At 40.5% G+C, this 576,716-nt stretch overlaps 3 protein-coding genes, 1 non-coding gene and 1 pseudogene across 6 annotated transcripts; 2 read left to right on the forward strand and 3 right to left on the reverse strand.

Annotated features, from left to right (window-relative positions):
- Nucleotides 1-3,875: 3,875 nt before the first annotated feature.
- ARHGEF5 (Rho guanine nucleotide exchange factor 5) lies at nt 3,876-27,787 on the forward strand. Of its 2 annotated transcripts, none has more exons than XM_070424088.1 (15): nt 3,876-3,979; nt 11,378-14,504; nt 15,051-15,108; nt 15,520-15,584; nt 15,825-16,078; nt 18,205-18,365; nt 18,894-19,046; nt 19,340-19,469; nt 19,731-19,805; nt 20,174-20,263; nt 21,894-22,099; nt 22,911-23,072; nt 24,634-24,704; nt 26,244-26,348; nt 27,050-27,787. In XM_070424088.1, exons 2-15 carry the CDS (start codon nt 11,390-11,392, stop codon nt 27,205-27,207), a joined length of 4,803 nt encoding a protein of 1,600 aa, XP_070280189.1. In that variant the 5' UTR covers nt 3,876-3,979; nt 11,378-11,389; the 3' UTR covers nt 27,208-27,787. The 2 variants fall into 2 exon arrangements, with proteins under 2 accessions (XP_070280189.1, XP_070280190.1); XM_070424089.1 differs by having other exon boundaries at nt 21,894-22,051.
- A 10,499-nt stretch (nt 27,788-38,286) lies between these two features.
- NOBOX (NOBOX oogenesis homeobox) lies at nt 38,287-43,604 on the reverse strand. Its single transcript, XM_070423530.1, has 8 exons — nt 43,427-43,604; nt 41,502-42,026; nt 40,897-41,141; nt 40,627-40,733; nt 40,295-40,380; nt 39,867-40,098; nt 39,247-39,551; nt 38,287-38,588 (listed from the first exon to the last, which is right to left on the reverse strand). The coding sequence occupies exons 1-8, from the start codon at nt 43,602-43,604 to the stop codon at nt 38,287-38,289; spliced, it is 1,980 nt and encodes a 659-aa protein (XP_070279631.1).
- Nucleotides 43,605-75,572: 31,968 nt separating this feature from the next.
- Nucleotides 75,573-366,718, reverse strand: TPK1 (thiamin pyrophosphokinase 1). Of its 2 annotated transcripts, none has more exons than XM_070424090.1 (9): nt 366,638-366,718; nt 366,204-366,262; nt 306,278-306,349; nt 270,048-270,117; nt 239,601-239,673; nt 209,501-209,596; nt 180,864-181,010; nt 145,156-145,267; nt 75,573-77,723 (listed from the first exon to the last, which is right to left on the reverse strand). In XM_070424090.1, the coding sequence occupies exons 2-9, from the start codon at nt 366,244-366,246 to the stop codon at nt 77,605-77,607; spliced, it is 732 nt and encodes a 243-aa protein (XP_070280191.1). In that variant the 5' UTR covers nt 366,247-366,262; nt 366,638-366,718; the 3' UTR covers nt 75,573-77,604. The 2 variants fall into 2 exon arrangements, with proteins under 2 accessions (XP_070280191.1, XP_070280192.1); XM_070424091.1 differs by lacking the exon at nt 75,573-77,723 and adding an exon at nt 142,579-142,616.
- LOC139017105 (small nucleolar RNA SNORA2/SNORA34 family) lies at nt 299,042-299,178 on the forward strand. The gene has a single exon (XR_011472783.1). It is a non-coding gene; the product is annotated as a small nucleolar RNA SNORA2/SNORA34 family (small nucleolar RNA).
- Nucleotides 366,719-478,384: 111,666 nt separating the features above from the next.
- On the reverse strand, nt 478,385-479,119 carry LOC139016926 (ubiquitin-conjugating enzyme E2 R2 pseudogene; annotated as a pseudogene).
- Between the last annotated feature and the right edge of the window lie 97,597 nt (nt 479,120-576,716).

The following is a 576,716-nucleotide window of genomic DNA, read 5'->3' on the forward strand; positions in this document are numbered from 1 at the left end:
TCTTTCTTCTGTTCCTTGGGGGCAGAGACTTGGTCTTTGTATATCTGGTTTCTAAAAATGCATATTGAGTAAATAAATAAGGCAGTGAATAAGGCAAATAGTATTTATATCTTGAATAGCACTAAAGTTAGGCTATTGCAAGGGATGAGAAAAGAAAAAAATATGTTCATCAGAATGAAACTGGGTAGCTAAGAACCATAGCAAGGTAGATTTAAAAGAGAGAAAGATGGAGAGACCATGGTCAGCCAGTTAAGAACTGAATTCAGAATCAATTTAAAAGGTTCATGGGATCAGGCAAAAGGCAGTCAGAAAGGTCAGAGCAGTTTTCAAGAAGTAGCACTGGGTCTGCTGAGAGTCAGAGTTAACCAAGTGGGAGACCACACCGCCAATAACAAGGGTGGTGTCCCCAGTAGGACATCTGGTCAGGCAGTGACAGCCCCAGGGATCACTCAGATGAATTCCTGCTTGTAAAAGGTCACTGTAAATCCTTTATCAAAATAGGAGGATAGGGAACCCTAGCCGGTTTTGCTCAGTGGATAGAGCATTGACTTGTGGACTGAAGGGTCCCAGGTTAGATTCTGGTCTAGGACACATGCCCAGGTTGCAGGCTAGATCCCCAGTAGGGGGCATGCAGGAGGCAGCCAATCAATGATTCTCTCTCATCATTAATGTTTCTATCTCTCTCGCCCTCTCCTTTCCTCTCTGAAATCAATAAAAATATATTTTAAAAAAATAGTAAGATCAGGAGACAGCCCTGATTAAGAAGCCCAGGCACTAAGAGCAAGTATCAAGAAAGGGAAAAGAAGGAAAAAGAGGGAATCATAGTTTGCAAAGGGAAGAGCTCAATTGGTCCCCAGTACGCACACACCCTGCAGACAGCGATGCTCCCCGGGAAGAGCTAACTCCCTAACTGATGAGTTTTAACTTTCCCATATCTCACTGCTACTTGAAAAGTCAGGTCTAGCCTGTATACTTAGCTCTCTGGATAAGAGCCCAGTGGTCATTGAATCGGGTTGGTAACTTAAAAAAAACCCAAAGTGCTGATAAGTCAGAGCTGTCAGAACAAGAAGAGGTCAAGTCTATGAGACCTGAGAGAGGAAACAAAGGACAGAGCTGTAATCCAGGAGAGCACAGAAGCCAGAGTGGAGCAGGAAGAATAGCCAGGCTGGTGGGAGGCAGTCCAGTGCCTCCGACCACATGGCCACTCCCAGGAGGCAGCATGGAACAGCAGCGATCAGCACCTTCCACCCAAGGATCAGGAGCTTACTAACTTTGCTCACCCATACCCTGGTCTAAGTGCACTCTCCCAGCCTAGAAATAAAGACAGCTTTAGCTTAACGTTTTTAAAAAATTTTTATTTAACTATAGTTTGTATACAGTATTATATTAGTTTCAGGTATACAATATAGTGATTCAACGTTTTTCTACCTTACAATGTGATCACTCCTCTAATTCTAATAATCATCAGTCATTGTGCAAATGTATCACAATATTATTGACTATATTCACCTTTACCTTTTTCACTCACTCCCTAACTGCCGGAAGCCGGTCCATCCTTGCTGCTTGACACAGTCGCTGCAGGAAAGAAACATCTGCACAGCATATGTTTCAAGGGACCTGGCATATATAGCATATTGTTCTTAATATGTTTGCTCTCCTTAGTGCCATGTGTTTTAACCAAGGTCACCTCTCCGAGAAAGGTTGTTTCCCCAGGTGGGGATTTTTCCCTGAGGTTAGGGAAGGGATACAACTCCTTAACTAGGTGCCAGGCGGATAGTTAATCACTTTAACTACAAACAATCACGCTTAAGCTACATAATCTTTACTCCCTGGAATGGAGATAAGAAATGCCCTAACCTTTGGAATAGAAATTGATAGGATTAAAATCGACTGGTATAAGTACAGATGTAACAAGACAACAGAAGACAGAACCTAGAGAGAGAACCTAGAGACAGAACCTAGAGAGAGAACATGGCAAAAGATCTTGGACAGAACCTGGCTACAGAACTTGGTTGAAGATCCTAGGCAGAACTTCTCTAGAGATTCTGACCAGAACTTCGCTGGAGATCCTGGCTAGGCTGCTGATCAACTGAAGGCTGTCTCCCTGTCATTCCTTCTTCTCTGACTCCATCCACACCTTTGGGGACCCCTGGACCTGCTGGGGTTGGACCCCAGCACCTAACCCCCACCAGCCCCTCCTCTCTGGCAACCATTCCTTTGGTGTCTGTTGCTATGAGTCTGGATTTTTATGTTTTGTTTTTGTTCATTTGCTTTGTTTTTTTTAGATTCCACATATAAGTGAAACCATATAGTATTCGTCTTTCTCTGTTTGACCTATTTCATTAAGCATAATACTGGCCAGGTCCATCCGTGCTATCTCAAGTGGCAAGATTTCATTCATTTTAAGGCTGTAGTAATATTCCAATGTGTGTGTGTGTGTGTGTGTGTGTGTAATCTTTATCAATTCATCTACCAATGGACACCTATGTTGCTCCCATACCTCGGCTATTGTAAATAATGCTTCAATGAAGTTTTTGATCTACCGCACTTGCCACTTTTATCCTCTTGCTGAGCTTATGACATGTGCTAGGCCTGTCCTTACATACCTGAACTGTCCCGGTTTCCTCCCATTGCTTCCCACACCTACATGGCGGCGTGAGGTGGGCTGAAGGCTGCTGAACTGTTTAGGGCTTACCCGTCAGAGTAGTGTGGCTGAAGCAGCACATTCTTTGAACATAGAGATGTTTCAGGACTTTATTGGAGAAGATGTTGTTCTACCTTAATTACATTCTATCCTACAGTCCCCTTCAAAAATGTAGTAGTCATGGTCAGCGGTTCAATGCAGCAGCCAGTGGTCTAACCCACTAGCTGTTCGGGCTCATAGATGGTGGTATTCCCAGAAACAAAATAACCAGAGAGTCCATGAAGATTCCACTCAACTTATATCAGGATGGAACCTCTGGGTGGGGTTGGGGGTAGTCTGACTAAAATACCAAGAGTCTTGGTCCCTTGGGGGCGTGTGCGCGCGCACCACAGAAAATTCTGACATTCTTTGAAGTCTATGGAGATGCATTAAAAATAGACCCGCTCAGGCTTGGACTCAGACCAACAGATAGAATTAGGAAAAAATACAGCCGTGAAAAAAACACAGGCAGGCCTGAGAAATGGCTTAGATACTTTAGTACAAACACAGAGGTCCTGGGAAGAGGACAGAAGGAAAACACATCCTGAGATGTATCATCATCCTAAGTGAACTCAGATAACACCTAGGAAAGGTTTGGGCATGCGGTTGTAGAGATGCTCATTCCTAGGCCCTGAGCGATGGCCTCTTGGGAGAGGGAGAGGGAGAGAGAGAGGAAGAGAGAGAGGGAGAAGATGTGGGAGAGGGAGAGAACCCAGGATACACCCTTCGTCTTATAGGGAGTCACAGGTAGACGGTAAGAAGAGAATTAACATTGGGCCTGAATGTTAACTCAGAAATGTTAACACAAAAACTCAGACGTTCAGAGACAGATAGGCTAACAAAAGGCATGGTCCAGAGTCAGGCTCAAGTGAAGAAATACCGGGGGAAGCGCTATCCAAGCAGATTTCAGGGACATACAAGGGCACAAGAGAGCCCCCCCCTCCCCCCCCGCCTCCGGTCACTCGTGCCGGCCGCTGTCCCGGGCCCAGCAGCCATCCCTCTGCGCCGGGCTCCCCTCCAGGTCGCCACTTCCCAGCTGTGACGCGGGAGATTCTTTCACACCAATGGGGCCGCGGTGCAGCCGGGCCCTGCCCCTCCCCCAGGAAGGTGTGTCCCTGGTTTCCTCACCTGAAACTTCCTAGGAGAACCAGGTCCCTCCCTCCGGCCGAGCGGGGAGGGGCGGGCGCGGGCGCGGGTGGGGCGGCGGTGGCGTCCAGGGCCTGTGCTGGGGACGGCCGGCCGGCGCCTGGGACCCGGAGGGACTCTGGTGCCGGGACAGCATGTGACACTGCCCAGGTGGGTGCCCTCCTCTCTCGCCGCTCCTGGCTCTGGGCTGGCGGCTGTAGAGTCCTGGCGGAGGTAAGGGAGGGTCGGCCAGGACGGGAAACTAGGCCTTTACCCTGGGGCCAGCCCCAGCCCGGTCCCAGGGCGCAGGCTCCGGAAATGGGGGGCTGGGCAGATGGGCAGACTTTGGGGCGTGTGACTATCTTGGTCAGGAAGGGGAGGGAAGCTGAAGGAAATGCTCTTGCCTGAAAAATTCGCTTCCGGCCTGGCCCCTTCCTTGGAACTGGGCACCCTGCCCCCAGATGTTTCCAGGCCAATAATAGGACTCTTCCAAGTTTCGGCCCTGGGGAGAGCTGACCCTATAATAAGGGATTACTGTGACTCGCTTGTGGAACGTTTTCCCCACCTGTGGATGTCTTATTATCTCCTTTTTCTTAACTAGGCCTGGGCCTTCCTTACTTACCTTCCTATGGATTCGCACACTGTGTATGTCTCCATATTTACCTTTCTCTTACAGGTACTTTCACCTGTAAAAATGACTCCTGCCCTGGCCCCCTTCCCTGGTTCCCCATATCTGGGGAGTCCTTCCAAAGTTTCCTGTCAAGCACAATTTTCATTCTCAACTTGGGGAGGTGGGAAGGGAGCTGTTTATAGTTGGGCTTGGGGCTCTCCTTCTGAGCATCATTTAAAATTGCCTTCAGCAAGACTGTCCTCAGAGAGCTAGTCCTGATGCCAGTTCAGCTAGTCCTGAGCTAGTTCAGATGTCAGTCCCTTCTCCCCTTCCTGGATCTTGGATTCCCAAGACAGGTTTGCCCTCTGTCTACCAAAGTGAACTCTGGCCAGGAGTCTTGTCAGATCGAGGGAGAGGGGTGTGTCAGACAGACAAGGGAGAGAGGGTTGCTTTCTTTTCTAGCTCTTCCCTCTTTTGCTTCCCCCATGTCATTCTAAGGCCCTGCATCCTTGGCCTACTCCAGAAATCCCAGCTCCTAGCTCAACAGCTCCCGATGTGGCCTTTCTCTCAGACTTCCTGTTTTAGCTACACCAGAGAGTGAAAGAAGAGACTGGCCTAGATCCTAGCAAAATGGGAATCATTTGTTAACCAGTCTGTGGGCCTGAAACTGAAGCCATGTCTACTGAGGGGATTCTTGGGGGGTGGGGCTGGGAGGAGGAAGGACGTAGGTGTCAATTTTAAGTGAGACTGTCTGGCAGGAGGAATGTATGTCATTATCATGGTAGGGAAGAGAGAGAGGTCAGGAGGTGTGCAAAGGTATCCCTCTTACCAAAAGAAAACAGTGATTCAAAACATAGTCAAGAGTCTTCATGTCCTAGGGGTCCCAAGAGTATATGGCTGACCACAGTGTGGTCTGTCTGAGGTTGTCTGTGGCCACATCAAGCATGGTGTCTTTGGGATAGACAAGAAGATGTCATTTGTGGTGTCTGGAGTGGTCAGTCACTGTGGTGTGGACAAGAATGGGCCACTCACAGGGCCATGGATTGAACAAGGGCAGTGTTACTCAAGTGTCAGGTAGCTTACAGCATCTGGTGTAGACAGGGTAAACCACTCACTGTGTCTGTGAAGTGAACAGGAGCTGGTCATTTATAGTGTCTGCAAGGTGGGAAGAACAAGGTCACCTCTCAGGGGCTCTGCTAAGGACACAAAGAAGTCACTCACACATAATCTGTCTGGATGGCAGGGGGCGGCCACAGTGGGCTTGTGGGGCCTGCCAGCATTGCCAGTGGTGATGTTCTGTGCGGGCCCATGTGGTCTGCAGGGCAGTGGAGGTTGTGATATTCTCAGACATTAGGAATAGATAAGAGCCGGTTATTATAGTTTTCACTGGGATGGTGGGGCTTTTCTAAAGTGGATAGAGCACAGGTCTTTGCAGTTAGTGGTCCAGATTGCTACTCTAATTTTTATATATGTGTAGCATTGGGGGGCAATAATGTCAAACACTGATAAAGGCATCCATCTATGTGGGAGTCTTAGTTTCTATATTTAAAAAAAACGTGATTTGGGGGTATTTTCCTAAGATAAGCAGTAGTATAGACGATGTAGTATGAATGCAGAAGTGTTGTAATCTCAAGTGTTTTAGTGATTTTTGGTGTGGATCAGAATATTTGAAACTGCCATTGCTAGAAAATCCAGGAAGCAGATACTTAGACCTACACATAGCAGGCAGCATGGGTTCTAAGGAGAAGCAGCAGTGTGATGGAGGTGGGTGGCGGTGAGGGGGCTGTCTTTGAAATAGTGTTATGTCTGCAGACTAGAAATGGACAAGAGCTAAGGTGTTTGGGGGATCCAAGGGAGATACTGAGCTCTGTCATACACTGTGTTAATGGGGTGACTTGCAGATTTGTCTTGAAAGAAGTCATAGGTGGGACGGGGTCAGCAGATGCAACATGTGTCTGGTCTGGAAGGTGCCATGCTCAATCTGTCTGTGCTCAGTTACTGAGCTTTGCCCCCATAGAGAAGGGGGTGAGGAGGCAACTGTAACAATGGGCAGTGCAAAAACTCTCTCCTGATGTCTTTATGTGCTTTGCAGATTTCCTAGAGCTTTGTCATGTTGTAGGTTTGTGGTGCCTGATTATAATAGGGTTATAATAGGACAGGATCAAGTATAGGGAATGGTGTCTGAGTTGGTAACCACCAATATTTCCAAATGGATAGACTGTGTTAGAAATACTGTCAATGGGGTTGCAGGAGGCACACGTGCGTTGTGTCACTAGTATGGAACTGAAGATGTCCAGGTAGCCCATGGGGCATACAAATGTAGCCTAAATATAGCAGAAACACACATATTTTTAGAGACTGTTTTGAGGACATGGCAGTGTGTATGGGTATAGGGCCAGGACAATACAGCTGTGGGTGAGGGGAGACTACAGATTTAGTTACACTGTCTCCTTAGGCAGGTAGGAGCCAAGATTCATAAAGTGCTTACGTTGAGCAAGTATATTATTTAACATGAGGTTGAGAGAATAGGGTCACATCACAGTATCCATAGTGATTATAGTATTTTGTCCTTAGGGCTAGACTTAGGGAGCAAATCTTACACTGTGTCAATTAACTGGAAAAGGATATAAAAACCCTTCTACGCAAGTGTGCTTATGTTAGACATGGTGGCTCTTTGCCCTGTATAGATGGTATTTGTGTCTATGGGGTGGCCAGGAACTTGTCACATACTTATCACATCTGTAGGGTGTTTAGGGACCTGCTTGTTTGGTTATGTCAGTCTCTATTGTGTAGAAACTGCAAGGGTGGCTCATTTTGTGTGTGTGTGTGTGTGTGTGTGTGTGCACATGCAGGTATGTGCATGTGGATGGGTGCTTGTGCAAGCATGTGCACAAGTGCAATACCTTAGCAGGACAGTGGGCATTTGGGTGGTGGGCTTCCACTTTAAGCCCAGACCAGACAAGGAGGGTGCAGATCCAGGTGCACCTGTGTATTCCATAGGCCCCTGAGGTCTCTCCAGGCTGGTGACCTTCCAGCTTTCTTACACCTGAACTTCTAGTTGCTTATAGTTGAGTTGTCAGAAGACCTTGATTTGAGTTCACTTGTACCAGTTGCTTATGTGAGCAAGTGTTTAGATTATCTGACCTTCAGGTTCCTCATTTAACTTAAGCCGTTTTCTGTCTGTCTCTGAAGGTCCTCCCAGCTCATAAGTCCTGTATTTCTCTCTTACACTTATTCTCTCTCATCAACCATAATTACAATCCCTAACATTTTTATGATCCTTACATTTAACAATGCACTTTTTATACTGTCGTACTTAATTTTCATTAGAATTCCTTGCAAAGAAAATATCTTTCCCTTTTATAAAGATGTGGAGGCCAGTGACCAGGCTCTGCCCCAAGTGCAGTGGCCTGAGTGAGAGAGGACAGCAGCCTGTGTAAGGTCTAGCAGTGGATTTGGAGAGAAGAGGACAGACTTGAAGGATATTGAGGAAATGGGGTTAATAGGACTTGGTAGCTAGATTAGATATGGGAAATGTAGGCCAAGAGAGAAACAAGAATTTATTCTGTAATTAAAAGGTATTTATTGAACACTTAGTACAGGCCAGGTAGAGAGCTATGTATAGATATTTGAGCAGGACAGATGTAGTTCTTTATCTCAGGACATTTACCACCTATTGTTTGAGATAGATGGTAAATCAGAATACACACATCCTATATAATAAAAGCCTAATATGCTAAGTGTCCGGTCGTCTAGTCGGCCATTCAACCAATCAACGTGTAATCTACACTAATAAAAGAGAAACATGGTAATTAGCGTACAACCGCTACCCTTCCCATTGGCTAATCAGCATATCCTTATGCAAATTAACTGTCAGCCAAGATGGCGGCCGGCAGCCAGGCAGCTGGAAGCGAACATGAGGCTTGCTTGCTCCAGTGACTGCAGACTCCAACATTCCCCCCCCTGACTTGCCGGCCTCTGAGTTGCAACTCTAAGCAACTATGTACTATGTTGCAAATGTAGAAGCTAAAAAAAAACCCAAAAACCAGCTTTCAGCCTGCCGGGATCTCAGAGCTGAAGTTATACATTGTTTCGATTACAGAACGGCAAACAAACCAGATATGAAGCCTCAGAGCTAGAGCCAGAGCTAAAGCTGGCCCAGAACAAAATAAAAAAAAGAGAAAAAAAAGGAGCTATTGGGAGCTTCAGTCAACAACCGCCAGCCTGAAAGCAGCCCTCAGCCCCTCACCCAGACTGGCCAGGCACCCCAGTGGGGACCCCCACCCTGAAGGGTGTGTGACTAGCTGCAAACAGCCATCATCCCCTAATCCAGGCTGGCCAGGCACCCCAGTGGGGACCCCCACCCTGATCCAGAACACCCTTCAGGGCAAACCAGCCGGCCCCCAGGCCTCTATCCTATATAGTAAAAGGGTAATATGCCTCCCAGCACCGGGATCAGCAGAGCCTCGAGGCCTCCTGGCACCGGATCAGCTTGACAGGGGGCAGTGCCCAAACCCCCTGATCACCCTGCAGTTCTGTGTGTGACAGGGGGCGGGGCCACAACCTCTGCCCCCCCCCCCCCCACGGGCCCTCCTCTGTGTGTGACGGGGTAGAGCCGTAACCTCCCCATCGGCCCTGCCCTGAGTGTGACAGTGGTGGTGCCCCAACCCCCTGATCTGCCCTGCTCTGTGTGTGACAGGGGGTGGCACCGCAACCTCCCCATCGACCCTGCCTTGAGTGTGACAGGGGGTGGTGCCCTAACTCCCCTATCAGCCCTACTCTGTGCGTGACAGGGGGGAGCTCCCCAACCCCCTGATTGGCCCTGCTCTGTGCGTGACAGGGGGTGGCGCCGCAACCTCCCCATCGACCCTGCCTTGAGTGTGACAGGGGGCGGTGCCCCAACCCCCCAATCGGCCCCACCCTGAGCATGACTGAGGGTGGCATCGCAACCTCCCAATCCGCCCTGCTCTGTGCATGACAGGGGGTGGCGCCCCAACTCCCCAATCAGCCCTGCTCTGAGCCGACCAGGGGCTGCACCTAGGGATTGGGCCTGCCCTCTACCACCCAGGAGCAGGCCTAAGCCAGCAGGTCGTTATCTCCTGAGGGGTCCCAGACTGCAAGAGGGCACAGGGCGGGCTGAGGGACACCCCCTCCACCCAGTGCACAAAGTTTTGTGCACCGGGCCTCTAGTATGTTAATAATATGCTAAAGCTGCTCAACATCTCACTATGACATGCACTGACCACCAGGGGGCAAACACTCCGACCAGTAGGTTAGCTTGCTGCTGGGGTCTGGCAGATCAGGACTGAGCGAGATGGGCCAGACATGCCCTGGAGCCCTCCCGCAGTCCCTACCTGGCTGGCTAACCTCCCATGTCCCTCCCCAGCCCCTTGTGCACCGGTGGGGTCCCTCTGCCTGGCCTACACCCTCTTGCAATCTGGGACCCCTTGGGAGATGTCAGAGAGCTGGTTTCAGCCCGATCCCACAGGCCAGGCTGAGGGACCCCACTGGTACACGAATACCAGGTCTCTAGAAATTATGTGATAATCATAATTGTGTAAATGCTACAGAGGAGAAGAAAAGTGCACTATAATTGATAAGTGCTACAAAGAGGAGCACAGTAACGTAGTTAGAGGATTGGGGAAAATATAAGAGTTAAATCGGTAAGTTGTAGTCTCACAGATAACAAGAAAGAGAGTATTTCTAATGTCGGTAGTGTCAAATACTGACAAGAACCTCCAAAATAAGCATTCATAGAGTCTCCTTTGGAGTTAACAACTGAAGATTGTAGGAGACGCAGGCGAGATGTGAGGCTGTGAAGACAGCAGGTATGAGCAACTCCCTTTACAGGTTAGAAAAATTAGAAAGGTATGGACATGCTTAAAGGCTGGTGGGATGATTCTAGCAGAGGTGATGGTGAGAGGAAGGTCACCCATAGCATAGGGTCCCTGAGAAGGAAATCTGAAGAAGGCGGTGCTTTGAGAGGAGGGACGCCTGCCCTGTTGGAGGAGGAAAGATGGAGAGAGCAAAACACAGGTCTCTCTGAGTTGCAAGAAACTGGAGCAACTTTGGTTTCTCCATATTCTCCTTTCCTTTGGTTTCTCAATATTTTGCAAAGAATTTGCTGAAGTGAGAGCAGGGGTAGGAAGGTCAAGATTTTGATGAGTAATGAGAAGAGTTCACAAGGTTATTGGAGAGAAAGAGTAAGATAATGAGAGTAACACAGCTTTATGGACCTACTTGAAGCAGGTAACCTCGGTATCCCTTCAGTTCTATCTAACAAGTCATTCTGCTTTATGACAGCTGCCTTTCTAATTGAAAACAAAATTGTTAATTAGTTACAGGGCTGTGCTAGACACTATGAAAAATGAGATGAGCACAGTCCAGACCCAGTATAAAGGCGGTTACACTACACTTTGCCTTGGACATGGGTTATAATGACCAGACCTATTTTAACCCCCATCAGCAGATGAGGAGGAAGGTCCCCCTGAAACACTGCTTCTCGTGCTGTTAGACCTTGGGTGTGTCACTCAGTGTCTGGGAGTTACATAGGCCTGAGTCACTCTTGATGTCCAGAGAGTAGACAGGGAGAGACAATATGACATAATACCATCTAGGAGGAATGACCATTGGGGAACTTGGCACTCTGACAATGAGGCTCTAGTTCAATCACTTCCTATCTGTCTCTCCCACAAGACTGCAGGCTCCATGAGGGCATTATCTCCTTTACTACCGAATGCCCCCCACTTGAAAGGGTCACTTGCTAAGTACTTATTAAATGGGCAAAGAAATGACAAGTTTTATAGAGGCTATTGCTTATTTTGTTGTGTACCTTTTGTCTCAAAGAATGAATCTATGGAGAACCAAAGAAATGTCCCACTCTTGTTCTTCATGGTCTGCCCCTCTGATAGTTAAAAGCAGAAGAGGTGATAGAAACTTTGTCTTTTATGCCTCTTTAGGATTCAGCCCCGATGGAGGCTGCGGAGCCCCGGAGTGGAGCACCGGCTCCCATTCCTGCTGTAGCAGAATTCAGTGTTATCCCTGAAGCTCTCGTGAGAAGCAGCCAGCCCCCTGCCGTGGGGCCCAAAGCTCAAGAAGGCCAGGACCCATCCTATACATGGGCAGAGGAAAGCAGAATCTGGGAGACCCAGCAGAGAGATTTAAGAGATGTGAATGATTGTGCAACTGAGAGTATGACCTCTTTCCCCAAGGAGGCCCCTTTGGATGTGGAGACCAAGCAGGAAAACCTTATGGCCAAGGCCTGGGACACCCCAGAGTGCCAGGAAGCAGTGCCCGCGAGCCTGGCAGACAGACAGGCAAGGACACCCGCTCCTCCAGAGCACTGGGCCTGCCCTGTCCAGGGTAAACATCTGGACATGACCCCACTATGCAGTGAACTGCGCAGCACATTGGAGGTGGAACTCAGACCAGAATTCACTTCTTTGACGTTGGGGACTGGACAAGCAGCAGAGAAAGAGGAAGCTTCTCCAGATGCCTCTGCTCGGGCCAGATGTTCATCTTCCTGTGAAGAGCACTTTGTAGAGACTGACTCCCTGCAGGACTCTGAAAATGGGACTGCCAGGCAGGGCGAGGAGCTGCAGGAAAGTCGAGGCAAAGAAAGGCTTGTGTGTCCCCAAGAAGCCAAGGGGCTGGAGGTGCAGGGACAAGAAGAGGGGAAAGTCCTGGGGGAGGCTGTGTGTTCTGAGGGGCTTCTAGGGGAGCAGGAACAGATGGGGGAACAGGTTAATGGTACACAGGGAGGACAGAGGCAAAAACAGGGACAGATGCAAGATGATACGGTGCTTGCAAAACAAGGAGAAAGGGAGGAGCCTAATGAGGAATCAGGAGGTGTGAATTGTGATGAGTGGGAGGGGAGGACTCAGGGCCAGGAAGATCTGGAAGTGGGTGAACAGAGGAAGAGGGAGTTGAAGGGGCCTGAGGAGAGTAGGATGGGTGCTCAGTACCAGGAATATCATAGCTTAGCCAGGTGGTCAGTGAAGGTACCTGGAAGGCAAGAACATCAAGGTCTGCCAGGGACACTGATGCCAGAGGAGGAGGAAGAGGAGGCAGAAGATTGGGATCGGGCCACACTGGGGGGAGGGGGAAGAGAGAGGATTGCAGAGGAGGGGGAAGAGCATGATGGTCTTCCCACACTGGCCCCCAAGGCTTATTCCCCCTGTGACTTGTTCCCAGATGCTTGTAATGCCAGGATTCCTGATTCTCAGACAGAGTTTAGGGCTGAGGAGCTTTGTCCCATAGCTCAGACTCCTACCCTGGAGCCAATAGGATGTTCCTGTCAGTCCAATCCTTCACCTCGCTTCTTTCCTGCTGGGGGGCCACCTGCTCAAGAAATAGCTCAGGACCCCCAGCCAGAGGGTTCCCAGTTGGGGACAGGGACAGCATCCAGTGGAAGGCCCCAGGTGGCCTCTGCTGGTGCACCTCGGACTTCTCCAAACTCACCAGACTCAGCTCCCTCCACATTTGCTGAAGTCTCCCCCAGCAGAGCCGCCTTGCTGGCTGCCAGCCCCCCAATTGCCATCCCCAGGACAAAGGCCTCTCTGGCTGCATATTCTCCAGAAACCACCAGAGCCTCTTTCCCCACCGACATCCCATCTGCCTGTGGGGCTTCTGAGACTCTCCTGGCGGCCCTCCCCGGCTCCCCCTCTGCAGATGCTACCGTGGACCCACATGGAAGCTCCAATGGGGCCATTCCTCAGAGCCCCCTAGCTGACTTCACAGGGGCCATCCAGCACCTATTGAGCAACTCTTTCCCAGGCTCTCACAGGACACAGCTGGCTCCGGACCTGGTGGGACGATCACTTTCCTTCTCTCATTCAGAGTTGCCTCAGAGACCTCCCAAACCTGCCATCCATGGCTCTGTGAACCCAAGAAGGGACAGGAAAAGCAGTAGGGACTGCAGCGTTATTCCAGAATTCCCTAGTTCATTGTCCACTCTGGGGCATGACTCTGGAGACTTTACCTCTGATCCACACAGGCCCAGCAGTCCCCACAGCAGCCAGCCATGGGGCTCCCCACATAATTCAGCCTTTGCCCCAGGGTCTCCTATATATGGCTCTTCACCTGTCTTCGTAGATATCAGGCTGCATGAACCTCCACCTCCTGCTCCTCCAAAGAAGAGGCACGTCCACACCTCTGAGGTGGAGAGAGACGGCCATCTCAGTGCAGCGGTCCCCACACTGAGGCACTGTAGCTACCCTCCATTGGCCCTAAGTTCAGGGCTATGTGGCCCCCCCAAAGTTCCACTTCCTGAAATTCCTGACCCCCATGTGGCAAGGCAGTACCGACCTCTGCCCTCTACCCCAGATGATTCCCACCATAGTCGGACTTCTTCCTCCCCAAGGCTGAGATACAACAAGCCATTACCCCCAACTCCTGATTTGTTTCAGCCCCACCATTCTCCCATTTCTCATAATAGTCCAAGGATCTACAGGCCTCTACCCCCTGTCCCTGTCATAAATCCCCTCACCGAACCACCACCATTACCCCCGAAGGTCAGAGGGAGGAACAAGAGCATTCAGGGAGCACTCATGAATTCAGGGGGTCAAGCCAAGCCCAGGCCTGTTGGTCAAGAGTGGGCAGTCTCCAGTCCCCACTCTGGAGGACGTACTTCCTGGCCCCCAGCCATGGGCAGATCAGACTCTTTGGCTTCCACCAGTAGGAGAAAGAGTGAAGTATCCCCTGACATAGCTTTCAGCAACATGACGAGCCTTCCAAGTCCCTCTTCCCCAAACACCCCCTGGACTATGGGTCTCCAGGAACCCACCTCTGAACCAGGGCTCTCAGAAGAGTCAGAGGCCCCTGCCAAAGGATCTTTAAGAAGAACAGACCCTCAGGAAGGAGCCAGTGGCCTGAGGAGGTCGGCTATAGGTCGAGCAAGGCAGCCTGAAAAACCCAGCCATCCCCACCTGGAGAAGGCATCCAGCTGGCCCCACAGGCGGGACACAGGGAGACCACCGCAGGGCAGTGGTGAACAGGCTGCCATCTCTGGTGAGGACTCCAGTAAGCCCAAGGGCTGGCATCGTCAAGGCCTGCGCAGACCTTCCATCTTACCTGAGGGCTCTTCAGGTGAGCAAAGAGCACTCATCAGACCAAGCTTTCTGTAGCTCTTACCACCTCATCCATCTTCTGTCCCAGGGCTCCTTCTGTTCCCCCTGCTGGCTTCACTCACCCACATATCCAACCCCAACACAGAGGGAAGTCCTTGGAAGCCTCTGAGCTCACTGTGATTCTCTTCCTTCTCCTTCCCTGCATCTCCGTCTGTCACCCAACCATGGTGTTTTCATTGTGTGTCACATGTCCTAAGGTTTTTGTGGACACTCTTTCTTACCCCCAAACACACCCCACTTTCCAGTTACCAGCACCACTTGATGTCCTCCTCGTAGTAGAGAAGACATCATCTCCTTGTTCAATATACATTCTGACATGAGGGATCTGTTCATACCTCCCAGTCATGTCATCAGATGCTTTCTACTTTGGCACTTCCCTCACAGATTTCCAGATCAGCCTTTTTTCCCCTCCCCAGGTGCCTACATCTCTCTATGTCTTAGTTTCTTCAGCTATCTCTGAATGTTCCTCTGAAACTTCAGTTACTTCATCCATTTCCCTTTTCAGATACAAGAGGCCCAGCCACGGAAAAGCCCCCTGGCCCTTCAGACTCCATTGTTTTTCGGTGAGTCATCCCTCCCAACCAGCGTACTTGTACTCTCTTTTTTTAGGACACTGAGATTTCTGTTAGTTCACACAGGTTCTGGGACCCTGTCTCTTCCAGAGGGAAGGAGAGGAAGAGACAGACACCAGGATACCAGGGTAGGGAGCCTGGTATCCTTTGATCTATCTGGTTTTGTTACCTAAGTCTTAATTTTCCATCCTCCTAGGCCCTTTAGCCATGAACTAAACCCCCTGTAAAAATTCAACATGACATCCAAGAAAGCTCCAAACTACCCCAAAATGGGTCAGGGGACTTGGCCCTCACATTCCAGCATACATCCCAGAGGTTAGAGACTATCCCGTCTACAGTTACCTGGGGCTCCTCGGTATCTAAGGGCCAGCAAGCACCCCAGAGCCCTTCTTTGCTCCACAGGGAGAAAAAGCCAAAGGAGGTGATGGGAGGCTTTTCAAGACGCTGCTCAAAGCTCATCAACTCCTGTGAGTATATTGAAACAGAACTATGGATGCACATAGGTGTTGTGCCCAAGACTGGGGAGGGGCTTATGGCTGCCAGCAGGGGTTGGGGACACCTACTGGAAGAGAAAACTGCCAGGAGAGCCAGAAGAAGTCTGGTGGCTTCTGGATGAGTGTGCTTCTTAATCTGTGTGCTTCTGTCTCTGTGCCTAATTCCCTGTCTCCCTAATTCTCTCCCTCTCCCATACTGCTTCACCCCCACAGCCCAGCTGCTTTACCAGGAGTACAGCGATGTGGTTCTGAACAAGGAGATTCAGAGCCAGCAGCGGCTGGACAGCTTGGCAGAGGCCTCTGGGCCCGCCTCCCCCCGGCAGCCCCGAAAGGTCCTGGTGTCCTCGGAGTCTTACCTGCAGCGCCTCTCCATGGCCTCCAGGAGCTCCCTCTGGCAGGAGATCCCTGTGGTGCGCAATAGCACTGTGCTGCTCTCCATGACCCATGAAGACCAAAAACTGCAAGAGGTACCCAACAGAGCAGGGTGGGGGCAAGAGAGAGGGATGCAGGAGGGGAGGCTCACATCCTATCTCCTCATCAGTACCACCTCCACCACCACCACCACCACCACCTCCATCATCACCATCACCACACACTCGTGCATCTCAAGCTGTCAGCCATCTCCACTCCAACGGACTTCAATTGCTCTCTGAAGATCATCACCCACCTGCCTCTCCACCTCCTTCTGCCATGGCCATTTACTGCTACCTGGTGTTGGTTCAGACTCATACAAAGTGGCCAGGCGTAGAATTAATCCCATCACTAGTGCTTCAGGCTAGACAGAAATTTCCATCTTGAACCATGGTTTCAGTCTCCGCTAAAGATTGCTACTTCAACCAAGGCATACCAGGGGCTTTCTGTTGTATCCCTTGAAGGCTGAATGCCCCTTGTGCCTGACCTGTGGTCCATTGGACTCATAGAGGCTTTTGAATGACCATCAGTCTCTGCTTGGTCCTTAGCCCCAAAGCAAAACTGTAGTAGAGGCTGTGTGTCTGATGTTACCATGAATGGGTTTTATCTGGAGAGCTTTGCTGATAACCAGCCTGGGATAAACTTTTCTTCCCAGGAAGATAAAATAGTACAATGTAAAGGTTTCCTGGAATAATGTCTAAGTATTAAGGTTTCAGAGTAAATGACCTGGAAGCCCACTTTAATGTTTGCCAGTTAGTAATTATTCAAAGCATGTTCATGACTTTAATTTCGAGTTAGGCCAACCCAGGTTTAAAGCCTTGCCATGCCATTTACTAGCTGTGTCACCTCAGGCAAATTATATAACTGCTCAGTCCCAGTTTCCTCATCTAAAAATTGAAGATAATGAATACCTACCTTTCAGGGTTGCTACATGGTTTAAGTGAAATGACACGTAGCTAGCTTTAAACAGAGTGTGTGGCACATTGTTTGATATGCATTAGTGGCATACTCACCCTTTCAGAAGTGAGAAGGAGAAACATTTGGGCCAGAAGGACTTATGGATAAACAATGCTTTTACCAAGTCAAACAGACAAATAAAAATTTTAGGATTTTTGAAGCTCAGACTTGGGGGACCCTGTTCTGACCTCAACTTCCAAAATACCTGGAGGATATTTAGAAAATCACTTCTTCTCTGCCCCGTGTTTGTGAACCAGACCCTGGGAGCTGGTTCGAACCCAGCTCCCTTTCAGCATCTCTAGCATCCTCACACATCCACGTGGCTCCAGGGCCAGCTGGTCTCACATTTCTGAGAAGACAGGCCTCTGCTTATAAGCGCATATTTCTTTCATAAAATAGCACTTCTAGGGTCTGTAAGATGCTTTCACTGACTCCATTTCTCTTGACTGCCACATGTTTGTGAGGTTGGGTCACTGTCCCTGCCCCAAAAGGCAAGAAAACAGCTTCAGAGAGATCAAATGAGCCACCCAAAGCCACATAGTCAGAATGTCAGGGCCAAGACACAGACACAGATGAATCTCTGAGTTCTCTGGCTCATTCTCCCAGTTACCCAACTCAAAAACTGAGGCATTAGCTGGCACTCTTCCTGCTCTTTTAGAGTCCATTTCTAGCAAATAACTAGGTCCTTCCCTGTGTCCCTCTGAATAGTCATGAAACTGGCCCCTTCCCATTCTCACGGCTATTTAGACCTTCATCTCACCTGGACTTAATACGGCAGTTTCCTAACATGGCTCTCTTGCCCCTTCTCATCTTTTCTCCACACTGTGCTTAGAAACACATTGATGGTCAAGTTATTCCCCTACATAGAGCCTCTTTTTGTTTTTCTGTGGTATGAAGCCCAACAAACTCCTTTGCCTTATTCACTTAACCCTCCAGACTGCCATGTTTGCCTCTCTGGCTTCCTCTCCTGTCCCTACTTTAGTACATGGTTCTGCAAATGTTCAGTGTAAGTTTCTGGAAAGCATCTTTCTCTATTACACCTCTGGGGTCTGCACATGTTCTCCCCTTGGCTTCGATGCACCTTCCCTCTCCCTGATACCAGGTTAGGTTTCACTGTGACGGTGAGCTACAGACGGATCTGTCTTGTTCACCACTCCACCCCTAAAACATACACCAGGGACTCAAAATGTGTTGTACATTAATCTTCCTCCTCCCCAACTCCTAGGCCAAATTTGAGCTGATTGTGTCAGAGGCTTCCTACCTGCGCAGCCTGAACATAGCTGTGGATCACTTCCAGCATTCACCCCAGCTCCGGGCCATCCTTTCCAACCAAGACCAGCAGTGGCTCTTCTCTCGTCTACAGGACGTGCGTGATGTCAGTGCCACGTAAGACACCTCTTCTCCCAAATGCTACTCACTCCGCCTCACTGTCTTTAGCCTATAAACCTTCAGTAGGTATCTTTTTCCTTCTCAGAAATCCTCTCACTGCTCCCTCTGAGATTCCCGATGGCTGTAGGGAGAGGAGGAAATAGTAGAGGAGAGGGTCCTGGATGGATAGAGCCATTGGTGGATGAACAAATTAATGAGAGATGCCTCCTGGGTTGAGTTTTGGATGTACTGTGGGTACATTGGAGCAGTGCATTGGAGACGAGATTTGGGAAGCATCTAAAGGTTAGAAAACCAGAACATATTCCAGAAAAGAACAAGAAATGGAATATTGGGACCAGAGCGTTAGATCATGGGAAAACTAGGAGCAGCCTTGGAGAGAACGTGAGTGCAGAGCAAGGGGCACAGAGCAAAGGACAGAAGTTATTCACTAACTGAGAGATGTCACAGATCAAGGTAGAGCAGGGCTCAGCCAGCCGCTCACTTGAGACCCACAGGTCTCATGAGACTTGTTTGAACATTGCGCAGGTTCCTTTCAGACTTGGAGGAGAACTTTGAGAACAACATCTTCACCTTCCACGTGTGTGATGTAGTCCTGAACCATGCCTCCCACTTCCGCCGGGTCTACCTGCCTTATGTCACCAACCAGACCTACCAGGAACGCACCTTCCAAACTCTGCTGTGAGACCCGAACCCCGTTCAGTCCCTGTGTGGGCCTGGTAGTGACCTTGCACCCAAACTTCCAACCCCTGATCCAGAGTGCTGTCACCTGAGCACATATTCTGTGCCCATTCTGTGATCTCAAGCCCCAGTGCCTTCCAGATCACAGGCCCTGGACCATTAGGTCTCAGCCCCATGTCATTGGATCTCACCATCCTTCCCTGACCCACAAACATTCCACCGTGTCTCCACTCCGCATGCCTTCCCTGTGGCCCACTATTCCCCACCCTCCTTACCCACTTGCTGTCTGACAGGAGCACCAACAGCAGCTTCCGCGAGGTCCTAGAGAGGCTGGAGAGCGACCCTGTCTGCCAGCGCCTGTCCCTCAAGTCCTTTCTGATCCTGCCATTCCAGCGCATCACCCGTCTCAAACTGCTGCTCCAGGTACAGACCCCACCTGGGATTCTCCCCTCGACTCAAAAGGGTGATTTCAGGAAGCCCCACAACACAGGACTGGCCCTTCTGCACTATCCTACACCCTGTGGACAAAGTGCTCAGTCTCCCCACAACCCACACCCTTCTTTCTCAGGGTTAATTTGCTACTAAAATTTTTTTCCTGGACCTCTCCCAGTGGCCCACCCCCATCATCTCTTCCTGTTTTCCACCCTTCTTCCATCTGGCTGCTGTCTATTGTTTGTTCTATAGAACATTCTGAAGAGAACACAGCCTGGCTCCTCAGAGGAAGCAGAGGCCACGAAGGCGCACCATGCTCTGGAGGAGGTAGGTGGCCCACAGTTCCCCTCATGGAGAAGTCTTCCCCTGCCCACGTCCATGGCCACTGCTGATGGGATTACCCAGGTACCTCCTGCACCCACCAAACCTCCCTCCGCACCCACAGCCTCCTCCCACCATGAGGACACTGCAGGCACTCTCCAAATTCCATCTTGCTTTCACTCAGCCCAGGAATATTGACCCTGTCATAGCAAGTACACCAAGAGTCCTGAAACGTTACCTAGATACCACCTGCATGCAGGTCAAGCCTGGTGGAAAAGCTGTCACAATTACGGATTCCCAGATTTTTTTCAGGGCCTCAAAGGTCAAACCTCTAACACTGCCCTTCCTCTTTCCTCACCCTGCTCTCCTGGCAGCTGATCCGAGACTGCAATAACAACGTTCAGAGAATGCGCCGGACAGAGGAGCTCATCTACCTAAGCCAGAAGATTGAGTTTGAATGCAAGGTGAGTGAGTCTTCGGCATGTCAGCAGGTCACCTGCTAACACAGAGCCCTCTGGCTCTCACCATGCCAGTCTCTAACCTCAGTCTGCATGCCTCTGTTCTGTCCTATTTCTGGGGTGCCCAAATGCCTACTTTATTCTCCATGATACCCCACTAAGTGGAAAAGGGGAGATACAGAAGAACTGTGTGTATTACCTTTGATGGAAAAGTAGGAGGGTACAAATCTGTACATGCATTTGCTTGTAAAGAAACTCTGGGAGGAGACATAAGAAATAAAGAAGTTACCTGAGGGGCATAGTATGCACCTGGGAACTGGGCAGATGAAAGAGAACTTATCAATTCAAGTCTTTATAAAGATATGAGAGGCCCAGTGCACGGATTTGTGCATCGGTGGGGGTCCTTCAGCCTGGCCTGCACCCTCTTGCAATCTGGGACCCTTCGGGGGATGTCGGACTGCTGGTTTTGGCCCAATCCCTGCAGGCCAGGCTGAGAAACCCCACTGGTGCATGAATCTGTGCACCAGGCCTCTAGTATGCATATAAGATCTTTGGTTAATCTCTTCCCATCCTCCCCCCTTCCCTCTTCCCTCTGAGATTCATCAGTTTGTTCCATGTTTTCATGCCTATGCGTTGAGTGTCTGGCCCCTGGTGGTCAGTGCGTGTCATAGCTACCGGTCGAACGGTCAAACAGTTCCTTAGGCTTTAATATATACTAGAGGCTCGATGCACGAAATTCGTGCAAGTGTAGGCCTTCTTTCCCCTGGCTGCTGGCACCAGCTTCCCTCTGGCACCCAGGACCCGGGCTTCCCTCTGGCTGCCAGTAGGCACCCAGGACTCAAGTTTCCCTTGCAACCCTGGCTTTGTTCGAAGGACATCCGGTCTAATTAGAATATTACACTTTTATTATTAGATATAGATATTTTTGGTTCTTCAACCAACCAATATTTTATCATCTCAATCTAGTGTAGCCCAACCAATAAAAAATTGAATCCAAATCTATGGCCAAGTCTCCCATCCAAATGCAAATCTATAATAGACATTCCACATTTAAATTCCAACTCAGAGCAGATGCCATTCTTATTTCCCTAAGAGAGGGCATACCTCTGATCCCCATATCTATCTTAGTTTCTATCCTTATCTTTGCCCAAATTCCAGCTCCAAGCAGATTCTACCTTGTTCTCCTTAATCCCATTCCCACTTCGGATCCCAGCTACTCCTCTCATGTCTCTGGTTATAATAAAAGAAAGAACAGATATCAGAACTGTCCAAATCTTTTAACTTCTAAGACACACACATAGTGTTCCCTGCCTTCTTCCACTACATGCCCTAATTGGGCTTTTCCAGGCATTCTTCAGTTCACGTTTCTAGGGCTGAGCTTTCTCACATGGTCACTATTTGGTGTTGGACCACAGGTACCTTCCATTGCCTAAGTTATGGACATGGGAGCTGTACCATTACATGATGGTTGTAGGGTTCACAGGGCAGCAAAGTCTAAGGGGTGGGTATGAGCAAGAGGGAAGATGTGGAAGAGATGATTGTCAGTGGACCTCATGAGAAAGGGGCAGGGCTAAAAGGGAGCCTTGTGCCTGTCCGATCTGAGACACTGCCTTCTCTGCCCTCCTCTACCCTACAGATATTCCCGCTCATTTCACAGTCACGTTGGCTGGTGAAGAGTGGCGAGCTGGCTGCCCTGGAGTCCAGTGTCTCCCCAGGGCTGCGAAGGAAACTGAACACACGTCCAGTCCACCTGCATCTCTTCAATGACTGTCTCTTGCTGTCTCGGCCCCGAGAGTCAGTGATTGGAATGGGAGGACAGAGCACAAGAGGAAAATGGGAGAGGCAAGAGGGGAGGACAGACAGGGACAGAGAGGAACCCTAGAGGAATCCTAGAGGAACCCTTCTCAATGGCCTAACCCAGTGATGGTGAACCTTTTAAGCTCGGTGTGTCAGCATTTTGAAAAACCCTAACTTAACTCTGGTGCCATGTCACATATAGAAATTTTTTGATATTTGCAACCATAGTAAAACAAAGATTTATATTTTTGACATTTATTTTATATATTTAAATGCCATTTAACAAAGAAAAATCAACCAAAAAAATGAGTTCGTGTGTCACCTCTGACACGCATGTCATAGGTTCACCATCACTGGCCTAACCCATGGAGTCCAGGTCATGGTATAGAGAAGAAAGAGAAAGATCTAAAGCAAAAAAGGGGATCCCACCAAATATGCCACAAGATCATATTGCAAGACCTGTACTATATTATAGGCACAGAGCAAAATGCAACAAATTAGTTATCACTTTCCCAATCGGTTAGTTTGTGGCTTCTTTGGACTAGGCTGAGCCTACTAGTCTAAAGATACTTAGCCAATTCCAGATCCGCAGGGTCTTAGAAAATTTATATTGGTCTGTCTCTGCAACTCTTGAAAGTGGTGAAGTATCCATGATATTAGATAAGTGGTTTGCCAAGCTAGTGACACATGCCTGGGGATGCTGGAGCTACCATCTTGAGAGTAAGCAGCATCGTATGGTTTTTATGAGAATTTGCAGGCTACATATGCTAAGGACAAGGACTTGGGATCCTAAGATCTGAGGGTGGATGAAGTATGACAACTCTAGAATCTGGTTGAAAAGCCTTGTATTTTGCAGGGGTGGCCGATTCCTGGTGTTTGACCATGCTCCCTTCTCCTCTATTCGGGGGGAAAAGTGTGAAATGAAGCTACATGGACCTCACAAAAACCTCTTCCGACTCTTCCTGCTGCACAACACGCAGGGCACCCAGGCCGAGTTCCTCTTCAGCACGGAGACTCAGTGAGATGGGGCTGTGCAGAGGAGCTGCGGGGGAGGGAGACCTGGAAGCCCAGGAAAGAAGTGGGACTAAGGCAGGAAGTGTGTCCAGAAAATAGCCACGGCACTGTATAGTCCATGCTGGGCTGGGGAGCATCCACAGAGAAACCCAAGTTCTGGAGCTAATAGACGCCTACAGGACATTGGGGTGGGTGAGGGTATATCTTCGCCACCAAGGCTTAGTATCTATTGTATTCCCTTTAACCTGGAATGACAAAGTCTGTGAGATGCCAAAAAGAGATGGACAGTATGGAGTTACTAAAGAGTTGGATTACTGACATCCACCAGTGAATGCCCATGTGTGCAAGTCAGAAATTCCTCAGTGCCCAAGGCTGGTGCATATGTGAGGTGCCATTGGCTTTCCTTGCTCCCACCTTCCAACCCAGTCCTATGTTGAGCAGAAATCCATAGTGTTGAGAACTTCGATTTGCTCAATTTTTAAATAATAATAAAAATACATTTATACATACATAACATTTTGGAGAATACAGTGGGGCCTTGACTTACGAGTGTCCCGACTAACCAGTTTTTTGACATACCAGCTGTCTCTCGGCCAATTTTTTGCTTTGAGTTGACAGAGTAATTTGAGTTAACGAGCTCCTTAATGAGCTCTTTAACGAGCTCGGTCTCAGAACGAATTAAACTCGTAAGTCAAGGCCCCACTGTATTAAAAATAATACCTATAAAATCTGGTACACTGTGCCAATAATAATGAACAGCTACAAAACTGTACCTATTATTGATGATATAAAAAACATATGAAATCTTTCCTTTAAAAAGTTTGACATGTTACCTAATAGTCGGATCTTCATGTTTCAGACACTTTTCAGTTTTGTCCCTTGGAGGACATTTCAGGGTGGGATCACTAGTGCTGTGTTCACTGTGTTCACAGCTGTGCACTCCGGTCTGTGTGCACAGTGTCACCTGCACTGAGTAGTCAGACATGGCCCTGTGTCCTTTACTTGGCACCTTGGGCAGCGTCTTTCTGGAACAGTAAGAGTGCCAGCTCTCAGTTACTCTGGCGTGTTTGGAAGCCAAGGCTAAGATAATGCAAAAACCTTTAGATAATCACAAAATTAGGCTAGGATGAAAATTACATAAGAAAAATTAGGAGATACATCTCCCTGATCTAATTATGATCACAGGATGATTTTCATCTCTGAGACATTTAATAGAAGGGAGGTGGGCAGAGGAGTGTCAATAATTATGCAAAGTGATCAAGGGGATCTACACTGAGATGAACATTTTGCTTAGTACAATTTCCATAATGGAAAATCCACCTGTTTATAACTGACATTTGACTTTATGCCCCCACTTGAAAGATACGAGATGCCATTGACAGGATAAACTTGGAAAGAGAAGGGGAAACATAAAGGATGGCAAGACATTTACATACAGATCAAGATCCTGTCATATTTCCTGCCAAGAAGAATCCCATTGACTTTCCCTAAATACCACTGAATTAGAAAGTCTTCCCACAGTTATGAGCTGCAGCTGGAACAATGACCCTCCTTTGTTTTCTCAGAAGTGAAAAGCTTCGATGGATCTCTGCCTTGGCCATGCCAAGAGAGGAGTTGGACCTTCTGGAGTGTTATGGTAAGTGAGGGAGAGAAAAATGGCAGGGTCAGAAGTCTCCTCTAGAGGCAGGAGTTTAGAGGGCTAGATGGTAACTTGGGGAGGCTTCCATTTATTGCTTTTGTCCAGAATTTCATGGTAGAAGCTGCCCATTGGAGGTTAAACACCTGAGATGTATCTGCTTAAAACTTTCCACCACCATGGCAATGCTGCAAACCCCATGCAATCCCTATTTGGGGCAGTAGTTTGCTCTGTTGAAATATTTGGCCCCTTAAGTCTATCCTGCCTTTTTTTAGGTGGGAGGGGGACTGGATGTTATCTGCTTGAAGGTCTCAGGGAAATGAAGAAAGTAGGGCTAGAGTGGGAGTTACGGGAAAATATCCAAACAGTAGTTTTGTCTTAAGCACACCCTGCTCCTATAGAGGATGAAGAAACCACTGCTCTTACCCCAGGCTTCCAGGTACTCACTGGTAGCCACAGACACAAACAAATTATGAATGTGTCTGCATTCATGCCAAGACTGAAGTTATGGGTCTTCTATAAGCTCCATAGTAGTCCTCCAGCAAGGATTCCCTAATCCGTATCCAAAAGGAGCTGAAATTCTAGGAAGACAGGACCTTTGGTGACTCAAACAAAAGAACAAACAAACACAAGGGAATCTGGAAAAGGAAGTAGGAGAGTTCTGTTTACTTGTTCACTGTGTGATCATCTGCTGGGCTTCAGTTCTATTGGGTTGGTAAGAGAGGCAAGATAACTCTTCCTCCTTCACTGTGACCCTGTGAATGGCAAAGAGGATGACTTTAGAAGAAGTGCAGGTTCTGATTGTTTTCTGAGGGCACTAGTACAGCCAGAAAAGTAGAAAGAGCAATAAACCCATACATGATGGAATGCTTGTGGGTCAAGAATACTCTGAGGCTTGTTAACCTTGAGCTTCAAAACTGTAGGAATTTCCTGATCCAGAATTTTCTCAAGAATCTTCTTAATCAATCTAGTCATGTACCTGGGAGGAAACTGAAGCTGAAGGGGATTCGGTGCCTTCTTAGATCTGGAACCCCACTGGTTAAGTCTCTTCTAGACCCATGTTGAGTAGCATGAAGAAAATAAAGAATGAGTCCCAGACTCGGGTTTTACAATCTAGTTGCAAACCCCGAACACATACATAAAATAATTAGGTAGAGGATAAATGGTCTGGCCTTCATGAGCAGTTTTGAAGTTCAGTATCCACTGAGGACTAAAGAGTCAGGAAAGCTTTCAGAGTGAAGATGGATCTGGAGTATTTGTAATAATGAGTCACTAAAGTTGTTCCCAATGTATTTCTCAATTCAACTTCCCCACAGAAATAGAATTTTTGATTTATTTGAATTCTGGTATTTGTATTTCCTTGTCAACCATTTCATTCCTGGTAGAAGATGAAGACTTTTCCAATTGTCTCTTTTGTCTGTAACTTTCAAAAATGCAGACTTTCTCGATCTCAAGTCCTCCCAGCCTCCCCCTGCAATTCCTTCTCCATGTTCCAGTCACTTGCCTTTCCTAACTTCCCTTCACACTCTTCTCTTCCAGATTCCCCACAAGTGCAGTGCCTTCGAGCCTACAAACCCCGAGAGAATGATGAGTTGGCTTTGGAGAAAGCAGACGTGGTGATGGTGACTCAACAAAGCAGTGATGGTAAGAAGGGGAGTCCACGAGCAGTAGGCTGGCATTGGAGTTGGATGGAAGTATTCTCTTCTTAGAGCTTCTATAACAAAGTACCACAAATTGGGTGGCGTAAAACAATGGACATGTATTCTCTTGTGGTTTTGGAGGCCATAAGTCCAAAATCAAAGTGTTGGCAGAGCCATACTCCTATACAGCCTCTGGGGGGGTGGCGGGGGTCCTTTCTTGCCTCTCCCAGCTTATGTAGCTCTAGGTATTGCTTGGCTTGTGGCAGTGTGTCCAATCTCTACCTCTGTCTTCCTTCTATGTGTGTGCGTGTGTGTCCAAATTTCTCTATCGAAGGATACCAGGTACATTGGATTAATGGCCCACATTACTCAAGTATTACATCATCTTAACTTTACTAATCACATCTGCATCAACCCTATTCCAAATGAAGTCTCATTCTGAAGTACTTGGGATTAGGACTTCAGCATATACTTTGGGGGAACACAATTCAACTCATGAGAGTAGAGAAAGAACACTAAGGAGTAGGCAGCTATAGACTAGGTCAGACCTAGAGCAGCCAGGGTGAGTGCAGTGGGTGTCTCATGCTCTGGGGGCTTGCCCGTCCATTCAGCCTTACGATTCAGGAATGTGTTTGGAAAGGTGGTTCAGGGGAAATGATTGTGTTCTCCAGATAATTTTTCTTCCCACCCATCTTGTACCCATAGGCTGGCTGGAGGGCATGAGACTCTCAGATGGGGAGCGAGGCTGGTTTCCTGTGCATCAGGTGGAGTTCATTTCCAACCCAGAGGTTCGTGCACGGAACCTGAAGGAAGCCCAGCGAGTCAAGACGGCCAAACTACAGCTGGTAGAACAACAGACCTAGCTATTCTCTGGAAGGACTCCCCTGAGCTTAAGGACAAGTTGTTCTTGGAGAGGGCTGGCCCTACAACCCTGCAACAGAGGCCTTCTGTGGACCAAGAACTAGACCTCTGAGAGCCCAAGAACAAAATCCAACTACCAATCGCTAGACCCCCCTCCCACCCCCCCACTCCCCGCCTCCTTTTTTGTGCTTTGTGTTTGGTTGGGGATTTTGAGGGACTTTGCGCCGGACTCTGGAAACTTGTTCTCATAGGAAAAGGATCCAGTGGGGCCTACACCAAGGAACTATCCTTCTTCTACCATATAGTACTTAAACATTCTCTTCCAGAGTGCAGATTCAGAGCTGGCCAGAGTGTCCATCGTGGCTGTGGTAAACAGAATCTGACCACAGTCCACTGAAGGGAGATGTTTAAGAGGGATTAACATGTCAGCTGGGAGGGTCAACCTGGTGACCTCTAAGGTATCTTCCAACTATAACGATTCTCCATGATTGTCGGTATGAGGTAGTGCATGCAACTCTGGGATCTACTGGTGGCAATGTGAGGGGGATTCTCTCTCACTCTAATAAACTTGGCACTACTCGAGCATTTTCTCTTCAGACTCTGGAGCACTGAGCGAGGTTCCAAACATGGACCCCCATGAGGCTTCCAGGCTACTTGACTTAGGTGTCATGAAAGACCAAGATGATGCCCCGGCCATGATGTCTGTCCCTCTTGCTTTGTGACTCCAGAGAATTTAAGCATTTTCTCTGCTTATTATGGCCTGAGAAGGAATTGATGGGTGATGAAAACCTATTCATACTTACCTTTTCCTGAACCTTAAGGTACAGGCCAGTTGGGTGAATTTGAAAATCTACTTAGGCCATTAATGAGTTTATATTTTGACTTGAATTATTGTGAAGTTATCTTCCAAGTTGTTTCATCCTGTTTGTGAAAAGCAATACAATGTAATGGAAAGAGTCATAGGACCCAAAGCAAGAGACCCTTGCTCCAGTTTCCACACTGCCATGATCCAGCCTGTCCATGTCTCAGTCTCCTTAAATGTAAAATACAAGTTTGGACCAAGTAACTCTAAAGTCCCATTCAACTCTACAGTCTGTGATTGTCCATCTCCGATCAGGTCGCCTTTCTCAGCTGAACAGCATCATTCTTTACATTTTTCCTCATATAGAGCCCTCACACAGCAACTGAATAGCCATATTTTTTTTAAAATATATATTTTTGTTGATTTCAGAGAGGAAGGGAGAGGGACAGAGAGATAGAAACATTGGTGATGTGGGAGAATCGTTGATTGGCTGCCTCCTGCACATCCTCCAGGGGGGATCAAGCTGTAACCTGGGCATGTGTTCTGACCAGGAATCAAACCATGACCTCCTGGCTCATAGGTCGACACTCAACCACTGATCCAGGCTGGCCAGACAGCATAGTCATCTTTTAAGCTGTGTCATTATACTCTTTTCCTTGACAGTGTACTCCTCTGCCTTATCTTTGGGAGGGCTCAAAAGTAAAATTGCATTGCAGCTTTGTACAAAGGTAAGAATACTACTACAGACTGTCCTATACCCAGATAACAATGATATGACATGATGCTATCACTTTTGATAATACATTTTGTTTTGAGTCCATCCAAAAATGTAAGTTAGCTTGTTTAATTGTTAGAAAAGTAATCCCTATCCTAATTAAGATTGGGTTAATAGTAATTTATCCTAACAGGTTGACACTACCAAACAATCTAAAATGGGAGGGCTTTAGATAAGTTCTGTTGAAGTTTCTCACTATTTTCATAAAGCCAGCTTTTTATTAATATACTAGAGGCCCGGTGCACAAAAATTTGTGCACTGCCGGGGGGGGGGGGGGGGGGTCCCTTAGCCAGCCTGTGCCCTCTTGCAGTCTGGGACCCCTCGGGGCATGACTACCTGCTGGCTTAGGCCCACTCCCCAGGGGATTGGGCCTACGCTGGCAATCAGACATACCTCTGGCAGCCCGGGAGCCCTCGGGGGATGTCCACTTGCCCGTGGGGAGCAGGCCTAAGCTGCAGTCGGACATCCTTAGCGCTGCTGAGGAGGCGGGAGAGGCTCCCACCACCACCGCTGTACTGGCAGCCGTCAGCCTGGCTTGTGGCTGAGCAGAGCTCCCCGTGTGGGAGCGCACTGACCAGCAGGGGGCAGCTCCTGCATTGAGCGTCTGGCCCCTGGTGGTCAGTGTGTGTCATAGTGACCAGTCATTCCCAGTTGTTCTGCTGTTAGGGTCAGTTTGCATATTACCCTTCTATTATATAGGATAGAGGCCTGGTGCATGGGTGGGGACAGCTGGTTTACCCTGAAGGGTGTCCCGGATCAAGGTGGGGGTCCCGCTTGGGTGCCTGGCCAGCCTGGGTGAGGAGCTGATGGCTGTTTGCAGGCTGGTCAAGCCCCCCCCCAGTGGGGACCCTCACTCCATGTAGGTTTGGCCAGCCTGGGTGAGGGGCTGATGGCTGTTTGCAGGCTGGTCAAGCCCCCCCCACCCCCCCGAGTGGGGACCCTCACCCCATGTAGGTTTGGCCAGCCTGGGTGAGGGGCTGAGGGCCATTTTCAGGCTGGCCAAGCCCACCAGCGATGGAAGATCCCAGCCTCTCCTTTTTCTCTCTCTTTTTTTTTTATTCTGGGGTTTATTTACCTTCTATAATTGAAACTTTGTTGCTTTGAGTGGAGCTCAGAGCTGGCCAGGGCAGGCGGGAGGGCAGTCTCCTGCTCACTACAGCTCCTTGGCCATAGCTGGCTGAAAGCAGGTATCTGGGGTTTATTTACCTTCTATAATTGAAACTTTGTTACTTTGAGTGGAGCTCAGAGCTGGCAGCAGCAGGCGCGAAGCTTGGCTTCCTCCATCATTGGGGCAACCAAGCCTCCTGCTTGCTCCAGCTCCGTGGCTGCCGGCTGCCATCTTGGTTGGGTTAATTTTCATATAGTTGCTCTGATTGGCTGGTGGGCATGGCTTAAGGCATAGCAAAGGTATGGTCAATTTGCATGTTTGTATTTTATTAGTGTAGATGGCATAATAATATGTATATAAGTAAACTAACAACTTTTTTTTCTTAACAGCAATAACAATAATTATAATCCAAATTATTTTTTCAAACCAGTATTTGAATACTGGCCATATGACTCAAACAGAACCATATCCAACCTTATATTTTCCAGGAAAATTTTCCCAGAGAGGTAAAATATTAACTTCTGAATGATGCACAGGCAAATACTTTTTTTTAGTTGAATGACTGCTTCTTCACTTAAAGTTGCTAAGGCTTTCTGAGCACCTTTGAAGCTGACTTCTGAAAGACCAAGACCATCTTTAGGTATTTAACATGTATTTGTTTAATTGGGGTATTATCACCTCATCTGTGAAGTTGAAAGACAATAGGATTCTACCTACCTTTAGGTCCTTGGTGTTAAAGACAAACACAACACACACACAATCAAATAACAAAACATATATGAGTCATCTCTCTTCAGTTGAATTACTAAACTTTCTATACTTTGGGTTTCACAAAATCAGGTCCAGGTCCACTCATTATCCATTTCTTCTGCAAATTTTCAGAATTGACTCAACTTATTTTTTAATTCTAATTGGCATCATTGTCTTAGAAACACAGCAATTTCTTATGAGAGATTGTGAAAACAACCATAAACCAACATTTTTTGGACAGAACTGCATTTGAGACATATACAAATATGCAGGGTTTCGTTGGTTTTTTTAAACAAAGCCATGCACAGGGCAGTGTCTTCAGCAGATATTAACATCAGTCCTCTCTATAGCCCCTTTGCTGAACTGTGGTATGCTTGGAGTATAAGCCGTATAGCTATCTGTGAGCCGTTTCCTTCCTGCACTGGGCCACACTGCACCTCCATCATCTCTTTTGCCTCCTCACAAGCCAGATTTTTACTGAGCACGACTTGCTTGCTCTGTTGTGGTTATTTATAATAATTTTAATAAGATCAGCCTACATATTAATATTGGGAAGGCTCACAGATTAAGATGTACTTATTTCCCTTAATTTAATTTTCTGTCTCCTTAAACAACTTCTATATCCATGATACAAAAAAAAAAAAAGAATGGATTTTGGTTGTATGACCAATTTTGTTTTTAATTGGCCTTTGGGATAGAAGTTGTTTAAAAGTCTTTGAAAATCTAAAGGAATTCCATTCACTGAGCCCCTTCTTTCACACACATATTTATCCCCCTCACATAAACCTGGTTTCCTTCTGTGGCTCTATCCAGAAATAGTGTGTGTGCTTTTAAGTGTTTAGTGGTTGGTGCTGCCCTTATCATAACCTCTTCTCAGAAATGAGACCAAATTAGGAATCCAGGATTTGGTAGAGTGGCCCTTTATAGACACTGCTCCTCACCCACCGCCTAAGACAGGTCCTGGAGCCTTGTGTGTGTTCGTGGTTTTCAGTCCTGCGCATAAATATCTTGGTGAGGGTTTGGCTCCATCACTAATGCAATTCAGTGACTGGGGAGCCACAAGTGCTGTAAACATGACTCAAGAGCTGCCTGTTTAATGTAATCGTCTGACTCTGAAATCAGGTGTGCAGAAGGGCCAAAGGTTACAAGTAAATGAGCTAAAGAGAAATGGATGCCAAACTCAGATCTGGTTCAAACGCACTGAGAACAGTCTTTGTACTTAAGTAGTTTTCGACCCACTCCTTCCCACCCACCCGCTTTAAGTTACAGTTATGGAGTAGGACTTTCTCTAGCCTCCTCCTTGGAAGAGATTCAGGCAAAGCATCCATTCAGTCTGCAGAGTTCCCAGGAACAGCAGAAAACGAGGCCTCGGTCACCAGGAAGACAGACGCAGGGCGTGCGGGTGAGTGGGCGTGTTGTTTACTCTTTCTGGGTGGCTGGTGAACGGGCATGTGTGGAGGAAAGGAGCTGGGTTGGTGTGTGCTGTGAACGTTTTCTGAGCTGGTGAGGGAGTGACTACTGATCCCTGCTGCTTAGTGAGTGAGTCACGGGCCTGAGGGCAGAGCCTGCTACAGGGCGGGGCCCAGTCTGGCCCACAAAGTCCTCCAGGAGCACCAATGAAGATAAATATTTTCCTGGCAGTTATCTGAGCATTTCAGAGAAGCAATTACCTCTGAACAATGCAAATGGAAATTCAGGGGGGTGGGAGTCAGATCAGATTACGGCACTGCATGAGATGGACCACAGACCGAGGGGTTCCTGGACACCAGGAAGTTCAGACTCTTCGGGAAAGGGTGGCTGAGGGTGAGGGACCATGGGTACCATGGTAGAGTCCACAAGTCCAGCAAGAAAGACTTCCGCCCGAGAAGCAGTCTCAGGGAGAAAAGGGAAATGCAGGAGGCAAAGAAAGGTTAGAGCCTTCAATGGGACTCACGCAGCCAGTTCTAGTGTTTTCTATTGAGATCAGCTTATGGTGGGGATGAGAAATTCATCCCCTGTTGGAGGCGACAGTGGAATCTGGAGAAAGGAGATGGTTTGCCTAAAGTCACACAGCCAGTTAGTTATAAACTACAGGTTACAGCAGCCTGGTGTTCACATCTAGGGCTTAAGGGGATAATCTGCTGAGTTTGTTGAAGGTGATTTGCCATAAATTGTAAAGATTGAGTCAACGCAATGTGGATAGGCAGATTATTTCTGAGAGCATGGGAGGAGCAGGTGGCAAGACTTGTGGAATTGTTAATAAGCAGGTCTTGGTGATAGAATTGAGCTGGGCCAGGCAACCAACTGGAAATAAAGATAGGGTGTGGTTTGGCCTCAAAGAACTCGGGAGCGTAAGTGCATGCGCCTGTGTGTGCACATGTGTGAGTGTGTGTGCAGAGGTGGCTGTTTAGCTTTTAGGGTGGGGAGGATTAGAGCATCTCTACTAGAAGACTGGGCTTCCTCCTTGAAATACAGCAATACAGGCATTAACAAATAAAAGTGGAGAAAAGAGGAAAGAGGAATTTTCTAGTTGAAAACCAAGGAAAATGAGTGTGTATAATATTTTTTTAAAACTTTGACCATAGTCCTTTAAATTGGTTTGGGGACAATTTTTAGTGCACTGCGTATGAAAATGTACTCGATTTCACCAATTCAAATAATTATTATAGGAAGTAACAGAAAAGCCTAACCAAGATGAATAAGTAAGAAGGTATAATGAAGAAGTGGACAAAATGGAATGCTTAGAAAGAGTAAAGGCTTATTGTTGCTGATAGCTCAGAAGGGACCCCATATTCCCAGCAGGCTGCTGGGATATGATGGGGTGAAGGTGCCAGTCTAGGGAGGACACATGGCATAAAATTCGGTGGAAGGGGCCACATGAGCAGCAACAGGGTGAAAGTGAACTGGGAATGACCCAGGAATCTCCAGGGGTGGAAACTCCATTCCCAGATAATGAAAACCTATGGCAGGAGGAATGTACCTGAGGCAAGTAGACCAGAGTGATGAGACGAAGAAGCAGATAAAGTGGGAAAGTTACAAACGCAGGCGCCAAAATGCTGAAGCAGAAACCAACACTTCTAGACTTCCATTGCTTTTAAGTCATACTCCCAGATGCCTGGGCTCTGAAACAAGGAATCAGTTTGACATTCTTTCTTCTCCACCCACACAATCAGGTTCTGCTGATTTTTTCGTAGTTCACCGAGATTGCTTCCCTCTGTTTCCCTTCCACTATTTTAGTCTCAATAGCTCACACCTGGGCACTGGAGACTTCCCCAAGGGCATGCCTTCTCCCATCCTTTCACCTGCCCTCTTTCTGTAGGAGTGTTATCGGGATCTCAGCTTTGACTGTTTCCTCTTTACCCCTATCACAGTGGTTCTCAACCTTGGCTGCACATTACAATCACCTGGGAATCTTTTTAAAATCCTGATTTCTGGGCCGCATCCTCCGGAAATTCTGTTTCTTTGTTACTAATATTGTGGCGCCACCCCATAACAAAGAAACAGAATTTCCGGAGGGTGAGGCCCAGAAATCAGGATTTTAAAAAGATTCCCAGGTGATTCTAATGTGTAGCCAAGGTTGAGAACCACTGCCTTATATCTACCAGGTAAGACTGGTCACAGCTGTACCCCATCTAGCCATCCAGCCCCCTCCATCTGCCTCTTTCTTGTTGTTCCTACGTCCACTTCACTTCCCCCTTGGCCTGTTCTTTCTATACATTCCAATTCCTTTCCAGCTCTGCAACATGGACCCTCCTGTTCACTGCTCTCTTCGCCCTCTCCTGTCTCACACAATGTTCCTGTTTCTTTTAAATCAAACTAAACAGTACCGTGTTATTTATTTATTTTTAAATACATTTTTATTGATTTCAGAGAGGAAGGGAGAGGGAGATAGAAACATCAATGATGAGAGGGGATCATTGATGGGTTGCCTCCTGCACACCCCCTACTGGGGGTCACGCCCCCAACCCTGGCATATGATTTCCTGGTTAATAGGTCAGGGTTCAACCACTGAGCCATGCCGGCTGAGTGTATTATTTAAACACAGACCTAGGGTCTATGGAGGATTCTAAATCTAATCTAGATTGCATCCATTGTTTTACTACACTCAGCCCCACCTTTTGACCTTCTCTGTCATCTCGCTCTAAAACTATCAAAATATACTGCTTGAAGTTGGCACCTTCTGACCAATACTTGTTTCTTTTGCAACTTTGGGCAAATACTTAAACCTCTCTGAGTCACATGAACACTACCTTATAAGAAAAAATTTAAAAAAAAATGCCATATAGATTTGTCATGAAATGAAATGACCTATTAGGGAGCTACCTACACAATAAATTATAAATAAATTATTACCATCATAATTAATATTTTGTCCGAGGACCAATTTCTGGGGAAAGTATTTCAGTTCCTCATGGTCTTGTAAACATACAAACACACAGAATTGGCTGTCATAAGTACACATGCCCCTATTAAGGCTTGTCCAGTTTCTTAAGTGATATATTCAGGAAGCAAGACTCCTCTGTCTGCATTTGGTGATGTGGAAAATAAACTCAAAAGACTTTTATCTTGACTTGATTAAGGCATTTTTAGGAAATCATATAAACCTCCGTACCTCCTCTGTAAATTAGGATAATTATATCTAATTTGCACAATTACTTGTCCACCTTCCTCTCCAGAACTTGACCCCATGGGGCTTGATCCCTCCCCATCTGACAGCCCTTCCAGCTCTTCATCCGCACCCCAGTCTTTCTTCATCAGTCTCAGCAGCCCCTTTCTCCCACCCCATTCTCCTCGTCTTATTTGGTGTTTCCATGAGTCTCTTCCAAGACAACTTTTCTTTATGCCAGGTGCTCTGCCTGAGCAATCTGGTGTGGTCTCTTGACCTCAATTAGCATTTTCTATGCTGAAGAGGCCCCACAGACCTACTTCCATGTTGTTCTCACTAGATGTCTCCACACAGATAACTACAAGAACTTCCGCTCAACATACAGAGTGGTCTACCTTCCCCAAATCAGCTCCATCCCATTATTTCCTTTCTCAATTAACAGCATTTCTTAGTTACCAAAGTGTCCATCTTCTTTCCTTTCTCTTCAATTCCTTTCAATGAACTTTCATTCTATTAACTGAGCCTGACTCTTTAAGTATTTCTCCAATCTGCCCTATTCTCTCTCCATCATCTCTCACTTAGACTCAAATCGTAGCCCTATCTTGTTTCCCAGCTTCCTCTAAGCCTCTGGTCGTATTTTCCATCTGTCTGTCTAAAACAAATTTGAACAAGATATGCCCACACCTTAAACCTGCCACTGCTTCTCAGATCTCCTACTACAGCCTTCCCACTGGCCTTATCTATACAAATCCAGCCACTCCGAACCCCTCCTTAATCATCTTTCCAGTCTCAGTGGCCTCACACTCACTGTGCCTTCTGCCTGAAGTATCCTTTCTTTCCTGCTCTGCTTATCTTAATTCGGTTCTTCCTGGAGGAGTGATGCCTCAGATTCCAGCATTCTGTTCCAGCAGACATGGCTGCCCACCTTTGGGACCTTGGTCACACTTGGTTCTTGGGGCTGACCCTGCACAGCTCTGCCCTCCTGCAGTCTAACTGGGCACTGTGCCCAGACTCCTGGACAATACTGTCGGTTCCCTGCAAGCTGGAAAGACCTTTCATTTATCTGTGTTCACCGGGGACTGTAGATCCTGTAGATCCCACTGAATGCCGAAACATGCAGCTGCCTTTATTTCTGAGGACTTGGCGATGAAACTCAAATGAGAGGGTATTTTTGAAAGAATAGTGTGAACCAAACCACAAATATAAAAACCATAAGTCTCTCTCTGAACTAAAATAACACCACTTCGGGTGAATGAAAATGATGTACTTCCCGGAAATCAGACTTATTCTTAATTCATAAAAACCGTTTAGGACTTGGAGTGGAATCAATAGAAGCCAAATTGTATTTTGCTTCCTGTTTTCCTATGCTCCGTTTATGCAAATGATGTTAAAATAGGTGTTTAAAAATAACTTCTAATGGACTATCTCAGTAATATGTAGCTAACAGGAACAGAAAATATAATAGGAATCCAATAGATTTTAGAGCATTTTTTTAGACACATGTGGAGCCTGGATGGAGGGTTATAATGGCAGGAGGGAGGGGAGTTCACACCATGATCCAGCTGCTCAGGAGCCTGAACTGCAAAAAGCTGAGCCAGATACAGAGGCCGGCTCCTAGACAACCTCTGTTTGGATCAAGATGTTAGCATGGATGTAGAGTCCTTAGCAAATTGCTACAACCAGCATTGCCAGATTTAGCATACATAAAAATACAGGACACTCCACTATTGTAGGAAGCATGCTTATACTAAAAAAGGATTTGTTTATCTGCAGCTCAAATGTAACTGGACATCATACATTTTACCTGGTAAGCTACAATCCAAATGACTTTAATATCTTTGAATCTGATGTTAGTGGCTCTAGGGCTTTTGGAAGAATTAGCATGGGCTTTCTTACTGCAAACTAGTGATTTTCGACCTGTGTGCTGCAAGAATTTTTAAAGCATGCAATACCTGACTAGTCTTGGGCACTGACCTTTTTTCCCTTAGATTGTCAAATAAAGAAATGACAACAGCCAACACAATAGCTGTCCAGTATGAAAGAATCAAGATTAAACGAATTTTTTGTCAGATTGGCAAATATGTTTTTTTAGTGTGCCGCAGAATCTTAGTCATTAGTTTACATGCACCATGAGATGAAAAAGGTTGAAAATTGCTGCTGTAAACCACCAGTTTAAGGCCACAGAGAAACTGGTGGTGGATTGCCATCTGGTGGAAACATTGTGACAGTGAAAACTTAAACTAGATGGGGGAGACATTTTTTCCTAGAGTCTGCAAGGAAGGATTCTGCTCTGGTCAATGGCAAAGCCTTGAGCTTGCACTGTTGAGAGGATGATGACATCAAGAGGATGTGTATTTTCCAATAATCAGCATTTAGAGGTCCAGAATGCCCCCCAATGCAGTGGGCACTGTGGGACTATCCGATGTGGGGTGCTAACTATATATGAGCATCCTCTTCTTAGCGCCCCCCCCACCTGCCCCCCAAAAATGCTTTGGAGAGACTGACCCTGAAATATGCTTGGGCTTTTTTTGTAACCCTGTCCCTCCAGAGTCCAAATCCCAGAGAGCATGGTTTAATAGCAGGAGTGAAGGCAAGGCCCCAAATGCCCAGTTTCTCCTCCAGCAGGAGAGACAGGCCAGGGAGAATGCCAGCTGCACTTGATCACGCTCAGTGGCGACCTCACCTGGGACTGGAGCTCAGTGTGTGAGTGGGGAGACGGTAATTACAGAGAGAAACCAACAGCACACTCGTTTACTGCTTACAATGAACACTCTGGCTCATGTGTCTGGCCAGGAAAGGAAACAACACAAGCTGATAGAGTTCCGAAGTGGTACCGGCCATCACCTTCAGGGCCGACACCGTACAGAGGTGTGGAGATTCGGGTAGAGCCAGCCCCTCCCTCCTCACACCAGCGCCCAGCAAGATGAGCTCACACAGGAGCATGTCCGACTTGCACCCCAGTCGACACAGCCCCCAGTCTTTCCTAATGCTTCTGCCGCCATCTCCCTGATGGCGCCCCAACCCCCCCACCCAGCGGCCTGTCTGACATGTGGCCCCAGGACTAGGGGCCGTGGCTGTTTCTGTCCTCCTCTCGGGCCTCCTCGGGTGCCAAATGCTGCTCCACAGTGGCCGTGGGCTGCTCACTGGGGGCCTTGCTGGGTAAGGGCCCAGCTCCTGGCCTGGCCCCGTCAGGCAGCCGGCTGGGCCCTGGAGAAGGCTGTCTGCTCACAGGGTGAGCATAGGGAGCCGGAAACAGATCGGAAAAGTAGCCGTCCCCTCCTGAGGGGTGCCCCAGAGCTTGGGGACAGAAGGGACCAGGGAAGGGCAGTTCTGGCAAGCAAGGGTCATTCCAGGGCACTGTGCCTGTGGGGTCAAAGAACATAGGAGTAATTAGACAGGACTGAGGCACCAGCCACAGTTCAGCATGTGCTATGAACGTCCGCCTCCTCCAACACACAGGCTAGGACCCCACGCAAGTCTAGGGGGCAAACTGGCACCAGGAGCTCCCCTGAGGACCAGCCATGTTCCAGACCCGGGCCTGGACACAGTGCACTGTGGCAGCAAGGAGACCCAAACCCACTGGCCACTCTTCCCCTTCTGGAATTTAGTCATCAGATGGCTGCTTCCAGTTCTCAGAGGCCCAGCGGCCCGTCAGAACACTCGTATTAAGCCGCCAGCTACTCTGCGCCAGGCATGGCCCTCATGTTATTCCTCCTCTTCATCAGGTGCCTCCATGATATGGGAATCATATTCCCATTTCAGAGCCCAGGAACCTGAGGCCCAGGAGAGTTGGAAACTACTGAGCTGGACTTCAAATTTTGGTTTTCCTAACTCCAAAGCTCTCTGGCTGACTCTCTCTCTGCTCGGCAGCCTCTGAGAAACTTGAGGAAAAAGACCCCCGTGGCAAGAAAAAAGCTTTCCTCGCACCACGCCCTGCCCCAGCCTCCCCGGTAATGAGGCCTCTGTCCCTTCTCACCTTCCTCAGTCACCAAGGGAACCTTCCCTTCCAGCCCAAACTCACCCATGCTCCCAGCAGGCGGCTGCAGCAGGCCCTGCCCTGCCGGGGGCGCTGAGAAGTAGCCCTGCGAGGTCCCCCCATTGGGGCCGTAAGGCGGCAGGAAGAAAGAGTCTTCTGGCAGCGGGGGCATCAGCGAGCTGGGCGTGGAGAAGGGGAAGGGATGCAGATAGGAAAACTGGGGCTGAGGCTGTTGGAAAAGCTGGGTCTGCGGAGCCTGGGAGACCTGGAACAGCCCCAGCTGGTTGCTCAGCTGGTAATCCTGGGGTTCCAGCTCTTCCAGGTATGAGCAGGTAGGGGGTGGGGTGACACTGTGGGGACAGGGAAGCATTTGTGAGGGTCGGGGGCCTCCTCATTCTGACCACACAGTAGGCCAGTGCCTTCTCCTCAACCCTCTCACCACCTCCAGGCCCCACCTGCTGCCACCTCCTCTTCCTCTGCCTGCTCCCAGCTTCTCGCCTCATTCCTGCTCTAATGCTGAGATATCCTACCCTCTCCACCCCTTTCACCCGCTTCACATTTACTGCTCCTTGCTCCTCTCGGCTAACCCTTTGCCATCCCAAGCCCCTCTCTGCTCTGAAACCCTTCCCAAGATAACTCAGTGGCCACCCCCACTGGTTCCATACCTTGTCCCCCAGGACCCACAGGAGCCATCTCTGTGGCTGCTGTCACTGCCAAGTGTGTCCATCAGCAGAGGCATCAGTTGGGGGGTGTGGGCAGAGCCGAGGGGGAAGGGAAGGTTGGCCCTTTGGACAGGTGGGGGGCTGAAGAGTGGTGGGGTCACTGCCACCCTCTGAGCACCCTCGCTCTGTTGGGTTGGGGCCAGAGTCTGGTCAGATGTCAGAAGCATGGGGGGCTCTAGGAGCAGAAGACACGAGGGTTGTGAAGGTAAGAGAATGGGGAGGCAGACTTGGGGTTGCTGGAAGGTAGACGCGCAGGACAGCAGAGGGCTTTGGGCCACTCCCATGCCTACCAAGAAAGCCCCTCTGTCTTCACTGTCTTCCTGTCATCCCTTCCCACCCCCCAGATAATCCTCAGAAGGGGGCCAGCTCACCTGGCAGTGTGTCTAGTGGGGGCTCCTGAGGGAAGGCACCAGGCTCCAGGTCCATGGGCACAGCAGGTGGCAGCTCAGCAGCAGAGCTGGAGGCAGACAGAGTGAAGGTTGTACTTTGAATGGTCCCTGGACATAGATCGGGGCCTCGGTGCCAGGAAAGGAACAGACCCTGCCTCCCTCCAAGGCACTGGCCACTGCCCCATCCCACGCAGCCAAAGCCCCTAAATGTTAGCCAGCAGCTCCAGCCTCAACGCCCAGACTTTGAGACCCAGGTCCCAGCTTGGACCCCACTTCCTACCTCTGGGGATGACCCAGCAGGAGGAGAAACTCACCTGTCCTGGCTGCTGGCAGGGACTGGACCTGCAGGACTGTCCTTGTCCTTCTTCCCATTCAGTTTCTCCACTTTTCGCCACTTTGCCCGGCGATTCTGGAACCACACCTGTAGGGAGAGACACTAGAAGAGCCTGAGGAAGGGGCAGAGGCTCAGCCGGTCCTGACTATCCCGTGAGGAGCTGCCTCACCGCTGCGCTGCAGATGCCGCCTCTGAGGCTGGTGTCATAGAAGGTCCCTCTAGCAGACTTTCCCCTTCTCGCTTTCTAGGCCGCAGCGATGTGGACACGGCAAGAACACAGCCCTAAGAGCTGGAACCTCGGCCCGAGCCAGAGGTGCTGCGCACCTGCCTGCTGTCCAGAGGCCCAGCGTGGATTCTCCTCCACCCGTCCCTGCCCAGCCCCCTTTACCATGATGCGCTGGGGGGTGACCCCCACTGTCTGGGCAATCTCCCGGCGCTTGTCACCGTCAGGGTAGTGGTCTGCTTGGAATATCCTTTCCAGCTCCTCCAGCTGGTCTGCAAGAAGGAGAAACTCCCATGAATATAAACCCCAGGGATGTGGCAGGAGAGGAGAAGGACGCCTGCCAGATGGGACCACCGGCCCAGCCCAGGGCTCCCGAGTCTCTCAACTATTTCCCACTGGGCTGGGCCTCCTCTTCTCGGGCTTTGTGGGTGGGGACTAACTTTTCCAACCTGTTTTCAATTTCACTTTCTGATGCACCCCCAGCCCTGATAGGCCGTGGCCCCGCCACAGGCCAAGGGGGTCCAGGACAGGCAATGTGCAAGCAAACCACTCTCCAGTCTCCCAGGCCACGTTCCCACCTTTCCCAGAGATGACACCAGACCCCAGGCTGACTCTCACCTTCAGGGACTCACCTGAGCGGTACAGGGTTCGAGTCTTTTTCCGCACTTGGCAGGTCACTTCTAAGGGCTTCTTTTGGTCTGTGTTTTGGCTGTTCTGGGCCAACGTGCTGAGGAGGTTGGCCAGGTGGCAGGGCCCCCGGCCTGACCCACAGGGCACTGGGTTGTTGGTGTCACGGGCTGAGTTAGTGACGCAGGGAGGTGACATGGAGACTGGACCCATGGCGACAGACTTTTTCTGCTTCCCGGAGCCCGGAGCGAAGGACCTCTTCCCTGCCTTGGCCTCTCTCCTGGGGACGGAACACCCGTCTCCCTGAGGCTGGGGGCGGGGCGGGACCAGAGTTCTGTCTTTGTGGACAGAGCCCGGTGGCTGGCATGCTCCCCTGGCGCCGGGGGCCTTGGGTGGCGTCTTCTCTCCCAGGACAGCGCAGGAGAGGGGCGGCTCCCCGCGTGGGACATCCTGAGGGGTGGGCGCTGGACTCTGTGGTGGTCCTTCCTTCTCTGACCCTGCAGCCAGGGGCTTGCCTCCACCTTCCTGGCCTGTGGGGAACGAGCACTGTAACTGGTTTCTGGTTTGAGCTTAAGCTTGAATTTGTCCATGTACAGAATTAGCTCCAGGCATAGCTTCCTAACCTAACTATTGTGAGGATTGAAGTAGATGAGCCACTGCTTTGAAGAGTCTAGGCAACTCTAAGGGGCCTTGGCTCATCTACACAGATGGTAGAGGGTATCCTAATGGGGGGACTAACTTCCTGTGAGCGCCCTGCTAGTTTCCTGCCACCTGGAAGGTGAGTTTGAAGGACAGGCATCTGTTCAGTGTTTCTAAGGGACAGATGTTGGGGTTGGGGTAGACAGGGCCGAGAGATTCTGTGTCTAAAACGAGCTTTTGTTCCTGCCGTAGATGCAGACATTGTGGCTTAGAGCAGGGCCAGGGCGGCATTGGATGGCCGCCTGAAGCCCAGGCAAGGACAGCAAAGGAGACAACAGGAACGACCCCCTCACCTTTCACAGAAGTCACTCTGCCCTGCCAGCCCTCCTCACGGCTATCTGCACCCCTGCCCTTCCCCAGAAGCGGAACCTCACACGGGACCAGGCCTGGGCCGCTGTCCTTACACAAGGGAGGGAGGGTGACTCTGCAGACACTCTCCAAGCCCGTCTGCCTGTCCTGAGCTCTGACTTCTCCGGGTGCACCAGGCCCTGTGCTAGCACCTTCCATAGATTAGTGGCATCTGATCCCTTCGAGGGAGGCACTGTACACATCTCCTTCTAACATGGAAACACGGACAAGAAAGGTGAGTCATTTGCCCAGATCACAGGGCAAGTGCTCCTAATCCCCAAGCACAGTCCTCCCGCCCACCAAACCCTCCCCCCACCACATCCCCATTACTCAAAACCCCCAGAATCCTCCACTCAAGATGCTGCTTCATCGTTTCCAAATAAATTGGAATATTTACAAATGCATACTAACTAGTGACTTAGTGCTATTGTTATTCTAACGAAATTGCATGAGATAGAATGTCTTAAGGAATGACTTTCCCGGAGTGTGTGTAGTAAGATGGGCCAAGGTGCTTTGTCACAGTTTCCTGAGTGCACATGGGCCTGCCCCACAGGAGGGACCTGCAGCTGGTGGAGCATGGACAGGCCTCTACGGGGGTGAAGGGGCAAGGCTGGGTGGGGGAGGCAGAGCTGGTAGCCTAGCTCACCTGGTATATAGTAGGTGCTCAATAAATGCCACGCATCAGATAAGAAAAGTGGCGGAAGTTGGGACCTAGACTAGAAGTCCTAGGACTCCGGCCCTGACTTTTCTCCGCGTGTAGAGAGATGGGGACCTGGGACCGGGTGGAGTGGGGCCCAGCCCGCGGCCTACCGGAGCTCTAGAAGAGCCTCCTAAAGTGGGTGGTGGACCAGCACCCCCAGCCCGCCCCCGCGCCCCGGCTCACCCCGCGGTTCCTGGCGGGGCTCCTTGGTGGGTTCCATGGCCTGGACTCCGCGGTGGGGCCGGCGGGCTGCACAGGCGCGGCCTAATGAAGCCTCGCGGGGCAGACAGGTGTGCGGAGCGCGCACGGGCGCCGGGGAGCCCGAGCCTGCGCCCCTCAGCCGGCCGCTGGGGGAGGCCATGCTGGATCCCGGTGCGTGGGCAGCTGCAGGGCTGGGAGGCCCGCAGGGCTGGGCCGCGCCGCCCACTCGGCACCTAAGCCAGGTGCGGCCTCGTGCGGCGCCCCTCCCTCGTGGATTTAGAGCTCCACGCGGGGGCGCGGGCGGCCCGGAGCGGGCTGCGGGGTCGGTGAGACTCGCCCTCGGATGCTAGGGACTGGCCCGGGCCGCCGACACCCTGCGCGGGCCTCGGTAATGGACTTGGTCGTGGCTTGAGTGCTGGACACAAAGCGCCCTTCCCTGTGAACTGTGTAGGCGGCCGCTGGAGCCACTCAGCAGAGGACCCCCGAACGTTGGGCTCCCCTCCAGGTCCTCCAGGGCTCAGGCTTCATGAGCCCCCAAGATCCTGCGAGTGCCGCGCTACAAGGTAGGCCGGCGGCGGCGGCGCGTGGGGCGCACTGCGGGGCACAGGTGCGCGCGGTGAACCCGACAGAGGCGCGCGGTGCTCAGGTTTCGCTTTCGTGCGGCTACCCCGGTGTCAGTTTTATTCTTCGAGAATGAAGGGGAGTTTCATAATGGAGACCTCACAGGGGAGGCCTTTATGAATGCCCCTTCATGGAACGTCCCTCGCCTTCTTTGTAAAATGGTTTCAGATTTAAAATTCGGATTGCCTTTCTTACGTCTGCTCTTGAGTGGGAGGTATTGGCCAGACTGACGGGTGCTTGCAGCTGGGGAGTGGGGCGGCCAGCGGGCAAGTCAGGTGTTTTGCTTTGGACACGGCGGGATCGATGCTAGAATCACCTGGTGGTACATTTTCCTGCGCCTTAAACTCCTCGGAGGGGCTCCGCCTGTGTGGGGACTTTGGGCAGAGTTGTGGGAGAGCTTTAGTTCTTTCTGAAACAAAACACTTAAACGGATTAATTTGTGACAATATAATCAAAAGCTTAGGCTTCTGATGTTTCATTCTGACCCCGGTAATACTCCGCTGGTAAAGAAGCGGTTTAGAAACTGGGCCCAGTTCCTCGGCTAGAAACCAAGCGTTCTAGGCCATGCGCAAGGAGCGGCCTAGCACTTTCTGTGTGAAGAATCAGGACCAGGTGATGGTGACGTGGTTGTAAACGGAACACAATAGTCTGCTTGCTGAACATTTATAGGACACCTACTGCCCGCCACGCACCGAGCATAAATCACTTCACCGCCTGCAGCAGCTCACTGCGGGGAGATTAGAAATGTAACACAAGTGGGCCATGTCAGTGCAGTGCGGTCGGTGCTGAGCTAGGAGGATGCATAGCTCAGAGGGGCACTGAGGAGCAGGAACCTCTGGTGCGCCAGCCTGAGGGCCAGGGGGACAGGAGAGTCCTTGGAGAGGACGACATAGGAGGATGAGTTGCAGGTTAAAAGCACAGCCGGGTTAAATGCCAGACCAAGCTCCCCGCCTGGGATAGAAGCCTCCCAAGGTCTGGTTCCTTCTTTGAAACCTCAGCTCACCTCCCCCTACACCCAAATATTCCAGTTTCCTTGTCTCTTTTACTCAAGTGTTTCTCAATGGGTGTTCCCCAAAACCCCTGGAATAGCATTTCTTAAGGAATTTGTTAAAAATGTGGCTTCCAGGCCCCATCCCCAGAAATGTTAATTGGTGGGTCCAGAGAGGAACCCAGAAATGGGCATTGTAACAAGTCCCTCAGGTGATTTTTATTGACTGCAGAAACAAAGCTGATTAAAACCAGCCGGGAATGGGAGGTTGGGAGTGGATGGTGGGGGCCTGTGTAGGGGAAGGAATGACCTTTTGTCCTTCATTGAGGTGTCTGCTGCCACGAACAGGGCACAATTAACTTCTTAGATTATCCTACCGCATTCAATAAGAATAAATCATTCTTGCCCTGGCCAGTGTTGCTGAGTGATTCGAGCGTCAGCTTCACCACTGAAGGGTCACAGGTTTAATTCTCAGGCAGGGGTGAGTACCTGGGTTGCAGGTTCAATCCCTGGCCCCATTTGAGAGGCGACCTGTCCATGTGTCTCTCTCACATTGATGTTTCTCCCTCACCGCCCTCCTTCCCTTCTACTCTCTAAAAATCAATGGAAAAAGTGTCCTCCCGTGAGAATTAATAAACAAACACAGAATATATCTTTCTTTTCTATCATCATTAATGTTGTATTTCCTCTCGCTGTCTGGTTGCCCTCTGCCTGGGGGAAGTCAGAAAAGCAGACTTGGGTCACCCATGGACTGGGCACCACCCTGCCACCAAACACTGAAAGACACAGTGTCTAATTGTACAAAAGACTTCACTCCAGGGCTTAGGGAATTTGTTGGGCTTGGGCTATAATAATAAATCAACATATTTTTATAGATTTCAGAGAAAGAAGGGAGAGGGTGAGAGAGATAGAAACATCAATGAGAGGGAAACATTGATAGGCTGCCTCCTGCACATCTTCTACTGGGGATGGAGCCTGCAACCTGAGCCCCAAACCGGAATCGAACTGGCGACTTCTTGATATATGGGTCGATGCCCAACCACTGAGCCACACTAGCTGGGCTAAGTTGTCTTTTTCTTGATATTCTTGGCTGGCTGTTGTGTGATTTAAAAAAAAATACATGCTATAGTCTTTTTTTGTTTAAATGAAAATTTGATTTAATGGCTAGAAGTGAAATTGGCCGAAGAAAGCATGGGAGAGAAGTGTCTGGATGTGTTTTGTAGGGGAGGTGTTGTATTTGTGATGATGCTGGTAATATCATCCTTGACGGGTCACCTTCAAGGGAAGGTCGGGAAGGGAGACTGCTGTTTATGGGAGAACAAGAGGTGTTGTTTTTAGGGTCCATGGGAGTATTTATTTCTGTCTTATTTGGTTACATTTCATCTTCATGATCTTCAGGGAAGTCCATATGCTCAAGCTGGTTTAGAGGGGAGGGTTTTTTCCATTTTCACTTTTTTGGTGTCTTAGTTTTCAGAACCAAACTGTACACCACACTAAATGGCTTTTAGCAAGAGCCATTTATTCCAATATCTTTTCTTCTCACGGATATGAGAATAACAGGACTAAAAAAACACGTCTGATGCTACTGCAGGATAAACTTGATCATTGTTTTCGGTCTGTGTAGAGTAGACCACGTAATTAGGTTAAGGAAGTGGAATAAGCATTCTTTGCCCTTCCTCCCTCTCTACAATGAGAAAAATAACTAGAGGAAGGCGGCTGATTGAGAAAAAATTCAAAGCAGAAACACAGGATAACTTGTTATTGTCCTACGTGCCACACCGAAGTGTAGGTGGTGACAGGTCACTGGACCAGAGAGGCAAGAATCTGGTTGTGAAAGTCGGGCAGACTTCTGAGCAGGCCCTGGGTCGCCTCACAGCTAACAGGGGAGGGAAGGGCCCCAGGGAATCAGCAGGAGGCGAAGTGCCTCTCAGATAGGGAGGCCAACACCTTCAGGGACCAGGACATCCTGAGCCTAAAGAAGCAAAAGGCCAGATGATCAGATAAGCCTTTTCAAACACAAATAATTGAATTTGTTGGGCTTGGGCTAGGCTATTAACAAATTCAAGTTGCCTTTCCCTTTAAAAAAAATTTTTATTGATTTCAGAGAGAGGAAAAGAGAGAGTGAGAGAGATAGAAATATCAATGAGTACCAGCGCCCAGGAGGGACTGCCCAGTGGCTTCCTTTGGAAATCCTGGAAGAGGGTGGTTTGAGGTCGGGGAAGGGCATTGGAAACACCTGGCTCCATGGGCACTGGCCTGGCCGAGAGAACACAGGTTGTGGATGAATTAGCCTAATAACTGCTAATTCCCAAACACTCAGTTTTATGCTTCTAAAACAAGCATGTCAAACTCACGGCCTGCGGGCCACATGCCTCATTTATTTGGGCCATGTAGCCTTTGAGTTTGACACGCATGTTCGAAAAAGAACAGCTACCACGTTGAAGACATGGTTGCTGCTGCTTTTGGTTTTAATCAGATGAATAATAATCACCTTTGCTCAAGTTTCCTGATTAGAAAGTTCCTTGCCATCCGCCCTCCCCCTCCTGATGCACCTGTGTTAGGAGGCAGCCTTCCTTCTTCCTGCTCTGTCCAGTCTTCTCCAGGTTTGACAACCACAGTGCTAATCACAGTGTGGACTCAGGACCCCTCAAAACCTGGGCTTCCTCTGTGCCTACGTCCCCTCCCCACCCCTGCAGTCTCCTCACAGCCTCGGTTTTAGCCTCTCAGTCAGATCCCAGGCTCATGCCTCAGGGCCACAGATCTCCCCGTTTTATCTGCATGAAGCATGTTCCCCTTCCCTTTTATTTCTGTTAAAGTCTCACTCATGCTTCAAAGCCCAGCCCCAACATTCCCTTTCCGGTGAAGCGTGTCTTCCACAGCACATCAGTGGCTCCGCCCATGTCTTCCCGGCTTGTGTTTACGTTGACAGCACCTCGCCCAACATGGGCTGACCTGGCCAGAGTTCTCAGGTGTTCCCAGGTGTAGCGACCAGGCACTGTCTCCTCGCCTGACCGACACCAGCTGATGGAAGCCTCAGAATAACCCTAGGAGGGTCTGTTGGCCCCACTTGGTTGAAGAAACTGGCCCAGAGAGAACCCTGACAAAGGTCACACAGCTGGTCCGCGGCACACCCTAGATCTGAACCCAGTTAGTCTGGTTCCCACCCTTCCTCATAACCACGAGGCCTGTATATCTGATTATGTTTGTGTCACCATCCTCCAGAGCTTGGCAATGTGATCTGCATGTTGGGGGGTCAATGATTGTTCATTGCTCCAAAGTGATCACCATCGCGAGGAGTTAGGGAGCAGGGCAGGGGGCTGAGGGCTGTGGCTGCACCAGGAAGAAGTGATGGGACTTTTCTGAAGCAGGACGGGTGGTCACATGAGCCTGCACAGGAGATAAAGTTGCACAGGACTGAATATATACACATACACACAATGTAAGAATAGTTTCAACTGCATGTGAATCTTCTATTACCTCAAAATAAAATTAAAAAAAAAAAAATGGTGATCCCAGGGTTCTGACCACAAGTTCAGTTCTCCTAGACTTGGATAAATTTAATTCACATAAATGATATTTTTGTACAGTAGCATTACTAACCTTTTGTTGACAGTAATATTAAAACATTTAGATTTAAATTATATCTTATTTTTTTCACAAGGCTGTAGATAGGCAGAGAAATTTATATCTAATTTGTTTTCAAAATAAAACAAAAGCTATATCTCCTTTATGATGAGAATGCAAATTTATTAGGAAATCATTGGAAAATACACAATGATTAGAAAAGAAGAAAAGTATAATTTGCCATCAAATGACAATATCAGTTATTAACAGTTTGATGTGTTTCCTCCAATATGTTTGCCATTACTGTGTTTTGTATGTTCTACATGATTGTTACTATACTCCTGTAATTTTGAACATTTCTCCCTTCAAATATGCTGTAAAAATACATCCCCCCAAATGTATACACATTGTACAAAATGTACACTGTAACAGCTGATAGCTCAATTTTGAAAATGAAATGTATTTTAATAAACACTGCCTTTATAATTATTCAGAGTATGTGTATACATTTTGGGAGATACCCTATATTTCAGTCTTCAGAATGTATTGAGTGGCAGTGCTATAATTTATTTCTCACCCGTTGGAAAAAATTAACTGAAAACTCTACATTTTTTCAAAATTAAAAAGCAAATTTGAAATAGAGTTCTCTCTCTTGTTCTTCTCTTGCAGACTCTTTTTTTTTTTTTTAAATCATTTGCCATTGGCGATTGGTCTATGTGATTTTACAGTCTCAGTCATGGCACAGAAATAGGCAGGCAGCCAAGCGGGTAAGGGTCTGGGACACTGTGGTCACAAAGGCCAGCAGGGCAGCTTTGGCGAGAGTAAGAGAACAGGTGTCTTTTGACCGTACCTGTGGCGGTGGCTGGCCGATTTTCTGGTGTTCAGGTCAGGGTCAATGGCTCCCAGGAAGGTGTTCTGCCAGGAGACCTCCGTGTGTGGGAAGAGAGCTCTGTGCTCTCAGGACATGGATGTGTGTCCTCCTGTCCCCCGTGACCCAGGTGCCCTCCAGGTCTGGTGAACAGCGTGGAAGGACGTGTCATGTCATGGTCAGCAGGCTCCTTGGTCCTTCTGAGGCTCCGAACTTTGAGGTCCACAGACATCAGGGTGACAATTCTAGGTCTTTGAAACTGAAGATGACCTGTCTTTAAATGACTCCTCCTTCCCGCCCCAAATACAGGCTCATACATGGCCTATAACATAAAACCAGAGAAAGACCTTTGACACAGCTCAGGATGCCTCAGAGTGTTTGGAACTCACTGAGCAAGGCTGGGTGGTCTGACTGTCATTCTTTCTGGTCACAGGAGAAAACAGTCTGGGTGAGGGGATTCTAGGGGACGGAGGAATTAGTGGGATGTAAACCAACAAATGCCCAAGTCCCATAGAACAAGGTAGAGGACTGGGCACCTTGCTATAGCAAAGGAAGTTATGTGGCTTTGAAAATGTGTGGGACTCCTGGATCACTGGCCCTAAAGCCTGAGGGGAACTATCCACTTTCCCCACCAAAAACTTCCTACCACATGTAGTTTGAAGCTGTCCATCGTGCGATTAGAAGAATTTTTCTAGACAAAAGCACGTAGTGACTTATGATGACTGCAATGTGGTTTTGCAACTTCTTTAGGTCCTAAATATTGACTGCTTGCACGTAAAGGGCCATCCATGGAGGATGTGTACAGTGTGGCCCCAATCAAGGGGGTGGGAAGATTGCAAAGTGGATAGGACAGGGCAGAATAGAATGAGTGATGCTCAAAAAATCCTCATATCTCAGTGCTTTGAAGTCATGGGGCGTATGGGTCACTCATACTATGTGCCCAGCACCGGCCAGTGAGGCACCCTGCTCCATGTACTCAGCGATCCCTGGTGACCATCTGGGTGACCCATCGTCTATAAAGCCCACCCTGTTCCCTAGACCTTCCAGCAGAGCTGAGGGTCTGACAGTGGCCTTAACTTAGAAGTGACCGCCTCCCTTCTGCTCATATTCCCTGGGCCTGAACTAGTCATGTGGCCCCGATGAACTGCCAGTTGCTGGGAAATGGGTGAGGAAGTGGAATATTGGGGAGCATCACTGTCTCTGCCTTAGCCTTCTCTCCTGGTCACCAAATATCTATTTGCTTCCTTCTTCGCAGCGCCTAGAGACAGTTGAAAAGTTCTGCTTGGTCAAGGCATCTGGCACCGATGACAGCATCACTGCGTGCTGTGCGATAGTCAGGATATCGGGTTAGGATCTGGCTCCTCTTGGTCTGGAAATCTAAGAGATAAGACGGCTTTTCTGCTGCGCAGGCAACTAGCACACAAGGGTAGAACGAGAGCAGGTTAACTGCAGTAAGCACTCACATGTGTGCGGTCAGGAACTAGGTTTCTATACTTGTTTATAGCCTCTCCTCACCAGAAACGGGGCTTTCCTTCCACCTTCTGGCTTTTCCCTGCTGCCTGAGAGGTCTCACATCTCTAAACATAACCCCTCCCACTGCACAATAAATCTGATTCTTCTAGTTTCTCTAGGAACTTCTACCCATCTGTGTGCATTGCTAGCCACTCTGCCTGCCTGCCTCTCTCCATTGATCCTTCTATGAATGCATTTTATTGTGATGTGCATTAGCACAGCCTCCACAGCACAGCGCAGAGGCTGCAGAGAAACACAGATGATGGTCCCTGGTTCTCAGTGGCACTCACCATCTCCTGGAACTGGGTAGGAAAGAGACCCTGCAAGAGAACTTGTTGAAATTAATTCGTACTTTGTTCGTTATGTTTTTCCCTGTTCTTAGGCAGATGATTAAGCCTTCACACATTCCCTCGACTCCGGAATTTTTGCAGAGCGGAAAGCGGCTTGAAATCAAAGACTCTTCCTGCCTTTCTTAAAACACAAAGGACATTAAAGGGCCTGGTGGGAGGAAGGAGGCAAGGAGAGGGTGCCTTTGAAAGGAGCAGGCAGGGAAATTGGCCAGCTGGGAAGAGGTTGGGGCAGGAACCCGGGCGCTGCTTTGGCAACACCCTAAGGAAGAAGGGCCATGCAGTGTCTGGCTTAGTTTGCATGGCCCAGGGGAGCTACCATTCTGCAAGTTTTACCCTTTTTTAGAAGGCTGGGTTTTTTTTTTCTTCCTCATGTTTCCAGACCTCCTGCTGTGGGAATGCCTTGAGATGCAATGAGGAATAAGTGATACTCTTACTTGGCTGGCCAGGGGGACATTCTGCTCCATATACTCAGGGATCCCTGGTGACCATCTGGTTGACCCATCATCTATAAAGCACACCCCGTTCCCCAGACCTCCCGGCAGGAGAAGTGAGGGCCTTTCAAAGGCTTTAGCTTAGAATTGACCTCATTCCTTCAGCTCATATTTTATGAACCTGAAGTAGTGATATGCCAAGTCTACTGAGGGGACATAGTTTTAATATAGTGCGAAATTCTTTTTTTTTTTTTTAATATATTTTATTGATTTTTTACAGAGAGGAAGGGAGAGAGATAGAGAGTTAGAAACATCGATGAGAGAGAAACACCGATCAGCTGCCTCCTGCACACTCCCCACTGGGGATGTGCCCGCAACCCAGGTACATGCCCTTGACCGGAATCGAACCCGGGACCCCTCAGTCCGCAGGCCGACGCTCTATCCACTGAGCCAAACCGGTTTCGGCATAGTGCGAAATTCTTGAGAGAGACATGTGATCAAAGCAGTCTGGGAGGACAGGAAAGGAAATGGCCGACCTCACACTTCAGTTTTCTTTCCTCAGGCAACCCTTTCTTCATGTCTGTGGTACTGTGCTCTTCCCAATCCTCAGCTCAAGCTCTATTTGACCCTTCACTCTCTGAGCATGCTGTCTCCATTTCATAACTTTATATTGCTTTCTCTCCAGTACCTGGAGAAATTCATCATGGGTCTATTTTTGTCTCTAGTGTCCTCTAAATCTTATAAACATAGGCAGCAGGGGAATTTATTGGAAAATATATGAGCTCAACGATTCAGGGGAGTGGTGGTGGTGGTGGAGGAAGCTGAAAAGACATATTTGGAAAATGGCTCAGGATCTGGACACTAAGGAGGCCGTTGCTGTGACTCATTTCTTAACTCTTTCTGCATCTCTGAGCTTCTCCTTTAAGACACAAAGTCCTTGAGCAGAAGCATCTGACTGACCTGGTCTTGGAACAGCCTCACAATCCCACCTCTAACAGTAGAGACAGGGTGTTGCTGGCTTTTGGTTCCCACTGAGAGAACCCTGCTCCCACCAAGATCCACAGAGTAAGGGATTGAACCTATCAACCAGCACGCCCTCACGTGTCATTACCTACCAGTGTTTTATCTGGAGATTCAGATTGCGCCTGAGTCTCTGCCTCTTGTTCTGACCTCTCTCTCCTTTTCCAGTTACACTCAGAGCCTTCCTCTGGGAGGCTCCAAGGTGCTCTGAACGTACATAGGATGAAAACTGGTCACACCATCCTCCCCTTCTCATACTCCCCTTTTCTTCAAAAATCCCCTGAGATACTGGTTACAAATGCAGAGTCCCTGGATTTGCTCTCCTCCCCCACAGTCCCAATTTTGTGCTTCCGGAGTAGGGCCCAGAAAGCTTAAGTCTTTAGCGGGTAGCTCAGGTGATTTTGACAATGGCAATGGCTGTTCTCTTTTGAGAAACAGGGTTCTCACCTGTTATGAACTCGGGCCAACTCTTTCTCTATAATCTCTCTCAAATCTTTCCTTCTCTTTCTCCCCCAAAACAAATGTCTTCGCTGCTGCCATCTTGCTCCATTACTGGCTTCATTATCTATCCGTCTCACCATTGCGAGGACAGAACGTCTCACGGCATCTCTGCGGTGGTGGGTGACATCAGGGAGGAGGAGGGAAATTGCTTCCGACTTTCTGCTTCCCTTGAGATTTAGCTGCATTTCCAGAAACTGGGTTCAGTGTGGCCGGTCTGGGGGATACTGTGTTAAATGCTTAGAAAGGCACGGGCACGAACCAGCCGGAATGGACGCTGGCTGTACCACTGGCTGGAATCCTCTTTGGGCTTCTGTTCCTGCCCCCCAGCAGCCCTTCTCCAAGGCACCTGCCCTTGGTTGTCAGAGTGACCTTCAGGCCCTGCTCCAGGGATGTTCTGCAAAGGGCATCCGTGAACATGAGCTACTGTGAACATCCATCCCCTCGTTTGGGTACAGTATGGCCACGCCCTTGCCATTTCCTTTAGACATCTTCCTTTTCAAATGTAAGGGTGAGTTCAAAGGTTTGTTTAGTACATGGAGCTATTCACGTAAAATTATTTGGAGAATTCTCTCATCATTCACTTCCTGGCACAAATGCTTGTCACTTCCTCTCTTTCCAGTAACCAAAGGGTTAGAACAAGAAGGCTGCCCGCACCACACTGACAGTTTCTTTTAATATCAAGGGGATTAGACAATTTCTTTTTTGCCTTATACTTTACTAGTATATATTGATATGGTTTTGTGTCTTTTCTCACCGTGAAATTTTTTGAGGTTTTAATTTAGAAGTTGAAAAGGGAGGTTCAATTTCTTTGATTCTTTGACCGGTTGTAGAAAATCACTAGCGGCAGAGACGAGAAAGCACCATTTGTTCTGGGGGCCTCTGCGTCATAGATGGGAGTGCAGCCTACGAGAATGCTAACCACTGAAGAAGTGGGTGCTCTCTGTCCCTGACCCGGAGGAAGGAGAGCCTTGTCCCGACACGCACAGCATCACCCCTCCTTGCTTCTGTGCAGGGAAGCCCTCTGCTCCCTCATCAAACCAGGAGACTAGCCATCCAGCCGGCGGCTCAGTGCAGAAGCTGATAAATTCAGAAACGCACCCCGAGTGCTTCCAGTCTATCTAGTAATTGTGGCACCCATGGGTCGAGGTTCCTACACCCAGATAGGTGAGAAATAGCACCTTTCTCTATGTTCTCTAAGTTATTCTAATTTTGATGCTAAACAACTGTCTCTCTAGGCTACGCACAAGTTCAATGTGTCAGCTTCTCCAAGGTCCTGGGCTGAGAGAGTGGAGACCCCCTGGTTTCCTGTCATCTGTCTGTGTATCGTCACTGAGACGGTGTCCCTATCTGCACCCCCCTCAGCCGGGAGCTCTCCATGTGGAGAAAGGAACCTTCAGCTTCTCGGAGGTCCCCTTACCCACCGCCCCCCGCCCGGCCCCCCCCGCCCCCCCCCCCCCCTGCCCCAGCCCAGGGGCAACCTTTTCTGCTCAGATAAGGCTCCTTCCTGTTGTCGCCTCTTCAGTTCACTGGACCCCTCAAACCTTGTTTTTAGACTGAATTATTCTCAACCAAAATGTTAGTTTACTTTTCCCTGAGAATAGGGAGGACGAGGCCCAAAGAGTGGTGGGGTGGTGTTTGCATCCCATCCTTCTTATGTGGCAAAGAGAAAATAGGGAGGCCCGGCACTAGAAGTCTCAAATGCTACCGTCTGGGCATTTGTTCCGTTCCTATGTCTAAAATTTAATATTCACTCCTCCTTATGAATCAGTGTGTCTATATCTTAGACATGCTGCTGTGCACTGAAGGGATATTGTCCTTGTCGGCACCAGGCAGGGTTCTAGGTTGCATTCAACAACAACAACAAAATAATTCTTGCAAATTTAAGCAAATAGGGAGGGTCTGGGGCATCAGGGAAGTCCTCTCTCTCAAAAAAAAAAAAAAAAAAAAAAAAGGAGAAAGAAAAAAACGACACGGAGTTAGACAGATAAAGGAGTTGTAATAAAAGGGAGAGGAGACACTGAAGAAACACATAGGGAACAAACACGAGAACAGAAAGGGAAACAAAGACAAACAATGTAGTTTCTGCCTTAAAAGACGACAGTGTGGGAGGAAATGGACCTCGATGCCTATAATGTGAGGAAGTGAGTGGCAGGCAGAGCCGCCACAGTGGTGCTGGGGTGGCCAGCTCAGTGCTCCAGGGAGGAAGGTTGGTCTTGAGCACCGTGGAGCCTGCAAGTGCTGACCCCTTGGTAGAGTGATAATGGGCGCTCCGGCCCGAGCGGGAGAACAGGCTGTATTGCACACACCGTAGAGCATCCTCAGTGGAGAAGACACGGTGAGATTGTCTTCTTGCAGCTTTGCTTTGTCAGTAGCAGCACGTCATACCTGAGTTTGGAAGGAGCCATCACATACTATATCGTTTGCACTGTCGATATCGAACTTCTTCCAGGGAATGCCATTTCCATGGGTCAACCCCAAGTCACTAGAGACAGGCATGTCCCCATGCAATTTGATCTTAAAGCTATTTACTGCGCATGGATCTGAGCAGTGACAGCCACACACTGTATTTTAGTAAGTCTTGGCTGCCACCTAGTGGAGCAAATTTTCCAATAGATAGAATTCAATGTTAAATAAGAGATGCACGCGCCGAGTCAACTAACTATACCTTTGGATGCCTGGTAAAATATTCTGAAACAGTTTGGTTACTTAGGGGACGTACAGATGCACATGAATATAGCTGTGTATGTGGTGTGTGTGGAGTTCAGGGTAGGTATTGGCGTCCTGTCTATCTGCGCATAGGATTGCTCACTAAGCAAATAGCTTCGAGCGAAGTCCGCATCTTCTAGGTTTCTTTCCAGGTTTGAGGTTGTGCAAGGCATACAGAGCTCTAGAGAACAATTTTTTCTTACTTTATTTTATTAAAAAAAAATCTAAGGTGAGAAAAATTTCTCCACTTATTTTTATTTTTCAGTTGCAGTTGACATTCAGTACTGTTTTAGAATAGTTTCAGGTGTATGCATAGTGGTTAGAGTCCCAGTGGTTCTCAACCTTCCTAATGCCACGACCCTTTAATACAGTTCCTCATGTTGTGGTGATCCCCAATTTCATTGTTACAAATTGAACATAATTAAAGTATAGTTATTAATCACAAAACAATATGTAATTATATATGTGTTTTCCGATGTTCTTAGGCAACCCCTGTGAAAGGGTCATTCAACTCCAAGGGGTCGCGACCCACAGGTTGAGAACCACTGGGTTAGACAGTCATATAATTTATAAAGTGATCCCCCAATAATTCTGGTACCCACCTGGCACGATACGTAGTTATTACTGTAGTATTGACTCTATTCCCTAGGCTGTATTTACATCCCTGTGACAATTTTGTGACTACCAATTTGTACGTCTTAAAACTTTCACCTTTTTTATCCAACCCCCCTCCCATCTGGCTGCTGTCAAAATGTTCTCTGTATCTATGAGTCTGTTTTTTGGTTTGTTCTTTAGATTCCACATATAAGTGAAATCATATGGTATTTGTCTTTCTCTGTCTGGTTTATTTCACTTAGCATAATACTCTCTAGGTCTACCCATGCTGTTAAAAATGGTAAAATTTCTTTCTTTTTTATGGCTGAGTAGTATTCTGTTGTATATATGTAACACTGCTTTTTCATCTACTTGTCTATTGATGGGCCCTTGGGTTGCTTCCATATCTTCGCTACCATAAATAACACTGCAGTGAACATAGGGGTGCATTTATCTTTTTGAGTTAGGGTTTTGGGTTTTGGGTTTCTTTAGATAAATGCCCAGAAGTGGAATTGCTGGGCTATGGGTAGTTCTATTTTTAATTTTTTTAAGAACCTATACTGTTTTCCATAGTAGCTTCACTGATTTGCAATCCTACCAACAGTGCATGAGAGTTCCCTTTTCTGCACATCCTAATCAACACTTGTTGGTTTTTTTTTTAATTTTTTAAAAATTCTGACAGGTATGCAGTGATATCTCATCATGGTTTTAATTTTCATTTTTCTGGTGATTAATGCTGAGCATCTTTTCATATGTCTATTGGAGAAGTGTCTGTTCAGGTACTCTGCCTATTATTCAGTTGCATTGTATTTTTGGTGTTGGGTTGTGTGATTCCTTTATAAATTTTGGATTATAACCTCATATCAGATGTATCATTGGCAATCCCCCTCACCCCCCACTTAGTAGGTTGTCTTTTCATTTGGTTGATAGTTTCCTTTGATGTGCAAAACTTTTTAGTTTGATGCAGTTCTTTTTTTTAAAATATATTTTTATTAATTTCAGAGAGGAGGGAGAGGGAGAGAGAGATAGAAACATCAACGATGAGAGAGAATCATTGATTGGCTGCCTTCTGCATGCTCCCCATTGGGGATTGAGCCCACAAGCCAGGAATGTGCCCTTGATCGGAATCAAACCTGGGACCCTTTAGTCCACAGGTCGATGCTCTATCAACTGAGCCAAACTGGCTAGGGCCCTTTTGTTTATTTTTTCTTTTGTTTCCCTTGCCCAAGGAGCTATATCAGAAAAAAATATTCCTAAGAAAAATGTCAGAGAAATTACTGCCTAAGTTTTCTTCTAGAACTTTATGGTTTCAAGTTTTACATTTAAGTCCTTAATCCATTTCAAGTGTATTCTTGTACTAGAGGCCTGATGCATGAAATTCGTGCAAGGGGCTGGGCCCTTGCAGCCACAGCAGCTTGCCCCAGCCCTAGCAGCCGTGACCCAGAATGTCATCTGGAAGGTCATTCGGCCGTCTGGTCTAATTAGCATATTATGCTATTATTATTATAGATATGATATAAGTTGGTGGTCTAGTTTCATTATTTTGCTTGTATCTGTTCAATTTTCCCAACAACATTTATTGCATACATGGTCCTGGAGGTGAGGAGCATGTAAAGGGAGAGTGGAAATGCAGCAAGGCAAAGCGTGATAATGCCAGATCTGATAGATTTTCCTTAACCCTTTGAGTGCCAACCAATATGCTAGGAACTATGCTAAAATTGCCAAGGCATTTTTGCTGATTTTATGGCAGTTTAGGAAAAAAAATTATGAAAATTAAGCAGATAAATGCCAGTGGTCAATTTTAGAACTACAAACATTCGGCATTATAAGTAATCTGCACTTAGGTGCCATCTGTCAATAAAGAGTGAACTACTAGCATCTAATAGTGACACTGCAGGAGGAGCATGATAGCGCTCCTGGCATATTTGGGGAAAGACAGGTGGAGCGCGATCACGTTCCCCAGCAACTCTAGAGGTTAAGTTGACTTCTTCCTGACCAGTGTCTAAAACAGGGGTGGGCAAACTTTTTGACTCGAGGGCCACAATGGGTTCTTAAACTGGACCGGAGGGCTGGAACAAAAGCATGGATGGAGTGTTTGTGTGAACTAATATAAATTCAAAGTAAACATCATTACATAAAAGGGTACGGTCTTTTTTTTTTTTTTTAGTTTTATTCATTTCAAACGGGCCGGATCTGGCCCGCGGGCCGTAGTTTGCCCACGGCTGGTCTGAAAGGACCACCCAAGACAAATGGAGTGATCTATTTGCCTTTGGGTTCTGGGACCATCTACACTAATAAAAGAGAAAAATGGTAATTAGCGTACAACCGCTACCCTTCCCATTGGCTAATCAGCATATCCTTATGCAAATTAACTGTCAGCCAAGATGGTGGCCGGCAGCCAGGCAGCTGGAAGCGAACATGAGGCTTGCTTGCTCCAGGGACTGCAGACTCCAACGTTCCCTGCCTGCCTTGCAGGCCTCTGAGCTGGCAGTTTGAAACATTCTAACAAATATAGCCGGCTGGGATCTCAGAGCTGAAGTTATACATTGTTTCGATTACAGAACGGCAAACAAACCAGCAGCGGAAGCCTCAGAGCTAGAGCCAGAGCTAAAGCTGGCCCAGAAGAAAAAAAAAAAAAAGAAAAAAAGGAGCGGTTGGGAGCTTCAGTCAAAACCGCCAGCCTGAAAGCAGCCCTCAGCCCCTCACCCAGACTGGCCAGGTACCCCAGTGGGGACCCCCACCCTGAAGGGTGTGTGACCAGCTGCAACCAGCCATCATCCCCTCATCCAGGCTGGCCAGGCACCCCAGTGGGGACCCCCACCCTGATGCAGGACACCCTTCAGGGCAAACCAGCCGGCCCCCAGGCCTCTATCCTATATAGTAAAAGGGTAATATGCCTCCCAGCACCGGGATCAGCGGAACCGTGAGGCCTCCTGGCACTGGATCAGCGTGACAGGGGGCAGCACCCAAACCCCCTGATCACCCTGCGGCTCTGTGTGTGACAGGGTGTGGCATCCCAACCCCCTGATCGGCCCTGCTCTGTGTGTGACAGGGTGTGGTGCCCCCACCCCCCCCATCCCCCCACAGGCCCTGCTCTGTGTGTGACAGGGGGTGGCACCCCAACCCCCCCCCCCCCCCCCCCCGGGCCCTGCTCTGTCTGTGACGGGGTAGAGCCATAACCTCCCCATTGGCCCTGCCCTGAGTGTGACAGTGGTGGCACCCCAACCCCCTGATCGGCCCTGCTCTGTGTGTGACAGGGGGCGGTGCCCTAACTCCCCTATCAGCCCTACTCTGTGCGTGACAGGGGAGCTCCCCAACCCCCTGATGGGACCTGCTCTGTGCGTGATGGGGGGGGGGGGCAGTGCCCCAACCCCCTGATTGGCCCTGCTCTGTGCATCACAGGGGGTGGTGCCGCAACCTCCCCATTGACCCTGCCTTGAGTGTGATAGGGGGCGGTGCCCCAACTCCCCAATCAGCCCTACCCTGAGCGTGACTGAGGGTGGCATCACAACCTCCCAATCCGCCCTGCTCTGTGCATGACAGGGGGCGGCGCCCCAACTCCCCAATCAGCCCTGCTCTGAGCCCGACCAGGGGCTGCACCTAGGGATTGGGCCTGCCCTCTGCCACCCAGGAGCAGGCCTAAGCCAGCAGGTCATTATCTCCCGAGGGGTCCCAGACTGTGAGAGTGCACAGGCCGGGCTGAGGGACCCTCCCTTCCCCCCCGAGTGCACAAATTTTTGTGCATTGGGCCTCTAGTCTATATATATAAAAGGCTAATATGCTAAGTGTCCGACTGTTCGACCGGTTGCTATGACATGCACCGACCACCAGGGGGCAGACACTCAACAAAGGAGCTTCCATGATGCGCACTGGCCACTTACAGAGAAATGGCACCACGGACCTGGTGCCCACAAAGCAACACTTGGCTTACCCCAAGTGGGACACAGGCTCTGCCGCTACCCTGGAGGAACAGCCCATCAAATTGCAGCCAACGCTGCCGAGACCCCATGGTGCAAAATGCAGCCCACAGCCCAGCCCAGCCCTGAAACAGTGGCTGTGGGCACCTGGTAATGATGTCACATAGCAACGCCCAGCTTCCTCTCCCTAGCAACTAGCCTCCTTGGAGTTTCTTCAGCCCAGGAACACAACTTGCTTTATAACCAGGTGGAAACATTTTACACTGTAACCAAATGTCTGTGAAGCATTTTCCCGTGCCTCATCTCATTTAATCCTCACAGAAGTCCTGGAGTAGGTAGATAGGAGACTCAGTGGAATCCTATTTTCTTTTCATTAGCCAGAAAACAGAGATTTAGAAAGCTTAGAAACTTGACCCAACTGAAAAGAAGTAAGAAATGACTGAAAATGACTTCAGGTTTTCTCACTGCACAGAATATAGTCAAACACTGCTGCAGTTAAATATTTTACCCTTGGTTCTCCCTGTGTGATCTACAGTAATAATCTGCTTTGTGTTGATATTTACTGCTGTGTTGCTGACAATTACCTGAAAGAGAAGTTGGGGTGCTTCCCTGGGCTGGAAAAAGTTTAGCTAAATCAGAAAGTAGGTCTAATTAAGCAAGTTTATTCTATATCTATGAAAGGCTAAGTTGACTCACACATGCTCGATACATATAAAGCTCTCGCTGGTGCCAATCACACACGTGTGTTTCGATCTTTCATTGTCAATCGTGAATTTGGTTGATAGTTCTATTATAGAGAAAGAGTGAGTAGCAATATGAAAATATTTCTTCTAATTAATTTCCTTTCAATGTGCATGAATCCGTGCACCAGGCCATTAGTCAGTGGTCGGCAAACTGCGGCTCGGCAAACCGTGGCTCGCGAGCCACATGCGGCTCTTTGGCCCATTGACTGTGGCTCTTCCACAAAATACCAACTTCTGCACATGGGCCATGAAGTTTCAATCACACTGTACGTGTGCGCCCGCACGTGGTATTTTGTGGAAGAGCCACACTCAAGGGGCCAAAGAGCTGCATGTAGCTTGCGAGTCGCGGTTTGCCGATCACGGGTCTAGGATATAAGAAAGGTACCTTGATATTGTAGAATGATTAATATTACAACATATTGCATCAAATTGATACTCCTTCCCAGATTTCCTTGTCCCCCTTTAATCAGGCCACTGGCTACTTGGTCCAGAAGAGTCCACTCACCTAAAACCATGTCCACCTGTCTCACCCAGGGTGAAGGCCGGGTTCTTTGAGTCTAATCAAGTCCGGCATGGGCACCAGTGCTTCCCTCTCCTGGGAGAGGCCAAGGAAGACCTCAGTGAAGTGCTTGGGATCTGGCTTCCCTAGTGGCTGCCTGTAAGCCTAGTGGAAGGGGCAGGGGCAGGGTCGCAGGCAGAGGAGGTAGCTTATGGGAAGGCCTTGAGAGAGCACATTGAGTTGAGAACTGGAAGATGTCATGTGGCCAGGGATGGTGAGCAGATGGGAGAGGGAGGCAGAGGACAGATGGTCTTGCAGGATGGTGTGGGACCTCAGCCTGGGTGCCGTGTAAGCCACGCACAGAAGTTGAGCAAGCAGGTTTGCATTTTAAGATCACTCTCACTGCAATGATAGAGGAGTGATGGGAGGGAGGCAAAGCTTGAGAAAGGGAGAAGATGGGGGGATGGAGGTGGAAGCTGGCAGTGGCCCAGCTGGTGGCAGGTGACTGGCAGGCAGGCAACCGGAGAACCTGTGCTGGCCCTGGCCCTGGCCCTACCTCTGGCCGTGGCCTTGGCTCTGGCTCTGGGTGAGTGCTCTAAGCCTCCTGATGCTCCATTTTCTCATCCATGTGTTGGAGTTAAAATTACCCCATTCTCAGTCTTATTTTTAAATTTAAATTAAATAAATGAACACACTTGTTAAATAATAGATGCTTCAGAAATGCTATTTTGGAGTGAAGGGTGTGAGAAAGGGAGTCTTCTGTGATCAGCACATGTGTCAGGCCAATCATGCACGGCCACCAGCTAGTTCTTCCCAAAGCAGGCCCTGGCTTGCCTCACGTTGAGCACACAGGTGACTCACCTGGGCATCAGGAGGCTTTCCATTGGATACCCTCTCCACTGGGTGAAGAACGGGGCCAGAGCTATTTGGGGATATGTGTCCACACCCAGTGGCTGGCAGGCCACCTGGAGTGGTGGCGTGGAGAGGAGCCAGTTGGCGTATTTGCTGCGCCCTGTGCTGTGCGTGTGTTAAAACACAGGCCCGTAACTGTTGTAACTGACAATCCTGGAGTGATGGTCTGTTCACACAGTAAAAACGGGTGATGGATTTGAGATGCAATTTGGACTTAATCATTTGGGTGAGGCTATTTCCTAGTTGACTAAGTTAGCCAACTATTTCTAAAGGGTGCTAATTACTAGTAAAATTTGCCCGGGGTTATCAATTTACTGCCAGAACTGCAGAAAAAATGGGCATGGAAGGGTTTCAGTTGGCGAATGATTCGCTAAGATTTGATTACCATGTGAGGGGGTTTTTAAATAGGCATATTTCACTTTGATTGTCTTTTTTTTTTTTTTTTTTGGAGAGGGGTGTGGAAAGATTAGAATTCCATAGTGTCTTCCATGATTTATTTTGCTCGTTAATTATATTTAGTATCATTAGGGGGGGTCTTTTTTACATCCTGGACTGAGGAACCTTGGAGCTGTGCTTGTAGCCTCCTTATTGTGGGGGACAGCAAGGAAGCCTGCAGCCCCAGTCACATGGTCACAGGGTCAATTTCATTCATCAGTGTCTGAAGGTTTGGCTGGACCTGTGCTCTGAAGAGAGGCTGATGGAATTTCCCTGGATGCCTTCCCACTTTCTTTTAAATATTCCAAAAATCGGTTGTCTCCGGGAAATCTCAATAAGAATTAGACTGTAAGCTCCAAGGGGACAGCTGCTAGATGTGTTTTATCCCACGCTCCGTTCCCAGTGCCTGGCACAGATAAATCTCAATAAGCCAGTGTCGGATGCCGGAGTTCACGATGCGACAGAAGATGTGCGAGGGGCTTGGGATACATCAGTGAATAAAGCAAAAATCCCTGCCCTTGTGGAGATTGCCTAATAAAAAGTACATCATACGGTATGGTAGGTGATACATTTTTTGAAAAAAGAAATTAAAGCAAAGTACAGGGTTGTGAGTACCAGGGACGGGTGAGGTGGATCGGGGTAGTTGGGCCCATTTTCTCATTAAGTAGCATGTTTCAGGAAGGCCTTGTTGGGAAGGTGATATCTGGGAAATGATTTGAAAATGGCGAGGACACCAGCTGGCTGGGTATCTGGGGAGGAGTTTCCAGGCAGAAAACAGCCAAGCAAAGGCCCTGAGGCAGCAGGTGTGTCTGAGGCACAGCACAGAGGCCTGTGGGGCTTGAGCAGCGTGAGCAGCCGGAGAGATAAAGCGAGAGGTTGTGGGTGGAGTGGCCAGGCCATCTGGGCACTCTGGTCCATGTAAGGACGTTGGCTATTTTCCCAAGCACTGCAGGGTTTAAAGTAAAGGGATGGTGTAGTGGGACGTGGCGGCCATGCTGGGGAAGAAGGACAAGCAGAAGGATGGGCCATGTGGGTGATTGCAGTGATTCAGATGGGAGACAGCAGTGGCTGGGAGCAGGGCCTCAATGGCAGAGATGGTGAGAAGTGGTCGGGTGCTAAATACATCTAGAATCTAGAATTAGGGAGAGAAAGAGGAGACAGGGCCTGGATAGCTGGAGCAGTGCCTTGCTGTCATCGAGATGGAAGGTCACAGATGGAGCAGGCTTTGGGGAGAACAGCGCGGGGCTGGGGGTGGCCACACTAAGTGAGACAAGTCCATTAGACACCAGGGCGCACAGGTCACGGGGGAATCCGACAGTGAGTTTCCATGCAGACGTCTGAGGCCACAGAGGAGATCGCTGAGTGTGGGCAGACACAGTGAGAAGAGTGAGGACTGAGGCAGGAGCAGTCCATGTGACAGGCTGGAGGAACAGTAGGGGAACCAGTGAAGGACAGAGACAAGGGGTGACCAGTGGGGTCAGAGTAAAACCAGGACAGTGTGACGACCTGACATGAGGGGAAGAACGTGCTCGGAGTGTGAGATGTTCCTGATGGGTCTAGTCCACCGAGGCATTACCACTGGCTCTAGCCACAGGGTGCCACTGGTGCCTGAGAGACAGTAGCCTGGTAAGTGGTGGGACCAAGGCATCACAGTGGGTTCCAGAGAGAAACTGGAGGAGGGGAACTGGGAAAATGTGCACTTACTTGGAAAACTTTTGAAAGGAGTTTACTGCAACGGAGAATAGAGAAATGAGGTGGTAGCTATTCGGTGAAGTGGGGTCAATGGAAGAAGGTTTGTTTAAGGTAGCGTCTTTTTCTATTACCAAGGAGGAGGATGCAGGGGGAGACACATAATGATGTAGGGGTGAATGGATTATGGACATGTAGTATGATCGCCAGGCATCGGTAAGGGCCCACTTAAAGGATAGTATGCGTGTGCATACGTCCACATTTAATTCCCGTGAGGCCAGTCATCACGGTTGGTGCTCACCAGCTATTTTCAGGTGAGAAGAGGTGGAGGGTTTTGGCTTTGCTAGTGGAGCACAGCAAGAGGGTATCAGCAAGAGTGTGATTGTAATGACTTAAATGTAACTTAAGGAGGAGATGCTCAATAATGTTTTCTTAAATTTTTTATTTCTAAATTACAGTACATACAATATTATATTGGTTTCAGATGCACAGCCTAGCAGTTAGTCATTTATATAACTTACAAAGTGACCCCCTCGATAGTTTAACACCCATCTGATAGTTATCACAGTTTTATTGACTACATTTCCTATGCTCTGCTTTTCATGTCTGTGACTGCTGTTATTACTGGCAATTTGTATACCTTCCTCTTCCCCCCCATCCCCCAACCTTCCTCCCATTTAGCAACCATCAATTTGTCCTCTGTATCTATTAGTTTGTTTCTGTTTTGTTTATTTTGTTCCTTAGATTCCATATAAGTGAAATCATATGGTATTTGTCTTTGTCTGACTATTTCAGTTAGGTCCACCCATGCTGTTGCAAAAGGTAAGATTTTTCCCTTTTTATGGCCAAGTAATATTCCATTGTGTAATTGTACCACAGCTTTTTTTTTTTTTAATATCCTGTTTTTATTTCTTTAGATATATACACAGAAGTGGGATTGCTGGATCGTATGGTAGTTCTATTTTTATTTTTTTCTTTGTTGATTAAGGTATTACACATGTGTCCTTATCCCCTCATTGCCCCCTGCACCCCCACACTCATGCCCTCACTGCCCTGGTGTCTGTGTCCATTGGTTAGGCTTATATGCCTATATGCAAGTCCTTTGGTTGATCTCTCCCCCTTACCCCCACCCTCCCCTACCTTCCCTCTGAGGTTTGATGGTCTGATCAATGCTTCTCTGTCTCTGGATCTGTTTTTGTTCATCAGTTTATGTTGTTCATTATATTCCACAAATGAGTAAGATCATGTAGTATTTATCTTTCTCTAAATGGCTTATTTCACTTAGCATAATGCTCTCCAGCTCCTTCCATGCTGTTGCAAATGGTAAGAATTCCTTCTTTTTTTTTTTTACAGCAGCATAGTATTCCATTGTGTAGATGTACCACAGTTTTTAGTCCACTCATCTGCTGATGGGCACTTAGGCTGTTTCCAAAGCTTAGCTATGGTGAATTGTGCTGCTATGAACATAGGGGTGCATATATCCTTTCTGATTGGTGTTTCTAGTTTCTTGGGGTATATTCCTAGAAGTGGGATCACTGGGTCAAATGGAAGTTCATTTTTAGTTTTTTGAGGAAACTCCATATTGTTCTCCACAGTGGCTGCACCAGTCTGTATTCCCACCAGCAGTGCATGAGGGTTCCTTTTTCTCCGCATCCTCGCCAGCGCTTGTCATTTGTTGATTTGTTGATGATAGCCATTCTGACAGGTGTGAGATGGTACCACATGGTCGTTTTGATTTGCATCTCTCAGATGATTAGTGATTTTGAGCATGTTTTCATATGTCTCTTGGCCTTCCTTATGTCCTCTTTCAAAAAGTATCTGTTTAGATCCATTGCCCATTTTTTTTGATTGGGTTGTTTATCTTCCTTTTGTTAAATTGTATGAGTTCCCTGTAAATGTTGGAGATTAAACCCCTATAGTGATAACATTGGCAAATATGTTCTCCCATACAGTGGGCTTTCTTGTTGTTTTGTTGATGGTTTCTTTTGCTGTGCAGAAGCTTTTTATTTTGATGTAGTCCCATTTGTTTATTTTCTCTTTAGTTTCCAATGCCCTAGGAACTGTGTTGGTGAAAATATTGCTTTGGCATATGTCTAAGATTTTGCTGCCTGTGGATTCCTCTAAGATTTTTATGGTTTCCTGTTTTACATTTAGGTCCTTTTTTTCCATTTTGAGTTTATTTTTGTGTATGGTGTAAGTTGGTGATCTAGTTTCATTTTTTTTTGCATGTATCTGTCTGATTTTCCCAACACCATTTATTGAGAGACTATCTTGACTCCATTGTATGTTCTTGTCTCCTTTGTCAAATATTAATTGAGCATAGTGATTTGGGTTAATTTCTGGTTCTATTCTATTCTATTGGTCTATATTGTACCACAGCTTTTTTATTTACTTGTCTATTGATGGGCACTTGGATTGCTTCCATAGTTTGGCTATTATAAATAATAAATTAGAAATTATAAAACATAAGGGTATATATTTGAATTAATGCTTTGGATTTCTTCAGATAAATCCCAGAGGTGGAATTGCTGGATCATAAGGTAGTTCTACTTTTAGTTTTTTTGAGGAACCTCCTTACTGTTTTCCATGGTGGCTGCACTGATTTGCAATCCTACCAAATGTGCATAAGGGTTCTCTTTTCTCCACGTTCTCTCCAGCACTTGTCATTTGTTGATTTATTGATGATAGCCATTCCCACAAATGTGAGGTGATACCTCCTTGTGGTTTTAATTTGTATCTCTGATGATTAGTGACCTTGAGCATCCTTTCATGTGTCTCTTGGCCTTCTGTATGTCTTCTTTAGAGAAATGTCTATTCAGGTCTTCTGCCCATTTTAAAATCGGATGCTTGTTTACTTGGTGTTAAGTTATATGTGTGAGATCTTTATATATTTTGGATATTAGCCCTTATTGGGTGTCTTATTGACAAGTATCTTCTTCCATTCAGTAGGTTGTCTTTTTGTTTTGTCAGTGGTTTCCTTTTTTGTACAAACACTTTCTGTTTGATGTAGTCCCATTTGTTTATTTTTCTCTTTGTTTCCCTTGCCCAATGAGACATATCCTTTTGGTGTGTCTTTTGTGAACCTAATTGGGTGATGCTCTGGTGTGGTCTGAAACCAACCACTAGGTATGTTGCTTGTGGGGCCTCTGGGGACGGGTTCTCGTGCAGGCCAAGGCCAGCCATTGCCTGTGCCCAGCCTGGAGCTGCCTGGTAGGAGCTACAGAGTGACCTGTGGTTGGTTGCTGCCTGGGCTAGGCTTGGAGGCACTGGGAGGGACTAGGCTTAGAGCATAGGCTGGCTGCCACTAGTGCTAGGCTTGGGGCCACTCAACAAGAGGCACAGGGCACACCAAGGCTCCCACTGATTTTGGGGGACCTTTGAGAGATTTAGGCAAGCTTGCCTGTGTGGGAAAGCCATTGGGAGAGGTTCGGACCTCCCAGCACTGCTGTCCCTGGGAGAGAACTGCCCTGACTCCCGTCCCTCCAGCCCTCGCTCTGCAGTTAGTCAATTTAGTTCCTCCCCATATGTCCCTGTTTTCAAGCTGCTACCCCTCCCTGGAGCTCAGAGGGAGGGAGTTTGTGGGCGAGCCTGTGTACAGATTAAGATCTGTAGTCCCTAGGTCTCCAGCAGCCTCTGTCTTAATCAGCCACAACCCCCCTGGTTTCCACAGCAGATATTATGGGGACTCCTCTTTCTGGCACTGGTGCCCTGGGCTGGGACCCCTTGTTCCTCAGTGGGGACCTTTCAAGCTGAAATATCCCCCCTGTTTCCTAACCCCTACACTGATGCCTGTCCCATCTCTCAGGCCCTCCTACCAGTCTCCATGTGGCTGCTGCTTTACAACCTTAGTTATAGGACTTCTGCTTAGCTAATCTTCAGGTGGTTGTTCTGTAATATAGTTGTGATTTTGATGTGGTTGTGGGAGGAGGTGAGCATGGTATTGTGTACTCTATCACCTTGACTGGAAGTCCAGAGTCAGGACAGATTTGTCAGTAATGTTTGTTGAATGAATACATGATTGAATAAGCTTAGATTTTGTTTATGAAAAAAATGAGTTTTGGAATAGGAAAATAAATGCTATCTTAATGCCTGAAAAAACGCAGAGGGAATCAGAAAGTGGGGATCTCCATGCTGGGATGTCCTGTTGCACGTGTGTCCATCTTCGCCACTCTGTCCATCAGTCTTCCTGGCCCGTCTGCCTGTGCACTCCTATTTACTAGTGCCCTTGAGACTCTGCCTGCCTCTGCGAGTCTCTGTAATGTTAGGTGATCTTATTAAAATGTGATTTATTTTTCTTACATATAGGGATTTTAAATATTTTAAATCACGTAATATAATTATATTACAAAAAATAAAATTTTATTTTACATGCTTATTTTCTTAAAAATATAAAAAATAGACAGTAGATAAAAGAAAAAAATTACTTCAAAAAATTCACTATTCAAAGCTAACCATGGTAAAAAATTAAATATATTCTCTTCCAGTACTCACAGTTACAGGGTTATGCTCAAACTCTTTATATAATTTTTTCACAAACATCTTGTTTACTGGATGGATACACAGAAGTACACCTACTGCAAGGTTAGCTGCTCTGTTAATATTTGAAGGTGATGCTCACTATCTTCCCAAATGGGGTAGAAAAGGGAAGAATCGTTCTTTCTCTTCCCATCCCCTTCACCCAAGCGAAGGTCCTGTTTTACTCTTCATTGTTTCCATTGCCACACATCTTTTCTTTTTTCCTTCCCTCTGTTTCCACCTCTCTCTCTCTCTCTCTCTCTCTCTCTCTCTCTCTCTCTCTCTCTCATTCATGTAGTTAATATGGGAGCCCACGAGGGCATCACACCTGTGTCTGCCTGTGGCAGGCACTCCTATCTGTGTTTAAGGACAGAAATATGTCAGTTTGGAAAATCCCAATTAACTGGACTTTCTGCTTTATTGAAAGTTAACTCATTTGTTTTGTTTTTATTTTTTATTGAGGTAACATTGGATATTAACACATTGCGGACCAGTAGTTTTATTGCTAGCTTTACCCAGTGGCCAGATAAGTTTCTATTGAATGAGTACAAAAAATGTTTTACATAAATGTTAAAGGCATGCTTTAAAATTAAATACCAATTGCATTTTGAAGTTATTTATTACATGTTCTTACAAGCTAATATCTTTTTAAAGTATGATACTTTGTCAAACACTGTGTAATATGAAGCAAGAGTTCTTGTGATCGTCCGCAATGTGTTAACATTTTGTAAGCTCCAGGTGTATGTCTAGTTACCATACGTCACATATAATTGACCCATTTTACCCTCCCGGCACCCACCTTACCCTCTGGTAATCACCAATCTGTTGCCTATATCTATGAGTTTGGTGAGTGAAATTATACTTTTTTTGTTCTTTTCTGTCTGACTTACTTCACTTAGCATTAACACCCTCTTGTTACAAATGGCAGTATTTTGTCTTTTTTATTGTTGAGTGGTATTCCATTGTGCATATATGCAGATGTACATAAACATCGTCTGTCCATTCATTCATCAGTGGACACTTAGGCTGCTTCCATGTTCTGGCCATTGTGGTCAATACGGCCAGGAACAGGGGCAGGTTAGCCCGTGGTGGTAGTGGGACAGCACAGGGTCGGCCTTCTGTCCGGGACTTTGGACTCTCCTCCAGCCAGGGAAGCTATTGTCCCCTCTGTTCTTTCATCTGTGTCCTTGCACACGTCACCAGCCATACAGCCTCACACTAGAAACCCGACAACAGATGCAATAGCAGCACATTTTCAATGGGGCCATAAGAATACATTTGCAAAAAAATACAAAGCTAACTAAGCTTCTGATGATTTTAGCTCAGCCGCACATGTCTCAAAAGCAGCATATATCTCCTCCCTCAGACTTCAGGTAGGTATAAAATGTTGGCTTTCCTGGGGAGTTATTCAACACAGAATTTTGGGGATTAACTTAGGGGCTAGATCCCATAAGCGTCTGTTCAACGTAGGTGAACCCCAGCGAGCTCGCAGTTTGAGAGTGAGGGAGTCTGTTTTGTGGCTCTGGGTGGCAAACATGTCAGGTGATTCTTTTTTACACATGGATGAAATGTGCCTCCCATAGAGTCTGCAACAGGACCTGGTATAGGGAATGTTTTGAGGAGGCTAGAATATGAATAAGTAGGAAATTCTGGAACTCAGGGCTTTTTCTAATTCCTAATTCTTTGTAGTCAATCCATTCATTCTATCCCTTGGCCCCCATTTTTTAAATGTTTTCATTGATATTTAGAGAGAGAGGAAGGGTGAGGGGTAGAGTCATAGAAACATCAATGAGAGAGGAACATCATCCATTGGCTGTCTCCTGCACAGCCCTACTGGGGATCTAGCCAGCAGCCCAGGCATGTGCCCTGACTGGAATCAAACCATGACCTCTTGGTTCCTGCATTGATGCTCAATCACTGAACCATGCCGCTGAGCCATCCTATCCCCTTTGATGTAATATTTACTTGATTTTTATGCTTTGGAGATTCTGATAAATTGCACATCTACCCAAGAGAAAGGTTAAGCCTACGGCAATTTGGAAAATGATTTCTTCCTGAAAACAGGAATGAAAAGCAATAGTGTCAATGTGACTAACACTAGATTTGCATTTGCATTTCTATAGATACACAATTACTAGCAATATCTCATCTAGAGGAGAAATTACAAAAATGATGTGAATATCCACTTCTTAAAACTTAAGACAATTTTTTTCTTTTTGTGGACAACTTACTTTCTACCTAAAAATTAATCTCTCATCGACCTCCACTTAGCCTTAAAAAGAATATATTGGCTTCTTTATTATCTATTTTTTTTCCTCATGAAACTCATTCCTCAATGCCATTGGCATACAAATGTTTGACTGACCATGTTGCTGGATTCCTTGCTATGGTATTGAATAAAAACTTGGATTAAAAGGTCAACTTTAAAATATGCATAATTCACTGACTAAAAGCGATCCCAACAACTCTGCACCACTTCTCCTCACCCCATTATTCACGGAGGCTCCCCTGAATTTTAAGAAGTGCCAATAAAAGGGCAGAATGTGTAAACCTTTCGGACCTAGGAAATTTTTTTCCTGAATAGGGAATGAAAGGTGGAGTGAAAAGTATTTCTTAAATTAACAAAGTTGGCATAGTAGAGAGAGAATTGACGGACACTTAATATTTCCTAGAGCACAAAACAGTGAAACCTCTGTTATTCTAAGGAAGCCCTTGCTCTGTGTCCTTCACATATTTGGTTCCATAGCCAGTGTATTGAAAGCCACCCTATTTTTGAGATTATTTTTCAAATTTTATAGCCAATAATATTGGGGTTATCCAGCAGTTTGCAGTGGGGCTCAAGTGTAGGAATTTCTTTAAGGGACAGGTGAGCAGAATATCTTAATATTACATAGAAAGCTGCTTTATGCATTGTACAAATATGTGCTGAGCATGTGTGTTAATAAAAGTAATATGAAGACAAGTTTTTTGGAAAAGAGAGGTTTGTTTTCCAATAAAAACTAATTATTTTGTGGCATTCATTTTTTTAAAAGTTAGATTATAGTTTTACTTATTATGAAGGGTACTTAAAGTAACAGGTAAAGAGGTTTCCGTGGGTAATTCAGTTGGAGATAGCATATCTATTTATGGTTTTAGATTCCTCAGGCTAATTTCATGTGCGTGTTAAAGGTTTCATTTGTGGAACAAGCAGATGTAAAACAAAGAAAATATCAGAATGGAATGCCATGGTTTCCAAGTGTTTAAAAATAGCATGTATTTTTGTCTGTAGTCTACGTCAACTCATGATGGCGAAGGTCATTCCCTGAACTCCCAAAGCTGGAAATAGCTCCAGCTACAAGCTTTCCAACTCCGAAAAACGTCTGTGTAACCTATTTTCTATTCCCCTGCAAGTGGGGCCAGTCAAACGTGCTCTTCCCATTGCTTCCAACCTTGACTCTTTTAGTCCATACTGACCTTCCAACCCTGCCAGTGCCTGCCACGCTGCCTCCACTCTTCCTTATCTGTCCCCTTCGAGCAGCTCCCAGTTCCTCAGCCTTTGCTCTTCTCTTCTTTGTGACTAGGGTGTGGCTAGCCGTGTTGAGACGTCTAAGACTATTAGAAGTCTGTAAGCCCAGCCTTGGGACCGTGCAGTGACTTCCTTCGTCAGATGTGGGTGAGCGAGCGGTAGAACCAGGACTCTCCAGTCGAGAATTACAGCCTTGTCTTTAGGACTGAGGGGCCTGTTCAGGGGGAACTTTAGCATCTCTTCTCAAATCTTGCCTGGTTAGGAATCAAGCAAGGAAACGAGTAAGTTTTCAGGGACTAGGGAGCGATGCAGTGTATTCCGGGGCCTGGGCACACGTGGGAGGTTAGTGACTACACCAGGTACAGGGGCACCACAGGAACCGCCGGCAGAGCCGCTGCAGACCGAGGATGCAGCAGAGAGTGAGGGACACAACCTTCAAGCCCCCCAGGGGTTTACATTCTTAGCAGAGAACTGATAATGTTAAGCAACTAAAACAAAATTAATTCTGCCATCCAGATGGGACTTGGCTCAGTTCCTACCGAATTTTATACCCATAATTTCCCATATTTATTGTCTGAGAATATAACTACCTACTAAACATTCACCAGTCTTTAAAAGAAATACATACTTACGATATGATTTTTAATCTTTTATCAATTCCTTTTATTGTCAGTTAAAAATGCTTTTCAACACTTGGGCGAACACAGTATTATACGTCTTTGATTTCCTGGATCTCAGGGACGGCTGTGAGTCTATTAGAAATGTCTTATTTCTCAGCTGCGGGCGACCTTGGGGCCCTGCTCAGGTTTTGCAGGGAAGGCATTTGTTTCTCTCTGGCCGTAGGGCACAAGTCCTTGGACCTGTTCGCCCCTCCATTACCTGTGAGGAAGGATGATGTGTTCACCTCTGCATTACCTGTGAGGAATGATGTTGCCATGACCTCCTCCCCAGGGAGCTGCTGTATGGTCAGTGATGACATCATGCACCAGCTCCGAGCCTCCAGGGGTGCCACGCCAATGGAGAATCATTGATCCTGGCTGCCTGGAGGAGTGTTGTGAGAAGGGGCTCATCAGAAAAGAAAACTATGATTAATAAGTGAAATCTGCTGTGGGCAAGGAAGGGCTAACTTGTATGTTCAAGGAATTTTCCATTTCCTATATATTGACTCCCTGGGAATGGGGTCGCCTTGTGCTTTCAGTTTTGATCTCGCCTGGGCATAAGGATCATTTATTTTATTCTGAATAGGATGCCATAGATACAACATAATAAACTAGTGGCCCCCTTCCCCAGTGAGGTTAAACCAGGGGTGGGCAAACTTTTTGACTCGAGGGCCACAATGGGTTCTTAAACTGGACCGGAGGGCCGGAACAAAAGCATGGATGGAGTGTTTGTGTGAACTAATATAAATTCAAAGTAAACATCATTACATAAAAGGGTACGGTCTTTTTTTTTTTTTTTTTTTTTTTTTTAGTTTTATTCATTTCACACGGGCCGGATCCGGCCCGTGGGCTGTAGTTTGCCCACGGCTGCTAGCTTGTGACGGCCCAAGGCTGTCTCAGCCGCCGCCTCCTTGCCGAGTGATCCTCTGTATGTCCTGAAATGGCCCTAGTTCTCATCCAAGAGAAAACTGCTGTCTGCTTAGTAGAAGTTAAGGAATGCAGACATACAGAGCTGGTGGGCAAGAGTAGGGTTACGGTTGTTTGTATGGAAACTGATATAATAATTAATAACTAACAATATGAGAATAAACTGTTTTGTGAACTCACATCTGTAAACCTATGTTTGCCCACCCCTGTATTACTCTGCACGACCTACAGTGGGGCTGGGGTCCACTCCCAGTTCCCGACCACACAGATGCCTTATTCCACCTCAGACCACCTGCGGATTCCCAGCTGCTGGAAGAGAAGAGCTGTCACTAATTGGAGATTTAGGTAACTCAGGGAGGGCCATTCTGGGGAGACCATCTCTAGGTTTATAAAAGCTATAAATCTGACTTGTGTGAAGAAGACTGAAGCCAAAGGGGCCAAGGAACCCAGTGGTTTTCCAAGCAGGGCCTAGCGTCCAGTTTCTCTTATGGCCGTAATCGGGAGGTCGGGACCCGAACTGAACAGGCGTCGGGGCAGAGGGGCAGCCGGAGAGGCCTGGCAGGTTCCCCAGTGACCTGAGATCTCATCTGCAGGCTCAGTGTTAGTGTAAAAGTAAGCAGTGGAGCTCTGGCCAGTGTGGCTCAGTTGGTTGGCATGTCATCCGTACACCAAGAGGTGGCGGGTTTGATTCCTGGTCAGGGCACATTCCTAGGGTGCAGGTTCGATCCCTGGTTGGGGTGCATATGGGAGACAACTGATTGATGTTTCTTTTTCTCTCTTTCCCATCCTCTCTAAAAATCAATGAACACATTCTCAGGTGAGGATTGAAAATCAACAACATCTTAAAATGATGTAGTCAGGTAGCAGAAAATGGCACTTAAGTAGATTTAGGAATGGAAGGGGACAAATGCCTCATTTTTCAGGAATCTGGCAGGAATGGGGAGGGTGCCCTCTGCCTTCCATGAGGGGTCGGGGCGGGAGGGAGTGGGCGCTGGTGCGACTGTGTCACAGCGGGTGGTGGTGTGGGGAAGTCTCAGTGCTGCCTCCATTAGTGCTAATACAGTAAACTGTATTCCTTTAGCTAAATGTCCACTTGACACTGGTAAGATTTTCAGATTAAATAGCACATGCATTCTTTTGTGGTAAAATCTTAAAACAATGGACATATTTATTTTACATGCTGTGAACACATTCCTAGTAATGAATACAAAGCGGCTGAGCCCCGACTTGTGAGGTAAAGTGACAACAGGTGCTGAGAATGCCCCCACTTGACCCGGCACTCACTGCTTTCTAGTTTCCGTTGGTGCAGGTGTGGTGTGGAGTCTTGGGTAAGCTTTTCTGCTGGAGGTTCCGAGTTAAATGAGCTGAAGGAGCCGGTGCTGGCCCGCCTTCCCCGGCTGCTGTGCATTTGTCTGTGTGGTGATGGGGAGCTGGGTGGTGTGTGGACAGGAGCTCTGGGCTCTGCATTTGTGCTGAGAAGAATGGAGGGACCTAGCCGTGGCTCCCCTGCAGCACTGGGTGTGAGCTCCGTGGGCCCTCCCTCGCTGGCCACGCTCTTCCTCCTCCAGCTTCCTCCCCTTCCTCTACTCTGGCAGGGCCTTCTCTGTTCCTTTCCCTCCAGCTTAGAAAGCTCTTGAAAAGCAATCTACCTGTCCTTCCTTTCTCAGTGCTAGAGGGTACACAGGTCTCTGCCTAATCCTATTTTATAGGGGGGTCACAGGTAAACACCCTGCACAGGGGATCTGGAGAGGAACTCCCAGGGAGAGAGGTTAGAGAATGTATTAATAATAATTCTGGTTGTTCTCCGAAATCAGATGAGTGAAGTATTGCCCTTACTAATCATCCTTTGAGCAAATCTTTTTTAAAATGTAGAAACACTGAGGTGAGAGGTTGGTGATAATGAAGTAGTTGAGGAAGATTGTTTTCTTTAATACTGACCACACACGTGCACATTGAACATTTTTATTTGACATCTGGATTCCAGTCTCACACACGTTTGCACAGTTGGTTAGGAGGGTCTCACGGTTACCTGTGCGCTGGTTCAGAGAGGCCCTCTCGTAGCACCAGGAGGAAAGAGCTGCTGGTCCCTTTCCCACGGCGGCAGCCCATTGGCAGGTTCTTCTACTTCCTGGTTTATATGGCCACACACGGTTTGGGAAATGGGACAGAAAGGGTAAGGGGCTAGAAGAGGGTCTAATCCTAAAAGCAACATGAATATGTTTCAGTGCCGGGATTAACGCTCTCACCCTGTGCAGGATCTGCCCAGTAACCGCCAGTCAGTGTTTGGGCCCTGAGTGTGGGAAGGGGCTCAGGACCCTCCGTCCAGTCCCTCCATTTCCAGGTGAGGAGAGGGCTCCGGGGAGTCAGGTGAATAGGGCACAGGAACGCAGGCTTTCAGACCCAGGTGCCTCAGTGCACGGAGCTCACTCATCCCACAGGCTGCCAGGCTCGTTTTCTGGTCATCGGGTAAGCGTGTTGCCTGCGAGCCAGTGTTTCTCAGTCGGAGGTGTGTCAGGAGTGATTCCACTTCTGGGCTTGCTGTGCACAGTGGTCTCAGTCCTGACTGCAAGGCAATGAGGCAGCTTTGGGGAGTCTCCCAGGGCTTTAGGAATTCATGCCATTTCTCCTTTCACCTAGAGCTTCCATAACTGCCTGCTTTCAAATTTAATAATTAGGTCAATGGTTCTTATTTTTAAGAGACGGTAATAAGGCTGAAGTAAAAGGGTGCAGTCCTAACATCTCAATCTGGTAAGAAACTTTTGTCTCTACACAGGAATCTAACGCTAAAAGGCTTGGAAGCAGCCCTGGGTGTCAAGCCCTGGAGGGTGTGCAGTAGGAGGCCTGTGTGCTGATACCAAGGAGCCCACTGAGCCTTCTCAGCTTTGAATTAAAGTCATTTTCTAGGATAAATGGAATGATTAATAACAGAAGGACAATCAGTACTGAACTGTATGGTGGAATGATCCACATTAGTTTTTCAACCGAATGTAATAGAGCTTATTTATTTTCTTAAACATAATGATTTCTCCCCTCACTGTAAAACTGAGACCTGTCATTATGTTACCTGAATTTAACTAAACATTGACAGCTTTAAAACAAGTGGGCTTAGACTCCTGCAGACCAAGGGGAACTGTGCTTGTTGAGCAATGAGTTGTTGGCAGATGAGGTAAGTTGGAGGCAGAGCTACGAAGGCCAGTCCCTGGGTCAGTTTTTGATGGCCATGGTCCAGAGGAGTGGGTGGTCCGTTTCCACGGTCACAACACCAGATCCATCGTAGGTATTGGAGGTGCTGACCAGGGTTCCAAAGCCGAGCACGTGATTTGCTATAAGAAAACGAGAAGAAAATGTTTGGTGAAAGCCAACCTTTCTCCAGTGTGGAATGAATCTGTCAACAGTTACCGAAAAACAAGCGAGCACGTGCTTTGATAGAAGATACGTAAAATGTGGGTGAACGAAATACTAGTATACGACATGGGATTTTAAAACTGGAAGTTTTTCTAACTTGCTGTAACCTCTCTTGCTGAGGCTGGTGGCTGGTTATTGACCTTTCGGATACATACCATTCTCATAGCAAAGTTCATTAACTTTTCTTTTTTTTTTCCCTTATCAACGGTAAAACCAAAACCCATTTCTGTAACGTGCTACTCCATTCCTTGCCTGGTGCAATTAGAATTTTTCTTGATGATTCAGAACATGTACACCAGTCATTAAACTCTATAGCAATCCTGTTTTAGCTTCAAGTAAGCATAGGATTTTGATCTTTTTTTCCCTCATAAATTAAGAAAAGGCCTTTTTTTCTGTGAATGTAATAGGAGGAGCAAAGGTTAGAGGCGACTCCCAATGTGCAACCTTGAGTGAGCCACTGCTGCAAAGCAAGCACAGGAGGAACTGTCCTGTACACCACTTAGTTATCCAGCTGAAGGCTTGAGAGGGGTTATAATAAGAACTTACGTATTCATAAATTACATAAATCTATATTTACACTTTCTAACACTGTGCTTGGAGTGAATGCTAGGCACAGAGTGGTGACCACACTTCTCTTTGCTTATATAAGAGCAGTTCACGTTACCAAAAATGACTGTCTTATAAATATTATTATTTTTGGGTAAAATTCAGGGAAAAAATAAACAAGTGCTATGGGCCCATACTGTCAGAGTCAGGAAACCAGGAAGTTACACTGTAGTAATTCGATTGTAATGCCCACTTCCCACTAGAGGGAGCCTGTTATCTTTCTGAGGAAATATTTGGAAAGGCAATTTTAAAATTCAGCAATAGTCTTATATTACAGGATAATGTATAACTAGTATTCCTACATTCTTTGAGGAATATAATGAATAGACTCCTGTCTGGACACATAGCAGATACTCTTCTAATCATACTCATTCCAAACCATCACTTTTCCTTCCCACTGCTCTAGATGCCTTATCTGATCGACCCAATTGCCTATAACCTGCCTGTTCCCCATCCCAAACATCCTGGCATTTGAGGCCCTTCCTTACCTGACTGCTTCCTCCTACTCACCCTTTCTTTAATAGAACAGGAACGTCTTACTCCCATGAAAAGTTTCCATGTGCTCTCTCTCCTGGCACATATCTGATTTTTTCTATGCTTGCTGTATCCTTCAAGGCTAAAGTCAACTGTCACCTTCTAGCCTGTAGAGTTCTCTTTGGTTCACTACCTACCACAGGTGGATAATAATTCCTTTTCTATTTATAAATTACTTGATCGCTTCCCTAGAAGAGACTTTGAGTATTTAGATTCTTAGTCTAGGATCAGCAAAGTATAGGTGAGTCTGAAACATCTGTTTCCAGAAAAGCAAGAGAGAGCTAAAAAAAAAAATCAGTAGAGATTGAGAAGATAGAGATAGAGAAGAATACTGAGAGTGATGCAAAATAATATATCAAACAATAAAAAGAATCCCCGAGGCAGGGAGAGAGGAACATCTCTTCTATAGAAGAATGCTACTACTAAGGAATGAGTGATGGAATTAGAGAATTAGAAAGGCACCATTTGCAGCTGCCAGTGTAATAACTGGTTCAGGCAGGATCATCTATCAATGATGCTAAAGCCACTGAGTGAAACGTTGTTGGGGAGTAAGATATTTACAGTCTCAAAGTATTCCATGTATTACTTCCAATTTAAAAAATGTAGCAGACAGAGCTCATATCATCAGTAAAAGAACAAACTGACATTATGTGCCTCCTGATGTGACATGAACACAAATACAACATCACTTGTGTAATAATTTTTGTCAAAATTGCTTACTCTGAATCTAATCAGGGGAAGCCATCAGACCAGCGCTGAATGGGGGGCACCTGGCAGGTTAGCTGGCCTGGGCTGTTCAAAGCTGTCAGTGTTAAGGTATGTGTGTGTGTGGGCTTTTCTGAGTTAAAAGACCCTAAACAGATAAGACAATTAAATATGATGTATGACTTTTAAAGATATTGTAGTGGATTTAAAAATGTTATAAACAGCATCACTGGAAAAAACCAAGGGACATGAATATAGGCAATACAATACTAATCTATCAGTGTTCTAGTTTTTGGAGTAGATAATGGCACTGTAGTTATATGGGAGAACATACTTGTTCTTGAGAAATACTTAACCCCCGAAATGCTTCAGGTTGTATCATCATGCCTTCAACAGAGTCCCCAGCTTATGACGGTTTGACTTACAGTTTTTTTACTTTAAAATGGTGTGAGAGTAATATGCATTCACTGGAAACTCTATTTTGAACTCTAATCTTTTCCTGGGCTAGCAATATGCACTGTGATACTGCAGCAGCAATGAAGTGATGCTGCCCAACTGTAGGCTAGCGTGTGTTCTGAGCACCTGTAAAGTGGGTGTGATGCTCAGTAGGTTAGGCATATCAAATGCATTTCTACTTATGATATTTTCAACCTAGGAGGGGTTTAAGCAGGATTGAAATGGTTTGGAAAGCAAAAAAACACACACAAAAGAAGAATTGCATAAGTAGAAAAATGTCAACAATTGATAAATTTGGGCAAAATATATATAGATTTTGCTGTTGGTTTGAACCTTTTCAACTTTAAAATTTGGGGGAAAATGTGGGGGAAAAGGCTAAGAACTTACGAAGGGAAGTACTTTACTCTTGTTCACCTTTATCTCCTTAAGAGCTGAAATAATGCCATTACAAGAATCAAATCAAGAAATGCCCATTGATTTGCAGTGCATTAAAATAAATCAAAATGAAAGAGAATGTGAGCCAAAGTTAGGAAGCAGCCGTCTAGGCTGTGATGTCTGCACTAGAGCTTCTAGGAAGAACCTAAGGGGGGCTGAGCCCACAGCGGGCCCACGGGAAGGAGCTGACTGACACTCACCAAGGACAACCTTCGCTGCACTTACTGATGCAGGAGGACCTGAAATTAACTGGAATTATGTACAGAACTTAGTGCCGGCTCATGATAAGAGCAGCCTTATTCACTGCTATGCTTGCCTCCGATAACAAGCCCTCAGCTGTGCTTGCTTTTGGACATTATCTCTCAAAACCCTGACTTGCTGAAGACTCCTCCAAGGTAAGTGCAGGCCACTTCTCTATCCTGACAGCCAATCTTTCTTGAATCCAAGTGGCTAAGGAAGGGCTATTATAATTCTAGTGAAAGTGGCTGCATTTATCTTTATCTCTCTCAGAAGTCACACTTCCTGTGCCCTTAGATCAAGGCTGGAAGTCATTAAAAGGCCTCAGATGCTCAATTCTTCCTTCTGTTTCCCATATAAATGGCTCATCCTCTGTCCAAAAACAATTAGACCGAGAACATGCTGCTGCTTGAAGGCATCAACACTATGTATGCCAGTTAGAAAATGTCTACTAAGATGAACACTTTCAAGTGTGTAGGCATTTCAAAATAAACCAAAAACACAGTGGTATTGTTTTCTTTGCTGGAATGTGTTATGCCAGTGGTTGTCAAACTCATTAGTCAACAGAGCCAAATATCAACAGTACAACGATTGAAATTTCTTTTGAGAGCCAAATGTTTTAAACTTAAACTATATAGGTAGGTACATTGTTATTAACTTAATTAGGGTACTCCTAAGCTGGCCTTTGCTAAAAACGTCCTCAATCTGATTGAGGTACATTCACTGAGATAGACCCCTTCCAACTCTCCCATCCACACTCGTCTTGTTTACTTGTTTCGTCTATCTCCTTTCCGAAAACTGACTTCTGCGCATGGGCCACGAAGTTTCAATCGCACTGTACGTGCGTGTCCGCACGTGGTATTTTGTAGAAGAGCCACACTCAAGGGGCCAAAGAGCCACATGTGGCTCGTGAGCCGTGGTTTGCTGACCACTGTGTTATGCCATTAGCATGTCTATCCCCAGGCCCTAGGTTGCAGTTAAAGAGCCAATCAGAGCTACTATAGGGAAAATGTAAAAGCTTACTGGGTTTACGAAATAGAAAGGACAGTTCAAATCCACGCGTTTACTTACAGTAATTACTAGTGGTAAGAGGAATGATCTGTGTAGAACTGGCCAAAAATTTTCAGTGTAAAAAGTTAGATTTAAATGTGTGCAGAGCGGAATGCTAGTCTGTCCAAAGGCTGCTTCACTTCAGTCTAGTTACTGCCTTCACCTCCTGCGGCCCTGCCCCCAAACCATTCACAAGAGGGCGAGAATCAGAACTGCACATGGCCTAGAGCAGTGGTCAGCAAACTGCAGCTCGCAAGCCACATGTGGCTCTTTGGCCCCTTGAGTGTGGCTCTTCCACAAAATACTGACTTCTGTGCATGGGCCACAAAATTTCAATCACACTGTATGTGCATGCCCGCATGTGGTATTTTGTGGAAGAGCCACACTCAAGGGGCCAAAGAGCCGCATGTGGCTCACAAGCCGCAGTTTGCCGACCACGGGCCTAGAGGACTGGCTCCCAGACCCAGGTTCTCCTCCCACTCTGTGGCCGACTGGCCATAGACCACTGGGCAAGTCACTATGTGCTGCCGGCTTCTGCCAACTCTCTACTGTAATATCCTTACCACTTTTGCCAAATGTTTCTCGGGTGACCTCAGCATCTATTTGAAAAATACCAATAATACCTGTCCCGTTATCTCCAATACACTGTTGTGGATATGAGTAACTATGTCTGTGAAGGGCTTTGACTTACCAATGAAAGTACTGAAAATTTGTTATTATCAAATGCTTTAAAGTGGCATTTGCTTGTATCCTTCAAATGTCGAGATTCTTCTAAGCACATCACCAAATGGCAATGGCATAGAAGAGTGAAGGAAGAAAAGAATACATGAGGTAGCACAGTATGATTACTTAACATCAAACTCAAACCTGCGGGTGCCATCTATACAAAATACGCTGAGGAGACAAGCCATGATCCTTTAAACTGTACCAGTCAAATCTGGTAACTCCAGACAGACAGACAAATAGAAAACACAGTTCTGTGGAAGAAAAGGCATCAACATGTGATAGGGGCTGTTCTGGAAGGCTGCACGTCGCATGCCTGAGAAAGAGGGAAGAGGTTGGAAGAATCAGACATGTGGGGTTGGAAAAAGTTGGTGACGCCCCCCCCCCCCCCCCCCCCCGACACACACACAAAAAAACAACCTGCTTTAAAGGACATTACTAATTTGGGTAAGATTGGACTGAACCAGCATATTGAGGCCTCATGCATAAGCTGACTTGTTGTAAAACAAGGACTTACTTACTAGATGTACCGGTTAATAATGGCGGATTTTGTAATCAAAGAAAACATGATAATTTCAAGAGAAACATCAAAAGTGCTTTATTCAAAGTAAATGTCCATTGCTAGCTACACATTTTCCCCATCTTTCAGGTAATTTGTGGAACTGTCCCAATAGAACTTTTCTTGTTTTGAGGCAAACCATTCAGAGACCCAATTTTCCACTTCTTCCTATGTTTTGAAGTGCTGCTCAGAAAGTGCATGGGCCATCGATCGGAACAAGTGGTAATCTGAAGGAGCAAGGTCTGGTGAATATGGCGGGTAGGTTAATATTTCCCAGGCAAGATCTTTTAACATGTCTTTAACTGGTTTTGAAGTGTGTGATGGTGCGTCATCATGAAGCAAAATTACTTTTCTGTGTCTTCTGGCACATTCTGGTCGTTTCACGATCAAAGCGTGGTTCAAATTGATTATTTGTTGTTGGTAGCGATCAATATTAACAGTTTCATCTGGTTTTAGAAGCTCATAATTCACCACACCTTCCTGATCCCACCAAACGCAGAGCATTGTCTTCTTTCCGAAGCGATTTGGCCTTGCAGTCGATGTTGATGGTTGACCTGGATCAACCCATGATTTTGTATGTTTGGGATTCTCAAAATAAATCCACTTTTCATCGCCAGTCACAATTTGATGCAAAAAAGACTTTCTTTCGTGCCGTTGAGGCAACATTTTACTGATAACTTTTCAGTTTTCCATTTGTCTTTCGTTCAGTTGATGTGGCACCCATTTTCCTTCCTTTAAAATCTGTCTCATTGCTTGTAAACAATCAGAAATTGTTTGCTGAGCAATGTTTAATCTTTCTGCAAGTTGTTTTTGAGTTTGACACGCATCTTCATCCAATAATGCTTGCACTTCCAAACTTTTTTGGTTGACCTGGACGTTCTTTGTCTTTCATATTGAAATCATCACTTTTAAAGCATTTAAACCAGCATTCACAAGTATCTTGAGATGAAGCATGTTTACCATAAGCTTCCTGAAGTATACGATAACTTTCAGCAGCACTTTTCTTCAAAATAATGAATTGAAACTTCCCAAAAGTGCTCTTTTTTGGAACGAAATTTGACATTTTAAGTGTAAAAATATGTATGATGTTAACACCTTCAGTAAATTTGACATATGAAGTTTTGAAGCTTGCTGTCAATACAAAATAGTATACATATCAAATTGCATATATATCAACATATGTGTAACTCCATCTATTGAATAAAATCCGCATTACTAACTGGTACATCTAGAATGCATGTCAACCTTCTCTTTGGCGGTACAGGTAGGGTTAACTGGCTATAGCATGTGATGGTAGGATCTGGATTACAGCTGTCACCTGGAGTAGAGAGGGAGGTGGTGGAGACATCAGAGAGGACAAGGCCAGGGGGAGCCATGCAAATGAAGCCAGATGACTGTACAAGGGGATGAAGGCCTGGGGAATCCCCTTCACAATCCACAGACAAGTTTCTTGCAGTTTACAGTCCGGAGCTAGTATTATGTAATATGTGCTACGAAAGTTTGAAGGCAATAATTAAAGATGACCACAGCATGGAGACAAACTGCCTAATCCAGACATGAAGAGAAAACCCACTGTTCAGTCTGTATGCATGGACCACAACTGGGAAAACATGCTTATGCACAGATACTGAAATTTTCTTACAACCTATTTAAACAATAAATTATAAACAAAAAGTAGAAGGGCATGGATCTTCACAGAACCCGTGTGAAGAAGGATGGAAGAGCTCGGCCGCTTTGGAGTAATGTTCCAAGACTGAGCACAAGGTGTCATATGGCTACAATGAGGGGTTTTTCAAAAATACATATATTATCATATACATTGATGCACACCCCACAAAGTCTTCCTATTTCTGTCACCCAGGAAGAATGAGAAGGACTGCTGCCTATACTGACAAACCTCAAGAGTGAGTTTAGGTACCATGAGAAGTTGAATGTCCAAGTCAGGGCTGGGAAGATCCTGTCAGATCACTCAGAGGGTCTAAGTCTTTTGAGTTTAAAAAGCTCTGGAAGTTCTGAAATATTTGCCTGTAAGTCCCTCAGATTCTGGCTCAATCTCGATAAATTCAGCCAGAGCCCTGCTCCTCGGGGGGGATCCCTTGCTGATGAAATGCCCTCTTCTCCATGAGGCACCCTCCCATGCTTGACCCTCCCAGGGACACGGGCAGGACTTGATTTCAGCTCCTTTACAATAGATGATCTTTCTGACACCTCAGCCTGGAACATAGTGAGACCCTGACAGTGAAATCCCAGTGGTCACAGTGGCTTCTCACTGTCCTGTTGAAAGTATTTATAGAACAGAAGTAAGAGATGACCTTCACCATTAGACAGAATTTCATTAGTGAGAGTCTGAACACTGTCTCTTAGGAAAAACAGCATTTAAGTCAGATGTTTTACTATTAACAGGTATGATTTGTTGTATTGAAGGTAATAAAACAGTACCTTAGGCTTTGTCCATAAACCTATAAATTTTTATGTTTGCTCTAAATGTATTTCATCATGACTTATTTTCATTTTTTTAGTTCTTCCTACTGATATACAGTGATAATATTTCATATTAGAAATAGCTGGCATCTTATATTAATAGTCTAATGAGTCTGAAAATATTTGCCATTCTTAAAAGCAAGCTACTTTAGTTCACAATTGACGTATTTCCCCTACTCTAGTTATAATAACCAATCCATTTTCAATAGTCATGCCATGGTTTCCTCTCTTTTCTTGATGAACTTTCTTTGTATAACTATTTGCTTGCAAAGTAGATATTATTCTATCCCGGCCTTACATTTATAACTTTCTATTTAGCAATTACTCTATTACTGTGGAGTGGAGGCACACATGTCCTATCCTGTATTTTAACTGTTCAAATGTCTTTTTCTCCCAATCAGGTATGTGACGTGGTCTGACTCATTTTTTGCATAGGATTGCTAATCTGAAAGGAACTTTATTATGTAGTTGGGTGGTCTGACACAGATAAAAGTGAACTGTGCCTACTTGAAGCATCTAGGGTACCAGGCTCAGGGCTCTGTCCACTCCGAAACTAAGCTGACCTTAGGGACTCAGTAGGCCTTCAGGGCTTCAGAAAATGTAGTCCAAGAGCCACTGGTCTAACACCCAACCCCTTTACTTCAAGGCTGGGAAAACATTTCAAGGTATCATTGAGCTAAGGATGCACAGCACCAGGGCAGAGTCTCTGACTCACAGAATTAAACTGCCACTTCACCTTCTGGTGGGCTCCCCAGAATCACGTTCAGATTGGAGCAAAGTTAAATGACTCGAGCTACATAGTACTATTTGAGCTGGTTCAAATGTGGCTATGTTACCCAGGTTTTTCTAAAGCTTAGTCACATAACAGAAGAGAGCATCTGGCCAATGCTGTGGGCTCAGACAGCAGAAAAGCTGATACAGAGGATTGTGCCCCTGGTCCTTGAGTATGTAAGCAACAGAGTGTGGACACAGATACGAAGCACTCTGTACTACATTCCACTCAGAAAATGCACAACATAATTCCATTAACCGGACACTATCTGTAGGAGAATTGCTGTCACTGCTTTCACTATTTAATTATGGAGTATTAACACTCTAGACAGGCAAGGGAAAATGATTCAACAGGACTGGCTGCTAGACACGGTTCAATACTTGGCTTTTAGTAGAAATGGTTTGCTATATTTGTAGAAAATATAAAAAGGTGAAATTCAGCTAATCTGTGTTCACTTTTACTATGGGAAGATTATTTCTTGGTATAGAAGATTTAAATTACAGAGCTTTTATTTGTAATTCTAGGGAAACTGATCTACATTGTTACAGAAGATGAAAAATAAATTGGATGGCTGCATTTACAATGATCTGAATGAAAATTAACGTTTTTTAAAATATCTACATCAATTATACGCAAATTAGGTGATTACAAAATTTTTATGTAGAAAAAATATTTACTTTGAAGTATTTGGAGGGAGGAATGGAGAATGGCAATTTTGTTATGTTGAAAAAAAAAATTCCTTCAAAACTGAATTATATGATTTGTACAAGTGAAAGTTATATCAAAGCTGCAGGTTAAGAAGTCATATTTACCTGGCATGATACAAATTTACAACTATAATCTGTTTGGTAAAACTAGTTTTTAAAAATCTGCTAAATCATAAATATGTACATATATAAATAGCTTATGAGTATGTTTTCTATAATAGTAATTAAGAAATAATTCCATATATTTCCTGCAAGTATCCAGGCTGTCAGAGTGAAAGATCTGTGGCCTCCGGTTCCTCTGATGTCATGTGGCATCTGGCAGGTGGTGGACTGAGCTCTGATTGGGCCCTCATGGTGCCTTGTTGACAAGCAGGGTCTAAGTTACTTGTTTTGATCCAATCAGTAGTAGACAGAGCCCCCTAATCCTCCCTCCTGATGGTTACAACTGCCACTTCTCACTTTTCTACTCTTTAAGGCATTTTTTCAAGAAGTAATCTGGGAGCGGCAAATCCCTCTCCCCTATTCTTCCTAGAACATCTCTATCACCTGGAAAGGTGAGCACTGGCTCTGGGCTCCTTTGGGCCTCACTGAACATTCACCGCTGCTGTCCTCTGAGTGCTGGCAGATCCCTGGCTGCAGAGATGGTGAACACAGTTGTGTGGTCTCTTTTACCTACACTCAAGAGTAGGGCTTTCTAAGGGGTGATTACAGACTGGCCTCTATGGGCACCTAGACCATCTGATGGATCTGGATGAACAGCTGTCTCTGATCTCAGCCTTGGGGCAGCAGCCACGAGCCTGTGTGCCTCATTCTGTCAGTGCTAGTGTCCTGCTCTGCTCTCACTGATGGACATGCAGTGATAACTGTCTCCTCTCGTCAGAATCAAAGGGGCAGTTCCCACAGCATATGCCGCAGGGCTGGTGCCTGGTGCCAGGCTGTTGCAGGCATTCATCTGACTGCTGGCATCTCTGTCCTGGCCCTCATTGCACAGAAGCCTTATCCTTTCAATGGAATCCAGAGATGCAGACACCTTTTCCAGGCCCTGCATCCTGTCAAGGGAGGGGGAGGGGCAGAACCCATCTCAGCATCTTCCTTTCCTTCTCCATTGAGAGACGTGTAGAATTCTACCTGGGAACAGGCTTGCACTTCCCACAGATCTAGGCATGATTTGGGCATCTGGTCACACCCCTGCCTGTGACTTGTGCCCTGGGGTACCTTTTCCCTGGCACATTCTGGGCATTTTGCCTGAGAGAGTGAGTGACCTCCTCTTACTCAGGATTTAAATGTGGGTCACATTCTAAATAAATGCCATTCTGATGACTAAATCTGCCATTTTAGTAGGTCTGTTTCTCCCCATGTGGCCTTAATATTCTAAAATTTTAAATAAGGAATATATCACCTTCCTTTCTTCTGCCCATTTTTTGATCAGACTTTTTTGTTATTGAGTTGTATACGTTCCTTATCTTTTGGATACCAACCCCTTATCATAAGGTATATAAACACTGCAACATTGTATACCTGAAACTACCATAATATTGTATGCCAGCTATACTTTAAACAGAAAAATTTTAATTAAAAAATAAATGGAATAGATTTTAAAAATTTGCCATAAATGCAAAGCAGTTTCTAAAACGATAGGTAGTCCTATATGGCTTTCTTTATTTTTTTGGGTAATAGATGCATTTCATTCAGTAAATGTTTCTAAAAAAAATAAAGCAGGATCAGGGGGCTAGGGAATGCCAGGCAGTCAGAGAAGGACTCAGCACTAAAACTGCCTTAGAGCAGGGATCTGCAGAAGTTGTGGAGCAAGCACGCAGACATCTAGGCACGGGTGTAGGCAACCAGGGTTTAGAATATACCAGGCACAGAAAAGCAACCAAATGAAGTAGACTGAGTAAGGGAAACAATTGTAGGAGATGATATCAAAGTCAGATCATAGGGGACCTTATGGGCCAAGATTAAGGACTTAGGTGTTTACTTAAGAAGGGAAAGAGTGACTTTATATGACTTACGTTTAGGAGATTCACTCGAGCTCTGTGAGGAGACTAGAATGGGTGGGGAGCTATGGCAGAAGCAGGAAATGACTCAGTAAGAAATGATAAGGGCATGGACCAGAGTGAGCAGTGGATAGAATGAGACATCCGGTGAGGTAACTACATGGCTCTCAGAATGTGCAATGAAGAATGGTGTTGTGTTTAAGGATTAGTGTCGCTTATGTAAATGATTTTATGACATGAAAAAAACTGTAAGATCAAAGTGAGAAACTATCTTTACTTTTCTTGGAAAAAATGGATAATATATTAATCATATTGAACCTTATTTGATACCTAACAGGCTCAGAGATGTAAGCTCGTGACCCTCTCGTCAGACATCAAAGTCAGATCATAGGGACCAGTACACTCTGCAGGCAAACATGTTTTTAACAGGGCAGCTGACTGCATGGAGTTCAACGTTCAGATGCAATGCTTGTGAAAAATTGCAAAAGACACACTCTGATCTGTTACTGGTTTCTAAAATGCTAAGATAAAATGATCTACTTTCTGTTTTGATTAAGCCCAAACCTGACTTACTGGGGATTTCAGAACAGTTGCAAGGCCATGAAAAGGAAATGCGAAGGTAGCAGATAGTCTAGGTTCCTCCCATATAGCTAATTATGCCGTTTAGGATGTAAGAGACAGTGTAATCACAACAGGAAAGAAAAAAATACGCCTGAAAGACCTCTTTTTTAAAGACTACAGTAAATTTCTCCTGGATCCATTTAATTGCCATGTTAGGATTTCAGAAATCTCTGTCCCTTTGAATACACTTGAATGTTTAAAAACATTCTGTAGAAATTATGAAAAGTGCCAAAGTACTGCAATCTACAAAGACATTCATGTGCTTTATTTTGTACAAGACTAATTATTAGGGGTAGAGTGGGAAGTGTGTAGTTTGAAAAAACTATTCTTAAAATTTTAATTATGTAAATCTCTTTTTCTGTGAGAATTCAGACATTCAGGGTATTCTTTTTACGTTTATTAAAAATAGTTATAAGTTAACACGTTAAGTGCCATGTCAGTCACCAGTGACTGACACTATACTTTCAGTTTGGACCTCGTCAGTCTCCGGCTGCTAGCATATCGGTGAAATCGGATATCGCAGGCTAAACGGAAAGGAAGACAAAACAGGCTTGGCGCTCAACGTGTTAAAAAAGGTAGGGAACCCTGGAATAAGCAGGCAAGAATGTTGGAAGGTGCAATCCCAATTTGTTTTTCATAGACTTGCTATGTTCTCTAGCTCGAGTCTGACAATATAGTACAGCTTGGCAGGGCTGGGTGTGTGTGCACATTTAGGGCCTTGGTGTTATGGACAAAGAACTTTATGAAAATGAAGGGAGGAAGGCTATTTTATGATTATGCTTAGAGCTTGTCTCAACTAGTAGAATATAGTCTGCCAATCCAAGAAACTCCAATGAAAAAAAGTCCCTAAAAGTGCCTCCCTAATTATTTACATTATACAAAAATAAGAATATTAAAATTATTATTTTTCTACAGTTTGCTTCCTACTCTGGATCACATAAGCCCACGAGAGACCAGGTTTGTTTTGCTTTCCGTTATACCTGTATACTTAGCATAGTGCCAAGTACACAGTGGACTCGCTATAAATATTTATTGAGTGAATAAATGAATATCTAAATAAAGCAACCAGCATACAGACTGAGAATGATTTTGGTGCTCATGAAAAAAATACAGACCTGAAAGTGGTGTCTTCTCTACAAACACCCACCCAGGCTGTATCTAGGTGACCGATAACCCACCCAGAAAGCCAAGACACAACCAAACCCACTCCTCCTTTGTGTTGATTCTCCCTGAGCCCTCAAATCAAGGGTCTTTCACTGACTTCAAAAGAGAACGCTTTCATAGAATTCAGCATTTCCTTAACTAGTTGTTCCTGATTGAACCACACCAACCCCTTCTCCAGAACCTACTGCCTCTAGGCCACCTGACACAGGTGTGTCCACAAGCACCAGGGGGAAGGAAGCACTGTCCCCAGTGGCTAGATCCTTGCTTCCCATTTGGTCCCTCTCATCTGTTTCCTTACCACTGAGATCATTAGCAACTTCCATTACTTCCTTTGATCTGCAGAGTACTCGTCCAGGATGGAACTTTGTGGAACATTCTTGTGTTTCTGATAAACTAAGTGTTTTGTTAAGCTTTTCTTTTTCTTTTTAATTTTATTTTATTGTTTAAAGTATTACAAATAGTTAAGCTTTTCATGTTAGCATAGCACCAATGGAGAATTCCTGGCCCTTCCCAGCTGGTTTCAAGGTGTTTCTCTCCCTGGATGTAAACAGCACTTTCTCTGTGGCTCAGTGGTTTTACTACTGGAGGAAACATCCCAGTAAAGTTTCCCATTAGGCAGTTAGGAGAAGAGACATTGCTTATGTGAAGGGAGGCAAGGTTTACTATATAATCAATCAACAGTAATATACCCTTATTTCTCTTATCAGGGAAAATGTCTCTCAAATACCTTACAGGAACCAGGGAATATCTTCTGGAATAGTAACAATAATTCTAAAAGTTTGCCTACTACAATAGACCATTAATCATAACATTTACCATGCCTATGGTTATACACTTATATGTTTAAATTCTCCTTAAACTCTCTTAAGCCTAAACAGCCAGTATAAATAATACATAGTCATAAGAACTTTGTGCAGTAATTAGTGGAAAGTTTGGGTCACTGCTCTGCTTCATTTGATTCCATATTTGAAAAGGAAATTGGCAACATGCCTGATATATGGCAAGAACAGTGGGGCGGAAGTCCAATCTCTGGTTGTGAAAGGTGTCAGTTTGTGCTCAGTGACCTGTTAAGTCTCTCTGTCCTTTAGGCCACTGGTCTCAGAGATCTGGCCTGACACTCCACTTCCACACCTTGGGTTTACCAAAAACACTGTCCCTATGGTACAGCTTAAACTTCAATTTTAATTTCTGAAATATATTCCTACAACTTTCCTTACCTCCATTCCATTACTACATTTCCTGGGTCTCTCATCTCTCAGGTTCTATATTCTTTTAACTAAAGTAATAATACTGCCTCAGCATCTTGCCAACATTCATTCCAATGTCTGTAATTCCATCCACCCACCACCTCCCTTCCTCTGGTCACCATACAAAGTAAACATCTCTGTCTGGACACTCTGGATCTTGTTGGCCCTGACCTCTCACAGTTTCGCCACCATTCTCTCCTGTTTCTTCCCATCTCATTATTTCAGTGAACACTCAGATCTGTCCAAGGCTCTGTCATCTTGAACTCATCCATTCCCTGCCCAACTCGAGCTCCTTTCAGCTATCAATCCGTCTCTCTTCCCCACTTAGAGCCCAAACGTTGGAGTTATCTACTCTTGCATTTCCATTCACTCCACAACCAGCTGCCATGGAGGTTCCACCCATTACTCCACTGAGACTGTCCCAGGATCACCAATGACTTTGTTTGTACTCTCAGTGCCTACTTTGTGATGGGTATGTGGTAGAAACTGCCTTTTCTTGTTTTCTTAACTTGAGAAATAGTTCTGCATTGTTGAGCTACACATGGGCTATAGCTTTACTTGAATGAACTCTTACAATCCTTCCAGCAACTGGATGAAGTAGGTATTGCTATGATTCCTAGTTTGGAAATTAGATGTAACAGAGGTTACATCTCCCCATGCAAAACACACACCTGTCCTTCTTCCCCAAGACTCAGCCTGCCTTCTCTGGCTGAAATAATCACGGCAGCAGGCAGGAAAACACCCCAGAAAACCCCTGGCAGACTTCTTAACTCAGTACATGTTGAGTGTTACTTTCCTGCCTCCTAAAACCATGCCTTGCACATGGAACGTACTCAAAGTCCTCACTAATTCAATACGCCTAGCGAGGTCAGAACAATGGCAAGCACATGATCATTGCTGGAAGCTGCGGGTGCTGTGGCTTCAAAGGCAAATAGGGACATTCTTCCGGGACCTGGAGGCCTCCAGAGGCCATTGCCCAGCCACACTGCTTTTAGAAAAGAATAAGAAAAACCTTCTACTTCTCCTTTCTACACAATATGCACTCACTATTTCTAAAAAGGCAAAATTATAGCTGGTGCTATTTGGTAATCACAGCCATCTTTTTGAGAAAAGGATTTACCTTGATCTCATTTTGGCAGATATTCGTTACCATTTTCCCTCTTATGTGCATGTCTAAATATTGGAGTTCATGAGATTTAACTGAAAATATGCGACTCTAAAGTGTAATTACGGGGCTGAACAAAACAAAAGGGAAGTCAGAGCTTAGAGTGACCGATGTCTTCTCTGCCTTCCCCCCACTGGAGTCAGTTGATGGGGATGGAGAGGATGCAGGCAGCTGGTGGAGCTCCCTTCCGTTCCAGGAACCGTGCAGGGGAGAAGCGAGTGGACTGTTCACACTGCAGGGGCACAGAGCTCCCAATATCCCGCCCAATAAACGCATTAGCCTCCACTGGTCACTCTGCCTAAAGATTGCTAACTGCTCAGGAAAACCCCCAGAAGACAGTTGCCAGTTTGCTGAGAAGTCCATGAAGAAGTGAGAGATCTTTTATGTATTTTTCCTTAGAGCAAGGAGATCTGATGGGACTTATGATATCAGAGACACTGTGTTACTTTGATGATGCTGCCCTTAAGGAAAGAAAACGATGCCAAGGATAAAAGATGATGAGAAGCTAACAATTCACCAGGTGCCGGCTTTACACAAAGGATGGGTTTCTGCCTCAAAATGCACTACCGGCAAATATTTGGCAAGAAACCTGTAAGTGAGATAAAAGGAGCTTAAACTCAAATGTGAAGGGAAAAGGGAAAAAAAAGACACCCAGCTGAACTGCCAAAAGGAGGCAACACAGATGGCTGTTGATATCTTCTGGATGCCACACTCAGGTCAGGAGCAGATTCTGAGATTCTCATGAAAGCTCGCTGGGTTCATGTGATTAGGTCCCTATGTACTAACAGACAGATGTAGAAAGAAAGAAATCCTCCTTACAATAGAATTCTACATTTGATCCTACCAGAATGAATATTACTGTTTTATAATCATAACTCTGAGGATGGCCTCACTATTGGGAAAGACAAATAGAACACTTGAACGATGGGAAAATAGAAAAGCTAAAGATTTGGAAGATCATAAAACCAGAAAGTGCTAAATTCAGTCAATGAATTACAAGGGTCACTAGAGTAGTAAACACAGAAGAAAAACAAAGGTCACCTGCTCAGGTGGGGCACATGCCATGGGCAGTGGGAACAAATAGCCTTCTAAGGTCTGTCTGTCTGGACACAGAGGGGAGTTGGCTGTTTACCGTCCATAGTTCTGTGAGTTTCTGGGCCAAAGGCTGGCTAGGCAAAGCATCTTCCCTGGGGCCTCAGGAATTGGTAGTATTGAGAGAAACTGCCTTTCTACTGCTGGTCATGAAAGAAACCCAAAAGTTAGCAGTTACCATCTCTAAACTTTAATACCCAGTTTAAGTTGTAGGTTTACCTAACAGGGCATTTAAAATATCGCAAAATAATGCAAACCCACAACAAAGCACCCAACCATACATCATTTTCCAAACCACCTTGCATCTCTCTAGTGGCCCATTTTTTTTAAAGACTTGCAGCCAGAAGAGCTTCAGTGGGAGAAGGAAAAGTGAACATCCAATGCAAGGCGAGCCACACCTCTATCCCTGAGTATCACAGCCAGAAACTTTTCAGTTCAACAGATTTGAGAGTGGTGCTGCGTGAAAAGTCAGTTAGTTCAACCAAATCAGCTCAGAAAACAGTCTAAAGGGACAAAATAGAAAATTATAATCAGGTTGCGTGCACAGGCCACAGTTCATCTTAGCCCTGAGAGTGGTGCAAAATATTCTTAATTATGAAGTCCTGAAGTTATGAAATGTTTAGTCAGAGTCCAGTTTGAGATTTAGAAACAGCAAAATTTGTGGGAGGTGGAGTTGCAGAAAGGCATAACTGACAAATCTGAATAACTATAAATGAATTCGTTTAAGAAAGTAAATGTACCCTAAAATTCTTTAAAATAATTTATCTAAATAGTGTAAATGACCCACTGTTAACCTGCCATGCAAATCCTTCTCTTTAGATAAGAAAAGGTTTGATTAATAATAACATATTCTGAATTAGTGACATTTAATTGATATTATTTTAAAGAATCATTATTCATACTACCTTCAAATGCAACAATCATGAATATTAGAAGTTACAAAGTCCTTTACCCTGCCAAGCCATCATGATTTATTCTAAATGAGAATACAGCCCATTGCAATTATGGGTAACACATTCTTTCTGAATTTACTTTTGAGTTTGAGAATTGGCACCAAAGTTTAGGACAAGACACTCTTTCTCTATATCTGACTAAGCCATAGTTACTATCCACAATATTTTTCCTGTCTCTGGCTGTTCTAGTCTTTCCCTAAAACCTAATACTCATCTTAAAGCAAATATTATTTACAGTGAACCACTCTGCCTTCTGTGAAAAATTTGTAGTTTTGGATGTTCGAGTATAGGGAAAAGAGATGGTCCATCTACAGCCCATTTAGGCAATATTCCACAACTACTCTCATATGTCACCAGTAATATTTATGATTCTGCAAAGTGACATTGTCTTTCAAGAGATAGGATTAATGAGCCTAGAAAGAACCAGATCAAGAAAGATTCTCGTTCTAGACTATTAGTCAATAGAGAACCATTGCATAATTTCTTATGAGAAATGACTGGATGGAAGCAATATTTTAGGGATATTTGACAAATATGATAGAGCATTTTAGGAATATTTGACTAATATGATAGAGCATTCTGAAGTGGGACTTGAAATAAAATACTTTTGCATTCAACTTACATTATGCTGTTGCCCCACTAAGATGGTAACTACTAATCCTTTGTTAGCAAAACCAAGATTTTAAATTATTTTTCTGAACTACTTATGTGGATTGATGTTCTCAACTGCACATGTGCGGAAGTATGTCTTGAAAATGGTTGGAGAGATAATGGCTTAATCTGGGAGCTCAATTAGCAAAGCATCGATCTCAGTTCTTCTGGCTAAGATAGCTCCATACATTCATTTTTGCCAACAAACATTTTCAAGTATTTACAGCTATAGGTGAAAGTTGACAAAATTTTAAAAAAGGAATACAAATATGAATGTTTCTATAACTTGATCGTTTTTAGTAGAAAAATTAGGGAATGGAGATGTTAAGGCTAAAAGGTATTTCTGTTCCTTAAGATTTCTGATGCATCAGTTATTTAAAAAGTTTTTTTCCCAAAAATTTTCACTTAAAAACATTATAAATGTACCTATATTACATTACTAGCTACAGCCGAGACTTTTTTTTTTTAATAGACTCATCGAGAGCAGAGTGTACTTCTAAGCCCCTTGCATGGGCTTGGCCCTGTGACTGTTTTGGCCAGTGCTCAGTGGATGGAGAGGGCACGATGACAGGCCAGTCCTCAGGCCTTTAGAGGCCCTGGAGGCTCTGCTTCCTGTCTGCATGGTCTGCTGCCACCTTGAGAATATGCCAGCTCCAAGTCCAAGGGGAGACATGAGGAGTGAGGTCATCCACATGTCCCACCGTCGACGTTAGGACAGCGGTCGCCAACCGTGGTCCGTGGACCACTGGTGGCCTGTGAGGTCCGAAAGGTTGGCGAGCGCTACTTTAGGAGGCCAAGCAGGGACCCACAGGTGCTGTGAAACAGTCCAGTTTTAGTTTAGCCAAATCTTACCTGAGCTGCAGCTGTGTGAGCAATATAAACAATTGTGGTTTTACACCAGGTGTTTGGAGGGAGCATGAAACACAGCATCTTTGTGCCAACAGCTAAGGGATACCATGGCACAATGGATTATTAGAACCCAAGTTTGCGGGCTCTGGTTTGAATGGAGATTTTATCTATCACTTTTTCACTAGGCATGACACTGTGACATACAGAACTTACTCTGTGATTTTTGTGCACTTTTCCTTGCCATTTCCAGCAATTTTTAATTCTTGGTTTAACTACTACCTTGACTTCCCACTGCCTCTCCTACTTTTTGTTACTATGTATGTATTTCCCTATGTTTTAGAATCAATTTCTCCACTTTTATGACATTTTGTTTTCTTTCTTGGAAATCCAAATTTAAAATAATGGTCTCTTTCTCTAAGAAATCTTTCCATCTTAAGATCCTTATAGATTTTGTGGGGGAAAGGAAACTTTAATAATAGTCTATTATCACTCTCACTTTTGCTTAATCTTAGACCAGGTTGTGACAATTCAGGGAATACCCCCAGAAGCTTGCTGTGCTTTTTTAAACAGCAGTTTATACATCAGAATGCATGAATGAGAACTGCAGACCTGGGAACGTATCCCATGAAGTGCTTTGGACACTCTGACAACTGCAATTCATCAACATAAATTACTGTGTGTAGCTGCAAAGCTTCTGTCCTGGAGACACAGGGCACTTCCTAAATTGCTTCCTGCCCTCTTTAATGACCATCTTAGTTTTTACAACCCAGATATTCCAAGATAAAGATGCCTTGATGCCTAGAGAGAGAGAAATGTTCAGATTCTATGAACGTTACTGGAGCACCCATAGGCTGCTCTATTCTTCTTTATATTTGAGTCTTTTTCCTGTTTGTCTAGACATGGCAATAGATTCTTGGGCAGGAGAGCCAGATGAGGGAGCTTAGCAGTGAACAAGTACTCTGTCTCACTTTCCTTTCAAACAAAGGAAGGCCCTGATGGAATTCATGCTGGCCTCTTAGTGGGGTCTTAAATGGCCTCAGCGTAGGGAGAGCCTTTTCACCTGGAGCATCACACAGCACACTGATTTTAAAATGCATATGTCAGACACGTGTTTCTAAAGACATCAGCATTTGGCAGACAGTATGACTAATTGTAAACTACTTTAGGAACTTTAAGCACCGATTTTTCTCGTTTTTTTTTAAAAAGCATCAATCTATCTTTCAGAGATATTTGAAATACGCTACCAAACAAATGCAGAGTTTCTTTGTTTTCACAAAAATCTAATTTTCTGGATAGAATTGAATTCCAGTGGACTTTTCTAATCAAGCAGGTGAGTTGACACCTGGTCCCAGGTCCACCTTAATACAAAGCTCATGCTCTCTCTACTGTCCCATGCGGCCCCTAAGGAAGTACCTGTCCACGTAAGCCATTTCTAGAAAGCCAGTTTTAAGATCACTATGCATGATGCCAAATTTCTGAGCTGCTTTCCTCCAGGATTACAAGAACAGAAACTTCTGGTTCAGAGGTTATAAAACAGGCTCACTAAGAGAAAAAAAAGCGTATTTACTAAGCTTTCTACCTTTATAACCAGTTCCACAACCCAGATAGGGCTGTAGAGACAAGACCAAATATAGTTATAGTCAATTTCTTTCTGAGTCCTTGCACTTCCATAGCTGCCAGCAGCTGTATGCAGTCTCTAGCATTAGTAGTAAGGCCATCTGTGGTACACGGAATACTAGCTGATGCCCACCTCCTAATGCCCAGAATCCATGAATCAATTACCCATTTACATGGCAAATGGGGTAAGGCTGCAGATGGAATTAAGTTTTCTAATCAACTGGTCTTAAAATAGAGAGATTATCTCAGATTATCAAGGTGAGCCTAGTGTAATCAAAAGGGCCCTTCAAAAGTGAAAAAGGGAGGCAGAAGAGGAGGTTAGAGTGATCCAAAGTGAGCAGGATTCAGTCCAACTCCACTGGCTTCACAGATGGAGGAAGAGCCAAAAGCCAAGAACTGTGGGTGACTTCCGGAAGCTGAGAAGGTCAGAGACAGATTCTTCCTTAGAGCCCCCAGAAAGAAGCACGGGTCAGATGACACCTTGATATTAGCCCCATAAGACCCACTTCCAACTTCTAAACTAAAGAACTGCAGGATAACAAACTTGTGTTGTTTTAAGCCACAAGTTTCTGGCACTTTGTTACAGAAACTATAGGGAACTAATACACCATCTTATGACTGAGACAGGTTATTTTCTACATTATAGCTCTCAGCTCTCTAAAAGCTAAATTATGGGTAACTGGGAGACAACAAGAATTGAAAATAAAAACAGCATCTTATTTAAATAAAATGAGCTTTATAATAGAATAGCAAAACACAAGCCACCAAAGGAAAAAAAAACAGATAAATTGGGCATCATCAACATTTAAAATGCTTATGTTTCAAAGGATAGTACCAAGAACATGAAAAGACAACCCACAGAATAAGAAAGTATTTCCAAATCATGTCTGATAAGGGCCTAGTATCCAGAATACATAAAGAAAACATAACAAGAAATAGACAACACAACTTTCAAAAGAGCAAAAGATTAAAAAGGTATATCTCCAGAGAAGACATACAATTGACCAACAAACACATGAAAAGATGCTCAGCATCATTACTTACTAGGAAAATGCAAATAAAAACCACAATGAGATACCAATTCACACCCACGATGATGACTATTTTTAAAGCAAAAGTAAAATAAATGTTGGTGAGGATGTGGAAATAGATGGAACCTTCACACATGGTCAGTGGGGGTGTAAATGGTGTGGCCAATGAGGAAGACAGTTAAGCTCTTCCTCAAAAAGACAAAGAGAATTATCCCAGGACCTGGATCTGGCACTCCTAGGTGCACACTCACGAGGGCTGAAAACATATGTTCACAGGAACATTATTCAGAGCTAGAGGCCCGGTGCACGAAATTCATGCATGGGTAGGGTCCCTAGGCCTGGCCGGTGATCAGGGCCTTCCTTTGTTCTGAGCCATTGCCTGGTGGTCAGTACATGTCATAGTGAGCAATCAAACTCCTGGTCTCCTGGTTGAACTCCCAAGGGGACACTTTGCATATTATAGATAGGCAAAAAGTGAAAACAACCCAAATTTCCATGAACCGATTAATGATTTTAAAAAGTCTATCCACACAATAGAACTTTATTTAGCCATACAAAGGAGTCGAGTGCTCTTACATGATTAAATCTGAAAAACTTTATACTAAGTGAAAGAAGCCAGACACAAAAGGCCACATATTATATGATTCCATTGGTATGAAATGTCCAGAGTAGGCCAATCCACAGAGACAGAAAGTAGATTAGTGGTTGCCAGGGAAGGGGAGAATGAGGAAGTAGAGCACAAATATATAGTGTTTCATTTTGGGGTGACAAAAATGTTCTGAAATTAGGTGGTGGAAATGGATGCACAACACAGTATATATACTACAAAAATAATGAATTAATACTTTAAAGTGGAGCACTTATGTTATATAAATTATGTCTCAATTTAAAAAACTAAAGGAACAGGATCCATCCCCCTAACATGTATTTAAAGCTTAGAACTAAATGTCTAGGTTAGTACGCATTACCTGTCACCTTGCTGAGTTGAAATGATCTGGCTATCTGACCAAGTCTTGGTTTTCCCTTGCACTTTAAGCACTCCAGAATGCTGCCCTTGGTTGGATTATGAACCCAATTCCATTTCGAATAAAAACACCTCAGCATTTAAAAAATGCCTTTATTAATTTCAGAGAGCGAAAGGGAGAGGGCTAGAGAGATAGAAACATCAATGATGAGAGAGATTCATTGATTGGCTGCCTCCTGCACGCCACCTGCTGGGGATCTAGTCCGAAACCCTGCCATTTGCCCTGATTGGGAATCAACTGTGACTGTTTGGTTCATAGGTCAACACTCAACCACTGAGCCACACTGGGCAGGCCACCTCAGCATTTTTAATTCCTTCCACAGAAATCTGACTTTCTGGAGTCCTTTCTCAATTTTAGCTTCACGGCACAGCTTATGGACTTGCATTTCTGCTTGCTCCTGTGTCTGTGATCTCATGGACAGGAGACTCCCTTGATCCTATGCTACTCTCATTCTTTATCAAGGTCAGATTCCCAAGCAATTTCGTCTGAAACATCTGCCTGAGAACCTACTAGTCCGGAAGTTAGATGATCTTCTAGTCTTTTAGTGCGTGCTTTAGGAATCCCCACATGCTGACCCTAACAAAGCCTGATTGTGTTCAGTACCTTCCCCCACTCTGGAGAACACAGGAACCTCAGGGCATTAACTCCTTGAATCATCCCAACTTACAGGTGCACATGTTACAATCATTGTGTATTTTAATTCCGTTATTTTCCCTTCATTTTAAAAAACCTTTTATTTTAAAATAATTATGGATTTATAGGAGGTTGCAAAAATGTACAGAGAATAGCAATGCACAGGTAATTCTATAAGTCATATATAATCCCCCAATCTATAATGATAAGGGATGTTATAAAATAATTTATATTAATTTTATCTGCATTAAAAGTAATGTAAAGATTAAGGCCCTCCACTTCACTGTCAAAAACTGCAGAATATCAAACAATATAGGTTGTGATAAGCATATAACATTTTATTACACTGTGCCATGCCAGTAGGTCCAAGGATGTATGGAGAAAAACCTGATAATATATTTATCATCTTTTTATGCTTTTTTTAATCAAAGAGGATTACTGTTTCTATTTCCTTAGGGAGACATTTAACATCCTCATCAGGTCATTCTCAAGTTATCTTTAAAACATAAGAGCTACTCTCTACCTTTCAACCAAAGAAATGTGCAGGAGAATAAAAGGGGTGTAGAGCCAGGTGAGTGCAAGGCCACACGCCTTTAAACTTCTTAAAACTCCTTTCCCCCAGAAACACAAAGACAAAAATGCTAAGCTAGAATGCACATCAGATTTTTTAAAGGGATGGAGGAAGGTGAGATAATAAGCAAGAGCCCATTTTTCTCTGCTGGGATCTGTCAGTGTAGCTGTGAGCATGGGTACCTAAAAACAGGAGCATTTTAAAATTGAAACTGTAATAGCCCTTGATGGTTTTGACTCATTTTCTCTGCTGTTCATTTATATTTTCTTAACTACTTGAGAACTAATAGTCTTTTAAAAAGCGTTGTAAGTGTGTTACTCACCTGAACTAACTGATCAACACCGTTTATCCTGCCTAATGAAGAGTCGTCTCAGCACTCAGCATGCATGGCAGCCTTGAAGTCTGCGTTTAAATTGCGCTTATTGGAAAGAATCTTGCTAGCACTTATCTGTGTTTATGGTGCTATCTTCTATTCAGTAGATGCTGAAACAACCATGACTAGTGGTGGATGTGTCCACTTGGTCTCCCAGACTGATTCTAGGTGCCCTGAAGGTTACATTAGCATCACTTGGATTCTTGTTAGAAAAGCAGAATCCCAGGCCTCTCCCTGGATCTACAGAATCAGAATCTGCATTTTAACAAGACACATTAAAGTGTGAGAAGTACTGATCGAGCCATTCTTTAAAAAACCCCTTTGTTTCATGCACCATTAGTCTCCTTTCCTTTATCACGTCCTTTCTTTCCTTCTTGAAACAACCCAGGGTTCATCATTTAAAAAATACTAATAAATAAAACCAAATTTCTCCCCATATCCTACCACCTTCAGTGACTGACATCTCTTAGCGATCAGATGATTTCAATTTGGCTTCTTTGGATACCACGTGCCTGGAATGAATTCTATGCCCCATTCCTTTTATTTTTAATTCAGTTATCTCCTTCTTAAAACCCTAAAACTTAACTTTCACTCCAATGTAGTTTGTACACAAATGACTAAAAAAATGATGCAGACAGTTAACCTTGGGGCGCTTGGGTCAACCTTAAAAACATCCACAGTCCTGACACAGACAGATTGGAAAGTCTTGGCAGGATTTGGTGCCTGATGCCTCTTCTGGGCTCACCTTTCTCATGCCTCTACTCAAGATCCCTGCAGGTGTGTGCTCCTGCCTTGCTGGCCAGACTGGCTTCACCAGCCCCAGGTTACTGATGCCTCCCGCAGCTCTGTCCCCACCTGAAAAGCAGATATTTAATCTCTCCAAAGTACACACAGTCAGAAATCACAGCAATGAAACAAAATCGGACCTAGCGTATACTATCAAGCTTTACACAAAAAGCCTACATCATTGAGGAACCCAAAAACCAAAACAGAGACAACTACTCTTCTCAGTTCCAGTGACCTCCTTCTTTCTTCCTTCTTATTGTGGTAAAACACTTAACATGAGATCTACTCTCTTAAAAAATTTAAGTGCACAATACAGTATCGTTAATTAGAGGCACGGCGCTGTATAGCAATTCTCTAGAATCTATTTAGAATGTACTCATTTTGCAGAACTGAAACTTTATACCCGCGGAATGGCATTCCATACCACAAAGGTTTGAAGGTTGAGCTGCTCTGAAATTTACTGGGAACCTCACCTTCGATGGATTCCGAGCCATCTGCTTACTAGTGATTAGATGTGGTGTTATTCATCAGGTTGGCCTTTTATGAAGAAAAATGAAGAGCATAAAAGAAAAGAGCCACAGTGAAAATGGGGGTGTGCTGAGAGGTTAATGTGCTCTTCAGCCACCTCACATAGATCACTGCGCGACACACAGTCTGTGTATCGGCCGCATGCGGGAGAACTGTCAGCTTCACCTCTGGAGGTGGGCCATCACTCCTGCCGACAGATTATGAATTGTGGGCTATGTCCGGCACCTGGCTGGACAAGGAAGAGTTCATAAATCAGACTCAAAGACACGAACCTGAACCTGACTAAAATCCTTGAGTTCTTTAGGAGGTTGAAAGGACATCTGAGGAGAGAATCAGTTAAGCCCACATGTGTGGGTGGTTATACTAAGGGGTGGCAAGAGTATGATTTTCTAAAGGCCTTTTGTTAAAGTTCTACAACGAAGTACTTTTGTTTCCGAAGTACTTTTGTTTCTTTTTGATGGACTCGAATTTTGCTTCACCATGCAATGGGATGTAGGGTGGTTGGGATAAATATTTTGAATTTAAAGGGAAACTGGCTTGGCCTTCCATAGGAAGAGCAAAGTGATCAATTCTTTCAACAAAAAGTATAAATAGTCAATTCTTAGGGTCAGGGTTTATTTATTTTACAAATAATCTGGAAAACAATCCCCTAATCTGGAAAACAGCCACAACTTTATAGATAATCCTAGGCAAAACATTAAATAGATGAGAATAAATTAAAAGAAGGTTTGTTAGTATTTGAAAAGAGCCAGAAAATGTCAATTAAAACAAAATGTTGATACATAAATGTCCTTGAAAAATAATCTAAACCATTTGTAAGGAGATGGGCTTGGCATATTTTTTATGATGTAGGAATGAAACTCAGAAGTAATTTTTAAAACTATAACTTGAAAATATGTGCCACTGAGTCCCCAGTTTCATCACACCTGGTACAAGTTTAAAGCCTTAGAAAATAAATTCCAGGTGCCTTTATACTTTGTTGAAAAAGAACGTAAACAGTCTCGTTCTGATTTTTCCTTTTGATGTTATCTCATGATTCCCTTCTAACCATTCCCCCAAAGGAAATGACTGTCAGACATGTATCTCAGAGAAATAGTGATTCAATAATTAATCATCAGTGAATTGCCAGACCATCTTTAAATTGGCCAAGAGCATTATAAACAATATTCATCCTAAAATATAAATTTCTCTGCCTTAGAGAAATATATTGTAAGGTATGGAAATTGTTGTTTTTTTTTAAAAAATATATTTTATTTATTTTTTACAGAGAAGAAGGAAGAGGGATAGAGAGTTAGAAACATCGATGAGAGAGAAACATTGATTCAGCTGCCTCCTACACATCCCCCTACTGGGGATGTGCCTGCAACCAAGGTACATGACCTTGACTGGAATCGAACCTGGGACCCTTCGGTGCACAGGCCGATGCTCTATCCATTGAGCCAAACCGGTTAGGGCTGGAAACCTGTTTTTGAACACTCAAGCATGTGACTGAGTTCATTGACCCACGTATAAGGTATATAAAGTGTCCTGTCTTGTGCTATACAGAAAACCCTCAAAATATATGAAAGGTAGAAAGTGAAACAAACTTAAAGTCATAGGAATTTTAAGTTCAATATAAACATGACTTTGATATAAATATATAAAGAGTGTTAGAAGTTAGCGTGGTTATCAAATGAATAATAGGAAAAAATAATTATTATACAATTCACTTTACTGGCATTGTATAGAGAAACTGCATGTAGAAAGAAAGGAAGGGCCCAGAACCTGCCAGCCCCAAAGCGGCCACTGTGGCACAGTGATTACTGAGTGGAAGGCACTGGAGAAACAGCGTCAGGAAGGGGTCTCTGACCTCCCTCTCTCTAGCCAAAAGCGGGATAACATTGCCCATAACAAAGGTGCCCTCCCGGCACCAGGAAGAAGAGAACATTCTTATCACTGGAGACACGGAGTCAATCAAACAAACCTACTATAATAACCTGTATCTTCCATTAGTTTCCTCCATAAGTTTCCAGGTCACTTTCCCACATTTTACCAACCCTAGTCCAAACTCCTTTTTCCTTTGTCTTGACATGTCTCCATAATTTATCTTTCTTTACTAAAATACTATATGAGCTCTCAGGCCCATCTACTTCTTTGGGCCTTCATTTCTTATATATGAAGGCTTCCATGTATACATAAAAATATTAACATTAAATAAAATTGGTATGCTCTTCTCCTCTTAACCTGTCCTTGGTCAATTTAATTCTCAGGCCCAGCCACAAAACCTAAGAGGATAGAGGAAAAGTCTTTCCTCCCCTATAATCTTAAATGGATGCATAGCATTTGAATAAGACATTTTGAATATGAAGGATCCATTTGTTAATTCTCCTAAATATTCAAAAAGCAGAAAAGGACAACAAGAAAAATACTTATTTTTTTTAATCTGAGCTAATATAGCACTAATACCAAATCCAGAAAAATCTATTTATTTAAGATAACTTCAAGAATTATGAAATAATTTGTAATAAATTTGACAAGATTTTATAGGAGTTATAAACTAAAAACATTGCTGAGAGAAATAAGTCCTGAACAAACAGAAAGAGGAGACTGTGTTCTTGGGCCATAGATTCAATATTGTTTAAAAGATTAAAGTATTAAGACTTACACTACCTGATTCCAAGACCTATTATAAAACTACAGTAACCAAGCCCTGTGGTACACGTAGTCATACAGATCAGCGGAACAGAAAGCTAACTCCAGAAATAGACATACACATAATTGAACAATTAATTTCAATAAAAATTTCAAAGCAATTCAGTGGGGAAAGGAAAAATTTTCAACAAATGGTTGTTGGAACCATAGGATAGCCATGTGCAAAAATATAAACCTCAAGCCTTAACTCATCATTTACAAAAATTAACTTGAAATGAATCATGGATCTAAAACTAACAGCAAAACTATGAAACTTCTAGAAGATACTATATGACAATATTGTAGTGAGCTTGGGTTAAAAACGAATAAAAAGCATGGCTTATAAAGTGTTAAAAATCAATAAATTGGATTTCATTAAAATTAAAAACTTTTGTTCTTCACAAAAGACTGTTAAGGAAATGAAAAGGTAGCCACATACTGGGAAATATATTTGCAAAACATATATAGCCAAAGGACTTGTATCTAGAATATATACAGAACTCTTAACTAATGCAATGAGCAACAATCCAATAAAGAATAGGCAAAAGATTGAAGCATGTCTTGTACACTGCAGCATGCTCAGCAGCCTCTCAGTCTCTAGCCACCATGACAACAGAACTCCTTGTAGTGACAACCTCAAAATGTCCTAAGATGTTGTCAGTAGTACCATGGGAAGCAGAGTTGCTTTGAATAACACTTCACCTAAGAAGACATACAATGGCAAATACACCTGTATAACTTACAATAATCCATTGGGGTGTTTGATAAACACACAAATGTTAACAAGATAGAAAATATGAAAATATAATGAAAGGCAAGCTTTCACACTCAATTATAACAAAAATATTTCAGACATGAGCTTAAGAAAAATTTACTGAATGTATATGAAGGAAGTTACAAAATTTTACTGAATAAGCATGAAAGAAGGTGTGAATGAATTGAAAATATAAATTCCCCTAATATAAGTATTCACTGAAATTGCAATGTAATCAGTATTTTCTTTTAGGAGCATGATAAAAACAATTCTAAAGCTCATTGAAAGCATAAATAGGATACCAAGGAAAATATCTGGGGACAATAATAATTATAGGTCTAAGGTACAGGTGTTAAAAGCAATACAGTGAGTCCTGGGCAGTGTCTCTCAGTAGGAGAGTGTTGACTCATGCACCAAAGGGTCACGTACTATTCCCAGTCAAGGGCACGCACCTGGGTTGCAGGTTAGTTCCCTGCCTGGGTCAGGGCACATGCAGGAGGCAACCAAATAGATGTTTGTTTGTATATCTCTCTGCCCCCTCCCCCACCAACCCTTCCCTCCCTATTTTCTACTCTCTCTAAAAATCAATGGAAAAAATATCCTCAATGAGGATTAACAATAACAACAAAAAACCCAGTATAGTGATAGGAACAATGCACAGAAAAATCAAAGAAATTCACCATGTGTGCCTGGATATTGTATGCTTGATAAAAGCAGTGTTTGCAGTCAAGCACAGGATGAATCTGACAGCTATTTGGGAAGAAAATAATGTTGATTCCTTACCTACATTACTTCTTATCCTCAAATAAATTTCAAATGATTCAGATCAAAGTTTAAAATGTGAACCAACAACAACAAAAAACCTCCAGAAATAATTGGGTAAGTTTATACTTTTGACAGAAGAAAGTCTATTACAAGAGAAAAAAGGCTACTAAAAGAAAAAAAACTACTATATCTGATTGCATAAAAATTAAACACCTTGAGCTAAATTTAAACTATTTACATGGGTAAGTCTTAAAAACAATGTTCAGCAATAAAAGGAAGTCGATATAAATTTGCTATCATTTACAAAAAAATTAAAATACAGAAAACAATATATTGCTTATAGACATATATACAGGCATTCAAAAATACACAAATAGTTTTAGAAGAATCTAGAACATACTTTGTCACTCACGAAGTAAATCCAAAGGTGGTAGTCTGGAAGACTATCTTTTCTTGTAATGTATTACATGTTTTATTGTTTTAAGTTAAAAAAACAAAAACTGGAAACAAAAACATAAAGGATTGTTAATTCTGGCTGGTAGAAATATGAATGAGAAATATATTACTTTTCTACATTTGTGTATTTCAGAAAATAATTAAAAATATTTGAGATAAAATAAGTACATAAATAAGTACATGTCAGAATACAAACTACAAAGAATTTATAATACATAAAAGTTCAATAACACCAATAGAAAAGAGTTCACATCACTGAGAAGATGAACAATCCAAAAAAAATGGACAAAGACAATAAGTAGGCAATTAAAAATTTTTTTACAAAGCCTATAAATGTAAGATGTATTTCCATAATAATTAAACAACAATTTCTCTAATAATTAAATTAAAATTATAATTTCCCCATTAGACAAAGAAAGCTCATTTTGGCAAGTGTGTGAGTGTATGTTACTAGTATTCACATTACCCAGCCATCTCACTTCCAGACACTGGGTCCTCTTGACTATTCTCACATGTACATGTATAAGGGTTTTGGCTAAAATCCTATATAATAATCCCATATAATAAAAGGCTAATATGCAAATCGACCAAATGGCGGAATGACTGGTCGCTATGACATGCACTGACCATTAGGGGGCAGACGTTCACCACAGGATCTGCCCCCTGGTGGTCAGTACGCTCCCACAGGGGGAGTGCCGCTCAGCCAGAAGCCAGCCTCACAGGCTGGCAAGCGCAGTGGCGGCAGCCTCTTCTGCCTCTGTGGCAGTGCTAAGGATGTCCAACTGACAGCTCCTGGCGGGGAACGGGCCTAAGCCATCAATCGGACATCCCCTGAGGGCTCTCAGACTGCGAGAGGGTGCAGGCTGGACTGAAGGACCCCCTTGAGTGCACAAATTTTGTGTACTGGGCCTCTAGTATAGTAATGAAAAACCTAGATGGACATAACCCAGGTACATATCTAATTGAAACTGGCTTAATAAGTCATGGTAGCTCTCTATACAACATGATGCTATGTATGCATTAAACAAATGGGTTGAGTCTGTGTTTATAAAATAAGGTAATATCCTATATAATAAAAGCCCAGCGACCAAATGGCAGAACAACCAGATGACCGGTCAACCAGTTGCTATGATATGCACTGACCACCAGAGGACGGACGCTCAATGCAGGAGCTGCCCCCTGGTGGTCAGTGCACTACCACAGTGGGAGTGCCACTCAGCTGACCAGGATGAGCAGCTGCTCCTGCTGCGAACCCCGGGCCGACGGGCAGGAAACGGCTGTGATCATCACCTCCTCGCCCCAGGTTCCTCCTCCTTGCTCCCTGCCGCCTCCTCTGGACACCGGCAGGCCGTGCAGTGCCGCCACCAGGCTTACAGAGCTGACCGTGAGGCTGGGAGGCAGGTTTGTGGCAGCCGCGGGACTGAACCCTACTCCGCCACTTCTCAGTGCTATTGTCCTGGGTCCAGCCGGACCAGGTACCCTGGAGAGGCCGGATCAGGGAGCAGCTGCTCAGAGGACGGGTCCACAGCTGCTTGGCTGACTGGGATGAGCGATCCCACAGTGGGTGATCCCCACAGGCCACGCCCCCCACCAGTGCACTAATCCCATGCATCGGGCCTCTAGTATTGAATGATACATAATGTGTTTAAGTGAGAAAAGTATAGAAGAATATGTTTATTATGACCAATTTTTTGTTTAAAAATATACACAGTAACAAAGGCATAATGTTCTAGGAAGAGAAATACCCAATTTTTAGAAGGTTAGCTATGGTAGTTGGATCATGATGGGACTTCTAATTTCTATGTTTCATGTGTCTGCACTGTTTCATTACTATGATAATATGATTTTTTAAAATATAACTTTTTAATGTGTATTTTGAAATGTATTTATTTTTGTAGGAATTCATAATCAATGACATGCAGTGTAAGTGGCATGGGAACTTGAATAGAATTTCTGAAGATTTTATATAAGAGGAGGAAGAAAGTAATAGAGTAGTATGTGTTTCTTTAAGAGATATGCTATATAATATTTTACACTGGATGGAGAGACACTATAGTAATTACTAATGCTATAAATTATACCAACATTGCCTTAAGTTATTGATTGCCCTTCTAAGTATAATTGTAAAGAAAAAAACCCTATACTTTCCTACCTGAATACAGTATTTGAAATACTAGTATTTATATATATGCAAAGTAGGTGATATTTCACCCAAGTTGTCATCAATTCATCTAATTCTTGACATGTATAATTTTTAATGATGTGCAAAATAATTCTGCAAGTACTCTATCCAAAATCGTGTATATTACTACGACCAAAAGTTATAATGACACACTAAATATAACCAAAACTTAGGCAATATTTCCCCTTTCTATCACAAAATAGATAACTTTGGCTCACAAAGACACAGCATAGACAGCAACTGAGCATTTTCTATGGCATCTTCTGATAAGTGGTGCCACCAACCTCAACAAATTCCCAAGACATTTTAAAATGAGCAATTTAGCTGCCAGTTCCAAAATAAATCATTTTATTTATGCAAAAGCTGAGACAGTTTAGATACCTGCTAGAGAGTATGCCTCCTTTCTCTCCGTGCCCCAGTGCCTCAAGTATCTGACAGTCATTCCAATGAATTCCCTTCAAAGATCAGAATGATTCCCAGTATATATCTTCTCTGTTGGGGGGGGGGGGGGGGGGGGCGGGCAGAGTTCTGTGGCCCGTTCTAACTAGAGGGAACTCAAAGGACCTCATTCTCAAAGGAATCATTCCACTAGTAGGGTCTGCTAATTTGCTAAGAAGTGTGCTCTACTTCCCACTGCATGTACAAACTGAACTGGCACTTCACATTTCTTGTATGATTGCCTGCCTGTGAGGCTCAGGACTGTTGTAATAGTTGGTGTTTAAATAGTATGGAGTCAATGAAGGAAATGGCTCATTGTAGGTAGCCTATGAAGGAATAAGTAGACCTCACCACCCCACCTACAATTCAATAATGATAGAGAGAACATACTTTGTCTCTTTACTAGGAGAAAGTCAGTAGCACTGTTACTTATTTGGGTTCATCTCAGGAGTCACCTATTCGTTCTGAATTCCTATTATGCAAACAGTATTTTTAGAAGGGTTGAAAAATAAGAAAACCTACCCATAATCTTATTGCTCTAATGAAATATATTTTCCCACTTTCAATCTACATGCATATATATGATTTTTTGGTTTTGCATAGTTCAATCATAGCATGTGCAATTTTATATCTGGTTTCCAAGTGTATTTTCCAAATGAAAAATTGTTCCTCAATGAGCAAGTTTCTTCTTCAGCATGAGATAGTAGTCATTTCAAGAGGGACAGGAATGGAATTCTTTTAATTTAATCAGATGTTTAGAAATGTAGTTTTCTCTTCTTTGGGGGATATTTGGGGCTCTCAGAAGAGGTATAGGCCCACGTTTCCTGCCATATTCCTGCTGAGATGCTTAGAGCTTTAAAAGTATTTGGCAGATACTTGCATATTACTTTTGTTTTGTTTTTCTTGCATATTACTTTTATCATTCATTTAATTTCTACTGTAGCTGAGGTTATTTGACCTTTTTCACTTATAATTTTACTTTTTTATTTCTGATTGACCACTTTCTATCTAGTTGTTTCTTTCTTTTTAATTATAAGAACCAGTTTTTTGAATGCTTAACAATATTGTAATTTCTCACCTCTCCTTTGATCATTTTTATTTCCTTCTTTTGACTTTCTTAGATATACTAGTACTGTACTATTCCATTTATAGCTTCTTGAGTTAAAACTGATTTTTCTTTCTTAGAATGTAAGTATTAAAAGCTATATATTTTTCTGAGCAAACTTTACTGTATCCAATTATATGCATTTTTGAAAAACAATTATTATAATGCATAAGTATTTCCTTTGATTCAAGAGAAGAGTAAATTTTTTTCTTTCTAGAATGTTATTATAAATTTATGTAGTATAATTTTTAATTTTATTGTACTGGGTCAGAATGTGGAATATATTACTTCTATTTCAGGGAAGAAACTGAATTTTTTGGTCACTTAATAGTCAATTTTGTAAATTTCCAAGGTGATTTAAAAAATGTATCTGTCATGTAAAATATACAGTTGACCCTTGAATGACAAAGGGGTTATTGGTGCTGACCCCCCACCCCCACTGCACAGTAGAAAATGTGAATATGATTTTTTACTTCCTCCTAACAACTAACTGTAATGTTTGTATTTAATATGTATATACACGGACATAAACATATGTTTATGTGTGTGCATATATATCTATTATTTAAACTGTACTAATTATAATTCGGACGTTTTGCATAATTTTGTTTATTTTCTTAATCTGTTATGGGCTAGCAGAAGTTAATTATAGCCTGTCATCACTACTAGGTTTCTGTCAGTTTATCCTTTTATTTTCCTGTAATTTATGTTTTATGAATTATGGTACAATAGTATTGGAGTATAAACTGATACCCTCATTATGTCCTTTAATATAAATTTGAAATGGCCGAAACCGGTTTGGCTCAGTGGATAGAGCGTCGGCCTGCGGACTGAAAGGTCCCAGGTTCGATTCCGGTCAAGGGCATGTACCTGGGTTGCGGGCACATCCCCAGTAGGAGGTGTGCAGGAGGCAGCTGATCGATGTTTCTCTCTCATCGATGTTTCTAACTCTCTATCCCTCTCCCTTCCTCTCTGTAAAAAATCAATAAAATATATTTAAAAAAAAAAAAAAAAAAAAAAAAAAAAAATTTGAAATGGAATCCACAACCTAGGTATGTGTCCTGAGCAGGAATTGAACCCGCAACCTTCCAGTGCATGGGACGATGCTGCAAGCAACTGAGCCACACTGGCCAGGGCAGGTCACTTTGCTTTAAGTGGATCTCTTTTTTACCTAATGTTTAAACATTTTGAAACTAGTTGTTTTTTTTTACTTTTATGTATGGTTTTATTTTGGGTCTGAAGTTAGAAATCACACAACATATATTCTTACACAAAAACATCTTTCCATCCTCTACACTGGACATTTCTGGATAGGTCCATGTACAGTAATGGCTGAATCCTTTACAATTCTTAGAGCTGTGCATAAGGATTGGATTCAAAATATATTTGTCAACTGACTTGTACTGAAATGTCAGTACGAGTGAGTCTCCAGTGTTTGAGTTTGGAAAGTAATTGAAAGCCCAGTGGTGATAAATTTGGGACTGAAGTCTTCCTGGCCTGACTAGAAGCACAAACCTCAGTCACCACATCCATCAACAACATGCACCTGCTGTGCCTGTATTTGGCACAGACTAATTGGATAGGCACACTTTTGCTCAATAAGAAATAAAGCAGTGTCCCCTCCTCTCCAGCCACCTAGCCATTGCTACCAATCACTTTAAAGGCAGTTCCCATTTGGAATGAGATTTTGACTGCCCCACTTGCTTCTCCTAGATCAATATGATAGCTGAAAACAGCAATAAAAGAATAATTCAAATAAATTTAAAATTCAATGCAACACAGTGGATGCATAGACCTGAAAACAAACTGCATCCAAAAACACCCCATTCCTTCCTGTTCTTGTTTCACTTAAGCCCCTTGTTATCTCTGCAGCCTTCCCTAAGCCATTCTTCATTGGCTTTACATTGGAAGTTAATACCCTTCGATGGAAATATTTCTGAATTCTATAAAGCAATCTTTGAAAGAATGAGATTGCAGTCACTTGACTGTATTCCTAGACTATGCTCAAGTAGAGAGAGACTTTAAAAGAAGTAAAAGTGACTGATTGTAAGGGTCTTTGGCTCACCTGCCCCACTCACAATAAGAGCATCACTTTCAGAATCTAGAAAGGGATGGGGATGTGAGTAGAAATGCTGTTAGGTTTCTTTCGTAAGAAAATATTATCCTTCTAGATACAAGGCAAAAACACAATCACAGCTACATACAAATACAAATGTTAGACCAGGGGAAACTGCTGAACCAATGCTGAGTGAGTACCAGACTGGAACTATAAGAAGGAAGATGCATGGTGGTTGGTACTTAAAATAAAAAGTCTCAGGGAGAGATCTAGTGGCCTAGGGAAAGGAATACCCCCCTCCTTTTAGTACTGAGGAGAACCAACTTTGAAAGGTCATGAAACATGGTCTCCATGGGCACCAGTCACCATCTTAATTAGTTTTCCAAACTCTATGGGTAATCACTTCACAATAGGTCGAAGGATATTGTTTTCTGAAATAGATATCAAATCAATCAAGATTTCCATACTCTCGTTGAAGTGATTATGATAATAAACTAAAGCTAAAACAAAAGTTAAAGAAAAGGAAAGGGTGGTTGTGGGAGAAACAGAAAAATGTAGCAGGTGTCTGAAAATAAAGATATGTTGGTGTATTCTTCACTCCACGTTTTCAGCAGTTTTACTAGCAACAAGTAGAGAAGAAGATAGAAAATGCCCTTTCTTTCTAGAACCATGTAAGGCTGTGAATTTTGCTCTAATAGCTCTGAAACAAAGACTGGAAAGAAATGGAGCAATATGGAGCTCTACCATCATGTACATACATATTTGATAGAAACTAAACAAATTCAAATCCAAGTAAATAAACACTTTTTTCTTAGTGTCAAAACAAAATAGCATTTGTTTTCTAATTCATTTATATACTTTGGGTTTCTGTATTCTTTACCATTCTTCCCAAGCTAAATTTCCAAACTTTGCAAAGTAACTGTCAGGTACTCACTGGAGATGACAGAACGGCAGTGGAGAGCGTTGGCACCAGGGAACCCTTGCACCTATGTTGAAACTGCTGATCAAGTGAGTGTCTCATTTGTCAAAGTTGTCACAATCTGATGGAACTGACATTTTGGCTCAGGAGACAAGAGATGACACCTGCCCTCAGTCTTTTCTTCATATTTAAATGGAAAGGGGGAAAAAGCAAATAATCTAAAAAAAGTGTGTGTGAGTAGACATCTGACAAAGATTCAGATCTTTGGATAAAAAGTGGTGATTTAAAATAGCCGCTCAGATTATTAGGCTCTTTATGTCAAAAGGTTCAATTTCACCCAGCCACTATGGGTGTGGCTCGGTGGTTGAGCACTGATGCTTAAACCAGGAGGTCAAGCTTTCCATACTCTGTTGAAGTGATTATGATAATAAGCTAAAGCTAAAACAAAAGTTAAATAAATGGAAAGGGTGGTGATAAATTTGGGACAGGTTTCTTCCTGGTCTGCTTAGAAGCATAAATCTCAGTCACCACATCCATCAACAATTCCCAGTCAGGGCACATGCCCAGGTTGCATGCTCGATGCCCAGTAGGCAGCCCATCAATGATTCTCTCTCATCATTGATGTTTCTATCTCCCATTCTCTCTCTAAAATAAATTTTTTTAAAAAAGCTCAATTTCCTCCTGTCTTTCCTTTACTTGTATAAAACACACTGAGAGCCATGGAGATTATTCAAGTCAGGAGGACTGTACCAGGCTTCCATGGTTTGGAGAATCATCCATTATCTACTTTTGTCCTACACACATAGTAACTCTGTATGGTTTCTTTTTCTTATTATTATTCACAATTCTTTCTAAACAAACATCCTCTTATTTACTAAAAGACTGAGACCTAATCACAGGACTATAGAACACTCCCCACTCCATCACATCACATCACCAACGGCATATTTACAGCAGTTCCTTTTACCTAATATATCATGTCTAAAAAACAAACTGAGAGCCCTGGTCAGTATGGTTCAGTAGTTAGAGTGTCGGTCTGTGAACTAAAGGGTTATGGGTTTGATTCCTGGTTAAGGACATGTACCTGTGTTGCAGGTTCGATCCCCTGACCCAGTCAGGGGGCATTTGGGAGGCAACCAATCAATGTGCTTCTCACATACACTGAGTGGCCAGATTATTATGACCACCTGACGTTTGTAGGCAAATTAGCTATAATTTCTTGCTGAAGTTGCTTGAGGGCAGACCATTATAAATAGGGAAGCAGGTTGTTTACCATGACAGTACAAGTGATTTTTTTCTGAAGATATGGGTAAACAACGCGATTTAACAGCCTTTGAATGTGGGATATATTTGAACGTTAGTGGCCAGATTATTATGACCACCTGACATTTGTAGGCAAATTAGCTGTACACTGCATCATATGGGATATGGAAGCCGAAGGCCTGTTTGAACATCTTTGCTGTCTGCAGTTACCAAGATAAAACGTCTCCAATTCGCACAGGAAGATAAGGATTGGACAGTCGAGCATTGGAAAAAAGTCATGTGGTCCGATGAATCACGTTTCCAGTTGCATCATGCAGATGGCAGAGTGAGAATTTGGCGGAAACAGCATGAAAGCATGCACCCCACATGCATGAGTACGACCCTTCAAGCTGGTGGGATCAGTGTTTGAGGCATGTTTTCCTGGCATGATTTGGGCCCTTTAATTCGTGTGGAACAACATCTGAATAGCACAACATACCTAAGTATTGTTGCTGATCAGGTTCATCCTATCATGTTGATGGCGTATCCCAATAGAGATGGCTTCTTCCAACAAGACAATGTGCCATGCCACGGTGCTTGTACTGTGCAGGAGTGGTTTCAAGAACACGAGGGAGACTTTACCTTGCTTAGGTGGCCCCCACAATTACCACATCTCAATCCAATTGAGCATTTGTGGGAGGAAGTTAAAAGAGCCATCAGGCAGCTGGTTCCACAACCATCAAATCTCACAGAACTGGACAGTGCTACTCATCAGGCATGGTGTCAGATTCCTCGTGTCACCTTTCAACATCTCATTGAGTCAATGCCAAGAAGAATCGCCACAGTATTGAAGGCAAAAAGTGGCCCAACGAAATACTGATGGGGTGGTCATAATAATCTGGCCACTCATTGTATATATATCTCATGTTCAAAGGCTATTATATCGCGTTGTTTACCCATATCTTCAGAAAATAATCACTTCTACTGTCTTGGTAAACAACCTGCTTCCCTATTTATAATGGTCTGGCCCTCTAGCAACTTCAGCGAGAAATTATAGCTAATTTGCCTACAAACGTCAGGTGGTCATAATAATCTGGCTACTTAGTGTATATTGATGTTTCTCTCTTCCTCCCTTCCACTGCCTCTAAAAAAATCAATGGGAAAAATATCCTCAGGTGAGGAATAACAAAAAACAAATACATAAACTGAGAGATAGAGTAAGCATCAGAACTAGACTCAGATATGACCGGGTTAACCCGCTCCCCCCCCCTCCCCCCCCCACACACACCTCACCCCTCTGGAAAGATGCGAAGAATTACCATTTTACCTGAACAGCATTAGATAATCTATTTAATCTGTTCCAAATTGTAGGAAATTCAGTTCCACTAAAATACTTTTTAAAACTGTAGGCCAGTGATTCTTACACTGCTGCACAAGCACCCCAGGCGGCACTGGGCACTTTCTTTTTTTTAAATATACATTTTTAAATTAATTTCAGAGAGGAAGGGAGAGGAAGAGAGAGAGACAGAAACATCAATGATGAGAGAGAATCATCGATTAGCTGTGACCTCCTAGTTCATAGGTCGCCGCTAAACCACTGAGCCACGCCAGCCAGGCAGCTTTCATTTAGAAGTCAGCATTGCAGTACTTGCTGGACTTTTTACATCCCAAGCTGAGATCCCAGACTCCTTCTCAGGCCCTCTTACCCCAAGTAGCCATGATCTAGTGCATGAAGCAGTGAAAGTGGGGAGACACAGGGAAACTGCCCCGGTCTCTATGTGATCTGCCACCTCCACCCCAGCACCCCCACGCAACAAACTGGAGTCTCCATTCTAAGGTGATCATCAATGCCTTTACAGGCTGCATTTCTGGGAGGCCAGCAGCTGTTTCCAAGGATGCAGAATGACGTACACATAAGGCCATCATCAATCATTCATCAGTTATAATTACCATTCGCATCCATTTACCTTATCACAGCCTGCAGCGACTACCACCCATGAACAGTTCAAAATCAGTTAAACACAGAGGATGATTATAACACAGCCACCCACAAACACTCTACACTATCAAATGTACATACTCAGGTTTCCTTTCAACGAACAATGCACGTTCCTCTTCCCCATATCACATGCTAAAGTGGGAGGAGAGGGTAGAATATGGGGTTGCAGTGAGAACACAGGGTAATCACACCCCACATTTCTTCGGAGCAGCAAGGAGCAGCAAAGAAACACATCCTTTGAAGAAGGAATTCCTGGGATGGTGGTTTTAAGCATATTCTCACATTAAGTACATCATCTTGCAAAGCTGCTTTGTACTTGCATTCATATCTTGCCAACCCCCTTCCTTCATTCCTGTTTTTGCTTTTCCCCTACCAGGCTCTGTCTTAGTGGTTTCTATTAAAATTAGCCTTAAAGTTTCTATATATTCATCTTATCCATGACCTCTTTTGGGGGACCATTATAAACAACACAAAAAACACTGAAGGACAGTCACTGATGGAAATCAATAACCTTTCTTTTCTTTTATCTTCTATTGGAAAAGTCTCATGCCTCTCCTATCACAATTGTGTGTGTGCACACACACGCCCATGTGTGTCAGAATTGTCTGTCACTGGTCAGACATATACTGAATTGATTTCTGTTCACATCTTGTTAGGTAATTAAAGTGCTTGTATACTTTCTACTGTACATAACATAATTTAAGGACCTAAAACTTTAAAACTTCCTGTTACATATAACATGATTTATTTAATGTTGAAAAGAACTATTTAAAGGATCTAAGACACAGGAGATAGGAAAATGATTTTCCTGTGAAGAGTAGAATTCTAGTGAGGCTCACGAGCACACCCAGTTCCTCAGGTACAAAGAGTTGGGGAGGCGAATAGAGTCTCTGTAGTCACGTGGAACCTCGGTCACCTGGCTCTGGCCTTACTACTGGGTTATGTTAAGGTAGCTGTATAATCTTTGTCGGGAATTGCATTATATTGAGTCCTTGCAATTTCAGGATTTTAGGTAAACCCACTGAACTGCGTGATGAGTAAGCCACGTGTGGTGTGGGGATACACAATGTATTAACTGTCAAATTTCCCCAATGGAGTTAACTGAAATTTGGTTCTTCAGCTAAAAGGATTAGTTGGTGTTTGCGTCGTGATTGGAAATATCCTCAAGATTGAAAAGTGCTGTTTTAGGCAAATATCTCCTCCCCTTTCCCTGTCCTGCACTCAGACCTGTTCCCACCTACAAAGGAGACTGGCATGCAGGGCTGCTCAGTGCAGTCACAGACACTGCCTTCACTGGGGCCTGAGGCCGGCCTAGCCTCAGCCTGGGCAGTATGATGATTAGGTTGTAGGATGTTTGAAGGAGAAGGAAAGGTTGCTCAGTCCCCAGAATGCTTATTCCTACTTCCACATCTATTTTTATATTCTTCCTCCTGCCAGGAATGCTCATTTTCTCTTTCTTTCCTTTTTTTACCTATTCATTTTATCCCACTTTGAAGGCCGAGCTCAACTCAAACCTGAATTGTGACGCCCTCCCAGAGCATGACAGCGATTCTCCCGTGTGCATCTCTTCCTGCACATTTTCTGGAACACTCATCAGAGCTTGACTGCATACTGCATTTTTCATATGCGTATAAACTCGTGTCACTTCCAGGGCACTGCAGTGTTTGGAAGGTCAGCTGCGTGTAAGCTCTGTGCTAGTGAGGCTTACAGAAGAGAAGGAGTCTTAAATGGATGCTTCTTAGATCTTGGATTTTAAATTACTTATTTGGGAAGGAAAGGACAATCTCTTGTGTCTCAAATGCTTATAAGTTGGATATTTTTAGACTTTGGGGAAACTAATGAAACAGCTAATGTCAAAGCCAATTAGGATGGAGTTTCAGTGTCTACTTATAAGATCCAACTTGAGTAGGTTTAACATTTAATCATGTTTTCAAACTTTAAAATAGATACAGTATAATACTAGAGTCCATTTAAACTAATTTTAAGTAATAAAAAATAAGTTAATACATTCTTCAGCAGTTAAGCAAGATTATCTACCAGTAAAAGAGGATAATGGAATTTATGACCCATCGAATCTATAAATATAATCTAACTATAGGTATATCATTTCTTAGAATGAAGTATGCAGAAAAACTTGAAAGAATACCCTTTGCTCACATGTTTTGAGATGTGACATTAGAGTGACTTACTCATAAGCATTTCAACATATATCAGTAAGCATGCTACAGGGTATTTTAGAGAAGTAATGAAGGCTCAGTAATGTCAAGTTTTCCCCCAGCCTTCATTTCTAAGAAATAAATGAGGTGAACTTTCTTTTCAATTCAAGATTCAGCTCTTCCTGTCCATAATCTCATTTATCACTCATCTGACACATTTGTACTGCTGCTTATTCTTTTGTGCAGCTTCTCCAGTTCCTCCACTCACTCCAGGTCCTCTGGAGACAGAGCCAGGGTTTGTTCATCTGTGTGCAAAGCTACCGGCAGTGCCTAGTGTGAAGTGTGTACCCACGATGAGGAAGGGGAGTTTTGAGACAGACAGGGAAAGCGCAGGAGGAAGGAGGACTGAAGGACAGACTGGTTGGTTGGCACTGTCTGCTATAGACTCTGTCCCTGTGCTAGCTCGGCACTCCATCCGCATGATCTCATTCACCCACACAGCTATCTTTATCCAAAATCTCCACCCAGCATTTACTGAAGGTCTCTTGGCTGCGAGCCACCTTTCTCTGAATATCTCCCGGGAAACTTACAGGCGGATAAGGACATGAAACAAAAATATGGTACAATGAGTTCTGGATTATAGTGGCAGGGGCACAGGGAGAACGGCTTGTGTAAAAACAACCTAGGAGTTGGCCTAAAAGGGAGAGGACATTCTATAAGAGAGAAGTGCAGGAATACAGACGGGGTGGGCACAGGATGGGGTGCAGGTATCTGATGGCAGTTTCTGTTGCTAAACTGAACAGTGCCAGGCAATGAAGGTGAGAAATAATATATAAAACCATGCCACGTAGGACCCCGAAACCTGCTTAATGAGCACCGGCTTAATCTGATGTGCAGGTAATTTCAGGAGAATGACAGGACACTTCGGGTAGTTTACTCTGGCAGTTTGGGAAAGCACATGTTTGAAGGGGTAGAACTGAAGGCAGGGAGACCAATTAGTAGGTGGGATGAGATGAGAGACTAATCCAGGGCAGGAACTGGAAATGGGGGAAGATTCAAGAACTATTTTGGAAGTACAATTACTGTTCTGCCTGAGTAATCCTTTTCAAATGTAAATCATATATCACTCCCTGGTTAACCCCCTTATCAGGTGTCCCATTGTTCTCCCAGGCCTCCAAGATTCCCCCTGCTCATCTCCTCATATCATCCCACTGTCCCCGCCCCAGGCCTCTTCAAATGCCATTCCCTTCACACTTCTTCACATCTCCCCCTCCCTCCCCACCTCTAGAATTATCTTCCCTCAGCTCTTCATGGTGAGTTCCTTCTCATTCTTTAAGTCTCACCTCCTCAAAGGGACCTTTTTGGAAACTTCATCTAATGTGAGCTTCCTTGGTTACTCAATTATTTTCAATTTGCTAATTTCCTCCATACCACTTATCACAGTGTTTAATTATCTTATTTGTTTATCATAATTGTATTTTACCTATTCTGCTATCACCCCACTCCTCCCTGAATGTGTCATGGGGATCATGAAATATGTTTATCATTAACAGTACTAGCACAATGGTGCTTGGTACGAAGACACTCCTCTATATATGATAAATAAATGAATGATTAGATATAATACTTAGAAGGTGTGTTAGAGGAAGAGCCAGAATTTGCACCTAAGACTGATTCCAAATTCCACTTTTAGTCACAATCCAAAGTACTCCCTCTTTGTTTTAGTATAATTCATTCATTCACACTGCAACGTAAGTGCTATAGGATAGATAACCCAAATAAAGATGCTGTCTCAAGACAAAACCAAATATAAAAATGACTGAAAACATGTTTAACTGGCCTAAGAGATACTTATGTGCTATGAAAGCATCTATCTATCAAACTATTATCACACATAGAAATGTTTTACTTCTTACATGGTTAATCTGCAGATCAAATCTGGTCATCTTAAAGGTATGGTCTTTTCCATTTATTTCTCAAAAATGCTTTAGAAAAGAAAATGGCAGATAAATAACCTCGATGCTAAAAAGTTAACTATTTTTATAATATGTTCAAGCATATTAATATACTATATAGCATTGTAGCATACAAATTAATAAGTGGCATTTCTTAGAATTAAAGTCATTCTTATAAAAGCTTATTTTTCCCATTTGCTTCCTTTTTAAATTAATTTTTATACCATTGGTACCCTACCTTGTGAAATATATGTAAAATTCTCTAAAATTAAATATTTTGCATGTATGAACAAAATGTTTGTTTACATATGTCTAAATCCCTCTATTCTAAATTTTTATGACAGTTTGGTAGTGTTCTACATCATCAGCTAAATACTAACAGATCAATTAAATTTATCTATATTTTCATATTTTCCTTATGACAAAGAAATACATCCTTTCAGGAAATAACTGAGGAGCAGTATTAAGGGGCAGTATTAAAGGGGTAACTTTCATTTGGGTTCAGTTCAATTTCAACCTCTTTCTTTTATGCCAGAAGTTCTGAAATTTTAATATTCTTGAGGTTCATCTGAATTTTTCTTAAAACAAACATTGCCAGATCCTAATTTACATGGGTTAGGCCCCAAATATGTACATTTTAAAAGTACCTCAGGAAATTATGGGGTTTTTACATTTTCTACATTTCTAGAGCTCTTCCAAAAATAAAAAAATAAAAAAGCCTTACTTTTATAGTGCTTATGGTTTATAGTACTTTGCCATCCATCTTCTCATTTAATTGTCATAACAACAGAAAGATGGAAAAAAACAGGTATTGGCATCCCGATGTTAAAGCAAGACTCTAAGATTCAAGGACGATAATGACTGTCCTTCCATATTTGGTCCTTTGAGGAGCAAAGATAGTGACATTTACTCATTCACAACAAATATTTAAGTAGCTGCTTTTGTGCAGGCATTATTTTGTGCTCTTGAGAAAAATTAGTAAATAAAATATAAAAATATCTCCCTCATGGTGATTATGTTCTGGCAAGGAGAGACAGATATAAGCAGTAGAAATAAATCATGAAACTAATGTTAAGTCCAATGCAATCTATTCAAAGTAACCAGGAAGTTAAACACTACGTCTTACAAAAATCATCAAATGGACCTTTGAAACAAATGAGCTCTCCAGTTAATGTAATAAAAAAACAAAATGAGACACAACACTCCATTCCCTTAGGAATCTAACTAATAGAACTTTAAGTATGCTAACTGCATTTTGCAAACATTCAATCATTTTTTTAAAATATAGTAACAAAGTCTTCCTGTATGCACACAGCTAACTCTAAACACAGCCGCCTCTAATTCCCCTGTGGCTGCGTTATTTGAAGTGCATAGTGGAGTCTACAGTATTCAGTCTCTTCTGTAGATGGCACTGCAGGTCCAATAATGATCCTTTCCTTATTATTCTTATGGTTACTACCAGGAACTGCAAAGTGTCACGTTGGACACTGAAAACTACATTCACTCCAAAAGCAGAAATCAGTTTGCAATGGCAGGATATGGTTCTAATTTATAATTTAATTAAAACTTTCCTTATAAAGTATTAGATCCCACAGGCTGAACTGCTGAAATGATTCTGTTTCCCTTGCTTCATCTGTTTTGGTTTGCTGCCAGGGATAGTATGTTTGTTCTTGAGGTGGACAAATGATTCACTGATAAACTGATACATAATAAACCATTCCGGTGGGTTCTGAGTCTCACTCATCCAAAGGAATGCTTTTAATGGCTTTGGAATTTTACTTCATTGCCCAGGAAGTGAAGTGATTTTCTGCAAGGAGGTAGATTTAATGTCTGTTGAAGGTAAAGGACAGAGGGTTAAAGACAGGGGCATTGTACGGCAGTCAGACGGTCATGCCAGGGAGGGAGTCTGTCATCTTGACAAGAGCAAGAAACTGCAGTAAGTCTGCTCCAGTATTTAAGAAAGAGAAAGGTCAAGTCTTCTGGTCCTGAAACTCAGACTTTTATTTTACTTAATTGATGGACTGATTGAATAACCTTTTAGCAGGGGTCCCTCATGGCTAATGTAACTCTAGGAGGGACAAAACAGTTTAAACTATGGCATAGCTTCAGACTACTCCTTTTGCCCATACACTTGAGTTACACTTGTTTTTTTTTCTGTCTCAAGTGTTAAGCTAGAAAACAAGCACAGTTGATCAGACATTCAACAACTTGTTTCATGAGACATACACCCATTTCCTTACAGGTTCATCCTGAAACATAAGGATGGGATAGCCAAGTCTGGCAACTAATCATCATGGCCACTCGAGGGTCAAGATAAAGTTTCCCAATCAAAGGCATTCTCTCTTCAATTAGACTGCTCCCTAAGGTCCCCACCCTCTTGGCTATTTGTGTTCTATACTGAAGGCAAGGCCTCACTGATTTCTAGCTGATACCAGGACACCTATGCAGTCAGAGTTGGGAAAATCTCCCGTGCCCATTGTACGAGCCAGTTACTCAGAACTGACAGGGGAGAGATGAGCTGTCCTTCTGTCCCTTCCTTGGAGCTGTGTTACTCATCCTACCTGTCCGTATCGCCAGCTAGCCTCAGTGAAAGAAACTGTGAGGAAGAATGCAGAGACATATGTTCAGATTCAGCAGCAGTGAGCATGCTAGAATGATGAGAAAATAGAATGACAATCTAGACAAAGGGAGAAGGGAGGATCTATCAATCCTGATTGCAGTTCCTCCAGTGGATCACAGTGATTTCACTTTTCAATTATCTCGGAGGTGAGGTATTGAAAGGAACCCAACAAAGACCCCAGGGCTCACAGAATCACGATGGGCAAGTCTGCATCAGGAAACCAACAAATAAACTGCCAGAGCAATGACATTCCTCTTCTCCTGTATCTTAGACCTCTCTGAACAGCTAGGAGGTTTGTTTTAAAAATTCCCCAAATGAGATATAAGGTCAGTGTATCATTTGACAATAACTTAATTACTCTAATGTCACATGTGATGTGATGTGTGTGTGTGTGTGTGTGTGTGTATAATTTTGCTGTTCTTAATCCTCACCCAAGGATATTATTTTGTTTGATTTTTTTTTTAGAGAGTGTGAAAGGGGGACAGAGAGAGACAGAAAGACACAGAGAGAGAATCATCGATGTGAAAGAGATACATCAATTGGTTGCCTCCGGCATGCACCCTGACCGAGGCTGAGGATTGAACCTGCATTCCAGGTACGTGCCCTTGACGGGGAATCAAACCCATTTCCCTTTGGTGTGCAAGCTAATGCTCTAACCGCTGAGGATGCTGGCCAGGGCACACATGACAGATTTTAATTAAAAAATTTAAAGTATAACTTTTTAGTGATTTCTTGATTCATTACTAATTAGTCTGTGCATTCAGTCAGCAGTTCCTAATGGGGGAGCTAACCAAGAGAATTATGCCCTCTGCCCTCCAGCCACAAGGGGCACTGTAGGCTACAGATACCTATAAACTTTTCAAGCATATCAGTTTTTTTCCTCCATTCCTGTCTTTCCCAGCAAAGTATTTGTCTTCATGCTTCCAAGGATTCTGTTAGTTCATGTTGTAACAAAATCTTCAGAAAAAAGAAATTTATCTACAGGATATATGAAGTCATAGAGGAAAAATTATAACTATAATCTGAATGTGAAAAGGAACAAAAGGAATAAATCATCCTATAAATTCGAATTTGTAAATTAAAAAGGAACAACCTTAATATGACAGCAGAGTGAACTTACCGGAACTAAATAATGATGATTTAAAAAATCATCACATCACAATACCCCCAAATTGGGGAGAGGAATGAATAGACATTTGGGGGGAGGTGATGCTACACCATTAAACAAGCATTTGTTTTGTGAAATGAAAATTACTTGATGGCATGTAATCTACTTCTGGTTGTTCCCAGGAAAACAAGTGAACATGCTTACTCCAGATGAAAGCGTAAATGCCTCTACATGCAATCACAGGAAGAACTAATCTACTTGCCCAAATAACAATTTAGTGATAAGCATGAAAATCGATCACATCTTTCCTTTCTCTCTTTCTTCTTCTTTTTATTACTTTTTTCTTTCTTTTCTTCTTTTTTCCTTCCTTCTCCCTTTGTACTCACCTCCCCCTTCCCCACCCATGTATCTATGTACACACATATAAATGGGTACCTGCATGCTAGGGCTGTGAGTCCCTCCCTGAACACTAACCATTTTCCTCTATGGTAGTTGTAAGGAAGGTGCTAACATGCCCTCTAGCTAAGAGCAGCAGTGTGGGCTACTAAAGAAACAGTGAGAGCTCCATACGAGGAATAGGTTTTAACCACTACTGCTACTAATTCACATAAATAGATGTTCCCTTCTACAGAATCTTCCCATTTTCTGTCCTATGTTCTATTATCCAAAGTAGTATTTTTCCAAACTTGCTATTTTATCACTTTTCACATCACAAACATGGTGTAAACCTAGGGGGGTCTAAAACATAAGTAAAATGAATAAGACCACCTAGAAGTTTTTCAAGGACCCACTTGAACATTCTTAGGGCATTATTGGTTTGTGGTTTTTGTGTTTGTTTTTTTTGTATGAAATGAATAAAGGAAACTTCATGTAAAATGGATTCTAGAAGCCCTATAGGGGGCCTCCCGCAGGCTGCATGCTACTTGCAGAAAGAAGGAAGATAAGAATTACTCTGACAAGAGAACATTAGGAATTTTAACAAAAGAAGAGTCCAGCAGTGATGCACTATCCACCACCTGCTGCAACAAGAAACCACCACAACATCTAACTCTTTTTCTCCTCCAGTGAGCTTTTGATCAAAACAACCATCCCCAATTTCCTCCTCAAACCTCATCAAAGCTGACCTTCTCTGCCACTTCAGACTTGCCCATGGTTCACCATAGATTCCTGGTCCTGAACTGCAATTCTCTGCTATTCTTGAATACCAGGTGTACCGGTTAATAATGTGGATTTTTTTCCAATGATGGAGTTACACATATGTTGATATATATGTGATTTGATATGTATGCTATTTTGTTGTATTGACAGCAAGCTTCAAAACTTCATATGTCAAATTTGCTGAAGGTGTTAACATCATACATATTTTTCCGCTTAAAAATGTTGAATTTTGTGCCAAAAAAGAGCACTTGCGGGAAGTTTTAATTCATTATTTTATTTTGAAGAAAAGTGCTGCTGAAAGTTATTGTATACTTTGGGAAGCTTATGGTGAACATGCTCCATCTCAAGATACTTGTGAGCACTGGTTTAAATGCTTTAAAAGTGATGATTTCGATGTGAAAGACAAAGAACGTCCAGGTCAACCGAAAAGTTTAGAGACAATTACAAGCATTATTGGACGAAGATGCGTGTCAAACTCAAAAACAACTTGCAGAAAGATTAAATGTTGCTCAGCAAACAATTTCCAATCATTTACAAGCAATGGGAAAGATTTTAAAGGAAGAAAAAGGGGTGCCACATCAACTGAACGAAAGACAAATGGAAAACCAAAAAGTCATCAGTAAAATGTTGCTCCAACGGCACGAAAGAAAGTCTTTTTTTGCATCAAATTGTGACTGGCAATGAAAAGTGGATTTGAGAATCCCAAATGCACAAAATCATGGGTTGATCCAGGTCAATCACCACCATCAACTGCAAGGCCAAATCGCTTCAAAAAGAAAAGAATGCTATGCACTTGGGGGGATCAGGAAGGTGTGATGTATTACAAGTTTCTAAAACCAGGTGAAACAGTTAATACTGATCGCTACTGACAACAAATAATCAATTTGAACACGCTTTGATCGTGAAACGACCAGAATGTGCCAGAAGACACGGCAAAGTAATACTGCTTCATGATGACTCACCATCACACACTTCAAAACCAGTTAAAGACACGTTAACCCACCCGCTGTATTCACCAGACCTTGCTCCTTCAGATTATCACTTGTTCTGATCGATGGCACACACACTTTCTGAGCAGCACTTCAAAACATAGGAAGAAGTGGAAAATGGGTCTCTGAATGATTTGCCTCAAAACAAGAAAAGTTCTATTGGAAAGGTATCCACAAATTACCTGAAAGATGGGGGAAATGTGTAGCTAATGATGGACATTACTTTGAATAAAGCACTTTTGATGTTTCTCTTGAAATTATCGTGTTGGCTGGTAAAACTGGCTATTTTATTTTTGAGGTCAGTGGATATGAATAACAGTGGTGTAAAGAGTCAGCATTCCTAAGTGGTCCTGTTACAGGAAAACTGAACTTAGAATGGCTTTATTTTAGTAGTCCATCCCTTGTCAGTCATACCCATCACATGTGGACCCTATGTGAACAAGGGCATAAACACAGCAGAAGGCATCTTAGCTTTCAATGCAGCCCTTCTTAACCTTGACTGCCCAGGACACACCTGGAAAGCTTCACACACACACACACACACACACACACGCACACGCACATGCACACGCATACGCACACACACACACGCACACGCACACGCACACACATACACACACACACACAAGCATTGGGGCCACCCCTGAGACCAGTGAAATCAGACCCCCTAGGTGGGGTATAAAAGTACAGACATCGGTACGTAGTAAAGCCCCCATGTAACTCCAGTGTCCAGCCAGGCTTGATAACTGCATTTGTTTCAAAAATAGTTGCAGAGATAGATAGCAAAGAACGTAATAAACCAAACCCTCGCCTGTAGGCTAACTTATCAGAAAGCCATAAAGCAACGAATTCTCTGTAAAATTCTCTTCAAGTATGTCTAACGCATATCTCTCTATAGCAAGTCCTGCAAATTCTGAAATCCTGGTGAAGGTTTTTTTTTTACTTTAGGTCAGAAGTGGTGTATGAGTGGTTAAGTACAGGGTTTTGGAGGCAGATGGCCAGAGAACTATTCCAGCTTAAAGGCTTGGTGACCCTAGGTAGCAAACTTAGTACCTCTGTATCTCAGTTTCCCCACCTGTAAAATGGCCCTTGACACTACTGGATTATATGAGACAATTCACAAATAGCACTTAAAAGAATTTCTGACCCATAAGGAAATACTCAATATTCACTTGGTATTTATTAATTATTATTTCTTGCAGGAAAAATAAAGCAAGGCCATAATTAAAGTTGGAAATATATGTACAATGTTATGACTTCACATCAGTGACTTTAATACAAACTATGTGATAACTCACTATATGTGATAGAATTTGTATGCACTTTCTTCAAACAAAAGGGCTGCTTACCTACTCTTATGGATTAAGGTTCTAGGAAAAATTTTGGTTGAGCAAAGAGTTCTGCAATTTAAAAAAAAGGTTAAAATCTTTGTGTTAACATAATTTACCCTTATTGTACAGATTTAAAACACATCATTAGAAATATTCAGGGGCAATGAAATACTCTTTTCTAAGGCCTCTCTGATTAGGTTAATTAGATGGATCCTTACTATGAACATGGGTAAGGCTAAATGGCCAAATTCTTGGCTTTCAGGTGGTTTACAAAGCATTTTGCTTGGTTCTGTACTTAAAAAACTTTGCTGACAGGGATAATGATATTGATAAGACTGTTCTTGGTCACAGACTTTCACTGAATTAAAGCCACTGGGAACATGATAGAACTGACTAGCACAATGTTAAACATGGACATGAGTCTTCAGAAACTTCCTAAGATTTTAATATTCAGGAAAAAAGTGATATTCAGTTCTGGTGGAAATATCCTCTTACAGCTGTCCATCATGATCTCAATGAGGAGAGAAATATAATTTGTTATTGTTATTACATTGGCTGGTGATTGGAAACACATTACCAATGTACAAAATAGAGGTTCTAATTCTAAAGTAATTATCAGCCAATTTCAGAGTTGTTAACATGATTAAAATTATGAATACATTAGCTGATTTACCCTTACAAATCAAATTTTGATTAGATAATACTACAGGCTAATATGTCTGACATTCAAATTTCATAAAGGCTTTTTAGTATACAAACTCGGATAAAAATTTTTCCATAATGTATGCAAAGCTAGGAAGAGGGAATGAATAAATGATTGATGGGGTTTTTCCTTATAAATATTATTGAAGGTTCTGATTTGGTTAGTCTCCAACTCTTTGAGCTCAGAATTAGGAATTCTAATTTTGATTACAGCTCATGTGCACTAGATTAGAAAAACATCTCACAAAGCTATTAAAAAAGTAACTTAATCTCTAAACAAGCAGTGATGAAATAATACTTCATACAGAAAAAGTCCCTGACGATTTTGCTTTTCAATTTATTGTTAAGACATGTGCTCTTAAAGAAGCACCAAGGAAAGTTAGTTCCTACATAAGGACATATTAAGATATATTCACCATCGGTAGGTAATATCTGAACCCTGCCAAGAAGTATAATCCTTCTACCAATAGCAGCAGGGAGCTGAAAACACAGTAGAGTAGGTATGTGTAGTTGTGAGTATGTAACTTGATTTTCTAATGTCTATAGAACTTCATTTGTGGTACATCTGGTCCTTTAAATTGCATCACTCTGTTTTAAACAAAAGATTCCTAGGTCATTTGGTTGGATCAGAGCAACAGGGAAAAGTTCCAGAAACAGAGGTTTGTCACATTTCAAAAGGAGAAGAGACACTTGCAATTTTGTGTGTTTTTTTCTGGAAAGAATCAAGTGATGGTACACATCATATGCCTGAGGAAGAGACTCCTTCCTTCATAAGCAGGCATGAAAGTTGAATTTTAAAGGTAAACATGACTTGCGGAACATGGAAAAATATTAAATACTTAAGGTCAATGGTACATATTGAAAAAGAGTATTATATACTTAATGTAGACATCATTTTTCAAAAATGTCGCTTAATAGGTCTTATCCCTTTAGAATGAGTGAGAAATGCTTCTTTGGAATGTTTATTCAGATAACTGACATAAAGTTCTAGTTTCATATACAATCTGATTTTTAAAAAGGAAAACATCTATTTATTGTTGTTCCCTAATCTAACCCATGTAATGATTCTAGAGTCATCTTTGTTAAACACAAAGGTGATCATATCTCTCAACTGTTTAAAATGTTTCCCCACTGCCTATAGAGTAAATCCAAACTTCTTACAGGACACAAAGCCACCCAATCATGATCTGATCCCACCTAAGTTTCTGGCCGCATCTCTTATCTTTCCACTACTACTACTGAATTCCTCAGCTGCATCAAAACCTCCTAGACCTATTATGAAATATTCTTGCAAATGCTGAGCCATGTTCCTGAAATATAGTACTGTGTGTTGTTGTTTTTATAGTTGCTTCTTAAGATTTCTCTTCAGAGATTATTTGTAATTGTAACACATCATAGCTTCCCAAGAAAACAATTCAGCATACAAACAATGAGTCTTTGACATCAAAGAAATATTCAACTATATGGCTATATGCTATAAGCTCATACATATATTACAAAGTATTTAAACCCCTTGTGAAAATCTATGTGTTTTTCCAAAGTAAAAAATTAAACAAAAAACTTATCTAATGTGATTCATAGCTTAAAGGCAAAATAGAAATGACTGTAATAACTGAAACAGAAATACATGGACAACAAAAATAGAATTAGAATAGATTTAATATTTTTCCATGTTCCGCAAGTCAAGTTGATGTATTCCATATCCTTACTCCTGGTTTTATGGTTCTTGGCAATTCTTTGGATTGTTTTTGTTTTCAGGCAGGGCTACCAAAACCTTTTTCTAAGTTCATCCATTCTGTAGCTTAGGTCTCCTCACTGCCTTGGCATAAAAAATGGAATACCGCCATAAATGAAAGCTATCCAACAACCAGTGTGTGCAGGGCAAATTGTAATTTCCTTAAATCCCTCCTCTTTAAAAAACCAGGTAGGACATAGCCTGGAATACTATAATCCTTTAGTTCAGAGGTCACCAACCAGTGGTCTGCAGACCACTGGTGGTCTGCGAGGTCTGAAAGGTTGGCGACTGCTGCTTTAGTTGGTAATTTGCTTTTGCTATTTCTGCCTCCTCTTTCTGGAAACTTTTCCTTTATTTATTCAATTATAGAACCATAAAATTTGTTTTTGAGTATACAAGGACATAAAATGCCAGGATTTTCATATCTGTGGTTCCCATAATGAAAATTAAAAGATCTGATGAACTGGAAATAACTGAGTAATAATTCTGATATACATTCTAAATAGACCCTACAGTCTACAATTGAGTATACTGATTCTTAGAACTTAAATTGCTGTGCAAAACAGCATCAGAGAGGTGAATTAAATCTTTGCATGAATTTTAGGGAGGAGGTTGGCAAGTTTCAAACTTATAAGAAGTTTCTGCAAAATTATGTCAGACTCTCCAAAGCTCTTTTCTAACAATTTAATCAGAATTACTTTTCATTCCCTCTGGGATCCATCTATCTTCTGATAAAGTAACTATCCACTTGTCCAAATCAATGAAACCAATCTGTACTTTGACTGGATTTTCCTGTTTTATAATCTAAATTACTTTAAAAACAATTTAAAAAGGCAAAAGATTCTGGGGTTTGTTCTAATCAAAGGTATAAGGCACAAAGCCAGGCATTATTAACACCTAAGAACACACATAACAAAGGAAATCATTCAGCCCCATTTCAGCATCTTCCACCACTCAGGAGCTTCATGCATATTTAAATGAATTTATTTTCTGCAGTTTGCTCTGTAAGAACTTAAGTGGCCATTGCTTATTTCAGGATTCCTTGCCCTTGTTCTCTGAGTCACCCACTTACAACTTGCGTGTTTCAGGTGTATTCATGCTCCCACAGTATTTAAATCACCATTAGGAAATCCAATTTCCTATTTATAAGACTCAGAAGTGACTCTTCACTGTTAACTTTTTCACAATTAAGGCTATGGACTTGTATCCATGGCTGAATTTTTGGTATTATATTTATTATGGGCTCCATGACAGTCAGTATTTTAGAGTGTCATCAATATTATAAGCACAGTCACTTGACATGGGCTACTCTTGAATCCTCTTAAAACGGACATCTGGGGTAACCATAAAAGTTATCACCATCCTAATATTTACTGCTTATTATACTCTGTGCCAAGCACTGCATACACACCATCCATTTAATCCTTTCAACAGTCCTATGATGTGGTAATTGTCTTCTCTATCACCACTTAAATTTTAGAAAAGAGAAATGTAGGTTCAGAGAAGTAAATCACAAGGTCTCATACCTAGCAAGCAGCAGAACCAATATTTAAGTGCACTGCTCTCCTCCTTTGCAGCTTTATACTGATCATTAAAGGCTAAGGCATGTGTTTTAGAGGGTACAGGAATGATTCTAAGGGATTTAAAATCTAGTTAGAAAAAGGGACCTAAGACATTTAAACATATATTACCATCCAAGGCTATGGACGCCTTCAAGTGACACTTGCAAATGCTTTGAAGGTTCAGAAAAATGAAGATCACATCTGGTGGGGGTATAATTCTTCAAAGGGGAATACTTAGTTTGAAAAAGCCTAGAAAATAAGGTGGGATTCAGGAAAGGGAAGCTGTGGATATCAGGGCTCATTCTAGGCATTGGCCTTGAACTATGGACAACTGACAATTGAGAGCCTATCCTCCAGGGGTGGACTGCCTATGGAAAATTCCTGGATTTTGGACAAAGCAGAACTGAATCACAGTGATGAACAAGGCTCCTTTGAGTCTTCTGTTTTGAGGGATTTTTCAAGGCACATCTTAGCTAATCAGGCTGTTAAATAGAGAGGCCTGCCTTGGCAAAAATTACATTTAAGATTCATCTTGGGTATTGTCTCTGACTCCATCCTGGTGCTGCCTCCTCTACATCCCCCATGTCTTTGGTCTGACGTAGTCTTGTAGGTGTGGCATGATGCCCATCTCCAACACATCCTCCTCTCTGCTTGAGTGTCCTCCATTCTTATCTTTCCTGGGAGAGCTAACCCTGGCTTAGTCTTTCACTATCAACAATACAGTTAGAACAAAAGGGTCCCAGGCTTAGGCTGAGCCTTCTTTCTTGATTTCATTTTGGCATGTGCCATCTGACCCAATCCCATAGAGAGTTTACATTCAGCAAATATCTGCTCATGGCTTACTCTGCACAGGAACCACACTCAATATTCAATACAGTGAAGACCAGGGGTGGGAAACTTTTTGACTCGAGGGCCACAATGGGTTCTTAAACTGGACCAGAAGGCCGGAACAAAAGCATGGATGGAGTGTTTGTGAGAACTAATATAAATTCAAAGTAAACATCATTACATAAAAGGGTACGGTCTTTTTTTTTTTTAGTTTTATTCATTTCAAACGGGCCGGATCCGGCCCGCAGGCCGTAGTTTGCCCATGGCTGAACTAGACAGTTAATGAGCTTAACTTTTAATGAAGAGAAGACAGAGAGCAATGAATAGGGTGATTATCAAACAGTGATGACTGCAGTGAAGACAATAAAACAGGGCAATATGCTAGAGGGAGTTTTGTTGGGAGGGGAGGGATTGGTGCTAATTTAGATCTACTTATTAGAAATAGTTTCCATGAAGACACAACATCTAAGCTGAGGCTTAAATAATACAATGTGCACATCCATTGAGAGATGTGAGGAATAGTATTCCAGGCAGAGGGAAAAGCAAGTACAAAGAGCCTAAGGCAGGAACCAGAAGGTCAGTGTGACTAGTGACGGAATGACAGGGAGAGTGGTACAGCTGGAGAACTGGGAGGAGGCCAGTCCTGGAGCAGGACACAGACAGGCATATGGCTTTTATTGTAAATACAAGGCAATAAAATTTTCTCAACGGGGGAGTGGCATAGTTTCATTTTGGCTTTTAAAAGATTGTTTGCTTTGTGAAGAATCATAAAATGAGGTGATCGAATAAGAGGCTGTTGCAGATTCTGGGAGAGAAACGAAGAGGGCCTGCGCTAGGATCATGGTAGAGGAGATGGGGAGAACAGAAGGATGAATATAAGGCTTTTGCTTTGAGCTATTAATTGTGTATGTGTTCATTTACTGATGTGGGGAAAACACAGAGACCCAGTGGGACAGAAATCAAGTATTTGGTCATGGCCATATTAGCTTAGACAAGGTCCTTAGACATTCATTCAATAAAGATTCACCCAACCAGAACGCTGTACAGGTACTCTCTGGGCACCAGGGATCTACATTTGAGGAGCAATGGCATTTAGATGTCTTTAAAGTTATGGGTTGTGATCATATCACTTAGGGATAGCTTCTACATAGAAGGGGACATAGAATCAGACCAAACAAGGAGGGACATTTTCTTAACAAGACTGAAGGGATCAAAATAAATCTGTGGACTTCTAGGTCACAAATTTGTCTTAAATCTGTTTCACTATACTGACTGACATGGCAGTTAACTCCCGTCTACCCCTCAATTTAAAATTTTTAGGTGCAAGTATAAGAAAGTGATTGCTGTACTACTCTCCTTTTCTTCTTCTATTCATACCTTCATTATTAAAATTTATTCATGGGTGAAGTTAAACAGAAAACACAGGTAACTACAAACTTTCAGTCACTAGGCTCTAATTAATTTGTGGTTGCCATGAGTTAGTGGTGACTGAGTAACAGCTCTGCATACAGAATGAGGCTCTGCAGATGAAGGGGGAAAGCATCTACAACTTCCATAACCCCGACTCTAGCTCTACAGGTTCCTTTTCAATCCAAGGAAGTACATGTGATTACCAGGAGAGACATGATTTTACGAGTGACCTTAACCTGCTTTAACGAATTAAAAAAATTGATCAAGAGCACTAGTAGTTACACTTAGTTACAGATCACTTGTGACATAATTCACAACCAATGGAGACACTGTGGCACTTGAGAGCTGCTGCCCTGGGCCATGCTTTGCCACCATCAGTGGCCCCAGTGCACTCTGTTTACCTTTCCCTACTGGAATTCTGCACGAGAGAAATTTAGAACATTATTTATCTCTACATATAAAAGCCTAAGAGACCCTTACGAATGACCGGAACGACTGGTCGACCAGTCGCTATGATGAGCACTGACCGCCAGGGGGCAGACGCTCAATGCAGGAGCTGCCTGTCCCCTGGTGGTCAGTGTGCTCCCACAGCCAACCTCCCATAGCCTGCCAACCTCCCCCAGCCAGCCAGCCAACCTCCCTCAGCCCCTCCCCCTGGTCAGCTGGCCCCCCCACCGGCCCTGATTGGGGGGTGCCAGCTGGACAACTTCTTGTGGCTCCTCCCCCCCACCAGCCAGCCCCCCTGACTGGCTGGCCAACCTCCCGCAGTCCCACCACCTGGCCAGCTGGCCCCCTGATAGGTGTCGATCACTGGTCAGGCTGAGGGACCTCACCCACAAATTTGTGTACCGGGCCTCTAGTATTCCTCAAGGGAAACTCAAGGTACAAATTACATAGAGAGAAGGTAAGTAACATGGTATATACTAATCTTAGAGAGTTACTTTGTCAAGGGGCTTACAGCCTTAATCTCTTCCCTTTTCTGGCCATTTAAAAAAAAATTTAATAAGTATATTTCTATTGATTTCAGAGAGGAAGGGAGAGGGAACATAGAAACATCAATGATGAGAGAGAACCACTGATCAGCTGCCTCCTGCATGTCCCCCACTGGGAACCGAGCCCACAACCTGGGCATGTGCCCTGACCTGGAATCGAACCATGACCTCCTGACTCAACCACTGAGCCACAATGGCTGGGATTTTTTGGATGTTAAAATCTCTACCCTCTCTCACTAATTCAATTCCACTGTGTGGTTCTGTGGCATACCCTATTGGACAGAGAACTTACTTTCTGTAATCTGTACCTTGGGCTTCCCTCGAATTATAGGCAGAAAAAAATAAAGCAAATATTTATTTTTATTTTTTTGAGATACAGAGATCTATTTAAAGGCTGCACAATTTCCCCTTCTTTAATTTAAGCCTACTGCTTTCCAAATATTTCAGCTTTTTCACAATTTGGCCTCTATGTAACCTTCTGGACATAGTAGCAGTTTGCTGCTGAGAAACCCATGTATAATCTCAGCCTCCCACCACCACACCGTCCTGCTCTGTTATCACTGTTCATTCTTTTCACCCTTGAATCTTTAAATTCAAAAACCCTGTCTTAACCATTTATTCTCCAACCTCCTTTGTGAAAGGTAAATACACTTTTTTTCCTTGAATCCTTACCGCTAGTACCTTGAGAATAACGATGAGTGTCGAGTTCAGTTTATAATCACCCCAGTGATCAGACATCAGAGTGGACCTGCATTACACTGAAACACATTACATCACGCGCCACAAACCTGCATGAGCTCTAGTTTGTGATCTCTGGCTCTCAGGATGCAAAGGAATGTCTTAAAAGGGCTTCCAACATGATTTTAATGGCTAAGGTTAGTTCTCTGTCTCCTTTGCTCTAACCCTGCCCACATTCAGGGAAAATTCTACTTTCATTCAGGCTAAGGACTGTGAGATAGGTTATTTCACCATGTTCAAAGCTTTTAAAAATACATATAATCAGAGATGGATCTTTTCATGTGCACAGAGGACTAGGTTAGGAAAATGAGCTGGGACAATTCACTTAACATCATGAGTCTCAGTTTCCCCATCTATAAAATGGAAATAATAATACTTCCTCTGCATTAATAAAAGTATTGATGTTATACCTGGATGAGAATGAGTGTAGAGAAAAGACAGGTCATGCTATTCAAAATACAAAGTATGGCTATTTGGACCCAGTAGAAAATTATACCCACTAACCTGTTCCCAGAATAAAAGTTTATCCACCTGCACCCCTTGATTCTTTCTCTATAATTCATACAATGATCAAAAGTTATTGCTTTCCTGTCTCGGTATATTAGCTGGATGGCTGAATGCACAGAGCTCACGTCTGAATTAGCACAAAAGTGAAACCTGGAGGAGGGAAATGGAAAGGGACCCTGGAGCTTACACTGGAGTCATTCTCATCCGTCAGCCTGCCCACGTAAATACTAGGAAGTCAACTCATTTAAACAACTTGGGGGGCAAAACTGAGTTATATTACGTCCCTGAGTGCTGGTCAATGAAATATTTGTCTCCTCACAGATTCCCATTTATCATATTCCCTCCAAATGCCTGTTAATTGTTTACATATTTAAATGCCAAGAATCAACCATAACAAATGTGTTGTCAGGTTGTTGGAGTTTTCTAAAAACAAAGCGGGATGGTTATGGCATACAGTAAATTATTGTTGGTTCCTTATGCTCTCAGTAGAATCACAGAAGGGTGAGAACTAAAGAGAAGAAACATCATTCATGTCTAGTTCCAAATATGCAGCACAAAAAATAGAATTGGAGCTGAGTTAATGAAATATGTATTTAATACAAGTTTGTAGTAGGCTATATGTCATTAGTCTGAAATGTCTGAAAATGTAGTATTTGTTTACAAATAGAGTACTTGAAAATCCTTCAGAATAACATAACCCAAAAATATTGTTGTTCCTCTTTATACTTTCTCTCCAGAACAATAATATGTACTGCTTATTGACCTCCTCCCCCTCCAACCCCAACTTTGCCTTCTTCATAAAAGCTGGGTCCTAGTTTCCCATGTTTGTCTTTTTTTTAAATCCATTTTTATTAATTTCAGAGAGGCAGGGAGAGGGAGAGAGATATATAAACATCAATGATGAGAGAGAATCACTGATCCTCTGCCTCTTGCATGCACCACACTGGGGATAAAGCCTGCAACCTGGGCATATACCCTGAATGGGAACCGAACCATGACCTCCTCATTCATAGGTTGATGCTCAACCACTGAGCCATGCCAGTTGGGTGCCATGCTTGTTATTTTGTGTAATGATTCCTCAATTGCTCATATTCAGAACTAAACAAAAGTGTCAGTTTATATCCCAGAATCTATATAATAAAAAACCCCAAATTGTAATACATGGTAGTACCAATACATAGGTGGGCACAAGTGTCTGTGTGTGCAGAAGGATAGAAAGAAAGGTGATGGTGGTATAAGCAGTGACCTAGTACTTTGATGGTGTGTGTGTGCCCAGTGAATTAATTAATTCTTGACTGCTCTTTAAGGACCTTTAAAGCCCTTAGATTCTAATATGTGGCTATAAAAGAAATATAAGTGTCAAATTTTCACCCTTCATTTTTTTTACTATTTTAATCTCATATCTGATTGTTGCCTCTCATTGATAGACACTCCCAGTTTCTCATATAAGTATAATCTCAAAGGCCAGAAAAGAGAAGAAATACAAGCAGGATAGAAAAAAATGAGTATGTCTAATAAGAGACTGGTTACAACCCACAGCTGGCTGGAGCTGTAGCAAACCTTCTGATTTTTTTCCTGGTTCCCAGGGTTCAGACTGGACATTTGACTACAATCCTTGGGGATCGGAAATCAGACTGAATGGAAATTGTAACCCTCTTTTTGTGTGTGTGTGTGGACACCAATTAAATTGTACGCACACAATTGGTTTGTTTTTAATTTTGTTTTAATTTTGTCTTGAGTCTTTATCACATGTTATCTTAGGCCAGATGAATGACAACACCGAAATTCAGTTTCTCAGTGACAATAGAAATAACCTCCATACATTAATTTTCAGAGTCACGCTAAAATTCAACGATATAATTGTATTCAATAAGTATCCTACCTAATAAAGAAGGAATATGCTAATTGACCCTCACACCATTGCAAAGATAGCAGCACCCCAGCCAATAAGGAGGGAATATGCTAATTGATTGCCCAGCCCTCAAAGATGGTGGTGCCCATAGCCAATAAGGAGGGAATATGCTGACTGACTGCTCCACCCTCAAAGATGGCAGTGCCCACAGCCAATAAGGAGAGAATATGCTAATTAACTTCCCCACCCGCAAAGATGGCAGCGCCCACAACCACAGGATGGTGGCGCCCAGTCCCCTCAGCCCTGCGGGGGCAGCAGGCGCACGGCAAGGCCGGGCCCGCCCCCAGGCTGGCCCAGCCGCTCCGCGCGCCTGCCTCTGGAGTCCCCCAGTCCCCTCAGCCCCCCAGCTGCCCAGGGCTGCCTGAGGCTCAGGTAACCAGGGCCGGCCGAGGCTTGCGCTGGCAGTGGGAGCAGCAGAGGTGTGATGGGGCATCGCTTTCCCCTGATTGCTGGGTTGCCTCCCGCCCCCGAGGGCTCCGGACTCTGTGAGGGGGCAGGCTGGGCTGAGGGATCCCCCCTCCAGTGCATGAATTTTCATGCACCGGGCCTCTAGTTATTTCAGAAAATTTTTTAATTCATCAATTACAGACCTGCCTTAGTAGGCTGAATAATGGTCCCCCCAAATGTCTGCATTGTAGTCCCTGGAATCTGAGAATAAATTCCTTACATAACAGAAGGGATTCTGCAAATGTAATTGAAGTGAAAATCTTAAAATGGGATTATCCTAGATTACCCAGGTTTGTCCCAGGATCAACAAATTCCTAAACAGTGAAAGTCAGAGAAAAAGGTGTGTCAATGGAAGCAGACATCACAGAGGGATGTGATCACGTCAAGCTGCCAGCTTGAAGACTGAGGAAGGAATCGCTAGCTGAGAGGTCTGGGAGCCTCTAGAGCAGGGATGGGGAACATCCAGCCTGAGGGCTGCATAAGGCCCACAAAATCATTAGGGCTGGCCCTGCCCAGGCTTAGGGGTGAGTTAATTAAATATCTGACCAAATAAAGCAGGCTAATTTTTAAGTTGATGACCTGTATGGCCCATGAATGATATTATAAATATCCAAAGGGCCCTTGGCAGAAAAAAGGTTCCCCACCCTGCTAGAAGCTGGAAATGGTGAAAAAAGGATTCTCCATTGGAACCCCCAGGAGGACTGGAGCTCTACCGACACTTTGATTTTAGTCCCCTAAAACCCATTTTAGATTCTGATCTCCAAAACTGTAAGATAACAGATGTATTATTTTAGGACAGGTGGTATCAGTACAAGAAAAATGTAAGCAAGGGAACAGAATAGAGATTCAAGAAACATACTCAGGAATAGTAAAACTTACGGTACACTGCAAATCATTGGAGAAAGGATGATAAATGATGCTGGGGCAACTGGTTATCAGTAAGGAAAACAAAATTGGATCTCTAACTCATGTCATACACACAAAAATCAATTTCAAGTGAAAGAAAATACCTAAAAATAAAACATAAAACTAAAATATGAGAACATCTTTATGACCATGGGAAATAGAAAGAGGACTTAAGACACAGATATTACAAATCTTAAAGAAAAAGCTTCATAAATGTGACTACCTTTAACTAACCACAGTCTCTGTGATACAAAAAGGCCATACACAAATGGGAAAGGTAAAGAATAGCCAGGAGGATGATAATTAGGGTCTGAAGAACTTCTAAGAATTAATAAGGAATAAACTAAGTTAGCCCAAAGGCTAATAGGCAAAAGGCAGTAGCAATCCACTGACAAGGACACCTGCATGACCTGTAACTAGAGAAGGTACTTTCCCTCTCCAGCAGAGTCCACAACCAGGTATGGAGGTATGATTGACACTGATCAGATCAAACAAGATCAAAGCTAACAATTCCTAGAGCTGGGTAGAGACTTAGAGCAGGGGACTCTGAATGCCCCTAGGATGAGGTCACATTGGTAGACTCACTGTCAGAACAATATGGGGTGTACCTTAACGGTGAGAGTGCACTGATCTAGGACATAGCTATTTTAATGCCAGCTGCATACACCCTCAAGAAAATCTTGAACCAGACACATCACAGAATGTTCACAGCACACCATTATGCAATAAAGTATTGTAATACAGGTAGCATCAACAATATTTATCAATCTTCTGGGTGATAGGATACATAGGCATCTACCACACTTTTTTTTATTAAAGCCAGAACATGAGGGGAGATACTGCAAATTGAAACAGGTAAGTCGGACTACTTTTAGAACGTGTGGCATCAGATTTTAGAGTAAGTGTAGCCTGGAAGAAATCAAGCCTGGAGACCACCTGAGGAGGACTCAGATATGCTTCCTTAAGGCCTTGCTTACTTTTCTTGACCCAAAAGGTAACAGCCCTGACTAAGTTACTGTATTGCCATTCTCCTCACTAGGCCCAGCCCCAACCAGTCACTTTTGAGGTGTGAATGACGAAATGACACTGACCTCAGGCCTCTGCTTTCACAGACAAGAACAGGGGCTCTTTCAGGTGTAACAGGATAGTAAGAAGCTAGGAAAATCCAGGGCAAGTGGAACAGGGAACTAAGAAAAGAAAATTAAACAAGGCCAAACAGTTTGAGCAGCTTGCAGCAACACCTTATCTCCCCCAACCAAGAACATGTGAGAACAAATGATTAATATCTCTTCTCCGTAAGCAGAGAACACATAGCTTTAATCACCCTGGAAATGCTAAGGCAAGTGGGGGTGAAGGGGGAAGGAACGAAGGGGAGTTTATCTTATCCACTGAACAAAGAAGTCAGCCATCTTAGGATTTGCCAACATGACAAGGTGTACATAAAAACATTCCCCCAAAAGCTACAAAAAAAGTAAAAGGGAGACCTTGAGAGCTAATCTGTACCAAGATATCTGGCAGAAGAATCTTAAAACCTATAGATAGTAAAAAAGAAGGAACTCTTACCATTTGCAACAGCATAGATGGACCTGGAGAGCATTATACTAAAAGAGATAAATAACACATGATCTCATTCATTTGTGGAATATAATGAACATAAACTGATGAACAAAAATAGATCCAGAGACATAGAAGCATAGAACAGACTGTCCAACTTCAGAGGCAAAGGCGGAGGGGCGGGGGGAGTAGGAGAACAACCAAAGGACTTGTATGCATGCATATAAGCATAACCCATGGACACAGACAATATGGGGGTGAGGGCATGTGCTAGGGTGAAAGGTCAATGTGTGTGTGGGGGGGGAGGAGACATATGTAATACTTTAAACAATAAAGAATTAAAAAACAAACAACAAAAAACCCCCACAAATCTATAGACAGAAAAGTATAAAAACCTTTGAACCCTTACGAGGCTGGCTCCTCAGATAAGCTGAGAGCCCATCTGCACTTTATGCCATATGTATTTTGATAGCTTTGCCTGCCTTGCTTCTTTAATAAATTTGCTTGCTTTACCTCTTTAATAAATTTGCTTTACTACAATGTTGCTGTCTGTCAATTGTTTGAATTATTTCTCTCGAGACTGACAAGAACCGAGGAGGGGGCAGCCCTCTCCCTTCAACTTAGGGGACTGTCTGGTAATACCATTTCTGGTATTTCTGGTGCCTATAACACAGGTAAAGAAATCCTTCTACTTCTCTTCAAGTCAACATTATGTCATTTCACATAATTTTTATCATTTTTTAATGAGGTTATATCACCTATGGGGAGACCCATTAATTAGCACTTTTAACAGAGATAATTAAACACTGTGTCTCAACTCTATTACTTTGAATACTCCATGAAGTTCCTAATTATTTTCATAATGTTACAGAGAAAAAATGATTTCAAAAGTCAAAGTAATTTGTAAATATATAAATAAGTAATAGTGTGTAGCATTTCGGCAGGATCAAACATTAACCCAGGTAGGAAGGGTAAAAGCCCTACCCTCATCATACCCAAGGCCCCCATCCTGGAATAAACTTCATGATACAGAATTAGGATATGTACATGACCGTGGTACCCAGTGTATAAGAGGGTGTTCTAAAGAGCCCTGAAGAAGCATGTTTCATCCTATGACTCTCTCCCATTACTGTAGAATAAAGGAAGCGGAGGCTACTGCCCAGATGGCCAACCCTCACTTCTCTTTGCTCAATGCTCCTCCTATCTTGGTGTCAGCTCTGAAAAGTAAGGCCACTACCGATTCAGGCAGAGGCTCACGACTGTAGGAACAGTCCTTGGAAAGAACGGGAACTCTGAAGAGTATGATTGTTTTTGGCTGTAATGTTTTCAGAAAGTTTCTCATGGGAGGTCATGTCAGTTTCAGCTAACCACCTTCAAGGCCTGCCCCATACTTCTGTACACTGGAGATCTGTTCTCACCCTCCTTTCAAATCTGATGACTTCTCTGGATACTAGCTTCAAAATATCTCGTTTTCCCCCTAATTGTTTCAGCAATGGCTCATGGACAGTTCTTTTAAAGTATCTTTTCATCTTCAAATTATTTCTTTCTTGAAATATTTATTTCCTTGTGGGAACCTGAAAGCTTTACATGCTACAAAAGAATGACGACGTGGTTCCTTACTTTACTTTTTATAACTATAGAGGTATTGGTCAATCAGGGGAGAATCCCTTTGATAATCAGTCAGGCTCTTTGATTAAATCACTGTGATTCTTAAAGAGACTAGAGTTAATTCACAAGGCCTGATGGCTCTTTTGGCATCAGCATTATTTCATGAACAGATCCACTTCATTTATTTTTCTTTTAAAATCAGATAGTTTTAGTATAACTAGAACTTAATACAGTTAGTAAGTACTGGGAAAACATTTTAAAATTTAATAAGAATAGCTAATCTTATAAAATCTCAGAGTTTTAATTATGAAAAGAACTTGCTACATTAGTTAGAATAGCTACCTCTCTGGGAAAGTAAACTAGGTTTCAAGTACATAAAATCATGAAGAGTTCTTAGGTTCGACACTGAAAGTATAATCAATAAAAGGAAAAACTGGACTTTATCAAAATTAAATGAATTTAGTTAATGAAATTTTCAAAAATCAAGAGATAAGCTGAAGATTCTGAGAAAATATTTACAAGTTATATATCTGATAAAGGACTTGTATCTGGAATATATACAGGAATCTCACAACTCAACCTAAAATGAGAAACAATCTGACTAAAATATGGGCAAAAGATCTGCACAGACATTACTTCAAAAAATATATACAAATGGCCCATAAACATATGAAAAGATGTTCAATACCATTAGTTACCAGGAAAAATCAAATAAAAACCACAATGAGATAACACTAAGGTGTGTATTAAAATAGTAGATAATATCAAGTGTTGATGAAGATGTAGAGAAACTGGAACCCTCATACAATTGCTGGTGGGAATATAAAATGATGAAGCCACTTTGGAAAACAATCTGGCAGTTCCATGAAAGGTTAAAAAGAGATATACCATATGAACCAGCATTTCCACTCCTAGATATATCCCAAAGATAAATATAAAAAAGAGAAAGCCTCACTCTGTGCAAAGGGCTTTACTTACTGAGGTTCCACTTTAGGCCCGTCGTTGTAACCTGATTGCAAGGCTGTCCAACAGGAATAAGGCCACACCAATCACCTTCCATTCCAGTGTCTACATGCAATTTGTGCTTTCCCTGAAGCAGAAAAGGGATGTTCATTAAGACAGGGAAGAGAAAGAGAGGGACATTAATGAGCACCGAATACCTGGTTGGAAGCACCAGGGACATCCTAGGAACACTGCATGGTTTATCATACTTAATCCTAATAACAAATGTATATAGTACTAGTATGTGCTGAATAATGTTAAAAGCTTTCACCTGGCTTAATCCTAGTCACAATTTTACAAGGTAGCTTATGTTAATTATCACGTTTACATGAGGAAACTGAAGCTTGCAGAGGTTACATGTCCAGGATCACACAGAGATAACAACAGTTCCTATCTATACCCACCTGCCAATTCCAGAGACTAAACTGGTTCTACAAACTAAAGATGTGGCACTATGTGATGTAGAATTCTAGAGCCTTATTCAAACACATGCTCAAGTGTAAATAAAATATTGGTTCCTAAATAAAACCTCTGCTTTTTCTGAGATTATAAATTTCAGCATTCAATGTCAATCCTAATAGTGGTTAACCTGCTTTCTACATGTATAGATGTCTAGGAGCTGCTCAGTGAGAGTGCCTCTACCAGGAAACAGAGTATCTGCCCTAAACGAACTAGCATGTTTCCTCCATTTTGATTATGAAAACTTACGCAATCTACCAACTTTCATGTTTTTCCATTCAAAAGAAGATTAAAGTTAAATGTAATGCTCAATTGCCGAAACTGGTTTGGCTCAGTGGATAGAGTGTCGGCCTGCGGACTGAGGGGTCCCAGGTTCGATTCCGGTCAGGGGCATGTACCTGGGTTGCGGGCACATCCCCAGTGGGAGATGTGCAGGAGGCAGCTGATCGATGTTTCTCTCTCATCGATGTTTCTGACTCTCTATCTCTCTCCCTTCCTCTCTGTAAAAAATCAATAAAATATATTAAAAAAAAATGTAATGCTCAATTGAACCCACAATGTTTCCTTTTAAATAGGATACTTGAAAACTCCTCTTCTACAAAGTAATGATTTCCCATTTCTGTTCTATTCATTATCCTTTGGGTACATGGTCTTTATAGAAAGATACCTCAAGTCCTTGTGGGGAAATGCCAAGGCATGCATGCATTCATAATAGAATAAAAAAGTGTTTTTTATCATTCATATATCCCAGAAGAAAAAGTTCCAAAGGATATTGTTGTTGTTTTTTAATAAAATAATGTCTTAAAATATGTATAATTACAACTTATTACCAGACTAAGGTATCGAAGAGTCCTTTTGCAGTCATTTTACTTTTATTCCAATGATGCCTTTTGTACTCTGTTATAAGCTTCTAAAAACTTTATTTTGCTGTCTATAAGGCTTAAACATATGAGTAGGCTCTCCTTGTCTTAGTCAAAGGATTGCTGTTATTAGGCAAATAACTGTCTAAATTTCATATAAGTCCTTGAAATTTAATATAAGTCCATTTGAATACTCATTACCTATATAATTCATACACATAAGGTATATTTTGAACATTCAAGCAGAAGGTATAAACTGGATTAAAAGGGCTTAAATATATTCAAATGTAAAGGGACTATATAATACATTAGAGGCCAGGTGCACGACATTGGTGCACTGTGGGGGGGGTGGGGGGGGGATGTCCTTCAGCCCGGCCTGCACCCTTTCGCAGTCCGGAAGCCCTTGGGGGATGTCCGACTGACAGCTTAGGTCCGCTTGCTGTGGGGAATGGGCCTAAGCTGCAGTTGGACACCATAGCGCTGCTGCGGAGGCGGGCTACTGCGCTTGCCAGCTGTCAGCCCTGCTTTTGGCTGAGCAGCACTCTCCTTGTGGGAGCGCACTGACTACCAGGGGGCAGCTCCTGCATTAAGCGTCTTCCCCCTGGCGGTCAGTGCATGTCATAGTGACTGGTTGTTTTGCCGTTAGGTCGATTTGCATATTATCCTTTTATTATATAGGATTTTGAACTTGGTGTTCATCATTGGAAAAAAACATAGGCAACAAATGTCAATGCACACCAAGCAGTGGATTAAATGCACACAGAGAACCGTGGGTGGATTGGAAACACAATGCATGGTGAAAACGTAATATGTAGAAGGAAACAGAACTGGGGTAAATTACATAACCCATCCATACAAGTTAAAATAAATTCAAACACAAGACACTTTTTCTAATAACAGAACTTAAAACTATTATTTACACACATGAACATGTTTGTCGGTGGGAAGAGCAGGAGAACAGAATGTGGTACAGGGATAAAAGGGAGGCATCAGCCAATCAATGAGCAGGCTTGGGGCAGAGATGACAATGGGCCATGAACAGATGAGCATTAGTGACTCAACACTGGATCTATACAAATAAAATAACAAATGTTTTCTAGATGCAAAGCCATACAAGACTTTGAAAAAAGTAGATACAATATTCTAATAATTCTAAACAATACTTAAAGAAAGAGGAATAATTAGAATACAGACATAGATAAATTCAGGAATGAAATAAAAATAAATCTTGTTCTCAAATAATAATCTTTGATGATTTTCTTTTTGTGTCAATATAGAGCAAAAGCATAGAAATCATCATTGTTATACAAATGTTCTACATAATACCATGTAAAAGTAATGCTATGATTGTTGTAAGGCACAGGGGAGGAAAAGTGGAAGAAATTATATTGGCCCTAGGTTCGTCATTGCTTTACATGTATTGAAATCAAGTTGTAGATTTTAAAAGGAGGATTTAAAAATTGCCCCTGGCCGGAGTAGCTGGTCACATGAATAACATGCCTAAGCTGCAGGACAGACTGAGGGATGAGTGAGATGTGAAATAGTCCTTTTCTTCAGCAGCTGTATTTCTCATTCATGAACCTCCATGCCAGTTATTTACAGAGCTATAGACATGAGAAGGATGATGAGTGCATGGAAGGCAAAAAACAAACAAAACAAAACAGGAAAATTACAGATTAGGGACATGCTCAGGTGTGTGGAGTGGAGCAGAAGGCAGGCAGGTGTGGTCACTGAAGGATGGACAGGAATCAGCACCATGGAGGGACAATGAAGAGGTTTGAAGGCCACGGGTGCACATGTGCAAAGGCCACACAGCAGTGCCGGGACATCACTGATGAGGGAAGGGTTGGGAGGAAAGAGTGGTGCACAGGGCAGGGAAACTATTCTGTGTGACACTGTAATGATGAATACATGACATTATGCATTTGTCAAAACCCATAGACTGTATAACACAATCAATTCTCACTTTTTTCTTTTGTTCCAAAAAGATGAGCAGCTGCATGTGCATGATCTTGTGTTTATAAACATGCAGATTTAGCTTTGCATGGTTAAAGGAGAGCAATGCTATCTATGCTTTTCTCCTATATTCTCACATCTATGTGACATCTTTCAATTTATTCATTCCTCAGATTTCTATATTTATAATATATGCCAGCCTATATGTGATTTGACAGGCAGGCAGGCATACGGCCCAACATTAAAGAACTTCCCTGAAGATTTATGCCATTACTGGAGACCTGGGGCACCTGCCTAACCAGTGACTTCCATCCACGCTCATGAATCACCATTGCACAGGCTCCTATTCTGTCCCCTGTTCTGAGCCTCGGAAGTTAAAGACACTTCTGTACAGTAAAGATGCAACAAAAATCAATCAGACACTATGCTTTTGCAATTGTGGTTATTTAAAACACATTAATTACCTCAGAAAGGTATGAAATGGTAACTTAGTGAAAGGGAGCAAAGACGTTGCCTGGTACCTATGCTAGAAATCACACTTGTGAGTGTGTTAAGGACAGGCAGCGTCAGGAAAGTATAGAGCAAAAGATACACAGTTACCTAACAAGGGCATAGGAAATCGCTGTCATTGCTTGTATTATAACTCTTCTTTGAAAATGACGAGGCCATGATTGAGAGAAAAGATAAAGTTTGCCCCAGATTTTGCTTTGCAAAAATACCAAAGATGGAGTCATCTCTTAAATCCAATAGCTATGCCAAGTTTTACCCAAAGTTATCTCAGTGTGGACATCAGAAAAAACACAGCAATTTAACAAGATCATTCACAAAGCAAGTGAACACAGGACAGGCATAAACATACTTTCCATCTAGTGTAAGAGATTCCAGGAGCAGATGGCAATGGCCATTTATAAAGTGGATAACCATTCACCAAATTGCTGTTGATACTGAATGGACACCCTGGGGCTAAATGGCAACTACAATTTCTGGCACACAGGTAAACCCAGTGTGAGGGAATACCTTTGTATATTAAATACAAGGCTGACCTCTGGTACTTAAAATTTTATCAACAAACACCACAGGGAAATTCCATAGCCTGCATGGAAGAATAGTGAAAGAAGTAAACTGAAGGATCTATACTACATTTACCAGAGAAGTTACCTGCCCCACACAAAGATAGACATTTGGACTGGTAAATTTTCATCGTGGGAGTACTCATGTGGCTGAAAGTAGTCACAAGAGAAAGGGTCTCCCCAGTGAACATGGAGATATAAAATCTCAGAACTAGAAAATGTCATAGTTCCATAAATGTAATTGCCAGAGGGAACGGGGGTAGGGTGAGGGAGAAGGTAAAGGGGGGGAAATGGAAGGAGACTTGACTTGGGATAGTGAACACACAATACAATATATACATGATGTATTGTAGAACTGTACATCTGAAACCTGTATAATTTTATTAATCAGTGTTGCCCCAATACATTCAATGAAAATAAAATAAAAATACTTTTTAACAACAAAAAGCACAAGTGTATTGATTTTATTAAAAGGAGCATACATTGAGTCAAATTTACATGTAAATATACTTATCTAGTTCTTTAATTTAGAATATTTCCTTCTGAAAATGTAATATTCATCTATAGATAGCTTTTAGTGTTTTAAATCATGCCAGAGCCACATTTTTTCAAGTGCCTTCCACAGAACACTATTTCTTAGATTACTTCTTAAATTCTCTTCTGAAGTCACAGTGTATGTGCTCAGCATGTGTGATGTTCTAGGTCGTGTTGCAGCAAAAACCGACCACCTGAGCAAGTGTTTCCCACACTGACTGACTACGGATCCCTGCCTATCCCTCAAACATGTCATTAACCATATAATCTGCATTTCATGAAAACCATCTAGGAAAATATTGCTTTGGAATACTAATTTTGCACATAGCATCTAAAACTATGATGTTTTGGCCCTGGCTGGGTGGCTCAGTTAGTTGGAGTGTTGTCCTGTATACCAAAAAGTTGTGGATTTGATCCCCGGTCAGGGCACATAGGGGAGGCAGCTGGTGGATGTTTCTATCTCACAATGATGTTTCGCTCTCTCTAACTCCCTCTCCCTTCTTCTCTTTCTCAAATCAATAAAAACATATCCTCAGGTGAGGATTGAAAAAATAAAACTATGATATTTTGCTTTATTATTTCCACACCTAGAGCATTTCAATGATATGTTTTGAAATTAATAACTTCCATCTGATTTATGTTTTCAATATTATTTAATAACATGGCGTGGAAATCAGGCAGGTTTTGAAATGAGGTAGGCATACTCTTTGATTAAATGGTTAATGACAATACTGAATGCTTACCCAAAATAAAACCTCTGAATGCTGTTTATTCAAAAGTCAACAATATTTATGAAATACCTACTATGGTTAGAGACAATAAAAGACTGTAATGATCAGTTAATTTCCTCATTAACCCCCGAACACTAGACTATTTAAAAAAAATAAAATCAGTTTATCCTTTGTTTTCTATCACCTCTGTATTCTTGCTGCCCCCCCTTTTTTTTTTACAATATATCCTGTCCTTTCTTTATGCCTCCCTTTTATCCAGTGGGAGAAGATAATCTGGGGAGTACACTAAATTGTCAGAAATCTATTCTTGACTCCTCCATAAGATACAGACACTTTAAACGATGACTTCTACGGTAAAGACAATGCTTATTCCAGAAGCAAGAACTTCTAACAGTGGAAACAGGACAGATTGCACTGAAAGATACGTTTTGAATCAAAGAGTGATCACAGAGTTTTCAGATACCTTCAGATGAATGTAATTTTACCTAACACAGAATGATCAAAACATTCATGTTCTCTGGTTTATTCCTCTGCTATTTCTCCAACCTTAATCTATAGAAACCTCAAAGCAAAGGGCAAGCTCTACATTGTTATGAAAACTCCCTATATATTCCAGTTAACATAGATCACTTGCTTCTACTGTCTACAGTCTTATTCATACTATAAAACAGCTTTTTTTTCTTTTACTGTAACATATCTCTTAAATGGGTTCATGTTGTGTCCTTGAAAAGAATAAAATTTCTTTAAAGGCAAAAACTCTTTATTTCTGTTCCATTTATAGCATGGTGGAAGGAACATAGTGTCTAATAAATACCTGATTAGTAGCTTAGAATAAAAGAAAAAAGCACTGATAAAAAGATGTCACCCTGCTTAGAAAATATTTATCAACAACACTTATCAAAAATATTTATGAGTAGATGAAGGAGGGTTCAGTTGAACTGAAAGGTCTAAGTACAGTCACCTAGAAATTTTTATGCAGATAATGTCTGCTTAATTGAACACAAGGACAAAACCACGCACAACCAATAATTATGAATACCTCTTCAACAGTATTCCAAATACACTTTGAGGTATGTACAGAGTATACATTTATGTTTGTATGTAAAATGGGCATTATAATACTACCTCATTGGGTTGAGAACAAAGTCAGATAAAATGTATAAGGAGTCAAGTACAAGGCTTTAAACATTCATCTATGAATGCTGATTTACTTATCCCTCTCCTTCAACCAGGCCCCAGGTTTAATTTGAACACAAGTTTTCCTTCCATTCTTTTCTGTTTTTATTTTATAAAAGCCTACTCACTTTGTTTCAGTAATTGTAAAAGGAAAATAAATGTGATTATTCCTCATAGGACTAATATGAAATTTAGCAGGAATGGAGAAAAAGAACATCTTAATCTAAAAAATTTATGTTAGACCTTCAAAAGACATTAAAATATCTTAATGAAGAATCAGGCCTCCATTTCTATATAGAAACTCTAATTTTCACTCAATTATTTTTTAAATGGTTCTCAACTCTGAAATCGTCCTTTATAGGAACACACCTCCCTAGCTTTGGTCATCAATTTTAGAAAAATTCTAAGAACTCTGAGGTCTCATACCTGGTCATTATATCCAAAATGCAATTCTTAAAGTTATTTTCTTATGATTCTCAATATAGCTGGACTCTAAATCCACTGGACTTGTTTCTCAGATTTTTCTCACAATTGGTAAGGACTATGTAAATGGGAATCCCAGCCCTGCAATACATATTCCAACTTTCCTCCTGAACGTTAACTACCCCAACTTTCCTTCTATAAAAGAACTGTGTGTGTAGTCTCCAACCATAGGCAATCAGTTTCACACATTAACCCAATAGGAACATCCTCCCCTACTGACCCGTTTGTCAGGTTCCAGTCCCCCAGCACTTATCTCCTCTGCTGGCCCTGAAGCTGCAGTCATTAAATGGGTACGGAAGAGGAGGTAGAGGAGGGGAGGGGAGGGCTTTGGGAGGTAGTTTGAGAGCTTGAGAAAGAAGAGAACTGCTGCAATGATCCTACTCATTATCCTCTCTCAGTTAACTCCAGGAAGTGTCTCTGCTTGCTGAGAGGTCATATGGCTGATGTTCAGCCTGGTTAATTGAGTTGGGTGTCTAGTTTTTACCCCCCACTCCCATGTTGCTCATGATGCTCAGGGGATCTTGTTAGTGCTGCTGAAGAAAGGGGATAGAAAAAAAACCCCACTTTGCATTTATTTATTTATTTTAACCCCCAGCATGACTATCAAACTTGATAAACTGGAGGAAATAATGAGAAAGTTCTGGTTAAAGAAAAAGGGAGAGAAGCAAGGAAACAATTTTTGAATATCTGCTATGTTCTATTCATATTTTTCTTGGCAGCAAAATTCTCCTAACAACCTCGAGTGGTAGAGTTAATACTAAGACAGAGATTGTAGACTCAGTACAGTCATTAGTTTGCTCCAGATGACTCAGCCAGTAATGGGTAGATGTAGGATCTAAACCCAAGCATGTGATGACTTTAAAGTCCACCTATTATTTTTCATCATGCTTTTCTAGACTTCTAATTTTAAAAGCCAGTCAGAACCATTTCATTCCTTTGCTATTCTTCCCATTCCTGCTTTTTGCTCCCCATATTTGATCTCCAAGTTAAGCTATTGTATGACCTGTCCAAAGTTTATCCTAAATAATAAATACTTGTGCAGTAAATGGATGAATAAAGGAATAACTATCTGCTTGCTGTCATCCACCTATCTTCAACATTTTCCATCCTATGTATATGCCCCCATTCATTTAATTGTTCTTAGTCAGTGACTGAAGATAGAGAGGGTACTAGTAAGGATGTGTGAGGCACTCATTTGTATTTCAAAACACACTTATTGGGGTTTCCAGGAGTTCACAAAGAATAGTTAAAGCAACATCAATGACTGGGCTAAGATGAAGAAAATGAACATACAAAAATATTTTTAGTCTGGAACAAATAGGACAATTTTGTTTCTCTCCCAGATTCTATCCTATATAATAAAAGCCTAATATGCTAAGTGTCCAGTCATCTATTCAACCAATCAAAGCATAATATGCTAATGATATGTTAAGGCACTCAATTGCTCGGTATGATGTGCACTGACCACCAGGGGGCAGACACTCCAACCGGTAGGTTAGCTTGCTGCGGGAGTCCAGCCGATCGGGACTGAGCGAGATGGGCCAGACACACCCTGGAGCCCTCCCACGGTCTCTCCCTGGTCCCGATCATGCACCGGTGGGGTTCCTCAGCCTGGCCTTCGCCCTCTTGCAATCTGGGACCCCTTGAGGGGATGTCAAAGAGTGGTTTTGGCTCGATCCCGCAGGCCAGACCGAGGGACCCCACTGGTGCATGAATTCGTGCACCGGGCCTCTAGTAAAATATAGATTAGAGGCAGTTGAGTTAATATTCAGATGGTACAGGTTTCAAAACTCAGTTCAGACATCATCTCCTCTATCAACCTTCTCCAAAGCCTGTAGCCTGGGCTACCTGGACACCCTTGCGCTCCACAGCACATTGTTTTAAGTCTACACTGTAACTCCCATATCGGAAGGTAAATACCTCAATGAGAGAAGTTATATCTCAATAATTTTTATATCTTGAAAATTTGTACAATGGTAGACACATAGTAGAAATACAATAAATATTTATCTAAAAGAGAGCACTAGCTTACCTGTTTTTCATGTAACTACTCCCAACCTCCAATTCATGGGCCAGCTTCCACCCCACCATCCCAACCCCATTTCTTTGGTCCTGTTTACATTACAAGCCCTAGAAAGGGTTGTCTAAATTCACTGTCTCCAGTTCCTTATATTCATCCCAATTCAGCTTTCACCCCACCTTTTTTCCAAACTGGCTTTCATGAAGATAAACAATAACCTCCAAACTTCTAAAACCAATGGTCCTCCTTTGACTTGACCTAGCAGAATTCACAGTGGGCTATCACTCTCTCTTCCTGCACATACCGCCTTTACTTTGCTTTCATACCACCCTCTCTTGGTTTTCCTCTTCACCCACAAATTTTTTGGCTGTCTCCTCCTCTCCCAACTCCTAAAGCTGGACTCCTTCAGGGTGGAGTTCCTTAGTGTCAGCTACATCTTCCTCCCTCATCTACCTACATTTATGCCCTTGGTGATCTCAATCATGTAGATCTTGGCAAATACCAAATTTGTATCTGCAGCCTGGACTTCTCTCCATAAGTCTGGTCTTGAACATCCAACTGCCTGTTTGACACATCTGGACCTTTAACCTCAAATGTACCCCATTCACAGCTTTTAATCTGAGTTGATATCTACTCCATTCTTCCAACTGCTTAGATCAGCCGTGGGCAAACTACGGCCCTCGGGCCGGATCCGGCCCGTTTGAAATGAATAAAACTAAAAAAAAAAAAAAAGACCGTATCCTTTTATGTAATGATGTTTACTTTGAATTTATATTAGTTCACACAAACACTCCATCCATGCTTTTGTTCCGGCCCTCCAGTCCAGTTTAAGAACCCATTGTGGCCCTCGAGTCAAAAAGTTTGCCCACCCCTGGCTTAGATGAAAGTTTTTCTTCTTTTTTTTTCATACCCATAAGGAAATCCTATTTACTCTATACAGGATTTCTCTTTCTAAATATATCCAATTACCGCTTCTCACAATTTCCTTCATTACCACTTTATCCAAGTCACCATAACAAGACCTCCCTTGGTCCCATGAGAGCCTAATGTCAACTCAGCAGCCAAAGTGATTCTTTTAAAAAATATGTCAGACTTACCTTCCTCCACACTGACACCACCCCTCCAGAGAAACAATCCCAGCTTTCTGAAAGGTTTCCACTTCTCTTCTAGTCCTGGCTGGACTTTCAATTCTGCCCATGGAGTGAGTCTGACAGAAACACTGTCATTATTAATGAACCTGGTTTTGAGCTAGCCTGTGCAAGTCTGTCCCATGCACAGTGCTGTGGTTAAGAGCATGGGTGCTAAAGAAACACTTCATGGATTTGAATCACTTTTCCACTATGCTTGAGTTTCATTTTCCTCATCTATAAAACCAGAATTAAAGGTTTGTTGTGAGAATTAAATGGCCTGATATGTGAGATACTTAGAATAGTGCCTGCCACAGAGTAAATTGATCTATAAACATTCATTATGTTTATCATACAAAAGGGTTAAAATGAACAAAAAACATTGTGTTAATTTTAGACAGTCAACTTTCCTGCCTCTTATTTTTGTGTCAAGTATATTAGATTAATAATATCTCCTAAAAGCAACTCAAAAAGTACCCCATACTATTCTACATATGATGTATTGGCAAAATGTTGGAATAAACATACCTTTCAAGGAATATTGATTACAATCTTAATTGTTATAGTAGTCTTATTTTGGTACCTCTTAACATGTAAGGTAAGAGTCTTTAACGTCAGAAAGGTAAAAATGCTGATTTGGAGGGACAATAGTTTTTTTTTTAATAATATATTTTTATTGATTTCAGAGAGGAAAGGAGAGGGAGATTAAAATATCAATGATGAGAGAGAATCATTGATCAGCTGCCTCCTGCACACCCCACACTGGGGATTGAGCCCACAACCCAGGCATGCACCCTGACCAGGAACCAAACCGAGACTTCCCAGTTCATAGGTTGACACTCAACCACTGAGACACATTAGCCCGGCTGTTTTAGATATCTTGAGATGAAACTATGGTAAGATTTCTGAGAGAAATATCATGCCTTGATGCAGCTTAGCCTTACAATTCTGTGCTGCAGAAGAGATTACTCTGATAAAGACACAATTAAGCATAGCAGATGTGCTGCATTAGGTCTGAAGTAACAACTGCTTGTACAGCAGTCTGGGTGTTTGCCACAAATCAAGAACAATGCCAGACAATCGCGATCACATTCACCTCAACTGCACTACTTAGTCTTCCACCCTTTCTGTTTGAACAAGTGCATGTATCCATGTGTGTTCATGTGTATCTACCATCCTTGTATCATATTTCTCTGTGGGAGTCAGTCCCCACAGTGGCACCCACTGATCTCCGGGCATTCATGTCCTTGCATGGTGATCCCACAGGAATAGCACTAATTTGTATGTCTTGACAGCATCCACAGAGGTGCTGGTGGGTGACTTCTAGGCCATATCATACAAATATGACAGCTGGCCCCTTGCTTGCTTCCTCTTACAGATCACTTGCTCTGGGGAAAGTCCATCACACGTTAAGAGGATATTCAGGAAGCCCCAGAGAGGCCAAACAGAGAGGAACGGAGCTATCTCCACTCACCCCAACCAGCAAGCACCAACTTTCTGCCTTAGAATGAGTGATACCTGGCACAGCTGAACTTCATAAGGCACCAAGCTTGAAACACACAGAAAAAACAAATTCTAGACACAGAGAAACTCTGTGAGATGATAAATGTTCCCGGTAACTTTAAGCCACCATGTTTGTGGTATTTGTTACGCAGCAATGGATAATCAACACACTCTTGATCCTTGCCGTCCTTTCCAAATGCTTCTGTCTGCACTGCCGTGTCTTTCTCTTCCCATTGCTGTTCTCCTTCTCACTTCCTGTGTCTTTTCTGCTTCTTTAAATGTCTATACAACAGATTAGGAATATATGTCATTTTTTACACTTGTTCAAATTAGTGTATGGTTCCCTTTTAAAAAGTATAATTATGGCCCTGGCCAGTTTGGCTCAGTGGATAGAGAGTCAACCTGTGGACTGAAGGGTCCCAAGTTTGATTCCTGGTCAGGGCACATGCCTGGGTTGCAGGCTCCAACTCCAGTGTGAGGCAGGAGGCAGCCGGTTAATGATTCTCTCTCATCACTGATGTTTCTAACTTTCTCTCCCTCTCCCTTCCTCTCTGAAATCAATAAAAATATTAAAAATAAATAAATAAAAAATATAATTATGACAAGTTTTCGTTTTCTTTGTTTCTAAAGAAAAACTACCTTCTGTGTGTGAGCTGGACTGATTTTTCCCTAGTGCTTATTCTTTCCTTAGCTATCAACTTGGGAAAGGTAAGGATAGAATTGGGGGAAAAGTTCCCCAACAATCATTAAATCCCTTCTTAATAAAATTAAGATACTAGTAGATAAGACAATCATTCAAACAGACACTTTATGCTTAGCAACACTATATATACTAAAATGTCCTATGATGTACATGATTATTTAAAAAGACTATGTTAAAGTAAGAGTGAACCATATTTCATAAAGAATTTCGCATGGTGGGAGGAAAAAGCATTAAATATTGTACAATAACTACCTCTCTTCCTATTCCCAAAGTTACTTATTTAATACCATTTAAATAGATGATAAAATGTGGCCAAATGTAATTTTAAGTTTGATTGGGATAATATAGTTTCCAAAATTGGATCCTTGAACTCCACACATAATTCAGGAGCAATTCACAAGGGGCTGCTTCCAGTGTTCTCTATCTTATATTTTCTACTCTTCTAATTTTGTTTATATAATAAAATATTTTGTTTTAGTTTTGCTGTTACCAATTTATGGTATCCTAGAAACTCCACAATGACTGAAAAGGACAGGTAATCACAACAAAGCAGAATTACCAACATATTTATGGCCTTATCATCTGACAGGAAAGGTCAGAGCTTCTCAGAGTTTATTCATATCCCTGCACCAGCTTTCAGTCCTTTGAAAATTGCTCCTGGATACCCGGCTTCCCTGAAATCACAGACAGTGGCAGCCACTCTCTAAAGGCATAAATCAGATTCTAAATAACTGATGGCACTTTTTCCTCTAGACCTGGACAAGGAAAGCACTACATTCCCATAGTTGAGTGCTTGCAATTGGAAAAGCCAGTGCACCGAGGATATTTGGAGGGTTTAATTTCTGAAGCCATCTAAGAAAACAGTCTTTGGGGATTATGAAAAATAAAGGTTTGTCTTGAAAGTCACTGGCATTTTAATATCTTGTCTTCTTTCATTCTCCAAATCCAAATGAAACACTATCACAAACTTAGTATTTGTTTATCAATGTATCCTATCATGACTTTTTTTTGTTCCAAAGTTAAAATGTGCAAAGTGTGTGTTATTTGGCACACTATACTACAGGCCAATGACATAATGGAAGTGAAATAGATGCATATCTGTATATGCAACTATCTACTTAAGAGAAAAAAACCCAAAAATTACAAAGATGTTTAATAAAAAGCAAGACAAAATATTTTGAATTTTTTTCTATAGATGTCAGTAATTATTTGTTGTAGGGAACATTAAGAAGTAGGTCATAAGAAACCTTTGTTCTAATAATTAGTAACATCCTATTTAAATGTCTGGCATTTAACATCCCAGTACTCATGGTAGTCAGGCATTTCCTCTGATACATATAGATGCAGCTGGGGTAGAACCTGAAAACCACCTCGGAGAAAAACATTTGAAAGCTCAGGATCTCTCATCTGTTGGCATGGTTATCAATCAATGAGTTATCTCTTTACTTATCTCTAAATAAATGTTGCTTTTCTATTTAGTTATTTCAATAAAAATTAATACAATCCTATTAAGGGCTACTCAGAGGACTTTCACAAGAAAACCCTTGCATTAATCTTCGTTGCTACGCTTTAGCTTATGTTTATCACTGTGCTGGCAAACACACGGCAGTGAGACTCGGTGCGGATTCTTGGGTCTGACTGTCTGGGATCAGATGCTGTTCTGCCACTCATTGGCTGTGGGACTTTGGACAAGTAAATTAATCTCTTTATTTCTCAATTCCCTCATTTGTAAAACAGAGGAGCCATGTAACATCACAGCGTCATTAAATTAATAATACACAGAAAGCATTTAGAGCAGTGCTTGGCACATAGCGCTCAATAAATACATCTTAACTATTTTGTTATCATTATTTGTCCTGGCAAACAAAGAAAATGACTGAAGTAGGTTCAATGTGTGAATGATGTACTTTCAGGGGGACACGGTCTCTGTTACTAATTATTCTCTAATTTTGTCAGATAAGCCCATAGAGAAAACAAGAGGCAGAAGACAGGTTACAATTTCCATGCAGTGCTTTTACATAATGTACATTAATCCTTTGCGGTCGTATTAAATTTGGACATGGGTGTCGTACTGGTCGGAATTAATTTCCATTGAAAGAGCAGTGATATATAACATGCAAGATTATGAAGGATGAACAAGATTTATTAATTCTTTTTTGGAACTACGTCACTACTAGTAGAATCATTACAAACGTTATCACTTGCTACGTCAGGGTCAGTATTCAAGGTGCCAAAATAAAACTCTTCATCGTTACTTCCAGATTCGCAGTACACTTCTTTCAGTAACTTTCTTTTTGCCATTTTGGAGTATTATTTTGAAATATCTTAACAAGCGAGAATGCCTAATTACAGTTAAACGTAATTTGTAAAGCTTTATTTGAAATTCTGCGAAGTATCTCCGAAGCTTGTTGATTTCTTCACTCTCAAAAGGCGACTGACTCGCCACGGTGTTTTGCATGGCGAGTGTGGAACGACCGCGTTTGTTTATATTGAGTTTCGATATCTCCGATTTGTCGGGGCAATGTTTTGGTTCGTGACAAGGTCGCTTAGAACTGATACATGAATGAATAGAGTTAAGATTCGTACGGTTCCTTGCTGTGGTGGCTGAGAGCAGACATACGACTGGAACGGTAAAAAAGCTTTGGTGGCTGAGAGTAGACAAACGACCGCAAAGGGTTAATAGGTCACCTCTGTCTACATTACCCCATTCAGCCTCAGTCCTCATTCTAGGCTATACATGCTGTCATAGCTTAAGGCCGCAGTCAAAACACAGATTAAATAACACCGCCTATTACATGAAAGAAAAACCAATACAACCGAATTGCTATTTGTCTTAAAAATGCCATGATTATACATCCTAGCACCTCTGTAAATTTCACAGTGCTGCTGTTCAGATATATTATTCATGTAGCAGTTAAAATCTGAACCTTCATCTTCTGACCTTAAGTTGGACATTACAGCTTGTATGAGAAGTTACTGTGAAAAGTTAATTTTGTGGTTATCTTAAATTCTCAATGATTTAAAAAAATTTTAGTCACTTAAAAATTAATTGTTCAATATTTAGAAACATTGGACATTGGAGTAATAGAAGCTAGGCTGCCATTACATCCAACAGAGGAAAGTTAGGATTCATTCTGTAGAAACTATCTTATCCAACTTCTTTTCTTTTTCTCAAGAGACAACTTGACATTAAAAAGTAGAAAATGGGGCCCAGCCATGGCGGCTCAGGGTTGAGTGTTGACCTATGAACCAGGAGGTCAGGACCGGGGGGTGTGCAGGAGGCAGCCAATCAATGATTCTCTCTCATCATTGATATTTCTACCTCTCTCTCTCCCTGTCTCTCTGAAATCAATAAAAATATACTTTAACTAGAGGCCCGGTGCATGGCATTCGTGCACTGGTGGGGAGTGTGGCCTGCGGGGATCAGCCCGCTATGGGAGCGCTGCTCATCCTGGTCAGCCTAGCGGCTGTGGACCCACCCTCTGAGCAACTGCTCATCAGCCATCCCACTGTGGAAGCACACTGCGTTGAGCGTCTGCGCCCTGGTGGTCACTGCGTGTCATAGCGACTGATCCAGAGGTCGTTCCACTGTTCGGTCGCTGAGCTTTTATTATATAGGATAAAAGATGGTTCTGAAACAATAACATTCAGTATTTGATAAGTGAATCCCATGAATGTATTATAGATTTGCATCAAAACTATGTATTTTCATAATAAATTTAATGAGAGTCACCTTGAGTTATTTCATAGAATTTAAACATGAAATGAAGAAATATTATCATTTATATGTTGGTAGGGCTATGGTGATAATTTTATAAACATAATAATAATAACAAAAACCCTCATATACTCTGGCTTGGCATTGTAAAACCATGCTAGAGAGCAATCTGGCACTAAATAAAGTAAACATAGACCTTATGATCTGACAACTGCTTTTCTAGATATATATGAAAAGCTCTTACAGGTCCATAAAGGCACATAGGTGAGGGGGTTCATTACATTATTGGGCTGGGTGGGATTGTGAGGGGGGATGATGCAGGGTTTGGAAGCAATTTGGTGTTCAGCACTCAGAGAGTGGATGGGAAAATATACTAGATGTATAAAGCACAGTGCTATGAAAAAGCTAAAAGGAAGAGAATCAATGTGTATAGAGCAACACAGACTGATCTTAAAAGTATAGGCAGGGGTGGGTACAGATTAACCAAAGAACTTATATACATATGCATAACTCGTGGACACAGACAATAGTGTGGTGAAGGCCGGGGGCAGAGGGTGTATGAGTTAGAAGAGGGTTAATGTGGAAAAAAGGGGGATATCTGTAAAACTTTCAACCATAAAGATAAATTAAAATTATATAAAGAATTATTTAAAAATATATATATATCCAGAAAAAAACATGGAGGAAGCTTGCCTGCACCTTGTGAACCAAAACAAGCCAGTCTGAAAATGCTATACACTGTAGGATTCCAGTTACACGAGACTCAGGAAAGGCAAAATTATAGAAACAGTAAAAAGATGAGTAGCTCCCAGGGGTTTGAGGGGAGGTTAGAAGTGATGAATAGGTGAAGGGGATCACCAGGTGGTGAAATTATACTTCATGATATCACAATGGTGGATACATGACAGTATGAGTTTTTCAAAACCTACTGAACTTTATGACACAAAGAATACACCTTTTTGTCAGCAAATTTTAAATCAAAAAGGATTAGGGGATCCTGGGAAAATGCATATTGTGACAAGAGAACCTAACTCTGTCACAAACATAATGAATAACCTTAATGAGAGGAGAAGAAAAAGTGTTGAAATAAGTAAATAGAAGTCAATAGAGTCCGTAAAATTAAAGGCAAAATGAACTGCAGGTAAACACTGTACTCTAGTTGATCAAGTTGTTTTCTCCATGGGCACACGTTAACTATTCTAATAGTGCTGCTATACATGTAAATTGGAATTGAATAATTAAGTAAATGGATGCAGATGGTGGGATGCAGGATTCTCACTGTTGAATGGGACATTACAGACAAAAAAGGGAGAATAAAATGATCCATGTGGTACTGGATTAGAGTTGGAAGCATCAGTAAGAAGTCATGTTAAACTTAATAAAAGTATAGATGGTTACATATGTATAAATGTGGGCAGATATACAGATTAGTACATACATCTTATTTTTTTGCTGAGAGAGCTTAAAAATGATACCCCAATAATAAGCACACATAGCACCTCAGTTCCTAATACCATTCTCCAACAGAAGGAAACAGACTCTAGTAATGGCTGATTCTAAGAGCAGGAAATATACAAAAGGCAATCCTGGGATATCTTATAGTAGAAACAAAGGAAGCTTACACACTCTGGTATACACAGGTACATACACACACACATACCCCGTACGTTTAGGGGATATATGTCAAAGATGCACAGTAGCCAAGTGGCCTAAATTGGAACAGTTTGAACAAACAAATAACTAAAGTAATATTACACTACAAATCAAAGTATAAAATCAATATCTATGAGTCAAATATGAAAATAAATTATTGAATACATTTTTGAATGGGGCAAAAGGGATGAATCTCCCATGAAGAAAAATTATAAATTATGTAACTACTCCACCCACGGAGGGGAGGTATATCTCCCACTATTTCAGTGGTCGGCAAACTCATTAGTCAACAGAGCCAAATATCAACAGCACAATGACTGAAATTTCTTTTGAGAGCCAAATTTTTTAAACTTAAACTATATAGGTAGGTACATTGTTATTAACTTAATTAGGGTACTCCTAAGGCTTAGGAAGAGACACACTCAAGGGGCCAAAGAGCTGCATGTGGCTCGTGAACCGCAGTTTGCCGACCACGGCACTATTTAACTGTGTCTGCACATTTGACTCCCTCCTCAGTCATAGGGAAGGACTAACATATAATACTTCTAGGCTGATGGTCAAGGGCAACAAAAAGTGTCTAAGTCATACTGATAGTATGCACCCTTGATATGATGTGATAAAAATGGCATATTATGATCTTCCTCTTAGACATAGTCCAGTCTAAGCAGGAGAAAAACATCAGACAAATGCCAATAGAGGGCTATCCTATAATATGTCCAACAAATACTCCTCAATACTGTCAAGGTTAACAAAAAGCAGGAAAGTCTGAGAAAGTGTCACAAGATGCCTAAGGACACATAACATCTAAATGTATTATGGGATCCTCACTGGGATCATGGAACAGAAAAAGGACAGTAAGTTAAAAAGTAAGAACATATAAAGAAACTATGGACTCTAAGTTAACAACAATGAATCAATATTGGTTCATTAATTGCAAGAAATGTACTATACAAATAGGTTAATAATAGTAGGGAGAACTATGTGTGTGGGTTGAGGGAAATATATAAGAACTCTACTATCTGCTCAATCTGATTTATAAATCTAAATGTCCTCAGGTGAGGATTAAAATCTAAAACTATTAAAATAAGCTTATTATTAAAAATATACAATTACATACAAAGGTAATAAGGGAAAGGTAAAAATGATATTTATGTAAAGTGTAAGTGCACACAAACATTCCCCCCCAAAATAAAGAAAAACAAAACTATATGCAACTTACTTCATAAAGAGGTAATATCACTAATATATGAAGAACTTCTAACAATAGAGAAGAAGAAAAAATACCAATAACTTTATTTGTAGAAAAGATGGGCTAGCCAGAGAAAAAGAATGTGAACAGCTATTAGAGATATAAAATATGCTCAATCTCCTTTATAAGAAAAGTGAAAATTAAAATTACTCTGGGATATTATATATCACCTATTAGCTTGCTACGGCTAAGGGAAATCAGGTACTCTTCATCATTGCTTTGTACAACACTATGGAGGAGTATTTGGAAGACACTTTGTCCAGTAATTACACTTCTATGGATCTATCCAAAAAATAGACTGGTAAAAATACACAAACACATGCAAAAGACTATTCATTGCAGTTGAAGTAATCACATCACTGTAGTATTGGCTTAAAAACAAACTAAACCATCAATGAAGTAGTGAAAGAGGCTAGGAATAGGTCCATGTGTACACGGATAACTGATTTTTGACAAAGCTGCAAAGATAATACAGTGGGGAAAGAATCATCTTTACGACAAAAGGTGCTGGAACAAATGGGCATTCACATTCAAGTAAATGAACACCAACCCAAACTTCACACAATATACAAAAATTAAATTAAAATGGAATACAGATCTAAATATAAAACGCCAAACTCTTATAAAACTTCTAAGAGAAAACATAAGGGGAAACTTTTGTAACCTTAGAAAATATTTCTTAGACAAAACACTAAAGCATGACTGGTAAAGAACAGATGGATAAAGTATACTTCAAAAAATTGCTTTTAATATTTTTTTAATTGATTTCATAGAGGTAGGGAGAGGGAGAGAGAGATAGAAACATCAATGATGAGAGAGAATCATTGATCAGCTGCTTCCTGCACACCCTTCACTGGGGATCAAGCCCACAACCTGGGCATGTGCCCTGACCAACAATCAAAACGTGATCTCATGATTCATAGGTCAATGCTCAACCACTGAGCCACACCTGTTGGGATACTTCAAATTTTAAAAAGTTTATCAAAATATATTATTTTTCTGTAGTACTGAGTTAAATGGCATGTCTAAGTATGAATTTATGTTATCTTAAAATTTTTTTTTAACTTTGTCTACTGAATCAGTTTAGTGGCTAGAAGCACTCCCCTTAAGGTCCAGACATGGTCTCTAGACATTTCTTACTAAAAAGGCCCTAGGGAAAAATTTCAAGACTCAACCAAGAAATGTACATGATAAGCTGGGAACATGCTACAGAAATAAAAATAAGAAAGTTATGGCCCTGGTTGGTTTGGCTCAATAGATGGAGTGTCGGCCTGCAGACCGAAGGGTCCTGGGTTCGATTCCAGTCAAGGGCATGTACCACAGTTGCAGGCTCCTCGTTGGCCTGGGCTCTGGTCAGGGTTCGCGTAGAGGCAACCAATCGATGTGTTTCTCTTACACTGATGTTTCTCTCTGTCTTTCCCTCTCTCTTCCACTCTCTCTAAGGGTCATTGGAAAAATATCCTCGGGTGAAGATTAAAAAAAAAAATAAAGAAAGTTAGGAAGGACAACTGGGTCCCCTTTAGGGATTAAGAAACCAAACAGATGCTCCTACTGACCAAAGATAGGACACTTTGAGTAGCAACAAAGATAAGAAGTAGAATGGATTGATCATACATAGCAAATATGCTTAAAATCATGAGCTTAAGAAAAATAACTAATCAGTGTTGAATGCTAGGGAACCAATTCATTACTTTGGAAAAAAAATAAACAAAATAAAAAAGAATTAAGTATGCATCCTTCCTTCCTTTAGATACTGTTTCGCAGGATAACCTAGCAGCTGATATGAGGTAAGTTCCCCTTTTCAGAGGTTTTTCAGGCAATAAATGAAATAATAATGTTAGAATAGTTTACTGTTAGCACCTAGTGACCACTAATAAATTCATGGAGGTGAGAGATGACCATCAATGGCTGTAACATCACAACAAAGAGACAACCAAGTGTTATGAAGTAATGTCATCTATTTCAGAAGTACCTACCCCAATTGTTCTGATAACAGCTCTAAAATTAAGTACAAGTTACAAAATAGGAAAATATAAAGTATTTAACGACACCATGCCGTACAATGAACCCAGACTATGAAAATTCCACAGAATAGATGACAAAGTTTCTTCAATAAAAATGTTGAGGAGGAAAGGGAAAGAACAAAAGGGAAGAGAATAAAAATGGAGACAAGACAGACAAGGCGACCTACTGATTAAAACAACAACAAAATTCAATCAATTGCAATGTATGGACCTTGTTTGGATCCCTAATCATATAACTAAACTCTTAAGATGCAAAAACATCCTAAGAAAGGAGAAAATGTAAATACTCTATTTTATCATATTAAGTAATTATTTTTAACTTTACTAAGAAGTGATAATAGCACTATAATTATGGTTTTTAGGAGTCCCTTCTTTTAGAGATATATACAAAAATATTTTTAATGGTTATGAAAATATGTATATACTAGAGGCCCTGTATATGAAATTCATGCGGGGGTGGGGGGGGTGTCCCTCAACCTGGCCTGCACCCTCTCCAATCTGGGACCCCTCAGGGGAATGTCTGACTGCCGGTTTAGGTCAAATCCCTGCAGGGCCTAAACCGGCAGCCAGACATCCTTCTCACAATCCAGGACCACTGGCTCCTAACCATTCGCCTGCCTGCCTGATTGCCCCTAACTGCTTCTGCCTGCCAGCCTGATCACCCCCTAACCACACCCCTGCCGACCTGATTGATGCCTAACTGCTCCCCTGCCAGCCTGATCGCCCCTAACTGCCCTCCCCTGCCGCCTGATCACCTACAACTGCCCTCCCCTACCACGACCCACCTCCTCCACGCTAGGCGGTGGAGATGCTGGGACTGGCCTCCTCCGCACCATGCAGATCCATGGGACCCCTAGGCCTCACCGTGCGGAGCACCCACTGGGCTCCACCTCCGCTGTGCACACAGCCATCTTGTGGTGGTGTCGAGCAAGGGCATGATGCCACCTAGGCTTTTATTATATAGAATTTTGCAAAGCACATACAAACAAAAAATAAATTATGCTCTATTAGGATGGCTTCTCATGTGATGAAAAGGGAATTCTAGAGGGTAATGGGACTTGACTAAATGGACCCAAATCAAATAATGAAACAAAACTTACCAATGATGATAATGTGCCATGAAATAAGGACTATGATTAACTCAACCCTTTCCACTTGAAGCCCGAAGGAAAGAAGCCAAACAAAAAAAAAAATTAATTTCATATACCTGACCTTAGTTTAATTTCATGCAAATCATGTGCATTCCCGCTTCAGTTGCAGATGAAGAAACTGCGACTCAGAGAGTCTCCAAGAGAGACAGTTCATAGTCCTTAGACACTACAGTCAAGACTCAACCTCCAGGCCCAGTCAGAAGCCCCCACCTAAGTCTGTGCAGAATAACTTAAAATTTTCAGACCTAACAAACCACAGCAGAACACACATGACATTGCTTCTTCATACACTTGCTCATTAACATTCTGTTCTGTAATTAACTATGATATAAGGGCTCCTTCTAGTTTCTTGTCTAATGGTTCTGAGTGTTCTCCTTTCTTTGAGTACATCTCTTCTCCAAAAGAAACTTGGTGTAATAAGCTTCTATTGTAGATACCAATACAGGTTTCAGGTAAAAAAGCATTGTAGATAAAAGGAATGGAAAATGATTTTTGTAGCATTAGCTTATTTTTAAATGGTGTACATCAATATTTTTATGCTAAGTAGTAGGTTAAAATTTGGTTCATAAATTTGTTTTAAATGAAGTGTGTGTTAAAGGCAAAATGGTTTCAAAGAATTATGCACTATTTGGCTTTAGAAATGAAATGCTGTATGGCAGCCTTCTGGGTGATATGCAGTATTAAGTGTTGCTGCTAATAATCTTGCAGCCATAATTAACACTACTCAAAAACGGTTTATGAACATGGCTGCAATGAATTGGTGCTTGCAAGGGCAGAAACCTTTGTATCTCAGATGTCAGTTCAAGAACAGAACATAAGGTCTCCATACTGAGTTGTATCTACAGCCAATCAGTCTCGGTTTTTATTATTGAAAACTAGAGGCCTGGTGCACTAAATTCATGCACGGGTTGGGGGTCCCCTCAGCCCAGACTGCACCCTCTCCAATCCAGGACCCCTTGGGGGAAGTCCAATTACTAGTTTGGATCGGGCCTAAACTGGCAGTCGGACATCCCTCTTACAATCCAGGACCGCTGGCTCCTAACTGCTCACCTGCCTGCCTGCCTGCCTGATCGCCCCTAACCGCCTCTGCCTGCCGACCTGATCGCCCATAACTGACCCCCTTGCTGGCCTGGTCGCCCCATGCAGCCTAGTGTTCAGTCGTTTGGTCGTCCCTCACTAACCCCCCTGCCAGCCTGGTTGCCCCACACAGCCTGCTGCTCAGTTGTTTGGTCATCCCTCACTATCTCCCCTGCCGGCCTGGTCATCCCACACAGCCTGCTGTTCAGTCGTCCCTCACTAACCCCCCTGCCGGCCTGGTCACCCCACACAGCCTGCTGCTCAGTCATTTGGTTTTCCCTCACTAACCCCTCTGCCAGCCTTGTCGCCCCAATCAGCCTGTTCAGTCATCCGTTCAACTGTTCTGGATGTGACAGCCCCTGTCTCTCTCTCTCTCTCTCTCTCTCTCTCTATATATATATATGCTCTCATTTCTGTTTTCTCTCAAGGAGAGAGTAATATAGTCATTAAGGAGCACAGATCTTACATGTGTGGATACCTCTCATTTCTGCATCCTTCTAACTGTAAATAAGACCTGGAGCTTCAGTTTTCTCAGCTGAGAAACAAGGAGAATGATAATATCTTCTTTATAGAGTTGTTGTGAGGTTGTTATACAAGTTAACAAATAAACAAAAATAAAAGAAACAGGAATAGGACTGGGGCCATGGTGAGGCTCAGTATTAGCCACTAGGAATATTGTCATTATTACTGAAGAACTTGGCTACCCGCCATTTAATAATCTTTGTTAATAACTCAAAGTGAAAGTCCTACCTATGAATATAACTAAACCCTTCCCATGCTCACTGGTGAGATAAGGAGGCACATAAGTATTTGAAACAATTGTTTCCAAGTGAACTCTATGAAGAGGATCAGGTTCTATAAACTCTTCAATTATATTTTTAAAATTTAGTGTTTATGCCCTAACCGGTTTGGCTCAGCGGATAGAGCGTCGGCCTGCGGACTTAAGGGTCCCAGGTTCGATTCTGGTCAAGGGCATGTACCTTGGTTGTGGGCACATCCCCGGTGGGGAGTGTGCAGGAGGCAGCTGGTCGATGTTTCTCTCTCATCGATGTTTCTAACTCTCTATCCCTCTCCCTTCCTCTCTGTAAAGATCAATAAAATATATTTCAAAAAAAATTTAGTGTTTGTATAAATATACATTTTTTTGGAGAGAAAGTTCATATTTTTCTTCAGATTCTCAAACAGGCTCATGACCCCAGAGAGTTACAAATCATTTAACTCCAAAGGATGAAAATCCCAATGCCTTCACATGGCATAGGAGGTGATCTTTAATTTCTTCTCCAGTTACCCTCTGTCATCTTCATCTATTGCCATATCATTTTTTTTCCTCCCCGAGAAACAATGGGCTTTCTACAGTTCTCCCTAAAGTACTGGGCAGTTTCTCACAGCACACCTTTACTCACGGTGTCCTTTCTAGAGATCTTCTGACCTCTTCACCCTTAGTAACCTCTACTCCTCTGCAGACTTTTGAGACCCAACTCAGACATGACCTCATGTTCTTCCTGTACCTGTCCATAGTAAATGATATGCTCTGCCACCTCTCTGGGCTTCCATCATATTCTGTACGTATTTGTGATATTGAACTCATTTTATCTTATGTGAAATAATGATTAATTTAGTGAAGGTACTCTTAGCTCTTTGAGAGTAACATATAGATCTCCAATCTAGCAAAATACCTGATATAAATAAATCCCTAATAATATGTTGGTTGAATAAAAACATGAAAAAAAAGTTGTCCAAGTCTTTTTAATTTTCATAGGGCTTGCTCTGCTCCCAGAGATACTTTAGAGTGTGAAATATGCTCAGAAAAATATATTAAGCTCTATTCATAGCTTTTCAATTACTATTATCAAAATTTCAAAAGGAGCCCACTTCTTAATAGGCTAGTTTCACCCAGGAGAAAAATAAATCCTCCTCCATTGTCCCTTGAGCAGTCTTGTACATTAAAATCTCCTGATAAAAAAGACCAATGTTCCATACTCTTTTACCTTGAGGGCTTCTGGTTAGGAGTGAAATTGGCTTCCTATTATCAGACAATTGGAAAGGTCAATGTGTACACAATTAATCAATTTTGTGGCTCCTCTATCAATGTGACTTTTTCCAAAAAAGAAAGACTGGTTCATTACCATTATTATCTCAACTATAATAGAATATTCTTCCTCCTTGGTAAGAAAACTGATTGTGTCCATTCATTTCTTTTTAAAAACTTATCTACACACTACACAAGGTGGCAGTGAAGCCTAATTCTCTGTTAGAGAAGAACTATCTGGTCTTTATAATTTATGCTTCCTTAATGAGTTGCCCATTTAAAATGGTTGCTTCTACATGGAATGGCATCATACCAAGCTAGCTAATGAATCATGTCATGTAATTGGGCATGGAATGGAGAGAGCTAAAGGGTGAATCTGATATGAATGTGGTATGAGGCTTTACTGTTAACTGGTAGAATAACCTTGACAAGTCAATTCGTCTTTTTAAGACCCAATTTACTAATCTTAAGAATTGGGTCCTATGGCCTCTTCTTCATTAGGGGTGTTGAGAGTAAAATATGTCTCTAATGGGAAGTCGTACAGAATCACGTGAGGACTATTTGCAAAATAGACATGGCCACTGGAAGAACCACCTAGTTTGAAATTGCAGTATGTTCTTTCAAAAAGCCACACGAGTGAATTAAATTTAGGTACATCCACATAATAGTGTACTAAGCAGCTACTAAATGACGGTGATCTCTATTATTGAATATAGAGTGATCTCCAAAATATATTAAGTGAAAGGTAGAAACAGATGTATATAGTATGCTAAATTCACATTTTAAAAAGGGAAACAAGAAACTATGTATATATTTGCTGTTTTTATTTTATTTTTTACAAGAATCAGAAAGCTTCTGAAAGAGAGTGGTGATGAGGGGAAGAGGAATGGAAGCAAGACCTCTTCTGAGGATATCTTTTTTTCAATCAAGCTTTGCCTATTGAACTATGCAATACTTTAAAATATTTCAAAATAATAATTAAAAAAATAGTCTTGCTTTAAATAAACTGCAAAAAAAATGAACCTAATAGTTAAATTAGTAGCATAACAACAGAAAGAACAAAATTTCATATTTCAAATGACAAATTTTAGATACAATACTATGACTGGGATAAAATTTAAAGACAAAACTTGCAAATAACTTTAAATTTCATTCAGTAGTTTTTCTATTCGTAGTAATACGGGTATTACAATTTTGAAACTAGTTACTATATATTATGGTATAAAATAAGTTATTTCAACCAGGGTTTGAGGGGAGGGTAAAACTAAAAAAAGATAACATTTTAAAAACTATATTAAAAAGGAATTCAAAATATTAATATGGACTCATGACATACACACATCCACAGACACACACACACAAACACACCTTTTTGTTTCTTAGTTCTGTTTACTGAAAATGTCCAGAAGCAATGCCACCACAGTAGCAATAAGTGCATCCATTACCTGGGCCTTGCTTTCTAAATACACTTCCCATGTTGAAGTATTTAGGATAACATAATGTGCCATCTGAAATTTACTGCCAAATTGTTATGTACAAAAATACATCTACACCTGCATGATAAAATGTTAAAATATTAAAAATGGTTGGACTATGTTGTTCATTATACTATTCTTCTAAATTCTCTGTATATATAACACTTTTCCTAATAAAAAAGTTGGTTAGGAAGGAAAAAATAGCTATGAATCATACCCGGCGCACAGAACATACTTGCACCTCGTAACTTTTCCTTTCTTTTTGAGCCCTCCCCATAAGGTCTAGTGACATTTAGAGAGTAAGTGTAGATTCTAAGTGACAGCTATAAAGCCAAAAGCACAGGAGTAGGACTGGGAAAATTCCCAGATTGCTCATGAATTTAGCACGCACCTACAACGTGGTTCTATGCATAATCTCCTCATCTGAGAAATAGGAGCAATGTACCTGATCGCTTGTTTAACACAGCTGCTGAGAATCAGATGAGACGATGATGAGGTACTTCATAAACCAAAGGTGTTGTAGAACTCTAACAATATTGTTTTTGGTCATTTTCCAGCCTTTCAGGTACATAAGCCATTTTATAATTCATACAGGCTCTCGAGAGATTTCAGTTGTGTATTAACATTCAGTATCTTTGACATTTGGGTTATCCTATCTACTTAACATCATATCAGAAGTATCTCAGTCTGCTTCAGAATACAATATAAAACCAGAGCAATATCTCTCTCTCTCTCTCTCTCTCTGTGTGTGTGTGTACCAATTATCTTGCTTATACTCTGCTTTGTTGACTTTGCTCCTAACTCAGATGCACTTTTATAAATTTCATTGTTAACTTACTTCATATGCATTAAGTCAAATATCTTCATGCTAATCATGACAAAGTTATGAAAAACAAAGTGGAGCTCTTAAAAGATAGCTACCATATTTTTCCATGTATAAGACACTATTTTTTCCTAAAATCATTAGACTGAAAATCCAGGGGCGTCTTATACATGGAAGTCAGCTGAGGTGTGAGCCATGCGGGTGCAGTCGCTGCCCATACCTTGTCAAACAGGCTTCCTCCAATCAGGAGCCTTACTGTTACTGACGTCAGCTGATGCTATAATTGGAGGTGGAGGTGGAGTGTGCACAGACGCAATAGAGATCAGAGCGTTCTGAGCCCATAAAGATGTCAAAAAATAAAAAGATAAATATCAGTAAGCAATTGTCTTACTCTGCAAAATTCAAACCAAATGTAATCAGCTATGCAAGAGAGCATGGGAATAGAGCTGCAGAGAGACAATTTGGACCTCCTCCCACTGAGTGTATGATCAGACAGTGGAGAAAACAGGAAGAACAACTCCTTAAAATGCCAAAAAAGAAGGCCTTAAGAGGAAAACCAGCAAGATGTTTAAAATGTTGATTTCTTAATTTTGGGTTGGAAAAGTGGGGAGCATCTTATACATGGGGGCGTCTTATACACGGAAAAATACGGTATATAAGAGCGGGGGTTTTCAAAATATCCTCCCTCAAAGACTTGAGAGACCAGAATACTTACTTTCCTTCCTGTCAGTAAGATTGGCTTAGAAGAGGTGGGATTCTTGGTGTGTGTGTGCACATGCATGTTACATGTGTTGTACAAGTGTGTATATGAGGGTGAGGAAGCTTATACTGTTCCTTGGAAAAGCTTCAAAATATCCAGGGTGGATATATAGTTTGAATAGGTGCCCTCGAATTTCAGCCCTACTAGCTTAACTTTATTTATATAAATTTTCTACTTTTTCTTCCCTTTCAGTTTTGATCTCTTTTGGAATAAACAAACAGCTCCCAAATATGGGGGTGGTCGGTGGGGGGGGGGGGGGGGGTGTCCTTAATTGGATGAGAAGTAGCACAGCCATAGCTGTAGGAAGCTCTTCATACAGAAATTTGCATTGTGTTTATCTTCTTCCCAGAAGCTCATCTCATTTCCCTGCTGGTGACACTCAAATCACTTCACAGCTCATTGATACAGCATTGGCAACCTCTGGTTTCAATAAAAAAGATGCCTGAGCAATGCTCAATTGAACTAAGTATACAGGAGACAGTGTGCTTGTGTCCTTGCCAGAGGGCTGTGGGAGGGGGATCAAGGAAAAGATGACACCTGGCACCCAATATTCCACGACTTTTGCTAGAATTGGATTATGATAAATTATGATGACAGAGCTCAGATAAACGCTGATGCGATCTTTTCTACTGTCGTACCTGCACACAGCCCTCTTATGGATTGCTTCAAATCTCCAAAACCGATTCTCAGTCACTCATGGTTGAAAATGAAAGGCCAATGTTCAAATAAGTTTTTAAACAGTTTGCATGCAGGCTGAATTTGATATTTCCTCCCTGGCTGCTTTAGAGTCACTGAGTGATCACCACAGGTTTTTGCTGATGGCATCTTTCTATAAACCTCCCCCAGAGAAATATTTCTTTAAGGTCAAAAAGCTTGTATGCTGTGTGGGTGAGTGACAGGTATCAGGGCTGTCATTTCACTTCTTTCCCCTTGAGACTTCATTATAGCCAGATTGCTTTAAACCCTGCCACCCCTGCCACCACCATCTTAGTTCATTTGCTCAAGAGAGCTAACACACTACCAGCCACTAAAAGCTATGGCTCCCCTATAAATGTTGGAGATTAAACCCTTATCAGTGATAACATTTGGCAAATAATGTTCTCCCATGCAGTGGGCTTTCTTGTTGTTTTGTTGATGGTTTCTTTTGTTGTGCAGAAGCTTTTTATTTTGATGTAGTCCTATTTGTTTATTTTCTCTTTAGTTTCCAATGCCCTAGGAGCTGTATCGGTGAAGAAATTGCTTCTGCATATGTCTGAGATTTTGTTGCCTTTGGATTCCTCTAGTATTTTTATGGTTTCCCATCTTACATTTAAGTCCTTTATCCGTTTTGAGTTTATTTTTGTGTATGGTGTAAGTTTGTGGTCTAGTTTCATTTTTTTGCATGTATCTGTCCAATTTTTCCAACACCATTTATTGAAGAGACTGTCTTGACTCCATTGTATGTTCTTGCCTCCTTTGTCAAATATTAATTGAGCATATTGGTTCAGGTCAATTTCTGGGTTCTCTATTCTATTCCATTGGTCTATATGTCTGTTCTTGTGCCAGTACCAGGCAGTTTTGAGAACAGTGGCTTTGTAATACAGCTTGATATCTGGTATTGAGATCCCACCTACTTTGTTCTTCTCTGCATGGGAGAACATATTTGCCAATGTTATCACCAATAAGGGTTTTAGTCTCCAACATTTATAGGGAACTCATACAAGTTAACAAAAGGAAGATAAACAATCCAATCAAAAAATGGGCAAAGGACCTAAATAGACACTTTTCAAAAGAGGACATTCAGAAAGCCAAGAGACATATGAAAATATGCTCAAAGTCACTAATCATCCGAGAAATGCAAACCAAAATAACAATGAGGTACCATCTCACACCTGTCAGAATGGCTACCATCAACAAAACAACAAATGACAAGTGCTGGAGAGGATGCGGAGAAAAAGGAACACTCGTGCACTGCTGGTGGGAATGCAGACTGGTGCAGCCACTATGGAAGACAGTATGGAGTCTCCTCAAAAAGTTAAAAAAATGAAACTCCCATTTGACCCAGTGATCCCACTTCTAGGAATATATCCCAAGAAACCAGAAACACCAATCGTAAAGGATATATGCATCCCTATGTTCATAGCAGCACAATTTACCATAGCTAAGATTTTGAAACAGCCTAAGTGCCCATCAACAGATGAATGGATTAGAAAATTGTGGTACATCTACACAGTGGAATACTATGCTGCTGTAAAAAAGAAGGAACTCTTACCATTTGCAACAGCATGGATGGAACTGGAGAGCATTATGCTAAGTGAAATAAGCCAGTCAATGAAAGAAAAATACCACATGATCTCACTCATTTATGGATAATAAAGACCATTATAAATGATGAGCAAAACTAGATACAGAGGCAGAGCAGCATCAAACAGACTGTCAAACTATAGCAGGAAGGCCAGGGAAGGTTAGGGGGTGGGGGGTAACAGATCAACCAAAGGACTTGTATGCATGCATATAAGCATAACCAATGGACACAAGACACTAGGGGTAAGGGATGCCGGGGGAAGGTCAAGGGGGTAAAAAAAGAAGACATATGTACCACTCTTTGTAATATTTTAAGCAATAAAACAAAATTTAAAAAAATAGTAAAAAAAGAAAAACTTAAAAATAAATAAATAAATAAATAAATAAATAAAAGCTATGGCTCCCTCAAATGAGCTTCCAGCAAATGAGGAAGATAGCACTGCCAACTGGGAAATAAGGGAGGATGTCACAGCTTCTGATTCCCAACCTGGGACCCAATATGTGTATTTATCTTCTTTTAGGCAATTCTACTCAGTTCCAATGATAGATTAACCTGGCCTTGGCTGGGTAGCTCAGTTGGCTGGAGCATCATCCTGATACACCAAAGTTGTGGGTTCAATCCCTGGTCAGGGCACATACAAGAATTAACCAATGAATGCATGAATAAGTGGGACAACAAAATGATGTCTTGATGTCTCTGTCTCTCTTTCACTCTTAAATTAATTTTAAAACAAACAAAACAAGGACAGATTAACCTCCTTATATCCCAAAGTCAGCTGTCCATTTTCCAATTTTGACCTGTTCTTCTCACATTCTCTATCTCAAAGGACAGCACCCAGCGGCCTAATCCAAAATCCTGGTCATTATATTGACTCCTCCCAGTGGGTTCCTCCAATGGAGACATTCAAGCACACATCCTAACAAAATTCATTATTTCTTCTTCATGCCCATACTTACATGTAACTTTACTTATTTACTGAAGGTACGGGGAGGTTGTTAGCTCAGTATGATAGGCCATTTGTAGATATAAAATGCATAGTGATCCTTTGTTCAGACTCTCACTGCATGAGATATACTTCAATTTCAGCACAAATTTTCTTTCAAAGAAACACTATGTATAACCTTGGACAAAGCACTTTACTTTTAAGTCCATACAATTGCTCCTCTATAAAATGATCTCCAAGTCTTTACACTATTTACACCACAGATTCTAAAAGGTCAAGCAACAACAACAAAATACAGTGGGGCCTTGACTTACGAATTTAATTCGTTCCGAGACCGAGCTCGTTAACTCAAATTACTCTATCAACTCAATGCAAAAAATCGGCCAAGAGACAGCTGGTATCTCAAAAAACTTGTTAGTCAGGACACTGGTAAGTCAAGGCCCCACTGTATATGAGAACATACAGGGAACAAAAGAAATAATAATGGCTGTTCCAAAGAAAGGAATTATCACTACGCACTAAATGGTGATAAGATTATTGATATGGTTTAGAATTGGGAACTCCCTATCCTCTCACTCCCACCCACTCTGAGATCCACTTCTCTGGTCCCACCTATGACATTGTGGACGTGTGGACATGTGGGTAGACAGACCCAAATCCTCCATTATCAGCAGAAATCATAATCCATGCCAAATGTGCATTATGAAATTTAGTTTCTTTCTATCAGACTACTCACACATTTCTATCATATTCATTACCAACATTACATATGTACAATGCATAAAATATCAGGAACCTATATAGTAATGAATTGATCTCATGAGAGGCAAAAGCAATTGTAGTAACAAGACTAAGAACACTATGAAGAAATATTTACAACATATTTAGAAGTTTGTTCAAGTGAGATAAAAACTGACAGAAGTTTGCTCAGTAACACCATTCTCCTACATCAGATTCTGAAATCCTGAATCACAGTCACTGAGCAAGGTTTAGGATCATGTAAAAGACATGCCTGATTAACTCCTGGACATCTCATTTCTTGGCCATAAATCCTATTACTGACTGCCATAAAACTTGCCAATAAAAGATAATTTATGCTCAGTGTACAGAAGCTAATGTATCTGTAGAAGTAGAGACCAGAAAATGAGAGCCATTCACACTCCGCATGGTTAGCGAGACAAACATGACTCTGAGCGCCCAACAGTCCTCCCAGGGAATAGGCCTGCCTGGTAACTAACCTCAGGGAGCTTTGTGTCTGCACTCTCTCTCTCCAACCTCATAAAATCTCCTGTGCATGAAAGACCATGATTCTTCTTAAGAACACATTTTTGGAATTAAGGGGGAGATGCTTACTTTTCAGGGAGGATTTATAATGCATTTTTAATTTTCTATTTAAAACAGCAGATTAAACATTCCTTCAAAGTAAATGCTAACTACTGAGGTTTTCACTCATAATGATATTTGATCCATAGTAATGAAACATACCAAAACACAATATAAAAAGACATTATATACCAAAAAGCCAATCAACTGAAAAAGTCTAAACATTTTATCAAATTTATACAGATCTGAAACTACACTATTGTTTCCTTGTTTTAAAATCCAATTTGTAATTAACAAAAATAAGCCACAGAAAGGGGACTGAAGAGAGAATGGAGATGAAATTCTTCAGGCTGGAATAACCTAAACAATTTTAAGTGAACTGCACCTAGACATCAGGTCAGTCCCAAATGACTACAATTGTAACTGTAATGAATGAAGGAAGACTACTTATTTATACAACACAGTTTCATGGGAGTCTCATGTGTGGACACTCAGATGATTTGAAGATAGGGAGGCTTTTTTAAGAAAGATCAAGAGAAGTACCTATCAGCCTCATGGTCTACGGCTATCCCAGCCTCTTAAGACACAGCACTAAAGTGTTTATCAGACAAACAGTCCCCAGAAGATGTCTCACTCCTCCTGCTATTACCTTCAATTTCAGACAACCTGTAATTATAGAACCAATTCTAGAAGACACTGTCCTCAAAAACAATTCTCATAATAATTAACATTTATATAGAATCTTCCCACTTTTGAAGTATTTTAGCAAAACTCAATGATAATCTCATTGAATCTACTCGACAAAGATTTTGTTAGAGTTGAAGAGAACTCAGAGTTATTTTGGTTTAATTTAGGGGTAAGGTAACAAGGCAGGATATACCCTTAAGTTTATCCAAGATTTAGCTTAATTAAAAATAATATTGTGGAGATTAAAGCTGCTTAAAAATATCATAGACTATATGCAATTGTGTTTCCACTGAAGGTGACACAGGGCAGGGCCAGGTGGGCCTTTAAACACACGTGGTGCCACTGGCTTGAATCACTTTGCCATCATTTCCTATAGCAACTATTTACTCATCCTTAAATATTCTAGTGCAATGTGAGCTCAACAGAATGTACATTCCATGAAATAAAGGGGCTCTGTGTAGGTGGCTGCTATATTCCTGGAGAAGTGCCTGGCATGTTGCAGGTGCTCAATAAATATTTGTCACATAAATGGAGCAAATAAAAGCTGAGTGAGTGCTTCTGTGAAGCCTTTCCTTACCACACTCTTGACCAAGTTATATAATCTTTCATCATCTTTATGTAGCAATGTTTTAATCTTGTTTTATATTTATACTAGAGGCCTGATGCATGAAATTCGTGCAAGAGTAGGCCTTCCTTCCCCCAGCTGCCGGCACCAGCTTCCCTCTGGCACCAGGGATCTGGGCTTCCCTCTGGCTGCCAGCAGGCACCCAGGACCAGGGCTTCCTTCGCAGCCCTGGCTTCAACAAGAAGGTCATCGGGAAGGATGTCCTGTCTAATTAGCATATTACACTTTTATTATTATAGATTTTATAAGTGTCTGCTTCACTGAACATGGACTAGAGAGCAAAGATGCTATGTCACTATTTTTTTTTTTAATCCTCAACTGCCTAGCAGTGCGACAGGCAGAAGCAGACATAACTGTTGACTACATAAGTGAACAGTAGAATTTGAAACTGAATCCTCAGCTCACCTTCCACATCTCAGAAGTGTTCCAGAAAGCAACAGTTCCAGACAATGCAAAGAACCAGAAAAAATGCAAATGTGGCTGAACAATGGTGAGCATACATTACACCCATTATATTAACCAAACAAATTGTAGGTAATGACTGCAGATGGAGCAGAAGCAAAACCGTAAGTAGTTCATTACAATAAGAGGCAAAAAATAAAAAGTCTACTGTCTTTAAAAAAATGTTACCACATGATTATTTTTCAAACTAAAATCCACTAATCAACCTTATAAAATCTCATTTAATAAGAAGCCTGCTCTAAGCACTACATTAATAAAAATTTCCTCAATATTTATGATTGGAAATGAATGACATCATTAGAAATTTATTCATAGGCAGTGAAATTAATAAAAAGGCAACCTAAGAACAGTAAAAGTTAAAGATTTTTTTAAATGCTTAACAAAATCAAGCCCAGTTTCCAATTATAATGACAACACTGAAAATATATGAGAATTCCATTTAAAATATTTGCCAAGCTTTGTTCTTCCTCTGAGGTTTTTCTCATATTCAGCTGCTCAAAATGCAAAAGTATTAAATTTAATTCTTAGTCAATTTGATTAAAAGTTACAGTATTTTTTTTTTCTGGGTACAATAGAATGAAAACTTTGAGGCTTCTCCCCTACATTTTTCCTGTTCAGTGACCAGAGGCAACAGACTAAAGTAGCACAAGTAAGCAAACATGGTCAGGTTCACTAATGGCTCAAGAACACACATGGGGCTGATGTTTTCTCCTGGTCTACTCAAATGGTACAAGTGTAGTGGAAGCAAATTATTGAAAATATAGTTATTCTGCACTTACTGGTTGGAGCAGGTAGATGAGAGATTCCTCTTGGATGATTATAATTGGCAAAGGAGTGATGCGAGTCGCTTGGAACAAGGTGCTCACGGACGCCATGATCTGGTCAAAACGCCCAGCAAGTCCTCCCATTGTCACAATCACATTGACCTGAGCAAGGCAAAGCAAAACTGGAGTCACATAGTTAAAGAATCCTATATAATAAAAGCCTAGCGACCTTACCCTAACCGGTTTGGCTCAGTGGATGGAACGTCGGCCTGCAGACTCGAGAGTCACAGGTTCGATTCCGGTCAAGGGCATGTACCTTGGTTGCGGGCACATCCCCACTGGGGAGTGTGCAGGAGGCAGCTGATCGATGTTTCTCTCTCATCGATGTTTCTAACTCTCTAGCTCTCTCCCTTCCTCTCTGTAAAACATCAATAAAATATATTAAAAAAAAAAAAGCCTAGCGACCAAATGGTGGAATCACCAGAATGACTGCTCGACCAGTCTCTATGACATGCACTGACCATCAGGGGGTAGACTCACCACACAGAAGCTGCCTCCTGGTGGTCAGTGTGCTCCCACAGTGGGAGCGCTGCTCAGCTGACCGGAATGAGCAGTGGTCCCACAGCAGGCTGATCCCCGCAGGCCACGTCCCCCAACAGTGCATGAATCCCGTGCACCAGGCCTCGAGTTTTAAATAACTAAATAGCATCAAACAGCTTAATAGAGCTTCTGATATTATGTGTTTATCAGATAAGCATAAAGAATGATAGATATCATTTCTGTTGTTTAGGTGAAGGAATTAAGTTACTTGTTCAAGGTCACAGAATTGGTAAGTGGCAGAGTCAGATTTCAAGACCAACTCTTTCAAGTACAAATTTTACATTTTTCCCACCTGCCTATTCACCTGCCCAACCAGCCAATTCTTCCTTTAAAACTCTGTCCATATGTTCCTCCTATTTGCAATATTTCCTGATTTTGCAGCTGGTGCATCTCCCATGCACTCCCAGAGCACACCTGTGGGCACTTATTTAGTAACGCCCAGCAATGGACACTGAGCCTGCTTTACAGGTTGTCACCCCACTAGAATTCAAGTATCTTGAGGACCTGTACTGTCTCTCAACTAAACCTAGCAAGGTGCCTAAACCTCTGTACCTCATTTTTAAGTTCACATGTAAATAGTGGATTATAATGGACAATTAGTAGAGTTGTTGTGGGGATTAAATGAGGTAATTACATGAATTATAAGTGTAAAGCATTTGAAACATCCTATCTAATAAAAGTAATATGTAAATTAACCATCACTCCATGACAAAGATGGTGGCACCCATAGTGGCCCGGGTGGGACGCTAGTGCCTCATCTCACAATGTATCAGCATAGGCAGAGCTGGTAGATTGACCATGGAAAAGTAAGGACTGAAGAATTTAGTGAATATATTGCAAGAAAACCTTACATATAATAAAAACAAATAATAATAAACCATTCTATCTGAAATTAAATAGAAATGGTTTAAAAATAGGAGTATTTTAGTGGATAATTTTTCTGTGGTTCTCCCTGAAAGACAGTGTGATCACATAAGTTAACATATAAACTGAGGTACTTCTGAAAGTAAAGTATAGATAATTACACCAAGAATACAGGCACAAACTGGAACCATCCCATGTAAACTGAGACATATTGAAAGGAGTTAAAGCAGAATTAGGTAGATAGGGTAACAGGTGGAAGAAGGAGGAGTCTGTGGAGCTGAAACAAACAAAAAATGTGTGTTTTGTAGGAAAAAGAATAGCATAAAAACAGGATGAGTAGCAGAAAAACAGGGTGTTTTGAAACAAGGATGTTTTTCTTGTAAGTGCAAAACAAAATGTTGCAAAAAGGCCAGGAACCAATCAGAGAGTAGCACAGGTAGACAAAGAGTGGGCCTTTAGCAGATATAAGGGGAGAGCAGAATGCTTGAGGGGCAACACATCTAAATCCCCTTCCCAGGCAGCCTGTGTTTGTTTGCAATAAACTGCCTTGTTTGAACTCTTCTGGTCCACAGCTTCGTTCTTCGAGTCCTTTGAGTCCGTGGGACAAGACCCCAGGAAGAATTCCTACTTGCCGGTTCCAGTATCAATATGTTTACCCTACTGTTTGATAATTACAATATTAACGAAACCAACTTAGCAAAATTCAACACTAGAATCTCAAAAAATTTAGACATTTTGTGCTACAGTTAGGCTTGAATAGAATGATGAAATTCTTTGGTCCAATTGAATGTCTGGCCCGCATGCCATATAAGGCCCAGGAAATCACTTGGTCTGACTCTGCCAAGGCATTAGGGGTGAGTTAAATGTCTGACCAAATATAGCAGGCTAATTTTTAAGTTGATAATTTTGTGTGACCCATGAAAGATGTTATAAATGTCTAAATGGCCCTTGGCAGAAAAAAGGTTCCCCACCCGTGCTCTAATTGAAAGATGGAAGACTCGATGGAGGAAACAAAGGGAAGGGCTGAATCAAGATGGAGCAAAACCAAACTGACAGATACCAGCAATATCAAAATGTTTGAATAAGCCTATAAAATAATTTTTATGATTGATGTGAAGTACAATGAGACACCAAAGGAATTACAAACCTCAGATTTTATGGTATCGAAATATACTGTGTACTCACAAATAAGAATATAACTTCTGCAGGATCTGGGCAGCTGGTGAAAACAATACTACAGGGATCCCACTTAAATTTCAAGCAAGCCCAGTGAGTCACGGTTTAATGCAAGCCTGTTTGGGTGAGAAGTAAAGAATGCCTCTTGCATTGGCAACATAATAAGGCTTCTGTTCAGAGATGAGAGTCTAAGAAAACTCGGGATTTTTCTCAATAATTCTTACTCCACCTTCCCTGCTGCAGCTGTCACTCAGGTGAGGTCCTTCTCTCCTAGATAACCCCACGGGCCGCCTGCCTGGCCTTGGATAACCAAGTAACCTTCCAACTGATTATGAGAACTGGCTTCTGCATCTGCAATTTGATCATGCATGTTCAGCTTAAAATTAGTGCTGGCTTTCCAGAATCTACAAGAGTTAAGTCCAATGTCCTCCCACGCTGACTCCACAGTTACACCCTCAACTCTGACATCATTTATATTGCACACGTGCTTTAATTCTCAGAACACACCACAAGATGTCAATCTGCAGAGCCTGGGCCTCCCCTACCTTGCAAAGAGTGGAAGTACTATAGTTATTTCCAAAGGATGCTTACCTCCACCCCCTAACAAAAATGAATTTGGATGAATAGTGTGTTTTATCCAAGTCTGTCAAATTGTAAATATGTTATTAAGAAATGCCATAAACATGTTTATATATAACATGGTTTTTAACATGTTATTTTATAGAAAAAATTTTTTAAAGGTAGAGGAAGGGACATATTTATACTGAAAACAATTTTTGTAATCCTGTTTGCATTTGAGAGAAAAGCTGTGGAAGCAATGATAAGGATCTATGCTAAGACTTGTGACTGCTATAAACCATAATTCCCAAAAAAGTTTATCCTGAAAGCCTATACCTTCATTAACCAGAGGAAACTTATCGTGTCCCTGTGTCTTTGTGGAGAGTTCAGCTGAGGGAACTCCAAATCTCCTTGTGCAAATGGGAAGGAACTTGCTGGCAGAAGTCCTGGACACTCTGGTTACAAGTCCGCAGTGGAAGAAGCTAGGAGAGACACACCAAACCCATTGGAATAAGGTTGTGTGTGTGGTCCCCTCCCTACTAGTTCATTCTGTTAGCTTGTTCAAGGAAACATGTAAATACTGCACTAACCAGGTGTGCACCTGTGATTAGTACTGTGCACACTGCCTGCCCCTTGACATTCCAAACCTAAGAGTTTTATCTTTAGACTTGAACACTCAGAATAAAACACTCCCCCTCATTCTGGTTAGCCCCTATTCTATCTTCCAGACAGCTCAGGCACAATGTGCACAAGGGGAGAAGGTTCGGGTCTCACCCACCCTATGAAACTTCAATTATAGCACTACTGACAACAGCATAATCTGCTTAACAAAGGCTGATGGCCACAAATTCTGACAGTCAGAAACTGCCTGACTCACTGTGTCAGTGAAGATGTATGACAGCCTATTGGGAAGGACAAAGAGATGGGGCTCCAGAGAGAGTTGACTGCCACAGCCTCTGCCAAGCTTGGTCTTTGGGGCTTACTGCAGAAACCTGGCTTATGGAAGACACCACACCACCAGGGAGGGTTGTGTAGGTGCCAGGGGACAATCATGGTTCTCTAGGGCCCTGTAGAAATTGGGTCTTGGTTTGGTCAGTATCTGGCAGTCATAGATAATGCCTGCCTTTCCAGTCAGTGTGGCCATGGGATTTCCAGTGTCTTATTTTGTGGCATGATTTTTGTGTGACTTTTTTTTTTTTAATGGAAACTATTCCTGGGTTGCAGTAAACTTTATGAAGCCTCAGCAATGTGTTCATATTAGCCATCAGGAAGGTCTCCAACTAGACTCGCAGTGATGGCGAACCTATGACATGTGTGTCAGAGGTGACACGCAAACTCATTTTTTTGGTTGATTTTTCTTTAATAAATGGCATTTAAATATATAAAATAAATATCAAAAATATAAACCTTTGTTTTACTATGGTTGCAAATATCAAAAAATTTCCATATGTGACACGGCACCAGAGTTAAGTTAGGGTTTTTCAAAATACTAACATGCCGAGCTCAAAAGGTTCGCCATCACTGAACTAGAAATACCTGTCCCTGCTTGCTCCTCCTCCCTGTCATCATTTAGTGTTCTTGTCAAGTTGCTCAGCTTGGAGTTGTCTGTCAGGCACCACTGTCCCATGGCTATAGCTGGAAGATGATGCTTAATTAATAGCTTGAGGAGAAGGTCTTCTTTCCTACTTCCTAGGTAAGCAGTCTGGGGAGAGCATGGGCATCTCATTTCTATGTCTATGGGTATCTGGTCCAGGTAAGATTGGGACTTAGGTAAGATTCCCTTCGGGACATCCTTAATGTTTATTAGCTTCTAGCTAGTGTTGTAAGGCAAGTGCCAGAATTTGGAGATCTCAGTTCTTCTCATGGCTTTTTATTCGCCATGACTAATAAGCTTCCTAATAAATCCTTGCCAAATATATATATACTAGAGGCCCGGTGCACAAAAATTTGTGCACTCGGGGGGGAGAGGGGGTCCCTCAGCCCATCCTGTGCCCTCTCGCAGTCTGGGACCCCTCAGGAGATAATGACCTGCTGGCTTAGGCCTGCTCCTGGGTGGCAGAGGGCAGGCCCAATCCCTAGGTGCAGCCCCTGGTCGGGCTCAGAGCAGGGCCGATTGGGGAGTTGGGGCGCCGCCCCCTGTCATGCACAGAGCAGGGCGGATGGGGAGGTTGTGATGCCACCCCTAGTCACGCTCAGGGTAGGGCCGATTAGGGGGTTGGGGCACCGCCCTCTGTCACACTCAAGGCAGGGTCGATAGGGAAGTTGCGGCGCCACCCCCTGTCACGCACAGAGCAGGGCCAATCAGGGGGTTGGGGCGCTGCCCCCTGTCACTCACAGAGCAGGGACCATCGGGGGTTGGGGCTCTGTACTCTGTCACACACAGAGCAGGGCCCATCAGGGGTTTGGGGAGCTCCCCCTTGTCATGCACAGAGCAGGGTCAATCAGGGGTTTTGGGAGCTCCCCCCTGTCATGCACAGAGCAGGGTCAATCAGGGGTTTTGGGAGCTCCCCCCTGTCATGCACAGAGCAGGGCTGATCAGGGGGTTGGGGAGCTGCCCCCTGTCACACACAGAGCAGGGCCAATCAGGGGGTTGAGGAGCTCTCCCCTGTCACGCACAGAGTAGGGCCAATAGGGGAGCTGGGGCACCGTACCCTGTCACATACAGAGCAGGGCCCGTGGGGGGGGGGGGGGGTAGTTGAGGCGCCACACCCTGTCACACTCAGGGCAGGGCCGATGGGGTATGGCTCTACCCCGTCTCACATAGAGCAGGGCCCGTGGGGGGGGGGCGGTTGGGGCGCCGCCACTGTCACACACAGAGCCGCAGGGCAATCGGGGTTGGGGCGCCGCCCTCTATCACCCACAGAGCCGCAGGGCTGATCAGGGGGTTGGGGCACCGCCCTCTATCACCCACAGAGCCGCAGGGCTGATCAGGGGGTTGGGGCACCGCCCTCTATCACCCACAGAGCAGGGCCGATCAGGGGGTTGGGGCGCTGGCCCCTGTCACACACAGAGCCGCAGGGCAATCAGGGGGTTTGGGCGCTGCCCCCTGTCACGCTGATCCCGGTGCCGGGAGGCCTCACGGCTCCGCTGATCCTGCCCGGCAGGGTCACAGATCTGGGTCCCAGACCGCAGACAGCCTTGCCTGCTGCCGCCTGCCTTCAGTATGCAAATTAGCCGCCATCTTGTTGCTTCAGGGTGGGGGTCCCCACTGGGATGCCTGGCCAGTCTGGGTGAGGGGCTGAGGGCTGTTTTCAGGCTGGCGGGCAACTGAAGCTCCAAACCTCTCCTTTTTTTCTTTTTTTTTTATTCTGGCATTTATTTACCTTCTATGGCTGTCACTGGAGCTGAGAGCCGGCTTTCTCTCTGAGGCTCGGCTGAAAGCAGGTTTCTGGCCTTTGTTTTCTGTATTTGAAACAATGTTGCGACTCCAGCTCTGAGATCCCGGCTGACTGACAGGAGCTTTCTGGAGTTTTGTTTATCTTCTGTAAATGTTACTATGTTTCCAACTGAAGCTCAGAGGCCAGCAGGGAACATTGGAGTCCACAGCAAGCAAGCCTCCTGTTAGCTTCCAGCTGCCTGGCTGCCGGCCGCCATCTTGGCTGACAGTTAATTTGCATAAGGATACGCTGATTAGCCAATGGGAAGGGTAGCGGTCGTACGCCAATTACCATGTTTCTCTTTTATTAGTGTAGATATGAAATAAACTGCCTGACTCAGTTTGCATTTTTCAACCTTCTATACCTTAGCAGAGTGGCTGGTATACACAGAACAGACATATGGTTATAGGTTTCACACTTTAACTCTTTGGCCAACAAGACCACTAGTCATCACCAAGTATACACTTTAACTATTTTCTAAGGTCCCTATTTCTTTCTCAAATTCTTGACAAGAAAAATGACTAAAGAGTTATTCTTCAAAGAATCCTGTAATTGGTTCTTTTATTACTGTCATTAGAATTTCCATCCTTTAATTCATCTTGCACATAAACATGACACTATTTTTCTAAATTATCTATGACCTTGCATTCAAAATTCTTTAGAAGATTACCATTACCTAAAGATCAAACTTCAAATTCTTTATCTTTCTAGAGAATAAAGATTTTCCATATGTTGACCTCAACTGCCTTTCTGACACCGATGACAGCTGTGACCACTCTCCTTAGAACTCTTAATTACCACTGTTTTAGTTCTTCTTTGCTGACCCTCAGACTGCTAAGAATCCATGAAAACCTTTTAATTTCAGCACCCTGGTCATGACAAAAAGAGTGTAGGACAATGACTGAGTTCTTTGCCGGGTTAATGAAATGCTTTTGTGACTTACCCTGGGCAAGTCTTTGACCTTTTTAGTTAAACATCTCAAGCCTGACTGTAATGACAGTGCTCTTTCCTCACAGGTCTGTCCTGAGAACTTATATTCTTTGACTGACTAGATACACTTCTCTGGGGTGGGACATTTTTTCTGAACAAACGAAACAACAGTGTGATATATGTAAATGTGGAAATGTGTTATTTTTCCTTCCCATGGCAAGAGCATATTTGCATGTATTTACATTTCTCTATATCAGGAAGTGAGTACCATGGAGAGCTGAATAGAATAAATAAAACACCCACTTGTGGAGGGTTTTTTTTGTGTGTGTACATGATTTTACTCTATTATGTCTGCTGAAAATTAAATTTTTTTAAAGAGAAAAATAAAAAATATATTTATAGGCAAAATTACATAAAATCACAGTCTGTGTAAATAAATAACATGAATATTATAAAATCTACTGCAGGAGATTATGGTCTCCAAACTCCTCACAATGACAGGACATAAAAGTATTCTTAGGGGAAAGGTATTCCTTTTGAATTATGGGGTTCATTGTAAATGCAAAGATGTATTATTTGCGATTTTGAACATCCCAAATACCTAGCATAGCATCTTCAACACCATTGGTAGTTAGTGCAAAATTAAAAAGTCAAAGAATGATTTATATCATATTCAGAAACAATTAGTTACTTGGAAGTAGAGTTTGAAAGGTTATTATAATTTATTTTATACTAGAGGCCTGGTGCATGAAATTTGTGCACGGGAGGTGTCCCTCAGCCCAGCCTGCACCCTCTCCAATCTGGGACATCCCACTCACAATCCAGGACTGCTGGCTCCCTACCGCTCGCTTGTCTGCCACCCTGATCGACACCTAACTGCTCCTCTGCTGGCCTGATTGCCCCTAACTGCCCTCCCCTGCTGGCCTGGTCACCCCTAACTGCCCTCCCCTGTAGGCCTGGTTCCCCCCAACTGCCCTCCCCTGCAGGCCTGGTCCCCCTCAATCGCCCCCCCTGCAGGCCTGGTCCCCCCCAATTGCCCCCCCTGCAGGCCTGGTCCCCCCCAACTGCCCTACCCTGCAGGCCTGGTCTCTCCCAACTGCCCTCCTCTGCTGGCCTGATCGCCCACAACTGCCCTCCCCTGCCGCCCATCTTGTGTCCACATGGGGGCGGCCATCTTGTGTGTTGGAGTGATGGTCAATTTGCACATTACCTCTTTATTATATAGGATAAATGTTGTCCACAGAAGCTAAATGACTGCTTGGTAGATAAATGAAAAATCTCAAATCTGCATGCTTTGTCTATTCTCCTCCAAAAACATCAGCTATTTTTAAAATCTGGCTAAATATGATTTCACATAGGAAGAATATACTGTATTCATGGATTGGTAAAATCAACATCATTAAAATGTCCAGACTTCCCAAATAATCTAAAGATTCAATGCAATCCCTATCAAAATACCAACAGCATATTTCATAGAGCAAGAACCAATATTTATATGGAACCAAAAGAGACCCCAAATAGCCACAGCAATCTTGAGAAAGAAGAACAAAGTTGAATGGATCACAATACCAGATATCAAGCTATACTACAAAGCCACTGTAATCAAAACAGCCTGGTACTGGCACAAGAGTAGGCATATAGATCAGTGGAACAGAACAGAGAACCTAGAAATCGACCCAAGTCATTACGTTCAATTAATATTTGACAGAGGAGGCAAGAGCACTCAATGGAGTCAAAACAGTCTCTTCAATAAATGGTGCTGGGAAAATTGGACAGGTATACGCAAAAAAAAAAAAAAAAAAAAAAATGAAACTAGACCACCAATTTACACCATACACAAGAATAAACTCAAAATGGATAAAAGACGTAAATGTAGGTCATGAAACCATAAAAATCCTAGAAGAAACCACAGGTAGCAAAATCTCAGACATTTCTTGTAGCAGTGTTTACACCAATACATTTCCTAGGGCAGGGGAAACAAAGGAGAAAATAAACAAATGGGACTTTATCAAAATAAAAAGCTTCTGCACAGTAAAAGAAACTATCATCAAAATAAAAAGGGAACCCACTGTATGGGAGAACAGATTTGTCAATGATTCATCTGATGAGTTAATTTCTAAAAATGTAAAAGGAATTAATACAATTTAACAAAAGGAAGTCAAACAAACAATCCAATTAAAAAATGGGCAAAGGACCTAAATAGACACTTCTCCAAAGTGGACATACAAATGGCAACAGGCATGTGAAAATATGCTCAAAGTCACTGATCATCAGAGAGATGCAAATTATAATGACAATGAGGTATCATCTCACACCTGTCAGAGTGGCTATCATCAACAAATCAACAATTGACAAGTGCTGGGGAGGATATCACAAAAAGGAACCCTAGCACACTGCTGGTGGGAATGCAGACTGGTGCAGCCACTATGGGAAACAGTATGAAGTTTACTCAAAAAACTAAAAATGGAACTACCATTTGACCCAGGAATCCCACTTCTAGAAATATATCCAAAGGATTCCAAAACACCAATCAGAAAGAATATATGCACTTCTATGTTCATAGCAGCACAATTTATAGTAGCTAAGATCAGGAAAGAGCCCAAGTGCCTATCAGTAGATGAGCTGATAAAAAAGATGTGGTATATTTACACCATAGAATACTATGCAGCTGCAAAAAAAATCACAGGGAAGCAGGGGAGGGTGGTGGGTGGTGAGAAGATTAACCAGGGAACTTATATGTATACTAGAGGCCCGGTGCACAAAAATTCATACACTCGGCGGGGGGAGGGAAAGGTCCCTCAGCCCGACCTGCGACCTCTCACAGTCCAGGACCCCTCGGGGGATGTCCACCTGCTGGCTTAGGCTTACTCCCCAGGGTTCCCAGACTGCCAGCTTAGGCACGACTCCCCCAAGGAGCAGGCCTAAGCCACAGTAGGACATCCTTAGCGCTGCTGAGGCGGGAGAGGCTCCCGCCACTGCCGCTGCGCTCGCAGTAGTCAGCCTGGCTTGTGGCTGAGCAGAGCTCCCCCTGTGGGAGCACACTGACTACCAGGAAGCAGCTCCTGCGTTGAGCGTCTGCTCCCTGGTGGTCAGTGCCTGTCCCAGTGACCAGTCGTTCCTGGTCTTTCTGCCATTAGGGTCAATTTGCACATTGCCCTTTTATTATATAGGATATACATAGCCCATGGACACAGACAATAGTTGAAGGCCAAAGGGGGTCAAAGGGGAAAAAAGGGGGGACATCTGTAATACACTAAAGATTAATTTTTAAAAATTCACATACATGATGCTCTACTAAAGTTAGATATTTAGAATGTTAAGAATGTTCACAGCACTAAACAATATTTTTCCCATTCTGTGGAAACTGGCTTATGAGGTACCAGGACATGGAACCTGTAGCCTCTGCCTTAGTCATTTCCACCACTGAGCCAGTGGAGAAGAGACAGATAATTTTCCAAACCTTTCTGCAAACAGACTGGTTTTGGTAAGAGGTAATTGGTTCCAGAAGATTAGTATTTCTGCATGTGATCATTTTTAAATATCATATCTTGCATCATCATGATTCATTTTTACCCAACAATATTTCTTGCTTTGCTTCAGCCAGAGTATAAGTCTTTGCTACATATTCTTGCACAAAGTGATAAATGAAACTCTTGGTTTCCATGTCTGGATGGATTTGATTCTGCTGTTTGAAGTAGTTTGAGGGCATTCTTTCCCCAGAGTTTAGGGGTATAAACTCTGTTTGTCTTTTTTATTAACCAGTGGATAATCAGTGGCTATCAGACTGGCATAATGTAATCTCTAGTTTTTTACAATCTGAAGCAATATAAATAGTTTATGCTAATTACCCCCTTTCCATCTTCTGGGAGAACAGAGAACATTCTGATTGCAAATTTTGCACTTAGTTATTAACATTCTGGTTTCTAGATATGCACTGGACCATTTTAGAATGCTGAATGAGAATGTTAAAACTGTTACTACTGTTATGGCTGGTATGACTCAGTGGTTGGAGCATTGGCACATGCACCAAAGGGTCTCAGGTTCACTTCCCCACCAAGGCCATGTACCTTGGTTGCAGATTCAATCCCGGGCCCCAGTCAGGGCTCGAGTGGAAGGCAACCAATTGATGTGTCTCTCTCACATTGATGTTTCTCTCTCTTTCCACCCCCTCCCATCCACTCTCTCTAAAAATGTACGGAAAAAATATCCTTGGGTGAGAATGAACAAGCACACATACACACAAACAAACAAGCAAAAAAAACCCCAAAACAAACCAAAAAAAGAACCCCAAAACTGTTACTGCAGTGACATTGATTACCTAAAGCTTATTTCTTGCCATGTAGTAAGTTTGCTTCAGGTAATACATGTGTATAAAATAATTACCCCATCATCCTCAGGTTCACCTTAAAATTATAAGCAAATGTACTACATATTCATGAACATCACAGTCAACTGAGTGCAATCTAGGATAAAATACCTGTTCAATAATAATTTCCTCTTTATGAAATAATTTTCTTTCTTCATATGTATGCTTTAAAAATACAATTTTTTGGGTCAGTTTTATAGGCATCTAAAATTTCTAATAGAAATGGATGACGAAACAGAATTAAAATTTAATCAGTCTATTTGAATTCAGATAGTCCCATTTTTTTAAATTATCTTTTTAAAATATATATTTTATTGATTTTTTTTTACAGAGAGGAAGGGAGAGGGATAGTTAGAAACATCGATGAGAGAAACATCGGTCAGCTGCCTCCTGCACACCCCCTACTCGGGATGTGTCTGCAACCAAGGTACATGCCCTTGACCGGAATCAAACCTGGGACCCTTCAGTCCGCAGGCCGACGCTCTATCCACTGAGCCAAACCGGTTAGGGCCAGATAGTCCCATTTCTAAAGTGCATCAAAATAACTTGATCCAGCTGTCCAGACTGGGAATTACATACATTCACATATATGTAGAGAGGGGAAGGTACATAGTACCTCGAGGAAAGAAGCTGGTACCATCTGATTTTTACTCTTTGCATCTTTTAGTGCGCCACCTGCTGTTCTGAATCAGCACTTTTACCATGGAATGCTAAGTTCAACTACTTGGAAAACAGGCGCCCATGGAAACAGAAAGACATCTTCTACCTCCAACTATTAAGACAGGAAAAAGATGGACAGTGAATACTATAGGATTCTATCTTCTCTGATGTAAATGGAACTTTCTGAGATTCCTAACACACACACAAAAAATGTCTTTCTATGTATATATTCTCTTCTCATGACCACTTAAATACCACTGAAAATATATTAATTTGATACGCAAACCCTCATGATCAGAGGTCCTCAAATTTTTTAAACAGGGGGCCAGTTCACTGTCCCTCAGACATTCCACACATGCGCACTGCGGGCCCGGGACGAGTCGGCTACTAAGCAGGACAGGCAGTGGAGGCAAAAATACCAGGCGGGCCGGATAAATGTTTTCGGTGGGCCGCATGTGGCCCGAGGGCCGTAGTTTGAGGACCCCTGCTCATGATAAACAGTAACATCATTCTAGCTCTTCAGTCGTGACTCAAACTATAAGTCAATCACACCTTTAAAATGTAGATACTATTAACACTGTGGATAATCATAATTACAGATGTAGGTATTTTAATATGTTATATGTGTCTTGCTAAGGGATACTCAAAATAAGGAGAACTTTTAAAATCTACTCAGCATTTTCAGGATGTTTTATTATGTGTATTACTTAAGATATACTTTCCTCCTCCCTCTGCAATTTCTGTATCTTCGCAATGCAGTAACTCAAAATGAAAAGTCCTTTCACACAAGGTCAGCGTTCCTCTGCGGAGGAGCTCCACCCCAGCTATATCTGTAATTCTCTGCATTAATAAGAAATCTTATCTGGCAAGTGAGCCATCCAACTGAGATTCTTGGTAGCACATAATCTTACCCCCTGTCCCAGGGCATATAAAAGCATGCTTTTCCCCCAGCAGGGATGGCTTAGGCTGCCACAGCCTGTGAGGCAGTAAGCTTTTTATATTCTTCACAATATGTCCAGAGTCACTTCAAAGCACTGGCCTCATCTATTTTCTCTTGCTGCACAGCACTATAAAAGAGATTGCTGGTTTCTAAGAAGAAGGGAAAACAGAGATGTGATTTCCTCTTTTGAAGGCAGCTCCAAAATGATCTAGGAAATAGCCTGCTAGTTCACATCAGGCCCAGAAATCTTTTTTTTTTTTCTCCTTGCTTCCTTGTCTGATACTTGGCTCCCATGGATGCATAAATAGATACGAGCTAGAATTTCGTTATTTTAAAAATTCACATTATTTAACTTTCTGAAATGAAAAATTAAAGGGGGAACTAGAGAAGGGTTCTATATAAACAATCGTTACAAAAACATGAATGTATTTGGAGTAGGAGCATTAAAGCCTTTATAGACTGAAATTAACTATGCCAGTGTTACCTGTACATCTGTCTCCTCTATTAGACTGGAGGCTATTTTCGGTCATGAACATAGTCACCAAATCACCACATGATGACAGAGAAGAGGTACGATCTGAAAGTAAACTGACTGGAATAAGATCCCTAGAAGCTTCCACAGTATATCCAAGGGGAGGAAGTCTGCCTTTGGAACTCTGAAGTGAACTGTGTACTCACCTTGGAGTAATACAGCCCTCAGAGAGGACAAAGCACACGATGTCTATCTCAAGACTAGAGAGGTTGGAGCACATCTCCTCTTTTTTCTCTCCATCAAGGCACAGAGCCAACAGTGGTGAGCTGGATTGTACAACTCAACCCCTTGTTGGATCCCATTACTAAAAACATAGATACTACTCTCACTGGCTCCCTAAAATAGGGAAAGTTTAAACCTCTGCTAGCAAGCACGTCAACATGCAAGTTGTACTCCATTTACTTCAAGTTTCTAATATTAAAAGAATTCTTCTAAAATGAAAATATGTCCAAAAGAAACAATGCTATGGTAAGTATGAACTTTAGCCGTAAACTGTTAACGACTTCGTTGGAGATATTTTAAAAATATTGTGTAATTCTAAAACAATTATTATTCCATGAAATTTATTATAAGATCAAAAAATCACAATATATTGTATAAAATATATTTAATATATTTTCTCTTATCCTATATTTTATAAAAATATATTAAATATATAAATGCATTATATAAAATATGTTACAGATCACAAGACTATGATCTGTATACAACAATAGTCAATATATGACTATTAATACCACCCCTATAACAGTTACATTTTCATTAAGGAATTTATATGTTGCAGGCACTGAGGCAAGTGCATTAAGTAATAACTTGCTGGTAGATATAGATTATTATTCTAATATATGAGAAAACTGAAGCTAGAATAACTTAAATATCTTTCTACTGTCATGGAACTAGAAAGAGTGCCAGGCCCATCTCAAGTACTTAAACATCTAACCTCTAATTACAATGTATTGGAAACTGATACTTTTAATAATAAAAGTTCATTATTACAATTGGTAGAGACCACAAAGATGCTAAGCATCTGGACACATGTCACAGAAGAAGTGATATGACATCCAGAATGCTACTAAGAAGACCCCTTCAAAGAGTCTATGTGCCAGTTAAGGTTTGCCATGATGTCCTTTAGAATTTGCATTGATGTTACTGGAAATACATTTATTCATTGAACAAAAATTTATTAAATAAATGAGATAATAAAAAAGTCAAGCCAATACACATTTAAGAAAAAGGACATGAATTTTAGAGAGTAAAGGGGGCAAACAGAATGCTAATCAAATAACCCAGGTAGAAATATAAAGTTCTGAACTAAAATAGTATCAGTAAGACTAGAAAGAACAAAGTGGGCATAAGAGATACCTGTAACCAACTTATAAGGGATGGTATAGCAAAATAAGGTTTCTGTTAGGTTTCTGCTAGGTGGATGGATGGCAGTGCCGAAGAACGACAGAAAATAAAGAATGAGAAAATGAGATTTTGTGAGAAAGATGGTGAATCTTGTTTCAGACAGTGAAATGAAATTCCTCTGGCCTGCCAGTTAGAGGTAGAAATATGACTTTGGAGTTTCAGATGAGAGGTATAAATTAGGGAGTTAATGGCACAGACTGTAACTGAAGCCCAGGGAAACAAGATGAAAGGCAGGTATGACAGAAGATAAAAGTGAGGATGGAGACCACTGGAGTTTGATAGGTAAGGAGGGGATGCAGGATAAACAGGGTTACTTCTTCTACAGTCAATACTGATAAACCACGTCTAGTGCTAGTTTATCTTTGATCAAGTCCTACTATTCTTTGCTCTCTTGGGAAACGAAGAAGGTTGAGAGTGTCTGGGTTGTCATCACAGTTCAAACACCATCAAGTTTACACTGCATTCATAAATGTGCAGCAGAGACTCACAATTTGAAACTTTGTGAGGACACACTTTAAAGTGAGAGAGTTTATAAAACAGTATTTTGATTTGCTTAAGTGCTAAGAAGTACTTGCCCTTTTATTTTATACTAGAGGCCCAATGCATGAAAATCGTGCACTGGTAGGGTCCCTAGGGCTGCTGGCCGCTGGCCAGGTACTCCCTCCCTCCCCTGGCCGGCCCCGCCCCCTGGTCAAACACCAGGACGAACTCCTGTCGAGGGGACAATTTGCATGCTACGCTTTTATTATGTAGGATTATTATGAGTCATATCACAAAAAGATTACATCATTCTATAGTTACAGCATATGTGAACCAGTGAACATAAGTTTTAAGTAAACTTTTTATTTTGGGATAATTTTAGATGTAGTAAAAAGTTGCAAAGATAGTACACAGATAGCACCAGTTTCCACCAATGTCAACAGCTTAAATAACTATGGTATACTTGTCACAGCTAAGACTGACAGTGGAGCCACAGCAATCAGACAAGAAAAAGAAATAAAAGGCACCCAAATTGGAGAGGAAGAAGTAAAACTATCATCATTTGCAGATGACATACTGCATGTGAAGAACCCCAAGAAATTCCCAAAAACCTATTAGAACTTACAAATGAATTCGGTGAAGCAGCAGGATACAAAATTAACAGTCAGAAAATGATTGCATTTTTATATACTAACTAGAGGTGCAGTGCACGGGATTCGTACACTGGCGGGGGCGTGACCTGCAGGGATTGACCAGCTGTGGGAGCACTGCTCATCCAAGTCAGTCGAGCGGCTGCTCCTACTGTGGAGAGCAGCGCTCCCACTGTGGGAGTGCACTGACCACCAATGGCAGCTCCTGAGTTGAGCATCTGGCCTCTGGTGGTTAGTGTGCAACATAGCGACTGGTAGACCAGTCGTTCAGGTCATTCCACTGTTCAGTCATTGGGCTTTTATTATATAGGATAAGGAACTATCAGAAAAAGAAACTAAGAAAACAATCTCGGGGGAGTGGGGGGAGGAGGAGAAATGGGAGACATCTGTAATACTATCAACTACATATACACTGAGTGGCCAGATTATTATGACCAGCCAGATTATTATGACCAGCCAGATTATTATGACCACCATATCAGTACTTTACTGACACTTCCCAAACTACTGAATATTGAAAACTTCCTAAGCAAATACTCTCAAGGTTTTATTATTATTATTATTTGCATAACTAATTCACTTAATTGTACTGAGTGGCCAGATTATTATGACCACCTGACATTTGTAGGCAAATTAGCTGTACACTGCATCATATGGGATATGGAAGCCGAAGGCCTGTTCGAACACCTTTGCTGTCTGCAGTTACCAAGATAAAACATCTCCAATTCACACAGGAACACAAGGATTGGACAGTCGAGCACTGAAAAAAGTCATGTGGTCCGATGAATCACGTTTCCAGTTGCATCATGCAGATGGCAGAGTGAAAATTTGGCGGAGACAGCATGAAAGCATGCACCTCACATGCATGACTACAACCCTTCAAGCTGGTGGGGGCAGTGTTATGGTTTGGGGCATGTTTTCCTGGCATGATTTGGGCCCTTTAAAGCGTGTGGAACAACGTCTGAATAGCACAACATACCTAAGTATTGTTGCTGATCAAGTTCATCCTATCATGTTGATGGTGTATCCCAATAGAGATGGCTTCTTCCAACAAGACAATGCACCATGCCACAGTGCTCATATTGTGCAGGAGTGGTTTCAAGAACATGAGGGAGACTTTACCTTGCTTAGGTGGTCCTCACAATCACCAGATCTCCATCCAATTGAGCATTTGTGGGACGAAGTTAAAAGAGCCATCAGGCAGCTGGTTCTACAACCATCAAATCTCACAGAACTGGACAGTGCTATTCATCAGGCATGGTGTCAGATTCCTCGCATCACCTTTCAATATCTTGTGGAGTCAATGCCAAGAAGAATCACAGCGGTATTGAAGGCAAAAGGTGGCCCAATGAAGTACTGATGGGGTGGTCATAATAATCTGGCCACTCACGTTCAACTATATCCCATGTTCAAAGTCTGTTAAATCACATTGTTTACCCATATGTTTAGAAAAAAATCACTTCTACTGTCGTGGTAAACAACCTGCTTCCCTATTTATAATGGTCTGACCTTCTAGCAACTTCAGCGCGAAATTATAGCTAATTTGCCTACAAACTTCAGGTGGTCATAATAATCTGGCCACTCAGTGTGTGTGTGTGTGTGTGTGTGTGTGTATACACACACACACACACAAACGAATATATATGAATATATATATATATATATATATATATATATATCTTTTTTTTTTTTAAAGAATCTCATTTACAGTTGCATCAAAAAAATAAATTACCTAAACAAATGGTCAGGTATTTTGTAGAATGACCTTCAATTAGGTTTCCTGACATTTTATGATTAAACTGGAATTATGGGTGTAGGGAAGAACTCCCCAAGTGCCCTTTCCACCCTATCTATCTATATATCCTATGTAATAATAGACAAACATGGTAATTAACCATACCTCTGCTATGCTTCCCATTGGCTAATCAGGGTGATATGCAAATTAACTGCCAACCAAGATGGCGGCCGGCAGACAGGCAGCTGAAGCGAACATGAGGCTTGCTTGCTCCAGTGATGGAGGAAGCCAAGGTTCCCCACCTGCTGCTGCTGGGCTCTGAGCTGCACTCTAAGCAACAATGTTGCAATTATAGAAACTAAACAAACCCCCGATACCTGCTTTCAGCCAGCCGGCCTCAGAGCTGGAGCCGCAACAAAGTTTCAATTACAGAAGGTAAATAAATCCCAGAATAAAAAAAAGAAAAGAAAAAAAGGAGAGATTGGGAACTTCAGTTGCAGGCTTGGCTTGCCTGAAAACAGCCCTCAGCCCCTCATCCAGACTGGCCAGGCACCCCAGTGGGGACCCCCACCCTGAAGGGGGTGCAGGCAGCCTGAAAACAGCCATCAGCCCCTCATCCAGGCTGGCCAGGCACCCCAGTGGGGACCCCAACCCTATAGGGGGTGTGGCCAGCCTGAAAATGGCCATCAGCCCCTCACCCAGGCTGGCCAGGCACCCAAGCGGGACCCCCACCCTGATCCAGGACACCATTCAGGGCAAATCAGCTGGCCCCCACCCCCCCACCCCCGTGCACCAGGCCTCTATCCTATATAGTAAAAGGGTAATATGCAAACTGACCCTGACAGCAGAAAGACTGGGAATGACTGGTCACTATGACACACACTGACCACCAGGCAGAAGACGCTCAATGCAGGAGCTGCCCTCTGGTGGTCAGTGCACTCCCACAGGGGGGAGCTCTTCTCAGCCACAAGCCAGGCTGATGGCTGCCAGTACAGCGGTGGTGGTGGGAGCCTCTCCTGCCTCCTCAGCAGCGCTAAGGATGTCAGACTGCAGCTTAGGTCTGCTCCCCGCTGGCAAGTGGACATCCCCCGAGGGCTGCCGGGCTGCCAGAGGGATGTCTGATTGCCAGCTTAGGCCCAATCCCCTGGGGAGCAGGCCTCAGCCATCAGATGGTCATCCCCCGAGGGGTCCCAGACTGTGAGAGGGCACAGGCCGGGCTGAGGGACCTCTCCCCACCCCCCCGCCCCAAGTGCACAAATTTTTGTACACCAGGTCTCTAGTATATATATAAAAGCCTAAGCAACCCATTGAGCAGCCGACCATCTGACCAGTAGTATGATACACACTGACCACAGGGAGCAGATGCTTAACACAGGAGCTGCCAAACTGCAGTGACTTGGCAGCTGCAGTTCTCGGGTGATGCACCGGAACCAGAGAGAAGGGAGCCCGATTCTGGGGTGTGTCACCTGAGAACTGCCCTCTCACAACCTGGGAACTCCTCAGGGGATGTTGGAGAGCCAGTTTCGGCCCGATCCCCGCAGGCCAGGTTGAGGAACCCCACGGGTGCACGAATCTGTGCACTGGGCCTCTAGAATCTATATAAGAGGGGTATGTTATCAACATGAATTATCACTAATGATGTTCATTCTGATTACTTGATGTGAGTGGTATCTACTGGGTTTCTCTACTGTAAAGTCTTTTTCCCTTTCCAGAACACGTTTCCACACACAATAGAAGTATTACATTTTGCTTCAGATGAGATTGGAACCTTGCTGTAGATATCAGCTCATCAGAGCAAGCTGTAAAGAAACCAGTGTACTGTCAGATGGGCACTAAACTTATCAAGGTGATCACTTTGTAAGTTATATAAATGTCTAAACACTGTGTTGTACACCTGAAATTAATCTACACTAATAAAAGAGAAACATGGTAATTGGCGTACGACCGCTACCCTTTTCATTGGCTAATCAGTGAGTATATGCAAATTAACTGTCAGCCAAGATGGCGGCCGGCACCCAGGCAGCTGGAAGCGAACATGAGGCTTGCTTGCTGCGGGCTCCAACGTTCCCGCCTCAATAACCGGCCTCTGAGCTACAACTCTAAGAAATTATGTACTATGTTGCAAATAAGAAGATAAACAAAACACCAGAAACCGGCTTTCATTCAGCCGGGCTTTAGCAACATTGTATCGATGTTTTCAGCAGCGAGGCCTCAGAGCTAAAGCTGGCCCAGAATAAAAAAAAAAAAAAGAAAACAAGGAGATGTTGGAAGCTTCAGTCACTCGCTTCCGGAAAACAGCCCTCAGCCCCTCACCCAGACTGGCCAGGCACCCCAGTGGGGACCCCCAACCTGATCCAGGACACCCTTCAGGACAAACCAGCCAGCCCCTACCCATGCACCAGGCCTCTATCCTATATAGTAAAAGGGTAATATGCCTCCCGGCACCGGGATCAGCGGAGCAGCAAGGCTCCCGGCACTGGGATCAGCGTGACAGGGGGCAGCGCCCAAACCCCCTGATCACCCTGCGGCTCTGTGTGTGACAGGGGGCGGGGCCACAACCTCCCTATCCGCCCTGCTCTGTTCGTGACAAGGGAAGGCGCCCCAACCCCCTGATCAGCCCTGCTCTGTGCCTGATAGGGAGGAGCTCCCCAATCCCCTGATCGGCCCTGCTCTGTGTGTGACAGGGTAGAGCCATAACCTCTCCATCGGCCCTGCCCCGAGTGTGACAGCAGTGGCACCCCATCCCCCTGATCGGCCCTGCTCTGTGGGTGACAGAGGGTGGCGCCCCAACCCCCCTCCACGGGCCTTGCTCTGTGTGTGACAGGGTAGAGCCATAACCTCCCCATTGGCCCTGCCCTGAGTGTGACAGGGTGCAGCACCCCAACCCCCTGTTCTGCCCTGCTCTGTGTGTGACAGGGGGCAGTGCCCCAACTCCCCTATCGGCCCTACTCTGTGAGTGACAGCGGGGAGCTCCTCAACCCCCTGATCAGCCCTGCTCTGTGAGTGACAGGGGGCAGCGCCCCAATCCCCTGATCGGCCCGGCTCTGTGCGTGACAGGGGGTGGCGCCGCAACCTCCCCATCGACCCTGCCTTGAGTGTGACAGGGGGCGGTGCCCCAACCCTCCAATCGGCCCTACCATGAGCGTGACTGAGGGTGGCATCGCAACCTCCCGATCCGCCCTGCTCTGTGCATGACGGGGCGGCGCCCCAACTCCCCAATCAGCCCTGCTCTGAGCCTGACCAGGGGCTGCACCTAGGGATTGGGCCTGCCCTCTGCCTCCCAGGAGCAGGTCTAAGCCAGCAGGTCGTTATCTCCCGAGGGGTCCCAGACTGCGAGAGGGCACTGGCCGGGCTGGGGGACCCCCCCCCCCCCCGAGTGCACAAATTTTTGTGCACCGGGTCTCTAGTATAATATAATATGTCAACTGTAATGGAAATATTTTTTGATTTTTTTTAAAGACACCAGAGCACCTTGGAAGATACCTCTTAGGGCACAATCGTGGCTCCTCCTGCAACCTTTTGCATCAAATCTTATACTAATGAGTAATTAGTCCAATCAAAGTCAGACATAATTTTAATTTTTAAGTGAGGTGCAACAGATATTTACAGGGGCATAAATCAAAGCCATAAAAAGTTATAATGTAGTTAACCCCAATATTAATAATTTTTAATGGATATAAATAAATATTCTAAAACTCATAGTATTTATAGATATATAAATGTACTGTCTCTGAGAAATACCATGTATGAATCAAATAGAAAAACTAATATTCCTTACCAAAATGCTAACAGTCAATAGCTGAGAACTCCAATTCAGATATAAATACACAGAACCTATCTAATATGTAAGTCACAAATCAGTATTTGCTCAGGCCATTAAAAGAATAGAAGAGGACAAAGGGGGATAATGGTGGTGGAAAGAGACTTGACTTCGGGTGGTGAGCACACGATGTAGTGTGCAGATGATGCATTATAGAATTTTACACTTGAAACCTGTATGGTTTTATTAACCAATGTCACCCCAATAAATTCAATAAAAAGTGTTAATCTCATTTAAAAACACTCAAAAAAGAATAGAAAAAGAATTAAATGTTACATGTAGTCTTTTTTAGTATTTAATTCGTCGTTAATACTTTGTATGTGTATAAATAAAATTCAGGCATTTGTTCTTATTCAGAGTACTAATTTAGCATCCTGCATCACTTAATTAAACATTGCTTGAAAAAATAAACATGGCATAAAAGGGCTAAATTGTATTGAAGTTTTAGTAAATAAAACTAGAATTAGTTTAAAAATTATAAAACATATTTTGAAAACAATGGCAACTTTTCTGTTCAAATTTTGTCTACTATGAAGTCTGTGTTTAAAATATCAGAAATACAAGTGTCTAAACCTATTGCCATATAATACTATGAAATACCCTAAAGACATTGTTATTTTTAACCTGGTTTATAACCTAGATTTATTTCTGCTTTATCCTAAACAATGTACACCTTACATTTTTAAAAACTTGGAGAAATAACTTTTAATTTTCCCCTTGAACCCCAGGGTTTAGGTCTTGGGTGTGTATCACAGCATTAGAAAACATATGTGCTTCTTGAAAAGCCAGTTGTCAGTCATATCAGATGGCATCCTGAGAGTGTATCGCTCACGACTCAGTTACAGATAAACAGCATGAGGTACATGGAAGCAAAGAATTACACAGTCGGACATGTCAAACTTTCTGCAGAAGAATAAAAATTGGGGGTGAGCAGGTTTAAAATAAATAAATAATATAATTTAGGGAAATCTTTCTTTTTAATCAATGTGTGCTAGAAAATAAACACCTTTAGGATGAGGACAGGTCCTAATCCAAATTGTATAAAGTTCTACCATGTTACACTGCATATTCACATATTAAGTACTACTTAATTCAACTGACTTGTATTATAATTAACATTTTAAAGAATATGCTAATAAGATCAGATATTACTATAAAATATAGACACTTTGACCACAAATTCATATTTAAAACTTCAGTGGAAAAGCATAAGTGCATGGTAATCTGATTTGAATTTATTTGTGGGTAAGGGTAAAGGATATTTGGAAACAGTTTAAAAAGCCTTCATGATGATCTCAGCTGAGGGTGGAGGATGTGTGGAGAGGAACCTGGTATTTGTTCCCTTTCTACTCTTTCTAACCGTGCTTTTCTCTTGCTACTACATGAAATGAATTGCAACCTTGTACTTCCAGGTTAAATGTTAACTCAGGTGGAAGCTCAAGATGCTCTATTTGGTCAGATTTAATACAACCACCTCTTTCAGTCTGATTGAGAGCTATCTGGGAAGGTTTTCACTATGAGTGTACAGCCTTCAGTTTATCTAACTATGCTTTTTAAAGCACCAAAGTAACCACACTGCTCATTCTCCACCTTTAAACCCTTCAGACATCTGCCGCTGGCTCACTGCAGTGCTATCCATCCTCTGTACACAGGGTACTCCCTGAACATGCCTCCCTGTGGCCGTCTAACTGCTATTCCTTTATTCCGTCTCAGCTTCTCTCAAAAGCCTTTCCCCAACTGTATCCCACTCTCCTCTCCTGCACGTTCCCATGGCACTAACATGGACCCCACATGCCCAGAGCTCCTCTTATATGCCAAGTGCTGCTGTTCAGTCACAAACCAGACAGACCCAACCCCAGCTTCAAGGTCCATATCATTTAGCTGGGAAGAAAGGCTTAAAGAATAAATCAGAAATAATTAACAAAATCACTAGAAGAGTCCAGAGTGTCTTAAAGGGAACAAAGGGAGGCACAGAACTGTAGAATAGAACTTAACCTAGGGGGATGGTGAAGGAAAGTCCTCCTTAAGTGCGTCAAGTACACTGCCATCATGGTGTAGGCCAAGACAAGGAAAAATACAAAAAATATTCATGGCCCTGGCTGGGTAGCTCAGTTGGTTAGAATGTCATCCCAACATGCCAAGTTTGAGGGTTCGATCCCCAGCCAGGGCACATACAAGAGTCAACCAATAAAAGTATACTAGTAAATAAGTGGACCAACAAATTTCTCTCTCTCTCTCTCTCTCTCTCTCTCTCTCTCTCTCTCTCTCCCTCCCCCCCTCCCTCCCTCCCCTTCTCTCTCTCTTTTTCTCATTCCTTCCTCTCCATTCCCCTCTCCCTTCCTCCAAAATCAATTTTAAAAATTCAAAAATCCTGAGCATGAGGACAACATATGCAAAAACACGTCACAGTGGGGGGAGAGGGAGAAAGAAAGAATATGGAATATTTTAGCAACAAAGAGAAAGAGTTGTACAAGATGAGGCTGGAGAACACCTTGACCCAGAGCATGCCAGAGGCCTATGGAAGCCAAGAGGCACACCGCTCATTTCCCCCAGAAAGAACTTGATGTTGGGCTGTGAGCAGGACAGTGGGTTGGTTGTGAGCAGGGCAGTTGGCTAAGACTTTTAGGATGCTGCACAACATGCCACCAAGGCCAAACTCCTCCAGGGCAGCCTCCAGTCCATGGCTAAGCATAGTGGAGCTGGCCCCTTCTCTCCAATGCAGGAGTCCTCTTAGAGGTCCTCCTGCTTCAGTCCTCCCACTGGATTGGCCAAGACTTTGTCAGATTTGTTTAGCAGATCATATACATCTGATTACCATCTTTGCCAGTTTGAGGCTCTCTCTGGAGTGGTCTTATTCAGTGTGAGATATGCTTATTTGTTTTGAGAGTCTTTGAGTGAACGCTGTACTATTGATACTATCAATTAGACACAACAAATGAAACTCACATAATTGCATTCCCAGCTTTCAACAACTTCGTAGCTCTGGGGAAACTGAAACAGTTGTGAAGATTTTTTCTCTAGGAAATTCAAAAGATCAGCTATGTCTGGATGAAGCAAATAACTCTCAATGGGCTGTGTTCAGTTTTCATTAAACAAATATTTAATTATAACAATTTATTGCTGGAAACAGCACAATACATTTGGTATAGTTCAAGCTACAACAGAGATGAGAATATTGGCTCAATTACTTTTGTTGAGTTCCCACAGTGAACAACTTGCCATTTAAGACAGTTAACAAGGCTTTTCTCCAAAGGAAGAAAAGGATCCACTGCCTCGAATTAGTATATATATATATTTGATAAACTTTTGCAAGGGAGTAAGTTTCCATTAGGGATGCCTCTCCAACACCCACCCTGTCTTGCCCACGTGTATCAGCCAGGTAGTCTGATTACGTGAACGTGGATGGATCCCACCCCCTGCTCCAGCCTGAGACAACCAGGATATTCATCCTCCTTTGCCAAAACCAAGAGTGACCTAATGGATGTCTCTGCCTCTTAATTCCCCTGGATGTGAAGGGGTAAACTGCTGCTAGTGGCAGCTACTGGAGACACTCAAGGAAATCAGACTAAAGATAAAGCCTGCACAGCGAAGCCAAGACCTTCAAAGAAGCAGACCTGAGCTGTGTATGAAGGCTTCCCTTTCCTACCTGATCACTGAAGCCAGGGTGAAATGCATCTCCTGTTACTCATACTCTTAACCCTTTGCACTCCGAACCATTCTGGACATTGGCTACCCGCTACTCGATGCTACTTTGCGGCGGAAACGTGCATTTACAGACCCTCGTATTATTTAGTATAATTTTGGAACCAAGTAACGTATTATAATGATATTGGACTTATATGAATTGGGTGACATCGAGGAATGTATATTTGCAAAAAACCCAATATTTTATTGTTTATAATTTTGTACAGTATGATAAGTTTTGTAACACTCCCCAATATGCATTGCAGGCTGATTAGTGCATGTTTGACACTAATAAGTGGTTTGACGCCTGCCACCAGGTGTTTTCCTGTTAGAACACACAATGCAGTCCCGTTTTCTTTGTCCCACATCGGGAATATGTAGTTTATTGTTTAATCCGACACAAAACCCGCTGACATTTCTTGTATATATCTTAGTAATTTTACGATATTTTGATTTAATTTCTTGTGCCATTTCAAGATAAAACTTCAGGGAAACATGCATGTCTCAAAAAGTTGCATTGAAATAACTCAATTCCCCGTAATCACTAATAAACTGCAATGTCCCCTGAGAGGGGACATCCGAGTGATATGCTAGAATTCCGATGTCCCCTGAGAGGGGACAGCGGAGTGCAAAGGGTTTAAAGTGTTCTGCGCTGGCTGGTGTGGCTAAGTAGACTGAGCATGGTTCCATTTACCAGCAGGTTGCTGGTTCAATTCCCAGTAAAGGCATATGCCTGAATTTCAGGAACAACCCGCAGTGGGGGACATGCTGAAGGCAGCAGATCAATGTTTCGCTCTCACATCAATGTTTCTCTCTGCCTCTCCCTTCCTCTCTCTGTAAAAATCAATAAAGTATTCTTTAAATAATAGTAAAGTTATTTTTTAAAAAATATATTTTTATTGATTTCAGAGAGGAAAGCAAAGGGAGATCGAGATAGAACCATCAACGATGAGAGAGAATTATTGATTGGCTGCCTCCTGCAACCCTCACTGGGGATTGATCGAGCCCACAACAGGGGCATGTGCCCTGACCGGGAATCAAACCATGACCTACTGGCTCATAGATCAATGCTCAACCACTGAGCCAAGCCAGCTGGGCTAAAGTTATTTCTTTTTTTAAAAAGTGTTCTAACACCCAAGGGTGCTTTCCTAGTTTTCTTGGTTTAAAATTACACATTTGATCATGCATCTCAGTTTACCTGACAAAAAAATGACAGTCAATTGTTACTGAATACATGAGGCTCAGTTTCTTGATCCTCACTAAACACAGACTTAAAATTTTTGCATACCATTTCAACAAGTACCAAAAAATATTGTAAAATATAATAAAATATAAACGTGTATTAGCTAATTAGTGGGATTAACACTTGCTGCTAGGTAAAAGTCATGATTGAATACTTAAATATCCACAAATGAAAAGCAGCAGACTCTTTTCTGATTAAAAAAAGTTGCTATTCAATTTGTTTATGTGAGAGTTTGCAATGATGACCTGTGGGCCAAATCTATGCTACATTTGTTTGCTTTGCTGACAAATATTTAAACACACATAACATATATAAACAAAGAAAACATATAGCTCTGTATGGCAATAAGCAACCAGACGTGAAAAGCAGCTTCTCACTTCAGGCTAAAAATGAGCAGCCAATTTTTTGTTGTTTTTCTTTCAGTTTATCTTTATTGTTGAAAATATTACAGATGTCCCCCTTTTTTTCACCCACTGATCCCCTCCACCCCACATCCCCCGCCCACCCCTCCTCCCGCCTTTACAGCACTATTGTCTGTCCACGGGTTATGCATATATGCATATAAGTTCTTTGGTTAATCTCTTCCCCTCCTCGTGTCCCACCCCCTTCCGCCCCCCCCCCCCCCCCGCCCCCACACACACATTCCCTGAGATTCATCAATCTGCTCCATGCTTCCATGTCTCTGGATCTATTTTATTCATCAGTTTATTTTGTTTACTAGATTCCACATATGAGTGAGATCATGTGATACTTATCTTTCTCTGACTAGCTTATTTCGCTTAGCATAATACTCTCCAGGTCCCTCCATACTGTCTCAAAGGGGAAAGATATCCTTCTTTTTTACAGCCACATAGTATTCCAGGGTGTAAATGTACCACAGCTTTTTTTATCCACTCATCTGCTAGTGGGCACTTTGGCTATTTCCAGATCTTAGCTAGTGTAAATTGCACTGCTATGAACATAGGGGTGCATATATTCTTTCTGATTGGTGTTTTGGGATTCTTTGGCTATATTCCTAGAGGTGGGATCCCTGGGTCAAATGACAGTTCCATAATTAATTTTCAGCGGAAACTCCATACTGTTTTCAATCATGGCTACACCAGTCTGCATTCCCACTAGCAGTGTGCTGGGGTTTCCTCTTCTCCACATCCTCTCCAGCACTTGTTGATTTATTGATGATAGCCTTTCTGACAGGTGTGAGGTGATACCTCATTTCAGCAGCAAGTTTTGATTACAGTGGGGCCTTGACTTACGAGTGTCCCGACTAATGAGTTTTTTTGAGATACCAGCTATCTCTCAGCCGATTTTTTGCATTGAGTTGATAGAGTAATTAACGAGCTCGGTCTCGGAACGAATTAAACTCGTAAGTCAAGGCCCCACTGTACTTTGTACAAGGTCCCCTTCACCCATTCTGAGACCTCACCACTATGAGGTGATGGATTATGTAACCTCTGATGTAAGAGTACAGATTTGTTCCGTATACTGAAAAAACCTGACAGAGAATCCAAAAACCAACACCAAAGTAAATAATTATTTCCTATTTTAGAAAGCATATAAGGTTTTAGATGAGTGAAAACTTTCAATAGAATCTTTCACATCCTTTTACCACCAAATAGGCATATCATACCTGGAGGTCTTTTTCTTCTATCTTCTTCTGCAGCACTTCAAGGCACTTGGTGAAGTCAGTATGGTCCTGGTCAGGAGTTGAAATGAGCTCACATCCCTATGTGTTAACAGAAGACAAAAAGTGAATAAATAACGATGTCAACCTTATGAACACCATCAAGAGCTATAAAAGTAATGATAAGGTATAACAGAGACATCCTATTATTTCTGTATTACATCCTGATCATTAGAATCATTGCCCTGTTATCTTCTTTATTTCACATAACAGAACACCTCAGAATAGCAAAATAATGGTCTGATTGTGAAAATCATTTTACCAAGGAAAGGTACAGATTAGATTACATTAATGGTCTTTAAAATTCACTGCAGCAATGAAAGATGAATATAAGAACTCTGCTACAAGACTTATAAAATATATTCACAGGGAAATAAACTTAAGTTAAAACTATTGCTAAGAAACTTTAAATTTCTTTGAGCAGACCTCCTACATTTACTTACATGAATGGAAAAAGTAATATTAATATAATGATATTACATTTTAATAAAAACGAAGTGAGATGTCCTATAAAACTCCTTTTCTGCACCCACTTTCCTATGTAAAAAGCAGCATGAAGAGCTTTTCCCGTGTGAATACGTTTCCTGGGTTATCTTCTGGACATAATGAAGTGAAGTTATAAGTTCTTTGCCTCTTGTCCAACAGATACCTCACCTAGTAAAAAGCACTGAAATCTTTTTATAAATATAAAGCCACAAGAGTGAAAGCTTGTTGACATCATTGAATGTAGATGACTAAAGGAAAAATATTTTTGAAATGACACATTTTCCTCCAATGTCTTATAGGGGGAAAGGTATGTAAAACCAGAGGGCAATGGGACTTCAGACTTCTTGATTCAGGAATAAAACAATTTGAGGCCTCTGAAAAACAGCTGAGTAAGGGAAAGTTAAATATATCTACTATATGACGGTGCCATTCAAACAGTTTTCAAGGATACAAAACACCTATCTCTTAAATTATTCTAAGAGCCCATTCTCAGTAGATTTAAAGGTTCTTCTTTAACTTCAAGGTTTCTTTAAATGTGGCAAGCTCGACCTATGCCTTTTTCATTTATGACTGCCCTACAATGTGGTGACCAATGAAAAAATTACTTTCTCATCATTTAGAAAATTATTAGGCTTTAGAAGATGTATATGTCATCTTTATAAGATCATCAACATGTACTTTCCTGACCCTAAAAGAACACTGAGCCTGGCTGGTTTGGCTCAATGGTTGAGTGTCGACCTATGAACCAGGATGTCCCGTTTTGATTCCCGGTCAGGGCACATGCCTGAGTTGTAGGCTTGATAACCAGTGTGGGGCGTGCAGGAGGCAGCTGATCAATAATTCTCTCTCATCATTTATGTCTCTCTCTCTCCCTCTCCTTTCCTCTCTGAAATCAATAAAAGTATATATTTTTTAAAAGAACACTAAAATTACTAAGCAAGGGCATAAACAACTGGACTGGTCTCAGGCTAACACTCCTAAAAAAGAAGATATAAGGCGACACCAAAGCACACAGGAATATGATCAGGGCTGAGGGCACTGGATTGTCACCAAAGCAAAAATCGCTTTTCTGCAAGTTCCCTGAGGACAAGAATTATGTTTCATTCATTACTGTTTAACTGCCTGGCACCAGTTTGCTACATAGTAAATATTCAACAAATGTTTAAATATTCTTGAGGGAAAAAAATGTATGCTAGCAAAGGGACAGGAGAGTGTGGCATCTTATTGCTAACTATAGTGTATGCCACAATGGAAAAGTTCTTTTAAGTGCTGACAATAGAAACCATTACTACAGCTAAAGGAAACAAAATTAAAAAAGCAAATAGAAATAGCAAAATAAGAGATGATTAATAGATGGTTGTCTACCTTAAAGTTATCTTCACAGAATCAACAACATTCACAGGAAAACTTATAGCTAAAGAGAACCCAAAAATTAATCTATCTAATGCCACTATAACATTATGGAGACTAAGAAAATAAAAACAAAACAAGAGATTTAAATTGACTTGTTAACCTCTGGACAACAAGGTAAGCAGCAGTATTGATGTCACATCTATAAATCCTTTTTTTTTTTTTAATCCTATGAAGTGGGAACAAATTCCTAGAAATCTAAGAGAAAAAGGTCATATAATATCTCTAGAGTTGGTTCCACAGGAATGGTATTATAAATAAAACTGCTTGAAATATATGAGCAAGGCTTCAATAACATCTTACTTTATTTCAACAATTTAAGATGGACACACAGAAAAGTTTAAGTCAGGACACAGAGAAGATTACCAGTACTGAACAGTTAGATTATAAACCAAAAACCTCTAGAAACTCTACTTGGGGTATTTATCAGCCACCCACAGCTTCTTGGAATTTCATAAGTTTAAATGATTCTAATCTTTTCACAGGTTGACAAGGAATTCAACAGAAGCAGAAACAGCTCCTAGCCTGGTCGGGTAAGCTTCCAACACCTAGAAAGGAGGCCTATGAAATAAAGTGCCACAATAGGCCTTTGGCTAAATAAGATGTTCTCACTGTTTTCTGGGTCTTATGATAACATATTAAGATCTAATAGAAAAGAAATATAAAGCTAAATTGATAAACTATCAAAACCCTGCAGAGAAGGAAAAAATGTAGAAATGGTTGCTAATAGATATTAAGCAATGCTCAACTATTATACATTAACTAGAGGCCCGGTGCATGAATTCGTACATGGGTGGGGTCCCTCGGGATAGCCTGCGGGGATCGGGCCAAACCCACAGTCTAATGCTGCCTGCTGCTCCTGCTCCTGCTCATCCTGGCCCCACGGCACCTGACGCGGACTCGCGCTCAGTCAGCTCCAATAGGGAGAGGCTTGCAACGCCGCAGCGGTGCTTGCTAGCCGTGAGCCCCGGGTCTGGCGCCCATCCCTAGGGGGTTGGGGATGGGCAGGATGTGATCAGCCCTCCAGGCGGGTGGTGGGACTCCCTTGCCAGCTCTGGATCCGGATCTGTCCTGCCGACATTCACGCCAGTTGTTGGAAGCCACCTGGCAGCCCCTTTTATATCGTTTCTTCCTTGTGGAGCCTCTAGGGAGGGGAAGCAGCCACCTGCCCGAGGCCAAATTCCAGGACACTGGTGGCACAGGTCCATTGGTGCCTAGCCCCATTCTTTGAAGATTGGACCTGCAGGACTACTTACTGAGGGAGTGAGTGGCTGCCACAAGGCTGGTGGGCTGCCGGGACAGGTCAGTCAGCTGAACGATGCTCCTGCTGTGGGAGCGCACTGACCACTAGGGGGAAGCTCCTACATTGAGTGTCTGTCCCCTGGTGGTCAGTGTGCATCACAGCGACTGGTCATTGGGTCGTTTGGTCGCTTAGGCATATATATATATATAGATGAGCCTGCGGGTGGCTCAAATCTTGTACTATGCATTTCACAAATATAGTTTTAGTCATCTTAAAGTAGAAATTGAAATAACTCAATTCTACTAATAAGATGCCTTTATGAACACACCATTTTTTTCAAGCTGGATTATTACTTTTTAATATTATATTTTATTTTGTTTTATACTAGATTTCAAAAGCAAAGACTTGGATTGACATCAGAAATTACAATGGATTGACATCAGAAATTTCTAATTTAATGGCTCTTCTGATTTTGTTCAAACCTGAAAAAATCTTTTGGATAGGAAAAACCACAATGCCCACTCCATCCCCTCCTAACTATACTCACATAAAAGGAAAAGCAAGAAGAACTGAGTAAGTCAAAACAACTAGTGTGTTGAATTGAACATATTCTTCCTGATCAAGTCTCTCTCATTTCATAAATCAAAACCATGCCGAAACCGGTTTGGCTCAGTGGATAGAGCGTCGGCCTGCGGACTGAAAGGTCCCAGGTTCGATTCTGGTCAAGGGCATGTACCTGGGTTGCGGGCACATCCCCAGTGGGAGGTGTGCAGGAGGCAGCTGATCGATGTTTCTCTCTCATCAATGTTTCTAACTCTCTATCTCTCTCCCTTCCTCTCTGTAAAAAATCAATAAAATATATTTTAAAAAAAACAAAACAAAACCAGGAAAAGACACACAAATTTAATTATAAATCAATTACCCGAGGCCCAATCAACTACTTTTTAGAGTCTTATTGTGTGCCTTCTGCTTCATTAAATAATACTATATACATAAGAAATAGGATTCTACTAGATACTAATATCACAGCCCAGTGGAAAATAAAACTATCTACACTAATAAAAGAGAAACATGCAAATTGGTGTCACACTGCTACCCTTCCCATTGCCTAATCAGGGCGATATGCAAATTAACTGCCAGCCAAGATGGCGGTCGGCAGCCAGGCAGCTTGAAGCGAACATGAGGCTTGCTTGCTTCAGTGACGGAGGAAGCTAACGTACCCCGCCTGCCTTGCCGGCCTCTGAGCTTGCAGTTTGAAACATTGTTCCAAATATAGAAGCTAAACAAAACCCCAGAAACCTGCTTTCAGCCAGCCGGGATCTCAGAGCTGGAGTTGAAACAGTGTTTCGATTATAGAACCCAAACAAACCAGATACCTGCTTTCAGCAGCCGAGGCCTAAGAGCTGGAGTCAAGCCTCAGAGCTAAAGCTGGCCCAGAATAAAAAGAAAAAAGAAAAAAAGGAGCGGTTGGGAGCTTCAGTCACCCGCCAGACTGAAAACAGCCCTCAGCCCCTCACCCAGACAGGCCATGCACCCCAGTGGGGGCCTTCACCCCCCTCCCTGAAGGGGGTGTGACCAGATGCAAACAGCCATCATCCCCTCACCCAGGCTGGCCAGGCACCCAAGCGAGACCCCCACCCTGATGCAGGACACACTTCAGGGCAAACCAGCCGGCCCTCACCCGTGCACCAGGCCTCTATCCTATATAGTAAAAGGGTAATATGCCTCCCAGCACCGGGATCAGTGGAGCCGCGAGGCCTCCTGGCACTGGGATCAGTGTCACAGGGGGTAGTGCCCAATCCCCCTGATTGCCCTGCGGCTCTGTGTGTGACAGGGGGCAGGGCCACAACCTCCCTATCCGCCCTGCTCTGTTCGTGACAGGGGAAGGCACCCCAAGCCCCTGATCAGTCCTGCTCTGTGCCTGATAGGGGGGAGCTCCCCAACCCCCTGATCGCCCTGCGGCTGTGTGTGTGACAGGGTGCGGCGCCCCAACCCCCTGATCGGCCCTGTTCTGTGGGTGATAGAGGGCGGCGCCCCAACTGCCCCCCACGGGCCCTGCTCTGTGTGTGACGGGGTAGAGCCATAACCTCTCCATTGGCCCTGCCCTGAGTGTGACAGGGTGCAGTGCCCCAACCCCCTGATCTGCCCTGCTCTGTCTGTGACAGGGGGCGGTGCCCCAACTCCCCTATTGGCCCTACTCTGTGAGTGACAGGGGGGAGCTCCCCAACCCCCTGATCGGCCCTGCTCTGTGTGTGAGAGGGGGGAGCTCCCCAATCCCCTGATGGGCCCTGCTCTGTGTGTGACAGGGGGGAGCTCCCCAACCCCCTGATCAACCCTGCTCTGTGCGTGACAGGGTACAGAGCCCCAACCCCCCTGATGGGCCCTGCTCTGTGAGTGACAGGGGGCAGCACCCCAACCCCTTGATTGGCCCTGCTCTGTGCGTGACAGGGGGTGGCGCTGCAACTTCTCCATCGGCCCTGCCTTGAGTGTGACAGGGGGTGGTGCCCCAACCCCCCAAACGGCCCTACCCTGAGCGTGACTGAGGGTGGCATCACAACCTCCCGATCTGCCCTGCTCTGTGCATGACAGGGGGCGGCGCCCCAACTCCCCAATCGGCCCTGCTCTGAGCCCGACCAGGGGCTGCACCTAGGGATTGGGCCTGGCCTCTGCCACCCGGGAGCAGGCCTAAGCCAGCAGGTCGTTATCTCCCGAGGGGTCCCAGACTTCGAGAGGGCACAGGCTGGGCTGAGGGACGCCGCCCCCCCCAAGTGCACAAATTTTTGTGCACCGGGCCTCTAGTCCTAATATATAAAAACCCTGGGTCCATCACATCCGCAATGACCGAAGACTTGACTAATGCACAGGCTGCGCGTGCAGCAGACTCTGGTGGGTGGCAACTTGTGGCAGCAGATATGGGGATGGGGGAGGTGGGGCCAGCACTCACACTCACAACCACACACACGCACAGACACACACAGCGCCCACCAGCTCACAGCCTTTTCTCCCTTTCTTTTCCTCCCTCCCAGCTCGCTCTCCGAGCCTCTCTCAGAATGAGGAAACAAAATAGACTGGGCCTGAAGAGGCCTGGATGGAAGGGAGGGCGGGCAGAGGGTAGAGCAGCCCCCACTGGCCCTGCTCTTTCCCGACGGGAAAGAGGAAGAGGGACATAGGGAGGCAGGGAGGCCTGGAGGACTGCTGAGAAAAACAAAGAGAGAGAGAGACTGGGCAAGACCAGGCCAGCAGGGGAGGGTCGTTGGGGGTGAAATCAGGTCGGCAGAGAAGGGCAGTTAGGGGTGATCAGACAGGCAGAGGCAGTTGGGGGCAAGATCAGGTTGGCAGGGAAGAGCAGTTGGGAGAGAGATTAGGCCAGCAGGGGAGAGCAGTTAGGGATGATCAGGCAGGCAGGCAGAGGGGTTAGGGGCAATCAGGCAGGCAGGCAGATGCAGTTAGGTGCGATCTGGCAGGCAGGCAGGCAAGTGGTTGGGATCCAGCAGTCCCAGATTGCGAGAGGGATGTCCAACTGCCGATCCTGTTGGATCGGACCTAAACCAGCAGTTGGACATCCCCTAAGGGGTCCCCGATTGGAGAGGGTGCAGGTTGGGCTGAAGGAACCCCCAAGCATGAATTTCATGCACCAGACCACTAGTCTATATAATAAAAGCCCAAGCGACTGTTACGGTGGAACAACCAGAATGACCGGTCACTATGATGCACACTGACCACCAGGGGCAGATGCTAAATGCAGGAGCTGTCCTCTGGTGGTCAGTGTGCTCCCACAGGGGGAGCACCGCTCAGCCAGAAACTGGGCTCATGGCTGGCGAGCACAACGGCAGTGGCAGGAGCCTTTCCCGCCTACACAGCAACACTAAGGAGCAGCGAGCTGAGCAGTAAGAAGCTAGCAGGCGGGCAGTAAGGAGCAAGGGGTCCCAGACTGCAAGAGGGCACAGGATGGACTGAGGACACCCCCCCCCCCCCGCAGTGCACGAATTTCGTGCACTGGACCTCTAATACTATATAATAAAACCCTAAAATGAAAATCGACCAAATGGCGAAACGACCAGTCACTATGACATGTACTGACCACCAGGGGGCAGACATTCAATGCAGGAGCTGCCCCTTGGTGGTCAGTGCACTCCCACAGGGGAAGTGCTGCTCAGCCAGAAGCCGGGCTCATGGCTGGTGAGCGCAGCAGCGGTGGCGGGATCCTCTCCTGCCTCTGTGGCAGCGCTAAGGACCCCTCAGGGGATGTCCGCCTGCCAGCTTAGGGAGTGGACCTAAGCTGGCAGACGAATATCCCCTGAGGGGTCCAGGACTGTGAGAGGGTGCAGGCTGGTCTGAGGGACCGCCCCCCCTCTCCTCCCCCCAGTGCACAAATGTCGTGCACCGGGCCTCTAGTGAATACCATAATTAGTAAACATATAAAATATAAATATATGTGTGTGTTTGAGAAAATAGACAAATAAGGGGAGGCTCATTTTTTTCTTTATCCCATACTGAGAAATTCCTAGTGCTACTTCACCACTATCTAACAAAACCTGAAAGCATGTCAGTCTTCTGTTTGATTGGTAGTGTGGGCATTTGAAATCTCATTTTGACCTTGGGGCTAAGCAACATTCTCTAAAATCTACAATACACTGCAATGAGAGAAACCTATTGAGAAAACTATTGATTGATTACATCAGCTTATCCTCAGTAAAGCGTAACTAAAGAACAAAAACTTGCAGTGTTGATATCATATGATAGAAAATATGTAATAAAATTGATGTAATTTGCAATGATCAAGAAAACATCATGAGTTCATATTAAGATGATAGCTGCACTAAGGTCCAGGAGAAGCAGTTTAAAAGCAAATATTAAAGGTACAGAAAGATTTAGAAAGTTACAAATAAGGAAAATTAATCCTACTGTCAACATAATAATTCATCAAACTTGAGGAGACTAAAAACTAAAAAGAAGCAAACTGGCCACTCTGGGAGCAAATTAACCAAAGAAGTGGAACAAATTACACACACACACATCCATGGGCAAACCCTCATGTCTGGAAAATCCTTTGCTGTTCCTTTGGGAACACAGGATCTTTAGTCAGGACTAGACGCAATGCCCCTGAGCACAGGGAAACTGACTTATGAAAATCAGTTGCTAGGACAGTGCGGGTACATTATCAAGCAGTCAACAGAAGTTTGATGGATAGAGAAATGATGGATGGATTAAAACCACTTCTTTTGTCATAAGACTAATGGTACATTTCACTAAAATATAAATCTAGATTAAACTAAATAGTGAATCTAACAAAGAAAAAGCAATATTGATGTTATTATTTTTTCAGGTATTACACTTCTATTACCATGAGTTAATTATGTAACACATTTGTTTTAGGGCGCCATTGATACAGATTCTTAAAATGGTGACAAATATTAGTTCTTTATATGCAATTAAGTAGTTTAAAATAGAACAATATGTTAATGTTAGCAAAGTTACCATCCAGGCAGGGAAAGTGAAACACAAATGTACACATGCAGCAGTATAAAGTGTTACACAAATAATTCAGAACATTCTGAATAAGTTGTAATGTATTTAATAGATAGACAAATGACAAGGAAACAAGCTGTTATCAGGAATTTGGTAAAAATTTAGCAATCAATGGTTTTCAGAACATGCCCTGGAAAGATATTAGCTCAGCTCAATTTCCAATACTGCTGACATCTATAGCTATAGAAAACACAAACATACCTAATCGTAATATATGACCCTAATCAAGATAAGGTCACAAATTAGTTCAAAGGGATGGTTTTGCCCAGTGTGGTTTATTTACACACTAGAGGCCCAGTGCATGAAATTTGTGCATGAGACGGGAGGTGTCCCTCAGTCTGGCCTGCACCCTCTCACAATCTGGGACATCCCTCTCACAATCTGGGACCGCTGACTCCTAACTGTTTGCCTGCCTGCATGATGCCCTAACTTTTCGCCTGCCTGCCGGATTGCCCCTAACTGTTCGCCTGCCTGCCTGATCACTCCTAACCACTCTGCCTGCCTGCCTGATTGCCCCTAACTGTTCGCCTGCCTGCCTGATTGCCCTTAACTGTTCGCCTGCCTGCCTGATCGCTTCTAACTACTCTGCCTGCCTGCCTGATCGCTCCAATCACTCTGCCTGCCTGCCTGATCACCCCTAACTGCTCTCCTGCCTGCCTAATTGCCCCTAAACGCCTCTCTCTCGGGCCCCGCTACCGCAGCTTCATCTGGAAGGACATCCGGAATGACGTCCAGAAGGTTGTTTGGCTGTCCAGTCTAATTAGCATGTAATGCTTTTATTATTATAGATTTTTTTTTTTTTTTTTTAGTTATACTTGAAGTTTTATTAAAAAATTTTTTTTCTTTGTAATCATTATTCATTTATTTGTGTTTAAAATTTCTAAAATTATTTTTCAATTACAGTTGATATGCAATATTATATTAGTTTCAGGTGTACAACATAGTGATTAGACATTCATATAATTTACAAAGTGCTCACAGTGATATATACTTGGAATCTATATAATAAAAGCCTAAGCAACCATTACGGTGGAACTACCAGAATGACCAGTCGCTATGATGTGCACTCACCACCAGGGGGCAGATGCTCAACACAGGAGCTGCCCCCTGGTGGTCAGTACGCTCCCACAGGGGGAGCGCCGCTTAGCCAGAAGCTGGGCTCACAGCTGGCAAGTGCAGCGGCCATGGCAGGAGCCTCTCCCGCAGTAAAGAGTGAGGGGTCCCAGACTGCGAGAGCCCTAGACTGTGAAAGGGATGTCTGCCTGCCGGGGATCAGGCCTAAGCCGGCAGGTGGACATCCACCAAGGAGTCCTGGACTGCGAGAGTGCGCAGGCTGGGCTGAGGGATCCTCCTCCCCCTCCCCAGTGCATGAATTTCATGCACCAGGCCTCTAGTTTTAAATAAGCATGTTTGCATAGATAACATTTTGAATTATATATTTTTTTTAATTTTTTTTTTTTTAATTTTTCGCTTAAAGTATTACAAAGGGTATTACATAAGTGTCCTTTTTTCCCCCCCGCCCTTGACAAACCCCTACCCTCCCTTACCCCCCAGTGTCTTATGTCCATTAGTTATGCTTATATGCATGCATACAAGTCCTTCGGTTGATCTCTTACTCCCCTCCCTCCTGCCCCCCAACTCTCTCTGGCCTTCCCACTGCAGTTTGACAATCAGTTTGAGGCAGCTCTGCCTCTGTATCTATTATTGTTCAAAAGTTTGTAATGGTCTTTATTATCCATGAATGAGTGAGATCATGTGGTATTTTTCCTTCATTGACTGGCTTGTTTCACTTAGCATAATGCTCTCCAGTTCCATCCATGATGTTGCAAATGGTAGGAGTTCCTTCTTTTTAACAGCAGCATAGTATTCCATCGTGTAGATGTACCACAGTTTTCTAATCCATTCATCTACTGATGGGCACTTAGGCTGTTTCCAGATCTTAGCTATGGTGAATTGTGCTGCTATGAACATCTGGGTGCATATATCCTTTCTGATTGGTGTTTCTGGTTTCTTGGGATATATTCCTAGTAGTGGGATCACAGGGTCAAATGGGAGTTCCATTTCCAATTTTTTGAGGAACCTCCATACTGCCTTCCATAGTGGCTGCACCAGTCTGCATTCCCACCAGCAGTGCACAAGTGTTCCTTTTTCTCCACATCCTCTCCAGCACTTGTCGTTTGTTGATTTGTTGATGATGGCCATTCTGACAGGTGTGAGATGGTACCTCATTGTTGTTTTGATTTGCATCTCTCGGATGATTAGTGACTTTGAGCATGTTTTCATATGTCTCTTGGCTTTCTGAATGTCCTCTTTTGAAAGGTGTCTATTTAGATCCTTTGCCCATTTTTTGATTGGATTGTTTATCTTCTTTTTGTTAAGTTGTATGAGTTCCCTATAAATTTTGGAGATTAAGCCCTTATCAGATATGACGTTGGCAAATATGTTTTCCCAGGAGGTGGGTTTTCTTGTTGTTTTGTTGATGGTTTCTTTTGCTGTGCAGAAGCTTTTTATTTTGATGTAGTCCCATTTGTTCAGTTTCTCTTTAGTTTCAACTGCCCTAGGAGCTGTATCAGTGAAGAAATTGTTTTGGCATATGTCTGAGATTTTGTTGCCTTTGTATTCTTCTAGAATTTTTATGGTTTCCTGTCGTACATTTAAGTCCTTTATCCATTTTGAGTTTATTCTTGTGTATGGTGTAAGTTGGTGGTCTAGTTTCATTTTCTTGCATATGTCTGTCCAATTTTCCCAACACCATTTATTGAAGAGACTATCTTGGCTCCATTGTATGTTCATGCCTCCTTTGTCAAAAATTAATTGAGCATATTGGTTCGGGCTAATTTCTGGACTCTCTATTCTATTCCACTGATCTATATGTCTGTTCTTGTGCCAGTACCAGGCAGTTTTGAGAACAGTGGCTTTGTAATACAGCTTGATATCTGGCATTGAGATCCCACCTACTATTTGTTCTTTCTCAGGATCGTTGCAGCTATTCGGGGTCTTTTTTTATTCCAGATGAATTTTTGGAGAGTTCGTTCTAGATCTTTGAAGAAGGCCATTGGTATTTTAATGGGAAGTGCGTTGAATGTATAGATTGCTTTGGGTAGTATGGACATTTTAATGATGTTGATTCTACCAATCCAAGAACATGGTATGTTCTTCCATCTGTTTATGTCTTCCTCTATCTCTTTTTTCAACGTCCTGTAGTTTTCTGAGTAGAGGTCTTTAACCTCTTTAGTTAAGTTTATTCCTAGGTATCTTAATTTTTTTGGTGCGATGGTAAATGGGATTGTTTTTCTGATCTCCCTTTCTGAAAGTTCACTATTGGTGTATAGAAATGCCTCAGATTTCTTGGGGTTAATTTTGTATCCTGCTACATTGCCAAATTCATGTATTAAGTCTAGTAGCTTTTTGATGGAGTCTCTAGGGTTTTGTATGTATAATATCATGTCATCTGCAAATAAGGACAGTTTTACTTCCTCTTTTCCAATTTGGATGCCTTTTATTTCTTCTTCTTGCCTAATTGCAATGGCTAATACTTCCAGTACTATGTTGAACAGGAGTGGTGAGAGTGGGCATCCCTGTCTTGTTCCTGTTCTTAGGGGAAATGGTGTTAGTTTTTGTCCATTGAGTATGATGTTGGCTGTGGGCCTGTCATATATGGCTTTTATTATGTTGAGGTATGATCCTTCTATTCCCACCTTTCTGAGAGTTTTTATCAAAAATGGGTGTTGGATTTTGTCGAATGCTTTTTCTGCATCAATTGATATGACCATGTGGTTTTTTTCTTTCAATTTGTTTATGTGATGTATCACATTTATTGATTTACAGATGTTGTACCATCCTTGCATCTCTGGGATAAATCCTACTTGGTCATGGTGTATGATCCTTCTGATGTACTGCTGGATCCGATTTGCTAAGATTTTGTTGAGGATTTTGGCATCTATGTTCATGAGGGATATTGGCCTGTAATTCTCTTTCATTGTGATGTCTTTACCTGGTTTTGGTATTAGGGTGACGCTGGCTTCATAGAATGAGCTTGGAAGCGTTCCTTCCTCTTGAATTTTTTGTAGTAGTCTGAGGAGGGTAGGTTTTAGTTCTTCCTTGAATGTTTGGTAGAACTCCCCTGTGAAGCCGTCTGGCCCTGGGCTTTTGTTTGCTGGAAGCTTTCTGATGACTGCTTCAATTTCTTCCATAGTTATTGGCCTATTGAGGTTTTTAGATTCTTCCTGATTGAGTTTTGGAATGTTGTATTTTTCTAGGAATTTGTCCATTTCCTCCAGGTTGTCTAGTTTGTTGGAGTAGAGTTGCCCGTAGTATTGTTTAACAATCTTTTGTATTTCTGTGGGGTCTGTTGTTATTTCGCCTCTATCATTTCTGATTTGGTTTATTTGGGACCTCTCTCTTTGCTTCTTGGTGAGCCTGGCTAGGGGTTTGTCAATCTTGTTTATCCTTTCAAAGAACCAGCTCTTGGTTTCATTGATTTTCTGTATTGTTTTTTTGGTCTCTATTTCATTGATTTCTGCTCTAATCTTTATTATCTCCTTCCTTCTGCTCACTCTGGGGTTTTCTTGTTGCTCTCTTTCTAATTCTTTGAGTTGTAGAGTTAGATGATTGACTACCATTTTTTCTTGTTTTTTGAGATAGGCCTGTAAAGCTATAAACTTTCCTCTCAGGACTGCTTTCATTGTGTCCCAGAGGTTTTGGATTGTTGTGTTTTCATTGTCATTAGTGTCCAGGATGTTTTTAATTTCTTCTTTGATGTCATCGGTAACCCAATCAATATTTAATAACATGCTATTCAGCTTCCAAGTGTTTGAGTATTTTGGGTTGTTTTTATTGTAGTTTATTTCTAACATTATGCCATCGTGGTCTGCGAAGAAGCTTTTTATGATTTCAATCTTCTTGAATTTGTGGAGACTTTGCTTGTGACCCAATATGTGGTCTATTTTTGAATATGTCCCATGAGCACCTGAGAGGAATGTATATTCCGCAGCTGTGGGGTGAAGTGTTCTGAAGATGTCAATTAAGTCCATCTGATCTAGTGAGTCATTTAGGATTGCTGTTTCTTTGCTGAGTTTTTGTCTAGCGGATTTATCCAGTGATGTCAGTGGTGTATTAAAGTCCCCTACTATGATTGTATTGTTGTCGATCTCTCCCCTGATATCTTCCAGAAGTTTTCTTATGTATGTGGGTGCTCCTGCATTGGGTGCATATATGTTTACCAGGGTTATATCTTCTTGTTGTATTGATCCCTTTAGTATTATGAAGTGGCCTTCCTTATCTCTGGTTATGGCCTTCACTTTGAGATGTATTTTGTCAGATATAAGTATTGCTACCCCAGCTTTCTTTTCCTTTCCATTTGCGTGAAAGATATTTTTCCATCCCTTCACTTTCAGTCTGTGTGAGTCCCTTCTAATGAGGTGGGTCTCTTGTAGACAGCAGATGTATGGGTCATGTTTTTTTATCCATTCAGCCACTCGATGTCTTTTGGTTGGAGCATTTAGTCCATTTACATTTAAAGTTATTATTGAAAGGTACTTGTTTGTAGCCATTTCTTTTTTTTTGTGTGTGTGTGGCTGTTTTCTTTCTGAGCTTGATATTTCTTCTTTTTACACCAGTCCCTTTAGCATTTCTTGCATGGCTGGCTTGGTGGTGATAAACTCCCTTAGCCCTTTTTTGTCTGTGAAGCTTCTTATTTCCCCTTCAATTTTGAATGATAGCCTTGCTGGATAGAGTATTCTTGGATTCAGTCCTTTGCTTTGCATCACTTTGTAGATTTCCGTCCATTCTTTTCTGGCCTGATGTGTTTCTGTTGAGAAATCATTTGATAATCTAATGGGAGATCCCTTGTATGTTACTTTCCGTCTCTCTCTTGCAGCCTGTAAGATTCTCTCTTTATCCTGAACATTTGCCATGGTAATTATGATGTGTCTTGGTGTGGGTCTTTTCGGGTTCACCTTGTTTGGGACTCTCTGGGCTTGTGTGACTTTTTTCTTCCCCACCTCAGGGAAGTTTTCTGATATTATTTCTTTCTGTTGTTCTGGCACCCCTATTATTCGTATGTTGTTTCGTTTCATGTTGTCCCAAAGCTCCCTTAGGCTCTCCTCCTGTCTTTTAATTTTTTTCTCCATTTGCCGTACAGTTTGAGTGTGTTTTGCTTCCTTGTCTTCTAATTCACTAATTCGGTCCTCCGCTTCTCCCAGTCTACTGTTGATACTTTCAATGGAGTTTTTTATTGAAGCTATGTCACTCTTCATTTCTTCTTGGGACTTACTTAAGTTGTTGATTTTTTCATCTGTTTCTTCTAGCTTCTTGCATAAGTAGTTGAGTTTTTCATCTGTTTCTTCTTGCTTCTTGAACATCTGGTGCATGTACTCTAGGAACCTTATTCTGAATTCTTTTTCCGTCATGTTGCATATCTCTGTCTCACTTAGCTGCTTTTCTGGCGAGTCCTCCTTTTCTTTCCTTTGGGGGTTTCTTTGCCTACCCATGTTTGATCTCGCTGACATATGTAGATGTTGAGATGTTCAGTGGCTGCTCCCTGGGTGGCAGGGGCTCCTTGGGTTGTGGTTGCTGCTCAGACGGTTGCGGTAGCAGCTGCTTTCCAGTTGGCAGCAGCTCCTCTGGTGGGTGTTGTTCACAGCTGTGTTGGCTCTTCTGGCTGGTGGGGGGAGGCTTCACGTACAGCTGCTGTTCCACAGACAGAGGGTGTGGTGATCAGGAGGCTGTGGTGATCAGGAGGCTGCGGTGATCAGGGGGCTGCTGTTGCTTGGATCTGCTGCGATGATTTAAAGGCACAAAATACAACAGAGCAAGGCACAACGTACCAGGCACTGAACACAAGTATATTCACAATATTAATAACCCCAAATAAAGGTGACCACCCGAATTAAGAGAATTAGGGGATAAGGGAGAAAGAAGAGAAGAAGATAAAAGAGAGAACAGAAAAGAAAAATAAGAAAAAAACAAACAAAAAAGGAGTGCAAAAATAGAATTGGGAAAAAAGAGGAGGGAAAAAAAGAGAGCGAAAAAAGAGAATGAAGTAGAAGCGGGGAAGAGACTATTGGTATGAGGAGCAAACTCCAATAGAACTGCCACTAATCTCAACAAATTCCAGCAACAGATCCCTGGAGATGAATGCAAACTACAAACCACCAATAATATCCAGAGGGGTAAGGGAAAACAGAAGCACAAAAATAACCGGGGTGGGGTGGGGGAGGGAAGGGAAAAACCAGCAGAAAAAAAAAAAAAAAAAAAAGAAAAAGAAAAAGAAAAACAACCTCACAACCAGTCCTAAAAAAGAAGAAAAAACACAAAACAGAACAAACAAACAAAAAAAAAAAAAAAAAAAAAAGCCCAATATATTCAACAATCAAGAAAACAATAGAAAGATAAGAGAGAAAAAAATGTTTGGAAAGTGAAGAAGGATAAAGAATAGGTGTATAAGGATTTAGAGCAGTAGATTGGAAATAGGATATATAAGTAGGGTGGAATTAGACAGGGGGTAAAAAGAGGGAATTGGGAAAGTCTGGAGCAGGAATAGGGTAAGAGAAACAGGACACCAAAAGGGGAAAAGTAAGGAAGAGGGTTTTAGCAAAGAGGTGAAATTGAGATAGGGAAAATTAATGCTAAAGGAACGATGAAAATAGAATGGAGAACACTAATCCCAAAAGAAAATAAAGAGAAACTAAAATGGCACTTTAAAAAATGGTAAAATGGTAGCAGTAATAATACTGGTTAAAAATAAAAATGTGGTAATTGAAAGGGTAAAATCAGGTGATGGAAAAAGAAGAAAAAGAGAAAAAAAAATTGGTTTCTTAGTAAAAAGGTGAAAAAATTAAAAAGAAAAAGAAAAAGAAAAAATTTGCAGTAGTGATGGTCTTTCGGTTCTTCTACTCTTCAGCCTGGTTCGCCTTAGTCCTGCAAGGTATTTAGGAGAGTGTTGAATTTGCCTGCATTACACTGTTCCTCCGTGTTGTAAATCACAGTCCTGATTTTAAAGCAGGCCGTATTTGTGATCCAGTCTGCCTTAATTTGTGTTCCCCTAAGAGTCAGTTTGTGGCTCAGCCTCTGGGTGGCAATGTTTTTGGGTTGGCCTCTGAGGCTATACAGCTTCTCTATCCTTTTTTAATCCTTACCCTGCTCTGTGTTGTTGGTGGGACTGAAAATCCTTCTATAGGCCAGACCCTGGTAACTCCCAGGGACTAATCAGCTTGTTTTAATCCTTTATCTCATACAGGGTGGAATCTGGGTGTAGCGGTGCTCCTTGCCTGGGGGGGCTGGGGGGAGGAATTTCCACCCTCTGGAGGAATGGCTGCCCCAGTCCTGGGCCCAGGGGTGTCTCAGCACTCAATTCGCTGCCACCTCCTCCGGCTCCCCCTCTTTCCTCAGCCTCTCCCCAGATTCCCCTCGTCTGCACCTTCACCCTCTCTTCAGCACAGGTGAGTGTTTGTATCCGAACTGTCCTATGAGCAGGGTTCAGTGAAAACAAAGAAACAGACAAACGCCGGCCGGCCGCGGAAACGCTCCTCTCTTACCGGTCTGGGAAACGCTCCTCTCTTACCAGCACTGCATGGTCTGGGAAACGCTCCTCTCTTATGGGCACTGCATGGTCTGATCAGTTCCTCAGGATGCCCCCTTTAGTCTCAGTTCTCCGCAATCACAAAATCCAAATCTCAAATCTCCTGGCGCCAGCAAACCCGCGGAACTCCTTACCCCGGTCAGGGTCTGTGTCTGTCCCAAGAGACGCGGCTGTCTGCCATGCGGTCTCCCTCCGGCCCTCTGGGCTCAGGTCTGGCAAACTTTCCTGCCCAGATCCCTGGTTTTTAACCTTTCCAGGGGAGGTCTGCCCTTCCCGGCTGCAAACCGTCTCACCAGCTGAGTAAATTTGCCAATTCGGGGTGGGTGTTATTAGTTTCAGCTGCTTACTCCGTTTGCTCCGGGACAAGACCTGGGACGCGTCTGCCTATATCGCCGCCATCTTGCTTCTCTTTTTCTATTATTATAGATTTTAAAAGAAAATAGTTTCAAGCAATAAGGGTTATGATAAATGCTAAAATTAAATAATTTCACTACTAGATGAACTAAACAACTTAATTATATAAATTATTAATAGTCTACCTTATGAATAAGGAAATATTTTATTAGACTGACCAAATAATTTTATTATAGGAATTTATTAAATCAACCTTATGGTTATTAACATATTAATCAAAGTTTCAGCTTTAAGCACATCCCACTGTGTCTCTGTTCACTACTGCGTACCCAGTGGCAAGGAGTAAGCATTCAGTAATGAACAGAGTCATTTACAAAGTCTTGAGATACACAGATCAGGGATCAGCAATGTTTTTCTGTAAAAGGTCAAACAGTAATTCTTTTATTGATTTATTTTTTAAAATATATTTTTATTGATTTCAGAAAGGAAGAAGAGGGAGAGAGAGATAGAAACATCAATGATGAGAGAGAATCATTGATTGGCTGCCTCCTGCACGTCCCCTACTGGGGAATCAAGCCCACAACCTGGGCATGTGGCCTTGATTGGAATCAAACCCAGAACCCTTCAGTTTGCAGGCTGATACTCTATCCACACTCAAACCAGCTAGGGTGCAAGCAGTAATTCTTTTAGGCTTTGCAGTCCATAGGGCTTCTTGCCCAACTACTCAACTTTGCCTTTAGAGCATGAAATCATCTTCAGACAGTAAATGAAGGAAATGGTTGTATCCCAATAAAACAAATTTGAAGTTCACATAATTTTCATATGTTAGGAAATAATTTGTTTTGATATTTTCCCCCACCATTCAATATTGTAAAAACCAGTTTTCACTTTGCCAGCTGTACAAAAATAGATAGCAGCCCGACGTGGCCTGGGGGCTATAGTTTACCAAGTAATCCCTATTCCAAGTCCACAATTAGTTTTGTGATTTTAACAACTAAACCCTATATGTGTGTGAGCAATTTAATCTGAGGGAACAGGTTCAGACCTTTAAAAAATCTCTCTGAACCTGCTTTTCCTCATCTGTAATGCAACTATTGTGCAAATAAAACTGCTGTTCTGTTTCCTCAGGATTATCTACAGAAAGTGGTGGGCCCAGCGATGGACTAGGAGCAAATGCTCACCTCACACTTCAGAAGAATCTCTAGAAACATCAGATGTCACAGTCAGACCAAGTCACACCAAAGCTTACTAGAATCAACAAAATATTATTAATATTCTCTGAGAACTTTGTGTGGATGCTTACAAAACTATTTTGACGTTTACTGACAAAAATATTTGCCAAAACTATTATTGACAACTAAAATAAATTACAAGGCAATGAGTGTCCATAATCAACCAATTTCAAAAGACCAATGCAAAAACCATTAGACTGTCATTCATGATCACTTAATTTACTGTTTGTCAATAAGTTAACTAACATAGGTTAATGAGTTTTTACATTGAACATGCATAAAACTTATCAGTTTATACTATGCTGTCTCTTCTAATATTCCTTAATGGAAAAGAAAACATATCTTTTGAAAAAAATGATGATAACATATCAATTGTTATTTCATGCACTATTTTCAGAGAGAGATTTTTCCTCATTAAAATAAGAGGCAAGGAGTTAAATCTGGTGAAAGCATTCCTAAATTAGCTGTTACCTTATTCATTCCAGGTTAAGTCACTCAGTGCCCATCCATTACCCAGGCCAAGGCAGGACTTGTGCAAATTATCCCACAAAGATTTTTTTGGGACTCTGAAACTTCTACTGTAACTTCATGGACTAAATTTATAAGGTTAAGAATTAAAAAGTTATTTCCTCTTAGGTACCATGCACACAAATTTAAAAATTTATTTGGAGTGACTTACGTATAGCTTCTTATCTAGCATAATATAATGTATACAGTTATAAAATATCAAATAAACTAGGATTTTCCCCAGAAAATATAATCTAATTCTCTGAAAAAGCAGGTAATGTTAAAAGTATCTAATCTTCAAATTAGAATCTCAAAATTATGATCTCTTGATAATTAACTATCTTCCTCACTAAATTAATAACATTAATAATCTAATATCCGAGTACCCCTTGTGTTGTGTGAGATATTAGTCACTTTATATGAATTATGTTCTTGAATTCCACAATGACTGTATAAGGTAAATGTAATTATTTCATTTTTACATATGTGGATTGAAGTTTAGAGAGATTAAATAACTTGCCCAAAATAGCACAGCTGGTGAGGACATTGTATATGATCTGAAGCCCATACTCTTAACCTAACATGCTTTGTACTCAATCTTGCTTAATTAAACTTTGAGTACTTTAAAAGGTTTAAGCAGGAAAATGCCTTTGTAATTTATACTGAACTTTTATGTAGTTTGTTTTTTCCAGCTTTAAGTACTTGAAAATCCTTTAGCTCTTAGGCAGACATGACACCTGCCGGCCTCCCTGCTGCTTCCATGGGAGCCAAAGGCTTTGAAAGCCCTTGGGCTCCTCCAGCCAGCCAAAGTGGGTAATGAATGGCTAGAGCCATTTGCTGCTTTCCCAACTCATTATATTATCACTATAATTATATTATCATTACATTTATGACAATTTATTTTTTCTTTGCTATTAAACATACTATTATGGTCAATATCTCTGTATATGTGTTTCTGGTTATTTTCTTATAATTGAATTCTAGGAATAAAATTGCTGGGAAAATCATAAGCACATTTTAAAAATCCTTGTTAGATATTGCCAGAGTGCTTCCTAGGAAAGGTTCAAAAATGTGTATTCCTAGTAATAACATATGAGGGTGAAGAGTTTCTTCTTTTAAAACAACTAACACTAAGAAATCTGGTGAAAAGCATTCCATGATGAATTTCTTTAAAAAAATTTTTTTATTGATTGGTATTTTTTTGGGAGAGGAAAGGAAAGGGAGCAAGAAAAAGAGAAAAACATGGAGTTGTTGTTCCACTTACTTATGAATTCATTGGTTGATTCTTGTATGTGCCCTACGGGGGATCAAACCAGCAACCTTGGCATATGCTCTAACCAACTGAGCTACCTGGCCAGGGCTCATCAGGAATTTCTTACTGTGAATTAATTTAATTGCCTCTTAATAGTAAACAGAGATAAGTTTCATTCAGGGAAAGATGTCTTTCATTGTCAAGGAAAGGAAGAGAAAATTAAGATAATTTTGGAGTGGTGTGAAGCAGGAATGAGGACTTAGAATCTAAAGAACAGTATAAAAAATGGACACTTCCGGGAGGGGGAATAGTTGTCAATCATAGAGTAAAGAAGAGAAGACAAGATAGTACCTAAGATCATCTTTCAAGTGGTTCTGAACACATGAAATATAACTTACTATCCCTTGACATTAGAATTTTTTGGTAAATGATCACTCTTAAAATGTAGTTCCCACATACTTTATTATCCTCTAGTCACTGCTGAAGGTGCCTCTATTTTTGTATATAAGCATGATATACACCATAAAATATTTTGGGGAGATATATTCAAGAATCTTCTAAAAAAAACTGAACATATTAATTTTTAATGACTTTCCACAATCACTCGTTATACTGAGTTGACCGGAACTCTGTAATAAGACCACCTGCCAGTTTAAAAGTGCAGCAGGCATAAAGCAAAATGAAATATACTCTGGATAATCAAAGAAACAGATCCAAAATTAGCCCAAATTGTTCTCAAATTTGCCAAGAGGAATAGTGGAAGCCAATTGGAATCTAAATGATCTCTGCTCCTGGTACTGGAATGAAAATCCTCCTTTACCCTGTACAAAGGGAATCACAAAGTTTCCATTTTCCACTTTCCTCTTCATTGTATAAAGCACACTGGGGTAGACTGCTCCTTCAGTCTTATTTACCAGCCTCTTGAAAACATCTCTACTTTTCAAATTAAAAAGATGTCTTTAAATCATCCAATGACAGCCGACAAATAACCATTTCTTCAGCAGGAATGTCACATGATTAAACTCTAAGTAACAAGTTGCCTCTTGCTGGTTTTCTAGATGGTATATAAAAGAAAATAATAAACACAATTTAACCTTGTAGCCATTCTCCATTCAATCCCAAACATAAAGAGACATTCTAATCTAGTGTAATCTGCACTGCCCTGGGTGTAACAAGATAACTTTTTCTTTCAGAGTGGCACTAACTGAAAACTACAGCATTTCAAACAAGAAAGTCACCATTTCTCTTAATGGAAGTCAAAACCTTTTTTTTTTTTTTTGAACAGCAGAAACACTTAAATGATGGCTTCCATCCTAAAAGCAGAGCCAGAGTTCTGGATGAAAGAAGTGCCCAAAAGAGTTAACATAGACCTGAGACTGCTCTCCTTAAAAAGGCCTGCTGGCAAGGTTGGCCCTTGGCTGACATCTGAAAGCTTGAATGGGAAATAGCTCCCTATACTGATAAAAAAAAACACAACACAAAAACAAATACATAAAAACAACTTTTCCAAAACGCTAACAGTGGTTCACTGTGCCTAAATTGTTTGTACAAACAATATGGTTTATGCTAAGAACATGCTTGTTTGCCTATGGGCATCTGGAATTTTGGCACATGCTATACAGAGGGGGTGCAGATGGATACATGTGGGTGCCTCCAGTGAGACAACACCTCACTCTTGTAGTCACAAGTTGATTAATCATGACCTGTGTGGCTGCACCAAGAAAGGACTCTTGGAACTGGAGAATGTTTTCCCCAGACTTTGCTTGCCCCCATGTGTCTGCGCTCTTTGGCTGGTTCTGCTTTGAATTCTTGCGCAGCAATACCTAAGAGCCATGAGGAGGACTCTGCCGAGTCCTGTGAGCCTTTCTGCTGAACCACCCAACGAGGGGATTATTTTAGCGACACCCAAACAAAGAGCTAACAGATTCTTCCTTGACCACATGCCTGAATAAGCTATTTGGTAATGTTCCTGAGACCTGCTCTGTCTGGGCGCTGTTCCTTCACCACCACTACACATATGCAGAGGAAAGAACCAGCCTCCCAAGGCTCTCTACCAAGTCCTCCCAGAAAGACAAGGACACATATGTGTGTGTGTGCGTCCAGGGGGAGGAGGAGGGCGGATAGAGGGGGAACGGGAGTAGGAGGGGAACACTGAAGGAAGGCTCGGTATTGCTGCTGTTACTTAGAACTAAGTAGAAACAGAAAAGGGAAAGCTAAATGCTTATACAGAGAAAAGGAGGTCCCAGAATTTCCTCAGCATGTGAACCAGATCCTTGCTTTGCTTTGAGAAAACTACCTCCATTAATCTAGAGGATTATGGCAAAGTGGTTAAAAGAGCCTGTTTGGCTCCCCTTCAACCTTTCTTAGCTGGACAAGCTTGGACCAGACTCCAACTCCATACTCCCCATTCTCTGTCAAATGTAGCTAGACTTCTCACCTTCTAATAAAGTTTGTTGCAAGGATTCCATGAATTTATAAAGAGAAGTACACACAAAAGTATTTGGCCTATTGTAAGCACCAAAAAATGGTTGACTATTATTATTTTCAAGGTTCTTTGGATAATTTTCTCTTATTGGCTTTTAGAAAGAGAGAAAACCTATATGGAGTTTTGAAAAGTTTTTGAAAAAGCAAAACAAGTTTCTAAGCATCCAAATACATTTTAGCCTAGTTGGAAACCAATAAACTACATTAGGTGCTGTGGCTGAAGAACAGTATTGTGCCCTGAATGGATGGCTCAGTTGGTTGGAGTTTATGGTTGTGGGTTCCATCTTGTGTCAGGAGGCAACTGATCGATGTGTCTCTCTCACATCAATATCTCTCTCTCTCACTCTCCCTCCTAAAAATCAATGGAAACATGTCCCTCAGTGAGGATTTAATTAAAAAAAGAAAGAAAAGAAAAAAAGATAGAGGAAGGACAGAAGAAAAAAATAAAAGAATAAAGAATACTGTTGCATGATCAAATTCACTTAACAAATATCAAGGTAAACAGAATTAGATTTTTGGAAGACTTACTTAAAATGATATTGTGCACAGTGAATGTCCAAAAGGGGCATATAGAAGGTCAAATTTCATAACTGATCACAGAATCTTTTTCACACCAAGTATCCACGGCACCCGTGCTTTGATGCTGGTTCTAAAATTAGGATCAGATACTTGCTTCATGTAAACATTAAAAGAGAACCTAGCTACTGGGGACACCAGGATGAACAACTATAGACTTCAGGTTGTAGGAGGTCATGTATTAACAGGGATAAGGAGGAAAACTTTGATGAATTGTTTATATCAAGCTCTACGAGAAAATTATAAAGGAAGGATTACACCCAGCAGCTATAGTGGGAACTGTAAGGCTGGAGGACTATTTAGTAGGGGTCCCACAAGCCAGACAAACGAGGGAAGAGTCTCAGAGGCCCTGGAGAACAGGCAATACTAGGCGGTTGAGGAGAGGCAGGCAGGTGCCGAGGAAGTCACATGTGAGACACCTGGGAGTTCTTAAAATGTGAAGAGCACAGGCTCTCCTTTTTAAATGCCTTAAGTATGTTAAACAAATTTTTAAAAAAAACAGGCTTTGAAAAATACAGACAATATAAAATAAAGTCAATTTGAAAGGACTGTAATAGAGACAAGCATAAGAGTTAAAGTATATTCAAGAGATGGTTTCGCATAATGTTCCTGCCTGTTCCATCACTCCCCTGGTGAGATGCTAATAAGGTGAGCCAACCAGTTTAAGAATAAAAAGTGAAGAACCTGTCACTCTGTCATCAAGGGAAACTGCCTGTCTATAATTACCTTTATATCTTGGCATATGTTAATTCATGTTAATACTTAAACCTAAAAATTTACTATTCTCCAGGGGTGGGGTTTTTTTTAATTTTTAAAGAAATATATTTTTAAATGAAGCATAGCTCCTTACATGCTATATAGCTTCCTCTGTTTGGCACAGCAATCAAACTTGCTAACATTTTTACAATTTCTAACAGCCCAATTTTCCATTTTCTCTAAGTTAATTGCTTGTAGTATATCTAAAAGTAGCTGGTTTGTGGCTGAGCACAACTGAGAAAGAGGCACAGCTAAAAATTAGAAAATAGTAAGATTCATGAGATTAGGTGGATCAATGCAGGTGTTTTTAACTAGAGATTAAAAACTTATGGGAGATTCTATGAAATTTAAACAGAACTGAACCTGAAGCATTATTAAACTCAAAAGGATATTTTGAGTATGAATATAAATAAAATCCAGATTCATAAATTTTACACTTATGGATATAAACTGAATAAAGATATTTTTAAAAGCAATGTTGCTGAAAAGTTATTGAAAAGTTCTTAAGTAAACAATTTTAGAAAGAAAAACAAAATACTACCATCATATATTAAAAGTTATTTAGCACTTGTAGAGTGCTTCTTTCTACATGTACAACATTATTTAATCACTATTATATGTGTATGAGAAAGCCAGGGTTCTGTAACATGATTTAATTTCAGTACCTTGGTAAGACTTCCATGTGTGTAAATTGTCAACTCAAAAAATAATTTGCATAGTTAGTTCAAGAAACCATAATCACTTTATTTGTAAAAACTAAAATGCACATTACTAATGGCCAAGATTCAGTATTATTTGACATCTCTTGATGATTACTAAGCTTATCTATACCTCCCATCCCCACCATTTGAGAATCCGTGTTTTCAAACTGTAATTAAAATGAAAGCATTTCCTGCTTAATATCAGTGGTTCACTTATTTAAAAAATAAGACATTCTATTCAAATGTCAAACAAAAAACCAATTTCCCATTATTCTGACTGGGAAAAGTTATATTCAAATTCAGATCCTGAGTCTCCTAAAATGTCAGCCATTATGAGATATAAAAGGTGAGCAATTTTCTGTGACTGTAGGTAACATTTATAGCATCTTATACTTATCCAGAGGAGCACGGGTTAAAGAAGTTAGACATACTACCCTTACCTATCAAGAACAGTCTTCAAAAATTTGGATATGGCCATGCTTTTGAATCAATATTCATGTTTTCTATAAAATTTTATTTTTAAACTGGGACTCAGTGCTATTACTGCTTGTCAACAGATTGCATTGGGCCTTTGGGCAAGACTTGCAAATACCTTGCACAAGGTATTTATCATCCTTGGGAATGAGTGTCAGTATCACCATTAGTGGGATAAGTCAGTGTGACAACCAAACTCTCTACGTTCCCATTGCCATCTTGTCACTCCCTTCCACCCCCAATCTGGGGTGCAATATTGGGCCAGACCAATGACATGAAAGCTATTTACAGGACAAGGGATTGAGCCACGATAGAACATTGAAGAACTAAGGTGATCAGGTAGTAGAAAATTAGCCAGGGTATAGGTGATCTGGGAATATGAGAATATCTTCCTTTGTGCTATAAGGGAGTACTTTGGCATTCCACAAGGCCATGTTCTAGACAGGGGTGAAAATAACCCTAGTCATAAATCAGGATTAGGACTCTAGTTCTAAGTTCTGATTTTATCTTTGTTAAGCTTGTCAAATCTGGATGAACACAGTATGGTACATGACAGTGGTTCGAGAATATGGAAACATGATGTGGACCTAAGACAGCCGTGGGCAAACTACGGCCCGCGGGCCGGATCTGGCCCGTTTGAAATGAATAAAACTAAAAAAAAATTAAAAAAAAGACTGTACCCTTTTATGTAATGATGTTTACTCTGAATTCATATTAGTTCACACAAACACTCCATCCATGCTTTTGTTCCGGCCCTCCGGTCCAGTTTAAGAACCCATTGTGGCCCTCGAGTCAAAAAGTTTGCCCACCCCTGGCTTAAGATCTCAGTTATAAAGGCCCCAATCGGCCTTGATCGCCAGCCAGGCCTAGGAACCCAACTTGTGCACCAGGCCTCTAGTTTTAGGATAAAATGTTACACAACAATAGATAACTCTACCATTGACCCTTGAACAATGTAGATAGATCTGAATTGCAGGGCTCCACTTATATGTGGATTTTTTTTCAATAAATATATTGAGATCTGCAATAATTTGAAAAAAAATAGCAAATTATGTAGCCACAAAATACAGAAAATTTAAGAAAAAGTTAGGTATGCCACGAGTGCATAAAATATATGTAGATATCAGTCTATTTTATCATTTATTACCACAAAATATACAAGTCTATTATAAAAAGTTAAAATTTATCAAAACTGTACATGGAGCTATTTGCAGTCAAAAGGAATGTAAACAAACATAAAGATGTAGTATTAAATCACAACTGCATAATATTAACTATAGCACATAATTTAATACTATAATAATCTCCTAGCTACCAACTGTTCCATCAATTATACTAGGCTTCTATAAGGCAATCATATTGCTGCTTCTTTGTTATCAATGTGTGAATTATCATACCTGTCAATAAATATAAATTTCTTTTTCACATTATCTTTCCCTTTTTGATGTCTAGTGTAATACATATAATATCTACAGTGTTGTGTATCATATAAGACAATATTGATGTAGGTACTGACAGACAGATGAGATGGTTCATCTTGCAAACAGAAGATCTAGACATATAGTATCAATAATACAGTAATGCAAATGTATTTTCTCTTCCTTATGTTTTAATTAGTATTTTCTTTTCTCTAGATTACTTTATTGTAAGAATACAGTCTAAAATGATACAACATACAAAATATGAGTTAATGACTATGTTATTGGTAAGGTTTCGGGTCAACAGTAGGCTATTAGCAGTTAAGTTTTGGGGCAGTCAGAAGTGATAAGACAGATTTTTTGACTGTGCAGTGTCAGTGCCATAACCCCTGCACTGTTCGAGGGTCCCCTGTACCACAGACTGCAAGATCTGAGGTATAAAATATTCTGTTTAAAAGCTGACAAATCAGCCCTACCCAGTGTGCCTAAATGGGTAGAGCATCGGACTGTGGATCAAAGGGTCCCTGGTTCGATTCCTGTCAAGGGCATGTATCTCAATTGCAGGTTCCTTCCCAGCTCTGGTCCTGGAACATGCATGAGGCAACCAATGGAAGTATTTCTGTCACATTGATATTTCTCTCTGTCTTTCCCTCTCTCTTCTACTCTCTCTAAAAATCAATGGAAAAATATCCTCAGATGAGAATTTAAAAAATAAATCAAATACTTTATATTTTAGTATTCTCAGAAATTAAGCAGGCAAACACATTTAACATTTTGTATGGTCATATAAACCTAAGTTGTTGTTTTTTTCTGTAAGTCAAGGACATATCTACTGAGAGAAAATGTTGTATGAATAAATGTTGACTACAAAATCAACTTTATAATTTTATGGCTTTAACAAACATTTAACATTTTCAAATTCTTTTTTATTTTACTTTATCAGAGCCCCAGTTTCAGCTTCATTGAAACCCAGACCAGATGGAAGAAAGAAAAGTGCCTTTGAAAGTGAAGATAACCTCCTTTAATTTGTAACACAGCAGCTTAAAGATGGTTTAAATCGGAGATAATGGCTTATACGAATTGTGTGTAATGCTGCATTAACTTGTTGTCATTATCATTATTAAAACCGTAGCTAAACATTCGCCCTGACCTATATGGGGCACATCAGCTCTATCAAAGACACCAGTGCCTTTCCGGGAGAGATCCAAAAAGTTCAAAGCAGTTGTTCTCATCAATACATGAAAACTTGATTGTACTACATCATCTCATAACTATGCAATGTAGTAATTAGAAGATGCAGCTAACCTTAATTTCCAAATTAAACCTCAACAGATAAAAATTAACATTGAGGTTAAAAAAATAAAGCAAAAAATATAAGAGAAATTCATCAAAAGGTATTAACTCAAAATTTTCTTTTATCCCTGACCCCATTTTACTGTATTGGGAAATGGAAAAGCTGGTTCCCCCTTATTTTTTGTTATTTCCTCATCTGGGATGGACTGATGAAATCAGCACTTCCAGTGTTGGCAGCCAGCAGCATTTAAGAGAGGAGGAGAAAAGTCACATCTGGCCAGATCTTCCTCTTGTTTCTGAGTGCTTGTTCCTGCCTCTCCCGCTGTTTCTTCCCCTCCCGAAAATACGATTAATAACTATGAATTTATGAAACTCTGCATTGTAAGCAAGGCTGAGAGGGCTTTCCGTCTCAGTGAGGTTGAGATATGGAGTTAATGAGAAGTGAGACTGTGGGGAATGAATAGAAACTTGCCAATGTTAAAGTAATTGAGCATGAATATCAAACTCTGACTTGGGAACAGTCTTCCTTTGCTGATGGGAAAGTCTGATCAGCTGGTGGGCAGATAGGATGTGCATTGAGCTACGTTCACTGCCAGCCCCGGGATTTCTATCAGAACAGCCTATTCTGCTTTATAAAACTGGTACCTTTGCTTCCTCACCCTGAATCATATGTTCCTTCTTTTTCTTCTCTTTCCTTCTACCCTCCCTCCCACCTTCTTCCCGTCCTTCCTTCCTTTCTCCCTCCCTTCCTTCCTTCAAAAGACCTCCTTTTTCTTCTTTTTTATTTTATCTCACCCATCCCCAAGCCTTATAAAGAATTTAAAGTTTTAATATTTCAGTAACTGCTGTTTCTTTTAAAAATATGTGTATTTTTCTAATTAGTTCAGAATAACATAGATGACGGTATTGTGGCTAGAATTGCTGACACTATAATTTTTATTTTTAAAACTCTGCATTGTCCTCTAAAGCCAGTGAAAGCTTGAATAATTGATCGCTATAATACTCCTATGTGCCTTCCATCATTCTCAATTAGATCATTTGCATGTTCTTCTTTGCCAGGAAGGATCACTAGAAGACTTTCACAATAGCAGTAACAATATGAAAACTTTAAGCTGTATGTTATTGTCAATTTCAAGTTGTAATGAATAATTTTCTTTAGAATAGGCTAACAGTAGTTTTAAAAAACTAAAATATTTTCAATAAACTAAATATAATAAACAGGTTTATTCAGAACAGGGTAATAATATTTTTTAAAAACTAAATATTAAAGGTAAAAACTGTGGCTCTATAATTATGCATTTTTAAAAAAACTCATTTACAAAGATATTTTTATTAGTTTACAAGGTAAAAAATGGATACAAATGTCAATCAATTGGGAATTGGTTAAGTAAAACATAGTTCATTCATTAAATGAAATAAAAAGTGATTTGTGAAAAATAAATAGCAACTAATGAGGATTTAGGCAATAACAGTATATTATTAAAATAGCCCATAAACTATAAATGTTTTTTAAAAATATGTGCTTAAAGTACTAAGCATTAATGCTTATCTGGTGGTGACTGAATTTCTAAACTTATATTTCTATTTGCCATTCTCTAAATTTCCATTTGAATGTATATCATAATTGATAAAAATGTAAAAAAACAAACCAATTAGTTTCTCAATCCCTACACATACACAAAGGAAACCAGGAAAAACATAGGAAAAGCAATCATATGAGAAATATTTTAAATATAGAATTATGTCTTACCTTAACAGTGTAGTATTCTCTAACTTCAGGCCTAATAGAATCAAAGTCTCCACTGATGAATTCAGGCAAAAAGCTGAAAGAAAGAGTTCTGAGTCAACTAATTAAGACTACTTACTTGTTAATCTTTAAAACTATGATTATAATGACCAAAAGAAAAAAGGAGTCTATTTTTACAGTGAATGGGATGTCAAAGATGTCAAATTTCACTCTTGGTTACAATATAGTATGACTGGGGTATTCCACATAACCAAGTAATTCATCAACTTAAACACACTATCAGTCAGTATTTATCATGCTTCAATAAATAAAGATTAAAGAAGATTATTACTTTAAAAAACTTCCAGGTCAACAACCCTAAAACAAAGACTCAATCTTTGTATATTACCTTTTACATATATTCAAACCTTTATAGTATTGTACCCTCACAGAGGCTCAGAACTATCAACAGATTCGAACAGAGTACCTGAGGAGGAGGCGGAGGAGGAGGCATTCTTTGCAGAGCAGGAGTCAGTTCAAAGACATTTTCCATGTAACCTATTGATGTATTTCTAAAAACAGGAATCTTCTAGATAGGTTTGAAATACTACAAAGGTCACCGTTGCTAAATACAGGGCGAGGATTCCCAAAAGTGGATGTTCTAATTCTATTACAATTATCTCATTTCTCTTTTCTACCATTTAAATTTTTTTCAGAACTCATTTCAGAGATCTTACCTTACTCTGTCTACATAAGCCATGCTTGATTTTTTTTTTATATAACATGTGGTAGAATTTCTTTGCACTTGGAACACCTAACTGCGGAAAAATAAAACTTCTCTGGATTTCTCAATGCTCTGCAAAAAGCCTTAGCCTCAAGAGCCTCAAGAAGGTATATGATGTAAAGAAGGGAATGTTTGCTTCCAAGTCCTCCAGAAATATTCTATTCTACACCTATCATAAGAACTAGATCTGTAACCATTTATCTAGTTAATTGTTCTGAATCAAAAGAAAAATAAAACTTCAACATGTATTCTCAAGAGGGCCAAACTGTTACATAATGGAGACAGGTACTTTATCTCTCTGTGTATTACATGTCAAAACAGATAAAACCCCAAAACTTGGAGACATCTCCAGGTCATAAAAGTCAAGATATAGGAGACTATCCAGCTCCTAGAGAAATTTTTTACTGATGATGAATATGAAAAATTCAATACTAACATTGTCCTTTTGCATAATTTTTAACTTCTTAACTCAATTGGAAATATTACTTCTTAGGTCTAAACCAGAGATTTTTCAACCTGTGCCATCAGAATGTTTAGAACATGCAATACCCGACTGTTAGAGGGCACCGACCCCTGTTTCCTTAGACTGTCAAATAAAAAAATAACAGCCAACACAATAGCTGACCCTTCAGTGTGAATGAGTAAAAATTTTACCTATTTTTTTGTCATATCGGCAAAAATATAACATTTTTTGATGTGCCAGTAATTAGTTTATGAGATTGAAAAGGTTGAAAATTGCTGGTCTAACCCATGGTCGGCAAACTGCGGCTCACGAGCCACATGTGGCTCTTTGGCCCCTTGAGTGTGGCTCTTCCTAAGCCTTAGGAGTACCCTAATTAAGTTAATAACAATGTACCTACCTATATAGTTTAAGTTTAAAAAATTTGGCTCTCAAAAGAAATTTCAATCGTTGTACTGTTGATATTTGGCTCTGCTGACTAATGAGTTTGCCGACCACTGGACCTAATCTAACTACTTGTGTTGGACCAACTCTTCCTTGAACTGTGTCTTCCTAGGACTAAATGGTAAGAGGAAGTTCTACTTTACAGATCTGTGCTGCCTAAGCTGCTCCGTCTGTTTGATTTTTGTTAACCAATGATGATTGCTTTTTTCAATTTTTAGTAATTGATGAAAATTTTATATTAGCTGATTCCAGAACTATTTGCTGAATGTCAACCATGCACAAATGACAACAGTTCATTTCAGAATAAGACCGAATTGGGAAGTAAAGTACCTAGGTTTTTAAATCACTTTGCCTGATTTCAACAATTTCTCATCAACTTTTCTTCTCAAAATATCTGCATGGCCAGTACCCAATTACTTCTTCATGTGAGGCAGACATTTAAACTTAGGACTCTGGTTCTATGCAGCTGAATTATACTACTTCCTAATAAGACTGATTTATATGGCTCTACAAACTTTAGTACCTCAGATATCTAGAATCCATTTGGCAGTTTCCAAATATGATATTGATTTTGACAATAAAAATGAAAAATAAAAACTGACATATACAGGCAGCTAAATGTCCTCTTATGACATATCATTTAAAAGAGAATGAGATCCCTTTTTAATGTATACTATGAATAACAAAAGAAGGCAATCATGAAAATTCACTTATCTTTTCATATAAAACATTAACAGGAAAATTAGATAAAAGATAACTAACTTTGGCTAACTTTTAATATAATTTTATCTAATGTAACAAATGAACCAGAATGCTGAATTCTAAGAAGACTCATGCCCAAAATACTTCTAGTATACAAGACTAAAATTATTAATACCTTTTCATCATATAATATACAAGTTTTTGATACTTTCTAAAATGTACTTTCAGACACCGCACTTGATAGCCATCTCACATTTCCTGGAGGGCAGCTGGTGCCATGGTACCTGGCGTTCTGAAGAAGTAAGTATTGGGGATGACACTTCACAGATGCAGAGGAACTACACTATGACAAAAAAGGCAATTCACACGGGAAGATTATTTTTCAGAACTCTTTGAGAACTAACTTCACATAGCAACTAAGGGTATATGGACTGTGTAACTACTGATTGCATTTCTGTCTCCTGTTGACACAGATCAGATCATTATGCTTCCTTCTGCCATCCTCAATCTACACGCACTGACTTGTTTTCCAAACACTCCAAAGTGGCATGGGCTCCTTTATATTTACATTTAACTTTTACAGCACTTGCCACACACACTTGACAAAATAAGAGTCCAAAAAGGGCTGCCATTAGTTAATGAGATTTAAGCTCCAATACCTGTAATAATCAAGAAGAGGTTAATAGTTATAAAATATGCCTAAACATAATGTGTTAGACTACAACTACTCTTTCATAAGTCATTTCCTAAGACTCCGTGGGAGGATGGATATCCCTCCACAGAACCTTCCTTCCTCCCACAGAGAAAAGCAATCCTGTATAACTTATAAAGCCTTAAATCCATAACTTTCCATCACATTCTAAGCAACTTCTATAAATATATTTTAGCTTCTACTACTGTAAGTTCTTTGTAGCAGGATCTCTGACTGATCTTGGTGTTCCCCAGAGCACCAAGCACACACATGTTGATAATAATGGAACAGATGAATGGGGTAGAGGAGAAGGGTGGGAAGTAATGAGGGGATTAAGGAAAGAGAAGAGGGAGTGGCAGGAAAAAGGAGAAAGGAAAAAGGATCCAGGGAGAATGGGAAAGAAGATAGGAAGAAGGGGAGGGAAGGAGAGAGGAGGAGATGGAAATGGTCAAAAGGGAAGAGAAAGGCAAGGAGAGGGAAGGAAGAGGAGATGGAGAGTGAAAAAGAAGAATGAGCAAAGAAACATTTATTTAAAAATTTCTATTATGCCTGTCTCCCTATTTCCTGGCTTGTCCAAATTATTTCACCTTTCTGAGCCTCATTTCTTCATATGTAAAATGAGGACAATTTGGAGTGGTATGAGGATTAATATATTAAAGCACTTAGAGAATGCCTGGCATACATCAAGCATGATTTAAGCTATTTGGGTAAAATAACAGTTATTACTAGACAAACTAAGTAATTTGCCATAGTCTACAACGAGGATAATAAGAGCTAGAACCAAACTCCAAGCACAGGCAGCCCAATCTTTGTTCTTTAATGGCCAAGTCTACAGCCTCTCACCAACACGCATGCAGGAAATGGATAAGAGTTTCTCGTGGAGAAAGCTCTGGACATAAACACATTATCCCCTCTGCTAATTTTATTGATCATTGATAATTGGGTCAAACTCTAATTTTGGAAAGGTATCACTGAGGCTGAAAAACAATGTTTGTGCTGGTTGCTGTAGGAAGGATAAGATTTTTATTAAAAGAATTTTGATTAAAGAACTATGTTAGTAGTTCTGGAAGTGATAGCCATAGAAATTAGACAAGAAGAAATAAAAGGCATCCAAATTGGAAAAGAAGACGTAAAACTGTCATTCGCAGATGACATGATACTGTACATAGAAAACCCTAAAGACTCCATCAAAAAATTATTAGACTTAATAAATGAATTCGGCAATGTAGCAGGATGCAAAATTAACGCCAAGGAATCAATGACATTTTTATATACCAATAGTGAGCTTACAGAAAGAGAGACTAAAAAAACAATCCCATTTACCATCACACCAAAAAATGTAAGATACCTAGGAATAAACTTAACTAAGGAGGTGAAAGACCTATACTCGGAAAACTACAGGACACTGAAAAAAGAGGTAGAGGAAGACATACTCATATGGAAGAACATACCGTGTTCATGAATTGGTAGAATCAACATCATTAAAATGTCCATAATGCCCAAAGCAATATATAGATTCAATGCACTCCCCATTAAAATACCAAGGCATATTTCACAGAACTAGAATGAACTCTCCAAAAATTCATTTGGATAAAAAAAAACCCTGCATAGCTGCAGCAATCCCGAGAAAGAACAACAATGTATGAGGGATCTCAACATCAGTTATCAAGCTGTATTACAAAACCACTATTCTCAAAACTGCCTGGTACTGGCACAAGAACAGACATATAGACCAATGGAATAGAATAGAGAACCCAGAAATCTACCCAAACCATTATGCTCAATTAATATTTGACAAAGGAGGCAAGTACATATAATTCCAGTCAAGACAGTCTCTTCAATAAATGGTGTTGGGAAAATTGGACAGATACATGCAAAAAAATGAAACTAGACCACAAACTTACACCATACACAAAAATAAACTCAAAATGAATAAAGGACTTAAACGTAAGACAGGAAACCATAAAAATATTAGAGGAATCCACAGGCAGCAAAATCTCAGACATAAACCAAAGCAATATCTTCACTGATACAGCTCCTAGGGCAATGGAAACTAAAGAGAAAATAAACAAATGGAACTATATCAAAATAAAAAGCTTCTGTACAGCAAAAGAAACCATCAACAAAACAACAAGAAAGCCCATTGCATGGGAGAACATATTTGCCAATGTTATCTCTGATAAGGGTTTTATCTCCAACATTTCCTGGGAACTCATACAACTTAACAAAAGGAAGATAAACAACCCAATCAAAAAATGGGCAACGAACCTAAACTTTTCAAAAGAGGACATAAGGAAGGCCAAGAGATGTATGAAAGCATGCTCAAAGTCACTAATCATCTGAGAGATGCAAATCAAAACAACAAAGTGGTACCATCTCACACCTGTCAGAATGGTTATCAACAAATGACAAGTGCTGGTGAGGATGCAGAGAAAAAGAAACACTCGTGCACTGCTGGTGGGAATGCAGACTGGTACGGCTACTGTGGAGAACAGTATGGAGTTTCCTCAAAAAACTAAAAATGAAACTCCCATTTGACCCAGTGATCCCATTTCTAGTAATATATCCCAAGAAACTAGAAACACCAATCAGAAAGGGATATATGCACCTCTATATTCATAGTAGCACAATTTACCATAGCTAAGACTTGGAAACTGTGGGAAGCCACTGCTTGCCAATACTGTCAGTGCACCAAGGAATGGCCCATAAATCTTGGGCTTTGGCAGGGCTGATGCTAAGCACCTCGTCTGTTGAGATAGTGGTGGCTTAAGGCAATTCTTTACCTGATAATCCTTTTTACTGTTTACCAACTTTACCTTTGATATGTCTGTATGCATTGCTAAAGGCAAATGTATATTCAAGTAAATAAAGAGCGGACCAGTCCAGAAGTTAGTGTGTCTCTTCAAGAAAGAGGCTCCCCGTTGCCCCCAATGCCTTCTAAATTCATATTTCTTCTTTCAATTTGTTTATGTGATGTATCACATTTATTGATTTACGGATGTTGTACCATCCTTGCATCTCTGGGATAAATCCTACTTGGTCAGGGTGTATGATCCTTCTGATGTACTGCTGGATCCGATTTGCTAAGATTTTGTTGAGGATTTTGGCATCTATGTTCATGAGGGATATTGGCCTGAAATTCTCTTTCATTGTGATGTCTTTACCTGGTTTTGGTATTAGGGTGATGCTGGCTTCATAGAATGAGCTTGGAAGCGTTCCTTCCTCTTGAATTTTTTGTAGTAGTCTGAGGAGGGTAGGTTTTAGTTCTTCCTTGAATGTTTGGTAGAACTCCCCTGTGAAGCCGTCTGGCCCTGGGCTTTTGTTTGCTGGAAGCTTTCTGATGACTGCTTCAATTTCTTCCATAGTTATTGGCCTATTGAGGTTTTTAGATTCTTCCTGATTGAGTTTTGGAATGTTGTATTTTTCTAGGAATTTGTCCATTTCCTCCAGGTTGTCTAGTTTGTTGGAGTAGAGTTGCCCGTAGTATTGTTTAACAATCATTTGTATTTCTGTGGGGTCTGTTGTTATTTCGCCTCTATCATTTCTGATTTGGTTTATTTGGGACCTCTCTCTTTGCTTCTTGGTGAGCCTGGCTAGGGGTTTGTCAATCTTGTTTATCCTTTCAAAGAACCAGCTCTTGGTTTCATTGATTTTCTGTATGGTTTTTTTGGTCTCTATGTCATTGATTTCTGCTCTAATCTTTATTATCTCCTTCCTTCTGCTCACTCTGGGGTTTTCTTGTTGCTCTCTTTCTAATTCTTTGAGTTGTAGAGTTAGATGATTGACTACCATTTTTTCTTGTTTTTTGAGATAGGCCTGTAAAGCTATAAACTTTCCTCTCAGGACTGCTTTCATTGTGTCCCAGAGGTTTTGGATTGTTGTGTTTTCATTGTCATTAGTGTCCAGGATGTTTTTAATTTCTTCTTTGATGTCATCGGTAACCCAATCAATATTTAATAACATGCTATTCAGCTTCCAAGTGTTTGAGTATTTTGGGTTGTTTTTATTGTAGTTTATTTCTAACATTATGCCATCGTGGTCTGCGAAGAAGCTTTTTATGATTTCAATCTTCTTGAATTTGTGGAGACTTTGCTTGTGACCCAATATGTGGTCTATTTTTGAATATGTCCCATGAGCACCTGAGAGGAATGTATATTCCGCAGCTGTGGGGTGAAGTGTTCTGAAGATGTCAATTAAGTCCATCTGATCTAGTGAGTCATTTAGGATTGCTGTTTCTTTGCTGAGTTTTTGTCTAGCGGATTTATCCAGTGATGTCAGTGGTGTATTAAAGTCCCCTACTATGATTGTATTGTTGTCGATCTCTCCCCTGATATCTTCCAGAAGTTTTCTTATGTATGTGGGTGCTCCTGCATTGGGTGCATATATGTTTACCAGGGTTATATCTTCTTGTTGTATTGATCCCTTTAGTATTATGAAGTGGCCTTCCTTATCTCTGGTTATGGCCTTCACTTTGAGATGTATTTTGTCAGATATAAGTATTGCTACCCCAGCTTTCTTTTCCTTTCCATTTGCGTGAAAGATATTTTTCCATCCCTTCACTTTCAGTCTGTGTGAGTCCCTTCTAATGAGGTGGGTCTCTTGTAGACAGCAGATGTATGGGTCATGTTTTTTTATCCATTCAGCCACTCGATGTCTTTTGGTTGGAGCATTTAGTCCATTTACATTTAAAGTTATTATTGAAAGGTACTTGTTTGTAGCCATTTCTTTTTTTTTGTGTGTGTGTGGCTGTTTTCTTTCTGAGCTTGATATTTCTTCTTTTTACACCAGTCCCTTTAGCATTTCTTGCATGGCTGGCTTGGTGGTGATAAACTCCCTTAGCCCTTTTTTGTCTGTGAAGCTTCTTATTTCCCCTTCAATTTTGAATGATAGCCTTGCTGGATAGAGTATTCTTGGATTCAGTCCTTTGCTTTGCATCACTTTGTAGATTTCCGTCCATTCTTTTCTGGCCTGATGTGTTTCTGTTGAGAAATCATTTGATAATCTAATGGGAGATCCCTTGTATGTTACTTTCCGTCTCTCTCTTGCAGCCTGTAAGATTCTCTCTTTATCCTGAACATTTGCCATGGTAATTATGATGTGTCTTGGTGTGGGTCTTTTCGGGTTCACCTTGTTTGGGACTCTCTGGGCTTGTGTGACTTTTTTCTTCCCCACCTCAGGGAAGTTTTCTGATATTATTTCTTTCTGTTGTTCTGGCACCCCTATTATTCGTATGTTGTTTCGTTTCATGTTGTCCCAAAGCTCCCTTAGGCTCTCCTCCTGTCTTTTAATTTTTTTCTCCATTTGCCGTACAGTTTGAGTGTGTTTTGCTTCCTTGTCTTCTAATTCACTAATTCGGTCCTCCGCTTCTCCCAGTCTACTGTTGATACTTTCAATGGAGTTTTTTATTGAAGCTATGTCACTCTTCATTTCTTCTTGGGACTTACTTAAGTTGTTGATTTTTTCATCTGTTTCTTCTAGCTTCTTGCATAAGTAGTTGAGTTTTTCATCTGTTTCTTCTTGCTTCTTGAACATCTGGTGCATGTACTCTAGGAACCTTATTCTGAATTCTTTTTCCGTCATGTTGCATATCTCTGTCTCACTTAGCTGCTTTTCTGGCGAGTCCTCCTTTTCTTTCCTTTGGGGGTTTCTTTGCCTACCCATGTTTGATCTCGCTGACATATGTAGATGTTGAGATGTTCAGTGGCTGCTCCCTGGGTGGCAGGGGCTCCTTGGGTTGTGGTTGCTGCTCAGACGGTTGCGGTAGCAGCTGCTTTCCAGTTGGCAGCAGCTCCTCTGGTGGGTGTTGTTCACAGCTGTGTTGGCTCTTCTGGCTGGTGGGGGGAGGCTTCACGTACAGCTGCTGTTCCACAGACAGAGGGTGTGGTGATCAGGAGGCTGTGGTGATCAGGAGGCTGCGGTGATCAGGGGGCTGCTGTTGCTTGGATCTGCTGCGTTGATTTAAAGGCACAAAATACAACAGAGCAAGGCACAACGTACCAGGCACTGAACACAAGTATATTCACAATATTAATAACCCCAAATAAAGGTGACCACCCGAATTAAGAGAATTAGGGGATAAGGGGGAAAGAAGAGAAGAAGATAAAAGAGAGAACAGAAAAGAAAAATAAGAAAAAAACAAACAAAAAAGGAGTGCAAAAATAGAATTGGGAAAAAAGAGGGGGGAAAAAAAGAGAGCGAAAAAAGAGAATGAAGTAGAAGCGGGGAAGAGACTATTGGTATGAGGAGCAAACTCCAATAGAACTGCCACTAATCTCAACAAATTCCAGCAACAGATCCCTGGAGATGAATGCAAACTACAAACCACCAATAATATCCAGAGGGGTAAGGGAAAACAGAAGCACAAAAATAACCGGGGTGGGGTGGGGGAGGGAAGGGAAAAACCAGCAGAAAAAAAAAAAAAAGAAAAAGAAAAAGAAAAACAACCTCACAACCAGTCCTAAAAAAGAAGAAAAAACACAAAACAAAACAAACAAACAAACAAAAAAAAAAAAGCCCAATATATTCAACAATCAAGAAAACAATAGAAAGATAAGAGAGAAAAAAATGTTTGGAAAGTGAAGAAGGATAAAGAATAGGTGTATAAGGATTTAGAGCAGTAGATTGGAAATAGGATATATAAGTAGGGTGGAATTAGACAGGGGGTAAAAAGAGGGAATTGGGAAAGTCTGGAGCAGGAATAGGGTAAGAGAAACAGGACACCAAAAGGGGAAAAGTAAGGAAGAGGGTTTTAGCAAAGAGGTGAAATTGAGATAGGGAAAATTAATGCTAAAGGAACGATGAAAATAGAATGGAGAACACTAATCCCAAAAGAAAATAAAGAGAAAATAAAATGGCACTTTAAAAAATGGTAAAATGGTAGCAGTAATAATACTGGTTAAAAATAAAAATGTGGTAATTGAAAGGGTAAAATCAGGTGATGGAAAAAGAAGAAAAAGAGAAAAAAAAATTGGTTTCTTAGTAAAAAGGTGAAAAAATTAAAAAGAAAAAGAAAAAGAAAAAATTTGCAGTAGTGATGGTCTTTCGGTTCTTCTACTCTTCAGCCTGGTTCGCCTTAGTCCTGCCAGGTATTTAGGAGAGTGTTGAATTTGCCTGCATTACACTGTTCCTCCGTGTTGTAAATCACAGTCCTGATTTTAAAGCAGGCCATATTTGTGATCCAGTCTGCCTTAATTTGTATTCCCCTAAGAGTCAGTTTGTGGCTCAGCCTCTGGGTGGCAGTGTTTTTGGGTTGGCCTCTGAGGCTATACAGCTTCTCTATCCTTTTTTAATCCTTACCCTGCTCTGTGTTGTTGGTGGGACTGAAAATCCCTCTATAGGCCAGACCCTGGTAACTTCCAGGGACTAATCAGCTTGTTTTAATCCTTTATCTCATACAGGGTGGAATCTGGGTGTGGCTGTGCTCCTTGCCTGGGAGGCTGGGGGGAGGAATTCCACCCTCTGGAGGAATGGCTGCCCCAGTCCTGGGCCCAGGGGGGTCTCAGCACTCAATTCGCTGCCACCTCCTCCGGCTCCCCCTCTTTCCTCAGCCTCTCCCCAGATTCCCCTCGTCTGCACCTTCACCCTCTCTTCAGCACAGGTGAGTGTGTGTATCCGAACTGTCCTATGAGCAGGGTTCAGTGAAAACAAAGAAACAGACAAACGCCGGCCGGCCGCGGAAACGCTCCTCTCTTACCAGCACTGCATGGTCTGGGAAACGCTCCTCTCTTATGGGCACTGCATGGTCAGATCAGTTCCTCAGGATGCCCCCTTTAGTCTCAGTTCTCCGCAATCACAAAATCCAAATCTCAAATCTCTTGGCGCCAGCAAACCCGTGGAACTCCTTACCCTGGTCAGGGTCTGTGTCTGCCCCAAGAGACGCGGCTGTCTGCCATGCGGTCTCCTTCTGACCCTCTGGGCTCAGGTCTGGCAAACTTTCCTGCCCAGATCCCTGGTTTTTAACCTTTCCAGGGGAGGTCTGCCCTTCCCGGCTGCAAACCGTCTCACCAGCTGAGTAAATTTGCCAATTCGGGGTGGGTGTTATTAGTTTCAGCTGCTTACTCCGTTTGCTCTGGGACAAGACCTGGGACGCGTCAGCCTATATCGCCGCCATCTTGCTCGGATCAAAATTCATATTTCTTATATAGTATTTTAACTTATGCATTGGCCCCTCCTTCAGATCCTGAAACCCACTGAGGAGGTCGTGGCAGGAAACAACCTAAGAGCCCATCAGCAGATGAGTGGATTAAAAAACTGTGGTACATCTACACAATGGAATGCTACACTGCAGTAAAAGAGAAGGAATTCTTATCATTTGCAACAGCATGGATGGAACTGGAGAGCATTATGCTAAGCGAAATAAGCCAGTCAGACAAAGATAAATATCACCTGATCACACTCATTTGTGGAATATAATGAACAACATAAATTGATGAACAAAAACAGATCCAGAGACAGAGAAGCATCGATCAGACTGTCAAACCTCAGAGGGAAGGTAGGGGAGGGTGGAGGTAAGGGGAAGAGGTCAACCAAAGGACTTGTATGCAGGCATATAGGCCTAACCAATGGACACAGACAACATGGGGGTGAGGGCATGAGTGGGGGTGGGGGTGGAGGGGGTAATGGGGGGATAAGGACACATATGTAATACCTTAATAAAGAAAAATAAAAAAAAATTTAAAAAAGAAGTATGTTAGGAGGATATAGAAAACATTGTTAAAAGAGTATGGCTAGAGATAACAAGAAAAAAATGGCACTCAGTCTAAAGAAAGTAGAAATTAATCACTCAAAGATTTGGGCTAGCATTCTCTATAAAACTGCCTAACTTAATCAAGAGGGAAAACTAGCAACAACAAAAAAAAAAATAAAGAGGGTGATCAAAAATGTAGTAAGTAAAAAAGGTTACCACCACATTTTGACTCTGTTTATAAATAAGCACTTCAACTGTTTTCATAAGTCTCTTAACATAATAACGGTGTCAGAGGATATTTAAACACCTGTAGAAGAATGAAAGAAATAGTGAAAGTAGATGAATAAAGCTGTTTACACTGATTGTGTCAGGAGATGGAATAATTTTTTAATTTTAATAAAGCATATCTTAATTTAATAACTAAAAGGAAAATAAAATTTATAAAAGGAAATAAAAATGAAGAGAAAATTAAAAATGAAATCAAAACTCTTAGATGCTTATAGTAAGTACATTAAATAATGTCTAACAGTCACTGAGGCTGGTAAAAGTGACTCATAGTCAAGTTATCTAAGACAACATCTCGTCTCTTAAGATATTTAAGCTGATCTCAAACTGAGTAGCCCAGGGATCAGAAAACAGCTTTGATTTCCAAAATAACTGCTTTAGACGTCCTTGATAGGCCAATGAACACTCAGAGAAAACGAAAATGACAACAGAGGAGATACAGATAGAATTTCTCCATTACTCACTTAAAATGAAGATTATAGAGTGAGGAGAGAGAAATGATCGGGAAATATATACATAACTTTCTAAAAAACTTGTTGAATTAGACATAGAGGGGAAGGCAAAAAAAAAAAAAAAAAAAAAAAAAAGAACCAGAAAGAGCCAGGCTTGAGGTAGTTAGTGAATCAGGGAAAAGGAAAGAAAGGGTTCATAAAAGTAGATAGTGCATGAAATGTTATAAATAAATGAGATCATAATAGGAGGAGAGAGATACAAATAATGTCCATCTTCAGGAAATGAAAAGAAGAAAAGTAGGAAGACATGAGAGGTAAAGAAACGGTCTTAAATGAAGGGAGAGCACAGTACACCACAAAGGCCACTTCCTCACTTCTGAGATGACAGCTGCCCTTTGCTGTGATTAATTATTTTCCAAAAGTGGCTGGAGGGAGAGAAAAGGAGTGAGAGAGGTTGTATAACTGAACAGCTAGCTATGGGGTTATTTTCTTAGAAGGAGGCAGTGATGGTGCAGGTGGGGGTGGTGTCAGAAAAGGCTGTGGATATTGAGGAGAATTGTGCTAAGCCTAACAATACAGAGTGAAATGTTTCATCTTTTTTTAAAGTTTTTTAAATTTATCTTTGTTGTTGAAAATATTACAGATGTCTCTTTTTTCCCCATGGACCCCCTCAACCCTGCACCTGCCCCTTTGTCTTTTCCTATTTACAAACAGGAAAAAGACACAAAGCATATACACAGATTCCAATTCTTCACCTTAACAAATATAAAAAAGACTAGCTCACTGTTAGTGATTTGCTCCATCATGTAATTTATTTGCTTCATGCTTCTCTCTGTAATTCAGTGGAGATATGACACACAGAATTCAGTAAGATAGATCAATGCCATCAGGGTCACTAATAGGCTGTTGCTCCTTCCAAGTTGTCCAAAGCCAAGTGTAACAAGTTGCATAGCTAGTAAGTCTGCTAGTAGTGTTTTTAATCCTTCTTTTTCCCCCTCACAACTTCTCTCATAGTAGGAACTAAACCTTACCTAAGAAAATGAGAATAAAATAATTTCTTAATGCATATGCTGTTCTGCCAAAGCCAGTATCACATTTTCTATCCTTGCTAGTTTCTGTTTTTATCTTGCTGCTTTTATCCATTATATTTGAATGTGTGAAACATTATCTTAACAGACAGGGACTGGAGGCTGGAAAGATCTCTACAGTACTTAATAGTTTCTGTTTCATAGGAAAAGAATTCAATCAGATGATAATGGCTTAGGTACAGATCACCTTGAAATCATAAAATCATTAGATGATGAACACCATTAATAAAAGTAAAAGGCATAATAGAGAAAACATTTCAATGAACTATAAAGGGCAACTATCTTTGTTTGAGTAGAGATGACATCAATAGTTTATTCAAATAGTAATAAAATAAAGGAACAATCAAATGGACAAAATATATCACATGAAAGAGAAGAAATTTAAATATCTATACTAATAACAGAGGAATATGCAAATTGGTTGGGACGCCATCATGTAACGGCCAATCAGGACGGGGGCGGGGCCACGGCAGAGAGCTCTCAGCACGCCTGTGCCAGGGGCCCGAAGGGCAGGAAGAGGAAGGGAGAGCAGATAGGCAGTTAGGGGGCTCAGGCCAGCAGCAGAGAGCAAATAGGCAGTTAGGGGGTTCAGGCCAGGAGGGGAGAGAAGATAGGCAGTTAGGGGGTTCAGGCCAGTAGGGGAGAGAAGATAGGCAGTTAGGGGGATCAGGCCAGCAGCAGAGAGCAAATAGGCAGTTAGGGGTATCAGGCCAGGAGGGGAGTACAGATAGGCAGTTAGGGGGTTCAGGCCAGGAGGGGAGAGAAGATAGGCAGTTAGGGGGATCAGGCCAGCAGCAGAGAGCAAATAGGCAGTTAGGGGAATCAAGCCAGAAGGGGAGAACAGATAGGCGGTTAGGGGGATCAGGCCAGGAGGGGAGAGCAGTTAGGGGGATCGGGCCAGCAGGGGAGAGCAGTTAGGCAGTTAGGGGGATCAGGCCGGCATGGGAGAGTGGTTAGGGCCATCAGGCAAGCAGGCAGGTGAGCAGTTAGGAGCCAGAGGTTCCGGATTGCGAGAAGGATCCTGGATTGGAGAGGGTGCAGGCTGGGCTGAGTGACCCGCCCCCCCATGCACAAATGTCATGCACTGGGCCTCTAGTCCAGCGGTTCTCAACCTGTGGGTCGTGAACAATGAAAATACATCCTGCATATCAGATATTTACATTACGATTCATAACAGTAGCAAAATTACAGTTATGAAGTAGCAAGAAAAATAATTTTATGGTTGGGTCACAACATGAGGAACTGTATTAAAGGGTCACGGCATTAGGAAGGTTGAGAACCACTGCCTAGTCTTTATATATTTCTCTAATAATCATATATATGTATATAACTTTTACATTTTCAATCTCCAAAGACCACATATTGCCATATTATTAAATCTAATGGTTATTTCTTCCCTGTTATTTTATTATCAGAAGCATTTAACACAATTGGCCATTTTCTATTTCTTGATTCTCCTTCACTTGATCTAAGGAGTATGATTTCTTTGTTTCTGCTTTGATTCACTCTGGCCCAGAGTTAAGCATTTAACGTATAATATATACATACCCATGCATAGATACATACATATACATATACAAACAGTATAAATACACAAACAATTGTTTTTATTTAGGGTGGTAAATGTTTCTGTTGTATTTTAAATAACCTTTCTAAGATATTTCAGCATGTTCTTCAACTCTCTGGCTACAGGAGGCAACACTGAACCCTTCAAGGAATACAGTTTCCAACAATGCTCAGATCTCTAATTAGGGCTGCATGTGATAGTTCAGAGCTCTCCTTGGTGTTATTGCCATTTGGATATTTTCTCACAAAATTTATTAACTTGCCCTTGCTTAAGCTGAATTCTAGCTGTCCCTTTTCTGTGCCCTAACAGCAGAAAGGTCATAGCTGGCTCAGGTGCAATTTCATCATCCAGTCATATTTCATGTCCCATAATGATGTGTCAACAAATCATAGATACCATCTTGTTGTTGGAGTTCTTCTGCTTACTTCTCGTCCAAAAATACAAAACCAACATTTTAATGATAAGAAAACCATGCAGGAAGTATCTAGGTGTGTGTGTGCCAAGTATGCGTGTATGTGCATTCATTTAAACGTATATGAAAAATCAGATAGTTAAAAAACAATTATATACACACATATATGTATGTACATATATATACACAAATACATACATACACACACACACACACACACACACACACACATACACACTAGTGGCCCAGTGCACGAAATTCGTGCACATTAAAAGGGAATTAATTAGAGGAAATATTTTAATATTGCTATTTGCCCTTTCCCTATAATAGAAAGTGTGAGAGATTAAGGAAAATTAGTAAAATATGTATGAAAATAATATTTAAATTTATTAATAAATAGATAGTAACAAAAGGATATAACAACAATAAAGGCATGATAGAAAAACAACAAAAACATGATATGGAAACAACAAAAACATGATATAAAAACAACAAAAACATGATATAAAAACAACAAAAACATGATATAAAAACAACAGTGATGCAAACAATGACTGATAAAGTGATTAAACTTATTCTAATATCTCCCTGTACACCACATTAAGAATGAAAACACTTTCAGAGTGCTTGACTAATTTCCTTTGTGGTGAAGTATTTAGAACTTTAACTTTAACGTCACATGCTCTTCAAACTCAAGAGAAAGCAACATATAACTGACCATGTGCGAAAACGGATTCAGGTAGGAATATGCCTACTCTGTCTAGAGTTTGTCCTTGTGATTTATTAATAGTCATTGCAAATGCTGGCATTACGGGAAACTGTCGTTGAATCAATTTAAATGGGAGGCCAGTGTCAGATGGGGAAAAATCAATTCTTAGAATCAAAACAAACTCTCCCTCTGCAGATCCTGTTAATACTTCAGCTTCAATAATGTTAGGTTGTAATCTTTTGATAATAAATCTGGTACCATTACAAAGACCCCATTTACTATTAAGATTTCTCAATAGCATGATGATTGCACCCACTTTCAATTTTAGTTTATGATACGGCATTCCCGAAGGAGTAATACTATTAAGAAATTTGATGGGAAAATTTTTTCCTTTTCAGCATCATCTGTTGAATCAATGGAATCATCACTCAAATATGTGTGAAAATCTCCATCAAGTATATCCAAAATTTCTTCATTTAATTTTTGAACATGCTCATTTTTTGGACAAAGAATTGCATGTTTAGATATGTTTTTTAATATTATCTTTAGATATAGTATTTCCAAAGGTAGCTTCAATAATAGATCCATTACAAATCATTTCACAGGGGATTTCAATAATATCCATTCCTAAATGAAAACTGCTATCAAGTTTGCCATCTCCAAGTTTTACTAACCACTCACTATAAGCAGAATTCTCTGATCTCTTATTTGTTGTAAGAGATAACTTTCTGAAACATCCCCAAACATTACAGTACTTTAAACTCGTTTGTACTATGGCTGATCACATAGCATGCGGTACAATACTGAGAAATTGTCGAAAATCCCCTCCAAGAAGGAGAACTTTCCCACCAAATACAACATTCAAATTCATAATTTCTCTTAGTAATCTGTCTATGGCATTTATAGCATGACTGGATGCCATGGTGCATTCATCAATAATGAGAAGTTGGGCCTTTTTAATAATTTTAGCAACTTCACTTTTATATCGAGTCTAGAAATTAAAATTTCATTTAATGGAATGGGTAATTTATATTGGGAATGAAAGGTCCTTCCACCGAGAAGTAAATTTGCAGCAATTCCTGTAGAAGCTGTGGTAAAATGGTACCTCCACAACCTCTAATATAATGTATTAAAACTTTATAAAGATATGCCTCCATGCTCCGAGGGCCAGTTCCTGCCTCAAACATCGCCCACCTGAGAAACAGCTCGGGGAGGGCGCAGCCCTTGGCAAGGCGACCCAGGACTCAGTGCGTTCACACTCCAAGGGCGGGTTCCTGCCTGAAACCTTGCCCTTGCGGGAAACAGCTCAGGAAGGGCGCAGCCGTTTCCAAGATGACCCCTACAGGACTGACTGACTTCCAGTTGGTCGAGCTTCGGACGTGAAGCATTACACCCAGGGTTTTTATATAAATAGATACACACACAGTATTATGTGATTGCTCTCAATATTTTTTAACATATCAAATAATATACTGAAGATAAGACAAGAAATGTGACAAAAAAACATAGCCTTTAAAGCATATTAATGAGTGCTACAACAATTCAACTTTTTAAAAAATAAGTAAAATTAAAGGAGCCACGTGTTATTCAAAATTTTGGATAGATGACCCAAGTATCACTTAAAAATCTTCTGAAGGAAATTTACTCCTGAAGATCCCATCTGCAGGGAAGGGAAGGGGTTTTGTCAGAGACATACATTATGAAATAGGCTGGCCGTAAAGAACAATGCCTCGGTTTTAAGTTCAGTTGTAAACTGACTTCCTGCAGCTGCTTGAAATGATCTCACACTGAAAATGTATTTGACTTCATGCATGATCTGACCAACATTGAATTCTGCATATATATTTTCCCCTTCCAATAACCTGAAATGATTCAGAGCTATGCATGGATAACTTTGAGATCTCCGATTTATAGCATTTGATAACCAACAGACTAAAATATGTCACTTAACTAATCCAATCAATAATCCAAGATAAATAGATCCTCATGGTTTGTTGTGTAGGGTTATTTAATACCAAGACTCCTAGTATAAATTTTCTTTTAAATGGGCTAATCATTTTTATCTTCCATCATTTTGATTTAAAGACCCAATAAAGTTGACCTGCTTACAGACTTTAGTAATTTAATTGCATAAATGCTTTTTAATAGAAACTGGCTGAAGCAAGTGGCTAAATATTGCTTAAGGGTAGGCTTATAAAAGTCAAGCTAAGCAAACACTTCGGGTTTCCTTAAACAAAGTGTGCACCTGTTTCCTTCCTGTACAGGATGGGCAAAAGTAGGTTTACAGTTATAGATATGATTATTACATTAACTTTATTAACACAAAAGAATGTCGCAACGACACAGTAAACCTACATTTTCCAAGCCCTATATATGGTAAAGCATACTGAAAGTCCATTTTTTGACTACACAACTAAATGCTTGATCATTAGTTAAAATAAATCTAATCACTGAGAAAATTATAGTCATGGGTAGATATCAGTCGTCACATATATTGGAAGTCATCAAGATCACAGTGTATGCTCAGATACGTAACACCAACTTATTTCATAAGTTTTATATTTATTTTCTTATTCCATAAAACTTAATAATATTAAGCAAGCTTTTGCAGAATTTTCATAAAGAAACAGCAAATACAGGCCTTATATATGAGTCTCAACTACAATTTATATAAACTCTAGGACTCAAGTGAAAACTTTGAATTTTCTTTTTTGTTCTAACTAAAAGAACTAACATTTCTCTCCAAGAAGCACTTGAAAAAATTAATATATTCCAATTAAAAGGGCAATTCTTTAGACTCATCCATCAACTGCATTGAATAAACAAACAAAACTATTGTATACCGAATAATGGATACCACTCAGCACTGAAAAAGAACAAACTCCTAGTACAATAACATGAATGAATCTCAAGAGCATCCAATAAGTGAAAAAAGTCAGACATGGAAGACAACAAACTGTATGACTCCATTTAGATGACACTAGATTCAGTGGTTCTCAACCTTCTGGCCCTTTAAATACAGTTCCTCATGTTGTGACCCAACCATAAAATTATTTTCGTTGCTACTTCATAACTGTAATGTTGCTACTGTTATGAATCGTAATGTAAATATCTCATATACAGGATGGTCTTAGGCGACCCCTGTGAAAGGGTCGTTCGACCGCCAAAGGGGTTGCAACCCACAGGTTGAGAACCGCTGCAGGTTGCAGGAGCCAGGGTATAGGAGTTGAGGACTAACTACAAAAGGGACAGGAAGGAACTTTCTGGGATGATGGATATATTTTAACCTTGACTGTGCTGGTGGATACAAGTGTATACCAATTGAATTGCAGGCTTAAAATGGATGCATTATATTGTATGACATTATATCTGAGCAGCTGACTAAAAACCAAAAAGAATCAGAGGAGCCAAACACTACATTCCTCCATTCCTACAACTTGGAAAGTGCTTGCAACCCTTCTAAGAAGTTGTACAGTTACTGCAAGCAGAATATAAACTAGGACAAGATTATTTTCAGCTATTGCTTGAAACTGCATATTCAAGTATTCTATCATTCATCATGCCACAACTTTGAAAGGCCACCCTCCATACTCCCAGCTTCTCCAAATCTATACATATAAAAGCCTAATATGCAAAGTGTCCCCTAAGGAGTTCCACTGACTGGGAGTTCAATCACTCGCTATGATGTGCACTGACCACCAGGAGGGCAGCATGGAATGAAGGGGGGCCCCAGCCGGCAGCAGGCAGCCCGCTAGGGACCCTACCCATGCACAGATTTCATGCATTGGGCCTATAGTCTTTTATAACCAGCCCAAATAATAGGTTTCCTCAGTAAGACTTCTCTGAATACTCCACTGGGTAGTGATCTCTCCTTGAAATGTCAGATATGAAGAAACCACAGCCCAAGGATGAGAAATTACTAAAATCACCAAATCAGATTTTGCCTCCTGACCCAACTAGTGAGTCCATGCATGCCTCTCACTGCCTGATTCTACCTGGAAGCTACTGGACAGAGAACAAAACTATTAAAAGTTATTCATATGCAGACTGACACACAGGTCACTGATTTCTTCAAGGGGGTATCAAATCCTTGCCACCAGATGCCCACTTTAATTATATTGATAAAGTCTCTGGAAGCTAATTTTTAACAGCTAGCCTCTCACATTATTCAGTCATTTAAATTATATTTTGAAACTGGTTTAGGAGGACATGGTAGGTTTTACAGATAGAGTTTCAACAGGCATCTTCTCTTCTCACTTGATCACACTGAAAAGTGGTATTGATCTATTGATGAGAAAGCTGCAAGAATATATAAAGCTAGAGAGTGTGAAATCTTAACCTATGAGAAAATTAATGGAAAGGAATAAGAAATCAAGAATGAATCTGGCATTCTGTTTAAGCACCACAGGTCCTCCTCATCCCACCACTGTTAAAGTGTTTAACTGAATGGTCATTTGTATGAATTTAGGGAAATTTTGCTGGGTGCTAACTAAAATAATCCTATCTAATAAAGAGGTAATATGCAAATTCACCATCACTCCAACACACAAGATGGCTGTCCCCATGTGGTCAAAGATGGCCACCCCCATGTGGACACAAGATGACTGTCAGGGGAGGGCAGTTGGGGGCGACCAGGCCTGCAGGGGAGGGCAGTTAGGGGCAATCGGGCCAGAAGGGGAGTGGTTAGTGGGCAGTCAGGCAAGCAGGCAGGCGAGTGGTTGGGTGCCAGCAGTCCTGGATTGTGAGAGGGATGTCCGACTGGCCGTTTAGGCCCAATCCCACTGGGCCTAAACGGGCAGTCGGACATCCCTCGAGGGGTCCCAGATTGGAGAGTGTGTAGGCTGGGCTGAGGGACACACACACACACACCACCATGCATGAATTTCATGCACCAGGCCTCTAGTAATTATATAAAAATAATCTTCTGTAGGACCTCACTTTTAAAATGCTACATCCATCAACACTCTGAGAAAACTGACCTAAAACAGCACTCACCCCCATTTCAAATTCCTACATATTAATGATACCAAATTGATAGCTATATCTTAGAGTCTCTAAGTCCCACAGAATCACAATTTTTAAAGAAACCTCTAACATTTAGCACTGATATTCACATTGCTCTCAAAATACCAATGAATTCAAAGGCAAGGGTCTTAGTTTCACAAGAGGCTCATTTAAGGAGAAATTAAAATGCAGTGACATTCTAAGAAACAAAGTGGAACTTTTCCTATACATGATTTCAGACAAAACATGTGCAATCTTTTTAGAAGATGCTATGGTTTATACATACTAATAAGATATATAATTATCCAAATTTTCTTCTCTACATCAGATACTGCCGATAGTTGATATCATAGCTTAGAAATCCACCACTAGAAAAAAACAAAAAACAGTCTTTGTGACATTTCTGCTAAAATATCAATGAAAACTCATTAATCCAATAAATTCTTGGATGCTCATTAGAGTTCTAGATATTATGAGGCATGTAAGAAAGATTAATTATGATCGCTGCCTTGGAGGAGCTCACCACATAGAGATCAGTACATCTACACATAAGTAAATCACAAGATAAAATGAGAAAAGTAAGTAATTATAAAGTGTTATGCAAAGTTAAGGAACCATAGATCACTAGAAATTTACAAGCTACTAAAGGATTTAAGTCTTCACAGCTCTAAATCAAGGTAACATGTGAACCTAACATTGCAATTTGCAAATATTATTACAGTACTCGAGGCCCAGTGCACGAAATTTATGCATGGGGGGGGGGGGGCCCTCAGCCCGACCTGCACTCTCTCCAATCCGGGAGCCCTTGGGGCATGTCCAACTGACAATTTAGGCCCGATCCCCTAAACTGGAGGTTGGACATCCCTCTCGCAATCCAGGACCTCTGGCTCCTAACCGCTCACCTGCCTGCCTGCCCTAACCACTCTGCCTGCCAGCCTGATCCCCCTAACTGCCCTCCCTTGCCGGCCTGGTCGCCCCTATTAACTTTTATAAAAAATCTTATCCCTTTTACACACAATTGTATTTGACTTACTTATTGCTTCTCTCTCTCAGACAATTTTTCTCTCTCCTTTATGTAACACTTTTTCCTATTGACTCATCATTTATAAACTTTTCTTTCCTCCTTATTTCCTACTTCTGTTCCATCGTCCTTCTTCCCATCTTTCTCCTACCCTTCCTCCCTCCCCACATTCCTTCTTTCCTTTATCTTTACCCCTGCATCCCTCCCCTTTTCCTTCCTTCCCATCTTAATTTTTTTCTTCACTTCCTCCCTCGGACCTGCTTTGCTCCCTCCCCCACTTCTTCCTTCTTCCCATTCTCCTATTAAGCTCTATGGGCTCCCCTTTAAAACTTTTCTTTCCTCCCTCTTTCTCTCTCGTTCTACTTTCCCCATACATTCTTCTCTACTTACTTCCACTGTTTTAATATCTATCTACCTGGCTAATTATTCACTATCATTTATCTTTTTTCTTTTCTGACTCCTACTTTTAAAATCTGTCCCCAATACACAACTATACTTGATTTTCATTATAGCTCCTACAGTTCACTCATACATACTCTTTCCTTCTTTAACTCTGCTGTCTACTGACTCCTTTATAAAGTTCTTCCCCTGCTCCTCCCTCACTCTTTTACTGTTTACAGGCTAATTAAAAATTCCATGCTTTTCCTCCTTAGTACTGACTTCTTTCCTCTCTGGGACCTGTAGCCGCCTCTGTTTGGGTACTCGGGCCCCTCTTGCACTGGCTTTGAGGGGCCAAGTGACAATGCAGCTGTGTCTTGCCTACCGTGGCCCGCGCCACCCGCCTCCAATCAGGGGAGGATCTCGCCAGGCCGGGGCCGGTGTCCATTGCAGGGACCGCTGTGTTACGTGTGCACACATGTGCATTCATGTGCACGCGAGGCTTTTCTCCTGTTGCAAGCCGAAGTGACGGGGGGGGGGGGGGGGGGGGGGGGGGGGGGCGGGGGGGGACACGGAGGCCTTTCCCATCACCCGGTGTGCCTGCTCCCACACCTCAAGCAGCAGCTCTCCTTCTGCTCCCATCCCGAATTTGCAGGTGAAGGGCATGCTTGCGCAGGCAGGTCAGGGCCTGGCTTGTCCTCTGAGGGGAAAGCGGCGGGAGGGGGGGGGGGGTAGGGGAGGGGGGCGGGAGAGTGTTCGGCCCAGGATGCAAACCCCTGTACAGGTCAGACCAGGCAGATGAATGGATGGCTGGAGAAAGCCACGGGGGCTTCCCTGTGGTGTGAGGGTCGCCTGTGGTCTCCACAGTGGCAGGGTTGGGTCCGCAGGGCAGGAGGAGGCTTTGAGGTTGTGTGCTTGGGAGGATCAACTGGTGTCCTGAGTGTCGCGAGACTGCCCTGTGTGTCTGTGGCGGTGGGATCCCTGCGTTGTTTACTTGGTGGCTCGTCCAGGTCCGGTGCCTTACCTCGACATCCACTCTCTGTTGTCGCGCCAGGGCCCTTCCTTCGTGTTGGGTGAACACCCTCTCAATTTGTGTGCGTGACCCCTCCCAGGGGTCACCGCCGACGCTTGCACCCACTGGTAGGTGTCTGTTGACCGAGCCCCGAGAACTGGCCTTCTGCCATGTGGATGTGGCCCCTCAGGCCCCCCCACCTCAGGGGGGGGGGGGTTGGTGATGACCCCAGGCAGAGTGTCATGGGGGGTGTTTGTCAGGCGCGTGCACCCGGGAGAAAAAGAGGACTCCGGCACCAGGTGGGGGACACAGCCTCACTTCCCGGGCCTGGCGCCAGGGGCAGGGAAGCAAGCCGCACGCAAGTCCCCCTGCTGCACACGCAGCCTGTCAAACGGTCATTACTGTGATGCCATAATGGACAATTTACGTATATAGATAAGAAACGTCACATCCCGGCTGGCCAGGGAGGGGCCCTCAGGGAGCAGACAGAACGTTAGCCAAGCATGGCTCCATGGAGAGGGTACTACAAGAAATGCCAGCATGTGCTACTGAAACCTTCTGGGGGTCAGTGAAACACAGGGTCTATAAGCACTGACTGAATGGATGGCAGACTGCAGGAATGGGTCATGGGCAGTACCAATGTGAATAACGGAAGATCAGCATGGGAAGGGCCTGGCACAGGCAGTGAGGAGAAGGGTCCAGGAGAAGGCAGGGAGGAAACTGAGCATGGCTGAAAATGAGTGAAAAGCCAAAACCTGAATCTCAAGGTAATTAGATTTTTTGCAGTGCCTCCCTTTGTCACAGAGTCTATCACAATGAACTAGAATTTTCTCCTTATGTGCTTTCTAATCTGTCATAATGAAGACTAATTTCCTTTTACTTCTTGTTACACTGGAAGTTTCTTGAGGGCAGGAACTGTATTTTATCTAGTAACTATCAAAATGTCTAACTATAGAAGGTATTCAATAAGTGCTTTAATGAATGAATGAATCACAAGTTAAATGCTACAATCTTATTTCTGCCACTGAATTATTCTAAAGAGATCCTATCTCATTCCAAAGCTCTTTTTAATATTTTTAAAAAATTTTTGTTCATTTTACCTCAACTATCTAATAGAATAGGGTTTACAAATGTTTACCTAGCTTTAAATGTATTATTTTTTAAAAGAATATTCAATAAAAATGATTTCTCCCATAGCCAAAATATTTTTGTTATGTTCTGGATTTTGTGATTCAAATTTGCTTCTGTACAACTCTTACTCTCTTCTTCTTCTTGACTCCATCACTTCCTCCACCTTTTATCATCACTAGTGTGACCATAATTCTCCTATAGAAACTACAACAATCTTTCTTAATCCTTTTTCAAGTTCAGAGACCTATAAATTCTATATCCCCTCAAGAGGTCCATACGCTAAAAATCCAATATCCTATATAATAAAAGCCTAATATGCTAAGTGTCCAGTTGTCCATTCAACCAATCAAAGCATAATATGTTAATGATATGCTAAGGCCACTCAACTGCTTGCTATGACGTGCACTGACCACCAGGGGGTAGACAGTTGACCAGTCACTATGGTGTGCATTGACCACCAGGGGGCAGATGCTCCAACTGGTAGGTTAGCTTGCTGCTAAGGTCTGGCCAATCAGGACTGAGCGAGACAGGCCAGACATGCCCTGGAGCCTTCCCTCAGTCCCTCCCTGGCTGGCCAACCTCCCACGTTCCTTCCCGGCCCTGATTGTGCACTGGTGGAGTCCCTCGGCCTGGCCTGTGCCCTCTCACAATCCAGGACTCCTCAGGGGATGTCGGAGAGCCGGTTTTGGCCCGATCCCGCAGGCCAGGCCTAGGGATCCCACTGGTGCATGAATTTGTGCACCAGGCCTATAGTATTATTATATTTTATAAAGTCTAAAAATAGGCAAAATTAATCTCACATTAATTATGTCAGGGGAGACAGAAATGGCAAGAAGCAAGAGGGAGGCCTGCAATGCTGGTAACATTCTACTGACTGATCTCAGGACTGATGACATTCAGGTGTTCCCCTTCGCAAAAAATCATTGAACTGTAACATCAAAATACACACTTCTTTATATGCTTGTTTGTTCTTCACATTCCTTGTGGTGGAAAAGGTTGGTAATACTGCCACAGGCTGCTTTATTCAGGCGCTGGTTAGCAAGTCACTAGAGCAGATACTGTTCTCTTAGTGTTCTCTTAGAGCAGAACCAAGAAAAAGGGTCAGAAGAGGAGAGCAATGGAGGCTGAAGAGGGGAGGGGATGGGGACTTCGCCCTGCCAGAATCATTGTTATGTACCAGGTACACAAAAATAACAATCTTTTAATAGTCTTTGGTGTGGACAGCTTGCACTTTCCTGAGCTAATATAGTATCAATAAAATCATCACTAGAAAAATTAAATAAACCTCCAATGCCTGTTGATGATGAGGATGAACAAAAACAAAAATCTGATCCCTAAAATTTTCCTAGGAAATCTTACCCTGCTTCTCTGGTATTTTTCCCCCATCTCTGTAGCTTGTGATTATCCTGATCATGGAACCATGCTTTACCACCCTGGTTCTCACCAATATGGATTTTATCTACTTGGGAGAAGGCAGGAGGAGGATGTTCTGAGGCTACCACAGGACTTTTTAATCACCAGAATATAAACATGAGACTTCCCTCACTATCAGATTAGAGCTGTAGAATTGGGGGCATTGGCCAACATATCTATACCCCACCTTACTACCCCACATTTCTAAAGACAGACAGCTCAGGTTAGGAAAACAGTCAATTAAGAGTAGGAGAATAGAGTATAAAGACTGAGTCTTCCTAAAATGTCTTCCTCTTTAATCCCATGTCCATAGCCAAAACTAAGATCTACCTGTCATTGGTGATGTGCGTTCTATGTTTTCCTGACTGGTCCCTCACCCTGCCTATTTGATGTACAGACTGAACAAACACCCAAATCATAACCTATCAGCTGTCAGAGCAGAGGTAATCCATTTATCTAAAACATGAGGGTTATTAATCAAAGTCACTCAACACCTTATGGGAAGAGAGAACAGAGTAACTCTAATCAAATATCCACTTATTAACAAATATTTATTGAGTGTCTAATATTCCCAGATAACCTTCCAGGCCTGAGGGCATTTACATTCATTGAGCTTACATTCATTTTAGTAAGAAAAATTAATCATATTTCTGTTCTTCCTCAGGGTAGAACTAATAGACTCAGTGCAACTCTGTACTTAGTAAGAATTAACACATAATTTTTATTTTCTTCTTTTTGTTTCTCCCAACTCACTAACATAGATTTAAATCATCATGTATTATTCTCATAATAAGAACAAAACATTTAGGATTTCCTAATGTAGAAAAAAAAAAAAGCACTTGGTAAATAGAGAGAGGCCATTTTCAGAGTTGAAACGAAGAGATCGCATTTATGAAAGTGGTACAAAGGGCTGGATGCTTCAGTGGAAAATCAGAGCTAAGACTGCACTGATCTTTGCCTCAACTCTACCTCCACAGACCCTGCTCCTCTGTAATGTCTACACCAGCTCTCCTTTCATTCTAAATGCATAAATATCTCACTCTGTCTGCAACTGGAGATGATTTTTGAGACATTCCTGTTTCATTGCATAGTGATAAGTATTACATTGTAGATATGGACACTACATAAATAAACCAATAAGAATCAGCGAAGCCATGGTTCACAAACCATGCTTGGCTTTTTAAAATTCATGAATACTGTACTGTCTTCCCTTTTCATTGTGAAGCCTTTCTATTAAAAATACAATTAATAGGAATCATGTTTAGTCACCTGTATCCAATTAGTTTCACAAGTTAGCATTTGGATTTAGTAAGATGTAATGCAAAGATTTAATTCCCACATCTTACATTTAGCTTCACTGACTCAACCCCCTGTTAGAGATTCAGCCCTTACTCAGGCCAGCCAAGTCCCCAAGTATTAGAGTAGGAATCATGGCAAATATATTATTACAACTAGGAAATCAACTAAAAGTATATTTTCTTATTGAACATCTTCACATATGGACAAATGGTTGTTAGATAAATTTTGGAAGCCTTCATAAGATTACTTATAAATGTGTCAAGAAATATTGGAAATTATTTTGAAATTTGGCACAAATAATGGTACTTACTCCCCAAATCTAGTCATCTGTTTTGCTTTTAAATATGAATTATAGTATTGTGTTCAGCCCAGTCCAATAAAAGTAATCAGCACAAAAGTACATTTTTCACACGCATTTTAGATGGTTCTTATGATGATGGAAGAGTTGGGAAGCACTAGATAGCATCCTTCCACAACTCTTGTTTATATGATTACTAGAGGCTCAATGCATGAAATTCGTGCACTGGGTGGCGGGGGGTGGGTGGTGTCCCTCAGCCCAACCTGCCCCCTCTCATAGTCCGGGAGCCCTCAGGGGATGTACTACTGATGGTGGGGAGTGGGCCTAAACCGCAGTCTGGCCTCCCTCTGCAGGCTGATCAGGGGAAGGCGCCACCCCCATCACCCCGCTGCTGCTGGCACTGCTGACCACCAAGGTGTTTTCATCAACACAGACTCCAGTCCCTTCACCACAAAAAAATGACAACTTTCTTTAGGCATTTTCAAGATGTCTCTTTCATAGGATATGACATTTCTTTTTTTTTTTATCCTCACCTGAGGATATTTTTCCATTGATTTTTAGAGAACGTGGAAGAGAGAGGGAAAGACAGAGAGAAACATCAATGTGAGAGGGGCACTTCGATTGGTTGCCTCCTGCATGAGCCCTGATCTGAGCCCCAGCCAGGGAGGAGTCTGCAACCTAGGTACATGCCCTTGATTAGAGTCAAACCCCGGACCCTGCAGTCCACAGGCCAAGGCTCTATCCACTGAGCCAAACCGGCTAGGGCAGGATATGACATTTCTTAGTCCCTCCAGCACCGAACCTTCATTTTTTCCTCCAGGAGTGAGGTGTAAAAACCCTAGATCACCTTCTTGGATTATTACCAAAGTTATCAAGAACACTGAGAGTGGTGTACAGGGAGCTTAGCCAATGAGCTGTAAGAAAAGGTGTTTCCTCTGCAGCTCATGCGCAGAGGCAGGCCTGCTGGGGTGCTGTCTCCCAGGGGCAGCAGCCTGGGCATGCCCCCCTGCCTCTTGGCTTCCACTCCTAGGCCTGCTGGGGCATTGTCTCCAGGTGGCCTGGGCATGCCTCCCTGCCTCTCAGCTCCCGCTCCCTCTGCCGGCCTGCTCCTCCCTGCTCTCTGTGGACCTGATTGTTGTCACAGCGACTGGCAGGCCCTGCTTCCTGTTCTCTGAGGGCCTGCTCCGCCCTGCTCTCTGCGAGCTTGCTCATTGCCTGTGCCATCCATGGCTTGCCTCACCATGCAGCAGTCCCCACCCCCGATCTGCGCACGCAGCCTATAAAGAGGTAATATGCATATTTGTCCGGTTGTAACTGTTACGGCGTCCTGGACAAACTTGCGTGTGTGTGTGTGTGTGTGTGTGTGTTTGTGTTCATGAGCTACACCTACAATTAGAGAAACAGTATTCTGTACTAGACTGCCTGCCAGCAAGGAGGCTACAGGCAGAAACAAACATGACCCAATCCATCATCTCGGACTCATGTGCATTATGCTTTTCCCTGAATGAACTAGCCTAGGCACTTTTTATAACACACACTTGAGTGTGTGTTTTTTTTTGTTGTGTTTTTTTTGTACACTGTCCATGTCAGGTCTTACTGAACACAGTCAGAGGAATCTATAAGTTAAAATAAAGAAGCACAAAATGTTATAAGTTTAAATCGTTTTCTAGGCTGTTATTGCTATATTCTTTGATTAAGCTCTCAGTCCCTAGACATTAGCATGCCCAATCTCAAAGGAAACAGGCCTTCCTCCAATTTCAGAAACCTGAAGCTAAAAAATTTGATGCTATAAAGATCTATTTTACAACATTTCAAAAAACATATATTTAATTCATACCCACAGTATATTGAATCATAATATTTTCATTTTAGTTTTTGCAAGGGGGTGATTTTTCAACCTATAAACATTTCACTACATTTAATAACATATATGAAAGAAGTGAAACTAAATTTCATAGCTAGTCTACTTATATCTCGACTATAAATTCTTATGTCTGCCAAGAGGTTGAACTATAAACATGTTGATGATGAGCTAGGTTTAAATTTTGCTTTTATCAATGTATTCTTTTTTTCTAAAAATAACTCACCATGCAAAGATCAGGAAAACCAGACAACATACATAACAAATCATTACAAAATTATTCATCTTCTAAAATATGTGTGGGCATAACTCAAAAGTGACTATGAGTATACTATACTGAGCTTTACTCAACACTAATATAAACATCTTCTACAATAGAACATGCATTTCGTTTATAGATCTCTTTTTATTCATTTAAACTGAATAACAACTCCAATTACTAGTAGAAGTTTTATTTAGTCAATGTTCAAAGGCCTCGAAAATATCAATATTTGATAATGCTACTCACTGAGGCTTTAGAAGTAGTAGAATGGGTGGGAGTTTTTTTTGTTTTGTTTTGTTTTTAAGTAAGAATATGATTGGCCTAGTTCTACTAAGAGCTACCATTCAAAACAAAGAAATGACACCACAGGGTTAAGCAGCTCTCTCTCTCACTGAGATGGTTTCCTGTTAATTTTGACTGGAGAGTAACAGTCACCACTGACTAAGAAGAGAATAAACAAACTAAAGATCAGAATTAATGGTATCACAGACACTGGCTTAAAGAAATCTTACCGTTCCCTCTCTCCGTCGGTGATATCATATAAGCGATTGGCACCTCCATCAGCACAGGCTCTTAGAAGAGCTTCAAATAGAAAGGAAAAAAAAAAAAGAGAGAACATATCAATATAGGAAGCTTAGAGCAATAGCTTCCAAAGGTTGAACACTGAAAAACAGGCACTCATACACATACAGTCATACTTCCCTTCTCAGATCATTTCACACTCAGCTAGTGATGCTGCTGTTATCAAAACATTTGCACATGGCACACCCAGAAAGACAGAATCCCCTGCAGACAGTATATTTCCTTTCTGCCTCTTTTTCGATTTCCTCTTATTGCTGATGTGATGTCCCTTAAAGCTTGTTTTTCCTGCTGTATGGCAGAAGACAGACCTCACACTCACTAACAGGTAACTGTTATAACTCTTGCTCCTTTTTTAAATTAATGTTTACAGATACATTCCCTTTACAACAGGTATTATGGGTTTCCAAATTTCATGTGATATAGAAGGTTTCTTTTAAAAATGAATCATAAGCATAACATTATAAGTTTATTTAAAAATATTAAGTCACTAATAACCTAGACAATGTGTGAAAACTGAAAATTGTGAAGGTGATGCAAAATTGACTGAAACTCAAGAGGAACTAAGATATTCAAGGAAGACGGGCTATCTCTCCAACTGGGGCTTTCATCGGTTGCTCCTTAAGCCTGCTCCCTGCTGTCACTCTAGCATTTGATGTTGCTGAATTGGTATTAGATATTGATATTGGGATTAGATATTAGATATTGCTGTAAGCTTCTTGCGGATATTCCTTGAGATTTTTCTCAGTTCAAAGACTCCTAGATTTGTTGTTACTTCTCAGATTTCTAATTTTCCTAGAAATGTTTGGTCTCTTAGCCTCAATTTCCTCTTTCATTATTCTTCTTCTTTTTTTTAATACCTTTACCTAATGGTTTAGGATCAAGCTTTATATTTTATCCTGGGTGATGAGAGCGAATGCAGAGATGTCTTAGGTTCTAATTCCTCACTCTGAACAGACCAACCACAGCCTTGCCTCCTGTTCCCAATAGCTGTTAAAACACAAGTCTCTAAGTCCCACAGCTCAGTAAAGACCCTGGGCATCAGCAGCTTCAGAAGAAACAAGTATTCTGAGCTACTTCATTGTGTGGCACTTAGGAAATCCTCTTACTTTTTGGCAAATTGAGCTATACATTTAAAAAAACCTTTATAATATTCGAGGTGTTTTATAACAGGCAGGCTAGTGTAAAGGATAGCTAATTAAGTACATTGGCAGAAATAAAGTCCAAATGTATTTTCCACTAACCCATTTTCTTTGATCTGTATCAGAAACAAAACAGAGGTCAAGTGGCCAAAATATATTCCTTTTTTGCTTCAGCTTTCTTGTTTGTAAATGGGGATTATAAAGGATTATTAAGCAATTAATGAATATATACAATGCTCATCAGAATACTGGAAGAACACAGTAAGCATTCACTAAATAAGAGCCCTGACATTGTCAGAGGAGAGGGGGTTGAGAGGCTGAGTGAAGAAGGTAAAGGGATTAAGTAGTAGTTACAAAACAGTCACAGTGATATAAAGTACAGCATAGGGAATATAGTCATTAATCTATCTATATATATAAAAACCAAGTGACCAGAACGCCTGAACCGAAATGACTGCTTGCTTTGACGTGCACTGCGGCCACGGATCGCCCCCACCACCCTAACCGGGGGCGGGACTGGCCAGCCAACCACCTGCAGCCCCTTGCCCCACCCAGCCTGGCCCCAACTTGGCTCTGATTAGGGCAGGCTGGCCAGACCCCACCCATGCACGAATTCATGCACCGGGCCTCTAGTATTGTAATAACTATGTATGGTTCCAGTTAGGCACTGAAAATATCAGGAGGACACTTTGTAAAGTATATGATTTTCTAACTATTATGCTATACACCTGAAACTAATATAAAATAAGGCTGAATGTTAACTATAATTAAAAATAATCAAAAAAAGTTATAATACTCTTTGATGCTGTTCTATATGCATATAGATGAAATTTAGGTGATCATTTTATAAATGGGGGAGGATATAAAAGGAAGTAAAAAAGAAAAGAAAAATAAATGAGTCCTCGTTCTCCATTTTGTTAGAATTAAAATATAGTTCTAAAAGCCTCATGTTGCCAAAACCTGTTTGGCTCAGTGGATAGAGCGTCGGCCTGCGGACTGAAAGGTCCCAGGTTCGATTCCGGTCAAGGGCATGTACCTTGGTTGCGGGCACATCCCCAGTAGGAGGTGTGCAGGAGGCAGCTGATTGATGTTTCTCTCTCATCGATGTTTCTAACTCTCTCTCTCTCTCCCTTCCTCTCTGTAAAAAATCAATAAAATATTTTTTAAAAAGATAAAAAGGCCTCATGTTGCTAGAAAAGTAAAGCCTGAGTTATTTCAAAGGTGAAAAACAAAAATAAGAGTTTTACAAAGATATCTAAGACAGACATCTCACATTTCCAATTACCAACAATGCACAGTTCCTTATAATAAGAAAGGCACCCAAATGCAAATTAAGCCACAAAAATTACTTGCAAAAGATTAGAGAACATTCTGCACATTTAAAAATATCAAAACCTAAAAGTTCAAAGTCATCAAAATCTAAAGTGGAGTGATCATCTCACATAAAATATCTGGCTTAGAGTACTGAATATGGAGATTGGAAAGACTGGTAATAGAAACAGATGGTGAACTATTAATAATTACCCTCCAACTGTACAAAACAATTCTCTGTAAACAAATAAACAAGCACATGGGATCCTTTTATGTAAAAACGGATTCAATGAAGTAATATGAAAATCTAAGGAATAGTTTTTAGCAGCTAAGATGATCAAATAGAATAACTTTCACAGTATATTATTTTGCCAAGACCAGTTGAAGTCAACATTATACTAATTATGTGCCAGGCCTTATCTACAATAGAAAGATGAATAACAAACATATCTAGTCCTCCAGGCTCACATTATAGTAGAAAAAATAGAAACAAGCAAATATATGCACAATGCCCTGCAGACCCTAAAGAGTGCTATAATAAAAGCAACAAAACTTGGTGGGAGAATGAGGAAAGAAGAGAGGAATTTCAGTGTATGAATCTGTAAAACTGCTTATTAATAAATCTGGTTCCGCTAAGATCAGTGTTATTTTTCCAATCCAAAACCTTTTCCCAATGCTTGTTATTTCTCATACCTAGATTTAAATTGATATTGCAGAATAGTTTATGAAACAAGAGATAACTAGATCACAGAAAGTAAAATTGTCCACATTTATTCCTGTTTTAAATTCAAAGGAAGCCAAAATAACCTTGATGAAACCTATATACTTTTCTCTCTTGACCTAGATGTTGGGGTGCAACCCATCTAAAAGGAACAAGTTCCAGACTGTCCCTAAAATTATTTTGTTTTCAATAAAGCTTGATAAAAATGATGTGTTCTACCACATTTAAAACTTTATTAACAAAAATGTTTTAATTATTTCAAAATACATTCCACATACATAAATAAAACTGCATTGAAAATGTAAAATCCTTCAATCATGTTGTAAATAATGTTGGCATAAATTCACTGATAGCAATTTGAAAAATGAACAAAATATCACTGTTAAATGAAAGTGACCAACTAAAAGAACAAGAAGTAAATGGCATTCTTTATAAGATATTTTTGATAAATCATAATGAATTAGCCTCAAAAATATGTTCACTCCATCATTTAAATTGTTCCAAGCTTTAATGAATAGAAGTTACTATATGAGTTATCTTTTAATATGAAAAGTTCATTGGCTTCAGCAAAATTGTTGCAGATTTGTCAAATACTATAACTTCAATGGTTAAGCAATTCTTTACTATGCATCAAGCTGATAAACAGCTGAAGACTAAAATGCATTCAAATCTCTATAAACCTTTATATATTGATACTACCAGTGAATATATTAAACACATCTTAAGCTATCAATTTTTTTAGCCTGGCATAATGTAATTTAAAGTTACTGAAAATGAAGATTTTCACTTACGATAGAGACTAATTGGCTATTTCATTAATTCCCACTGAAGAAAGTTGGACAGATATAATTTGACTTCCCAAAAATTTAGTATTAAGTTAGTTCCAAACATTTAGAAGTAAAATTAAATAAACATTTTTCAGTTTCAGTTAACTAAAAGAACACCAGATACAGAAGATTTCAATTCTAGTCTAAATTAAGTACGTGTTAGTACTATGACTTTGAGCTAATTCAAAGAATACTGATTCTAATACAAAATAATTATATTTTACCAAATTCACAAAATTTTTCAGAGACTAGAGAGACAACATAGATAAAATTAGAAGGAAAGAGCATGGGCAAACACATTCTATAACATCTTGTTGATGAGGCTATAACTATGAGGGACAATTGGGCAGATATATAAAAATTTAACTGTGCATGCCCTCTAATCCAGAAATTCTATGGAAAACTAGTAACAAACTTAAATGGCCACCAATTGAATGCTGATTAATATATCCTGGCCCTATTATGAAACAATAAAAAAATGAAACTCCTATATTGTGCTATCTCTTACAAGATACATTGTTATTAGCAATTTTAAATAAATCTTGGTCAAGTCTTCCTTGCAGTAGTAACTCAAATGGAGAGGAACATACCAGATTCAAGAAAACTAAGAACCAGGCCAAGTTTACTTTGTTAAGTAAATATATTAATCCTATATAATAAAGAGGTAATATGCAAATTGACTGTCACACCCTCACAAGATGCCTGCCCCCCATGTTGTCACAAGTTGGCCACCACATGATGGCCGGCAGGGGAGGGTAGTTGTGGGTGACCAGGCCTTCAGGGGAGGGCAGTTAGGGACGACCGGGCTGGCAGGGGAGAGCAGTTGGGGGAGGACAAGGCCAGCAGGGGAGGGCAGTTGTGGGCGATCAGGCCGGCAGGGGAGCCGTTAGGCGTCGATCAGGCTGGCAGGGGAGTGGTTAGGGGGTGACGAGGCTGGCAGGCAGAAGCAGTTAAGGGCAATCATGCAGGAAGGCAGGTGAGTGGTTGGGAGCCAGCAGTCCCGGATTGTGAGAGGGATGTCCAACTGCCAGTTTAGGCCCGGATTGTGAGAGGGATGTCCGACTGCTGGTTTAGGCAGTTGGACATCCTCCAAGGGGTCCCAGATTGGAGAGGGTGCAGGCTGGGCTGAGGGACATCCCCCCTCCCCAGTGCATGAATTTTGTGCACCGGAACGCTTGTCAATGATAAAAGGGGGAAAAAAAACCTCATGAGTTACTATCATCTGTATATAAAATAATAAAGGTATTTACTTTTACATTTATACAATTTTAAGCACAAGAAATTGATTACAGTGATACTTCTGCAGAAGAAGACTGGGTTAGAAGATTTAATTTTTGCATAACTAATTTTCTTCAAGGGAATTCCACACTTGCACTCTCTGTCCAGAGTGACTGATTCAGAGGTAGAGATGTGGCAAAGATAAGAAGGCCTAAAAAACTTTCTAGGTTCCCTTCTCTACTGTCCAACAACCTAACAGTGGAAGCCTGGGCCTGTGATCCATCATCTTGACCCAGAAAATGAGGGCCAAACAGTAAAGGTAAAGCTAGGAGATAAGAACACTGACTGAGTCCCACAGCCATGGGCACTAGCCTGGCACTAGCCTTATTAATTTCTACTGCAAAGACATAGTATTCCTCACATCTTTGCCAAATCAAGCCCTTAAGAGGAAGGGCTTGTATTTTTGTAGATAGTTTGCCTATTATTTTAGATACTATCATTAGCAAAGCCTTGCTTATGTCCCAAATAGGTTAGTTTCTGGACAGGTGAATAGACCGATGAACCTGCTTCCCCATCAAGGCTTTATCTCATGTGGGAAAACTTTCACTGAAAGCACTGCATGGAAATATATGCTCTCTGACAGAGAGAGCACAACAATTTCTTTTGCTCACAGGAGCACCAAACCGCATAATTAACTGATACTTAGCTAACTCAGAGCTTCAGATGAAAGGTTTTACTTATACTATATTTGTGTGCAATTATTAGGAAAGCTCACACTATTTGCAATATACACAAATAGTGAGGGAAATTCCCAAATTTTAGTCAAGTCAGGAGTGTAGAATTATCCTTATTTCAAATGAAAATAATAAATGGTACTTATATTGAGTATCTGTGTGCTGTGTAAATTCTATTTTCCTTTCTCTCTGCCTTTTCTCTCCTCCTCTCCTAGATATGCACTATGGAGATAAAGCTTGTATGACAGTTACTCATTCTTGATGCTATTTGTCAAGTCTACAATCAGGTTCCTCTTTGACACTAAATGACACCAAATACCTCATTATTGAAAAAATCTTAAACATGATATGATAGACAGCCAAACATCAAACTGTCTATCATCAATTGGCACAGGAAATTTTTTTCTAAAGAAGAGTAAAGCTTATAGTGTGTAAAAGCTGCAAATAGCTAAGCTGCGCAGAAAAATAGGACCTTGGATGTGAAGCTAGCATATACATGTTTGTGAGCTATGAGGAATGATTACATTTTTACTAAAGATTGGCTGCACTTTAGGGACAAGGTAGCAAATACACACACTCAGTTTTATGGGGAATAAGAAAACATATAACAGACCGTGTTGTTGTTGCCATAAACAGGGTTGCTCAACCTTGGCACTATTCACAATTCGGGCGTTTGGTGTGCGGGGTTGTCCAGCACATTGTAGGACATGTTTAGCAGCATCCTTGGCTTTACCCATTAGATGCCCAAAACACTCCTGAGTTGTAACAACCAAAAATATACAAAGACAATGCTAACTGTCCCAAGAGCCAGTGCCCTTAACTGGAGGGCCACTCACACCCAACACTGTCCAGAGTTACAATACATAGCTGTAAGGCAAACTTGTTCATTGCTATTCTCTAAGTTCCAATTTAAAAGCAGGACTGTCACCCATAAACAACAACTACCTAAGTACCAAAGGCAGGTGAATTAACAAATCAACTATGTCCCAGCTAAACTGCCTTCATAGCTATCCCAGACACAAAGCTACCTCAAATTTAGCTTTCTGAGTCAGCAGTAAGACTTCACATACAATCAGTGCATGTATTAGGTAGCTTTAATATTCTGGTTAGTCTTCTAGCATGACCCCACACCCTTTCCTATTAATTTGAGACCCTATTACTATTATTGCCACTAGTTACAACTGCCAAAGGCAGGTCCTTTGATTGTCTTCCAGGATCTGCTGGGTCGTTTCACGTCATCTCACACATCAAATGAGAAGTAACCATCACTCAGATATCACTTTAGACAGTGAGCATGAAAAGTGACAGCTTCTATTAGCTCAGTTCACTTCATAATGTACAACACTGATAAAATAGTAGGGACAAAACAACGAGATGTGGCAGATCTCTATGAATGGGCAAAAATGATGAAATGCCTAGAACTACCAAGAGTTGGGATGGAAGAAAAGAGCAACGATGGGGACTGGTCCACTTGGCAAAAGTAAGTTTGTTGTTGTTTTTTTAAATCACTTTGCTGATGCAAATATGTTACACAATAGAAGAATGTGGAGATTTGGGAGAGATTTGCCTCCTTTTCCTGCTTTTCCTGTTCCTTTGGAACTAGAATTCCTTCCCCTCTGCTTTTATTTTATGGAGCAGTAGTAAGAGATCTCTGAAATTACATGCAAGGCACATTTCAAATGAGAGATTGTTATTGCATATATCCAAGGTGAAAATGTATCAAACCCAGATTTGTTACACAAAATCTTAATTTGCAGAGATAGAAAAATACCTAATTTGATCAGACCTGTAATTCTCCTAGTAACCTTGACATCTTCATAAAAATATTTTAACACAATTTAAATATTTCTAGTAAATACATCTATTATTTTAAATAATAATCACTAATTGTTCATAATAATGATAGCTTATCTTCAGCAATTCAGTCTTTTTTTTTCTTTCAACAATAAAGAATTTTTATTTTTTTATTTTATTTTTTTAAATTAAATCTTTATTGTTCAGATTACATTTGTTCCTCTCCCCCCCCCCATAACTCCCCTCCTTCCAGATCCCGCCCCACCCTCCGCCCTCACTCCCCACCCACTGTGTTCATCCATAGATGCACGATTTTTGTCCAGTCTCTTCCCGCATCTCCCACACCCCTTTTCCCCCCAAGAATAGTCAGTCCATTCCCTTTCTATGTCCCTGATTCTATTATAATCACCAGTTCATTCTGTACATCAGGTTATTTATTCACTTGATTCTTAGATTCATTTGTTGATAGATGCATATTTGTTGTTCATAATTTGTATCTTTACCTTTTTCTTCTTCTTCCTCTTCTTAAAGGATACCTTTCAGCATTTCATATAATACTAGTTTGGTGGTGATGAACTCCTTTAGCTTTTCCTTATCTGTGAAGCTCTTTATCTGACCTTCAATTCTGAATGATAGCTTTGCTGGATAAAGTAATCTTGGTTGTAGGTTCTTGCTATTCATCACTTTGAATATTTCTTGCCACTCCCTTCTGGCCTGCAAAGTTTCTGTTGAGAAATCAGCTGACAGTCGTATGGGTATTCCCTTGTAGGTAACTGAGTTTCTTTCTCTTGCCGCTTTTAAGATTCTCTTTGTCTTTTGCTCTTGGCATTTTAATTATGATGTGTCTTGGTGTGGTCCTCTTTGGATTCCTTTTGTTTGGGGTTCTCTGCGCTTCTTGGACCTGTAAGTCTATTTCTTTCACCAGGTGGGGGAAGTTTTCTGTCATTATTTCTTCAAATAGGTTTTCAATATCTTGCTCTCTCTCATCTTCTGGTACCCCTATAATTCTGATGTTGGTACGTTTGAAGCTGTCCCAGAGGCTCCTTACACTATCTTTGTATTTTTGGGTTCTTTTTTCATTTTGCTTTTCTGGTTGGGTGTTTCTCGCTTCTTCGCATTTCAAATCTTTGACTTGATTCTTGCGCTCCTCTGGTCTGCTGTTGGGAGTCTGTATAATATTCTTTATTTCAGTCCGTGTATGCTTACTTTCTAGATGGTCCTTTATCACACCATCAAGGGTCTCATTAGATTTCCTGTACATCTCAAGTTTATCGACAGACTCTAGAAGCCTCTTGAGAGACCTCAAAAGTGTGGTTCTGAACTAAATATCCTCCCTTGATAGTTTTGTCCTGTTTCTTTGTCTCCGCATTTTTTATGCTTTCTTGGTACACCCCCTAGTGGTCTTTGTGCGCAGTCTCGTTGTAGTTAAGCCTTGATTGTTGTAGTTAATACTAGAGGGATTTGACCTCCAGGCCGACTGGCTGTGATAATCAGCTGTGTCTGCAGTGGAAGAACTTGTGTCCTCTAGGGAGGTGCTAATCTAGCCTTTGCCTGAGGCTATCCGGCAAATTCCTCTGTGCAGGGCTTGGGCGGGGCAGGTCCCACGGGATCAACAGGGTGGAGGAGGGAGCAGTTATGGTTGCTCTCAGTCCGTCCCCAGGGGCTCTGCCTCTCTGTCCCAGCAACAGCTGCAAACCTCGGAGGGACCGTAGCCAGACAGTCCTGCTTCTCCCGTTTGAGTCTGGGTCCCTAGAGCCTCGCCCGGATCTGGAGCTCTGAGTCTGAGGCTCCCTTCGGATTGAAACAGACAACCATGCCCTCAGCCACCAGCCCGCGCCTCGCGCACTCCGCACCTTAGTATTTTACTTCAGCACTGTGACTCCTCTGATTCTCGGCTCCTCCTAGTTGTAGAACTTCCATTTAGCCAGCCTTCCTGTGGTTCTGGATGATGTCCGTTCCGTCTTTTAGTTGTATTTTTGAAGTGGTTGTTCGAGGAAGCAAACTCCAGCGTTAACCTATGCCGCCATCTTGGTTTCTCTCTAGTTAAGCCTTAATTGTTGTAGTTAATACTAGAGGGATTTGACCACCAGGCCCAGCAATTCAGTCTTAATAAAAAATAACTAGAAACAGAAAAATAATCACATATTTTTACTGCCAACTATTGTAAGAATCTAACATTATCATCTTAGAACTTGCCTATGCTATTTTTCTAACTAAGCAGAAACAATCAAGCTAATTTATGCTGCTTAGAAAAAATAAAGGGGGGGCTTTCTAACGGCTTTGAATATAAAGAATGGGTGAAGAACTAGGGATAATATTTCTAGAAAAAAAAGATGGAAAGAAGAGGAATCATTGGGCTCTGGTTAAAAGCAAGAATTCAACTGGGTCTCCTTTGTGTTAAGAGCTACAACCACGTGGGACAAAGCACAAGGAAAGAGCAAAATGCTTCAAGGGGGTGAGTAAAAGCCTCACTAACCATCACATTTCCTAATTTGCAAGTTATAATAGGACATTCTGAGAGACAAATTAATCTGAGTCTTTAAAACATAATTTATTAAGGCATAAAGAAGAGTTCATTTTTAAAACTAATTTAACAGAAGGTCAGTTAAAACCACCACAGATGAAACAGAGTTTAGTCACTATGGGTTTTAAGTTGAGTGTTCTAACTTGGGTGTATTTAAAGATACACTTGGGAGGTGAAAGTGCCTGGATCAGCTAAGACTGGATGGGGAGGATAGTGAAAAGGAATCAGAAATGACCTCTGGGTTCCTGTATTGTGCAACAAACACACACAGTTAGCATTTACAACTGTTCTGTATTTCCTATTCCCTGTCATGTCTCTGAGTTCTAATCCTTGGCCACCCATAAGGTCTTATTATTCTTGGCCTTCTATCATCTTTCAAAATTTTACTGTTCCATTCATATTATAACGATACAGATCCACCTGTGTTCTTACGATGAGAGGTGTGAAGGTTTGCATGGCTTTCTCCCAGTTTTCTTTACAGTCATTTACCTAAGGTGTCCTGCCTAATGGAAATATTTCATACCTGTGGTAACTACCAAATGAATGACATTATCAAAGATTTTAATGAAAGTTTAATACATGAAATACAATTTGTAGGACAGATGCTACATTGTTAACAAGTGCTATTCAGAGAAGTTTTATTGTTTGGGCTTGAGTCCAGGTTTCCTTGTTTGTTTTGGTTCATCCCAAACCAAAGGAAACATGAAACAGAAATATTAGGAGGGACCTGAGATACCTGAATGTGTGAGGTCACTTCTGGTAAAGGAGCCTTGGTGTGAAAGCTCAGGAACAACTACTGAGGCAGATTCTGAAAGAAAAACCTAAACATCAGTTTTTTCCTGTTTGTTTTAAAAAAAAGTCTAAGAAGATTATAAGAAATGTTCTTTTCAGGAAATATAACATGGAGAACAAAGGCTATGGGGATTGTCAACAAGCACATGAGAAGATGTTCAACATCATTAGAATAGTTATTAGAGAAACTCAAAAGCACAATGAGATGTCACTACATAGTTACAAAAGTGGCTGAAATAAAATATCGTGATTTTGTTTTAGATTAAATGCTGTAGAGGAAGCAAAGGAACTGGACCATCTACATGTTGCTAGTGAGGCTTTATTATAACACGATGAAACTGAAAGACTTGTGCTTTATTTCCTATCTTATAGACAAGGACTATGAGCTCAAAAACACAAAGTGATTTTCCCCAATTACGTAATGAACTTTCTTGTCTTCAGAGTGAGAACCTGGATTTAGAAAATGATTTTTTTGTTTACATCTTATGGAATTAGAATTATTATAACAGTGGAGTGAGAATGAGAGCCTAGATTCACTCGGTAATCAAGTCCACATTGTTTTTGCTACACAGAAAGCCTGCCCTGTATTTGAGATGGCTCAGTAAAGCGAGCTGAAGTTTAAGGGTGAAACAACACAAGCTTAGAATCTGAACCACCAACTTCATCATTAAGAATCATGCACATGGCTCTTCCAGTGCAATAGAACAATGGTAAGAGCCACAGAGAAGCTCGCATTCGCTGATTCAACAGCCCATTCAGAGAGCTAGCATCATGTCCTAGTAAGAGGAAAGAGAGAGCAGGTTGAAGAGGTCTGAGAGAACTTTTAAATAACAGTCACTTTTACTGATCTTAAGATGCTGGAGAAAACACAGTTTGCCTTCCATCTCCATCAGGGTCCAATCAGGGGATACCATGAAGAAATTTGAACAGAGGAAGTCATTTGTGAAAGTGATTGGAATATGAGGGAATTACTAACCAAGACTGCAGTAGAAGGCGGCTGAAAGTAAAGAACACAGGAGCAGCAAAGGTAGGAAGTAGACAGCACTGGAAGGGGCTTAGTGGTGGGACGAGAGAGACTCCCTACATCTGATGTGCTCGGGGACCCCATTTGCAGGGAGGTGCTGGCCTTGGATTCACCATGAAGCCCTCTGAAAGGGTGCTGGAGGGAGTCCGTCAAGGAAGGTGTCCCACTTCACAATAATCTGTTGAGACATCACCTGATGGGGTGCTAGGAAAAGCTGACTGAAAGGGAAGGTGACAGGTACAACTGACCCCAAGCACTGCAGAAAAAACCTGTGCTGCAAGCAGCAAACACAAGAAAGACACTGGGCCAGGAAGATAAGCCCCACCATCCATTGGCCTTCCCCTGCCCTCTGCTGACACTACGGCCAGCTCCAGGATCCCAGAGCAGGTAATGAAGACTAGATGCAAAACTAATTTGCAACAGAGTGATAACTTCATAAAAAAATATTGTTCTTTGCCACTCTGACAGTGAATAATTGCACACCTCGCATACACAGCCTTCCGTAGTGCTTGCTGAACTGAACTGAACTGAAATATACCACAGCCAGAACATCTTTAAAAGACTCAGGCTATTCCAGATTTTAAAAAATACTATTTACCTTAACTCATGAGGGTACAGAGGTCCTAGTGGGACACTGAGTTTAGTAAGTATATCCCAGTAGGGAATTAAAATTCTGGATTAAAATGCTAACCTGAAATGCACAGAACAAAGTAAATTCAGTTATAAAGTGTACTTTTGTACTTGCATACATCAAAGGAGCATTTCTCCACCTGTACATCTTCTTCAGCAACGGAGCGAAATAATTCATGTGGAGTGTACCGATAAAGAAAAATACCTCCTGTTTTTAATCCTGAATTTTTACTTTCAAAAAATATATAGACCCGAAGGATATTCTTTGAATGTATAAAATGTAAATTTAGAACCATACATCAAAGAACAAAAAGTAAGATAACCCCTCTGTGACCTAATGCTAGAATGACCAGTTTTTATCATCAGCACTTTGTGTTACAAAAAATAAAAAACTGCAGAAGATTATATTCCCTAGACCCTAGATCTCTCTCTAATGACAAACCAAACTACAGCTGGTTTTCTTTCTTTACAGATTTTTAAGGTGATATAGTGTGCATTTGCATCAATGAGCAATGTATAATATTGTGTAATGTATTCTTTCTTAAAATGATGTTCCAAAACTTGCTTTCATCACTCAAACATTATGTTTTTGAGGGAAAACACAAATCTAGTTCATTAGATGCATTTAACTTCTGTACAGAGTTAATGAATGTGTCCAAATGTTTATCTGATCTATTAATAGATGCTTAGGTGACTTACTATTTTTAAGAATGCTGCAACTATTTTTAAGAATGCTGCAACTATTTCCAGGCCTCCTGTGCACAGGAAAAAACCTCATCTCAATGGTATATGCTAAGTGGGCGTTCACTGGTTCACAGAACATGCACTTATTACTTTCACTACATACAACCACAGCAATCCAGATGGACTGCACTGACTGACACAATTGTATCAAACTAAAGCAGACACACTTGCATCCATTTGTATTAACGTGTATATGGGACTTGATTATAAATTTGGATACAGCTACTGTGGAGGAAGCTCTCTCAGTAAATATGAAAGGTGCTGACTGTCAAATGAAATGCTAGAAGGTATATCTTGATGGAGACTGACCACCCTCTTTATTTCCCCTGCTATCTGTCTCCTGTAATAAATCCTTGGCAATTTACCTCTTCAAAGCTTGCCCCCTCTGCTCTCAACAGGAGATACTGATACTATTAGTGACCAGCATCAATCCACATAATAACCTTCCCAGTATCTTTTGTCTACTCACTCATTCACTTGTGGGCACTGACTGAATGAGCACCAACAGTAGCCAGAAATGCAGCAAAAACCAGACATGGTTCCAATTCTCAAGGGGACCACAGTCTAGAATTATCCATACAGTGTGGTAGCCACTTGGGTATTGGGCATCTGAAATGCAGCTAGTCTCAAGTGAGATGTGCTGTATGCTGTATGTTGTTTGTTGTGTGTTGTAAGAAACTGGATTTCTTAGACTAGGTTCAAAAAGAATATTGAATTATCATTAATAATTTTTACATTGATTATATGTTGAAAATGATAATATTCTAAATAGACTGTGTTAAATAAGACAGTATTACAATTACTCCTGCTTCTTTTTACTTTTTCAATGTGCCAACAAGGAGATTTAAATGTGTATTGTGGCTCACATTGCGTTTATTTTCACTAGCACTAGTCAAGAAGGTATGAGACATAGTATCTATTACCACTTCCATACTTTCAGAATCACCAAATCTAAAAAATTAGCAGTTGTATAAATAATATCCATGATAAGGGAATACAGTTCCCAGAACAAAGCCTCTCTCACCCATTACATATATGAACCTGCTATATATCCCAAAGGAAGAAGCTGAAGGCATTTTATACCCTCAGGGCTTTCGCTCAAATCTTGACTCAAATCTACATGAAAACAGTAGAATCTTCATATTATAGCAATTTTTTAAAGTACATAGTATTTTTTAAAATGCATTTTTAATGATTTCAGAAAGAGGAAGGGAGAGAGGGAGATAGAAACATCAATGATGAGAGAGAATCATTGATTGGCTGCCTCCTGCACACCTCACACTGGGGATTGAGCCCACAACTCGGGCATATGCCCTGATTACGAAACAAACCGTGACCTCCTGGTCCATGGGTCCATGCTCAATTACTGAGCCACACCAGCAGGAACATAAAAATACATAACTATTATAGCTAGCTTTTCTCTATTCTAGAGTCTATAGGTGAATTTTTTAGAAATGAAAGAGATGCAAATTAGAATGTTAATTAGTTCTGTGAATGATACAGTAAGTTACACAAAGATAAAACTATGAATCCCTTTAATGTGTTCCAGTCCATTCTCACACCCCAAGCATCAATGAAAAACACTTTTATTCATATGAAAATAAAAACAAACCAAAAAAAATCAATGGAAATATAAATAGAGTAAAAAGAAAAATAGTGAGATTCATTGTTAGATGATAGTTTGTAACAGGACCTAAAAATGAATTAATTTCAATAGCTGGAAATTACACTTGGCTCAGGTTGCTCAAATGCTACTGTGCTATTTGCAAACATGATGAATGGAGTGCAGCTTGCAAACATAATGGACAAAAAGAAATATTTCATTATGCAAAATGTACCTCATTGTTATGCTTGTAAATCTGAAACAATTATAAGTTCCGCTGGCAGACACATACTGTTCGTCATTTTCAGTGACTAGCAGGTAGTGGGTGTTTTTTGTTTTCCTTGTTTTGGCTGCAGTGCATTTGAAAACAACTTTTGGTATTTGATCATAGAAACTAAAATAACTATCTCCTTTCCCACCAAAGTACAGAACTCTTTTCTCCCTATAGCCTTGATCCTTGGAACATAAAAAGCAACACTAAGTAGAATCTATAATAATAAAAGCATAATATGCTAATTAGACCGGACAGCCAAATGACCTTCTGGACGTCCTTCCAGATGAAGCCGCTGCTGGTTAGGGGCGATCAGGCAGGCAGGCGCGTGGTTAGGGGCAATGAGGCAGGCCGTTAGAGTGGTTAGAGGCAATCAGACAAGCGAGTGTTTAGGAGCCAGTGGTCCTGGATTGCGAGAGGGTGCAGGCCAGGCTAAGGGGCCCACTCCGCCCCCTCCCCCCACCCCCTCCCATGCACGAATCCCATGCAGTGGGCCTCTAGTTCAATAATAAAAGGAAACTAGTGCCTCAGGATGGGAAAGCAGGCAAATAAAAGATACTTCCATTCTTTTTAAAAAGATGCAGTCAAGCATGTTTTAATAATTCATACGATATACAACCTCATAAATGCACAGAGGAGGACACTATAGCCCAGAGAAGTGAACTGAGATGGAAATATTGATCTCTACCATACTTTTAGTAAGTCATTACCATGGTGTGCCCTCAAAACAAACCATCCTCACAGTGCAGGATGCCCCACTTGTTCATGTTAACCCCACCTGGGAACCAGACAGTGAAATCCCATCCTTCAGTAAAACAATTAACAAGCAGAGGAAAAATAAACAGGCAATAAAAGAAGCCAAAAAGCCAAATACTACTCCACAGAAGGCTTTTGTTAGCTGGAATAAATAACTGACAAATTTAAAGATTTTTTTTTTAAAGATGAGTGTTTTGAGAGAGCAGAGTGGAGAAGTCTCTGCCCTTTTTCCATCCCAAAAAATGCCAGAACGAAAACAAGATGGAAATTACATCTTAGGGAAAACTAGGCAAAAATCTCTCACCCAATCACCATATATGCAGAATGCAAGTAGGGGTATAGGAAGATGCTGAGAGGAGACTTTCGGCTTAAGATTTAAATACAAAATCAATGCAGAAAATACTGTTGCTGAGACAAAGCCGACAAGGCAGACGACCAAATTGTGAACAGCCTCTGGCTCCCACTGCAGTGGCAATAATCAGTAAATGTTAAACACTCTCAATATACAACCCTGTGTGGTAAAGTGCGTCTGTGAACCAGGAAGAATTTCTATTCCCCATGCTCTCCCAGCCCCCACATCCACCAGTGCAACTCAGTGGTCCAGGGGGGATTCAATTCATTCAAAGATCAATAGAAACAAGCACAGGATCTAGACCAGACCAGGAAGTTAAAGGAGAGAGAGGGAGGGAAGACAAAGGAGGGTAGAAGAAATAGAAAGTAAAGAGAAAAAAAAACACAGAGAAAAGTCACTAGAAAAATGCTGCTATCAAGCAAATGAAAATCAGACCAGAAATATCCCTGTAACTCAAAGAACTCAATGAAAAAATAAAAACATTCAAAGGAATAGAAGAGCTCTTGAAAGATGGGGCAAAATCACAGAAGATGCATTATGAGCCCACAGCATTCATCAAAGAAATTAAATCTAAACAAGAAACTGTTTGACACAGAATGTGCATAACTGAAATAGTCTGCAAAAACACAACAACAAAAAACAACAACAACACACCAACAAAAACAGGAATGTGTATTATAGAAAAACTATGTGGTTAGTTAAAATAGTCTAGGAATATATCATATTCAAGAGTTTTAATCAACAGGTATACATAAAATTCATACCCTGTGTAAATATTGTTTTGAAAAACCCCTGTACCCAACAACATACCTATCCAGTTTAGAAACCAAAAGCCATAAAAGAATTTAAATAATACAAGAACAAGGGCAACCGAAGACTCCATGTCATATCATCCACTACTCACACTTAGGTAAATTCTGAAAAGAAAATGATCACTATAGGCCTGGAGTCATAGAGAAGGATTTGACAGAAGAAGGAAACACACTGGACTTTGAGGGAAAGGTAGACCAGAGTCCAAAGGAGAAAGAGGACAGTTTTACAGACCAAGTAGAGAGTACACATTGCAGCAGAGAGGCAAGAATGAGGATGGCCCAGCACAGAGGAAGGGCATTCTGGAGAGGAGATTGAATGGTTTATGCTGGTAAATAAAAAAAGATGAGGTTACGACAGGGTCCACTATGGAAGAAACTGAATATCAGAAAAAGGAATTGAAATGGGATGGAGTACACACTATAGCTACTGCAAAGGGTTATGGTGAAGGCTAGGGAGGGCAGTCCAAGAGATGAATGGCAACAGAAAAGAAAATGTGATCTGAGAAAATAGCTTGAGAGACATATAATGATCAGTAAAGAAAGATGGCAGCAGTGAATATACAGAGTTAAAAGTGAATTAAACAGACATTTAAAGAATTTTTAAAAAATCAATAGAGGTTGACAACATATCATAAAGGAGGGAAGGAAGAAAAGAAAGCATCAAAGATGATCCAGTGTTTTTCTATCTAGGAAAGCAGAATGAAAGACTGGGAGCATATTTGATTACAACATCTAAAACGTAACAATTCAAAACAAAAAAACTTCTACCACAGCAAGAGAAACCATCAACAAAATAAAAAGGGATCCCATTGTATGAGAGAACATATTTGGCAATGATACGTTTGATAAAGGATTAATATCCAAAATATATAAGAAACTCATACAACTTAACAAAAGGAAGACAAACAACCCAATTAAAAAATGGGCAAAGGACCTAAATAGACACTTCTCTAAAGTGGATATACAAATGGCCAACAGACATATGAAAAAATGCTAAAAGTTACTGATCATCAGAGAGATTCAAATTAAAATGACAATGAGGTATCGCCTCACACCTATCAGAATGACTAACATCAACAAATGACACGTACAGGTGAGGATGTGGAGAAAAGGAAACACTAGTTCACTGCTGGTGGGAATGCAGACTGGTGCAGCCACTATGGAAGACAGTATGAAATTTCCTCAAAAACTTCAAAATGGAACTGCCATTTGACCCCATGATCCCACTTCTAGGAATGTATCCTAAGAAACCTGAAACATCAATCAGAAAGAATATATGCACCCCTGTGTTCATAGCAGCACAGTTTACACTAGCTAAGATCTAGAAACAGCCCACGTGCCCATCAGTAGATGGGTAGATAAAAAAGCTGTGGTATATTTACACCATGAATACTATGCCGCAGCAAAAAAAAGATCTCTTACCCTTTGAGATAGCATGGAGGGATCTGGAGAGTATTATGCTAAGCAAAATAAGCCAGTCGGAGAAAGATAAGTATCACATGATCTCACTCATATGTGGTATCTAATGAACAAAATAAACTGATGAACAAAACAGATCCAGAGGCATAGAAGTATGGAACAGAGTGCCTGACGAATCACAGAGGGAATATGGGGGGTGGGTGGGTAGGTGGGTGTGGGTGGAGATTAACCAGAGGACTTAAATGCATAACCCACGGACACACACAATAGTGTGGTGAAGGCCTGAGGTGGGGAAAGGGGCGGGCTAAATGGGTTGGATGGGAGGAAAAAGGATACATCTGTATTACTTTCAACAATAAAAATAAATTTAAAAAAATATAATAAAATGTAACAATTCCATCTATTTTCACATCTTTCCTGGGCATCTGGCTTTAATTCATGGATGCCAAAGAAGGCACTTTGGAATTTTTCAATAGGAGAAACTCAAGTATATTATATTAATACTAGAGGCCCGGTGCACAAAAATTTGTGCACTCGGTGGGGGGGGGGGGGTCCCTCAGCCAGGCCTATGCCCTCTTGCAGTCTGGGACCCCTCGGAGGATGTCCACCTGCTCACCTGCTGCCTTAGGCCTGCTCCCTGGAGGATTGGGCCCAAGCTGGCAGTCAGACATCCCTCTGGCAGCCCGGCAGCCCTCAGGGGATGTCCACTTACCAGCAGAGAGCAGACCTCAGATGCAGTCAGACATCCTTAGTGCCTCTCCCGCCACCACAGCTGTGCTAGCAGCCGTCAGCCTGGCTTGTGGCTGAGCAGAGCTCCCTTTGTGGGAGCTCACTGACCACCAGGGGGCAGCTCCTGCATCGAGCGTCTGCCCCATGGTGGTCAATGTGTGTAAGTGACCAGTCATTCCCAGTCATTCTGCTGTTAGGGTCAATCTGCATATTACCCTTTTATTATATAGGAGAGGATAGAGGCCTGGTGCACGGGTGGGGGCCGGCTGGTTTGCCCTGAAGGGTGTCCCGGATCAGGGTGGGGGTCCCGCTTGGGTGCCTGGCCAGCCTGGGTGAGGGGCTGATGGCTGTTTGCAGGCTGGTCAAGCCCCCCCCAGTGGGGACTCTCATCCCATGGAGGTTTGGCCAGCCTGGGTGAGGGGCTGATGGCTGTTTTCAGGCTGGCCACACTCCCTTTAGGGTGGGGGGTCCCCACTGGGGTGCCTGGCCAGTCTGGGTGAGGGGCTGAAGGCCGTTTTCAGGCTGGCCAAGCCCCCCAGCGATGGAAGCTCCCAGCCTATTTTTTTTTTTTTATTCTGGGATTTATTTGCCTTCTATAATTGAAACTTTGTAGCCTTGAGTGGAGCTCAGAGCCGGCCAGGGCAGGTGAGAAGCTTGGCTTCCTTCATGGCCAGGGGCAACCCAAACCTCCTGCTTGCTCCAGCTCCGTGGCCACGGCCGGCTGAAAGCAGGTATCTGGGGTTTATTTATCTTCTATAATTGAAACTTTGTTGCCTTGAGTGGAGCTCAGAGCCGGCCACAGCAGGCGGGAAGCTTGGCTTCCTCCATCACTGGAGCAACCAAGCCTCCTGCTCGCTCCAGCTCCGTGGCTGCCGGCCGCCATCTTTGTTGGGTTCATTTGAATATAGTCACTCTGATTGGCTGGTGGGCATGGCTTAAGGTGTAGCAAAGGTACAGTCAATTTGCATGTTTGTCTTTTATTAGTGTAGATTAAGTCAACAGCATAAAACAAAGACCAGAAGTAAATCTTTTTAAAAATTTCCTTATTTGTGGATGGAAATTAAATGATATCTGACATTTGCTTTCCCATAATCCAGTGGGGGAAAATATATATGAAGCAAAATTGGCCAGTAATTGTTGAAGATGGATGATGAGTGCACAGGGACACATTAAACTATTCTCTCCACTTAGGAACAAAAACCTCCTCACCACTTTTATCTAATCACATGAATCTAATAGTTCACTCAGAGCTCCCTTCTGAAGGAAATGATTGTAAAATGTGAGAATGTAAATTGTAAACAATCCTGACTAAAAGACAAGTCTAACACATTACAGCCGTCACTAAACATAACTGCAAAAGATATAAAACAATAACTGAAAACCCTACCTATACTGCCCTTCCATATACCTCTGAACTGCAGTTGAACATGCTCAGAACATAATACCCCACAATGCTGGCAACACAGTACTCTGTAAAGAGTATCAGTTGTTCACTCTTGTGGTCATGTGCCTGACCCAGAGCTGTGGCTCACTGCCATTGCCCAGGAAAAGATAAAAATTCAAAATCTGAAATGCGGTTTCTACTAAGTATATATCACTTTTGCACCATTGTAAAGTAAAAAAAAAAATTGTAAGCACTGTAAGTCAGAGCCTGTCTGTATTTCTTTCAGTGATGAACACAGAATTTTATATCAAGCTATATACCAATGTTATGTCTAGAAATCCCACTTAGAGTAAGACAATGATGACTAAATATTGGTTGAAACCTCACATAATTGAAAATATAAAATGTGTCATGGTAAATTTACAGAATTCATTTTGAGCATCTATCTTTTTCCTTTCCATTATATCTGCTTACACAGCCAACATAAGGAAACTGGTTAACAAATAGTAAAATGGTAAACATAATGGAATTCTGTATGCTATTATCTTTAAACAGCCATGCTGCCTACATTGGTATCAGTTCATGAAGTAAATAAAATGAAACAACTATAGATGTATTCCATTCAAACTAGTTAAAATACAACATTCAACCATTTAAAAATTTCTTTATAACCCAAAGGTAGTTCTCAATGTAGCTATCATAAATAGAGAAGATAAACCTAAGGAATAGCAAAGGAAGGATTAGCAAAAATCCCTGTTATTCATATACATTGTGACAGATCGGTGGAGAGACTTGGAGGCAGCAGTGGGAAGGCCTGGTGGCCAGAGGAACCTCAACCAAAGAACCCCCTCCACTTTTATCTGTTTACTGTCCTGGGAACTCCAAGAAGATTTCTCAGTTATGATTTTACTTCAGTAAAAGGATTTTGCAGGTTAAAGCATTGCAAACTATTATTTACTATTGTAAACATAAAAACATTCAAACCTGTAAAGAATTTTTTGTTAGTGTATTTGAGCCAAACTGTCCACAATTGCCGGGAAACAGAATCTCAAGGGGTTGGGATAATGCTCCAGAGAATGGTGGTTTTTCACCTATTTTTATTCATCACAATCAAAGGAGGAGACATAAGTGGGTTGCATGAACTCCATTAGTGTTAGATTAGTGGGAGAAAACAAAGCAGGGAAACCTCAGGGATTGGATAAAAAGTAAAATGATAGCCCTAACTGGTTTGGCTCAGTGGATAGAGCGTCGGCCTGTGGACTCAAGGGTCCCAGGTTCAATTCTGGTCAAGGGCATGTACCTTGGTTGCAGGCACATACCAGTAGGGAGTGTGTAGGAGGCTCTGATCGGTGTTGCTCTCTCATCAATGTTTCTAACTCTCTATCCCTCTCCCTTCTTCTCTGTAAAAAAATCAATAAAATGTTGTTGTTTTTTAAAGTAAAATGATAGACACATATTTCTTTTACTTAGGTGGGTACAGGATAGTTAACAGTCAATAATTAACATGATAACAGTAACAATGAAGGAAGTTATGGTCTCTGTCCTAGCGCCCAAGCACATTTCGTTGTGCCCCAGGGGTGTGGAGAAAAGGAAAGTTACAAGTTACCCTGACATTTCAATGATATGTTATTGTAGATGCAAAAGGACAATTAGCTTGTTACAGAATTTACCAGGCGACCAGAAAACACACAACAGGCACTCAGAGGATCAGAAACACTTTATTACAGGAAGCACTGGTGATGAATGGCCCAGGGGAATTGGATCCCAAATCTGAGGGGGGAGGGGCGGGGAGTAGGGGGCTCTCCCTTTTATCTCCTTAGTTTTTTTGTCTCCCAAATATGGACTAGGACTCTGGACTTTTCATGGGCTTTGCAGCCCCCATGGTTGGAATGGGGGAAGTGAGATTACACCCAAAGGCCTGGCCTGACTGGCACCAGCGCTGCCAACCCCCTCCGGGAGATGTGTATGGTTCATGGTTTATGGCCTCTGTAAAATGGAAGTGTTCAGGGAAACAGGTTTTTGCAAGGCTAGCTAGGGCACAAGTGGAAAGGGGGTTAGGGCTAGCAAGCATTGGCATCAGAATGCAGGTTAAGGAGGGGGAGGGGGGGCCCAGGCTGCCTTCACAAGCTCAGTTAAGGTAAAGATTGACCTTGTTAGGGATACCTGCCTAGGAGATGACTACCCACCATAACTGCTTTTAAAGTTTAATTTCAGACCATCCTTTGTGGTTACTTTAGGTCTCTGAGTTTGTAAGACTGCCATGCAGGCCTTCCCTGAGCTTGTCAGGTTAGCATGTGGCCCCTTATGTCCACACAATACACATACATAGTCCTATGTATTTATATTCTAATCCTTATAATATACCTTTAAAAAGAAGCTGGACAGCCCTCCAACCAACCAACACACTAGGATCTGAATGAGGCTGGAGATATTTTTATTTTTAACTCCAGCACTTCATTATAAACACAGTTTGAGTAGAGCATCAGTCAGTGTCTCTCACTCTTGTCAAACTGTTATAGTGAAATGGAAAGAAAGAATAAACAGCCCTTCCCAATCCTACTCATCAGGCTTAAAAAATAAAATGTCATTATTGAATCATCATTATTCTGAACTAAATGTGATATATTCATAAAACATAACACTGGAGGGATAGAACTGCACATTTTTTTCCTGACTTGTTAAGGATGACCATTAAACTACACTTTACTCTGTCAATTGTGATTTAAATGGCAACCAAAATGCATGAAAATAAATGGTCTATTCTGCAGCTTCTTTCTCTGCTTGCTTTCTTTATTTATGCTGGTCATAACTCTACAACCAATAAAGAGTGGTAGTGAATATTGTGTGAAGGCAGCAAAGTCAACTTTAACTAATAAAGGGAGGTCTTATCAGAGAAGAGCAAACCTTGGGTTACTGAGAAAATAACACATAAATCCACCACAAGGCTTCAGATATGAATCTGTGTGTGCTGACTACTGAACACACTTAATTTATGGTTTTAAATAGATGATTGAATGAGTAAATCTATACGTGTAAATTCATATTAAATGTCATTAACCAAATGTCCAAATCACTGTGTTTTATGTTAGTGTCTATTTAGGAGGAGATATACTGAGTAATTTTAGAGGCAAGGCTGATCAAGCTGACTTTTTAAAACTAAGCACAAAATCAAAACAAATTTAGTCTAAAAAATAGCACAAAAAAATCAAACTTGAATTATTTCTACATACACTACACTATAAATGTGTCCCAAAATCATTTTGTATCGTTGATCACTCATTTCCTTAGCAAATTATTCTCTCTGAACAAATTTTTTTTCTAAAATTTTCTCCCAAAAAAAAATATGCATTTTAAAGGATTTTTTATGGTGTGGCTAAACATTATACAAAACCTCAAAAAATTATGAAAAAAATTTGAAGATTTTACTTAAATAAAAGAGTTTTTTGTGTGGTTCATTATTTCCTATGGAATAAATACTGTCAATTTTCAAATTAGGATCTCTTCTCCCCCATACAAATATCAATCACATTTCTATATAATGACAACAATCATGTAGAAACCAAAATTTGAAACACAGATTCACCTTTATCACTTCGAAGAAATCAAAATACTTAGGTACAAACCCAAAAATACATGTAAAGATCTGAATGGTAAAAATTAAGACCTAATGAATCCAAAATGTTGAAGTTGGGACCGTGCAAGTAATTCTGATACATGTTAAATTTGAGAACTATTGGCCCAAATACTACATGAATGTATCCAGAAGCAAGGACACAGTATCAGACAAATTTTGGTATAAATTAATACTTAAGAAAAGTGAACATCCCAAGTCATGAAACCATGAAAATCCTAGAAGAAAAACATAGGTAGCAAAATCTCAGATATCTCACAGAGCAGAATTTTCATTGATATACTAGTATCTCCTAGGGCAAGAGAAACAAAGGAAAAAATAAACAAATGCAACTACATCAAAATTAAAAGCTTCTGCACAGCAAAAGAAACCATCATCAAAATGAAAAGGGAACCCGCTGAATGGGAGAACATATTTGCCAATGACACATCTGATAAGGGATTAATTTCAAATATATGAAGAATTCATACAGCTCAACAAAAGGAAGACAAATAATCCAATTTTAAAAATGGTCACAGGACCTGTATAGGCACTTCTCCATAGAGGAAATACGGATGGCCAAGAAACATATGAAAAAATGCGCAAATCACTAATCGTCAGAGAAATACAAATTAAAACTACAATGAGAAATCACCTTACACCTACCAGAATGACTATCATCAATCTATCAACAAACAACAAGGGATGGCGAGGATGTTGAGAAAAGGGAACACTAGCACATTGCTGGTGGGAATGCAGACTGATGCAGCCACTATGGAAAACAGCATAGAGTTTACTCAAAAACTTACATGTGGAACTATGTCTGAACCAGAGATCACAGTTCTAGGATTGTATCCTAAGAAACCCAGAACACCAATCAGAAAGAATATATGCACCCTTATAATCATAGCAGCATTATTTACAATAACTAAGATCTGAAAACAATCCAAGTGCCCATCAGTAGATGAGTAGATAAAAAAAGCTATGGTACATTTACACAAAGGAATACTATGCAGCTGTAAAAAAAAAAAAAAAGGATCTCTTACCCTTTCAGACAACATGGAGGGACCTAGAGAATATTATGCTGAGTGAAATTAGCCAGTTAGAGAAAAGACAAATATCACATGATCTTACTTATAAGTGGAATCTAATGAACATAACAAAAAAACAAAATAGGTCCAGAGGCATGGAGGCACAGAACAGACTGACATGTCTTAAGGGAGGTGGGGAAGGGAAGAGGGGAACAGGGAAGAGATTAAAGAACTTATATTCATACTAGAGGCCTGGTGCACGATATTCGTGCACTGGGGGTGGGGGTCCCTCAGCCTAGCCTGCCCCCTCTCACAATCTGGGAGCCCTCAGGGAATGTACTACTGAAAGCCTCAGTCTGGCTGCGGAGGCTCGGAGCAGGCGCCGTGTGTGTGTGTGTGTGTGTGTGTGTGTGTGTGTGTGTCCCCGCTGGGGGCCTGCCCCCAGTTGCACCACGGAGGCTTGGAGCAGGCACCCCTTTGTGTTGGTCTCTCAGACTTGGGGCCTTGGTCATGATCATTACGAAGTCCTGACCTCATTAGCATATTACTTCTTTATATATATAGATGTGCATAACCAATGGACACAGACAATAGTGTGGTGAAGACCTGGGGTGGGACAGGGCCTGGGAGGAGGGAACTGGGGAACATTTGCAATATTGTCAACAATAAAATAAAATAATAAAATAAATAAAATAAAATACTAAACAAAAAAGGGAACATCCTAATGAAGACATCCTAATTGCCTATTATTTTTTGTAACAGCTTACTGAGATATAATTTCCCTACCATAAAATTGACACGTTTAAATAATTCAATGGTTTTAGAATATTCAGAGATTTGTGCAACCATCATCAGTCAATTTTAGAATATTTTTATCACTCTAAAATAAAAAGAAACCCCATACATTTTAGTTACTCTCCCTAATTTCCCATTCCTTAGAGCTTATGCATCACTAATATATTTTCTGTTCCTGTAAATTTACTGATCTCAATAGTTTGTATGAATTGAACCATGTAATATGAGGTGTGTTTTTTTGTGTGTGTGGATTCTTTCATATAGCTTAACGTTTTTAAGGTTCATACATGTAGCATATATCAATACTACATTTTCTATGGCCGAGCAAATTTCCATTTCATGGACATAGCACATTGGTTTATTCATTCAATTGTTAATACACATCAGGATTGTTTCCACCTTTTGGCAGTTATGAAAAATGGTGCTATGAACATTCGTGCACACATTTTGTGTGGATATGTTTTCATTTCTTTTGGGAGTATACCTAGGAGAAGAACTGTTGGGTCTCATGGTATTTTTAATGAACTGACAGAATATCTTTGGAAGTGACTTCACCACTCCTACCAGCAGTGTATAAGAGTTCTGATTCACCACACCTTTACCAACACAAATCTAACTTTTTTTATGCCAGCTATCTGTGGGTGGAAATTAGAATCTCATTGTGTTTTGATTGGTATTTCCATTATGACTAATGATATAGAGCATCTATCTTTTAGTGTGCATGTTGGCTATTTGTACATTATCCTTGAAAATTTGTCTATTCAGATCCTTTGCACCATTTTTAATTGGGTCACTTATTTTCTTATTGAGTTGTAAGAGCTCTTTATGCATTCTATATATAATCCTCTTATCAGACATATGATTGGCAAATATTTCCTCCTATTCTGTGGGTTGTCTTTTCACTTTCTTGGTATGGCCCTTTAAAGCAAAATGTTTATGATTTTTCTTAAATGTTTTCTAAATAAATATCAACTCTGAATTCACTGTTGAATGCTAAGTGTAATTAATATACTGGATATTAACATTGAACACTTATGATTTATATTGTGGAAGTTGTACTAGATTAGGGAAGGATTACATTTAAGATTGGTCTTAATGTGAAATAACTTACAGAATATCCAGACAGAAGTTTATAATGGTCACAAAGTAATTCAATGAATCTTACTAACTGGTGTTTTACAAGAAAAGCAAATTCTTCTCATCTTTATAAAGGGCAATAGATCAATGCCCAAAATAATCATGGATGATTGAGTCATCTAAACCTGTGCTTTAATCCATTCATTTAAACTTTTTTTCTGTATCTGTTTAAAGTACCCCAGATTGATTTCCCAAAGCCTGATTATATCCATCAAACTAACTTCTAATATATAGATTATTTCCACTGTTTTCTGAAGTCAGTGAAAGGTCGTCTTTAAACAAAGGGGGACCAGTATAAGCCTCAGGCTACAGCATTGAATCAAGGGAAGTTCAATGCTTATCATAATTGATTGGAGCTGCAGGGTACCAAGGTAAGACCAAGACTGCCTATAATAATACCTGGCACCAGACTTACAAATAAAATGGGTCCTTCTATAGAGAAGAGAGGACTGAACAATTCTCAACTTGCCAAGAAGGCTTATATATAACAGTATTAGTTTGCTAGGGCTTACAAAATACCACTGACCGGGGAGACAAACAACAGAAATTTATTTTCTCACAGTTCTGGAGTCCAGAAGTTCAAGATAAAGGTATCAGCAGGGCTGGTCTCTCCTGAGGCCTCTTTCCTTAGCTTACAGATGGCTGCCTTCTCACATGGTCTTTCTCAGAGAGTGCCACCCCTGGCGTCTCTCTTACAAGGACACCAGTCCTATTGCTATTGCATTAGGAGCCCACCCTATGACCTCATGTAACTAAATTACCTCTCTGAAGGTGCCAATCAAATATTGTCACTTGGTATTTAGGGCTTCAACATATGATCTGGGGTGAAAACAATTCAGTCCATAACAATAATAGACTTCTAATTGTAGGGAATATTTATGATACATATATACAATGAGACAGTGTACATCAGATATTAGATTATCAACACTTTAAGAACAGGGCCTGTGTCTTTCTCACTGACATCCCAGTCCTTGTACATTATTTGACACAGACAATGTATGTGTATATATATATATATATATATATATATATATATATATATATATATACCAAATAGCCCTAGCTGGTTTGGCTCAGTGGATAGAGCATTGGCCTGGGGACTGAAGGGTCCTGGGTTCAATTCCAGTCAAGGGCTCATGCCCGGGTTGTGGCTCAATCCCTAGTAGAGGGGCATGCAGGAGGCAGTCAATCAATGATTCTCTCTCATCATTGATGTTTCTATCTCTCTCTACCTCTCCCTTCCTCTCTGAAATAAATAAAAATTTATTTTAAAAAATAATAAAATAATGTATTTTTAAAAATATATTTTATTGATTTTTTTACAGAGAGGAAGGGAGAGAGATAGAGAGTTAGAAACATCGATGAGAGAGAAGCATTGATCAGCTGCCTCCTGCACACCCCCTACTGGGAATGTGCCTGCAACCAAGGTACATGCCCTTGACCGAAATCGAACCTGGGACCCTTCAGTCCTCAGGCCGATGCTCTATCCAGTGAGCCAAACCAGCTAGGGCTAAAATAATGCATTTTTTTGCCTCTCAGTAAACATATTAGAAAATGTAATGCTTTGGCCCTGAATCAAGGCCAGCAGTTTGCTGAAGCTGCTGGTTTCAAGCAGGAGCCTAAAGAAATGTCTTTCTATGGTCTGTTGGCCATTTCAGAACTTAGGAAATGTAATGGTCAATTCATTAGAAAGAAACATCTGAGAAAAAAAAAGAAAAAAGAAAAGAAAAGAAAAAGAAAATGTAATGCTGTGAAACTTGATATTTAAAAGTGACTTTTCTCTTTTAGAATATCATGTGCAATAGCTCAGATAAAATCCCATGGGATTAGGAAGTATAGCAGAAGATTTATAAATGCATTTCAAATATAAAGTACTTGAAATTGTGGTGCAATTCCTTAATCACCCTATAATACTTTGACTACTAAAACAAAACACAACACAACACAAAGGCTTAGGAGTGAACCTGGGAAAGTGACTCAGAGGTCATCACTCTCTAGCAATATGTGTATCATAATGCCCAGCGTCATAAAAGATCTGATTCAACGGAAGTGCACCATCATCTTGGGGATGGAAGTAGCAGAATGCGTCTTTGGACTCATATCAAACAATATATATTTTGTTCTGTGCCTCTAATATAATAAAATGTAAGACATATTTAAATGCTTTTTTCATAGTCCCTAAATATTTCTGCATGACTAGTACAATCTTCTCTTCCAGCCTTATTTACAGGGGCTACAGCTTATATGAAACTGGTTTTGCTTAATGGACCAGAACCAAGTATGCAAATTGCTCATCAGAACTTTGGCTCTATGTTCACTTAAATGTGTTCAAAGCATAAGTTCTGTGAAATATTAGGACAGAAAATGACCAAAGTAGTGCTGGTCTGGTAGCTCTTTAGACAGTAATGTTAGAAGATAAGGATACTGCTAAATTGAATAATTTTATATTCCTCTATATAATAAAAGATGCACCTTACCATAATACCTTAATGAACACAGGATATAAATTTATTCTAATGACACTGATATCAGCACTTCAGCTGTCAAAGTCATATAACCCAGAGTCAGAAAAGGAATACATGCTTCCACTTGTGCTATGAGGAAAGAAGAATATATTAATAAAAAGTATCAGTTCTTATAGGTTGTACCAAGAATTATCAAATAAATATCTGGGAGTCATAGAGTAAAGGGGAAAAATAAGTGATGGAGCTTAAGTTGGCAGAAATACAAATGGGACCAACCTAGTCTGAGGACCAGAGAGAAACCTGGGGGAGAGGAGAGGAGGAGCAAAAGGGGGTGAGGAGAGACAGAAAGACAGGGAAGAACTTCCTGCTCCCAACTGATTCACATCAAAGCAAGAGGATTTCCAAGATCTAGAAAGCATCAAATATAGACACCAACCTTCAGCAATTGCCAAGATGACCTACAGTAGTACCTACCCTCAGGCTAGTCTCCCAGGAATTAAAAGGAAAACACCTTCACCTAAGCCAGTGGTTCTCAACCTTCCTAATGCCGCGACCCTTTAATACAGTTCCTCATGTTGTGGTGACCCCCAACCATAAAATTATTTTCCTTGCTACTTCATAACTGTAATTTTGCTACTGTTATGAATCGTAATGTAAATATCTGATATGCAGGATGTATTTTCATTGTTACAAATTGAACATAATTAAAGCATAGTGATTAATCACAAAAACAATATGTAATTATATATGTGTTTTCCGATGGTCTTAGGCGACCCCTGTGAAAGGGTCATTGGACCCCCAAAGGGGTCGTGACCCACAGGTTGAGAACCGCTGACCTAAGCACTCTATTACCTATTCTCCAGAAGCTTATCTTCAAAGAGGCAGAAGGTGACCTTCATCAGTGATAGGAACACAAAAGAAACACCAGGGAGAAAATCTACCTCTACGTGGTCAAGCCAGGGAAGCGTCCTTTCACAAGAGGCAGCATTTGAGCAGGACTTAAAAAGACCAGTGGAAATTTGCAAATGAATATAAATCTACTTTTGGCAAAAAAAAAAAAAAAAAAAAAAGCAGTTCTCTATCAGTCATTAAGTATATAAGAAGGGGTAGCAGTGGAAGATGAGGCCAGAGAACACACTGCATTAGAAACACATTCTTAAAAAGAAAAAAAGTGGACCCTGACTAGCCCTTCCAGAGTCAGCTTTATGAGTAGCCCTGAGGTGGTTTCTAAATTACAAGGTGATTGTCAAAACACTGTTCCCTTAAAATTCCTCTAACAGGGATGATGTACACAAACAGATTTAACAGGATTAAAAATATTGATTTATGCCAAGCATTCTAAAGCAGGCCAAATGAACTCAACCAATATATACATAAAAATGGAAGGTACCCAGTTTCTCTTATTTTAATGAGAATAAACATACTGGATGCCAGAAGTGAGGTAAAGAGGTCTCACAGAATTGAGAAATGGGAATAAAAATAGAAACATAAAACAACTTTCTTCAATATAAACTTGCTAACTTTGATTGAGCTTAACTTCAAAAAATCAGTTTAAAAAAAGGCTTACAGAGACCTAGGTACACAGTGTATGAGGGAAAAGGACGCACAACCAAACTATTGAAGCAAGCTTCTTCACAGCAGATTGCTCCATTTAAAACTTAAATCTGATGGCAACACTATCGTTACATGAGAGCAGTCTAATTAATGGGGCAAGTCATAATCCTATTAAAAAGCTTTATTTGGGTACAGTGTTTTTGTTTAAAGAAAAAAAAAACATATAGAGGTGAGCAAAGTAGATTCGAATAATCAAATACTACACACAATAAGTTCAGCTATTAAGAAGCAGGAATAGAGCAAGTTCATTCTAAGGACTTGTAGCTTGAAGAACCACATTTCATGCCTTCATCAGAAACAGACTGCGCTGGGCACCCTGAACTCTAAATTCTGGCCATAACGCGAGGCCACAGTTATGTCCCCAGCTGCTCACCTACCCCCTCAACACAGAAGGGCGCTGACAGGTATCCATCAATTACAAACAGAAGGGAAAACTGATATTATAAAACTAAAGACCTTGCTTATATTTCATTTCATGAACTGTGACAGATGTCTCCCTTTTACTGTAAAACCTGCTTGATTGGTCCAATATTTTATGACTTAAGCCTCATCCAAAGGGAACCAGAGTATGTTGCCTATACTCTGGTGTGATCTTACGGTTGGTTACCAGAGAACTGAAAAAGGAAGAAATCAAGCAAGGAAAAATAATTCCTTATTAGAGGTAAAAAGGGTCACACTGAAGACAAACACCTGTCATTAACATTAACATAATTTGATAATGGAGTCATAATCTAATGAACATGGTCACCGCTGTTCTTCAAATCCTGTGGAAGAGACAGGGAAAGGCTGTGAATTAAAGTTAAAAAATGAGGATACACTGAGAAGCCCAACTCCTAGAAACCTGGTCAGTCCATGTAACCTTAGCCCAGGTAAATGAATATCTGTTAGGATTCATATTTCTTTTTTTGTATTTCAACTTTATCTAACTTTGTGATCTCTCCCACTGTCTTTGAGGGCTCGGGTAAGCCTGGTGACACCAAGCTGAGAAAAACTGACCTACAACAAGAAATAAGCAGAGCAATTCAAACATAAACATCCCTATTTTTTCCACTTATCACATATTTCAGGGTAAGAAAGACATTTACTGGAAATGAAAGCTTTTTGTTAAAAAAAAAAAAATAGGTAAGAAATCTAAGGGCAATATCCATTCACAAATACCAATGATCACACCAAGAAAATCACTGAGACTTCATGAAATATTAAAGAGAAAATACATTTAAAAACTTTCATAATTTTAATCTCCCTTGAATCCCATTTAAACTAAATTTCAAAACATGCCAATTAAGCATTGTAGGAAGAAACTAAAATAAAATAAACCTTCAAGTAGTCTTTCTCCTGAAACAGATCCCAGGAAATACCTACTCAACAGAGTCGTTGGCATAGGTTCAAGTTAAATCATCGATTGTAAATATGAGAGACTTATACTGCGCAGTAGCCTTCAAAATTTTCTGTGTTTTGGTTTAACAGCCCAGCTTTTACAAAACCCTGTTGTCTGCTCTTCACAGTCTTCACGTCCATGGAACAGAAGGTACAAAAAAACATTGCACGTCTGAGCTAGAGGGACCGGCATGGCAGCCTCCAGCCTTCACGTACTTGCTGAAATCCCAAACCACAAAGCCATCACATACTTTTTCTAGGCCTCTCTTGGAAGAAATGAAAGAAATACCTTTGCTAAGAAGAGGAGCAACACAAACATAACATCACAGCTTCTGTTATGAGAATCACAAAAATTCTATTCCACTTTTTCTTAGTATTTATTAACAGATCTGCTTTTTACAATGATGAAGCCAAGAATTATCCTACAGGTCTATATGAAAGCACTTAACATTTCAATAACCTAAAGAAAAGTTCTTTTGGAAATAAGAATTATATAACCATTTCAGCCCATCTGATATCTTACCTTTCCTTCTCTCCATGTATACATAGGGTGTCCCAAAAAAATGTATACACATTTTAACAGTTGATAACTCACTTGATTTTCACTCCTTTTCAGGTTTAACTGATTTGAAATAATGGGTGAAGCCACACTAAGCTTTGAACAAAGAAAATTTATCTTAAAGTGCCACTAGACATTTTTTTTTATGGAAATACATAAAAGATAAAGTTTACAGTACAAAACTGGCAACAGTTGAGGGCACACATATACTGAATGAAATGATTCTTCATATTTGTGATTCCATTGCTTTGCATTATCAGCAATGCCTCGACCAAAATGGTCATCAGTTTGAAAACAGGCATTAATGAAAAAAGTTATTCATTTCTGTAAATTCTTTTAAATTTTGAAAATGAACTATATGTTAATTAACACTGACTTTGTAATTATTCAATGTGTGTACACATTTTGGGGGGACACCTTGTAGATTGACCAAGTGATCATTTTTTATGCAAATCAAATGACTAGTTGGTATCCATCAGGCACGGGAATTTTTCAAATCAAATTCTCTACAGAAAAATTAAGGAAATGAGGAACTTCAGTTAGTTCAAAAATCTATATCATTTCATACCTTGTGCAAAATAGTACCCTTCACACCCCCCAAATATGAGACTTAAGATGTAGCTTTTATTCTCTAAGGTTTCCAACAGATCCTATCAATGATTATTTTATCTATTTCTAACGTTTGTAATAAAATAAAGTTGTTCACACACTTTCCTGAAAATGTAGTAGACCCTGATATAATAAGTTCAGATAAAAAGAATGTACTTACAGTACTTTGGTATTTATTAGCAATAGGAACATATTATGCACTCTGTTATTGATTGTAATTAGTAAGCAATTATGCACCAAGAAGGGACTAGGCACTAGAGATAAAGTGACAAAAGAGTCTACACACCCTTACAGCACCCAAATAACTACCTAATTACAATTAAGTACAGTGAAAGATAAATCATCCTATATAATAAAACCCTAGTATTCAATTTTACTGCATGGCAGAACGACCGATCACTATGACACACACTGACCACCAGGGGCAGATGCTCAATGCAGAAGCTGTTCCCTAGTGGTCAATGAGCTTCCACAGGGGGAGTACCACTCAGCCTGAAGCTGGGCTCACTGCTGGCGAGTGCAGTGGCGGTAGTGGGAGACTCTCCCACCTCTGCAGCAGTGCTAAGGACCCCTCAGGTGCGGAGCGGGTCTAAGCCAGCAGGCGGACATCCCCCAAGGGGTCCCGGATTGGGAGAGGACTCAGGCCTGGCTGAGGAACCCCCTACCCCAGTGCACGAATGTCATGCATTGGGCCTCTAGTAGTTAAATAATTTTCCAACTTTTAAAAATATATATATTTTTATTGATTTCAGAGAGGAAGGGAGAGGGAGAAAGAGATAGAAGTAACAATGATGAGAGAGAATCACTGAATGGCTACCTCCTGCATGCCTCCTACTGAAACCCAGGCATGTGCCCTAGACTGGAATTGAACCTGGGACACTCTAGCCACTGAGCCAAACTGGATAGGGCTAAATAATTTTCCAACTTTGAGGGTAATGTTAGTACAAATACAATGTGAAAATTTTTGTTGACTAACTGAAAGATGGCTAAATTTGGAACACCAAGAGTTTTCATTATAATCACATTGGACAAGAAAATTTATTATACAAAATTTGTAATAATTTATTCCCCCTAGTATCACAACTACCTCTGTCCACAGATTAAGCTTATTAACAATAGGTTTGCATTCTGAAACACATAACCATACTGTTGAGAATACTAAAGAATTTTGCAAATATAAGAGGATCAAGAATATGCATCAATATCAATATATTAATGATCAAATTATTCAGTATATCTATAATTTGGCTAAAAACTTACATGATAATTTATCAGAAGTATCCCTTTGAAAATCAAAATAAAAAACAACTAAAGATTTCATGAAAAAGTAGAGATTCAAAACAGCAAATGATATTTAATATTATTTTCTACCCTAGAGTTAATGCTGTAAAAGTTAAATAAAAAAAGTCAATAAAGCCAGTTTCTTACATGAAACCTCAAAGAAATATTAATTATGTGAAACTATTTTATTTTTAACTATATTTTTCAGCATCCCTACAGATTCTAATATACTAGTAACATGTCTTCATTTTTTATTTTGCAAAATGGATAACATTATTGGAAGCTGGGAAGAATGAGCTTTGTGGATACTTTTTGCTGTCACTGTGCCAAAAATATTTGTTTATACTTGAATAAATAGTTGTTGAGAACTTAGGATTAACATCCACACAGTAGTGCTGAAATACATTGAATGAAACCTTTGTAATTCTACTCTTGGGGGTCCCATGGTAAGAAATCACATCCTATATAATAAAGATGTAATATGCAAATAGTCGTTACACCGTCAACCGACCACGTAACGACCTGATCACAGATCAGCAGGAAGGCGGGGCAGCAAGCTACACGTAGTGGTGGAGAGCTACAGGAGGTGGCAGGGCAGCAAGCTATGTGTGTGGGGGGCGGGGGGGGGGGGGCAGCAGGTGGAGAGCTACTGGAGGGCAGCAGCAAGCTACTGGCGAGCTACTGGCGCACGGATTCGTGCGCAGGGATACTAGTATATAAATAAGTTAACAGAGAAGCAATAAGGGACTTTCTGATAAATCAATAATTAAATCACATTGTGAATCCACTTTTTGTTATTAAACAGTATTTAGGTTCAAGAATATTTGACAGTCAATGTTAGTCAATCCCAAATACAGTAAGAAAACAAAGAAATATACACACTAGTTAAGATTACCTTTGCTCCAAAGATGACGAAAACTTTTGTCCAAAGGCTGATTCAATATCACAAGGCAGTATTTCAAATTTCCTATGGAAAAAAAAAAGAGAAGTAAAATAAATAAATAAACTGAGTCTCTTTTGCCCTCATCTGCATCTGGAATCATACTCTACTAGTCCAGATTTTCTATCTGCATAGAGCTAAATTTCAGCCACAGCTAATTTCTGATACTCTTATTTTTTCTCATATCTTAATTTTAAAAGACACCATTAACTGTATCTAGCATATTCAATATGTCCATCACATTACTATATTTATCATAAAAAGTTTATTGTAAAAAAGGAATTAATTACAAAAACAATTTATTATAAAAACAATTGGGTAAGCGTCTTCTCTGGCAGTTTACCAGTGCCCAGTAAACTTGTAGATTTTTAATAAACAAATCTTCACAAAATGGCTAATTGGAAAATATTTTCTACACATATTAAAGATAGTACAAATCCTGTCAAAGCATAATCATACAGGAAAATGGCAGCAATGATCACTTGTACTTCTTTAATAAGCTCCAAACACAATCTAGCCAGCACTGACAAGAACTTAGTGGAAGGAGGGAGGGAAAAGGGAGAGAGGAAAGGAAAGATGAACTTTAGATTATATCAATTATCACAAATGATAAATGTACCCTTAAGTATATATAGTAGTGGATCTCAACCTCACTGCGTATCAGTCATTGATTTTAAAAAAAAGACAAAAGCCAATCTGCTTCCTTAGAAATTCTGATCAATGTTCCCAAATTAAGCCTGTGCATCATAACTTTTTAAGTAAAAGCATCATTAAGAGAGTCTAATGGGTAACCAAGTTGAGAACCTGACATGGCATCTTAAACTATTTACTAATGATTGTGGAAATAGCAACATTATTTTAAAAATACTGTTCAACCTTATCTTGACCTTTTAAATTGCTATTTTGTGAAAAATATGTATAGCTAAAATTATTTGTAATTTTTTTATAAACAAATGATTTGCTTTTTACTTTTTACTGATAGAGACTTTAAAAAAAAGATTAAAGATCAGTACTTTATGTGAAAATACACTGAAATGAAGCACAATTTACAATATAAAAATTTAGACTGAAATCCATTAGCAATTTATCAAGGGTTTATGATCTCTGTTTAAAAAAATATGGGAACTCCAGTAAAATCAATATTAGCCAAAAACATGCCAGTCATTATATATAAAATACCTATTTTGTTAGAGGACCAAAAACCATTATTATGAATCTCTCATCCCTGAAAGTACTTCAATTAAGTAATGAAAACTCTAGGGCATGGATTTCATTTTCATATTGCACAACTTCTGTGTTTATGAGGATATTTCTAAGTGTGCACTAGGAAATCAAAACTGTCAAGTCAATTCATTCTTTGAGGAAATAAACTTCATGTGGACAAAGCAAAACTATTAAAAAGCTCTGAACATATTTCATACCAAAGTCTATTAGATAATTGAATTACCAATAGACTAAGAATTGGTAAGTCATATAAGAAATTGATTCTGAGAAAGTAAACATAACATAAACAAGTATTTCTCTGCAAAAATCTCTCTTGACACCCCCATCCCCACCACCTAGAGCAGCGGTTCTCAACCTGTGGGTCGTGACCCCTTTGGGGGGTCGAACGACCCTTTCACAGGGGTCTCCTAAGACCATCGGAAAACACATATATAATTACATATTGTTTTTGTGATTAATCACTATGCTTTAATTATGTTCAATTTGTAACAATGAAAATATATCCTGCATATCAGATATTTACATTACGATTCATAACAGTAGCAAAATTACAGTTATGAAGTAGCAAGGAAAATAATTTTATGGTTGGGGGTCACCACAACATGAGGAACTGTATTAAAGGGTCGCGGCATTAGGAAGGTTGAGAACCACTGTAATTATATATATATTTTCCGATGGTCTTAGGTGACCCCTGTGAAAGGGTCATTTGACGACCCACAGGTTGAGAACCACTGACCTAGAGTAACTATTTTATATATCCTCGTGGCTCCCCCTTCCATTGGCAGTGTCCCAGCTTAGATGAGAAATTAGATGCTCACTCTATTCCTCATCATATTCAGATCCCATCTCTCTGTTTCAATCTTCAGCAAAATTCACTTCAATAAGGTTTTCATCCCATTTCCAGGAAATAACTACTGTCAGGGTCATCAAAGACCTCCTATTGTACAATTCAGTGGCTATACCTCAATTCTCATCTTGGCTAACGCTTCTCAGTACCATAACAGAGCAGATCACTTTTGCACCCTTTCTTCTTGAATCATGTTCTTCCCTTGACTTCTTCATATGACTGCCTGCTCCTTCTCAGTTTTTTCTACTCACTTCTCATCTGAGCAGAAAACCCTCAATAAATATTTGTTGAATAAATGCAGAGTATCACCAACTTCTATAGCAGGAGTGCTCTAGGATCTATTCTTCTGCCTTTTCTGTATCAATCTATACTGACTCCCAAATAATGCCCTCTAGACTCATCGCTTTAAATACCATCTATAATAATGGCTTCCATATTCATGTCTCCAACCTGGGGCTTTTTCCCTAAACTCCAGAACTATATGTTTAGTTGCTTATTCAACAATTCCACTTGGATATGTAACAGACATCTCAAACTTAACGTGCCCAAAATGAAACTCCTGGGTATCCTTCCTCTAATTAAACCTTCTCCTTCCAGTTTTGGCAATCTGGTACCAACTTCACCAATAATAACCTATTCACATGAACATTTTCCATCTCTAGATTTTACCATGAAGCCCTCTAATCGGCCTCACTTCCACACTCACCTTCCCTAAACTCTGTTCTCCACTCAGTAGTCAAATGGCTCTTGTAAAAATATAGTTAGACAATGGCATTTCTTTGTTCAAAGCCCTCCACAGTTTTTCCTTATCAGTAAAAGCCAAAAATTTCTAACAAATCATTTACAAGGCCCTACAGGATCGCATTTCTCTCTCTCTCTCTCTCTCTCTCTCTCTCTCTCTCTCTCTCACACACACACACACACACACACACATACACACACTGACACACTGGCTTCCTTGTCGGGCTCCTCAAATATACCAAGTACAATTCCACCTTTAACATTTCTACTATAGATAGCCACGTAATCAGTGAGCACATATTACTTTCTCTCTCAACCTAAACCCTCAGGTATCTGCTCAAAGTTGATTGCCATACAGCTTCCTTGACCAACCTATCTTTAATAGTAATGCCTCCACCCCATGACAGTACTTACTCTTGACCCAATTTGTTTTTTCTAGTGACCTATCATCAATTTGTTCATTCATCCTTTTTTCTAATGCCCGACTCCCTACAGGAAAACATAAGCTCCTAGGTCAAGTGCCTATAGCAATGCCACATACTAGTAAGCAGTCAATAAGTATTTGTTGAGCAGTTCTTCTAATTCTGACTTTATGTCCATTTATAATAAATTAACTCCAGCTCCTCGCTTTAATAATCAAGTGACTCCTTCCAAATTTTCTGGGGACAAATAGTTCCATACCCAACACAATTCCTCACAGAATGAAAACACAATGGCCCTTTCTAGATCCTGAATCCCTCAGGATCTCTTAAATGAATATTATACAAAATGTTCCAGCAAGGCTACTAGAAAAGACAACAACAAAAACAATAATCTTGCCTTAAAACAATTAAATGCTATTTTGATCATTATAATTCAAGAAAAATCTAAAAAAAGTGGAGATGGACCACAGAAGTCCAACTATATAATTAGTGTGGAAAATTTTTCTTTGAGAATAGATTAGACCTTTTCAAGCTACATGGATGTCTACCTATTTAAAAAGAAACAAAATCCATGTTAATATAACATTGAGCCTAGAAACCTGGGCACATATCTAGTTATTGAAATTCAACCACTGAGGTTGAAGTGTAAATAGATTTTGAAAGGTTACGTCAATTTCCACCTAAAAGCATTACTTCTGATGATGCAATGGTAATGGGTCTGTCCAAGTTTGAGAATCCTAACGTTATATAAACTATGCCACTGAAAACAAATTTGCCCAATAAATTCTCATAGGCATCCACATATGCTAGAAATAAATGCTAGTTCGGAAAAAAAGAGCATTTTATATTTTACAATGTTATAGTGGGCATATGAAGGGAGGTTAAATCTAACAAAGTTTTGAGTCTTTCTTGACATAAAAGGAGAAGACTGTACCAAGATATATTTTCTTTACCCTTGCAAAGGTTAGCCATATTTTTGCTCCCAATAAACACATTTTCACTAAAACCCAAATGAAGGAAGCTAAGTTCTTCATCTCAGCACACTGACACCTCAAAGCTGCTCTGTCAGCTGTCTAGGCTCAGGTGACCTGGGCCACAATAAACTGTTTCCTGTCAGTCAGAAAAATCAATCCCTGCCTAGCAAACGGCAGATGTAATGTCATAACCCTAAGGGTTCATCATAAAGGACTAAAGAATTATAGGCCATCACATCGGTTTTGACGTGTTGACAGCTGGGCCCACAATAATACTCACACTTGAAAAGCCGGTTTAAAAATGTTTTCTGAAGGCAGAATACATCAAGGTTTGGCAAGTGCTACTGAAATTAACAGAAGCCCTCCCTTTCATCCTTAAGCTACTCCTGCAACCTCAACCCATTTCTGACTACCCAGAAAAGTGCAGAATCCCTTTCACTGCCCAGCAACAAGAGGGCCAAAGGTTCAGCATGCCAGCACACACTGCCCTTCTAATACCTTCTCTAGACTTCCTACTGGGCTTTGGGTGAGTATGGTGAGAAGTTAATTTGGGGATGGGTTGGTTTTGAAGGTTTAGGGCTTCACACTTAACAACTCTATGAATGAATAACAACAATACAGATACCCTCTTTTTTCTTTTTAAAAATTCCTTAAGCAGGATTTTGATTCGAGAGTCATATCAATATTTGTAATCAAAATAAGCCCAAATTAAGCTAAACTGAGACATATTCAAAGCACAGACTGATGTTCTCTGAGACCTACAGTTTGTAGGGAGAAAACAACTGCCATTTATTTGGAATTACAGTTTACTAAGCACGCCCCACTGCCTTCTTCAACTGACACTGATTAGATAGCAAGCTCCCATTGGATCAAAGGACTTCTGAACAAAAAAGAAAATACATCAATTTAAATTTAAAATAACCGTGGACTATGAATTTTGTTCACACACACACACAGGAATCCATCATGTCAAAAATCAAACCCACACTGGAGGAAATCTTACTAAACTCAGGGTAGGTGAACACTTTTATCTTGGGCACTGTGGGCTTTTAGAGAATTCAAGAGTAACTCATGCCACCAGTAGGCAGAGCTTTGGCACCAGGCCACGAGGAAGCAACTGACACACAGCACCATACTGGCCCTCTGTGGTCCAGGTCCAGCTGAATTAACAGAACAGGTCTCTCTAATATTGCTTTTTTTCCCTTTTTCATAAAATAATATAAACACAAAATAGTCTGTAAGCAAAGATATCCAAAGGTTTTGTTTTTAATAGAAAAATAATGGAAATAACACATTAGCATAGGGTTATACTATGACCCACACAGTAGAACAGTTCTATATGACCTAATATGGAAACATCTTCAATATAAAAATAAGTGGAAAAAAGCAAGGTGCAAACTAATGGGTATATTACAAAGCCATGTGAATAAAAAAATTTAAAAAATATATTCATGTATTTTTACAAACACCAAGAATATCTATCAAAAAGGAAAATTTTTAGCTGGAACACTAAGGCGTCGCCTTCCCCTGATTGCCAGGTTGCCTACCACCCATGAGGGCTCCTGGACTGTGATAGGGGGCAGGCCAGGCTGAGGGACCCCTTCTCCAGTGCATGAATTTTCATGCACCAGGCCTCTAGTATATTATAAATGTTTTAGCCTGTGCTTATATTACTTTTAAAAAGTAAAATAAAAGTTTAATGAAAAGAAAATAACCGTTCTCTAGTAATGTGTCCCAAACAAAAAGATGATGGCCATTAATCTTTAAATACCACATTAGAATACAACAAGGATTTAGTAAAATAATAGGTTATTTGGGTTTTAGAGTAAAAATTAAAAACAGATAATTTTTGAAACACTATGTAGCATTCTTTCCTATCAAAGTCATCAAGTAACTTAGGGTAATTAAATGAGTGGAAAGTGATTTTTAAGACCAGGGAAAGGGACTGACAACAACAGGATTCTCAGGACAGCCAAGGAGATGCAACTCTCTCTTAGTTGGGGGGCAGGAGGGAGGGGAGTAAGAGATCAACCGAAGGACTTGTATGCATGCATATAAGCATAACTAATGGACATAAGACACTGGGGGGTAAGGGAGGGTAGGGGTTTGTCAAGGGCGGGGGGGAAAAAAGGACACTTATGTAATACCCTTTGTAATACTTTAAGCGAAAAATAAAAAAAAAATAAAAAATAAAAAATAAACAACAACAAAAAAATATAACATCTTAAGGAAAAAAAAAAAAAAAGAACAAAATGTGGGGTTTTCCTCTACTGAAATATGTTGGAAAGAACACCAAAGCTTAGGGTAATATTTTTATAAATCAGTGTTACACTTAAGAATTCATCCATGTCCCAATTCCTAATTCTATTAGTATTTTCACACTTTCCTCACATAGAACATTATCTTCATCAACTAGAGGCCCAATGCACAAAAATTTGTGCACTCGGGGGGGGGAGGGGGGGGTCCCTCAGCCCAGCCTGTGACCTCTTGCAGTCTGGGACCCCTCGAGGGATGTCCACCTGCTGGCTTAGGCCCACTCCTCGGGGGATCCGGCCTAAGCTGGCAGTCAGACATACCTCTGGCAGCCCGGGAGCCCTCAGGGGATGTCCACTTGCCAGCGGGGAGCAGGCCTAAGCTGCAGTTGGACATCCTTAGCACTGCTGAGGAGGCAGGAGAGGCTCCTGCCACCACCACTGTGCTGGCAGTCATCAGCCTGGCTTGTGGCTGAGCAGAGCTCCCCCTGTGGGAGCTCACTGACCACTAGGGGGCAGCTCCTGCATCGAGCGTCTGCCCCCTGGTGGTCAGTGTGTGTCATAGTGACCAGTCATTCCCAGTCGTTCTGCTGTTAGGGTCAATTTGCATATTACCCTTTTATGATATAGGAGAGGATAGAGGCCTGGTGCACAGGTGGGGGCCAGCTGGTTTGCCCTGAAGGGTGTCCCGGATGAGGGTGGGGGCCCCGCTGGAGTACCTGGCCAGTCTGGGTGAGGGGCTGAGGGCCATTTTCAGGCTAGCCACGCCCCCCAGCGACCCAAGCCTGCAAAGGCCTCTCCTTTTTTTCTTTTTTCTTTTTCTGGGATTTATTTATCTTCTATAATTGAAACTTTGTAGCCTTGAGTGGAGCCCAGGGCCGGCCAGGGCAGGCAGGAAGCTTGGCTTCCTCCATCGCCAGGGGCAACCCAAGCCTCCTGCTGCTCCAGCTCTGGGGCTGCCGCCATCTTAGTTGGGTTGATTTGCATACTCGCTCCTGATTGGCTGGTTGGTGTGACTTGAGCATAGCAGAGGGATGGTTAATTTGCCACCAGACATGAACACAGAGAATGCTGAAACATGATAAAGCCTTAGAGAATGAGAAGGGGAAAGGGAGAGGGGAAATCAGTAACTTTTTTTGTATTTGCCTTTGCAAATCAATTTAAATGGTTAAATCAAGTCTGTACTACATTTGAAAGTGTTTTTAAAAGGAGGCTAGAAAGGAATTTGTGAGCAAATTCATTAGTCATTCTCACCTATAAACCAGAGTATTTAACTCTTTTTGCTAATAATAGTTATACGCTCCTCATTTTAAAAGTTTATACGCTTTAGCCATGTAGGAAAAAAAATAAGTTACTCATCCCTTTTTAGCTCCAATATTTAACCCAGGACCTGGCACAAGTGATTTATGAAATAACTGCTTCTAACCTGAACTTTAAAAACATTCATTGTGCTTTTTCCTGCATTACTAAAACAGTTACCCCCAAAACTAAACATACACACATGCACAGAAGCTCAGAACCCTCTAAATTATGGTTAAGTTTCTTCCAAAATAATTTTCAAGACTTTCAATGTCTTACAAAGTTGCTTCCAATGTCACCATACCTTGTATGAACAGAAACACAACTTTAGAATATTTTTTATGTAAGAAACAAACCACAACTGAGGGTATGTGGTGAAAGGACTATAACCAAACAAGGCCTACAGGGACTGTCAAGGAGATAGTAAGACCAACTCTCAATGAATTTATGTCTTAGAACAAGCTGAAGACCAATTCAATCCAACATGGTGATTCATTTGACCTTGTGGTAACCCCAGCTTCATTATACACTCACTAGAGGCCTGGTGCACAAAAGTCATGCACGGGGAAGGGGGGGTTGGTGTCCTTCAGCCCAGCCTGCACCCTCTCCAATCTAGGATCCCTCTCACAATCCAGGACTGCTGGCTCCCAACTGCTTGCCTGCCTGATTGCCCCTAACTGCTTCGCCTGCAGGCCTGATCACCCCCTAACCCAGTGGTTCTCAACCCTGGCTGCACATTAGAATCACCTGGGAATCTTTTTAAAATCCTGATTTCTGGGCCTCATCCTCTGGAAATTCTGTTTCTTTGTTATGGGGTGGGGCCACAACTTTAGTAACAAAGAAACAGAATTTCCGGAGGATGAGGCCCAGAAATCAGGATTTTAAAAAGATACCCAGGTGATTCTAATGTGCAGCCAAGGTTGAGAACCACTGCCCTAACCACTCCCCTGCCAGCCTGATTGACACCTAACTGCTCCCCTGCCAGCCAGATTGCCCCTAACTGCCCTCCCCTACTGGCCCCGTCACCCCCAAATGCCCTCCCCTGCCAGCCTGATTACCCCCAACTGCCCTCCCCTGCTGGTCTGGTCGCCCCTAACTGCTCTCCCCTGCAGGCCTGGTCCCCCCCAACTGCCCTTTCCTGTAGCCCTGGTCCCCCCAACTGCCCTCCCCTGCAGCCCTGGTCCCCCCCAACTGCCCTCTCCTGCAGTTCATCTTGTGTCCATATGGGGCGGCCATCTTGTGTTGGAGTGATGGTCAATTTGCATATTACTCTTTTACTAGATAGGACTGTAATACATTAGCATACTAAGCAACACATCCCATGGCCCCATGTATGAGCACAACAAGGCCCTAGCCAGTTTGGCTCAGTGGACAGAATCCCTGGTTCGATTTGGGTCAATGCATGGACCTCGGTGCAGGCTAGATGCCCAGCCCTGGTCGGGGTGCATTTGGGAGGCAATCAATGGATGTGTCGCTCTCACATTGATGTTTCTCTATCTCTCCCCCACCCTTCCACTGTCTCTAAATATCAATGGAAAAATATCCTCCGGTGAGGATAAATAACACAACATGGTCAGTCTCCACCCCTTTCTAGTCACCACCCATTTCCCAGAAAAAGTCCTCACTATTCCTCCTCCTTATTGAATGCCCTATTCCTCCATTGAATGAGCCTCAATAAAATAAGTAAATCCCACTAAGGAGGGTCTGTTCTGTCTGTGGAACAGCCCCCCTTTGTCTCACTGCTTCACTAATAAACTCTCTTTCACGTTAAACTCTACGCTCACTTCAATTTCTTTCCTGAGCAAAGCCAAGAACCCACTGTGTGTCTCCAACCTTTGAGTCCCCAGACCCCTGGAACACCTGCATCACAACAAGCTCAATGTACTGTCACTAACTTAATGCATACAGTCCATTTCTTAATCAGCTACAAATTGAATTTTATTTCTATAGCATTCATTATAAAGTCAGACGTTTATTCTCAAGAGTGGCAAGAAACACTCCAAAGACTTACAGGCCAGTTAATAATCAATAAAGCTTATAATTGAGTTGAAAATGCCTGGAAGGTTTCCATCTGAACTATGCCCAACCACCCAAACACATACCTGGAAATACTATGGGGATGGAGGGAGCACAGGAGAAAACACAGTGACTCTTTCCCTATCAGAACCCATATAAAATGGTTTTAATCTCCTGGGCACATGTCCACAAATCTCATTAAAACTTCACCTCCATCTATACCTTTAAAGGAAGCATATCAGAATGTAAGAGAGTACCAATAGCATTATAGGGTGATAAACATTAGCAAATTTACACTGTGAACCACTGGCCCAAAGGGCTAAGTGTGGTGGGGGGAAGCCCTGATTTCTAGCCTTTGCCAATTTCCATGCTGCCACTACCCCACCATGGACAATTTCCTTTCCTTCTGTTTTTAAAAAAATGTATAAATTTATTTTTATTGTTGAAAGAATTGAAATAGGAATTTTAGGAGGATATAGGCAGGTTTAGGAAATGTTTAGAATTGGGGGGGTCCATGGAAAAAAACACAGGACTACAGAGCTGCAAAAGGGCACATTTCCATAACACAAGGGAGCCATGCGCAGTTACATGTCCATAAGACAAGGGAGACTGGGAGAAGTTACATTTCTATAAAACAAGGGAGCAGCAACAGTTACATTTCCATAACACAAGGGAGAGGCAGCAGTTACATTTACATAGGACAAGGAAACTGGGAGTAGCCAAAAGGTCTATATTTACAAAATAAAGAAGTAGGAAGAAAGCCCAGAAGGAATAGGAGAACAATGAGGGAAGAGGGCATCACATGTCCCATGTGATGTTTGACCTTTGAACTCAGGAGTTACTATAGTAACCAATTCAAAAGGGAATACTGACCAATCAGAAGGGGTATCAGCACACAGGAACTGCAGCCTTTATAAACTGTGGAAACAGGAAGTCAGCGGGACTCTTTCCCCTTCCCCACGTGGGAGTCTGTACTTGTTCTTCAATAAAATTTCCATCTTTCCTATACCACCTTCTGTCCATGGATTCATCTTTTGACTCCGTGGGACAAAGAGCCCAGGAACCATCCTGCCTAGGGGAACACCATGTGTTCCAGTCCAAACATCCCGTTTCAGTATTACAGATGTCCACTTTGTTTGTGTTGGCTCTTTTTCTCCCATTAACTCCCCCATCCTGCACCTGCCCCTCCCAAGCCTTCACCACACTATTGTCTGTGTCCATGAGCTATGCATATATGCATATAAGTTTCCCGGTTAATCTCGACTCCCCAACCCCAGACCCCCACCTGAAAAAATATTTTTACTGATATTTTAGAGAGAGAAAAGGAGAGGGAGAGCGAGCAAGAGAGATAATCATCGATGTGAGAGCAAAGCTTCTATCAGCTGCCTCCTGCAGGTTCCTTCCTGGGGATCGTGCCCAAAACCCAGACATTTGCCTTGACCAAGAATCGAACTATCAACCTTTCTGTGCACAGGACAATGCTCGAACCAAATGAGCCACACTGGCAAGGTGACCAAGGCCAATTTCAAGCTAATAAATGGCTCTCAAATTTCCTGATTACTTAGCATTCACTGGAGAATTTCTTTAGCAACCACTGCTTTTGAAAAAGAATAAAGCTTTGGATTCTTATATTTCTGATAACTTTAATAGAGAAAATATACTCCTTTAGTTCTGGACTGTATGTAAGTAAAATTTTAATAATCATGTTTATCCTAAAATTCTAGTAGAATAAAGAAGTTATTATCCAGGGAACAATGGTGAGTATCACACAAGATTCATTCTAGCAGTTGTGAAGGGTACAAATGCCCCAGGTAGAAAAGGTAGAGCACTCCAAACCGAGAAAACACCATATGCAGAAAGGGTCAGACATGCTAAAAAAAAGTGTCCAATATTGTGAATGAAGGAAAAGGGGTGTTATTAAAGTATTTAAACAAGGAGACCATTAAATTCCAGGTAGCTGTAATGTCTTGGTAGCCCAGGTAAGCAAACCATTCCTAAGCCATTGTCAATTGAGGGTACAGCTGACCTCTAAGGAGAGAAACTTAACAACCAATCACAAACTGCCAACTAGAGTAGCCGCCGAAGCTATAACCAATCAAATAATTTTCTTGAATGGCTTCAGAGTCTGCCCTAAAAAAGCCTCTTTCCCACTCCTCTCCCAGGAACACCCCTAACTAGTGTTGGTTTGGCACTGCCTGATTCAAATAGATGCTTCTTCAAATCAACTCTTGAAATTTTTAATGTGCCTGTTTATTTTTTTAACAAATAAAAAAATAGAAAAAGTTAGCGAGTTGGCACATAGTAAAATATATTTTAGACCGTTTTATGCTTTTTGTTTGTTTGTTAAATCTCACCCAAGGATATATTTCCATTGGTTTTTAGAGAAAGTAAAAGGGAAGGGGAGAGACAAAGGGAAATAAACATCGATGTGAGAGAAACATTTGTTGCCTTCCGCACGCACCCGCTGCAACCTGCAACCAAGGCATGAACGTGCCCTTGACAGGAATCAAGCCCGTGACCCTTCAGTCCCGAAGCTCTATTCACTGAGCAAAACCAGCTAGGGCTATTTTATACCATTTTGAGAAATGATCACTAGCTTAGCCTCACCTGTGCCTATTAATTTCAGCCGGAGATTCTAAAAAATCGAATAACTGATTTTACTTTTTATTCTTTATTCTGATATGGCTGTTATTAGCCTTAGAGCAATGTCAAGGTGCTTCAGATGGCTGTAAGGTTGTGAATGTCTTCTTTAAACTTGACACACAAAAATTAAAATGAAATCGTGTTTAACATTATTTTTTTTTAATTAACTCATGTTCTTCAGCATTATGACTTCAGCAGGTAGGACTTCTAAAATTACATATTTCTCAAAAAAGGTAAAAAGAATTTGTGAATAGGATTGTAAATGAAATCTAAAGAAGACAGGTTAACTCTGCCCCTGAATGTAAAGGCCAAAGAATTCATGTAATTATCATCTGAATAATAAGTGCCAATACAGCAAGCTGTCCTCTGAAACTCTTGGCAGTCCCTTCCTTTGAGCACTGATGAAGCCAAAGCCAATAAGGTAGGGATGAGTGAGATCGTTAGAACTCTCATTTCCCCAGGTATTGTCAGCCCCAAAAGAATAAGAAGGTGCTATTCTTTTATTATACTGCAAGTTACACCATTACATAAACGGTTATACAATAACTTCTTATACAGTAAGGTCACATTTACTGAATGCTCACTACATATCAAGTACTGACATTTTCCCCTTTAGGGAAGAAGCTTGGAGAGGACAGGCATTTTTACCTAGATGCTCCGTACGTACACATTGAATACAAGAATAAAAAGTAGGAGAGAATCGAAGATGGCGGCATAGGTAAACACCGGAGACTGCCGCCATGGACAACCACTTCAAAAATACAACTAAAAGTCGGAGCGGACATCAACCAGAACCACGGGAAGGCTGGCTGAGGAGAGTCTCTTCAACTAGAAGCAAAAACAACAGCATTCCGACGCTCAGAGGAGGCGCAGTGTGGAAAATTTAAAGGTACGGCGGTGCAGTGGTGAGGGTGCGCGCGCAAAGCGGGCTGGCGGCTGAGGGCGCGGTTGTCGTTTTCAATCAGGAGTGAGTCTCAGACTCTGGGCTACAGATCCGGGCGAGTCTCTAGGGACCCAGACTCAAACGGGAGAAGCGGGACTGTCTGGCTACGGCCCCTCCGAGGTTTGCAGCGATTGCTGGGACAGAGAGGCAGAGCCCCTGGGGACGGACTGAGAGCGGCCATAGCTGCTCCCTCCCCCCCCCGCCCTGTTGAGCCCGCCCCGCCCAAACCCTGCGCACAGCCATTTGCCGATCGCCTCAGGCAAGGGCTGGACTAGCGCCTCCCCTGAGGACTGAAGTTTTCCCACAGCTGATTTCCACCGCCAGTCGGCCTGGTGGTCAAATCCCTCTAGTGTTAACTACAACAATTAAGGCTTGGCTAGAACAAGACTGCGCACAGAGACCACAAGGGGGTGCACCAAGAAAGCATAAAAGATGCGGAGACAAAAAAACATGACAGAAATGGAGGATATGGAGCTAAGAATCGCAATTTTGAGGGCTTGCCATAAATTTGTGCAGAGCCTCACGAAAACTAATGAGACCCTCGATGCTACGATAAAGAAATTAGAAAGTAAGCATACACGGACTGAAATAAAGAATATTATACCCAATAGCAGACCAGAGGAGCACAAGAATCAAACCAAAGATTCGACAAAAAACACCCAATTGGAAAAGCAAAATGAAAAAAGAATCCAAAAGTGTGAAGATAGTGTAAGGAGCCTCTAGGACAGCTTCAAGCGGACTAATATCAGAGTCATTGGAGTGCCAGAAGATGAGAGACAGCAAGATACTGAAAACCTATTTCAAGAAATAATGGCAGAAAACTTCCCCCACCTGGAGAAAGAAATGGACTTACAGGTCCAAGAAGCGCAGAGAACCCCAAACAAAAGGAATCCAAAGAGGACCACACCAAGACACATCATCATTAAAATGCCAAGAGCAAAAGACAAAGAGAAAATCTTAAAAGCAGCAAGAGAAAGAGGCTCAATTACCTACAAGGGAATACCCATACGACTGTCAGCTGATTTCTCAACAGAAACTTTGCAGGCCAGAAGGGAATGGCAAGAAATATTCAAAGTGCTGAATACCAAGAACCTACAACCAAGATTACTTTATCCAGCAAAGCTATCATTCAGAATTGAAGGTCAGATAAAGAGCTTCACAGATAAGGAAAAGCTAAAGGAGTTCATCACCGCCAAACCAGTATTATATGAAATGCTGAAAGGTATCCTTTAAGAAGAGGAAGAAGAAGAAAAAGGTAAAGATACAAATTATGAACAACAAATATGCATCTATCAACAAATGAATCTAAGAATCAAGTGAATAAATAACCTGATGTACAGAATGAACTGGTGACTATAATGAATCAGGGACATAGAAAGGGAATGGACTGACTATTCTTGGGGGAAAAGGGGTGTGGGAGATGCGGGAAGTGACTGGACAAAAATCATGCACCTATGGATGAACTCAGTGGGTGGGGAGTGAGGGTGGAGGGTGGGGTGGGAGCTGGAAGGAGGGGAGTTATGGGGGGAAAAAAGAGGAACAAATGTAATAATCTGAACAATAAAGATTTAAAAAAAAAAAAAGAATAAAAAGTAAAGCACAGTTAGAAACTGAAGTATTATATAGGCCTATTTCACTTAATCCCTATAAATAATGGGGGAAATCCTATTACTTTTTCCTTTTTGCCAAAGAAAACATTAAAGCTTGAGAAGCAAAGTAATTTACCAAATGGCAGAACAAAGCCAGACTTTCACATCAAAGCCCCTCTAGGCAGCCCCCTCCATACCTAAAATTGATTCCTACTTATTATTACACTTCATGCAAATCCAGAGCCTGAGGCCTGGAGTTTGATTTAGAAAAAAACTCAGCAAAATGGACAATTCTCATTAACCCATAAAAAAACTACTGTGTTTCCAGCAGAGTAACAGGCTGCCCATGTGCCTTGGAGCAAACAATTATGCAGCAGTAAAAAACAAGAATCTCTTACCCTTTGAGACAGCATGGAGGGACCTGGAGAATATCAGGCTAAGTGAAATGTCAGTCACAGAAAGTCAAGTATCACATGTCTCACTCATATGTGGAATTTAATTAACAAAATAAACCGATGAACGGAATGAATCCAAAGACATGGAAGCATGGAACAGAGTGGGGGATCTCTGAGGGAAGGCGGGGAGGGTGGGTGGGTGTGAGGTAATCAACCAAAGACCTTGTATACATATATGCATAACCCATGGATACAGACAATAGAGTGGTGAAGGCCTGGGCAGGAAGGGGAGCTGGGGCCGGCTAAAGGGGATCAATGGGGGGGGGGGGGGGGGGGTTAGGGACATATGTGATACTTTCAATAATAAGGATTAAAAAAAAACAACAGAGAATAGATGGAAAAATTTAAGAAACCTCAGGATAAAAGGCAATTTTGGTGCAGATTTCAGCATTTAAAAGTCTATTGTTTATCTTCAATTTTCCTAATTACTAATGTAAGTAAAATTTCCCTTCCATACTATTATTTTTTCTTCTATCAACCTTTAAAATATTTCCCAAGTTATATATAATGAATATATTATTTTTATTTTTTAATGTAATAATTTTTAACATAAAAATTTATTTCATGGCCAAAACCGGTTTGGCTCAGTGGATAGAGCGTCGGCCTGCGGACTGAAAGGTCCCGGGTTCGATTCCGGTCAAGGGCATGTACCTGGGTTGCGGGCACATCCCCCGTGGGAGATGTGCAGGAGGCGGCTAGTCGATGTTTCTCTCCCATCGATGTTTCTAACTATCTATCTCTCTCCCTTCCTCTCTGTAAAAAATCAATAAAAATATATTTAAAAAAAAAAAAAAAAAAAAAAAAAAAAATTTATTTCATGAAATGTAAGCCAGAGCCTTACCAGAAAGTTTCAAAGAATGGTTTTTCACACAATTGGGTCAGGACTGCCACCTAACTGACAGTGATTGCAAGGTGCCATCTCAATTTTAGGAAGGTTAAAATGTGACAGAAAAATGTGTCTAAGAATCCATGGAAAAGAAAGTGAGAAAGCATATGAGAGTAAAACCTCATGAATGGATGTATCTTATGCTCTATTCAAAGAGGTTCACACAAAATGGAGCACAAAGTAGCAGCTCAATAAATATCAATAAATATGAACTGAAAATACATAGAGCATTACTGATATGCTGTGAAATTGTGTATGTTGATTAATCCCTTAAAAAAACTAACCTAAAATAATTAAGGAATTATTTTCAATTGGAAGGTATATTAATTTTTCTTTTAGATAAAGGGCCACATAAACTGGAAAAATGGGTCATTTCTAAACCCCTGGTGTGTTAACATTTCAAAAAAGACTGCATATATAAATTTAAACAAAATCGAAAGAATGCATGGGAGATAAAGATTACTTCACACACAGATATTACTTAGTACAAGGGGCATCTACAAATGATGAAAGTTTTCCAAGAAAACAAAAAATAATTTTACTTTGTATAGGCTACAAAATCACACACTCACTGTAGGCAAATGTAATTACTGTGGTTTTTCATACAACTGGGTCACAACTGCCACCTAGCAGACAGTGATTGCAAGGTGCCTTCTCAATTTCAGGAAGGTTAAAATGTGACAGAAAAATGTGTCTAAGAATCCAATCCCATAGCCCTGTCCAATATGTCCTTCATGAACCGAAAAACTCAAGGCACTCCCATAATTCTGTCCAGTACGGCCCGGATGAACCTTGTGTTTTTACTGACTCTTGGGGCAATGCCACTGGCCTGGCTTAGGTTGGCCTCACCCTGCTGCTTGGAGTATTACAGATAGTGACCTTGGTTAAATTTTGTATGAGACAAATTGAAGATTTGCTCTAAGTGTCGGCTGATATGATTAACCAGAGTGGCTGGATAGAGGGGGTATACATGTGAACATTCATGACAAGCCAAGACAGTATAGAAACAAGATTTTATTGTTGGGAGACAATTCCCCACACGTCTATGTTTCTGCAAGTGAGGTATGAACTGGTTTTTCCAGTCTGGCCTTCCAGGCTGGAATGGTTTGGAAGACAGGCAGTGTGGCCTCTGGAACAGTGCTGGCATGCTTGTTTTGCAGTGTAGTAAAGGTCGTAGCTCCTTCCAGGGCACTCACCTCCCATTATAAAATCTTGAGGTTGACAGCTGTGGGTTTCTCTCTGTAATGCAACCCATGGCACCAACAGGTGCCATCTGACCCCCACTTCGCATCGTCCTTTGGGAAATGAGATCCAGGAAACTAGCACAAAAGTGCTAACCTCTACTGCTATGAGTAACAAAGTATCCTTCATCTCTGACCTAGGAGTCTCCTGTCTCTTACCAATATCCATGAAATTGAACACCTGACTCATTAGCTTGCAAGTGGAGTAAAATCTGAGGTAGTTCACAGGTCTTGCCTTTCATAGCATCAAAAACAAATTATCATAATTTTAGGTACAAGAATGAACTGCCTACCACCATTTTCGAAGCCCCTAAAAATGTTAAAAAGTTTTTTTAAATGTTAATTAACAATGAATGCAACAAATCCCCCTCCGCTCAGCCTTTTCCCCACCCACAAGAATCAAGTTTATAAGCATTCAATTTGATTGACTATATCATGTGCTTTGAACTTTATAATTTCTCAGTATTTTACTTTTAGCTGTAAAATTAACAAGAGTTAAAGTCACAGGGCTAAAGCACACTAGAGAATTGACTATAAAAGACTTACTTCAAAAATTTTTAGGAATTAATAAAAGTACTGCTTGGTATCTAAAATTATCTCTTGGGAAATTGTAGTTGTTTTCATATGCATTTTTCTCAGAATTTACAACTCTATGCTATAAATAATATATCGGCAGAGGATAAATACCTTAGAAGTCACATTTCTGAAACATGTAAGAATACACGGTTTATAGAAACAGTAAATATGTCAGAAGAATGCATATTCAGGCTTATGGATAGCAAACATATGTCTATGTCAGTAAGACTGATGAAAGTGATAGCTATTTCCTTTCCTTCCATAAGACAATATTAACTATCCCATAAAGCACAAGACACTTTTGTTCACATCATAAACTACCAAGTCAAAGTACGTGCACATAAGGATAGCCATGGAATGTCTCTGTAAATGCCAGTTATCGTAGCCATAAATTTCTAACAGCTCATTATAAACCAAGCTCAGGAACAAGACTCAAAATTACATTATTTTAAAGACAAGTTATCATTCATGATTGATAACTCCATATACTGCTGAGGTAAGGGGCTACTGTACAGTAATAACTTTTGTACTCTAAGAAAAATGTTCACATTCTTTGTGGGGTTTTTTTTCAATAGAAGACAACAAAAACACTACTAAAGTAAATCCTAGGTGTCTTATCATTTCATTTGTAAATAGTTCAGCATGCATCTCTAAAAGACAAGAGTTCTTTATATAAAGACATAACTACAATATCATTATCACATCCCCAAGAAATGAACAACTGCTTAAAGCAATTATTCAATGTGTTCAAATATTCTCTTGTTCAAAATCTTTTTATGTTTCACTGAAATGAGAATTCAAACAAGGTCCACATTTATAGCTATTATGTCTCTTATAATCCAGGTTTCCTTTCCAATTCTTTTTATTGCTTTCCTTGCAATTTAATTTTTGAAGAAATTAGGTTATTTATCCACACTGTGAATTCTGCTGATTGTATTTAATGTTATCAGTTGGTATATTCCTAAATTTCTTGTAAGTTGACAGTTTCGGACAGTTACCCATTTTTTTGCTTCCCAGCTCTACCCTTCCTTGCCTGCTCTGTGATGATGGAGCTGAATGTGCTCTTTACTTCTCCCTTGCCAGAGGGCCCAATGCTAGGTTTGGTCAGTAGGACACAGAAGAAGGGGTTTCTTTCTGATGTACTCATCTCATTGGACTCCAGGGTAGTATGTGGTTCTTTTCAGTCCTCTGAAAGGCCAGCATCCAGCATCACCTGCCCAAGGACAGCTTCCCTTGGCATAGTCCTCTGGGTTCCTTCAAAGATGAGTGCCCTCCATGGCACACTGTGATCAGCTTCCCCCAGCACTACCCCAAACAGGTGGTTTCGTAGCAAAGGACCAGCAGCTGCCACTTCCCTTTAGATGGCTTTTCCTAAAGGTGATGGTGTTAATAGGCGGGGCCTTTGGAAGGTGCTAAGGTCACAAGGGCAGATGAGATTAGGCTATCCTACAGAGCTCCCTTGCCCCACCCCTTCCACCACATGAGAACACAGTGAGAAAGCACCAGCTATGACTCAGGAAGGGGCCCCTCACCGGAAGGTGACCATGCTGGCACCATGACCTAGACTCCCAGCCTGCAGAACTGTGAGAAATATATTTCTGTGTATAAGCTACCCAGTCTGTGGTATTTTGTTATAGCAGCTCAATCCTGCCTGTCCAATGAGAAGTCAGAGCATCGAGCACTACAGAATAAGAAGTTAAATTGGAGCTCTCTGGTTTCATGGATGAAAAAGGGGGAGAATGTGATTCTTATAAATCTAAAATTTTATACTATTTCTACCCCACACATCAAAGGCAGAAAGCTGGTCTTTATTTCCTTTCTACCTTTCCTACAGCACCCTATACAGGACTTTGCACTCAAAATATGATCAATAATACCTTTTAACTGAAATAGCGAAGAAGCAGGCCCAATAATCCATGGCTCCACCACTTTCACAAAATATTTATTTCTTTGAAATCCCATGTTTTGGCTCCATGGTTCACTGAACCACAATTACAAGGAACTATTTTACATAAATGTCTCATTTTTAACAAGAAGATCTCTCCTATTCTCAGTAAAACAGAGTGTTCATTTTGTGTACACTGGTTTTAATGCTCTAGTACTTCTGAATTTTTTCTAGGGTGTTAGCATATCATTAAATAAACATCCAAAAAAATTTATAGGTATACTTCCTCAGAATACCTATAAATTGTTTGAGTTTTTAAAAACTAATAAATTCTCCAATTTAGAAGAAGTTTCTACTTTAAGATATATAGAGAGAGATTGTAAATTGAGTGACTTTTTGTGTTTGTTTGTTTTTTTGTTTGTTTTTGGCCACATCTCAAAAGCAAGAAATAGTTCATGAGGTGTTTGAACAATGATACAGAGAATTATATTCATGTTTCAAGTCTACTGTGTTCAGCCAGGTCTTGGTGCTGAGCTATTTTGATAGCAGATCTACATCTGTGTGTCACTAGAACCTCTCCTGCACATGCAAGGAAGACACCTTTACTGGAGGCTACAAGTCAACTCAGAATCAAAGTTACTATTACAGCAGGTTGGGTCTAGGCCTACCTTACTAAAGAGAAAAACTAAAATTATACTTGAGCTTTGCATTTTTATATGTTGCAGATAAACTGGAGGAACTTACAGGAAGAAATCTGATCTCAAAGAGGCTACCTTCTTTCAGCTGGGAAATTTTTAAAATTTTAAAGCTCACTCTGCTCAATGTGGACCAGGAGGATGTGGATAATCACTCTTTATAACTAGTACTAACTACTGTTCTAAATGTTTTATTTAATACTCACACAATGCTCTGGGTAGCTTTTTCCAGCTCCTGTTTTTAAGATGAAAAAACTTAAGACATTAGCTCATTTGGCAAAAAAAAAAGGTTATATAACAGTGGGGGGGTCTGGCCCAAGTTTCCCACTATTGAGCCCCACAGTATATTAAATCCTGTACATTTTTTGACTGAGTCCTTGGGAGGATAATGACTAAAATATATATTTTTCCAATTTTTACAACAGCAAAGCTACAGAGCTCAGGGGCATTTTAAATACATTTGAATTATACACAGAGATTAAATTATTTGGAGAATGACAGTAATAACCAACTTAATCCAAATGAAAAAAATAGTAAAAGTAGCTGGTGTGCTTCTTGGGGAAGAGAGATGGCCAAACCTGAGTTAAGTGGGACATGGGTCCTCACAAGGCCTACATTCTCCCACTCTCTTTTAGACTACTAATTTAACTTCTCTTTCCCTTTGAACCTCCTTCCCCATTCTCACTCTCACCTTCTACCCTTTACATCCTCTTCAGTGATAAAACAGAATCCATCGAAAAACTTCCACAAATTTATGCAAACAGCCCTCCCCCGCCCCCGCCACACACACATACACTGATATACTGTGCTCCCCTTCCTAGATTGACAGCTGTTGGCTCCTGAGGCTCGCCCTCCTCTTGTGCCCTGGGTCCCATCCCACTTGTACTAGATACCCTCCTGTCTGTAGTCCCTCCTTCTTTTCTCCTGCATAATCCATCCTTTCCCTGTCTGTTGGGTCATTCTTATCATCAGACATAATGTTGTTAATTCTCCATGCTTTAACACACACACATACACACACACACCTTCTCCCTCCAGCAATCTTTTCAATTCTCTGCTCTACATTAGAGAAAAATGCTTCAAAAAAGTCTTAAGAACTCTATTTTTATTTTCCCTCAATCCCTAATATCCCATTGTCTTTAAACCCACTACAATCAGGCTTTCACTCTTACCTAGTGACAATGCTCCCACCGGCTATGACTCCACTTTGCTAAATCTAATATTGATTTCCATTCCATAACCTATGAGCAGGATTTCATTCAGTGGATCACTCCCTCCTGCCTGGGAGTGCTTTCTTTACCTGTACCCAAAACATGACATCCCCTTGTCATGCTTCACTGTGACTCCCATAGTTTCTTTTGCTAGTTCCTCCTCTTTTTCCCAGTTCCTTAATGTCACAGTGGCCTAGGGCTCATCCTAGTCTCCTTCGACTTTCACTCCTATGGTGATCACATCTAGTCTCATGCTTTAATTACCCTCTATGTACTGTCGATTCCCAATTGTGTGTCTCAAGCCCTAATTGTTCTGAATTGCAGCCCTGTACAGGGGGTTGTTCATATGGAAAATATTACAATGATTATAAATAAATATACAAGAATAAACTTCATGTTTTACGTATTCACAACTTTAGACCTACTTTTATCCCACCCTGTGTATCCTATCTGTACATCATGTATTCATATGTATATACTAGAGGCCCAATGCATGAAATTTGTGCAAGAGTAGACCTTCCTTCCCTCCGGCACCCAGGACCGGGGCTTCTCTACAGCCGCCTGCAGGCACCTGGGATCCAGGCTGCTCTCACAGCCCTGGCTTTGTCTGGAAGGTCGTCCAGAAGGATGTCCGGAAGGATGTCCAGTCTAATTAGCATATTATGCTTTTATTATTATAGATAATAGACATCTCAAATTCAACAGGCCCAAATGGAACTTCTCACCATCTACGGCAATTCCCCATCTCAGTTCATGGCAGTTTTATCTTTCTAACTGCTCAGGCAAAACATCTCACAGTGGCCAGTGCTTTCTCACACCCCAATCAGTTGATTGGCAAATCTTGTGAACTCTACGTTCAAAAAATAGCCAGTATCCTGCCTTTTCTCCCCACCTACACTGCTACTACCCAGATCCAGGCCACTACAACCTTTATCCAGAGTACTGCACTATCCTCCTTACATGTTCCCTTGGGACCACCCTTATCACCTAAATCCATTACCAACAAATCATATCATGTCAATCCTCTGTTCCAATGCCCCCGCACCCGCTCCAGCCCCAATCCACTAAGAGAAAAGCCAAATTCAGGAAGGTCTTATACAATCTGGCCCCCAGTACCATTCACGTCACCCATCACAACTGCTTCCCTATTCTGCTTCAGCCACACTGGGTCCCCTTGCTATGCTAACTTTCAACACACCAGTCACATCTCTGGCCACTGGGAGTTTTCACTGGCTATTTCTCTGCCTATAATACTTCCACAATATCTTCATTTCTGACTCCCTCACCTCCTCAAGTTGCTCATGTGGCCTGCCCTAACCTAACCACCTGTGGAGGAGGGAATTTAACCTTGCCCAAAGAGAGGTATGACATTTGTGGTCAGCTTCTGGGAGGTAATCTCTAAGTCCTTGATGTGTAAAGCCTATAAGAGTGTCTCTGTTTGCCTGGGGGGACCTTAGGTCAGGCAGTACAGTGTAACAAAGCTCCCATTGAGAGTGGGAGCTTTGGGCCAGCTCAAGAGCAGCAAAAGACTGAAATTAGTTGCATTGTCAGTCAACCATGCCTACATGTTAGGTTCCCCATAAAAACTCTGGACACCAAGGCTAGGTGAGCTGTGCCTGCTGACCTACATCGATGTCAAGAACATGCCACATCAATGCCAAAGATGCTATCCATAACTTCACAGGGAGAGGACAACAGGAAACTCTGCATCTGGACTTCCCTTGATTTTGTGCTACTACCTTGGCTGCTTTTAATCTGTACCTTCAGCTATAACAAACTGTAACCATGAGAATAATACCTTTCTTGAGTTCTATTTGTCCTTTTAGCAAATTACTAAGGCAACGGGCAGTCTTAAGGACCCTGGATTTGTAAAAACATGAGGGCTTTATGGACTGGGCTCCCTCCTAACTCCACGCCACCCACTTCTCCCCTGTCACACACTTTCAATCCTTCTAACCCAGTATGTTTCCCACCACATTTACCATCTTCAAAACACATTGTCTACTATATGTACTGTGGTTTCTTATTTTCCTCCAGTGAAACAGAAATTCCACAACTACCTATACATCTCCAATGCCTGGTACAGAGTAGGCATTCGGTATTTATCTGCTGAATAAACTCCAGCAACTGTGGTCAGGCAATCTGTTTAAACTGAAGCCAAGGAAATAAATTGAACCTAGCTGCTTATAAACAGGTTGGTTATTAGTCTTCAAAACACACACACACACACAACAACAACAACACTGTGGCTAAAAAGAAAAACTTTCATTATATAGGAGTTGGCAAAAGTAGGTTTACAAATAAATAATAATAAATAATAATTCAAGAATAAACTGTTTCACATACTCATAAGTGTAAACCTACATTAGCCCACCCCTGTAGACTTATTCCCACCATTAGTTCTTCATCAGGAACAAACTGATCATTCCTTTTCATGTAAACTCAACCCTACTGACATCCTCAGTCATGCTCTCCCCACTAGTTCAAACTAATTGTGCTGGAATTTAAAGCTATACAGCTGTCCTCCCAACATGAAAAATACATATCAATTATCATTTTGCCCACGACACAAGCCATGTACATGAGTGCCATCTTATGTATTTTTATATCAGCTGCTATATACTTGAGTTAAGGCGGCTGGCACACTGCATTTTTAGACTGTGATTATTCTATTTTGGATGCCCAATTTGACTATATACTTGAGAAGGCAGAAACTATGTCTTCCCTACATTAACTGGTATACAGAACAGTACCTGGCCCATAATCAGAATTCAAAAGTAACCGTTGAATTTCAAATCACTCAGCTTTAAAGCTGAGTCCTTTCATCCCAGCCTTCTGCCAAACGCTCTAGGACAGACTCTTTTACAGGCCTAATGCCTGCTCATTATTGTATCCCTCAAGATCAGCACAGTGCCTGGCACAAATTCAGAGTTGAAAAAGTACTCATTCAAAAAAAAAAGTGCTCATTCAATCTGTATACTACATTGGAGCATGGGGGAGAAGCAGAAACAAGTAAAGAGAAGTTTTATCAACATTGCAGTACACTGGAAAAGAAGTCACTAGTGTTTAATTATAAGGCTACACTAAGATTCTCTAAGAACACTTTTACCAAGGAACTTCAAAAAATTAAGTAATATTTAATACTTTGGTAATTGTGTCAAGTTAGTGTGGAAATATTAAAAAAGTCACTGAGGGATCTAATCTTCTTTGGATTCTGGCATCAGATGGAGGTCTCCACAGCAGAAACAGCAAGGTGATTCGGATGCTAATTACATGGGTGCATCCAATAGGTGAGAACTCATCAGGCTAAAGACTTTTCTGGTTATTATCTATAATAATAAAAGGGTAAAATGCTAAATAGACCGAACATCCTTCCGGGTGTCATTACGGATGTCCTTCCGGACGAAGCCGGTTCCAGAGCCAAGCAGCCCAGGTCCTGGGTGCCTGCCATTTGGTGGCTGGAGGGAAGCAGCCCAGATCCCAGGCACCTGTGGGCAGCAACCAGAGCAAAGCCCAGATCCCGGGTGCCCGTGGGAAGCTGCTGCTGGCAGCCAAGGGAAAGGAGGCCTATTCTTGCATGAATTTTCATGCATCGGGCCTCTAGTACATCGATAATTTTTAAAACAAATTATGAATGGATACAAATTTAAAAATTAACTGAAGAACACAAATGAAATGTAAGAGGTTCACTGGCTTGTTTCTAAAAGATTGGCAAACTTTCTCTGGTTCTGAGCACATGTTAGTAGGTGGAGCAGGTCAATAATGGGGACCTGGAGTAATTGATGTTCTTTAAAACATAAGCAGTTTGTTCTTGCTGATAAATCAGACAGCAGCTCTGAATTACAATTCATGCTGTTTTTATAAAGCAACTAATTTCTTGCTGCCAGCACTAAAACTACCTGGAACTATGCAGCCTTAACTTCATTACCTTTTCTATTATCTTTCACAAATAGGTATCAAGTTAACTTGCTTAGTTAGCTTTGGACATATCTACAAATATCCTCCCTTTTCAAAGCACTAAAGTTAGAGTATTAAATTTACAACATATACTACAAAATTACTAAACAATATGGGGCTTTAAAACATGCTAGCCTCCCTTCATTGCAAATTTTCTTAAACGAATGTATTCTTCATTTTCTACATTTTTTCCAGGTCATAATATAATTCTAAGTCAGGGGTTGGGGGGGTGGGACACTTAGTTGTACTAGCCTTTCTGGTTGCAAAAACCAATTTACATTTATACCTCTAACCTCTACCAATCAGCATTATGCAAATTATAATTTAATATAACATAAAACTTTAATTCTTTCTAATAAAAGTTTAAGGGGGGAAAAACTTCAAAAACTCATTTTCCTGAATAAGAGTTTTGACTTACTAGAAAGGAAATATTTCTAAAATAATTACAAAAACATACATGTTTGTATTCACTAAATGTCAATGATCCCAATTCAACATCATAAATTTCAAGAAACAGGTAACCACATTGATTGTGTTTCCTTAACAAGTTGAGCAGGCTCAGGCTTATGGATTGTTAATAAACAACCAATTAAATTTATGCAAGTTTCTTTTTAAAGTGAAATTTTAGAGTAATGAAAATTCTGACTATAAAGAAAAATGATAAGCTAGCATTTACTCTTGTGGTTATGACATTCTATTAAAATAATTTATCCTACTGCAATTTAAGTTTCATTCCTATGTTCCTTAGTTAAGGGTATAACTAAATTTAAAATGGATTCCAACAAATATAAATATCACTGGAGGTACAAATAAAAATATTTTCTTAGCAGATTATACTCATTCCTCTCGATGTACCCTGCACTAGCAATAAAAATGTACTTTTTTTTTTTCCTGTATATTATTATAAAGTTTCACATCATAAAAAAAGACTTTATTTTGAATCCTGAAGTCCCTGGAAAACTCCAGTCCTTCATGAAACTATTATTAAGTCTTTTCTTTCACTAAAACGTCTCGGCATACAATTTCAGAGACTGTGATGACATATTTTAGTATTATATTTCAAAGATGTTGTCACTTTTCATATTCTCTTACTGTTCTTCGGGAAACTTATTCAAAGGTTGAGGGAAAAAGGTCAGGGTTGTCTGCAATATCTCTAATGATATTAAATTAAAAACCCACCACTTTTTCACTAAAAATACTTTCTTCCACATGTTAGCTACTTCCTTCCATTCAGTCAGAGCAGAAGCCTGTGGTCAATTTGGCACACCAAGTCCGAATTCCTTAGTCAAGAACCGCTCTCTGTGCTACATGTCGTCCTCCTCGCCCTTTAATCAGAGGAAACAAATCTAATTTCTTTATCAGCCCCAAACTCTCCAGAATCCCTCACAGCTTCCTGTGACCAGAGATGCTATTTGCCTCACAAAGCAGTGCACCCTGCGGGGGTGGCTCATGGGTTGAAAGTGGACAAAATCTAACACAGTTACCCTTCCTATATGATTCCACAGGCTCTCCCAAGAAGAAGCTATAGAGACCCTGCTTGACCACCTCGAGAATAGTCAGGAGAACCGTAAAAATGGAGATTAAGGACAAGTGTTCATCCTACAAGGATAAAGATGTGTGTGGGGGAAATCTAGAAAGCAGATATGCCAAATCTGAATGCAGATGACCATTTCAATCTAAAACAAATGTTATTACATCCAGAGCCCAGCCAAAAATACAGTCAGAATAAACCAGAACAGAACTGTGGCTATCTGATCACTTGAAACCACGCCAAAGTTTCCTCTGGAGCATTCACATCCCAACACTATTATTTCTCTCCATAGCAAAGTACTCTTGTCCTCTGAGGGCTAACCATGATATTATCAAAATAGCCTTGAACAGCAAAGTTTAGGGAAAGAAGGAAAAAGGAATTGCAAGGTTATAGCTTTGGAAGAAACTCCATTCAACCATTCTTTTAGAGAGCAGAAAGCTGCTAGAGACAGAGAACCATATGAAACCTTTACTTTCAGAGTAACGCAGCCTATTCTGTCTTCCCTTAGAAATGTTACATGGGAACTTTCAATAAAAATGTAATAAACTTTAAAACCTTGGCATGTGCAAACTCTCAGATCCGCTGCCTGGATTTCATGCTTACATAGAGACTTACTACACTTGGAATTGCATGTGTAGGGCAGGAATCATTTGCATCCTTCTACCACTGGTTTGACAGTGCTGTCATTAATAACGGAGAGAATTTACTTTCCAACCTTCAGTGGAAATTCAGCCTGCTCTCACAATGTGGAATCCTGACATTATGGGGGAAGGAGAAAAGCTCTTCTGAAAATTAGTTCTTATTTTAAAAGCTTAAGATACTGAACAAAGATAAAAGAAATTAAAGTAATTTTGAAGAAAAGAGCTGTCAATATATTCCCAGTTTCTTCAAGAACACTTAGATTTCAGTTTCATATTATAATTACCTTTCAAACCTTTGAAAGTTACAATTGCTCATGCACAATGAATATCTGAAGGGGGGGGGACCCTTAATATTATAATGCAGCTATGATTTATTGGGCAAGTATAGCTTTTATACAAAAAATGAGACCCAAAGAAGAAAAATGAGTTGGAATATGCAACACATGCAGTATCAACTCATCAACAGCATTTGGGCCCACCGATGTCAAATTCACACTTTAGTGTACCTGGCAGCTGGGGGCGGTCCCTCCACAGCCTGGGAACCTGCTACCACAGCCACTTCTATGGTCCACATCTCAGGCTTCCAGCTGGAATCTCAGAAGCTAGGAAGAACACCTGATTGCTATAAGTATTATGATTCTACTACACTGTGCATTAAATGGGCTTTTACAGGCTAGTATGAGATCTTAACCAACATTACAACTTCGATTCCATGAGAAAATATATTCTGAGTTTAAAACTGACAAACAAAAAATACATTTCAGGTACTGCTGTCTACACAAATTTAAAGTTACGTTAATTAGAGCTAATCAGTACAATACTAAACTTCTTTTAAAAAGGTAAATATGACACTCGCCAGTTCCAACCATTCACCATTGACTTTTTTAAAAAAATAAAACTAAGCCAAATATCAAATATCTTATCCTCAACTATGCACAAAGGCAAAAAAATGACTTAAAATTCATAATAATGACATCCAATAGCTTAATAAATGCCCTTGACCCACAGCCCTTGTCCTCACATTATTCTACAGTAGAGCAGAGCATGAAGAGATAATTACCACCCAATCCTATATCAATGAGTCTGCGGCAGTTAGTTTTGGGTTGGGTTTGTGTTTTTAAATACTGTTTAGTTTTTTACAAAAAACAGAGAACATACTGACATATGTAATTTATTGACTAAATTCTGTATAAAAAATCTTATTTTATAAAAGACTCTGATGAGATGGGGCCAAAATAGAGCAGAGAGTTGTTCAGAAAAGGGACAATTTACATTACAAGTGGGTTTGAGAACTTGTAATAGATATATATTTTCAGTCCATTAAAATAATCTGCTTTGAGGACTCCTTTAATGCCCCTTTATTTATTTCTCAATAAACAAACTTGTTGCAGATCAGGAGCAGATTGGAAGGAGGCTTGAAAGGAAAAAAAAAGAGAGAGAGAAGTTAAAAAAAAAAAAGAGAAGGGCAGGAATAATCGACAACTAATCATTTTTGTTTTAATGTTACTATAACTTACTATAAGGAACAGTTGAAAATTACAATTTTAATTCTGAGTCACATCATCAAACCAGGGAGATAATTTTTATGGGTTTTCTGAAATGCCACTTCATACTCTATATTTTAAGTGAACTCTTTAATAAAAGTAACTTAGATAAAAGTTACAAACCAACAATTAACCCTACAGGACACACTGAATTTTGTTATCTGGCAAATGCTCCAAAGATGGACATTAAGCCTGATTGTTTCTGGTAGACACTATACTAACACTAGTGGTGAAGGTATTTACATTTCCCTCACACTTTGATAGCATTTATTTTCTGTAATAAGCTATTTATTTATATAATATGCACTTATTTTTTTCAATAAGTTGGCTATTTATATGGCATTCTCCCAGACACAAATTAATTGAGCTATTTTTTCAGTTGATCAAACTGATACTGTATATACAGACATTCTTCTGAGTTTTGACCCACATCATATGTGAGTCAGAGCAAACATAACTGCTATTTTTTTAAACCCTTTTATATATGCAATTACTATCTCTCTTCTTACATTGAATTTCCAGCTCAAATGTTTCTAGATAGTCCAAAATCCTATCCCTGTTTTAATTTTACTAAGTCATTTCCAATTACCCTTAATTCAATAATAATCTTAGTTCATTCGGCATTTCAGTCAGTACCACATACTATCTAAATTAGATGCTCCATGAAAGATAAAAAATCTTTTGGACTTTAGGTTTTCTCTCTTAACCTTCATTTCTTTTTAAATTTGGCTGTATAGCTATAACCAGTAGACGATCTTTCCCAATCTTTCTCAAACCCAGTCTCTTCTAAAAATAATGAATAACAGAACAATAATTTGGCCACTGTAAGAGATATTTAATGCATAATGCCACAGACATTCTGCAAGAATACTAGAGCATTTTAGCAAAACCAGTAAAATGATCTTTAAAAGTAATAAAAAGTAAGTTACCTAATTGTTTTAAAATAATAGGTAAAAAGGATCAGGCTGAAAATGCATAATACGCCATTCTCACACATACTATTACCTAACTTTTTACATGCACATCAAAAAGAAAAATTTTGTCTTGCATGTTTAACAGTTTTCAGAATGCATCAATTAAAATATATAAATAAAACATTAAATACTGTGTTAATACATTACTTCACCTCTCTGGCAAACCAATAATTGAATCAAAATGATCTAAAACACCTCTGAGCAACTAACACAGAAGTCCAAAAGTCTAAGAATTAAGAGAAATACACTTAAACATGGATAGTATACAATTTCTTAAAAAATTAGCCCTAATTCCTTTATTTACTACATATTTTTCCTTATATTTTTTTCATTTACTCCTACTTTTGACACAGTGCTAACAACTATCTGGTTTGTCAACTAATAGCACATTCCAAGTAACTTTAAATTCTGACTGTATACTCTAAGATTCAAAACATCAGGAACTATATACAAATTCTGTACTCTAGTTAGTAAATGTGCTTCTCACAGGGCTAGGGGTTAAAGATTTTCATGCATACTAGGGTTGAACAAATAAGTAAATATATTGTAGAAAACAAGAACCAGGTTTCTTACTGTTGAAGAAATTACAAATCAGGAAAGCAGGAATTCTAGAATGAATCCTGTGGTACCAGGATGAACTCAGGGTGTTTTAAGATACACACAGAAATACTGGTAAATACAGCTCTCTGTGTATGCATAAGTTAGTATACATACTCTGCTAGCTCCATCCACTAAGAGGACCTTGAAGCAATTGTCAAATAGCAGCAATGAACACAGGTAGCCTACCCCCCAAATCTTGGCTTCTAAATATCATCTATATATATATAATCCATTTATATAAAGAGGTAATATGCTAATTGGTCCTAACGGTGTCACAGTCACGACCGCTAAGGAGGAGGCTGCCTGCGTGTGCATGGCGGGGTGTTGCTCCCAGAGGCGGGTGGAAGCGGGGAGGCGTCTGGAGGAGGCCCGTGCCCAGGAGGACTGGGCTGAGAGCCCATAGTGCCCCCCTCACCAGTCCTTCGCCACCCAGCAGGCAGGCGGTTTCCACGCTCTTCTCTGGTGCCATGACGGGGCGGAGCCACCACGTTGCTCCAGAGACAGGGCAGAAGTGGGGAGGCACCCAGAGAAGGCGGGACCAGCCTGAGGCGACTTGAGGGACTGAGAGCTGGGCTTGAAGTGGCCAGAGAAGGCCAGAGGGGTTGGGGGGCTGGGCCAGGCGCACTGGAGCTCTGTGTGGAGAGGTTCGGGTGTCAAGGCAGGGTGGTAGGTGGGTGGGTGGGCCACGTAATTTCACGCGCTGGGCTCCTAGTTCTCCAATAAAAGAAGACGAGGTTCTATGAAGTAGTTGTTTCCAGGGCTGGGGCAGAAAAATAAAAGGTGAGCGAAGAGCATCTCCTGGTGCCAGAAATTAAGAATGTTCAAAAAGTTTAGGAAAATATCAAAAGAGCCCAGGAACTCATCCATCTGAACTCTCAATGGTCAAAGCTAGAACAATTTGGGCAACAAAATAAATAATAGTGTCAAATTATAATCCAACAAAATAAAATATCCATTGCCCGGCCAGCGTGGCTCAGTGGTTGAGCGTTGACCTATGAACCAGGAGGTCACGGTTCAACTCACAGTCAGGGCCTATGCCCGGGTTGCGGGCTCGATCCCCAGTGTGAGGCATGCAGGAGGCAGCCGATCAAAGATTCTCTGTCATCATTGATGTTTCTTATCTCTCTCCCTCTCTCCCTTCCTCTCTGAAATCAACAAAAAATAAAATAAAATAAAATATCCATGGGTTCATGCTGATAGACATAAACAAATAAATGGAGAAGGGATAGCCCTTCCTTACACAAGAATCTAATTAGTACATGTAAAAGGGGAGAGGAAAATAGAAAATCACCACAGTAGTAACTCTTGCAAATAAAACTCATCAAAGGACCCAAAAGCAGTGAGCCAAAGTTGAAAGAGACATAGGATATGTGCATAATTTCAAAGTATCTACCTGAAAATATTTATTAATTGGGAAGGGAAAAATAGTAACTTTACAGAAGGAAAGCCTATGAAAAGCTGCTTTAACCAAGTGTAAACAAGGTTATCAGCAACAGCCATAAGACATGAGCATCACATGCCTGATATGAGGCACTGAGAAGGGCACATCATTTCTGTGGCACAAATGCCAAAAAAAAAAAAAAAAAAAAAATGCATTGCCTAAATCTAGTTGTGGGAAAATACCATAAGTGCAAATTGAGGGATATTCTGGGAAACAACTGACAACTATTCTTCAGACATATTCAGGTCATGAAAGATGAAGGAGATGTTATATATGTATCAGGGCACTTAGCACAGGAGATACAAAGATAAATCAAGCAGGGCATTGCCTCCAAGAGCTTAGGCAAGTGTACCGATCAATTCCATAAGCGATGTCACCTCTTGATCCTTGACCTAGTTCTTTGATCTGAAGTCCCATTCCTCTCTTGAACTTTAGAATGCGATAATCCTTTCTCTTAGACATAAATAACAAACTCGGAAACAAATGTAAACATAATGTAAGTATAAGGATCAAAAGTAAAATTATTCCCTAACCAACTACAACAACATTCTAGGCATTTATGTCTATATCACCTACTTGTTGAGTGAACACAATTTAGGGCTACCAAATAATTTTTAATGTAAATTTGAATTTTGGACAATAAATCATGTTTAGTATAACTATTTCCCATATAATATTGGCTAAATCTTTTTTTATCTAGTAACACTAATCACTGGTATAATATAGGGTCGCTACTCCTGGGGTGGGGGGAATCTCAAGTATTTATCTACCATGTTGCTCTCAGCTTACCTTAGCATTCACTGATCAAGTATCTATGTGTCTGCTATTGGCATAGCTTTGGTGGCATGACACTGTCACCTTTACATGTTTTAGCACATAATCAGTCCCCCTAATTATCCCACAGTAGTGCCTCACCAATGATTAAGAACACAATGAATGAAACTAGTGCTTTAGGAAGATTCAGTACAAAGTAATGAAGTATCCACACAAGCAGCTCAAGCAGAATACTTTTTTAAATCTTAAAATAGATGATATTTTGAGACAAAAGAGAGCATCAGAGAAGCCTGGCCTCTAGTCATGGCCCAGGACTAGACTGGAATTCACAAGGACTCTCATATTTGAGATACTCTGGAATGAGCAGAAAGCAAGGAGCAAGGTAAAATCCCGAAGCCAAAGTAACTAGATTCCTTGGAGTACTGTCAAAAGGCCTTCAAGAAAAAGGCCTTCAATGAAGTGAGCCACTTTGAGATAAAAATTGACAAGTATATCCTGGATATTATCACCAGGACTAGAGCTCTCAGATTCTGACTACAAATAAGATTACAATGATCCCAAATCCTGAGCACTGGGCATGGGTTCCTGGAAGTCATCCAGTCCTGACAACATGACCCCACATGCTTGGTCTCTAAGAATGGCCACGGGAACTGGTTTGGGCCAATACGACATTCACAAAATTCAATTATGTGACTATTCTGGAAAAGATGACCAGGCTGGCTGCCCTTCTTTTTTACTGCCTGCATCCTTTTCTCCTCTTTCTGCTTGAAATGCGTTCTGACACCTAGAGTCACAATAACCATTTGGCCTCCATGAGACAAGATGAAGCCAACAGCCAACACAGCAAGGTTGGAAGAGCACAAAGAACAGACCTGCATCCCTGTCAACAGAATTTAGCAGCTGCACCAACCCTGAGCCACCTATCTACCAACCTCTCACGGCTTAAGAAAAAGACACTCCTAATTGTTTAATCTACTATGAGTTGAGTTTTTTATTACTTTTGCCCAAATGCACTCCTAACTGATAAACCCTTTCCCAATGAAGGACAGTGGTGGTCTCACTGCCCACGTTTAAAGTGGCCCCAAAGACAAGAGATACAGAGGCTGGAAAAGCCTTCAAAGCAGAGAAATAAAACTACATCAGGCAAACCGTGCCGACAAAATCAGTACTGCAAAGTGCTTATGGGTCGGGCTCTATAGCCAGACTGCCTAGTTCTAAACCATGACTCTGCCACTTATTAGGTATGTAGCCTTGGGCAAGACAGTCAAGCTCCCCACACCTCACTATTCTCATCTCTAAGTGGGAATAACAATACACTCCTCTGAAGAGTGATTGTGCAAATAAGTAAGGTAATATGTGTAAAATTCTAAGACTATATTGCTCCTTGTATACAGTAAGCTCTCTGCAAATATCCGTAATCATCATCATATTTAAGCTGATGATATAAACACAAAGAGCTATTACACTGACACATAGATAAAAATGAGTAAGTATAGTCTATGCAGCTCATAGTGCAGTACAAGTGAGCAGAAAATTCCTCATAGACTTCAACCATCTTTAAAGCATTCTTGTCTCAACTATGTGCTTCTTCGGGTCTGTTAATAGCTGCATCAATAGCTCTGGCTCTTAGATGCCAAGGACAATGACTAAACATTAGCATTTACACTTCAAAAAAACACAGTTCAAGAGCAAAAATGTAATGTCAGATTTCGTCTCAAGGATTGTTCTTACCTGGCAAGTAGAAACAATAACTCACCTCCTAACATTAATAGAAAGGATAAATTTATTATCAATTTCAAGTATATAGTACTACAGTACGCATAATCCTTTCACAGCTATATAACATCACATTCCCATTCACACCTCAATTGGATCACTATTTTCTATGAACGGCATTAGTATGAGCTGGTGTGCACATCGTTCTCTTCACATGAGATCTTTTAATCAACAGGAATTATTACAACCATATCCTAACAGACTCACTGAAATAGGTTACACTAATTCAGGTGAGTTGATAACTAGCAATAGAGAACTTTCCAAAACCAATTATTGTTCCTATGAGAATAGTAATTTGGATCAAGAAACAGCAGAAATCAAAGAGGTAAGCAAAGCTATATAAAGTTTCCACCCACCTTCCCACTCCAAACTAGTCTGGTTTTGAAAATTACTTAATAGCCTCAGGCACTAGACACCTGTAAATTTCTGTTACCATCTCATTCTTCCAGGTCCTGCTCTATTCCAGATGTTCTATGTCAGTGTTCCTAGCCTTTCAACTCTATCACAAATACATCAGCTTCTTTAGCTCTCCAATCCTTGATATCTCATCAATCCCAAATGCATCCTATCCTATTTCCCAATTTCAGTTAATTTTTTAAAAATATGTTTTTATTGATTTCAGAAAGAGAAAGGGAGAGAGAGATAAAAACATCAGTGTTGAGGATCATTGGTCAGCTGCCTCCTGCACACCCCCTACCGGGGATCAAGCCTGCAACCTGGGCATGGGCCCTGACCGGGAATTGAACTGCGGCCTCCTTGTTCATAGGTCGACACTCAACCACTGAGCCACTGGCCAGGCTTAGTTCTAATTTTTAAATTTGGGGGAAAAAACATTTTCAGAATTGACAGTAACACTTTGGTTCAGAAAAAATAAGTCTTTTCTAGAGTTAAAAGGTAATACTTAGCACATGGAGACCAAGCATACAAAAATTAAAATACATCAAATTTTATAGTTGTTGCCTAAATGTAAGTTATTGACTACCATTTCCAGTTCACGAACTTCTTAGAAAACAGGTGATGAAATACAAATCCAGATGGCCTGGAGTTTATTTCATTTCCCTCCCTTGCCCATTTCTGGATCAAGGAGCTAAATAGCTAGCTCACCAGGTCAAGAGCCAATAATGAAAAAACAGGCTGAAATGAGCTGCCAAGGATCCCACCTCTGACAACCAACAACCGAAGTTCCCAGTGTTACAGAGGCACCTAGAGGTTCCGGCAAATATGTGGAACATTATGGGGGGAAATTCTTCTCTTGGAGCCATTTCCACGCACATCCCAGCCCCGCAGTGCCAGCCTACACACCCTCTCTGCCGGATACGAGCCAGGCAACCTGCGTGCTCTGCTCCTCTGCCTGTGTTTTCCCTACTAAGCACTATTCAACAACTGCATCCCACAGTGTGTAGAATGAGGCACGTGTCCCTGCCCACCTAGCACATTCTCCTATAAGGCTTTAGGCCATGTTTTTCTGGATGCGTTTTCACTTTGACCTCTCACATCCTGTGCTAGATCGTTTCCAGACAAGGAAATTGAGTTCAAAGAAATGTATAGCTATCTACTTACCTTTTAAATTAACAACAATATAAAAATTTAACTGTTGGTAAAGCATAATTTTCAAAAAAGTTTTAAAATGTCAGTTTCATGCAAATATAAGATGAAAAAAAAATGCCAAAGGTGGGATTCAACTCAATTAATGAGGGTATCTGTACAAATTTGAATATAGACAAACAGGATTACTAAATCGAATTTGCTAATAGATGCAAAAATGGTAAATCTATTATAAGAAGGGTTTGCAAAATAAGCACGAAGGCGCTCAGGGTGACTCAGTGAATTAATGGGACAATGTACAAACAACTACTAATTTGCTTGAACCTAACTACTTAATAAAAGGAACTGTTAGCTATTTCTTTTGGCCTAGTGGCACCAGGAGAACAGTACTGAAGCACTAAGAGTACTATACACTGAAAGAAGGTTTAGAAATCTCCACTAGAGGGCAATAAAATACCTGGATATCTCTTCTTTAGAGTATAAATCAACTGTATTTCAAAATATTTTCCATTATTATAGATAAGAATCATTTGTAGGACTATCAGTCAACTTCTACCTCCCAACACCCATGCAGAGCTGCCAAAGAGCATAATCAAGTGAATAAAAGGTGTAACACCCCATATATCGTCACTGAAGGGTCCACTAGATAAGCCCCCATTTGGCTAAAAGACACCGAGCCATCCCTTTTGCTCATTTCCAAGTGTTGGACAACTTTCCCAACTTACATAATGGTTAGTGCTGATAGGAATAAAGCAAAAGTCATAAGAACACAGGAGGGGTAGCTACAATCCATGAGTATTGCCAGCAAGGCTGCATTGAAAGGGACACTCTAACATACTGCCATGGGACTTGTAACTTGGTATGACCTTTCTGGAAAGCCATCTACTAACAGTAGAAATCACAGAGGTTCAGATCTGTGATTCTGTAATTCCACTCCCAGAAACTTTCATTCAACAGATAATCAGGTGTAGACTAAAATATACATCTATCTCACAGTGTTAATTACAAAAAAACTTAAAAATTCTGAACAAGTAGATTTCTCAGCTTAACTATTTTTTTCCAGAAGCCTTCCTTAAGTCCCCAAGCCTTTCCAAGTGATCCATCTATTACCAGGATTTTGCCTATGTTGTCTCTTATCAGACTGCACTGTAATTTCCGATTTACTTACCCATTTTCCCTATCCTATATAATAGAGGTAATATGCAAATTAACCCTCACACCCTCACAAGATGGCTGCCTACGACCAGGCCAGCAGGGGGGTTAGTGAGGGACGACCAAACAACTGAACAAGCAGGCTCCCAACTGCTCCCCCTGCCGGCCTGGTCTCCCCTAACTGCCCCCCCTGCCGGCCCGGTTGCCCCTCATGGACCCCCCACCAGCCTGGTCACCCCATGCAGCCTGCTGCTCAGTCGTTTGGTCGTCCCTCACTAACCCCCCTGCCGGCCTGGTCATCCATTTGGTTGCGATGGTCGCTTAGGCTTTTATATATATAGATGCATTTCCACAGACAACAAAGCACCTCAAAAAAAAAAACACCTTAAGGGGATAGCTTAAAGAAAATTTTATATAATGATAAATCTTATCTTTAAATGTAATTGAGATTTTTGTTTAATTGTTTTAAAAAGAAATCTGATATTGTTAGACTAGTGCTTCTCAAACTTTAAAGAACATAAGACTCACATAGGAGTTTTGTTCAGATGCTGATTCTTAGACTGTCAGTTGGTTTAAAGTGTAGCCTAAGAATCTGCATTTTTCGCAAGGTCCTACCCCCCCCCGCCCACCACCACCACCACCACCCAGCAAAGGTAATACCAATGCTGCTGATCTGGGGACTTTTTGAGTAGCAAGGTCTTAGAGTACCATACGAGGAAACTTATCAATGCAAGGCTCCATTTTCCAGGTTGTTACAAATCCTGAAGCACTGTTCCTCTGATGTTTTATCAAAACCTTCCTTATCAGGATTCTCAAGAACCTGCAGATGTTACCATATATATATATATATGATATACCAACCAGCCAGTATCTATGATGCACAATGACCACCAGGGGGCAGATGCTCAATGCAGGAGCTGCCAAGCAACAGCAACTTTGCAGAGTGTCCTCTCGCACTCCGGGACCCCTCGGGAGATGTCGGACTGCCTGCTTTGTCCCAATCCCTGCAGGCCAGGCTGAGGGACCCCACTTGCCAGAGGGACCCCGCTCACTCCTCAGATGCCCTTCGAATCATGGCATCGTCCCAGGTGTGGCCGACTGGGGAGGGACTGCGGGAGGTTGACTCCAGGGCGTGTCTGGCCCATCTTGCCCAGTCCTGCCCCACCGGCCACTTTCTAGTTAATTTCCATTCAATGTGCACGAATCTGCACACTGGGCCTCTAGTCTGTCTGTCTATAAAAGCTTAAGCGACTATTACGACCGAATGACTGGAACGACCTGTCGACTAGTCGCTATGATGCGCACTGACCACCAGGGGGCAGACGCTCAGTGCAGGAGCTGCCCCCTGGTCATCAGTGCACTCCCACAGCCAACCTTGCCCCAGCCGGCCAACAGCCCGCAGACCCTCCCCAAGGCCGGCCAACCTCCCACGGTCCCTCCCCCATAAGCTGGACCCCATCGGCCCCAGGTGCTAAACCATTCGTAGACAACCTGCTTCTGGGTTGGGGTTTTGTATGTAGTAGAGCAGCTCCCTCACTGAGTTCTATTGAAAGTCAGGCCTCGACACAAGGGTTTGTCTCGCTCATGTCTTCTCCCTTCCCTGGGGGCCGCCCCCCAGCCACGATGGCAAGGGAAGAAAGAGGGGGGGAGGTTGGGAACCATACAATGGTGGGGTGCTGACGGCAGCAGCAGCGTCCAATAGCCGTTCCTTCTGTGCCTGGCCCAGCGAGCGGGAGGTTGGAGGGGCCGAGGGAGAATGAGCGAGGGCAAGGACGCGCCTTGCGGGGCTAGACCCTCATCTATGGGCCAGGAAACAGAAGCCGCCCCCTACCCATCCCCACCCCCACCCTGGGGCCTTGGTGCGAAAACAAAATCTGGGGACCGGGTTCCTAGCCCGGGTCGGGTCGAATCGGGGCTCCTGGCCCCTCCCCCCACGAGCCTGGACGAGACTCACCCAGGAAGAGCAGGGGCTGGTGGCCAGGCCCGTGAGAATCAGCACGAGGCGCTTTGAAAACGACTAGAAATGGCGTGCGTGCCACCCCCTCCCCGTCCTAGAATAAGTTTAATCAACTTACCAGTCATTGTTTTTATCAATGTTTTTATATCATGTTTTTGTTGTTGTTATATCATGTTGTTATTGTTTATTAATCAATTTATATATTATTTTCATATGCATTTTACCAATTTTCTTTCATCTCTGACACTTCTATTATAGAGAAAGGGAGAATAGTGATATTAAAATATTTCTTCTAATTAATTTCCTTTCAATGTGCATGAATCCATGCACTGGACCACTAGTTTAAAATAATGGAAAACACAGAAATGAAAGAGGGGTCATCACTACAGATGCCATGGAAATTAAAGTAATATTAAAAGAATACTATGAACAACTCTATGACCACAAATTTAATCAGGATGAAATGGACCAATTACTTGAAAGAAAAGCTACTAAAACTCACACAAAAAAAAGATGATCTGATAAACAGATCATACGACTATATGCAGAAAAGCATTTGAAAAAAAATCCAACACCCACTTGTGATAAAAACTTTCAGGAAACTAGGAAGAAAGGGGGATTTTCTCCACTTGATAAAAACTATTTACAAAATAGCTACAACAAACATCTTACTTAATGGTGAGAAACTCAAAGCTTTCCCAGTGTGATATCAACAAAAGATTAGACAAATATATCAATGGAAAATAATAAAGAACCCAGAAATAGACCTTCATAAACACAGTCAACTGATCTTGGACAAGGTGCAAAGGCAATACAAAGGAGAAAAGATAATCCCAACAAATGGCTCCAGAACAACTAGACACAAAAAAGAATTTAGACAAAAGACCTTCCACTCTTCAAAATAAACTCAAAATGAATCACGGACCCAAATGGAAAATGGAAAACTTGCCGAAACCGGTTTGGCTCAGTGGATAGAGCATTGGTCTGTGGACTCAAGGGTCCCGGGTTCGATTCCGGTCAAGGGCATGTACCTGGGTTGCGGGCACATCCCCAGTGGGAGATGTGCAGGAGGCAGCTGATCGATGTTTCTCTCGCATCGATGTTTCTAACTATCTCTCTCCCTTCCTCTCTGTAAAAAATCAATAAAATATATATATATATATAAAAAAAGAAAATGGAAAACTATAAATTTCTTAGAAGATAACATAAGAATAAACTTAGATGACCTTGGGTATGGTGTAGTCTCCTTAGATATGACATGAAAGACACAATTCATTTAAAAAGTAATTGGAGGGAAAACCAAGATGGCAGCATAGGTGAACACCTATACTTGCTGCCTCCCACAACCACATCAAAATTACAACTAAAATACATAACAACTATCATCCAGAACTGTGGGAAAACTGGCTGAGTGGAAGTACTACAACTAGAGAGGTAAAGAAGAAAGGCATTGAGGCTGGTAGGAGGTGCAGAATGGGCTGGCACACAGATATGCTGCTTTTTTAACTGGGAGGGAGATATAAGCTCCTGCTTGCCCTGAGCTCCAGTGCCGGGTGAGACTCGGTAGGACCCAGACAGATACGGGGAGAAACTGGACTGTCTGGCATCGGGGCAGGAACATGGGGGCGGCTTTCTTCCATACAGAGGTGCTCATAACCATCATTGTTCCTGTGCTGGGACCTCTCTGGAGCAGGGCTGACTGGCAGCTATTACTGTTTGCTCTGCCCTGTAGATTCCCTGAGACCCCACCCTACCCAATTTACAACACCACCCAAGCAGTGATCAGAGGCTTTTGCATATGAATGGCCTGCCCTTTCTCAGCCTAAGACCTGTCAAACAAGCTGCAGCAGGGTCAGGGAGCCCCAAAGCTTTCAAAAGAAGGCCCAAGGCCGCACCAGCACCAACCTGCCTTGCTTCACAGCTGGGCCTCTTCTGGGCACTTCCAAACCCACTATAAAGAGGAGGAATCTGCAGATCTTGCTGTAACTCCTGCTGGGTGGTCCCAGGCAGTGACTGACTTTGCTCTTCCTTGGAGGTCCAAGAGCCAGTGTACCCAGTGGTCAGTGTGAGACTATACCAGATTGCAACTCTTCACATCCATAAGTTACACACTCAAGAGGCAGACTCAGTGAGCACCAAAGCCCCACTGAAGCAAGTCCTGCCCCATAAGGGTGACTCCTGCACAGCAGCTCTTCCATTGTAGACACAACTGGTCCTCACAGCCAATTGGCCTGGAGGTCAATTCCTCCCAGTGATACCAACAGCAATCAAGGCTCAACTACAATAAGACTGTGCACACAGCCCCCAGAAAGGTGCACCAAGAGTATACACCTCAGGTGATTGGGGAAGCTGAGCCACTGGGTCTATAGGACACCTACTACACAAGGCCACTCTATCAACTCAAGGAGACTTATCAGCTACCCAATACATAGAAATAAACACAGAAAAGCAGCCAAAATGCAGAGACAAAGAAACATGCCACACATGAAAGAAATGGAAGAAAGCAAACTAATGGATATAGAGTTCAAAACCACAGTTATAAGGTTACTCAAGAATCTTCTAGAAACCTCCAAGGAACTTAGTGAGACCTTCGAGGATCTTGGAGAGAATGCCAAAAAAAATGGAAAAGGACCAGTCAGTAGAGTAGAGGATCCCAAGAATCAAGTCAAAGATTTGAAATACAAGGAAGCAAAAAACACCCAACCGGAAGAGCAAAAAGAAAAAAGAATCCAAAAATATGAAGATAGTGTAAGGAGCCTGGGACAACTTCAAGCGTACCAACATCTGAATTATGGGGGTGCCAGAAGGAGAAAGAGAGAGAGAGAGCAAGATATTGAAAACCTATTTGAAGAAATAATGACAGAAAACTTCCCCCACCTGGTGAAAGAAATAGACTCATAAGTCCAGGAAGCGCAGAGAACCCCAAACAAGAGGAATCCAAAGAGGCCACACCAAGACACATCATAATTAAAATGCCAAGAGCAAAAGACAAAGAGAGAATCTTAAAAGCAGCAAGAGAAAAACAGTCAGTTACCTACAAGGGAGTACCCATACGACTGTCAGCTGACTTCTCAACAGAAACTTTGCAGGCCAGAAGGGAGTGGCAAGAAATATTCAAAGTGATGAATAGCAAGAACCTACAACCAAGATACTCTACCCAGCAAAGCTATCATTTAGAATTGAAGGTCAGATAAAGAGCTTCACAGACAAGAAAAAGCTAAAGGAGTTCATCACCACCAAACCAGTATTATATGAAATGCTGAAGGGTATTATTTAAAAAGAGGAAGAAGAAAAAGGTAAAGATAAAAAATTATGAACAACAAAGTGACAACAAATATATATCTATCAAGTGAATCTAAAAATCAAATGAATAAAAAATCTGATGAACAGAATAAACTGGTGAATGGAATAGAATCAGGGCCATGGAAATGAAGCAGACTCACAATTTTCAGGGCCAAGGCAGTTTGGGGGGGGGGGGGGGTGCAGGAAGAGATTGGACAAAGATGTTATATGCATGTATGCAGTACCTATGGATGCAGACAGTGGAGTGGCGAAGGCCTGGGGTGGAGTGAGAACTGGGTGGAGGGGAGCTATGGGTGGAAAAAAGAGGGACATCGGAACAGTAAAGATTTTTAAAAAAGAAATAATTGATAAACTGGTCTTCATTAAAATTTAAAACTTCTCTGCCAAATACAATGTCCAAAACATGGTAAAGGTCTGCCAGAGAGGGATGTCCTCTGCAGTAAGAGGGAATGACTTGGCACAGGAAACCAGGTGTGCTGCCTTCTGAGCTCACCCCACAGCCCCTAATCCTGGATTTTCCTTACACAGCTCTGGTTCACTCTGCCAGAGACCAAGGGCTACTGAAAATATGTCTATGGGTCACAGATGTTATTCTGGCCTTCAAAGAAAGTAGACATCCTTCAACCCAAGTCATAGGAGTTTGCAGCCTGAGGCACGGAACTGCACTGGACATAAAAGCCCTCATTCAAAAATAACTTAAACGTTCTGTTATAGCTGCATGAAATTTATCTATCAAAGAGATATTTTGAAATGCTGAGTATTAAGAGAACACAACTGCTTCTGATAGTTATGTTTATTCGAAACAGTTGGTTATGGAAAACACCACAAGTTTGGATGGCTCAAACTTGTCTAGATTTTTCAGCATTATTCACAGTGACCAGGACATGGAAACAACCGGTGTCTTCCGATAGATGATTGGATAAAGAAGATGTGGTGCATATATATAATGGAATTACTACTAAGCCATAAGAAAAGATGAAATATTGACATTTGTGAAAACATGGATGTACCTTGAGAATATCATGCTAGGTAAAAAAAGTAAGAAAAAACTAAGAATCATATAATTTCACTCAAATGTGGGGTATAAAACTGAAAATAAATGAACAAGAAAAACAAACATACAAAAACTCATAGACACAGATAACAGTATGGTGGTTACCAGAGGGAAGTGGGGTGGGTAAAGGGTAAAGAGGACCAAATATATAGTGACAGAAGATGACATGACATTGGGCACACAATGCTATATACAGATCATGTATCATAGAAAAGTACACTTGAAAATTATATAATTTTATTAATTAACTAGTGGCCCAGTGCACAAATTTGTGCACATTTAAAGGAAATTAATTAGAGGAAATATTTTAATATCGCTATTTGCCCTTTCTCTATAATAGAGTATCAACCAAATTCACTATTGACAATGACAAATAGAAACACACGCATGTAATTGGTGCCAGTGAGATCTTTATATGTATCATGCATGCTCAAGTCAACTTACCCTTTTATATACAGAGAATAAACTTACTTAATTAGACCTGCTTTCTGACTTAGCTAAACTTTTTCCAACTCAGTGAAGCACCCCAACTTCTCTTTCAAGGTAATTGTCAGCAACACAGCAGTATATATCAACAAGAAGCAGGTTATGATTGTAGATCACACAAGGAGAACAAAGGGTAAAATATTTAACTGCAACAGTGTTTGACTATATTCTGCGCAATGAGAAAACCTGAAGTCATTTTCAAGGTCCACAATTTCTAATTTTTTTTTATATATATTTATATTTTATTGATTTTTTTACAGAGAGGAAGGGAAAGGGAGAGGTATAGTAAGTTAGAGAAACATCGATTCAGCTGCCTCTTGCACGCCCCCTACTGGGGATGTGCCCACAACCCAGGTACATGCCCTTGACCGGAATTGAACCTGGGACCCTTGAGTCCGCAGGCCGACGCTCTATCTGCTGAGCCAAACCAGCTAGGGCAAGGTCCACCATTTCTTACTTATTTTCAGTCAGGTCAAGTTTCTAAATCTCTGTTTTCTGGCTAATGAAAAGAAAACAAGATTCCACCAATTCTCCTATCTACCTACTCCAGGACTTCTGTGAGGATCAAATGAGATAAGGCACAGGAAAATGCCTCACAGATATTTGATTAAAATGTGAAATGTTTCCACCTGCTATAAAGCAAGTCATGTTCCTGTTTTGAATAAACTACAAGGAGGCTAGTAGTCACTAGGGAGAGGAAGCCGGGCGTTGCTATGTGATGTCATTACCCATACTGTTGGACACTTAGCATATTAGCCTTTTATATATATAGATGTCACCCCAATAAATTTAAAGAAAAAGAAAAGAACATGAGAAGACAAGACACACAGGCTGGGAGTAAATATTTGCAAAAGACACATCTAATAAAGAACTGTATTTCAAAATCTATATATATAAAAAGCCAGCAACCAGAATGCTATAAAGACCAGAACAACCGGTTGTTACGACGCCCATTGTGGCTAGTGAACTGGTCTGATCTGGGTGGGGCCAGTGGCCAACCTCCCGTGGCCCCTCCCCCCTGGCCGTCCCTGCCCCAATCATCCCCTCTACCCCAATAGGGGGCGGTGCCAGCCAGCCAACCTCCTGCAACCCCTCCCTCTGGCCGGTCCCACTCCTAATGGGCCCCCACCACTGCAATCGGCCTGCAGCCCCTGCCCCCAGCTGGCCCCACACCCAATTTCCCCCCTTACCTTAATAGGGGGCAGGGCCAGCTGGCCAACCCCCTGTATCCCCTACCCCCAACCTGTCCCCACCCCAGACTGGTGCCTCCATCCCAATTAGGGACAGGGCCGGCTGGCCAATCACCTGTAGCCCCTCCCCCTAGCCAGCTCCACCCCTGATGGGCCCCCACCACCGCGATCGGCCCGTGGCCCCTCCCCCCAGCTAGCTCCAACTCTGGTCAGTCCCGCCCACCAAATGGGGGCGTGGCCGGCCAACTCACTACCCACAGCCCCTCTCCCCGTCCCAGCCCTGATTGGGCCCCGATCAGGGCGGGTCGGCCAGCCAACCTCCTGCCCTCTCCTCCTCCCACCAGGCCTGGCCCCAATCTGCCTTGAATAGAGCGAGCTGGCCATACCCCACTCGTGCACGAATTCGTGCACTGGGCCTCGAGTATACCAATAACACTTAAAACTTAACAAGAAAACCACCCAATTATAAAATGAGCCAAAACCTTAACAAACACCACCAAAGACATACAAATGGCAAATGAACATATGAAAAGATGCTGCACATCATATGTCATCAAATTAAAATTTGATGTCAGCAAATTAAATCACTATCACAGATACTACTACACATCTATTACATTGGCTAAAATCTGAAACATTGACACCACCAAATGCTTCTGAGGACATGAGAACAGGAACTTTCAGATATTGATGATGAGAATGCAATAGTACAGTCACTGTGTAAGACAGTTTTCTCACAAAGCTAAACATAACTCTCACCATATGATCTAGGAATCATGCTCCCTGATATGTACCCAAAGGAGTTGAAAAGTTATGACCACACAAAAACCTTTATGTAGATATTTATAGCAGCTTTTTCGTAAGTGCCAAAATGTCCTTCTGTAGGTGAATAGATAAACTGTGGTAAATCCAGAAAGAAATTATATATAAGCCTTGAGAGGACATGGAGAAAGGTCAAGTGCATATTACCAAGTAAAAGAAGTAAAACTGAAAAATCTATAGCTATCTGATTCCAATTATATGACATCCGAAAAAGGCAAAACTATATGGAGAAAATAAAAAGATCGGTGGTTGTTGGGGTGGTGGACAGAGAAAGAGGCAGCGCATAGAGGATTTTTAGGGCAGTGAAACTACTCTATATGATACTATAATGATGGATATCTGTCATTACTGTATACATTCGTCCAAACCCATAGAATGTACATCAAGAGTGAACCCTAATGTCCACTATGGACTTTGGGTGACTATGATATGTCATTGTAGGCTCATAGATTGTAACAAATGTACCACTCTGGAGCAGGGTATTGATAATGGGAGAGGCTATGCATGTGTGGGGCTGAGGGCTACAAATATGGAAATTCTATGTAACTTCCACTGTTTTTTGTAAACCTAAAACTGCGCTAAAATAAACAGTATTTTTTTAAAAGGTAAACAGGCTCCCAGTAAGCATTCTTGAGAAGAACACCTGATTTTCCAGGAGTGAATTATTGAAGCAAATACTGGTGTAATGGAGCTAGAAATGAAAGGAAAATGGATGGCATGTCTTCCAATACCAAGAACAGTTCCTGGTACATGGCAGGCAATCAAGTAATTGGTGAACAAATAACTACAATATTTAGCCTGGAAAAAGAGGGGGGAAAAATAAGAAAAATCTAGTTAAGGTTTTTCAATATTTGAGGGCAATTTAAGTAGAAAGCAAGTAAAAGTCTTCTATACTATTTCAGTAAGAAAATAAAGAACTAAAAGTCAATTTAGCTTATTCTAAATACACATTTCTAACAAACAGTTGTCCAACACCAGTATATTTTTTCTCAAAATGAAAGAGCTACTGAACATGTTCAAGCAAAAAAACTAAGTAGCCATGTTCAAGGGACACTAAGAGCATACACTAGGGATTTCTAAGGTCCCCTCCCCATACATAGGATTCACTACTCACACTACTTAACTCAGATTAGGAAGAAACTGCAAGAGCAGTTTTCCTCCTATAAAAAAGAAAAATAAAATTGCCTCAACATAAACAGCAGCAACTGGGCCAGAAGCCACAACCTTACATATGACCTAAGAGTAAATCAAATGCTTAAATTCTCTGGAAGTCATAAAAACAAAAGAAGCTATTCTACTGTGATAAATGGAAACCTTCAAACACAATAGTGCCATAAAGATACAGAAATACTCTCAGGATGAAAATCCATTTGTTTGAGCATCTGTTTGTCACCTACAAAGAATAACTCTTTCTGATGGATTTAACCAAGAAAAAAAAGATAATAAAGTTCATTTGATGGGAAGTTAAGCACAAATACACCTCATTTTCTTAGAAAACCTCAAGACATCTGGTGTTATGTATCAAAACCCAGAGAAGATGTGTGTGTGTGTGTGTGTGTGTGTGTGTGTGTAATCAAGCCATAACATTTTAGCATTTAGCAATATGAAAACTGCCCCCACAACTTCAATTGATATCTTCAATTGTTTCATCTAAAACAATACCATTATTTCTGATAATGCTATAAAGTATCAATTTACAAAATTCTTTGAAAAAATTAAGATTATTTTTAAACTAACGTTAGAAGCTTTAGTTTCTAAAAGCATATAGCTATTAAAATGCTAATGTGGAAAGATGGGGGGATGCTAGAGAGACTTAATATAAAACACAGGAAATTGATTCTTTAGATGATAGGAAAAAGATGGCTTGTAGAATTAATGAGATATTATTAAGACAAAATAAACAATTTAGCCATTTACAATGAGGATAAAGCAAATATTTGTCATCAAATAAAATGAAACTAATTAAAAGGACAACAAAAATTAAGGCAAATATGAAAATCAAGTAAAATACAGAGAAAAGTTAAACTACATCAAACACACAAAGAGCAGTTATAGCAGTGTTAATGTAAGAAACATTCAAACCTGTGAAGAATTTTTTTGAGTTTATTTGAATGAAACTGTCAACAAATGCCAAAAAGCAGAATCTCAATGAATTGATTTAATGCTCAGGAGAATGGCAGTTTTTCACCTTGTTTTATACATTAGAATCAAAAGAGGAGACATAAATGGGTTACATGAAATCCCTTGGTGATACATTAGGGAGGCAGGAGGAAGCAAAGTGAGGGAAACCTCTGGAATTGGATAAAAAGTAAAATGACAGACATATACTTCTTTTACTTAGGTGAGTACAGGATAGTTAACAGTCAACAATTTAAAAATGTAACAATGAGGGGATCTGTGGTCTCCATAGAGCAGTGACTGTGCTTTGAGGGGTCCGAAAAAAAAAAAGAAAATTACTTTGACATTCCAATGATATTATCGTATATGCAAAAAGACAACAGACAGGCTCAGTTAAGGTAAAGATTGACCTATGTCAGGGAAGATACCAGCATAGAACATAACTACCCACCATAAACTGCTTTTTAGTAAAAAAAAATTTAATTTCAGACCATCCTTTACTTTAGGTTTCTGAGTTTGCAAGGCTGCCACACAGGCCTTCCCTGAGCTAGTCAGGTTTGTATGTGGCCCTTTTTCGTCCATAGCAGCAAGTCATAATGAGTTAGAAATAAATTGAAGAGAGTAAGAAGGAAGGATCCCAACAATTACAAGCCATACACCAAGGAACACATAAATACTCAGAGCAGTAAATTTTCCATGAACACTCAAGACACCTGAGGACTACCTAAGGTGGATTTCTAAATTTAGAAAATGGCTGGAGAGTAAATTAAGAGGATTAAATTTTGAAACTCAAAAATGCACTACTGCCCTAGCTGGTTTGACTAAGTGATAGAGCATCAGCCTTCAGACTGAAGGGTCCCAGGTTTGATTCCAGTCAAGGGCACATGCTCAGATTGCAGGTTTGATCCCCAGTGAGGGGCATGCAGAAAGCAGCCGATCAATGATTCTTTCTCATCATTGATGTTTCTATCTCTCTTTCCCTCTCCCTTCCTCTCTGAAATCAATAAAAATATATATTTTTTAAAATGCACTACTTTGTCTCTTAGCTATCTTAGGCAGCCCTGTATTACAAAAAAAAAAAAAAAAATCACAATCCTTAAGCAGCAGCTTTTGTCAGTTTTATCATCCACAGAGATAAGAGTTTCTTTAAAAATACTGCTAATCTCTCCTCCCTTCCTCTCTGAAATCAATAAAAAAATTATTTAAAATACTGCTAGTTGTACAAGTCTCAAAGCAGCTACAGTGCTTTAAGTAACAAAACAAAACAAAACAAAAATGCCATGCTGATATTGAGGACACAGAGGGAAGCTAGGTAGACAGGGACTGGAACCATGGGAGGGGTAAGGGGGGTAAAACCCGGAACCCAACTAATGGGAGTTACTAAAACACCCCCACTGGGTGGGGAAGGAAGGGCGTCCACAAAAGACATGAGCTTTAAAATGTATAAATGTTGCCTGGCCAGCATTGCTCAGTGGTTGAGCATCAACCTATGAACCAGGAGGTCAGGGCGCATGCCTGTGTTGCGGGCTCGATCCCCAGTGGGGGGCGTGCAGGAGGCATCTGATCAATGATTCTCTCTCATCATCGATGTTCCTATCTCTTCATCTCCCTTACTCTCTGAAATCAATAAAAATATTTTAAAAAATAAACATAATGCCTGAATGTTGCTAAGACAGATAGCTTACAGATAACCAATCACAAGATAGTAAGGCACATAAACTAATCCCAAGGATGTTGCTAAGGTACAATTATTTGAAAGGACCAATCAGGAGCTAACAAGCATATATACAAAAAAGAGTGTGATCTTCCTCCTCTCTCTTCTCCCCTGCAGGCGATGAGTTCTGTGGGGGAGCACATCCCTGTACCCACGTTGTTTATGCCCGTGTGGGGCTCTACACATGAACAAATAGACTTTAACACCCGGCTGTTATATGAAAAGGAAACTCTAGTCTAGATACTGGTCTGCTCCGAAACCCTAGCTGCACCTTTTCCAGGACTGGCTTCTCTCAATAAACTTTGGTTCTGCTAACCATTTTTGTCTGCAACTTCCAACAGCACACATTTTGGTTTCAATATCAGGAAAAATATACAGTCAGAAAACCCAGGTTTCAGTCCCAGTTCTAGTTCCAATACCCGTTTCAAAAGGCTTTTCCTTAAAAAAGGAATATGTATTCCCTGTGTCTGAAGTTTACTCCAAAATTGAGCCATTGAGTAGCTCCTTGAACACATGAATAGAAACAAAATATCTGACATATTATGATAAAATGTATCACAAATTATCATGAAATACAAATCAAATCAAGCATTTCTATTGAAAATCTAGCATCTGAATTGAGATGTGCTGAAAGTGTAAACTACATACTGGTGTTGGAAGTTTTTGTACCAAAAAAAGTAAACTATTGCATTAATAATTATTACTTCAACATGTAACCAGAATAAACACCATTTAGATATTAGGTTAAATAAAATACATAACTAAAATTAAGTTCACTTGTTTTACCTTTTTAATGAGGCTACTGGAATATGTTAAATTACTATGAAATTATTTTTCTATTGTATTGTATTGAATAGCCTGCTGTAGAATGAAGTCTTTCACAGTAAAGTTTGTCACTTCTTTTTTTCTACAGCATCTACTAGGATGTGGCCCATAACAGATGATACTCAGAAAGTGTTGAATGAACAAAGAAAATGTTGTATCTATACTAATAAGAGTAATATGCAAATTGGTCAGGACGCCATCACAGTAACAACCGATGAGCAGGCTGCATGCACAGCAGGCGTGGGTGGGCAGAGACTGGCAGTGTCGGGGGACAGGGGCGGGGCCATAGCAGAGAGGCCTCTCTGCCCCAGTCCCGGCCAGGGGTCCGCAGGTTCACGGAGAGGCCCCTCCACCACGGGCCGGGCCCTGGCCCAGGGTCTGCAGGCGCATGGAGGTCCACAGGCCTCCACTGCGGCCCAGCCCAGGGGCAGGGCCGCAACAAGGGCCTCCATGAACCTGTGCCAGGGGTCCGCAGGCCTCCCCTGGCTCCAGCTTACCTCTTTGGGGTAACCCATTGAGGAGCCCCAGATGGGTGGGCGGGGCCTACCTCTTTGGGGCAATGGATCACAGGGCTCCCGCACTGTGACAGGGCACAGGCCAGGCTGGGGGACATCCCTGCCCCTGCCTCGAAGGCATGAGTTTCGTGCACTGGGCCACTAGTATAAGTATAAAAGAGCAACTAGGTAAGACTGAAATTGACACTTTTTGATTCATATTCTATTGGAGTGGCATCAAAATCTTCCTCATTTGGTCATTATGAGTATTCTAATATATGGATCAAGACAATTTAAAACTGTTGAACCTCAGAGGGAAGGCAGGGGTGGGTGGGTGAAAAGAGTTCAACATAACCTGTGGACACAGTGGGGTGGTGAGGGCAGAGCAGGGGAGGGAGGAAGACAGGAGCAGGCTGGAAGAGGTTAATGGGAGAAAAAGGAGGACCTGTGTAATACTTTTAACAATAAATATTTAAAAAATAAATAAATAAAAATAAAAAATTTACAGCTGAAATGTAAACATGCCTAATTCGTTGTGGGTTGAATTGTGTCCTCCTGAAATTCCTATTTGAAGCCTTAACCCTACCCTCAGAATGTGACTGTATTTTTTTTTAATATATTTTATTGATTTTTTACAGAGAGGAAGGGAGAGGGACAGAGAGCCAGAAACATCGATGAGAGAGAAACATCGATTAGCTGCCTCCTGCAGACCCCCCACTGGGGATGCGCCCGCAATCGAGGTATATGCCCTTGATCGGAATCAAACCCAGGACCCTTCAGTCCACAGGCCGACGCTCTATCCACTGAGCCAAACTGGTCAGGGCTGTATTTTAAGACTGAGACTTTAAAAAGGTAATTAAGGTAAAATGAGGTCATATGAATGGCCCTAGTCCAATATGACTGATGTCCTTATAAGACCAGGAGATCAGAACACAGGTAACACACAGACCAAGAGGCAACAGTGAGGACCCAATGAGAAGGCAGTTGTCTGCAAGCCAAGGAAAGAGTCCTCAGAAGAAACCAAACCTGCTAACACCATGATCTTGGACTTCTAGCCTTAGAATTGAGAAAATAAGCTTCTATTATCTAAGCCACCCATCTTTGTTATGGCTGCCCCCATACACTAATAGACTATTCCAAACACAAAACTTTTTCAATAATTTAGTGGAGTTTTGTTTTTACACTTGAATTATCAATCCAGTTCCTTAGTCACACTAGCCATATTTAAGTGCTCAGTAGCCACTGTAGCTAGTGGTTGCTGTGTTGGATAGCACAGCTCTAGAGTAGAGACCAAACCCGAAGTTTCTAATAAGAATGTTTAATTGGCCGAGAGATATGACCAAGAAACGTCACTATATTTTTACTATATATTGAACCATTTTAAATCTTTAATTTGTTTAAAAATGCAAGTGACTCAAGTCTACCCCAAGTAATTCTTACTATGATTTGCTGAGTAAAGATTAAAGATTAGGACTGTGTTTGGTACATATGAATGACATCACTTAGGATTCTTGGGAGATCTGTTGCTGCAAAATACAGAGGACTACTTATATAGGTGGCCAGTGTACATTTACCCTTATGAAGGAGTCAGAACTCTAGGTATAACTTACCCATGAATTCCCAAATCACCCACTGATAAACTGGGGAAAGCTAATACCCTTCTTCAGGTTCTATCATGCCTTTTGTGAACTTAATCAGGCATTTTCCATGGAAATTAAATTCCAGGAATATAAGAGATGGCATGAATACTATAATGAACAGGATTTCCCATATTCATTAACCATGAGGCATCAAAAACCTGAGTCCACTATTCATAATTTCATGCATCTATAAAATAAAAGTTCAACAAGCATGAAAGAAAAATACAGAATTCAGGAAACAAAGAGAATATTTCTGCTAGACTTGCCTAAATACTCTTTCACATAAGTGGACTGAACACATTTACTGAACCAAGTAGTTATCTCCTTTGCAAAATGTAGGAAGGGATTTCAAAATTTAATAATGAGTATAATAAAATTCATCTAGTAGTAAATACTTTACACTGCATAAGACTCTGCTTCTTAAATGTGCTTTTTATACTTTGTAATATCTTAAATTTGCCCAAGAACTTTATGTTCAGATATGTTACTTTACATAAAGAAACTAAGGCTCTGATAAATTAATTGACATGTCCAAAGCCTATAACTACTGGAAAAGTAGCTAAAACTCAAACCTGGTTCTTCTAGTTCCAAAACTTTTCTACAGGCTTTATCCTATTAAAGCACCGGGACTATGGCCAGCACATAGTGCCATGCAATAGTCAGTTACCATAAATATTTGCAATATAATTATGTTGACTTGAACTGTATACCAATAATACTTCAAAATGGTAATTAAATTCAGAATAAACCTAAAAAAATAAAAATAAATTCAGAATAAACTTCAATAATGGTTAATTCCGTTCAGAAGAAATAACTCCCAAGAACATTATGGTCACAAGAATCTTTTTAAAATTTAAATATAAATAATCTTTTTGCAAAGAAATATAGAGAAATAAAAAACTTTCAAGCATAAAACGTATTTATAGTGATCGAACTATGTGGGGAAAAGAAAATGGAGCTTTTGACTCAGGGTTTATTATATATGCTTAATGTGAATAATGTTTCATATCAAATTGCTACATTTTTATTCTATCAGATCAACTTAAGAGTGATGCAAAAGCTTTACTTAAAATGTCAATATTCATTGTTAAGGTAGATTTTGAAATGCAAGGAACAACTGTGCTAGATTTTAAAACACTGAATGGAATGCAAAGGTGGTCCTAGTTTGGAACAAGCAACTGCAAAAGTTATTTTTGGAACAATGGAAAAGTTTTAGACATTGTTTTCTATAGGAACAACTATAAACCTACTTTGCCCCACCCTGCATATGTACTATATTATAAAAAATAACATCCATATTTTCATTAAACCAGAAATTCAAACCTCCATGACTATTTACTCTGTGTCTTAGGACTGTGAAATAAGCACACATGAAATAATTCTAAGGATGGTTTGATTCCACTTTTATTTCACCTAGAAAGGGTGTAAAATAAATCAACTTTACTTTTAAACACATGGAGTTCCGAATACAAAGCTTCATGATAAAAACTGAAATGATCATACACTGAAGAACAAAACAAAAAAGGCCAGGTTTTATAAGAATATTTTGAAAAGGCACCTATATTTACAGAGTTTAGAACGGCAATTGTATGCCCTAACCCGTTAAATATTATTCTTCCTTAATTAAAAAAACACAAACTTTTAGATTAAAAAAAAAGCAATGAGAAAAATAACTAAAATGTTTACATCCTTACTGTATATCAGTGTTAATGCTTTATAGATATTCTTTAATCTTCACAACAATCTCCCTAGAATGTTTTCTCCCTACTTAATTGATGAGAAAATCAAGATTTACTGTATCCAGAATAAATAAAGAAACTCCTACGTGGCAATCATCTTGTAATAGATAGGGTGTCCCCCCAAAATGTATACTCTTTACAACTGATAGCTCAATTGAAGTTTCTTTTCAGATTTACCCATTGGAATTAGTAATTATTCAAAGTGTATATACATTTTTGGGACACTGTATACATATATCAAACTATAATGTACACTTAAAATTAATACAATATTATATGTCAATTGTATCTCAATTAAAAACTCCTACAGATACATTTTTTTAAAGAAAAGACAAACCAACAGAAAATAGCCAGAGATATAAACAATACACGAAAGATATTAGAAACACCGACAGACATGTGACAAGATCAACATTCTGCATTAAGGGAAATGAAACAAAAATCACAGAGCTAAGGCTACCTACCCACCAGAATGGCTAAAATTTAAGGATAACAATTCTAAGGATTGGTAAAAGTATTCCAGGCAATAAATTTAGCATGAGTTAAGGCAAGAGTATAGAAGCCTGAACAAATGAGAGTTCAGCTTGGCTTGGGCAGAGAGGCGAATGATGGAAGTATTCTGGAAAAGTAGTTAGGAATCAGATCTGGAGGACCGTTGAGGCCAAGACAAGGACTTTAACCTATAAATGATTAGCAAAGCAACCAGGATATGGATGGCACAATTTAACTGAGTCCTAGGGTATATAAAAGGCTGCTTTGTATGAATGTTCCAAGAGGATTCAACAAAGAAACTAAAACACTTTCTACTACACAGCAAAAAATTTCTCTATTCTCCACAATCTGTTTTGCCCTCCCTGTTCAATTACAGTCTTCCAAAATCGTCAGCTGTACTTTTCAGCCTAGTTAGGCTTTCTTTGACTTCACTCACTACCAGGTGAACTCATTCAAGATCACAGGCAGCACTGAGCTTTCACTCGAGGACAGCCCATCACCTGACATGCTCCTCTGCTTCCCCCAGGCCTCTCAGGTAGGACCTGTTTTATGCCCTTTTCTGCAACTTCTTTCCCTTACCACTTTTTATGGTCCATATGTATAGGTATCCCAAGTTTTTGTTTTGTTTTACAGGCAGTACAGACTCAAATGAACTAGTCTTTCTTAATAGACATTTAGATTATTTCTAGTTTTTGTTGCAATCTATAGTGCATATCTTTGATCATGATAGTTCTGCATATTTATGTGAGTTTATGAGGATACATTCCAGAAATGGAATTGTTGGATCAAAGGGTATGTTTGCATTTCTGTTATCAAGAGCAACTAACAGTTAGAGGCTATCCTTTGATACTAGGTATGTGAGTATACAAAGTGAAAGATGTACTTGCTTCTGTTTAAGAGTTTAAGTCTCATTGGAAAGTCAAGAACAAAGCAAGATACTTACTAGTTAGATGTTGAATAATGTATTATAGAACCCACATAGGAACTATGGAGACTGGGGGAGAGAGATGAGGACAGGCTGGAGTAGGCAAAGAAATCATGGGACTGACAGACACTAACTGGGCCTCCACAATAGCACTGGATTTAAATGGTGAGAGGCCTAGGGCAGCGGCCGGCAAACTGCGGCCCCTTGAGTGTGGCTCTTCCACAAAATACCGCGTGCGGGTGCGCACGTACAGTGCGATTGAAACTTTGTGGCCACCATCAAGGGGCCAAAGAGCCGCAGGTGGCTCTCGAGCCACAGTTTGCCGACCACTGGCCTAGGGGAAGCAGAAGAGCACGTCAGGTGATGAGCTGACCTTGTGCTTTTCTAAGTTTTAGAGGGATAATCTCTGGTAACTGCGATTTAGAATGATAATTTCTGGTAGACTTTTAAATTCAGGAACATTTCTATTTTGTTTGAAAAAAATTAAACAGAGTACATAATGTTGGTAATAAAAATATTTCAATATTTTCACTCACTGCCCCCCCCATTCTTATTTACAAAGCAATTTATAATATGAATCCACTTTCTTTAAAACAAGAGTAATAATATGCTGGAATGTATGTGTCAAAACAATATCTAGAACATATGCCAACTGCTAGTAATGGTTATTCTTACAAGAGGAATTATAAGAGACTTCACATCCTGGGTCGTTTTTCTTTAAATAATAAGCACTTACTTTAGTTATAAAAACAAAAACAAAAAAAATTATTTTAAATCTCTCTCTCTGAACTAGTGATCATTCCAAAGAGAGAAGCTCTTTGGTCCCCCCAGCAATTTGTTATTCTGAAGAGAAAAAGCTTGATTTTAATTGTTGGAGTGCCCAGGATACTAAATCTAAGAAAACATTACAGGTAAATCATACCTACAAAATAGTTCACAGAAGTATTAACAGAAAAACTACCTACTTCTCTGCTACATAAATGTTAAAAGTCTGTCTGATGAAGAGAATCCCACTAACGTAAAGTTAACCTCTAGCATTTACTGAATTACTATATACATATGTTTCCCGTTAGAAAAGACACAAAGGAGGGATGAGAACCACTGAATCACACAGAACCCCCAAAGGAGGGCTGATCTGTCTCAGGGGATCTGTGCTTCACACGGGATATCACACTTAGTACAGTCCCCTACATGCCCCCTCCAGTGCTGTTCTTACTGACTTTGGAGCCGGGCCTTCTCCAACAGCCTGTGAGAAACACAGATGGAGCCAACTGCCTGTCTTTCCTGCAGGATATTGCTCCACATCTTTTCCATCTCAGCACTGATCCTGAGATTCAACTACCCCCTTCCTTTCTGGTTAGTCTTACAGCTGAATATAACAGCTTATCACTATTGACGCTAAGTGATTTACCTGCATTACAACTCGTTCATACCAATAACCCTGCCAACTATTCCTATTTTACAGAAGAAACTGAAATACAGTTGATTCCGGTATCCACATTCACAGATTCAACCAACTGCAGGTCAAATTTGTTATTCTGAAGAGAACAATATTCAGGGGGAAAAAAGTTGTGTCGGAACTCACTACGTAGTCTTTTCCTTTCTTGTCGTTATTCTCTAAAAAATCACAGTATAACAACTATTTACATTGCATTGGGTATTATAAGTAATCTAGAACTGATTTCAAGTATAGGAGAGGACAAATACGATACCATTTCGTATAGGGGACTTGATTTCGATATCTGGGGGTTGGGGAGTTCTGGAACCAATCTATCTGGGATACGAGGGGCAACTGTAGAAAGATGGATAACTATTAAGTGGCAAAGCTAGGATTTCAACTCAGAGATTCTGATTCCTCGATCCCAACTTTACTATGCAGCACGCATCTCTCTATTACATACTTCTTTCCACCTAGAAAACATCAGAGAACTTCAGTCAGCAGAGTACTTAGGTTTGAGGAACAAATCTGAAAATCAACAGGACACCTGGGTCCAATGTTTACTCTTGGAAATGCTGTTCGTCTGGCCAACACTGGGTAACTGAGACCTCTGAAATGTAATTTGCAAAATGTTTGTTTGCTAATGCTTAACTTCTGAAAAGCTGTTTAATGTCTAAGCACCCAACCTCTTAACCACATCAAATCAAACATATCTGGATTCAGATTCTAGTTCTGTCACTGGTTCCTTCACCGGAAAGTAAGACGTAAAAGTATATGTAAACAGCTCAGCACAGGGAATGACTGGAGGGGAGGAATCAGTGTCCCCTACTATCATCCTTTGATTGTTTTAGTATATTTCTCCCAGGATGTGGAAAACCTGACAAGTTCAAATCAAATTCAATACCTTAAACCAGGGATTTTCAACCGACGTGCCAATTTTTAAAACATGCAATACTTGATTATATAGTCAGGGGCTATATATAGTCTTTTCCTTTAGAATATTGTCAAGTAAAAAAATGACAACAGCCAACGCAACAATAGCCACTTGGTGTGAATGCATCAAAATTATACTTTTTTTTTTTTTTGTCAGATCGGCAAAAAATATATTTTTGGTGTTCCGCAGAATTTTAGTAGTTTATATGTGCCTTGAGAAGAAACAAAACCCATGAATTCATGTGTTTACTGAGAACTACTTTAAACATTAAAAAATGATGCACTCCGTTTGAAGTATGAAACTGATAAAGTAGAGGAGTTCTACACAACACAAACAATAACTGGTAAATAAAAAATGTTTAATATTGCAAAATGACCACACCCGCCAATTACACTGAGAATAACCGCTGCTGACAACCAGCTTCAATGCATTCCTTCCCTCCATTTCATGTGAATCACATAATCTGAAACTTTAAAGTAACAAAAACCCTTAAGTGAGTGTTTTATCTTTGAAACATTTTACACAGCCACCAAGTCGTCTTTTGTTGGGTCATCTCGGGCACTTGGCAGAATGGACGGGCAACAACGACTGATCTCACCCCTTTGATGCCTAAGGGTCCGGGTGTCGGGTCATTTCACAGGTGAGAGAGCCTATCAGCTAACAAGCTGCCCTTCACCCCTCCTGGGGGGAAGCATACAAGGTGTCAAGTCCTTTAGCCTCCCCAACCCTGCTTGGCCAAGAACAAGGAAACTGGGGCGCGGGAGAGGGTGGGCAGGGCCCAGGGGGCAGAGCTAGGAAACCCCAGGCAGACGGGAAGCTGCGCTGGGTCCGGCTCGAGGCCAGTCCCTGTCACCCCTGCAGGACTCTGGGCAGAGCCCGCCAATGGCGCCAGGAAACGTGGAAAGACATACAGTACCAGTGGGAAGCAGGGGTTCCAACGGGGTAAAGGCATGCTCCATATCGGATGGCTGGGCTCTGCATTATAAAAAAAAATTAAGACGCCACGTTAGAATGTCTATCTAAATTAAACCGCACGCGGAATCGCCAGGGCATGTGGTCGCTTTAACCCCGCGCCCCGGCGCGTCGAGCTCAGGGCGGTCAGGCCGGGGGTTAACCCGGCCGCCGTGCGGGAGGGACGCGGGAGGCCGGAACCCTGCGGGTCTCTGAGATCGCTTGGGGCGCACACGCGGGCACGACGCCGCCACGGCGCCGTCCCCTCCAGCCGCGCGCCCGCCGCCATCCGGGGACTGGAGGAGCGAGGGGCGGCCGCCCCCTCCCCGCGCTCGCCACCCCACTCCCGGGCCCGCGCGCCGAGGACGCGGGCGACGCGCTGGCGGCAGCCGCACTTACACAATGGCGGGTGGAGCCACCGGCGGCGGAGCGCAGGCTGCGGAGCGAGGGCATCGACCGCTCGGCGATCGGCTGAAGCACCTCCGGCGGCGCGTGGCCGGCGCTCGCGGGTTTAAGTTAGGGGCGCGCGGGGGAGCCACGCCCCCTTCCGGGAGCCCGCGGCGCCGGCGAGGCGCGCGCCCTGCCGGGACTGCGCGTGCCTGGCGGTGCCTGCGCACCACTGCCCGCCGCCTGCTTTCGCCAGCGCAGCCCTCTGTCATCATAGTTTCATTTGGAAGAAACTTTAAGCCACCCACTTGCTGCTCGTGAAGAGGAATTCTGTTGCCAAGCAGCTTTATTTATTTATTCATTTATTAATTTTTTACACGACTGAGCAAGCCTAACCACCAGAGCAGTTCTTCTCTTACTTTGGGCAAAAATCCCCTCCTGCTGTCCCACCACTGGCCCAGGACCCTCACCTGCGGGAGGGATCCCTGGCCCTCACAATCGTCTTAAATGTATTTCAACAGTTATGCTTCCCTGGCTTTCTTTACCCTTTCTTTACCCTTTCTCAGCTAAATGCAATTTGCATACGGTTCTTGCTTCGTTGCTTACAAATCGTGGTCCCAGGAACTGGTGCGACCTGCGCAATCCTTAGCACCTAACAGGCGTGCAAATCTCTGCTCTGAGAGACCTGAAGAGACCTGCATGACTACTGTTAGCATTGAGTCTGCCCCCAGGATGACCGCAGACACACACAGCGCACTCCCCCGCCCCGCCCCAAACACACACACACACACACACACACACCTATTAAAGTGCCTGGCTGAGAACTCTGGGATGCCAGGAGAAATTACTCTTTAGTCAACACCTGATGGTAGGCTACTGCCCTCCCAAATGGCTTACAATTGTGAATATGTATCTCTAACAACTCAGAAGCCTCATGCTCAAGGACTTGAGTGCCATTCCTTCGAAATGTAATCAGGAGAAAGGATAGGCTCTCTGCCTCCCAGTCTTGGACAATAGAATCCTTACTTTCATAGGTGCCAGCTGGCGAAGATCTGGCCTCATGGCATTCACACTGACCAACTCTTTGTAATTTTTCACTTCTCTGGCACTACTGAGACTCTTCCCCCATCTTCCCTTTCCTTATTCTCCCTGCGAAATGCCCCCATTAGCTCTGCACACATGAAATGGAGCTCAGCTTTCCCCTGCTGTCAGCAGTTACTAAACTAACTCTGTTTTCCCTGCTTGTTTAAAGATAAACTCAGCTGTGTTTAACTTTACCTCTGGTCACAATGTCCCAAGAGTGATTAACCACAGGAGAGTAGTCATTGCCAACGCTCATTACCATTTTTTTTTTAGTGGCCAGATCAAACAGAACTTCCAGGCATTTTTTCACTAATATAAGTATATACCTAGCTCATACTCAATTTTAGACCAATATACTAGGGACTTCAAGTTTATATTTGTAAAGTGAAAGATTATGAGCTTCCAATCACAGTTGCATCAGGCCTTTTCAACCATGTCACCTCCCACTTGCAGGACATTCCAGTTCTACCTCAGTATCCTCAGGTATAAAATGGAAACAATGTTGTCAACTTTGGAAGGGTTCTGCAAGGAGCAAATGACTTGATGGCACATAAACACCTCACCAGGTGCCTAGTACACCTAGGTTTGTAACAAATGTCCCTCTCCAGCAATATGGTACCCCACATATCCCTTGCTGATGGCACTGTTTACATTTGCAGAACACATCCTTGCAATGTGTTTTATGTGTACGCATCTAGATCAAGTTTCTCCCAAAGTCACAAAGAAGAAAACAGAAATCTTTTTTCTTAACTAAAACAAATTTCAGAAGTCCACATGTTTAGACATGCCAGTAGTGAAACTAAATGGCAACAAACCAGAGGTGAAGGGAGAATATTTGCATATATACCAGACAAGGGTTTGCTAGCTTTTATCATGTGAAAAACTGCAAATCCATCAGTAAAAGACAAATAAAACAGTAAAATGATGACTGAGGATACACACAAGCAAATTACAGAATATATTCAAATGGCAAATAAACATGTAGAAAACACACCATCAATAAGAAGCAGGTTTGAACAATGAGATAAATTTACTTGCCAGCTTGGGAACAATTTTTAAGTAATAATACTTACATTGATTAAGCAATCATTATGATTCAGTCACAGTGTTAAGTATGGTCTTTTATATTTTATTTAATTATCCTAAAATTCAGGTTCTAGGAAAACAAAGATCAAATTTTAATTGTTTCCCTTTGAATCCTCACTCTCTAGCACAGTGGTTCTCAACCTTGGCTGCACATTAGAATCACCTGGGAATCTTTTTAAAATCCTGATTTCTGGGCCTCATCCTCTGGAAATTCTGTTTCTTTGTTATGGGGTGGGGCCACAACATTAGTAACAAACAGAATTTCTGGAGGATGAGGCCCAGAAATTAGGATTTTAAAAAGATTCCCAGGTGATTCTAATGTGCAGCCAAGGTTGAGAACCACTGTTCTAGCACAATTGCTGGTAAAGAGCAAACAACCAATGAGTGCATACTGAATAGTCATAATGAAATTGATTGCAAACTCCTGCAGGTCTCCTCACAGCTGGCTCATCTATCAAGCCTCAGCACAAAACCAACTTCCTTCCCCTGGTTACTCTTTATCTCACCTGGGATTGTTTGTTTGTTTTCCTGCAAAGTAATACTCACAATCTATAGTTATTAACTTAGTCTTTTACTTGCTTCTGAGTTGTGCCCCTCTACTGGAGTTCCGCTCCCTAAGAACAGAAACATACTTGTTTTGTTCACTGCTATTACTCCAGCCAAACAGGATGCCTGGCTCATGGTAGGAGTTCAAGAAATATTTAAGTGGATTAATAAATGGTGGGGATAGTATATCTCAGCAGGAATTATTAAAAAGATTAAGTCAATATGCCCTCATGTGAAAAAAGTGTCCATGATGAAGTAAATTTAATAAATGCAAGTGGTAAAATAGAATTGTTTAAAGTGATCTCTTAGAAAAGGGATGGAGTGTGTAGGAGGCAGTAGGCTGGGGGAAATACTACTTTTTGTCTCACACATTTTTTATTTTGTCACCTTAATATTTTTGCAATAGGCATATTGAAGAAATTAAAGTGTGTAAAATGTATATTAAAAGAAAATTATTGCATCTTTATTGTTAATATTTGACATATTTGGGGGCTGGGCGGGCGGGAGGGGGCTTCCAGAGAAAGCAGTGCACATACACAGTATCCAGAGTAGAGATTCTACAGCTTCAACCAAATTTCCAATGGATTCTTTGACCCCCGCAAAGTTGCACAGGGTAGGAAGGAGCTGCTGCCAGTAGATTATATGTTTATCCCCCCCCCCCCTCCCCGCCAGGATACAAAGATAGCTATCCCACCTCTTTCACCAATTACCTTCCACTCTGCCCCCATCTTCCTGAACTGGGTGGATATCAGAATATAGGGTATATGGCTGCAAAAGATTCTATAGTAAAGTTGTTCTGCAGTGAAATCAGCTTGGAAAACTCTGCACCCTTTCACCTATCCCCTTAGAGATTTATAACACGTGATCTATCTTTAAACATCTCATGAAGACCAGAAGCAAGGAACCTGCTTATCTCTAAACCCAAACTTTCTCAAAGACATTGGAGCATGCAACACTGTTTTTTTGTTTGTTTGTTTGGGGGTGGTGGTGGCACATCTTTTAAAATTTTACAGTGCAGTATTGCTCCAAGCAACTGTTGAGGAGAAGCTAGGAGACTTTGACCCCAGGTGCCACCTCCTCTTTGCTGCAACTGCTGTTCTCTTACTGCCGCCACTAAGAATTCTTGGAGTTTCCAGTCTTTGACCATCAGCTCATGGATTTCTGCATTGTTTTCAGAAAGTCAAATTATTCTCTTAACTTCAAATGCATATCTTATTATCATCTCTTTACAGCTCAAGCAGTAATTCTAGCTATCTAGGATATCTCCACTTAAGTCTTTCACCACTGCCTCTGATTCAAGTGGCCAAAACTGAAGTCACTAATTTATTTCTCTTCCTAGATACTCCATTTCTCTCCTTGGTATCATTATTCTGTTGCATTCCTTGATACATAACTTCAATATGCCTTTTCTTTCATTCCATAAACTCAGCAAGTTGTCAGCTCTTATTCTGTTGATCACTTATTCCAGCCTGTTGAGGTCAATTTGGATCAAGGTTCAATCATCCTTGTCATTTCCTCTCCACCATCAATCAAAATTCTCATTATTTTAAAGCCTATCTAAAGTATTATCTTCCTTGAAATTCATTTAAGCCCCTCACAATTAATCTCATTTTGCTCTGTGATCTCATTATATATTTTAATAGCCCTTCCCACAGTCTGACACACAATAGTTCTCCCTTTTTTTACGGGTACATGTTCCAAGACCCCCCAAAAATAGAATACCAAACTATATACGCACATACCTATAGATGCATACATACACACATACATACATGATGAAGTTTAATTTATAAATTAGGCACATTAAGAGGTTAATAACTAATAATAAAATAGAACAGTTATAACAATATACTGAATAAAAGTTATGTGACTATGGACCTGAAAATTAAGGAGACAATTTTATTCAGGCTATAGAATAAAGAGCATACCCTGGATCCTAAGATTTAGGATCTCCACAATGTGGTTTTGCTTTAGTTGTTTATAGGGAAGCATAAAAGAGTCTCAGGTGGGATGACTTATAGTTGTGATCAGGAACATCTTAGCTGGATAGGAAATGTTTATCTCTGTGTTTAGTTATTTGGGGGTAAACAAACATTTCTAATATCAGCTAGTCACTCATGAGAGAAAGAATGGGGAGGTGGATACAAATGAAACTAATATAGTGTTGTCTGTCAATTATATCTCAGTAAAGAATGGGGGATTAGAGAGACTTTCTGAGCTCAGAGGTTCAGGGAAAAACAAGAGACACCTGAGAGTCTTATGGGAGTCATGAGAACCAGTGGAAGGAGTCTTATCTAAGACAGATGGGGAAGTGTAGGTCTTTGAGGCAATCTTTTTCCTGGAACACAAAAAGAGGGGAGAGGCTCGGAAAACAAGAGAGTGGGGGCATTTCTAGGCCTTCATTGTTTTTCTGGAGCACAGGCTCAAGGGAAGTTCAGCAATGTTAGTGACTTTCTGAAAGTTTCATATAATACTTTTGCTTAAACCTAACCATCTAGCACTTGATCACGTGGCTCCCTCTAGCTTTAATGGAGCTTGAAATTGTAGACTTTAAAAAAAATTTACCTTTATTGTTTAAAGTCCTACAGATGTCTCCTGTTTTTCCCCATTGACCCTTTCTACCCCGCATCCACTGCCACCAGGCCTTCACCACACTATTGTCTGTGTCTATGGGCTACGCATATAAGTTCTTTGTTTAATCTCTTCCTGCCCCCTGACTTCCCTCTGAGATTTTTCAGTCTATTCCATGCTTCTATGTCTCTGGATCTATTTTGTTCATCAGTTTATTTTGTTCATGAGTTTCCACATATGAGTGAGATCATGTGATACTTATCTTCCTCTGATTGGCTTATTCTGATTAGCATAATACTCTCCAGGGCCAGCCATGCTTCCTCAAAGGGCAAGCTTTCTTTTTTACAGCTGCATAGTATTCCATATGGAGAAAAGTGAACCCTAGTACACTGCTGGTGGGAATGCAGACTGTTGCAGCCACTATGGAAAACAGTATGGAGTTTCCTCAAAAATTATAAATAGAACTGCCATTTGTCCCAGTGATGCCACTTCTAGGACTATATCCTAAGAATCCCAAAACACCAATCAAAAAGAATATATGCACCCCTATTTTCACAGCAGTGTTGTTTATAATAGCTAAGTTCTGGAAATTGCCCAAGTGCCCATCAGTAGATGAATGGACAAAAAAGCTATGGTACATTTACACGATGGAATACTATGCAGATGTAAAAAAGAAGAAAATGTAGGCTTTTAGATGAGATGCAATAGAGCCAGATAAAAATGGGTTATTAGGTGGTAGCAAACAATGCAAAATACAAATGATGTATTATAGAATTGTACACTTGAAACTTATATAATCTTATTAATCAGGCACCCCAACAAATTCAATAAAGATAAATAAAATAGAAGTACTGAAAAATGAGTTTCCTTTACTAATAGGAAAGGGAGATGAGCCGTTGGGCATGAACTAGGGAACATGCCAGTTACTGGCCATTGCCCTTGTCCACTCTTCTACCCCTCTGACCTGGTCCTCATATAGTAGCCACAGCCCTTTTTAAATTGTAAAGCAGGTCATGCCACTGGTTTCTTACAACTCATCAACTGACTGTAGAATAAAATCCAACCTGAAAAGACCCTGAATAATATGGTCTTTGTCTATCTCTAATTTTATATTATGTTAATGTTCATACATGTGAAGCTCCAGCGATATTTTCTTCTTTCATGTTTTTTAAACAAAGTAAGTCCTTTCTACTTTATTTTCCCTCTCCATGAATGTTCAAGCCCCACCCCTGCCAAGTTCTTCATGTCGTTCATGCTAAGCTCAGATGTCACTTCTTCAGGGAAGCCTTCCTTGGTTTTCCTATCTCAAATTGCTTCCCCTATCAATAGCTATCTTGGCACACTGTTTGTTTTTCTCTAAAATACGTTATCTTGTTAATTTATGTATTGACCTTATTTTCCATGATGAGGCAAGGGATTTGGCCTGATCTGCTCACTGCTATAGTCTAAGTGCCTAACACAATACATGTGCAGAGTAAACACTCAGTTACATAAACTGTGTATATATACAGATATACACAGAATTTATATAATTTGTGCATGCATAATTTATAATTACATTATAGATCTATAATAATAAAAGCGTAATATGTAAGTCGACAGAATGGCCGAAGAGTGGAATGACCGTTCGGACGACCTACCAGACAAAGCATGGCTGCAAGGACCGAGGCAGCTGGGGCTGTGAAGGCCTACTCTTGCATGAATTTCATGCATCGGACCTTTAGTATATAAATATTTGTGAAGGACTTATTAACCACAAAAGATCTGTATATCACTGAAAAATATCTATTATACCACAGACTCTTTATGCCAAAGTGACCTATTTGGGAAATATATTCTGCCACTCTTCAGTAGCTAAAAGCCTCACCTTATATTTTTGTCTTGATGGTGATTATGTGATTTTCAGTTAATAGATTAGTTTTGGGGCTTTCAAAGAAAAGTATGTTAAAAACTGGTCCTGTGTTTTGTTTTGGTTGATAAACTTTTATAAATATTAAGACATAATGTTTTTAATCAAGAAGACTCACTATCACTAAAACAATTTCCCCAAAAAATCTAATAAACTTAATGTAATGCTTTTCAAAATCCCAACAATTTCTTTTGGAATTTTACAAACTAATATGTAAGTTTGTCAGAAGAATAACTTTCAATTTTTTTTAAAAAAGAAGGTCTATAAGAGACTTTTCCTACTAGGGAAAGAAAAATAGCTGTTACCATAGTAATTTTTAAAAGGTAGGGTTAACAGAAAGAGATAATTTGCTAGAACAAAATAGAGTTCAGAAACAAACTCATATTTTGGAAGTTTAGTTTATGATAAAGGTGACTTTTAAATTAGAGGGAAAATATATTGGTATATTTAATAAATATTATTGATGCAATTATTTATGTATGGAAATAAAAGTCAATTTCTACTTCCCATCATATAAAGGTTAATTTCTAACATATTAAAAAGTTAAATATAGTCCAGCCAGTGTGGCTCAGTGGTTGAGCATCAACCCATAAACCAGGAGGTCACAGTTTGATTCCTGGTCAGGGCACATGCCTGGGTTGTGGGCTCCATCTCCAGTAGGAGTTATGCAGGAGGCAGCCGATCAATAATTCTCTCTCATCATTGATGTTTCTATCTTTCTTTCTCCCTCTTCCTACCTCTCTCTAAAATCAATAAAAATATATTTTTAAAAAGTTAAATATAAAAGTCAAATCCGTTTTGGGATAAGACTTTTTAAAAATATTTGGATAAGGAAGGTCTTACTCAGCAATTAAAAAACTCAGAAGTCAGCTCAGATTTGGTGAAGAAATTTTTAACTTCCTCAGAGTAAAAACAGCATAAAGGAAGAAACAGTACATAGGGAAAAACAGATGCAACATAAATATCAGGCAAAAACCTACTATCCAGAATATAAAAAGTGCTTCTGCAAATCAGTAAGAAACAAGAAAGCAGTTCACAGGAGGAAAAAAACAAAACAACACAGCAAAGTACCAATAAATACATCAAAGATTTCAACTCTCTGATAACCATGGAATACAAATAGAGGCAATAAAATATATTTTATTAAAGAATGAAAAAGATTAATAGTGTTTAAGAGGACTTCGGGAATGGGCATTACCATTTATGTATGGTAAGTGTTAGGTAAACCTTTTCCTTTTCTGGCAGGCAAATTTAATAATATCTATCATTATTTTTAAAGGCATATTCCCTGCAATTCACTTCTTCTATTTCTAAGCATCTGTCTCAGAATAGTACTTGCACACTTTTTCTCAATGTAGGTATGCAGATGTTATTGTTGCATGGTATAAAATGTCCAAAAATTTAAAATGTCCAAAATAGAGGAAAGACTGAGTAATTTAATACCACACATTCTGATGTAGTGATTAAATGGAATAAAACATATCTCTATATACATCTATGAATATATCTAAAAAAAAAAACCCAACACACAAGGTGCAGGATGACATGTGTAACCAGTTTTAAACTTTAATGCTCAAAAGATTCACCTGAGGTAGTTAGAAAATAGTCATGGTATGTAGTGTACAGCATAGGGAATATAGTCAATAATATTGTAATACCTATGTATGGTGCCAGGTGGGTACTGGAACTATTGGGCAGAATACTTCACAAAGTATATGACTGTTTAAGCACTATGATGTACACCTGAAACTCATACAAAATAATATTGAATGTAAATTGTAATTGAAGAATTAAAATTTAAAAACAATGACAAAATATTCACCTTAGGAACTTGTTTTAAAATGTAAGCATTGAGGCCACACTCCCAGAAATCCTAAGGTATTGGTAACTGCATTTTAATGAGCAATCCAGGTTAGTCAGGTGTGTTACAACCATTCTTCAGAAACACCATTCCAATTTAATGCCTTTTTTTCAATAGTTAAATATATATGCATGCTCCAGGAAGTGGAGAAGCTCACTTAAAACAGTATTTATGTGTATGTATTTACACATTATGTACTTCTATCTACCTGAGTTTATTTTTCAGTAACTACTGCCGACTGTGCTGTTTCAAACCATCTGACTCACCCTCCCACTTCCCCATTCCTCTCCCCATAAATACCAGACTCATTTAGGACATCACTCTAATTCATAATTTTTGTTTGCTTTCCGTATTAAAATATGCTTGATACCAAAATTAAATTTTAAATTAAAAACTAAGTATTAAAATAGGCTAAATTATTAAGATTCAAGACTATTCATTGTAAAACTTTGAACTCATATTTGATTCAAAACTTTCCTCCTCTCCCATCTCCCAAGACTAGACCTGTGGGACTAGCAGTTCTGAGTGGAGGAGAAAAGCATCCTGCTCTCTCACACCTTTCCCTTTCTCACTCCTTCATACTGTTTTGGGATGAATACTCAACTGAGGAGTGTGAAGAGGGAGGGGGTAGGCCGACTGCAAAGATGACATTGTTGACCCCTCTTCTTTGGTTTTCATGGACCTTTTGATTGCTTGCAGACATCAGGGTGAACTGAAAGTGACATCATTACACTGCATGGATGAAGGCATGATGATGCATCACACATTATTAAAGGGATCAATTTAAAGAAAGCCCTGGCTGGCGTGCTCAGTGGTTAGAGAAGCGGTTCTCAACCTGTGGGTCGCAACCCCTTTGGGGGTTGAATGACCCTTTCACAGGGGTCACCTACGACCATCGGAAAACACACATAAAATTACATATTGTTTTTGTGATTAATCACTATGCTTTAATTATGTTCAATTTGTAACAATGAAAATACATCCTGCATATCAGATATTTACATTATGATTCATAACAGTAGCAAAATTAGTTATGAAGTAGCAAGGAAAATAATTTTATGGTTGGGGGTCACCACAACAGGAGGAACTGTATTAAAGGGTCGCAGCATTAGGGAGGTTGAGAACCACTGGGTTAGAGTGTCCAACTGCTCACCCAAGGGTCTTGGGTTCGACTCCTGATCAAGGACACATACCTGGATTGTAGGATCAATTCCCAAACCCTGTTGGGGTGCATGTGGGAGGCAACCAATCAATGGGTCTCTCTCACATTATGTTTCTCTCTCTCTCTTCCTTTCCCTCCCACTCTCTCTTAAAATCAATTGGAAAAAATATCCTCAGGTGAGGATTAACGCATACACAAAATAGCTTCTATAGGCATAGCCTGCTACCATGCTTTCACTATAGGGTAGCGGTTCTCAACCTGTGGGTCGCGACCCCTTTGATGGCCGAACGACCCTTTCACAGGGGTCGCCTAAGACCATTCTGCATATCAGATATTTACATTACGATTCATAACAGTAGCAACATTACAGTTATGAAGTAGCAACGAAAATAATTTTATGGTTGGGTCACAACATGAGGAACTGTATTTAAAGGGCCAGAAGGTTGAGAACCACTGCTGTAGGCCAAGCCTGCAGCCCGATTTCATCATTTCCCTACCTCCAGGCCATCGCCTAGTGCCACATGTTTTGGTTTGGGTTCCTCAGAAACGGAAGGTACAACAGGGATTGAAGTGTAAGTAGTTGATTTGGAGGAGCAGAACCACTTGCAGAGAGTGGAGTTATTAAAGAAGGCATCTAAGGAAGGGTGCATAAGCCAGGCAGTCCTGTGGGAGACTGCAGCTAAGTCCCACGGGAAGTGTTGGGAAACCTGCTTCAGGGTTATCCCTCTCAGGGGTATTTACACCATCATTATACATCAATTATTTCTTGCTGGTATATAAAATATAATTTATTTTTTACATTGGCTCTGTATCCTGTGATTTGGTTAAATTCACTTATTAATCATTTAACTTTTTTGGTTGTTTTATTAGAATCTACAGATCACATTTAGTGCAAATCTACTGATCATATCAGCTATATACAGTGTGGCCTTGACTTACGAGTGTCCCAACTAACGAGTTTTTTGAGATACCAGCTGCCTCTCTGTCGATTTTTTGCATTGAGTTGATAGAGTAATTTGAGTGAACGAGCTCCTTAATGAGCTCCTTAACGAGCTCGGTCTCAGAACGAATTAAACTCGTAAGTCGAGGCCCCACTGTATATAAAAGCCTAATATGCAAATTGTCCCCTTGGGAGTTTGACTGGGAGACCAGGAGTTCGATAGCTCACTCTGACGTGCGCTGACCACCAGGAGGCGGCACAAAATGAAGGAAGGCCATGGCCAGCAGCTGGAAGGCCCCGATTGGCCTTGATTGTCGACCAGGCCTAGGTATTTTCATGCTTCAGGCCTCTAGTATGCAATACAGTTTTTTTTCTTCATTGATTAAGGTATTGCATATATGTCTTTAGACCCCCCATTGCCCCCTCCCAACACCCCCCCCCACACACACACACACACACTCACTCATGCCCTTGCTCCCCTGGTGTCTGTGTCCATTGGTTAGGCTTATATGCATGCATACAAGTCTTTTGGTTGATCTCTCCCCATACCCCCACTCTCTCTTACCTTCCCTCTGAGGTTTGACAGTCTGATCAATGCTTCTCTGTCTCTGGATCTGTTTTTGTTCATCAGTTTATGTTGTTCACCCCTATGTTCATAGCAGCACAATTTACCATAGCTAAGATTGGAAATAGCCTAAGTGCCCATCAGCAGATGAGTGAATTAAAAAACTGATACATCTACACAATGGAATACTACACTACCATAAAAAAGAAAGAATTCTTACCATTTGCAACAGCATGGATGGAACTGGAGAGCATTATGCAATAAAGTTTTATTTTTTCCTTTCCAACCTGAATGCCTTTTATTTCTTCATTTTTATTTTTATTTTTACTTATTGCACAGGATAGGATCTTCAATGTAATTTTGAAAGGAAACACTGAGAAGAGGCATCCTAGCCTCATTCCAAATCTTAGGCATAGAGCATTTATTAATTTTACTATTAATTTTGAGGTTAGGTGCAAGTTTTTAATAAATGTTTTTTTACCAGGTTGAGGAATTTCCCCTCTACTTCTTAGTTTTCTGAAATGTTCACTGTAAATGAGTGTTAATTTTGTGAAATGTCTTTTTTTTTTTACCTATTAAGATTATATAATTTTCCTACTTAATTCTGGAAGTAGGAAAATTGATTGATTTTCAAATGTTAAATGAATCTTAAATTCTGGAAGAAAACATCACTAGGTCATGCTGTATTATCTATTTTATATGTTACTAGGTTTGATTAGCTCATATTTTGTTAAAGATTTTGCTTCTATGCTCATTAGGCAATATCAGTTAATGGTATTCCTTTCTTGTACTATGTTTGGTTTTATGAGGGCCCTCAGCCATTCTGCTTGGGGAAGGAATGATAGAGTAAAGGCAAGCTGTTCCTATTACCCACTTCAATTTGTCCAAACTATTTTATTTTTCTTCCTTGGTGTGCTGGAACTTTTCCTCTGAAAAGCTGTACTTCTGGCTCTCTCATTTGTGGGTGATTGTCTAAGACAGTGTTTTCCAGGAGATCCCAGATTACAGCCAAGATGGGCTAGAGCTGGTTCATGAACCACTGCAGATCCACAGGCAGAACTGAGTTATCTCTGCCTATTACCCAATGCAGGGGTGGGTGAGACTCCTCCAGGGACCCTCAGCTCCCTCAAATGCACTGTTGTCTACGTGTAGATGCCAAAATTTTGTTGTTGGGGGAGGGGAACAAATATAAGGGACATCTTATTCCACCATGATGCTGATAACACTGAATTTTTTACTCCAGGTACTTGTATATATCAATGCTAGAAGTCCCATTTTATTATTTAAAAGAAATATCTTCCAGTTTCCTTTAAATCCTTGATTATAATTATAATAGGTGTTTTATAGTCTTTATCTGCTAATCCCATAATCCCTGTCATTTTGGAATCTCTTTGTTGCCCCCACCTCCCTTTTTTTTTTCTGGTATCAAAGAATTGTGCCTCTTAGCATGTCTGGCAATTTTGGTTTGGATGCTGGACATTATGACTTTTCGTGGTTGAAAGTTTGCATTCATTTTGTTTTCTTCCTTTAAATATCCTTAAGTTTTGTCAGACAATGAAGTTCCTGGAGAATCTGCTTTATCTTTTTTGAGGTTTGCCTTCAGACTTTGTTAGGACTTTTCACAGTGGCTTCTGCTCTAATTCTATTTAGTCCTGGTACTAAGGCATGACTCTTCTGGGGTCTCTAGTGAATGTCTTGAGCATTTAAAAAGTTCTCTCCTCTTTGACTGGTAGGAATTCCACTATCTCCCAAGCCTGTGTGAACTCGGGAATTGTTTAGCTTCTAGTTTTTTAGATACTACATTTTGGCTAGTTTTCTAGAATTCTACTTAACACATGACCAGAATTAAATTCAAAGACTTGAAGGGATCTTTATGCAGATTTACAGGACTTTTTTTTTTTCTGGATGGTTCCCTGGTATGCTGTCCTGCAAATTTCAGGTCCTTGGGCCTCCCCAACTTTTTATCTATGTTCTTTTCATTTGAGTAAGATAGTTTTACTTGATTTTTCCCTACCTATGCTCTAGTCTGGAAATTGCTTCCAAATAGAAAGCTGGGGTAATCATAAGGCTGATCTTGTTTGATTCTCTTCCCTCAGGCATCACAGTTCTGTTACATATAGTTTCTGTAGTGCTCTGGTTGTTTATGCAGGCACCAAGATCCTGTACCAGATACTTCTATATGAAAGAAGTTATTTTCATTAAGTTTAAGATAAAAACTTAATCCTCAGAAGGTTACTGGAAGCTCTGCATTCATGATGAGGATATTTTGACTGTTGGACCATGTAATAGAATGGGTGATTGATTTCATTATCCTCCTTCATAAAAGCTATTATCTGTAGAACCTTTCTTTTGGGCATCTTACTTTGAAATTCAAGTTTCCAGAATTCAAATCTCTTTTTGGGTAAATGTTTCCAGAAGATAAACTTTTCATTTTTCTCTAAGGGCAGCTCAACAATTCTCCAATTTTATTTTATTTTATTTTATTTTTTTGCTATTTAACCATATTCTGAGGATAGTTTTCTCTTAATTTTTTATATCTTCAGAATTAGTTTTTTCATTCATTTTTATATCTTTTTCATTAGTTTCTTTCATTCATTTTTTAAATCAGCCTAATCTTTTATTCATATTGTCTGAATTAGTATGCACATGTATGTGGGTATGCATATACACATATCTACACATTGACACATAAACACACGATCTACACACATACATACATGCACAAAAACAAATAGATGTATATATTCATATATATGTATATACATATATGAAATACATATTAAAATTATATGCTTAAATATATTTAACACTTCAATATATTTACAGTGGGAGGATATGTTTTCATCAGTTAAGGTGAAATGTGGCCCCTAAAATTCTTTTGGAATGTTGGGGTCTCTATATGTATGTGTGTGAGAGAGAAGGGGAGAGGAGGAAAAAAGGAACAGGTTTGTTTTGAATTGCAGAGAAAACTAAGCACATGTCTGCACTGCTTCAGTATTACTTTTCCCTTATAGCCCAACTCCACAAGCTCTCCCTTCTATAGGTTCATCGGACTACACACCAAGTCCTTTCCATCATCCCTTCTAAAACTTTCTCCAAGTTGTCCATTGCCTCCTCCCATTGCAGACTTCCATAATACTTCACTGGACTGAGGCAATAGCCCCTGAAAAAATGTGTAAGGTCTTATCCCCACTTGCCCTACACAGGTGTTTAGTGATCTCTCCTAAACACAAGTCAGATAATGTCATTCCTTTGTCTGAACTCTAAAATATCCCAGTGATTTCCAAACAGTCTTGGGATAAAGGCAAAAATCCTAAACATGTCATGTTCTGCTCTTGCCTCATTCTCCGGCATCAAACATCACATTTCTTTAGCATATTGACCTCTTAGTTCCTTGAGTGCACCAAGTACCCTTTGGACTAGGGTCCTCTATATATACTACTTGCTCTGCTTGTAACGTTATTCTAGAAAATTCTAATTAATACTCATTTCTGAAATTTGTTTGTTAAATGTCTATATTTTCTCATAGACTCTAAGTTCCATAAATACATGCAACAGCTCTTGGCAAGGTACTTGGAACACAGAACCGGCTCAATAAATATTTGTTGAAGGAAGAAAGGAAGGACGAACAGAAAGAAGGAAATGAAACATTAAGAGCCTTAATTGTAATAAACTTTTGTTAAAGTGAAATTGATCCAAATATAAACAAGGGCAAATAACTGACCATCTGTTTCATTCTAGTTTGATATGAGAGGAAAATAAATGAACTATTTTTTTTCTCGGTATAGAAAGGAGACATTTGGAAAGAGGAGATTAGAGCAGAAGTCAAGGTTTATGGAATTTTACAACTTCTTGTTTTAACTAATTTTCTTATCATTGAATGAATACAAAGAGTTCTAACTCGAGATCCTAAGATAATTTCCTCCTGCCCCTACAAATATAGCCAACTCTGCTTAACTTAGCTTTATCGTGGTTTTAGAATATTGTTTTAATAATGGTGATTTAAAGTAGCAACTTTTGGAGCTAATTTATAATGATGAAAAATTACTACCTCTTGTTTTTAGGTTACTGTGTGCTTTCTTTCTTTCCAAAAGAAAGCTTTTATTTGGTTCTGCTTTTCAATTAAGAAAAATATTCTATACATTCTGGCAGCCTTGTAGAAATTATTGATGCTTCCAGTAGAGGGCAGTAGAGGAGCACAGCTCAGGATGAAAAGATTTGGCCACATCCACGACCATTTGATTAGGGCTACCCTGAAATGATGTGTGCCTAGGTCATTTAAAGCAATATTTAAGCAATTCAAGAAGATACAAGTTGTGAAGATATAATGATTATAAAGTCCAAAAATATCTCAAAATTTGGTAAAAATCCACAGAATTTTAAATATGTTGATTTTGAAAGGATACATTTTATCTTAGTCTCATGGATAGGAAAGCACATATTATTGACAATAGCAGACCTTGGCTTTTCTTAACTTTTTTCTTTAACGATTAACCCTTATTTTTATTAAAACACAAAAGTGATGAATTTTAACAAGTTGAACTTGTGTTCATTACATAGGTGGAGAGAGTTTAAAAGTGAGCTATAAACATTTTAGATCCTTGCAATGATCACACCTAGGAATTTATTTTTACATTGTGTAGTCTACTGTTTTTCCTATTTGGATGAGTGAACTAGGGAGGCTTCTGCACTTAGAGAAATAAATTCTGCAATATTGCATAGCCAGCATTATGAGCCACACAAAGTTCATCACAGAGGAAAAGCACATACAAAATTATTGGAAAACAGTTCTCTTGACTGGGAAGCAGTTCAGTGTTCACCTAGGATAGGCCATCATGCTAGAATATGAAGGTTCAATGGAATTTATGTAAAGTCCTAAAGTCTGTAAAGCTTGACAGAATGGAGCTATTATTTTTTTAAAAGGTTCCCTGTCACAGGAGGAGATTGAAGTACAGAGAAAGCAAGCAAGGTGGTCTGGCTTATACAATAGGATGTCCTTATGGGTCAATATCACAGAGAGTTACTGTGAAAAGTTTCTCATGACTACTTAATTCAAGAAAATTACTTTATTCAAGAGTAGTGCTGTCCATAGTATCCTGAAGTCTTTGGTAGCTCTGGGTACAAAGACAAGCAACAGAATAATTGGATATCCAATTATTGATGACATTTGGTCCTAGAAGCTGCCACAAAATTTACAATGGAGAAAGGAGCCTTGTTTTCTCTACTACACTCAAAAATGAACACCATAGTTTCCATCATGCAGAAGCAGATCATCTTAGGATGTTCATTTTGAAACATTTCATCTGTGGTATGTGAATGATTTTGATAATAGTAAAACCGTAATAATAACAACAGTAAATGTTTCTATTGATAATAATGTATCTCCATACTTCATAGAGTCTAAAACACATTTTTTCTTCACTTATTGACACCTCTGACCATGGGAGACTATAATTAATGGCAAGTGATAGTCTTTGCCAGGCAAAGGGACATAATTTCATTGCTTGTGAATTCAGTTTGCTTATAACTTTCATACTGTATTTTTCTCTTATTGTGTACTGAGAATTATTGTGCACATAGAAAAGCATAGAAACAAATGTGTTACATATGAATAAAAATGTCTATAAAAGGCTAAGAAAACATTTCACATATAACAATTCTAAAGGTAAAAAAGTATTGTGTTGTAGTTTAAGCAGTATTTTGTTTTCCTTTGTGGTACATAAAAATATTAATGTGTATTATAATCAGTGATGTCTTAGATTTGATAAAACATGACATTTTTTGATATATGCACCTCATAGCAGCACAATTTACAATAGCTAAGATTTGGAAACAGCCTAAGAGCCCATCAACAGATGAGTGGATTAAAAAACTGGGGCCCATCTACACAATGGAATACTACACTGCTGTAAAAAAGAAGGAACTCTTACCATTTGCAACAGCATGGGTGGACCTGGAGAGCATTATGCTAAGAGAATAAGCCAGTCAGAGAAAGATAAATATCACATCCTCTCACTCATTTGTGTAATATAATGAACAACATAAACTAATGAACAAAAATAGACCAAGAGACAGAGAAGCATTGAACAGAGGGAAGGTAGGGGAAGGTGGGGGTAAGGGAGAGAGATCAACCAAAGGACTTGTATGCATGCATATAAGCATAACCAATGGACACAGACACTAGGGTGGTGAGGGCATGTTCTGGGGGATGGGAGTGGCCAGGTACAGGTCAATTGGAGAAAGAGGAGACATATGTAATACTTTAAACAATAAAGAATTTTTAAAAATAGAGCCTGAAGAATGTATATGCATATATGCATAACCCATGGGTACGGACAATAGTGTGGTGACGGGGTGGGGTGGGGGCGGGCTAGAAGGGGTTAATGGGGGGAAAAGGGAGACACCTATAATACTTTCAACAATAAGGATGAATTTTAAAATTAAAACAAATAAAATAAATCAGAGCCCACCCCCCCAAATGACATTTTTATATCCATTTGTGAGTGAGAAATATGTAGTCCTCCTGTATCACATCCCCACAGAGGAGGAGCTTTCAGGCGCTGTGGGCATGCTTCCTTCCCAAAGCTGAGGACTTTGATTCTGCACAGGGCAAACAGAGATGGAATTCAAGTTGAATACAGCGCTGGCATTTGAAGGAGAAAGGCATGCTAGTTACCATGTGACCTTGAGGATAATTTCCTGCAGGAGTGGTAGGGACTCTCTCATGTTTGGTACTGGTGTTCAGGCAGTATTTCCTGCAAGGTGCTGAGCTATTTGCAAATAACCTGGGCTGTAAGTTACTAAGCAATGTGATGGCTCTCTGTATGTACCCCCCTGGTGGCTTACTTGAGATCAATGGAAAGGGGGCTACTTTTTTGGAGTGGTGAAAAACACGAAAACATTCTAGGTTTACATTTCACCAGTTAGTTATTCTCTCATTCTAAGGAACATCTCTTTGGAATAACAATGTCATTTGCTTTACCCAGAGAGAAACCCAGCTGAATCATTCCTGGTGGAGAGGAGTTTTAGTTTAAAGGGAAGGAGGAAGAAATTTGATGCAAGACCATAAAAGTGGGAGGAAAAGTATTCACAAATATACCTTTCATCTCTCATATGTCAACAGTGTCTTTTTCTTCAGATTTGGGCTTCCCTTACTCACTGAGAGTCAAGTAAATATGCCTTGGGAAGTTCTTGTATATAAATTGGGCTATTTAATAAAGAATTCAAGAAAACTAAGTTTGAAATGCACTTTTGGTCATCTACAATGATTTATCCCTTGAATTTAGACTGATTTATGTTTCTCCATGAGGTAGAATGAGTAGAAGATAAAGAACACTGCTTTTAATTAAACATAAAGAAAAAAATTAATCTGGACTCTCCAGAAATGCAGATTTTAGGTCTCTGTAACTCAACATTTCCCAGCGAATGCCAAGCAGCTAGTTGTCAGAGATGGGAGAGAAGGGTTAGATGTTCAAATGGGTTAACCCCTAAGATTTCAGTATTTCCCCTTTATTTTATAAAACAAACTAGAAAATGATGAATCTTCTGAACTCTCCATTCAGAAGAAAAATGCACCTAAAACGTATGATTATTCCATCTGCCCAAGGACCAAATCTTTGGATGTGTTGGGCATACAAAATCTCTTGCCTATTATTGTCTTGGCTCAGCTAGAAACACGAGAGTTGTATATAACTTAAATTTTAATGTGTACATTTCACGGATTTTTAAATTATTCTGTTTAGAGCTTTCTGGGCTGAGGACTCTATAGGTCAAGCTTAGAGAGAGATGTGCTTTGCCAGCCTGAAAGGATGCATAACGTCAGTGCACATAGGATATAGAAATGTATTATTCGCTTAAGTTGTCATTCCTGGACAAGCTATAAATAGCTTCACTTAAGTGACAGAGAGCATCCTAAGTCATCTGTAGCAGATGAGGTCTTTAGCACATTATATTTGTTTTATGGGTCTGGTCATATTGAGAGCGGGGAAGGACATGTAATGAGAATAGAGCCACAGTTGTCTAATAATTATTCACCTTACTAACTGTAGATAAGAAGTTTGCTTACAGACCCTGGGAAACTGGAGGATGAAACAAGGCTGTAAACAGATAAGATGCCTCGATGGGTACATTACTCAGAAAAGAAACACATTTTGAGAACAGACCAAGGTCAGGACATGCTTTGATTTGGTTGCTGTGCCTGGACCCTGACCCCCTCTGGGAGTTTTTCTCAGGAACACTGACCATTCTCCGGTCCCAGGAACGGGCTGAGCTGTTTGTAACATTATAGATTAGCCACCTTGTTATCAGACTTTGAGCTCCTGAAGGCCGGACTGCAAACTCTACTTCCCCTTTCCATGTTACACTTGTAGCTCGCAGCTGCACGTAGCTATCTTCTCCCTCGTGTGTATATAACCAGCCAACTGGCAAGGGGGGTCAGAGCAGATTTTTGTGGGTGACCTGCTGCTCTCCCATGCTGCTGTCATTATTGGAATAAATGCTTACATATGATTCAACCCTGTCTCTGCTTAATTGGCTCAAGTGGTGACAGGCAGCCCAGACCCCTTGGTTGTCCAGTTACAATATAGGTTCAGTTGTAGGCTGACATATGACAGTTCCCATTTAAATCTTAGAAGTACGTTTAATAGAAAGAACTTATAATGATTGTGGTTGGAGAAAAGGTAATGAGATTACTTAGTAAATGGCTCATCATCTCTGGATATGCATTGGAAGCTCAACCAATAGATTATTCCATTGTAATGAGCATAATTTAAAATATTTTGGTACTCAAATATACTCTATCATTTGTTAACTAGCATTTTGAAGGCTTCTTAAGTAAACATATTATTATGTTTTATTAAACATATTACATAAATGAAAGGTTACTGTAGTTATGTCAGCCCAGATGTCAATCACCAAGCTTATCTAAAAAGTATATAAAAATGTTGAATTAATTTGAAGTGTTTCCTCCCATTTGAAATGCAAATAGACTTTCAAGTTTTAATTGGGGCTATTAGCCAAAACAGTTTGAGTCCAGCCAAGGGACGTGGATGAAAAGAAATCTTGCAATGAAATATAGAATTAACCACTACCTACAGGAGAAAGAAATAAAATATTTAATCATATTAATATTTTAAGCACAGTTGAACAAATGAACATATCCATGACAAAGTTCAAGGTCTGCAAGTAGAAACACTTAATAAATCCTTTGGGTATTTCAATTGTTACTCTCTATATTATAAAGTGGCCAATTGTTTGTTTTTAACATCTTAGAATTCAAATGATAATATATTCAGACGGTTCATTCACCCAGCTCACTAATTAGTGAGGTTTTTCCGTTTTATTCCAAGCATTTTGTCCAGGCAAGTTAGTACGATGCTATCACTTACAGTTCTCTGGGAAAATGAAGACTGGCAGATCTTGGAGAACTAGGTTCAGTCGCAAAATGTATTACTAATAATGCAGGATGAATCCATCCCATTTTTGCATGTGTCCTTCTGGGGAATATTTGCTTAGAGAGTATAAAAGCTAATATTGTTACTAAATATGAAGCTTGTAGAAAGAAGAAAGAAAGGAAATGTAATGGAAAATGACTCAGAAAATTCAAAGAATGTATCTAAGAAAATGTGTGAAAAGAGGAGAAACTGAACAAAAGTTAGTTGAAGAGAAGCATCATTTTTCTTAATGCCAAGAATCAAATACTTATAGAGACGTAAGTAGAGAACTTGTTTCATTGTTAGGTTTTGATCTACAAGAAGAAAATCTTTTATGTTATTAGAAATGAATTTATAATCCAGAGTAATATCCCATTGACCTCAAGACAAAAAAGTATTGATTTAGGGAGTATAATTGTAACATTTCATGAATATAATTATTTGGCCATGAATTTCCTTGTGGGCTGTATGGTTTACTCTCAGCCATTATATAACATTATCAGAAGAGCAATAGCAGGTTTGATTATTCTCCATGGAAGTTAATATACTGATTTTTCCCCTACAGATTTGTGAAAACATTCCAGAAAATGTTTCCTCCATATACTTCCATTCCTGTCTGCTTCTTTTTCCTTCTTAAGATAAAATCTCAGAGCTGAGATTTTTCTGCAGTTTCCTGTAACCTTGCCAATCAACAAATATTTACTGGGATATATACAATGGGAAAGGTCCTGAGTTTTTGTAGTTGTACTCTTAGTGGGAAGGGAAACATCATTTTTATGCATATGAAGTGATAGTTAATAATAAAGACAGTTTATTTCAGGTACTGAATAGTGGATGGGCACAGAGAGACCACACTAGGTTGGGTGTAGAGCAGTCATTGCACATCTCCGGGAAGATATACAAAAACTTGGCACTTGGTTGCCTCAGGGGAGGGAGACTAGGACATTGAAGTAGGGGGATTTACACTTCTCACTGTATGCCCTTTTGTATGGTTTTTATTTTTTACTTTTGTTCATGTAACCCTACCTGCATTAGAGATGTTTGTTTCACTGTTGAATATTTAGGAAAATGAAAAAACAAAAACAACCCATAACAACATCTCAAGTTCTACATGATCTATGACTATGCAATGAGCGAATGTTATTCAGGTTTAATTGCCACAAAAACAGATAAGGAGAACAGCTAAACAATCTGAATCTCCAGAAATATAAAGTTTTATAAAAATACTTAGAGGCCCGGTGCATGAAATTCATGCACTGGGGGAGGGGGTGGTCCCTCAACCTGGCCTGCACCCTCCCCTCTCGAAGTCCGGGACCCCTCGCTTCTTACTGCTCGCCTGCTCGCTGCTCCTTACAGCTTGGTTCACTGCTCCTTAGCGCTGCCTCGGAGGTGGGAGAGGCTCCTGCCACCGCTGCTGCGCTTGCCAGCCATGAGCCTGGCTTCTGGTTGAGCGGTGCTCCCCCTGTGGGAGCGCACTGACCACCAGAGGGCAGCTCCTGCATTGAGCGTCTGCCCCCTGGTGGTCAGTACGCATCATAGCGACCAGTCGTTCTGCCGGTTGTTCAGTCATTTGGTCAATTTGCATATTAGGCTTTTACTATATAGGATTAAGACATTAATGAGTTGTATTCTCTCAGTATTCCAACTCAAAGCTTTAGAAAATACAGTTTTCTTTGTTTTTAAGAGGCAGGTGGGCCAGATCCTATTCCTTTCTTTCTTTATTTTTCCCTGATTTTCAACTAAAGCAGAATCTGAGCTGGCTGCCTCTTCCTGGCTGCACAGTCAGCACAGTCAGCAGCAGCCTTAATGGCTTGAGGTAGGGTGGGAGGCCCAAGCACATGGCAACACCTTCTATGCATCAGCTAATTCCACGCTCTAGCTGTAGCCTTGGGAACACAAGAAATCCCAAACAGATGCTTTTTCTCAAGATAAGGGGGAAAGGAAAGACTGATCCTGCTGAAAAAGTGATAAAAATAAAAAGTACATCTGTGTATTTGAATGCAGCATTAAAAAGGTAATGCCAAAGTTTTCATTAGCAAATTAAACACTTCTGTGCAGGCTCCTGGTAATTTTTTCCAGCTACTTTGTGCAAGTTCGTGCTCAAGTTGCTTTTTAGCTTGAACTTTCCTCCTGTCCAAAGTCAAGTACCTTAAACTAAAGTGACTATATGCTAATTATACATCTATATCCATATCCATGTACTGGTATAAAATCAACTAGTGTGAACAGGACAAATTGACATACTGTCCAGTTTTCAGTCAAGCATTCACCAAGCTTTGTGATCATCTGTGTGCCGTGTTGGGAAACGCTGGGAGAATGCTGTTCTTACAGAAAGGTACGGAGAGCACAGTGGAGGTGAGCATCTTTGGGTTGGAATCATGGCCTCCCATTACTGTTCCTGTGTCCTTAGAAAGAAGTTCCTTTAGTAGAGAAAAGGAATCTGCCATAAATATTTGCTCCTGAGACAAGTACTGAGAAGGACTTTGCTGAGGGGCTTCCTCCCTGGCCCTGAGTAGGAGGAAAGCTTGTATGTACAAAGGAAGTGGTGGAATCCACTGAGAAGGAAGGACCAGACTATATGGGCCCCACATCCCTGATTCCAGAGAGAAAGAGAGAGAGAAACTTTTGCGAGAAAACCAGACTGCTATTACTCCTTGTATTCGTTTAAGACTGCCATACAAAATACCACTGGCTGGTTGGATTTAATGACAGGAATGAATCTTATCACAATTCTGGAAGCTGAAAATCCATGATCATGGTGGCAGTAGGGTCAGTTTCTGGTGAAGCCTTTCTCCTTGGTTTACAGACAGCTGTCTTCTGACTGTGACCTCACATGGCCTTTTCTCAGTGTATACACTCTCCTGGCACCTCTTTGTCTCCTTATAAAGACACCAGTCCGATTGAATCAGAGCCTCCCCCTTATGACTTCATTTAACCTTAATTATCTCCTTAGAGATGATGTCTCCAAATATAGTCAGGTTGGGGGTTAGAGCCTCTACAAAGAAATTTTATGGGGTTACAATTCAGTCTATACAATTCAGAAAGTAATTTATTCTATTCTATAGCATACATGACAGACCCAAAACTGGCAATTATTTTTATCCATAGCTTTTCCCAACTAATCTCACTCTCACTGTCTCAATCACAGGTGTGCACATGCCTACACACACACACACACACACACACACACACACACACTGCAGATACAGACACCCCTGCCTGCCTCACAGGCATAGATATTACTTTGTCTCTAATTCTGAAGTTTATACAAGATTTTCTGACATTCATAATGCATGGCTAATGATTGATAATTCATTTTTCCAGGATAATGTTCTTCCTCACTGTACAAATTGGGTTAGATGATAATAATAATAATAATAATAACAGTTATTGAGTATCAAGGACTGTTCTTACTTCATTTCCTTAACTTCCCCCTCTTACAAATGAAATGGGTTTTGAGAGGTAGTGATTTACCTAGGCTGCATAGCAAATAAATTCCATACTGTCTGACTCAGAGCCAGAGCCTTTAGCCTCTATGAACTTGAATGCAGTGACAAGAGTCTGAGAGCCCAGACGAATCTCCTCTGTCTTTACCTTGCCACTGGATTTGCAGTTTATTCAATCTCAGAGCTAATTTTCAGTCTATCCCAGAGTGGGCAGGGCACTGGGTAGGGTCTCATGCCCATATATCATTAAAATATGGTAGGCTCTTTGTTTCCATTATGTTTACATTGCTCACTTGTAAGCTTTCTCCTCCCTATCTTTCACTGCACCAACCCAGAAGAATGAGGAAGATGAATAAAATACTGTTCCTGAGAGGAACTAAAAATGTAATTGGGAGATAGATGTATCCAATTATTTAAAGTACATCATAATGTGGGTGCTAGATTTATTGGGGGTGATCACTTAGTAAGTTATATAATATCCAATTATTGGGTTATACACCTGAAAGTAACACAATATTATGTCAACTGAAATTGAGAAAAATAAAAAAAAATATTTTAAAAATAAAATAAGATACATTATGATGAACAGGGCACTTTAAATGGTCTGTTCAAACTACTGTGGTAGCATAGAAAAAATACAGAGCTACCTGGAAGGGCCCATGAAATAGTGTGTTACTGAGTAGCTTTGGGGCATAAATGAAAGGTAAGTGAAAGTGTGCCAGGCAAGGCACACGGTGTTCCAGCTTGGGGTACATCATGCTTTGTGTCGGGGTGTTTATGTTTAGCTGCGGTTTTTGTTCTGTAACATTTAAAAAAAAGAAATAACATACCTCATTCCAGCCCTTCCACATCCTTACCCTCCAGCCAGGATCAATGCTTCCTGTCCTTCGGATAATGACCTCGAGGCAATAATAAGGAGCCAGGTATTGGACAAGCAAACAGTCTGGCAAACTCAGGATTACATACATTGGATACACAGTGATAACAACCCACCCAAATACTTTTATTTTACTTGAAATATACTATATGAACTGATAAACATCAGAGATTAAAATATCATACAATTATATTATTGAACAAATAATGTGATTTGAAGTCAATCAAAATATGTTCTGCCATGGCCACTCCTGAGGGAGGAATAAAATGTTCACCCACGCAGCACAAATGGCCTCTCTCTGCTTTATTCCCACTCACATCCCATCAGTTTGAGGTTTATCAGGACCCAGCTTAGTTTACAAATGAGGAATTTTATTTCAAACACATAAACCTGCATCACTTCTAGAAAGCAAATAGTCCCATTTTTGAGGTCACAGATGTCATACTTTCTGACAGTCTGGCACAAGCCCCTTGGCCACTCTTAACCCAGGTCAATAGAGCTCTCTCTCCATCTATTTTCTCAGTCTTTTTTTCTGGTCTTGAAGTTCAAGGCATCAATTTTTCTATAATGACACCTGTTCTGCCTGCACCTATCCCTTCCCCACCTCTGTTCTCATACAAACTTCCCATCATCAGCTTCAATTTGCTTGCTTCCTGCTGACAAAGCAGAAGCAACCCATGCTGGCAAGCATGCAACAGGAAATTCCATAATAAGGTGAGTTTTTTTTTCTTGCACTCTCTTCATCTCCCAAATAAACATGTGGTCTGTGGCCAGCTCCCTCTGCAAGGGGCCACAGAGAGTGAAGCAACTGGAGGAGATGCCAATCCGGAAGCAGGGGCAACGGAGGGGGCAGAGATAATGGCCTGGGTGAAGTGAACAGTGGAAAGTGAGAATGCAGGATATTTTCATGGGAATTAGTATGGAACATGGATACAAGGAAAAAGACCTACTGAGAAATCAACTTAAAAGGCAAGTAGTACATGTAGGTTAATGAAATATATTCCAAGAAATAAACACTGGGTTTTATTTCAGTGATGGCCTGAAGTAGAGAATATTTGGGCTCACACTTGGACATAAATCCGTAAGATGCTGAGACAGAAGTTGAAGAATAACTCAGTTAACTGCAGAGTTCCATGTGGGAAGAGGCAAAGCAGGGGAGAGAGCTAGCATTCCGGGTCATAATGAGCCAGGTGCTCTGAGCAGTGGTTCCTGCACCTGGCTGATCATCACACTCTTTTGAGGAATTTTAAAAAATATGGAATGTGGCCCCTCCCTGCACTCACCCAACTGAATCTCTAGATGTGAAGCCCAGGAACATGTATGTGTATGTATGTAAGATCGTTTGCCATCTCAAGTGACTTGAGATGCTTTTCAAGTCATTAAGATGACTACTAATTTGGGGAATCCAATTCTCATGTATTTTTTTCAATGAGCCAAGGAGGTAAGTTAAGGAGGATGGACTTCATGATCATGAACTAGGGACTTCTGTAAGAATGCAGGGCTTGTGGTATAAAGAGAACGTCTTGTACTGGGTCTGGTGGTGAATGAAATAATGGCATGAAGAAGCCTCAGTGAAGCGCAGCCTGTGGGGCCACATCTGTGTGGGAAGTACTCGGTAACTGTATTTCTGCGACTCTGCTTTGCCGGCTTCAGGATCTACCTTGAGAACAGTTACAGTTGATTAGTTGTTGTTGCTGTTGTTTTTTAAAACAGGATGTCCCATTAGACTGATCATCCTTTACCAATAAATCCTTGGATCCTGGGATGTGGAGTGTATATGAAAAGCCGTATGGTTTATTATCATGGTGAGCAGTTTGCCAAGATGCATTTTCACAGTGAGGGGAAGCATGCTGTCAGAGATGAGAATCTGGGCTCCATGTCAGACATACATGTGATTCCTGGCTCCACTGGTTGCTGCTGTGTGACCTTGGGCACATTACTTACACTCCATATGCCTCAGATTTCTCATATGTGAAACAGGGGTTTGGATATTATCTGCTTCATAAGTTGGTGTGAGAATTAAATGAGAAAATACACGCAAAGAGTTTAGGATAGTGTCCAGGGACATGCTCTGGGGTCAATAAAAATGCATATTTCTTCAAGAATTCTCTAGCACATTCCTTAGTGTACAGTGGCAAGTTCAAGGACCATAGTGGATCAGATGGCATAAGGTCACATATTTGCTAAGTGGCAGATTTGGGTTTTAAATCTGAGTCTGACCGACTTTAAGCCTGTGCTCTTTTTGCAGCACTGAACATTGGCCACAGGAAATAAGTAATCACAAATCAGGGGGTCTGAGTGCCAGGAAGAAAAGGAAAGCACCTGGGCAGATGGGAAAAAGATAGGGTCACAAAAATAAGTGCAATCCCCCCACTTTCCAGAACAATTCAGAAATCGAAGGAGATAAAAACATGAGCATGATAGAACTAAAATAGAACCTACTGAGAAAGTAACTGGTTCTTGGTAGAATATATGCTGTGAACAAGAACTTGGAAAAAATTTTAAATATGGGAAAGACAAATAGTGGAAGAAAGAATCAATTTGGAATTCCAAGGAAACAAATGGTAATACAATAATGGAAAAAATAATCACAATATGCTACTTTGCTCTGTGGTAAACAAGACTACATATTTATAATAATGTAACCATGGCTTATTGATTTAACCTAAAGAGTGATGTTGCTATATTATGTAGATTGGGGGAGGAATATGGAAGTAGTATACATGAATTCCATGCTCATCTATTATAGCAGGAAATCAATAGATAATGCACACAACGGAAAAAATAAGAGCTATTATTATAAGCATATTATGTAGAGCAGAGATAACTACACAAAGAAAGAAATTAAAGTGTTAAAAATGCTTGCCTCTTGGGAAAGAAGTTAGAGTAGTACATGGGGGTGTAAAGGATTTGCTTTTCATTAAAAACCTTTTAGTAGTATTTGTATTCTAAATCTCATCTTCCTATTTTTAAATTAATAATTAACAGACGGTACCTATTAAAAATAGTTTCTGTCCCAGCTGGGTGGCTCAGTTGGTTGGAGTGTCATCCCATGCATCAAAAAGGTTGCAGGTTCAATTCCAGGTCAGGGCACATACCTGAATTATAGGTTCTGATCCCTGGTTGGGCAGGTAATGGGGGCATCAATCTTTCTTTCTTTCTTTCTTTCTTTCTTTCTTTCTTTCTTTCTTTCTTTCTTTCTTTCTTTCTTTCTTTCTTTGTTTCTTTCTTTGTTTCTTTCTTTGTTTCTTTCTTTGTTTCTTTCTTTCTTTCTTTCCTTTCTTTTTCCTTTCTTTCCTTTTTCTTTCTTTCTTTCTTTCTTTCTTTCTTTCTTTCTTTCTTTCTTTTTCTTTCTTTCTTTCTTTCTTTCTTTCTTTCTTTCTTTCTTTCTTTCTTTCTTTCTTTCTTTCTTTCTTTCTTTCTTTCTTTCTTTCTTTTTCTTGCCCTTCCTTCCTTCCTTCCTTCCTTCCTTCCTTCCTTCCTTCCTTCCTTCCTTCCTTCCTTCTTTCCTTTCTTCTTTCTTGCTTTCTTGCTTTCTTCTCTCTCTCTGTCTCTCCTCTCTCTCCTTTCTCTCTAAAATCAATAAACATGTCCTGGGGTGAGGATGTAAAAACTATAGAGTTTCTGGTTTTCATAGTCCACATCAACTGGCATGCTTCACTGATATGAAGATCCAGTTTATTCTGCTCTCTTTTTAAGATCATATGACATTATTTGTAATTTTACAATATTTCCTTGGTTTAATCTAGAGTAACCGAAAAAAATTATATTGAAAGAGCAAGTGGAATATGGTTTGGGTCAAAGGAGAAGATGGGTGGGAAATCGTAGGATGAGAGAAGGCAGATTTATAAATCCTATAAACCCTGGAAGAGTAATTAACATCAAGAAAATGCAACAATTATATAGCCTTTACTAGGTACAGGCACTGTTCCAAGCTCTTCTATATGAAATAATGTAATCCTCACAACTCTATGAGGTTAGGTACAATGATTATCTCCATTTTATAAATGGCAACACTGAGTGAGAGGGTTGAAGTCATTTTTGTCAAGATTACATGGCTAGCAAGTGACAAAGCCAAAATCTGAACCCACACCCTCTGGCTCCTAAACTCCGAGCTCTTAGATGTCCACTATAGACGTTCTGAGCGCATGCATACATCTAGGTTCTGGGTTGGAATGGAAAACAGGAAAGCTCACCACAGTGAATACAGGGGTTGCAAATAGGTGGGGGAAGCTTCTCGCTTCCAAGTACTGGTTTTAGCTGCTTAGAATGCCACTTGCTTATTATCAGATAACAAAATGATGGGGGGAAAACCTCAGTAATGGTGCTGAACATGAATTTGTTCTAAAGTGATAACAAAGATTCTCTCTTTGACCTAAGTTTAGTCCAGCTCCTCTGAGACCCCTACCAGACTAGTCCTGACCATGGGCTTCCATCTATTCCTAGAAGAATTCAGTTTTGTCAAGAGCCCTGCTAAGTCAGTTTTGTTGGCATCCCCACCCCCAATATCTGATCACCCTCAATATCTGATCAAACTTCCTCTTTTCTCATAATCCTCCAAGTGATGTCTGATTATTCTGGGCTGCTTTCAGCAAAAATCTAATGAGTGGGTTTAGTAAGAATCCCTCTTCCCTAATGTTTCCTCTCTGTAATTTCCCATTAACTGACAGCTGCATGCCAGATCTGTTTCTTGGCTATACATTCTCACCTGTCCATGCTGTTTGGAATCAAGCCCAGTTCTATACTGAGATCTCTTTCCCCTATTGCAATAGTTTCTGAATGAAATCTATTTTTACTGCCTTAACTACTGCCCAGCTCTGGTTTTCTTTGACAGCGATCAATCCCTTGGCACCTGTGGATGGCCATGTTATTAGGAGATCGTTGCTGAACTACAACATAATATCATCTCCCAGGGCTTTGCTCATTTTGATCAGACAGCTCTTACTGACCCACGCCCCCTATGCAGCCCTCTGTCCATAACCCTATTCTGCCTCTCCCCTCCATTCCCCCATCTCCCCAGCTCAATAAAGCAGGTTATCTAGAAATGAGAGTCCAACTCAGAAGCTTAGCAGACTTTTCAAAGTGATGAAAGCGGAATGGGTAGAAGTTTATAAAACAGAAATATGGTCATATTCCTATAGTTAAGTGCCATTTACTGATTTTAAATAGTTAACGTATTCTCAATAAAAATACTTGATAACCCATTTTGGATAACCCAAAATGCAAACATATATGGTGTAAAGATACCCAAGAGCTACTTGGGAAATTTCCCTTATAATTAAAATAGATCAATTTTATACAAGTCTCAATAGGAAGATCCATTTCTTAATAAAATATTTTCTCCCCTACTCATATTGCCTATTGTCTTTTGGTTCAACTTTTATTGGGTTATGTCTTCTTTTCAACACCCAACTTTTCACTGATCTTTAAAAAATATTTTCCCTACTTTTATCTATAATTTTCAAGAACTTTGTCTTAATTTTTAAATGTCCTTCATTTTTATAAGAATTTGTTCCTCTTTAATAATTGCAATTATATATCTTTCAGAAATTATTAAAAACAATGATAGTTGAGTTTTTCTAGTTTCCTTATCTCTATACTTCAATTTTTTTCTATTTTGTCACTGTCCTTTATGCTAAAGCTATCCTTAAAATGTCCAGTGATCCACTGTCCATGCATGTATTTTTTTAAATCTATCTTTATTGTTGAAAGTATTACAGATGTCCCCTTTGTGGTTTTTTTTTTTTTCATATTGACCCCCTCCATTTTCACTCACCCCTCCCAGGCCTTCACCACACTATTGTCTAAGTCCATTGGGCTATGCATATATGCATATAAATTCCCTTAATCTCCTCCCCTCCCCCATCCCTGTCTTCCCTCTGAAATTTGTCAGTCTATTCCGTGCTTCTTTGTCTCTGTATCCATTTTGGTTATTGGTTTATTTTGTTTATTAGATTCCACATGAGATCACCCGATACTTATCTTACTCTGACCGACTTATTTTGCTTAGCATAATACTCTCCAGGATCATCCATGCTGTTACAAATGGTAAGAGTTCCTTCTTTTTTACAGCTAGGCAGTATTCCATTGTGTAAATATACCACAGCTTTTTATTCACTCATCTGCTGATGGGCACTTGGGCTGTTTCCAAATCTAAACTATTGTAAATTGCATTGCTGTGAACATAGTGTCCATGCATATTTAAAGTAGTTGTTTAAAAAACTGGGGGCAAGGAGCACATTTGGCTGGGGAGTTAGTCAGCTTCACTCTAGGACAATTGATTGGATGAAACTGTTCATTTGGTTAAGGGATGTTAAGTGTCAGTATTAGTAGGTCCTTTCTTTTGGCCCACTCTCATCAGAGGAGCATCCCCTACTGTCCTGGGGGTAGATAGAGATTAGGAAGGGGGTCTCCCTGCCCATAAAACTCCCTTTCATTTCAACGCCTCATTTAAGCATAGCTGTCAGCTCTGCTTGGGGTCCTGAGTCCAGGGATTTACTGATTGAATCACTCAAGTGAGGCCAGTTGTCTGACTATGTAGATTGGTGGTGGTGGGGAGTAGGGGGGGGGCGGATAGCTGGGTATCTGCTTAGAATCCAGACTTTCCACTGCTTTCACCTCCGCTTTAAATCCTACCCCTCAATCCCATTGTGTTGGGAGCCTCCATTTTTGCTTTTGGTTTCCCCATGCCTGACTGTACTCTGCAAATTCAGTATCTTCTTATCCTTTTATTTTCTCTCTCCCCAAATTTCATTGCTACCTTCCATCTACTGTTGTCTTCTTTCATTTTTTTCATTTTTGTGGGGGAGGGGGAGAGTATGGTTACTAGTATACGGTCTACTTTTAAAAAATAATCTATCACAATTATTTTGGTGGATTTTCATGACAGAACAAAGATAAACACACCTCAGATCTGCCACGTTTAGTTAGAAGTGTTATTATTCACTCTTTTATCTTTGGCACTAGGCTAATGGTGGGATCAAGTGAAATTCAAAATTTCATTAGTGGCTTTTAAAGTTATTAATGCCATTAGCAAAGAACAGGGCATACTGAATCCATTTTTTATCCAAGCAAGTTTCTAGATGACTCAGGCTAAAACTGGAGATCTATAAATTTATTTATCAGGGTCATTAAGTATTGAAAGCTAAATCCAATGTCATGTAGCACTAGAGAGAACATTAGATTAGAAGTTGTAAGTTCTCAGTTCAAGATATATCTCTGCCATCTTGAGCAAAATACTTTTCCCTTGGCTTCAGTAAAATGTTGACAATTAAATTACCTTCTAAGGTTCCTTCTAGACAAAACATGATTCTATTAGGTAATTTAAAATCCCTACTTGAATTCACCACAAATACTGTTATCTAATGTGTAAAATGCACATCATTGGTGGTCAAGGAAATAATTTTTAATGGAATGAGAATTCACATTGTTAATCACTATTTTTGTTTCTATAATTATGGATTTATTTTAATTTAGTATCAGGGAAAATGATAACTAGTGCAACAAAGCCAACATTTTCTCTGTATATACATTTACTTGAACTTCAAATTATGAGTTGATTTAAAGAAAATTCTGAAATATAGAATGGCACATAGTATGTGGACATGGTAAGAGTTAAAAAGACAGCTTGCAAATGAGTGCATTTTGTGAAACACGGCCCTTTCATGACATGTCCTTTCTTGACAATCTTTGCACACACATTTGTTCTCCACTTTGCAAAATCTGTGACTGTCCAGCTCAAAGGCTGTTTGCTTACTGAACCCATTCAAGATAGAAGAGTTCATTGTAACTGATCTATTTACACAGACTGGGGACTGTGTCTCATTCATTTTGTATCTTGAAGACATTAAAGTGTTTGGCTCATAATGGATGCACAATCAATACTTGTTGGAAGAATAAACCAAATAAGTCTATCGATAAATATAATGGGCAAATGTTTCCTGTAATTGATTTCTTTTCAGCAAGGACTGTCTTTCCCTTATTAGTTCCAGAATATAATGTCCAAAGAACCCAAAGCAAGAAGGACAAGTCTCACATGAGAGATTTTATAAAAAATAAACAGAAACTATTGGAAACTTTTGAGACTAGTATAGATCCCTGTAAATTTGAGGAAGGAAACATTTCAAACATCACTGAATTCTGAGATTTGAAGACACTGAGACTCTGGCCTCTTCCATAGAAATGGAGATTATCTTCTGTTAGAGAAACTTATATTTTGTAGGCTTTATACTATAAAATCTAAAGTCTACAGTAGTTTGAATTTACAAAGAATTTCTATACCTATCATCTAATATTATCCTCATAATAATGCTTTGATGTTCATATAACAGAAGGGGGAAATGAGGTTAGAAAATTTAGTTAAATGATTTTCCAAATGTCATTGAGCTGGCAGTCATTGAGGCTTGAGCAGGAGTCTACAAACTATGATATGAGGTTGGGGGATAAAAAGGCAGCTCCAGCCCACTCTTTGTTGTTGTTTTTTTAAAATATATTTTATTGATTTTTTACAGAGAGGAAGGGAGAGAGAGAGAGAGTCAGAAACATCGATGAGAGAGAAACATCCATCAGCTGCCTCCTGCACGCCCCCTACTGGGAATGTGCCCGCAACCAAGGTACATGCCCTTGACCGGAATCGAACCCGGGACCCTTCAGTCTGCAGGCTGACGCTCTATCCACTGAGCCAAACCAGTCAGGGCTCACTCTTTGTTTTTATAAATAAAGTTCTACTCTAACAAAGATTCACCCCTATGAGAGGTTAACTCAATTTTACATATGAAAAAGAAATTGAGACAAAGAAAGTGGTGGATTCAGGAGTGGTGGATTCAACCCAGCATCCTAACCCCAAAGCCTTTGCATTCACAACTGTGCTAGTACTGGTTTTGGGGTCCAAATCCTAGCTCTAGCTCAGTGACCTGGAGGAATTTGCTCCTTCAATAGCTGGCAAATTAATACTTGTCAAATGGTTAAAACAGAGCATGACACATTAAAAACACTCACAAATTATTATTTTTATTAACATTCAAAGTCTTTCATTATTCCATTTCTTTCCAGTAGTAAAAAAAAATCACATCAGAATTATGGGCTAGATGTTCTACATATGCAGTCTTATTTAAGTTTTATAGTAACCAATTATTAATCTCATTTTAGTAGGAAAAAAATGGAGGTTCTGAAGGGTTATATAACTTGTTTTGTAACCTTGGTCTCTGGTTTTTAAGCCTACCTTCTGTACATTACTCCTTCTAATATAATCATTTCCCTTAAATGAACACAGTGATTATAAAAAAAATGAATGGACCATTTCTTCCCTCCCTCCTGACCAACCAACATATTAATCAACCATCAACAACAAGAGACAGGTGCATTCATTCTCAAATTCATCTTTGTCTTGCCTGCCTTGTTTCCTTTAGCAAGTTATTTCTGGAGTCTGAAATATTCTGTTTCTCCAACTCCCTTCATTGAAATTCTATTTATACTTTGAAACTAGTTTTGAATAGCACTGAATCCTTAAAGACTTCTCTGATCACCAAAGACAGAAATAGTTTGTTCTCCTCAAAATCCAATAATGTTTTTGTTTGTACCATGCTTATATGATGTATGTTGATTTATAGTATTATTTTCATATATGCCTTTAAGGTACCCTCAGAAAGTGGTAACTTTAAATCCTTAGAGGAAGGTGGGATATTTAGCCCTCCAATGGAATATACTGGGATGTTTCTTTTATTAAAAAGAAATCTTAAAGTGTTATTTTGAATGCACTTACAAAGATATCCCATCTGCAGTACCATGTCTTGTATTATTAAATGGTAGGCACTCAATCAATATTTACTAACTCTAGACCTCAAGTTCTTTTTATAATGCTAATTTCATACTTTCATTAGCTCAGTACCACTAATTTAAAAGCAACAAGATAATGATAAATAACATAGAATAGATAACACCTTATCTTTGTGTTCCTCATTTGAAAGTGTCTAATTTATTTCAGATTTCATGTTAGTAGCTTAAATATATTTCAAGTTATTTTTAAAAAACTAAAAGTGGCCTGGCTGGTGTGGTTCAGTGGTTGAATGCTAACCTATGAACCAGGAGGTCATGGTTTGATTCCTGGTCAGGGCACATGCTAGGATTGTGGGCTAATCCCCAGTAGGGGGCATGCAGGAGTCAGCCTATCAATGATTCTACATCATTGATGTTTCTCTCTCTCTCCTTCTCCCTTCCTCTCTAAAATCAATAAAATAACTAACTAAATAAAAATGACTTTTGGTGGATTTCAGCCCATTTTTGCAATACTCATAATATGACTGATATATCATTCAAAGTGAGTCCCTTCAAAGAAACAACCAAAGCATGATAATCTATTTATTTGTGTTCATACATTATCAGCAATGTTCATATTTCTCAACTTAGTTTTGCAGCCTCTGCTTTATTTTTTATTTGATTTGCCTAATATCATTCTTAATTGGGAATGGAGAATGCCACAACAGTAAAATATCACCTACTTAAATTAACATTGCAGGGGTGGGAGGGGTGGTATGAGAGAAAGTCAGCTTGAATTAGTGAAAAGCTGCATTAGATAAAATTTCTTTAAACAAATACATGGTTTCAAGTACATTGGCAACTAACTACTAACAGAGGAGTTTTCAAGTAGAGGCGTTAATGCCAATTTTTAATTAAAATTATGCATATGCATGAGAATAATTTAATTTAAAAGCTATTCAAAATTTTAAGTTTATTCTTACACAGGATTTGATAACCCTTTTATGAAAGCACAGAATTGTTTCCTACTCCCAGACATTGAGTGATAAAAGTCTCTAGGATGAACAGAGACTGGAGGTTGAGTCAATGACCAATGGCTAATGCTTTCATCCATCATGCCTCTGTAATGAGGCCTCCATTAAAACCCAAAAAAGGAGGTCTGGAGAGGTTCTGGGTTGGTGAACATGTGGAGATTTGGGGAGAGTTGCGAGCTCAGAGAGGAGGTGGAAGCTCCATAGCCCTTCTCTATACCTCGTCCTATGTGTCTCTTCCATCTGGCTGTTCTTGAGTTATCCTATCTAATAATAGAGAAACATGGTAATTAACCGTACCTCTGCTACCCTTCCCATTGGCTAAGCAGGGCGATATGCAAATTAACTGCCAACCAAGATGGCGGCCGGCAGCCAGGCAGCTTGAAGCGAACAGGAGGCTTGCTTGCTCCAGTGATGGAGGAAGCCAACGTTCCCCACCTGCCTTGCCGGCCTCTGAGCTTGCACTTTAAGAAACATTGTTGCAATTATAGAAGCTAAAAAAAAAACCAGAATCTTGCTTTCAGCTGTCAGAGCTGGAGCGAGCAGGACCGAAACAATGTTACAATTATAGAACCCAAACAAACCCAGATCCCTGCTTTCAGCAGCCGAGGCCTCAAGCTGGAGCCGGCTCTCAGCTCCAGTGACAGCCATCGAAGGTAAATAAATCCCAGAATAAAAAAAAAAAAAGAAAAAAGGAGAGGTTGAGCTTCAGTCGCCCGCCAGCCTGAAAACGGCCCTCAGCCCCTCACCCAGACTGGCCAGGCACCCCAGTGGGGACCCCTACCCTGAAGGGGGTGTGGCCAGCTGCAAACAGCCATCATCCCCTCATCCAGGCTGGCCAGGCACCCCAGTGGGGACTCCCACCCTGAAGGGGGTGTGACCAGCTGCACACAGCCATCATCCCCTCACCCAGGCTGGCCAAGCACCCAAGCAGGACCCCCACCCTGATCCAGGACACCCTTCAGGGCAAACCAGCCGGCCCCCACTCGTGCACCAGGCCTCTATCCTATATAGTAAAAGGGTAATATGCCTCCCAGCACCGGGATCAGGGGAGCCACGAGGCCTCCCGGCCTGGGATCAGCGGAGCCACAAGGCCTCCCGAACCCGGGATCAGTGGAGCCATGAGGCCTCCTGGCACCGGGATCAGGGGAGCCACGAGGCCTCCCGGCCTGGGATCAGCGGAGCCACAAGGCCTCCCGAACCCGGGATCAGTGGAGCCATGAGGCCTCCTGGCACCGGGATCAGCGGAGCCACGAGGCCTCCTGGCACCAGGATCAGCAGAGCTGTGAGGCCTCCTAGCACTGGGATCAGTGGAGCCACGAGGCCTCCTGTCCCCTGGAGCAGCGTGACAGGGGGCAGTGCCCAAACCCCCTGATCACCCTGCAGCTCTGTGTGTGACAGGGGGCGGGGCCACAACCTCCCTATCTGCCCTGCTCTGTTCGTGAAAGGGGAAGGCGCCCAACCCCCTGATCGGCCCTGCTCTGTGCCTGATAGGGGGGAGCTCCCCAACCCTCTGATCGGCCCTGCTCTGTGTGTGACAGGGTGTGGCGCCCCAACCCCCCATGGGCCCTGCTCTGTGTGTGACGGGGTGGAGCCGCAACCTCCCCATTGGCCCTGCCCTGAGTGTGACAGGGGGCGGCTCCCCAACCCCCTAATCGGCCCTACCCTGAGCGTGACTGAGGGTGGCATTGCAACCTCCTGATCCGCCCTGCTCTATGCGTGACAGGGGGGAGCTCCCCAACCCCCTGATCGGCCCTGCTCTGTGCATGACAGGGTACAGAGCCCCAACCCCCCTGATGGGCCCTGCTCTGTGAATGACAGGGGGCAGCGCCCCAACCCCTTGATCGGCCGGCTCTGTATGTGACAGGGATGGCACCACAACCCCCTGATCCGCCCTGCTCTGTGCGTGACAGGGGGTGGCGCCGCAACCTCCCCATCGACCCTGCCTTGAGTGTGACAGGGGGCGGCGCCCCAACCCCCCAATCGGCCCTACCCTGAGCATGACTGAGGGTGGCATCACAATCTCCGGATCCGCCCTGCTCTGTGCATGACAGGGGGCGGCGCCCCAACTCCCCAATCGGCCCTGCTCTGAACCTGACCAGGAGCTGCGGGGCAGGCACCTAGGGATTGGGTCTGCCCTCTGCCACCCGGGAGTGGGCCTAAGCCAGCAGGTCGTTATCTCCTGAGGGGTCCCAGACTGTGAGAGGGCACAAGTGGGGCTGAGGGACACCCCCCCCTCGCCAGTGCACAAATTTTTGTGCACCGGGCCTCTAGTATCCTTTTATAATAAACTAGAGGCCCAGTACACAAAATTCATGCATGGGTAGCCCTGATCTGTGATCAGGGCTGATCCGGGCCTTCTGGCTGCTGGTCGGGGCCTTCCTTCATTCCATGCCGCCTCTTGGTAGTCAGTACACGTCACAGCAAGCCATAGAACTCCTGGTCAAACTCACGAGAGGACACTTTGCTTATTAGCCTTTTAGATATATAGATTGGTTATCTAGTAAGCAAAATATTTATCTGAGTTCTGTGAGCTGCTCCAGCAAATTAGTCAAATCCAAACATGGGATCATTGGAACCTCCAATCTACAGTCACTCAGTCAGAAGCATAGGTTATAACCTGGGCTTGTGACTGCATCTGAGATCTGAGGTTGGGGGGTAAGAGAGAATCCTGTAGAACTGATCCCTGAACCTGTGGAATCCAATGCTGTCTGGGTAGATAGTGTTAGAATTGAGTTGAGTTGTAGGATACTTAGCTGGTGTCAGAGAATTGCTTAGTGGTGTGGGAAGCCTAGCATCCTCCACACCTGGAATTGGGTGCAGAACCCATTAATTCCCAACATACGTAATACATATACTTATATGAATAATTTCAAACATGTTCCATTAGAATAAAGTGACTCTTCTAAAGGGACAAATCCCATAGTCTCATCCAGTTCCAAGTCCTGGATTTCTGGGTGATACATTCTTCTTGGTTATGTGCAGGTATAGTTCCTATTCATGTAGCAAGTTATGCCTAAATTATACTGTTAGCCAACCTCACACATCCAGGAAAGAGGGTAGGACGAATAAAGGATAACTGACTGCAGAAAATATTTCCCTTTTGGAAATAAGAGAAGGGAACACAATACACACAGTCACTGTGCCCATTGTACATGGCGTCATCTTCTGTGGACATATCTGAGAGGAGCTTTGGGGAGCATTTCCCTGGCAGGAACTTGATAATATTTCTAAGCAAATATTTGTTGAGTGAGTGCCTAAATAAAAAAAAAAATACCCAAGCATGGTACAACCTGTATTTATCTGTGAATTACAGCTTGCTGACTTATCACTACCACTTCTGAGTCACAGAACTTCTCCCATGGAGAACTACGACACTACATTTTAGGATTTACTTTATTTTATTTAATAGATCCTTTGAAAACCAAACTGAGCTAAAAGTACTATACTTGTTCTATTGATTGTCAAATATCCCTCTGTTTTTTCAACATATTGTGAGAGTTCACAAAATGCCCACCAGGCTGCTGGGGTTTGCCAATGAAAGTCCACATTGAAATGTTATAAAAAAAAAGAACAGTTTATCATAATCACAGATACTGTACATAACAGTAATTTGCTTCTTGAAAGCTAATTACAAAAGTTGTTTGAAATAATCAGGCCCTTATTCAGCATCTCAGGGAGGAGAACAGCTGCATAAATACTTACTACCCCGGCAATGGCAAGAAAGTAGAGAGGAAAAAAATAGGTTAGTTAAAAGTTCAAACACAGAGTGAATAAACAAAATGGAAATAAATTCCCTTAGCTCTTCTTAGTGACTGTAATGAACATTCAAGGATGTCATATTCCTGGTTTTCAGCATAATATTGAAAGACACTTTTGATACAACAATGAATTCTATTAGAATTATAAAGCTCTGGGTATCTACAGGGTGTCCCCCCAAAATGTATACACACTTTAACCGCTGATAGCTCAATTTTTAAAATGAAATATATTTTTATGTTTTTATTGATTTTAGAGAAAGGAAGAGAGAGGGAGAGATAGAAACATTGATGAGAGTGAAACATCATCTATTGGCTGCCTCCTACATGCCTCCTGGGGATTAAGCCCACAACCTGGGCATGCTCCCTGACCAGGAATTGAACAGATGACCTCTTGGTGCATGGGTCGACACTCAACCACTGAGCTACACAGGCCAGGCTGAAATGTATTTTAATAAACACTGCCTTTATAATTCTTCAAAGTGTGAGTATACATTTTTGGGGGACACCCTATATTTAATTAATTATGTCTAAACTTCTTAGAACTCTCATACTCACAGGACAAGTAGCAGGTTGAATCATATTATTTTTCTCCAGAGAAAGGGTATAGAATATGTACCAACAAAACAGGTGGCACTTACAGTCCAAGAATCTCACTCAATGGAATACACTGACATAATAACATAACGTTAGTAAACCGTTCTGTTATTTGCAAGGCTGTTTGTAAGTGGAAGGAAGGCGATGACACTTCTTTTCCTTTCCAGGGACCTGACCAGGCATACCCAGAAAAGCCTGTTTCTTGACTGATTGAGAGATAGTACTTCCAGAATAGATTTTGTCACTTTATTTTATTGTGAGATAAGGCCCAATAGCATTGTCCCCAAAAGGAATAATCACGATTTCACAAGTTAGTGGAGCACTGACAGTCCAGAACCTGTGCTTTCCAGGATGAAGTGCAGCCACAGCACGATCCTTTCAGCAGGCAAGCTCCTCAAACCACCAGATTGCTACTCAGAGATTTCCCATATATAGCAAGAATCACTTGATTTATGTTGCCTCTTTTGACCAACAATAAAACCAGTTCCTACACTTAACAAAAAGTGTTCCTATTGTTCAAGGAAATTTATTTATTTTTTCAAAAGAGAAAGTTATTTGGGCAACAGAAAAATAAGGTTATTTGTTGAGTTAAAAGAGCCCAGTGGAGTTATAAATACATATGCACATTGCATAGATAATCTCTACTGAGCTTCACTTCTTTAAACTTCTCAACTTACACTCATAATAAATCCTACCCAGGCCTAATTAAATTGGGATTCAGGATCACTAGTATTTTATCTTTTCCTGAACTTTTAACAGCCGCTTCATTATTCACTAGCGTGGGTGGAATACACATACAAATAGTAGAGAGTAATGCAATATTTATTATCTTCTTTGTGGCAGAATATTTTTACACAGTTAGGTTTTTTAAACCCCAAAATTAGAGTTGTTTTCAGTATATAGTATATTATTGAGCAAACAGGATATTATGAGTTTTGTTGATGGATTAAATGTTAAATAAAATATTTTAATGGGTTAAAACTATATAAAATATATATTTTAGACTACAATACATGGTATTTTGGTTTATAAAATAAAAAAACCTGTGTGTACAACAATTAAGCATGGACCTTTCTAAAGAAGGCAGGGCTTAAACATATCAAATGACTAAAAAGACATTATAAACCTTTAATTTACAAATTCAATGCTAAGCATACAAATACCATGTCTTATATGCCAGATTATATTTTTGTTTTCTGGTGTGTCTGTGGTATTGACCAGTACTTTATAATATTTGGTAACATTACTTACTTCAATCTGTTTATTTAGAAATGACCACATCACGTTTGCTTAGAAGAATTTGTGGAAGTGATTCTCCCTCCATCAGAGAAGCATCATTCCCAGAGGGGCAGTAGCTTTATTCTTCTATATGCATATACCATAGTGTCAGGAATATCATAGACAGGCTATAAGAATTTACTGAGTATGATTACATAGTGAATAAACATATTCATGAATATTTCCTGTTTTCTGAGACGTTTTCCTTCTTTTTTCTGGTTTCTATGGCAATATATTCAATCAATAAATAAAATGTTTATTACATGTCTTCTATGTGCCAAGTACTGGTCAATACCACCAACACACCAGAAAACAAAAAGGCAAATGTTAACAAGTAATGAATAGCATAATAAGTGCGGTGAAAGTGGAAATATGAAGTGCAATGAAAGTTTATTATAGGAAATCATAACCTACTCTGGGGCTCTGGAATAGGCTTCTTTAAGGGAATGAGTTGTTAACTGAGACTTGAAAAATGAAGAGTTAGCCAGAAAAAATATGGGAAGGAGATGGAAGTAAGGAAGAAATTCAGCAGAGGGATCAGAAAATTAAAGGACTCAACTTCATAGAAGATAAGAATGAGTCAGTTTCTTTTGTTACCAAAATAGTTGGGTGGGGTTAATGAACAGACAATATAAGAGGAGTATGCTAAAAAGACAATATAGAGGTGCACTGTGATTTCTGAAACTTATTCATTCTAAAATTAAGATATGTCTGTAAAAACATATTTTTAAAACAATGTAATATTATTAAAGACTATCAACAAATGGTAACTGGGTTCCTAAAAGCCTGGAGAGCACACCTAATATAGTACTTTGTACACAGCAGACACTCAATAAATATCTCTTGACTTAAGTTGATTTAAGTAGCCATCAGAATAAGATTCTGCGTAAAACAAGTAGACACAATGTTTAACTCTTGGACTTTTTCATCTAAATGTGACAAGATCAGAAATAAAAATGAATGAAATTGAGAGGAAAAAAATAAAATAGTGGAAAAAGTGTTAGTCCTATAGAAAGAGGACTTGGTTTGGTATTTGTATCAAAAAGTTTGTATTTGGTTGTTCATTGACAAATTTCTTAATTGTTCTGAGCCTCAATTTTATCATCTTTGAAATAAAAAAAGAATTATCTGTCTCTGGGTTTGTGAAAATTTAAGGGAGAGCTCTTTGTAAGGAGGCAGAAGCTGTATAGATTTGTAAGATACTCTTATTAGCCTGGGGTATGGAATGAGCAGTAATACCTCATCCTTATTCTGCTCATCTGAAGATTCCTTTTTAGAGCTCTTTCAAAAGCTTAGAAAACACTGTTAAAACGAATGTTTGTGTTCTTTTTTAAATAATTCAAATAGGCTACTAGGTCAGAGCAGTTAAAAACAAACCCCAAACAAAAGAAAACAAAACAGTACTTTTCCAGAATAAAAGGGACCCCATTTGACTCAAAGGATATAAAAGTGTCATGTTAATTGAGAAAATATTTTCTCTTTCATTATGGAATTAGCCTTAGTTTGAGCTGCCATACAAAATACAATAGGCCAGCGGGCTTAAATAATAGAAATTTAAATTTTCAGTTCTAGACACTGGGAAGTCCAAGATCAAGGTGCAGGCAGATTTGGGTTTCTGATAAGAGCTCTCTTCCTGGCTTGCAGATGTCCACCTGTGTCCTCACAAGGCAGAGAGTGAGGAAGCTCTCGGGTATCAGCTCATATAAGGATATTAATCCTACCGATTACGGGACCACCTTTATAACCTCATGTAACCTTGATAATGTCCTTACTCCAAATGTAGTTACATTGAGAGTTAAGCTTCAATATGAATTTTGGGAGGACAGGATCCAGTCCCCAGCAAATATGTAGCTGAAAATGGTTAATAAAAGTCTTAAGTAGATGAACTTACTTTAAAGATTATTTAGCCAAACCGGTTTGGCTCAGTGGATAGAGCGTCGGCCTGTGGACTGAAAGGTCCCAGGTTCGATTCCGGTCAAGGGCATGTACCTTGGTTGCGGGCACATCCCCAGTGGGGGGTGTGCGGGAGGCAGCTGGTCGATGTTTCTCTCTCATCGATGTTTCTAACTCTCTATCCCTCTATCCCTCTCCCTTCCTCTCTGTAAAAAATCAATAAAAAATATTTAAAAAAAAAAAAAGATTATTTAATAAAAATTTAAAAAATGAGAGTCCTATAGCTCACACTGGCAAGAATATTGAAAAGACGCTCAGACTAGAGCAGTGGTTCTCAACCTTCTGGACCTTTAAATACAGTTCCTCATGTTGTGACCCAACCATAAAATTATTTTTGTTGCTACTTCATAACTGTAATGTTGCTACTGTTATGAATCGTAATGTAAATATCTGATATGCAGGATCGTCTTAGGCGACCCCTGTGAAAAGGTCATTCGACTGCCAAAGGGGTCACGACCCACAGGTTGAGAACCCCTGGACTAGAGGCTCTCAACCCAGCTTTCCAATAGTACTGGAGGCCTCTCTCGCTCTAGCTGCTTAAAGATAATGTATGTCATTGTCCATCAGGCTAGAGCCATCTCTGGATCCCTCAAACCTGCTTGATTCACACTTGGACATGGTATTGGGTGAAGAGAACAATAATCCATACGAAGAAATTTCTTTCTACAGGAAGAGGCAGCGTTTTCCCCAAGGGGAAAAGGTTGGAAATTCAAACAGAAAGATGTAAGGAACCGCTTAGGAAATGAAAATGTAATTCTGACTTAACAATTTCTTTCAGTGCTGCGGTGCTGAGAATGGGGAGGAGGTAGACATTTGGACTGCAGGATTACAATTTACATTTTTACCTTCCTTTATCTTAGAGTTGCAAGGGGAAGTCCCATTAGCTAGAACTTTAACTTTTTCCCTCCTATTGTAATTCTCTTTTGAAATTGTGTTTACTTTTATAGTAGATCAAATCACATATTCTCGAGGCTAATAGGCCAACAGTACACAGTGTTATTACGGTCATCCTCATTGTTAAAATGTTTATATTCTTCCTTACTTCGTATGCTGCCCTGGGATTCCCTAAATGTTCCTCTACTTACCATCCCAGTCACTCTAGACCAGTGATGGTGAACCTATGACACTCGCGTCAGAGGTGACACGCGAACTCATTTTTTTGGTTGATTTTCCTTTGTTAAATGGCATTTAAATATATAAAATAAATATCAAAAATATAAGTCTTTGTTTTACTATGGTTGCAAATATCAAAACATTTCTATATGTGACACGGCATCAGAGTTAAGTTAGGGTTTTTCAAAATGCTGACACGTCGAGCTCAAAAGGTTCACCATCACTGCTCTAGACTCTTCCCTAGGACTCATAGAAAAGTTAAAGCGACATGTATGACTCACGTTATGTTGTTATTGGACAGTACTGATACGGATTCAATTCTTAGCAAAACGGTCCTCAGGTTTTCCTTGCAGATTTATCTACTTTAATATATTACCTTCAGTTAACCGACAAAAAAACTTAAGCAAAGGAATTACTTTCTAATTGTGAAGCATCAGGCAAAGCAAGGGTGGGCACTATTTTGAATTTCACAAAGTCCTTCTCTTCAGGTTTTACAATATAGAAAATTGCATCCTGTCACCTAGTCATGAAGTCATAATAATATTCCTTGTGTTATGCCCAGATTTCAAGATTCCCAAGAAACCACATCAGGGAGCCAGCCAATCGATGCAAAAGCATAAGAATCTGTATTTCGAGTTAGCTCGGCTCCCGTCCACCAGACTCACCGACACAACGGCAGGCCAAGTGGCTGAGAGAGCCCAACCCCGCCCAGAGACCGGTTATATAGGGGGGGTTGGAGTAAGGGAGGAGAAAGGACTGTGCTTTGCCGATTGGCCAGGCACAAGTCGATGTCCCGCTCCTGGGTGTGGCTAGCAGAGTCCTAGACTTCCGTGAAGAAGCTCCTTGCCCAACACGTGGCCAAGGTAAGATGGAGGACGTAAGGTGGAGGGCGTAGCCTTTACCCTGGGGCAAGGTGGAGGGCCTAGCCCTCGCCCCTTCACCTTGTCATAAAAATGAACAATAATGAATAAAATGCATAAGCCGTCCCTTTCCTATTTCTCTCCTCTATTTGCATTGTCCCTCTTCAATGGGAACTTTATGTTCATAGGGACTCACTTTGTTTATTAGAAAGTGTTCCTTGTGTTCCTATTAGGCATTTGTTTAAAAGGTCTCCAGGTAAAAAGTACGCCACATGTACACTCACTAACTGCGCTGTTTTGGTTGATTGGCCTCTCAGAAAAATAATGCCTGTCCTTAAAAGAGCAAAAGGAAACACTTTGTGCATGTACTCAAATCAACACCATTGTAAGAGTCAGGCAGCCCACTGTTCCTGCTCAGCCCACACGGTGTTCGGTGTTCTTTCTGCCTCTAGGACAGATTTCAAGGATAAACAAGGTCAGGCCTCAAAGCTGCAGCAATGATATTGTAAGTCAGAGTTAGTTAGGTAGATGGAATATTACACATACTTTTTTCTACTTCAGCTATTTTAATACAGAATCTTATGACAATGAAGTGTTATGTTTTCCCCTCACCAGACACTTTAGCTGAATATGCCATTCTTTCCAGCTTTTTAAGTTCAGACCCTTTCTGTTACCAGTGACCCTGTCTGTTGTTCTTGTTTTTTACCTGAAAGATAAGCTATGATGTAAAGATCTCACAGATATTTTAAGCACTTTTTATTTAAATATAAAAATTTCTTCACAGACCTATGGTGCTTTCAGCATCATTGTCAAGAACATAAGACATTCAAGTGTTTACATTAGAAACTTCCCACTTATGATGGTCCGAGTGCTGAGATTTCCCTCGTGGTGAATAAAGGGACTATAGATCTAAATCATTGATTCTATTTAACCAAATTCTGTTTTGAAAATGTCAAGGTGAGGTGGGGAAATGGAGTGGGGTTAATGGCAAGAGCAGGCAAGGAGAAGGCAGGGAGGGATGCGGGTGAGTGAGAAGGAAAAGAGGGGTGGGGTAGGGAAAGGGAGGTGGGAAGTTGTGGAAGGTAAAATTAGACTAGAGCAAAAAGCTAGACTGAAAAACACCGAGAACTTGAGAAAAGGGAAGGGAAGAGAAAGAGGAAAGTGCAAAGGAGAGACCAAAGGAGAGAGAAATAAAGGAAAAGGAAGGGGAGGAGATAATACAGGAGAATCGAGCTTCCTATAGCTTATACCTGTTTCTAAAGCACAGGGTTTTATTTGAAAAAAGGGTTTACAAAGTGAAATCATAATATCATATAGGCATTCATTATTTCAATGTTGTTGCATTTCCAGTGATCAAATGATTAATGCGTGCTCCTTGTTTTTGATATGTGCAATAGCTACGAATTGCCTCACATCACTGAGAATCTAAATAATGTCACATTTTTGTTTCTTTTGTGCTTTCATTACAAAAAGTTTAAAATGCTTCCCTGAAAGAATGCTTACACCAGAGAAAGAAAAAATTGCCAATAAGTGCAACATCAGTTATTGTTTTACTGGTGATCTAGTCTCTTCCTTAGAATTTTTCTTTTTTCTTTTTTTTTTTTAAATCTTTATTGTTCAGATTACATTTGTTCCTCCCCCCCCCCCCATAACTCCCCTCCTCCCAGTTCCCGCCCCACCCTCCGCCCTCACTCCCCACCCACTGTCCTCATCCATAGGTGCACGATTTTTGTCCAGTCTCTTCCCGCATCTCCCATTCCCCTTTCCCCCCCAAGAATAGTCAGTCCATTCCCTTTCTATGTCCCTGATTCATTATAATCACCAGTTCATTCTGTACATCAGATTATTTATTCACTTGATTCTTAGATTCACTTGTTGATAGATGCATGTTTGTTGTTCACAATTTGTATCTTTACCTTTTTCTTCTTCCTCTTCTTAAAGGATACCGTTCAGCATTTCGTATAATACTGGTTTAGTGGTGATGAACTCCTTTAGCTTTTCCTTATCTGTGAAGCTTTTTATCTGACCTTCAATTCTGAATGATAGCTTTGCTGGATAAAGTAATCTTGGTTGTAGGTTCTTGGTATTCTGCACTTTGAATATTTCTTGCCATTCCCTTCTGGCCTGCAAAGTTTCTGTTGAGAAATCAGCTGACAGTTGTATGGGTATTCCCTTGTAGGTAATTGAGTCTCTTTCTCTTGCTGCTTTTAAGATTCTCTCTTTGTCTTTTGCTCTTGGCATTTTAATGATGATGTGTCTTGGTGTGGTCCTCTTTGGATTCCTTTTGTTTGGGGTTCTCTTCGCTTCTTGGACCTGTAAGTCCATTTCTTTCACCAGGTGGGGGAAGTTTTCTGCCATTATTTCTTCAAATAGGTTTTCAATATCTTGCTGTCTCTCCTCTTCTGGCACCCCTATAATTCTGATATTTGTACGCTTGAAGCTGTCCCAGAGGCTCCTTACACTATTTTCGTATTTTCGGATTCTTTTTTCATTTTGCTCTTCCGGTTGGGTGTTTTTTGCTTCTTCGCATTTCAAATCTTTGACTTGATTCTTGCGCTCCCTCTGGTCTGCTATTGGGTGTCTGTATAATATTCTTTATTTCAGTCCGTGTATGCTTAATTTCTAGTTGGTTCTTTATCATAGCATCAAGGGTCTCATTAGTTTTCATGAGGTTCTCATCAAGTTTATTGGCAGCTTGTAGCACATTATTGCAAGCCCTCAAAATTGCGTCTTTTAGCTCTATATCCTCCATTTCTGTCATGTTTTTTTGTCTCCGCATTTTTTATGCTTTCTTGGTGCTCCCCCTTGTGGTCTTTGTGCGCAGTCTTGTTCTAGTTGAGCCTTGATTGTTGTAGTTAATACTAGAGGGATTTGACCACCAGGCCGACTGGCTGTGAGAATCAGCTGTGGGAAAACTTCTGTCCTCTGGAGAGGTGCTAATCTAGCCTTTGCCTGAGGCGATCTGGCAAATGGCTCTGCGCTGGGCTTGGGCGGGGCGGGATCAACAGGGTGGGCGGAGGGAGCAGTTATGACTGCTCTCAGTCCTGTTCCCAGAGGCTCTGCTTCTCAGAACCCCAGCAACGGCTGCAAACCTCGGAGAGAAAGCTGCCCTCACTTTCCAACTGATGCCAGACAATCCTGCTTCTCCCGTTTGAGTCTGAGTCCCTAGAGACTCGCCTGGATCTGGAGCTCAGAGTCTGAGACTCCCTCCTGATTGAAAATGACAACCGCGCCCTCAGCCACCAGCCCGCTTTGCACGCGCACCAATGCACCTTTATATTTTCCACACTGCCCCTCCTCTGAGCCTCAGTATGCTGTTGTCTTTCCTTCTAGTTGAAGAGTCTCTCCTCAGCCAGCCTTCCTGTGGTTCTGGGTGATGTCCGTTCCGTCTTTTAGTTGTATTTTTGAAGTGGTTGTTTGCGGCAGCAATCTCCGGTGTTTACCTATGCCGCCATCTTGGTCTCTCTTCCTTAGAATTTTTCAAGAATTCTCAGATCTTTAAAAAAGCTGCCATTTTTCTAACTCCCTAGTAGGGGAGAGCTAAGATCTTTTGGGCTGTGGCTGCCACCACTGCTAAGGTTGCTTTTAGTCCTACTGTGACCTGGGAGTGAGCTGGGTGTGTACCATCCCTCTGTCACTGCTGCTTGATGCCATTGCCAAGGTCTGTACCCAGCAAGTCAGCAGGTTCCCTCACTAAGCATAGGCCTGGGGCCCTGCACAAGGTTCCCTAAGTAGCTCCCAGCACTTAGTGGCTTCTCACTGCCATTGTGAAACCCTTCCTGCTCCAGTGTTGCTCTACCCCCTCATTCCTCTGACCCTCCTTTAGACTCTAGGGATCCATCAATGACTTTTGCCTTTATCTTTTCACTTTTCCTTCTTCCAAAAAAAATAAAGAAAATCCCAACACTACTTCATCAGACACATTTCTCGCTCAATAGAACTTAATGGCTAATCAGCTAGTGTTTGATTTCTTAAGAAGCCAAGTTTCAGACACTAGTAAAAAAATAATTTAGGAAAAAAATGTCTGTAACTCTCCCAGAAGGAAGCAAACATTCCTCCACTCCAGATGAATCTAAAGCAGTGAAAATACAGAGCAAAATAATGATTTAATAGGTTACCCTTCTGCAATATGTTTTGCTAAATGAGCAAAGGGCTTGATAGAAGTTCTATTATTTACTGCTAAAAATCCCACAAAGGTATTTGATTATTTATTTATTGAAAGAACTGAAGTTCAGAGAGGTTAAATAGCTTGTTGAAGATTACACCAATAGTAAACAATAGAGTCTGGATTCAAGCTCAGATGACACCTCAGAGCCTATATCAGTTGCACAACATCATACATCAAAATGTACTTAAGCCAGGTGAAATCCAGGTAAACTCCATGCATATGAAAGCCTAGTGTTCCAAAGTACAATATTAAAACAATCAGGAATTATAGGCACCAAATTAGAGGCCTTGTTAAGTTTAGTTAGAAACGTATGAAAGTTCAAAGCCATTTCTTCTTATACCAATTAGAAATCTCTGAGAAACTGCTTTGTTTTAAAAAATAAACTTTCATCTATTTGAAGACAAAATAACAGTGGAAAACCCAAATGCTTAGAAAAGGGCTACAGATTATGTGAAAGAAACCTCTAAAACAATAAAACAAGTGGTGTAATAACAAGCATCTGAAAAAAATAAGTAAAAATTGAAATAAACAGGCAGAAAAATAAAGGAAAAATATAAAGAAAACAGATTTTGTGTAATCAGGTCCATAAAAATATATTTGAATGTTTGAGATGGCTCAGTAGAGATGCTAATATACATATTTATTAGAATATAAGGTTTAATAACAGTAAGATAACTTTTATTATAAGGAAAAAAGACATTCTGTTTTATTGGGGGTTGGAGGCCTTCTAGAAGCTTTACCTGGAAGCTATTTATTAGTGTGACCTGACAAAAATTGTAATAGAATGAAACGTTAAGACACTGCTTAAATTCAACATCTCAGCACCACAAGCATTCCTGCAAATAGAGTTTAGAGTTTCTCTGCCAACCCACCTCCCAACTCTCTCTACACCCATCATTTTTGTAAATCACTGAATTAACTACCTGTCCCTTGTGGCATTTAACACAGGTGTAGACTTGTGTTTATTTGTGTGATTATTTAATTGATAACTTCTTCCTTACTATATGGTGAGTCCCAAGGTAGCAAGGATTTTATTTGATTTTGTTCACAACTGTAATTCCAACACCCTCCATAGTTCTGGCATTTCTAGTGATTAGCACATGAAGTGAAAAAGTAGGCTTTTTAACTAGTTAAAAATACCCACTATGATGGTCAGAAGCAAAAAAACAATAAAATAAAAATGAGCATTGATGGGGATGCAGAGAAATCAGAACCCTCCTACACTGCTGGTAGAAATGTAAAATGGTTTAGCTACTTTGGAAAGTCTGGAAGTTCCTCATATAATTAAATAGAATTATCATATGACCCACAGTTCCACTTCGAGGTATATAGTCAAGAGAAATAAAAACATATGCCCACACAAAAACTTGTATATAAATGTTTATCACAGCATTATTCATAATGGCCCAAAGGTGCAAACAATCTAAATGTCCATGAATGGACTAATGGATAAGTAACACGTGGTATATGCATACAACGTAATATTATTCAGCCATGGAAGAAAGAAGCACTGACATATGCTGTAACCTGGATGAACCGTGAAGGCACATGGTAAGTGAAAGAAGCCAGACACAAACGTCTACATGTTATATGATTCCATTGATATGCAAGTCTAGATAGGGAAATCTATAGAAATATAGAGCAGATTAGTAATTAATTAGGGTTGGGGAAAGTGGTGCTAGCTAACGGGTATTGGGTTTCTTTTTGAGGTTGATTAAAATGTTCTAAAAAGACTGTGTGAGCATTGCACATTTCTGTGAATATACTAAAAATCATTGAACTGCACACTTTATACCCCAATGAAGCTGTTTAAATAAAACAACTGGGTGTTGTATCCTCTCACTGCCGCTCACTTTTGATGAGATGCACGATACAGTAAAACAGTCCAATGTCAAGAGCATTGGCTTGGAGTCATTTAACTGGCAATTGGCTCTGGCAGTCATTGAACGTCTCTCAGGCTCAGGTTTTCCATTTGTAAATTATAAAATACAGTAATAGCAACTCCCTCATAGAGTTTCTTGGTAAGTTTTGGATAATGTATATTAAGTACTTGGTCAATAGTAGGTATACAATAGTATCATTTACAACTGCCAATCCCATTTTAAATGAAAGAAAAATAAATACCCATATAGAGTTTATAGTTCAATAAAAAGGTCTACTATACAAGAAACACATTTAAATATTACTGAGTTCATTCTATCACCAGCCCTGACATGGCAAAGCAAATATATGCTGTTTCAAAACAATGCTCAATATTTGCATGTTCTGTTTCACAGAACGTAAATCAGAACCAGATTTGCCACTTAGCATGAGACTTGTCACAGGCTTCGTTTCCTGTCCAGACTGCTGTGGTTCTAGTTTTACAAAATGGTTCTCTTTTTGCATTACTCGTAATAGTGAAATAGTGAAAATAAGAATCCCCCAAAAGGGAAAAGACTAAGTTAATTATCCTCTTGTATCATGAATATGTACTCATTTTGTAGAATTTTTTTGTAGAACTTTGTAGAAGTGAACAAGATGTTAAGAGATAAAAAATAGAACAATAAAAAATATAAATACACATATAATAAATGCTATTCTACAGTCTTCTAAATGGTATATATTGATAGATATTTTTAAAAAGAAGTTTGGGGAAGGGCCAAATATCAAATAGTTGTGGTTTTATTATGTGGTGAGAAAATGTTGTTTCTTATTTTAAGCATTTTACATTGTTTTAAGTGGTTTTACTAACACACAGATACTGCAATAGGTTAAAAATACCTAGTGCTGCTTGTTCTCTATTTTATGGACTCTATTAAGAGAGATAAAACAAAAGTTAATTATAAAGGAAGCTAGTTGGACAGTATTGACGAAACTCCTAGCTCTTAGGAAAGGTGCTTTCTTATACTTGATGACATACTGAATGGACATTTTTAAAGTTGATGAATGATGTCTGCAAGTCTGCTAATTAGCTGTGTCCCCATGAGCAAGCCTTTTCACCTCGAAAGATCTCAAGGCCCTCATTTATAAAATAAGAGGTTAAAAAGAGAGAGAGAAGTATTTTGACATACAGAGGTGTGGAAGTCAGTGGCTTGAGTATAAGCTGCCATCTTTAATTCTCAGGGAAAACTTGACTCTTATAAAATGATGTCATTTTCATTGCAAACTGAAGAAACGAAACCCAGGGTTCTGTGACCAGAGATGAGGGGACTGCCTGCTATTTTTGTCATTTTTTAAGGGCTGCTGCTCCTGTCCTCTATACTGAAGACACTATTTAGAGAGATTTTTAAAAGTTAATTATGAAGAAAGGTGAACAGTAGAATCCTCAAAAGATACCATGCAGAAGTAATTCTGTGACATAATATTGCATATGATATTTATTGCAATTAAAAGCACTTATTTAGTACATTTACCTAACCATGATACCATATTAGGTAGAATTAGGCAGATTCTCTTTTCTATAGTAACCTGGAATTTAAGGCATCAATGAATAAAAGATTCAATCACTCTTCTAAGAGTTACAAATCCAATGAAGATATATCAAGTCCTTATTTAACTAGTAAGTTGATATCTTAATAAGTAATGAAATTCTGTTTATGCTCCCACTTCTGTTATACACTACTTGCATAGGTAAGTAAATTTGTTGTAATCGGTTAAGATGGGAAATTGAACTTACTTGAACCAATGTCTTAATTAAACTTAAAAATACACTATACCAGCCTATATTTCCTATCAATTCACTGGTTAAATATTAGGATTCCATAACAATATATCCCTTATTATGACATGTGTGTGTATGTGTGTGATATTTCAATGTACATTATTATTTCTAGTTATTTATAGGTAGCAGTTCAAGCCATCCAAGATCTCAGTGTAAGCTGAGGAACCGAATAAAGGTCTTTTCCTTTTTTAAAATCCTCACTCGAGGATATTTTTCCATTGATTTTTAGAGAGAATGGATGAGAGAGGGAAAGAGAGAAATACTGATGTGAAAGAAACACATGGATTGGTTGCCTCCTGCACGCGCCCTGACCAGGGACCCAGATGGGGAAGAGCCTGCAACAGAGTTATGTACCCTTGACTTGAATCTAACCTAGGACCCTTCAGTCTGCAGGCCTATGCTCTATCCACTGAGAAAAACTGGCTAGGGAGAATAAAGGTCTTTTCAATAAAGACAAAGTCAAGAGCCTTTAGGTACTTTTTAAGACAATAGTTCGGGGAAGGCCTGGCTAAGGGGAAGGAGGGGGGTGGAGGGTGTCAATGGGTGAGGGGGGTGGTCGAGAGGGAGGAAAGGGACATCTGTAATACTTTCAACACTAAAAATAAATTAAAAAATAAAGTATTTGAATGAAAAGGGAGAATTAGATTTAGACATCAGTTGGCAGTGTCTAAGCCCATCCGTAACTTAGATATAAGCTTGGCAGCATTATTTCTAAATCAGCTGATCACTTTCTATGCCAGGGGTGGACAAACTTTTTGACTCGAGGGCCACAATGGGTTCTTAAACTGGACCAGAGGGCCGGAACAAAAGCATGGATGGAGTGTTTGTGTGAACTAATATAAATTCAAAGTAAACATCATTACATAAAAGGGTACGGTCTGTTCTATGCCATGGGTCTCTTTCTGTCCAGATTCCTAGTTATACTCTCTCTTCTACTGGTAGGCCACCTTTTTTACTTGTGATTGACATGCACCCAAAACTCTTTTTTCTCTCTCACTTTTATCTTATTTTCATCAGTTCTTTTCTCTCACATGTTGAGCACCTGTATGCCAAGAGACAGAATGGTATTTAAGGCAGATGGATTCACTCTCTTCTGGACCTTGTGGTCGAGAGGGGATAATGAGTAAATGGACAAGTAGCAATTCGTGTAATTGTTGATGGGACTCTAGGCTGCATTGTGGGGGTGAAGCATGGCATTTCAGGCGCATTTGGTCTGAGATCTGGAGAATGAGAAGGGCTTACCTAGGACAAAGAACAAGGGAAGAGCACGATCAAGGTAGAAAATACATGAATAGCAAGTGTGAGAAATTCGAGGAAACCCAGTCTTATTGGGATGTAAAATGAAAGGAGGGCAAGAAAGAAGGGTGGAGGGCTAAACAATGGCCCAGTAATCCAGCATCTTGTAAAAAAAGGTGTTGAACTTTTTCTAAGAACAATGAGAAAACTTTAAAGGTTTAAGTAGGAAGATTTCCAGACTAAATTTGCACTTTAGAAATATAATTCAGTCCGAAGTACTGGAAGTGGATCAGAGTGGACCAGTAAAGTGGATAGTGCCTTATTATAGTTGAGAAACAGCAAGAAAGGTTACGTTCAGTTTGGACATGAAGAGCATGAAGTGGCATTGGACCCATTAGGTGTAGAACACTGGCAGGTAGTTAAATATATAGTTTTGAGGCTGAAGACACAGGTTTGAGTCCTCCCATAGACGTCACGGGGTGGATGAAGCCCCTCCGATGGCATGAAGAGTAGGAAGTGAAGAGGATCTTGCAGATAATTCTGGAGAATACCAGCATTTGAAAGAGGCAGAGGAAGAAAGCCAGCAAATGACCCAACTGTGCTTTACCTGTCATTCCCTCTCTCCTTCACCTGGTGAGCTTCCTAGGCTCTTCTGGATGCTTCCCCTGCTGTGAAGCCTTGACTCCCTCAAGCGGAGTTCACTCTTCCTTGTCCTAGTTGCTATTATGATTCTTATGACACTGCATTATAGCAGAACTGCTTGTTTACTTGACTGTCTTCCCTTCTAGATGATACATTTCCTCCGGATAGTGATTCTTTCCTAATTTTCTTGGTATCTTCACCACTCTAACAGTACCCACTAAAACATTCTCCCTGTTTATTGAAGGAGTGAATGAAACCTGATTCATCTACTCTTATTAATAAGGTTATATTTACACTCTTTCCCAGTGTAAATGTGCAAGCAAGATATTTGAAATAAAAAAATCACATCTCTCTTAGCTCCAGTTTTCCAAAGATCTAACAGAAGTGATACATGCTATGAATGCTAAGGAAGTGTTTATTGATTGATTAGCATTGATCAGAGACCTTAGGATCTCATTTAACATGCAGAGAGTGGGCAGAAAGGGGAGGCATGCTAGATACATACTCACCCAAGGGTAAGATACAGGGCGGCCAAAAGAAATGAGGTAGTGTTTGGTTCAATGTGCCTGAAAGGAAAATCACTAGTAGGTTGGTTCCTTGTGACCCTGAAATATTGTTCACTAACAAACTAAATATTTTTTTTATAAATTCAAGATGACACTTTTAGACCAAAGTAAGAAACCTTTTTATTTTTCTCTGGTAAGTCAGTGGGCCATTGAAACTAAATTAATTTGGGGTCATAAACAAGTAAAAGTAAGTGTAGTTGATTTTAAAGAGGGAAATACAAATATATATATATATATATATATGTGTGTGTGTGTGTGTATATAGTGTGTATATATATATATATATATATATTACGGTCAATTCAAATAACACCTATGAACAATTAAAGAAGTGATAGAGAAGGTAGAAAGGAAAAAACAAAGGTAAAGATAAGGAGAAAGGAGAAAAAAGGAGGGAGGAAAAATGTAAAGGGAAAGAAAAAGAGGAGACATAGGAAAAGAAGAAACCAACAAAAAAAGAAAAGAGGTCTCAGAAGATTTTAATAATAATTACAAATGTAAGTTCTAAGTCACTTCCTTTGGAAGAATTGACAGCTTGGTCCTTTGTTTTGCGTGATAGAGTCTGAGTGGTCGAATTTTACAGAGAAGAAAATTCATATAGTCAGCGACAAAACTGAGTTAGAATTCCTGTCTCTTTATTTCTAGTCCTCTCTGCTTCTCTGCTGTTTAATGGATGTAAATGATACTTGTTCTGCAGTTCACTCAGTCTGAGAGTCTCAGAAGAAGTTAGCACGTGTTAGTTCTGCTCTTTGAAATTCTTACGACAGGACCTCTGGTAGTACAGAGCCACATTTTCTTATAGAAAAAAACAGCTTGTCTGCTTTAGTGCCAAACCTTAAAGTTTATTTTTGAAATAAATGTTGACTTTCCCATGGGCTTCTGCATCTTTTGCAGGTGTATGAAGGAATAAAATTCCAGCTTTAGAAAACTGCTTTGGAATAGTGGCAATATCTCTCAATTCACCAGCTCTCACCTGCAATCCCTTCGGTGTAGAAAACTGTCAGATTGCTTTATTTTATTCTTTCAGCAATCAACATTTTTTTCATTATAGGAAATTTAACGTGTACTTTATAATTAGTGTCTATTTGTTTTGGAATGATAGCTTTTCCTCCTTTATTTGTGAAACCTAAGCCAGAGGTCATATTCAAACTGTTTAATAAGAGGGTTGGAAAGGGCAACACCAATCAGAAAAAATGCCTACCCTGCTTTTATATAGGTGGTATAAATATCAGCTCTTTTCTAATTCCTATTGGGAATAATATAGAGAACCTCAAATCCTACATATTTTCCATGAACCAAATCTTTCAGGAATAAATGGTGTCAACCACAATATTAAATACTTCTTCATCTGTCTTATTCTGCCAGGCAGACTTGAAAGGAAGGAGAGAATGTTCTGAGAGGAGAGGTAGAGAAAGAGGAACACTTGGGTTGTGTTGCTGTCTCCTGTCTGTTTTAGCATTCCCAGAGGCCAGAATGTTTGCTGACCTTGAATTCTGTCAGAACTGCTGAGCCCTTCTGAGAATTTACCCCTTTTTGTCTAAAATAAATTTTTAATATACAGAAAGTAGGTCAACTGTAATTGAAAAATGAATTTAAAAAATAAAATAAACAAAAAGTAAATCATAATTGAACAGCTCATCAATTTTTATAAAATAAACACACCTGTGTAGCCATTAACCAGATCAATACAAGGACCATCACTCAGAAGTCTGTTTTGCCCTGGCTGTTATGGCTCAGGGGAAATAAAACAATTGGTTGGACATCCTCCTGTCAGGGGCACACTGGGCTTGATCCTTGGTGGGAGTTGTGCAGGAGGCAGCCAATTGATGCTACTCTCTTGCATCAATGTCTCTCTCTCTCTCTCTCTCTTTCTCTCTCTCTCCCCTCTCTCTTCCTCTCTCTCTCTAAAGGTCAATAAAAATATAGTTTTTAAAAAGAAGCCCATTTTTCCCCTCCCACTTGTCCCCATTCTCTTTGCCAAAGGTAAGCATTATCCTGACGTCTAACTTCATAGATCAGTTTTACCGATTTTTGAGTTTTAATTCCCTGGAATCGTGTATTCTCTTACATCTGGCTTCTTTCGCTTAAAGCATGTGTGTGAGAATCACCTGTGTTGTTGCATGTAGAGAGGGTTCACTCATTTTGCTATGTTGAAGTCTATTGTATCAGTATACTCTAACAGATAATTACCCTTTCTACTGCTGATAGGCAGTCTAGTGGTTTCCAGTCTGGGGATTTAAGATTTTTGCCATGAACATTGTTGAACATGTCTGGTACACATGTACACATTTCTCTTAGATATATAATTGTGGGGAAATAAAACATTCCTGGATTGCTCAGTGTTCATGTAAAAAGTCTGAGCCATGGAAACAAATAGGCCATCAATCTGAAGATGTTTGCTTTTACTCCTCTTAGAAACATACTCACACACCATAAAGATTAGATCTGTAGTCATTTATTGCCCTAATGAAGGAGCTAATTGCTCTGGTGCAAAAGGATTATACAACTTCTCTTATCTCTTAGGTTGATTTTCTGGTGGTTGCTATTTCTGCTTGGGGTTTATTGTATATATTTTAAATCTGTGGATTGATTTCTGGATTTAATTTTTTTTAAAAGTTCTAGACTCATACCTTTAATACTGTTCTTTTCTATTCTTCCATTCTCCTCTTGTTCTGGAGCTCCTATTACACTTTTCATCATGTCTTCTGTGTATTGTATGCCCTTTTAAAAAAAAATTAATTGATTTCAGAGAGGAGAGAAGAGGAAGGGAGAGAGAGATAGAAACTTCAATGATGAGAGAGAATCATTGATCGGCTGCCTCTTGCATGGACCCAACTGGGGATCAAGCCCACAACCCGGGCATGTGCCTTGACTGGAATCAAACCTGGGACTCTTCAGTCCGCAGGACAAAGCTCTATCCACTGAGCAAAACTGGCTAGGGATCATATGCCCTTTTTCATTTTTAATATTTGTTGCCTCTCTGTACTTCACTTTGAGTATTTTCTCCTGACATACCATCTAGTTCACTAAATCTCCAGGTATTGTTACTCTGTAACATCATCCATCCACTGAATTCTTTTAGCAGTTTTTTCTTTTCAATTCTAGAATTTCAATGTGATTTTTGTTTTATATTTTTCTACTCTTTATCATTGTTTTCTGTCTTATTAAATGTATCAGACATATCATCAGCATTTAAAAATTTGGTGATGCTAATATCTATACTTCATATTTTTTTTCTTGGTAGTTACAATTTTTATTTTTTTAAATGCTTGGTTACTTTTAAGTGATTTTTTAAATTGTGGGAATAATTTATGGCTGTTGGCCTTATATTCCTTCATTAAAGACTTCTTTTAGTTTCTGACATGCAGCAGGGCTAAGGGCAGATCCCACTAATCAGAAAGTGATCCAAGTCAAGTGGATCTTCAGTCCTTGAAGATGGTCATTTCCAGTACTCTTATTCCTAAACTGCAGTTCTCTGTGCTGACAAATGAGAGCTGGAGATATGTACCAGATCCTCTCTCCTCTGCTATCCCTGAAGTAAAGACACCTCTGCCCCCAGGTTGTGAGACAGATTTAAAAAGCTCTGCTCAGCCTTTTAGCTTCTCAGCCTCTGCTTCAATTTTACTATCTTGAGTCTCTAAACTGATGATTTAAATCAACAAATCCCTCATGGGAGATAGTTAAGCCAAATAAAAGTTTACCTCTCTGAAGCATTCAAACAGATTTTTAAGACATCCTTTTGATGTTATTTAGTTACTATAGAGGCCTGGTGCACCAATTCGTGCACCAGTGGGGCCTCAGCCTGGCCTGCAGGATTGGACTGAAACCGGCTCTCTGACATCTCCCAAAGGGTCCCAGATTGCAAGAGGGCACAGGCCAGGTCGAGGGACCTCCAGCGGTGCACTATCGGGGCCAGGGAGGGACATGGGAGATTGGCCAACCAGGGAGGGACCGTGGGAGGGCTCCAGGTTGTGTCCGGCCCATCTCACTCACTCCCTATCGGCTGGACCCCAGCAGCAAGCTAACTTACCGATTGGGGGTGTCTGCCCCCTGGTGGTCAGTGGATGTCATAGCAAACGGTTGAGCAACCTTAGCATATCATTAGCATATGATGCTTTGATTGATTGAACAGCTGACCAGACACTTAGCATATTAGGCTTTTATTATATACAACTGTTAGTGGGATGGTCGGTCTGATGGTTTGCCCATGCCTAAGGTGGAACTCAACTGCTGACCCTTTTACTTTGCTTCAACTAAGTTGAGTCCCTTTTTATATCACTGTGAGCAATTATTGGATTTAATGCAACCATAGCAAAACCACAAACCTAACATAAAAACTGTTCTCATACTTTCTTCTCTTTCTGGGTGCTTTTCTATTGTTGACCTTCCAGAACCTCTAATCTCTGCCAATATCCTTGAACATTTTCATTGCTAAGGTATGATTTCTATTTTCTTTCTCCTTTATCTGTCACTACCCATTTCAGTCACTTCAGGTTATTTCCCTCCCTCCCTCCTTTTTTTTGGAAAGTCAAGTTATTCCTCTCCTCTTTTTTTGGGGGGGATTGTTATTGAAATTTTTCCACTCATTCGTACTTCTTTTGGATTTCTTAAGACCAGACTAACTTATAGCAGGTTAATCCAAAAATACCTTTAATTTCTGAATAAACATGCAATACCCCTCAATGTAGTAACTGTGGTACCAGTTGGGTTGGACAACTTGGCTCAGACCTATAGTCTAAGTGAGGTTTTCTACTTATTCAACAGACACAATTACAGGTAGAAATACCTTACCAACTTACTTTTTAATATGAATAAAAAAAGTGTGAGGAGCTCTTCTCAGGGAATGGCATCATTTAATATATAGAAGCCACATCTACCAGTTAATTGTAGTGCTGACAATGTTATAGCCATTGGCAAATCAGAATCATGATCACTCTTCCCTGGGAGAGAGCTAGTTAAGAGAGGACAGATAGGCAAGGTATGGAGAGAGAAATTGATGTTCATCCTTCCAAACCCTTAATACTTGTTAGGTTTGTGTCAGTGTTCTCTTAGCTCTTCAACTCAATATTCCCTTTCTATTTTTTCCTTGATACTGAGAGGAAAAAAAGCACTTATACACCCTTGAATTTAAGGGTTATATTGCTAAGACTATGAGGGGGGGAAATCTCATAGAGATGATAAGCAAAGAAGTTTACAAAAGTACAAAGTTTACAAAATATCTCACAGAGTTTACATATTCATTTTCCCTGTGGGTATTTTTCTCATGCTAAGATGTTAATTAAAATTCCCATTAGAATTCTTGCCTCTGTGTTTATGCCTGAGGTTGTAGAGTGGATATTTGTTGGGTACATCCTTAGCATCCATTTTCTTCTTCTTCTTCTTTTTTTTCCCCCTCTTAATGACTCTGAATTTCCCAGATGTGCAGTTTGGGCCAGACTGACCTGTAGCTTCAAGCTCTCAAATGCAGATGGTGATCCCTGATGCTTTAAGTCAATCAGTTCATCTTAATGCTTGGCAACAGTGATTGGTTTAGGGGTGAGATTGGAATACGATTAAGGCTAATGAGGTCCAATGAGGCATTTGTTAACATGGTTCAGGAATAGAAACTTCCTTTTCATTCCATGAAAGCAGCCAAGAAAAGAAAAGACAAAAAGACACACACCCTTTCGCCAGCTAGTCTTAAAGTAGAAAGCACACAACTCTCATTCGGAGGCAGGTTGTCATTAGGACAGCCCCACGGGGGCTCTCATTGGGTGTCTGTGACATTGCTGAGCCACAGTATCAAGGAGTACCTGAACTCTCTGTATGCTTTTGAGTGTCATAAACATTACGTTTATTATTTCATACTAGAGGCCTGATGCATGAAATTTCGTGCTTTCTTCTGGCACCCAGTACCCTGACTGGCTTCCCCCAGGATGCCTGCAGGTACCTGGGACCCGGCTGGCTTCCCTCCGGCTTCGGCTTCATCAGAATGACATCTGGTCTAATTAGCATATTACCCTTTTATTATTATAGATAGTTGGAATTGAATTTCAGGCTCTTTGCAATCAAAAGCAGTCTCACTATTATCAGAGGATCCAATCAAACATTCTCCCACTAGAAGGTGTCACTGTCCTGCCCATATCTTCTTGGTCCCCTGTACAGGTCACTGGCAGCTTTGGGGGATCCCTGTCTTAAGAATCTGCAATAATATGTGTAAGGGTATTCTTTAGTCACATGATCATATTTGATGACCTATGACCTAGTAGTCAGTCACATTTTAAAATATACATAGAAGTAGGTAAAATTAATTTTTTTAAAAAATATATTTTGATTTTTTACAGAGAGGAAGGGAGAGGGATAGAGAGTTAGAAACATGGTTGAGAGAGAAACATCGATCAGCTGCCTCCTGCACACTCCCTACTGGGGATGAGCCCGCAACCCAAGTACATCCCCTAGACTGGAATCGAACCCAGGACCCTTCAGCCCACAGGCCAATGCTCTATCCACCGAGCCAGACCGGTTGGGGCAGGTAAAATTAATTTAATAATATCATTTATTTAACCCAATGTAGCCAACTATAATTTGAATGTATAATCAGTATAAAAATTATTTCTAATATATTTTATATTCTTTTTTTATACTAAGTTTTTGAAATCTAGAGTGTATTTTCTATTTACAGTGTACCTCATTTGAATCAGCCATTTTTCAGGTGCTCATAAGCTACCTGTGGTTAGTGGCTACTATATTGGATACTGTAGCTCGAGCATAAAAGTAAAGTTTTATTTGCCATTTTTCTTAATGCAGAGAAAATTCATAGGTAATCTTTTGATTCTTCTCTATAGTAAGGCTTGTCCTCCTCTCAAATCTCTGTGTGAGAGCAAGGTTTGTTCTTTTATTTAAAGTTCCAATCTATTTTTCTATTGCTTTCTAAGAAAGCCTTTAATAGTACAGGAATGTATTAGTTTTGTACACCTTAAACAAAGTTAAATTTAAAATTAGAATTTTTTATGCTAATTTAATAAGAAAGTGAAATCTCAAGTGCTGAGATCTGCAAATCTTATTATTATTTAGTATGAGATAATCTCATGTTTTTTTTAAAAAAGAACAGTTTATATAATTTACATTTTTCTCCCCAGTGAATAGAGGACATTCAAGTTTTTGTTGTCACTGGCTTTTTAATCATTTGGAATTGAATATAAATGACTGGCAGGAATATTGTTTGAGTATATACTTTCAGGTTTTCTTTAACATTCATTAGAGAAAGAGGAAATTGATTTACATATTTTTTTATTAAATCACTAAGTATAATTGAAAATGTTTCATATACTTAAAATAATCCATGAAGTAGGCACATTTTCAAAATTATATTTGTATTATGGAAATAAAAAATAAATCAATAGTTTCTAGGTTTCAAAATGGCAATTTGGATTGAGACAGAGTTTATTACATTGGTTTTACATTCAAGAAAGTGTAAAAAATTCATTTTGTGTCTGCATCTATATAAACAAAATTATATCAAAATAAGTGAAAATCAGATAACTTCCTTAAAATCTGATGTAGTGCATAAAATGTCCTACAATGCTCTACACACTGTGATTTCACTCCAATAACATTAGACATACTTAATGGTGTAAATACAAAAGGTAAGGGATGAAAGGAATCAAATTTCATGGGAGTGACTAAATCAAAACTCTGCGATTCGTCTCTATATTCCTTCTCAAAAAAAAATTAGTCACAATGTTATGATAGCATTACAAGTTAGCTCCAGTGTAATAGACTAATTAGCAAAAAAAAAATTAATAGCTCTTTCCTTTTTCTTCTCTCTCTACCATGTTTCTCTAGTTGTGTCAACTGTAAAATTGACTGACCCAATAGAAAAGAGGGAGGGAACTGCTCATAGACTAAAACAAACTTCTAATAACAAGATAATTATTTTAAATATATAGTAAGTGTAAGTATGTTTAAATTCACATCTTATTGCTTGATTTGGTGATTCAGTTTGTATTTGTTTCATGAGATCTTTGTGTATTATTTTTACAAACTCCAGTGTACTAAAAATAATGTGTTGGAATCGGGAGCACGGGATCTGGCTAGCTTAATTCTAAAAATAAAGAATTAAGAATGGCTTTGCTTGACATTTCCCATGAAAACAATACTGATCAAGATGGAAACTTTAACATTACATAGGGATTTTGATGATGTCCCATTTTCTTAATAGTTCATATTTTTTTTGATGATCAGAAAAGTAAACATATTTGGTTTACCTAAGGCAAAAAATGTGATAAGAATATTAGAAAAAAATAAATTACATGCTTGATGGTTGGTTGTTTTTCCAGGAAATGGATCAATGGCATTTTTTCATGTTCTGGTTTTTGTTGTTGTCAGAACACCTTAATCAACCCACAGTTAAGCTCTTCATTATTTATCTTCTGAAATGATTTCCCTGATTTTGGTGTTTCTTGTCATCACTGTCATCATAAAATGTCAACATCTTGATTTTCCTCTTTCTTTAAATCATATATTGTGGCAGCTGCCACACTGATATATATATATCCTATCTAATAATAGACAAACATGGTAATTAACCGTACCTCCGACACAATTCCCATTGGCTAATCAGAGCGATATGCAAATTAACTGCCAACCAAGATGGTGGCCGGCAGCCAGGCAGTTGAAGTGAACAGGAGGCTTGGTTGCCCCGGCGATGGAAGAAGCCAAGCTTCCCCGCCTACCGCCACCCGGCTCTGAGCTCCTGAAGCAACAGCTCCAAAAGATACAATGTTTCAATTATAGAAGCTAAAAGATGGCGGTTAATTTGCATATACCAGCTGTGAGCGAAGACTGAGGACAACATGGAGGCCAATCGGTATAGAAGGGAGCTAAGTAGAGGCTGCAAGGACAGAAACGGAGCCAAGGCTGCGGAGGTGGGAGGCGGGAGGTGGGAGGGCAAGCCCAGCCGCAGAGGCTGTGAGCGGGAGGGGCAGCGGCTGGGAGCGGGAGGGCAAGCCCAGCCACAGGGGATGGGTTTGGGAGGGCAAGCCCAGCCCCAGCCACTGGGATCAGAAGGGCAAGCCCAGCCCCAGGGGATGGGTGTGGGAGGGAAAGCCCAACCCCAGCAACTGGCATCGGGAGGGCAAGCCCAACCACTGTGGCTGGGAGCATAAGGGGCTGCGGCTTGGAGGGGAAGGGGCAGCAGCTGGGAGCGGGAGGGCAAGACCAGCTGCAGGGGCTTGAAGCAGGAGTGAAGCCCGCCTCAGCGAGTTTCGCTCCTTTCTCTGCTTTGCTCCAGCCACACGAAGCCCTATTCTTGCAGGAATATTCCTGCAACGGGCCTCTAGTATATATATGTTTTTATTGATTTTAGGGAGAGAAGAAGGAAGAGAGAGAAACATTGGTGTGAAAGATAAACTGATCAGCTGCTTCCTGCATTCCCCCTATTGGGATTGAGCCCACAAATTGGGCATGTGCTCTGACCAGGAATCAAGCCTGTGAAATTTTGGTGCACAGGACAATGCTCAACCAACTGAGCCACACCGGTCAGGGCATACTGTCTTCTTCAGTACGATGCTTTATAGTCACCCACTAACTCCATTTTCTGTACTGCTGATAATGACAGATGCTTCCTTTTCTTGTCAATATTACCCAATATTTTACCTTTTTTGAAATTTTTATTGTTCAGTTAAATAAAAATTTACAAGATAAAAATCCAATAATCAGTACGGGTGTATGTACCTGGGAGAAGCATTGAGACACAGCTAACTACTCATGCCAGCTCAGGTCTAGTTCTGCTACCAAATGAGTTTTAGCACAAAATTAACAAAACACTTTGGATTTTAGTGGTTTTCAGAATTGTGAATAAGGGATTGTGTGATGGGGACTGATACTCGATATTCTTATTCTGAAAAGTAACCCAACTGAGTCATCTTCATTCAGAAAATAAATAAATACATAGGGTTGGAAAAACCTTTGGCCATCAATTATATTCAATTTTTTGGCTCCTTTAGCCTCATTCAATATATCATAAGCAAATGTGTATATGATTCCAGCCCTCAGGTGGCTCAGGCCATAGTGTGGGAGGAGATTTTTTAAAAAGGAAATAAGATGCACACAGATATAAAGAGAGGAGGCTAGACTTCCCGTTCTGACCATGAAGTAGTAATGAATATCAGATTTATTCTACCACTGTAAAAATATAACACTGCACAGAATATTCAAAGCAACTGTTTTCAAGAATTTGACAACAGATGTGCATGGTGTGGTGCTTGAGAAAAAGGAAGCACACAAAGTGAGATTTCTCCTGGAGCTACTTTCCAAACTGTAACACGGAGAAGTGAAACCCAGAGAGCAGAGGCCTTGCTGGACTCATGTAACTGACTGAAGGCTGGGGCTGAGATCTGTGGGTAGGCACAGGAGAGGAGCTTGGGAACATCCTACTCTACCCATTGGTGTAAGGACTGCAGTATGAGCTGTAGCATCTTTTCTCACCAGTTCACTCTTTAGTCTACATGCCTCCCATACTGCTTAGGATGTGTCCTTCACATACGTCCTCAGTACACTAGTATATTTTAAGTTCTTTGGGATGTTGTAGTAGGTTACTGGGGCTAGATCTTAAATCAGGAATCCTCATGGTCAAGGACCACCTGATTAAATTTCCTATGATCTCTGATTTTATATATATTATTTTGATTTCAGAGAGGAAGAGAGAAACATCAATGATGAGAGAGAATCACTGATTGGCTGCCTCCTGCATGCCTCCAACTGGGGATTGTGCCAACAAACCTGGGCATGTGCCCTAACTGGGAATGGAACTATGACCTCCTGGTCCATAGGTCGATGCTCAACCACTGAGCCATACCAGCCGGGCTCTGGTTTTATCCCAAGTGTATCTCTCTGCACTTTGTGGGGGGGAAAGTATATGGGGGATTCAACCTAAAATTACTGATAGCATAATGATTTGAGGAATAAAAATATTTCATAGCATCAAAACTAATTTTGAGCTATTTTTGAAAGTTTCAATTGAAATAAGTAATTTTAATAAAAGCTTAAAAACTCAGTAAATTAAACTCCAACTGTCCAATACTAAAATAATGAAAAATAATTTTTATCTCCATTATTATCTTTTGGCACTGTAGTCTTTTTCAGCATCTCATTTATCCATGGACTTTTGTATAGAAATTCAAAAGACCATCTCTCAGACAGCAAATTATACCTCTCAGAAATCAATTACATTTCAGGACAACACTAACACTGTACATCTTTTTATTAGGAAATAAAACCACAGGATATGGATAGTAATAAAACTGGAATTATTTTACTGGCAAAGTCCATAAAAGTATCCAATAATTTTCAAATCAAAGAGAAAAACATATCCAAGATCTGCTACTGAACAATACTAGCTGTATTATTTTCCCCACATTCACATTAATTTCCTCTCTCCAATTCTGATATATTGCACAGATTTAAAAAGCCATGTGTTACTTGCTTACTCCCTACTTATGGAATGCTGGAAACTTTCTCACATTATGCTACTGTTGGTGTCTTAATGCTACTCCCTCTTAATTGATTAATGAGGGAGGCGAGAAGGAAACAATGTTAGAGAAAGTTTCATTAGGTATAAATTGCAAGACATTTGTTTGAATGAACATAATATCTCAGCTCTATTTTGATAGGTCTTAGGGGAAGGCTTTACACATTACTGCAAGCACCAGACCAAGCACTTAACAATTTAATGGTGCCATTAGAGCATGGCCTTGTACGTGGTTTTTGCTTCAAAATGTTCTTGGGGAAAACTTCACTGCCTGATAATAAGGAACAAAAGAATTCTTTCAAGTTGATGTGTTACCAACAAATATTTCAGATGACAGTTACTTAAGGTAAACCAACAAGAAGTCTCTTTTAAAGCAAAAGGCATTCTAATTTACCTCCTCTGTAAAAATGAAAGCCTAGATATCTTAAGGCTATATCTGACAAGCAAAGCCAGATCCCCCAAGTGACTTGTGACTTTTGATAGTATTTGCAATGACCCAAGATGTTCTCAATGATTTGTCACCACCACAAATTTCTGTCACCTGTTATATAAACACTAGAGGCCCGGTGCACAAAATTCATGCACAGAGGGGAGGGGGTGTCGGGGGAGGTCCCTCAGCCTGGCCTGCACCCTCTCCAATCTGGGACCTCTCGAGGGTTGTCCTACTGCTGAGTTAGGCCTGATCCCTCTTGCAATCTGGGACCGCTGGCTCCTAATCGCTCACCTGCCTGCCTGCCTGATCACCCCTAACCCCTCTACCTGCCTGCCTGATTGCCCCTAACCGCCCTCCCCTGCCGGCCTGATCACCCCTAACTGCCTCTGCCTCAGCCCCCCGCCACCGTGGCTTTGTCTGGAAGGAGGACCGGACAACTGGAAGATGTCCAATCAACCCAGTCTAATTAGCATATTACCCTTTTATTAGTATAGATTGATTTTTTAAAGCTTTAACACATTTAAAAGATCACAGAGTATAACAATAATATATGTTACTTTTCCCATCTAGAATTGACAAATTTCAATATTTTATTACAAGTCTTTTTTAATACTTTTCCCCATTAAACATTATAGATTTAGCTAAACCACCCACAATTTTGACCTTAGAATAAATTCTATGATGTTTACTCTTTCATTTCATAAAAACAAATAAGCAAAACACACACATGGACATATACTATATATTAAATTTTATGTATTTGTGTATATGTATTATATATGTGTAGTGTTATATATATATATCATAGTATATATATTTTGTATTTGCTTTATATAGTCTGCCACTATCTCAAGCTCAAAACATGTTTATTTATGTAGATTTAGTTTATTTTTAAAAATTGCTACAATGTATTTCATCATAAGAATACTGCAATTTATTCATTCTTGTATTTATGTACAATTAGATTAATTTCCTTTTTCTGACTAAAAATATGTTGCAACCAATGTCCTTGAATATGTTCCCTTGTGCACATATATTAACATTTTTTGTGCAGAGGGAGACTTGTGGGGGGAAAAGTTTATGTATCCAGAAATGAAATAGCAGGGGTTCCAGGTAATGAGTATTTTTGATGTCATTAGATTCTGCTTAATTACCCTAGAAAGTGGCTGTTCCTATTTCTACTCCCACCTGCAGTGTATGGCAATTCCTTTTTCTCATAGCTTCTCTAGCACTTTATACAGTCAGACATTTATATTGGACTTGATGAAGAATAATGATATCTCATGTTTTCAATAGGCAGTTCCTTGATTATTGTTGAGGGTGAGCAACTTTTTGTATATTATTTTTCTCTTTTAAAAAAATTAACAGTTTAGGCTATTTCTTTCTTCAAAGGGAACATACTGCATGGTATCCAGTTGGAAATGTCAAATGTAAGTTATAGGTTGTGATAAGGCGCACATTTTTCCCATTAGTGATAATGTCCCTTAAAAATAATGTCATTTTCACATTAAAATTTGCCTACATCATATTTTAATAGCTAATCATAGAACAGCGGTTCTCAACCTGTGGGTCGCGACCCCTTTGGGAGTCGAAAGACCCTTTCACAGGGGTCTCCTAAGACCATCGGAAAACACATATATAATTACATATTGTTTTTGTGATTAATCACTATGCTTTAATTATGTTCAATTTTAACAATGACATTGGGGGTCACCACAACATGAGGAACTGTATTAAAGGGTCGTGGCATTAGGAAGGTTGAGAACCACTAAAGTATAATTAGTTGCCACAAAACAATTTTATATGTGTTTTCCGATGGTCTTAGGCGACCCCTGTGAAAGGGTTGTTCGACCCCCAAAGGGGTTGCGACCCACAGGTTGAGAACCACTGAGGTAGAGAGTGTCATTGGAAGTGTCATCTTTCAGAGAAGAAAGTGAAATTCATGATCTTTTCTCATATTATTTTTCTGTTTTGACTTTGAAAAGGAAAAGGAGTAGGGAGAAGTCAGAAGGAAGCCAGTTGTCCGTGACTCATACTGAAGTTGACAGAGTACTGTGTTACAGAGAGGAAGGGAGTAATTGTGTTATGCTGGCCAAATCACTAGCCCTCCATGAATTTCCCTCCATCTAAAATCTGAGGTTTTGAAACTAGAAATTCTTTTACTAAGGCAATTTTCAATTCTCAAATTATGATCAGAACAATACTCTGGGGGGAATGTCGGAATAACAAGAGGGAAAGAAACTGACTCCACCCATATGTGGAATTTAATGAACAAACTGAACTACCTGGCAAAATAGAGACAGACAAATAGAGAGCAGGCAGACAGCTCTGGTGTTGGGTTGGGGGGATATTGGGGGAGTTGAGGGATTGAGCAAAAAAAAGAAAAAAGAAAGAGAGAGAATTCATGGACATGAACAACAGTGTGATGATTGCGGGTGGAATGGAGAGGATAAATGGGATAAATGGTGATGGAAACAAATAAAATAAAACAAAAACGGAAAAAGAAACTGGATGCCAGAATGACCTCGTGGAAAGAGCTGACCCCTGCCACACCCAGACTAGCAGGAATGATGTATGAAGAGAAATAAATGTCTACCTTCTTTAGGCCACTATGTTTGGTGGCCTCTTTATTAGAAGCTTAACTTTTCTTAAATAACATAGCTGTACCAAATCCCAGAACAGAAACTTAGGTTAGGAAGTAGGCTTATTCATGGTAATGGAGAAATTATAAGTGCCAAGCAGACACAAATTCTCCTATTAAATAGGAGCATATAACCAAAGAGAAACTCATTCACTTTTTGAATCATGGAAATGAACTTTTGGTTCTCTTGATTATTAACATGAGAGCACACAGAATAAAAGAATGAAAGAATATTGAAACTTTGAGAAGATTTCAGAAAGGAGATATAAAATGAAGCCCAGATAATTTATTTATTTATTTTTTAAAGTATATTTTATTGATTTTTTACAGAGAGGAAGGGAGAGAGATAGAGAGCCAGAAACATCGATGAGAGAACATCGACCAGCTGCCTCCTGCACATCTCCCACTGGGGATGTGCCCGCAACCCAGGTACATGCCCTTGACCGGAATCGAACCCGGGACCTTTCAGTCCGCAGGCCGACGCTCTATCCACTGAGCCAAACCGGTTTCGGCTTAAATAATCTCTCCAGAGATTAGACAAAGATCTGGGCTAGAACTGAGTAGGGCTATTTCTACTCCCTTCCCTGTATTTTTAAAATATTTTATATTTATTTCCACTGTAATAATTATATGATGTTAAGCTTGCTATGACTTGAGTGTAAGTTGTCCTTATTTAATGATACAAACTGCTTCATTCTCTAAATGTATTATAGTCTGAAAAAATCTGCCAAGCCATGACATCAGGATTTTTGCTAATTACTGGTAATATTCTTAGTTATTCCAATTTAATTCATACAATGCAGAATGATGTTGGGCCAAAAATAGGCTATGCTCAGGTAGCTCAGCTATATATACATAAAGGTATATAAACACAAGGCAAATTAGTAAGGTCTTTATTTTAAGCTGAATATAGAAAGAGCTACTTTTGCTTTATGCACTGATAATTTTTGCTGTGCACACTGATCTCTTATCATCTGTTATCAAGCACTCTTTGTGTTCTGGAAAAAGCAGTTCTGAAAATGTTGTACTAGCTTGTACGTGTCTTAGAGACATAGAAAGCCCAAGTTGAAGGAAACAGAGGTCATCTCTGGTCACGGTCTATATCTGGCTGGGAAAGGTAATGATGCTTGATGAGGTTAAGGCAGTTGCCCAGGTTACAAAGGTCTGAAGTGGCCCAGCTGGCAAGGAAACTTGCCCTCTGCCCAGGGTTCCTGGCCCCTCTTCCACCTCCCTCCCCCAAATTACAACCGCTGCTATCTTGGTTGAGCAGAAGTGAGGAAGAACCCTGAGCTTTAGTGGTAGGCAGGAACAAAAGTCCCAAGTTCTCAGAAAACTGCACTGAAGGCAGAGGAGCTGCTGGGCTGGATCTCAGTCAACATGTCAGGGATAGATATGAAGTAAATTTATTCTACTTATTCCAAGAAGAGGTCACAATTCTCTAGACTGGTGCCTTATAAGGATTCTCTTTTTTATAGTGTGTTATTTTATAAGGACTTAGAGAAGTGCAAAAGTATGTCACTGGATTCTGTCTTTTAGTGAAAAAATTCTAATACTTTTCCCTAAAGCATTCTGGAGTTCGAAGGCGTTGTTTTTGTTTTTAAGAATAGTTTAAGATTTTTAGAGAGAGGAAGGGAGAAGAGAGAAACATTAGTATGAGAGCTAACATAGATCTGCTGCCTCCTGCATGCCCCCTACAGGGAATTAAACCAGCAAAGTCTCAGTGCACAGGACGATGCCCAACGGAGCCACACGGGCCAGGCTCTTTTGTTTTTTTATAAATTTTTTGATCAAATGAATGACCACACAAAAACCTTGGGTAGTTCAATGATTTCTCTAGGAACATATTTTTATTGAATTTATTGGGGTGACAATGATTAATAAAATTATATAGGTGAGGTATGTAATTCTATAATACATCACCCTAAATCAAGTCTCCTTCCATCACCATTTATTCCCCACCTAATAACATCTTAACTACACAGCCTGGTTTTTAAGATTCCCCTCAAGTCTGGCTCAGGCCTACCTTTTCAGCTTTATCTCCTACTATTTCCCTACCCAAAATCTACGATCAAGGCCAAAAGTTCACCTTTTGATCTTTGATGTCTTACATTTCCCTTATTTCATTAATTTCTTAGACTGTTCCTGACATTAGAATGCCCACTCCCCTGACCCATGGTCCCTGCCCATTAAAATCTTATTCATCCTTTAAAGCCATATCTCACACCGTCTCCTGCACAGGCTCTGCTCGCCCTCGCTAGCTAGCAGGAATTGCTATGAAATGTAAACCTTTAATTGAACTTTCCAGGATCTTTACATATATTTGGATAGTCTTGTTTGCCCTACCTACCTCTAAAAGGCTGTTGTGTCTAGTGCTGGCTTGATGTTTGTAAAGAGCACTTATATATAGAATCCAAAAATAACCCCACAAACCATGGACTCATAGATACAGAGAACAGAGTAATGTTTCCCAGAGTGGTGGGTAAAGGATAAAGAAATGAGTGAAATTAGGCAAAAGGTCAAACTTTCAGTTATAAGACAAGCCCTGGGGATGTAATGTACAGTATGGTGACTATAGTTAAAATACTATATTGTATATCTGTAAGTTACTTAAGAGAATAGATCTTAAAAGTTCTCATCTCAAGAACAAAATTTGTAAGTATGTGTGGTGATGGATATTAACTAAACTTATTGTGGCGATCATTTCTTAACAAAAACATAAATTAACTTATTACGTTGTACACCTCAAACTAACTAAATGTCATTTGTCAATTATAGCTCAATTAGTAATAGAATAAGTAATTAGATGTACATTATATGGTAATTACCAGCCAATGAAAATATTCTCTAACCTGGAGTAATGCTTCCTTCAGTTACTGAGTGTCCTGATTTCTCATGTGGACCACTAGTCTCAGCTTCCCTTATTTCTCTCTCAGCCTGGACACTGCTGAGACCACACCACCAGCTTTGGCCCCCTTGTTTTTCCTTAAAACTCTGCTGCCTAGCCCTAGCCGGTTTGGCTCAGTGGATAGAGTGTTGGCCTATGGACTGAAGGGTCCCAGGTTTGATTCTGGCCAAGGGCATGTACCTTGGTTGCGGGCACATCCCCAGTAGGGGGTGTGGAGGAGGCAGCTATCCCTCTCTCCCTTTCTCTATGTAAAAAATCAATAAAATATATTTTAAAACAAAAAGCAAGCAAACAAAAAAACTCTGCTGCCTACCTGGTCAGTTCTAACTCTTATTATATATTGTTTATTTAATTTTATTTCACTTATTTTTCACTTTCAATCCTATTCTTCTTTCTCACCCTCTAATTTTCTACCCCAAGTAGTCATAATCATTCTAATTTTAAACAAATGCATGTTCTTGGAAATGTATACATCTTAGTAACACTTGTACTCTAATTTGACTTGTAGGTGTTTTTAAATCACTGTTTAGCTGAAAGTCACTTCCTATTTTTTATTCATAAAGAATATCAATATCATGTGTGTTAAGAATATGATTTTTAGAGGCCGTTGGCCTGGGTCTAAATATTTTCTTGACCACTTATTTATTATTTGATCTTAGACAAGTCACTTCATCTCTCTGTGCTTTAATTTGCTCACATAGAGGATATCCTTGGGAAGGATATTTTGAAGCAGACACCGCTCCACTGCAGGCATGAAAATTTTTTAAAGTTTCCATTCCTTTAGGTGAGCAATCAATAAAATTTATAGCCAACTTCCCTGGCCTACACCCTGTGCACAGACTCCTGGCCTGCACTTTCTCTCCTAGGACATCTAAAAAAACCTTTCATTCTTTCTAGTTTCAATGAGATTCAATCCTCGGTCTAGGTTCAGTTTTCCCACTGGACAGTCAAGGAAACTGATTATTTTTGTTTTCCCCAGAGCCACATATTTTGTGTATCTACCCTCTATGACTCTTTGAATGGCTTTTGGTTTATTTCAGAACCTCAGGTAAACTTCAGCTATTGCATTGGAACTCTTCTCTTGGGAAGAAGCTAACCATGAAAGTTTTAGGAGACTCAGAGGCTTCTGCCCTCCATGGCTTCTTGGGCATGGCTCTGGGCTGGCTGGAATAACTAGTATCCAGCATAGGAAGTTTGGTTGGATGAGAATAAAATCACTTCTCTGGGCCCAAGATCCTTCTAGTAAGGGAGAATGACCTGAAGCAGAGTTGCCAAAGGGACATTTGTTATATCCCCAGATAAACTACCACACAGAACTATCTATAATAATAAAAGCGTAATATGCTAATTAGACCAGATGTCCTTCTGAACGACCTTCCTGGTGAAGCTGGAGCTGCGAGGGAAGCCTGGGTCCCGGGTGCCAGAGGGAAGCCGGTGCCGGCAGCTGGGGGAAGGAAGGCCTACTCTTGTACGAATTTCATGCATCGGGCTACTAGTGGGAAAATAAGACTCTTTAGAAAGACAGAATTTTGAGGTCATCTCAGATTTTTTTTTCTTTTCTTACTTCGTTGACTGTGATTTCTTTGGTACCAGCTAAGTATGTCCTATGAGATTCTCAACACCTATTTGTGACCACACTGTAGCCCAGGGGTGGGCAACCCCTGGCATGCATGCCAAACATGGCACGCCAGTAACTTTTGCTGGCACGCGAAACCCTCTCTTATAATTGTCCATTTACAATTTTTTTCTTAATATCGACTTTTTTATTTTTCAGATAAATTCAGTGTAGGTGCATCTTAGATAAATAAATAATTTTACATAACAAGTTATCTTAAAGACCATAGACATGGCTGACTTTGAAATGCACTTGATTGAATTTCAGAGTAGCTCAATTTGGAAGCAGAAATTTATTGACCTTAGAGTTGACTTGGAAAACATTGAAAAAAAGTGATTAGAGACAGGAGTACCAGAGAGAAGTGTCAAAAACGAACTATTGAGGACTTGGAATGCCATTCCAGAAAATTTTTTCTGTTTAAAAAACTTTGCAACAGCATTACTCTCCATGTTTTCATCCACATAAGCTTGTGAATCTTTGTTCTCAGTGATGAATTTTGTTAAGTCTCATAATAGGAGTAGCCTGACGGATGATAGTAGTAGCTCATGCATATCTCTGAAGGTCACGAAATATAAACCTGATGTAAAATCTCTGTCATCAGTGAGGCAGCAGCAAAAGTCCCACTGATAATATCAAATGGAGTCATGAAGTTTTCTGTCGGACTATCAGTGTACATGTATACATTAAAAAATAAATGTATTTTTCATCATCATATACTGTGTTTTTGTTGCTCGAATGAATTTTATTATTTCTTCAAGGTTCTTCACATACGTACACCTTAAGAGATATCAAGTAGGCGTAACATGTTCTCAAAAAATTAGGGTTGGCACGCAGAAGAATTTTGAGTCAGAGATTTTGCTGGTTTTGGCATGCACTCACAAAAAGGTTGCCCACCCCTGCTCTAGCCTGTTGCCTCATCTCACGCGATTGACATCTAGGCAGGACTTCAGTTCCCTATCCTCTGTTCTACTCTTGCTCATGTAACAGCCCTACCCTTACCCTGGTGGTAACTCTGATTTACTTCTTATTGAACACAAGCAGAACCTTCTAGCCAGGGCATCTCTTGTTCTTGCTTTAACTGTGCTCTGTCCACTTTCCTTCTAGGTCAGACATATTTACATATATAAATCCAAAAAGTCATTGCTAGGATCAATGTCACAGAGCTAACCCCTTATACTTTTTTTCTAGGGGTTGGGTTTCAGGTCTTAAGCAGAATATTGACTCCAAAATTTAGCCCCATAGTAGCTCATGTTCAATGCCTGTGACCTACTAATTTCCATTGCTCTTTGTGTTAAGAATTATATGCTAATTTTGTATTCAACTCATAATGAAAGTCTTTTGCACTAAAAATAAAAGTGGTAACTAAAGTAGTATATATACACAAAAGTCCAGATCTTGACTGTACATAAAATACAACACGGTGCAGGGGAAAGTTGAAGATTTTGGTCTGAGTGGATCAGAAACCACAGGTGTAAACCAAATTATTTCTCTCCACTAAGCTAGGTTCCCCCTCCTCTATAAATCTCTAGAAACTTCTTAAAGTACATCTTTAAATTTATTCATCTTACTCTCTACAAAAAATGATAATTTGTAGTTCTTCATTAACTCTAACCAACTCATCAGAAATGCTCCTCATAATTAAACATCTACTGTGAAACTGCCCAACGAAAAATAAGTTGAATTTCCCCCATCCTCTCTTTAGTAATGGATTGGGGGCATGGAGTGAATTCAACGGGAGAAAATTTGTGAGTAGATAGAGTAGAGCCTTTTAAGAAAGGGAGTTTTAGTGCCATCACTCATCAAGCTTTATTAGGCTTCTGATCAATTTCTAATTAAAGAACACATGAATCCTCTTATGACAAGGAGAAAAGGTGATTCCAAAGTAAGGCACTAATGTCTTATCTCTGAAGTTCCTAATTCACCAAAACTGTTCAAAACACTCACTGGTAATTTTAATCTAGCTTTCTTTTACAGGACTACTCTTTTTAAGTCTGAGAAATCCCAAAAGTTCTTCTTGAGTTTTTATTATATTGCTTCAGATCATTTTAAGGGAAAAATGCTTCAGATCATTTGGTAAAAATATGGCTAATGTTAATTTCGTTTCAGATTCCATAAATATAATTTTATACTATTCCCTTGAGATATATTTATAACTTTCAGATTTTTGTTCTTGTATAGCATTATAATTTATCAAATACTTCTCAGATAATCCAGTAAGGAATATATCACTTTGGTACAGTGTGATTATAAAGGAAAACATGATTTCTTTGTCAAATACTAAAGTAAATTTGTTTAATCAAATACAGCTAGAAGGCAGGTGAGGAAGGAGAAGGAGAATGATTATGAAATAACTAAAGGTCCTGTGCATTAAATTTGTGTACTGGTAGGGTCCTAGCAGCTGCCGGCTGCTGGCTGCTGGCCGGGGCCTCCCTCCCTTCCCCCCAGCCGGCCCCGCACCCTTGGTCGAACTCCCAGACAACTCTGGGTCGAGGGGACAATTTGCATACTATGCTTTTATTATATAGGATAATAAGATCAAGTTCATGCCAATGATCAATTAATGGAAATGTCAGTTTTTCAGATGATAGGTGTTTCCATTTTATAAAACTAAGTCTGTTTCTGTAACCAGATTTTCTGAATTTGTTTTCTCTTTTCCCTCTTTCATAGAAAATATATTTATGGTTGATCTATCACAGAACTACCAAGCTGGAGGTGATCTTGAAAATAATTCAGTTAGGTCTAGCTGAATTATGGTTGGAGCAGCGACCTGCAGACTGAAAGGTCATGGTTTGATTCAGGTCAAGGGCACATACCTGGGTTGTGGGCTCAATCCATGGCCCTGGTCAGGGCCCATGCAGGAGGCAGCTAATGGATGTGTCTCTCTCACATCAGTGTTTTTCTCTGTGTGTCTCTCCCCTGCCCTTCCTCTCTATCTAAAAATCAATGGAAAATATATCTTTGGGTGAAAATAAAATATATATATATATATATTTCAACTAAATCCTTATTTTATATATGAGGAAACTGAAGAGAACAATAGACATCATCATAGCGTCCTCAGTTACTTTGCAACCTTCTTTAAAAGCTCAAATTATTCTGTATTTACTCACATAACTTTGTTTATACCCTTCCCTTCTTTTAAACAAATGATTGTACCAGATGAATAAGGTGGAGACCAGGAAGAAATACCAGTCAGTAAATCACTACTTTTTTTCCTTGAAGATTTTGTGAATCTGGTGATCCAGCACTTGAGGTAGGATGAAGATGACCTATCCTGTTATTATTACACTTTTCTCTCCTTGAATAAGACCATCAGTACTGGCAGGTGGTTAGCTGATTCCCATTCCAGTCTTTCTTTTTTAAGTACTGCATGTTACCTCCTTTGCAATTTTAATTTATGCTTCCCATTTATTGTTCAAGAAGAGAAGCAACAGAAAGTGTTGTGATAGAGGCCAATAACATGGCACCCACATCATTGAAGGGCGTATATCTTTTCATAAAGTTATTCGAACAAAGATTTAGTAAATGAAGATGAGTTACAATGAGGGTTGAGTTCAGTGGTAAGAGCCATGCAGTAGAAAGAAACCTGGCCTAGAAGTCCAGCCTGAGAGCTAATTCTAAATTTGTCACCAGTTATGTGATACTGGGTTAGCCAGTTAAAGTTCCTGAGACCAGTTTTCTTAATCTGATAAATGAAAAATTGGAGAGTAGTAGTTAGTTGGCCAACCCCAAAGTTTCCAAGGGCCATGGACTTAAATTGAGAATATGAAATAGCTAGGTATGTGATAATGGGGAGTTATATGGACTGAGGAAGATGCATGCAGACCATGTTACAGGCACCCAAAACACCAGGAAAGGTGTTATCGGACAACGCCTGAGTCAGAAGGAGAGGGCTGTCCCCACCTTGGTTTTTGTCTTCTCATATGAATGAATTCAAACAAGTGATGCCAGATAATTGTGTTGTGTTAAAGCAAATTTATTGAGAAAGTAATTTATTAAGAAAATAAAACATTCAAATTTATTAAATGAGCAAGACAAGCAAACCTATCTTTTGGCATAAAGCGTGGATGGGTTCTCTTGGCTAATCCATGGAGCCAGTAGGCTGAGGGGCGGTGGTTTCTGCCATATATACTTTTCTGTCTATAAATTAAAAAATTCCTCTGCTGAATATCTTGGTATAGATTAATTTTCAAGGTCCCCCTTTTACTTTGTTGTGGTTTCCCCAGAATTTGTGAGAAGCACCTGGGAATTTTCTCCTGCCAAGGTCTGAGACTGCTGACTTTTCTGTTTAGGGCAGCGGTTCTCAACCTGTGGGTCCTGACCCCTTTGGGGGCCGAACGACCCTTTCACAGGGGTCGCCTAAGACCATCGGAAAATACATATATAATTACATATTGTTTTTGTGTAATTATATATTGTTTTTGTGTAACTATCCTTTAATTATGTTCAATTTGTAACAATAAAATTGGGGGTCACCACAACATGAGGAACTGTATTAAAGGGTTGCGGCATTAGGAAGGTTGAGAACTACTGGTTTAGGGTATAGGATGAATTAAGAATGCACCCTTCCTTCCCATTCCTCTCTCCCTTACTGTATTCTCTCAGTAGGGAGGCTTTTAACCATTTGCTCTCAAGTGTCCTTGGTTTGGGGAAGATAATTACAAACCAGCTGCAAACTGTCCAAACTGCTTGGCCTTGTTTAATTTTCTTATCTTAATTTCCCTATTCCTCCTGCCCCGGAATTTTCTTAGCTGCTTGCTATTCTGTAACATACATATTCAAATTAAAATTTATAGAAAACAGTTTACCACATATTGGTGAGGATGTGGAGCAACTGGAACTCATATATTGCTGGTGGGTATATAAATTAATTTAATTATTTTTGAAAATTGTATAGCAGTTATAAGCATATTTATAAACTATTTATAACTTGTGACCTAGCAATTAAATTCCTGGGTAGACATACCTGAGAAATGAATTCTTATGTCCATCAAAAGATATGTACAAGGCTAATCATAGCAGCTGTTTTCATTACACACAAAAGGTGATACACTATGTGATTCCATTTGTGCAAAAGTTAATAGCAAGCAAAGCTAATCTGCAGGGATAGATGTCAAAGTAGCAGTTATTTGGGGTTGTTTTTGTTATTTAAGAATGTTAAGAAAACTCTGGAAATGTTCAGGATCTTGACTAGAATGTGGTTTACATAGGTATATATATATATATATATATATATACAAAATTCACTTAGGATTTGGGCACTTTATTATATATTAAGTTATATCTTGATTTAAAAAAAGACAGAAATGAGCAATAACAAAAAAGAGAAAAATAAAGAAAAAAAGAAAGAGAAAAATTTTGTTGGGAGAAAATAAACCATTTGTAGATAGAAGTCTGCCTAGAGATTGCCACACTGCTGATCCTGGGTTTCATAAATCTCTATAATCCTCTTCAGCCATAATTGTCAATAATTGTTTCAATAAAAAAAAGGATAAGGTGAAAATTTGGAAATGGCAAAGTAAAGTTAATACCAACTTTTGTGGCCCACTATTAGAATTGTCAATGGACCCATTGACAAGAAAATGATACTAACTATAAAAAGTCTAAATTGCTGTGTCAAATCCCACTTTCTCTACCTGAGAGCTATGACTGCCTTGTGCATCATAACAGTAACTGTAAATTAGAAATCTCGTTTTACTTCCTCCATCAGCAGAGACCAATGCTTAAAAAGGGTGTGCTTGTAATGGATTTCACAATTCAAGTTCAGTTGATCCAAATCTTACCACTCTGAGCGAAAAATGAAAAGCTCCCCCACCCACTATTACAATCAGAAGAGTACCCTTTGTTTACAGATTGGCTCATTGTAATCAGAGTGATTAAGGTTAAACTATGATTTAAACATTTAAGAAATTGAGGAGCAGGTGAAATCAGCAGCTGCTTCATTGGAATATTAGGTGGGAGGGAAGGCATTGTCATCTTCCCACAGATTCCAACTGTGACTGAAATTCACAAAGTCACAACTTACAAGAAATGACAGGATTAGGTCATTTGCCATGGCGCAGTTATTCTTTCTTTCATATAAAAATAGGACCTTCAAATTCAGATAAAGTACTCTTGTTATAAATAGATTTATTGAATTTATAACTTATATTGAGGATTTTAACTACTACCCCTCACTAATTCTAAAACACCTTTCCTATTTTATTGATGACTAAAGTGGTCCTTGGTGAATATAAACACCTAGGCCTTGGTGGGGCACCGGGATTCACCTTAAGTGTGTCTGACTCTCAATCTTGAGTTTCTTCCACTGCATCCTTCCACAGTCTCCTTTAAAGGAAGTGTCATGCAATTTGCCCTGTTTTTAAAGTCACCCACAACTATAGCTACATGCTAAATACAGACATAATTAATATGGCAAACATTTAGTTTTGCAAGAGATGTATCTTTCTTTCATTTCCTATGAATCAAAGTTACTTTATTTTTGCCCTTGTAACTTTATTTTTGGTAGAAATTTGATCTCAATCAATTCAACATGTCCTCAGTTTGGGGTATTCCTCCATTCCTGTGGTTGCCTGTAAGGCTTGGGAGATTGATGAGTATAAGAACTGGTTATTACCTGTTAAGTTGGCTTTTGTCTCATCTCATTGGACACACAGGCTGTAGCTATGTCATTCAGAGTTCAGGGTATTCTCAGGTGTTGTCTGATAATTTCTCGATCCTTTCCTGCTTTTTTGTACACTAGGACTATGTCAGTGGAAACCCTGGGGGTATTTTTAACAAGTTAACATTGCAGGGCTGCATATATTTGTTGGAATTGGGGTTGTTGAGAACAGGGGAATGACTTTAGATCTTGCTCCTTTTCAACACCTCCTCTCTTGAATACTTTAACTTGTTCTGGGCATCCTGCCACTTTTACCTCCTCATCCTCACACATAAACGATATAGTCTGAGAAAAGAGGGTGGGTAAAGGTAATAGGAAAGGAAATATTATCTCTATTCAATAACACATTTTTTTTTCAAATCTATTTCAAATTATATGGAAATTTCTTTAGGCTCTCTTAAACTGGTTTAGAGGCAATGAATGCCAAGTTAGGGTTATGGAAAACTCTGGAGGGGGTGGGTATATTATACAGTGTGAAATGTTAAATATACTACCCCTCTATGCTAGACATATACTCAATATTCAGTAAATATTTATTTAAATGAAATACTACAAAATAGGTTATATATTTGCTAGCCTAGTGATTTCTAAACCTAGATGAGCATCAAAATTACCTAGGAATCTTTTTAAAAATTCAGATTTCCAGACCTCATACCTGGAGTTTAAAATTTAACAGGTTTGAAGAGGAATTGGAAACTGTTTAAGATATACTCCTCTTCAGGTGATTCGACAAGTTTGAGGTCTATTGGTTTAGCTGACCTGATTACTCAGGCTTATCCAAGCAGTGTCCTAAGGGAATGAAACATTAACAGAGACATTTTGGTAGTAGAAAAAGTGGAAATCTGAAACTTAGTAGAGTATGCATAAAATATATAATACAAAACTTCTTTTGTGCTAAGTTTCATTTGTCTCAGTACAAAGAAACGGATTCAGGCACCAGTAACTCCACTTCTTGGGAGACTCATTGCCTTCTTGAGTTTTAATCCTCTCCTCATGTCAAAATTTGATACAATTTACTTTGGTAAATAGAGAAATTTACATAAATGTGTTAATTCCCAAGTAATTTGAACTTCAGCATTTCTTAAATCAAATATTAAAGTGAAAGGTTTGTGTCCTAGGAAAAGACTGTCATCAGTTGGAGAGGTAGTCTAAGTAGACATTTTTCAGGCTGGAATAACCTTCGTTTAAAAAAAAAATTTTTTTAATTGATTTCAGAGAGGAAGGGAGGGGGAGCAAGAGAAACATTGATAGAAACATCAATGATGAGAGAGACTCATTGATCGGCTTCCTCCTGCACACCCTACACTGGAGATTGAGCCTGCAACCCAGGCATGTGCCCTGACCAGGAATTGAATCATGACCTCCAGGTTCATAGGTCGATGCTCAACCACTGAGCCATGCAGGCTGGGCTGGAATAACCTACTTGTTTTAAAAATCATACTGTACCAGAGGCTTGCTTTGAAATGAAATATACTTCAGTAATTTTAGTTTATATGTGGTGGTGGGTGGTGGAGGAGGAGAGGATGGAGGAAACAGGTTAGTAAAAAGCCTAGAATATTCTGGCTTCTTCTCTTTATGTTCATTCATTGTAATTTTTATCATTCACTCATTTGCTAATACTAATTGCTAGTATTTATAAATGAGAAGAGCAGTAAGCTATGGTCTTGACTTGGGAGAACTCATAGGCTAGTGAAAGAAACATGTAAACACAAATTTCAATAAAACGTAAGTGGTATGATCAAGATCTGAATGAAGTTTTATATCATAACATAAGATGTATAGCTATGTTTAGGGAAATTAAGGAATATTTTCTAGAGACAATGCATCTGAATGGGGTCTTGAAGGATGAATAAGAGTTTCTGGGGTGGGTGGGATAGAAAGAGGGAAGGTAGTCTGTTTATCAAATGGCTGTTCACATTCATCTAGTGTGGATGCTTCTAACCCTTAATAGCTGGCTCATTGGGAAAAAAAAAAAGGAAACTTTAATTCTCAACAAACACTGCTGATTAGGCTCCTGCTGTTTCTATCATTGCCCACCCCTCATATCCCCATTGTGTAGAAATTAAAGCTTCCAATTTTCTTTGTGCTATTTATAATTGCCTCCACTTTCTGCTTATCTTTTTGTTGGACTTTGAGAGTCTAACTGGATATAAGGAATGAGTTATTGGTGGGTAAAAGCATATATTAAGCTACTTCAGATCTTGGTAGGATATGGAGTATTTTCTGCTTGCTTCAAGGCATAAATTAAGGGAATGACAAGAAAGACTATATTTACTTCCTGGTGGGTGGTTACATAACACAGGTTTTCTGTCCTGTTCTATTGGCCTTGTGATGGATGGAGATTTATTACAGATTTAGTTAACTTCAAAAAAATGCTTTTATTGATTTTAGAGAGAGAGGAAGGGAGAGGGAGAGAGAGAAATATCAATGTGAGAGAGAAACATTGATCGGCCGCCTCCTGCATGTACCCTAATTGGGAATTGAACCAGAAACCTGGGGATGTGCCCTAATCAGGAATAGAACCAGCAATATTTGATGCACTGGACAATTCTCAACCAACTGAGCCACACAGTTAACTTTGACTCCTTATTAACAATGTTATGAGTTTTCACCTTTTTATTTTCTTAATGTGAAAGTGAAAATGAAGCTGGTGTTGGGGTCTCTAAAACTAAGCCATTTAAAATGGATATTAATTACTATAATTTACTGACAAAAGATTTTATTTTAAAATAGATATTTACTATTTTTACTAAAGAGTCAGCACACACTTCTATCCTATATAATAAAGAGGTAATAAGCAAATTAACCCTCACACCATCACAAGATGGCTGCCTATGACCAGGCTGGCAGGGAGTTAGTGAGGGACAACCAAATGACTGAACAAGCAGGCTGAGTGGGGTGACCAGGCCGGCAGAGGGGTTAGTGAGGGATGACCAAACGACTGAACAAGCAGGCTGCGTGGGCGACCAGGGTGGCAGGGGGGTGAGGGATGACCAAACGACTGAACAGAAGGCTGCATGGAGCGACCAGGCTGGTGGGAGGGCTGTGAGGGGCGACCAGGCTGGCAGGGGGGGCAGTTGGGAGCGACCAGGCTGGCAGGGGGGCAGTTAGGGGTGACCAGGCCGGCAAAGGGGGGCAGTTGGGGGCGACCAGGCTGGCAGGGGGGCAGTAAAGGGTGACCAGGCTGGCAGGGGGGCAGTTAGTGGTGACCAGGCAGGCAGGCAGGTGATGATTAGGAGCCAGCGGTCCAGGATTGTAAGAGGGATGTCCGACTGCTGGTTTAGGCCCAATCCCCGGGATCGGGTCTAAACCGGCAGTCTGACATCCTCCAAGAGGTCCCGGATTGGAGAGGGTACAGGCTGGGCTGAGGGGATCCCTCCCCTCCCCATGCACGAATTTTGTGCACCAGGCCTCTAGTGTAGTGTATACATAAAAAGACAATAGAACAATGACCCCAATGGAAAGCTTGGGTTACACCTTTGGACTACGGAATTTCTCTTCCCTTTAATTTACATCTGTGAGAAATGCTTAGCTAACTGAAAGACTGCTTCTTTTTCTACTATTTTTCTTTATGTTTAATTTCTAAGTAGAGTACTTTTAAACATTATAATTAAAAATAAAATAGGGTAAATAATTTAAAAATTTGTATTATTAAAAATAACCAGACTATCCATCTGTTGTGGTTAAATACATAATATATTTTAAAATATGAATATGAAAAATGTAGTAATTCAGAAAACAGCATGGGAAATTACTGAAAACATAATTTTAATAGGCTTTCCCACCTGCTACTATTTTTGAAAACCTAGCAGCATATAAGAGAAAATTAGTATTTCATAAAGAATTGGAAAGATTGGGTAGTGATTTAAGTAAACCAAGAAGACGATTTTGAAATATAAAAGAATGGCATCAGCAGTATTTTGTAGAATAATATCAATAAAGTCTACTAAGAAAGGTCTGAAACATTTTGTGCATTTTAAGAATTCTGTTAATTCTTCTCGGTAATGATGCTCCACTATAAAGAAGAGTCACCATTTGAAGGACGCAAGATTAAATAGACTGTCTGAATTGCCTTGCTCATTTGACCTGAATGATACCATCCCCTGAATTGCAAAGCATATATTAATATTCATTTTCAGTTCTAAAATGCTAAATTAGGCTACAAATCCAGACTGAATGTGGTAATGCAAATTTGGAAGCCCAGAAATCATTTACAGGGTCAAGAAACAAATAACAAAACCCAGGATATTAAGCAAGTTTTAAATTCAATTGTTCCATTGAAGCAACATTTGATAATGGTAATGAAAAATCCATAATAGAGAAAAGTGATAAGAACTATGTTATAAAAGGAGAAATCAGATAAAACTTTGACAGACAGGTGATATACTCAAAATATCTTATATAATTCTTCCTATATAATAAAAGCCTAATATGCAAATTGTCCCCTCGACCGGGAGTTTGACCGCTTGCTATGATGTGTGCTGAACACCAGGGGGCAACATGGAACATGGTGGGTGTCTGCAACACAGCACTGGCAGCCCCGATGGGCCCCAACGAGAGCAGAACCGCAGTGGGATGGTGAAGCAGGTGAGTGGGTGGTGCCAGGCCAAGGTTTGTGCGAATGGGGGCCAGATCACTCCACCGATCACTCTGTAGATGGCAACCAGTGTCAGTGGCGGGGGGCGGGGCTGCTGCCCGGCTCCCAGGCGCTGAGGGAGCTGGGTGTTGGGCTCGGCCCTGATGGATTGTGCCAGAGACAGCAACCAGCGGCTGGCAGGCCCTGACTGCTGATTGGGGCCAGGACCCAGGCTGCGATGGGGAGCTGGGGGTGGGTGACAGCTGAGATGGGGAACTTGGGGTGGGTGGAGGTGCCCGGGCAGGGGGCTGTGACCTCTTGCTGGCTATCTGGGGTGGGGGTGAGGGTGATGGAGGTGTGGTAAGAATGTGGGGTGTTTGCCAAGCTCGCTCTCTATCCCCCTGCTACCCTCCCCCGAGATGCCAGGGCTTGTGCACTTGGGAAACCCCCGTGCTCAGGTGCCAGACGCCTGCGAGGAGCCCACCCTGCACCTGTGTGGCCTCTTCCGGGTAAGCCAGGCCACAGCCACCAAGGCAGTAGGAGCCGGTTGGGCTCCCCGTGGGTTCGCACAAAAACCATTCTGCGAGGCTGGCCAGGAAAGAGCACGCTGCCACCCAGCTTCGGTGCGGTGCTGCTGGATGGTCCAGAGACCCACACTGTGCCCCGGTCTGTGGTGTCCGGTCGTGCTCACTGCATCTCCGCGTGGGGACTTGGGCGCTCGGACTCAGGCGGAGGGGAGAGTGCGGAAGCCTCGGGGCCCAGGTGCTGCCCAGGGCCCAGAATTCAGCTGGGACCTGCCCTTCCAGCCAGATGCTTGTGCTTCGATCGCTAGCCAGGCCTAGGGACCACACCGAATTTCATGCACTGGGCCTCTAGTAAAAAATGAAATTGTTAAGCATAATAATAAAACATATCTGAAATCACCACTCAGTCTTAGCAAAAGACTCTTACTAAAGCCATCGAAGCTTCAACTATTTCTCCCCCAAAATTGCCTAGATGCCCTCTGTCCCTGAGGACTAAACTGAATGTAGTGATCACTATTCTCTTTGCTTTCCCTTATAATTTTTAAAAAATATATTTTATTGATTTTTTTACAGAGAGGAAGGGAGAGAGATAGAGAGTTAGAAACATCGATGAGAGAGAAACATTGACCAGCTGCCTCCTGCACATCTCCTATTAGGGATGTGCCTGCAACCCAGGTACATGCCCTTGACCAGAATCGAACCTGGGACCTTTCAGTCCGCAGGAAAACACTCTATCCACTGAGCCAAACCGGTTTCAGCTCCCTTATAATTTTACCACATACAAATATGTCCCCAAGCAATGTGTAATTTGGTTTTGTAGTGTATAAATTTTTAAAAATGATTTTATAATATATGTGACTTTTATTTTATTTATTTTTTTTTGTTTTTGTGATTAATCACTATGCTTTAATTATTTTCTTTTTTTTTATTTTATTTTTATTTTTTTTTATTTTTCGCTTAAAGTATTACAAAGGGTATTACATAAGTGTCCTTTTTTCCCCCCCGCCCTTGACAAACCCCTACCCTCCCTTACCCCCCAGTGTCATATGTCCATTAGTTATGCTTATATGCATGCATACAAGTCCTTCGGTTGATCTCTTACTCCCCTCCCCCCTGCCCCCCAACTCTCTCTGGCCTTCCCACTGCAGTTTGACAATCAGTTTGAGGCAGCTCTGCCTCTGTATCTATTATTGTTCAAAAGTTTGTAATGGTCTTTATTATCCATGAATGAGTGAGATCATGTGGTATTTTTCCTTCATTGACTGGCTTGTTTCACTTAGCATAATGCTCTCCAGTTCCATCCATGATGTTGCAAATGGTAGGAGTTCCTTCTTTTTAACAGCAGCATAGTATTCCATCGTGTAGATGTACCACAGTTTTCTAATCCATTCATCTACTGATGGGCACTTAGGCTGTTTCCAGATCTTAGCTATGGTGAATTGTGCTGCTATGAACATCTGGGTGCATATATCCTTTCTGATTGGTGTTTCTGGTTTCTTGGGATATATTCCTAGAAGTGGGATCACAGGGTCAAATGGGAGTTCCATTTCCAATTTTTTGAGGAACCTCCATACTGCCTTCCATAGTGGCTGCACCAGTCTGCATTCCCACCAGCAGTGCACAAGTGTTCCTTTTTCTCCACATCCTCTCCAGCACTTGTCGTTTGTTGATTTGTTGATGATGGCCATTCTGACAGGTGTGAGATGGTACCTCATTGTTGTTTTGATTTGCATCTCTCGGATGATTAGTGACTTTGAGCATGTTTTCATATGTCTCTTGGCTTTCTGAATGTCCTCTTTTGAAAGGTGTCTATTTAGATCCTTTGCCCATTTTTTGATTGGATTGTTTATCTTCTTTTTGTTAAGTTGTATGAGTTCCCTATAAATTTTGGAGATTAAGCCCTTATCAGATATGACGTTGGCAAATATGTTTTCCCAGGAGGTGGGTTTTCTTGTTGTTTTGTTGATGGTTTCTTTTGCTGTGCAGAAGCTTTTTATTTTGATGTAGTCCCATTTGTTCAGTTTCTCTTTAGTTTCAACTGCCCTAGGAGCTGTATCAGTGAAGAAATTGTTTTGGCATATGTCTGAGATTTTGTTGCCTTTGTATTCTTCTAGAATTTTTATGGTTTCCTGTCGTACATTTAAGTCCTTTATCCATTTTGAGTTTATTCTTGTGTATGGTGTAAGTTGGTGGTCTAGTTTCATTTTCTTGCATATGTCTGTCCAATTTTCCCAACACCATTTATTGAAGAGACTATCTTGGCTCCATTGTATGTTCATGCCTCCTTTGTCAAAAATTAATTGAGCATATTGGTTCGGGCTAATTTCTGGACTCTCTATTCTATTCCACTGATCTATATGTCTGTTCTTGTGCCAGTACCAGGCAGTTTTGAGAACAGTGGCTTTGTAATACAGCTTGATATCTGGCATTGAGATCCCACCTACTTTGTTCTTTCTCAGGATCATTGCAGCTATTCGGGGTCTTTTTTTATTCCAGATGAATTTTTGGAGAGTTCGTTCTAGATCTTTGAAGAAGGCCATTGGTATTTTAATGGGAAGTGCGTTGAATGTATAGATTGCTTTGGGTAGTATGGACATTTTAATGATGTTGATTCTACCAATCCAAGAACATGGTATGTTCTTCCATCTGTTTATGTCTTCCTCTATCTCTTTTTTCAACGTCCTGTAGTTTTCTGAGTAGAGGTCTTTAACCTCTTTAGTTAAGTTTATTCCTAGGTATCTTAATTTTTTTGGTGCGATGGTAAATGGGATTTTTTTTCTGATCTCCCTTTCTGAAAGTTCACTATTGGTGTATAGAAATGCCTCAGATTTCTTGGGGTTAATTTTGTATCCTGCTACATTGCCAAATTCATGTATTAAGTCTAGTAGCTTTTTGATGGAGTCTCTAGGGTTTTGTATGTATAATATCATGTCATCTGCAAATAAGGACAGTTTTACTTCCTCTTTTCCAATTTGGATGCCTTTTATTTCTTCTTCTTGCCTAATTGCAATGGCTAATACTTCCAGTACTATGTTGAACAGGAGTGGTGAGAGTGGGCATCCCTGTCTTGTTCCTGTTCTTAGGGGAAATGGTGTTAGTTTTTGTCCATTGAGTATGATGTTGGCTGTGGGCCTGTCATATATGGCTTTTATTATGTTGAGGTATGATCCTTCTATTCCCACCTTTCTGAGAGTTTTTATCAAAAATGGGTGTTGGATTTTGTCGAATGCTTTTTCTGCATCAATTGATATGACCATGTGGTTTTTTTCTTTCAATTTGTTTATGTGATGTATCACATTTATTGATTTACGGATGTTGTACCATCCTTGCATCTCTGGGATAAATCCTACTTGGTCATGGTGTATGATCCTTCTGATGTACTGCTGGATCCGATTTGCTAAGATTTTGTTGAGGATTTTGGCATCTATGTTCATGAGGGATATTGGCCTGTAATTCTCTTTCATTGTGATGTCTTTACCTGGTTTTGGTATTAGGGTGATGCTGGCTTCATAGAATGAGCTTGGAAGCGTTCCTTCCTCTTGAATTTTTTGTAGTAGTCTGAGGAGGGTAGGTTTTAGTTCTTCCTTGAATGTTTGGTAGAACTCCCCTGTGAAGCCGTCTGGCCCTGGGCTTTTGTTTGCTGGAAGCTTTCTGATGACTGCTTCAATTTCTTCCATAGTTATTGGCCTATTGAGGTTTTTAGATTCTTCCTGATTGAGTTTTGGAATGTTGTATTTTTCTAGGAATTTGTCCATTTCCTCCAGGTTGTCTAGTTTGTTGGAGTAGAGTTGCCCGTAGTATTGTTTAACAATCATTTGTATTTCTGTGGGGTCTGTTGTTATTTCGCCTCTATCATTTCTGATTTGGTTTATTTGGGACCTCTCTCTTTGCTTCTTGGTGAGCCTGGCTAGGGGTTTGTCAATCTTGTTTATCCTTTCAAAGAACCAGCTCTTGGTTTCATTGATTTTCTGTATTGTTTTTTTGGTCTCTATTTCATTGATTTCTGCTCTAATCTTTATTATCTCCTTCCTTCTGCTCACTCTGGGGTTTTCTTGTTGCTCTCTTTCTAATTCTTTGAGTTGTAGAGTTAGATGATTGACTACCATTTTTTCTTGTTTTTTGAGATAGGCCTGTAGAGCTATAAACTTTCCTCTCAGGACTGCTTTCATTGTGTCCCAGAGGTTTTGGATTGTTGTGTTTTCATTGTCATTAGTGTCCAGGATGTTTTTAATTTCTTCTTTGATGTCATCGGTAACCCAATCAATATTTAATAACATGCTATTCAGCTTCCAAGTGTTTGAGTATTTTGGGTTGTTTTTATTGTAGTTTATTTCTAACATTATGCCATCGTGGTCTTGAAGAAGCTTTTTATGATTTCAATCTTCTTGAATTTGTGGAGACTTTGCTTGTGATCCAATATGTGGTCTATTTTTGAATATGTCCCATGAGCACCTGAGAGGAATGTATATTCCGCAGCTGTGGGGTGAAGTGTTCTGAAGATGTCAATTAAGTCCATCTGATCTAGTGAGTCATTTAGGATTGCTGTTTCTTTGCTGAGTTTTTGTCTAGCGGATTTATCCAGTGATGTCAGTGGTGTATTAAAGTCCCCTACTATGATTGTATTGTTGTCGATCTCTCCCCTGATATCTTCCAGAAGTTTTCTTATGTATGTGGGTGCTCCTGCATTGGGTGCATATATGTTTACCAGGGTTATATCTTCTTGTTGTATTGATCCCTTTAGTATTATGAAGTGGCCTTCCTTATCTCTGGTTATGGCCTTCACTTTGAGATGTATTTTGTCAGATATAAGTATTGCTACCCCAGCTTTCTTTTCCTTTCCATTTGCGTGAAAGATATTTTTCCATCCCTTCACTTTCAGTCTGTGTGAGTCCCTTCTAATGAGGTGGGTCTCTTGTAGACAGCAGATGTATGGGTCATGTTTTTTTATCCATTCAGCCACTCGATGTCTTTTGGTTGGAGCATTTAGTCCATTTACATTTAAAGTTATTATTGAAAGGTACTTGTTTGTAGCCATTTCTTTTTTTGTGTGTGTGTGTGGCTGTTTTCTTTCTGAGCTTGATATTTCTTCTTTTTACACCAGTCCCTTTAGCATTTCTTGCATGGCTGGCTTGGTGGTGATAAACTCCCTTAGCCCTTTTTTGTCTGTGAAGCTTCTTATTTCCCCTTCAATTTTGAATGATAGCCTTGCTGGATAGAGTATTCTTGGATTCAGTCCTTTGCTTTGCATCACTTTGTAGATTTCCGTCCATTCTTTTCTGGCCTGATGTGTTTCTGTTGAGAAATCATTTGATAATCTAATGGGAGATCCCTTGTATGTTACTTTCCGTCTCTCTCTTGCAGCCTGTAAGATTCTCTCTTTATCCTGAACATTTGCCATGGTAATTATGATGTGTCTTGGTGTGGGTCTTTTCGGGTTCACCTTGTTTGGGACTCTCTGGGCTTGTGTGACTTTTTTCTTCCCCACCTCAGGGAAGTTTTCTGATATTATTTCTTCGAATAGGTTTTCTAATCCATGTTCATCTTTCTGTTGTTCTGGCACCCCTATTATTCGTATGTTGTTTCGTTTCATGTTGTCCCAAAGCTCCCTTAGGCTCTCCTCCTGTCTTTTAATTTTTTTCTCCATTTGCCGTACAGTTTGAGTGTGTTTTGCTTCCTTGTCTTCTAATTCACTAATTCGGTCCTCCGCTTCTCCCAGTCTACTGTTGATACTTTCAATGGAGTTTTTTATTGAAGCTATGTCACTCTTCATTTCTTCTTGGGACTTACTTAAGTTGTTGATTTTTTCATCTGTTTCTTCAAGCTTCTTGCATAAGTAGTTGAGTTTTTCATCTGTTTCTTCTTGCTTCTTGAACATTTGGTGCATGTACTCTAGGAACCTTATTCTGAATTCTTTTTCTGTCATGTTGCATATCTCTGTCTCACTTAGCTGCTTTTCTGGCGAGTCCTCCTTTTCTTTCCTTTGGGGGTTTCTTTGCCTACCCATGTTTGATCTCGCTGACATATGTAGATGTTGAGATGTTCAGTGGCTGCTCCCTGGGTGGCAGGGGCTCCTTGGGTTGTGGTTGCTGCTCAGACGGTTGCGGTAGCAGCTGCTTTCCAGTTGGCAGCAGCTCCTCTGGTGGGTGTTGTTCACAGCTGTGTTGGCTCTTCTGGCTGGTGGGGGGAGGCTTCACGTACAGCTGCTGTTCCACAGACAGAGGGTGTGGTGATCAGGAGGCTGTGGTGATCAGGAGGCTGCGGTGATCAGGGGGCTGCTGTTGCTTGGATCTGCTGCGTTGATTTAAAGGCACAAAATACAACAGAGCAAGGCACAACGTACCAGGCACTGAACACAAGTATATTCAGAATATTAATAACCCCAAATAGAGGTGACCACCCGAATTAAGAGAATTAGGGGATAAGGGAGAAAGAAGAGAAGAAGATAAAAGAGAGAACAGAAAAGAAAAATAAGAAAAAAACAAACAAAAAAGGAGTGCAAAAATAGAATTGGGAAAAAAGAGGAGGGAAAAAAAGAGAGCGAAAAAAGAGAATGAAGTAGAAGCGGGGAAGAGACTATTGGTATGAGGAGCAAACTCCAATAGAACTGCCACTAATCTCAACAAATTCCAGCAACAGATCCCTGGAGATGAATGCAAACTACAAACCACCAATAATATCCAGAGGGGTAAGGGAAAACAGAAGCACAAAAATAACCGGGGTGGGGTGGGGGAGGGAAGGGAAAAACCAGCAGAAAAAAAAAAAAAAAAAGAAAAAGAAAAAGAAAAACAACCTCACAACCAGTCCTAAAAAAGAAGAAAAAACACAAAACAAAACAAACAAACAAACAAACAAACAAACAAAAAAGCCCAATATATTCAACAATCAAGAAAACAATAGAAAGATAAGAGAGAAAAAAATGTTTGGAAAGTGAAGAAGGATAAAGAATAGGTGTATAAGGATTTAGAGCAGTAGATTGGAAATAGGATATATAAGTAGGGTGGAATTAGACAGGGGGTAAAAAGAGGGAATTGGGAAAGTCTGGAGCAGGAATAGGGTAAGAGAAACAGGACACCAAAAGGGGAAAAGTAAGGAAGAGGGTTTTAGCAAAGAGGTGAAATTGAGATAGGGAAAATTAATGCTAAAGGAACGATGAAAATAGAATGGAGAACACTAATCCCAAAAGAAAATAAAGAGAAACTAAAATGGCACTTTAAAAAATGGTAAAATGGTAGCAGTAATAATACTGGTTAAAAATAAAAATGTGGTAATTGAAAGGGTAAAATCAGGTGATGGAAAAAGAAGAAAAAGAGAAAAAAAATTGGTTTCTTAGTAAAAAGGTGAAAAAATTAAAAAGAAAAAGAAAAAGAAAAAATTTGCAGTAGTGATGGTCTTTCGGTTCTTCTACTCTTCAGCCTGGTTCGCCTTAGTCCTGCCAGGTATTTAGGAGAGTGTTTAATTTGCCTGCATTACACTGTTCCTCCGTGTTGTAAATCACAGTCCTGATTTTAAAGCAGGCCGTATTTGTGATCCAGTCTGCCTTAATTTGTATTCCCCTAAGGGTCAGTTTGTGGCTCAGCCTCTGGGTGGCAATGTTTTTGGGTTGGCCTCTGAGGCTATACAGCTTCTCTATCCTTTTTTAATCCTTACCCTGCTCTGTGTTGTTGGTGGGACTGAAAATCCTTCTATAGGCCAGACCCTGGTAACTCCCAGGGACTAATCAGCTTGTTTTAATCCTTTATCTCATACAGGGTGGAATCTGGGTGTGGCGGTGCTCCTTGCCTGGGGGGCTGGGGGGAGGAATTCCACCCTCTAGAGGAATGGCTGCCCCAGTCCTGGGCCCAGGGGTGTCTCAGCACTCAATTCGCTGCCACCTCCTCCGGCTCCCCCTCTTTCCTCAGCCTCTCCCCAGATTCCCCTCGTCTGCACCTTCACCCTCTCTTCAGCACAGGTGAGTGTCTGTATCCGAACTGTCCTATGAGCAGGGTTCAGTGAAAACAAAGAAACAGACAAACGCCGGCCGGCCTCGGAAACGCTCCTCTCTTACCGGTCTGGGAAACGCTCCTCTCTTACCAGCACTGCATGGTCTGGGAAACGCTCCTCTCTTATGGGCACTGCATGGTCTGATCAGTTCCTCAGGATGCCCCCTTTAGTCTCAGTTCTCCGCAATCACAAAATCCAAATCTCAAATCTCCTGGCGCCAGCAAACCCGCGGAACTCCTTACCCTGGTCAGGGTCTGTGTCTGTCCCAAGAGACGCGGCTGTCTGCCATGCGGTCTCCCTCCGACCCTCTGGGCTCAGGTCTGGCAAACTTTCCTGCCCAGATCCCTGGTTTTTAACCTTTCCAGGGGAGGTCTGCCCTTCCCGGCTGCAAACCATCTCACCAGCTGAGTAAATTTGCCAATTCGGGGTGGGTGTTATTAGTTTCAGCTGCTTACTCCGTTTGCTCCGGGACAAGACCTGGGACTCGTCTGCCTATATCGCCGCCATCTTCTGGAAAGCTCATATGTGACTTTTAAAATTTGCCCCTTTCACTCAACATTTTAAAGATTCATTCATGGTGATATATTAAGCTATAGTCCATTAATTTTCAGTGTTGGATAGGATTCTACCTTATAAATACATCATAATTTGTTTATCCATTTTTTTCTGTTTGTGGATATTGTTTTGTTTTTACAATTTTAAACAAGCATAGACAACGCTCCTATGAAAATTCTCTTAGTACACAGCTACTGGTGCACACAGGTAAGAGTTTCTCCAGAACAACACCTGCAGTACAAGATCAAAGGATTTCAGTATCAGTCCCATCTGCAGTCACGTTTTCTCCCTGTAAGTCAATCAATTTGTGTTCTTATTTTATGTGTTAGTTTTGTGAGCTTGGTTAATGTGACTGCCCCTATCTTTGTGCTCATAAACCAACATGATCAACCTGCCTGGCCTTGGACTCTGGAAACTTAGTGAAAGGTTTGCCGCCCTGTAAAACTGCTTGGAGCTGGGAAGGGGCTTCCGTAGTTTATTCAACTCTGTTCCCTCTAAATTATTGTGATGGTTGACACAATCCCCCACCTGCTTGAAATTCTAAACCTACAATATGAAATATAATACTGAGGGAAAACGAGTTAGCCCTGCTCAATTGATATGAAGGAAGGGGACAATGTATGTAAACGTTTTGAAAATAAGTATTCAGCAGATAAAAATTCAAAATCTTCCTGAATCTCAGCCCTGCCCGAGGCATTACTCCATAAAAAGATATATTGCATTGGAGAAAGAAAATCAATATTAGTCTGTGAAAAACCCAAGTGAAAACATCTTGAATGAAGGCTGGCATTCAATAGAAAGTTCACAGTCACGGACTTCTATTGGTCCAGTGAAAGGCATACTGATCCTTGACCTTCATAGACCTGGAGAAGAGTTTTGTAACTGTGCACAAGAAAGGAAGGGTCAAAATGAGAAATCTAAGGGCTGCCTAGAAAGGTATTGAAAGTTAGTAGACAAAAATATAGAGAAATATTCAGAATAAAACTCCAAACATATCAAAATATTAATTTCTGACACTATGGTCTAAATAGTAAGCACCAGAATAAATTACTGTCACCATATTCAGTTAGTCCATATTATATAATGTGCCAAGAGACCTGTAATTGTCATACAAGTGTGTACAATGCATAAAGCATGCACATGCATTAAGGGACTTTGTCTTAGAGAGTCCCTTTGCTTTTCAATTTTCAAAGATAATTTGTAATTGTCTCATGACAAAGTCCTTAAAAATGGATGCTTAATATTTCCTCATATTTTTATATTTTGATAGCTTTCATAATTTTATTATTTACTTTATTCCAATTATGCTCAATTTCCTCTTTCAAATCTCTTTTACCTGATGTTACCTGCAAAATATACTGTAGAAATAAACTAAATTTCATTAGCTTAGTAGATACTTAAAGAAAAGGAAAGGAGCTTTTCAAATTTATTAAGTTGAACCCTACCACATATTGGTGAGGATATTAGAACATTAGAAAATCTTTTATGGGATATATATTGGTAAAAGAGTTTGAAGAACATTTTGGCAATGTCTACCAAGGCTGAAAATGACTAGCAGTTACATAATTCATGCCCATGTGCATGAATATATAAATAGATATACAAGAATGTTCATTGCTGTGTTGTTTGCAATTAAACTGAAAACAACTAAATACTCATCCATGGGAAAGTGGATAAATTGTCATATATTCTTCTAAGTGGCAGCTAGAGTGAACAAACCAGAACTATATGTATCACTATGTATAAATCTCAAAAACAAATAGGCAAATAAAGCAAGTTGTATAAAGTTATATAAAGAATGACACAATTTCTAGGTAGTTTGGATAGTTGCAAATGATACTTTATAGTTTAGATACACACTTTATAGTCAAAGTATAAAAACACAAAATTAATGAATAGTGTCAAATTCAGGGTAGTGATTACCACTGGAAAGAAGAGAAGTGCACCATGGTTTGCTTGTTGAATTTTTTTAGTACACTTAGTTTATGTTATTTTCTATATATTTTGTGACTGAAAATATTTTATAATAGAAAAGATATATTTTAGGCTATTATTTCTATAGTAATTGTTGCCCAAAGTAAAACTTTTGCTTCATAGGGAGTTAATTCTCTAGCCCTTAATATGAAAAACATGTATTGTTAGGATATTTACCTCAAGTTGTCTGTTTCTGGTTTGTTAAACCTCACCCGAGGATATTTTTCCATTGATTATTAGAGAGAATAGAAGGGAGGGAGGGGAGAGAAAGAGAGAGAGAAATGAGAGAGAGAGAGAGAGAGAGAGAGAGAGAGGAAGAGAGAGAGAGAGAGGAACATCCGTGTGAGAGAGACACGTCCATTGGTTGCCTCCCGCATGCATCCAGACCTGGGTACTTGGGGATGGAACCTGCAACCCAGGTACATGCTCTTGACAGGGAACCAAACCTTTGACCCTGTTGTGTGGGCTGACACTCTAACCATCTAGGTCAGTGGTCGGCAAACCCCGGCTCGCGAGCCACATGCGGCTCTTTGGCCCCTTGATTGTGGCTCTTCCACAAAATACCATGTGCAGGCGCGCACGTACAGAGCGATTGAAACTTCGTGGCCCATGCACAGAAGTCGGTTTTCAGCCTGGGCGATTCTATTTTGAAGAAGTGGCCTTAGAAGAAGTGGGGGGTGTCGGTCGGGTCAGGCGACAGGAGACAAGGTGCAAGCGGGCTGCGGGATATGCAGCGCGGGCGCGGGCGAGGTGAGCGGGACTCATGCATGAGTTGAGTGAGCCAGTCAGTCAGCAGTCTCATTGTGCAGTGGTTAGTGCTAGCTGTGTCCGCAAATCGCGCGTGGGTGACAAAAGTACCTACTTGAAGCATAAAGTTACTTGTATTTTTCCAACCAGCTGCAAATCCTTCAGGTATTTTTGTCATCAATTTAAGAATTGTAATTCTTTTGTGTTGGTGGCTTTATTATTATAAAATGAAAGATTTTTTTAGGTGCCCTGTTTGAGATGGCTACAAAGAAGAAGCAAAGAAAACCGGAAGACAAAAACCGTGATTTAAAAGTTGAATGTACCTACCTATATAGTTTAAGTTTAAAAAATTTGGCTCTCAAAAGAAATTTCAATCGTTGTACTGTTGATATTTGGCTCTGTTGACTAATGAGTTTGCCGACCACTGATCTAGGCACACTGGCCAGAGCTCAAGTTGTCATTTTTATTTGCAGTGAAATACAAAAAACTTAAATATGCACTAATGTAAATCTGAAATACCACTACTGAAAAGTATTCCATAGTATTCCAATGGTCCTCTATAAATCTGGGTGCCAGGAATGTAAAGTGGGTATGTCTTTTCACTTTACTATTCCCTACTTTTATTGCTTTAATTTTTTTTCTATTGATTTCTGAGAGAGGAAAGGAGAGGGAGATAGAAACATCAATGATGAGAGAGAATCATCCATCGGCTGCCTCCCGCATGCCCCTAATGGGGATTGAGCCTGAAACTCAGGGATGTGCCCTGACTGGGAATCAAAGTGACCTCCTGGTTCATGGGTTGACACTCAACCACTGAGCAACACTGGCCAGGCACATAAATTATTTTAAGTGATGCCATTGAAGTGAATTTAGAGAATAGCCAAATAAGTGAAGCTTGTCTCTTGTGTCAGTATTCTTATTTTCTCTCTCTCCACCCTCATCAAGCTCTGCCTTTTCAAAGTTTATGTACTGATACTTCTCACACTTGCACACTTCCAAATATCCCATGCTCTAAAATGATCGCTCCTGACTAGGAAATGAGGCTCAATGGCATGAGTGTAGTGGGAAGATTTTCCAGGAGGACAGAGGTTAATTAGTATTGCAAAAAGGATGTGAGGCAAGATACCTTGGGATACACCCTATGAATTTGATGGATTCAATGAATTAACATGACAAGCAATTGTTCTCTTAGTAGTAAAACTGGAAATTGGACTAGGTAAACTTTAAGATATTTTTCAGCTCTAAAATTTGCATAATTCTACTTTATTTACTTAATCTGCAATATTTTAATATATTACCAGGTAGTGGTAAGTAAACATGACAGAGGAGACAGGGATTTAAGAGTATGAATCACAAAATCTTTTTTTAAAAGGACTTGCATGTGGGATCAGGTAAATTAAATAAAAGATACAGAACAACAATATACAATAAAATACGTAATATACCATTAATTCTTCAAAGTGATTTGCAGTTACTCATATTAACACTCCGGTGTGGGGTGAATTTCCCGCCAAAATATAAGATGGCGCGGGCAATTATTTAGGTTTCCCGCGCAAAATCAGGGATTTTTATGATACCTATTACCCCAATGGGTATGAAACGGTTCGCATACGCAGGTAGGTATCTTTGTGAACGGCAAACAAACAAATATTTGGTAATACGCAGTTACAATCGGCCCGAGTTTACACGTTTCCCGCACTCCACCGCAAATCTATATGAACCGAGTTAAGACGGCTCCCTTAGAGTACGCGCAATTCACACGAGCCGACTTAACTCGTTTCCCCCACTCCAAGTGTTAAATACTACGTACTGGGCACCTTACATATTACATAAGCCTTGGAATACTGAAAGACACATATCAATTATCCTTATTTTATGTTGATAAAAATACTTAGATAAATTTAAGAAAATATCGGTTACCCAGACAATAGGATACAGAGCTATAGGTTAATTTAGGTTGTCTGAATACAGATGCTGTTTAATTCACTCCAGTATACTGTATGCATCACATGCATCCTCCACTGGATAAGTAAAGTTATCTGAGATTACATGATTATCGCCATTCAATATACACAAGAACAAATACAGGATGGAAAGCATCATGCCCTTCATAATCTTTCACCTCTGAGTTCCCACCTTCTCTCTTTACAATTTGAAATCATGCTACACATGTGACCTCTTTTTAATGCGAAAAAATACCTTGTAGTTATTTCTTATTTTTTAAAATGTAAACTTATCTCAATCTTCCATACCATAGTTTATGTGAACAATTCTTTATTTTGGGACAAAAGCTGTTTCCAATTTTTTCTTATAAACAACTAGAGGCCTGGTGCACGAAATTCATGTGGGGGGGGGGGGGGATGTCCTTCAGCTTGGCCTGCGTCCTCTTGCAGTCCGGGACCTCTCGCTCCTTACCGCCCACCTGCTTGCTGTCCTTACCACTTGACTCACTGCTCCTTAGCGTTGCCGCAGAGGTGGTGGAAGAGGCTCCCACCACTACTGCTGTGCTCACCATCCCTGAGCCTGGCTTCTGGCTGAGCAGCGCTCCCCCTGTGGGAGTGCACTGACCACCAAGGGGAAGCTCCTGCGTTGAGCGTCTGCCCCCTGGTGGTCAGTGTACATCAGAGCGACTGGTCATTCTGGTCATTCCACTGTAATGGTTGCTTAGGCTTTTATCATATAGATGCTGTGATGAACATTTTTGTACATGTCACTTTGTCCTCCATGTGCAAATATCTCTGTAGGGCAGGTTCCTGGAAATGAGGTGCTGTGTCCTTTGAGCTCATGAACTCCAAATCCTATTCTCACCATCTCACTCATCCTAAATTTAATTATTCAATTTTCCTGTTCTCTCTCCCCTCCCTCCCTTCCTCCTTCCCTCATTTTCTTCCTTCTTTTCTTTGTGAATGTTTTTTCACTAATGGCCTACTCTGTGATATGCTCTCTTGCTAAATTCTGCCTAAGTCTCTCCAACATTTTAAATATTGCCTGGGGAAAATCGCTATATCAGAATTTTTGTTTCAAAATTTAACATAAAAAATAATTATAGAGCAAAACAGCCCTCTGTGCTAATGGCTTTATTTCATAACAAGATCCAACAATGAAAATTATTTGAATTTGTTTTATCTTATGGGAATTATGGAGAATTGATAAGTTAGGATTTTCTCCTTGGGTATACAATATCCACTGGTAGAATCCACAGATCTTTAGAAATTATTTGGAGGAGAAAGATTATAGTGAAAATAATGGAAATAAAGTGGGTTTTTTAGTCCAATATGTTTGAATTTTAGCTCTGCCACGCATTGTTTGTGTGGTGTTGGGCAAATCATCCTCCTTTTTCTTTTTTTTTTTACTGCCTTAGTGCTCTATATTTAGAGTAAGAATAATAGTAACAACAATAGCAATAATTATACTAAATGTTTTCCAAATTTGATGTAAGGCAGCATTTTCCAAAGTGACTTCAATTAAATCTTAAAAAAATGTTTCACGGTCAAGTTAATGTGAGAAAATCTGGGGTAAACAGTTCTACAGTTGTGTATTTTTACTGTAGATTTCCTCAGATAATTTAATATGTGAATGTGTTTTTCTGAAATTGAGGACATTGTTTGAAGCAGCTTCTAAATTGTCTAATCTCCAAATGCTTTTTTTTTAAAAATAACATTTTAGAAGACTTGAGCTACAAAAAACATATTTTCAGGACATACTTATTCAAGATTTTAAAATAATGCAAACAATATTTCTGAACTATTTTAGATATTTAATAATGGTTTTTATTAGTATTATAAATCAACTTTTAAAATATATAAAACAAAGATCTGTATAGAAGACCTAAAGTGCATTTGAGGAGAGGGAATGCAAAGAATAATAATAAAGAATCCCTCTCCCAAAAGGTTTTAAGAGGAATCTAACCTCTTAAATGCTCTTTAAAATGTGCAAAGATTTAGAGTTTAGAAAGTGGAAGTCAGAGGTATTAGTTTTCAACACAGACATATTGACTTTCTCCTGTCTTTCCCTTCGTGGTCCCATGTGTGAGCACATACGCCTGAGAGTAAAGAGCTCAAAATAATCTGCTAAGCACAGAGAACAAAGTATTAGTGTGATGGCCTCAACGACAAGGAACAGGGCAGACATTTTAAGAACAGGCATGGTTAGAAGGGGATATAGAAAAAAGAAATTGGGAGATGCTATTTATTCCTAGGTTTTGATACATTTGTGTGTTTTTTTACACATTGACAAATTCTGGTGAATTAATGATTTCTCCTGATAATTTATTAATCAGAACCTTCACTTTCAATACAGTAGGCATTTATGGATTATTTCTGGTATCTTCTAATTGTCTGGTGCTTCTGATATTTTTCTATTGATTCCCCTTTTCCATTGTGTGTCCCAAAGGCAGAGAAGGTCAAATAGCAATCATGAAATATGAATGAGATGCCTCATTAACCTTTGGGCTTTTGAGTACCTGGAAGCATCTAATCTATGTCATCAGCAAGAAAAGCCTGGAAGTCCTGCAGGGGGTTTAGGGGAGAGAGGAAGGGCGGTTTGCTTTGTGGTTGGTAAACTCCTCTCTGCCAAGCACTGGCATGGTGCCTGCTCTAACGCAACAGGATCCTGCATTAAACTAGAGATGCTGAGATGTTAGTAAACATAAATGTCACACAGAAAGCTTGCTGATATTCAGAATAACAGGCTCATCTCTGAAGATTCTGATTGAGCATCTAGGTTGACTCAGATGCAGGTGATCTGTGGACCACACTTTGAGGATCATCACATTAGACCCATTCAACATGAAAGATTAAGCTGACAAAATATAGAGTTCTGGTGGTTTCTACCGGACCATGTAGAACTGTTTTTATTTTCTATATTTTTTATTTAAAATAAACTTTTAACCAAAGTATGTGATATTTGGTTCTATCTACTATTTCCATATCATCAGAAGCTACCTTGTCAGAAAGAGGTTGGCATTTAGACTATTTAGGATTTTTTTCCCTCCAGAAATTATTACTATAGTAATTAGATAGTTACTAGTAATGGGGAAGGAGCAAAAGGGAGGCCAGACATTATAAGCATGGCCATCTTGGAAGCTTCACCAGGAAGCTGCAACTTCACTCCTCAGGGAACCATCAGTCCATTCCCTGCAGATCAGAGGGAAGGGTCCAACAAAGTGGAGATGAGTGCATGCGCAGTGAAACTGGGGTGACATAGGGAAGGCCTGCCAGTCAAACCTTGGAACAGAGACCATTGGCTAGAGGTGGCGGAGCCACTGAAAGTCCTTGAAAATTTGGGAATATGTAATCCCCCAAAGTAGTTCTCTCCCTTGGCCATTTGTGCTCTTGGCTCTCTTGTTCCTCTGGCTTTGCTCCTGCTCGTGTTCCCTTGATAGCCATGTGGCCATGTGGACCCCACACACAATAGATTGATGAACTGCAACTAGAAATACAGGCTAAGCTAGCCCAATGCTGGTCTGCAATGTGCAAATATGGGATGCAAAGTCTAGGCAATGGCTTTAATCCTAGACCTGTTAAAGGCACAGCTGGACTTCTTCCTTGGCAGGGATGAAGTTATATCCAGGGAGATAACTCAGGAATAAAGTACAAATTTTTTTTCAAATGTTAAAAAAGTATGTGGCTCTGGAGTTGACTATATATGATATCAAAGTAAAGAGTAGACAGTACTATGATGATTCCATGAGGTGATACATAAACCAAAATAACAGCACAAGAAGACAGGAAACCCAGTTCTGTAAGGAGGAAGCAGAAATGCTTCAAGAACAAGAAAGGGAAATTTGCTTCCAATCACCTGTCCTGAAGTAACTCCATTTTCCCCTCTGGTTCCCTGAGAAATCACCCAGGGTGTCTTGAACTAATGGTGAATGGGGTGGTGAATGATTAGACTCAATGTCTCCTTTCCACCTTCTCTTTTTCTGGTCCTCAGTAACCCCACTGATTCCATTGCTTTTCCTTTTATAGTCAAAGCTTAGTTAATTCCTTGTAAGACAGTTAATTACTTTCTCACACTACCACATACTTTGTTAATGTTGTACAGTCATGATTTAACACCCTTCTTCCTTGCTCCAGTCATCTCAACCCTAGGAAAATCTATAATCACCTCCATCTTTCTCTCTTTAATTGAGAATGTCAAAAAACAACTTAACAAGATTGTTAAACATAAAAATTATGTCAAAGGTATATTATAACAAGAAAAAGAGAAGTCATACATTTTGAAAAATTAGATGTAATAATAATAATAATAAGGAAAACAGTGTTATCATGATATAAAAGGCCATGAAAATGCTCAGAACATTTTTAGAATTTCTAAAAGAGTTTCCATCTACTAGCTCATTCTCTACTAATTAAAATAACTTTGCCTCACGGAGCTGCTTTCAAGATAAATTATGCACGATTGCATAAGCTATGTTCAATGTATTCTTTTTCAGTTTTATTAAATTCCAGAATTATATTGCTCGTTCTCTCTCTCTCTCTCTCTCTCTCACACACACACACACACACACACACACACACACACACACAAACTGGTTTGTTTAAATACATTAAATTCAGGATAAACCAGATTTTCTTGGGGTTGTTGAGAGATTTTGCTTCATTTAAAAACACTGACTCTGCAGGGAAAAACCTTTCTTGTTCTAAAAACTCTCGTATAATGAATTTCTGAACACAACCTAGGGGGAAAAGTCTGAGAGGTTAGGAAAGGACATGATAAGTCATCTAATGTAGCTCCTTCATTCTACAGAAATTGGGGATCAGAAAGGTTAAGGTCACATCACTAATTAATAGCAGAGCTGGCAGTAGAACCTGTCTCTCCTAACGTGCTTTCTTTATCTAATGTTGCACATTTGTACATTGGGTTTGTCTATAGAGGAATGGTGCTAATTAATTATTTAATGCATACATCAAACATTCATTGTACTACAACTATGTGCATGGCTCTATGCTAAATATCTAAAATAGCAAGATGGGGAAAATAAAATTGTATTTTGCCTCATGTTTTTCACAATGAGATTTATAGTATTATTATTTTCAGATAAAAAGTAATTTGTATCTGAGTAGATTGGTTCTCAAGTAACCACTCATAAAGTTCAGTATTGAGTGAATCTATGTTCTGACAAAGTTATAACAGAACTCTGAGACACCAGGGTACTACAGAGCTTTCTGATCTTATTCAATGGCCTCTTTTAAAAATTGTTTGGCCAATTAATTAATAATCTATCTTATTTCAGAAGTACTGTACTTACATACAAGCTAATTATTTTCTTTATTTTTATAAAAGTCTAGTGTTTCCTGGGAGACATTTGGAGGAATTGGTACAGAAGGTTTAAAATAATAGTTTTTAAATTCCGTCATTCACTTAACCAATGATTATCAAGTGCCTACTATATTCCAGGGATTTTTCTATTTGCGAAAAAGACAAATAACCACTGCCTCCATGGAGTTTGTATTCTAGAGATGGGAACAATTCACAAATAAGAAAAATTTAAATTAAAAAACAAGATAAATTTAGATTCTAAAAATTAAGTGAAGTAACCCAGCAAGGTAATGTAGACTAGGGAAGGAGAACTTAGTGAGGAATTTGCTTTAGATTGGATATTAAGAATGGATCAAGGTGAAATGTGAAGGATAAAAAGGAACCAACCAAAAAGACCCAGGATAAATGAGGTTCCAGGAATTTGATGGCAAGTGCAATAGCCTGAGATGGGATAGAATGTAAGTTACTAGGAATTGTGTGTGTCTAGCCTGGTGAGCAATGAAATCAGTTTGCAGACAGATGCAGAAGAAATATTATTCAAAGTCTTACAGAACATAGAAATGAATTTAAATGTTATTTTAAGTGTAGTGGCTATTGGGAATTTTTTAAAAATTAGATACAGTAAAATATACTCTTTGTGGTGTACAGTCCTATGGATTTGGCAAATGCATGAAGTTGTATATTGACCACCACAGTCATGAAACAGAATACTTTTAATTGTCCCCCAAATCCCTCACACTGTCCATTTTTAGTAAATTTCATTCTTCTCTTTCAACCTCTAACAACCACTGATCTGTTTCCCTACCTATAGTTTGCCTTTTATATAATGGAATCCTCCCTCCCTTCTTTTCTGTCTCCCTCCCTCCCTCTCCTCTTCCTTCCTTCCTTGCCTTCTTCCATTATCTGGTGACATTTCACATCTGATATTTAATTAATAAGCATATTTTAGAGCCCTTAATATATTAATCATACTGTTTTATATTTCCTTTCAGGTAGTTCCAGCATCAGCGTCATATCTGGGTATGGCTGCAATGATTACTTCATCTTTTGACAATATGTTATTCTTTGTTGACTTTTTATATGCCTCATAATTTTTATTGAAAGCTGGATATTTTGTGTAGGGCAATAGAGATTGAGACAAATAGGTTTTATGCCTAGTCATAAGTATGCCTTTTCTTTCACATCTGATGAGTTCAAAGACATGAGCATGAATGTGATAGTTGAGAGTGATGCCTTTTCCAGGTCTTCACATCCCGAGAAGAAACCCCAAAGTCCTCATATTGGGAAGTTGTAAGCAGGAAAATTATGTAATTTGATTTATATTTCAAAAATTATACTGACTTTTGGGGAATTGACTGGACTGGAGCAGAGCAAAGTGGAAATAGAAACACTAATTAATTGAAAAGACTATTCCAGTAGTTAAGGTGACAAAATGATCATTGTTTGGGCTCAGCCACATATTGTTTGCAAAATGTTGGGCTATTTATCAAACTGAGTTAAAATACTACATGGGACTATTAAATACAAGCCATTTGAATGTTGTGGGATGTCAGCCAAAAAAAAAAAACAAAAACAAAAACACCATGATTCCATTTTTAGAACAGTTGATCTGTTGTCCTCATTCACAGCAATAATTACAAGAATCTCATAATATCATTCCTAATTAATGAAAATAAAACCATGTCACCTGCCCCAAATCAGATTATAGCAATCCCTCTGCATCTCTCCAGGAGCTGCCCATGGCAGTTCAGATGGTATCCACACACTCTGTCCAGGATTTTAGCCCCTATCTTCATGTCTGTCATTCTTCCTTCTGCTCACCAAGCTCCAGTCACCCAGCAGTCTTCCTAGGCTTTCAACACCACAGGTGGATTATTGCTCTAGGGCAGCCGTGGGCAAACTACGGCCCACGGGCTGGATCCGGCCCATTTAAAATGAATAAAAAAAAATAATAAAAAAAAGACCGTACCCTTTTATGTAATGATGTTTACTTTGAATTTATATTAGTTCACACAAACACTCCATCCATGCTTTTGTTCCGGCCCTCCAGTCCAGTTTAAGAACCCATTGTGGCCCTCGAGTCAAAAAGTTTGCCCACCCCTGCTCTAGGGTCATTGCTGTAGCCCACCCTTTTGCCTGGGCTATTTATTCCTCTAATGGTGCTGAGATTTATAATATCTTGGGAAGAATACGATTTTAACACATCAATGAAATATCTCAATAGCTAATAAAGTTATAAATAATGGAAGGAGTTATGCATTGTCCTTTAGGCAACACTCTTTACTAGGCCATAGGTGACTATGAACATATTGTTAATGGAAGTAAACAATCTGGCAAGAATCAATGAAATCCAGACAGAGGTTCCAGGACCATTCAGGGTCTTTTCCAATGCTTTATTTAGCTGGGATTTTTGAAAATATAAACACTAAAATAATGAGGACTGTTACTGGAGTTTAATCAGAATTTATTCTGTAGATGAGTTTCAGGCAGTTGACTTGAGCTTGAACATTTGGGAAAATAATAATTCCTGTTGTCTACTATGATCTCAATCACTTTTCTTATCTCTGTTTTTTTTTTTTTCCAGGATTGTTTCTTATTCCTGATCCTAATGGATAAGATCAAGATTTCCTAGAGAATATATAATGGCAATAAAATTAAACATTTTTATATCTGTTAAAAGCACAGTTGCAATGACTGTTTCATATGCGTCCTACCCCACACCAATTCACATACTGGAACGAGTAGGTATATGGGCTTCTATGTGGCCCACGTTAGGCTGCCAGATAAAATCCAAACACTCATTTCAATTTGAATTTCAGACAAGCAACAAATAGTTTTGTATTAAAATCATGTCTCAAATATACAAAGGGAAATATTTATAGTAAAACAGTACAGAAAGAGTTTAGTTTTCTTTGGGGTGCAGTATTTTCCAGAACAGTTACAAAAATCAACCAAAGTGAAAAAATGTGCCACAAATAAAAAAAATGTATTCATTGTTTATCTGAAACCCAGCTTTAACTGGCAGTCCTGTGTTTTTATTTGTTAAATTTGGCAACTCTAACCACACACTGTCTAGCTTGGCTTCAGGGAACTTACCAAGTAAGAATCCCTTAAATGTAGCTTTCTGTTATTTCATTTGAAACAGTATTGCATTTATATAAATTATGTTATATAGCAAAGCATCTAAATCATTACATCAATTCATAAAATTAACTTATGGTGATTCTGTTCTAACAAATTAAATGTTTAGATTTTTCAGATTCCTTTCTAGATATTGTCCATATGATTTCAATATAGACATAATCACACTGTAGAACTCGTCATGTCCTTCTTTTTCAATTAACATTATATCAGAAACATTTTCTATTTTGATAGTCTTCATATTTTTAACTTTAACAGTTCTATGTTTTATAATTTACATTATTAATGAAAATCTTTACTGTTAGATGTTTTGCTCATTTATATTATATACTATGGCAAATAGTTCGTAATAATACTAGAGGCCTGGTGCACAAAAATTTGTGCACTGGGGGGGAAGGGGGGGTTCCTCAGCCCGGCCTGTACCCTCTCGCAGTCTGGGACCCCTCAGGAGATAACGACCTGCTGGCTTAGGCCTGTTCCCGGGTGGCAGAGGGCAGGCCCAATCCCTAGGTGCAGCCCCTGGTCGGGCTCAGAGCAGTGGTGATTGGGGAGTTGGGGCACCGCCCCCTGTCATGCACAGAGCAGGGCGGATCGGGAGGTTGCGATGCCACCCTCAATCACGCTCAGGTTAGGGCCGATTGGGGGGTTGGGACACTGCCCCCTGTCACACTCAAGGCAGGGTCAATGGGGAGGTTGCGGCGCCACCCTGTCACGCACAAAGCAGGGCCAATCAGGGGGTTGGGGCGCTGCCCCCTGTCATGCACAGAGCAGGGCCCATCAGGGGGTTGGGGCACTGCCCCCTGTCACGCACAGAGCAGGGCCCATCAGGGGTTTGGGGCTCTGTACCCTGTCACGCACAGAGCAGGGCCAATCAGGGGGTTGGGCGCTGCCCCGTCATGCACAGAGCAGGGCCCATCAGGGGGTTGGGGAGCTCCCCCCTGTCACTCACAGAGTAGGGCCGATAGGGGAGTTAGGGCACCGCCCTCTATCACCCACAGAGCAGGGCAGATCAGGGGGTTGGGGCACTGCCACTGTCACACTCAGGGCAGGGCCAATGTGGAGGTTATGGCTCTACCCTGTCACACACAGAGCAGGGCCTATGGCGGGGGGGGCGGGGGGGTTGGGGCGCCGCACCCTGTCACACACAGAGCAGGACCGATCAGGGGGTTTGGGCGCTGCCCCCTGTCACGCTGATACCTCCCGGCTCCGCTGATCCCGGTGCTGGGAGGCATATTACCCTTTTACTATATAGGATAGAGGCCAATATAGTAAACCAGGGCAGGCTGGTTTGCCCTGAAGTGTGTCCTGGATCAGGGTGGGGGTCCCCACTGGTGTGCCTGGCCAGCCTGGATGAGGGAATGATGGCTGGTTGCAGCTAGTCACACACCCTTCAGGGTGGGGGTCCCCACTGGGGTGCCTGGCCAGTCTGGGTGAGGGGCTGAGAGCTGCCTTCAAGCTGGCAATTGACTGAAGCTCCCAACCGCTCCTTTTTTCTTTTTCTTTTTTTATTCTGGGCCAGCTTTAGCTCTGGCTCTAGCTCTGAGGCCTCGACTGCTGAAGGCTGGTATCTGGTTTGTTTGCGTTCTATAATCGAAACAATGTATAACTCCAGCTCTGAGATCCCGGTGGCTGAAAGCTGGTTTCTGGGGTTTTGTTTAGCTTCTATATTTGTTACAAAGTTTCAAATTGCCAGCTCAGAGGCCCGCAAGGCAGTCGGGGAACGTTGGAGTCCTCCTTCACTGAAGCAAGCAAGCCTCATGTTCGCTTCCAGCTGCCTGGCTGCCGGCCGCCATCTTGGCTGACAGTTAATTTGCATATACTCACTGATTAGCCAATGAAAAGGGTAGCAGTCGTACGCTAATTACCATGTTTCTCTTTTATTAGTGTAGATTTCATGCTGTTGCACTGTTATTACCTGGTTTTTATTCCTGTGGTTTGTTTTTAACTTTTGGAAAATGTATTGAGAATAGAGAGATATGTGCAAATTTGATCAAGCGTTATAACCATTTTAATAATTCTTTCTAGATTATCTCCTAAAGTGTTACACTGATTTTCACTTCTACTTGAATTATATGAGTTTTGATTCATATCTATGTATATTGGTTCATGTATATTTTGTTCACATATATATTGGTTCAAATATATTTACTTATTTATATGTAGATTTATTGATGTTATGTATTTTTGATAATTATTGTCTTAAAATTTTTATCAAATGAACTTTGGGACTTTAATACTTTTATTTACATTTTTTTTTTTTCAGTTGATCATCATAGCTAGGTTCTCCAGCCAGGTTCTGTGTTTTATTTTTTTAAGAATTTTTGTGAGTTTATTTGAGCCAAACTGTCGACATATGCCGGGAAGCAGAACCTCAACGAATTGAGATAATGCTCCAGAGAATGGCGGGGTTACATTTGTATTTATACATTTGCAATCAAAGGAGGGACATAGGTGGGTTACATGAAATTCATTGGTGATAGATTAAGGAGGAGGGATAAAGCAAAGCAGGGAAATCCCTGGGATTGGATAAAAGTAAAATGATGGACACATACTTAGGTGGGTGCAGGATCAATTAACATAACAATGAAGGAATTTGTGGTATCTGTCCTGGCGCCCAGCACATTTGGTTGTGCCCCAGGGGCTCCAGAAAAAGGGAAGTTACAAGTTACCTAGACATTTCAAGGGTCTGTTATCATAGATGCAAAAAGACAGATAGGCTCAGTTAAGGTAAAGGTTGACCTTGTCAGTGAAGATACCGGTCTAGGACGTAACTGCCCACCATAACTGCTTTTAGTTAAAGTTTAATTTCAGACCATCCTTTGTGGTGACTTTAGGTCTCCGAGTTTGCAAGACTGTCATGCAGGCCTCCCCTGAGCTTGTCAGGTCAGCATGTGGCCGCTTTCGTTCACAATTACCTTCTCTCCATTAAGAGATCCATAAAAAGGAGCAAACTGAGATCCACAAGGGGAGTCAGCAGGAGCCATGGTTGTTTTCCCCACCCCCTGTGATAGGTTTTTGCTAAGGGGCCACTGCTAGGTCCCCACTTGCTCTCCTCCCTTTGGCCTGAGATGGCAGGGCAGTACAGGGGCTTTGAAGGAGCAGGTCACGACTCCTCATTCCCAGAATCATCATCATCATCATCATCACCATCATCACAACAGTCAGCATCTTCCTCCTCCTCATCTTCATCATCGATGTCAAGGTTGTACAAGTCGTCATAAAGCAAATCTGAGCTGTTGTCATTGGAAGGCATTTTAGTTTTGATGCAATATTCCGCCAGGGTTGTGGGGACTTTCACTCCATCCTTTTCTGCTTCGGCTTTAGTGGCTGAAACCTGTTTTCTAATGGTTTCAGCATATTCTTTGTCTTTTCCTTTACTGTCCCTCCATTTCCTGAACATAACTGAAGCACCCACATTGGCTGGAGAGAAGGTGTTGGGCTCATTAAGCAATGAGATTACACTTAACAGGATAGTCCTGACATTCTGAGTAGGATTCCACCTTTCGGAGGGCAGTTCACCACTCTGTGGGTCATCTATGGGTGGATGAAGAATTGAAATGCATACGTGTCCATTCCCATAAATGTTGGGGTGCCACATTTTGGTCAAGAATCTGAAGGTAGGTGGTGAATGTGGGTGGTCAATAGGAAATTTAATATGCGCCTTGAAGTAGCCGCCTTCGTAGAGGGTGTTGGGGGGTCCAAAGATGGCAACCTCCCAGTTGTAGAGGTCGGACTCATCCACCAGGGCGATCCGGAAGCCCTCCACCGGCTCCTCCTGCAGGGACTTCAGCTCCTGCATCAGGGCCTTCTGGGAGCTGGTCATCTGCTTCTGGGCCATCACTGTGGCAGCGAGCCGGACCAGGCCTGGTCCCCTCCCCTCGGCTCGCCCTTGGGCCGGGCTGCACCTGCCCCGGTCTTCACACACCCAGCGGGCCGCACCAGGCCCAAGACGGCCTGTGGGCTGGCCCGGGTGCTCCTCATACAGGACTCGGGCCAAGCCGGGCCGGGTTCTCCTCACACGGGGGCCAGGTTCAGGGAGAGGGTGAAGGAGTAAGGGGAATTCACTCCCGGTACGGTCCTGGTCCTCCCCGGGAGCGCCGTGCTCGCTCGGTTGCCCGCCCTCTTGTTCTTCTCTGGGGCCGCCTCGGCCGCTGTTTTTCTTTAGAATAGTGCAAATGGGCAATGGTGCACTCACCTAAGGAGCAGATCCAGGGCTTTCCATAGCAGGAAAAATAGGAAGAGGTCAGCTCAAGGATCAAGCCTTGATGTGTGGTTGTAGTCTCTTCCAGAAGTCTCCCCAGCCAAGTGAGTTCCCAAAACACTCTGTTCTGGAGAAGGTTCCAGGTTCTGTGTTTTATTGTCTTGTTACATCTGTATTTATACCAGTTGATTTTAATCCTATCAATTTCTATTCCAACGGTTAGGGCGTTTCTTATCTCCATTCCAGGGAGTAAAGATTATGTAGCTTAAGCGTGATTGTTCATAGTTAAAGTGATTAACTACCCGCCTGACACTTAGTTAAGGGGTTTTATTCCCTCCCTAACTTCAGGGAAAAATCCCTACCTGGGGAAACAATCTTTCTCGGAGAGGTGACCCTGGTGAAAACACATAGCGCCAAGAAGGGGAGCAAACATATTAAGAACAGTATGCCATATACGCCAGGTCCCTTGAAGCATATGCTGTGCAGATGTTTCTTCCCTGTAGCGACTGTGTCAAGCAGCAAGGATGGACCAGCTTCCGGCAGGTTAGACTGCACGCATGGAGATGCGTGGACAGGAGGCTGCCGGGAGGGTGCTCCCCCAGCACCTTCACTGTGGGCCTCACCATGGACCCTCCTCTGGTGGTCCCAGTCATCATCTCTCCTTTCCTCTCTGCACTTCACCAGGAGGCCCTCTTCTCGCCCCGATGTTCACCTCAGTTCTGGACAACGCTGCATTTTTGCCGACTCATCAACTTCATTTATGGGGGAAACTAACTGGGTTTTCTGTGACAAATGACCCAGACCAGAGGGGCATAGGGGTCGATGGCACTGATTGGTGAAATTATCACTAAACACATCCGGTCCTCCCCATGCTTGGCAGCTGCTTGGGGGCAGGTGAAACTCACTTGGGGATGAGGCCCATGTGACCACGAACCCAATCGTGCTACCACCAGTGGGAATTCAAACGTCAGCACAGGCTGTGGCCAGGAGACAGTGTGAGGGCCAGTGCGCAGGCTCTGTGCTCCCATCGGTGCAAAAGGAAGCGAACCAGCTCCGACCGATGGGTACTAAGAGTGGTGGCCGGGTCTTCAACAGCCAGTGAATGCAGCCTCAAGGCTGGGTCTATGGAGCCACGCTCGCCCTCAGGTCTTGTTCCTGGATTGGATCGACCGAGCCTCTGTGAAGTGTTACCCACAGGACACAGTTGGCGGCCAAAAAAAATCACAGAGAGAAACAAAAACGTCATCTTGACTTTCCTTCAGATTTGAAGACAAAGACACTATTTACAGCATCTGTGTCACATGACTGTCCAGTGGTCCTCGTTCTCCGCTCTGGTCAGAGCTTGGTCAGCAGCAGGGCTTTCTGAGCAGTAACAGCTGATGTTTGTTAAGCGTGTTTATTTACATTTTAATTAAGTATGCATTAAATATCTGCCTGATGTATTATAAAGAAATTTTCTCAAGAAGTTTCTCTTTTTATTTTGAATTTTTGTATAAATGTTAAGTATTTTTATATTAGTTCTCTCAAACATCTACCTTCAAAGCTAAGAAAGTTATTTTTTTTTAAACATTAGATAGATATTGAATTTATCTTTTAGAAATTTAGGATTTTAATTTTCATGTTTAATCATTCAAATTTTTGGAATTTATATTACTATGAACTCCTCTATCTCAATGCTGTTTTTAAAACACAAAATATTTTTGTAGTTTAGAACAATGATATTTTTAAAGAAGACGTTTATTTGACATTAGGAGGTATAATTTGAATGAGCAACAGTAATTTCAAAATGGCAATTTATGTTGATAGATCTAATTAAGAGATAGTGAGTGAAAACAAAACATCCAAGGTAAATTTGTTTGCAGTAGGATCACACAAAATTCCTTGTATAAAAGTGATACCAGCAGTCCTCGGGGAATTGTTGTTCTAGAAGCAATCCATTGTACACTGATATTAAGAGAGTTTCTTGTTTAATGTGCTTCCCTAAATGTCAGCAAAATTTAGCCCAAATTAAAGTCATTGTTAGAAAAATGAATGAGTTTTTAGAGCTCGAAAGGGTAAAAAGAAAGGAAAAATTATGATGCAATCTAGAAAAAGTGTCATAGTGAATATGAATTTTGTAAGCATTATCAAATATACACTATGTAAGTTCCTCCCTCCCTCCCTCCCTCCCTCCCTCCCTCCCTCCCTCCATCCCTCCCTCCTTTCCTTTCCTTTCCTTTCCTTTCCTTTTCCTTCCTTCCTTCCTTCCTTCCTTCCTTCCTTCCTTCCTTCCTTCCTTCCTTCCTTCCTCCCTTCCTCCCTTCCTCCCTTCCTCCCTTCCCTTCCCTTCCCTTCCTTCTTTCCCTTCCTCTTTCCTTTCTTCCTCCCTTCCTTCCTTCTTTCATTCCTTTCTTCCTTCCTCCATCCCTCCCTTTTTAAAATATTTATTGAAGGCCAACTACATGGCAGTATTCAAAGGTACATAAAGGATGGAGTCTTTACCTTCAGAGACTGTAGCCTTTTTAGGAAAAGACAAGCGAGTGGAGAACTACAATGTGGTACAATAAAAATGAACCCTCTGAAATGGGTAGAAGAGTATGGACTCAGGAGGCAATGGAGCTTTGAAAAACATGCAGGAATTACATAGGAAAGAAAGGGTAAATACAATCCCTGTTATTTCATCTTTCCCAGAAGCCAAGGATCACTTTTATGGCCAGAAAACTGAATTAAAACAACCTTCCTCATTTTCTGTGTTTTATTTCCTGGCTAGCTTTATTTTTTCATATTTTCTTTCTCTTCTGGGCAAAGAGCTATAGGACTGAGTGAAGATGACTGATCTGATATTAAGAGACAGAGACTTTTCTCATCATAAATAAATGTGTTCACATTCTATTTACAAATAGTTAATGTTTAAGTTTTGTTGCTGAGTCAATGAGTCCATGAGGTCCAACTAATTTTTTTGTGTGGATTAAAATATAGTTTCTCCATGGGCAAAACTATAGGTGGAATTTGGGTACAGATTGCATATTTCATGGCCAAATGAGTCTCTTTTCTACCTCAGAATACTACCTTCTTCATAGAATCTGGCATGGTTACGGATATCCCTAAGGAGAACATGCCTTCAGCACAGAAAAATAGAACATTTGATCAGCTTGGTTAAAGGACTCTGCTATTCCATCAATAACTGACACAAAAAGAAAACGTAATCTTGCCAAGAGAGAGAACTGAGAGTTACAGGTTGAAAAAAGTCTTGAGGGAGGAAAAAATTTTGTAAACTGAAAATAATTCTATTTTAAATCCCATGTTGAACAAGCGAACAGATGTGAAAAAGGGAAGTGCTGAACAGGGAGGTTATGTGAATGAATACTTTATAAGCTTTACTGATCAAAAAGGTAACTCTTCATTTCAACATACTGGCAGATTTGAGAATACTGCAATTCAGAAAAGAAGAAATTTTTCAAGATGTCTGAGCTTCAGTAAAATGTAAGAGATTTTCTCCTTATGTTCTCGGTTAGGTAGGCAAATCGATTCGCTGAACAATGCCTCATATTTTGTAAAGTTTTAATGTCCATTTTGTTGGACAAGTGGTCCTCACCTTCCAAGCTGAAAAGATCAAACAGCAATCTGTCTCTAGTTAGGAGATTCTACAGTGTAAAAGAGGCATCACGAATGCTCCATTATTTTTTCTTCTTGAACAAGGAGGCACTGTAGAGGCATCATTAGTAGTTAACATAATCCACACAGTGCTTGTGACATCCAAAGTTTCTCAAATGAATAAGTATGCAAATGAGTGCTAATAAAGCACACGTTTATTTCTTTGAGTTAATTATCATTTCCATCATCCAGAAACTGTATATTTTTATTTAGCTTCATAAAAAATTGTTGGAATACATAAAGTCCAATGTGATATCCTGGGGAGTTTATTAGGCATTTCGCCTTATTTAGATCCTATCATTTAAACTTATACTGCATTTAAAATAATTGTTTTAATATTTTCCAGAAAAAATTATGCAGATGATTGATAACCTTTTCTCCAAATCTCAATTAGCATATGGCATATCTATTTTAATTTTGATATGTAAAATGACTTGTACTAATGCTGATATATAAACTGAAATGTTTTTGTTTATATGTTGTACATTATTATTACTTGGATTCATTTCTTATTAGGCAGTTATTGAATGAGTCATTGTTCAGTACTAGTCATGTTTTCTATTGAAAGTTCACTATTATGAGTGGACTCTGTAGGTAGCTTGTAATTAGTCAAGGATTTGTCCTTTAGAGATGCAAACAATTATGTTCCATTTATATAGTTGGTCTGAAGATACTGGTATTAGCAGTTCCATTGATTCTTTTTTAAAAATAGCTCTATGGAAACATAATTTACATGCTATGAAAATCATTCTTTTAAAGTGGACCATTCAGTGGTTTTTAGTATAGTCGTAAAATCATGAATTCTAAAACATTGTTATCACCCCCAAAAGAAAATCTATAACCATTGGCAGTCACTTCCCATTTCTCCCTCCCTCTAGACCAGCGGTTCTCAACCTGTGGGTCATGACCCCTTTGGCGGTCAAACGACCCTTTTTACAGGGGTCGCCTAAGACCATCCTGCGTATCAGATATTTCCATTACGATTCATAACAGTAGCAACATTACAGTTATGAAGTAGCAAAGAAAATAATTTTATGGTTGGGTCACAACATGAGGAACTGTATTTAAAGGGCCAGAAGGTTGAGAACCACTGTGTCTAGACCAGGGGTGGGCAAACTTTTTGACTCGAGGGCCACAATGGGTTCTTAAACTGGACCGGAGGGCCGGAACAAAAGCATGGATGGAGTGTTTGTGTGAACTAATATAAATTCAAAGTAAACATCATTACATAAAAGGGTATGGTCTTTTTTTTTTTAGTTTTATTCATTTCAAATGGGCCAGATCGGGCCCACGGGCCGTAGTTTGCCCACGGCTGGTCTAGACCCTAGCAACCACTTTCTACTTCTATAAATTTTCCTATTTTTCTATGTGGCCTTTTCTGTCTGGCTGCTTTTACTTAGCATAATTTTTCGAGGTTCAACCATGTCATAGCATGTATTAGTACTTCATTCTTATTTATGGTTGAATAATATTTCATTATGACATTAACAAGATATTAAAGGGAGGATTTAAAAGAAGCTATAATCTCATCTCTAAACATGAAAAATATTGGTTAAGTAAATATACTCTACTAGGGACCCAGTGCACGAATTCATGCACCTTGAAAGGAACTGTGTGCTGTGAGGCTGCAGTGGGCACAGGGGCAGGTCTCAGCCCATCCTCTGTGTTCCCACCTGGCCCCTCCCACCACGGCCCCAGTCCCCTGGCTGCTGGCTACCCCGCTCCCACAGCCCCCATGCGCTGATGGCACCGGCCCCCGCTTGCACCTGCTGATGGTGCAGAGCAATTGGGGCTGGCGCCAGCAGCAGGTACAAGTGGAGCCGGCACCGTCAGTGGGTGCAAGTGGTGGCTGTTGCCAGATTGCCCATCAGGAGCAGGGGGAGGTGGAGAAGCCCTCAGGGACGATCAGGGCAGGAAGCCACCACTCGCACCCACTGATGGCGTTGAGTAATCAGGACCAGCATTGGGTGCCAGCAGAGGGTGCGAGTGGAGGCTCCAGCGCTGGTAGCGGGTGCAAGTGAAGCTGTTTCCAGCAGCGGGTGTGAGAGGTGGCTGCCTGCCCCAATCACCCCTCAGGAGCAGGGGGAGGTGGAGAAGCCCTCAGGGGCAATCAGGGCTGGCAGCTGCCGCTTACATCTGCTAAGGGCGCTGAGCAATCGGGGCCAGTGCTGGGCGCCAGCAGCAGGTGCAAGCGGAGCTGGTGCCGGCAGCAGGTGCGAGCACCCCATAGGACTGCAGCACGCAGGAGCAAATAATTTTCAATAACTACCAGAGGCTCGCCCTGATGACAGCTACGAGCACCCCGCCTTGGTCTGGCGCCCCTGCTCACCTGCTCCACCATCCTGCCATGGCTGATGCCTGTCATGTTCCACGCTCTGCCGCCTGCTGCCAATGCCTGCCATGTTATGCATGCACCCCCTGGTGGTCAGTGCACGTCATAGCGACAAGTTGTTCCCTGTTTGGTCTATTTGCATATTAGGGTTTTAAATATATAGACTAGAGGCCCAGTGCACAAATCATGCACCAGTGAATGGATGACTGAAGTGGAGTTCATAGTGAATTCAGTTCTGCTGAGACAATTAAGGAATGGTGGGCATCAGGTTGAGTCATCCAAATGAAACTTGAATTTTAGTAACATAAATTAACAGGATGACCCAGTGATCAAAGTCATTCTCTATAGGTTCACGTCATGTCTTTACTTATTCTTAGAAAGAACACTGAACTGGTCATTAGGAATTCCAGCTGCACCAATGGCTATAATCTATACTAATAATAGGGTAATATGCTGATTAGACCGGACATCTTCTGGACATCCATCTGGACTTCCTTCCAGACAAAGCCACAATAGCGAGGGCCAAGACAGAGGTGGTTAGGGGCTCTCAGGCAGGCAGGCAGAGGCAGTTAGGGGTGACCAGGCAGGCAGGCAGAAGTGGTTAGGGGCGACCAGGCCAGCAGGCAGAGCTGGTTAGGGACTATCAGGCAGGGAGGCAGAGGTGGTTAGGGGCGATCAGGCAGGCAGGCAGAGGCGGTTAGGGGCGATCAGGCAGGCTAGGAGAGTGGTTAGGGGCAATCAGGTAAGCAGGCAGGTGAGCGGTTAGGAACCAGCGGTCTCGGATTGTGATCCCCTGTGGGATTGGGCCTAAACCGGAAGTCAGACATCCCCCAAAGGGTCCCGGATTGGAGAGGGTACAGGCTGGGCTGAGGGACAACATCCCTGCCCCCCATGTATGAATTTCATGTACCAGGCCTCTAGTGTTCCTTATGTGTTACTTCATTTCTATAAGCTTCACATGCCTATCTTTTAAATGAAGAAGTTGAACTAATCTGATATGTATTTTCATCATGTTCTACATGTTTCTTTATGCTTAAACTTGTCAATTTCAGCAATTCCTTATTTCTCTTTAATTTTTCAATATGTCTATAATGAATCTTAATGGAGTCCTTGGTTTGATATATGCCTGCCAAGTCTCATTATATGTTCTTTATTATTTTTTAAATCCTCACCCAAGGATATTTTTTCCATAGATTTCTAGAAAGAGTGGAAGGGAGGGAGGAGAGGAGAGGAGAGAGAGAGACACATCCATTGGTTGCCTCCCCCACACACTCCTACCAGGGCTGGGGAGCCTACAACTGCATTACATACCCTTGACCAAGAATTGAACCTGCAACCCTTTGGTACACAGGCTGATGCTCTAACCAGTGAGCAAACTAGCCAGGGCTCATTATATTTTCTTTATAAGCATTTCATAACATTGAAGTATTATTTAGTTAGGAGAGCTATACTGGAGGTAAGAAGAGGGAAAAATGCTCATGTTTAAATGTTTACTTGCAAAGCATTTTATATGCACTATCTCCTTTCAGTATTAAAATATACCTATGGAGCACTATCTTTATTTTGTAGATGAGAGTTTAATTTATAAGTTAAAGTCCATGTCATATAAGTAGAAAGTGGCAGAGTCCTGATTCCACCCTGATTTGCTTGAATCCATACCCATTTTCTAAAAGTCACTTTACTGTGCTATCTCAATACATGGTCAATGACACATTCATGTGGGCACTAATATATACACTCTTGCCCCATCTATCATGAGTATTTCATATAAAGTTATGATTTGGACTCAAGTTTCTTAAGACCCTGACAAGATGACTATTCATTTTGCACCCTGATGCATAATTCACTCAAAGGAGGGTGGGTAAATAAAAAGGGAATTGTTTAATAAACAATGCTATGCACTTATTACATGGCTCGAACTGTGCATTATGCTGTGAAAAATTAATGATAAGATATGGTACCAGTTCAAAGAATTTCTATTCTATTTATATTAGGTAAATAAGCTCAAGATATTATAGATAAGAGCAAAGTTTTTTTGGTGTCTTTCCTGCTTAAAATGTGACCCATCTGTCTGAAAAATTTTCTTTATCCACAAGGTTTGAGCCCTAGCACTGATATGACTTTGCTGTTTAGCTAATATCTGTTGATACTGGGGTTCACCAGATTTTAGCTGGTTCTATCATTGTCCTTCAAAATGGCATTGAGCTCTGAACGTGAACTCTGCATGTGACTAGACTGTAAAAGTTACCACCAGAACCATGTGGCAGTCATATTACAGTATGTGGACTGAGAAATTGTTAAGACTTTGATGAAGAGATGAAAAATAATGAAACATGAAAAAGAAGCCAAGATGAGAGAGTTCAATAGTTTTTTTCCAGTTCAAGTTCTATTCTGAGGATGGCTACATTTCTGACCTTTCTATATTTATCATTACCCTTTAAAATTTGCTGGAGTTGTTTTCTGACACTACAATAAAAAAGGCTCAGATAATACATATATTATGATGAAGGGCCTGTCCTGGAAACAGAAGACAGAAAAAGGGATACTCTTGTCAATTTGATATGAGTGAGGGCAGGGAGATAAGCAAGACTTCATTGACCTTAGCTGAGTTTTGAAGGATGAGTAGTGTTTATCAATTGTACAGACTGGGAAGGTGGGAAGAGAATTCTAAAGACAGTTGGAATTCTAAAGACAGCAATGACTCAGAGCTTAATGTAATGATTTAGTCACTCTGCATTCTCCTATCTGCCAATCCTAATATCCTTAACCTGAATTATCATGTTCCTATGTATGTAGATAGGACATTAAAAATTTTGTTTAAAAGGAAAAGAAAAAGTCTAGTCTTTCATTACATGGATGTGTTGGCCTGAACCTGAATGATGGGTTCTGGTGAGGTACAAATCCAGGAAATATATCAAATGACCATGGTGATTTGAAAGGTGAGTGGATTTTGTATCTACATGAGTCGAAAAAAGCAAAACAAAAACACCACACTGGCATTTTGTATTCATGTCCTCTGCAGATATAATCGTCAAGATTTGAAATGTCTTGTTTCCCTTCAGCATCTGTAGAAAATCACTCATTTTACAATAAAATTGCTTCTCAATTTCCCCCACTACTTGTTCTAGTTTTGGAGCCTGAAGTTCTTCTGTGGAGGTCATTTACCACAGAGAGCGAGCACTGTGGCTTTGTGAACTAGGTTTTCTGCTATATTCCTGCCTGACTTTCCACCTTTTATCTATTGAGCTGTTGTTCCCAGATAAGAAGAAATCATGGTAACACTCCAACAGTTCACAATAATCTAGTTTCTAGAACATCCATGCCACTGCACTTCTAAGTGATGGCAACAGCATTCCAGAATTACCTGTATTCCCAGATTTTCCCTGGTCAGCACCTGGCTCAACACCTACTAAATGGAAGGATATTACTGAGCTTTTTAGGGCCCACATAATTTTTTTTAGGGAGCAGGAGCTAAACTATAGGAAGGGCACTAGAGAAGGACAATATGATTTTGGTCTCTAACATATTTTAATATATTTCACAGAGTATGATGTGGTGAAATAAGGTTAACTTCACTTAACTTCATTTTCATCCTGCCTCAAACTCATTCTTGAAGTAAGGAGCACCTTTGGAATAAATATGCACAATATTTTAGTAGAATAATATAGTTTATGGTACAAAAAGCAATTAATAAAGTTTTATGTCTTACAGTTGCTCTACTATTAAGAATCTGACTAGTACTTTTTATTTTTTTGTTGAATTTATTGGGGTGACATTGGTTAATAAAATTATATAGGTTTCAAGTGTACTATAACATCATCTGTATACTGTATTGTGTGTTTACCACACCAAGAAAAGTCTTCCACCACCATTTATGCCCCCTTTATCCCCTCCCACCTCCCTCACCTCTTCACACTGGTAATCATTACACTGTTGTCTGTGTCTATGAGGTGGTGGTGGTTGTTTTTTTTTTTTTTTTGCTGAATCCTTTCACCTTTTTCACCCAACCTCATATCCTGCCTCCTCTCTGAAAGCTATCAGTCTGGTCTCTATCTATGTGTGTGTTTCTATTTTGTTTGTTAGTTTATTTTGTACATGGAATGAATCCAACAGCAGAGACCCTTCAAGATGGAACCTAGAGTTCTAGGGTCAAGGACACATATTATATAAAAGACTCAAAGAACGTGAAGGAAGGAGAGAAGATAGGGAGTGGTTGGAGTGAAATAATTAGCAGATAGGCCTAATAGGTGCATTTGTATGGACTGAAGGAGAAAGCTGAATATTCTCAATCCTCTGTGTTTCCATGACTCTTAATGGCCAGGTGTTTGTTCTTCTAGTCATGCAGTGCTCTGCACGTCCTTGCAGACATCTGGATCTGAAAAGGGAGTAGACCTCACTTCTGCCATTACACAAACTCATTCCTGTGTGTATCTCTATTATATTTTACTCCTGCCTTATAGGAATGTTAATGCTCTGATCAAGCTGATTGGCAACCAAATAGGTAGTTCCAATGGATATTGAGTTTGATTTAAATTGAATTTACCATTAAGAGTTGCCCATACCCTGACCGATTTGGCTCAGTGGATAGAGCGTCGGCCTGCGGACTCAAGGGTCCCAGGTTCGATTCTGGTCAAGGGCATGTACCTTGGTTGCAGGCACATCCCCAGTAGGGGGCGTGCAAGAGGCAGCTGACCGATGTTTCTCTCTCATCAATGTTTCTAACTCTCTATCCCTCTCCCTTCCACTCTGTAAAAAATCAATAAAATATATTAAAAAAAGAGTTGCCCATAAGACAACATAGTGCTACGCAATTGCTAACTATAAAATGTTTACCAATCTGATAGTAATTCATTTTAATTTGCATTTCTTTAATGTCATGAGTTTTAACATCTTTTCATATGTTTATAGGCCATTTCTGTTTTTCTCTGGTTTTGTCATTTGTGGTTACCTTTTCATATTATTGAAAAGATTTCTTATTTAATTTTTAAATTGGTTTTTAAGTGGTTTGTAAGAGTTTGTATGTGTTAAGAAATGTAGCCCTGGACGGTATATCTCAGTTGGTTGGGCGTTGTCCTGTGTACTAAAAGGTTACCAGCTCAATTTCATGTTAGGGCACATGCCCAGTTTTCTGGCTCAATCTCCAGTAGAGGGTGTGCAGGAGGCAGCTGATGCATGTTTCACTCTCATTGATGCTCTCTCTCTCTCCCTCTCCATCCTCGCTCTCTAAAAATAAAAAGTAAAAAAAAGATAAATGTGTTTTTATCTATAATTTTTGTTACAAATATTTTCTTCAGTCATTTAGTCTTTTGACTTATTATGGATATATATCCTGGTATAAATCTACTAAGATTAATATGTAAAGGTAGTAATAAGTTAGCTGGATAACAAACACCTTTACAAAATTCATTTTATCTACACTGGAAATAGTTTGTATTGAAAATGAAAAATAAAACGATGACAAAACTATAAAATATCCTAGAATAAACTTAAAAAGACAGTTCAGCATCTCTAAACAGAAATCTATATATTCTATTAAGAGTTATGAAATGATCTGAATATAGTTCCAACCATACCATGTTCCAGGATGTGAAACATTAATTTTCTATCTCTAAATAGATACAGATATCTAACAAAGTTCCACTTCACATATTTCATTTTTGATATAGTATACTAAATCTAAAATTTAAATGTACTAATAATTTTGGAGAATAGATACCCAAATTAAGAAACAATCAAATAGTGAAAGGGTTTTGGCCTAACAGATACTAAAGCTGACTACAGAGTCACTATAATAAAGAAGTAGCATGATAGCAAAAGAATAAATATGTCAGCAAGAAAGAACAACACCCAGAAATGTATCTAGCATATAAAAATGTGACATGTGACAAATGTGGTATTTTAATTCAGTTATTGAAGAGGGTGATTTATTTAATAAGTGGTATAGGTAAAAATGGCTATTTATTGGGAAGTATAACAGCATAGACTCCTACTTTACTTATGGAGAAAATTAAATGCAGCATAGAAATAACTTAAACATTAAAAAAAGAATGGCAGAAAGCATTTAAAAATCTTAGCGTGAAGGATACCTTTTCAAGCAGGAAAGGGAACCATTTCCAACTCTTCCAAAAAAAAAGAAGAGGAAGGAACACTTTCAAACTCACTGTATGAGGCCAGCATTACCCTTATACCAAAACCAGACAAGGAAACTACAAGAAAATTTCTAGCCAATAGTCTGATGAACATAGTTATACAAAGACTCACCCTCCCCCCCCAAACTTTAAAAGAAGAAGCATACTTGACTCAATAAATGAAATGTAATTCCCCTAGCTTTCTTCTTTCCCAAGATTGATCTGGCTACTCACCTGGATAATGTAATTTTAAGACCTTGTTAATACTGCCCTCATAGAAATATCCCTCTACAAGCTAGATTATCACAGATGCCTGGCATTTCTGTTGTCAGCTAATTTCTTTAGGTTACTAAAATAATTGTTTCTTTTTAAAATGCATATACTCTTAAGAAATCATTTTAACAATTGCAAGACGTTTTAAACGAGAAATAAGGATGACAGCTATGAAGAATACAGGAAAGAGTATATGAGAAGGAAGAATCCATGGCAAGCCCTGGCTGGTATAGCTCAGTTGGTTGGGTGTTGTCATGTGCACCAAAAGGTTGTCAGTTCAGTTCCAGGTCAGGGCACATGCCCAGGTTGCCACCTTGATGCTGGTGGAGATGTGCAGGAGGCAGATGAATGATGTTTTGCTCTCACATTGATGTTTCTCCCTCCCCCTTCCTCTCTCTCTAAATATCAACAAAACATATTTTTAAAAATCTATGATAATACTGTATGCTATCAGATTAAATAGCTTTAACAGAAGGCTGGCTCATCTAACTGGTGTGGCCCAGTGGTTGAGCATGGACCCATGAATCAGGAGGTCATGGTTCGATTTCTGGTCAGGGCACATGCCTGGGTTTCAGGCTTGTTCCTGAGTAGGGGGCGTGCAGGAGGCAGCCAATCAATGATTCTCATCATTGATGTTTCTATCTCTCCCTCCCTTCCTCTCTCTGAAATCAATAAAGACATATTTAAAAAAAGAAGACTGTGGTCATTCCATGATACCTCTACTGGAATGATGGACAGATGTGTCAGACTCACAATTCCTCCCACAAACCTTACATTTCAAATGTCTATTTCAATACTTTTTACATAATACTTGCTCAATACATATTTTTTTTAATGAATGAGCCCAAAACTTTTAAATTAACCTGCTTGTACCATAGGTTTTTATTTAGTGCCATGTGGATCTGGTTAATCATAGATTATAAAATCTAGAGAAGAGCTCAGCGATCATCAATTCCACACACTTCACTTATTTTTAAGAAACTGTTCTTTGCAGGGGAAGTAAATGTCACCAGGTGGCAGATGTGGACATAGAATTCAGGTCTTTTGACTCTAAATCAAATGTACTTTCAAGTCTTAATTCTACATAGTAATTTGGATCATTCATCATCTAATTACTTTCTAGTTTAATCCTTCCTTCAAACTCAAAAGTATTATTCAGCTTCTTAGCTACTTCATATCAGTATCACCTTAAGTTATTAATCCCTCTGCTGATTTTAGATTCAATTTATGACAAGGAGTTTTATATTTTACATTATTCCCCTTTCCAGAAAAAGCACAACTGAAATTATTCAAAATATCCCTTATTTAACATGATACCATTTTTTGAATGTCATGTAATCAACAGTCTCTATAGGAAACATGCTCAATTTAAATGGTTCTGATTTAATCTCAATGAACAGAAGTCCTTGTCACTTTGTAAAATATCTTGTGCAATCGGAATCACTTTTTAAAAAGGTCAAAAATCTTTAGGGTTTACTGAATCAATACCATCTATTCAGGGATGAACTAGTGCTCACCTAGTCAATACAGAAGATGGACACCTTTATAAAAGCAATAGAAGGTATCTAGGAGAGTGGCTACACGTTTAAATTTCATGTAGAATTGGATACAAACTTGCCATACTTGAAGAGATGAAGAGATAAAATGTCAGGCTAAGAATTTTGGACACCAGGAAGCTTGAGGACAATAGCAACAGAGGGATAATGTTACAAAAGAACAAGAATTAAAAACTCACTTCTGAATCCGTGACCACATCTTCCCTTGCAGCAATCTGAAATTCTAAACATATGTTGGTGCCATACTTTCTAAATGCTAAGGTTGGTCATCGGTGGACTCTGAAAAATATATTGATGAAATAGACAAGAAAGTCAAAATGTAAATGATTTATGACTAGTTCTTGTCTAACTCTCTGAACTAATAAGAAGGTTTAAATCCTATCATTTTATCTCAAGAAGACATGTTTAAATTATTTTATTAAAAAATATAATGAACAACATAATCTGATGAACAAAAACAGATCCAGAGACAGAGAAACATTGATCAGACCATCAAACATCAGAGGGAAGGTAGGGGAGGGTGGGGTTAAGGGGAAGAGATCAACCAATGGACTTATATGCAAGCATATAGGCCTAACCAATGGACACAGACAATAGGGGGGTGAGGGCATAAGTGTGGGGGGTGGGGGTTATGCGGGGATAAGGACACATATGTAAGAACTTAATCAATAAAGAAATTTTAAAAAATAAAGTATTAAAGTTAGACAATATGTTGGGAGTAAAATGTTTGATTTTATTGTTGCAGTCTATTTTATACATTGGCTGTTATTTTAAAACTTGAAAAAAACAAACACGTGCTTTTTGGTTAGAAACAACAGTAGTATTTTTCTCAGAACTTTGTTCATACTTCCATATCCCATGCTAAACCTTCATCACATTAGACAGGTAGGAAATAGAATAATACTCAGAGATCAATGTCAAAATTTAGAAGTTGTTATTTCTTTATGGCTTAAAGTTTTTGCTGCATTGCCATCTGAAAACACCTAATATTTAGAATGTCTTTTCTGTGCACATGAATTACACTTTGAAGGACTTAGGCTATTATCAGGAAAAGAATGAACGTGCATTGTGTGTTACACAAACAATAAATTGAAATTACAGACTACAGTGGAACTCAATGAAATTTATTTTAATTAGTTTAAAGTTTAAATCCCTCAACTTCTAGAAGCATAGAACACATGGGCTGGCAAGTGGTTTGCGTCCTTTCTATAATTTTCCAGATTGGTTGTTGTCCAACTTCTTGGACTCCTTTCATGCTGGGGAGCAAAGGATTTCTTAAACAAGTTCTTCCTCCTCAGACAATTTGCATTTTAGACATTTCTGCTTTTTTTTTTTTTTAAATAATTGACCCATTTGTTGTCTATTTGGGATTTTGTTTAATCTCTGAGACACATCAGAGATCCTTTTATTTCTCTGGGACTGAAATGAAGTACAACAAAAAGAAAATCTTGGACTTCTCTGGGGATGGGATATATGTCAACATTATACAGTATAAATATGGCTAAGTGAGGCTAGCAGAGTAGCTCAAACACAGCTCCCTTCACCAAAATATAACACAAAAACAGAAAACAATTTACAAATAAATTTCTGTTCTAGTCAATTCATGGACCCTGTAAAGGACCAGGGAGCTACTACCAATGCCTCCTGGACATCTTTCATTCTCTCTTCACCAGCTGCTGGATGAGCTATTTGCACATCTGCCAGACTGCCTGGCAGATGTGCAAGCTCTCCTATCTTAGCCCAGGCCACCTCCCTGTTTGAGTCTTCCTTTTCCGAGGTAGAACAATGTCTTTGTTCTTCCCAGAAATAATGGAATAATGAATGTTCACACAGGCCAGAGCATTACTCTACTTTTAGGGTTAACCTCCTCTTCAGGCTTAGGGTCCCCTTCTCTTTCCTGGGGCAGTAGAGAAGTTCACAGCTCTGGCCCTGCAGGAAGCGGCTAGTGTGCAAGAGCTGGCCTGGCAGGTGACAACCTAGGAAGTGTGGCCAGGGAGCAGGTGATTAGTACTTACAGGAATGGGCTGCCAAATGCAGGGTTCCAGCGGCTCAGTGGGATTCCCTTGGGCACAAGAGGGGCATGGCGAGTGTAGGGGCTGCAGAAGGAATTGGGGTGGGAGACTTCTGCTGCATTGGTGCCTTTGAGGGTTGCAGATTTCCACAGAAAGGTCATGCCAGGTAGAGGCTGCAAGGTGACTGCGGAGGGCTCTGGGTCTGAGTCTCTCTCCCAGGCCCTCACACCTGCATCAAGGACCCCAAACTGCAGCTGGAGACAGCAGGAGAGTCCCTCCTACAGTGACCTTCCTGTGACCTTGGGACACTGTATCCACTTTAAAGGAGACATGAGCCAAGGGATTCCATCATTTGTCACAGACAAGATCCGGAGGGGTGCATCTTGAGCTAAGCCAATGATATAACTGGCAAGGAAGATGAGACAGGAATAGATTCAAGCCGGCCTTCTAGCTGTGCAGGGTTTTCTGCTGGAAGTCTTACCTCCCACTGAAGGAAGGAGAGCCTTGAGAGACCAGAAGTGGACAAGGGTGAGCAAAAGTGGAAGAAATTTGTATTAGAGAAGGAAATAACAGACAGGTCAATGACAATTCTGGAGGTTACACACCTACCTCTAGGTTTAAACCTGACGTGAATTAATCTGTGAATCAATGATAAGTAACAGTGTTAGTGTGAGAATATAAGTTTTATGCTTAAAAGTCATCAATTTATAAACAGAATAGTCTGTTTCTAGGTTATAGAATGCCTTCAGTTAGCAATCAAATATACGGTTGATATGGTTCAAGTTTAAATCAAAACTACCAGCATACAATAACAATGTAATAAATATCAAGTTGTTATTCATTAACAGTTGATTTGGGGGAATGGCAGGCATTGTTTTCCAGAGGTGCAGGTTCAAACAATAACATAATTGTGATGATTGATTGGGGCCTCATTAAAACTTCAGAATGACTTTTCTTTATGGAATAAAGGTTCTAAACTTCTCCATAAAATGGTGTTATTATTCTGAATGTTGCTGCCACTATTTTAACAGTCTCTAGCTCAAAACAATGAGAGAAAGGAAACAATCTTTCATGAGGTAATAAAACTATATGACAAGTAATAAAAAATGCAAAATTCTAAGATGCCATATTATTGAGTACAGATATTCAAGCTTAAGCATTCTTTTAAAAAAAAGTACCCACCATTTCAGGAGGAAACAAAGAAACCAAAAAGAGGCACAGATTTAGAAATTAGGACTCATCAAACTAAATTCCAAATTCAATACAGAGATTAGGGTACATAGATCCTTGAAATGTACAAATGAATTGTACCGTGGTAACAAGAAACATGCTGTAGTGAGATAAAAATTATTAATTCCTACCTGGAACCTTGGGAGTTTTATTACCTCTCTTTATTTCTAGACACACTCAAACACAATTCACTCACAACTAATGAAAAGTTTCAAATACAATTCTAGTCTAAAGTTCAGGTATGCAGATTTTGATTGCTCAAAGAAACTGATTTATTTAGTCTTTTAAAAATATTTTTATTTTGAAATTATTATAAATTTACAGGAAATTATAAGGATATTTAGAGTGATTCCGGGTACCCTGCATTGTTTTCCCCAATAGTTCCATCTTACATAATTATAGTATAATATCAAAACCAGGAAAATTAAAATTGCTATACTGTGTGTTTAGTTTTATATCTTTTTATCACATTTGTAGACTTGTGTAACCACAACTGTACTCAAGATGTAAAACTATTTCATCACCAGAAATCTCTCTCTCTTTCTATCCCTTTGTAGTCTCTTTCTAGATACATAAATGGATAAATCTTGAATCTCCTTCAAAACATGCAATTTTTTGTTGACATCAGAAATGATACCCAGATCTACCACTTGGTGGCAGTATATCCCAACCGCATACTTCAAGTGGGTGGGTGTTAAGAGTAGGAGAGGGCAGTGTTAGATCTAAACTTGCTAAACTTTAAGAGCTGAGATGGTTTAGACTTCACACTAGCTGGTTGTGGTTAGCAAGTTTGTTCCTATCTGTGATTAGACAAAGGATGTTGGGACATAATTTTTCAGGCAGAAAAGTTTTGAAAACTATGCTGGTGCATAATTGTTTTCCCAATTCCAAACTTAACACAGCGGGATAATTAATTATAGTAGAATGAACACTGCTCTCCCATACAACATTTCTCAACTTATAGGTAAGGCACCATGCCAAAGTTTAACAGAGTAAAATAAGTTCCAAAGATTGCCGAGATAATACAGATTTGTCTACCACAGCAACGTACCAAAGATTTAGTTCCTTTCATGGGTGTAACAGAGGGTTTCTGAAAAGGGGACACCAGTTACAACTGAAAGTGGAGATACTATATTGAAGATGGTTTAATTATGTGCTCATAGACATATATGATGCTGATAATCCTAGTCCTCTTCTCTTACTTGGCTCCTAGACTTTTATAGCCAGTCTTTTATCCTTAAAACCGGAGGACAGAAGATTCTTCTCTGGAGAATCTGACCCATCAGTAAAGTTAATGTTTGAGATACTTAACCCATATACTCAATGGGTCAACTCTTAATTTCTCACTCTTAAATAAGAAGACACCTCCGAGTTGGCAGATTGCAGAGGAAGGCAGCTACCATAAAGAATAGATTAAACAAATTAAGAAGGGAAAAAATAGCTTGAGAGAACAGACTACACACAGAAAGATTATTTAAAAAAAAAACACCCATTATTTAAAAAATATCTTCAGAGAGCTAAAGAGATATTATAATCATGAAACAAGAACAAATGCAGTTAAGAATAGTCATGCAAGAAACAAAGAGCTCCTCAAAATTAAAAGTATGAGATCAGGAAATGAAAATGTTGAAATATTAAATTTCCCAGAAAGCAGAACTAAAAATAGAAATGGAAAAGAGGAGAAATAAGTAAATAACTAAGTTAGGGAACCAGCAGACACATCATCTGAGTAACAGAAGTTTCAGAAATAGACAACACAGAAAATGAAGGGAAAGAAGAATTATCAAGGCAATAATTGAAAGAATTTTCTTAGAACTGGTACATATGAATAATAAAGCCCAATGAGTCAGGCCCAATGACTCAAGACAAATGAGTGTCTTGAAAAATGGGAAAAATTTGTCTCTCACCTAAATTAGTAAGAGGTATCAGAATACCTGAAGGAAAAAAAAAAGATCCCAAATCCGGACTGAATTGCATTGTCCACTAAGTCGCCACTACCCACACGTGGGAATGGAGCACTTGACTTGCAGCCAGTCCAGAGATATCCATCCTATCAGTGCAGATTTTATAGATTTAGTAGACTTAGATTTAAAAATAAAGATGATAAAATAAATTTTTAAAATGTTCTATATTATTACTTGTTAAAATAGTAATATTCTGGATCCAGTGGATGAAATAAAATATTAAAATCAATTTCACCTGTTTTCTTTTAATGTTTAAAACGGCACTACTAAAACATTTAAAATTACAAATGTGGCTACCACTAGTGGGTCACATTAAATTTTCATTGGACAGTGTTATCCTAGAGAAAGCAAAAATAACAATCACAAACAAAGAATCAGGAATCATATGGGGTCTCCATGACACTGGCAGCTAGAAAACAAAATTCTGAAGGAAAATGATTTCTAACCTATAATTCTGTACTCAGGCAGATTTTTAATTGAGTTTGAAGAGATATTCTTAGATATGTAAGTTCTTAGAAATTTAATTCCAATGCATCGTATCTTGGGCCATACTAGAAAATATTTTCTCCCAAAATAACAAAATCACCCAAGAAAAAGGAAGGTAGAGGATGTAAAAAAAATAGGAAAGACAATACAGAGGAGAGAAAAAGGGAGTTTCTAGCAGGGGATGAAGCCTTAGCAAGCAACCAGCCCATAGGGAAATACCTCAGATGACTCCAGGAGATATTCCTTACACAAGGTAAAATGGATAGTCCACCTTATACATTTGTTATTTGCTGAGGGGAGATACAGGGCTGGCAGAAAGTTTAGGGTTGCATTAGTGGTAATTACCTAGGAAATTAAACAACTGTACAACTGTTAACACCAGGAAAAACAAAGAGCTATACAGTAAACTCAGATTTTATTGCATATCTCAGTTGAGAATAGTGTATCCCTAGTCCTATAAATGTACACATTGAATATTGATCTGTTTTAAATTATAATGTAACTATATTGGAAGGATAGGGAGATGAGAAAGAGGCAAGTATAGAGAGGTAGATTAGGAAATGAAGCTTTATACTCATCCTCTATGATGGGTGTTCTTTTGAAAAAAACTAAAACTGAATAATCAAGATTAGTAAACATGTTATTAAATAATATCAAAGTATTTTATTAAATGTCAGCTTTGAAATAATTGAATGTGATTGCCTATGGAGAGAAGAAAATAAGGCCAAGGGGAATTGGTCAGGAAAGTTTTTTAAAAATAATATATTTTAGAGAGAGAGGAAGAGAGAGGGAGAGAGAGATAGCACAACATTGATGAGAGAGAAACATCAATTGGTTGCTTGCTGCCCATCCCCTACTGCGGATCAAGCCTCAAACCCAGGTGTTTGCCGGGCAGGGAAATATCTATCCTATCTAATAATAGACAAACATGGTAATTGACCATACTTTCACTACGCCTCCCATTGGCTAATCAGCACAATATGCAAATTAACCACCAACAAAGATGGCAGCTAATTTGCATACTGCAGGTAGGGCAGGACAGCGTGAGCCACCAGCACGAGCCGCCATCCAGGCCCCCGTGTGTGACCCCAGAAGCTGCCTGCCTGCCTCCCGTGATTGGATCCGATCCCGGGCCGCTGACTGGCCCCAGAAGCCCCAGAAGCCCCAGAAGCCACCTGCTGCCCATGATCGGATCCGATCCTGGGCCGCTGGCCGGCCCCAGAAGCCCCAGAAGCCCCAGAAGCTGCCTGATATGGCAGTAACTCTATCAGTAAACACTCTGAAAGTCAGTGTCATAAATGCACCAATTAAAAGACAGATTATGAGGGTGAATCAAAAACAAAACCCACTTTAAATATAAAGACACATATAGATTAAAAGTAAATGCATTAAGCTGTAGCCTGTTTTGCTCAGTAGATAGAGCATTAGCCTGTGGACTGAAGGGTCCCAGGTTCGATTCCAGTTAAGGGCATGTACCTCAGTTGCTGGCTTGATCCCCAGTCCTTATCAGAGCATGTGCTAAAGGCAACCAATCAATGTGTCTCTCCCTTTCCCTTCACTCTCTCTAAAATTCAATGGAAAAATATCCTTGGGTGAAGATTAACAAAAACAAAGTAAATGGATTAAGTAACATTAAAGAGATTATAAGAAAAATATATTCCAAATTTTGTTAGTTGTATAATGGTTATGTTTAAATTATTAACACCTAAGAAATTGGGTGAAGGGTACATATAATATGTTGTAGTATTTCATAGTTTTTTTTTTACATGTATGAGATTATTTCAAATTAAAATATTAAAAAATTAAAAATTAATAAAATATTATTTGAAATGTAGCTGCATTACATGAAAAATCTCCTAATTGCTTCTAACATAATTTATTAAATTGTGCTAAAATTTACAAGGGTTCAATTAAAAAATATCTTAATTCTAAATGATATAATAGAAAATATATAATAGTGCAGTTATAAGCATTTATCTGAAAATAAAAATTTAAAGAAGTGAATTTAAAGAAGGGATTAGCCAAAGAAAATATATACACAACCCATGGACACAGACAACAGTATGGTGATGGCCAGAGAGAAGTGGGGGGCAAGAGCTGGGTAGAGGGGGCAAAAGGGGGGAAATAGGGACATCCTATATAATAATAATAAAAGGCTAATATGCAAATTGACTGAACAGCAGAATGACCGGTTGCTATGATGCGCACTGGCCACCAGGGGGCAGACGCTCATTGCAGGAGCTGCCCCCTGGTGGTCAGTGCACTTCCATATGGGGAGTGCCACTCAGCCAGAAGCTGGCTCATGGCTGGCCAGCACAGAGGTGGTGGCAAGAGCCTCTCCTACCTCCGTGGCAGCACTAAGAATGTCCAACTAACAGTTTAGACCTGATCCCTTGGGGGCGTGAGCCTTTAGTCAGACATCCCCCGAGGGCTCCCTGGTTGCCAGAAGGATGTCTAACTGCAAGCTTAGGCCCTGATCCCCCGGGGAGTGGGCCTAAGTCGACAGGTGGACATCCTGGACTGCAAATGGGCGCAGGCCAGGCTGAGGGACCCCACCCCCCCTGCCCCGAGTGCACAAATTTTTGTGCATCGGGCCTCTAGTTTTATATAACAACATTATGGAAATGTTTAACCTTTAAAAACTGGCATATATAATTTGGATAAAAATTAAAACTTACATTGAGGCAAAAAATGAGAATTGGGGTCACTTGAAGAATAACCACGTGCAAAGTCTGCATGTAGTTCTAAGGATCCACAGGCTGATAAGGCCCAGCATGCCATTTATCATGGAGAAAAGTGGCATGCAATTCAGACAGACTGTATAATAAATTAATGAGTCCATAGTTTTGGTGGAACGAAGTAATGAGTTGCCCTTTTAAAACTTGGGTTAGACTATCCTTTGCATCTAGGTAGCTGGAACCATGCCAATAGAGTGGATAAAAATAAATGACCAACTGGTAAGCAAAGCCCACAGTTCAGAGAACTCTTTGATCATTTCTTGGAATAGGGACTCTCCCAAGGTATATGGGATTTTTTGTTGATTTTTCTTTTATTTTAGATTTTTAAATGATATTTAGAAACTTAGCATTGAAGAAACTCTGAAAAAAACTTGCATCTATAAAACTGAAAGAGCTCTGGCTGGTGTGTTCAGTGGTTAGAGCATCGGCCCCTCACCGAAGGGTTGCAGGTTTGATTCCCAGTCAAGGTCACATACCTGGGTTGTAGGGTTGATACCCAGCTCCCGTTGGGATGAGGGAGGCAACTAATTGATGTTTTTCTCTCACATTGATGTTTCTCTCTTTCTCTTTCTCCCCCTCCCTCCTTTCCACTCTCTAAAAAAAAATGGAAAAAAATCCTCAGGTGAGGATTAATAACATTGAAAGAATATGCATTTGTATCCGCTGAGGAGAAACTATGCATGGCTTATACAATTTTCTCTCTCTGTAATGTGACAGTTTCTTGGCAAATGATGAAGTTGCTATTTTCTTTAAAATTTATTGTTTAGAAAATGTGATTCTTAGTGATTCTGGTACTATCTTAAGTAAATAAGTTTAGTTGTAGTTGCTATGAATTAGTTGCTGTGAATATAAGTAGAAGTCCTTTCAGATCATTTGGAAACAATTTAATACATTTTGTTTTTAGTAGAAAAAATATTTCAATAAATTGGTTAGAAGCATTAGCTGAAGGGTGTAGATTGAATCCATGTATAGGTCACTTTGCATCTGCTTTTACATTCAGCCACTTACTTCAGGGGGGAAAGTGGAAGAATATACATGGATCAGCACAAATATATCACTGCTCCTTATGGATCTGGAGTGTTCTGTTAGAATGTGTGTTCCTATGTAAATGAGAATAACTCTGAGGTCACTGTTATGGTTTTGAGTGACTGGTTCTGTTAACTCAGCAAAATTCTGTGCTTCTGTATAATTATTTTTTGTAGGAACTAGCCCACTGAAATTTTTGCAAAGCTATTTTCTTTTTCTTGCATTTTGTAAGCTTATGTTTGTTTACATATAGTCAATATTCTGGCATATTGTTGTTTTTTTTAAAGGGAAAGAAATAGCTATTCATTACATTATAAGTTATTATTTAATTTTTTTTTTATTTAGGAGAGAGGAAGGGAGAGAGAGAAACATCTAGAGAGAACAAAACATTGATTGGCTGTCTCCTGCACACCCTCTACTGGGAGCCCACAGCCTAGGCATGTGCCCTGACTGAGAACTGAACAGGCAACCTGTCCGTGCACTAAATGATGCCCAACCAAATGAGCCACATGGGCCAGGACACATTATAAGACATTAAAAAACAACAACAACAAAGCCTGGTAGGCTTTCCACATAGAAAACTGCCAAGGGCATTCTTTAAAGAGGCAACACAGAGATTAAAGATTCCTATCCTCCACTATGGTACATTTCCTAAATAGTCAGTGACGTTTCTACAGAGGAAAATCTGCTCTGATCACTGCTTATTGGGAATAATGGTGAAATTAGAATCCAGCTGGCTTGTTGTGTGACCCTGAACAAAACATTTCACCTCGCTGGGTTTTTAAGGAAGTTAAAAGTCACAGATAGAAACATATATTTTCAAAAATATATTTAACAAATCATTTGTGTTAAGAATATACTTAAAACTCGTACAACTAAATAATATGACCACTCTCCACAAAAAACTCACAATTTAAAATGTGCAAAAGATTTGAACGGATGCTTTACAAAAGAAGACTCACAAATGGCTAAAAAGCACATGGAAAGATGTTAAATGCCATTGGTCAATATGGGAATTCAAGTTAACTCCATAATAAGCTATAACTGCATACTAGGGTTCAACAGGAATGACATGGAGTGCAGAAAATCAGGAGTAATTTGATTGTCATTTAGGCTCTGGTAGATTGTCTTTCAGAAATCCTGTTCTCCCCAGAAGAGTATTCAGTCTCCTTTAGGAAGAACAGCCTCACTCAGTTGTGATTTCAGAATTTTCCTAGAGACAACTGAAAAGCATGGCCTAAAGTAAAACATTATTTAAATTTTCCAGCCTGAGATTGTCATATATAGTTCCAGACAAAAATAGGACACCCATTTCCCAGAATTTGGATAAACTTCTCATTGGAAGCTCCACCTTAATTCTCCTAATGAGTGAAAGTCCTGAATAGTTTTCCAACTCCTGGAGGACTCTGGGTGTATCCTCTGAGAAGGAAATTGACCCAACCCAGAAAATGTACTGAGCTTACAAGTATAACCAGAATTTTCTATGGTTCCTCTGCTACTTACTAATCATCAATAACCATCACAGCACTGATGACCACCTGGTTGCGTCAGGTTTGAAGTCAGGGGCAATGAATCGGCAAAGCCTCCAGGCTTGTGGTACATGTGTATAATATGTGCAGAGACTTTAAATGTCAAAATGTGCCTCTTTCTGCACAAGGTTCAATGGTGTGTAATTTTTTTTTTTTTTTTTTTTTTTTTTTTTTTTTTACAAAGGAAAGCTTATCTGGAAAGAATTATGTCATTTAAGAGTTAATCTATAGGTTAAACTGAGTGTTTTAAGTTTATTTATTTTTATTTTTTATTTATTTATTTTTTTAAATATATTTTATTGATTTTTCACAGAGAGGAAGGGAGAGAGATAGAGAGTTAGAAACATCGATGAGAGAGAAACATCGACCAGCTGCCTCCTGCACATCTCCTACTGGGGATATGCCCGCAACCAAGGTACATGCCCTTGACCGGAATCGAACCTGGGACCTTTCAGTCCGCAGGCCGACGCTCTATCCACTGAGCCAAACCGGTTTCGGCAGTTTATTTATTTTTAACATCCATCATTATAAAGTGTGAGACCTAGGAGATCTGTTTGAAAACACCAGAGAACTAATCCTACTGATAACTTTACCATCCCCTTTTTTCATATGATTTAGACTCATTATGGAATTTAACTCAGGTTGACCAAGCTTCTCACCAAATATTATGAAACTACATAGAAAAAAATAAGAGAAGAGAAGCAATTGGAGAAATAAACTGTAAAAATTTGTAAGAACATAAAATGTTAAAAGAAAACTTAATCAAATGAGAGCATGTTATCAACTCATATTCCCACTAAATGTAGCAGAGTTGAGATCTAATAAGAAAGTTAAACCCTAAAGCTAAAATTTTAAATTTCAGATAAAATAGATTAAAATTAAAATAAAGGCTAAAACCAAATTCTAAAAAAAAACATTAGTACAGAAGCAATAAAAATGTTAAGCAAAATGATACAAGCCAGCAAGAGGAAAACCATAAAATGGTATTTTACATGAAAGAAAGGATAAGAAGGAATTAAGAGCTAAAATATGAAAGTTTAAAAGAAAGCCCCAAAACTTAAATGGAATAAATGATTGTGATTATATTTGAAATATAGTAGAAAATAAATCACTTTTTTCTCCAAAAAAGAAGACAATAAAATATCAGAGGATATAATGTACATACATACATGTATGTGTATATCTATGTATACACACTCACACACATACATACATCGAGAACCTGACCTTCCAGGTGTCTTGCACAGAGAATTACATTTAGTCATTTAGTTCTCAGGCTCATAGAAAACGGTCATGGTCTTCAGAAGCAAGAGGCTTTGAGGAGGAACGGTCTGACTTCCATTTGGCACCAGATTTTGAATGGTGCTTTCGATCACCTACTCCTCTAAATTGAACTGCTGAATGTATTCTCAAGTTTGAAACGTGTCTTAAATGTCACAGTAGCAAAATGGCACTTTGAGGGAGACACTCCTGAAGCACTTACGGCTTTGGAGAGAGAATTCAAGTCCTTGCTCTGTGGCATGAGAAGCAATGGACTCTTTCAACTGCTGCTGCACCTGAGCCCTTCCAGGCAGAGCTGAGAAGGAGCGGCTAGCACACTGTTTACAGAACGGGACAGACGGTGTGGAATACTTATGAAAATACATTTAAGAAGAAGAATATTCCATCTTCAAATAAAAAACACCAAGGAAATAGAATTAAGATAATTTTATCTTGAGCACATATCTTTGTTACCTGCCAGGGGCATATTTGCTCAATTATGCTCATTAACTCAGCTTCTTATTATATCAATAAATCCGTGAATCAGGTATTTATCTAAGGCTTATTCCAGGGTCAGGGCTCTGCTCCAGACATGCTGGGGGCATTTCAGAAAGACAAATGATGCATTTCTTTACCAAGGAAATCACAAGTCTGGTGGGGAAAGAAAGAGCCACTACCACACTCAGGCTAGATCTGATTTTGCTTATCAACCTTTGGAAACTTCGTGACATTTCCACTGCTCTCTATACACAATGGTTCCTTGCCCTAAGGGGGGTGGGGAAAAGTATAAGTGAATTTTCCAGGCCTCTGTTTTCAGAGTTGATGATTACCTGGAGGGAGAGCTGTGAGGGGCTTCCTCTCAAAGGTATCTTTTCCCTCTTTGCTGCTGGGACCCAGGGCTGTTTCTATCTGGTGAAAAGAAATTCTGGGGACTGAATCTCCTTTGCTTGCACACTTGGGATTCTTGAAAAGTGTTGCAATTTCTGAAAACTATTCTGTGAGGTGCCTTCAGAAGGATCATATTTTGTCTATTTCTATCTGGTGCTTCAGCCTTCATTGGTTTTAAGACAGCACTTTTTTTTAAATTTAATTTTTAAATAACAGTTTTCATTCCATACTATTTTGTATTAGTTTCAGGTGTATTACATAGTGGTTAGATAATCATATACTCATAAAGTATTCCTCCTGGTATTTGCAGTACTTAGTTATTTCAATATTATTGACTGTAATATTCCCTATACAAGACAGCAGTTCTTAAAATGTGATTTGTGGGTTGCCAGGGGTCTTTGAGATCCTTTTAGGGGGTCCCTGGATTCAATTTATTTTTATAATAATTTAAGGTGTTATTTGCCTTTTTTCACTCCATTGATATTTGCATTAGTTATGCAAAGTCAGTGGATGGCTGTGCTGCTTGTGTCTTAGCACAAGTCAAAGCAGTGGCACCAACCTGTACTTGCTCTCATTATATTCTTTCATCACAATGCACACTTATTAAAGGGAAAGTTAGGGATGTCTTGCTGAAATAGTTTAGACTTAAGAATGTCCTAATGAAATGGCAAAATAATTAATTTCTGATCTCATAAAACAGCATCACTGTCTTCACTATGCTTTTTTAAAAATACATTTTTTCATGTTACTTACCTTAATGTTTAATGCATATTTCCAATCTTTAGGAAAGTACTCCTGCTGCACCAACGTGCGAAGATTGTCCAGGGAAAGAAAGTACTTGTGAGGATGAGTTACTCTAGTCACTTTTCCATAGGATGTCATTTTCACTTGAAAGATCAATTGGTAGGTGAACTATGGTAATTTAGACATGGGTATTTGGCAGACATATTTTCTTGAAAATGAAGGAAGTGCCCTTGTCACCTTAAGGAAAGCACCTGACAGAATTTATTGCCAATGACAAAATTCAAGCTTTGAAGCAACAATTAGGATTCTGCAAAACATTCAACTACACTGAGACCTAGACAGCTTCTCAATAGCTAAAGACCTTTGTGAGGAAATTGGTGGTGATAGTAATGAATCTAATTTTTTCATATTGTATAATGAAATGTGTTAGCATTTGGGAGATGTTATAAAATCAAGAACGGGCAAAAAAGATCCATTCAAAGTGCAAGGCAGACAAATAGATTTTGAAGTAACTAAGTAAGAGAAGTTTGATATGGTTTTAGATTCCACGTTGCAACTAACATTTAAAAAGCCACTACTTGTTGAACTTAGGTATGGTGTCAAATAACAACCACCACAATTAGCTGTAGAGCAGCGGTTCTCAACCTGTGGGCCGCCAACCTGTGGGTCCCGACCCCTTTGGGGGTCGAACGACCCTTTCACAGGCGTCACCTAAGACCATCAGAAAACACATATATAATTACATATTGTTTTTGTGATTAATCACTATGCTTTAATTATTTTCAATTTGTAACAATGAAAATACATCCTGCATATCAGATATTTACATTACGATTCATAACAGTAGCAAAATTACAGTTATGAAGTAGCAACGAAAATAATTTTATGGTTGGGGGTCACCACAACATGAGGAACTGTATTAAAGGGTTGCGGCATTAGGAAGGTTGAGAACCACTGCTGTAGAGGATAGAAAACTACTGCCTTTTACAAGTACCCATCTGTGTGAAGCAGGATTTTCTTTACTTCAATTAACACATTGCAACACATTTAATACGGAAGATATGGTACGTCAGGGTCTTCCAGGTGGTCCTTTCTCCCTTAATGGCTCTTATTTACAGGTCTGGGTTTGGTCAGATCCTATGTCTATCCATTCCAGCTATACATTGGAAGACTGGGGAAAGACCACAGAATGGGTATGCAGACTCACTGACTTACTGTGATGCCTTCTTGGGCCAGGATTCACTTATCCTCTGGCCTCCATAACAAATTATTCTAATAGCCAACATGATGGCTTTTGAGATCCCCAGGTATTATCATCAGATCAGACCTAGTATCCAATAACCCTTATAACGCTTGGGTATCCTCATTCTCTAGGTTTATAGTTACTCTGGGAGATGGCTAAAGGCCCCTTTGGGGGAGGATTAGGGTAATATTGATATTTATATTTTATATACTATACTTGTAGTAACATTACAGGCTCTTTCCTTAACAGAATATTGTCTCTTCATCAATTAATGGGCTCTGGGTCTGTGACCTTAGATTTGGAAACTGAATAAGAGATCACAAGTTTCCAATGTGGTAGGGGGGCATTAACATTCTTTTAAACAATTCTAATTTTTTTCTTCAAGCAGGCAAATAATTGGTTTCCCAACTTTTTAAAACCTAGGAACACCATGGTCTATTATCCTTGGTCATAGACTTTTGTGGGTCAAGGTACCCTACTTGTCTTTAAGTCTTGCTGCCTCATAAATCTTACCTTGGTGGGATAAGGACTTCCTTCTACTCTCTGCCATTCCAGACTTCTATTACTCCCACTGACACTAGAGATCTTAGTTCTAGGACAGCCATCAGCAAACCATTAAAGTGGACCAGCCACTTGTATTTGTGCATTCTTTATTGTGTTAATGAAGGGTTTTTCTCTGGGCCCTCCTGGGAAATGGTCATATGTCAGGTTCTCCAATCTTGCATAATTAACCCATTCTTAATGTTCTCACACCCTTGAGTTGTTCCTAGGTACTCTGCTAAAGCAATTTGGGCATTTTTACAACATTTGTTGTAGGCCAATGTTATATCCTAACTTCAAGAAGCCATCTCAGAAACATATTAGGGCTGGCACTAAATGTCCTTGCCAAGACATTAAGAGCTGAATCATGAAAAAGAATTCACTTGTGAATACATTGTTGCCTATCTAGATTTCACTCTGTCCTAGTGTGATATCTTCAAGAGACTTTGCTACCCTGTTCCTATCAGTGCATATCCAGCCATGTCTTATAATTTGGATGGAGGACTGCTATTTCCTCTTGGAGAAAACGTATTTCACTTTGCAGGCTGTGCTATGATCCATCCTCAATTATTGTTCTGAAGGCAATGGGATTCCACATGGGTAGCTCTAGAGGACAAACATCATGTAGCAAGACATCTGCCTCAGGGAAGTCTTTTTAGGGTGTCCAGAAGAGATGACACTTCTAGCAATGGGGAGGAAGTTTATTCTGACGATCTGAAGGGCTTAGGGACTTTAGGAGTTCAAGATCCTCAAGTTCATTTAGCATCTTTGACTCATCTCAGGGACCAACTCCTTTCCTATCAGCTTCAGAGCTTATGAATGCAATGTCCTTTTTGGTTATTCTACCCTTACTATTACGCCATAGGCATGACTTTCAGCATGGTCTAACTCTGGACTTACCAAGATAAAAGTTTCCTGACTTTCACAGTATGCCTTGAGTTGTAACTAGCCTAACTTTGACCCTATTCATGTCTTTCTCAGGGCTTCTAAGTAGTTAACAAAGCAGCCAACTCCACAACTGTTAAAATTACCTTTGTCCCTTACTGTTCATTGCCCAATTCCCCACCTGTGACCATCTCAGTACCTAATCTGTCTGTACCAGAGGTTGTTACCACCCACCTTACTACTATCTGGCCAGTTCCAGAATTCCATCTCAAGGGTCTGCTTTCCAGGGCCAACTCTGGTACCAGTATTCTTAGTCAGGGTTTTGGTGGGAGACTAGGAAGAATAAGATAGAGAAGTAGGAAAAGTCAATACGGGGTATATTTTGCCTGTGTTCCCTCTGGAGGCAACTGAGACTGGGCCATTCTGGCATCTTCCAAGGAGCTGTGTATAATGAACTTAAGAATTTTCCCTCGAGGAACAACACACAGGATTAGTTGTCCCAGCCATGCCCATGTCTGGTGCCAATCACACAGGCTCCCCAAGCAGCAGGGTCCAGGCTCAGGAACAGAGAGAGACTCCAGTGCAATTCAGTCAAGGTGCTGTCCAATGACCTATCCTAAGAACTGTGGCAGCTCAGAAGGCTGGAGCACACATTGGAATGAGAGGCTGTGACATTGGGCACAATGAGTGTTCTATATGTGATCGCAACCTGATTGATCTTTACTTTTCCTCCATTTCAGTCTCCTGCAACTGTGGCTACAAACTGTACATTGCCTTTGTCAATAACTGCCTTTCTCTAAAATATTTAGCTTCCATTTCTTACTCTCTGATTATTGCAAAGTATTTTTAGCCAATATCGCACAGTGTAATGCCTCTTGATAATAAAATGAGAGGTAATGAAAAATTGACATCTACAAGCTGGCATTAGAAGCTCTTTAGGAAACATATTTTAGAGCTCCCTCATGCTATTATTTCCAAAGCTATAATTTAGTGAGCTTGACTTTATTCATTCACCATATTTTTACCGTGAACCTAATGTTGGCTAGGCACTATGCCAGGTGCATGGAAGTACAAAGATAAACATTAAAATAAAAGTTTTCAGTGCTGAAAAATAGTAAAGGATGTAAGCATGCGAGCAAACTATTTCAGAGAAGTGTGAGAAGTTGTTATATACATTATCACACAACTGTGGGATTGGAGAAAAAGGAGACACCAATATGTTCACAAAGGTAGAAAGACGGTATCACAAAATAATTAAACTTTGAGGTGGATTTTTAAGGATGAATTGAGCCTTGGTAGATGGAGAGGTAATGGCAATATTTGCAAAAGCAGAGAAGCATAAAAGAGTGTGCCATGTTAATAAGATAGGGATTGAAACAGCATTTTGGGGGTTTTGTCTTATGAGGGCAGAAATAAGAGACTGAAAACATATATGACCAAGGACAGTTACAAAACGATTGTGACAGATCTTAGCTAGTATATTAAGGAGTCCTTTTAATGTCAGGAAATGACAGATTTCAATTTTAGCTTTGTGATAATGAGGGAGCTATACTGCAAAAGAGAGTTGGAGCTAGGAGATTGGTTAGAAGATTATCTTAATAAGTCAAGTTAGAGAAGATCTATGAACTGTAGCAGGGACAGTAGGAATAGAAAGTGAGGGATGGATTTCTGAGACATATATGATATAGAATGAACAGAATTTAATCAACTGACTCTGACTCTCCTGCCTCCCTATTATGAGGATTCATGTTCTTATCTTATCTCTATCTTAATAATTTGACATTAAAGGAGAAAGAGATAAAGTTTCTATTTGGATAACTGATAGGTGGTACCATAAACTAAAATGAAGATGTGAAGGGTTAACCCATATTTGAAGGTCGGGGGAGGGGGAAACGAGTCATTTTTGGGAAATGTCAAAGTGCATTTGGAAAACCCATATGATAATCCCCCAGTAGGGACTATAGTCTGTTTCTAGTTAAATATCCAGGACACATTGCCCTTTTGCATTCAACACAGTGTCTCATAAGCATTTTAGAATCATCATATCTAAAACTAAACTTATTTTCCCCCAAACCCTCTCCCAATCCAGTGTTCATTATTTAGAAAATGGAATTTCCACTCAATTCTTCATTCATTTTATAAGTTTCTTCAAGATATAGTACTACCCTCTGCCAGGCACTGTTTTAGGAAGCTCAAATGCAGCGATGATCAAAAGCAAGTTGGCTCTCATTTGCAAAAAAAGTGAAAATGAATGAAAAATAAATAGGTGAAGTGATGATAGTAGCAATTAAGAAAAATAAAGCAGACTGAGGGGGATAGAGAGGTAGAGGATTATTTTATTCAAAATGGCCCGGGAAGGTGTCTCTGAGGAAGTCAGATTTGAGTGGAGCTCTGGAGAGAAGGAAGGGGTCAGGTTGTGGGATACATGGAATATTACTTTCTTATGACTGTTGTAACAAATGTCATGGCTTAAAACAACACTAACATACTATCTTACAGTTCTGTATGTCAGAAGTCCAAAGTGGCTCTTAAGGGGCTGAAATCAAGGTGCAGACAGAGCTGTATTCCTTCTGGTGGCTGAGGGAGAATTTATTCCTTGCCTTTAACATTGACCACATTCTGTGGCTTGTTTGTTTTTTCTCTCTCTTTCCATCACCACATTCCTGCCTCTCTCTTACAAGGGCTCCTATGATTATATTGGGTTCACTTAAATAATCCACAGGAATCTCCTCTTCTCAAGATCCTTAACTTAAACACATCTGCAAAATACCTGTTGCTAAGTTAGGGTTTTGAAGGTTTGGGGGGTTGGGATGTGGACATCTTTTTGTGGGGTGGTGATTATTTTGTCTGCTGCACAGTGTAACAGGCCTTCCAAGCAGTGGGAGAATGCATGTCAAAGCTTTGAGGTAACAGCATGCTGGGCTCATGCTAGGAACCTGGGTATCTTACATTTATTCAGTTGTTAAGTTTTTTCAGTTAAAACTTCTAAAAATTTCTTGATTACATATTTTAAGAATATACAAATGTGTATATTTCTCTTCATCTTCACTCCCTGAACCTTTGATCAAAACACAGCAATCTTTTATGTGGACTATGGCCTCTGAAAAACCATCTCCTGAATCCATTCTTGACTCTTTTATCCCCTTCAGAAAAGTAAGGATCTTTTCAAAATGCAAATTAAATTATGTCAACTCTCCGCTTAAAGTTCTTAAGTGAATTTCTGGTTGTTCCTAGGTTAATTGGCCATCTCCATCCAAGTTTCTTTGTACATTTTCCTAAAATCTTTTCAAATTTACAAGGAGTACACAAAAATGCCACTGTGTAAATAACAAGAGAACTATCACTGGACCCATGATGCCACCACCAGCCTTTGTGCATGGAGAGAACGACTGCAAATAGACTACAAGACTGGAGAGCTGGGAGCATAGGCAAGCACAGTCTACAACACCTGCAGAAAAGGCACAACCCTATATGTTCAACTATGAGGCACAGCTCTGCGTATAGGGAAGGATCTTAAAAGCATGTGGACCTGAGTGGCTGCTTCAGAAAAGCAACGCTTCTGTAGAAGAAAGTGAGTAGAAAGGGGGAAGCATTCTTTACAAACATGTAGTGGAAGGAATTAGAGAAGCTCAAGGAAGAAATCAAGGGAATTGCCAAAATGATAGAGAACCACAAGACAAAGCAATTCGTCCCTACACAAACCATGTTTCTAAGAAGAAGTTGCACTTAACTCTAATAGAAGAAAAAATTCTGTCCAGAAAATGAGTTGGAACAGGAAAAATCAAATTACATCCATACAAAGTTACTAAGAAAAAGAAAATCAAAACACTATAGCTGTAGCCTTAACCAGTGTGGCCCAACTGGTTAGGCATTGTCCCATGCACCAAGAGGTCACCGTTTTGATCCAGGTCAGGGCACATGCCAGGGTTGCAAGTTTAATCCCCAGTAGAGGGCATGAAGAAGGCAGCTGATCGATGTTTCACATTCATATTGATGTTTCCCGCTATCTGCCCCTCTCCCTTCCTCTTCCTCTAAAAGTCAATAAAGTGAACACAATTACAAAAAACAACAACAACATAGCACCATAGCTGTAGAAAACTTTCCCCACCAGACTCAACCACAAAGCAGAACATTAAAGCAACACTCTAAACAGAATTAAATAAGCATCTCATGATTTTGCCGAAACCGTTTTGGCTCAGTGGATAGAGCGTCGGCCTGCGGACTGAAGGGTCCCAGGTTCGATTCTGGTCAAGGGCATGTACCTGGGTTGCGGGCACATCCCCAGTGGGAGATGTGCATGAGGTGGCTGATCTATGTTTCTCTCCCATCGATGTTTCTAACTATCTATCTCTCTCCCTTCCTCTCTGTAAAAAATCAATAAAATATATTTTTAAAAAAATAAGCATCTCATGATTTTCATTATAACTAAATATAGCCAGGAAACTAAATAAAGGAAAGGAAAATTCCCTCCTTTTAGTCGAATGCCAAATAATAATACATATTGAATGATGAAGTAGGAAAATTTCAGCTTTGCAACCACCATAGTTGTAATTCAAGCAAGAATTTTCAACAGGTGCTAAAACTAGTGTGTGGAATTTTGATGAGGAGCAAGATCTTTGCAGAAAATCAAGTTACTGCTTTATAAAGGCATTTCTTTATAACAAAAGGAAAAAATAGTAATACCATGGTAGAGAAACCCAGGGGGTTCTTCTTTAACCTGGTGATATATCCTGATGGGATGAAATTACACGATGACATCAGTTATTCAGTACTCCAGCCTCAAATGCATAACCTGGCCCGAATCATAAGGAAACATTAGGTAAACTCAGATTGAAGAGATATCCTCTATAAAAATGTCAATTTTGTGGCATTTACAGAAAACACCTTGTAATAAGAGCGCAATTTAAATTCATATTCAAATTTGTTTTTCAGCTCATAGGTAAATAATGCCTTGTTATTTTTTAAAAAATACGGCAATGTTGTTTTGCTCAAAATATTACTCAATATTCTTTAAAAATGGGATTTACACTGTATTGTGCATATAAAGACAGGGGCAAAAGTAGGTTTAAAGTTGTTCATATGGATAATAATACAGTATGAATAAATAATAATACAAGAATAAACTACTTCACATACTCACAACTGTAAACATACTTTTTTTAAAATCCTCACCTGAGGGAGGATATGTTTATTGATATTAGAGAAAGGAAGAGAGAGAGAGAAAAAGAGAGAGAAACATCCATGTCAGAGGGAAACTTGGATCAGTTGCCTCCTGTACGCACCCTGACTAGAGATCAAACCCACAACCTAGGTATGTGCCCTGATTGGGAATCAAATGGGAAATCTTTTGTTGCACAGGAAGACGCTCCAACCAACTGAGCCACCAGGCCAGGGCTGTAAACCTACTTTTGCCCCACCCTGTACTGTAGTGACATTCTTCTTATTACAAGGAGCTTTCTATAAATGGAAAGTGGACTACGGCCTCTGAAAAACCATCTCCTGAATCCTGTAAATGTGTAAAAGTTACAAGGAGCACCTAAAGTCCATGGAGAATGAACAGTAAACACAGAAGTACTACAGGATTTAGAATATCTGTCTTCTGCTCACTATAAGCCTTTGTTGACCTTCGAGAAAGTACTCATTCCACAACTCATTGACAAAATACTAGTCTTGCTCTGCAGGTTGTTTTAAAAACCTGAATGGTGATGCAGTGCCATGACTCCGTTGCCTCATTACTATGCATGCTTAAGAAAAACCTCTCGATGGGAGATCTAAACTGCCTGCTAAAATCTTTCCCAAAGATTGTTTGGTTTTAAACTGTATTTAATGCTGAAGTAAAACATATTCCACATCTAGGGAAATCATTCTGGTGATGAAAACCTTTGAAGCTTAAAAGAGTGTTAAAAAAGAAACCCGCTTGCCTTCCGGAATTAGAGTGTATGAAGGTAATTGAGCCAAATGGAAGTTTTATCTCCAAGTGGAATTACTTCCACTGCACAGGGGATAAGGCATCTGAAGATTTATCTGACATTCCTGATACCTCAGCAGTGACACTAATATTGGATGACACATTTGGCAGAAGGGAAGGATCATTTCTCTTTAGAACACTCTATATTTGTTAATTAAATGATCATTGCTGGATGCATCCCCTCATGAATATAAATTACTAGCCCAGCAGAGGACTTATATTTGCATGGCATCTTTTATTATGAAGCATTTTCCGGAGTGTAATAAACCCATTTTACCTTGCCACTTGACATATTTAGGGATTGCTTTCTCCCACATTGCAACATTGTCCTTAAGTAACTGTGTTATACTCAGGATGTAGTTCAGTAAATATAATAGCTCTTATCCTGATTTGTGGAGTTTAATATTTTTTTCTTAATTAGGCACATATTGCCATCAGAATTCTGTATACTGAAATGCTTTTGTAATGGGATATAATAATTAACCATATTTCTTTCACACCTGTTGACAATTCCTGACATGTCATATGTTTAAATTTGATTATCATTGATTTTTTAAAAATATATTTTATTGATTTTTTACAGAGAGGAAGGGAGAGGGAAAGAGAGTTAGAAACATCGATGAGAGAGAAACATTGACCAGCTGCCTCCTGCACACCTCCTATTGGGGACGTGCCCGCAACCAAGGTACATGCCCTTGACCGGAATCAAACCGGGGACCTTCAGTCCGCAGGCCAACGCTCTATCCACTGAGCCAAACTGGTTTGGCTTATCATTGATTTTTATTTCCAGTTTGGCACCACTATTTTAACTCAGTGTGATTTCTGAATAACAGACTATGCTTCTCCAATGACTGGTTGTCTAATTGGAATATAATCCCCATGAGGGCAGAAACTTTTGTCTATTCTTTTTCCTATGTATCTCAATGCCTCAAATAGTGCCTGGTACACAGTAAATGTTCACTAATATTTTTGACTGACTGAATCATTTGTACAAATAAAAAAGAAGAAATATGTATATTTATACTTATATATTTATTAAAATATACAATAACAAACTAATTCCAAACTATAAGTTAGAAAAATATGACAACAAATATGAAATAAATTTTAAAGAACTACAAATAACTGGAAGAAACCTAATGCCTTTCCTACTTGAATGGACATTTGTCATAATTTTTGCCACTCAGTTTCTTTTCAACTCTCTTTTTATGATGAGAACATTTTTACGCAAGTGTCTTTTTTCTGATTTTCTACAATTTGAATTCTATATTCCCATTTTAGCCTACTTTTCAGATGTATTTTGAGAATCATGTTTTACAAAGTATATAGATTATTCATTACATCATGCACCTCATACATAATATTTTGAAATTATAATACTTTTATTATTGCTGAGAGGTTTTGGTATTAAGTTTATATTCCTTCTTTTAAAAATTTTCTGCAAAAGTTTGTTGGTCAAAGGGTACAAAATCGCATGTATGTAGAATGAATAAGTTCTAAAAATCTAATGTACGGCATGATGACTATGGTTAATAATAGTGTATTGTACACTGGAAATTAGCTAAGAGAGTAGATCTGAGGTACTCTCACCTCACACATGTATGTAACCATATGAGAGATGGATATGTTAATTGGCTGACTATAGTAATAATTTCACTGTGCAAGTGTCTATCAGAACATCATGTTGTATACCTTAACACTTCTAATTTTAAAAAATGAATAATGGAGAAAAAATCCCCTTCTTGCATTCATATTAAGGGATGTTCTTAATACCATGGACTACAACTAAGCCTTGACCCCATATAGGGGTAAGATTGAGAAAAGAATAAATATTTTTCTGATACCACCTCTCTGTCCACTTCTGTTCAAAGAGCAGGGTGAAACCAAATGTCTGGGAGAACAGACTTTCTAAACTGTGCGCCAGCTGCTTGAAATGTTGTCCTCAATAATATACTGGGAAGAGCCTCTTCTGCTTCATGTAGCTGCTGTGCCCCAGTCAGCTGGGCTCCCTGCCAACATTAGCTTGACTTAAATGAACAGGTTAGCCTTGGCACCCAAGAATCTCATTGAACATATGTGCAGTTGGCAAGGCAAGTTACTTACTAAATAAATAATACCTAGAGATGGAAAGTTTATGGTAACCACAGAATTAAGCAATAAGTAGAGAGTAAAACTATCAGGATTCACTGAAACATATAAATGCATATTATATGTATATCTCTATATATTTGTAGCAGTATCTACATATATTTGGGAGGTAAGAAAGAAGAAATTGTTTTTCTCTTTTCCTCTTGATGGCAAGGAAAGTGGCCCAGATATATGCATTCACCTCTAATCTGAATGAAAGATGTGAATATGTTTTCAGGGATAAAGCATATTTTATCTCCAAGAGCAGTACCTTATCATTCATACATTTATACTAGAGAAAATGAATCTAACTTTCAGTTAAAATTCAGTGTAAGTGGTAGAAATTTTAGAATTGATGATCATCATAGTTTTCTGCAAATTGTAAATCTTCCCTTGGAGTCGGCATGCTATTTCTGGCCATTGTAGTCACCTCCTTTTCTCCCCTACTATTTTTTTTAAACAGGGAAAAGGTTTGTGGAGACATATCTGACTGAAATACTTGCCCTGAAACTATGTCTACTGGACAGACATTCTCTATTATGAGCACATCTTGTAATAGGTCACATTATACATAGATCAATCTCCCATAAGACAAAAACATCCATGATGAAGAATGTGAATATCTCTAAAAGTCCCGATTGTATAAAACCATTGTTTTTTATTTATTGACAGTTCACGTTATCACTGACAATTTTGGCGATGGTACCAGTGATGAGAAACTTCATTTCTTTTGCCATCTCGACACAGAGCTAAGCACATAAGGGATATTCAATATAATGTTGAATTAGAAATATTCTTATAAGAAAATACTTGTTTTCATTAGTGATGAGTATATAAAATTCAGCCACATAAATTGTGTAAACGCCCATACCCTGCCTTTCGAAAAGCAAACCCCACTACAGTTCCCAGTCTTCCTTATATTCAGAGGTACCATATGGTATATATAGTTCTGTCCAAGAACACACAAATGGAAGGTGTTTGAGTGAAGTTTGCAGGGAAATTTTTCTTTCTAGTTAAAGGTGTGAATATGACTAGAACAGCGGTTCTCAACCTTCCTAATGCCACAACCCTTTAATACAGTTCCTCATGTTGTGGTGACCCCCAACCATAAAATTATTTTCGTTGCTACTTCATAACTGTAATTTTGCTACTGTTATGAATCGTAATGTAAATATCTGATATGCAGGATGTATTTTCATTGTTACAAATTGAACATAATTAAAGCATAGTGATTAATCACAAAAACAATATGTAATTATATATGTGTTTTCTGATGGTCTTAGGCGACCCCTGTGAAAGGGTCGTTCGACCCCCAAAGGGGTCGTGACCCACAGGTTGAGAACCGCTGGACTAGAAGCTAAGCCATCATCTTGTGATTGTGATGAAAAGGCTGAATAATCACAGAGTAGCCAGGCCTGTTCCTCTAGCTGCTGAACCAAAGTGAGAGACAGCTTAACTCCTGACAGTCTGAAATGTGAGAAAAATAAACCTTATATTCTAAACCAACTATTAGGTTTTTTTATTGCTTATAGTTTAATGTATTTCTGATTGCTACAGTGACATATGGAGTAGACAAAGGTTGCCAATTCAATGAAATACATTGAAAATATATTAATAAGGAAAGAGATTTTAAACTAAGCAGCATCTTATAAAGACCAAAAAAGAGAAGAACTAAATACATTTTTTAAGAACAAAAGGAATTAAAAGGATAATGAAACTGACATCCATGGCTCTCTGGGTTTCCCAGCTTTACCTTCCTTGGCTTTAGGTATATCAACTGCAAAATGAAAATACTTCTATTAAATGACCTCCAAACTTTCCTTTATTTCTATAAGTCTATGACTATAACAGTTCTCTTCTTTCTCTAGTCTGGAAGTTGTGCAAATGTATGGACATTGATTCTTGGATGTGAAGAAGAAAGTGTGTATGGCCTTAGTTTTCTCCATCAAATCAATGAAAGTTGAACAGAGGAAACACTGAGAGCCAGTGGAGGTCAGATTGAAGCGGTACAACATGAATTATTAATGGGTTAGGACTGGAGTATTTTGTCCTTCCCCAAAAATGCTCTTTAAGGAAGACCAAAAGTGGAGGGGTAAAACACATAATTTCTTGACAAGCTAGGATGTAAAAAAGAAAAATCAAAGTGCAGATAAAAGGCTATGTATACCACAAATATGAATAAAAAGCATCAGAAATATCTATAGTGTCTAAAGTTTCAAAAAAAAAAACAAATTACTTGACACTTGAGAATAGTATCAAAAGTAAGAAAAGTTTACTATGATATAGTTTATAGTCTTTTAATGCATTAAGATAAATGAAGAAAGGGCAGGTTGCATAGTATTTACGGGTATATTTTATTTATTTAACCCAAGTATATATAGTGCTTAACAAAAGCTCAGAGCTAATGATAAAGAAAATGAAAAATTAATCAATTCTCTTTCCTCTACCAAAGAAAGTGATTTTCAAAAAAAGTTTAAATTCTACATCAATAAAAAGTAATCAAATAGTAAGACCACAGAAAATATACTGAGTGTATTTAATCACTTTTAATTATTCCTTTTTCTAAGCATAGGCCCATTTCATATATACATATATTGTCCAAGATTTTAATTATATAGGAGTCAGCCAAGATTTTATATATATAGGAGTCATCCAAGATTTTAATCATGTGTTCTAAAAAACGCTGGCAAATGGAAATATTGTTTTAATACTGGAAAAACTTAAAATTACAACTCAAATTGGAAAGCTTATCAAAATCATCAAACTCAATTTGGAAAATTCAAATTAGGAAAGCTTGAGGTCAATAATAACCAAAATTGCATAATCAGTTATGCTGCAAATGCTATGAAAGCAGATGGAAAATGAAGATGTGCAGATTAGGAATCACCATGTGCTTGCTCAGAACAAGTAATGTCAAACTCACCTTTATAATGATAACAATTCTAATAGATTGGTAAATTAGTATTAACTCATAAATTTGTCTAAGATTTATTGAGGGCATACTGTATGGGAACATAGTGTTAGTTTTGGGAAATCATATCATCAATTTTGCCTTGAATATTAAACTATGCTGTAATCATAATTACATGCAGAAAAACGTCCAATTACTGTGAGAGTAATTGCTGAAGAAGTAATACAGTACTTCAAAGGAAGGGCAGGTTAACTTTGGGGAGATTATGGAAGGCTGTATTGTATATGGTCAGTAATATAGAGAACTGAATTTTGAAGAAAAGGACCTATCAACATCTACTGCTACCGCTGCTGTCTACAATCTACTGCTGCTCGTGGTATCAGGGGCACTGACCTCTTGTACCTCACCCATAAATGTCATGTCTGAGGCCTTTGATGCGTGCTCTTGAAATGGTGTGGTGAGCTGAATGTCAGTCCTGTTACCTGCTAAGGGTTCCTGGAAGAGCCTATGAAAAGCCCACATGAGGCAGTCTTAGTCAACTTCAAAGACTAAGATGCCTCCAATGTTCTGAGAAACAGCAGACTTGGGTTGGGAGGAAGCTTGCCCAGAACAGAATTCCTTGCTTTTTATGAATAGCTTTGAAGACAGTCTCTCAGGAAAGAGTAGGATCTACCGCAGAGAAGACTGAATTCCTGATGAAATTAAAATATGAAAACTATGGCAGGTGATTCCTAAACACGTGCTCCTTATTTAAAGACTATCACATAACTTATTCCAATGGCCCAAAGAGACGGGTCAATTCCCCCCTGACTGAAAGAGTCAACCCACTGCTAGAATGTTCCATGTGTTGGTTCAATGGAAGCCACAAGGGTGGCTAATGGTCATGGCCCATGTAACTCTCCCCCCATCCCATCTTAGTGAGGAAGAGTTTTAAAACTGACAGGACCCTTAGTAGGTCATCCCAGGAAGGTGCCCCCCCCCCCCCCCACCATTTGAAGGCTGTATGTGGGTGGGTCAAGTTTGATTTTTATGTGGAGAAAGAAAGTGTGATTATATTAACTGTGTCACTGTCCCTTAGATTTAGACTGGCACTTTCACAAGCACTTCACAAGAGGAATGCTAAAGTGAATTTGCATAATTCTGAGACCACCTCCTCCCTTGCTCTTACAATCACAGCTTCTCCTGCATTCGTCAAGTGTGATATATTTGTATAAGCATTCAGTTAAAAATACTATCTAATTTCCATCCTGCTTTCTGCTGTAACTCATGAGTTATTTAGAAATGTGCTTGTTAATTTATAAGTACATGAATTCTGCAGTTATTTGTTGATTTCTAACCTATTTCTCTGCAATCAGAGAACACTATGTCATTAAAATTCTGTTTAATATCCCATAATGTGTTGATTATGATAAATGTCCTTTTGATTTGGAAAGAATCTATTTTTGGAAACTTATAAATAGAATACTATATATAATTTATTTGAATTTTGTTAATCATGCTATTCAAATCTTTTATTTCCTCACCAAAATTTTGTTTATTTGAAAAGTCTATTGGTTTAATAATTTTTTCTCAATTTTTTGTTCACATTTTCCAAATCTTATTAGGTAATGCAAATTTTGGACTATTTCCTTTTCCTGTTAATGAAAACATTATCTTTAGGAAGTGTCCACTTTATTTCAGTAATGCCTTTTGCATTCCCTTCAGAATGACCTCACTGTGGGATTGGCTCATCCAGGGTAGGCAGTGAGGAAATCCATAGTCCATCCATCTGACTCAATCTCACCCCTGCTCATGTTTCCCCATTTATTCCTGCCTCATCTTACCAATATTTGCTGATCAAACTCTTGTCAGTTCTCTTTCGGACTTCTAAGGTGTTTTGAAAAGAAACCTTTCTTACATCAAAAATTACATCATGAAGAGATTGACCACAAAACTTATATGCATTTATGAATAGCCCATGGACACAGACAAGAGTGTGGCTCAGGTCTGGGGTGGGATGGGCACTGGATGGAATGGGGTAAAGGGAGGGAGAAGTGGGGGACATCTGTAATATTTTTTTATTGTCAACAATAAAAAAATCACATCATGTATTTTGTTTGTGAATGAAAACATTTTTAGCTGTCCCTTAATAGATCATTCTCCTTCAAATTATGTTTAAGTGACTTTTTCTTTTTACATGTGGAAGAGGCAATCTTCTACTCATTCTCTTTCCAAATAACCATCTGTTTTGAATGAAAGTATTATCAAATTAAGCATATGCCTTCCTAGAGCAATTAACAAACTAAAACTATGGACCAACCAACAATTTGAAACTGCAGCAAACCATGTGTACTTGGTAAATTAAGTATTAAGCCCAATTATTGCTTTTATACAATTAAATTATAAATAGAATCATTACCTAAAATGAAAAATAAAACTCAAAAAACTCCAATACTCCTGACGAGCATGAAATTGTGCTATAACAATATGGCAGTTGTTTCACCTGGGTCAAGGCATTCTGAATTTATTAGATCTTGAATATACTATAGCCATCAACTTTTTTAAAAAATATTTTTCTAATTGTGTGGTAGGAGATGCTTCTGGAATTTGAAATGTATTTGTATATTTGGATATCTTTTCAGAGAACTTTTTACATTTTGAAGATTTGTGAGCTGAGAAATTTGAAATGGGCAATTGTACACCTTCAGCTTTATTTTATTTTCCTCACCATAAATATCAGGTGCAATAATTAAAGTAAGCCATGAAACGGGTGTACAAAATGGGTGGTCCCAAAAGTACAACCTCGAAAGAAAAAAAATCCTTGAAAAGCAAGCCCATGTGCTCTGCAATTATGCTCTGGGCCAGTGACACTGGAGGCATGATGAGGATTACCAATTTGCTTGGTCTGGCAGGAAGGATGTGCCTATTAACAGAAACCAGCTGTTTGGAAAAAATGCTCTGTCCAAAGTAGTGAAAGGACATCTTAATTTAGCTCTAGGCCACATTTATTACTGCCAAAAAACTTACCAAAACTATCAACTCTTTTCAATTAATAACATTCTTGTGAATTTAAGCAACACAATGGAAATATTAAGAATAGTTCATTAGAAGATAAATATCATATGATCTCACTCATTTGTGGAATATAATGAACAACATAAACTGATGAACAAAAACAGATCCAGAGATAGACAAGCATTGATCAGACCGTCAAACCTCAGAGGGAATGTAGGGGAAGGTGGGGGTAAGGGGAAGAGATCAACCAAAGGACTTGTATGCATGCCTATAAACCTAACCAATGGAAACAGAAACCGGGGGGGGGGGGGTGAGGGCATGAGTGGGGGGGTTTGGGGGGGAATGGAGGGATAAGGACACATATGTAATACCTTAATCAATAATAAAAAAAGAATAGTTCTTTGAAAGTATATCAATCTCCATGGTTTAATGACCCCTTGCTTTCACCCATCATACAATGTCTCTAGGCTTTAGAACCTATTATTTTTCATCCAGGCCTAAGAGGGAATTTAATCAATTTAGTGGACTGTTTGTGCTCTCATTTCAGAGTGAACAACAGACTGGATAGGTCACTTAGAACCCTCACTTAGAGAACTGGAGAACCAAGGAGAGAAGATAATTTCTGTTAATATGTACCAAGCAGCAAATCTCTATTTTCTTACTCTGACTTTTGTGCAAATATCTGGTCTCTTCCTAGATATGAGTGAAATTATGTTGCAACTTAAAAAAAAATTATAGTTTATGGAAATATTTAACAGAAAGGTGTAAAATGTAAAACAAAAGAGAAACGTCTAATTGGAGTATGTAGGTTCCAGAATATAAAGGTTTAATTTGAAGCTCTGAATCTTTGTTTTCAGAGCAGTATCTTTTAACTTTGGCATCAATTATAAGGTAAGGATTTTTACTGAGAACCTACTAATGGCCAGATGAACTAGCGACTGCTCTGTAGGATGTTCAGTAAGATTGATTTCCTCTTGAAATTTGGTTGACTCAAGAGAGTCAATGATTACAAACCTATGTGATAAGTACTATGAAGATACTCAGAGAATTATAAAGGTACAGAGAAAAGGCACTAAAAAGAAGCAGTGAGAAAGGCTTGGGCATGGTGTATGCATGTGTGCACGTGACTGTGTGTGTGCATGTGTGTGTGTACACATGCACACTTCCACAGGAAGGAGACATTGAAATCAAGAAGTGAAATATTGATTGAATTTATTCAATTTGATCTGGTGGATAATATAGGGAAAGGCATTCCAGACAAAGGGAATGGTATGAGCAGAAGCTTTTGAAGAACTAAATAAATTGTGTTGCTCCTTCAAAGAGTGCAAAGGACTGAGGGATAATGGAGACCAGGTGTGCAGAGGGTGAGTCAGGAGGGCTTTGCTAGCAACACCAAGAAGTTTGCATTTTATTCTTTAAAAGGGGAAAACCTTGAGGACTTTAAGTAAAAGAATGACATTAACTTTAGGGTTAGAAATGCTAACTGTCTTGCTCTCGCAGGAAGCCCCTCAGTTTAGGTCAGAGCGCAGGTGAAGCTTTGAGCTCCTAAGAGCCTTGAGGTCAAGGATAAAACCATGAAACACTGTTAAATATCCAGAACTGAGGCTATTTTCTGGAACACTGGGTGAGTTTGGTAAATATTTCTTTTCAAATGGCTGAATAAATGAGTAAAATACCTATGGTTATCTATAATCACCTCTCTTCTCTGGACTTAATATCGAGGTTGATTTATTGCTTGACCTCCACTTACGATCTTTAATTTACCCCATATCGCAGCACTGTGTCTGAATAAGCTCTCAAATGTCTCAACTGTTGGTTTTTATCAACACAAATTTGGTTTATTACAAGGAATACTTATTGAAATTCCACCATGCGGGTCAGTGTGCCTGGTGCCAGTGAAATAAAGACAACACCGTCGAGGGCCTTTTCATGGAGCAGATTATACTCTCACCTTCTTCTTCTATAAGCATAGTTCTCCTAAATCTTATGTCTAACTTTTTCTAACTGAATGGAATCTTCATTGCATCAGGTAATTAGGAAACTAACATATTTATTTAATATTTCATTGTATCAATCATCTAACCACTCAAGGTACTTGATATTATTTTATTCTCAGAAATGTTTGCCAAATCTGTTTTAATTAAAGAAATATTTCCTTTAAGTTTACTTTATGAATGAATCAATTACCTAAAACTTGATCATGCTTTGCTATTCATAGCTCAGCACTGCACACTCAATATTAGTTCCATTATTTGTACCATATTAAAATTTGATTTTAACAGATGGCAATTGACAACTTTAAAATTGCAGAGAGAAAAGGCTATTTGTTTTTGCCATTTTAAAATACACAGACTTGTATTTATGCATGAATAAACTGAAGTTCTTCCATAATTTTAAGTTCTATTCTGGTAATTTTGGATTTCCTTTCCACATACAATTTCTTAACTGCTCTGTAGACTCATAAGTTTGAAAGTGACTGAGATCCTTATGACATAGTATTTTGGAGAAATTATTTGATACCTTTTTTGGTACAGTTTCCTCATGTTTATTGTATCCGCTACAGTAAAAAATAGTGTTAAATGCATAGATATGGAAATGGTGAAAAAATCAATTAAATGTTAGAACAGAGGATTGCTTCTAGTTGATTGTTTTGATTCTTCCATTTTGGATGCATGAGGTCAAACAGCATGTAAGTCTGTAGTTTTACATATAACTTAAAAAGTAAGATTTTCAGTGTATGACACTTAGAAAATTCAAAATTTCCACTTTCTAGATTGGTACAAAATTAACTTTATTTTAGAAATTACATTTAATATGACTAGACTATACATTGTAAGATTACTGCCACATTACTGTAAATTTTTGAATGTTGGATACTGAAGTTTTGCCCATTTCATTTTTTTTACACATTCACCTTTTTTCAAGTAAGAGAAAAGAAAAGAAATATTTAAATCTGTAAGAAAATTACAGAGTGCAGTCATCATTCTCATTCTTCTGAGCCAATTTGAAGTGTTTTTCAGCTATGCCATTAGATAAGCATCAAATACATTTTATGAATTGAAAAAGAGAGAGTTCAAAACTTTCTATGCTTCGATGATACCCAGAGATTTTTTTTCTTGGTGATAAATCCTGCCAGTTTTTCACATGAATACAAAGAGGACTAGAGCATTTAAGAGTCCATGGTTCCCCAAGCTCTTGCTCTGAGCTAGTGCACAGGCATTTTCTTGCTAAAGTTGAGTCATTTGATGTCCCTAGAGAGGACTAGGAGTATCTCAGGGCTGGAGAAGAGGAGCCTCCCTTTTGCTAGGGTTAGTCCCTGCTTCTCCAGGGAGTGCTACTCTTTCCCCCTAACAATAGTAACAATAACAAAAGAAAGTAATTAGAAGAACCAAGATGGCAGCATACGTGAACACCTGTACTTGCTGCCTCTCACAACTACATCAAAACTACAACTAAAAGACAGAACAAATATCATCCAGAACCATGGGAAAGCTGGCTAAGTGGAAGTTCTACAACTAGAAGGAAAGAAAAAAGCTCACTGAGACTGGGTAGGAGGTGCGGAAGTGCAGAGGTACGGAGATGTGGAGGTGCACACTAAATGGGCTGGCAACTGGGTGCGCTGTTGTTTTTTTCAATTGGGAGGGAGATACAAGCTCCTGATTGCTCTGAACTTCAGTTCTGGGTGAGACTCTGGAAACCCAGACTCATACAGGGAGAAACTGGACTATCTGGCATTGAGACAGGAACATGAGGGCGGCTTTCTCTCAGAGGTGCTCACTGCATGGGGGCCTGGTTCGTGGAGACTCAGAGACACTAGAACCTCCCCGGTGCAGGGCTGGCTGGCAGCCATTGCTGTTTGCTCCACCCTGGTGATTCTCTGAGACCCCACCCCACCCAATTTACAACCCCACCCAGGCTGTGCACAGCAGCTTTTGCATATGAATGGCCTGTCCTTTCACAGCCTAACCTAACAAACTGCAGCTGGGTCAGAGAGCTCCAAAGCTTCCAAAAGAAGACCCAAGGCTCGGCAGCAACAGCCTGCCTTGCTTCACAGCTGGGCCTCTTCTGGGCACTTCCAAACTCCAAACGAAGAAGAGGAATCTGCAGATCTCACTGTAGCTCCTGCTGGGTGGCCCCAGGCAGAAGCTGACTTTGCACCTCCTTGGAGGTCCAAGAGCCAGTGTACCCAGTGGTCAGTGTGAGACCATACCAGATTACAACTCTTCACATCCATAAGTGACACACTCAAGGGGGAGACTCAGTGAGCACCAAAGCCCCATTGAAGCAAGTCCTGCCACATAAGGGTGTCTCCAGCACAGCAGTTCTCCCATTGTAGACACAGCTGGTCCACACAGCCAATTGGCCTGGAGGCAATTCCTCCCAGTGATACCAACAGCAGTCAAGGCTTAACTGCAACAAGACTGTGAACACTGCCCACAAAGGAGTGCACCAAGAGTGCCACCTCAGGTGATTGGGGAGGCTGAGCCACTGGGCCCTATAGGACACCTAGCACACAAGGCCACTTTATTAACACGGGGAAGCAGCCAAAATGCGGAGACAAAGAAACATGTAACAAATGAAAGAAATGAAAGAAAGCAAACTTCTGGATATAGAGTTCAAAACCACAGTTATAAGATTACTCAAGAATCTTCTAGAAACCTTCGATAAATTTAGTGAGACCCTCAAGGAAATGAAAAAGGACCAAGTAGAAATTAAGCATACACTGACTGAAATAAAGAATAATATACAGAGATCCAACATCAGACTAGAGCCGTGGTTGGCAAACTGCAGCTCGAGAGCCACATGTGGCTCTTTGGCCCCTTGAGTGTGGCTCTTCTTAAGGCCCAGTGATGGCGAACCTTTTGAGCTCAGCGTGTTAGCATTTTGAAAAACCCTAACTTAACTCTGGTGCCATGTCACAAATAGAAATTTTTTTATATTTGCAACCATAGTAAAACAAAGACATATTTTTGATATTTATTTTATATATTTAAATGCCATTTAACAAAGAAAAATCAACCAAAAAATGAGTTCACGTGTCACCTCTGACATGCATGTCATAGGTTCGCCATCACTGTCCTAAGCCTTAGGAGTACCCTAATTATGTTAATAACAATGTATCTACCTATATAGTTTAAGTTTAAAAGATTTGGCTCTCAAAAGAAATTTCAATCGTTGTACTGTTGATATTTGGCTCTATTGACTAATGAGTTTGCCGACCACTGGACTAGAGGATTCCAAGAATCAAGTCAAAGATTTGAAATTCAAAGAAGCAAAAAACACCCAACCCGAAAAGCAAAAAGAAAAAAGAATCCAAAAATATAAAGATAGTGTAAGGAGCCTCTGAGACAACTTCAAGTGTACCAACATCCGAATTATGGGAGTGCCAGAAGAAGAGAGAGAGCAAGATATTGAAAACCTATTTGAAGAGATAACGACAGAAAACTTCCCCTACCTGGTAAAAGAAACAGACTTACCAGTCCAGGAAGTGCAGAGACCCCAAACAAGAGGAATCCAAAGAGGACCACACCAAGACACATCATAATTAAAATGCCAAGAGCAAAAGACAAAGAGATAATATTAAAAGCAACAAGAGAAAAACAGTTAGTTACCTACAAGGGAGTACCCATAGGACTGTCAGCTGATTACTCAACAGAAACTATGCAGGCCAGAAGGGAGTGGCAAGAAATATACAAAGTGATGAATAGCAAGAACCTACAACCAATATTACTCTACTCAGCAAAGCTATCATTTAGAATTGAAGGTCCAATAAAGAGCTTCACAGATACAAAAAAGCCAAAGGAGTTCATCACCACCCAACCAGTATTATATGAAATCCTTAAGGGTATTCTTTAAGAAGAGGAAGAAGAAGAAAAAGGTAAAGATAAAAATTATGAACAGCAAAGTGACAACAAATACATATCTATCAACAAGTGAATCTAAAAATCAAGTGAATAAAAAATCTGATGAACAGAATAAACTGGTGAATATAATAGAATCAGGGGCATAGAAAGGGAGTGGACTGACAATTCTCGGGGGGAAGGGGGTTTGGGGGGGCGAGAAGAGATTGGACAAAAATCTTACACCTATGGATGAGGACAGTGGGGTGGGGGGGAAATAAGGGCATGGGGAGGGGTAGGAACCGGGTGGAGGGGAGCTATGGGGGGAAAAAGAGAAACAACTGTAATAATCTGAACAATAAAGATTTATTTTAAAAAAGTAATTAACATGAAGGAATGACTCATTATGTAGGACTCTATGTGCTAACTGCTTTTCAAGCATCACTTCAATTACCTATGTGAAGTAGGTTTAATGTCCACATTGTAGAGATGAAGAAAATGCAGTTGACAGGAAGTAGGCAATTTACCAAAAGTCACTAAAGGAGTCAGTACAAGATGTGGTAGATTTAAACACATAGCCCATGGCTTCAACCAGGAGGCATCCACAATTTCTCTCTGGACCCAATGTGCCTGGAGGAACCCCTGTTTGAAGCAGTCACAGCCTTTCCATCTGATATTACAGGGGATCTATGTCCTCACAGTTTTATGTTTCTCCCTATCACAATCTGCCTTCAGGGGATTCCATAATGTAGTGAATAATTATCTCAGTGTGAAAGACTGAGATGCCACACTTCTCTCAGAGGAAATCTGCACCTCTAGTCTTGGCCAGCATCATCATCATCCCTCTGGAGGTCTCTGAGCTGATGTCATGGAAATATTGGCAGAGGGTGGCATATTACCCCTGCTTCACCAATTTTTAAGGTTTTGTGTGCTTCTCAAAGCTCTGTCTGCATCTCCTCTCTCCTAAATTTCTGATGCAATTCACCACCTGAGGGAGGAGAGCCACTATGTGGGGGTCTCCATGTGGTCTGTCAATGTTGCTCTGTGCATCTCTCAGGGTATTATAGCCAATAAACAAAACTCTTAAAAAACACTTTCCTCACCTGGAAATATTTGAACACTGGGCAAGTATTCTTAATTCGGGTGCATTAGGAAACTCAACTGACAGGTAATGACATACTCCACCTCTCAAACAGTAGCCAGATAGCTTGCTAACATGTACTAATTCCCAGGCAGCTCCAGCCTTTAAATTACTGACCTCCACGTTCACGGCCATTGCTCAATTCCTCCAGGGGCTGCATGTATAATGTTCCCTGTGTTTACTTGTCTGCTAACACTCCCCTTGTGGAAGCCAAACATTAGAAGTCCTTTGTTTGATGCAGGAAAACAGAAAATCAGCAATATGATTCTTCCTTTAAAAAAACAATCAGCTTTAATTAAAAAGAACCTAGGCAATATCCTAGGGGTGGGGGAAATGTTGCATATTGAGTTTCTATAGCATAATCCTTTCTGAGTGCATATAAGAAACTGAAGTCTTAACCTAACTAAACTAGAAAAAAAAGCATGGGTTGAATAACCACATTTGAAGTGAATTTTTCACACAAGCTTAAACCTGACTATATTCTGCACGTGGGACCGTGATGTGCTCTGTGATTGTGTTTACCTGCCAGTCAGGTAAGGGCACACCTGTTGCCACTTTCCTCAGCGGAAATGCAACATGTTAAATGTCAACCTGGGCATCTGTGCTGCAAGTTTGTGAAGACATTTCAGATAATTGAGGAAAGGCTTAGAACATGACAATGGAGGAAGTTGTGCTAGCGTACAATTTGCATTTTTTATGGTTAAAAAACAAAGACAGAATCAACTTAAATAAACTTATTGGTTTTTTTTTTTTATTATCACCCCACTTCAAAGCTAAGTTCCCTATTTTGAATACATACAAAAAGCTTAGAATTTCCAATATTTGGAAGCAGCCCGATTTTCTATCTCTTATCTGCAAATGTTTTAAAATAACTTGAAATGCTTCTGACAGTTTCAAATTCAAATCATAACATACCAACTTTATTCATATTTTAACACATACCTCTGACCTCGCACAGTATTTCACATTGTAAAAATGTATAAATTTCAATCCTCTCCAAAACCTAAGCTAAGTGTGTCCTCCCTCATGTACGTTGCTCAGTTATTCCATAGAACATGCTATTGCCCACCACTCACAAGTAATCTTGGATTTGAGCACTTTGTTAGTCTAGCTCAGTGGTCAGCAAACTCATTAGTCAACAGAGCCAAGTATCAACAGTACAACGACTGAAATTTCTTTTGAGAGCCAAATTTTTTAAACTTAAACTATATAGGTAGGTACATTGTTATTAACTTAATTAGGGTACTCCTAAGGCTTAAGAAGAGCCACACTCAAGGGGCCAAAGAGCCGCATGTGGCTCGCGAGCCACAGTTTGCTGACCATGGGTCTAACTTCATCAAGTGGGAAAGGGAGTATTTTACTTGTATATGTAAAATACTTGATACTTCTGAAGTCATGTTACCCAAGTAGTTAACTTAGAGTATTGTGAAGGAAATTATGATAGTGATGAAGCTCACTTCCAAATACAACATTAAAACAATACAGTGGTGAAGGCCTGGGAGGGCCCAGTGTGGAGTGGAGTGATTCAATGAGAAAAACAAACGAAGAAACCAACCAACAAACAAGGGGCATCTATAATACTTTCAACAATAAAGAAAAAAATAAAACTTAAAAAATCAGCATGCTTGTCAGCAATTATTATGTAACAGGCACTCTGCTAAGACTTTTTTTTTGCCTATTGTGTCATTGGAGTTATAAAAACCTGTTGAAGAAATGTAATCTGATGGTTTCATTAGCCAAATTATAAGGTCCCAAGAGTAGGAGGCCTTTTTTTTTCTGTTGTTGAGTTTACTTCTCCAGTGTCTGACAAGACTGTGCTCAATTAACATCTACTTAATTATTAGATGACTGCTGTCACCCCTGCTTTACTGATATGAAGACAGAACATCTAAATAGTGGTTCTCAACCTCTGGCCCTTTAAATACAGTTCCTCATGTTGTGACCTAACCATAAAATTATTTTTGCTGCTACTTCATAACTGTAATGTTGCTACTGTTATGAATCATAATGTAAATATCTGATATGCAGGATGATCTTAGGCAACCCCTGTGAAAGGGTCGTTCGACCGCCACAGGTTGAGAACCGCCGATCTAAGAGGTTACTTAATTTATCCAGAGTCATAAGCCTGGAGCCAGGATATCCGATTTCAAAGCCCAGGCTTCTATTGTTATACTCTATTACCTTGTGACACTAACGTGTAAATGTCATTCTGGTTCTATGTTAAAGTGCATACAATCAGAGGCATGAAGATCCTTAGGTGTTTGCAATATAGAGACACAGGAAATTGATCTCAAATATGTAGCTGATACAAAGTTTTCTTTCACACAAGACAGTCTACACTCATTCTCATAGGACATAAAACACTAGATTGTAACAGTATCTTATCTAATAAAGAGTGAATATGCAAATTGACCAACACGTTGTAATAGTCAAGATGGCTGCGCCCACAGCAGAGGCAGGGATTCCATAACACAAGATGGCTGCGCCCACAGCGGAGGCCGAGTTCCCGTAAGAGCCTTAACAAGCAATCAACAGGGACCTAAGGCGGTGTGGCTGCGCCCTCCACCTGGTGGGGCTTGACAGGGGACCTCAGGCTGCGCCCCCCCGCCCAGCAGGACTTGACAGGGGACCTCAGGTTGTGCCCCCCACCCTGGCGCTAGGCTGGGAGACCACAGGCTGTGCCCATTGCCTGGCAGGGCTTGACAGTGGGCCTCAGGTTGTGCCCCCCTGCCCAGCAGGGCTTGACGGGGAACCTCAGGCTGCACCTCCTACCGCAGCACCAGGCTGGGGGACTTGAGGCCGTGCCCCCCGCCTGGTGGGGCTTGACAGGGAATCTCAAAGCATGCCCCTGCCCCGGCCCTGGCTGGGGGACCTCAGGCTATGCCCCCCGCCCCAGTGCTGGGCCGGGGGATGGACCTGAGGCTGCACCCCCCACCCAGTCTGGCTTGATGGGGACCTCAAGGCATGCCCCCTTCCCCAGCCCGGGGCCGGGCAACCTGAGGCTGTGCCCCCCCACACCCACCCGGCGGGGCTTGATGGAGGTGGGGCTGGCCAGTTCTGGATCTAGCCCTATGGGGGTGGGGCCAGCCAGGTCTGGTTCTCGCACAATTTCGAGGCGCACGTGGATGGGTGGGGACTTGACTCTGGTTTCCGTGGTGCCCCCCAGACTCTGACAGGAGGAAGAGTTTCATAAACATTTTACTAATTTTCTTTCATCTCTGACACTTCTATTATAGAGAAAGTGCAAATAGCAATATTAAAATATTTCCTCTAATTAATTCCCTTTTAATGTGCATGGATTTCATGCACTGGGTCACTAGTTTAGTTAATAACCATGGCCTGAATTCAACCCATGTCAAGGGGAAATGGAGTGATTCAACCCATGTCAAGGGAATCTGACTATGCTGTTGCCAAAAGTCTCTAAATCAAAGTGGTGGCTATTATTAATCATGTAAGATGTCTGCCACGGAAAGCTTAAAACTATTTGTAGAACAAAATTTCACAAGGCCTCTACTATCCTGTGCACAGTCCTAAAGTGTATCAGTAAGTATAAAATTTTATTTCAGTGATTTAATTTGTTAGTTTTATATTCATCGTCCACTTCCTTAGACTGCACTCTTCTTTGTGAGAATTCAAACTCCTAAAAGCCCCAGAGTTTCCCTCTGACATATCTCTGGCACCTGTCCATCTTCCATCACAGAGTCAGTAACTCTCAAGTCTCCTGCCTTCTTGTTCTGATGAACACAAAGACATCCTGGGAAAAATGTTGTTTAACAATTCTACTCAGCCATAAGAAAATGTGAAATACTTCCATTTGCGACAACATGGATAGATCTTGAAAATATCATGCTAAGGGAAATAAGTCAGAAAAGTCAAGACCCATATGATTTCACTCATATGTGGGATATAAAATTGAAAGAACAAATGAACAAACAAACAAACATAAACTCACAGACACAACAACAGTATGGCTGGTGGTTACCAGGGGGAAGGGTGATAGTAAATGGGTCAAATACTAGTATATGCTGACAGAGAAGATTTGACTTTGGGTGGTAAACACACGATGTGATGTATTGTAGAATTGTACACTTGACACCTATATAAATTTTATTAACCAATGTTACCCCAATACATTTAATTTAAAAAGTTATGTGCCTTCGACTGAAATCCAAATTGATTCTGAACCCAACAACTTTTAAAACTGCTTCTCCATTTAGAATTCAGAATCAGTGTGAGATTCTTATCAGTATGCATTAGGAATCTTGCTGTGGTTATATGACTAAAATATACTTCATAAATTTGAGGAAGAATAAAATATTGTAAGTATACCTTTTTGTTTTAAATCCCACTCTTAAAGAACTAAATTCCCTAATTTGTATTGGAAGTTATGAGAAGGTTGAAAAGTGAAAACATTCTCTTATGAATTAACTAGCTCTCCTAAGACACCAAAAAAGAGATTAAATGTCTTTGGAAGCTTTCTGTAAAACAAGAAAGACATCGTGTGTCTTGAATCTAGGTGCTGATGCCACTGTACTGAGTGGGATCCCTGGGTACTGAGAAGACATAACTGGCAGAGAAACACAGGCACCCAGTTTTCTGTTTCCAACAATGCTGTCAGAAAGCCCTGTGCAAAAGTGCAATGTGAGAACAACAGGTCCTCTCTGGTATACTTGTTATGCCCAGATTGCAAGATTCCCAAGAGCCCACCAGGAAGCCAGCCAGTCCGATGCAAAAGCAATGAGTCCTTTATTTCAAGCTAGCTTGAGCTCCCCTACCCTCCTTACTGACGCAGCAGCAAGTGGCAGAGAGGGCGTGGCCTGATAGAACCAGGAGTTTTATAGAGGGTTGGAGTAGGGGCGGGAGAGGAGACTATGGCCCCTGCCAATTGGCCAGGTGCCAGTCGGTGTCCCATTGCACAGGATGTGGTCATACTGATGGCGTGCACTTTCCTTGATTATCATTGGTTAGTCCAGAGAAATCCTGGGTATGGCTAGCAGAGGCTTCTTCCGGGAAGAAGCCTTTGCTGAGCACATGGCCCTGCCCAAAATGGAGGTCCCTTAATGGATGGGGAGCCGGCCACTCGGCTCCAATGCAAGGCCTGCCGCCGTGGGCATCGCCAGAAAGCAGGCCACCCACCACCTGGCCTGGCCTTTGGGCCACCCGGTCGCTCGTCCCGAAAGTGATGCAGATGCGACGAGGGCGGCCCGGTCTGTCTGGGCATCCGCGGGCCCCCGCTTACCCAGTGGGGCGCCGCCTCGGCCATGGCTGCCCTTCCCTCCCTCGCAGCTCCTCTCCACTGCCTGTCAGGCCAGCGAGGCGCGATGGCGGCGGCGGAGCAGAGCTGCCCATGCTCCGAGCCCCAGCCCGGCAGCCACGAGCTGCGTCCCAGCCATGCGCCCCGCCGGCGGGCGTCCTCGCCCGCGTCCATGCCGCCCCAGGAGGCCGCGTCGCTGGCAGCGTGGCGTCTGGAGCCAGCTTCCACCAGTGCTCCTGTTCCGCCCGGAGCCGCGGGGGCGGGAAGAGGCGCGCCTGACCCGGAGTGACCCGAGGCGTCGGAGGTCGGCGTGTGGTCTCCGCGGTGACCCGCGGCTCCGGCTCCGGGGCCCCCAGCGCCAGGGCACTCACTGGCCGGAGAGGGGGACCTTCGGCCAGTCGTCCTCCCTGCTGGACACCTGCGGGCCTCGGGGAGCTCAGCGATGGCGAGCCCAGGAACAGGCGCAGAACTGACCGTCCGAGCCACGTGCCCCGCTGGCCCTTTCAATACTCACCATCCATAGGACTGCCATTTCCATGAACTAATGGGATAGCTTTTAAATTGTTTTCTCATGTAGGCTAATCAGTGTGTGTGTGTGTGTGTGTGTGTGTGTGTGTGTGTGTGTGTGTGTTCCCTAGCATTTGGAATATTCATCTAATTCATCAAATCGATTTTGCTGGGTAGTGGACCTCAAATCAGCCTTGTAAAAGTTTTGTTGTCTTGATTCATTTTGTCCAGGACCTAGTGAAATTAGGAGAAGCTAATTATAGAATTTAGCAAATGAATAGTGTGCAGTGGTGTATAGAAAGGTAACAGAAGCTTGAGGATTCCTAGACATTGTGTGTGTGTGTGTGTGTGTGTGTGTGTGTGTCTTTATCACAACAACAGATTAAGATATAGAACATTCATTTTGAAGCATTTACTTTCTTTCATAAGTGAGCATTTTACAAAATGGTAGGCAAATTCCAAAAGCAGCTTACTGTTAGACTGAAGTGAGGAATAATTATAGATTAAATGAAAATCTTTGAGTATGCTAATTATTTATTATAACCCAGAGAGTTGTTTTTTTTTTAAATTACTCCTCTTCCTGGGCTCTAAAACCATTTCAGGTATCTCTGGCAAAATATAAAGTTTGTAGAGAATATGAGACATTTAAATTAATTTTCTTAGTGTTTATGGCCAAAATTCTTTATTATCCCCAGCATCAGTTTTTCCCCATCTTTTAATAATACAAACTCTAAAGTTTTAACTGGAAATGTGGCTTATTGGCTAGAGATGGCCCCCAAGGAGATGACCTTATAAAGCACTAATGTTTATTCTTTTTTTTATAGTCTCTTAGCCTATAAAATATCAGAGTACTATTTATGTAGGAAATTATTTTATCTATTTTTTAATCTTAGACCATAATTCAGTTCAATCCAATTTTTAGGAAGAAAATAACAGACTTCTGCTTATAGCTAAAATGGAGTACTAGAGACTAGATTTATACCCTCCCTCCAGAACCCACAAAGAAAACCAGACCCAATATGTAAACAGTGGACACCAGGAGATCCCTGAGAGATGGGAAATAAATGAGGTGAACCCTAAGACTGTCCCAGCTTGTTGCTTGAGGCAAATTCCAGGTCTGAGTGTAGAAGGGATCCCAGGGATGGATGGGTCCCTATGTTGAGGAGACCTATCTAAGAGTCCGGAGAGATCAAGGAGGCTAGAGTTGGCAGGGCAGAGTACCAATGAGGAAACACAGAGAGAAAGACCCTCAGATTTGCAGAGGCTCCCCCTTGAATGTTTCAGATTAATACTACTGGTGTATTCTTATGAGGAAACTACCAAGGCCAGAGAAAGAACCCCCAAAAGGATTACAAGTAGTGCCCTACACTCATAGCCAAGAATAGTACCTGTTTCCATTAGCCAAAATAGAAAACATGGTTCACGAGGAACTGAAAGAGGCTCAGAATCATCTTGCCAGTGGTAGGGTATTTTGATCCATGACTATAAACACTGCTTTATCCCCACTAACAAATCTTCAAAGTACAGTAATGCCCAAAATATCAAACTGTTTCCAACTAATGTACCTGTGTCCCAGAGCAAAACTCACAAATATTTATAGGAATAAAAAAAAATCTTCAGCACCCAACAAGGGAAAATTCAGTCTGGCATCTAATAAAAGCCATTCAAACAGGCAGAGAAATATGAGTAAGGAGAAAAATCCATTGAAATTGACCCAGATTAGAATTAGAAGAGAATGGCATAAAATCAGTTATTATACATGTGTTCCGTATCTTAAAAAAGTTGAATAAGACAGAAAGGATATAAAAAAGACCCAATATTTAGTCAATTGCTGAATAAATTAATTGCTGGCCTGGCCAGAAGGCTAGAGACAGTAGGAATAAAACAGGCTGAATATTTATCTGGGGTAACAGAGGCAGATTGTGTGAGGCAGAAAACAGAATTTCAAGGGAATGTAAATCGAGATCTTAAACTGGAACAGAGATTTTCAACTTGAGTTCATAAGACTCTTAGTATACTGTTCTTGTATTCTCAGACCCATATATTTTTATATGTATATCTCTTTATATACTTGTGATTTTTATGTAGATGACAATAAAAACAGTTGATAACATGCTCTAAATAATCTTAATAACTAAGATATAATCAGGCAATGGCATAAATCTTTGGTATCATTGGTTACATATGTGTCTGTGATTACTTTGTCCTTAAATAATTCTCTGAAGTAGTAATTTTAATTGAAACACAGTGTTTCTTAACTGGAATCCAAATATACATGCATCCTTCCATATGAATTTTGATTATCTTCAAGTTCTCTGGTTCTAAATTAGTGGTCTAAAATATATTGTTGATCATCAGTCTTTGTTGAATGAATGAATGAAAGAGTTAGGGGGAAATGTCACTTATGTGTTAGGAATATAACATTTTCAAAGATCATAATTTTTATGTTTGTGATGTTAACAGAATTTTTTTAGTTTTGTATAGCTTCTTGAACATGTTAAGGGAAGCAACAATTTCAGTTTTACAAATGGGATAGGGAAGTTCAGAAAGAAACCACAAGAACATACTAAGAATTTTGGTGTTTCACAGTAGAGGAGGATTCTTCTAATTAGAGTTACAAAATGACACTTCTCAGCTGCAGAATCAAAGCAGTTTTGATGCTCAAAGCATAAATGGGACAAAGCAAAGTATTTACTCTTAAGACCAAAAAAGAAAAAAGAAAAAAGGGAGAAACCAGATGTAGGGTAGAGAGTTCAAAGACAATAATTGAGATTAGAGGAAGAAGATAGATAACATTTATCTTCTATCTCATTTTATATAATTTCTATTTATACTGGACAAATATAGTGAATGAGAGAATTTGTTGCCATTATTTAACCATCTTTCATTTTAAGCACAGCTATTATATGATCTGGATCATCTGTAATAATAAAAGCATAATATGCTTATTAGATCAGATGTCCTTCTGGACGAAGCCAGGGCTGAAAGGGAAGTCGGGATTCCCGGTGCCAGAGGGAAACCAGTGCCGGCACCTGGGGGAAGGAGGCCTACTCTTGCACAAATTTCGTTCATCAGGCCTCTAGTATATTATAATCAGGGGTCTTGGTTTTTTGTGTGTAGATACCTTCCCTTGACTGACTTACCTGTTAGCCTATTAGCAAACTTTACTACTATGATTAAATTGCATGCCCAGGACTAGCAAGAAGGAGTCAGCATTTCTAGGCCTTAACTAGAAAACAAATTTATGAAGCCACAGTGAATGACATCGAGCTCCAAATTAAGATGCCCATGAATAAAACAAAACAAAACAATAAAAAGATGCCCATGAATAGAGTATTTTATGTTCAATACAGATAAAATGTTGAGTTTTAGTGTGTGTGTTTTTCTTTTACAAAATAAGACTTTGGTACAGAAATTATTCATATTTGGAGAATTTATCCAAGATTATTATATCATTTGATTATTAAACTGAATACAAAATAAGATGTTACAAATATTTGTTTCTAATATTTGATTTTAATTTTTTGCATCCAAACTAAGCTCATTTCTTAGGTTATATGATATTAGGAATTTCTGGCTATGTTTGTCTTTAAAAAATCTAAATCTAATATTCATTTTGCCTTCTTTGCTCAGTGCCTAGTAATTCTACATAAGAACAGAAATGAACATTTTTATAGCTTTTCATATTTGCCACCTCTTATAATTTTGTCAATTGAAATCTTTAAAGTCTGTAAATTTACATTTCACATCTGCACATCAAAGTGCTCATTTCATCATCCTGTTCCTTAGACAGGATTAGAATAGCCATGAAAATCATCACTGAGCACCAGCTTTAGGACAGATTTCTGCAGGATGAATAAATACCTCATGTGAAGAATGCTGCTGCAGGGTGAGAACGCCTCCATAGAGATGGCCTCAGACACTGGGGTCATGAAGCAGGTTGTTTTTCCTTCTGTATTAACCCATGACTTTAATCTGATAAGTATTTTGGACAGATTATCTGTATACCTTGTGATTTGTATACTATGATGTACCAACACAGATACACACATACACTTGCCCTTAGATGGTAAATATCATCCTATGTCAATGAGTGAATTCCCTCATATAACCAAGCTGAGATCTCTCTCTCTCTCTCTCTCTCTCTCTCTCTCTCTCTCTCTCTCTCTCTCTCCTTATTGTAGCGGGTAAATAAGAACTCCCTTTCTCCTCAGGGGAAATCAAATGGTCTGGATAGGGAGATCTAATTATTAAATAGAAACCCAGAAATGTAGGTTGCAGGGAGGAGGTCACTTGCAGAAGAGAAGATATTTTGAGTTCTGAAAAAACTGGGACCAAAGGAGAAAGATTCTGAGATAGCCAGGGGAGGTAGGACAGTCCAGATGGGACTGAAAACAAACAAACAAACCAACAAAAAACAAAAACAAGGCTGGCCCTTCCATGGTGGCTGCCAAGCCAGATAGTGTGCTGGGCCACCCCCACTCACTGATGTAAATACTAACATTGTTCTCACCTGTATTTCCTTCAATTTATCTCTCTGCTATCTTTGCTTCAGTTGAATAGATTTATTGTCCTTTCTTCCAGAATCCCCTGTATTCCTATAATCTTGTACCCTGCAATAACATTTTTTCTAGGTTACAATAAGGTGACTATTGTTTAAAAGAGGAGTAATAATCATTATATATCATGGCTCTAATGAGTTTGAAACAATTTTACTAGTATACCTATTAGTTATTAGCACATTTAAATTCTACAACAACCAGGGACTATGTTGACAGTTATTAGAATTTTTACTCAGTAAGAAAAAAAACCATTGAAAATTATAGTAAAACAGAACAGAGATAGGTGAAAATACAGCTGATAGCAAGTAAGTTTACCTAATAAGGCACGGATATTAGATGTGTAAGAAAAAAATAAAAAAGATATATGAAAAAAGGAATGTTTTAACGTAAGCTTCTCTGGTATATGGGTGGGGATAGTCAAATTTCTAGGGAATTTCTGCTCATTGATTTTTCTATGCCTTTGAGCTGTGTTCTTTCATGTATTTTGTGTGGCTATGTTTGATCTTATATTCTCAAACAATAATGCAAGATTTCTGGAGACAGTGTCAGCTTGGGTAGGGTTCTGAGGTGGTAAAAAAAGTAGAAGGTACCTCACAAGTAAATTAATAACTTTAGTCTCATTTAGCCATTAAGAAAGTAACAAGAAAAATTATAATGATTATGCATTTGAGTTACATTGCCCTGTATCATGCATTCATGGCTAACTGTGAATTTATTTTGGGAGACTGCTTCACACTGAATTATCTTACACAAAAAATCATGTTTGGGGTTATACAATCATTTGTAATTCCTTCTAAATCTAATGATCTATGATATATCTAACAATGTTCTCAGAATTGTGGTGGATTATGTTTGTAGAAAAGATATGCAAGGTGAAACTATATAATTTAAATAATTTTTAAAATTGAAATACACTGTTAAATAGTTAAATAAGGCCTTGATACTCACTTTTGAATAGAAATAACCACAGATACTTTATGTAGTCGACCTCAAATTATGAAATTGTATATTATGACATAATTATAATTATGTTTAAGCATATAATTATGTAAGTTATTTTGTAATATATATACATATATATATGTGTGTGTGTGTGTGTGTGTGTGTATATATATATATATATATATATATATATATATATATATATATTTCCTTCTCCTGTAATGCAAATTTGCTGCCTAAAGGTGGTGGTAGAGGGGAGCGGATGTCCCAAATAAAAGTCAATAAATTAAGATTCATTATGAAAGTATGTTTCTTTCAAATAACATCACTGAAAATTGATTTTATTCACTTAACAAATATCCATTGAATGATTAATATATGAATAGCATTGTTTGTTTGTTTTTAATTTGCTAAAGGAAAGACTAAAGAAACACCAGGAGTGTTTACTATACTGCTCAAGCATTTTGAAAATAATTTGGAAGAGAAAACTTATTTATTCCAAATAATTATTTATCAAGGTATAACACTATTTTGTCCCAATGGATGATATAAGCAAGAATTAAATTAGAGATTAATTATTTCTTGGAAAGCAATAGAATGTTGCACTGGAAAAATGAAATGAACTTCAATTGACTTGAAATAAATGGATGGATTGAGACCAGGGATAAAAAAGTGTCAATTTAAGCATAGTGAGCATCATAAGCCAATGTTTATAGTCTATAAAGAGCTGGTGCAGAAGATAATGATACTAGAATGAGAGGTGTGGAGATTTGTGTTGAGATATGGTGGGAAATAATGGTAGGTAATGTAAGGCCCGATAATGGACAGCCTTAAATAACAGAAAATTTGGACTGTATTTTCAGACAAAAGAGAGGCACTGGCAACTTTTGAGAAGTTGGAATTAGTGTTTGAAGAAGATAAAACTGGGAGCAGAATAATACGTAGGTTGGGTGTGATAGAAAAGTTACTGTATTGTCAGAGAGGTTTCCTTGGTTATAATTTTCACTTTAGAACTTACTAGCTACATGTTAGGTAGTTCACTTAACTTTTCTGGGCTTCAACAAAATCATCTATAAGATCTGTATGAAAGTAGGTGGGAGTGCGTTTATTAGATAAACTTTTTCAGGTAATTTTTCCAGCTTAGCTAGACTAGGAAGACCAAATATAAAATTATACTATTTGTCTAAATGAGAGTTAATAAGTTGGGGAAATATATAAACATACAGAAAAAAAAGATGTAAGGGTCAGAGAGAACCTAGTTTTTTAACAGTTTAATTGTTAAATACCATGAATAATTTCCAAGTCCATCCATGCTGTTGCAAAATGAAGTGAAATTAGCTAGTCAGAGAAGGACTAATACTGTATCATCATACTTATATGTGGAATCTAATAAACAAAATAAACTGAAACAAAATAGTAACAGAGGCATGGATAGAGGCACCAGACTGACAGCTATCAGAGAGGAGTGGGGAAGGGGACTGGATGAAAGAAGGTGAAGGGATGGATTAGCCAAATAACATATATGCATAACCCATGGACACAGACAGCAGTGTGGTGATAGCCTGAGAGAAAGTGGGGTGGGGATGGACAGAGGTGAACAAAGGGGGTGAAAATGGGAATGGAAAGAGACTTTGCTTGGGGCAAGAGGTGCACAATGCAGTGTGTAGACGCTGCTTTATTGAGCTGTACACTTGATACCTGTATGGTTTTGTGAACCAATGCCATCCCAATAAATTTAATTAATTAAAAAAAACCATGAGTAGAATATGGTTATTTAAGAGAGGTAAGGTGTGAAATGACTGGGGGAGAAATCCCTAATTCATACATGCAATGACTATGATGTAATGTTAGGACATCTAATTCTATATTACCTAATGTGGATAAATAAATAATATTTATTAAGCCCCTAAACAATTCCAATAGAATATTTTTTCTATTTTTCTCTACTTACTCTCATCCCAATATCCAACCTATTACCCAATTGTTTTACCTTTTCTAGGCAATACTTGTGCTCATTAGTTCTCTCTACCCCACTTTGCCTCTAGCTTCCTGGATTACTGCTATAGACTTTGTGATAGGTTGGCAAGGAAACTAGATATAGCAAAAGATTATAGTGGCAATGTAAGAAAATTGAGATAATTTTATGCAAGTTGTTTTCCATAATATTTCAAGCAACTTAATAGTTTTAAACAATTTACAGGAACCAGGGGCCTGTTAAGAGACTCGAGCCAGGCATTCTGCTATAGCATTCAATGTGCCTGTATGATTTACCTGCAATGGACTGGGAATGTGGTTTTACCACTGATTAGATAAGACAGTTTAAAAAACGGGAAGGAAAATTAATTTATGCAGCTATGTAACACAAAAATGGCTGGTGAAATACTAGTATAATCTCTGAACAGTCTTTGTAGAATTCGATTGCTAAGAACCATGAATAATGGGTGGATGGACCTGCTGACCTTTCATCCAACCACTCATCCTTGAGAACCAAATTGTCATCACTTATCACTGAAGGGCAACCTGTGTGGATAAGCCCAAACTTAAACTTAGTTCGTCTCCGAAACTCCAGCAGTGCTCACTTTTCGTCCAACCACCATCTATAGTAATTTTTAAAATGTAAATATGATTATGTCATATCAATCCTATCTCTTTACATCATGAACCAATCTTGTTTGTCCTCAAGATTAATTCCAGATGAGCATCTTCCCTATTATTGTTACTTCTCTGAGATTTTTTTTAGCATCTGAAAGTCAAAATAACCAGTTTCTATGTTTAGAAGAATATATTTCCAGTTTCTTTATATTGGAGGTAACTGACTTTACCTTTTGTATATGCTTCCTTAGAAAAGGTGGTTTTTAAAAACTATGGGTAAATTTTGAAATTGCTATATCCATCTTTCAGAAACTGTTACCTTGTTTTATGTTATTGTGGACTGATAACCATAAACTACTTCTAGTAGTACTCTGAACTTACATTTCATGCATTATCTGAAAATCAAGAATTCTAAGCTACATTGGCACTGCTCAACAGCCAACAATTCTACTTCGTCATGACTGACAATTTGCAATTTGTAGTTTTCCTTCATTATTTGAATATTTTATTGCATTTGACATCACTCATTTACCAAACAATGAAGTGATAAATAGAAAAAGTGATAAGCTTAGGTCTCATGAACTTAAAATTGAGACAAAGTTTGAAATAACAGGCCATGTAAAAAAGGGTGAATTTTTAGCTTCTGCTGAGTACTTACTTAATTGTGTGCTCAATTATAAGGGGAAAAAAATAAAAGAACAATGTAGAAAATGCTAGGAATAGGTTGCCAAGATTTAGTCTTAGAATTTTATTATATTTTTTAAAACTGTATGAGGCTAGATCTCTACTTACAAGATGTAAAATTTCCACTTTATTTTTACAATTTGAATTTTTGTAGAAAGAAATAATTAGCAGTAGATGTCTGTCTCTACTGAGGCACTGTTTTACCATATTAACCAATCAAACTTGTTTGAAGGTTTTTGCAGTTAGGAAGGAAATATTACTCCTTTCAGATCACAGAAACAGTACAAGTTTTCTATCCTTACATTATATATATATATCTCCAGTATTCTGCAATATTCTGCTTTTAATTTTTTGTTTGTTGCCATACCTATTTAACCTGCTAATGTGGACAGTTGTTTTAAGTTAACTAAGTTCTGGTAACCAAAACATGTTCTATTATTGGAACACAGTTTATTAGATTTTTGTTATAAGGATGCCCTGTTGATCCTCACTTAATTTTCCTGCATAGAGCCATGGCTGGTCCCATTTGATCCAGGATAGACCAATTGTTCTTCCCTCCCTCAAATATTTTCTTATAACACACTCATTTATGGGAAACTGAAATGAGTATGTTTACTCTGCTGGGTCTGGTTCACTCTGTACATTTGCCAAAAAAAAAAAATTTCTCAAATATTGATTACAACATGCAAAAAAAATGAAACTAGACCACCAATTTATACCATACACAAAAATAAACTCAAAATGGATAAAGGACTTAAACATAAGACATAAAACCATAAAAATATTAGAAGAACCCACAGGCAGCAAAATCTCAGACATATGCCAAAGCACTATCTTCACCGTACAGCTCCTAGGGCAATGGAAACTAAAGAGAAAATAAACAAACAGGATGGCATCAAAATAAAAAGCTTCTGCACAGCAAAAGAAACCAACAAGAAAGCCCACCTCATGGGAGAACATATTTGCCAATGTTATCACCGATAAGGGTTTAATCTCCAACATTTACAGGCAACTCATACAACTTAACAAAAGGACAATAAACAACCTAATCAAAAAATGGGCAATAGACCTAAATAGATACTTTTCAAAAGAGGACATAAGGAAGTCCAAGAGACATATGAAAACATGCTCAAAGTCACTAATCATCTGAGAGATGTAAATCAAAACGACAATGTGGTCCCATCTCATACCTCTCAGAATGGCTATCATCAACAAATCAACAAATGACAAGTGCTGGTGAGGATGCAGAGAAAAAGAAACCCTCATGCTCTGCTGGTGGGAATGCAGACTGGTGCAGCAACTGTGGAAAACAGTATGGAGTTTCCTCAAAAAACTAAAAATGGAACTCCCATTTGACCCAGTGATCCCACTTCTAGGAATACATCCCAAGAAACTAGAAACACCAATCAGAAAGGATATATGCACCCCTATGTTCATAGCAGTGCACTTTATCATAGCTAAGATTTGGAAACAGCCTAAGTGACCATCAGCAGATGAGTGGATTAAAAAAGGTGGTACATCTACACAATGGAATACTATGCTGTGGTAAAAAAGAAGGAATTCTTACCATTTGCAATAGTATGGATGGAACTGGAGAGCATTATGCTAAGCAAAATAAGCCAGTCAGAGAAAGATAAATATCACATGCTCTCACTCATTTGTGGAATATAATGAACAACACACACTGTTGAACAAAAACAGATTCAGAGACAGAGAAGCATTGATCAGACTGTCAAGCCTCAGAGGGAAGGTAGGGGAGGTTGGGGGTAAGGGAGAGAGATCAACCAAAGGACTTGTATGCATGAATATAAGCCTAACCAATGAACACAGACACCAGGGGGGTGAGGGAATGAGTGGGGGTTGGGAGGGAGCAATGGGGGGATAAGGACTCATATGTAATACCTTAATCAATAAAGAAAAAAATAAAATAAATAAAAGTATGAAACATAAAAAAATATTGTTTACATCATAACCTTACTTTACTCAAAATATTCCCATCCATTCCAAGTCTCCAGATCTGGATTTTAATGCATTCTATCAATTCCTCCCTCCATAATCCCTTCCTCACAAGTCTGGGTTCTCAATATTCTTCTCCTTTGAGTAATTAATAAAGTCAAATGCATCTTCTTGGCATATCCACATAATGGTCCTGTTAGAATTCAGAGGGAGGACAGTGAAGGAAAGAGGGGTTGAAAAAGGGGCAGGGTGAGGCGAAAGTGGAAGGGAGACAAAAGTGGAAGAAAAGGGGATAGAAAAGAGAGGAGAGGGCAGGTCTCTGCGATGACATGTGAAAGCTCTGTTTGAATTTGTAGCCACCCTCTCCTTCAGATGAAGACTGCAACTTCATGGATTAGACTTCCCTGCAGATACACACACACACACACACACACACACACACACTCACACACACACACACACACACACACACACACTTTTAACTATACAGGCAGCTTTTTTGCAGGCATGATTCTGTGCAGCTGCCCAGGTCATACATCCTGATATTCTTAGAAAGCATATTGATCCTTAGGGTGCTGATCCCCCTCCCCCCACAATATTGCCTTCCTAGGAAAACTATAATACCTGCTTCTTTTTCCTTCTACATGTGCCTAGACCTTACAGGCTTGGGCCCCCAGCATCTGTTCCTCCCTCTCAATGCAAAGCAAGGTTCCTTTCTCACTGAGCTCTGTCAAAACACGAACGTTCCTTACAGATGTGCAAACTGAGCATGGTGGTGAGGAGCAAAAGTAAGCCATACAAAATCTTTATTTTTATAACTAGAGGCCCGGTGCATGGAAATTTGTGCATGCAGGGGTGGGGGGTGGAGGGTCTGGCCTGCACCCTCTCACAATCCGGGACCCCTCGGGTAAGGTCCCTAGGCCTGGCGTGAGATCAGGGGCTTTTGGGGATTTCCTTCCCTTGGCTACAGGCAGCTGGCCCCACCCCTGCCGCTGCCACTGTTTGCCATCTGTGCAGGGCTGCCCCCCCCATCCCCTGCCACCTGTGGCTTCCCTTTGCAGACAACAGGCTGGGGTATGATGGCTTGGCTGGCCTGGGCCTCCCTCTTTCTTTGCTGGGGGTGTGGCCAGCCCTGCGAGGGGTCGTCTGCCTACCTGATCTCCCCTAACTGCTGGCCTGCCTACCTGATTGCCCCTAACCTACCTGATCACCCCTAACCACTCTGTCTGCCTGCCTGATTGCCCCTAACCACTTGCTTGGGGGCGGGGCCAGCCCGTGAGGGGCCTGTGGTGGTCTGGTCTCTGGTCATTTCAGTCGTGATGCCTCTGGCCTTTTATTATATAGGATACTGTTGTGGATCAGCTGGAAATAAATAGTGCCTTTTTCTCTTTATTTTAAACTCACATGGCATCCCATTTTTTATAATTAAGGGAAATATTAAAACATCTTTATATAAAAGATAAATTAGAAATTAAAACACTCTTCTAAATCTGTATCATAGAGCTACATTTAATTGCATGATCATTTATAAAATTATAAAAGTGCCAAAATAAGTTTTAAAAAGGAAGGGACTGAGCAAAAACAAAGAAACCCCGAAGAACAACCCATAGACACAGATAACAGAGACAAAGGGAAGTGGGGAAGGGTAGAAGAGGATAGAGTGTGGCGGGGGCGGGGGGGGAAAGGGGAGTAAATGGTGACAAAAGAAGATTTGACTTTGGGTGGTGAACATGCAATATAATATATAGATGATATATTATAGAATTCTACACCAGAAACCTATATGTTTTTATTAACCAATGTCTCCCCAATAAATTCAATAGAAATTTTTAAAAAGGACACTGAGCTATCTTTATTGCAGGGAAAATACAGTGGTGTATATAATTATAATTCTTCATGCTCCTCTCCTGAATCTTAAGGACTGACTTCATCCAGAGGACAGACAGGGTCACTTAAGGGAGAAAGCCAGTCCTGTAATGTCAGGCTCATAGTGAGTTTCGTCAGTCTCAAGGGAACGTTTTTTGTTTTTTTTTTTACTGTCAGAATAGGAACTACTAATAACCCAAAATATTTTTCTTTGATAGCTTGTAGAGCTTAAAAGTCTTGTCAGAGATACATTTCCAGTAAATCAGTAAGTCCATTCTTATGACATGACCCATTCTCACACAGGCATTTCCAGGAAAAATTGTTTTGCAGATATAATGACTATATCAGAGTGGTGCATATTAGCTTTTGGATCTTTCTACATATGTTTGTCTCCAATAGCAAAGTTGGAAAAGGACAATGAAATTATTCATTCAATATGTCCTCATACAATTTATTTGAATTTGTTAAGGGAATGCATTAAAAAGACAATTCAACCAGTAGACTTTATCATAATACAAAACACATTTACTAAATGTTATTTTCCTTGTTCTTTTATTCAGGTGCACGGTAAATGTATATGGGTTTTCTGGAGGATAACTTCAGGTATTTCAGTTTTCATGATGGGGAAGATACATAACATCTCCCATTTTCAGAGAGAAGAAATAGTCTTCTGCTCTGTGACATACAAAAGAATTTTGACATTGATACAAAGAAAAGAGAAACACAAGTCAAAGGAGAAAGTAATTAAGAGAAATATGATTACCGGTCTTTTGGGGGTGAGAGTAGATAAAATGTGGATATCTATGATAGGACTCATAATATGTCTGCAGGGAATCGGAGAGTTTGGATATTTTATATTGGAAGCAGTAATCTGACAGATGAAGCAAAGCCAGTGTGGAACTCAATAAAAGAAAAACATAACTTGAAAGAGAAGAGGTTGCTTTAGAACAGCCTAAAAATCTAAGCCTAATTACAACATGTGATCATCAGAGGATTACCTGTACCTACAGAGATCGTCTCATGAATTTAAAACTGAAATCACCTCTGCATATACCCATCACTCAGTTATCCATACAAAGAAAACTGTGTATAGTTTGCCCAGAATGATATTTGCCTTCCTCAGTTATTTCATTTTCTCCAAAGTCATACTTAAGAACTTGATCTATTATTCTATCAGAAATACTAGACCCAGGAGATGTTAGTGACCAAATTTATGCCTGACTTGGACCTACCATTTTAAGCTTGTTTAAAAGAGCCAAATGACTTTGCATGTCTGCTTCAGCTATGAGGGTAGAGCCAACACCAAACATATCCTCCTGCTTCCAAGAACTATAAAAATGAACAAAATGTATGAGCAAACTGTTTTCACTCATTGACCCTTAGGCATCCCAGGACTGTGATCCTTGTAAAAGGAAATACCCAAGGTGAGTTTCCTATTGCTGCATAACCAATTGTCAATAATGGAGAGGTTTAAAATAACATCCATGGTGCCCTGGCCAGTGTGGCTCAGTTTATTGGGCATAATCCCTTAAACCAAAAGTTTTCCGGTTTGATTCCTGTTGAAGGCATATGCCTGGGGTTGCAGGTTTGAATCCCAGTAGAAGCCAATTGATGTTTCTCTCTCCCTCTCCCTTACTCTCTAAAAAATCAATAAAATATCTTAAAAACAGAAACAACAACAAACCACCCATGGCTTGCAGTTCTGTAGATCAGAAGTCGGGCCTAGCTCATGGCATCACAAGGCTGAAATCGGGGTCAGTGAGGCTAAGTTCTTAAAAGGAAGCTCTGGAGGAAGAGCTGCTTCCAGGCTCATTCTTACTATTGGCAAGATTCAGTCCTTGCTGTTGTAACAAAGCTTCCAGTTATCTTGCTGGCTGTGAACCATGGACATGTCCCAACTCCTATAGGCCACCTGTATTACTTGCCATAAGGCCCTCTTCATCTTCAAGTCATCAAATTCTTCCTGTGTTTTAAAACTCTGACCTCCCCTTTGAAAAAATTATCTGCTTTTAAGTCATGTGATTAGACAGGCCACCTGGAATAATCTTGGCAACTTATGGTTAACCAAGCCATATAATGTAACAAAAGCACAGGTGTAAAACCCATCATACACACAGTCCTGGGGATTATAGTATACAGGTAGAGTGTATAGAGGGGTGGCCAACTTAGAATTCTGCCTCCCAGACACCCCTCGGTTCCTGAGCCTATAGTCTCCCTATCAAAGATACAGCACCATATAAAAGTAGTTGATTTAAAATGTACACTGCATCCTGCAGAATACCCTTATTATTGCAAAATAAGGCATCCAAATGGACACTTCAGCTATGCTTTTAACAGGCAGGTCCATTGCTTTTTCGCGCTGGAAGCTTCTGGGTGGTATAGAATGTAATATGATAAGAAGAATCCCATGGTTATATGTCCACTTGGCACCCCCTTTATATAGCATAGGTTATAATTAGTGGGTCTTTGGAGATGTCTGGAAGGAATCTTAGTGATGCTGCTGAGGTTCTGTGGGCAGAAAAAGAAAATAAACTCATATCTTCAAATGTGTGTCCATTCCTGAGGGATGATGTCCTATCAGGGACTCAGTTCAGTATGGTCTCTATTGCTGACAATTTGGATGTTGGATGGTGGGAGTAGTTAGTTCTTAGTATCCTTAACATATGTCAACCCATGCTATTGGAACATGTGTAATCTCCATCTCTGCCCCTAGGGCTGTTCTCGTCACATGTCTCTTATAAATGCAGGATTTGGTTATCTGATGACAGAGGCTGACAGATGGCATTGGCTGAGTGCCAGAAGCCAATTCTAGCATGTCATAATTGCAAGAGTTTCATCAAAAGGTTGTTCGATCTTGGGGACGCAACCAGGGCTGAGTCACATATATTGTCACCTGTTGGGAATAGATGAAGCCATTTCCCCAAACCTGAAAAGGGATGATTGCTTGTTGCCAGACAGCTCAGGGCACCTTAATCTACATGTTATTGCCTCCTACTGGCCAAACACCTGAACAGCCGTAGGCAAATTCTTCCAATCTGACAATGGACTGTGTATAGGAAACCTTACCCTTTGAAGTGTGTATCTCCACGTCGCCTTAGGACAAATTGTGTTAATAAAAAGCAAGGGGTCCTGAGACGAGGAGATCTTAGTTTCTTTAGCTAGGCTCCTCTGACTCCCTTTAATGCCTTTCAAAATTATGTTTAGTCTCTGGACTCAATTTTATTAAGTTACACACAGCCCTTCTCCAGATTGCTGAACCCTTCTAGATGCTGGAACAAGAACCCCAGCAGCTAAGTCATTTGGTCAACCTTATTTAAATTTTTAAAAAAATCAATACTTTAATTTTTTATGAAAGTTTAAGATTCACAGCAAAACTGAGTAGAAGGCTTAGAGATTTCCCATATCCAGCCTGCTCTCATACATGCACAGCCTCCCCAATTATTAATATCTCCCACCAGAATGGTACCTTTGTTATCACTGATAATCCTACATTGACACCACATAATCACCCAAGTCTATGGTTTACATTAGGGTTCATTCTTGTTCACTTAGTGTTATAAAATCTATGGGTTCATCATTTAAATTCTATGTATCCATTATGATGGTGTCTGAGTATTTTCACTACCCTAAAAATAACCTGCACTTTGCCTATTCACCTGTTCCCTCTGCCAGACTCATTTTCAGTGCTTTTCTTTCATGATGCTCTGAATCATCCTTAATATGGGATACAAACATCTCCACAATTCCTGTTCACTCATGTTTATCTACATTTCTCTACCCCAGATTTCTTTGTCCCCAATCTTTCCTTATTTCTTCCCCACTGAGCATGAATGCACACACACCTTGAGCCACTTCTCTTTCCACTCAAAGGGAATGATCAGGTGTGCAAAACTCTGCCAATATGGAGTATTTACCTTACTGCTGTGTTTCAATGCTACCCTGGAGGAGGTGTGCCCTCACATACCTAGATGATGCATCTGGGACCCAAGCTCAGGTATTTTACCTGATTGTGAATTAATGTTTATTTATGTGTTGGTATGGTGAAATCAAGAAAATAATTATCTTAAGAAAAGAGAGACTCCAACTTTATACTTAAGCAACTTAGTTTGGATATTTTGGCAGTCTCAAATAGTAGCATCATTGAATGCTGCAACATGGTCATTAAAATCTTTTTTCTGTTCCTGAACTGGGCAGGAGACAGAGTTCAAATAGCATGCTATGGAGAACAAAGGTATTAAGTTCATTGTGGCAGACTTGTAAGAAGGCCTTGTTATAGGAATGCAACCCTCTGAAATCTCCTAAGAATGGGAGAATGTAGCCTTTGCCATGAGAGAAATAAGGGATGGGGGTAGGAAACATCCTGCAGGAATCAGCTTTTTGGAGACTCTGTGTTCATACAGAGAGACTGGTATCTACTACAAATAACCTGACAAGTATGAAGACCCAGCCAGATATGCTTAGGTTAGTTGTAGCAGCATCTTGCAGTTACCATCATTAGACTAGGCTTCATTCGTGGGAAAGGAGGCCTATAGCCTTCATCTCCATCTACTCCATGCACAGCCCTTTCTGGGAATTAGGACCTAAAAATGAACATAGAGTGGGATAATTTGGAAGAAGGGGAGACTGACTCCTGCTTGCAGTGGTTTGATTTATGGGCCATTGGACTCAAGGACCTGGCACTACCAGAAGGGGTTAGTTAGCATGGGGAGAGATCACAAGAGTTAGCTGATCTTACAGATGGATCTGTGGTAGAGTCCCCACAGACAAGTGCCGAACTGGAGCTCTGGCCCAAGGGCAATCCCTGATGTGAACAGGCTGCCTGGATGCAGGATCAGATTTTACACTCCTTCACATGGCAGGACAGAAGTGCCAGCTCAATGTAACCCATCCACGTTCCTCCAACACTAATTTCAAAGGCTACTGATGGAATCCTCTGGTGCTCCTCGATAGTGATGGTTGATGTCTATAGAGGCCACCTCTGGCACCTGGACTCCTGATTAGGGTCCTTTACATAATTAATAACTGCAGGACCTACTTCTTTTGAGGGTACTGCAAATGGTAACTGCTCCAGGTAGAACATAATTTCTCAACCTGTGAGCATTTTGGACTGAATACTTCTTCGTTGTGTGTGGGGCACTGTCCTGTGTACTGGAGGGTGTTTGGAAGCATCTCCAGCCATTACTCACTAGATGCCAGGAGCACCATCTTTAAGTCTGACAACTAACAATGTGTCCAGACATCATGGGATGTCCCATGGGAGCAAAATGTCCCTGTTGAGAACCATTGGTGTAGGCACCGGCACACATATAGCACATCGTTCAAGTATTTTAAAAACATTTACAGATACTAACACAAAACAACAACTCTAGAAGCTTCAGCTTAAAGAAGGTGTAGCAGGCCTGAGAGAAAGTCACTCTTGATTGCACAGGGTTTTGGTATTTGGCACTCCCTTCGATTTTCCACTGAAGTGAGTATCTCACTAGGTCTTCTACCCTAGTCCCAGGCTCTGCTTACACTACAACCAAAATGACCCTCTGGCTTTAACACCTGAGTTGCAGCTGGTTTTTACTCCTCTCAGCTTGCCATTATTTTTCTGAAGCCTGCCAGCACATCAATAGCCGTGGCTCCTAACAATAGCCGTCCATCAACAAATCAACAAACGACAAGTGCTGGAGAGGTTGTGGAGAAAAAGGAACCCTTGTGCACTGCTGGTGGGAATGCAGACTGGTGCAGCACTATGGAAGGCAGTATGGAGGTTCCTCAAAAAATTGGAAATGGAACTCCCATTTGACCCTGTGATCCCACTTCTAGGAATATATCCCAAGAAACCAGAAACACCAATCAGAAAGGATATATGCACCCCGATGTTCATAGCAGCACAATTCACCATAGCTAAGATCTGGAAACAGCCTAAGTGCCCATCAGTAGATGAATGGATTAGAAAACTGTGGTACATCTACACGATGGAATACTATGCTGCTGTTAAAAAGAAGGAACTCCTACCATTTGCAACAGCATGGATGGAACTGGAGAGCATTATGCTAAGTGAAACAAGCCAGTCAATGAAGGAAAAATACCACATGATCTCACTCATTCATGGATAATAAAGACCATTACAAACTTTTGAACAATAATAGATACAGAGGCAGAGCTGCCTCAAACTGATTGTCAAACTGCAGTGGGAAGGCCAGGGAGGGTTGGGGGGGAGGAGGGAGGGGATTAAGAGATCAACCGAAGGACTTGTATGCATCCATATAACCATAACTAATGGACATAAGACACTGGGGGGTAAGGGAGGGCAGGGGTTTGTCAAGGGCGGGGGGGGGAAAAAAAGGACACTTATGTAATACCCTTTGTAATACTTTTAGCGAAAAATTAAAAAAAATATATAAAAAATAAATAAATAAATAAAAAACCATACTAAAGATTTAAAAAAAAAAAACAATAGCCGTCCAATATTGCTTCCTTCTTATGTTTCAAATGCTTGCCACATCACACCTGCTACATGGATTCTCTCCCATTCCTACACTGTTCCAAATCAGCACCAGAGAAAGTGTCAACAGCTAACCACTACCCAGTCCTGGGGTCTGTCTGGCTCCACTTACCTCATTGCTGGCTTGGAAGTGAGATGTCCTCTCCCAGACTCCATGGCACTTTCTCAGGTTATCTCCAATAAAAAAGGTCACAGGTTGGGTTTTCTGAAAGCAGATTTTGAGAGATTATTTGTGATAGAAGAAGGTGTTTATTGGGGGGTAGCAGCGATGAAAGGAAGGGGGAAGGAGCAGAGTTGAACAGCATGGAAGCTGAACTGTGATGAGGCATGGAAAAGCCTCAAGCCCAGTGGGGATTCTAGTCTTAGTGTCTCCTCTCCTCTCTCTCTCTCTCTCCCCCCCCCCCCCCCCCACTTCTTGGTGACAACTCAGATCTACCTTTTTAACAAATTTCAAGTATGCTATGTTGTTAACTATAATTACACTGGTGCACATGAGATCTCCAGAACTTATTCATCTAATACCTGAAACTGTACACTTTGACCTACATCTCCTCATTTCCTTCTCTCCCCAGTTCCTGATAACCATCATTTTACTCTCTTCTTCTATGAGTTTATTTTTCATTCAATATATAAGTGAGATCACGCAGTATTTGTCATTCTATGTGTTTGGCTTTTTCACTTAGCATGATGTCATCCAGGTTTATCCATGGTATTACCAATGGCAGAATTTACTTCTTTTTTAAAGGATGAATATTCCATTGTGTGTGTGTGTGTGTGTGTGTGTGTGTGTGTGTGTGTACACATTCTCTTTACCCAGTCATTCATCCACAGACCTTTAAGTTGTTACCATATCTTGGCTATTTTGAATGATGTTGTTAGGAACATGGGAATGCAGATATCCCTTCTTTATACCTACTTAATTTCCTTTATCCAGAAGTGGAATTGCTAGATCATATCATAGTTCTATTTTTAACTTTTTGAAGAACCTCCATACTGTTTTCCATAGTGGCTTCATCAACTGACATGCCCACCAACAGTGAACAAAGAATCCCTTTCTCCATATCCTTACCAATGATTGTTATCTTTTGTCTTTTTGATGATGGACTACTGAAATTATTGTCCACACGTAGGCGGAAAGTCCTTATAGGCATCTCCTATTTACTACATTACAATGTGTTTCTTTTTTACTCCTGTAAAATCTGAGACCAGGAGGGCAGAGACTAGAGGTCTGTTCTCTCCAATTCTACTGTGTTTCAGAATATAAGAATGGTCATCTTAAGACTGAAAGTAGAAATGCATTAGAATAAAGAACATATAGCAACATCCAGGTAGATTCTCTAAGCAGGTATACTGTTACTTGTAGAAAGTCTATTCCTTTCTCCCCTTTCATCTAATGTACTTGCCTTTGAAATCCATTTTTCTACTTCTGGTTCTCTGGCTTGTGAGTCACATTTGGCTAATTGATCTTCATCCTTATAATCCACTTTCTGGTTTATTTTCTTTCTTAGGTAAAATCAATTTATGGCCCATGGCGATTTTGACCCACCTGGTTCCAGACCAATTATTCAACTGGACCAACTATCTCCCTGGCCAAACTGACTGAATGGGTCTCTGGCTGTATTGCTGGCTCTATTCTGGTCCACAGACTCTGGCTTAACTACACCGTGGCTCAGTTTCTCTTCTGGAATGTGCCATTTCCTTTTAACCCCTTCATATTCTGAAAATAAGTTTAGAAAAAAAAAGGATTAGATGAGTCCATCTTGTCCATATGTTTTTTTAATGTATCCTTTCCTCTCAGTAACTCTTCATTGGCATCCAGGAAATTATATTCTCTAACAGCCCTGTTAAAAGCTTATTCTTAACCATGGGAAAGACTTTCCATTTATGGACATTTAGGCACTATATATGAGTGCTGTCAGTGAGTCTCCCTGACTTTTTCATATTGTATTAGTAATAACTTAATATATAGATTTATAAGGTGGGATCTGATCACATTATCTAAATGAGAAATGGGAATAAAATCAGGTGAGGGAATATAATTCTGATAAATTAGTTTAGGGCCTCTCTTGGATTATTTTGTATTTTCTCTTAAGAATTGTATATGTTCAGTTTTACTTTATTTTTTGGGGAGTAGGGTGGGACAATCTCAGGCTAAGAAAAAAGAAACAAGGACATTACAAAGAATACTTATTTTATTCCTGAAATCATTTGAGAGTAAATTGCTGGACTGATGACCCATTACTCCTAAAAATTTTAGAGTATTTTTCCAAAGAAGCAAAATTTCTCCTGCATCACTACATAAATTGTATTAAGGAACATACAATTTTGATTTGTCCCATTACCAGTTGTAAATTTGATCACTTGATCAAGGTGGTGTCTGCCAAGCTTCTCTGTAAAAATACCCTCCTTCATTTGTATTTTGTGGGAAGTTACTTTGAGACTATGAAGATATCATGTTCCCCACTAAACTTTCCATTTATTTATTTCTATCAGTATAAATTCATAGTTTCCAATTTGGGGAAAGGGTTCAATGTTATCATATATTTTCATGCCCAAATTCCCAGATTTGTCTATCAATAGCCTCTTCAGCAGGCTTCTGTGTCCTTCTGGCATGTATCCATCTTTCTTTGAGTGGTTCCTTACTTTCTAGCACAGCAAGAATTGCAAGACTCCTCTTACATTCCCCCTACACAAGCTCTGGCATCAGTTATTTCTCCAAGTCTGGTTATTGTAAGTGGACGATTGGAGAATGGTATTCAGAGACTGAGATCTGGGCACAAGGTATGCTCATTGCTATTGGGGTGTTGCTGGGTAGAGCTAAGGAATATGTGTATGAATATGTATATATGCATGCACAGATACATTTATATCTATATTCATTTCTATATGTTTCACTCTATATATTGAAAAGTGTATACTCACAGAAATATCTTCAATTTTAACCCAATACCACAGGGTTTATTTGAGTTTCTTCTCTTTCTATATGCTTATTCCACTCTGATAGTAATAAAACTATGTCCCACTATACTTAACTAGAGGCCCAGGGCACGGATTCGTGTACATTGAAAGGAAATTAATTCAAAGAAATATTTTAATATTGCTATTCGCCCTTTCTCTATAATAGAAGTATCAACCAAATTCATGATTGATAATGACAGATGGAAACACACGTGAGCAATTGGTGCCAGCGAGAGTTTTATATGTACCATGCATGTGCAAGCTTTTTATATATATAGAATAAACTTGCTTAATTAGACCTGCTTTCTGATTTAGCTAAACTTTTTCCAGCCTAGTGAAGCACCCTAACTTCTCTTTCAGGTAATTGTCAGCAACACAGCAGTAAATATCAACATGAAGCAGATTATTATTGTAGATCACGCAGGGAGAACAAAGAGTAAAATATTTAACTGCAGCAGTGTCTGACTATATTCTGCACAGTGAGAAAACCTGAAATCATTTTAAAGGCCCACCATTTCTTACTTCTTTCAATCGGGTCAAGTTTCTAAACTTTCTAAATCTCCATTTCCCGTATAATGAAAAGAAAATAGGATTCCACCAAGTCTCCTATCTACCTACTCCAGGACTTCAGTGAGAATCAGATGAGATAAGGCATGGGAAAACACTTCACAAACATTTGTTTGAACTGTAAAATGTTTGCACCTGGGTATAAAGCAAGTCGTGTTCCTGGGCTGAAGAAACTCCGAAGAGGCTAGGCGATAGGGAGAGCAAAGCTGGGTGTTGCTATGTGACATCATTATCCTGCGCTCATAGTGACTGTTTTGGCCTGGGCTGGGCTGTAGGTCGCATTTTGCACCATGGGGTCTTGGCAGCATTGGGTGCAATTTGGTCGGCTGTTGCTCCAGGGTGGTGGCAGGGCCTGTGTCCCACGTGGGGGAAGCTGAGTGTTGCTTTGTGGGCACCAGGTCTGCAGTACTGTATCTTTGTAAATGGCCTGTGCACATCATGGCAGCTCCTGCATTGAGCATCTGCCCCCTGGTGGTCAATGTGCATCATAGCAACCCGTCAGACAGTGGGAGGGACACTTAGCATATTAGCCTTTTATATATATAGTTATGTTCTCTTCTTCTCCCCTTCATCCCATAACTAATCTTCTGCTGTGATGCTGCCTCTTCCCCCTTATGACTGCCCTTACCACCCTACTTGGGCTCTGACACCCTGTGCTAAGATTTCTCTGCTGTCCCCTCTGGTGGGCACATTCCCTATGCCACCTGTGCTCAGACACCCAGAGCTACACCAGAACTTATCCTATATACATGCCGTTGCCACCCTACTTAGGTCACACCACAACTATGTCTTGGGTTATGACCGTCTACACTGGCCTGCCCCTTGTGTGTAGACACTCTGTTAACCTAGTTGGGCTTGAATGCAACTCTCTAGAATGCCCCTCCTCATTCATGTTGGCCTCTTGACATTCTCTTTCATCACTGTAATTCCCTATTCATCCTTTCTCTCATGCCTGCACAAATGCCTGTCTTATTTGGCCTTATCAAATGACCTTTATATTATAAAGAAAATGGAAGAAAAGGAAAGAGAAAGTGGAAGAAGAAGAGTAGCTCAGTGTTTAATCCTGCATTATTATATTCACAATTTCTGGTAATTGGTATCCTACCTGAATCCTTAACCCTAATCTTTTTTTTCTCTTTATTGATTAAGGTATTACATATGTGTTCTTATTCGCCTATTGCCCCCCCCCCCACCCCCTTAGACATGCCCTCACCCCCTTGGTGTCTGTGTCCATTAGTTAGGCTTATATGCATGCATACAAGTTCTGCGGTTGATCTCTCTCCCTTACCACCATCCTCTCCTACCTTCCCTCTGAGGTTTGACAGTCTGATCGATGCTTCTCTGTCTCTGAATCTGTTTTTTTCAACAGTGTACAGTGGGGCCTTGACTTACGAGTGTCCCGACTAACGAGTTTTTTGAGATACCAGCTGTCTCTCGGCCGATTTTTTGCATTGAGTTGACAGAGTAATTTGAGTTAACGAGCTCCTTAACGAGCTTGGTCTCTGAATGAATTAAACTCATAAGTCAAGGCCCCACTGTATGTTGTTCATTATATTCCATAAATGAGTGAGATCATGTGATATTTATCTTTCTCTGACTGGCTTATTTCACTTAGCATAATGCTCTCCAGTTCCATCCATACTATTGCAAATGGTAAGAATTCCTTCTTTTTTTTATATTTTATTGATTTTTTACAGAGAGGAAGGGAGAGGGATAGAGAGTTAGAAACATTGATGAGAGAGAAACATCGATCAGCTGCCTCCTGCACACTCCCCACTGGGATGTGCCCGCAACCAAGGTACATGCCCTTGACCAGAATCAAACCTGAAACCCTTGAGTCCGCAGGCTGACGCTCTATCCACTGAGCCAAACTGGTTAGGGCAGAATTTCTTCTTTTTTACCGCAGCATAGTATTCCATTGTGTAGATGTACCACCTTTTTTAATCCACTCATCTGCTGTTGAGCACTTAGGCTGTTTCCAAATCTTAGCTATGATAAATTGTGCTGCTATGAACATAGGGGTGCATATATCCTTTCTGATTGGTGTTTCTAGTTTCTTGGGATGTATTCCTAGAAGTGGGATCACTGGGTCAAATGGGAGTTCCATTTTTAGTTTTTTGAGGAAACTCCATACTGTTTTCCACAGTGGCTGCACCAGTCTGCATTCCCATCAGCAGAGCATGAGGGTTCCTTTTTCTCTGCATCCTCACCAGCACTTGTCATTTGTTGATCTGTTGATGATAGCCATTCTGACAGGTGTGAGATGGTACCACATTGTCATTTTGATTTGCATCTCTCTGATGATTAGTGACTTTTAGCATGTTTTCATATGTCTCGTGGACTTCCTTATGTCCTTCTTCAAAAAGTATCTATTTAGGTCTGTTGCACATTTTTTTTTAATTGGGTTATTGTCCTTTTGTTAAGTTGTATGAGTTCCCTGTAAATGTTGGAGATTAAACCCTTATTGGTGATAACATTGGCAAATATGTTCTCCCATGCAGTAGGCTTTCTTGTTGTTTGTTGTTTTTTTGATGGTTTCTTTTACTGTGCAGAAGCTTTTTATTTTGATGTCGTCCCATTTGCTTATTTTCTCTTTAGTTTCCATTGCCCTAGGAGCTGTATCGGTGAAGATATTGCTCCAGCATATGTCTGAGATTTTGCTGTCTGTGGATTCCTCTAATATTTTTCTAGTTTACCATCTTATGTTTAAGTCCTTTATCAATTTTGAGTTTATTTTTGTGTATGATGTAAGTAGGGGGTGTAGTTTCATTTTTTTTGCATGTATCTGTCCAATTTTCCCAACACCATTTATTGAAGAGACTGCCTTGATGACATTGTATGTTCTTGCCTCCTTTGTCAAATATTAATTGAGCATATTGGTTTGGGCCGATTTCTGGGTTCTCTATTCTATTCCATTGATCTATATGTCTGTTCTTGTACCAGTATCAGGCAGTTTTGAGAACAGTGGCTTTGTAATACAGCTTGATATCTGGTATTGAGATCCTGCCTACTTTGTTCTTCTTTCTCAGGATTGCTACAGCTACTCGGGGCATTATTTTATTCCAGATGAATTTTTGGAGAGTTTGTTCTAGGTCTCTGAAATATGCCATTGGTATTTTAATGGGAAGTGCATTGAATCTATAGATTGCTTTGGGTAATATGGACATTTCAATGATGTTGATTCTACCAATCCATGAACATGGTCTGTTCTTCTATCTGTTTATGTCTTCCTCTATATCTTTTTTCAGTGTCCTGTATTTTTCCGAGTATAGGTCTTTTACCTCCTTAATTAAGTTTATTCCTAGGTATTTTACTTTTTTTTGTGCAATGGTAAATGGGATTGTTTTTTTAAATCTTTGTTTCTGTAAGTTCACTATTGCTGTATAAAACTGCCATAGATTTCTTGGCTTTAATTTTGTATCCTTCTACATTGCTGAATTCACTTATTAAGTCTAATAATTTTTTGATGGAGTCTTTAGGGTTTTCTATGTACATTATCATGTCATCTGCGAATAAGGACAGTTTTATTTCTTCTTTTCCAATTTGGATACCTTTTATTTCTTCTTCTTGTCTAACTGCTATGGCTAGCACTTCTAGTACTGTGTCGAACAGTAGTGGTGAAAGCGGGGATCCTTGTCTCGTTCCTGTTCTTAGATGAAATGGTTTTAGTTTTTGCCCATTGAGTATGATGTTGGCTATAGGTTTATCATATATGGCTTTTATTATGTTGAGGTATGATCCCTCTATTACCATTTTGCTGAGGGTTTTTATCAAGAAAGGGTGTTGGATTTTGTTAAATGCTTTTTCTGCATCAATTGATATGACTATGTAATTTTTAACTCTCAATTTTTTTATGTGATGTATCATGTTTATTGATTTGCGGATATCCTTGCATCCCTGGAATAAATCCCACTTGGTCATGGTGTATGATATTTCTGATGTACTGTTGGATCCGATTTGCTAGAACTTTGTTGAGGATTTTGGCATTTATGTGCATGAGGGATATTGGCCTGTAGTTCTCTTTCATTGTGTTGTCTTTATCTGGTTTTGATATTAGGGTAATGCTGGCTTCATAGAATGAGCTTGGAAGTGTTCTTTTCTCTTGAATTTTTTGGAATAATCTGAGGAGGATAGGTTTTAGTTCTTCTTTGGATTTAACCCTAATCTTTTATAAATTTTATCTAACTATAATTTAACCCTAATCTTTTCTAAATTTTATCTCACTATAATTTAACGTGAACATATCATACATATGTTAAAATCTAAATAAGCTTTTACCAGACAGAACATCCTATCCAACAGCAGCAGAATACACATCATTCTCAAGTGCACAGAGAACTTTTTCTAGGATAGGTCATATGTTAGGGCACAAAACAAATCTTAGCAAATGCAAGAAGACTGAAATCAGCCCTGGCCAATATGGCTTAGTTAATTGGAGGGTAAGATGTCCCATATACCAGAAGGTGGCAGGTTCACAATTAGAAATCAACAACAAGAGGAAAGTGAGAAGATCTACAAATATGTGAAGACTAAACAACATACTTCTAAGCAAGTATTAGGTAAAACAAAAATAAAAATAAAGAAATTATCTCAAAACAAATGAAAATGGAAACACACCATATCACATATTGTGGAAACCAGCAAAAACCATTTTGAAAGGAAAGATTATAACAATAAACAAATACACGTATTAAGAAATCACAGATGCCCCGGTTTGTTTGGCTCAGTGGATAGAGAGTCAGCCTATGGACTGAAAGGTCCCAGGTGTGATTCCAGTCAAGGGCACATTCCCGAATTGCAGGCTTCATCCCTAGTGGGGCGGGGGAGGGGGGCGAGGCAGGAGACAGCCAATCAATGATTCTCTCTCATTAATGTTTCTACTTCTCTCCCCCTCTCCCTTCCTCTCTGAAATCAATAAAAAATATTAAAAAAAGAAATTATAGAGATCACACGTAAACAACCTAACTTTACACCTCAAAGAACTAGAAAAAAATAAATTATGACCAAAGTTAACAGGAAGAAGAAAATAATAAGGATCAGCTCAGAAATAAGTGTAATAGAGACCAGGAAAACAATAGGATCAATAAAATTTAGAGCTGCTGCTTTGAAAATATAAATTAAATCAACAAAAGCTAAGCTAGATTAAGAAAGAAAAAAAGCGAAGACAAAATTAGAAATGAAAGAGGAGACATTACAATTGATATTATAAAAATACAAAGAATTAGAAAAGACTACTATGAACAATTATATGCCAATAAATTACATAACCCAGAAGAAATGCATACCTTTCTAGAAGCATACAATCTAGAAAGGCTGAACCAGGAAAAAAATAGAAAATGTGAATAGATCAATAATAAGGAAAGAGAAGAGTTAATTCCAATTATCCTCAAACACTTCCAAAATATTGAGGAGAAGGGAACAGTTTAAAACTTCTTCTATAAGACCAGCATTATTTTGATACCAAAACCAGATAAGGATGCCACAAGAAAAGTATAGAAAGTATGAAAAAAATTATAGACCAATATCCCTAATGAATATGGATGCAAAAGTTCTCAACAAATTATCAAGGTGAATTAAAAAACCTAATAACATAACCAAGTGGGATTTATCCTTGGGATACAGAGATGGTTCAATATATACATACCAATACATGTAATACATCCCACCAATAAAATGAAAGATACAAATAATATTATCTCATTGATACAGAAAAACATCATTTGAAAAAATACATAGTTTCATGATTAAAACACTGAACAAATAGGGTATAGAAGGAACATACTACAACATATTAAAGGGCATATATGACAAACTCCCAACATTCTATTCAATGGAAAAAATTGGAAGTGCTTCCTTAAGATTAGGAACAAGCCACTTACCACTCCTATTCAATGTAGTACTGAAAGTCCTAACTAGAGCAATTATGCAAGACAAAGAAATAAAAGGCACCTAAATTGAAAAGGAAGAAGTAAAATTGCCATTATTTGCTGATGATTTGATCCTATAAAAAATCCCAAAACATTTCTGTTGGAATTAATCAATGACTTCAATAAAATGGCAGGGTACAAAATCAACATACAGAAATCAATTGCATTCAGAAGCATCTGAAAAATAAACAAAACCATTCAATTTATAATAGCATCAAAACCAATAAAATACTTAGGAATAAATTTAACCAAGGAAGGGAAAGATCTGTACAATAGAAATGCAAAACTTTGCTGAAAGAAATCAAAGAAGAGACAAAGAAATGGAAAAACATTGCATGTTAATGGATTATAAGAAATAATGTTGTTACAACTGCCATATTACCCAAAGCCATCTATAGATTTAACACAATCCCTATCAAAATACCAAAGGCAATCCTCACAGAAATAAAAGAAATAATCCTAAAATGTGTGTGGAAGCACAAAAAAACTAAATAGCCAAAGCAATCTTGAGCAAGAAGAACAAAGCCAGAGGTATCACACTTTCAGGTTTAAACTATACTACAAAGCCATAGTAATAAAAATAGTGCAGTACTGGCACAAAAATAGATACTAACCAATGGAATAGAATAGAAAGCCCAGAATTAAACCTTAGCCTTTATGATCAACTGACATTTGACAATGGAACCAAGAATACCCAATAAGACGCCCTGATCAGTTTGGCTCAGTGGATAGAGCGTCGGCCTGCAGACTGAAGGGTCCCAGGTTCGATTCCGGTCAAGGGCATGTACCTTGCTTGTGGGCACATCCCCAGTAGTGGGTGTGCAGGAGGCAGCTGATCAATGTTTCTCTCTCATCGATGTTTCTAACTCTCTATCCCTCTTCCTTCCTCTCTGTAAAAAATTAATAAAAAATATTTTTTAAAAAAAGAATACCCAATAAGAAAAGGACAGTGTCTTCAACAAATGGCGCTAAGAAAACTGGAGAAACACCTTAAGAACAATAAAACCTTATACCATTTACAAAATTAACTCAGAATGGATCAAAGCCCTTAAACATAAGATCTGATACAAAAAATTTCTTAGAAAAAAACAGAGAAGCAGCTCATTGAAAGTGGTTTTAGAAATAATTTTTGGGGGCATGATGCTAAAAGCACAAACAAAAGAAAAAATCAACAAATTGGACTACATCAAACTCAAAAGTTTCTGCACAGCACAAGAAATAAATAACAACATTAAGAGACAACCTACAGAATGGGATAAAATGTTTGCAAACCATGTATGGGAGAAGGGATTGAAAAATATATAAAAAGCTCAATAACTCAATAGTTAAAAAGCAAAAAACTTTGATTAAAAATAGGGAAGGGAACTAAATAGGCATTTCTCCAAAGAGGACATAAAAATGGCCAAAAGTCAAATGAAAAGATACATCATAAATAATCAGGGAAGTACAAATCAGAACCACAAGGAGACACTGCCTCACAATGAGTTATCATATTAGAATTATTATCATCAAGAAGATAAGAGACAACAGCTGCTGACGAGGACTTGGTGAAAAGGGAACTCTTATACATTGTTGGTGGGAATATAAATTGGTTCAACCACTATGGAAAACAATATGGAGGTTCCTCAAATAATTAAAAATAGATCTATCATATAACCCAGTAATTCTACTTCTGGGTACATATCAAAAGGAATTGAAAACAGTATTTCAATGAGATATACTAGTAAGCACTCCCATGTTTATCACAGCATTATTCACCATAGTCAAGATATGAAACCACCCAAATGGACATCAACAGGTGAATGGACAAAAAGATGTAGTACATATACACTATGAAATATCATTCAGTCATGAAATACAAAGATAGTCTCCCATTTGGGACAACATGGATGGAGCCTGAGCACATGACGCTAAGTCAGAGAAAGAAAAGTGATGTATAATATCACTTATATGTGGAATCTAAAAAAGTTAAACCTATATAAAACAGAATATGTTCGTTACCAGTAGATGGGGGAAGAGGGAATAAAAGTGATGGTATTAAAGGTACCAATTAGTAATTAGTAGTAAATAAGCCACAGAGATCTAATGCACAATATAATTAATTAGACAATAATAATGTACTATAATTATGTAATATTATAACTGCCACTGCTTTGGCAATCATATTACAATATCCTATATAATAAAAGGCTAATAATATGCAAATTGTCCCTACAGGCAGGAGTTTGACTCACTGGAAAATAGACGTGTGCTGACCACCAGGGGGTGGCGCGGAACATGGTGGGCTTCCAGCAGGCGGCAGTGAGGTGCTGCTGGCCCCAATGGGCCCCGAAAAGAGTGGAACCATGGTGGGATGGTGGAGCAGGTGAGTGGGCAGTGCCAGGTCAAGGCGGGTGCAAAGGGAGGCCCCGGCCGGCAGCCGGCAGCCGGCAGCTGCTAGGGACCCTACCTGTGCACAGATTTCATGTACTGGGCCTTTAGTATAAATGTATAAAAGCAATACATTGTACACCTTACACAATGTTACACATCAAATTTATTCAATAAAAAATTAAGCCTGATTGAGTGTGGCTCAGTGGTTGAATATCCACCAGGAGGTCACAGTTTGATTCCCAGTCAGGGCACATGTCCAGGTTGCAGGCTCAATCACCTGTGGGGGGCATGCAGGAGGCAGCCAATCAGTGATTCTCTCTCATCATTGATGTTTCTATCTCTCTCCTTCTCCCTTCCTCTATGATATTAATAAAAATAAGTAAGCTTTTTTTACATTCATTGACTTGAATTACAAGAAAATAAGAACAATGATGTGAAATAGAGCTTATTCATAAAGTATAAGAATATGTTTTCTACAAAGATCTTGATTTTCACATAACTCCTTTTTGAATTCACTGTTTATGCATATATAAACATAAAAGTATTTTGGAATGGGCAATAAGAATACATAAACTCTAGAAAATCACATTGACCACTGAGGAATATAGTAAATTTTATTTCCCAAGTAAAAACTATTTTGAGAATGATCTTACTTACAAGTATTTACTAAATTGCCTAAAACTAGAGCAATAAGGCAGTTTTCCTTTAGGAATTTTGCAATACATATTTTGCAATGGTTGGCTTTCCACACATATGATATCTTGCTAACTGAACTACTTTGCAGCTAACAATAGCTTTCAAACCAGCTAAATCAAAATGTCTTTGTAAAGAAATGATTTTAGTATTTGCTTAATTTTTTTAGAGAAAGCTATTACTGCCCTGGCCAGTGTGGCTTGGTTGAGCCTCATCCTGTGCACTGAGAGATTGCCAGTTTCATTCCAGGGCACGTGCCTGGGTTGTAGGGATCCCAGATAAGGGGTATGTAGAGGCAGCCAATTGATGTTTTTCTTTCTCTCCCTCTCCTTTCCTATCTAAAAATCAATAAAAATATATTTTTTAAAAAGAAAAGCTATTACTTAATAGTAAACTGGCAGTAATTAAATGTCAGTTTAACTTTACATATCATGTCCTTCCTCTTCAATGAGAGTAGCTGGGGGACAGCTTTTTATTTCTGCTCACACAAAAACTGATCCTGAGCAAACTCACTGAAGGTCTGGAAATGAATAGGTTTGACATGGCTGCAAAATAGAGCAACAAAAAAGATTGACTGCAGAATTGCTTTCTAAGAACAAACTTCTTATTTCCGTCATTTTAAAATTAAACAGCATTGAGCATTGTTGTGCAGCTGCAAAACTCTGCTTTTCCATAAGGAAGACCTTGCTCACCAGCTTTTAGTCATGCAGGAACCACATAAAGCTGCACTAAAGTAGCCTCCTGTTGCTCCTCAGGCTGTTTTTATGTCCCTAAGGGAAGCTGTCATCTTCAGGGCTAGATACAACCTCCCTACCACCCCCCAAACCTGTACCCAACACTCAACTTGGAAACATTGGTTATTTATAATTTTATAATTATTTTCTCTCATTTTTTTTCTAATCAATTGGCAGCTACTTAAGGACCAGCATATTGTTCACAATAGTGATGGGGACGAGGAGAAATAGATAAGGAATGAAAGGCATGGTCCTTGCCCTGTAATTCACTTTTTACTGGGGAGAGGGAGCAGCACACACACCTCAAGGGAAAACAATAATAGGAAAGGATATCGTATTAGATTTCAGTTTGGGTTCATGGTTTTATGGCCAGGTATAATAATTGTAAGATCTGAGGCAGAAATTACAAATAAAGTTCTACTTATCGTAGGTTAATATTTTTTAAATATACAGAAAAAAGCAAACAAACAATTAAATAAGAAATATTTTTCCTCCTTCACTGGCAAAATGTTTTTTTATATTGATGGAATAAAAACATCTGTGTAAAGCTTTTGCTTTCCAAATACTGAAAGTTGACAAAATACCAACTATGACTGGTTTAAGCTATTATTGAGTGTGCCTAAGTGTTCTTATGATAGTCTGGTTAATGTTTACTACTACATGATAATAAAATGAATATATCTATAATTCATAATCCTTTATGTACATATTTTATAAGATTTATCTTTATTTCTTTCATTTCAGCAAAATGAGTAAGAAACTACTAAAATTCATAATCAATATTTTCACATATTTCTTGTTTAAAATAATGACTTAAACATATAAATATAATTGTATCAGTGTAATGAATTTGAAAATATTTTTATTATAGTATAAATCAATTTTTAATAAATATATTTTATCTTAATATATTTAAAATGATCTATTCTAATAATAACACAAATTTTATAAATTACAATTAATATAAAAAATCAGCACTTAAATAAAGCTAAAATTTTAATATCTATTTTAGAAACTTAATTACATCTTATTAAATACTTTTAATTATACAGTGTCCATCTAGTTGCTCATGTAAAGAATTTGTCTCATCTTTATATATTCTATAGCTATAAAAATAATTTTTATAAAGAAACAAATTTAAGAATAAAAAGCAAACTTTCTAACATTGCAAAAAAGTTTCTAGTCACTTTTGGTAACTGTTGCAAATGCTATGCTAAATTATGATTACTTCCACAACTACATGTCAGATCAGTAACTGACGCTAGAAAATGGACATGTGGTAGTTCTGGGAAATGATCTTTGCTATGTAAGACTCCACTGCAAGCATGCAAATTGAGAGTACGACTTTGACATGTTCATTTGTGCTGTCTTTTATCAAAGCACATCTTGCCCCTGTGTTCTAAAGCAGTGTTCATAACATAAACTAGCTGCACCAAAACTCAAATCCTTTAAAATATTCATCAGTAGTTAAATGTATTATAAAGAAAAAATGGTGGAGAAGATGTCTTTAGGGCCTGAATGGTATTAGTCATAAAAGTAGATGCTTAGGTTATGGGTTGTCCTGCCTCACTTTTTACCAGCTATCCTAAATCCTTTGGTCTTCAAGACAAAGCCAAAGGTTACAGAAAGCAAATGTGAAGAAGAGGATTGTGTGTGCGTGCGTGCGTGTGTGTGTGTGTGTATGTGAAAGAGAGAGAGAGAGAGAGAGAGAGCGAGTGAGAGCGCATCTAAAGCTTAAGGTCCCAGGCAAGGATCCTTCTTGCCTGAGTCTTAGTAATTTAGCAATTTAGGAACTTGAATCATCAATAAAAATAAGGATAGACCATTATAGAGAGCATGAGAAGTGAACCTAGCCTTGGAGAATATGTAGGATTTATACAGGAAAAGTAAAGAGAAAAAGAGCATTGTGGGCAGAGGTTTCAACATAAATACTTGAGCAAATTTATTGTGACAAACAATAGGACCTCCAGGACTAGATAAGAGAATTTCTGCTGTGGGAAAGAAATGTCATAAGCTCATGAAAATAGAGACTACATGGGGAAAAATAGGAATGTAATTTTATGTATTTTTAAAATATTTATTTTTATTGATTCCAGAGATGAAGGGAGAGGAAGAAAGAGATAGAAACATCAATGATGAGAGAGAACCATTGCTGGCTGCATCCTGTACACCCCACACTGGGGATTTAGCCTGCAACCTAGGCATATGCCCTAACTGGGAATCGAACTGTGACTTCCTGGCTCATAGGTTGATACTCAACCACTGAGCCACATCAGCTGGGCTGATTTTATGTATTAAGCCCTGGCAGTAATGGGCTAATTGTGATGTTTTGGGGAAGACAATAGCTGCAAGTGCAACAAATATTGACAACAGAATCTTGAAAAAGAGAGGAGTTAGCAATCTACTACAATAAATCTAAGTAGGATTGATAAAGGTGAAGATAGGATGTTGGCTAGCAATAGGGCTGGAGAATATAGGATACATTTTAAAAAGGGAATAATCAGGATTAGGTCTATTTTTATATTCTTCCAAATTAGAATATTAAATTTTTTAAATTAGTAAAGTTCCTTTAATTAAAGACCTACTAATTTCATGTTTAAACTGAATACACAGGAGATGTGTGCGTGGGTGCAGAGGAGAGGGTATAATATAGGGTTGACTAAAGCCAGAGATGATGGACAAAACTTCTATTTTATGTCATACTGTTGCTGGAAAAATCAGTGGATCCAATTTCCCCAACACTAGTGGAAGTGGGGTGGCACTTGGCATATCTTCAGTAATGAATTTCTAAGACTCGCATGGGAGAATGAATGGTTTTTATTGGCATAGATTTATATTTATCAGGTTGCAAAGTCCTTAAACCAGTCCTGGAAAATGTGCAACTGGAGCTACAGCAGATCCAAAAGTAGGGCCAGTGTCCAGAGTTTCCATTCCATAGTGAAGCAGGGTCCAATATAGCATCAGGCTACATTTAGTCCATCAGTTCATTGTGTTGGTCCCACATGGCTCTAGCCCCCTGCAATAAGAGAGCCAGGAGTGCAGGCAAGCAGAAAGTGGCGAGAGAGAGAGAGAGAGAGAGAGAGAGAGAGAGAGAGAGAGAGAAGCTCCTTTGTTCAGGAGCTCAAATATCAAATCTTCCTGCTCTTGCAGTGGCCATGCCTATTCTGGCCACTGACTGGTTCCCAGGTGTGACTGACAAGTAAGCATCTTTTTACATCACCCAGATCTTACTGGGCATGGTTCTATTGTCCAGTCTCTTCCCCCATATCTGTGGGAAGAGACGTGGAGAATGTTAATTACAGCTTCCTGGCAAAGCTGTATAAATGGCATACTTATATCATTTAGTCTTCCCTTTCTTTACTCCTTTCCTGTTAATAATAACCAGGTTATTAATGGTATTAAAACTATATCTAAGTAATTCTAATGCCTCTTTTTTTTGCCAGCTTCCCTAAATGCTTTGTGTGTGTTGTCATGTTCTTCATGTTATTTGGTCTTCGAGACAAAGCTACGGAAAGCAAATGTGAAGAGGATTGTTTAATAGGGTTGAGAATAAATGCTATTGTAAATGACTTATTTGGGCCATGATTATAGAAGGAGAAAATGCTTCACCATTAAAGCAAAATAATTAGATGTAGCTCAATTTAGCTATCTTTCTAATTTAACAAGCATGTCAAGTTCTCCCCAGAGGCCTAACTCAGGCTGTATGACATTTTAGCCCTTTGATGGGGTAAGGAGCCTTGCTACTATTTTAGGAATAGTAGAATATTCTGTCAGTGGCCTGGGCTTAGTCTCTCTCATGCCATCCAAAGGGGTTTCCTTTTCAGAGTTCCAAGTGTTCTGTCTATCCTGGGCTGTGAATGAACATCTGTTTAGGCAGCTGTATTTCAGTTTGTGAGCAACTTCTACCTGTATGCTTCCCCTTCCCCACTCTTAGAGTGCTTTGATCATTCCACAAACTCACTAAATGTGGTGGAAGATTTATTTAAATTTGTCTCTAACTTGAAATTTGCATATGTATCTATTCTTGATATTTGAGCTCCAAAAGATATACTTCCTTATTTTGGAGTAAAGGATGTTTCAGAATTACTACTTGAAATCTCAGAAGACTTCTAAGGGCATTAAAATGAATAACATGGATATTGAATACAAAATAAATTTGTTAAATATAAATTAGGGAGGTGAGTATTATATAAGGGTAGAAAAGAAATGTTATATATTTGTGTGTATATATGTAAATTAAATATGTAAACATGCAAAGGAACATCATATATATTTGTGTGTGCTTTGTATATGTATATATACATATGTATATACACCTACAAACATAAATACAAAACTTCGCAAATAAGTTATATGATTCTTAAGAAACATTATTCTTATGCTGTTATTTCAATAATACATTATCTCCTCCAGAGGAGCTGAAATCAAATCTACAAATATTTATTTAGCTTTATGTGCTAGGCATTAGATCACTGTATACAACCTTATACAACATGGAAATAACTAGAGACAACTACATTATGTGAGAGCTCTTCATATTTGCAGAATATATGGTGAACAGGCTCCTAGTGTGACTCTTGTGTTGCAAGTTAGTGTTGTGAACTCCTGCTGACACTTGTTCATGATTGTTAAATAGATCATTTTTGAGGAGACAATTTTTAATGGGTGAACTAAGTATAACTTACTGCCTTCACTTAGATGAAAAGGCTGCCCACAGTTAAGAAAGAATAAGCCCTTTACGAGATTCATGAAAAATCAAGACTAGAGGAGATGTCCTTGGCTAGTCCCAGGAGAGTGAGTTTAACAGTGGGATCCTAACAGTGGGGCCCAGGAATGACAGTAGCTAAGAGAGAACTCATCCTGTATTGGGAAACAGTTGGAATTGGAAAGTGAAAGATGATTTACTGAGGATTTACAGATGATCTAGAATAGGCTGATTAGTATTATAGAGTATTACTATCAGGTCCGAGGGATTACATCAAAGCCTGTGTTGCAGGCTCCTCTCTTGGTGACTTCCTGGATCATAAATCACCTCCCCTCAACCCTTTTGGACTACACTGGATATGCAGGAGGCAGCCCCAACAACTGTGGTTGTCCTATGAGACTTGTCCTCTTGACTATAGCTCACTGATCCAGGTGCGAAGGTCAACCAGATTTTCATCCCTAGAAATTTGAAGTAGGACCTGAGTGACATGAGGACAGAAATCAACCACTTTGTGGCTGTGTCTTGAAAAATACTCTTGTCTTGAGTTCAAATACTAACTCTGGCATATACCGGGAAAGATACTCTACCAATATGAGTCTTACTTTTCCTATTTATAAATGGTGATAACAATATCCCTTATAATCTTGTCATAAGAAATGAACACCAGTGCATGTAAATTCTTGGCTGTATAGATGACAGTGGTAGGTGCTCAATCTATTTTCTTATTATAAGAGCAGTGGATGCAGAGGTTTCTGAAATCACTCATAAAAACCTTAGAAGAATCCAAAGGCAGCAAAATAGCAGACATATGTCATAGCAATATCTTTACTGATACAGCTCTTGGACAATGGAAAATAAGGAGAAAATAAACAAATGGGACTACATCAAAATAAAAAGCTGCTGCACAGCAAAAGAAACCATCAACAAAACAGCAAGAAAGCCCACAGCATGGGAGAACATATTTGCCAATGTTATCTCTGATAAGGGTTTAACCTCCAAAATTTATATGGAACTCATACAACTTAACAAAAGGGAAATAAACAATCCAATCAAAAAATGGGCAAAGGACCTAAATAGACATTTTTCCAAAGAGGACCTACAGAAGGCCAAGAGACATATGAAAACATGCTCAAAGTCATTAATCATCTGAGAGATGCAAATCAAAAGAACAATGAGGTACCATCTCACACCTGTCAGAATAGCTATCAACAAACAACAAGTGCTGGTGAGGATGCAGAGAAAAAGGAACCCTTTTTCTGCTGGTAGGAATGCAGACTGGTGCAACCACTGTGGAAAACAGTATGGATTTTCCTCAAAAAGTTAAAAATGGAACTTCCATTTGAGCCAGTAATCCCACTTCTAGGAATATATCCAAAGAAACTAGAAACACCAATCAGAAAGGATATATGCACCCCTATGTTTATAGCAGCCCAGTTTACCATAGCTAAGATTTGGAAACAGCCTAAGTGCCTATCAGCAGATGAGTGAACGAGAAGACTGTGGTACATCTACACAATGGAATACTATGCTGCTGCAAAAAGAAGGAATTCTTACCATTTACAACAGCATGGATGGACCTGGAGAGCATTATGCTAAGCGAAATAAGTCAATCAGGGAAAGATAAACATCACATGATCTTACTCATTTGTGGAATATAATGAACAACATAAACTGATGAACAAAAATAGAACCAGAATCATAAAAGCATCAAACAGACTGTCCAACCTATGAGGGAAGGCGGGGGGTGGGGGAGGGGTAAGAGAGTAAGGGATCAACCAAAGGACTTGTATGTATGCATATGAGCATGACCAATAGACACAGACAGTAGGGGGTGAGGGCATATGCTGGGGGGTGGGAGCGTCTGGGGAGAGGTCAATGGGGGAAAAAGGAGACTCATGTAATAGTTTAAACAATAAAGAATTTAAATGAAAAAAAAAAAGATACTCAGGAATTTGGGATCTTGAAGGGAGCCAAAACCAACAAGAAGCTTTTTTTATGATAAAAGAAATGTAAGATACTGCAAAGAGTTTTAGCAGCTGCATCAACTTGGTTTTGCAAATTAAGAAAGGTCTTAGAAAGGAGAAAGAACTATTCTGGAAGATGAAAAATGTGGTGGACTCTGTCTGTTGGGTGCTTTATAACAGCACAATGATTAAAGGGCCTAGAGTAGCGGTTCTCAACCTGTGGGTCGCGACCCCTTTGGGGGGGTCGAACGACCCTTTCACAGGGGTCGCCTAACATCATCAGAAAACACATGTATAATTACATATTGTTTTTGTGATTAATCACTATGCTTTAATTATGTTCAATTTGTAACAATGAAAATATATCCTGCATATCAGATATTTACATTACAATTCATAACAGTAGCAAAATTACAGTTATGAAGTAGCAACGAAAATAATTTTATGGTTGGGGGTCACCACAACATGAGGAACTGTATTAAAGGGTCGCAGCATTAGGAAGGTTGAGAACCACTAGTCTAGAGAGTCCTTTGTATTGGCCTTAGAATCCAGTGGGAACTAACCATTTCTTTAATTTATTTCACTTAAACATAAAAATCAGAGTATAGTGCCCTAGAATTTAGGGCCTTGAAAACCTATGCCTGATTAATAAACTATTGCTCTGATTTCTCCCAATAATTCCTGAAAGTGGAGCCAGCCTTACTTAAAATAAAAAGCTATGTGACACCGAATTACGCAAAAATATTAAAAGGGAAGGAAATAAAAACTAGCCACAACTCCAACTTGTATTGAAATGAAGGAAAAACAAGTTAATTCAAATTAAAAGCAGAGCTCAGAACTTTTAGGGTAATAGGTACTGTAATCTTTTTCATCAAAATTCTGACCTCAATTTACATAAAAATCTTTTAATTGTCAAATTCCTGCATCAGTAAGAAAACCCCCATTGCATATAGACCATACAAACTCAAATATATGGTAATCCTCCTATCTTCACAATGACATTATTATC

The sequence above is a fragment of the Myotis yumanensis genome, unplaced genomic scaffold, assembly GCF_028538775.1.
Source record: "Myotis yumanensis isolate MYYU_CA2020_CCGP unplaced genomic scaffold, mMyoYum1.0.hap1 SCAF_9, whole genome shotgun sequence".
Taxonomy (NCBI): domain Eukaryota; kingdom Metazoa; phylum Chordata; class Mammalia; order Chiroptera; family Vespertilionidae; genus Myotis; species Myotis yumanensis.

Excerpts from the sequence above, each read along its gene's own strand:
- ARHGEF5 (XM_070424088.1), top strand. The coding sequence starts at position 11,390 with ATGGAGGCTGCGGAGCCCCGGAGTGGAGCACCGGCTCCCATTCCTGCT. Across the intron at positions 19,047-19,339 it reads CGCACCTTCCAAACTCTGCT|GAGCACCAACAGCAGCTTCC; the intron begins GTGAGACCCGAA and ends GCTGTCTGACAG. Across the intron at positions 19,470-19,730 it reads GTCTCAAACTGCTGCTCCAG|AACATTCTGAAGAGAACACA; the intron begins GTACAGACCCCA and ends TTTGTTCTATAG.
- NOBOX (XM_070423530.1), bottom strand. The coding sequence starts at position 43,604 with ATGGCCTCCCCCAGCGGCCGGCTGAGGGGCGCAGGCTCGGGCTCCCCG. Across the intron at positions 40,099-40,294 it reads CCCACTAGACACACTGCCAG|AGCCCCCCATGCTTCTGACA; the intron begins GTGAGCTGGCCC and ends TTCTGCTCCTAG. Across the intron at positions 38,589-39,246 it reads GCCGCCTGCTGGGAGCATGG|GCACAGTGCCCTGGAATGAC; the intron begins GTGAGTTTGGGC and ends TTGACCCCACAG.
- TPK1 (XM_070424090.1), bottom strand. The coding sequence starts at position 366,246 with ATGGAGCATGCCTTTACCCCGTTGGAACCCCTGCTTCCCACTG. Across the intron at positions 209,597-239,600 it reads GAGAATACTACACTGTTAAG|GGATGTGAGCTCATTTCAAC; the intron begins GTAAGACATAAT and ends GTTAACACATAG. Across the intron at positions 145,268-180,863 it reads TCATCTACCTGCTCCAACCA|GGAAAGCACAAATTGCATGT; the intron begins GTAAGTGCAGAA and ends TTTCTGCTTCAG.